The sequence below is a fragment of the Eschrichtius robustus genome, chromosome 7, assembly GCF_028021215.1.
Source record: "Eschrichtius robustus isolate mEscRob2 chromosome 7, mEscRob2.pri, whole genome shotgun sequence".
Lineage (NCBI taxonomy): Eukaryota > Metazoa > Chordata > Mammalia > Artiodactyla > Eschrichtiidae > Eschrichtius > Eschrichtius robustus.
This window is the reverse complement of record NC_090830.1, coordinates 86331506-86908221: the sequence shown is the minus strand read 5'-3', so window position 1 is coordinate 86908221 and position 576716 is coordinate 86331506. Positions and strand designations below refer to the sequence as shown.

At 38.7% G+C, this 576716-nt stretch overlaps 1 non-coding gene and 1 pseudogene across 1 annotated transcript; one reads left to right on the top strand and one right to left on the bottom strand.

Moving 5' to 3' along the window:
* Positions 1-200690: 200690 nt before the first annotated feature.
* Positions 200691-200793, bottom strand: LOC137767916 (U6 spliceosomal RNA). Its single transcript, XR_011074606.1, has one exon. It is a non-coding gene; the product is annotated as a U6 spliceosomal RNA (small nuclear RNA).
* A 295798-nt stretch (positions 200794-496591) lies between these two features.
* On the top strand, positions 496592-498661 carry LOC137767153 (serine/threonine-protein kinase MARK2 pseudogene; annotated as a pseudogene).
* The last annotated feature ends 78055 nt before the right edge of the window (positions 498662-576716 follow it).

Sequence of the window (576716 nt, the reverse complement as noted above, 5' to 3'; positions counted from 1 at the left end):
TTGTTCCTTCATCTGGTACATGGCCCTCTGCCTTTTCATCTTGTCTCTCTTTCTGTGAATGTGGTTTTTGTTCCACAGTCTGCAGGATTGTAGTTCTTCTTGCTTCTGCTCAGGTCAAACATTATTAATAATGTATCTTCCAGGTTCACAAGATCCATTAAAAATGTATCTTCCACATTCACATCTCAATTCTGTGACCTCATGTATGTTACTTAGTTTCTCTGAGTCTCTGTTTCCCTGTCTGTAGAGTGGGGAAAATGGTATCCTTCATAAGGTTATTGGGGGATGAACTGAGCTAAGGTGTGTAGTATAGAAAGAGTTTGGTAAAGAATGGTCATGATTTTGGTGGGGTTGGGTGGTGGTGATTGAGTCAGAGACAGCTGGTTGCTACCCATTATCTTTTTTTGTCCTCTTCCCTCAGGAAAAGAGCCCTGGTGTATGTCAGGGTGACAGTGTGCACACTGTAGACCACATTTGCCAGACTCCTTTGCAGCTAGTTGTGAGCATGTGAATATTTCTGGCCACAAGGAAAGCTGAAGTTTGCATGTAGAAGATTTAGGGAGGCTCCTTAAAGGAGAGACATCCCATTTGTCCTTTCCTGCTTCCTCCTTCCTGGTGCCTGGCGATGGCAAGTGCTCCAGCAGCCATCTGGACCCTAAAGGGACTTTGACAATGGAAGCCATGATCTGAGGGTGACAGAGCAGAAAGATAGAGAAAACCTGGGTTCCTCATTTACATTGCAACTTTTTGCCAGAACTTCTTTTAGTTGAGAGAATTGTCAAGTCATAGTTGTTTTGTTTTTGAGTTTTATCAGCAAACGTAACTCTAATCAACAGTGGTGACGAGGGTTCTTTCTTTTTGGAGTTCAAGAGGAGCATTTCTTTGGGCATTTTACAAAGATTCACTCTTGGTTAGTTGGTTTCCAACAGGGCCAGTCTGCTGGAGCTGTCACTTGAGGGAATGGGTAAATGCTGGGATAAAGAAAGAAAGGGGCTTCAAAAGACCAGTCCAAGAAAAAAAATATCTACCAGCTCTGTACGTCCCAGCTGTGTCACCTTGGACAAGTCAGATAACAGCCCTGACTTGAGACTTTTACTTAAGGGCTGCAGCAGGAATTAATTGAGATCACTGTTACATGACACGGTTCATAGTAATTACCCAAATAATGTTTCTTTCCACTGATTTACTAAAATAGGCATGGAGAGGAGCTGCCTGTTGGCCATCAAAAAGTAGGTGGAAATATTTTTTCTTGCCTGAGTTTGCGTGGTTTGAGAAATAAAAAGCTCACTGTTTCTTTCCTGGAATTACTTACGCACTTCATATTCTGCACACTCTGATATCCCTTATTCTTATTTGTGGCTATTGACAGGCCTGGGCTCCCAGGTCCTGGGGGAAGTTTGGAGGAGGGTAGAGAGGGTGGATACCACCCTTCAACCTCCATTCTGGTGCCTCCTGGCATATCCCTGCCCATAGAGAGCCGATGACTTTTCTTTTCCCCTGGGACCTTATGCTAAACACAGTTACATGCAGCATTTGACAACAGAGCTGGTAATTTATGTGCTGCTGGAATGAAGAAGAAGAGTAATTGAGATGAATATAAATGTGCTCTGAAAAGACACCATATTTCCCCATCTCTTCCAGGAATCTGGAGCTGGTTATAGAAGGGAGGATGTTAATTGATCACTTGGTGGATTGATTCAAAACCCATCTGCCTTTAGAATGATGTGTAGGGGAGATGTATTATCCACACCCCCACCCAGGATTATTTGGTGTTGAGATGGTGTTGTGTTTGGGGGCGGGTGGGGGCACACGTCAGTATCAGATTGTCAACTTGCAAATGTTTGATGAAGTCATGGACCTGTGAGATCTTGAGAATGTTATGACACCTCTTTGAATCTCGGTTTGCCGTCTTTAAGTGAAGGATAAGAACACTATCTCATTGGGTTGTTCTAATGGTTAAATGAAATACACTGTTTAGAGCACCTGGAACAGTTGCTCCAGGTTTTTTTTTTTTTTTTTTTTTAATGGGGATAGCCTCCATTTTAATTAATGTTCTATTACATACACTGCTATTGATTTTTAAAAATGGTTTCGTGTTCGGTATCTAACAGTTACACTGAAAACAATACAGCCCATATTCACATTACTGTGCAATTTCCACTAATTTCTGACAAGGGAAAATACACATGTTCGACTTTTCTCTGGCACAAAGTAGGTAGTCCAAAATTCATTCCCTTCCTCATTTATAATTGAAGGACCACACCTCATTCCTGTCAGCTTTTGTGAAAATTTGTCCTTGCAAAGTTTCAACAGTGACAGAAGATCCTTCCATTACATTAAAGAAGAGTGAGTTTTTATTTGTGAAACCATGCAAACTCAGGCAAGAAAAAAATATTTCCACCTGCTTTTTGATGGCCAAGGGACAGGTCCACTCCACGTCTATTTTAGTAAATCAGTAGACAGAAAGAAGCATTTTTCTGGGTAATTACTGCACTGTTTACCTTCACTGTAAGAAAACTTTGTTTTGAGGAACAGGTGTGTGTGTCTGTGTGTAAATTCAAACATCTTATAGTTTTTAAAAATTAATTAATTAATTAATTTATGGCTGCTTTTGTTCTTCGTTGCTGTGTGCAGGCTTTCTCTAGTTGCTGCGAGCAGGGACTACTCTTTGTTGCGGTGCGCGAGCTTCTCATTGCGGTGGCTTGTCTTGTTGCAGAGCACGGGCTCTAGGTTCACGGGCTTCAGTAGTTGTGGCACGTGGGCTCAGTAGTTGTGACGCACAGGCTTAGCTGCTCCACGGCATGTGGGATCTTCCCGGACCAGGACTTGAACCCGTGTCTCCTGCATTGGCAGGTGGATTCTTAACCACTGTGCCACCAGGGAAGTCCCATCTTACAGTTTCTATTTTTCATCAACAGTACTTAAAAAATACCATTGCTGTACTATCATCTCATTAAATGCAGCTTCCTCTTTTCCTTCCTGAGCCATACTCTGAGATCCAGAACATTTCCCCCCAGTACTGGAGCTGGGTCTCTCTCTCCCTTTGTTACCTTCATGGCAGACTGAGAAATACTCCAGATTGATCCAAGTCTCAGCTCTTCTCTTAGAAGGGTGAGAAGTAGGGACCCCAGATTTTATTTTCAGGAGAAAGAAACAATATGGCTGGTGAGGCCTCAGGCAGATCTGGGCTGTTGTTCCTATTTGGGTCCCAGGAAGGGGCTTTTTCTGCACATGGCACATCAACACCAGCCCAGAAAAAAATTCCTCTCTTTGGAGAAAGTCCTCAAGAAGAGCGCTTTCTCTTCCTGACTTTTTTCACTGGCTCCACAGAGCTCTTCACTGTTTTGTGCTCTCGGGTTGGGTTTCTGCTTTGTTTTTCTTTCTCTCTTTAGTCTCCTCTGGCTCCACTTGGCTCTCTAGCTGATCCCTCCCCGCAGCCTAAGGTCTAGGAGTTTTCAATACTGCCCTTGTGAACCCATACCTGTCCTCCAACCCCCAAGAGAGGTGAAGAACTGGGGTAGATCCAGCCTTGCTGAAGGTCCAGAAGACCCTTATTCCACCGAGCAATGAGAGTGATTGAAGAGAGAAGCAACAGCAATCGTCTGGCTAGTTTTCTCTTATGAGGAACTGGCCACTTAGCATGTCTCCCTCACTGGGGGAAAGTCAGTGCTCATTTATATTTCTTTTCATGGCTGCTTTGCCACAGTCAGCGCAGAGCAGGTGCTTAGTCTCTGTTTGTGGCACAAAGTAGAATTGAAAATCTCTGTGCTCATGTCCAATGGCTCCAATCTATGCTCTGTCATTGGAGCTGGAGCCTCCCCAAACTCCTGCTCCCTGGTTCCTGGGCTAAAACCAAAGCCCTTGGACCCAATGGTGGTGTTGGCTGCTCAGAATCGCTGAAACTGGTTCTGGCTCATCTGGTGTGGCACTTACACTCCTGTCAGTGTCGGTCGTGTTCTCTACAGCCCATGAAGCCACAGGTTTGCCTGGCCTACCCCTCTGAATGGGCTGGGCATCCTGTTGCAAAGCCAACAAGGAAGAGCCGTTGTTCCATCTCACAGTGGTTCTCTTTTATCTAGAGGTCATGCCTTCATCTCCCCGTCTTCTCAGCTGCTCCTCTTCTCATTCACGTCTTCAAGCTCAGTGTGACTGTTGTTCCAATGTGCCTTGTTGGGCCTCCTCCATGTGGCAGTAGAACCTAAGAAGCCTTGTAGGGCTGGGGCTTTGATGCCTCCTCTTCCTCTCCCTTCATGCTTATTTTATAGAGTGTATTATTTGTTTTCTTCCCAGGCCTTAATGGAAAGGCCTAAGTAGAGTAGATCTCTCCTGAATGTAGTAAAATATCTAGAAATTTACAGAAGTTTTCTAAAGACAGAGTTAGAGATTACATAATTGCAACGTGTGTCTCTTATGCTCACGTTGTATTTATTCCAGTCAATCGCTAACCTAATCAATCAACCAACTCACCAATCCATCATTTGGATAACAGATTTATTGAGCTTTTGATGTGAACTCAGCTATGTAGTAAGGGCCCTGGGGAACACAGAACAAGGAAAAGGCACAGCTCCCTCTTTGAGACACTTACAATCCAGTTGAGGAGAGAAGATAAACACTCATGTCACTACAGAAAAACCCACCAGGCAGTTGTTAATTGATTTCTGCATTCCGTGTGTGTGTGTGTGTGTGTGTGTGTGTAAAACACTTGTCATGGGAGAGGTAGTGTGTTGACATGAAGCCCGCTCAGGTTTGGGGATTGGAGGAACCAGGTTTGAATGTCGGTTCTCCCTCTTACTAGTTGTGGGGCTTTGTATTCCAAATCGCTAGCAGAAAACATTTGTTGAGGATTTTTGTGCACATCGCCCAACTGCAAAGTGCTGTGGGATTGCAGGAGAAAGGCGAGGCATGACGCCCACCCTTGAGCTGCAGTCTCAACAGAGGCAACGAGACAAAACAGCAGATGACAACATTCTCCGTGTTGGCCCCGGAATGGATGAAGGGGTGTCTATGACTGTGAACATATGCCCTGCCAGATTGATACAGGGAAGGGATTTATGGTTCTGTAGTGTGCAATTTGAATTAAAGGCTATCCCATTTATGGAGCTCCTCCTGTATTTCAGGAAGCAAGTGAGTGAGGACTGCACGTGAACATCTACTCCACATGAGCTGCTGCTGCTTTTTTTTTTTTTTTTTTCACATTAGTACCTTAAATTCCATCATCTGGATAATCTTCTGCAGGATCAGGTGTGATCCTGCTCTTTTTTAAAAATTTTATTGAAGTATATTCAATTTATGATGTGTTAATTTCTGCTATACAGCAAAGTGACTCAGTTATATGTACATATTCTTTTTCATATTCTTTTCCATTATGGTTTATCATAAGATGTTGACTAGAGTTCCCTGTGCTATACAGTAGGACCTTGTTTATCCATCCTATATATACTAGTTTGCATTTGCTAACCCCAAACTCCCAATCCTTCCCTCCCTCCCCTCCCCTCCCCCTTGGCAACCACAAGTCTGTTCTCTATGTCTGTGAGTCCATTTCTGTTTCCTAGATATGTTCATTTGTGTCATATTTTAGATTCCACATATAAGTGATATCATATGGTATTTGTCTTTCTCTTTCTGACTTACTTCGCTTAGTATGATCATCTCTAGGTCCATCCATGGTGCTGCAAATGGCATTATTTTGTTCTTTTTTATGGCTGAGTAATATTGCATTGTGTGTGTGTGTATACACATACACACACACACACACACCACATCATTATTCAACTGTTGATGGACATTTAGGTTGTTTCCATGTCTTAGCTATTGTAAATAGTGCTGCTATGAGCATAGGGGTGCATATATCTTTCGAATTAGAGTTTTGTCTGGGTATATGCCCAGGAGTGGGATTGAGCCTGCTATTTTTTATGTAGAGGAGGAAATTAAGGTTGAAAGAAGAAAAGTACATTGCTCAAGGTCAAAAACTAATAAGTAGGTGAAGCTCAGATTCCAGCTCACACTGTTCAGACACCATCCTGAATTTTGCGTAGTTTACCTGAGTCTTCACATCATTTTCTCATTTGCAGATTAGGCAACTGAGACCCAGCTAGGGTAAGTGCTTTCAGGTGGTCCTTACCCTGAGCTGGGATCTAAACCTGCATCTGTCTAGCTCTAAAGCCTGAGGCTGTTCTCGTACACAAGCTTGGGGAGTTGTGGGGAGAATTTGGGATGTCAAAGAAAGGGTTGCTGTGTTTAAAAAATCCAGCATAGTAGTTAAACTGAAGAGATCTCCCATTATACAAAACAACCCTAAAATAATCTAAGCTAGTGCTTCTAAAGTGTAATGTGCATATGGGTCACCAGGGGATCTTGTAAAAACTGCAGTTTTGAGCCACTAAGTCTGGGGTTGGGCCTGAGATTCTGCACTTCTAACAAGCTCCAAGTGATGTTCTGCTACTGGTCGCTGAACCACACATCGAGTAGCAAGAGTCTAAACCGGGGTTCTTAATCTAGGCACTACTGACATTTTGGCCAGTTAATTCTTTGCTGTGGGGCCGTCCTGTACATTGCAGGATGTTTATCAGCATCCCTGGCCTCTTCCCACTAGATGTCAGTAGCACCATCCCCCAGTGTGACAACCAGAAATGCCTTCTGACATTGCCAAATGCACCTGCAGGGCAAAATCGCCCCCCCCAGGTAAGAACCACGGCTCTAAACCAGTGGTTCCCAAACTAGCCTGCACATTGGAATTGCCTTGGGAGCTTCAAAACTCTTGGTGCCTCTGTCCTACTCGGCAGATTGCAGTTTGCTGGACCTGGAATGTGGCCCAGTTTTTGAAATATTTAAAAGCTTCCCCAGGTGGTTCCAAAGTACAGACAAGTTTGGCAATGTCTAGTCTAAGCTCACACCCTGGTCCAATCAGCTTCTCCCTCTTCTTCAGCTTTCAGGAAGCTGCCAGGCCCAATACTCCCAGCTGCCCGTGGCTGACCAGACACCTGGTCCTGGGAAAGGAAGGGAGGTTTCCAGCCTTCACTCATCACACAGGCCAGCTCTGAGTTGGCTCGAATCCTCCAGTAAAGAAGAACAGAAAGAAATTATGCAGGGCTGGAATATCTTTAGCCCCATGATCAATATCAATATCCATCATGTTGTCAGGGCTGCTTTGAATACAGGAGTATTATCTGTTTTGATCTCCAAAACAATCCCATTTTGAGCTGTGATCTCCCGTAAGTGCTGTAAAGGCCTCTGCTATGTTTTGGCTCCTTTGCCTACCTCCCTCGGACCTTTGATAGAATCATCCTCTATTCCACTTGCACCCAGAGCCTAGGATAATAGTCTAACACTTGGCTGAAGTTTAGACTGAGCAGGTACTCCAAGGTAGAGAATCTTTGCTAGGTAAGATCTCACCCAGCGGACGCTGGGAGGAATATCTATTTTTAGTTTTTGACTCAGCTGGTCGTGTGTGTGTGAGTGTGTGTGTGAGTGTGTGTGTGTGTGTGGTGTGTTTGTATGTGTTGTAGAACTCATCAGGCTACCTAAAGCCAAGTATATTTTGCTGTCTGCTGTCACATGCTGTGAATGTGGACAAAACACACCCATACTGGGGGCCTTGGATAGGAATTCCTTATTAAAATAGGATTCACCCTTGTCAGATAAACTTCCACTTCTAGGGAAATTAATAGAGGAAGGATAAACTCTTAAGGCTGTTATTCTTTCTACCTATTACTTGATGCCTCCTTTTGCTTTCTTTTCCTGGGTAGTACGGGAGAGGAGAGACTGAATTGCAATGGCTGGAAACATAGATGAGAGAAGAACACATAATCATCATTAAATGTGCCTGGAGCATTCTTCTGGGTGGCAGCCTGGTGCTGATGGGACTTTGGCGACAGGCAGCCTGGGCTAGGTTTCCAGGTCCACTTTGATATCAAGGTTACTAGCAAATGACCTAAACGCCCTGAGCCTCCATTTCCTTATTTGTAAACAGGAAGATTAATAGCACTTGCAGGCTTGTTATGATGATTACATGAGAAAACAATAAAATCTAACGTTTATCGAGCACTACCATGTGTCAGAAACATGTATCAGCTTAATTAATTGCCCTAACAAATCCTTCCCATATTACGGCTGAGGGAATTAAGGTTCAGAGAGGCTGAGTAATTGACCTGAGCTCACACAGGGAGTAGCGATGCCAGGCAGTCTGACCTGAGAGCACATGATTTTAAGACCTCACACTCTACTGCTTACTGCTAAAGTGCTGGCATTGTTGGTGTTCCACAAACGTCACTGTTCCCCTTTCCTACTCTGTGCAACACATTTATTTTCCTAATTGCTAACTTTATCAGTGGGTTGGGTAAAGATAAAGGAGGGAGGTTTAGTAGAAGGAGAGTTTGTGTATCTTTTGGATGTTAGAATCAAACACCTAGAGAACCAGGGCAGGCTGAAGTGAGGGGCCGAATCTAACAGGATAGACTAGGGATATATATCCTGCTCTTAGATATTGAAAACCACTGCAGAGATTCAGGAAAAAACATCAAACACTTACAAAAAGGGGATTTAGGCTGAGAGCTAAATGTGAATGATCTGTGTACCTAGATTATGGTAAACGGATTAGAGAAGGACCCAGCAATCCATGAGGGGGCTATGACTTGGCCATCTGTCTACTGTCCTCAGTTCTAGAAGGCTCTGAGAGCTCCATCCAAATTGGCAGGCACTTCACAGCCCAGTTTTCCAATCAAGTGCCCATGCATTCACCAATACTCTTTTTTTTTTTTTTAATTTTTTAAATTTATTTTTTGGCTGCGTTGGGTTTTTCATTGCTGCATGCGGGTTTTTCTCTAGTTATGTTGCGCAGGCTTCTCATTGCAGTGGCTTCTCGTTGCGGAGCACGGGCTCTAGGTGCGCAGGCTTCAGCAGTTGTCGCTCGCGGGCTCTAGAGCACAGGCTCAGTAGTTGTGGCATACGGGCCTAGTTGCTCCGCGGTACGTGGGATCCTCCCAGACCAGGTCTCGAACCCGTGTCCCCTGCATTGGCAGGCGGATTCTCAACCACTGCGCCACCAGGGAAGCCCCAATACTCTTTTTTTAAAATCCAAAGTAATAAACTCAAAAACATCATCTGATTTGGGTTTTGAAGTTAAATTCCTCTGGCCGATCCACCAGCAGATGAGATAGTGCACATTAAAATGGCGACCACAGCACTACCAAAAACCATTTCTTGAGAGCCTGCTATGTCCTAAGCCCTTCACTGAATGTTTGACATGCATTGTTTCATTTAGTTGCTCATGGCAACCTAATAGGGTGGGTCCTTGTCTTGCTTCTCTTTTATAGACGAGGAAACAGGCTCAGAGGGATTATATCATTTCCCCAAGGTCATTCGCTTAGTAAAAGGAATTGGAATCTAAAAGAAATCACATCCAGAAGGGGTATTTCAGGAAGAATTGGCTATCTGAGGGCCTTGAATGACCCACAGATTGTTTAATGGGCCCCTGGACAGCAGGCCCTGGCTCTGCTGGGAGCAGTGAGTGCTCGATGTGGCCGAGGCCCTGGAGATTGCTTTACAAAGTGTTTCTGAATGAGTCTCCATGCTTTCAGCACATCTCATTGCTGCCCGAGATAGATTTTCTATCCCGATGTGTGAAAGCTTCTCCTAAGTGTTACTGTCACTGGCTCAGTGATAAGAAGGGTGATTTCCATAGTTTTCCCAGCATGTGGAAGATGAGATAGTGACACATGTACTAAAGCTCAGAAAAGCCATAATGTCTGCAGTTTCTGCCTCATCTTTTTCTTCAGTTCATCTAAACAGGTTCAGATCTGCTCCCATTTTGCATTTATCAGAACATAACACAGAGGTGAAAATTCAGCTGCTGTAGTTTAGCAGGTTGCCCTGAATCTTGCCAATAGAGCATAAGGGACTCCAAGAACCACAGTGTTCTTGGTCCCCCCCCCCGCCCCCCCCCGTTTAGTCACAAACCCTGAGCTACTTTTTTTCTGATTAAACTGTAAAAATAGTCTGCTCTTTGTTTGCAGCCAGGAGGGATTTGTGCAATTTTTTGGGCACAGGAATAATTCAGGCAGGAGCATTTACATTTGCCTGTCAAGTTCCCCCCTGTTCTGGGGCCTCTGAGGTGTACTCTGCCATTTCCTGTCTCCTTTTCCTATGGGGCACTGAAAAGATCCCCAAAGTTGGTCACTAATTTACTTCTTGACTTGGGGCAAAATTACCCTTGAAGGGGTAAATTACTTCACAGCCCTGGGTCTTTGTTTTGCCATTGGAAAATTAGGAAATTCATTCCTTCAACAAAAATTGCTCATTACTTCCTATGTGTTGGGTGCTTCAGGGCCAAGCACCAGAATTATGCTGGTGAGCAAATTCAGACACGGTCCCTGCCCTTTCAGGGCAGAAATCTCATGCACCGAAGGGTTTGCACTGGGTGACACCCAGTGTCGGCCACATCAACTCAGTTGTCCTTCACAACCCCTGTAAGGCAGGTATTAGCACCTCCATTTAAGAGATGAGGGCGTGGGATGCAGCCTCACACAGCAATCAACCATAGTACTGGACCTCAGATCTGGTTCTGTTTGCTTCCAAAGCCCACTGGTTCTCCAGCCCACTGATCTGCTCGCTTAAGGGGAAGGAAGCTAATATTTACTGAATGCCCCTTAAATTACAGCACTCTTAAGTACGTCACCTAATTCATTCTCACATCAACCTCTGAAACAGGATTTTCACCTCCATTGCATGGATGAAGGGCCTCGGATTCAGACATTCCAAGAGGCTTACGCAGGCTCGCAGATGCCGGAGGAGGGGTCATTCTAGCCAGCTCTGAGTCTCCAGAGTTCACTGCTGGGCCTTCATCTCCCTGACCTCTGGCTCCCTGGGTGTGTAAAAGAGATCACCTTGCACCACTGTAAGCTCCCTGCTTCTATTTATTTACTTATCTTCCTACTGCTCAGCTATCCATCTCGGAAACCTCATCTATTCTGATTTGGTTAACTGCCTCTCCTCCCAACCAGCACATGGTAGGTGTTCAGTAAACATTGGTTAACTAAATAAATTAATACTAATGATCATCCTCCAGAAAGCAGGGCCTGCCCCTGTGTCACATGTTCTGTTTTTTGTCCTAGAAAGTAAAAGCATAGACTACAGCTAACACCAGTTCCCCCTGAGCTGGCACGATAAGAAAAAGGAACCAACTTCTTATAAAATATTTGAAAAATGCCTCAGTCAAGAGAGTTCACATTCATATGCGAGGCTTTGTTTACGGGATAAGCAGGGCCACCAACTGATGGGTTCTGCTCTGGATTAAGCAAACATCCTCCTAGCAAGAATGGATTTGTACTGACATGCAACATAGTGGACCCCGGCTTGTTATTTTGGGGACTCCCGCCAACCTCACACTGACCCTGCAGGCAATCAGATCATCATTTGCAGGTTAATTATTTCCCTAAAGAGCAGCCATCATCCTCTCCCATCCTCTGCCATCCTACCCTGCTGTGTGAACTCCCAAGTTCAAGAGAAAAATAATGCTAAAAGCAAAGGAACCATGCCACAACTTAACAGCAGTGGGCTGTGCTCCTAACATACAGACTCTGGAATTTCGGTTTCCCAGGACATAAGCGTTTCCTGAGCTTCACAGCTGTTAGCAGAGATGGGCAAGCATTTGTTTCATTTAATTGTGCAGTCTAGATTCTTACCGCTCACTGACAGTGCATTAAAGGAAGCTGCATCTGCATTTATTTTCTTTTTAATTTTTTTATTTTTTTAAAGTTATACAATTTTTATTTATTTATTTATCTATTTATGGCTGTGTTGGGTCTTCGTTTCTGCGCGAGGGCTTTCTCTAGTTGCGGCAAGTGGGGGCCACTCTTCATCGCGGTGCGCGGGCCTTTCATTATTGCGGCCTCTCTTGTTGCGGAGCACAGGCTCCAGACGCGCAGGCTCAGTAATTGCGGCTCACGGGCCCAGCTGCTCCGCGGCATGTGGGGTCCTCCCAGACCAGGGCTCGAACCCGTGTGCCCTGCACCGGCAGGCAGACTCTCAACCACTGCGCCACCAGGGAAGCCCCTGCATCTGCATTTATGAAAAGAGACAGAAGGAGAATTCCAGGTCTCAGTGCCTTAACAGCCAGGTGGAGGGGCTGGAGTCTTAGCAGAAGAAGCTGAAAACGGGCTGATATGGAGAGCAGGGCACAGCAGCTAGTGAGCAGAGGACCAAGTGTGTGCTGAGGGATTTTACTGAGTGCCCGAATTCTTAAGGGGATGCAGAAGCAATAATAATTCCACCTTACATTCCTTTGCTATTTAATCATCACAGCTATATTGTAAGGCAGGTATTGCAAGCACCATTTTCCAGATCACAAACTGAGGCCCCAATCAGAGTAACTTGCCTTTGGAAACTTCATAGCAGAGCCTCGACACAGACCCTGGTCTGTGTAATTCCAGGTTCGTGTTCACGTCCTCATGAGACCATCTCCAGGCATGTCCTGTGTGCCAGACTGTGCTTTAGGTACAGGTTGTACAGAGAGGGTGAGACCCATCCCTGGCCTCAAGGAGTTTCTGGTCTAGAGAACAGCCTATAAAGTCATAGTGCATGATCACATAGCAGGATGGGGAACACAGGGAGGTCTGCAAAGCCCAGGGAGGAGGGTGAGCCTGACCCTGAGGGGTGGGGGGTCCTGGAGGCAGGGAGCTGAGTCCTGAAAGATACCTTGATGTCTGCCGGGTGGCCAAGGTCAGCTGTGGGAGGGGCACTTGAGGCTTTTTGACAAAGTCCACAAGGAAGGTCACAGAGGCATGAGATTGGACTTGAATCATGCACAAGCGCAGGGGCAGAGCATTCCAGCCATAGCAAAGAGCAAATGTAAGGGTCTTGATAAAGTTCATATATCAGCTTAGTTTGTACATTTTAAAATATTTTTATCTTATGAAAAATTAATATATGCATAAGGTATATAATGAAAAGTATTTTCCTGACTTACCAGTTTCTTATATGTCTTTCCAAAGATATTCCAGCATAATCAATCATATATATATATAAACCATATATATGTGACATATATATATATGACTCCCTATTTTTTAGAATTATGAATATACCCCTTTCTAAAAACACTTCTTCTAAAATACCCCTTCTAAAACCATTTCATGTTGGACAACACCTGTATTCCTGGCAGGGGTTTTGAGGTCCTTCATCCTCTGGCTTCACCTCATGTCTTTGGCTCATCACACAGTCCCCCTTGCTCACTGTGACCTGGGCACACGAGCTTTCTTTCAGTCCTTTGGACAGTCTCCCTGTCTCACAGAAACTTTGCATGCATTTTTCCCTGGTTGGAACACTCCTTCTCCCTCCTCTGCTTCACCTTAATCTAGTTCAGACATAGAGTCCTTGATTCATCCTTAATAGGTACTTTCTTACTAAAGTCTCCACCTCCCTCTCCTCTCTCCTCCACCCGAACCTTACTTCAGTCACCATGGCTTTCTTTTTGTTCTTCAGTTGCACCAACCACCTTGATATCATTGGCCTTGGTCTCAGCTGTTTCTGATGCCTAGGATGTTCTTCCTCACGATGATTCTTGTGGCTGGTATCACTCAGATCTCCACTGGAACTGGATGAGAGAGCCTTTCCATGGCCACCTAGCCTCAAGCGGCCGCTCAATCTGTCTTTCTCCTATCATTCTATCTTAGGTCTCTGTTGATATTTTTCTTGATTGACTGATTTGATTGATCTCTCCTGCTCCACTCCAAATATAAGCTCCAAAAGAGAAGAAAATTGTCTGTCCTCTTCATCCTGTATTCCTAGTGCCTGGGGCACAAGGTACCTAGTGTCTGTTAAGCGAATAAAGGCATTCTACATTTGTGAGCACAGAAGTGCAGGATGAAAGTGGTGCTTAAGGAGGACTACAGATCAATAAAATTCAGAGCAATCAAGGACAGCTTGGATGCAGAAATATTAGAGAAAGGAAACTGGAGGAGAGCACATTCATGGTGTTTCTGCCACTTACATCCCCTCTGCCAATTGAATCAGAAACTGCGAGGGTGGGGTCCCCATATCCGTATGTTTTACAAGCTCCACAGGAGTTTCTGGTATCAGCAGGGCTGAGAACGACTGAGCTAGGTGACATTTAACTGTCCTGCCCACTGAAGTAGAGTGCCACCTACGTAGGCAATTTAAAATTTTCTAGTAGTTATGATAAAAAGTAAAAAGAACAGGTGAAATTAATTTTTATAATATATTTTATTTAACCCACTATGTCAAAATATTATTTCAACACGTCATAAGTATAAAAATTATCAATGTGATATTTTATACTCTTTTTTTTAGAAATTAAGAAGTCTTCAAAATCAGTATGTAGCTTGTACTGACAGCACATTGCAATTCAGACTAGCCACATTTTAAGAGCTCAGTAGCCACATAAGGTTGGGGTTCCTGTATTAGCTGGTACAGAACCACAGGTCCCTTCTGGTTCTGGCATCTGATAACTGATTCTGAGCACAGCTCTGTGATTCTGAAACTCAAAGCAGCCCAGCATGTATTGGGAATTGCATTTCTTTCTTGATCTTATTCACATCCGTGTTTTCCCAAGACCTGCCTTCTCTTGGCTCTGGATTCATTTCTTTTCAATCAGGTTGGTACCGGAGAATCCCCAGCCTGGATCAAACTCTCTTGCTAACCTGTGGGGAGGTTTCTTTTCTTCAGTGAATATGACACGGGATCTGATTTTTAGCCAGTGGATGTCACTGTTTACTCAAGGAGGGTCCTTGGAGGAAGAGGCAATCTAATCCAGGGACAAATGCAAAAACAGCAGTCAATGTCTCCTTGTTCCCTGTATTAGTGTTTCCCTTCTAATTTGGAGGAGTGACAGATTTTTAGGAAGGGAACTGCAGGTGGTCAGCGCTGGTTCACCAGTGTCATCTAGAGGAGTTCATTGGTCTTGGAGATTCGAAGTTCCATTTAATAAAAGGCATCATCCAAAATGACAAGGCAATCAGCAACCAAGTTAATTGCAGTCAAGACTCCCTGATTTGCCCTTTTAAATAAAGGAGATCTGTATTTCTGTTGAGCAGAGGTCACAAACAGTCAGTCCTTAGCCAAGTCTGGCCCACAGCTGTGTGACCCACATAGTGTTTGGGAAACAATCGAGCCAACGTTTACAGTGGAGGGGATTTCACACAGACATTTGGATTTCTGGCTTTGCCTGAAATATTACCTCATTAGATTCACACCCTGCAAAGCCACAGCTGAGATGACAATCAGTTGTCTTTAAAAAAAAAAAAAAAAATTTTTTTTTTTTTAAATTTTATGTTTGGCTGCATTGGGTCTTTGTTGCTGTGTGCGGGCCCTCTCTAGTTGCGGTGAGCGGGGGCTACTTCTCGTTGCAGGGCGCCTGTCTCTCATTGTGGTGGCTTCTCTTGTTGTGGCTTACGGGCTCTAGGCGCACAGGCTCAGCAGTTGTGGCACACGGGCTCTGCCGCTCTGCGGCATGTGGGATCCTCGGGGACCAGGGATTGAACCGTGTCCCCTGTATTGGCAGGCAGACTCTCAACCACTGTGCCGCCAGGGAAGCCCAATCAGTTGTCTTTTAAATGGGCATGTTCTCTTCATTTTCCACAGTTCTCACCATTCCCAAGTACCCCCCAAATCAGGTTACTTCACCCATTCAAGTTGGCAGCCTAACCCCTGATGGCATTTGTGTTTCTTGGAGTAAACACATACATAGCTATTAACCACTTTTGCAGGCATCTGAAGGATAGGATGATTTGGAAACAAAGGTGTTATGAGATTCGTTTTTTAAGATCCTTTCCACCTTTAGGTTTGGGGCTGGAGAATTCTTGGCTCATGGTAGGACTAGTGGCCTGTTGCTTGCACCTCCTTCTTCAAGGTTACAGATGGCCCAGGTGGTCAAGAGCTCCCTACTGTAGCCCAGGGTATGGGAGGTGGAAGAAAACCGGTTAGAGAAGGTAGAATCTTTGATGCCACTATTGGGGGGTGATGAAGATAGACCCCACTGGCCTCTCCTGACCTTCACTCCAGAGAGTGCAAGCTGGGCTTCCCTTATACCTTCTTCTAAAGCAGTGGGTCTCAAATTTGAGTGAACACCAGCATCACCTGGAGGACGTGTTAATCACAAGCTGGGCCTAAGTCCCCAAACTTCTCATTCAATAGGTCTAGAGTAGAACTTGAGAATTCACATAGGAATGAAGCCTTCAGATGCTGCTGCTGCTGCTGACCTGCAACCACACTTCTAGAACACTGTGAGATTGCTTCAAAGGCAAAAGAGGTGTGTGTGTCTGTGTGTGTGTGTGTGTGTGCGCGCGCGCGCGCGTGCATGCATGATGATATACTGATAATGGGATCTTGATTTCCTTTCCAGAACATGTGTATGATACAAGGGTCAGCACGTTAACAAAGGCAGAGAAGAATGAGCTCATGCACAAGCAACTGTGGGCAAGGTTCTGGCTTTTTCTTTATCAGTGTGTTAGACAGATATCCTTCTCAAGAAAAAAGACCAAATACCATTGGGTGGCCTCTAACTCGGGCTGATTACATGACGGTGGATGAAATAACCTTTTTCTTAAAAGAAAAACAAGACAGCAACCACAGGCCCACCTCTGCTGGCTCTGACAGCACCGTGCAGAGGTGGGGAAAGGAGCTTTGGAGCAATGGGGGTTGACATTTACTGAGCACTCACTGTGTGCTAGGTGCTGTGTTACAGGCGTACCCGAATATCTCACTCAATTCTCTAACCGTGCCAGGAGATATGTATTATATATATTTACATTTTATAGTTGCGGGAACTGCCTCAGAGTTGTTAAGTAACTTTCCGAAAGCCACACAGCTAGTGGGTGACGGTCAAGTTTTGAGCCAGGCTCATCCAGCTCCACAGCTGGAGCTCTGAACCACTGTGATGCGAGCCAGAATGGGGTTTGAAGTGTAGGAATACCACTTAGAAGCTACAGGAAAGGATAAATTACTTCGCTCCTTTGTGTCTTTAGCTTCTTCTGCTGCAAAATGGAAGTAATAATACCACTTCCTAGACTGTTGTAAGAATCAAATCGGCTAAAGTCTGTATATCATCTGAGACTTCCTTGTCTCAGTGTAAGTGCTAATCTGCTTCCCTCTTCCATCACTGTCTCTCATGGATTGCCCAGTGATTTTGCCCTGTATCTCAAAGCATTCGTTCATTCGGCATTTATTGTGCACCTATTATGTGAACAATCGAATTGGACATAGTCTCTGCAGTGTGGTGGCAGGGAGGAGCTACAGGTTGATGATCTCACTGCCAGCTCTCCCTCTCCAAATGCAAGTCTCCCAGGGCCCTCAGGTTCAACATGCCCCTCAACCTTGGCTCTTCTCAGAGAAAAGCCCTGTTTTGGTTGACAGTGCCATCCACCTTTGTTCTTTTGAGCCAATAGCCTGCCTGTTCCTCTACATATATTTCTTTCAGACATTATACTCCTTACTTCAGCAGGCTTCAGGTCCTAGGGGTTCTAGCTGGGGAATCCATTGACTCCTGATGACTCTTATCTAATTCAGGTCACCATTCACTCCTCACCAGGATCCTCTCTGCCTCCTGAGGGTGACCTCCTTTTATGCCTATCTGGATCCTCCCAGTAGTCTCCACATGGCTGGCAGAATGAGTGTTCTAAACGCACCTCTGAGCCCATTGCCACCTGCACAGGTTCTGCAACATCTCTTCCTTGCCCTCAGACCCCTGTCCAGCCTTCGGCACATCCAGCCTCTGGGATGCCCAGCCTGCCACCTCTTCTGGCCTCCTGGCACCATCCTCTTCTCTTCTCCAGCAACCCCTGGGAACCTGTCCTCTTACTCTACTGGCTTGTGCCTCCATGGCCTTGCTCAGGAAGCTCTCTCTGCTGGTTCTGCTGGGAACACCCCACCCACCCCTACACTTAGCTCATTCTTACTCATCCTTTCCAACCCAGCTCAGGAACCTGCTTTCCCAGAAAGCCTTTCCCACTTCCCAGTTTGGAGTAAATTCTTCTCCTGTGCTCCTGTAGTCCTTGCTCAGCATCCTTTGCACACCATAAGGAACTTATCTGCAGCTGTCTCTTCCACCGGGTTGGAAGCTCCAGACATGTCTTTATTTTTGCATTCAAGTTGAGAGCAGCCAGCCATGGTCTGGGTCCCTAAGATCTGGGAGTGTGGAAGTGGGCCAGGGAACTGGGTGTGGCTGGGTGGAGACCTCCTGGGGTGGGTGGAGAGCAAGGTCCAGAGCTTTCACATTCACAGCATCATGCACCTGTGAGCAGGAATGCTCCTCATGAAGGGCCCCTAGGGTAGCCTTTGGAAGTTTAAGTAGCTGCAGAAGTCAGCATCTTTATTTCAAGACCATTCTTTCTGACATTTCTCCCCGTAAATGCCACTTCTACTGAGCCACATGGAGACATAGGTTCGGGGGGTGCTTGACCTATTCAAAGGCCTGTTTATCAATCAGAGGGAGGCTGAGTTGATTCTGATTCCCAGCTGGGGGCCTTTGGACAGCAGCAAACATCAGCTTAGGTCCAGGACTGTCCCACCCTGCCTTCCTCTGCCTGCTTGCTGGCGATCTCCTTCCCTGGGCTCTCTCTCTGCACAGAGACAAGCCATAAATTAAGCCAGAAACTTTGTTCCCTGAGTTCCTCCCTCCAGCTCCTCCTCCCCACCAGGCATGTGAACTATCCCTTTGTGGCTCAGTGAGGACGCTGGCAACAGCACCGTGAAGGGTCAGGGTCAGAGGCAGCCAGGGATGGAGTACGATGCGGTCCCCAGCGGGGACTCCTGATTCCTCATCTCTCTTATGGGCTCTAGAAGCTCTGAGAAAGAGCTGAGGGCTTTCTTCTTTTCAGAGACCTGGGAAATGTTGGTGTAGTTGTCTGACAGGGGTTTCAGTCTCCACAATCTGGGAAAAATGGCCACAGGACTCCTTGTAGGGGACCAGCGAGGGTCATGGGAATGAACTCTCTATTTCTCGAAAGGGTAATTTCTTTTTCCCTGAGAGCAGCTCCCTGCTGGTTTTGTATCCTGTTAACAGGACGAAAGATGACACCTACTGTAGAGTGAATCGGCTTCTAACCGTACTTTCTCTTAATCTGATTCTTTATCAACCTATGAGATGATGGGTGTGGGGCATGGCATGGCAGACAGGCAATACACTCTATCCTTTACAGATGAGGAAACTGAGGCCCTGCGGGATCACGTGTCACTAATGAGGTTATCATCTTTCATATTTGCCAAGGCTCTGCAGCTTGCAGAACATTTAAATGTGTGCATTTACATTCTTATAACAATTACATTCTTATAACAAGAGTGCAAGGTAGATAAAGGAAATGTAAATAATGATATTGACAACAACTATAATTACAGGCTTGTATATGCTGGGTGCTCTTCTACATGACTATTAGATCTCATTGGACAATTGACTCTGTGGTAGCTGGTAACATGCCCTACTTGTCCAGGACTTAACTGAGTCTCAGATAAATGAAATAAACTGTCTGTGTGACACACAAGGTCAGTGTCAGAACGGGGATAAGAACTCAGACTACCAGGTCTTCAGTGTAAAACTTTCTCTGTTACTCATCCAAGATCATGTGCTTGAGTCTTCTTCTAGAATCTCCTTTGGAACTTCCTTAGTCTTTGAACACGAGCAGAGGCTTCAGTTATTTCAGAAGGAGCACCCCTGCCCCCTCACTGCCAGCAGGCTGGGGAAGCTGGTTGATGCTGCCTAAGGAAGGTTCAGTGTCCACTTTTGAAAAATGCAAAATGTGGACAGAACTCCCCAAAATAGTAGAGAAATGTCCCCATTGAGCATTCTGCTCTGGGAAATAATTTAGTTTTTCACCTAGACTTCTGGCTGCCAGATTTGGTTTTTGGGACTTGACGGTTTGTAAGCATCTAAGCCAGTCATGTTATACTCACAACTTCACTTTAAATTCAAGTTTCAGAATTTTCTGTTGAGACTGTAATATTATCCTAAGCTTATAAATGAGGACTTTTAAGATGCAGGAAGTTAAGTGATGTGATTCAGCTCACATGGCCTGTTAAGTCTGTAAGCTGCATAGCAGGGATTTGAATCTCAACCTGGTTGACCCCAAAATCCCCCCAGTTTTCGACTTTAGTGTAGCATGGAGGAGCCAGACAGGCCGAAGGCAGATTATGGCTACACCATACAGCGCCTTTGAGCAAATTAGGAAAAAGTGCCTCCACTGGGTGTAGAAATTAGGAAAAGGAACCAATTCCAGGCACAACCCTGGGACATGTGACTCAGGGAGCCAAGCCTTGTGGGAAGGCAAAGGCATCCCTTCCTCCAGGCCCAAGGCACAGTGCTACCCTGGGCAGGGGGTTGGATTTCAGCCCCAGTGACCCTCCCCGCCAGGGCATGTGTGCCCAGCACAACCTGTAAACTGGGCAGGATGGTTCCATCTGGAGCCCCAGTCTGCGGTGGTCAGAGATGAAAGGGTCTTGCTTGTGCTTACATCTGGGTGTCCAGGCATCCAGGTACTGTAGCCAAAAGTACGTGCTCTGCATCAGAAGGCCTGGGTTTGAATCTGCATCAACTCCTTTGAAGCCCTCAACCAGGAATAAGCCACACAACACTCTGTGCTTCAGTTTCCCTCCAAGGGTTGTTATAAGGATTAAATAAGACATTGCTTGCTATGTGTGTACCTAGCGCCAGCCTTACCAGCTCTTAGGGTTTGTGGGTAATACTAGGAGGGTTGCCTGGAGGCTCCTCTCCAATCAGTCACCAATGTTTTGTTAGCGAGCCTGTCTCCCAGGCTCTCTTGTCATCAGCTGCTTTGGCATGGTAATCAGAGGCCCAGGAGGATCTAATTAGAGACGGATAAACAAGTCAGGAAAAGAACAAGACGTTCATTATTGGCAAGTGTACCCAAGGTAAAGTTATCATGAGTCTCAGTTCCCTTCTGTAGGTACAAAACACAGGTGGAAGTATCTTCTACCCCTATCCCCACAGGAAGCTCCTATTCATCCTTCCAAACCCCAGCTTAGAGCGCTCATCCTTGGAGCTTTCCCTGATCCCTTAGGTACATTTCATCCCTAGTTCTGCTTGAGGCCATTTTCATTTGCATCTAACACCTACTTACTCATTTGTTTGCTAATTAATTCATTTGATTGTCTATGCAAGTAAGACACGAGCACCTACTATGTGCAAGGTATGGTAGTAGGTGTGAGGGTGCTGTTCATGGGGGAGGACTCTGGCTTTTTCTTTGTTGTTTTTGGTTCCTGGACATCTTGGGCAGAATACCTCATTCTGTTTCTGCACCCAATTCAAACACTGGCTCAGGCTCATGCCTACCCTGGACCCCCCTCCCATCCCCCACGCCTGGAGTAACCTGGCTGAGGATGACCAGAGGAGCTGTGTAACAAGAGTGACCCCCTTGCTGGCCACATCCCCATGCAGGAAGTGGCAGCGGCCACGAGGTGAAGATAGAGGGCAGGCGGGCACAGGAACCGGGCAGGTGGGCACAGGAACCAGCCAGGCAATGGCAGGGATTCAGACCTGAGGCTCCCTGGACTGGTGGGGGTGGGGGAGTGGGGAGTGCAGCGTCTTGGCTTTCGGGGCTGATTTGGCCAGCCCCTCCCCAGATGTTAGTGCTTCCCCTGGCTGGGGAGGCTTTAGTGCAGCTGCTCTCACAGCTCTGTGTGTTATGTGTCTGCAAGAAGGAGAAGAAGGGAAAAGACCCACAAAAACAGAAACAGCTGGTGAAGGAAGCCAGCTCAGCAATAAGGGCATCGCTGAAGCAACCAATAGACTTGACCCTCAAGGAACATTAAACCGTCTTGACAGCAACCATTTTGTGCTGCAAAATACAGAGAGACACTGGAGAGATGGTAGCTCCAGGAGAGGCCTAGGGCTAGATGGGTGGAGAATTCCTGCAGATAGTCAGGATTTTTAGTAGTAATTACATTGTGAGGGAGAGTGCCAAGGACAGAGGCAGGCGGAGAAAGGCCATTTGGGAAGGCCCAGGAAAGCAGCAGTATGATGTGGGATGAAATAGCTAGCCTGAGATGAAATCTCATTTCACTGTGCAAATTTCCGTGGAACCAAGCCCCTTGCAGTCCTAGCTTTGCTCTTGTTCTCAGCAGCAAGCACTTGGCTTGAATTCCTGCTCTGCACTTACTAGAGGTGGGATCCTGAGAAAATTATTTACTATCTCTGGAGCTGCCGTTTGTACATCTGCAAAAGGGGGATTGTTTTAGCTGTGGGAGTTTAGACACAATGCGTATAACATGTCTTGCACAGTGCCTGGCAGGCAATAGCCGTGACTAAGTGAAATATAGCTATTAGACTTTTTGGGAGACTATGATGGTGGTGGTGGTATTAGTGTGGTATTAGCAACACTAGCTGCTGGGAAAAGGAAATCCCTTAGTTTCAGTTGCATAAAACAATGGAAATTTGTTTCCTGCACATGTAACATTCCAATTCAAAGTTGGAGGCCAGAGGGTGGTTTTCTTCCATATGTTGATTTAGGGACCCAGGTTCTTTTCATTTTGTTGCTCAGTCATCCACCAAGACTTCAGAGTCCACAGTCGGCAGAGGGGAAAGAGAGTGGAGAAAGCACCCCACTTCCTGAAAGTCCTGGCTTGGATCTAACCCATGGCATTCCTGCCCATATCACATTGATAAGAACCAGTCATGTGCCCACCCGTGGTGACAAGGAGGGAGCCTCACCAATGACCTCTACTACTGGGAGCTCCCTTCCAGGGCTAACTTTACCCTGTTGAAGGAGGTACACGCGTGTTTGGTGGACAGTTAGTTTTCTGTGCTTCAGTGGCATGAGTGGTGATGAGTGATGGTTTGGGATGATACAGATGCCTTAGCAGAGAGCTAACCCTAGCCAGCTCAGTCACTCGGCATGGGCAGGGGCTAACTAATCCATTACGTGGAGCCTCGCCGCTCAGTGTGCTCTGTGGCTCAACAGCTCTGGCGTTGCTCAGGAGCTTGCTTGGCATGCAAAATTTCGGGCCCCACCCCAGACCTCAGGGGTTAGAATCTGCAGTTACCACCCTCCACGCAACCTCGTGCTGTCCAGTGGAGATTCTGATTTAGGAGGGCTATGATTGGTCCTAGGATTCTGATTGTTTCTAACAACTTCTCAGGTAATGCAGGTGTTGCCGGTCCATGGACTATACTTTGAGTAGCAAACATGCAGAGGACGCCAACTTCAGAAGCTCAACGTCTCCCTGAACAAAATGAGATTTTTCAGCGTCTATGTGGAAGTGGAGGGGCCTCTCACTTTCCAATCCTTGTGTAAATGGCAGTCATCTACTTGACATGGGTATCGTTTCTCTAAGTAGAAGGTGAAGTAGGATCCCAAGCTCTTGTTTTGTCTGAGAAAGGAGGAAATCCAGAGACCACCCACAGAAACCCTGCAGCTGTGTGTTTACTGATATCTGGTGGCTGAACAGAGAGATGCCATTTTCAGATGCGTGGTTAGAATCCATCTCTGGTGCACATGAATCTCTGCAGCTGAGATTTTCTTGCAGTTGTCTGCCGCGAGCAGCGTTAGTTAATGAGGCCTGCGCTAGGCACACAGGTAATCACCTTCTTCCCTCCTCTCACCCCCTTGCCCCTGTGACAGACAGTTCATTCGTTTGGAAAAATTCATTAACCTACAGTAACACTTTTCACTGGTGACAACTCTAAGTAAAAGCAGCCTGGCATTTCTTACTTTTCACAGACTATTCTTGCAGCTGCCTGAGAATCACACACATTTCAAAAGGACAAAAAATAGGCTTGACTTGGGATCAGTGTTCCTCTTGTAAAAGCACTGAGCTGAAGCTCTGCGGTTGCCTAAAAGTGATTCTGGTCTGTATTACAAGTTGATGGCCAAGACGTCTGAGGAACTGTAGAGTGGATGGTGGGAAGGGATGAAATGTACATTTGTCATCTACTATGTGCCATACACTTTTACTTTGCAAATGTAGCTCCTTAATCTTTAAGACCACCTGCAAATAAGGAGGGAACTGGTGTTTATTAAAATCTACTAGGTGCTCTGCTTTATGCTAGGCACTCTCTGTCATATTTGCCATCTAATTTAACCTGTAACCCCTGCAAAGATTGGACATAATTGTTATTTTATAGATGAAGAAGGTGAGGTTTGGAGAGAGATTAAGTAAACCCCAGAGCCAGGATTTAAATTCAACTCCTCCCACACCGAAACTCATACTCTTCCAACTTCACTACAAGGTCACTGTCACTGACAGCCAAGTGGTGGACTTTTAGAAGGGGCGGGTTGCTCTTCTGTAGTTCCCAGGTCCATGAGATTGCTCAGCTTGGGGGTCAAGGGCAGTCTAGTAGGGCAGCTAAGAGTGTGAGCTTTGAGTCAAATCCATCTGTGTTTAACTCCCAACTCAACTGGAAGTTGCAATCAAATTACTTAACCTCTCAGAGGCTCAGTTTCCTCAACTGGAAAATGGGGATAAAAATAGTACTACCCTCAGAGGAATAATGTGAGGAACAATGAGACAATAATATAGTTTTTAGTGTGACTCCAGATACATTAAATAATAAGTGTTTAGTAAATGCTAATTATCATTACTAATTTTAGTATGTGTAGAATCAAGTTCCTTTTGGCTGAAAAGGACAGACATCACTGACCTCAGATCACATGAATATAGGGTGGGGCTATTGCAAAGCTGTGAAGAGCAGCCAGGCTGGAAAGTCAGATATGGATGCTCCTTTCTCCACCTCCCCAACGTGTCATCCTCACCACTGCTTCTCTTGCTGGATCTGGGTCTTCTTTCTCTTGACCAGAGTGCTCTGTTCACTTGTTTTGCTCAACTCCAAGTAAGGCTTCCCAAGCTCCGAGTCTGCATACCACTTTATCCTAAGCACCTGCCATCTATAATGGACTTATGGACTCCCAGGACATAATTTAAAATTAATGAGAGAGCATCATGCTAGTTGAACGCCAGCAAACAGATGGATGTCTGCAGTCTGGGGTCTGTTGGCTATGTTGAATGGTGTTTACTCTCTGTTCTAGGGACCAGGTCTCTATAAGCACTATGGGTGAGGCAAGCAGCCAAGTATGTCTACAATAGGGACTTGGATTATTTCTTTCAATGTGTTTTAGAATTTCTTATTTTCTCTCTCTTTGTCCTTCAATCCATTCTTCAGTTGGGCACAGGTAATTCATCGGCTTATTGAGGGATAAGAATTTGAAAATTAAGAATCTGAGGTGATAAAAGCCATTTTCCTAGAAATGGCAAATCAGCAAAAAAAGCAGAGAAGGATGGTTTCATGTGTTTGGGCCTGTTACAAGAAGGACTGTCCTATGCTTCAAGCCTTAAATGACCTCTTTGAGACATTATCTTCTGCATTGTATGGGCAGCCCTTGATAGGTGTTTCCCTGTTTCTTTCTGTCTCTTATGCCTTTTGACATAATTGCTGCTATTTTTCATTAGAGAAGAATTTTCTTGGAGAAAATTACTTTCTCAACTCTTTACTGTTATCATGACCTAGAAGTCATTGGCAAGTTCTAGAGCCAGGATTTTGTCTTTTTGTTTCAAGACCTAATTGGCTGGAAATTATGAGCAAACCAACTCAGCTCATTGAAGAACCTTCCAAATAAATTCCAAAAACTCTGCTAGGCTTAGTTACTCATCCATGACATGGTGATTATGAGCATTGAATGGAAGTTTAAGCAAATGGTTTGGGGCTTAGAAGAAGAATTCAGATGGATGCAGAAACTATCCTTCCTCTTAGGGTGGGTTGGGGCTGGAAACAGCTCTGGACTCATTGTAGAGTGTGCAGAATTTGTTGTAAACAATCACTTATTCATTCAGACGTTTAATCAAAAATATTTACTGAATATTTATGGTGTGCCAGTCTAGTAGAGAGAGTAAAGCTCACAAAATATGCTTATGGTCTCCTATATTTCCCAGACCCTTTTGCAGTTAGTTGGGGCTGGAGACTCCTCTTGGCCAAGGATCTATGAGGGGGCATGTCCCTCTGGGGCCAAAATATTCAGTTGCTGGCACAAGACCCTTCTGCATATGAGCAGCTCCTGTGATTGAGGAGCTATATATTCCAGATTGTGTAGCTATGGTAGAGTGGTGTGTCCTCTGTCTCCCTGGGTCCCTCAGTGACAATGTGGAGCAGAGCCCCCTACTAACTCATAAAGGGAATGTAGCATGAGTAATAAAGAAATAGACCTTTATTGTATTACACCACTGACTTTTGAAGTTTGAAGATTTGGTTCTGTGGCCTCACCTAGTCTCTCCTGCATAATTCAGCTAGGCATTGTGTTAAATGATAAGGTTCAACCCAGAATAAAATATTCATAGTTCCTATGGAGTTGTAGTCTAGTCAGGGAGACACAAATTATTCAAACCATCATGCAAATAAACAAAACTTTGAAAGTGATTCAGAGAGTGTCAGAGAGCTATGATGAAATGTTCATAGCTCTCTCTTTACAGAACATGGGCTTGGTCAACCTCGGAATGACCTTATGTCATCATCATCATAAACTGGGAGTGAAGAAGTCTTCTTTGTGTTGCTATAAAAATATACCTGCAAATAATGAATTCAACCTGACTCTTAAAGATACAATGCTAGTGCCCAGAGGTGGAAGACTCATGAAAGGGCTTCCCTTTTCTGAATTAATAATTGTAGTAATAATCATGATAATAATAGTGCTAACTAATATGTCAGGCTGGGTAAACAACCCAGATAAATCTTTGTTCTCATTGAGCTTATCGACTAGTAGGTAGGTTTTACTCCTGAGGAAACTGGCTTGGAGAATTCAAGGGACATGCAATCAGGAAGGGGAGAAGAAGGGGACCAAATGCTAGAAGTACAGATAACAGCTGTCAGGGCCTTCCCCTATAGCCAGGGATAATCTCTAGGGAAGGGGAAGTTGTTAGGTACACACCACAAGAGGGCTGACTGTTTTTTACTCTTTTATTTACTATGGCTGTTCGTATTTGCTCAATTTTTCTGTATAGCTGCCAAACCCATTACTGATCTGCATATACTTACTTAGTTCATTAAGAAAGGACCTGGCTGACAAGCTGTACAATCTCTCTTGAGACCAGTAGCTGGACATGTGGACATGCAGCAGAGATAACACTTGCAGGATGATATACATTATGTAGCTCCTTTGAGCTCCTTGATGAGGATAACTGAGACTTGTCTTCTGCAGTGCTTAGTACAGTGCCAAGTAGATGCTTAATGACAGAATATAGGACATTGTGCTTATAAAGCATTTATAGGAAAAAAACAGGTATTGGATTCCTGTTATAATATTCTTCTTTCATTGATCTGATGTGCTCTATTAATTTACCCTAATAGGATACTGTGATGATTAATTTTATGTGTCAACTTGGCTGGGCCATAATGTCAGAATATGTGGTCAAACATTATTCTGAGTGTTTCTTTGGTTGTGTTTTTGGATGAGACTAACAATTAAATTGGTGAACCTTGAATAAAGCAGATTGCCCTCCATAATGTGGGTGGGCCTCATCCAATCAGTTGAAGACCTGAACAGAACAAATGACTGACTTCCTCCAAGCAAGAGGGAATTCTGCAGCAATTCTCTGGGTCTCCAGCCTGATGGCCCATCCTGCAGATTTTGAACTTGCCAGCCTCCATAACTGCATGAACCAATTACTTAAAATAAATGTTCTGTACATGTACACATCTCACCTATTGCCTCTGGTTCTCTAGAGAATGCTGATTAATACAGATACCCATTTATTTAAACCCCCAAGCCTCCACATTTATTTAATACCTACTATATGCCAGGTACTATTGGCAAAACAAAAAAGAATAAGCCATATTGTCTGCCTTCAAACTCTATTCATTCATCATTTATTTAGAAAATATTTATTGACTATCTCCTATGTTGCAGACACTGTTCTAGGCACTTGAGATACAGCAGTAACAAAACAGACCTGAATTCTTGCCCTCATGAGTGCTGGGGGAACATAGGCAGGCAATAAACAAAGTATACAAGTAAAATAAAAAAGTAAAGATGGTTGTGTTGGCCAGAAAGTTCATTTGATTTTTCCCATAGGATATGGCTCTAGTAGCGCTTAGTTGTCTTTAACTTTGTTTGAAACAATTTTGTTAGATTGTATTGTGACAGCTGTTATATCAGCGTGCATTTAAAAAAAACTTATCAAAACTGGTGAATTTTTGTGTAGCCGTTTTAATATTGAAGACGGAAGAAAAAAACATTTTCAGCATATTATGCTTTATTATTTCAAGAAAGGTAAAAACATAACTGAAACGCAAGAAAAGATTTGTGCAGTGTATGGAGAAGGTGCTGCGACTGATTGAATGTGTCAAAAGTGTTTTGCAAAGTTTCGTGCTGGAGATTTCTCACTGGACGATGCTCCACGGTCGGGTAGACCAGTTGAAGGTGATAGTGATCAAATTGAGACATTAACTGAGAACAATCAACGTTATATACCACATGGGAGATAGCTGACACTCAAAATATCCAAATCAAGCTTTGAAAGTCATTTACACCAGCTTGCTTATGTTAATTGCTTTGATATTTGGGTTCCACATAAGTTAACTGAAAAAAGCCTTCTTGACCATATTTCCTCATGCGATTCTCTACTTAAATGCAATGAAAACGTTCCATTTTCAAAACAAATTGTGACAGGTGATGAAAAGTGGATTCTGTACAATAATGTGGCATGGAAGAGATTGTGGGGCAAGCGAAATGAACCACCACCAGCCACACCAAAGGCTGGTTTTCATCCAAAGAAGATGCTGATGTGTATACGGTGAGATTGGAAGGGAGTCCTCTATTATGAGCTCCTTCTGGAAAACCAAACGATTAATTCCAACAAGTAATGCTCCCAGTTAGACCAATTGAAAGCAGAACTTGACGAAAAGCATCTGGAATTAGTCAACAGAAAACGCATAATCTTCCATCAGGATAACACCAGACCGCATGTTTCTTTGATGACCAGGCAAAAACTGTTACAGCTTGGCTGGGAAGTTCTGATTCATCCACCGTATTCACCAACATTGCACCTTTGGATTTCCGTTTATTTTGGTATTTACAAAATACTCTTAATGGAAAAAATTTCAATTCCCTGGAAAAGGCACCTGGAACAGTTCTTTGCTCAAAAAGATAAAAAGTTTTGGGAAGATGGAATTATGAAGTTGCCTGAAAAATGGCAGAAGGTAGTGGAACAAAACGGTGAATATGTTGTTCAATAAAGTTCTTGGTAAAAATGAAAAATGTGTCTTTTATTTTTTATTTTATTTTATTTCTTTTAACATCTTTATTGGAGTATAATTGCTTTACAATGGTGTGTTAGTTTCTGCTTTATAACAAAGTGAATCAGCTATACATATACATATATCCCCATATCTCCTCCCTCTTGGGTCTCCCTCCCATCCTCCCTATCCCACTCCTCTATGTGGTCACAAAGCACTGAGCTGATCTCCCTGTGCTATGCAGCTGCTTCCCACTAGCTATCTATTTTACATTTGGTAGTGTATATATGTCCATGCCACTCTCTCACTTCATCCCAGCTTACCCTTCCCCCTTCCCCCTTCCCGTGTCCTCAAGTCCATTCTCTACGTCTGTGTCTTTATTCCTGTCCTGCCCCTAGGTTCATCAGAACCATTTTTTTTTCTTTTTCTTTTTTTTAGATTCCATATATATGTGTTAGCATACTGTATTTGTTTTTCTCTTTCTGACTTACTTCACTCTGTATGACAGACTCTAGATCCATCCACCTCACTACAAATAATTCAGTTTCATTTCTTTTTATGGCTGAGTAATATTCCATTGTATATATGTGCCACATCTTCTTTATCCATTCGTCTGTTGATGGACACTTAGGTTGCTTCCATGTCCTGGCTATTCTAATAGAGCTGCAATGAACACTGTGGTACATGACTCTTTTTGAATTCTGGTTTTCTCAGGGTATATGCCCAGTAGTGGGATTGCTGGGTTGTATGGTAGTTCTATTTTTAGTTTTTTAAGGAACCTCCATACTCTTCTCCATAGTGGCTGTATCAATTTACATTCCCACCAACAGTACAAGAGGGCTCCCTTTCCTCCACACCCTCTCCAGCATTTATTGTTTCTAGATTTTTTGATGATGGCCATTCTGACCAGTGTGAGATGATATCTCATTGTAGTTTTGATTTGCATTTCTCTAATGATTAGTGATGTTGAGCATCCTTTCATGTGTTTGTTGGCAATCTGTATATCTTCTTTGGAGAAATGTCTATTTAGGTCTTCTGCCCATTTTTCGATTGGGTTGTTTGTTTTTTGATATTGAGCTGCATAAGATGCTTATAAATTTTGGAGATTAATCCTTTGTCAGTTGCTTCATTTGCAAATATTTTCTCCCATTCTGAGGGTTGTCATTTCGTCTTGTTTATGTTTTCCTTTGCTCTGCACCCCTTAAATGCTTGAGGAGCACTTTCTCCAGGCAGCAAACTCCACTTCCCAGTGTGGTAGGAACTCAAAGATATTAATGCAAAGGTGCTGAGTTCAAGTACAGCACTGTCATTGCCAACTCTATGAACTTGGTCAAACCACCCTTCTTATATTGTTTCTTCATCTGTTATATGTCTAGAATAAAACATTGCAACCTTTACTTGGATGAGGCATTTCGAGAAAGCCCTTTTGACATGCTCAAAATATAGTATTTCTCTTTGGTGTACTAAGAAATGTGCACAATAAGTTTTCCTGCCACTTACCCTCTCATCCCTCACCTGTCTCAGATTCCCGTTGTGTGTGTCTTTGCTGGGGGGATTGAGAGTGGGAGGATGCTGTAGGTTACTGTCATGGGGTAGGGATCAGAAATAGGGATAAGATCTCTGTTTTTCACTTAATCTGACAATTAAAACAGATATTAGTGGCTTATCTTTAAAATATGTCAAAATCTTTTTCATCAAAATAGTAGCATCAAAGAGGTTGCAAAAAAGTCAGCATAGTAAAATGTTTTGTGTCCATCCATCCATCTCATAAGGTTGTACAAAGATATGAGAATAAAACAATCTATAGGGCAAAGCTTTGTACACTAAGTTGCTGAGTAAGTGCTAAGTGTTATTATTGTGAACCAGCATGCCTTTGCTTGAAAACTATTGCATTTGAGATCCACTACTATGCAATATCCTAACCTCTCTGAGTTGGCAGGATATGGGGAAAATTAATAATCAGTGTGATGGGGGGGTCAGTCAAGGACAGCTCCCGTGAGGAGGTGGGATCTGGGCCAGGTCTCCAAGGCGGTGATCCACACGGATTTGCAGAAACAAGGGTGTGAAGAGCTCTGGGGGCTGGAGGTAAGAATTGGCAAGCTGGGGGCAGTCCCCGGGCATCAGCTCCTTGCAGTCTTCCGCTGCTGACAGGAGTATCTCTTGCTTTTTGTGTGAGAATATGGATGAGTTCTATTAGTTCAGCTATGCAGGAAGAGCTCTCGCTCTGTGATTGATCCCCAGGCTGTCAACAGGCAACTGAGGTGTTTGAAGCAGATGGGCTTCCAGCCCTTCTTCCTCTACCTGCCTTCGCCTTCCTAGTCAAGAGCTGACAAGACGCCTCCTCCTCCCGTAAATCATCAGTCTGGCCACACCCAGATGGGGAGAGAGGAATGTTTTCTATTTTCATTATTATATTTTTAGCCACTCACGCTATCACGCTTTGTAAGCACCCTAAGATTTCAGAGAGTAAATCATTAATATCCTATTTGGGAAAGTCAGTCGTATGTAACTGCAGCATTGGCAAAGTAAATGGAAAGTGGAAGACTAGGAGCAGGGAATTAATTATCCTGTGCTTCAGACAGAACTAGGGCAGGTGTTTATGGGTTCCATCTAGCCGCTGCCATGGCTGTGCTGGCTCTAATCAGTGAGATTCATGTCCATGGGGCACATCTTCCCATTCCCTGCCGAGCAGCCCTCTAGCCCCAGCAATATTACTGTGAATTCAGAAAAAATAGAATCTCTATTGATAACATTCCTTGAGGGGATGGTGTATTAGAGAGCCACATCCCTTCCCCTCAGGCAAGTTTTGTTAGAATAGCCATTCTGGACATTTCTCAAATACACACTTAAGAGAACATTATTATAGTTCCCAGGGGAGAAAGGAGGGCGGGGAGGGATAAATTGGGAGCTTGGGATGGACATATACACACTACTATATATAAAATAGATAACTAATAAGGATCTACTGTATAGCATAGGGAACTCTACCCAATACTCTGTAATGACCTATATGGGAAAAGAATCTAAAAAAGAGTGGGTATATGTATATATATAATTGATTCACTTTGCTGTACACCTGAAGTTAACACAACATTGTAAATCAACTATACTCCAATAAAAATTAAAAAAAAAGAGAACATGAGGCCAAACATCACCTTTGGGCTTTACAGCAAATGGGTCTGGGATGGGAAAGGTCTCCCCAATTTACATGGGGATTAATAAATGTACCCTTGAGTGAGAGTAAAATAATGAGAATTTTAAAAATTGGTCCTAAGATAATTGTTATCCTCTTGGTTCCAAATCCTTTCGCTTCTTTTGCCATCGTCTGTCCTCTGATCTGGACCTCATGATCCTCAGTCTGTATCTCTTCTGCCTTTTGTCTCTGGCAATTTCCAATCTCAGTTCAACAACTGCCATTGCTGTTAAAGCTGCCTTGCATGTGGCATTATTTTGATGTTATTGCGCTAAAAGACCTCTCCAATAGGGGCGAGGGCAGTCAACATCACAGAGGGCGAAGAGGGCAGATACTTCTCCTCTGCCATGTGAAGCCTTGGGCTCAGGAAGTGGGAATCCTCAAGACAGTCTTAAGGATGGTGCTGGAACTGTGGCTCCAGACTTTTGCCCTGAAGGTCTGGTTCCCAGGCTGTGTGGGTTGAGGCTGACCAGCTTCTGTGCAAGAGACAAGATGGCCTTGTGGGCCTAGGGCCTGGCTGGCCAGCTACCATTTTTAAGGGGGTCTGCCTCTTTTTTTTTTGGTCATCTCTTTTCTGGGGCTTCAGAGGCTGACTCATATTCAGTAAATAGTTCGGCTGTGACCTGGACATGGGTGTGTACACGGCTGTTGCATTGCATCACTCCATGATGGCCCTGCATATTTAGAAAACAAAGCAAAGCAACACTTTGCTGGGTAAATAAGGTGTGCACTCCTAGAACGAGGACTGCAGCGTTAAATGAAACAACACACACATGTGCATGCACACATACCCACACATCTTTCTTCTAATTATTAGCTTCAAGAACAAAATGACATTTTCTTACTTAATCTAGCATAGGATGAAAAATTTAATATGATTTTATTTCCACTCTCTCTAGATTTTCTACTCCATCCTTCCCTTCCCTGTCACATTTCCTTGAATTTTTTCATAGGGTTTGGGAATTTAGATTGAGATTATTAACAAATTAATTTCTTTGTAATGACAATCGCCAACTCTATGCTGGACACTAATGTAAGCCTTTTACATTTAATCCTCACAACAAGATTTATTTTTGACATTTACAGTAACTTTTATAACCATATTAACAATAATTATTTGGACAACTTATTTCGCTAATTTATTGTTCCTTTATTCTATGACTTCCCCAGTTCTGGTTTTCTGGTTTTAATTCATCTCTTGGCAATGTGGGGCATGTCTGTTTTCAGGGAGTATGATACACATGGTGAACATATTTGGAACAGCTGAGACAGTTTCTGTTGTCCTTGTACATGTGTGAGAGTTTGTCAGGATCACAATTCTGAGTCCACAGTATTTACCCTCAAAAATCATGTAGAATTAATTCATTCACTTAGGATTTTAGGGAAGACGTCATCATTCATCTGATTTTTGTTCCTTTGAAGTAGTGTACTATATCTTGTAGAGTGCTTACGTTTTTTTCTCTTTAGCTTTGAAATGGAAAAAATAAATAAGAGGAACCAGGAGAGTCAAGGTGTGGCCATGATTCTATTATTTTGGCCTTTCACTCAAGGATCCCTTTAGATTTTCTGGCTCAAGTTGGCACTGAGCAGGCAGATAGTTGGGGTTTTCCCACATGAATATAAAGGAGGGAGAGAAGTAAAGGGGATGGAGACTCTGCAAAGGAGCAGTTATAATGAGGAATTTGGAACCTAGATTGTACTAAGCAGAAAGTAAAGACATCAGGGACATAACGGATAATGCAGTAATGGAGAGATTCGATGCCTGGGAGGGCTTGATGAGGATAGACAATTACATCATTGGGGGTGCTAAAATAAACTAACTGGAAGACAGGAAGGACTCTTGAGAGTGGAATTCCCAAAATGAAGATTTTTGTGATGATTCTGTTTCATTTAGGGAATGCCTGTGGGTTGGGTGGGGGAGCTGGGATGGATGGGGGATGATGTGGAGGTCCAGTAGCTGATCATCTAGGCTAGGTTTGTGGTAGGTTATGCCCATGGATGTTGGATTTGCTAAGAGGATGCCAGAGGGAGGAAGATAGACTGATTTTAGAAGTCTAGAGTGAGTGCAGAGTAGGACTAGGCGGTCAGTTAGATTACAAATTTGAGAGGGGTTGCTGGCTGCAGGGCATGGCCTCTAAGCAGGGTGCTGGAGGGACTATTTGAAAGCACAGGGGGAGTGGGGCAAAGAGGACTCCTACTCCTGTCTCACTGGGAGAGGTGAATTGAAAAGGCAGTAAGCTGTGACAAAATGAGAGAGTGGCATGGACATATATACACTACCAAAGGTAAAATAGTAGCTAGTGGGAAGCAGCCACATAGCACAGGGAGATCAGCTCGGTGCTTTGTGACCACCTACAGGGGTGGGATAGGGAGGGTGGGAGGGAGACGCAAGAGGGAAGAGATGTGGGAACATCTGTATATATATAACTGATTCACTTTGTTGTAAAGCAGAAACTAACACACCATTGTAAAGCAATTATACTCCAATAAAGATGTTAAAAAAAAGAAAAAAGAAAGAAAAGGCAGCAGCAGCAGCTGGGTAAGCCTTCAGGGGAGGCAGTGGCCTCAGGGGATAGCCAGGTTAAAGAAGAAGGGGAAGGAGAAGTTTAGGGAGGAATGGGAGTGCTTTCTGGTCACAGGCCATGAGTTCTAGAGAGTACAGGTCAAGGGTAGGGTGGCTTAGTGTGGACGATGCTCAGATTAATGTAAGAATGATGAATTGGTTGGCGCTGGATGACCAAGTAGGTGAGATTTTGATCAGTCACTTGGGTAAACAGGTGTAAAGAGGAGGCAGAGCCAGTTTCATGGGCATGTCACCTGGGTGGTCACACAGGGGCTCCTGCTTAGAAGGGCTTCCTGCTTGGTTTAATGCTCTGCTGTGGCTACCTTAAAATGTCTAACAGTTTTTGAACACAGAGCCCTGCGTTTGCATTTTGCTCTGGGCTCCACGAATTTTGCAGTTGCTCCTGGGACAGGGTTAGGTGTGAGGAGAGTGCAGTCCCCGCACTGCATGTGGGTGTGCTGGGCTGACTGCCTAGGCTTTACCAGGTCTCTTTGCCCTTGCTGGTGGTGCTGGTGTAGACTATTTGTGTCCGTCGACTGATCCAAGGCTCAGCCTCACTTCCTTCCCACACATCTCCCAGTTGGAATATTTGGGGGGTTCTGCTTGGGTCTCTTATTCTAACTTTGTCAGTTGTTTGTGGAAAGGAATGGGCCACATCAACCTTTCTTCAAACCAGCCTATTGTATAGGATGTCCTATAGAAGTTCCTAAAAGTCTCTAACATGAAAATGTCTCTATTTCTCTGTGTGCACCACTGATAGGTTTCCCCCTAATTTTATGAACTTTGGTCATTTTATGAGAACTGGGGTGCAAGAAAGAAGAAGAAACATAGTTATATGTATTCAAATCACCATTAGAAGAGATTTTACTTTCTCTTTCTTAATATGTTCTCCCCTCTTTTTATTTTATTTTTTGTTTTTCTGCCACACAGAATGTCTTTTGTTTAAATTGAAGTATAGTTGATGTATAATATTATATAAATTACAGGTGTACAGTATAGTGATTCACAATTATTAAGGATTTTACTCCATTATAAAATATTTGTTATATTCCCTGTGATGTACAACATATCTTTTAGCTCATTTTAAACCTAATAGTTTGTACCTCTTAATGTGCTACCCCTATATTGCCCCTCTCCTCTTCTCTCTCCCCGTTGGTAACTACTAGTTTGTTCTTTATATCTGTGAGCCTGCTTCTTTTTTGTTATATTCACTAGTTTGTTGTGTTTTTTAGATTCCACATATAAGTGATATCATATAGTGTTTGTCTTTCTCTGTCTGACTTATTTCACTTAGCATAATGCTCTCCAAGTCCATCCATATTTCTTCAAATGGCAAAGTTTCACATTCATCTGTTGATGGACACTTAGGTTGTTTCCATGTTTTGTCAATTATAAATAATGCTGCTAATGAACCTTGGGGTGCATTGAATTAGTGTTTTTATTTTTTCAAATATATATCCAGGAGTGAAATTGCTGGTTCATATGGTAGTTCTATTTTTAGTTTTTTTTGAGAAATCTCCATACTGTTTTCCACAGTGGCTGCACCAATTTACATTCCTACCAACAGTGTACGAGGGTTCCCTTTTCTCTACATCCTCACCAACATTTGTTATTTGTGTTCTTTTTGATGGTAGCCATTCTGACAGGTGTGAGGTGATATCTCATTGTGGTTTAGATTTGCATTTCCCTGATGATTAGCAACTTTTCATGCACCTCTTGGCCATCTGTATTTCCTCTTTGGAAAAATGTCTATTCAGTTCTGCCCATTTTTAAATCGGGTTGTTTGTTTTTTGATGTTGAGTTGTATGAGTTGTTTATATATGTTGGATTCCCCTAACTCTTTTTAAAGGATCAGGGCATATATTCTTGTCTTCCAAGTTCTCTTTGCTCTGCGAGACACTTGTATCATTAGACATAGCTAATGGCTATATAATTTAATTTTGGTAAGTTGCCAATTCTCATTGTTACTTAACTATTAATGCAAGAAAAGAGAACTATTGACTATACGAAAATCAATTCAAGGTTGATCTATCAGCAACTGATGTAGTATCAATGGGTTACTTCCTTCTGAAAAGGAATTACCTTCTCTTTTTTTTTTTTCCTATATACCCTGTTGCCTATATTGACTACACATACTTCCAAGCACCAACATCATCAATTTACTGCTGTATTTCACATTAAGTGTGTGAGAAAAAAAATCTTAACATAGCGGAGATTAGTTTCCTGTGCATTCAAAATGAGATCTAAATAAGCAAGACCTACAAGGGAAATGACCTTATTTATCTTGTTTATTCTTCACATTTTATCTCACTTAAGGAGGATGAAAATCAAGTTCTTTTTGCCTCCTGACACGCAGTGTGGCCTGCACAGCCTGTGACAGTTATGGATGTGGGGAGGAGGATGCGTAAGGGCTTTTGAATGTCATCAGTTCAGCCAAATACCAGGGCTTTCTGTTCAATTCAACAGAGAGTATATATGCCTAATAAAGATGCTAACAAAATGTTAAACAAATGAGCCTGCCACTGGAAGGGAGTGGGGAGGTCACTGGAATTTATGACACACCTATTATATGTTAGTTGACAGCTCCCTACTTTTATTTGTCATTTCAGCAGATGAAATGACAATGCTATGTGGTTTATTTCCCATTTCTCATGGAAGGAAACTGAGACACAGAGGGATTAAGGATGTTGGTCCTATGTTATAAGTCATGGACAAAGCCAAGCATGCCTAGATATAAAGCATGTGCTTTTTCCAATTCTTGTGTATTATTTTCTGGGTTCCCACATGTGCGGTTGTAAAGATCTAGTTCCACAGTGAAAATGGATATTGAAGCAAGGCTTAAGTACAGCTCGCCCTGTCATTTGGGTCAAGATGCATGCTTGGACTGGTATCCATTTGGACACCATGGGGGAGAAGACTTGGCATTTTGTAGGACTTGAGTTTGATACATCCTGCCCTGCTGGCTTCCCCCAGCATTTCTCTCCAGTTCAATTCCTAGGTGTGTTCTGATGCTTCTACTCTCAGCCTTCACTCATGAGAAGTGGTGTGTGTGTGTGTGTGTGTGTGTGTGTGTGTGTGTGTGCATGCGCTCTTGCTTTGGGGCAGGATGAAAATGAAAACTATTAAGATATTGAGCATTTGGCAGATTAACTAACACTTTATCCACAGGCATTAAAATTGTCATTCTTCGGCAAGAGAATAAATCCCAACCTTTATCTGAATAACCTTTTAATTTTTTCTTTGTGGAGAGATGAGTTGGAATATTGAAGAGAAAAGCAGTGTGTGTCTTGACTTGCTTAAAAGCCTGTTTCCTGTTCCCAGCAGATTATGCTTTCTACTTTACCCTCCTGCATCCAGATCTGCCTGATCTGAAGTTTTGAAACCATATTTATATTGCTATGATCATTTTCTAGACAGCATCCCTCTGACCCAGATGCACAATGGGAGTACCTTTTGGCCTGTTGGGGATGGTAGTATGATGCCAGTGATATTTTATCCCTGGAGTTGGCTGAAAGCCTTGGATTCGTGGGGCAAATGTAATTTTCTAATAAAATACTTGGCTTAAATACGCATGGGGCTGTTGCCGAATTTGTTGGAAATTCTACTTGCTGTCCAGAGAGGTTATATCTCCAAAACAGCCATTTCCCCCCAAAGCTTGGGTTCCTGTTCACTTTAGCAACATGGGATATCTACCCAGATAAGAGATATAAAAGATATAATTTGTGCTTTCTAAGTCTATCTAAGTAACATAGTAACGAATTCCTTTCCTTTCTCCCTTCCCTAAATATCAGTGCATAAAGAGTATATGCTGGGAACTAGAAATTTAGATGCTAGGAAAATCCAGTGTGACCTTAGAAAACAGGCATGTAAAACACTGATTAGAACACAATAAAAATCATTACAGGTAAAGGGCATCAGAGAAAGTCTTATAAGAGATGTTATCTTTGGGCAAATCTGGAGAATGGGTATGAATTTTCCATGTTGAGAAGGCAGGAGAAAGGCACTTCAGGCAGAAGAGGGGTATGAAAGAGTTTGACTTGCTTGGGAAAGAGTAGTTGGGGTCAAGTTCGCATAAAGATGTGAAGGATAACAGCAGGAAGGGAGGTGATAAAATGTGTTGGGGCTATTGAAGGCCATAAACCCTAAATGCCGTGGTAAGGAGTCTGAATTTTATCCTATAGGTGATGGGAGCCACTGAAGGTTTTCAATAAGAAGAGTGCCATGGGAAGATTTGTATTTTAGAATAGAAGCTAATGATGTGTCGAGGTAAACTTAGCTGATTGAGGATGAGGAGGGATTAGAGGGTAGGATTCCCAGTTGAGGCTATTTTACTAGTCTAGCTGAGCACCTGAATTATGTAACTGGTGATGAGAATAAAGGGGAGTAATATGTTCAGGTGACATTGTGGAGACTGAATGGTTGGGACTTAGTTACTGAACATGGGCTGGGGACGTGGGAAATGCTAGGAATGGTCCCCAGTTTCTAATTGGACAATGGAGGGGATGGTGGTGACCTTTACTAAGCAAAGAGCACAGGAAGAGGAGTGGTTTGTTGAGGGGATGAGGGAGGATAGGGCATGTTACCTTGGAGGCATGGCCTTCTCTAACACTGGTAACCTTGGATGAAGAACCAGTTTCCTCCAGGGAGATGCCAGTGGAGTTCTCCCTCCTTTCACAGTAACCTTCAAGGCTCACTAGGACTCTGCCACGTGAAGAGCTGTATCATCCTGAGTTCTCCATCCTAACAGATGCAAGCACAGCTAATCAGCAGCATCAGAGATGCATGAGCAGCAGCAAGGGGGTGTTTGCAGCTCAGGCTGAATGACCAGGGCAAGCCAGAGCTTTCTCTAATGCAGTGTGACAGTAGTATCAGGCCAAAGCTTACTGCTAATAAATTTCAGCTTTGTCCTCAAGTCATGATCACTCAGTATTCAAGAAAGCTACCTACAGCAGCTTCTAAGTCCAAGCCAAATGCCCAGAGCCATTATATGGACTCACCCCTGATGACAATTTGCATTCCTCAGAGCCTGGCTTTGCCACTGGTGATTAGAACACTGACAGTGTACCGGCCAAAATGTCCTTTTGGGGAGTCACTCTGCACCTGTCTGGGTGAATAGAAGTGGTGAGCAAGGCAGACAGATATGGGCTGGCTGGCCAAACACAGGAAAGATAGAACAGAAACTCTAAAACCTTGTTGAACCAGAGCATGGCATGAAGGAGAAACACATTTTCCCTAAATACAAACTCCTGCTTTCTGCAAGTCATCTCAGTGGAAAATACTCTGACTGGCCAGCTCTTCCAAGAATGCTTACAGTGCCTGGAGAAAGAAATGTCCCAGCGTTGGTGAAATGCCCTGATAGTGTCTTCGACCATTTGTTGAGAGTCAGGGAATGTAAAGGGAAAGTGATAGAGAATAGTTTCCTGTGCCTCCCATTAGCAATCATTAAGCAAGCTTCTAGAGGGCCAACCATGGCTTGGGAGGTCCTGCTGTCTCCCAGTGACAAAGTCAGGGGAAGAAGCTGAAAGCGAGAGGCATGAATGATGGATCAGGCAAGACCAGTGGAGCCCCACCAGCTCCCCACGATCTGTGGCATCCCTCTCTTTTCTCTGCGCTCATTGTCATCAATGCACAAAGAAGCTTTGTAGTTGTCCGGCCCAAGGCCAGCACGGCCCATCAAATTTTATCTGTATTCTCTGTGTAAGGAGAAAATCACAAGGCACAAAATTGAAGACAGGAGCAATTAATGTGGAACATGCACAGCTAAATAAGCTATTTAAATGTATGACTACAAATTCCCAGGTCTGCCCATTGGGATGGGGACCAGCAATAGAGCCCTCATCAAACGTTCCAGAACTGGTTGCCAGGCAGATATCTCAGTGCAGAACCCCAGAGGGGCTGTCAGGAGATGCTTATGAATTATTTTTTATGAAGAGTTTGTGAGGCTCAATGGTGGAGATTTTCTTGGCTGATCTGGGTGGACAGGCAGAATGCTGGGTCTTAGGGTGAAGCATTCATTTCTCTTCTGTTCTCCAGATGGAGTTAAATTTGGCCAGAGAGGCATAGTACTTGGTGGACTGAATATGAGCATCAGCTGAGCTTGGATTCTTGGCTTTTTGATTATCTAAGGAGTCTCTGAGTGGGCCAATTTTCCTACATCCTGAATGTCAGGGGAAGATAGAACAAAGCAGGCTCAGAAATATTCCCATTTCCTGGAGACTTTTATGGTAATTTTATAACATTGCATGATTCAAATGTTTGTAGGGATTTTCAAAGTTCGAGTAAAAGTTGGAAGAAGACTATGAAACTGGATTGGCTAGGTTAGCTGAGATGGTGATTATAACTGCTGACTTGGAAATTTTCCTAGATACGTAGTGATAAAGTAAATAATTTTATCATTTTTTTCCCAGGAAATTCCTTGGAGTCCATGAATTCTGCTTTTTTTTTTTTCCAGACTAAGAAACTGGCATATTTTAAAAAGACACAATTCTTCAGGTCATTGCCTTTTAGATTATTTGAAGTCAAAGAATCTTTCTGTTTAAAAATTACTTAAAATATAGGAAATTTGATGATTCATTGTGAAGTTGACCTCTTTGCTTTCTGGCACAGTCCTGGATTCAACCGGGGAATAAGTGAACTGTTATAGGATTGCTATAAAATTGTCATTAATAAAAGAAAGGATCCTGATTTAGAAATATCTCTTCACAACCTCCATATATAAAAAAGAAATTCTTCAAAAAACTTAAAAGAAGACCCAGTTAGCTATTGCTTGTCTCTGGGAATCCTCTGTAGAAATTTTATAGAGAGGTAAAATGCATTAAAATGGGAGTCAAAAGGCTTTATCATTAACATAACAAGCTTAGGCAAACCCAACCACTTAACCTTCCTGGCTTCCATTTTCTCATCTGTGTAATGAGAAGGTTGGATGGAGTGATCTCTAAGGGCTGGCCTCTATCCACTGCCTATCCCTTTCCAACCATAATTGCTAAAGACTTACATCCTTGCTACTCAGATGCACAAGATGTGTCCTGGGACCAGCAGCATCCAGATCACTCCCAGGTGATTATGAGAAATGCAGTATATTGGCCTCTATCCTAGACCTACTGAATCAGAATCTGCACATTAATAAGACCCTGGGTGATTCATACGCACATGAACATTAGTCATACGCACATGAACATTAGAGAAGTGCTGGTCTACAACCTGCGGATTCCTTTCTTTTGTAGTCTACCATCCTTGTTCTCCACTTTTTTGACTGGGCATATCCCTTTCCTCTGTACCTTCAATTCTTCCTCCCTCCCTCATATACATCTTAGGGTCCTGCTTCAAACAGACTGAGCTCCTGGAACAGGATACCAATGACTGGATCTTGATTGCCATTCTACTCAAGTCAGCTGTATGTAATTCATGTCTTGGGTAACTGATATTTCTTATTGTCTCCATAAAGACTTTTGCTATGGTTACAGATAATTATCTGATTGGCTGTTATATACTTACTAGGATGATTAATTTGGTGCCCAGAGTAGACAAAACAGACAGGGCTTCAATCTAGATTCCACCTTACCAGTTTTACAGCTGCCAGGAAATGTTGCATGTTACAAATGCGTCTGAAAGTACACATTTACTTTCCTTCGCTGAAAACCTTCTGCGGCCCAAATACATCAGATACTTTAATAATGCACAATATCTTCATCCAGAGTTGACTAAGGAACATTTATTTGCAATGACTGAGTTGTTCCATGAGTTTAAGATTAACTACTGTGTGAATTCCAGCTCTGAGAACTGATTCCAGTGCTCCAGTTTCAAGGACAGACATTACCAGACAATTATGCTATGATTATATGGTAGTTGATTTTCAGTTTTCAAGGTTAGGATTAATAGAATAAATACAGTGCAAACACAACGTTGACATTTTTAACCTTTTTTTCCTACTGAAAGAGAAAATCATTTTTTCCCTGAACTTGCTGAGCCAGCTGTCTTTGTACAGAAAAAGGCCCCCTCCTGTTATTAGCTATTGCTGGAAATGGGAGAGGCGGCTGCTGGACCAGAGCAGGCTTGGCTGCCACTGCCAGAAGTGGGACAGCTCTTGGCCTGGGGACAGTGCTCTTTGGCTTGATGAGTTAAGATTGACAGCACAAAGAATTTGTAGAGGATGGGAAAGAAGAGGAGGGGACTCAAACCCAAGTAGGGCAGGGCGCATAAGGCAACACATCTTTAGCATGAGAAACTGCTACATTCACAATTAAGATTAGGATAGTCAGAACTTCCAAGAGGATAGTCAGAACTCTAAGATTTGTGAGCTTTCTTGCTTACCCTATATCAGGGGTCGACACATTATGCCCCATGGGCCAAATCTTGACAGCTGCCTAGTTTTAAAAGTAAAGTTTTAAAACTTTGGACCACAGCAATCCCCATTCATTTATGTACTGTCTATGGCTGCTTTTATGTTACAAGGACAGAGCTGAGTAATTCCAGCAGAGACCTTATAGCCTGCAAAGCCTAAAATATTAACTATCTGGTCCTTTATAGAAAAAGTTTGCTGACTTATATCCCATTTTATTCCTGAGTTTTAAATATTATGGAAGAGGGGAATGTAGATGAATTTCAGTTAGGATCATCATTTATGATGAAACTTCCTCCTGCTATAATATAAACTTTGTTCCTGAGCAACAGTCAAAATAACCTGATTTAAAAAATGGGCAAATGGCTTGAACAGATGACAGGCAACTGGCCAACAGATATAGGAGGTGATATTCAACATCATTAATTACCAGGCAATTGCATATCAAAACTGTAATGAAATATTACATCACACCTGTTAGGATTGGCTATTATCATAAAAGGAAAGATTACAAGCTTTGGTGAGGGTGTGAAGAAATTGGAACCCTTGTGCACTGCTGGTGGGAATGTAAATTGGTGTAGCTACTATGGAAAACAGTATAGTGGTTCTTCAAACAATTAAAAATAGAACCACCATATGATCCAGCAATCCCATTTCTGGGTATATCCAAAATAATTGAAGTCAGGATCTCAAGGAGATCTCTGCACTCCTATGCTATTGCAGTGTTAATTACAATTGCCAAGATATGGAAACAACCCAGGTGTTCATCAATAGATGAATGGATAAAGAAAATGTGGTATATAGATACAATAGAATATTATTCAGCCTTAAACAACAGGAAATCCTGACACTTGTGACATCATGGATAAACCTTGAGGATATTATGCTAAATGAAATAAGCTAGACAGAGAAAGACAAAGACTGCATGATTCCACTTATATGAGATATTTATAATAGTCAAACTTATCAAAGCAGAGATCATTATAGTGGTTGCCAGGGGCTGGGCTGTTGGGGAAATGGGATGTTCTTGTGCAATGGGTATTAAGTTTTAATTAAGACAGATGAATAAATTCTAGAGATTGGCTGTTACATAGTGCCTATAGTTAGCAATACAGTAGTGTGCACTTCAAAATTTGTTAAGAGAGTAGATCTTACCACAGAAAACAAGAAACAAAATGAAAAGGACACAAGGGAACTTTGGGAGGTGTTGGATCTGTCTATTACCTTGATTGTGGTGATGGTATCGTGGGTGTTTGCATATGTCCAAACACATCAAACTGTACACATTTAAACAGTGTAGTTTTTTTTTTACATCCATTATACCTCAATAAAGCTCTTATAAAAAGAAAAGAGAGAAGTTAAGTAGAAACTCTATGACAGGGACTTCCCTGGTGGTCCAGTGGTTAAGAATCTGTCTTGCAATGCAAGGGATGCCGGTTCCATTCCTGGTGCGGGAACTAAGATCCCACCTGCCGCGGGGTAACTAAGCCTCTGCACCACAACTGGAGAGCCCGAGTGTTGCAACTACAGAGCCCATGTGCTCTGCAGCCTGCGTGCAGCAACTAGAGAGAAGCTCACGCACCGCAACGGAAGACCCTGCGTGCCGCAACTAAGACCAGATGCAGCCAATAAATAAATAAATATTTAAAAAAAACCCCAAAAAACTGTATGACAGATGTTTCCAGTTTTTTGGTCCAGCACACTTTGAGTTGAGCCCTGCAAGAGACTGGGCTATGTCTCCCTCCCATTCTGTCTTTACAAAGGTTTAGCTTGGGGAGAGCATGGAAGGAAATTGTTAAGTGGAGGAAATCACGTATGGCAGGAATTATTTTCAATATTTCACTTTGCTGACTCCTGAGTCTCAAAGGCCTCTTACCCAGTGCCTATTCTGAGTATTAGTAGCAGATCTACTGACATTAACATGAATTGGAGGACAGCCCATAGAATGCCCCTTCATTATTATTGGACAGCTAGCATCCATCTTATACTTCTTTTTTAAAAAAATTTTATTGGAGTGCAGTTGACTTTACAATGTTGTGTTACTTTCAGGTGTACAGCAAAGTGAATCAGTTATACATTTATATATACCCATTTGATTTCAGATTCCTTTCCCATATAGGTTATTACAGAATATTCAGTAGAGTTCCCTGTGCTATGCAGCAGGTCCTTATTAGTTATCTGTTTCATATATTGTAGTGTGTATATGTTAATCTGAGTCTCCTAATTTGTCACTTCCCGCCATGTTTCCCCTTTGGTAACCATAAGTCATCTTATACCTCTTTTTAGTTCTAGTGCTAATACCAGTAACTAGCATTATTGAAAACAATCTCCTAAAATGAAGAGTCTTTGTAGTATATTTATTACCCTGGTCTTGTAAACGAGAAAAGGAGAATAATATATCTCCCTAAAACTCAAGGAAGAAGCCTAAGATCCACCATCAGCACCCAAAGCTGAAATTATACTTAAACTATTCCCTGATATTTGTTATGGGACATCCCCATAATTTTTAAGTACTATGTCGGTATTAAACTAGCATTGTTTTCCTCCCATAAATGGCTATGTACTTTGTGCATATTAAAATATGTCATTGCTACAGTGTGAGGCAGTTAAGAGTAGAAAACAACTTTTCAGTCATGGCCTGTGAAATTGCAGGTTCTACTGCAGTGTTGTGTTGCTAAAGGCCAGTACTAATTATATTATGATAAGCATGAAGATTCAGATTCTCTGGGTCAAAAAACAACAAAACTCTGATAAGTGTCTGGAAAAAGTTAAAGGAAGGAAATCAGCCCCAGCAAACACTTTCAAAAGAATAGTTTTAACTTCTTCCTTTCATTTCCTTTTTTCTATTAGATGTTTTCTTTGGTTAGATTTAAATTTTAATCTAGATCCATAGGTCTAGATTTTCCCATGTCATAAAAAAACAGTGGCATAGAATTTAGAAAGAACAATCTTTAGAGCCATAGCAGGTTTTGACTCCTAGCTCAGTAGCTGGTACACTAGCTATATGATTTTGGACAAGTTCATTGATTTGAGTGTCTGTTTCCTCATCTGTAAAACAGGTGTAACAAAAAAAAAAAAACAAAAAAAACAAAAAAAAACAAAACAGGTGTAACAACAAAAACCCTATGTGTTAATGTATGTGAAATGAATGAAATAATGTTTATAACAATTCCAGGCACTATCCTGCACATTAGTAGGTTAGGAAATTAGTAATAAATTAGGTTACTATGTTAGTGAATAGCTTAATAAAAATTTAAAGCCCTGTCTCTTCTCATACTTAAAGGGCAGTATTATCCCATCTTGTTTTGAGTCAGAGTAGCAGAACTGGTTGCCATTTTCATTGGAGTGACTTATTTTTAAATCTGGATGGCTGTTTTCAAAACTAAACTACTATACTAAAAGATTCAGGATAGTGAGAAATTAAATCATGGTCTAATTGTTTTCTACCAGATCCAGTTTATGCACCTCTCCAGATCCATATGATCTAAGAGAGCTGCCTGCCTCTCAGGCCTAAGCTGCTGTCCTGGAAAGCCTTGGCCAATGCTTTTAGCACCTTGTTTCCTGAGACCCCAGGTTGGCTCTGCCACTGGAGGCAGAGGCTGGGTGTTAGCATTCCTCTGTTGCCATGGCAACTCCAGTGCCAGGTCCAGGTTGACTAGATGCACGGGTGCTATTAGAGGGTGGGGTGAGACAACCTGGAAGTGAGGAGGAGTCAACGCCCTCTGGGGGCGGCTTTAACCAATAAGAACATTCAACAGAAGATAGTAAGGAGTCCCCGGACATATATGTCACCCTTCTCCCTGAAGGATGCTCCAAGACACAGTGAGTCTGTAGGCTTTGCAGAGAGATGATAAGCAACAGGCTGGGTTTTCTTAGTTTTTACATTTAGTGACATTTTTATAAATTTTTATTATATCGTCTCTTTTATCTTTATATAGGTATAAAATCTCATATGAAAAATAAGATTCGTGAAGATAATTTTAACTCTATTAAGAGAGGACAAAAATCATACATAATAATGAGGAAGTTCAGGGTGAGAAATGAAGTAAAGTAGAACCAGTGAGCCTACCAAAGGCAGAGCTAGGCTGGCTTCTGGGTCTTTTTAATCCAGTCGTAAAGTCTCTCCAATACAGCACACTTGTGCTCCTACCTGCATTCCGCACAGCTTGTGCACAGTAATGCAGTATCCTATAAAGCAGGGGTCAGTGGCAAACATTTTCTGCAAAGGGCCAGATGGTAAATATTTTTGGCTTTGTAGGCCATGAGGTTTCTGTTGCAACTATTCAACTTTGCCATTTCAGTAGAAAGCAGCCACAGACCACACATCAGCAAATGGGCATAGCTGTGTTCAGGACCAAATACATGATATGAGGGGCCTTGTGCAAAATGACAATCCAAGGCTCTTTTTTCAAAAATTATCAAGAATTTCAAAACATCAATAGCAGTGCATTAAACCAAATGGGGGACCCTTCTAAGTGTGGGGTCCTCGTGGCTGTACAGGTTACAAGCCCATGAAGCCAGACTTGGCTGTGCTCAAATAAAACTTTATTTTCTAAAACAGGTGAAGGGCTGGCTTTGGCCCATGGGCCAGTTTGCTGGACTCAACTATAAAGAATCAAATAATAGCATTTATCTTTGCTTGATCAAGAGGGTCCTGATTGCTGTTGATCTGCCTACTAGGCCATCCCTCAGTTTTTCCATTTATATGCCATGGCTGAAAGTCCATATGTGATCCTTGACCTAGAATTGCCCTGGCCCTAGAAGCTAACAAGCCAACAGCAATGGATTCTGCCCTAAGTACATACCATGCTGCTCTTTCCTGGTTACCTCTGGGAAGACAAAAGAGGCCTTTTGGTTTCAGTTCTTTTTTACTCCAGGTAACTTTGTGTTGACTTTCCCTGGAAGTGTCCTTGACTTCTGAAACACCTTCAAAGACCACTTTTGAAATAAACACATAGTGATCCTTTCAGAAGCCTGTCAGCCTTTGATTAACTCTTGCCGACTTTCTAAGAGCATGTCTTGTCACTTTTCTTGAGTTTTCAGGGAGGCCTTTGTAGTGCCTGGAATATTTTTTTAAATCTGTTTTCACTTTCCCAAATCAGAACTAGGCTCCTGGCGTGTCCCCGGGCTGGGTCTGCTGGTTTCCATCACATCCCTACTTTGACCTCTTGTGCTGGCCTATTGACTCAAGAGCCTCAATCCTTTAAGGGGCTGATATTTCTCCAGGTAGATGTGGAATTTTTAAAACTCCATGATGACATTAGTGGGAGTGCTACGTAGAGAATGGATTTGGTCTGTATAATTGGAATGGATGCCTGGCTCTTCTTCCCATTCCTTATCTTTGGGACTTGCTTTTATATGAGGCAAGAAATAGATTCATAGAACGTGAGGACATTTAACAAAAATATGTATTTTTACAGGAAGCTCCAAAGTCCCTTACACAAAGTATGTAGCTGTAAGTAAAGAGCTCATATCAGGCCTGGGTTGGTCCAAGCCTGCCTGGGAGAAAGGCCCCCCAGGCTTGTTTTCTTCCATCCTGATTCCCTTAGAAACTACAGAGTTAGAATAAATATGGAATGTTGGATCTGCCTTGTCTGCTATGTGGGAATGTGCCCAGCTGGGAAGACCTGTGAGTTGGGATGCAGGTCTCAGACCTACGTGACTAAAAAGCCTGGGGAGAAACTGAGACTGCAGCTTCTCTGCATCAAGGTGATTCACACACAGCTCAGTCCTTGTCCAGGGCAATAGTACCTGTGCCATGTAGGTGAGATGTAAGATAGCTGCTGGGTCTCTTGATAAATTGAAGATGAATACCTGCTGCATCTCCTGTCCAGTGTCCTTTAATAAACCTAAGTTAAGCCTGGTATGAGTTGAAAACCTATTATGTCTCCTGGGTCTGACTGTCAATATGAACCCATAACAGCCACTGTGGTGGAGGTCTTAATTCTGCCTGTCTTTAGATCCAGCATAGGACAGTGCTTAAGAACTTGGGCTTTGGGTCTGACAACCTGGGTTCAAATCCTGACTCCGTTATTAACTTCCTCTATCCCATTAGGAAGATTATTTAACCTCTCTGTGCTCCAGTATCCTCATTTGTAAATTAGAGGTAGTAATAATACCAGTAATACCAACCTCATAGTTGTGAAGATAGAAAGGGTTAATGCTCGATGGATCATAGTGTAATGACTGTCACAGAATGGGGTAGACAGGGCTGCTCAGTGTGTATTAGTTACTACAGTTATTATTGAGAATAGTCTTTCATGTTATCAAAATTTTCATGTCAAGAATATCTTCATCGTTGTCACACATAAATGGAAGTTTGGCTTGATGTTATAATCTTCATTCATTTTTCTCTTAATAGAGAAGGATCTAAATATTATATTCTATAAAATATTTTGGCATTGATGTCTGCATAATAATTTTCCCAGGGCCAAGTGAATCACTTTAATTTTCAATATTTATTCTTTCTAAATTTCTTAAACATTTTCTTCAGTTATATCTTTTGATATTGATTCTATTCCAGCTGACCTCTATGATAACTGAATTATTCAAGAATTCAGGAATTCTTCTTAATATTTGTTATCTTATTTCTGTTTTTTTGCTCATTATTTCTTTATTATTCTGTTTGTTTGGGTTGATATTCTGTACCGATCTATTTTCTGTAGCTCTAATTCTATTATTTATTCCTTCTAGTTCTTATTTATTTTACCAAACAATTTGTCCATTCTTTTACCTTTATGGTTGCAATGCCCCTTTTAGTTACCTGATAATGTGTGACTCCATATGACAACATTTTTTTCTTTTTAATCTTGATTTTTTGGGGGAGGTCCATTTCAGGTGCTGGGTTTCCTTCAGCGTCTTTCCTGCTGTTTTTCATCCTTGTTGTTTCTAAATACAGCTTTCTGACTGTGGTCAGTCTTTTGGTCTCTGTTTACTTGTGCTTCCTGGTGGTTATTTTGCACATTACCAGAAGAGTCATAAGGGGAATTCTCTGGTGGTCCAGTGGTTAGGACTTGGTGCTCTCACTGCTGGGACCCCGGGTTCAATCCCTGGTCGGGGAACTAAGATCCCACAAGCTGCACGGCATGGCCCCCCTCCCCAACAACAACAAAAAAGAGTGATAGGGACACTGGAGTAAGTTCCATGCTCTCTTAGTCAATGGTAGAGCAGCCTTCCCAAGTTGGATGGTGTGATTCCAACTATCTGAAATAATAAAGATATTGGAAGAAATATTATAATAAAGATACTGACAGAGTGCTTCTCCTGGATTTGGGTCTGAGAAATACACCATCTGGATGTGGTCCTTCATTTTGCTCATACTACTCAGACCTCTCCTGAGAGGGAGGTTTACTTCATCAAGCTGATCAGTGAGAGAATCCACTTCTCTCCTACCCCAGCCACTCAGGCTCTGGCAGAGGGAACCACAGATGAAACATCAGGCTGGATGACAGCATCTCATTCATGTGGGAGATTGTAACCTGCCTATCAGGTTATGGGCAGGATTAATTCAAGTGACTTTACGCTTGCTTTGCTCACTGTCAAGGCAGAAATGCTGCAACACTGTTGCCTGGGTCTGACTGGGAACCCAGGGAATAGAGCCAATATTTGAGCGAACACTAGGCAAGAGCACAAAGAAATAGCTCTGAATTCCAGGGGAAATGTGCAGAGCTGTGACAAGGCACATTTGCAAGTCAATCTGTGAGTCGGGTTAGAGATGTTATTACATTTGCACCCCCTAGACACTGAGTATGGAGGAGGTAAATTTCTTCTGGCTACTGCTTGGTAATGCTGGGTGTTTCTGCAGTGGACAGCTTCTTGTTCTCTGGGGCTTTTTAATTTGAGTACACACCGATTTGAGAGCAGAGAGATAGGACTCACTCGGGATTACTCATAGGGTTTAGATAGATTTCATTTGCCTGTATTTGTAGGCCCACATCATGGTGGGTTGGGGGGGAGCAGGCCAGAGTGGGCCACACTCTGTATATTTGTCTTCCTACCTTGGAGCCATGAGGGTGGTGGTCATTTTACATCTATAAGTTGCTGCAGGGAAATATGTTCATTTTAGGGGTGACTAGCCGGCTTGATGAGTAGGCTCTCCAACCCTGTCTTCGGGAGGAGTGACATCATCATTATCTTCTGTCTTTGTGTCATTGGAAATCAGAGATCTGACATGATGGAGGGTCAGCACAACTGTGTTGTCTGGGTGCTTGTGCAGCCAATCAGGCACAGAGCTGGCCAATAAGCCAAAGCGAGTGAGGAGAGAAGGCAGCACATGGAGGTATATGGGCAACGGCACTTTCCCCCTTTTGTCATTGTGTCCTTCAGAATCTTTATCTCCTGCCACCCCTGCCTTTATCATGCTTTTATTTCCCTCTTCTCCTTTACAGCCTCACATTTCATTTTGAGATATTGTCTTGGATTTTGGTTTCTGACAGTAATTTGTTAACTTAAAATATTTTTTTGAATCAATGGTTATTTATACTAAACTACAAGTTTTAGTGATTTCTTTGTTTTCATTTGTTTCTGCCTCTCACATTTTCCTAGTTGTATTCATTTTTTTTTCTAGTGTACACTCAATTCTTTCAGAGAAGTTTTGTGAGGGGATAAACTTATGAATTCTTGTATGTTCAGATGTATCTATACTTTGCTTCCATCTTGAATATTAGTTTGGCTGGAGATAGGATTTTAGATTCAAAATAATTTTCCTCAGAATTTTGAAGATTTGTCTTTAAAAAAAATTTGGTATCTGATGTTTCCAATGAGAAGTCTAATGCCACTCTGATTTATATTCTGTTCTGGTTGACATTTTAAAAAAATTTATGGAAGTTCTGATGATTTTATATTTATTCTTGGTTGTTTTAAAACAACACCATTGTGTTCTAGGTGTCTTTTCAACTTGCTTTTAAGTGCTTGGCGACAACCTCTAGTCTAAATGTAAACATTTTCAATCCTGAGAAATTTTATTTTTATTTCTTGGATTACTTCATCCCCTCCATTCTCTCTGCATTCTCTTTTTGGAACTTCTACTAGACTGACACTAGAACTTTTAGGTATATTCTCACTTGTTCAATTCTTCCAACCCCCTTATTTACCCTTTCTTTCTAGCAATATTGCTACATGTCTAACCACTGGAAAATTTGGTGGCTTGAAATGACAACACTTTATTTTGTTTTATGATTCTGGGGTTGACTAGGCTGTATTCCTGCTCTATGCCGTGCCATCTGGGGTCACCCAGGTGGCTGCATTCAGCTGGGAATTCAGCAGGGACTCCTATGTTGTTTCCCTGAAGCTTCTCTCTTTCCATGTGGTGTCATCCTCCAGAGCCTCTCCACATGGCCCTTTTTCCCAGTAAAGTAGCCTGGACTTCCTTACAATGTGGCAGCTGGGTTTCAAAAGAGAACATTCTAAGAGGAGAAGGCTCTGTTTGTATTAATCCTGTTAATGTTCCACTGGGCAAAGCCAGTCACATGGCCAAGACTGAGTCAATGTGGGAAGTTACTTTACAAGGGAATAAATGCTGAGGGGTAGGGTATTTTAGACACCAACAAGTCAATCAAAGTTGGGGTGCTAATAGCTCATCTTTTGAGTACAAGATTTTCACTGTCTCTTCTAAGGTTTAATGCCTACCTGAGACACGACCCAGCTTCTAGGGGCCCACACTCTCTGGTCTAGTCCGTGGGGAAAGACTCTGTCACCTACTAACTGCTCTGGTGGGAGGGTAAGGCACCTATTAGCTGCCCTGAGTTCAGCTTCCCAATTAAACTTCTCATTGTGTACTTTGTTGCTCCCTCGTTTTTCTGTTCTGTTTTGTCTCTCAGTGTCTCAGTTTTGACCCACATTGTTTTAGGTGGCAGCTTCCTTTTTCTCCTTGGCTGTACCCTTCTGAATCTTCTCCTTTCCCTTTCTCCCCCACTGGAGATGTGATGCTATCCTTTGAGAATATAAACTGGGTTTTCTGCCAGAAATAGGTTTACTTTTATCTTTTTTTTTAAAAAGACGTTTCACTAGTCTTTATGGTTTAAATAATCACCTTTTAATTACACTTAGCAAATACTTGTTGAATGGCTCAATTAACGTGCAGGAATTTATTGGTTGGGCTTAATGAAACCTGTTATTGCAAGTAGTAGTGTTTGAGGTACCCTGAGAGGTCACCTAGACTAATGATTCTTCAACTTGGCTTAAAATCCGTCAATGGTTTCCCATGGCACTTTTGATAAAGTTCAGTTTTCTTAGTATTTCACAAGTGACCTTTCGTGGTCTAGGCAGTGCTTAATTCTATAGCCCCATCTTTTGTCTTTGATTGTTTCCTCTTCTGTATTGGAACCACTCTTTATTTAGCTCTTCACAAGTGTCTCTCTCTCAATTCTGGGCCTCTGGAAAACCAAGGCTTTCTACCAGGAAGAGTCTTCTCTTGAGTAGCTAGTCAGTGCTGACATACCCTTCAGATCTAGTTTCACTGGAACGTCAACCATGGCTTCCCCACATTGTCAAAGCTGGGTTAAAATCTCTGATCTGCTTTAAAATTCTCCCGTCTGAGAACTTAGCATTTTGCAGTGTAATTGCACATCTATTGTCTGGTCCACCCAATTGACTGTAAATTCTAGAAGGGACCATATTGGTCATTCAGCCTGTAGCACATTTTTTAACATCCTGCCTAGTATGGTGCCTGGCACATGGTAGACACACAGGAACCATTTTCTGAGTCAGTGATTGCATTAATGTGCTTCAGGAGACTTTACAGCATTTGGAGAAAATTTTCTGTTCTTAGCCTATATTTAAACATTATGAGGAATCAGTTCAACACTTTCAGATAACAAGGGTTTGAAAAGAATTTCCAATTGAAAACAGAGTTCTGCTACTAGAAGAGCTTGAAAAATCCTGCCCTGGGACAAACATTTTATTTCACAGATGCAAAATAAATTCCAGCATAGGGAGTGACGTACAGATCTCACATCTTTGTAAATGGCAGAACTGGAACTAGGTCACCATCCCAGCTCTCCCTGTGCCACAGCCTCTATGATGGGCTGCGTGGCATTGCTGTGCCATCTGACCTACTCTGACATGCAGCTCTAAATGTTCTGCTCATAGCCCTTAAGGCGGTATCCGACTTCACCTGAGATGAAGACTGGCTCTGCAGAATCTCTCTCATTAGTGCTATTTCCGAGGACAATGGGATCACCAAGCTCTAACGGGGCTTGAGCAGAAAAGGCTCAGTGATTCTATTAATATCATGCTAGTACTTTGAAGAAGGTTCAAACTCTCTCTAGCAGACTTCAAAGCCCTTGCTTTGTGTGTATGAGATGTCCTATGTGTATCTTACCACAGTCAACAGAGGTAGGCAGGGTGGTTTTTGTCATCCTGATTTACAGCTAAGGAAACCAAGACTAGAGAGTGACATGAGCTTGACCCAGACGGTGAAGGCAGAGCTAGGAAAGAACAGATACTCACTGCATCCCTCTTGGGGATCACACTGCTGTTAACTGACCAGCTTAACAAATACTTGACATTTCACTCAGCAAAAGGCAAACTACAATACAAAACAAAACAACACAAAATAACAAGCGCTCATTTCTGGAGCAGCTTGTTAAATAGGGCTTCTTCATCTTTGACATTCGGTAGGAGCCCTATAGTGGGTGCTGTGCTGTGGTGCACCACACAGGTCCATCCTTCAGGACCAAGGCACTCAGTCTGCCAGCTGCTGGGAGGGCTAGCTCCTGTGACTCACAGAATTATCCTTCCCTGGGAATTCCCCTTGACTGAGGGAGTTGCCTTTGCCCAAGTTTATGTCCTCTCCTTGGGGGCAAGTCTACATCCAGGACTGGCTGATGCCATGGTACAGAGACTTGACCCCCTTGCTCCAATCTGAGAAGGGACCATCCAGCTTCAGAGCCCCCTAGGGGATCAGCTAAGGGCTGATACAACTGTATGGAATTCCAACTTCTCCTTTTGCCCAATCCTGCCCCTTCCTTCACTTCTTTACAGGAGTCACTCTTTCCTGTGCTTCCCAATCAACCTTCCAGGTGTAAACTCCATTTCAGAGTTTATTGCTAGGGAACCGAACTACACAGGGAAGTTGATGAGCTGGGCGTAACCCACTCCTCATGAAGGAGTGAAGGGGAGTTCTTCCCCATCATTAAGTCAGAAGAGGAGGAGATTTGGAGAATCACAAAGAGAGCATGAAATGTGCTCTGGATTTTGGAGAACATGGAGACTGAGACCTAAGTCATACTTGAAAGGCTTACAGCTGGGAGGCTTGCTGGGATTACCTCTGATGCTGTGCAGGGCAACAGGAGGGGTAATGAGCTGCAGATGTAGGTCCCTGGGAAATGAGACAGACCTCAGGGATCTTGAAAGGTTCTTCACCCAAGAGGCTGGCCTGGGGGGTGAAAGACCCCTTCCTGGTGAACTGCCAGATGCCAGGGACATAGGGCACCATCCTATCAGTTAGCTAGAAGAGGCAGTATTGACACCAGAAGTATGAAGGCATTGATGGTCTCTTGAAGAACCCCAAAAAGTGTCCCCACAAGGCAAAAGAGTCAGTATTTAAGTGGCTGCATGGCTAAGGACATTAAGAAACCCAGAGAGGAACAGAGACAGCACCAGGCATATGAGACACTTTGACATTCCTGCCTTCTCCTAGTGCTCTTTTCCCCTCCCCAAGGTCAGAGGAGCCAGGAGTAGCATAGTGCATGGATGAAGAATGAAAAGTCTGAGGGAATGCTTAAGAGAAATATAAAAGCAAAGCAAAAAGACTATAACTGTCCTTCCTTTCCCGTTATAGGCTTTCTCTCTGCTCCTCCTTGTGGTGATTTGGAGAGAGAAGTTTTAAATTGGATGAGAGTTCGAAGTTTTGATATTCAAATTGACAGGATATTTTTGCTCTTGAACACGAGACCACTTATTAATACTTGAGAATGACTGAGATAGCTCTGAGACCTGCTGAGATTTCATTCAGGGACAGACAAGTCTGGTTTGGCTGAGCAGGTTAAGAGGAGGGACACCTGATGAGAAGGAACACATTTACTTTCTCCTCACGTCTTACTGAGTCCAGTTCATTCAATGAACCGATTATACTAAGCTTCTTTTTTTGTTAATTTCCTGCTGAGGCAGAAGGCAGTGTGTCAAGTCCTTCAATCTGGAAGATTTTCTTAGCAGAGTACTTTCCCAAGTGTGGGCCACATTCTGTCTGATGTTAATAAGTATTTCTTGGAAAGGATTCTTTGTGGCCAAGTAATTTGGGAACCACTGAGCTAAATAAAGTTCAGTGGTAATCTTTTCTGCAGGCCTTTTCAGAGCTTTTAAAACATTAATGTGCATTGTAAGTTTCTAGGATAGGCTTTCCCAACTAAAACTCATTTGATAACTAAACCATTTTTCTGATGAGTATCTCTTAAGTCTAGTGTTTCTGGAAGCACTTAGGAATAAATGAATTTTAGGAGCAAATCTCCCTATACTCATATCTCAGAGCAATGCTTTCTGGTCACGAGTGTATGGCAAGATAATATATTGAGATATTGTCTCAACTTGGGCTGCTACAACAAGAATACCATAGATTGGGTGGTTTAAAGAACAGAAATTGATTTCTCATAGATCTGGAGGCTGGGAAGTCCAAGATCAAGGCTCTGGCAGATTCAGTGTCTGGTGAGGGCTCACTTCCTAGTTTATAGATGACCTCCTTCTTTGCTGTGTCCTCACATGGTGGAGAGCAGAGTGCTGGGCTCTTCACCTCCTTATATGGGCACTAATCACATCATGGGGGCTCCACCATCATGACCTAATTCCCTCCCAAAGGCCCCACCTCCAAACACCATCACACTGTGGATCAGATTTCAACATAGGAATTTTATGTGTGTGTTGGGGGGAGCACACACATTCAGTCCATAACAGATATTAACTGAGAAGTTAAGGTTTTCACCCTAGTTTCACAGCCTAAACATGCCCTGTAGCAATTCCAGGTCCGCTCTAACTTACCTCTCTGGGTATGGGGGCTTCCTGTAGCAGGGGCCACCATATGTATTCTCACAGGAGTGCACTGTACAGCATTCACAAAGCAGTGGGGGGAAGGGCACCTATGGGAGCTGGGCAGTGGTTTCCCTGGAAGGTGTCCTCCTGTAGGGCTCCTTCTGGAAAATGAAGCAGATGTCCTGCTTGCTCTCACATCCCCACATCCATAGGAAGATTCTATTGCCCAGCATCCTGAGACCAGTCCCAATTTTAGCAGGACCCTCTCCACCAGCATTGTGCCTTTTTCTCTTCTGATCCTCTTCCTGGGATATACTTTCTAGGTCCTAGAGTATAGTCATGTTGCCCTGTAGTATAAGACTTGTGGTGAGGGGAATGGCTCAGGGCACCAACAGATCTGTTACAGGGCATCGAACCTGCTGGATTCAGGCAAGGACAGAGGCAACATTCAGAGGGAAGTAGGGCATGAGAACAGCGGCACCTATCATTGAGACAAGGGGCCCCGAGGAAAAAAATATCATATAATGAGGAAAATTCTTTTCAAGGTTCAACTTATTGTTTCCTCAATCCCACACATGTAACTTTTGCCCTCGCTGTAGAAATCCTATCGATTTATAATAAAGCTCTGCCCATGGAAGGGAAATGAGAGCGCAGGAGCACATGACTGAGTTATTGTGTTTGTTGTTCATATTTGGTGTAGCTTGGTTTGTGAAATTACTGTGGAAAGTACGGTCTCCTCTGCATCCTGTGGAGAACGCTTCCCAGAAATCACAGGATTTCCATCAGCACCTCCCTCATCTCTCCGCATGGTGTCTCACCTCCTCTGAGGTGTCCCTGGGTGCCTTAGAAGATAAAAGGAGAGAATGATTTAGAGGACTTAAAAAAGAAATTCTGCAAGCATCTCAACAGAAGAACAGAGTACCTACAAAGGAAGAAACATCTGCTCCCCTCGGATTTCACTCCAACCCAGAAACATCATCTCCAAAGGTTTAAATGAAGAAGGTGATGGCCCAGGAATTTTACGTTCAACTAAATTGTCATTCATGTGTGAAGCCGTAAAAAGACACTTTCAGGAATGCAATGGTTTAGAAAGTATGCCACTTTCTTATTCTTCCCGGAAACTGCTATAAGATGTATTTCAGCTGGCTAGGAGATAGATCAAATCAAGGATTCAAAAGTGGATGATAGTATACACTGCCAGGAAAATCTCCGTATGTTCCCAAGAGTATAAAATGGCCCAAGTCACATTTTCTGACTGGGATACAATAGAATTTTAAAAATCCATAATAAATGGAATAAAGAAATAACTTTCATAAATGACTCCTGGATGAAAGATGAAATAAAAATGCAATTATAGTCTACTTGGAAAATGAGGAATTTGATACAAATAAAAACATTTCATCCTTTAATCCTAATCATTTCAGTTATGAATGAGTTGTTATATGGGGTAACTATTGTTGTGCCAGGGGAGGACTGGGATCACGACAGGAATTCTCACCTTCCCCTGAGAAGAAAATGATGGAAATAGGAGCCACCCACCCAGGAGAAGCACCTGAACTGTCCCAGAAACAGGGAAGCCTTCAGAGAGGGTGGATGAACTCATCTGATAGGACTCAGCTGAGGAAAAAGAAAAACAGTGGGGATGTCTTTCTTGAGGGTAAAGAGACAGAAAGTGGAATCAAAGGCAGTAGCAAGATAGAGCCAAAGACACACCAGCAGGCCTTGAGATTCAGGGAATCCTGACTCCACCCTCACATCCCCGTTCACAGTGAACTTGGCTGGATTGCATGTGCCCCTCCAAGAGGCTGACCGCCTGGCAGGGCAGCAGCATCGGTCCTTGGCTGCTGCCTGTGCTGCCTGCCTGGGGAGATCGTCAAAGTCTACCTGAGGCCTTGCCCTTGTGGGCCCCTTGGGAGCTCCTCAGAGCCATGCCTGCATGTAAGGGCAGGAAGCCCAGGGGAGGGTCTGTGAAATGCCATCACAGGGGTCTGCAGAGATCCACCAGTCCTCTCCTGGTGGGCTGCCCTCTGCCCCTTTGCCTGCTCCAGCCAGCACCTCTGCCCAAAGATCACACAGCAGGGGCCACTCTTCCTCCACTTACCACTTTATTCCTCCCTTCACCCGTGCCCACAAGGATGCTAATCTGGCAGTGCCCACTGCAGGCAGGTCCCGCAGGAACCCGCCAGCAGTGGGGGATAGGGCACCCACTGGACCTGGGCAGTGACACTGCTTGTTTCCTTGGGAAGTTGTCCTACTGTAGGGCTCCTTCTGGAAAATGAGGCAGAGGTCCTACTTGCTCTCACATCCCCAGACGTGGTTTGTGGGATGAAATGTGAGGCTGACTCACCAAGTGCTGAGGCTACTGATGCTCAGGATGTGGGCTTGTCCCTCAGGGGACACCTGGGGAAGGGAGCACCCCGGCGCCCTGAGACAAGGACAGGCAGGATCCTGGTTGCACTGGACGCAGCTCCCGAGCACATGTGGCCATGGTCCCAGCCCCACTCCATCCTGCTGTTACCGCAGCATCTCTGGGGACCCATCAATGGTCCTGCTAGAACGTGGACCTTTGGGAGTGGGGCGCCCCCCCCCCGCCCCCATCATGCCTGCTGCCCCTTCCTCCGCTGCAGTGCCTGGTCCACCAGCGTCGCTGTGTAGCCCGTCTCTGCATTGCTCTTTTTCTTTCAGCCACACACTCTCTCCTTGACCTTCTAAAAGTCACCAGAAGATGATTTTCCTACAACACAAATCTGACCATGTCTTCATCCTTTCAATTTTTCAGGGCCTGCCTGTTAGTCTTTTGGATAATGCCCGAAGGAGACTGCATGATTCTGTATGTCTTTCCTGGGTTTTCTCCTTTCCCTCTCAAACTCTTCTTCAGCCTCTCAGAATGACCTCGTCTTTCCTGTCTTGGGCCACTGCTCATGCTCTGGGCACTGTCTGATCAGACAGCTCTGCTCCTCTTCATCTGGGCGAGTAGCTTCTTCTCATACTGCGGGTCTCAGCTTAGGCATTACTTGAGCAGGAGAGCCTTCCCTAGTCCTTGAGGGCTGGCTTAGGTACTGCTTCAGAGCTCTAGAGGCATATTTTCCCTCCCCCATCACAGCAGGGATCACATCGAGTTGTATTTGCTTATTTTCTGGTACACTCCCAACAGACCATAGGCTCTGCCAGGGCAGGAGCTTTCTTCTGATAGTTTCTTGTTTATTTATTTGTTTGGATCCTGCTGCTGACTCATGGGCCTGACACATAATTGGTTCAAAAAATGCTTGCAGAAGAATCACAGAGCTAATAGTAGGTTTGTTGCAACCCTACTGGCTACTGCACTTGCCACAGGAGAATGGCAGCGCTTTGGAGGTTGCGCGTCTCTTGTTGGCTCCAGAGCCCTCAAGCGGCTGGTCTCATTGAGGGTTCATGCCACCTGGGGATGCTGAGAAAGTCCAGCTTTGTCCAAGGACTGCAGAGTGCAGGGGGAAGGGAGGGGATGTGAGCGATGGCAATGTCTTCTAGGTGAACCTCCCTTTGCAGAGTGCCTGAGTGTGGCTGCACCCACATCCAAATGCCTTGGATGTGTAATAGGCACCTACATCCAGGCCCTTCTCATTCCTGAACTTGACAGGATCCAGAGGGGCTGAGTAGAATACTGAGTGATTTGTCTCCCTTTGTTTTTGTTCGTGTCACAACTCCAAGACGGTGGGCAGTTTGGTCTGTGCCAAGTGGTATTGAGGTTGGAGAAGTTAGTCCCTGCCACCTTTTAAATTATGCATGGTCAGCAATTACCGAAAGAAATGGAAACTGTAGCAGAAAACCTTAGGTTTGAACAAACTCCATTTCTTTCTTTCTTCCCTCCCCCAGGACACACAGCTTGAATACATTTCTCAGTCCCCCTTGCAGTTAGGTGAGAGTTTTGGCAACTGAAATGTGGGTGGAAGTGATGGGTGCCATTTCCAGACCCTGTATCTAAAATACCTCCTGTGTGATAGAAACTCCATAATGCTCACTCTTGCCTTGTTGGCCAGACAGATGCAGAAGATCCAGTGGAGAACTCCAAAGGCTAGAGGGCTCCAAGGCATCCAGGAGATAGAGGAGCGACTAAATGGAAGGTGCCTGGGTCCTGAAGGACTGCATGGAGCAGAGCAGCTCTTGCTCATCCCTCCTCCCTTGCCAGCTCAATGTGGCTTGTGATGTGAGCAAGAAGAAAACCTTTGTTGCATTAAGCCACTGAGATTTGGGGGTTATTTGTGAAAGCACTTAACCTACTCTAACTAACATAGCAACCTTCTAACCTCCCTCATCCCCAGATCATTGGTCCTGTCCCATCTCCCTGAATTTCCAATTTTACTCTAAGTACTTAGAAGACAAGGTTAAGAGCAGGCAGAGGCCCTGGTGCTGGAGAGTTGGCACAGATACTGGCAGTTGAAGGAGAAAGGGAGGCCTTGTGTGTTTACTGTCCATGTTGCTCCTCTGTCACTGCCATGTGCCAGGATGTGCAGGAAGTTCTCCCTTCAGAGTTTGGCTGTGGTTTGCATTAGCATCGCTGGTATGATACCTACTGTTTCCAGAAGGGTTGGCTGTGCAAGGATAATAAGGCTTCATGGAAACTGGGCCCTCCCGTTCCTGCAGAAGTCCTGTGTCCATGAACATCTGAGCACTGGAGACCATGAATGGGGACAGGCCCTGCCCATCCTGGGACACTGAGTTGCTGTACAAGCCATGAAGGAAGGGAGCTGATTCCTGATTGTTGTGGTGAAAAATTCCAGCTTCAGAGTCAGACAGATGTGGGTTTCAAGCTTTGCTCTGATATTTGAGTAACTTTGGACAATCTTAATATCTTTGAGTGTCATGTTTTTCACCTTTCTTTCTTTCTTTCTATATAGATATCAATATATACACACATATATGCATCTATCTAATCGATATTTAGATATATATACATATAAATATATATGTACATCTATTTATCTTTCTACTTTTATCTATCTATTGGTTGATCAATAATAGATAGATTAAAAGAAAAAGATTACTTTACACAGCCCTCAGTAGAGTGCCTAATACACACTATGTCCTAAATATGTTAGCTCTGTCCATGGTAGGAAATACAGTAATAATGACTGCTTACTGAGTGCTGTGTTAATTCATTTGGCCCTCACAACAAACCTATGACTTAGGCTCTATTATCAGCTCCATTTTATAGATAAGGAAGCTGAGGCAGAGTTATGTACCTTCTGCAGTTCACCCAGCTATAGAGTTAGAGCTGACGCTCAAACCCACACAATCAAGAGTCCCTGCTCTTAACTACTAGGTCAAGAAGATGAGAGGGAGGATGAAGGTGACAAGGATGTTGATGTCACCATCATCTGGCTTACCTACCCTTTCTGTGGGGCCCTTTGCCCACAGGAACATTTCACTGTGCCTGAGATTCCTTTGCCTCTGGTTTCCATGGCTCCCACTTTGGGCAGCTGAAGTGTGTTTAGATGCAAGAAAGGAGGTGTCTCTTGGCTCAGTGTCTCTGCACAGTGCCAGTCCTGCATGTCCCAGCAATGGTGCCAGGGAACTGGCTTGGGAAGAAGAATGCAGACTGGTGCTGCCCTGTGAGGGGCACTACTTCTCCTGCCCATGCCACCCACAGCTTCCATCAGGAAACCCTGAGGAAGTGCCACTCCCATGTGTCTGTTTTGGAGGTCTAGAAGCCTGCCTTCATCACCTTGCTGCTGCCATCTGTGGATGTAACTGGAGAAGCCAAGACTGTCCTTGACTTCTACCACTGACTGTGGCTCATGGCCCTCTTGTCCTGTAAGCAAAATAGATTCCTGCAGCAGCGCCAGCAACTCATCATTCTGGGCGAAGCCTTGCCAGGGCCCGTCCAGCACCTCTGATGGTGCCGCCAACTCGGGTCTCGCCAGTCCTGACCCTCGGTGAAGGCCATGTTGCGTGTGGACAATGGTGTTGGACACATGATGACAAAATACAGTAGGCCTGGGTTTGTAGGCCCATCCTAGGAGGCTCATGGCATCTGTTTGGGATGTGGTGGCTACTTCTGTCTCAGCATCACCCAGCTGCTGTTACGATGGTAACAGCAGCCTCCTGGGGGCTAAGCCTCACCTTCCCCTGGTGTCATGGTCATTTCAGGTGGGAAATAGCAAACACTAGGTGTATCCAGATAATCATAACCACAATTATAGACTGAAATGTGTCCCCTTAAATTCATGTATCATAAATTCACTAATCCTCCAATATGACTGTATTTGGAAATAGGTCCTTCACAGAGTGATTAAATGAGGTCATAAGGGTCAGGTTCTGATCCAATAGGATTAGTGATATTGATTTGGGACAGCCAAGGGCAAAGGTGAGAGTAGAGATGATGCCCTTGAGGGATTTCTATGAATGCTTGTTTTCCAAGGCAAATAGTGAGCAGATTCCAGCCTCTACCTCCTGGCTTTAGCCCCCTTCATTCATGTACTAGAAACTGTGTTCGGGGGCCTCACAATGGCAACGGGGAGGTCTCTGAGCCAAGGAGGATCCCATCTCGCATTGCACCACATTGCAGAAGGTGTTACAGAGGATGAGAAGGGAGTTGAGATACTTGCTCTCCCCACTGTGATATCTATGGTGTCAGAGTGAAATGGGGCCACAGGGGACCTGCAGGAGCTTCGGGTTTTGGCCTCCCTGGAGAATTGCCACCAGGCCGGACTTCTTCCCGCCTAGCTCCTGACTTCCTCACTCCAGGTCTGTCTTTTACTGATTGATTGATTGATTTAAAAATTTTTGGCGGCACCCCACAGCATGTGGGACCTTAGTTCCCTGACTAGGGTTGGAACCCGCGCCCACTGCATTGGAAGGCGGAGTTTTAACTGCTGGACTGCCAGGGAAGTCTCCAGGTCTTGTCTCTTCAGTGGACTGCCCTGTAGTCTTGACCCCAGGCAAGAGCTGAGCACCACCATCTTCCTTTAATTTCTTATGTAAACCAAACACCATTGAGGGATTGAGGAGGCCTGGGTTTGAATCCCACCTCTGTAAGTAGCTGTGTGACCTTGAGCATGGCACTGAACTTCTCAGAACCTCAGTGTCTTTCTCTGTTGGGTTATTGGGTTATTGTGATGATTTCAAGAAATTGAGTTACCTAATGTGTATAAACGACCTAGTGCCTTGCCTAACACATAGATCTCTCTGGGACTACACTGGAGTTGACCTGCCACAGACAGGCCACTGCCGTAACAACCAGCCTGCCATGCTAACTGCTGAGAATGTCTCTAGTTTCCCACCAAAGAGCCTTCAGCCTGATTAGAATGTGATTATCTATATCCTGTGGATGTGACAGTGTGAGCTCCAGGGACATACCAGACTCACCTCTCTCCCTCTTCCCTGCCAGGTGCTTGATGCTTCCTGCGTGAGGAGAGTTCTGCTGTCAAACCAGGTGGCTTCCCTGCCAGTCCTGTGACTTGGAGTCAGAAACACATGGATCCTCTTTTGAATACAAGGTGAGGTGGAGTTGGAAGTTAATAGGACTGGAACCCTGTCATTCTCTTCTAAGTACTATCACTAATGCCTGGGGCTGCCTAAATATCAGGGGAGCCAGATTTCCCCCATTGTCTGAGAAGATCAGAGTGAGCCTGTCATCTACGGTGACATTCAGGGCTGGCAATTACCCAACACAATGCCCATCCACCCTCAAATTTAATACAGAAATCAGGTGTGCTGTGAAAGGGCCTGAAAAGTCTTTAATTTTCTTAGCTATCTAAGGCTCCGTGCTCACTGGAGTGTCCCTGGCACAAAAGCGCCATCCACCATGTGCTTTGCTGAATACAACACTTAGCCCAGCTGTGCAATCTTCCCAGACAGCTCAACAATGGGGCTCAATCAAGGCTCAAAACTTCTCCTCCCATCCTCTCAGACCTGCTCCTGCTTCCCTCTTTCTGGGAGAAAAAATGAGTCCATTGTTGGGTGTTTCTCTGATGCTTATCGTTGGCTGATGGGATGTATCTACTGACTCTTGTGACCCTTGAGGTGGAGTTCTTTAACCTTGAAACTGAGTTTTCTTGGCAGGGGGGTCAGTAGGCTGTCACATCCTCCAGCTCTGTTTCCCCTTCTAGCAACTGAAGTGGGAAAGCTGTTCCTTTGGAAAATTTGGAAATTTCTGCTTAAACTGCCAACCTGTGAGACTTTGAGGTCCATTAAGTCTTTCTTCTAGTCTCAGAGCTGAGTAAGCTGGGGTTCAGCTCCCCAGGTATTAACTGGCAATTTGAACTTAAATGCCCCACTTAGACAAACAGCTCCACAGAGAAGGGCTTGCTTTGCAGGATATCACAAGTAAATCCAGGAAGCACTGAGCTGCATATATTTTTGACCTTGCTCAGTGGTGTTTGGGGAATCATGGGAGGAAGTGCTTAAAAGAAAAGAGGTTTCACAAGGTATCCAGGTGGGTGATGTTTTGTCTATTGTCAAAATGGTGCACTTTTGGCAAGAGTTGTCACAACTCAGGTGGGCTTAGCTGCAAGGCGGGCTGGGCCACTGTGGAGTGAGAGAAAGCTGGTACTGGGGCTTGGAGAACTAATTGAGTTTCAGGGCAATTACCCAAAGTCAGGTTGCCAGTTGTTCCCTATGCAGACATTCAAAGGGATGGGGGGGCTCTCGTCTGACTCTATGAAAGCATCCGAGTCAGGCGGTATGCCTGGTGCAATAAGATGCCGGCAGGGAGTTCAAGGGAGGCAGAGTCCAGCTCAGACAGGTGAAAATGGTGTCAATATCTCAGCCCGGTGTTGAGGTGAAAGACATAAGGGCAGTTTTTCCGAGCTGGAGTTCAGAAAAAGATGTTAGGTGGACTGAGCCCTCAAGGTGTAGAGTAGCTCTGGGACACAGGGGTTCACCTGAAACAACACCTTCCTCCCCGTGTGATAAGCTGATGCCTTGGGGATCATGTGCCCGAGGCTTAGTGAGATTGATGCTGCAGGCTGAAGAGGGGCCAGATAGGCTGAATCTGGCAAAAGATAAAGCTGTCTCTTTTATATAGAAAGAAAAATGTAAATGGCTGGTTGGCAGTTTCGTGAAGAATAATCTCATACCGTCACGAATGAAAGTAATTATAGTATTTTATATGTGTTGCTGGCACTCAGAATTGGGTTTGTGGCATAGACTAATAGTCCTTAGACGGTAATGCTTTTTCTTATCATTGATTTTCCCTTTTACATTTCTGCTGCATTCTCTGGTCATGCTTAATTCTACTTCCTGCACCAGCTCTGTGCTAAACTTTCCTCTTTCTACCCCATTTTGCCTTTTATTTTTACCCTCTGTTCTGATTATTGCGGCATAGCAAAGAGCCTCAGAACTTAGTGACTTAAGAGACAGCCATATTAATTTGCTTTTGGATTTCATTGATCAGAATTTGCAGAGGAAGGGTTTTCTTTGCCCCATGATGTCTGGGGCCTCAGCTGGGAAGACTCAAGTGGTTAGGAGTGATTTGAATGATTAGATTTATCTGGAAACTTCTTCATTCGAGCGCTGGCTACCTGGGCTGGAATGGCAGGAAGGCTGGGCTCAGCTTACTCTCATCTAGAGAACCCACATGAGACCCATCCAGCATGGCAGCTCAGGACTTCAGGAATAAGTGTTTGAGCATGGACATTATGACCCAGCCTTGGAAGTCACACAGCATGCTTTCTGCCATACTCTGTTGGTTAAAGTAGTCATAAGCCTGCTAACTTCAAGGGAAGTGAACACAGGGAGGAGTATCCCCAAATTTGAGGCCATAATTTAAGGCTACAATGACCTCTGGACTTTGCATTTGTTCAATTGTTGCTGCTTCTAACACTTGGCCTGCTTTCTTTCCTCTCATTCTGCTCAAGCAGGCTGCCACCCTACTCAGGCAGCACTCTCTCTCTTGTCTGCCTGAGCTTATCTGTTCATTTTTTACAGTTCGTTCTTGCTGCATGGTTGCAGGGATGGGGTTATTCTTTACCCCTCAGGAAAACCTGTCATTTGGCTGAGTTTGCAGCAGTGACACCGGAAAGATCATTCACAGGGAAGTATTATTCATGGCATTTCTAAGATGCTTCTGGTTCCTTTTCTTCTCCCAGTGGTTTTATCAAAGGTCATAATTTTATAGGCTATAGAGACTACAGAATAAATCATTAAGTCTTAAGTGTCTCAACTTTTCCTGGACTCCAATAGCTAGCTCTTCTCCATGGAGGTCCACACAGCTGAGATTTTTATCATACACAATAACATTTTTTTTTTTTTTCTGATTGTTTAAAAGTGTGCTTCTCTGGTCTCCTAGACTATATTCAAAATCTGTAGGGGTGGGAGAACATGTGCTGTGGTTTGTTTATATGTGGTTGTTGAACCAACCTCAGTGCCAGAAAAGCAGTCCATCTAAAACTTAATAGGTATAATTGATTGGAAAGGTCATGCTCAAGCTTACTTGAATGTGACTCAATTTTTTGTTTTTTTATCTGTTTGATTGACCTGACAGAATAAGTATACAACCTAGGTGCAAATGAGTGACAGCCAGGGGAATGCATGCATCTCTTTTCAAAAAGGACATTCACATGTCCTTTTGTGACCTTATGATTTGTGGCATTATATTGGGACATGGTCTTCTCTGCTGTAGGGGGAAAGCAAAGCACACTGGACTTGGGGTCAGAAAGCAAGGATTGAATCCCAACTTTGCTGCTAAGTAGTAGTGCTATGACCTTGGTAAGTCACATCCTCATTCCAAAACCTAGTCTCTTTAGCTATAAAATGGTAGTAACAGAACCTATTATTTAGAATTAGGACTAAATAATGCCAATTTTTTTATGGCAAGGATGAAATGAAAGAATTTGTGGGAGTGTTTGTAAAATGCAGTGATAAAGTCTGTGATTTTTCATTACTAATCTGAGTCAAGGCTGTTAACTCAAGGAGCGAGGCTGGTGATTTGAATGACTAAAAAAGCAGGACCTAAAAAAAAAAAAGGGTTGGTGCTGCAAGTACCGTGTCTAAATAGGGATGCGTCTACATATCTTCAGCTGATTGTTGCCCAATTCAGACCCAGGTGGTCAGATTTGATTTTCTCAGAGAATCTAGAGCTGTAGAATTTTCTGTGGACTCTTCTGATTTTTAAATGTTTGTTATTAATTAATAACTAAATATAGACATATTTAAAAAAACATATCTTGGAATAAATTACTTCTGCAAATTGTTTTTGTCCTATACACTGCCAGTTTAAGATTTAGTTCAAATGTGATGCTCAAGGCATAAAGAGGGCATGACACCAACATATGTATATACTGAAAACTAGAAGATATTTAGGAAAGAAATTGAAGAAGACAGAAATAAATGGAAAGATATTCCATGCTCATGGATTGGAGAATTAATACTGTTAAAATGTCCATACTACCCAAACCAATCTGTAGATTCAATGCAATCCCTATCAAAATTCCAATGGCATTTTTCACAAAAATAGAACAAATAATCTTAAAATTATATAGAACCATAAAAGACCCCAAATAGCCAAAGCAATATTGAGAAAGAAGAATAAAGCTGGAGGCATCATGTTCCCTGATTTCAAACTCTATTACAAAGCTATAGTAATTAAAACAGCATGGTATTGGCATTAAAAACAGACACATAGATCAATAGAACAGAAAATAGAGCCCAGAAATAACCACCCATATATATGGTTAATTGATTTATGACAAAGGAGCCAGGAATATACAATAGGGAAAAGACAGTCTCTTCAATAAATGGTGTTGAGAAAACTGGACAGCCACATGCAAAAGAATGAAACTGTGGACCACTATCTTACACCATACACAAAGTTAATTCAAAACAGATTAAAGACTTGAATATAAGACTTGAAACCATAAAACTCCTAGAAGAAAACATAGGCAGTAAGCTCCTTGACATAGGCCTTGGTGATGACTTTTTGAATTTGACACCAAAAGTAAAAGCAACAAAAGGAAAAATAAAGTGGGACTACATCAAACTAAAAAGCTTCTGTGTAGCAGAGGAAAAATTACCAAAATAAAAAGGCAACTAAAATATATAAAGAACTCATACAACTCAACAGCAAAAAAAAAAAAAAATACAATTTAAAAATGGGCAGAAGATCTGAATAGACATTTTTCCAAAGAAGATAAACAGATGGCTAACAGGTACACGAAAAGATGCTCAACATCACTATTCATCAGGGAACTACAAATCAAAACCACAATAAGATATTGTCTCACAGCTGTTAGAATGGCTATTTTTTAAAAAATGAAGAAATTACAAGTGTTGGTGAGGATGGAGGATGTAGAGAAAAAGGGACCCCATGAGCACTATTGGTGGGAATATAAATTGGTTCAGTCTCTATGGAAAATGGTAAGGAGGTTTCTCAAAAAACTAAAAATAGAGCTACCATGTGATCCAGTAATTCCACTTCTGGGAATATATCTGAAGGAAACAAAAATGCTATCTCAAAAAGATATATGCACCCCAGTGTTCATTGCAGTGTTATTTACAATAGCCAAAATTATGGAAACAATCTAAGTGTTCATAAGTTGATGAATGGATAAAGATGTGGTATATATATAATGGAATATTACTCAGCCATAAAAAGGAATGAAATCTTGCCACTTGTGACAACACGGATGGACATCGAGGGCATTTATGCCAAGTGGAATAAGTCAGAGAAAGACAAATACTATATCATCTCTCTTACATGTGGAATATTAAAAAAAAAATTAGGCTCATAGAAACAGAGAACAGGTTGGTGGTTGCCAGGCATGGGATGGGGGTGGGGTGGGAGGAATGGGTGAAGGGGATCAAAAGGTTAAAAAAATTCTTTAAAGCAACTGGAGAAAAATGATCTATAGGAGAACATTAATTTGAATGACATTGCATTTTTCATTTGAAACTATGGAGGCCACAAAGAAATGTCATAATATTGTTAAAGTGGTGAAAATAAAAGAGCTGTTAACCAGGAATTCTATATTCAGTGAAACTATTCTTCAGAAACGAAGGGAAAATAGAGACATTCTAATATGGAAGAACACTAATAAAAATGCCACTAGCAAAATTATCCTTAAAGAATGGCTAAAAGTTTCTTCAAACAGAAAGGAAATTATGGAAGAAGGAATCTTGGAGAATTAGGATGGAAGAAAGAAGAGTGGAACAAACAGATAAGTGGGTAAGTAAAATAGACTAACCTTCTTGTGAGTTTTATAAATCATATGTAATGATTGAAACACAAATTATAACACTGTACTCAAGACATGATATTTAAAAGTGGGCTAGGTAAAGTAACTTAAATAAAAGTAAGGCTTTCACACTTCAGTTTAAGTGGCATAACATTGATACCAGTAGACTAAGATATCTATATACCTGTATCTATATCTGCATCTATACCTATACTATGAACACGTAGAGCAACCACGACAAACTATACACAGAAATATATGTAAAAACACAATAATGAGTCAAGATGGAATCCTAAAAAAATTCTCGAGCAACCCACAGGAAGGTAAGAAAAGAGAAACAGGGATGAAAAAAAGACATGGAGCAAATAAGCACAAGTGAAAAACATTCAGTATTATTAGCCGCTTGGGAAATGCAAATGGAAACTGCAATGTGATATCACTACATATCTAGAAGAATGCTTAAAATAAAAAACAGTGACAACACCAAATGATGCAGAGAAACTGGATCATTCATACATTGTTGGTGTATGAACTCTGAAAACAGTTCTGCAGCTTTTAAAAATAAAACTCAACATGTAATTAGGATACGGCCCAACAATTGCACCCTTGGACATTTATCCCAGGGAAATGAAAATTTATGTTCACACAAAAGTCTGTACTGAATGTTCATAGCAATTTTATTTTTAATAGCCCGAAGTGGGAGACAACCATGGTGTTTTTTAATGGCTGAATGGTTAAACAAACCATGACACATACCCATCATAGAATAGGATACTGCTTACCAATAAAAAGAAACAAACTCTTGACACATGAAACAACTTGGAAAAATCTAAAGGGAATTTTGCTGAGTGAGAAAAAAACAGTCCCAAAAGGTTACAGGGAGACAAGGAATGATGTGGGAGGGGTTATAAATGGCCAACATAAGGGATGCTTGTGGTGATAGAACTATTTGGCATATTGACTGACAGTGCTGGTAGATACATGAACCTACACATGTGAATAAAATTTCATAGAAATAAACACACACACACATGCACACACACACACACACACACACAACTGGGGAAATCTAAGATCAGTAATTGTATCAATGTGAATATCCTGGTTGTGATAACTGTACCATAGTTTTGATGTTACCACTGGGGGAAGCTGAGTAAAGAGGGGGTATATCTGTATTATTTTTTCAAGTCCATATGAATCTACAATTATCTCAAAATAAAAATGTTAACACCAAAAAGAACTGATGCTGTGTTGCAAGTTGCAGAGCTGATCTCATTCATTTCCCAACATTTGTGTGAGCACACTCAGACCTGGAGTCAAAATCTGTGTCTAAAAACTTAATCAAATTAGAATAATTTATGAATTGCCTTTGAAATGAGCCTCAACTATGACCTGTGATAGGACTCAACTATTTAACTTTGCAATAAGTTAAATAGTTTTTCCTGTGCTGTTGGGAGATTGGAAAGCTTTTTCTCTTTTGACTTCTCACAAATCAGTTCAGTTGTTCCTCCTTCAGAACTCCTGAGATAGGACTCTATTTCTGAGAAGCAAATTGTGCATTATCTGTCATCTCAAGATATCTTGGTTTGGACAAATTACAGGAGGAGTCCCCTTTCCTTTTGAATGCTGGAATCCACTCGAGGGAGAGCAGGAGGCATAAAGAAACGATTTCCTACCAAATTCTTATTAAAGAAATGGCTTTTCCATCCTCTGTGCCTATTGAAGGCAGTAGCAGTATTTCAGTTTGGACACCGCTGTAGCTCAGTGGAGCCAAGAATTGCAAGCAGTTCATGGATTCATCTAAGGGAATGGATTGAGGCAGACCCAATCATTTGTGGCACATTGATGTTTTATTTCACCTACACTTTACAGCAAATGCTACTCGATTATCTCACATACTTAAAAAAAAATGTACACATTTTGCTCCATCTCTTTTGTCATATGACTTCTCTCATAAAATAAACCTTTCTGAGGGTGTGAGCTGGTGATGGGAGGGAGGTGAGCGAGTGGACAGTAAGAGAAAAATCAAGAACTCAATGTTACATGATTTTATTTGTTCGACTTCGGCTTTATTTAGATCTGCCAGAAGCTAGAAGGAAGCAATTTTAGTATTTATTGAGTACCTACTATGTGCTAAGTGTTGTGCTATTTGTTAAGAGGACTAGAAGCCAAATCACAAATCTTTAGGTGAGGTGATTTACAGATTACAAAGTGTTTTCAGCTGCATCATCTCACCTGGTTCTCAAAAAATCCCTGTCAGGTAGGAATTATTACTTGTTATCATTTTATGAGAGAGACAACAGAATCTCGCACAGGTTAAGAGAATGCCCCATATTAAGGCTGTCATCAAGAACGGAGCTTGATCTGTATTTAACTTGCAAACTGATTTCAACCCCTACCATCTTTCTCCCTTAGTACATGACAGGATCCTAGCTTCCAAGGACATGTCAAACACATATTAATATGTGCAAGCTTTCTCTCTCTTACACCTCCCCACCCCACCCCACCCCACCCCACCTCACCTCTCTCTCTCTCTCTTTCACTCACACACACACACACACACACACACACACACACACACACACACACACACACACACACACACACACACACACACCACATAGATCTAGATAACAGGGAAGTCTTTACCTCAGAATGGTCGTGCATTCTATGTGGTCACTTTAGGACCCCAAAACATGTTTGTTTCTGTGTAAGTTGTCACATTGCTTACACATGTGATTACCAAGGCATGCATAGGTGGTTGAGTAGACTTAGCCGATGTATTCCAAGCAGCAGAAGAGATTTTTAAAACTCTTTTACAATTTGAGATTTTGTCAATCCTTACATTCACATAATTGTATTTTACAGAATAAATTCACCTTTACCCAGGAAACATTAAATCATACAAATCAGCAAAAGAGATAGCAAAACACCGCATCATACACGAAACAAAACTAAAACAACCAAGTAAATCTACTTCATAGTTAAAAAGAGCTTAATCTTGGTGAAGAGATTTCCAGACTTTATTCTCCTTCCTTCTTTCCTTCCTCCCTCTCTCCTTCCTCCCTCCCTCCCTTCCCATCTGCAAAAAGTGACATCATATAAACAACTACATAATTTCATAATCCCTATTATTTAATAATATATTTTGGACACCTTATAAGTGTACAGTAGTTAGTTGAATAAATCTATTATTGGACATTTTGATTGTTTTGAATTTTTCCCATTAATAATGATGTGGGTTAAAAAATAATTTTTTCATGGTTAATATCAAAAGTATTCTGGGGAAGGAAAGTACCTTTGCTTGGGATAATATTTTGTCAAGTCGTCCAGGTTGGAAAATGAAATCCTACCCTCTATAAGCAGGAAGTGGTCTGAGAAAACTGTTCAGGTCTCAAGGAGGATGTATTCTCCAATTCCCACTTCAGATTTGGCCAAGAAGAACACGTGGAGGGCTGAGCCAGGAGCCCCAGAATGATGGAGAAAGGAGTTACTCCCAGAGGGCAGAATCAGGGTGTAATCAAGAACTCCTCACTTCACCCCATCCCTCCCCAGACATCACAATGTCTACCCAGTTGGAATTCAGAATTGCCATAAACTAGTGATTCTTTGTTTCCCATTCTTCAACATTCTGAATGGGAGCATTTATTGAATCTGCCCCTGTCCCACTGCTGTATGATGGATGCAAGTGGGAAGCAAATAATTTGTCATTGCTGCTCTGGATCAAGAGGAGATAGGACTGAAGGAAAGACTATTGCCACTACCTGGGATTTGATTTGGCTTCGGTGACTGGATATTACTTTATGTTTTCTCCCTTGGGGAGGAAGTTGTTCTGTTATTTTTTGTTTGTTTTCTGGGTTTTTTGTTTGTTGGTTGGTTTTTGTGGAAGAGGAATTAGTTGAATACTTGATGAACAGAAAAACAGATTGTGGTAGACTCCAGTGCTCACTCACACTCGGTTCTCTTTTCTTCCTGAACACTTAGGAGGACCTGCTTTTTCAACCTCCTTGCAGTTAGGTAGGGTTACTCATTTAGCTCTAGCCAGTGGGTTTTGGGTAGAAGTGAAGTGTTTCACTTATGGTCAAGGAATTTTAGATCAAGTATCAATTTTCCATGCTTTATTGTCTCCTGCTGTAGTGATTCAGGAAGACATGCAATGATTTTTTTTAATTTTTAGACATGCAATGATTTTTTTTGATGCAGTATTAAAAGATCATAGAGCCTCTGTTAATCTGGGCTAATTACTAAATTAAACTGTTAATTTTGGGGGGGTGTCTGTAAGTGCAGTTTATTTATTTTGGAAAAGCCATCCCCCATATGACAGCTTTTAAGGGTACCTGAAAGCTCACACTTATGTACATTTGCTGCATGATGGATACTGTCCCCTTGGCACCTGAGATCCTGGGCTCACAGTGAAGAGGCAGTGGGAGGGGCCAGGCCCCCAAACACTGGGTGATGGCTCGGCCAGGTGTGGCCACCGGCCAGCCTGTCACCCTGAGTGACTTTGTGGAGCCAAACCCCTCACCAGTGCATGTTGTATATGTGTAATTAATGAGGAGCCTCCCCTCCTTTTATTATATTAAGTCATTGAGATTTTTTTCTGTAGCATACTTTGATCTATCCTGATTAAAACACATAAAGCATTATTGAACTTTTATAATGCAATTATTTCTTTCAAGTTTTCGATTTATATTTTAATTTTGTTTATGATGAAGTCACTAGAATTGCAAAGATTTTATAACTGTTAGCCTAAAATCTCCTACCCCTCAACATATCACCACAGAAGATGGAACAGATTAAGAGTCTGAGATCTGGAGTTTGACTTTTGTCTCTTTTGTTTATTATATGTGTAAATTTTGCAAGGCGCTAAGGCACAGTTATTCATTGCAGCAGTGTTTATAATACTGAAAATTTAACCAACATAAGTGACTATCAATAACAAAATGGGTTAAATGCATTAGAGTGTAGTTATATGATGGAATAATATTCAGCCATTAAAACTATGTGGTAGAGCTATGTTTACTTGCATGGAAAGATGTTCTAGACATACTGCTGAGTTAGAAATTAACACATTTCTAAATAATGCAGGAGTCAAGAAGAAATTTCAAGGGAAATTGTAAAATATTTCTAGATGAATGATAATGAAAATGCAACATATTAAAACTTGTCAGGTGAAGCTAAGCTGTGCTTAGCAATTTACAGTTTTATTTTTTTAATCAATTTTATTTTATTATTTATTTATTTATTTATTATAACATCTTTATTGGAGTCTAAGTGCTTTACAATAGTGTGTTAGTTTCTGCTTTATAACAAAATGAATCAGCTATACATATACATATATCATCATATCTCCTGCCTCTTGGGTCTCCCTCCAATCTTCCCTTTCCCACCACTCTAGGTTGTCACAAAGCACAGAGCTGATCTCCCTGTGCTATGCAGCTGCTTCCTACTAGCTATCTATTTTACATTTGGTAGTGTATATATGTCCATGCCATTCTCTCACTTGGTCCAAGCTTACCCTTCCCCCTCCCCGTGTCCTCAAGTCCATTCTCTACGTCTGTGTCTTTATTCCTGTCCTGCACCTAGGTTCTTCAGACCATTTTTTTTCTTTTTTTTTTTAGATTCCATATATATGTGTTAGCATACAGTATTTGTTTTTCTCTTTCTGACTTACTTCACTCTGTATGACAGACTCTAGGTCCATCCACCTCACTACAAATAACTCAGTTTCGTTTCTTTTTATGGCTGAGTACTATTCCATTGTATATATGTGCCACATCTTTTTTTTTTTTTTTTATAAACATCTTTATTGAAGTATAATTGCTTTACAATGGTGTGTTAGTTTCTGCTTTATAACAAAGTGAATCAGTTATACATATACATATGTTCCCATATCTCTTCCCTCTTGCATCTCCCTGCCTCCCACCCTCCCTATCCCACCCCTCTAGGTGGTCACAAAGCACCGAGCTGATCTCCCTGTGCTATGCAGCTGCTTCCCACTAGCTATCTATTTTACATTTGGTAGTGTATATATGTCCATGACACTCTCTCACCCTGTCACATCTCACCCCTCCCCCTCTCCATATCCTCAAGTCCATTCTCTAGTAGGTCTGTGTCTTTATTCCCGTCTTGCCACTAGGTTCTTCATGGCCTTTTTTTTTCCCCCTTAGATTCCATATATATGTGTTAGCATGCTGTATTTGTTTTTCTCTTTCTGACTTACTTCACTCTGTACGACAGACTCTAACTCCATCCACCTCATTACAAATACCTCCATTTCATTTCTTGTTATGGCTGAGTAATATTCCATTGTATATATGTGCCACATCATCTTTATCCATTCATCCGATGATGGACACTTAGGTTGCTTCCATGTCCTGGCTATTGTAAATAGAGCTGCAATGAACATCTTGGTACATGACTCTTTTTGAACTATGGTTTTCTCAGGGTATATGCCCAGTATTGGGATTGCTGGGTCGTATGGTAGTTCTGTTTGTAGTTTTTTAAGGAACCTCCATACTGTTCTCCATAGTGGCTGTATCAATTTACATTCCCACCAACAGTGCAAGAGTGTTCCCTTTCCTCCACACCCTCTCCAGCATTTATTTTTTCTAGATTTTTTGATGATGGGCATTCTGACTGGTGTGAGATGATATCTCATTGTAGTTTTGATTTGCATTTCTCTAATGATTAATGATGTTGAGCATTCTTTCATGTGTCTGTTGGCAATCTGTACATCTTCTTTGGAGAAATGTCTATTTAGGTCTTCTGCCCACTTTTGGATTGGGTTGTTCGTTTTTTTTGTTGTTGAGCTGCATGAGCTGCTTGTAAATCTTGGAGACTAATCCTTTGTCAGTTGCTTCATTTGCAAATATTTTCTCCCATTCTGATGGTTGTCTTTTGGTCTTGTTTATGGTTTCCTTTGCTGTGCAAAAGCTTTTAAGTTTCATTAGGTCCCATTTGTTTATTTGTGCTTTTATTTCCATTTCTCTAGGAGCTGGGTCAAAAAGGATCTTGCTGTGATTTATGTCATAGAGTGTTCTGCCTATGTTTTCCTCTAAGAGTTTGACAGTGTCTGGCCTTACACTTAGGTCTTTAATCCATTTTGAGTTTATTTTTGTGTATGGTGTCAGGGAGTGTTCTAATTTCATACTTTTACATGTATCTGTCCAATTTTCCCAGCACCACTTATTGAAGAGGCTGTCTTTTCTCCACTGTATATGCTTGCCTCCTTTATCAAAGATAAGGTGACCATATGTACATGGGTTTATCTCTGGGCTTTCTATCCTGTTCCATTGATCTATATTTCTGTTTTTGTGCCAGTACCAAACTGTCTTGATTACTGTAGCTTTGTAATATAGTCTGAAGTCAGGGAGCCTGATTCCTCCAGCTTCGTTTTTCGTTCTCAAGATTGCTTTGGCTATTCAGGGTCTTTTGTGTTTCCATACAAATTGTGAAATTTTTTGTTCTAGTTCTGTGAAAAATGCCAGTGGTAGTTTGATAGGGATTGCATTGAATCTGTAGATTGCTTTGGGTAGTATAGTCATTTTCACAATGTTGATTCTTCCAATCCAAGAACGTGGTATATCTCTCCATCTATTTGTATCATCTTTAATTTCTTTCATCAGTGTCTTATAATTTTCTGCATACAGGTCTTTTGTCTCCTTAGGTAGGTTTATTCCTAGATATTTTATTCTTTTTGTTGCAATGGTAAACAGGAGTGTTTTCTTAATTTCACTTTCAGATTTTTCGTCATTAGTGTATAGAAATGCAAGAGATTTCTGTGCATTTATTTTGTATCCTGCTACTTTACCAAATTCATTGATTAGCTCTAGGAGTTTTCTGTTAGCATCTTTAGGATTCTCTATGTATAGTATCATGTCATCTGCAAACAGTGACAGCTTTACTTCTTCTTTTCCAATTTGGATTCCTTTTATTTCTTTGTCTTCTCTGATTGCTGTGGCTAACACTTCCAAAACTATGTTGAATAATAGTGGTGAGAGTGGACAACCTTGTCTTGTTCCTGATCTTAGTGGAAATGGTTTCAGTTTTTCACCATTGAGGACGATGTTGGCTGTGGGTTTGTCATATATGGCCTTTATTATGTTGAGGAAAGTTCCCTCTATGCCTACTTTCTGCAGGGCTTTTATCATAAATGGGTGTTGAATTTTGTCGAAAGCTTTCTCTGCATCTATTGAGACGATCATATGGTTTTTCTCCTTCAATTTGTTAACATGGTGTATCACGTTGATTGATTTACGTATACTGAAGAATCCTTGCATTCCTGGGATAAACCCCACTTGATCATGGTGTATGATCCTTTTAATGTGCTGTTGGATTCTGTTTGCTAGTATTTTGTTGAGGATCTTTTCATCTATGTTCATCAGTGATATTGGCCTGTAGTTTTCTTTCTTTGTGACATCTTTGTCTGGTTTTGGTATCAGGGTGATGGTGGCCTCGTAGAATGAGTTTGGGCGTGTTCCTCCCTCTGCAATATTTTGGAAGAGTTTGAGAAGGATAGGTGTTAGTGCTTCTCTAAATGTTTGATAGAATTCACCTGTGAAGCCATCTGGTCCTGGGCTTTTGTTTGTTGGAAGATTTTTAGTCACAGTTTCAATTTCAGTGCTTGTGATTGGTCTGTTCATATTTTCTATTTCTTCCTGGTTCAGTCTCAGCAGGTTGTGCATTTCTAAGAATCTGTCCATTTCTTCCAGGTTGTCCATTTTATTGGCATAGAGTTGCTTGTAGTAATCTCTCATGATCGTTTGTATTTCTGCAGTGTCAGTGGTTACTTCTCGTTTTTCATTTCTAATTCTATTGATTTGAGTCTTCTCCCTTTTTCTCTTGATGAGTCTGGCTAATGGTTTATCAATTTTGTTTATCTTCTCAAAGAACCAGCTTTTAGTTTCATTGATTTTTGCTATTGTTTCCTTCATTTCTTTTTCATTTATTTCTGATCTGATCTTTATGATTTCTTTCCTTCTGCTAGCTTTGGGGTTTTTTTGTACTTCTTTCTCTAATTGCTTCAGGTGGAAGGTTAGGTTGTTTATTCGAGATGTTTCCTGTTTCTTGAGGTAGGCTTGTATTGCTATAAACTTCCCTCTTAGCACTGCTTTTGCTGCGTCCCATAGGTTTTGGGTCGTCATGTCTCCATTGTCATTTGTTTCTAGGTATTTTTTGATTTCCCCTTTGATTTCTTCAGTGATCACTTCGTTATTAAGTAGTGTATTGTGTAGCCTCCATGTGTTTGTATTTTTTACAGATCTTTTCCTGTAATTGATATCTAGTCTCATAGCGTTGTGGTCGGAAAAGATACTTGATACAATTTCAATTTTCTTAAACTTACCAAGGCTTGATTTGTGACCCAAGATATGATCTATCCTGAAGAATGTTCCATGAGCACTTGAGAAAAATGTGTATTCTGTTGTTTTTGGGTGGAATGTCCTATAAATATCAAGTAAGTCCATCTTGTTTAATGTATCATTTAAAGCTTGTGTTTCCTTATTTTCATTTTGGATGATCTGTCCATTGGTGAAAGTGGGGTGTTAAAGTCCCCTACTATGATTGTGTTGCTGTCGATTTCCCCTTTTATGGCTGTTAGTATTTGCCTTATGTATTGACGTGCTCCTATGTTGGGTGCATAAATATTTACAATTGTTATACCTTCCTCTTGGATTTATCCCTTGATCATTATATAGTGTCCTTCTTTATCTCTTGTAATAGTCTTTATTTTAAAGTCTATTTTGTCTGATATGAGAATTGCTACTCCAGCTTTCTTTTGATTTCCATTTGCATGGAATATCTTTTTCCATCCCCTCACTTTCAGTCTGTATGTGTCTCTAGGTCTGAAGTGGGTCTCTTGTAGACAGCATATATATGGGTCTTGTTTTTGTATCCATTCAGCCAGTCTGTGTCTTTTGGTGGGAGCATTTAATCCATTTACATTTAAGGTAATTATCGATATGTATGTTCCTATTCCCATTTTCTTAAATGTTTTGGGTTTGTTATTGTAGGTGTTTTCCTTCTCTTGTGTTTCTTGCCTAGAGAAGTTCCTTTAGCATTTGTTGTAAAGCTGGTTTGGTGGTGCTGAACTCTCTCAGCTTTTGCTTGTCTGTAAGGGTTTTAATTTCTCCATCAAATCTGAATGAGATCCTTGCTGGGTAGATTAATCTTGGTTGTAGGTTTTTCTCCTTCATCACTTTAAGTATATCCTGCCACTCCCTTCTGGCTTGCAGAGTTTCTGCTGAAAGATCAGCTGTTAACCTTATGGGGATTCCCTTGTGTGTTATTTGTTGTTTTTCCCTTGCTGCTTTTAATATGTTTTCTTTACATTTAATTTTTGACAGTTTGATTAATATGTGTCTTGGCGTGTTTCTCCTTGGATTTACCCTGTATGGGACTCTCTGTGCTTCCAGGACTTGATTAACTATTTCCTTTCCCATATTAGGGAAGTTCTCAACTATAATCTCTTCAAATATTTTCTCAGTCCCTTTCTTTTTCTCTTCTTCTTCTGGGACCCCTATAATTCGAATGTTGGTGCGTTTAATGTTGTCCCAGAGGTCTCTGAGACTGTCCTCAGTTCTTTTCATTCTTTTTTCTTTATCCTGCTCTGCAGTAGTTATTTCCACCATTTTATCTTCCAGGTCACTTATCCGTTCTTCTGCCTCAGTTATTCTGCTATTGCTCCCATCTAGAGTATTTTTAATTTCATTTATTGTGTTTTTCATCATTGCTTGGTTCCTCTTTAGTTCTTCTACGTCCTTCTTAAATGTTTCTTGCATTTTGTCTATTCTATTTCCAAGATTTTGGATCATCCTTACTATCATTATTCTGAATTGTTTTTCAGGTAGACTACCTATTTCCTCTTCATTTGTTAGGTCTGGTGTGTTTTGCCCCTGCTCCTTCATCTGCTGTGTGTTTTTCTGTCTTCTCATTTTGCTTATCTTACTGTGCGTGGGGTCTTCTTTTCATAGGCTGCAGGTTCGTAGTTGCCGTTGTTTTTGGTATCTGTCCCCAGTGGCTAAGGTTGGTTCAGTGGGTTGTGTAGGCTTCCTGGTGGAGGGAACTAGTGCCTGTGTTCTGGTGGATGAGGCTGGATCTTGTCTTTCTGGTGGGCATGTCCACGTCTGCTGGTGTATTTTGGGGTGTCTGTGGCCTTATTATGATTTTAGGCAGCCTCTCTGCTAATGGATGGGGCTGTGTTCCTGTCTTGCTAGTTGTTTGGCATAGGGTGTCCAGCACTGTAGCTTGCTGGTCGTTGAGTGAAGCTGGGTCTTGATGTTGGGATGGAGATCTCTGAGAGATTTTTGCCGTTTGGTATTATGTGGAGCTGGGAGGTCTCTTGCGGACCAGTGTCCTGAAGTTGGCTCTCCCACCTCAGAGGCACAGCCCTGATGCCTGGCTGGAGCACCAAGAGCCTTTCATCCACACAGCTTTTCCGTGGAGCAGAGGGGCCGGTGCCCAGAGGCTCGCTGCCCTGCCGAGCCGTGGAGGGCTGCTGTCGGGATGGAGCACGCTGAGGATTACGCGTCCCTGTCTATGCGACCAGATCTTTTGGTGGCTCGGACCAGCTGTGCTAGCGAGGCACTTAGCAATTATCTCCTGGCGCTGACGCCCCACCTTCTGCTCCTGCGATTGGCTCCCGTGTCCCGGGCAGGAGTGCATTGGTTTCAGACGACCTCACTCATTGCCTTGGCTCCTACTATTATCTGAGCCATTGAAGGAAATAATTCCAGGTTTCATTGACAACCTGTAAGGCTCTCCTCCAGCCCGGTGTGGGAGCAGCCCTGGGAGTCCCCACATCTTCTTTATCCGTTCATCTGTCAGTGGACACTTAGGTTGCTTCCATGTCCTGGCTATTGTAATAGAGCTGTAATGAACATTGTGGTACATGACTCTTTTCGAATTCAGGTTTTCTCAGGGTATATGCCCAGTAGTGGCATTTCTGGGTTGTATGGAAGTTCTATTTTTAGTTTTTAAGGAACCTCCATACTGTTCTCCATAGTGGCTGTATCAATTTACATTCCCACCAGCAGTGCAAGAGGGTTCCCTTTTCTCCACACCCTCTCCAGCATTTATTGTTTGTAGATTTTTTGATGATGGCCATTCTCACTAGGGTGTGGTGATACCTCATTGTAGTTTTGACTTGCATTTCTCTAATGATTAGTGATGTTGAGCATCGTTTCATGTGTATGTTGGCAATCTGTATATCGTCTTTGGAGAAATGTCTATTTCGATCTTCTGCCCATTTTTGGATTGAGATGTTTGTTTTTTTTGATATTGAGCTGCATGAGCTGCTTGTAAATTTTGGAGATTAATCCTTTGTCAGTTGCTTCATTTGCAAATATTTTCTCCCATTCTGAGGGTTGTCTTTCCGTCTTGTTTATGTTTTCCTTTGCTGTGCAAAAGCTCTGAAGTTTCATTACGTCCCATTTGTTTGTTTTTATTTCCATTTCTCTAGGAGATGGGTCAAAAAGGATCTTGCTGTGATTTATGTCATAGAGTGTTCTGCCTATGTTTTCCTCTAAGAGTTTTATAGTGTCTGGCCTTACATTTAGGTCTTTAATCCATTTTGAGTTTCTTTTTGTGTATGGTGTTAGGGAGTGTTCTAATTTCATTTTTTTACATGTAGCTGTCCAGTTTTCCCAGCACCATTTATTGAACAGGCTGTCTTTTTTTCCATTGTATATTTTTGCCTCCTTTATCAAAGATAAGGTGACCATATGTGCATGGGTTTATCTCTGGGCTTTCTATCCTGGTCCATTGATCTATATTTCTGTTTTGTGCCAGTACCATACTGTCTTGATTACTGTAGCTTTGTAGTATAGTCTGAAGTCAGGGAGCCTGATTCCTCCAGCTCCGTTTTTCTTTCTCAAGATTGCTTTGGCTATTCGGGGTCTTTTGTGTTTCCGTACAAATTGTGAAACTTTTTGTTCTAGTTCTGTGAAAAATGCCACTGGTACTTTGATAGGGATTGCATTGAATCTGTAGATTGCTTTGGGTAGTAGAGTCATTTTCACAATGTTGATTCTTCCAATCCAAGAACATGGTATATCTGTCCATCTTTTTGTATTATCTTTAATTTCTTTCATCAGTGTCTTATAATTTTCTGCATACAGGTCTTTTGTCTCCTTAGGTAGTTTTATTCCTAGGTATTTTATTCTTTTAGTTGCAGTGGTAAATGGGAGTGTTTCCTTAATTTCTCTTTCAGATTTTTTATCGTTAGTGTATAGGAGTGCAAGTGATTTCTGTGCATTAATTTTGTATCCTGCTACTTTACCAAATTCATTGATTAGCTCTAGTAGTTTTCTGGTAGCATCTTTAGGATTCTCTCTGTATAGTATCATGTCATCTGCAAACAGTGACAGCTTTACTTCTTCTTTTCTGATTTGTATTCCTTTTATTTCTTTTTCTTCTCTGATTGCTGTGGCTAAAACTTCCAAAACTATGTTGAATAATAATGGTGAGAGTGGGCAACCTTGTCTTTTTTCTGATCTTAGAGGAAATGATTTCAGTTTTTCACCATTGAGAATGACGTTGGCTCTGGGTTTGTCATATATGGCCTTCATTATGTTGAGGTAAGTTCCCTCTATGCCTACTTTCTGGAGGGTTTTATCATAAATGGGTGTTGAGTTTTGTCAAAATTCTGCATCTATTGAGATGATCATATGGTTTTCCTCCTTCAGTTTGTTAATAGGGTTTATCACATTGATTGATTTGCATATGCTGAAGAATCTTTGCATTCCTGGGATAAACCCCACTTGATCATGGTGTATGATCCTTTTAATGTGCTGTTGGATTCTGTTTGCTAGTATTTTGTTGAGAATTTTTGCGTTTATGTTCATTAGTTATATTGGCCTGTAGTTTTCTTTTTTTGTGACATCTTTGTCTGGTTTTGGTATCAGGGTGATGGTGGCCTCGTAGAATGAGTTTGGGAGTGTTCCTCCCTCTGCTATATTTTGGAAGAGTTTCAGAAGGATAGGTGTTAGTGCTTCTCTAAATGTTTGATAGAATTCACCTGTGAAGCCATCTGGTCCTGGGCTTTTGTTTGTTGGAAGATTCTTAATCACATTTTCAATTTCAGTGCTTGTGATTGGTCTGTTTATATTTTCTATTTCTTCCTGGTTCAATCTTGGTAGGTTGTGCTTTTCTAAGAATTTTGTCCATTTCTTCAGGTTGTCCATTTTTTTGGCATATAGTTGTTTTTGGTAATCTCTCATGATCCTTTGTATTTCTGCAGTGTCAGTTGTTATTCCTCCTTTTTCATTTCTAATTCTATTGATTTGAGTCTTCTCCCTTTTTTTCTTGATGAGTCTGGCTAATGGTTTATCAATTTTGTTTATCTTCTCAAAGAACCAGCTTTTAGTTTTATTGATCTTTGCTATCCTTTCCTTCATTTGTTTTTCACTTATTTCTGATCTGATCTTAATGATTTCTTTCCTTCTGCTAACTTTCGGGATTTTTTGTACTTCTTTCTCTAATTGCTTCAGGTGTAACGTTAGGTTGTTTATTTGAGGTGTTTCTTGTTTCTTGAAGAAGGATTGTATTGCTATAAACTTCCCTGTTAGAACTGCTTTTGCTTCATCCCATAGGTTTTGGGTCATCGTGTTTTCATTGTCATTTGTTTCTAGGTATTTTTTGATTTCCTCTTTGTTTTCTTCAGTGATCTCTTGGTTATTAAGTAGTTATCATTTAACCTCCATGTTTTTATATGTTTCACAGATTTTTTTCCTGTAATTGATACTTAGTCTCATAGCATTGTGGTAGGAAAAGATACTTGATATGATTTCAATTTTCTTGAGTTTACCAAGGCTTGATTTGTGACCCGATATATGATCTATCTTGGAGAATGTTCCAAAAGCACTTGAGAAGCAAGTGTATTCTGTTGTTTTGGGGTGGAATGTCCTGTAAATATCAGTTAAGTCCATCTTGTTTAATATATAATTTAAAGCTTGTTTTTCCTTAATTATTTTCATTTTGGATGATCTGTCCATTGGTGAAAGTGGGGTGTTAAAGTCCCCTACTATGATTGTGTTACTGTCGATTTCCCCTTTTATGGCTGTTAGCATTTGCCTTATATATTGAGGTGCTCCTATGTTGGGTGCATAAATAGTTACAGTTTTTATATCTTCTTCTTGGATTAATTCCTTGATCATTAGGTAGTGTCCTTCTTTGTCTCTTGTAATAGTCTTTATTTTAAAGTCTATTTTGTCTGATATGAGAATTGCTACTCCAGCTTTCTTTTGATTTCCATTTGCATGGAATATCTTTTTCCATCCCCTCACTTTCAGTCTGTATGTGTCTCTAGGTCTGAAGTGGGTCTCTTGTAGACAGCCTACATATGGGTCTTGTTATTGTATCCGTTCAGCCAGTCTATGTCTTTTGGTTGGAACATTTAATCCATTTACATTTAAGGTAGTTATTGATATGTATGTTCCTATTACCATTTTCTTAATTGTTTTGGGCTTGTTGTTGTAGGTCTTATCCTTCTCTTGTGTTTCCTGCCTAGAGAAGTTTCTTTAGCATTTGTTGTAAAGCTGATTTGGTGGAACTGAATTCTCTTAGCTTTTGCTTGTGTGTAAAGGTGTTAATATCTCTGTTGAATCTGAATGAGATCCATGCTGGGTAGAGTAATCTTGGTTGTAGGTTTTTCCCTTTCATTACTTTAAATATGTCCTGCCACTCCCTTCTGGCTTGCAGAGTTTCTGCAGAAAGTTCAGCTGTTAACTTTATGGGGATTCCCTTATATGTTATTTGTTGTTTTTCCCTTGCTGCTTTTAATGTTTTTTCTTTGTATTTAATTTTTGATAGTTTGATTAATATGTGTCTTGGCGTGTTTCTCCTTGGATTTATACTGTATGGACTCTCTGTGTTTCCTGGACTTGACTATTTCCTTTCCCATATTAGGGAAGTTTTCAACTCTAATCTCTTCAAATATTTTTGAAGTCCCTTTCTTTTTCTCTTCTTCTTCTGGTACTCCTATACTTCATATGTTGGTGTGTTTAATGTTGTCCCAGAGTTCTCTGAGCCTGTCCTCTATTCTTTTCACTGTTTTTTCTTTATTCTGCTCTGTGGTAGTTATTTCCACTATTTTATCTTCCAGGTCACTTATCCGTTCTTCTGCCTCAGTTATTCTGCTCTTGATTCCTTCTAGAGAATTTTTAATTTCATTTATTGTGTTGTTCATCATTGTTTGTTTGCTCTTTAGTTCTTCTAGGTCCTTATGAAACGTTTCTTGTATTTTCTCCATTCTATTTCCAAGATTTTGGATCATGTTTACTATCATTATTCTGAAATCTTTTTCAGGTAGACTGCCTATTTCCTCTTCATTTGTTGGTCTGGTGGATTTTTACCTTGCTCCTTCATCTGCTGTGTGTTTGTCTGTCTTCTCATTTTGCTTAGCTTACTGTGTTTGGGGTCACCTTTTTGCAGGCTATAGGTTCATAGTTCCTGTTGTTTTTGGTGTCTGTCCCCAGCGGCTAAATTTGGTTCAGTGGGTTGTGTAGGCTTCCTGGTGGAGGGGACTAGTGCCTGTGTTCAGTTGGATGAGCCTGGATCTTGTCTTTCTGGGAGGCAGGAGTACGTCTAGTGGTGTATTTTGGGGTGTTTGTGACCTTATTATGATTTTAGTCAGCCTCTCTGTTAATGGTTGAGGTTATGTTCCTGTCTTGCTAGTTGTTTGGCTTAGGGTGTCCAGCACTGTAACTTGCTGGTCATTGGGTGGAGCTGGGTCTTAGCATTGAGATGGAGATCTCTGGGAGAGCTTTCGCTGTTTGATATTATGTGGAGCCAGGAGGTCTCTGGTGGACCAACATCCTGAACTTGGCTTTTCCACCTCAGAGGCACAGGCCTGACACTTGGCTGGAGCATGAAGACCTTGTCAGTCACACAGCTCAGAAGAAAAGGGAGAAAAATAAATAAATAAATAAAATAAAGTTATTAAAATAAGAAATAAAATTATTAAAAATTAAAAAGTAATAAAAATTTAAAAAGTGAAAAAGAAAGAAAGAAAGAAGAGAGCAACCAAACTAAAAAACAAATTCACTAATGATAACAAGCACTAAAAACTATACTAAAAAAACAAAAAACAAAAAAACAGACATACAGAACCCTAGGACAAATCGTAAAAGCAAAGCTATACAGACAAAAGCACACAAAGAATCATACACATACACACTCACAAAAAATGAAAAGGGAAAAAAAATATATAAAAAGGAAGAGAGCAACCAAATCAATAAATCTACCAACGATAATAAACTAAATACTAAACTAGGTTAAACATAAGACCAGAAACAAATTAGACACAGAATGCAAACCCTAAGTCTGCAGTTGCTCCCACAGTCCACTGCCTGGATTTTGGGATGATTCGTTGTCTATTCAGGTATTCCAGAGATGCTGGATATATCAAGTTGATTGTGGAGATTTAATCTGCTGTTCCTGAGGCTTCTGGGAGAGATTTCCCTTTCTCTTCTTTGTTTGCACAGCTCCTGAGGTTCAGTTTTAGATTTGGCCTTGCCTCTGTGAGTAGGTTGCCTGAGGGCGTCTGTTCCCTGCTCAGACAGGACGGGGTTAAAGGAGGGGCTGATTATTTGGCTCTGGCTCACACAGGCCAGAGGGGAGGGAGGGGTATGGAATGCGGGGCAAGCCTGCAGCGGCAGAGGCTGGTGTGGCCTTGCAACAGCCTGAGGTGTGCCTGTGTTCTCCCGGGGAAGTTGTCCCTGGATCACGGGACCCTGGCAGTGGCGGGCTGCACAGGCTCCTGGGAGGGGAGGTGTGGATAGTGACCTGTGCTTGCACACAGGCTTCTTGGTGGCGGCAGCAGCCTTAGCATTTCACGTCCGTCTCTGGTGTCTGCGCTGATGGCTGAGGCTCAGGCCAACTCTGGAGTTCTTTTAGGCGGTGCTCTGAATGCCCTCTCCTTTCGCACCCCAAAACAATGGTCCCTTGCCTCTTAGGCAGTTCCAGACTTTTTCCCAGACTCCCTCCTGGCTAGCCGTGGTGCACTAGCCCCCTTCAGGGTGTGTTCACGCCGCCAACCCCAGTCCTCTCTCTGCGATCCGACCAAAGTGTGAGCCTCAGCTCCCAGCCCCTGCCCACCCCGGCGGGTGAGCAGACAGGCCTCTCGGGCTCCTGAGTGCAGGTCGGCACCGATCCTCTGTGTGGGAATCTCTCCACTTTGCCCTCCGCACCCCTGTTGCTGCGCTCTCCTCCATGACTCTGAAGCTTCCCCCCACAGCCCAGCCACCGTCTCCGCCAGTCTACAGTTTTAAACACTTAGAAAAAAGAAAAGTTTAAAATTAATTACCCAATATTCTGCTTTAAAATGCTAGAAAAATATGAACAAATTAAATGCACAATAAGTTGAATGCAGAAAAGTATGATGATAAGAGCAAGAATTAATGAACGGAAAATAGACAACTGGGGAAATAATAGACTAAGGTTCGTTAATTTGAAAAAACACAAGATTGATAAATCTTTACCAAAACTGATCAAAAAAATTGATGAAATAACAAGTTACCAGTATCAGAAATGGAAAAAGAAATATCAATATAGTTTCTAAAGTCATCAAACAGATATTACATACAACATTGTGACAGTAAATTTTACAGTTTAGACAATAGTGACAAATTCTTTGAAAAATACAACTTATACAAGATGAAATGCAAAATCTCAAGAACTTTATGTGTGAAAATTAATATGTAACTAAAATCTCAACTAGGAAATTATAGGTTCAGATAATTTTACTGGTGAATTCTATCAAACATTAAAAAAATTCTTATATATGTATTTTTCTTTTTGGTTCTCAAACATGTTTTTAATAGCTGCTTTAATGGTTTTGCAGTTAATTCTGACATCTGGGTCATCTCAGGATCTGTTTCTATTGGCTGATTTTTTTCTGTGAGCTATATGGGTCATATTATTTTACTTCTTTGCAAATCTAACAGTTTTTTTTGATTGTATGGTGGGCATTGAGGAAAATACATTGTAGAAAGGCTAGATTAAATTGTCTTCCTTGAAAAAGTGTTGAATTTTGATCTGACAGTTATATTACTGGTGAACTTTCTTGACCCCATCGTCCTTGATCTTATACTTTATTATATTTGATCTACTTTGGTTTTTCTGTAGATCTAACCATCTTTAGGTCTCAGGGTGTAGAAATATGTATGTGTGTGTGTGTGTGTGCCTGCAATTTTAGATGTGGTGGTGAAGGAAGACTTCTCCGATACGGTGATATTTCAGAGCACCCAAAATAAAGAAGGGAGAGAGACAAGTGGCCGTCTGGGAGAAGGAGTATTCCAGGCAGAGGAAATAGCAAGTGCTAAGGCCCAAAATAAGAGCAATCCTGTGTGGCTGGCAAGGAGTGAGGAGACAATGATGGCTGGAGTAGAGTGAGCAAGAGGAAGTGTGGTAGAAGGTGAATTCAGAGAGGAAGTAGAGGTGTTTTTGAAGCATCGTAAAGATGTTAGATTTTACTCTCAGTAAAAGTAAAATCTTATATATGGAAAGTCCTTGGACAGCTTTGAACAAAAGGGTGATAAGATCTGATTTTTAAGAGTCCCTCTGGCTATTTTGGGCACAATAGATTATGAATGGGGCAAAGGTGAGAAAAAAGAGACCAATTGCAACAGGTGGCTATTACAGTAAACCAGGGGGAGAGATGATGGAGGCTTAGAATAGGGAGGACTCGGTTAGAAGAGAAGGTGAGAAGTGTAGTCAGGTTATTGATATTTTGGGATGATAAATCTGAAAAGATTTTCTCCAAAGGATTTGCTGAAGATACAATACAATGTTTGAGAGGAATGATTAATTAAAGGGTTTTGGCTCGAGCCACCATTTTCTAAGACTGTAGGGAAAGAATAAGTTTGGTGTAGGGGGAAGATCAGTATTTTGGTTTTAAATATGTTAAATTTTAGACTATTATGTGTCTAAGAGGACATTTCAAGTAGGAATTTGTATTTCCTGAAGTTCAGGAAAGAGATCAGAGCTACATCAATGAAAGATGTTGATGGTATTTAAAGGAATAGAATTGGATGAGGTAATCTAGAGAGAGAATATCAAGAACATGAGATTAGAGTACTGGTCCTTCCTTTATAGGTCAGGAAGATGAGAAGGGACCAGCTGAAGAAATTGAGACGGACTGGTCGTGACATAGGAGGAGAAGCCACAGAGAATAATGTCCTGGGGGTCTGTGAGATAACAGAAAAATTATGTATTGGTCTCTGCCCCTGACACAGAGTTCCTGACACAGAGTTTCTGAAGCCTTTGTAAATTCTTAAGTGATAAGAACACTAGGAACATCTTTTGTTCTCATGAGCAACGCTGGGTGGGTTTCTGGATGGGGGCTGGTCCAAGACATAATTAGAAACTTGCAATTTTCAGCCTCCTCACTGCTCAACTCTCTAGAGAGGGGAAAGGGGCTAGAAATGAGGCTAATAATTGATCACACCTGCATGAGGAAGCCTCCATAAAATCCCAATAGTATGGGGTTCGGAGAGCTTCCAAGTTGGTTAACACATGCACATACTGGGAGGATGATCCGCCCTGACTCCATGGGGACAAAAGCCCTTGCACTCAGGACACCCTGACACCTCACCCTATATATCTCTTCATCTGACTGCTCATCTGTATCCTTTATCATATCCTTTAATAAAATGGTAAATGTTAATAAGTGTTTATTAACTGAGTTCTGAGTTCTGTGAGCCACTCTGGAAAATTAATCCAACTGGAGGAGGGGGTTATGGGAACCTCAAATTTATAGCTGATATGTCAGAAGCACTGGTGACAACCTGAACTTGTGATGAACTTGTGATTGACATCTGAAGTGGAGTTGGAGCAGTCTTGGGGGACTGAACCTTTGTCCTTTGGGATCTGATGCTATCCCCAGGTGGATAGTGTCTGAATTAAGCTGTAGGACTGGTGTAGCGGAATTGGCATTACAGGTGTTGTGAATGTGGTAGTAGAGTGAGACTAAAAGAGAAACACAAGAGAAAGGACCGTTTTCCCAATACAGGGCCACAATGTCAGAAGTCACTGAGATGATGGGTTAGAAAAGGACTGAGAATTGACCTCAGATTAGTAACCTTGAGAAGAGACTTTTCTTTGGAGCTATAGGGGAAAAGGATTGATTGATGTAAGTTTAAGAAGAAAAGGAGGAGGAAACTTTGAGACAGTGAGCACAGGTAATTCTTTTGAGGAGATTTGCTTTAAAGAGAAGCAGGAAAATGGGATTGGTGTCTGAAGCGGAAAATGGGAGAGATTTTTAAAAGAATTACAGTACATTTTAGCTGATAGAAATGACCCAATAGGTTTGGAGGTGAGCACTTGAGGAGTTTCTCTCCTGATGGCCTCTGTATTTCACCATGAAATGAGAAGCAAGGTCATCAGTGGAGGGTGAGGGAAAGAGATAGGGGATTTGGAGGGGATTGGAAAATGTACAGATATCTTCTCTTTGAAACACTGAAGGTTTTCATATATATGTGTGGTGATTGTTTTTCATCAATTTGCTCAGACTTTGTGGAGGACCTTTGGTTAAGTGTTGGAATTTGAGATTGGTCTTATGAGAGATTGTATGTGACACTGATCATTTAACAATTTAAGCATGAGAAAGTCAAAGAGGACATTCAGGTAATCTGTAGGTGTTAATGTTGTTTGCTATTTCCACGGGGTGCTCATTTGGCTTTATGGTGAAGAGAGCAAGCCCTGGGAAGCTTTCTACTTTCCCACAGGAGGAAAGATTTCTACTTCTCTAGGGCCTTGGTAAAGATGACTGAAGGAATTAGTTCACAAGATTGTGACCCACATCCCTGACTGCTCATGGTAGAGTTACAAAACACGGCAGTCTCTTCATGACCTGGTCCCGTACCACCCTGACCTTGTGTCTTAGTTCAGGCTGCTCTAACAAAGTACCATAGCCTGGGTGGCTTACAAACAACAGACATTTATTTCTCACAGTTGTGGAGGCTGGGAATCTGAGATCAGGCTGCCAGCATGGTTAGGTTCTGGTGAGGGCTGTCTCACAAGTTGCAGATGGCCGACTTCTTCTATCCTCGTGTGGGGAAGCCGTCTGTCTTGCAGCTCTTATAAGGGCACTAATGGGGTTCATACACAAATCATTTCAAAAAACAAGTAATACCTTAGCTCCTCTTTGGAGATATATAATGCACACTTGAATATTAAAAGTTCTGAGGAGTTCTGCTGAAAGGAAAGCTATTAAATATGTTTCCAGCCAGTGTTCTCCAGACTGATTTCACGTGTGTTTTAAAGCGTGACATCTATTAACATCCCATAGGGCTAGAGTGTGATGGAAATTGTTTTGGAAGATGCTGGGCTGGAAGGAGCCTCTCATTCTTCTGAACTGCAGTACTTTATCTCTCTCGCTTAAGACAGTTTGCTCTTTCTACTTTGTGTAGATGCACATAATTAGGGCCCATCACAAAGCTGGGTATTTCTTGAAGGCAGGGCTAATGATGAAATCAGGTTTATCTTTGGTGTCCAACATTGTGTTCTACACAGAGCAAGGGCTCTCCAAATATAGGGTGAAAGTGAATGGACGCTAAGGGCATTTCGGGAGGGAGCTCCAAGCCACACCACCTTTAAGGTCACCTTCCATTCATATCTGTTTTAAAAAACTTTTTATTGGGATATAGTTGGTTTACAATGATGTGTTCATTTCAGGTGGACACAAAGTCAATCTGTTATACATATACCCACTCTTTTTTAGATTCTTTTCTCATATAGGTCATTATAGAGTATTGAGTTGATTTTCCTGCGCTATGCAGTAGGTCCTTATTAGTTATCTATTTTATACATAGTAGTGGGTATGTGTCAATCCCAATCTCCCAATTTATCCCTCCCCCCACCCCTTACCCTCAGTAACCTTAAGTTTATTTTCTACATCTGTAACTCTATTTCTGTTTTGTAGATAAGTTCATTGGTACTCTTTTTTTTAGATTCCACATACAAGGGATATGATATTTGTCTTTCTCTGTGTTATATCATAAGGTCCTAAACACCACCCTGTAAGGTCAGCGAAGTGTTACTATCTTCATTTTGTAACAAAGGATGGAAACTTAGAGGGGTTGAGTAACTTGCTCATTATTATACAGCAAATAAATTGTAAAATGCTAGAATTCAGATCTTTTTACTTCTTTCCTTTATCCTATCTACAGTGTCTCAGTTCAACAACTGCTCAAAACACTTCTTCTTTTGATCATGCCTTTCCTTCTCTTTATGGCGGAAAACATGAAGCCAAAAAAATCGCTTCCCTACCATAAAATGATCACTCCTTTCAGTGACTGAAACTGATTTTGAATAAACTCTGATCCCCCAAAACTTGATGGGAGAAGTCGAAAACTTAGCAAAAAGAAAATTCCATATTTGCATCTATAATTTTTATTACAGTGACAGAGAAATTTTTAGTGGCAATGGAATTTCTCAGTCCAACATTTTCCCTTGGGGGATCTATTGCTGAGGCAACTGGAGGGCCCAGAGCTCAACACAGACAACTCCTATTTCTTCAGTAGCCATCACGGACATCTTTACATGCAAAGCAGAAGGAAGATGGGAGGTTTTCAGTACTTGTTCAGCTTGCTTAGATCTTGGGGATTAAATGCCCTTTTGTCAGACAATTAAGATCTTCATCCCTGGATGCAAATGTTCAAAGCGTTTGATTATAAATGGCATTTATTTAATATGAACAGGTCCTGATCCTTTTGTCTGTCTAGGATCACTCAATAATACTCCTCTTTCAAAATGGATTTAGCTCACAGATTGTTTTATCACCTGCCTTCATTTCGGACCAAAGTGAGAAAAAATGCTTTCGTGTATGTTTGAATTTGTCCTCTCCTAACAAGAATGGGGAAACAGAGTACAGACATCCTGACCCCTTTTCTCACTTTGCTCACAGCTCTTATGCCAGCTATAAAATGGACATTGACAACTAGAACACTAAAGTTTTTATCCTCACGTTTTATCCACTTCATGAATAAAAAAGCCTCTGATTCACTTTGCAGGGCGGAAAGTGGGCTTGAACTTGTACTTAGAGTGGGATGAAGTTTAGCCAGTGTTTGTGCCATTTATGAGAGTGGTTCCTTTCACTTTGGGCTTTATGTCTTCTGTACAGCCATTATTGCTCAGACATTGGACTTCTGTTTGAGGACAACTTCGTTGTGGTCAGTCTCCGATTAAGAGCCAGCCACTTCACCATCAGCCTCTTATCACAGCACCAATTACACAGATGCAAAGCAATGTCTGTTTAGGGCTAGTTATTCTGGGAGTGCCTTTTCGGAGGTGATACTCTGTGTTTGAACACAACTGAATAAACAGTCTTGTTTCATTTGGGAGCTCTCGACCATGGAGTATTTTTCATTCATTCACTAGTTATTTCTTATTCACCTAAAGTGGATCCACTCCATTTTCTTCAGGATTTTTTATTTAGCCTTTTTTCCCTTCAAATATCTGTCATTTGGAGTTGCCTTAAATTCACATTGTATAGATCTGTTTACAGCTAAGCATGCCTCCTTCCTCCTTTCCAGCTCTGTATAAATAATCATATACATCCATCAAGTCTCAGCTAAAATGTTTCTCTCTCAATGAAGTCTCCTGTATATTCCTAAGTTTTTAATTTCTTGGTGGTTCCATTCCCACAGATCCCAGTACTCTGTGGCCTTAGGAGCCCATCCACCCTCCTCTTCCCATAATACTTCTGAAATATATTGAAGATCCTGCCATTGTTACAGCACTAGAAATGATTTATGAAATCAAAATATATTCATACCATGAACGTATTAATTCTATGTAGGCTCTCCCAGGAATGCAGGAGTGGTTTTAATTGAAAAACTGGAACTAAAAGTCTTTTAAAACAGAAATGGAAGGGAATGCCTTCTAACTAAAAAATGGTACCTACTGAATGCCTACAGTATTTATAACATGTAATGGTGAAATACTTTCTAGCATTACCTTAAAAGTCAGCAATAAATCAAGAATACCCTCTATTACTATTTCTGTTCATATTGCCCTGGAAGTTTGTGGTAGTATACTAATATTAGGTTGAACCACATGAAATTGATGATATTCAAGTATTTTTGAATATCCTAACAACCTAATATAAAAAAGAGAAAGAGAAGATATAAAATTTTAGAATATATTTATATGTCTATGAATCAATAAGAAAAAGACAATCCAACAGAAGAAGAAAAATGGGCAAAATATATCTATACACAGAAGAAGAAATCCAAATGCCACTCTCCAAAAAGAAGAAGGAGATGGAGATGGAGAAGGAGAAGGAGATGGAGAAGAAGAAAGGGAAGGGGAAGAGGGAGGGGAGGAGGAGGAGAAGATTCTCAATCTCAGTAATCAAGCAAATGTAAATTAAAACAATGAGATATTATTTCCTACTTATCGAAGTGTTAAAAGTTATCAACTGGTGAGAAACGATGCATATCTAGAGAAAATAAAATCATACATTGCTAGTGGGAGTTCAAATTGATAAATCAGTTTAGAGAACGATTCGTCAAGTCCTAATAAAGTTCAAAATATGCATATTCTGTCACCCAGCAATTTCAGTTCTAACCTGGAGAACCTCTGGTGTGAATATGTACAAGAGATACATACAAGCCTCTTCATTTAAACTCTGTTTGTAATAACCAAAAAGGGGGAACAAATGGACCACTGCTCAGGAAGGGAATGGTTGGATACATTGTGACTTATGCATCCGATGGCATACCACCACAGGAGGTTTAAACTGACCACTTAGATCTACACGCATCAACACAGAGGATATGGCTAAAGATTTGAAACTGTATCCTTTGAACAATAGAGAGTTCAAAGGACTTTAAATAGCAATCATGATATGCCTAAAATTTGTTTCTGGAGATGAACCATTTTGTTTTGTGGATGTTCTGTGGAAAGAACTGGGATGTTGGAGAGTGGGTAGTGTTAGTCCTGGGATGTTAAGAGCACGGATAAACCCAGAGGAAACCTACTTGTACCTATGGGAGGATTGGGATTTATAAATTGGGTTGACCAATCTTATATGAAATCAGATCTCATCAGAGAACAAGTTACTGTTGGGCATACCCACTGTCCATTTGTTTTTGGAAATGTAAATGGAGGTTATTGAGCAGTAACTATTAACTGAGATAACTGCTGAGAAACATTATGTAAACTACAAAGGGCTGTGCACATGCCAAGTGGTTTGGTCTTATTATGCAAATAATCAGCCAGAATTTCCTTCCCAGAGAGAGCAGATCTTTGGCAAGTTCCCTTCAGCTCCCACCCAGCAGCTCCTGTAGAAAAGCACCTTAGCCCAGCAGGTTGGACTCAATTAAGAAGTGTTGGCAGCTGTCTCTGGAGCCTAGCAAACAAGCTGTGTTTTTTGTTTTTGCCAAATGCATCATTAATTGCCTGGGTAAAAGAACAAGGCCAATTTAAGTCTCCAATTCCACCAGGAAGCCTTAGGGCTTTGAGTGAGAAGTGAATGACATGAGCTTCAGTTTCAGGAGCTTGGCCCTGCTTACTGCTCACCATTTCTACAAAGGGAAATACCCCAAATCAGATTAATTAACTTAGTCCTGGGAGAGCCTGAGGTTGTTAATGATTCTGTCCCTTGCATGAAGAAGAAGAAGAAGAAAAAAAAAAATCTAAAGAAGCAAGGCAGTTTCTGAAGTGGAAGGACAAGGGGAAACGAATCAGGCAATTTTTTTGTTTGTTTTTTTCTGTGCTCTGAAGCAAGTGAGTTCTGCGAGACATTTAAATGGCCAGTTGCCAACTTACCTGCATTTTTTTCCCCCCTGTTGGGGAATTGGAGAGTTTTCCTTTTTGATTCACTGCCCTTTCCAGAAGCAGCCTAGTACCTTGGGAACACTGGGGATCATGTGGCTGAAAATGGCGCAGAGTTCTTGCAAATGACTGTCAAGTTTAGAGTGTCTCTGAAGACGTCTTGGTGGAGCAGTGGGAAGGGTACTTATCAGGAGGAGAAGGGGCTGTGGAGAATAGGGGTCTTGCAGCTTCACTGCTGAAAAGCCTGGTCAGTTCTGGTCAGGTGGCTCTGCCTAGAAGAATAAATGCCCCTAACCAGAGCCCGTTGCTTTAGGGCTAGACTCTTCCTATAAGAGAACTAACCCACTTTCTCTCTCCAGTTTTTTTTTTTTTAACTGAAGATTTTTATTTTATTTTTATTTATTTATTTGCCATGCTGTGCAGCAGGTGGGATCTTAGTTCCCCGACCAGGGATTGAACATGTGCTCCCTGCAGTGGAAGCACAGAGTCTTAACCACGGGACCGCCAGGGAAGTCCTCTTTCCAGTTCTTTATTCCACTGTCGTCCTGATAATTTAGAGCTCTGCATGCTAGTCTCTGCTACAGAAAACTATGACAGAGACCAGCAAAGATCAGGATTCTTGGTGTAACATTGAATTCCCTAATCTCTTCTTTCCCAGAAAGGATAACAGGTATGATTTTTGTGGCCCAAACAGAGGCATCTTTAGGCTGCTGGGCCGGGTGGAATGGTGGGAAACATTTGGACCTTGTAGTTATTAGGTCTCATGTTACACAAGTTTAATCTTTTGGTCTTAAATGGTATTTTCTGAGTGCTTTTACTTGAAGGTTTGACTAATTTAAGAGTGAAGAGTGCAGCTAAGCTTCCTCTGGCCAATTCTCAATTGCCAAAAGTAAAAACACAAGTAAATGACAGCTGTGAGCCATTTAATGTTAGACTTTGCAATGATAGTCGGAGCCTGAGTACGAGGCACTCATGAGCTGGTGACAAAACAGGCACAGAGACCATCCTGGTGTGCATCCCTTGAAGGGATGTCATGAGCCGCAGGCACAGTGGCCCTGAGGGCATCGTTTGGGTATTGAGGCCTTCTTGGCTGGCAGTGTAAGTTCTCTGAAACATGTGGAGTTCTTCACATAGGAATGGAAGATAAGGTCATAGGTGAGCATGTCTGGTCTGGTTTGGCCTGTTACGTGGGAAGATATTTGCCAAAGATAAACTATGTGTTGCTTTCCCAATAATAAATCTGTGAGACCCCCCTACTCCCCACAACCCCTTCTCTTGTAATGAGTGCCCAATGCCATTGCTCTAATCGTCAGCAAAGTTTCAACTTCCTTGGCATCAGCAGCAAATGGGGCATTTTAACAGGGCCATGGCTAGACAAAGATTAGAATTCAAGGCACCTGCTCTCATGGAGTTTTCAGTTTGTTTGGAGAGAGAGGATGAAGGAAGGGATACGGTGAAGGATGAAGAGACCGGTCATTTTGGAGTATTTACAATGTTCTGAGCACCATAGTAGATGCACTACTACATTATCTCACTGGGCCCAAAAGTGGTTATATAATAATACCCATTCTACAGATTAGGAAACTGAGGGTGAGAAAGGTGAGCAATGTGCCCAAAGTGACCCAGCTTGGAGGTATGGCATGGCCAGAATTTGAAGCAGGATGTGCTGTATTAAAGTCTTGCTCTTATCACTGTTCCACACTAACCTTTGCATAATTTGACTGATGATAGAGCACCCATATCTTTTAGTAAATGGGTCATGAGAAAATATCCTGGCTGGGTTCCCAGGAGGGTGAAGAGAGGTGTGGCCTGTATGGAGGTGGGCCTTGTCTGGAGAAGCCCTTTGGGAGCAGGGAAGGTGGACGCTGAGAGATGAATTTGGAGAGCCTGGCAAGAAGGTGGAGGGGCAGCAGCATTTAGACCTTCCCCCCAGGACTTCATTAGTTTAGAAAACCATAGGGCAGAGCTCTGTGACCTAGGATGGCAGGAGAGGCAGAGAGACTTGTGGGGTGGAAGGAAGTGGAAGGAGGAGAAGGGAAGGGGTGATAGGGAACCACCGGGGGCGGGGGGTTGTTTAGAAGAGGAGAGAAGGGAAGTCAGGGGTGGGGAGAGAGGAAGGACAGGGGAGCGATATAAATGAAGAAGGGGAGGAGGAGGGAAGAGTGAAAGCGAAAGGAAATAACAGTAACAACAACCACAACAAACGGAAAACAAGAGAGAAAGAAGAAAGAAAGAGGGCAGAAGACCAGAGCCTGCAATCCCTGCTGCTCCAAGCTTCAGTGGTGATCCAGCACATCCCTGCCTGCTGGCAAGAGCATCCTTCTTTGCCAGTGAACTTGAAGGCATCACTTCTGTAGCTGTGTTTGTAACTCTTTGAGAGTTTCAACTCAGGGCTGAAAGGATGAATGCTATTCTGACCAGAGCGAACCTCCTTCTAGGGAAATGCTAAGTGAAGTTCAGCTTCTGTTGCAGAGGTGCCATGACCGAGAACCTTCTCCTTTCAGGCTCAGCCCAGTGCATCTGAGTGTCCAGGCCAGCACTCACCCAGCCAGGTGCATAGCAGGTGGGCAGGACATTTCATCTGGCTGCCCAGGACATGATGGTGCTTACATTTGCCTAAATCCCCAGCACCAGCAGGTTGCTGTGCTTGGACCTTGCTGAGTCTGCTGGATATTTGGCCTAAGTGCCAGGCTGATCCAGCTCGCTGGGTGAACACACTGCGTGGCACTTGCCAGTCCAGGGTCCTGGCGGGGGTCCTGACAGAAACTTGTATGTTCCCCAGAGGCAGGATTTTACTGCTGGGAGACATCTGTGGTTGTTCACCCCCTTCCTTGTCAATACTTCCTTTCACGCCAGGTCTGATGCCCAGGGACACTGTCAGCTGCTGAAGGTCCAAGCCATCCCCTTCCCTCTGGGCTGACTGTGGAGTGGGGAAGCTGCCTATCTCCTTAGACTAACCTTACAGTGGAACAAAAACAAAAACAGAAATATAGCCTAAAACACTGTGTATCTCACCTTTCTTCTCACCTCTTCCTATCTGGGGGAAACGTGGGAAATATAGCTGGAGAGGTATGCAGAGGTTACCTTGGGAATGGGGGAGTGTAGGGCTCTAATTGTAACTAAGCATTATTCTGTAAAAATATGAGGAATTAATGAAAGATCATAAAGAGGGAAGTGCCAGGATTGGACTATGGTTCAGAGTTCTGACAGCAAGTGCTGTAGACATATGGGAGGAAGGAGAGAGAACAGCAGGGCAAGGGCCAGAGAAAAGGCTGTGGCTACCGTCCATGTGGCATTGGGCAGTGAGCGTGGCTTGAGACATGTGATCGGGGTAAGAGACCCTTTGAACTTTGCTCTGTCCCTTCAGGCCCCTGTTCAGGAGCTGGGGCAGAGGTTCTCACCCCTCCCCCACCCCCCACACACAGAGTGTCCAGCAAGCTATTTCTTGCTTTGTGGGTGCTGGATATTCTAGAAATAAAACCTGGGACTGTCCACATCAGATAAAGTGTGTGCTGCATTTGTCATCTTGTTGTATAAAATGTACTCCCCCTAAAGCTTTAAACAAAAATATTTATTATTTCATAGTTTCTGAGAGTCAGGGATCTGGGAGTAGATTAGCTGAGAGGCTCTGGCTCAGAGTCTCTCATGAGGTTGAAGTCAGCCTCCAGGCTGGGGGGCAGTCATCTCCAAGCTCAGCTGGAGGCAGATCTGCTTCCAAGATGGCACAGGTGGTTGTTGGCAGGAGGCCTCAGTTCCTTGCCACATCGACCTCTCCACTGACTTCCTGAGTTCCTCATGACAGGACAGCTGGTTTCCTCCAGAGTGAGGAATGTGAGAGAGAGAGAGAAAGACAGACAGAGAGAACATGGCAGAAGATGCAGCCTTTTACAACCTAATCTTGCAAGGCACACACCACCATGTCTGCCATAATCTATGGTCACATAGACCAACCCTGGTACAATGTGTGTGTGTGTGTGTGTGTCTGTGTGTGTGTGTGTGCGTGTGTAACTACATACAGGTGTGAATACCAGGGGGCAGGAATCACCTGGGGTCATCTTGAAGGCTGGCTACCTGGGGTTGGAGAGAAGCCTATGACATGGATGGCTGTCCCTCCCTCCTGGCAGGCAGCAGGCGAGGGGCTAAATACAGATGAGGTGAAGTCCACTCTGCCAAAAGGAGGCTGGGTGGGCCGGATGTAGGTGGCAGGGTTTTCTACCATCTCCCACAGCTCCTGGGAACCTGCATAGTGTCCCTCTCGCGTCTCTTTGTTGGATCTCCACACTTGGTTTCCCTGTCCTTCTGTGGCCAGCATCCTCAGAAGAAACCCTCAGGGACCCTGTCCTGCCCCAGTAACCACTCTCACTGTTTCTCCTCTCCCCCATTCTCTGACATCTTTTTTACCTTAGGAAAATTCCTGTTGTTTTGATTTTCTTCAGAACTTCTCTATCTACTTTATTCTCTTCCTTCTCTCCTCAACCCTATTCTCCTCCATTTCTTTTGTAAAAGATCCTGAAGGCCAGTGAAACCCAGAAACCAGTCATTAATAACCAAAAAAAACGAGTTTCTCTCTTCTCAAGGGGGCAGGAGAGTGCAATCCTCAATATCTCCCAGGAGATGAGAGGGTATAGCTACATTCAGTCCTTCAAGTGCATCAGGAAAAGGGAGCTCCCTTTTGTTTCCTGATTGCAAGGGCTCACTGACTCTATTCTGCTGTGAAGGGGTAAGGGAGGCAAGGGAGAGTGAGGAGTTAGCAATACATCCAAAGAGCTGAAATTGAGAGTACCAAAGGCATAAGGAAAGTCAGGAGAAGCAGTTTGGGGAAAGAAACCAATGATTCAATTCGAATATTCTGAACTGGAAATGGGACAAGTTAGCATGTGGTTGGTGGTACTGAAGATTTCTTGGGACAATGGATTTGGAGATGTGTTTAGAGGCCCTAGTGGTATAATGAGCTTGGTTAATGTTGCTCGATGCTCCAACTGTACAACTCAGCCTGAGCTCTTGCTATAGTCTACCGCCGTGAAATAAGCCCCCATTCTGTGCCAAGTCCCGGATCAGGTGCAGTCAGTGCCCATGTGAGGGGCTCTTGTCTCAGTGAGAGAGGCTGACTTGTATAGATGCAGGGGGCACGTGACTGCAGTGGGTGCTGTGATAGGCATGTAAATAATGTCCTCTTGGAGCTTTCGGGGGAGGGTGAGAGAATAACTGCCAGGGAAGGTTTAAAGAGGCTCCGCCATCTGAGATAATCCAGACAAATATCCAGTGGAGGGCAAGCTTAGTTTCCATTACTGCCGTTGAACTAGGCTTCTCTGTGACCCACTGGTGGCCCAGAATGAAAGTCAACCCCATTATTTCCCATATATTTTTGTTTTTCCAGGAGAGCATAGGGAATGAAAACTACTGCTGAAATAGTAGACTATAGATCTACTCATAGGTGCCCACAACATCAAGTAACTCAGACCGTCAGCCTCTACCTTCCTTCTCCGATTTTGGAGCCGTTTCATCATCATTGGCTCAGAATCCCTGGGCCTTGTTTAATTATTAGCTCCTTCCATTTTCCCTTGACTGCTGTCTTCTTGAATTGCCTCATCTAATCCTATCATGAAGTTTTTTTTTTTTTTCCTTTAAGTTATTTGTATGTTAATGAAAGAAAATCTGTAAATGAGAATAGTTTTTCCCCCTCTGTTTTGTTTTAACAGATGATTATTTTTCCTGTTTGGGCTTGAATAGAGAAAAGCTCAGAAAGGCTTTTGTTGAAAAATTCATTTTTTCTTTGCTGGTGATAAGAGCCACATTGCAAGAAATAATAAGCCCAGCTGTAGCCATTGTTCAGATCACAGTAGAGGTAGCAATACTCCTTTCCCCAACTCTTACTTTCTTTTCCTGCCCTTTGAGCAACCTTCCATGAGGCTGCTGTGATTTATACATGCTGAAATAGACTTTTAAAATCCCATAGGAATGAGCCCCCTTCCCCATCTAGCACAGCAAAGGACATTTTCCCCCAGGTCTTGTCAGAAGATAGTATCCTGGGTCCCAATCTGGACCCTGCTGGTCTTTGGGGATGCTGTTGGCCATTCAGTCCCCGACATAGCCATTTCGGTCTTGGGTTCTTACTGCAGGCATCCTTTTACCAAATTTTTCCTCTTCAACAGCTACATAGAGACATAATATGTTGCTGTCCAGTTTTCCCTGCCTGTGATAAATCACTCCAGACTCAAGGGAAGGAAAGAGTGACAACTTCAAGCAAGACCTCCAGGCGATCTCTAACAGATATCGTACTTCCTTTAAGACCCAATTCACATGACACCTCCTCTTTGAAGTCCACCTGATCACCAACAAATAGGTTAATATTGCCCTAAATGAGTCTGTACATCTCTTGATGAACATATGCATCACACTGTATTGTCATTCTCTTTTAATATATGTCTATTTAGTCAAACAAGATCCACAGACTTGGAACACATTTAGAAGCAGACCTAGTATCCCCTTCTTTGCTTCAACCAGAGCCCCTGACCCAGCACTTGGCCGAGGGTTTGTGCTCATTAAGTATTTTTGGATGAACCAATGAGCTTTGAAAGACCATAAACATACACTCTTTCTACTTTTCTTTCTTTTTTTTTCCTGGCCTTGGATGGAGGTTCCACATGTGTGGTGCAATCTTGCACCATTTACTTTCTCTCCTGGTAATGAAGATTGTATTTGTGAAATCTCCATGACTTCAGTGCTGACTAAACCCCATCAGAAAAGGTGTTTGAAGAGCTCAGAGCCTGACTATGGGCTGGGAGCCCCAGACCCCCACTGAGGAAAAAAGGTTTCAGCTATTGTCATTGTTTGTGATAGGTTAGTGGCTCTTTGATTTTATGGTCCCTTTAAGGATACTTAACTTGTGTAACCAGAGGGGTCATTTGCAAACCACAGCAGATCAATGAACAGGGAATCTACTAGCTGTAGACCTCTTAGTTGATACTTTCCACACAGAAGATGAGCTAAGTGTCCTTTTCCTCAGGTTATGAGACAAGAATCCAATCAGCTAATTCAATGCTGACATTCTCTCCTTGGGTGTCACCTGGGCCTAGAGAGAACAAGACTGACACTGGAGACACCTGTAGTGCTAGGACTTGGAAGGAAATGTGATTTATTTTCTCCAGTTCAGTGGCTTTGAGGTTTAGAGTACTCGTAAGACTTGTAAAGTAGTTCCTAGCTGTTGGAAGTCAAACCATTTAGCTGAGAAGTTAGGTAAATTATCTTGTAGAGGATCAGCCAGAGTTCCCATCCAGGAAACAATCTTGTGGGCAATTTGATGGAAGGCATTACAGGTAAAAGCATGTACTTTCTCTCAGAGACTTGAATTCATATTCTGATTGGGTTACATACTGGCTGTGAGACCTTTGGCAAACGACTTCACCTCTCTGAGCCTTGATTTCATTGTCTGCCAAGAATAGATAATATTAACATCTATCTCAGGATGCTATTTTGAAGATTCAATGAGATGCTGTATGAAATTTAGCCCTGGCACATAGTAGGCTCAAAAAAAGATGATGTTGATGTTGATGATGATGATGATGAGCTGGCCTCCAGCTTTCCCCAAGCTTGGAACCAGTCGTGCACCTGGAATCAGTTCCAGCTGGTAGACAAAACTGCAAATTTGTTATTGCCATTTCAGTGTTTACTTTTCAAATCTTTGAGAATTTTATAGAATAATACCCAATCGACATCAATGTGTTTACTTCCACAATATCACTCCATCGTCCCCAAACTCATGAAAGAGTTTTTCATGTTCATTTTACATGTGAAACAACTGAGGCTCAGAGAGGTCAATGTGTCACACAAAGTGGATGAGGCAGAGTCAGGAGTAAGTCTCAGATTTTGTGAGCTCAGGTCTCCTCCTTGGGCAGTTTACTGCTTTTTGTTCATAAAGTGAAGGGGAAGATGTGATGATGATTCACTCTGTAATATAAATAACTGATATCTGCTAAAGGTGCTACCCTTCCTACTAAAATCATAGGTTCCACAGTGACAAAGTTAGGAACAAAATGTTCCCTGCATTTGGGAAACTCTTAGGCACTTACCTAACCTGTGATGCTCTAAGAAAGGTCAACTTCTGATCCACAGACAAGGGAGAAGGGGGTATGTCACAGCAGTTTGGAGAGGGTAGTGGTTAATGTAATCTTTGTGTGTATGTGTGTTTTATTGAAGTATAGTTGATTTACAATGTGTTCGTTTCAGGTGTACAGCACAATGGTTCAGTTTATATATATATATATATATATATACACACACACACACACACACACATACATATATATATAAATTGTATACATATAATTTATATATTCTTTTTCAGATTCTTTTATAGATTATTACAAATATCGAGTATAATTCCCTGTGCTATATATTAGGTCCTTGTTGGTTATCTATTTTATATATAGTAGTGTGTACATGTTAATCCCAATCTCCTAATTTATCCCTCCCCCACCACTTTCCCCTTTGGTAACCATAAATTTGTTTTCTATTTCTGTTTTGTAAATAAATTTGTATCTTTGTTTTCAGATTCCACATATAGGTGATATCACATGATATTTGTCTTTCTCTGTCTGGCTTATTTCACTTACTGTGATAATCTCTAGGTCCATCCACGTCACTGCAAGTGGCATTATTTCATTCTTTTTTTATGGCTGAGTAATATTCTATTGTGTACATATACCACATCTTCTTTATCCATTCAGCTGTTGATGGACACTTAGCTTCCATGTTTTGGCTATTGTAAATAGTGTTGCAGTGAACGTTGGGGTGCATGTATCTTTTTGAATTATAGTTTTCTCTGGATATATGCTAGGAGTTCATGTAATCTTGGTTCATGTAATCTTGAAGAGTCTGTGTGGGTCAGATTGCCGGAGCTAAATGTTATGATTCCTAACAGAGCTGGAGTGGAGACAGGAAGAAAGATAGGTGGCAGCAGCCTGACATAGTACTAGGGTGATTCCTGTCATGGACATTCCCTGGGTCTCCACACTCAACATGGTCCATATGTATCCTGGGGATTCAGGCATCCTGAGTCAGAGAAGACTAAAATGAGGAGTCTTCTGGGCAGACTCAGGGAACTGTGGCTGACATATCTGTTCCAAGAAATTCCCTGCACGCATGTAGACTATGGCTTTTCACGCTATGTTTGAACACACACACACTCACACTCATGCACACACACCTATCCATATATACTAAGCTTGGCTTCCTTGGTCCCTTGTGAAGGGGCATTTCACTGTCTTTGCCATCATCACTGGATTTCTTCATTGCTTCCTCGAGCCTCTTCTTTCCAGGTCTCCTTGGTGTCTCCATCACACAGCTCCATTGTGACCTTGAATTTCACAGGTTGTCTCTGCTCTGGCCTTGCTGTGATTGCTCCTTCCACCCCTTGTGGCTGCTGTCCCCCTTCATCATCAGAGACTCCTGTGAGAGTCTACCTGTTTTAGGTGCTGAAGCCACTTAAGTCCTGACTTAGGAATAAGGGGCTGCTCTCCCTCAGCACAGATCCATCTCCTGGTGGTTTCAGCTCATTTGTTATTTCTCGCAAGCTAGATGGTCACAGCATGGCCTCCACTATGTTCTCCACCCCTTGCTTATTAAGATGTTTCGCAGGAAAGTACAAAAAGGTTGTGATGCATTTTAGTTATAAAAAATGTGCTCAGCTGCTCTATAATTCTGCTCCAGATGTAATTTCAACCTCCATTTCTCTTTTTGACTCTTGCTGAGTTGGGGCCCTGCTCTTTACCAGCTGCCTTGGCCTATGAAGAATTACTTTCCATATATATTGAGGGCCAGCTTTGTAGAAATGTGAGCACAGCTTTAGCCTGAAGATAGGACAAGTGCCAAGTGGATTGGGAAAGGAGAACACACGGAGTTTGAATTTTGGGCCAATTACTTATTAGCTTATTAAACTTGATTAATTTAATCAGCTTTCTCAAACCTTCATTTATTAAATGGAGATAATAGTTTTTTGATTGTTTGACAGTTAAATGCGATGGTGTATGAAATGGGCCTGGGTCTCAGTAAATGCTTGATGAAAGCCCCATCTCTTTCTTTCTACTCCACATGATAATGCTTATATGTGTTTGAATAGAAATGTCAATCAATGGATGATATCATGGACTAATGGGTCATTTATAAAACCCCAGCAGAACAATAAACAAGGACTCTGCTTAGACAGACCTTGAGTGTTCAGATCTGCTGACACAGAAAGTTAGATAGCAGCATTCAAGTTACATATGACTGCTTTCTGTTTGGACAAAAATCCTACCAGCTGTTTCTGGGGAGATGACAGGGTTGTACAATGGCATATGGAAAGCACCTATCATTGTATGTGTACACAAGGGATGTCTAATGAATATTAATTCCTTTTCTTTTTATTCAGAGCTGGCAGGAAATGGGATCAACTGGACATATATGTGTAAACTAACCTCAAAGCCATTGGGCTACATTGTGCCTCTGGGCACCTGTTGTGTGGATCCCCAGGCTGAGGATGGCCAGGTATCATACAGCTGTGGTGTGAGGACAGCTCCAGCAGATGTCTCTGTGGTACAGCCATCCTCAGCTCAGCACGCAGGCTGCAGGATTGCCTGGGGGCTCCAGTGAGCACAAATGCAGGCTTTGACAGTCCAGCACATTGTCTAGCTAGAGGATGTTTTCAGAGGCTGTCCTGGCCACTGTCTTGGGCCTGAGAATGACAAGCATTGGAGTCTGAGTTATCTTAAAGGACAATGAATAAAGACAGAAAGCAAAAGGAGAAGGAATTTTTTTCCAAGAAGAAGAGGAAATTTATATCTCAAGAACAGAGTGGATAGTTGTAAGGGAACACTTGTAGATAAAGGAAAAGGTTGTACTTAATCTGGGTGAGGATCTGGGAGCTTGGGGGAAGTTCAAACATTGAACTTGAATACTAACACTTTTTACTTCCTATGGTTATCTACATTGTTATTAGTCTTTTAATGTTACTGACTGGAGACCCATGGTGTATTTTAGTGCCTCTTCTTGGCTCCTTTTAAAGGGATAAGTATAGCCATGCTTAAGTACTTCCTTTTTGTAAAAGGGAAGGTCCTTCATGTGGTTTTAGAATTTAGAGAGGTCAGAGCCAGTTGCAAGATCAACTTGAATCTTTTTTTTTTTTTTAAAGATTGATTGATTGATTGATTGATTGATTGCTATGTTGGGTCTTCGTTTCTGTGCTAGGGCTTTCCCTAGTTGCGGCAAGTGGGGGCCACTCTTCATCGCGGTGCACGGGCCCCTCACTATCGTGGCCTCTCTTGTTGTGGAGCACAGGCTCCAGATGCGCAGGCTCAGTAGTTGTGGCTCACGGGCCCGGTTGCTCCGCGGCATGTGGGATCTTCCCAGACCAGGGCTCGAACCCGTGTCCACTGCATTAGCAGGCAGATTCTCAACCACTGCACCACCAGGGAAGCCCTCAACTTGAATCTTAAATAGCTCTTCATGTAGAGCTTTCAACGATGGTACATATGCTTTTCTATCCCTACACATCTTAAGTCTTCTGGTTGAAGACATATGCATCTATTCCAAGTTGTGGGTGTTGCAATGAAGACAATCTAGGCAATCACGAGATGTTTCTGGGATAAGGAACCAGAAATGTAACCACACATATAAAAGTGGGGATTCCTCAGAGCTAATAGAAAAACTGTTGCCACTTGTCCACAGGACATCTTGATTGTGCGTCTGGGCACGTAGCTTCTGATAGAAAAATTTATCTGACCCTTTATCACTACCAACCAATCAACAATTCTTGGTGAACCTATGTCTACGAGCTGTGTGGGGGTGGGGAAGATACAAGGGAGGGTAAGGTCGGCTTCCCATGCTGAAGGAGATGCCCATCTCTTCAGCATCATGAAGTAATTAATAAATGGGTTAACGGGTGGTTAAAAATTCGCTGAGGAGATCTAAGCTCAGGCTAAATGAGCTACAAGCATCATTGTGTGCTTGGGGGACTTGGGGATGACCTGGAAAAGTTGGAAGAGACTAAAATCAAGGCAGGACAAGAGCTAGGCTTTGAAGTACTTTTGAATTGGATGGGTGGAAAGTGAGGGTGGAAACCTTTACAGTGGAGGTGAATTGTAATGAAAGATGCAGGAATAAGAGTGATGTGGGTGGGAAAGTGTCCAGAGTGGCCCAGCTGGTGCCACTGGGTATAGATTGTAGAGGAGTGATGTTAAGTTTACATTAGCAATGGGTAAAGGCTTTGAAGACCAGATTTAAAAAATAAAAAAGATCCAACAGTTTATAGATACCATGGTACCACTGTGGACATCCATGTTTTAGGAATTTGCTCCTGCCATGTTCCAACCATATCCCAGAAAGTCACCATTGACCTTGTGGCCCAAACCTAAACCTGGGAGTCCTGATTTATTCCTCTCTCACTACCTCTGACCCCTACAGTCGATTGACCTTTGACTTCAAAAGCTGTGTCAGAAATAAAATGGTAAAATCCATACTGTGTCTCATGGATCTTACAACCTCGAGGAAACAGACATTAGTCAAGTGATGCCAGAAATTGATAATTATTAACTGTGTAAGGACTATCTAGGGAAAGTGCAGGGCACTCTAGAAATAAATAACAGGGTGGCCTGGTCTAGTCCAGGGTTCAGGGGAGAGCTGAAAGCTGAAGAATTACAAGGATCCCCCTGTGTGGAGAGAAGGGCAGTGAGAGAGCATACTGGCTGGGAAAGGGAGTCTGTGTGAAGGCCACAAGGTGGGAGAGAGGGCCACTGTGGTCAGAGCTCAGGGGCATGAAGTAACCCTTGGGTGCAACCCCTCCTCTTACGGGATCACTCCAGTCTAGGTCAATCCTTGTGAGGACAAGGAGACCCTGTTCCCACCAGTGGAAGGGAATTAATCAAGTTACTATATACTTGGTATTTTGAGTATTTTGGGGAAGCCCAGAGCACCCTTAGACCCCAAACTGCATTAATCAACAGTTTTTTTTTGTTTGTTTGTTTTTGGTAACCAATTTTGGACTTCTGTTTAGCCTCCCCTTCTCTGCTAAGTTAGAGCCCTGTGCCAACTCCAGCAGACACCCCTAGCCCCACCACCCACAAGGCTGGGCCCATCAGTATACCCTCAGCTCCACCTGGGGTCTCATTTGGAGTGTAGTGATCACCCAGTATGCTGAGATATCCTGGTAATCAGTTAGCCACAGGGACAGCAGGAGGAAGGAGGATGGGAATGGATTTGAAGCAGGGATGTTCCTATCGGGTTGCACTGAGAGAGGTGTTGCTCCAAGACAGCCTCAGTCTGCTTCCCTGGAGAGAGACAGTATTGTGTTCAAAAAAAGGAGCCGCAGTAGTGCCTCCCTAGGCCTTACTGACCGATGGCAAGTAATCCCTATCTGGGTTCCTGATAGGAACACAGAGTGGAAGGCAACAGCCAAGCAACCACAGGCTGAAGAGCCAGGAGGAATAAAGAGTTCAGCTTGGATTAAGCGTTTCATAATTAGGACTGTGCAAGGCACACACCTTCTTGAACTCCCCTGACCCTAATCTTTGCACTTGGCTGGGAAACCCCTGCAGCACTGTTTCAGCCACCAGGCTGAACTCCTCTGTGAGCAAGATCTGTTGGTGGTAAAACTGGCTTCATCACATCCTTAGACAGAGTGCAGATTTGTAGGCCAACAAGCCCCTAGAGGAGCCACTTCATCTCTGACTCATCACTCACAGCTTCCTTTTCTTCCATATTCCTAACCCTCTGAGGTCCCTACCTGCCTGTAGTTAAACTTGTCCAGTTTCTACCCTACTGAAGTCTCTCTCTGAACCTCCCGAACTCCCAGTGAAGGATGGATGAGGGCGAAGAGCTGTCTCCAGGGCATGGACAGCTTAAGTCCTTACAGAAGTGCATCCAGTCCTCATTTTTCATTCTCACAGATGCCAAGGCTCAAGGAATCCATAGGCACCAAAGAATCTCCCTGCATCTTTAGATTTGGAAGTAATATTAAATCTCTGTCCTTGGCCACAGGCAATGGATTCCAGAATTCAGCTCCTTGGTGATTCTCCATATCATTTAGCTGAGTAGGAAACACTAAGTACAAGGAACTTTCTGATAGATATTTATGGCATTATATGATATTTATTTTGAAGATAAAAATTGTCTTCAATGCATAGATTTCTGACGCACTGGAGTAGAATCTGATAAAGGAAGGCAGGGGATGCTTCCTGATGCAGGAGGAAGGGATAGATACCCGTTGAATGTATAATAGGAACCCAGCTCAGAATTAGGCATATTACATAGATTTGTCAATGATTCTCACAACTCTGTGGGCTAGAGGATAATGTCCCAGTTTTATAACCGGTCACCTCACTTCCTCATTAAGCAGTAGAGCTAGAATTTGAAACCAAATCTGTGAAACCAAGCCCATGGTTGTTCCACTACATCAAATTGCCTTGTATTTATTTATGTATGCAGAGAGACAATGAAATCAGAAAATATATTTCGTAGGTGCTGTCTCCTGGAGTTAAAAAATAACACCCAAATGTAACACTCTTCAAGTCCCGAGTTCTTGTCATCATTTATAACCACTCCTCAATGATGGCCGGTTGCACCTGTCACCCTTCTACCTTGAAGAGGGTGAAGACGAGAATTTCTATGAAAGATTTACCGGCTGAGATCAGAGAGGCAGTCAGCATAGAGTTCAAACTCCAGTCCCCAAGGTCCCTTTTATTCCACGTGCCAATAAATTCAGCAGCCCCACTCTGTAGTCATGCTGCTTTATTCTCAATAGCTTAGAATAGCTCATGTGGCCCCACGTGTCCTTTAGTCTGTATTTTGTTTCTCCTCTATGAGCTGGCTCTGTGATAGGCACTGGAGATGCAGGGAGATGGTGATGCCGCCAAGTAGCAGAAATACAGATGCACCTGAGTCATTACAGAGCAGAGTGGTGTGTGTCTCAGAGCCGGACACACGGAGGAGGGAATCACCAACTTCACTTGGGGCAGAAGCTCCTTGAGGATGGGTCAAGTTCCGTGAGACAAAACACACGTCCATAGGAGTCCTTGGGAATGACAGGTGGGACCGATCTTTCAGGGCCTTCCTTGCGTGTCAGGTTAGGGAGTGTGTAATTTATCCTTTAGCCATGTAGACACACTGAAGGTCTGGCTTGGTCCCAGACTCTGTGCAGTCCCGTATCATCACATCTGATCCTTAATTGCAGGCTCAGCCACGTTCCCATCTCTGATAAAAGGAGGACTGGCATTGCAGTGAAGCAGGAGATTCTCAGAGCACCCCTGCTGCTAGTGTAACCTGACCTGGTGTCCCCATTGCTATAATCAGGCTTCTTCCCTTGCTATGATGCTCGTGTTCTGATCTGCTTGATCTGGGAAGGGCTCTCCATTTTCAGGGACTAGAGGACCTAAGCACTAGCTCAGCGACTGATCTTGTCATTGTTTCCTTTCTGGAGCTGAGTATCATTCAGCCTGAAATCCTGGGCTCTGCCTGACTTTTGGGGTACCCCCTTACTGTATCTTGGAACACCCCCCAACTTCCAATCTTCCTGGCTAGCTCCTTGCCTGAACCAAATGTGAGGGGGAATGAGGGCTATTCCCATTCTTAGTATCTAGGTTCAACTCCTGCAGGTGGTGGGCTCCCCAGTTCTCTACCTGTCCCACAGGTAGGCAGATATTCCGAGCTTGATAGTTTACTTTTTAGCTTTATTCAGATGCTACTGTGAAAAGCAGCTCTGCTTCTCCGCCCTCTTGTAAGTCATTCGTCAGGACAGTTCAAAGCTTAATGTGGTTTTCAGAGGTAATAATTCTTGCTAAGACTCTTCTGATTAATTACCATTGTGGATTTTTATATTCCTTGGGGGATATTCTGCCAGGAATTTTACTTAATGTTAATATTCCAGTGCCATTTGGAATATCTTGGCCATTTGGAATATGTCTTCAAAAATATTTTTTTTTCTTGAAAGTTATATATGTGATATGACTTCTGAGACCTTAAATATCTGAGACTGTTTTTCCGTGGCATTCACATTTGAAAGTCAATCTGGGTATAAATTTTAGGCTTTCAATACTTTTACTTAAAATTTTATATGTATTGTCACCCTGTCTTTTGGTATTAGATTTATAGAGGTGAGTCTGATTTTGGTTACTCTGTGGAGAAGCAGATTGTTTCTAATTCGTTCATTATTTATTAGATGTATATTCATTGCATCATATCAGGTTGAATTATATGAAATGGGTATGTTTTCTTTTATAGTCCAAAATAGTTGAAAGCAGTAATTCCATATGGTTAAAACTAATATATACCGTACAACGCTCTGTGCTAGCACAGAGAATCAATATCAAACAGTCCCTGCCCTCCAGGTACATAAAGCCTGGTGGGGAAGCAGACAGATAAGCAGTTAATACAATGGAGTGTGACAGGAGCTATAGTAAAGGTAAAAACAAAGCAGTGGAAAAAGGAAACGTGGCAGAATTGGGACACCAGAGAAGGTGAATTTATATGCTTTTCTTACATCCTTTTCTTATATCCTATTACAACTCTCTCTTTATGTCTGAACTGCACACCTGTGCATGTGTTCTCTTTATTCTTGATAGTTGAGGGAGACAAAGGAGGGGGCAAGAGAGGACTAGCATTCAGGCTGCTTCAAAAGCAGATTCCTTGCAGTCAGAAAGCTACCATTTCCAATTATACTGCCCTTGCATTCTTTTTATTATTATTAATTTTAATTAATTTTTTTTTTTTACTGTGGTAAGGACATTTAACATGAGATTTATCCTCTTAAATTTTAAGTGTACAATACATTGCTGTTAACTACAGGCACAATGCTGTACAGTGGATCCCTCGAACTTACCTTGCACAGCTGAAACTTTACACCATTTTTACAGCAGCTCCCCATTTCCCCCTTCCCTTAGCACCTGGCAACTGCCACCCTGTTCTCTGCCTTTATGAGTTTGATACTTAGATAACTCATGGAATATGGAATCATATAGTGTTTGTCCTTCTGTGACTAGTTTCTTTCACTTAGTATAATGTCCTCTAGGTTCATCTACATTGCTGCATATGACAGGACTTTTTTCTTTTTTTAAGGCTGAATAATATTCCATTGTATGTATCTATCACATTTTCTTTATCCATTCTTAGGTCAATGGATATTTAGGTTGTATCCATGTCTTGGTTAGTGTGAATAATGCTGCAGCAGACACATGAGTGAAGACAACTCTTCAAGATCCTGATTTCAGTTGTTTTGGATATACACACAGAAGTAGTATGGTTGTATCATATGGTAATTCGATGTTTAATTTTTGCAGGAGGGAGCCACCATACTGTTTTCCATAGCCGCTGTGCCACTTTGCATTCCCATCCACAGTGACCAAGGATTCTAGTTTCTCCACATCCTCACCAACACTTGTTATTTTTTGTTTTTTTTTTTTTTGACAATGTCCATCCTAACAGATGTGAGGTGATATCTCATTGTGGTTTTGATTTGCATTTCTCTGATGACTAGTGATGTTGAGCATCTTTTCCTATACCTGTTGGCCTTTTGTATGTCTTCCCTGTAGAAATGTTTATTCAAGTCCTTTGCCCATAGGCAGCCTGTGTTGGAAGGAAGAGAGGTCATCTTACCTGTCACCAGGGAAGCAGAGCCCAGGTGGACCACAGAGTACCTTTTTTAGTCTAGTCCTCTCAGTTTTGTATTTAATAAATATTACTCTCATCATCTGAAAATTGGTTGATTCTTAAAACATATTCTCTGTCCTTTTTTGAGTTTTCATGTTTTTCTGAGCTTCTTCACAGACATTTTGATGGGACATTGGGGAAAGCTGATTCAGAGGCTCCTTGCCTGATGCCATTTTAAACCAGAGCCAATAAATGTTAGGTTAAAGCAAGCCCAAGTTTTATGCACCTCTTTGAACACTGGATAATGGATTTTGAGCTACCCATTCTAGGGCCACCTAAAGAGTTCGATTAGAGCTTCCAACTTTAGTTCTGCTTACTTTTGGCTTTCTCATTTCCCCCCCAATATACCTGAGTTCTCTGATTCCAGCAAGCCTACATAGGTGATGACAACATTATTTTTCTTTTTTTCCTGAACACAGACCCTCTCTAATCTTTCCAAGACTTGTCAACTCTGCCTTCTTCTTTTTTCCCCCAGACACCTATTGTATTATTTGGGGGGAAAATATTTAATCCTAAATAACTAATATTTAGTTATTTGTGGGGCATATGACTTTATCCTAACTGCTTGAATAGGGTCTCTCAGCTTTTGGTATTATTTTTTCTGTAGGTTATAAAATTTTTGACAAGCAGGAATGTTATTGGCGGGCAGCCTCCTCATTAGGTGATGCACAGTTATGTATTCACACCATCAAGGTGGAAGCCTGGCAGCCCTCCTTGTCTTTATTCTGGAGGAACTGCCAGGACTGAGGTGTATATAATTCCTTCTGGTACTCAGAGCCAAATCTCTCATCTCCATGACTTCCTGCTGGCTGGTGATGTGTACCTGCCAACCAGGCAGCATCAGCAGATACATCCAGGCTGGGTGCCAGAGCCAAGGCCCTGAGAACCTGTAAACTAGCAGCATCTCTCTGTAGGATGTGTTTGAAATAGTTTGGAACAGGAAGTAGGGAAAAATGAGAAAATCTGTTTTAAAAGATTTCTTGAAAGCTTCATGAAATGATATTTTTGTGTCCATTATTTTAAATATCTTCTATACATTGACTCCCAAATTTCTATCTTCAATCTAGAACTCTCATTTGAACTCCAGACCTGTATGTATATCCAACTCCCTGTTTGAAAATTCCACCTAAATATTCAAAACTAAATTTATAATCTCCCCATCCCACCCACAAATTTCTTCATCTACTTCCTTTACTATCTTAGTGAGAGCAGCCCATCTCTCTTCTTGTTCACTGTAAATTCATTGTAATCATCTTGACTCTATTCCCTTACACTACATTTAAAACATCAGGAAATATTGACTCTACCTTGAAAATATATATTCCTAATACAACTGCATCTCACCACCTCTACTTCAACCACCCTGGTCTGAGCCACCCACCATCGTTTGCCTAGACTACTGCAAAAGTCTCCTAACTTTACCTTTGCTTCGGCTATTTTCTACCTAGCAACTAGATCAAGACTTTTAAAATTAAAGCCATTGCATGAGACCTTTGTTCAAAATCCTCCAATGTCTTTCATCTCACTCATGGCCTAAATCTCTACAAGGTTTTATGTAATCTGGTCTCCTATTACCTTTCCATCTAGTCCCTACCTCACTCTCTTTGTTCCATCTATCCTGGCCTCCGTGATTTCTCAAACATTCAAAGCATATTTCCTTCTTAAGGTCTTTTTGCTGGATGTTTTCTTTTCTGAGATCATATTTACCCAGCTATCTACATGGCTGACTTCTTCATCTCCTTCCAAGTTTTGCTCAACTACCATCTTCACAAGGGTGTCCCTGGCCACTCTGTTTAAAATTATAACCTGTTTTCATTACTGCTCTTATTCCTCATCCACCTTCCTTGTTCTTTTAAAATTTATCCATAGTTATCTTCACTTTTAATGTATTATATATTTATTTACTGTATCTATTATTTATTATCTGTCCCCCATCCACTCCACTCAGTGAGGGCTCTATGAGGACAGGGATTTTTGTTTTGTTTGCTGATGTATCCCAATTATGTGTCTATACTAGGTGCATAGTAGTTGCTCAACTACTGGTGTATGAATAAATATTCTACTAAATCCCAAGAATGATTCCTCCTCAGTATCAAACTACAATTAGAACTATGGAGAGTACATTCCTGAGAAGTTTGGAGTCCCAGATTTAATTAGTCTAAGTTAAAGCTTGAACATGCTGCCCTTGTCAGCCCTAGGTTTGCAAAAAGCCATCAGAATGAAGGAATATAAATAAAATTCATCACCAGTCACACACTGTTCCCTCAGCTGACAGTTTTTTTCTTTTCTTTTTGTAGCAAATCTTTCTTAATGAGTAAGCAGTATATTGATTTGCATTGTGGTATAGAGTTCCATATGTATGACATATTAGCATAAAGGATGGATGTATACAATTATAAGTTTTTTACATTTTATGTGAAAGGGTAATCTATTAACTAAAAGTAAAAAGTGAAAAGTTAAGGATTTAAATTATAATTTCTTTAGAGAAAACTAATAGTTAATGCAAAAATATATCTGAAAAGCTAATAAGGAAATTTAAATGGAATTCTTTAAAATATTTAAGTAATCTGAAGTAAAAGCAAAAGAGGAAAAATAGAATAAAAAAACAGGAAGACGTGAAAAACAAAAAATAAACTGGTAGATTCACACTCAAACATATCATTGCTAGTGATAAAGGGAAAATTTACTATTTATGTGGGTCAATTCTTCAGGAAAGTGTAATAATCATAAACATGTAGGCAACTAAAACAGAACTTCAAAATATATGACACAAAAATTCAAAAATCATAGTTAGAGAATTTTAAACTCTTATTCCAACAACAGACTTACTCTCTACTCCTATTCAATATTATACTGAAAGTCCTAAGCATTGTAATAAGGCAAGAAAGATAAAAAAAATGGATAAGATTGAAAATGAAAAAGTTACACTGTCTTTATTTGCAGACTGCATGGTTATGTACATCAAAAACACTAAGGTATGTATAAATAGGTTAGAAAGAATAAGGGAATTTATCAAAGTTGAAGATACAAAAATCAATTATATTTCTATACACTGGGCATGAACAATTAAAAAAATGAAACAAAAAACTCAATTTATAATAGCACCCTGGAAGTAAATTAAATAAAAATGTTCAAGACTTGTACACTGAAAATATCAAAATATTACAAAATAAATTTAAATAAAGTGTAAATAAAGGGAATAGTATATAGTGTTTATTGATTGGAAATACCAATATGGATGATTAAGATGGCAATTCACTCCAACTCAGTGTATATATTCAATTCAATTTTAATTGAAAGCCTAGCAACTTTTGCAGAAATTGACAAGCTTATTTTAAAATTTTTTGTGGAGAACAGAATACCTAGAATAGGTTAAACAATTTTGAAAGGCAAGAAATAGATTAGAGGACCTAACAATACCTCATATAACGATTTACTCTAAAGGTACAGTATTCCCAGTATGGTGACAGGGTAAAAATAGACATATTGATCAATGGAACTGAATAGAGAGAACAGAAATAAACATATACAGCCAATTGACTTATAACTAAAGTGTCAAAGTAATTTAATAGGGAAAAGATCCTCTTTTCAACAAAAGTCCTGGATACTTGTATGGGAGAAGAACCAAACCTTGATTCTTAAGTTACATCATGTAAAGAATTACCTTGAAATAAATCATAGAACTAAATATATGAGCCCAAACTCTAAAACTTCTCCAAAAAATAGGAGAAAAAATTTTGTGACTTTGAGATAGGTTAAGGCATGAGGCATAAAAATGGTAAAATTGACTTTATCAAAAATAAATACTCTTCCTCTTTGAAAGACACAGTTAAGAAAATGAAAATGTAAGCCATACATTTAGAGAAAATAGTTGCCAAACATATTCTAGCCTTATATCCAGAAGACAAAAAACCTCTTCCATTCAATGATCAAAAGGCAAAAAAAGGGCAGGGAAAGGAACTGAATAGAAACTGTAGAAAAGAAGATATACCCATGGCCATTAAGTACATGAGAAGAGGGTCATCTTCACTAGTCATCAAGGAAATGCAAATTAAAATCACAAGGAGATACCACTATCAACCCACTATAATAGCAAAAATGAAAAAGGCTGACCATACCAAATGTTAGCAATGATGTGGAGCTATTGGAACTCTCATACTTTGCTGGTGGTGATGCAAAATGGTACAGCCACTACAGAAAATAGTATGGCAATCAGTATTCTATAAAGCTAAAAACACACTCATCCTGTGCCTCAGAAATCCCACTCTTGGGTATTTACTCATTAGAAATGGAAATTTATATCCACACAAAGACTCGTGTGTGAATGTTCATAGCATTAGTCATAATAGCTAAAAATCGGAAACCCAACTATTTATCAGTTTGTGAATGGATAAATAAAATATAGAATTGTAGAATACTGCTCAACAATAAAAAGACACACAATATTAATACAAAAACCAAAATGCATAATTCCCCAAAACATTATGCTAAGTGTTAGAAGTCAAACACACAAAAATATACTACATTATTCCATTTATATGAAGTTATAGAAAAGGAAAAATTTTGGGTACAGAAATCAGACCATGGTTTCCTGGGGTCAGGGGATGGCAAAAGGGATTGCCTACTAAGGAGCAAGAGAAAACATTTTAGATGGTACAAACATTGCTATTCTTGATTGTGGTGGAAGATACTTGTCTGCAGACAATTAAAATTCATCACACTACATGCTTAAAATGGGTGAATTTCATTATGTGTACATGACACTTCAACAAAGTTTAAGAAGTCATTATAGGTTCTATAAAAATATATTACAATATAATAAAAAAGAGTATAACTATAGATTCAAAGGAAAACTAAAAGTAATGAGTTTGCTTTTTCAGCAAAGAAAACATCATTGAAAACATCTCTTGGTGTTGTCGAAAAGTTTCTTAATAGAAATATCGGAAATAATGCAATAAAAGGCTAATATTGAGGCATGGATGTAAAGGAAACTTAGCTAAATAAAAGTTGTTCAAAACAATCCAAAATGCAGCAGTGGAAATAAATAGATTTTGGGATCCTTAGAGTGCTGAACTGATATAGTACAAAATAAATCAATAACAGGAATTAACAACAACAACAAAAATTCTGTCTTGGAATAAAGAGAAAAAGACAAAGAGATAAAGAGAATGATAGATATAGAAGGCAGGTATTGGAGATCCAACTTAACATTTTAGTTGTTCTGAAAGAATAAACTTGAATTCCATGAAAAGTCACAATTATCAAAGGGAACATAGAAGTTGTCCTTGAACTAAAATGTCTGAGTCTATAATTCAAATGAACTTATTGAGTATGGATAAAGTTAATGAAAAAGGCCAACTACTAGTCAGATCTGTGAAAGTTTTTCATTTTAAGGAGAAAGAAGAAACACATAATGGCAAAATAAATCAGTTTCATAAAATGAACTATAATCAGGCTTATTTTTCTCTCAAACACTTGTCTTCTCAAATATTTCTTATCTTTAACACAAAAATAAAAAAACTGCATGTTACGTCAAATCATTCTTCATGTCAAAAGGCAACAATAAGATATCCTCCTTTATCTTAGAAGATAGCCAACTACTATTAAACTATCCTAAAACAAACAAATAATTCAAAGTGGTAATCCAATTTTTACAGTCTTTGGTTTTTGTATGAAAGGCCTTAAAGACAACATGACAGAAAAACAGAATATATGATCTATGTATAAGGAAATTTTAAAAAAAGCATGGCTACAAATTTGTACTCGGAAAGCTCACACTATTGTTTAACAAAGATAATTTTTCTTCTAAATCTACTTATTGTATAGTAATAATCTAGATCCTTAGCCAGTGATATTTACAGCTAGTAGGTCAAGGGAATTGAATAATCAGAATGGACACCTGCCATTTGATGTATGGGAGCTCCTGACCAAATATCAGCCCATTATATCACTCAGGAGAAAATTATAAACTTCTGGAAATAGAGGGACAGAATGAATAGGAAATATGTGTGCACAAAAATTCCTGTTATGCTTGTGAGAATTTGGAAGTTATTATTTCTTCTTCACTATCAAATGCAAGTTTAATTATGTATTTATAATATTCAGACCATTAATGTTTAAGAACATGATTACTACCTTCCAAATACTACAGAATATAAAAGCAAAAGTCTATAAAACAAAAGATGAAGCATAATAGAAATGACAGAGAAACAGCATATAACATGAAACAAAATAACAAAAATAAGAATGCACATATTAGTTACTATAACAAATATGAAGGGATTAATCTGCTGTCCTAATAAAAACTCAAATTCTACAATTTGGCTAAAGTCATCATCAAGCTTTGTTACTTTGAAGGCTACAATATTAAAATATTAAAAGAAAATATGAATAAGATTTAAAAATCAAATTAACAGAAAAAACTGAAGGGACTATTACATGGGAAAATGTAGATAGTTTTATATTTATTAAAGTTATAATTCATAATAAAATAACAATTTTAATTTGTATATATCAAACATCATACTACAATATAAAGCAAATACAAAGATAATGTGATGTATATGTAATTGTAGTGTTAGAAATTATCACTTCTCTGTCTTTAATCATGAAAATGATGGAATATAGAGTCTATAAACAGTAAAGTGAATAACCACATTTCATCTTTCAGAAAGAGAATATGACTTATTTCAAACGTATATGAATCAGTTATAAACAGTTGACCATATACTAAGACACCTAAAAACTTAAAAACATAAGAGAAATCATGGAAGGATAAACTTTAAAACATAAAAATAACCATAAGTGAATAATAAGAAAACAACATAAAAGCTAAGTATCTTCTGTTCATTAGAAACCATGTACAAATGAAATGCTACTTAAAAACTGAGACACTGATGAAAGTAATTAAAGATGATACACACAGATGGAGAGATATACCATGTTCTTGGATTGGAAGAATCAAAATTGTGAAAATGACTCTACTACCCAAAGCAATCTACAGATTCAATGCAATCCCTATCAAACTACCACTGGCATTTTTCACAGAACTAGAACAAAAAATTTCACAATTTGTATGGAAACACAAAAGACCACGAATAGCCAAAGCAATCTTGAGAAAGAAAAACGGAGCTGGAGGAATCAGGCTCCCTGACTTCAGACTATACTACAAAGCTACAGTAATCAAGACAGTATGGTACTGGCACAAAAACAGAAATATAGATCAATGGAACAGGACAGAAAGCCCAGAGATAAACCCATGCACATATGGTCACCTTATATTTGATAAAGGAGGCAAGAATATACAATGGAAAAAAGACAGCCTGTTCAATAGGTGGTGCTGGGAAAACTAGACAGCTACCTGTAAAAGAATGAAATCAGAACCCTCCCTAACACCACACACAAAAAGAAACTCAAAATGGATTAAAGACCTAAATGTAATGCCAGACACTATAAAACTCTTAGAGGAAAACATAGGCAGAGCACTCTATGACATAAATCACAGCAAGATCCTTTTTGACCCACCTCCAAGAAAAATGGAAATAAAAATAAACAAATGGGACCTAATGAAACTTAAAAGCTTTTGCACAGCAAAGGAAACCATAAACATGATGAAAAGACAACCCTCAGAATGGGAGAAAATAATTGCAAACGAAGCAACTGACAAAGGATTAATCTCCAAACTATATAAGCAGCTTGTGCAGCTCAATATCAAAAAAACAACCCAATCCAAAATTGGGCAGAAGACCTAAATCAACATTTCTCCAAAGAATATATACAGATTGCCAACCAACACATGAAAGGATGCTCAACATCACTAATCATTCGAGAAATGCAAATCACAATGAGGTATCACCTCACACAGGTCAGAATGGCAATCATTAAAAAATCTACAAGCAATAAATGCTGGAGAGGATGTGGAGAAAAACGGAACCCTCTTGCACTGTTGGTGGGAATGTAAATTGATACAGCCACTATGGTGAACAGTATGGAGGTTCCTTAAAAAACTAAACTAGAACTACCATATGACCCTGCAATCCCACTACTGGGCATATATCTTGAGAAAACCATAACTCAAAAAGATTCATGTACCACAGTGTTCACTGCAGCACTATTTTCAATAGCCAGGACATGGAAGCAACCTAAATGTCCATCAATAGATGAATGGATAAAGAAGATGTGGCACATATATACAATGAAATATTACTCAGCCATTAAAAGAAACGAAATTGAGTTATTTGTAGTGAGGTGGATGGACCTAGAGAGTGTCATACAGATTGAAGTAAGTCAGAAAGAGAAAAACAAATACCATATGCTAATACATATATATGGAATCTAAAAAAAAAAAAAGGTTCTGAAGAACCTAGGGGTGAGGGAAGAATAAAGATGCAGACATAGAGAATGGGCTTAAGGACATGGGGAGGGGGAAGGGTAAGCTGGGACGAAGTGAGAGAGTAGCATGGACATATATACACTACCAAATGTAAAATAGATAGCTAGTGGGAAGCAGCCGCATAGCACAGGGAGATCAGCTCGGTGCTTTGCGACCACCTAAAGGGGTGGGATAGGGAGGGTGGGAGGGAGACATAAGAGGGAGGAGATATGGAGATATAAGTATATGTATAGCTGATTCACTTTGTTATACAGCAGAAAGTAACACAACAATGTAAAGCAATTATACTCCAATAAAGATGTTAAAAAAATAAAATAAAAATTCAAAAAAAAAAAAAAAGAAAAGTGAAGGGAAATGGTGATTTTCTGAGCAATAACACTCTTGTTGTCAGAAAAGAAGGAGAAGAGAGGTACTAGTCACAGAAAATGCACTGGGTAATTTTGTTAAGTATATGTTATAGGTTCCAATGCATTTTACATTGAAAATAAGTCCGACTCCATTACTCATGTAGGTTGGAAAAAAAAAAACTACAACTATGCTATAAAAAAATGCATAGTGTAAGACTTGAAAGTAAAGAAGTTCATGTTCTGTTAGGAGAATTCTACACGTTTCTGGGCTGATAACTTGGAAGTTTTCCCAGTATGGTATTGATCAGTATATTATTATGCTTTTCTTGAGTATAAAACCTAGTTATTTATTTTTAAAAAACTGGCAAAATTTTTTGTTAAAGCTATGATAAAGGCTTGATATCCTCAATATATAAAAATCTTATAACAGAAATAGTTACAAATGGAAGCACCAAGTGAGAAAATTAATCTAAGATGAAATACATATGGCTGAGAACTATGTGAGGAAAAGTTCATTCTCACCAATAATCAAAAAATATATGTTAAGGTCAGAAAATATTTTCACCTGTCAAATTACAAATAATTTAAAATATATAATACTCAATGTTGACAGGGTCCAGATGAATTGGGCACTCTCATATATATCCAGTGAGAGTGTACATTAATAACAATATTTCTGGCAACATTTTGACAATATCTGCCTTGACACAGTAATTTCTCTTCTGGGAATGTTTTCTAAGAACATCATCAGAGCTATGCATGAGTCCTTTTGTGTTAGAATGCTCATTTCTTGGCTAACTATAATAATGATAAATGCAAGCAAACTGAATGCCCAACATTAGAAGAATGGTTAAACAATTGTTGTACAAACTGTACAATGTTATCAGACATTAAAATACATATTTTTGAAGAATATTTATGGATGAGGTATAATGTAGATTAAAACAAAGCTTGATACAAACTGCATATTGTCTACATGCCATGACAGACACATTTGCTTATCCTAAATCATTCTCCCCTTCATTTTTACTACCAGGACCCCAATGTGCATTTATGAAAAGAAACCCATTCTTGGAAATTAAAATTTAGATCGAAAAGTACAACTAAAAATATAGGTAGAATAGCTGATTAGACATAGCTGACAACACATGAGTGAGCTAGATTAGGCAGAAAACTTCTCTCAGGATGCAGCACAATGGAGGAGAAAAGAAAAGTATGAAAGAGAAGTTGAGGCATAGAGGATAATTCCAGAGGAAGAGAAAAAAAAAAAAGAATATTGGAAAACAGGATAACAAGAGAAGCAAAGTTCTTCAAACTGAAAGGGCATCTGAGTGCTCAAGCAACGTTAATTTTAAAAATATTCTTTAGCGTCTGATCTGGATGAGTTTTTTCTCTGATCCTCCTAGGTTGTCCCGGATTCCAGGACCCTATAGGTTCTTGTCTCTCAAGTCAGGCTCCCCCTAGAGAAAGACCCATTTTGAGAAATGGCAGAAGAGGAAGGAAATGTACAGAGTTGGATCTTGCTCTGTAGCACTGCAACTAATCATGCTGCCTTAGCTGTGCCACCCAGCTTCCACCTCTCGGCATGGGGCACTCTCAGTGCTGCTCTCACTTTTTGTGGTTTGATCTTCTTAAATGTCCTGCCTACCGTGCTAGCCTGTGGCTTTCCTCTTCTCTTCAATTCAGTTGACTTTTTATTTTTCTATGATTCTTCAGTTTCTCATCCACTAAGACTTTCCCTGTGCTCCTTTTTGTTTGTTTGCTTGCTTATTTATGTCTTGCATAACTCTGCTTTAATTAATTGTTTTCTATTAATTTCTATTAATTGAGCATAAGGCAGGGGAGTCTTCAGTGCCTACTGAGCCAGCAATTTTGAAATCAGAAATCCAAACGTGTCTTTTTACACTTCAATTAGTGGAGGATTAATTAGGGAATCCAGCGTGGGATAGAGGTTGATTAGGCTAAGAGGGTAAACAAGTACCCCGAGTACACTGCAGACATCATATACAGGATATTCTGGGCAGCAATACCAGTCTCCTTAGCCTGTGTGATGCTAAGACATGAGAACCTTCATTGGCTCAGATACTGGGTGGGACCAAGACCATGATGGGAAACATCAAATGTTTTGGTTGAGTGAGGTGGGGAAAAGCAAGGGCAATTGTTGCTATCTGAATACTGTTTAGATTACCAGGCCTGATTGGCAGCAAAGTCTTGATGGGATCTTTAAGGCATTCTACACGTAAGATCATGTCATCTGCTAACAGAGGTAATTTTACTTCTTCCTTTTCTATTTGGATGCCTTTTATTTCTTTTTTCTTGCCTGATTGCTCTTCCTAGGACTTCCAGTACTATGTTAAATAGAAGTGGTGAGAGTAGGCATCCTTGCTTTTTTTCTGATCTTAGAGGAAAAGCTTTCAGGTTTTCACTGTTAGGTTTGCTGTTTCCTGTGGGCTTTTCCTATATAGCATTTATTATGTTGAGATAATTTCTTTCTATACGTGGTTTATTGAGTGTTTTTTATCATGGAAAGGTGTTGTATTTTGTCAAATGCTTTCTCTGCATCTATTGAGATGATCGTATGCTTTTTATCCTTCATTCTGTTAGTGTGGGGTATTACCTTGATTGATTTTTATATATTGAATCATCCTTGTATCCCAGGGCTAAATCTTACTTGGTCATGGTGTATGATCCTTTTAATGTGCTGTTGAATTCAGTTTGCTAGTGTTTTGTTGAGAATTTTGCATCTGTATTTATCAAGGATATTGGCCTTTAGTTTCCTTTTCTTGTAGTGTCTTTTTCTTGCTCTGGTATCAGGATAATTTTGACCTCATAAATGAGTTTAGAAATTTTCCTTCTTCTTCAATATTTTGGAAGAATTTGAGAAAGATTGGTATTAATTTTTTTTTTTAATGTTTGGTAGAATTATTTAGTGAAGACATCTGGTCCTGGGCTTTCTTTATTGGGAAGTTTTTGATTACTGATTTGGTCTCTTTACTCATTATCGGATTATTCAGATTTTCTATTTCTTTATGATTCAGTCTTGGTAGGTTATATGTTTCCAGAAATTTATCCATTTCTTCTAAGTTTTCCAAGTCATTGTCATATAATTATTTACAGGAGTCTCTTATGATTTTCTGTATTTCTGTAGTATCAGGTATAATGTTTTTCCTCTATAATTTTAAATTTTATTTACTTGTCTTTTCTCTTAGTTAATGGGTTTTTTAGATGTTTTTTAAAAAACTCTTAGTTTCATTTATTATTTTCTGTTGTTTTTCTATCCATTTTCTATTTCATTTATTTCTGCTTTAGTTTTTATTATTTCTTTCCTTCTGATAATTTTGGACTTAGTTTATTTTTCTTTTTCTAATTATTTGAGGTGAAAAGTTAGGTTATTGATTTGAGATTTTTCTTTTTCTTTTAAATCTAGGTGTTTACAGCTATAAATGTCCCTCTTTTCTTTTGCTGTATCCTATTTGGTTTGATATGTATGTTGTGTTTTCATTTTCATTTTTGTCAAGACATTTTATAACTTCTGTTTTGATTTCTTCTTTGACCTGCTGGTTGTTCAAGAGTGTGTTGTTTAATTTCCAGGTATTCATAAAATTTCCAGTTTTTTCCTTCTGTTATTGATTTCTAGTTTCATTCCATTATGGTCAGACAAAATACTAAGTATGATTTCAATCTTCTTAAATTTATTAAGACCTGTTTTGTGATCTAGCATGTAATCTACCCTGGAAACTGTTCCATGTGTGCTTGAGAGGAGTGTATTTTATGCTACTTTTGGTGGAATGTTCTGTATATGCCTGTAGGTTAATTTAGTCTCCTTTTTTAAAAAAATTTCTTTTCCTTAGAGAGAGAAGAATTTCAGGTGGGGAGATTATTTCAATTTAGAGAATATGGAAAGTAGATACAGGATAAATGAAATGGAGACTATGAAAACAAGCAGCTGGATAGGGCAAAATGTTTTTTACTTATATCTGTTAGTGAACTGGAATGAGAGAGTTAAAAGTGTTCAGGCTTTGCAGAACTTTCCTGCCCACAACCTTTTTTGTCACCTGCTATTCAAGTCTTATGTGGGGACTCAGAGCCTTCATAGCAAAACAAGTCTCTGTTTAGTTCACGAGAAGACCCAACGCTCTCTTTCAGTTTGACCGTCTCATTCTTATATGCCATCTGACGGTTAAAGCATCATTCAGGCAGAATTAGCTTCTTGAAAGAATCTCAAAACTCTTGTCACCTAATATAGGTGGAATCCTCCGAGGCAAGCCAGAAAAATAAGAAGTGTGTCTAGCACGTCGAGATATTAGGATTTATTTCTATTTCCACAGAGACAGTCAATGTTTTGGTCTGAAGCCTGTTCTGGGAGTATCATATAACTCTTTCCTTTGCCTAGGGATTCATTAGGAAAATTTGCAGAAAGTTGGGGGCCTTGGATAGATCTTGCTGGAATATCTGCAGAATATCAATAAAGATCCTTCTTCCAAAACCATATGCACAATACTGGGGGGACCCTGTAGAAGTTACTCACACAAAATTTCCATTCCTCAAAACTGACATTTTAGTTCCCATGATTATTAGAGGATCTGCTTCTGAAAGCTAAATGGCTTCTTCCCCTAATGTTTTTTTTTGCTCACCAAATGTACAGGCAGCAGAGTGAATTTCTCTGGGATGCTTGGAGTGGCTCATACATATATAACTGTGAACCATTTGCATTCATTTTGTGTATTTGGCAATAGCTACATCATTAGTGCCTAAGTTAAACTTCAGTATTTACAAAGGCAGAGACACCAGCAGATTCCAGTGGGTTTTGGGTTTCTTTGCCAGCTAACTTCATTAGGGAAGCAAGAAATATAGTAAGCAATTAGCAGATGGTGAGAGCCTGCAGTCAGGGACACCCTGTGATAGGGCACTTTGATGAGGGGAATCCACAGGTCTCTTGGTTCAGATCCCACTCAACATCTGGGAGAACATTCACAGTGAGCAGCCTCTGGATTTCCACTGGCAGCTTCTTTTCGACAGTTTATGAAGGAGTTGTTACCAGTGGGTCAGCTTTAGATCTGCTGTGACCCATAGGGGCTAACCCCAGACTCTTTGCTCCCACCATGAGTATCCGTGGATCCCTCTTAGCCCCAGATGGAAAGATGCCTTTTCTGAGCCAGTCTCACCAAACCACAATCACCAGCCTCTGTTGTGCTTCTCCTCCAGTGCTTGCTGCCCTGGGTCCACAGCAGCACCTTCTTGAGGTCGGAACTCCTTCTAGTTGTGCCTACATGTACCTTTTTTTTCACATGCCTATGACTGTTGCACAATCTCAGAAAGTTTAATGAATGATATATTGAAGGTAAACAAGCTGGAAAAAATAAATGTTGAACTTAACATTCAAAAATAATAAATGTTCAAAAATAAATGTTGAACTTATTTTATTGTACCACCCAGGCATGGTCTGGGGTGAGCTGCTGCTATCAGGGTTCCTGTTGGTAGTAAAATGTCCTTGATTACATCAGGGCTGGGTTATTTCTATGTACTGTAACACTGCCTTTCTAGGTTTTCCTAATGGGGCATTTTCCCTTAATATTAAAATGTGTCAGCTTAGCCTCTCAGAAGGCAGCGGTTGAATTACAAGTGTGAGGCCATCCCCACTCATAAGCCTAGATCCATTTAGCTTGTGTTCATGCTTCAGTGACTCTTATACATCGTTGAACTTCATTGCAAATTCATGGACAGCACGGGAAAATGTTTTTTATCATGGGAATCTGATGGAATGGAATCTATTTAAATAAAATCAGCATCCAGCCTCTTCTTTGGCAGGAGTGACGGTGTTGTCTGGAGGGCAGGGTTGCTGGAGAGCTCCCAGGCAACATGCTTATGGTCTCTGGCCTTGCCATTTACTCATTGGCTTGCAAGAGAAATTTGTTTGGGCTCCCTAGTCCTGAAATTCTATGTTTTTCCATTTGAAATACCCATATATTTTCAACATTAGAAGACTTTCTTACATGTGCCCAGTCTTTTGCAATTTGGAAAATTCTTTCATATATGCTACCTCAAGAATCATTATCTTTTTATCGGTGAGTAACTGAATTCAGAGATGTCAGATGGCTTTCTCAAGGTCACACTGCCATGAAATGAGAGTTGAAATTTTTTTTTTACACCCGCTGCTCTTTCCATTATAGCACACATTTATGGATTTGAATCTTCCTGACACAGCCTAGCTAGATACTAAGACAAAATTGCACAGAGATTGTCAGATTGGAGAGTCATTTAAAACTGATAGATTTTTAAATTTCGGACTTAAGAATGAGTAGAGCTTTATCTAGCTGTGATGTAGTTCTTCAGAAGTTGAAAACAAGTTCTCACACCCTCCCTGTCTTGCATGTTCTTTCTATTGGACTGTATTTTTCTGGTTCATTATGAATTCATTTACTCATTAAAAAAAAAAAAACGGTTAAGTAAATACCATGTGGTTGGCACATGTGCTAGGAGCCTTGGGTAAAGAGATAACCAATACAGGCATAGTCTCTGGCTTTTATAGAATGCATGGTCTCATAGGGAAGTTAGATACTGAATGCAAGTTACGCAACTGTAATGAAGAGAAGTGCCTTGTGAGCATGTAACAGCAGGAACTGAGGTGCTCTGGGAATCCTGAAAAGGTACCTTTCAAGAAGTGTTGTCTTTGTTGAAAACCAGGATAGGACACATAGACAAAATTGTGTAGAAGGAAGGCCCTTGGGGTCTTCTTTGAGGAATGAGAAGAAGGCCAGTGTGGCTGAAGAGCAGAGACAGATAGGGAGAGTAGCACTCTCATTCACAATGTAGGGGAAACCTGGCCATCTAGGTTGAAGCCCAGGAGGAAAACAGAAAGGCTATACCTTGGCTGGTGTATAGTCACCCAGAGCATTTGCAAGGTCATTTGATGCCCAACTCAGGACAACTGCTCTACACCAGAGTTTTCCTACAAATGGGAACTGCCAGCATTTTGTAGGAATGACTTGAACATTGGTATGATTTGGTTAGCCAACTGAAGATTATTTGGGCTCACTGGCAGGCATGGATGGAGACCTTCCTAAGGTAGTGAAGTACTGCTTGGTTTTGAAAGGTCCTTAGTGGGCTATACTCCTGACATTGACTTGAGGGCAATGTTGCCCATGGAAAATGTATCTCAGCAAGAAGACAACATTTCATTTTTGTATACCTGTGATTTAAAAAATAGCTAACAGTTTCAGCATTTTTCTCTTTAAAATTTCTTTGAGTTTAATATGAGGGAAAAAATACCTCAGTTTAACCAAAATCTGAAATTTTCTTTGAGTTCTTATGTTTCATTATTTTAGTCAAGGTTAAATCATGTGTGACCTTAAATATCTTGCAATGTAATAGCTCTTACAGGGAACCTTTTTGGTGAATGTCATTTGAACATGTGATTAGGTATCTACAGCAAAATGAAAAAAAATATGAAAAATATTACTTGGAGCAGAGATACAAGTTCTGTATTTGGTTATTTTAGTAGAACTAGCCCAGTGCTGAGAATATAGACACTCCATGTACTGGTGGTGAAGTGAAGAGATACAAAGTCAATAATCATTGATTGATATGGCAGCAGTGTCTCATGTTATGGGGTATAGCTTTTGTGACTTGACTAGCCATGGATGGGAAATAAGTAGAAGTGAAATAAAGCACACTGTTGGCCAAGGAATGCTCATAGCTACTCTGACCTACCTCATACAACCCGTAAGTGTTGCTTTTCTGGATTGGTCAGATTCTAGGACATTGTATTGGGCCACAATCCCAGTGGTGGAGCTTTCAAAGAAGGTGATAATCTGTGTGATCTGTTGAGGTGGACTTTTGGATACTCTTCTTTCCAATGACTGGGGGAAGACAGCCTTCAGTTACTGCTTCTCTGAGAGAAAGCCAAGCCATATGCATTTTTCTCTTTGCTGCCTCATTCTGAACGATCTCTTTTCCAAAAGAGCTAATTAATATGTGTGATTCTTCAATTGAGAAGGACCTGGGGCCAGGTTACCAAGACTTGCAGCAAATACTCTGGGTCTTCATTGGGTCTTTTGCTTCTTGTTGGTCAATGTGTTTACCCCATTGCAGTAGTGAGACGTGTCGCTCAGCTATGCACTTTGCAGCAGAAGTAGACAGAGCAAGCCTTTCCAGATTCTGTAGGATTCTTTAGCTTAGGCAGAAAGTGTCCTCTCCATTCAGTGACCCATGTTAAATAGCCTGACTCGTTGTGACTCCGGACCTAGGCCCCTCAAAGTATCAAATATTCCTGTGTTATTCTCTGATCATGAATTTCTCTTAAGGATCTTAAAAAAAGAGAGTGAGGGAGTTCCCTGGTGGCCTAGTGTTTAGGATTCCAGATTTTCACTGCTGTGGCCCAGGTTCAATCCCTGGTCGGAGAACTGATATCCTGCAAGCTACGTGGAGTGGCCAAAAAGAAAAAAAAAAAAAAAAAAAGAGTGGGCTGAGAGCAAGATTCAGGTGTTCTTGGGTCCCTGGCCTACTTGCAACAAAATCTCTCACTTACTTTAACCTAGCTACGTTTATAGATACCATGGCTTGATTTTTTCCCTTCCAGTTTCATTGGGATACAGTCGACATATAGCACTTTAAGGTGTACAACATAAAGATTTGACTTACATACATCGCGAAATGATTACCACAGTAAATTCAGTGAACATCCATTGTCTCATATAAATACAAAACTAAAGAAACAGAGAAAAAATTTTTTCCTTGTGATGAGAACTCCTAGGATTTAACTCTGTTAACAACGTTCATATATGTCATGCAGCAGTGTTAATTATATTCATCATGTTGTACACTACATCCCTAGTACTTATAACTAGAAGTTTGTACCTTTTGACTATCTTCATCCAGTTCCCCCTCCCTGCCTTCCACCTGTAGTGACCACAAATCTGATCTTTTTCTACAAGTTTGTTTTGAAGTATAATTGACCTAAATACTATGTTTAATCTTCCTGCATAACAGGGTGATTTTATATTTCTATGCATTTCAAAATTATCACCACAATAAGTCTAGTTATCATCCATTACCATACAAAGATATTACAAAGTTATTGACTATATTCCCCACACTGTACGTTTCATACCCATGACTCATTTATTTTGTAATTGGAAGTTTGTACCTCTTAATCTCCCTCACCTATTTCTCTCATCCCAGTGCTCCCCTTCCCTCCGGCAGCCACCTGTTTTTTCTCTGTATCTATGGCTATGTTTCTGTTTTGTTATGTCTGTTCATTTGTTTTGTTTTTAGATTCCACATATAGTGGATTCATACAGTATTTGTCTTTCTCTATCTAACTTATTTCACTTAGTGTAACACCCTCTAGGTCCATCTATTTTGTCACAAATGGCAAGATTTCATTCTTTTTTATGCCTGAGTAATATTCCATTGCATATATATATATATTGCATCTTCTTTATCCATTAATCTATTTATGAGCGCTTAGGTTCCTTCCATATCTTGGCTATTATAAATAGTGCTGCAATGAACATAGGGGTCCATATATCTTTTCTAATTAGTGCTTTCATTTTCTTCAGATATATACCCAGGACTGGAATTGCTGAATTGTATGTTCTATTTTTAATTTTTTTTAATAAGCATAGGTATACGCAATAAGTTAAAAATGATTCTTTTGTTTTTTAAATTTTATTTATTTATTTATTTATGGCTGTGTTGGGTCTTCGTTTCTGTGCGAGGGCTTTCTCTAGTTGAGGCAAGTGGGGGCCACTCTTCATCGCGGTGCGCGGGCCTCTCACTATCGCAGCCTCTCTTGTTGTGGAGCACAGGCTCCAGGTGTGCAGGCTCAGTAATTGTGGCTCATGGGCTTAGTTGCTCTGCGGCATGTGGGATCTTCCCAGACCAGGGTTCGAACCCGTGTCCCCTGCATTGGCAGGCAGATTCTCAACCACTGCGCCACCAGGGAAGCCCTATTTTTAATTTTTTGAGGAATCTCCACACTGTTTTCCATAATGGCTGCACCAGTTTACATTCCTACCAACAGTGCACAAGGGTTCCCTTTTCTCCATATTCTCACAAACACTTGTTATTTGCTGTCTTTTTGATAATAAGCATTCTAACAGGTGTGAGGTGATAGCTCATTTTGATTTGCATTTCCCTGATGATTAGTGATGTTGAGCATCTTTTCATGTGTCTGTTTACCATCTGTACGTCTTCTTTGGAAAAATGTCTCTCCAGGTTCTTTGCCCATTTTTTAATCAGGTTGCTTGGTTTTTTTGATGTTGAGTTGTGTGAGTTCATATATTTTGGATATTAACCCCTTATCAGGTGTATTGTTTGCAAATATCATCTCCCATTCAGTAGGCAGCCTTTTCATTTTGTTGATAGTTTCCTTTACTGTGTAAAAGCTTTTTGGTTTGATGTAGTCCCATTTGTTTATCTTTGCTTTTGTTTCCTTTGCCTGAGGAGACTTACCCTCCAAAAAAATATTGCTAAGACTGGTGGCAAAGAGCATACTGCCTATGTTTTCTTCTAGAATTTTTATGGTTTCAGGTCTTACATTTAAGTCTTTAATCCACTTTGAGTTTATTTTTGTATATGGTGTAAGAAAGTTCAGTTTGGTTATTTTGCAGGTAGCTGTTCAGTTTTCTCAACACCATTTGTTGAAGAGACTGTCTTTTCCCCATTGTATAGTCTTGTATTGCTTGATTTTTTTTTTAACATCTTTATTGGAGTATAATTGCTTTACAATGGTGTGTTAGTTTCTGCTATATAACAAAGTGAATCAGTTATACATATACATATGTCCCCATATCTCTTCCCTCTTGCATCTTCCTCCCTCCCACCCTCCCTATCCCACCCCTCTAGGTGGTCACAAAGCACAGAGCTGATCTCCCTGTGCTATGCAGCTGCTTCCCGCTAGCTATCTATTTTATGTTTGGTAGTGTATATATGTCCATGCCTCTGTCTCACTGTGTCCCAGCTTACCCTTCCCCCTCCCTGTGTTCTCAAGTCCATTCTCTACGTCTGTGTCTTTATTCCTGTCCTGCCCCTAGGTTCTTCAGACCTTTTTTTTTTGAGTCCATATATATGTGTTAGCATACGGTATTTGTTTTTCTCTTTCTGACTTACTTCACTCTGTATGACAGACTCTAGGTCCATCCACCTCATTACAAATAACTCAATTTCATTTCTTTTTATGGCGGAGTAATATTCCATTGTATATATGTGCCATATCTTCTTTATCCATTCATCTGTCGATGGGCATTTAGGTTGCTTCCATGACCTGGCTATTGTAAATAGTGCTGCAATGAACATTGGGGTGCATGTGTCTTTTTGAATTATGTTTTTTTCTGGGTATATGCCCCGTAGTGGGATTGCTGGATCATATGGTAATTCTATTTTTCGTTTTTTAAGGATCCTCCATACTGTTTTCCATAGTGGCTGTATCAATTTACATTCCCACCAACAGTGCAGGAGGGTTCCCTTTTCTCCACACCCTGTCCAGCATTTATTGTTTGTAGATTTTTATCATGAGGGCCATTCTCCAAGTTCCTTTTAAGGGAGGAGAGCCTGTAGCAAAAATTAAGCCTCAGCACTGCATAAATTACATGCCTGTCTCAGTGTGCCAGCTCTTCCATTCCCCAGTGGATCATCCTCATGACACAACCATATGCTTGACAGATTTTTCGTTTCAGGTTTTGGATGTTCTTTCTGAAGGAAAAAATATATATATTATTTTATTGCAGAAATGTTAGCAAGAGTGGTGCTTCATGAACTTCTTTGAAAAGGCAAGATAAGCCAGGTTCGTTATTTTCCTATTATAGTCTTCTCAGTATCAGCTTTTTTCTTTATGTTCACTGCCATTTAGGTCAGCCTAATAGTCCCGCACCCCCCATTGCATTTTATTATCCTCTTTGGGGATTTTTTAACATTTAGCTGGCCAAAGGGTCATTTGTCACCTCAAAGTGTCATCAAGGGCATCAATAATTGTACGAAATGTTACCTGTAGGAGCTTGGTACTTTATACATCTTCATCATTTGTACTTTTTGTTGTTGTTGCATTTTCTACATTTTGTTTTTTATATTTCTAACCAGGGAATGGATTCCATAAAAGTCAGTCTAGACTCCTTCACTGTGTCTCCCATAGAGGTTTGATGAAGTAGAAATTCAATAAATAAAGGCCTTTTGTGCATGTTATTGAGAGGACTTTGAAGCAAGGGTAAGAAATGGCAGTTGTGAATCTAGGCATGAGAGAGATTCTACCACAAACTACATGTGTGGGGCAGGTGGGGTTGTGTGTCTGGCTAGGAAGTCCACTTGGACAGGAACCTCACGATTGTGAAGGAGCTCACATTTGACTTGGACGTCTCCAAAGTGATTATACTTACAGTCACAGAGACACACTGTATAAAATGAAAACAATAAACTTTTAGAGATTGCATCCTATTATGAGACTATACCATCTGCAATGAATACTGCATTAATGTTTAAATAAAATTGTAATTGTCTTATGGTCAGTGTAAATATACTGCATGTATGTTTGTGCTTTATAAAAATAGCTTTATTGAGGTATACTTGACATTCAATATACTGTCCATATTTAAAGTGCCCAGTTGATAAGTTTTGACATATGTATGTACCTGTGAAACAATTAGCACAATCAAGATAATCACCCTAAAAGTTTTTTTTTTTTTCTCCTTTTGTCATCCTTTCCTCCTGCTTCTCTCACTTTTGCCTCAGGCAACCACTCATCTGCTTTCTGTCATCATACGTTAGTTTGCATTTCCTAGACTTTATACAATTGAAGCCGTACTATATTTACCCTGTTTGGGTCTGTCTCCTTTCACTCAACATAATTATTTTGAGATAAATCTATGTTGTAGCATGTACCAATAGTTTATTCCACTTTATTACTGAGTAGTATTCCAGTGTATGGATATACCATTGTTTGTTTCTCCATTCACCTTTTGATGGGCATTTGGATTGCTTCCAGTTTTTAGCCACTGGAAAGAAAAAAAATCTGCCATGAGCATTTGTGAATAACCACTTGTATGGATGGAAATTTGCTTTCATTTATTTTGGGTAAATACATAGGAGTAGAATGGATAGAAGATATGGTAGGTGTATGTTTAACTTTTTAAGAAACTGCTAAACAATTATGCAAAGTGGTTGTACTTTGTACTATTATACATTCCCAGCAGTAGTGTATGAGAGTTCCAATTCCTCCACATGCTATCCAACACTTGGTATAATTAGTTTGCTTTTACTATTCTAATATGTGTGTAGTGATATCTCATTTGGTAAAAATTTACTTTCCCTTAAGGATATTAATCATTAATGATGTTTAGCATATTTTCATATGCTTATTTACCATTTATATATCTTCCTTGGTGAAATATTTATTCAAGCTTTTAAATTCATTTTTAAATTGAGTTTTTCATTTATTATTGAGTTTTGAGAGTTCTTCATATTTTGTCGATTAAAGTCCTTTATCAGATATAGGCTTTATAAATATTTTTTCTCAGTCTCTGGCTTGTCTTTAACAGTATCTTTTGAAGAGTAGAAGTTTTCATTTCTGATGAAGTCCAATTTATCAGTCTATTTTTATGTCAGGGATCCATCAGAACACCCTCAGTTTTGAGATTTGCTAGGAGAACTCATGGGACACAGCATGCAATTATACTCATGGCTAAAATTTATAACAGCAAAAGGATACAAAGCAAGATCAGCTAAAAGAAAGGCACATAGAATGCAGTCCCAAGGAAACCAAGTGTTGTCTACTAGGGAAGCTTACTAGAGACTGAATGCCTCAGGGGCTGGTCATGTAGGCATCTTCTTCCTAGAATGTACCAAAAATGCCAGACTCTCTGAAAGAAATCATGTGTTAAGCATAGCCATGTTGTTTGTAGAAATAGTTTAGGCTCAGTGGATACTCTTATCAGTTAAGAATGGTGAAAATCCTCCTGCAGTCCTAGTTCCCAGACCCTAGTCAAGGGCCAACCTTGCAAGCAGGTCTTTCAAGGTCAGCAGTCTCAGTCCTGCTATATTAACACTTTTCTATACAGTTCGTTTCTGGATCACACTTTTGGTGGTGTATCTAAGAAATATCCTAAGCTAAGGTCACAAAGATTTTCTTCTATGTTGCCTTCTAGAAGTTCTATAGTTTTAGTTTGTACATTTAAGTGTATGAACAATTTTGAATTGTTTTTTTGCATATGGTACTATTGAAGGAATTAAAGGTCACTTTTTAATGTATGGATAGCCTATTGTTTAAGCACCATTTGTTGAAATGACAATCTATCCCTTCTTCACTGAATTGCCTTTGCACCTTTGTTGAAAATCAGTTGTCCATAAATGTGTGGGTCTATTTCTGTCTGTTTCATTGATCTGAGTGTTTATCTTTATATCAACAGTGTACACTATTGTTTTCATACATTTTACTTTTATAATTGTTATAAGCCCCATACTACATTATTATTTTTGTTTAAACAGTCATCAATTATCTTTTAAAGATATTTAAATAATAAGAAAAACTAATATATTTACTCATTCAGTTATCATTTCTGGTGTTCTTAATTTCTTTTTGTAGACCCTTTTATTATCTGATATTATTTTCCTTCTGCCTGAAGGGCTTCAACATTTTTTTGCAGTGTAGGTCTGCTGGTGATGAATTCTTTCAGACTTTGGATGTCAGAAAAAGGTTTTATTTTGCTTTTATTTTTAAAAGATAAATTTTGCTGGGTATAAAATTATAAATTGATAGTTTTTTTCCAGTACTTTAAAGACGTTGCTTTAATATCTTCTCACATGCATTATTTCAAAAAGGATGTCTGCTGCCTTAGTTTATGTCTTTTAAAAGAAACTTAAATTCCTTTCATACGTTTCTGGCCAGCTTTTAAAGCAGAGTGGGGACAGCATTGTAGATGGAGAATCCAGGCTTAGGTGGTGGGTGAACCATGCCTCTAGAGTTCATTATCTGTATGGCCTAAGGCAAGATGTTTAATCTCTCTAATCTTCTATTTCCTCTTCTGTGTAATGGGGACATCATGCCTAAAAAAGTATGGCTGGGCATTGGCACTGAATGAGATACAAGACATTGAGTGCTTAGGATACAGCTAGGCATTATACTCTGTGTTTGTATTAGTCAATGTTCTCTGGAGAAAGAGAACAAATAGGGTGTGTGTGTGTGTGTGTGTGTATGTATAAAAAATTGTCTGCATTATGGAGGCTGGTAAGTCCAAAATCTGAAAAATGGGCTGGCAGACTGGAGACCCAGAAAAGAACTGATGTTGTAGTTGAAGTCTGAAGGCCATCTTCTGGCAGAATTCCTTCTTCCTCAGGGGAGGTCAGTCTTTTGTGCTATCCAAGCCTTCAACCGACTGGATAAGGCCCACCCACATTATGGAGGGCAGTCTGCTTCACTCAGAGTCCACCAGTTTAATTGTAAATCTTATTCAAAACCAACATCACAGAAATATCCAAAATATTTGACCAAATACCTGGGCACCTTGGCCTAGCCAAGTTGACACATAAAATTAATCATCACAATGTTTATGTTTATGTAAATTAGCTCATTTAATTCTCTCATCAATCCTGTGAGGTAGATATTGTATTCCCATGTTTATATTGGGGAATCTGAAGCTAAGGAAGGGGAAGTAACTTGCACAAGACTGAAATTTCAACTCAGATTTGTTGGACTACAAAGCCCATGCTCTTAAGAAATCCATTAAAATGTATCCCAACACAGGACCTGTGGCATAGCAGGTGCTCAATTAAGGTTAGCTCCCATTTCTTGAAGTGCAGAGTGCTGGTTTCCATCCCTCCCTTGCTGACTAAGCTGTGAGCAACTAAACAACTAGGACAGATCTTTTTGGTCTTCCATTCTTTATGCTCACTCAAGTGCCGGGTACACTGCAGGTACTCTGCAAATTGATGCGTGAATGCAGTTGGAGATATTATTTTGAACCTCTCCTTTACTAAATCAAATAAATTTTTCCTTGAATGATTACTTTGTGTAAAGTACCAAAGAGAAAATAAAGCCAGATCTAGCCTGAATCCTGTCCTCAAAAATCTTATAGCTTCATATTGTGGGTGAGTAATACATTCACTCATTCATTCTTCATTCAATAAGTGTGCATTTATTCCCTGCTCTGTGCCAGGAATTAGTCTAGGAGCTGGAAATACAGTGTAGACTCTGTATTAGTAGACCCTGTTGCTGCTATAACAAATTACCACAAACTTAAAACAATACAATTCTATTATCTTATAGTTTCGAAGCCAACATCCAAAATGAGTCTTACAGGGCTAAAGTCAAGATGTTGGGAGGACTGGTTCCTTCTGGAAGTTCTAGAGGAATCCATTTTTTTGTTTCTTCCAGCTTCTAGAGGCTACCTGCATTCCTTGGTTCATTGCTCCACATCACATGGCCTTTTCTTCTTCTGCTTCCCCCATCACATCATCTTCCACTGACTAATCTCCTATCTCCTTCTTATAAGGACCCTTGTAATTATATCATGTCCACCTGGCCAGGATAATACCTCCATCTTAAAATCCTTAATTTATTCTCATCTGCAATGTCCCTTTTGTCATATAAGGTAACCTATTCACAGGTTTCAAGGATTAGGGTGTGGGCATCTTTGGTTGACCTTTATTCAGCCTACCATAGACCCTCATGCAATAAGTAGAGAGAGATACGAAAACAATTAGTGTGCAATATAATATTATGTTTAGACAAGTGTTATAAAGGAAAATGAATTATGGGAGAGAGATACAGAATAACTGGGAGGAAGGAGTTCTTCTCGTGAGAGATTTATTTGTTAGGGAAGGCCTGTCTGGTGAGGTGACATTTGAGCAGAGGCTCCGTGACTGTAGGGTATTCAAACTATTACCCCACAGCTGAGGGTCATCAAAGAGCAACAGCTTCATACCTAGAGTGAAGCACAACACCCTATCCAAATTTCCTGTTATGAGCTTCAAGCTCTTGATGGCACTCCTGAGCCCTATCAGTTACTTCACAATAAGAAAACTACACGGGGTCCAGCACAATGCTGGTACCAAAGAGACTGACCAAGCACAGGCTTAGGGCAAAGGAGGAGTGCCACCTCTACCAGAAAAGGGGAGACAGTTCAGTTTTAATAAACTTACCCATAATTTTGCAATTAGAAAATCTAGAAAACGCTCTTTTCATCCAGCCTATATATAAAGTTAATGTCATTTTGAAAAATAAATTTTCTTTTGACTTGCCTGTGAGGAAGAGTGAAACATAACCTTTCACTTTCTCAAGGTCACTGTGGCCCTGGTCTCACCCATCTGGGCTCACCTTGGTGCCAGTTGACTTTCCCCAGTGTTCATCCTGCCTGGGCGGGCTGGCCACATTCAGGAACTGGGCCTCTCTGCCACTTCCCTCCAACCCCCAGCACGTGCTCCTGCTACAAATGGCCTCCTGGCCGAGTCTCCAACTTTGTTATTCACTAGCTGTTTTGGTATTTTTTTCCCAGACTGTGATTAACATCTAGAAAGGCAAAGATCCCTCCAAGTAAAGCGTTGAACCATCACCTGGAAATATACCCAGCTGTTTCCATAGTAGAGTCTAAGAGCATTTAGCTAATTACAGTCCTCAGGAAGAGAAAGCTTCCTAATGGAAGCAGCAAGATCTTTTATGCCTCACAGTGGGAGCCAGTCGCCAACAGATAAATAGGAGTTATGTCACGCCTCTCCTTGTCTATGCCCTCACCGGGGAGGGTGTTGTAAAGTGTCTCCTCCGCAGGCCTAATGCTATGATGTGTATTTTGACAAAGATGCTTTTTCAGGGCTATGAAAGTAAAAGCGCCATAAAATCAGAAGGTAGCAGAGTATAAATTGAATCTGAATGAGTCCCAACCCAGCTTCACCATTGCACCTTGGCTGAAATGGCGTGACGCCTCTGTCACCTCCAGCTGCTTCAGTGGCTGGACTTCTAGGAGCCTGACAACAGAACAGTCCATTGAGCTGGGTTGGCCTGGAGGGCCTGGGGAAGGAGAGAAGGAAGGAAGGGAGACTGGCCCTGTCCTAGTGTCATGGGTGCACAAGGGCCCTGAAAGTCAGTGTGTTGCATGTTTGTCGATGTGTGTGTGTGTTGCTTGGCTGGGAGGTGGCTCAGGGCTCTGGCTCCCGTGTTCTAAAAGGTGGCTGCCCACTCCTTTTATGAGGCATTGCTGGGAGCATGCTTGCCCTCATTAATCTCTGTAATAGCAATAAGTAGGCAATTAAGTTCTCCCAAGGATGCATGTAAGATTTCTTGGCTTTAGCAAAGCTATGCTAGTTGGAGTTAATGGCAGGGAGCTGGAGTTTTGTGTCTGGGTTCAGGCTTATTTTCAGGTTCAGAGAGAGAATGACAGACCCAGAGTCGATCAGGGTCTGATCGATAAATAAATAAATTATTTTTATTTAAAAAAAAATAAATTTATTTATTTTATTTATTTATTTTTGGCTGTGTTGGGTCTTCATTGTGTGCGTGGTCTTTCCCTAGTTGTGGGGAGCAGGAGCTACTCTTCGTTGTGGTGTGCGGGCTTTTCATTGCGGAGGCTTCTCTTGCTGCAGAGCACGGGCTCTAGGCACACAGGCTTCATCAGTAGTTGTGGCATGAAGGCTCAGTAGTTGTGGCTCATGGGCTGTAGAGCGCAGGCTCAGTAGTTGCGGCACACGGGCTTAGTTGCTCCGTGGCATGTGGGATCTTCCCGGACCAGAGCTCCAACCCGTGTCCTCTGCATTGTCAGGCTGATTCTTAACCACTGTGCCACCAGGGAAGTCCCAGTCGATTAGTTTTGTTGACTCAGAGAGGTGACCCTCAGATTTTCTAGATGGTGAGCTCAGCATCCCAGGGGTCATGACTTCTTCATCTCCCTGATGCAAGGATTTGCTGAGTAGTTGCCTCTGCCGGACCCCTCTATCAAAGGGTAGCCCTCTCTAGCCAACTCCTGATCACCCTGGAGAGCCGGGGGAGGGGCCATTCCTGAATTGTGGCTCACTCACTCTGTTGTTAGAATGAACACCCAAACTGTGTCAGTGAACTAATATCAACACTGAAAATACTGTTGATCTGATGAATTCTGACATCTTAAAGGCCAATCCAAATCTGCCTGTTATCAGGATCATTCTAACAGTCTCCTGGAGTGGGAGTTTCCTTGAAGCTCTCTCTTACCCACCTCTAGATCATCTCGCTGTTAGACAAACTTCTTAAACACCCACCTCAGAGTATGATACCTCTGCTCAGGAGCCCTTCAGGCTTCCTATTTCCTTCTGCACAAAGCAGGCTCCCCTGCTGAATAATCCTTGCTTAGTCAGTCCATCCAGCTTGTGTCCCACATGCTGCCTCATTCTCCTCAGGGTTTCTGCCTGGTGCTGGGCTGTCTCCTACCCTTTTGGCTTTTCTCCTGCTGTTCTGCTCATTTTGAAGATTCTCTGCTCTCTTCTTCCCTTAAACAAATTCTATCTATCCCTTGAGAGTGACTGTGAATCCCGCCTCCTTCAGGAAGGCTTTCTGGGCTGATGCCCAGCTGCACCAAGCCCTTGTTCCCTGAACTCCTCTTAGGTCTGTTATCGTACAACTGAAACTTTAATTTATATTGACTTGGTAATTTCACTAATTTCTTGTGTGCCCTCAGTTAAGTTTTTACCGGGCTTCACTGGCAGTGCCTGGAGGGCAGAGATCAAGCTTTCGTTTACTCAGTGGGACAGTTTGGAATATGGGCGAGGCAGCAGACATGGGCACTGAAAACCAAAGAGCTAGTTCTGCCACTTCCTACGTTTGGAAATTTGGGGAAATTATTTTTCATGTCTGTTAGATTTTCTGTTGCAAGCATAAGAGCCCTACTTAAGGTAGAAGCTGCCTTTTCCTGTCCCACATTTTTCCCTCCAGGGCACAATGCCCACAGCTCAGGCCCAGGGCTATTCTTTGACCTTGGCTCTTTTTTCTCCACCTACAGTAATCGTTAGGATTATGATAAATATTCAGCTCTTCCCTTAGGGGCACAAAGTAGGATTGTACTTCCCTGTCCATTAGGGGTGATCATGTGAATATTACTTGCTCAATAAAAAGTGAGCATAGCTGACACTTGTCACTTCTCAATGGAAGCATTAGTAGCTAGAGCACGCATCCACAAGTTCTGCTTCCCTCATGGTGATCAGGAAGTGCATTGTTTCAAACGGTGGCTGTTCCCTCAACCTGGATCCCTGAGTGAAGATGAACGATGCAAGCAGAGCCTCCATCCTGTCCAAGAAGGTCATGTATTGTGAGCAAGAAATCAACCAAATCAACCTTTGTTGTTTTGAGCCACCGAGATTTTGTGTTTTGGCTTTTTTTAAAATCAGCACGATATAACCTATTCTCTCCTGTCTGATCCACCATCTTCCATAGTTTTTGCTCCTATTTCTCTTCTTCTTTTGGTTTTCTCTTTTTCCTGATTTCCCTCACCTGTAAGGAGTAACCTGCAGATGGGCAGCAAGCTGTGCTAAAAGCACAAGAAACTATTGGAGGATGGGCTGCTGATACTCTCAACAGTAATGTCTCCATTAATTTCAGAACCAGAAAACTCTTTCTGATCTTTTGATGAACAAACTTGAAGGTGTGAATACGTTTGGCCAAATCGAGACTTGGATTTTGATTTTGTAGGTGGTGTGTCATTACTTCCCCAACATATCTTTTGATGTCCAAATCAAGGTACTATAGAAATAGGTAGAACATTTAAAATGTTAGAACCAAAAAAAGATCTGTACTAGATTTGAATTGATATGAACACCTGTGAATTTTTTTATTTTATTTTTTTCATATGACACTCACTAATCTAATCTAAGTGGCTACAACTTCCAAACATTCTTTGCCAAATCAGGATCTGGGAAAGTGAGTCTTTTGTGACATACAGAGCAGATAAAGCTGACTTTATCTGCTGTACTTTGTTGAGAGATATGAACAAAACCTTCCTCAGATCTCTGATACAGTAGTCTGAGAGAGCCACAGAAAGCAAAATGTCCTCATGGAATTAGTTCACATTTCATGTGTTCTTACCTTTCTCAGCTCCAAATGTATGTGCCCGACTATGTCTGCAGTAGGGTGTCTAAGAGAAATTTCAGAAAGAAAAGGATGAGGGGTGTCGACTGAAAAAATTGCACATCCTAAAAGTTGAGAATTATGTTTTATTCTGCAGACTTGCTGAGGACTTAAGTCTGGGAAGCAGCCTCTGAGGTCTGAGGGACTGCTCGAAAAGGTGAGGGAGGAGCCGGGATATATAGGGGTTTCTGCAATAAAAATCAGGTAGTTGGACCATCAAAAGATTACTATTAATTAAAGAAAAAACAAATATCTCAAGTTAATGAATTCAGAACTTTTCTATGTATGGGAAGATGCAAGCATCTGAAATCATTCCTTTGATATGCACTTTAACTATCCAGGGCAATATCCTGTTTTCTCCATCTTGAATCCTCTCAGGGTGCACAGTTGAGGTGGGGGTGGGAGTTGGCTGCAATGTCTGATGGCTTGATGGCCTCCTATTTACTGATATGACAGACAACATTCTTTGTCCACAGGGGGAATGACTTTGCATCTCAGCTGAGAAGAACAATATAATTTTGCTCTTCAGTTGTGGCTAACGTAGGCTTTTCTTTAATTAACAGACTTGGCTAATAATGTGTTATCTAACAGTGTGTCTGAAAACAAGAACACTTGTTTTCTTCCCTCTATGACAAGGCCCAGATGTGCTCAAATCAAGAGTCAGTGTAGAATCCAAATCCCAATACAGGACTCATGGTTTATTTAAAGAATCTAGTGAATATGGCAGGAGCAAAGAAAAAAAATTCAAATGTTCCCAACCACTTTGCTTGACTAGAGATTGGGACTCGGTTGATAAAAGAAACTTAGAGTAACTTCTATCCCTGGAAGGTCAGGCATAGGGGATTCAGTCTGTGGGATGGTACAGCTGTTTTGAGAAAGGGGTTCTGGGCAAGTATAGTTTTTAGAAATATTTTTTACAGGAAACAAAAATGTCACAGAATGTGAAATTTCCAGGGAACTGGCTCATTTTGTAGCAGCAGTTGGGTGATGGAAATGACCCACCCCTTTCTCAACTTGGATGCTGGATATGAAAATTAAAGTTGTAATTTTTAAACTGAAAGAACTCCTGGAGACAGTGATGTAATAGCCAATTTATAGATGTGAGGGTTTAAATAGCCATGACCTGAGAGAATTACAGCCATGTTGGCACATTGAAAGACACCTCTTTCTCTTCGACTCAGCATGGGTAAGCACATTAAATATAGAGATTATTCAGTTTTAAAGAAAGCTCATAATGTTGCATGAATACTGAGGAGTAACAAGCTTTGGCAGACTGGAAAATTCTTCAAAGTGGAATGCTTGCTAATGAAACTAGGAAAAATTAAGGAGGTGAGACAAAGTGAATGATTTTCTATTTTTCAAAGTGATAAAGCAGGCTCAGTTGACTTTATACTTACACATTTATCCACAGAAGAGGAGGGGAAAGGACTGGGATTCGTCTAGGAAACATTGGACGGAATCCCAGCTCTGTCACTTTCAGCTGTTTCATTAAGCAGATAATTCAACCTCTCTGAGCCCATTTTCAGATCACTGAAGCTAATGCAGAAGGTTGTTTTGGCAAACAAATAAAATAATTTATTTGAAAACCCTGTGTAATTTGTAAAGAACATTAGACATATGTCAATATGATTGCTATTATTATTGCTTTTAATTTCCTACCTTTGATGGGGTGTGGAATCAATATCTAAGTGAATTCAATCTAAGGTGAACCTTTCCAAAAGAAGGAATGTGTGTAATCTATATGCAGTGGAGGTAAATAAGTTGTTCTACTATTCTCATTGTGATGGTTACTTTTATGTGTCAACTTGACTGGGCAAAGGGATGACCAAATAGGTGGTAAAACATATTTTCTGAGTGTGTCAGTGAGGGTGCTTCCAGACGAGATTAGCATTTGAATTGGTAGACTGAGTAAAGAAGATCATCCTCATAATATGAGTAGGTATAATCCAATCTGATGAGGGTCTCAATAGAACAAAAAAGTGGAGGCAGGGCAAATTTGCTCTCTTTGCTTGAGCTGGGACATTCATCTTCTCTTGCTCTTGGACATTGGCACTCCTGGTTCTAAGACTTTTGGACTTGGAGTCAGATTTACACAATTGCCCTCTAATTTTCAGGCATTTGGACTCAGACTGGGACTTACACCATTGGCTTCCCAGGTGCTCAAGCCTTTGGACTCCTACTGAATTACACCGCCAGCTTTCCTGGGTCTCCAGTTTGCAGATGGCAGATCATGGGACTTCTTGGTCTCCATAATCTTGTGAAGCAATTCCCTACAGTAAATCTCCTCTTATGTATATCTCTATATAACCTATTAATTCTGTTTCTCTGGAGAATCCTGACTCATATTACTGATGACCTAGAGTAGAGATAGCCAGCCCCAAAGATCATTTAATCTTTGGGCAGTATTACAAAAGGTATCGGAAACCCAGCAGAAAACTCTTTCCCCACTGCTCTCCTCTATGTGCAGGACTGGTTTCTATATCTAAGAGAAAGGCTGCAGATGAGTTGCAGAAAGCTGAGAGAGAGAGAGAGAAAAAAAGAGAGAGAGAGAGAGCAAGTGCTACAGGGATCAGAGGATGGAGACTCTTGCATCAAACCATGCAGAGCAGAACTTGAGTCTAAGGTGGGGCAACAGGGGGTTAAAATCTACAAAAAGATGAGTAGTGAGAACTTTGTTCACCCAACTTCATCTATGTCCATTTATTTGATATGTGAATATGGGGCAATTTTAAAACTTGCGAAAACTTTAGAACAAATCTTTAAAATATGTGCCTACACAAAAGACGGTGAACTTTCTGATTCAGAGCCCCATCCTCTCTTATCTGCTAATTGATCTGCCAGTTACTTCTCATTCAATCCACCCTTCATGCTGTACATGCTGAGCCCCAGACATACCTCCAAAATGTGCATCTGATCATGCCAACCCCAACTTCAGATTACACTTTCGTGTAAACTTAACAAATTATATGTGTGGCTTTCTTAAACTACTTACAAAGATGTGATGATAGAAGAAGCTGAAGATGGATGTTTTATCTCAAATGTTTTACCACACTGTAGAGATAAGACTGTACCAATACTTTGCTCTAACCATGTACATAGCCAATATGTTACCCTAAAATCTAACCTTCAGAGTGGTGCTTGGAACTAAAGAAGAGTGGGGGGAAACCTTGAGCTTCTTCTAGGGGGACAATATTTCCTTTTATTTTCTTCTTTCTCTTGTTAACTTAATGAACCTCAGAACCAATGCTGTGGTCATCCTAATGTTATGGCTACTTGCTTTAGAGAAAGAGCCTGAGTACTAGAGAAATCTATCTGTTCATGCCATCATTACCCCTTCTTCTCTGTTACCTTCCACTTGGGAGGGAGCATTGGGTGGTTCAGCTTCTTTAGACAGTTACAGGCCTGTCTTGTTGTTGCCCTAGAAACGTCTGGCATAGACCTCTTCAGGATATCACATAACCACAAGGCCACAGGGTATACTAGGCTGAAGTTTATTCATGATTCTATCTCTCATTTCAAATTAGATGCAGCTTCCTTATCTAAACAGGCTTGTCAGAGAGTTGAACAATGGGCATCAGATGACAGCATTGTCCAAATAATAACCCATTAGCAATGTAACATGCCTGAAATTTGTTGTAACACTTTAAAAATAATTTGAGCCCCTGCCCCATGTAAAGACAATTAATTTTTCCCAGAGACATAAAAGCCTAACTGAATAAGTCACACCTCCACAGAGAATATACTTTCTTAACTAGGTACAAAAGTATCTTCTCTCTCCATGTCTTACCATGCATTGCTCTTGTTCCAAAGACTGGATCCCCAGGTTCTCGGTGAGAGCTGTTGTGAGCTTTGCCATTTGTTTCTTTCCCAACAGCTCTCGTGTTCTAGAAGGTCTGAGTAAGTTGTGTTATTCCAGTGTAGCCAAAACTCCCTACAGGTTATATTCACAACAGTCCTTTCTCCCTCTAGGTCCTCTTTTCATTCTCATCTGTCAAGAGCATCCTTCTTTCAAGCAGGTTCAGCCCACAGCTCAAGCCAGCTGCCTAGACTGAGCTTTTCCTCCTTTGCTGTATGTAGGGACAGTGCTTATATTTCCTGATTTGGAAGATTTTTTCTCTTTTCCACAAGTTTTAATATAAAGCAAAACCTGTTTCTTGAAATTATTTGTTTTCCTCCTTGAATTTCTGATATCTCAGTTCCAGAGGTCAAGGGTTAGTTAGCTGTTTAATACTAAATCTTGAAGCCTCTATTTCTGAGATTTTTTTGGCTGCTCTGAACATACTCACACACTTTTCTGTTGGTTGCCAATTTCTTCTTTCACTGTGATTGAAACTGCATTTTGAGTTTCTGGAATCCACAACCATCATTCAATGTTTATCTCTTGTTCATTGAGTCAACTTAAAAACGTATGGTGCAGGGGTGGCAAGCTATAGAAATTTGTAGGTGAGCCCTGTCTCAGATCTTTCCCTGAACCTGAATGCAGGTATTCAGAATATGTAAAGAAAAGAAATAATGTGGGCTGTAATTTTTTTTCTTTTTTGCCAATTCTAGCAGGAAAAATCCCAAAGCCAATAACTACCGTGCATTTGGAATCTGTTATTTTGAGACAGAAATGTGGGAGATAAATTTCAGAGCAGTTGTTCCTAAGTTGCTTCAGGGGATTGGGAGAGCTTATAACAATCCTGGAGACGTTGAGGCTATGGAAGAAGTGTTGTAGGTGTTTGCAATTTTGATGTGTGACTACCTGAAGTCCTAGGGTCACACGCAGATTTTTAACTGGACAGCCATGGCAAGTGAAGGCCAGTGGGGTGCTGTCGAACCATTAGGATAACACTGCATCCTGGATCTCCTTGAGTGACACACCTGTCTATGTAGAATATGACTTCTCAAAATAACACCTTTCCCAGCACTCCCTCTTGAGTGACTTTGGAAACATCAGAAGCACAGATGAATAGAGACCTTTGCATCTATTTGCAGCTATCAGTAGAGTGCTGTTATTGTAGATGGTGCTGAATGGGTCACATTTTCCAGAAGGCTAATCACCTAGGCACAGCTATGCAGTTAACACTGGAATTCAGACTTTAGCAAGAAGGTTCCGCCTAGGAATCTTGGGGGGTTGGAAGTCTTAAGATATTAAAAGTCAAGTATCCAATAAAGTTGATCATCTCTGCTGGTGTGAACTAAACTTCCCATCTGTTCTCGGCTGTAGATGATCTCACCTATGGGAATTTCAGAGAAGAAGGGACACAGAAGAAGGCATTCCTGAAAGTGAAAATTTCCTGTTAAGGAATGGGCTCTAGGGAGCTCCCTGGTGGTCCAGTGGTTAGGACTTGGTGCTTTCACTGCCATGGCCCAAGTTCAATCCTTGGTCAGGCCAAAAAAAAAAAAAAACAAAAAAAGGAATGAGCTCTAGTGCCAAGTTGGAGATATTAGTCTTTCCCAAACAGGGCATGTTTGAGGTAGAACTAAGTAAGCCACTAGAATGCTAATTAACTCCATGATTAAATCTGTCATCTCAGAATGAATCAAGAGTCACATCAATTGCACTCATAAAGTAGTTGTCTTTACGATTGCCTGGGGTTCTAACCCCAGAACAACCAATGCCTTTTTGGCCTAAACAGAACTTGGTCCAGAAATTCAGTACCTCTAAGAAATTGGTTCTGTAATGCCTGTCTTCTCAAGACCCCAAAACCTTAAATATTCATATATCTGGCAGAGGAGAAACCTGAAAAGGTAGCCAAAAAGACATGGCCAGGTCTGATTTGAGGAAAACTAGGGGAGTGTGTTTATATAAAAGCAAAAATGTAGGGTGTTTTCAGGAGGAGGAATTGTATTGAGTGTTTCGAGAGACTAAGTGAAACTGTGGTTTAAAAATGTCAAGATTTGACAACATGTAGTTTTTTGGTAATTTTGATAGGAGAATTTTTGCTTAAATGATAAAGGCAGAAACCAGGATAATATGGGATGAGGTATCAATGGGAGGTGAGTAACTAAAGGTAGTATACCTGGAAAACTAGAACATTCAGATTGGGCTGTGAAGGGAATAAGAGAAATGAGGCAGAGGGTGAAAAATAAAGTTATTTTTTGGGACTTCCCTGGCAGTCCAGTGGTTGAGACTCTGTGCTTCCACTGCAGGGGCGAGGGTTCGATCCCTGTTCGGGGAACTAAGATCCCACATGCTGAGTGGCGTGGCCAAAAATAAATAAAATTTAAAAATAAATAAATAAAGTTATTTTTAACTTAAAAATGGAAAATTATGGGCAAGTATGTGTGCTGATGGAAAATAACGCAGGTGAGAGGAAGAGATTGGTAGTCCAGCAGAGAAGGGGAAACTGAAGAAGAAAATTCTTGAAGGCAGCAAGAAGTAAAATAATTCAGACAACAGGCAGATAAACTGGTATTTAATAGGAATTAGGAAATTTCCTTATTTGTAATAGGACTGAAGAAGAAGAAGATGGGTTTGAGTAGGTTTATACACTAGGTATAGGAAATTTGAGGATGTTTGTGGGCCTGGCTTATTTGCTCCAGTGATGTATGGGGAGGATCATTAGTTGAGAGTGAGGAGGGGTTATGAGAGGCAGGAGGTGATTAGAAGAGAGAGAAGAAGATACAAAGGAGTTACTTTGGACAATAGGAAAGCAAGCTTACTGGAGAAACTTGCAAGGGTCCTAAACAGTGTTGAGAGCCAATCTAAGATTTGTGACCATGAACAATAAGGAAGAATCAGTCAGGATGGATAGAAGATTTCCTCCATCAAGGATCAGACAATAAAGCTTTGGGATTAGGCAGGTGACCTGAAGGAGAGAGGAAAGGGAGAATACTTTGAGAGGCAATGAGGTAGAGAGGTGAGATTCTTGACTGGTAAGAGGAGAAGGGCTGAGGGTTCTGGAACATTGTGACTTCAAGAGAATGGCAAGTCCTTAGAGAAATGGTTGTGAGGTACATATAAGCAGGTGCTGCCAGAGATGTGTGGGCCCCAAAATGGCACAAAAGAGTAGCCTCTGGAACTAGAAAGCACTGACCACATGAGCTTGGGCAGTGAGCATCTCAACACTAAGCTGTGTGCACAGAGGCTTGATGATCAGAAAAGCTTCCTGTACTCCCTGGTGCTGTATAATTACCCTAATATTTGGCATAACCCCATGTTGGGAATTCCCAAGGATTACTGAAGTTGAATTTCTCATTTGCCTGAGAGAGTGGATAGACAAAATTAATTTGATTTCATCCAAACAAGGAAATCTAATAAATCTTGAGTATCTGTCTTTGTGGACTTTGAGTCATACCTGGTACTCTATGATAGAGAAGTCAAGTGTAATAAGAGATTATAACAAATGACCTGGTTTCCATTGGGTGGTCAAGGAAGACGTCTCTGAGAAAGTGACATTGAAGCTGAGACTTGAAGGATGCATAGGAGTTAACCAGCTGAAGAGGGGGAAAGGATGAGTGAAAATCTCCAAGACAGGAAGTAACTTGTTGTCTTCTATGATCTAAAAGAAAGTTAGTGTGGGTGGTGTGTAATGGACAAGTGGAGGAGTGTCTTGATATGAAGAAGATGTGGACAGGGGTCAGATTATGTACAATAGAACCCTACAATGATAAGCAGAGGCCATATCTAAAATGTCCTCTGGAAGATTCATGGATTTGAATCATTTCACTGATTTGAGCAGAGCAAGTACAGTAGTCCAGGAGAGAAATGATAGTTGCTTGCAGAAATGATGCAGTGATGTAAAGACATCAATAGCTTCAAGACCTATCCTGACAATGGAATTGACAGTACTGAACTGAGGAAGAAGTTATCGAGTACAACCACCAGGTTTCTAACTTGAGCTAATAAATCTATTGGAGTTCCATGAACCTAGGTAAGAAAGTCTTCATGAGGAACAGATTTCATGTGTGAGGAGGGGGATAGTAAGAGTGCAGTTTTGGACTTCTACGTTGCTGTGAAACATCCAAATGGAGATGTTTTATATGATTCTGGAGCACAGGGAGAGGTATGATTTGGAGATATGCCGTGATAACTGTCAACCTAGAGATGTCATTTTAGCTACAGGAATAGATGAGGCTCTCTAGGGGTAAAATGTATGAGAAAAGAAAAAGATCCAGGATTAAGCTCCTGGAACTCTAATATTTAAAGACTCATAGAAGAGGTGGAGCCACCAAAGGAGACTAAAAAAGAAGAAGGCAGAAGAGCCAGAGAAGTAGAAGGAAAACCAAGAGATTGTTTTCAGAGAAGCTCAGGGAAGAGTGTGGGTCAGAGAGGAGAGACTATTACTCTGCCGTGCTAGCACGAAATCAGCCCTAGATAATATATAAGTGAATGAGTCTGGCCGTGTTCCAATTAAACTTTATTACAAAACATATAATGGCCTGTAGTTTGCCAATCCCTGGCATACAGTACTATTGAAAAGTCTGGTAAGGTGAGAACTGAAAATTGCTCATTTGATTTAGCTGCAGTAAGATCATCATTGTCCTTATTAAGATAATTTTCAATTAATTGGTGAGGGCAAAGGCTCTGTTGGTATCTACCAAAGAAAGACTGGGAGGTTTGGAAGTGGAAGCAGTTTATAATTTGTTCTGATGAAATTTAATTTTGAGGGGAAGATAATTAGGGCAGTAGAAAGAATGAGGTATGGGGCTAGGGAAAATTTGTTCTGTTTGTATTTTTTAAAGAAACTAGAGTGAGCAGAATGATCCAGAAGAGTGGAGTAGAAAGTCCCCCAAGAAAGTGGAATTGGAAGAGATCCAGAGTAATATGGAGAATTTGGTTTTTGAACACTTCTCTTGTAACAGGAGAAAAGCTGAGGGTGACTGCAAGTGTAGTGAGTTGTGGTTAGTTTGATGGGAATATGAGGACATTTGCTTCTGACAACTTCTATTTTTCTTTATGAAAGAAAATACTAAGAATTAAGAAAAAAAAAACCCAAAATATTCACTGTCAGTGGGACACTGGGTGGAGGGAGAGAGAGAAAAAAAAATCAGAGAGTTGAGAAATTTATACCGTGTATAATACAGTCTGTCTTAATTATGCTTCCATGTTTGGCCATTTAGGATACTCCCTGTTTTCTGATATTTAAAAAAAAGTGATATGTTGAACTCTTTTTGTAACAAAGTAATTCTATTTATAGCCATTTCCTTAGGATAGATTCTCAGAATTAGAAAAAAAGTTTTCTACTTTCTCTTTCCTTAAAAAACTATTTTTAATTTTTTTAAAGCAATACCCTTACTTGTTAAAACTCAATTAGTACACATATAACTGAATCGCTTTGCTATACAGTAGAAATTAACACAACCCTGTAAATCAACTATACTTTTAATAAAATAAATTTTAAAAAAGTCTGTGACACCAAAAAACCCCTCAGTTAGTAGAGAAAAACTTATAATAATGGCCTAAGAATGCTGCAATTTACTAGATATGTAATCCATTGTAAATTAAGAAAATTCTCATTTCTTGAAATTGAGGTACCAACACCACCAGTGGATTACATAGAGTACGTGCAGCTGTGCATAGAACAGAGTTTAGCACATGTAGTTCTGGGGCTTAAAGTTAGGTCAGTCTGAAAGAATCCAAAGTGGAAGCAGCAGTCTGATCCAATTAATCTTCTTACTAGGATTTTGGATTGATGAAGTCTGTATAAACTCCTTGAATCTATGGGGATTGTCTTCACTACCATCATTAAGAAATCTATCAGTAAGAAAATTAGAAGGCAGGATTCAGTTGGCTAATCCTACAAATAATTAGTACTTTCATTTTCCAGAGCAAATTAATGAGTCTAAAAAATGTTCACATCTTTTCCAGGCTAAACCATTCAATCAGGCTTGATGAATTAATTCAATCTGCTTGTTCATTTTTTAATAAAAAAAGCAGATTTTGTATTTTTTTCTGCCAAATTGAATTCATTCAGTCCTTTACTCATTCATTCAGCCAACATTTACTGAGCATCTACCATGTGCTGGGCCCTCAACCAGTCCCGGTGGAGACACAGATGGTAAAATCCATCTTCCCTTTAAGATGCCCATGTTTTGTGGGTAAGAGAGGTGTACAAGCAGAGAATTTTACAACAGTGTGGTAAGTACAGTGGTAGAAATATGCACAAGCCATCATGGAAGCCTCAAGGAAGGGGTCCAGGAGAGAATGGGCCACCAGTCCTCTCTGGAGGCAGAGATGGTGGTGTGTGGGCCGAGGTTTACAAGAAAAGAAGTTTGTCAGCTGAGGAGTGTAGCTGATGCCAGAACATGGAAAGACTTCCTTGATTTAATCCAAAATCAGCAGCGTCACTTGGCCATGATGACACAGTGAAGATAACTATGACTCTTCTCCTTCCTCTCCACCTCTTCCTCCTTTCTCTTCTCCTTTTAACTCTATAATTATTTTGACCATTTCCCTAGTAACTTAACTGTAAGAAATTATACACCTTGATGTGGCTTTGATGTGGCTTCTCAATTATGGCCAAAGACTTTTCAAGGCACTTTCTCACATTTTTTTCTAGAAGACATTTCTCAGATTCTTCCATGCACCTATCCATCCTAGATTGTTGCTTTAGTTGTCTCACTGGTCTCTTTAAACCATTCATGTCTCTGCGTCAACCCCTATGATGTGAAGGGATATCTCCCCAAATGCAGATTTGATCACGTCGTCATTTAAAACTACACACTTTCTTCTCATTATCATAATCTAGATCCTTAGCAAATTTCTGTGCCAATTCCTCCTCTCCCTGTGGGTATGAAGAAAAGGCTCAATGTTACCTTCTATTCAAAAACTTACTATTTCAACTCTTTACTTAAAAAAAAAAAAAACTTACTCCTTTTCTTTGTCTGACACAAAAAATATCATAATATAAATAAAGCCCCTTCCTTTTTTTTCACTTATCAGTATATCCTGGAAATTGTTTTGTACCAGTTTATACAGCCCTTTTGCATTTTTTTCCCACACACACACACACTGTATTTTATTTTTACAAGAGATAAATAAACTGACACCAAGCATTGTAAATGGATGACCACAACAAAAGCAATATGATTGCAATTACCAAACACGAAGCACACTCATACTATGTCATAATATTGACATTCAGTCCAGTAATCCTCCACTGTAACAGCTCCTTTACTTTGCAATGAAAATTGATTTTTTTGCCTCTTAGTCCTTGTGGGATTTTTTTTTTATTCAAACAGAAAGTCACAAAAATTATAATCATCCTCATCAGTTTACTCAGTCCCATGTAATTAATTTTTTTTTTATCTTGATATTTTGTTAACACTTTTATGAATTCATCAGTTTTCCATTAGAGTTCTGAAAATGCTTATTCATTCAGTTCAGCAGTATTGTCTGTTGCCAGAAACCTGTACTTGTCAGGGTCTTTTCCATGAATTCCTTGAAGATGAAACCCTTTTATAGGAGTATATTTGCAAAAGCATCGGAGTGCACCCAGAACTGTCTGCCAATGACAAAAGACTTAAAAATGACCACGGTTAAAGATTTGATGAAAGTTCAAAATAATGCAATTGACAGGGAAATTTAGTTATTTCTAAGATATACATTTTAAAGTAATAACTAGAATTATGACTTATAACATTATACCAGAACGTATAAGATTTTTAGAAATTTCATGTAATGTCTGAAACATTTATATTAACATATTTCCATGCAAATAACCCAAAGAAAGTTTAGTATTAGTTGTTTTTTTTGTTTGTTTGTTTTATACTGCAGGTTCTTATTAGTCATCAATTTTATACACATCAGTGTATACATGTCAATCCCAATTGCCCAATTCAGCACACCACCATCCCCACCCCACCACGGTTTTTCCCCCTTGGCATCCATACGTTTGTTCTCTACATCTGTGTCTCAACTTCTGCCCTGCAAACCGGTTTATCTGTACCATTTTTCTAGGTTCCACATACATGTGTTAATATACGATATTTGTTTTTCTCTTTCTGACTTACTTCACTCTGTATGACAGTCTCTGGATCCATCCACATCTCAACAAATGACTCAATTTCGTTCCTTTTTATGGCTGAGTAATATTCCATTGTATATATGTACCACATCTTCTTTATCCATTTATCTGTCGATGGGCATTTAGGTTGCTTCCATGACCTGGCTATTGTAAATAGTGCTGCAATGAACATTGGGGTGCATGTGTCTTTTTGAATTATGTTTTTTTTTCTGGGTATATGCCCCGTAGTGGGATTGCTGGATCATATGGTAATTCTATTTTTCGTTTTTTAAGGATCCTCCATACTGTTTTCCATAGTGGCTGTATCAATTTACATTCCCACCAACAGTGCAAGAGGGTTCCCTTTTCTCCACACCCTCTCCAGCATTTGTTGTTTGTAGATTTTCTGATGATGCCCATTCTAACTGGTGTGAGGTGATACCTCATTGTAGTTTTGATTTGCATTTCTCTAATAATTAGTGATGTTGAGCAGCTTTTCGTGTGCTTCTTGGCCATCTGTATGTCTTCTTTGGAGAAATGTCTATTTAGGTCTTCTGCCCATTTTTGCATTGGATTGTTTGTTTCTTTACTATTGAGCTGCATGAGCTGTTTGTATATTTTGGAGATTAATCCTTTGTCCATTGATTCATTTGCAAATATTTTCTCCCATTCTCAGGGCTGTCTTTTCATCTTGTTTATGGTTTCTGCTGCTGTGCAAAAGCTTTGAAGTTTCATTAGGTCCCATTTGTTTATTTTTGTTTTTATTTCCATTACTCTAGGAGATGGATCAAAAAGGATCTTGCTGTGATTTGTGTCAAAGAGTGCTCTTCCTATGTTTTCCTCTAAGAGTTTTATAGTTTCCGGTCTTACATTTAGGTTTCGAATCCATTTTGAGTTTATTTTTGTGTATGATGTTAGGGAGTATTCTAATTTCATTCTTTTACATGTAGCTGTCCAGTTTTCCCAGCACCACTTATTGAAGAGACTGTCTTTTCTCCATTGTATATCTTTGCCTCCTTTGTCATAGATTAGTTGACCATAGGTGCGTGGGTTATCTCCAGGCTTTCTATCTTGTTCCATTGATCAATGTTTCTGCTTTTGTGCCAGTACCATATTGTCTTGATTACTGTAGCTTTATAGTATAGTCTGAAGTCAGGGAGTCTGATTCCTCCAGCTCCGTTTTTTTCCCTCAAGACTGCTTTGGCTATTCGGGGTCCTTTGGGTCTCCATACAAATTTTAAGATGATTTGTTCTAGTTCTGTAAAAAATGCCATTGGTAGTTTGATAGGGATTACATTGAATCTGTAGATTTCTTTGGGTAGTATAGTCATTTTCAGAATATTGATTCTTCCTATCCAAGAACATGGTATAACTCGCCATCTGTTGGTATCATCTTTAATTTCTTTCATCAGTGTCTTATAGTTTTGTGCATACAGGTCTTTTGTCTCCCTAGGTAGGTTTATTCCTAGGTAATTTATTCTTTTTATTGCAGTGGTAAATGGGAGTATTTCCTTAATTTCTCTTTCAGATTTTTCATCATTAGTGTGTAGGAATGCAAGAGATTTCTGTGCATTAATTTTGTATCCTGCAAATTTACCAAATCCATTGATTAGCTCTGGTAGTTTTCTGGTGGCATTTTTAGGATTCTCTATGTATAGTATCATGTCATCTGCAATCAGTGACAGTTTTACTACTTCTTTTCCAATTTGTATTCATTTCATTTCTTTTTCTTCTCTGATTGCTGTGGCTAGGACTTCTAAAACTATGTTGAATAATAGTGGTGAGAGTGGACATCCTTGTCTTGTTCCTGATCTCAGAGGAAATGCTTTCAGTTTTTCACTATTGAGAATGATGTTTGCTGTGGGTTTGTTGTCTATGGCCTTTATTATGTTGAGGCAGGTTCCCTCTATGCCCACTTTCTGGGAGTTTTTATCATGAATGTGTGTTGAATTTTGTCAAAAGCTTTTTCTGCATCTATTGAGATGATCATATGTTTTTTATTCTTCAATTTGTTCATATGGTTTATCACATTGACTGATTTGTGAACATTGAAGAATCCTTGGATCCCTGGTATAAATCCCACTAAATCGTGGTGTATGATCCTTTTAATGTGTTGTTGGATTCTGTTTGCTAGCATTTTGTTGAGGATTTTTGCATCTATATTCATGAGTGATATTGGTGTGTAATTTTCTTTTTTTGTAGTATCTTTGTCCGGTTTTGGTATCAGGGTGATGGTGGCTGCATAGAATGAGTTTGGGAGTGTTCCTTCCTCTCCAATTTTTTGGAAGAGTTTGAGAAGGATGGGTGTTAGCTATTCGCTAAATGTTTGATAGAATTCACCTGTAAAGCCGTCTGTTCCTGGACTTGTTTGTTGGAGTATTTTTAATCACAGTTTCAATTTCATTACTTGTGATTGGTCTGTTCATATTTTCTGTTTCTTCCTGGTTCAGTCTTGGAATATTATACCTTTCTAAGAATTTGTCCATTTCTTCCAGGTTGTCCATTTTATTGGCATAGAGTTGCTTGGAGTAGTCTCTTAGGATGCTTTGTATTTCTGTGGTGTCTGTTGTAACATCTCCTTTTTCATTTCTAATTTTATTGATTTGAGTCCTCTCCCTCTTTTTCTTGATGAGTCTGGTTAATGGTTTATCAATTTTGTTTATCTTCTAAAAGAACTAGCTTTTAGTTTTATTGATCTTTGCTATTGTTTTTTTTTGTTTCTATTTCTTTTATTTCTGCTCTGATCTTTATGATTTCTTTCCTTCTGCTAACTTTGGGTTTTGTTTGTTCTTCTTTCTCTAGTTCCTTTAGGTGTAAGGTTAGATTGTTTACTTGAGATTTTTCTTGTTTCTTGAGGTAGTCTTGTATAGCTATAAACTTCCCTCTTAGAACTGCTTTTGCTGCATCCCATAGGTTTTGGATCGTCGTATTTTCATTGTCATTTGTCTCTAGGTATTTTTTGATTTCCTCTTTGATTTCTTCATTGATCTCTTGGTAATTTAGTAACGTATTGTTTAGCCTCCATGTGTTTGTGTTTTTTACGTTTTTTTCCCAGTAATTGATTTCTAATCTCATAGCGTTGTGGTCAGAAAAGATGCTTGATATGATTTCAATTTTCTTGAATTTACTGAGGCTTGATTTGTGACCCAAGATGTGATCTATCCTGGAGAATGTTCCGTATGCACTTGAGAAGAAAGTGTAATCTGCTGTGTTTGGATGGAATGTCCTATAAATATCAATTAAATCTATCTGGTCAATTGTGTCATTGAAAGCTTCTGTTTCCTTATTTATTTTCATTTTGGATGATCTGTCCATTGTTGTAAGTGAGGTGTTAAAGTCCCCCACTATTACTGTGTTACTTTCGATTTCTTGTTTTATAGCTGTTAGCAGTTGCCTTATGTATTGAGGTGCTCCTATGTTGGGTGCATATATATTTATAATTGTTCTATCTTCTTCTTGGATTGATCCCTTGATCATTATGTAGTGTCCTTCCTTGTCTCTTGTAACATTCTTTATTTTAAAGTCGATTTTATCTGATATGAGTATAGCTACTCCAGCTTTCTTTTGATTTCCATTTGCATGGAATATCTTTTTCCATCCCCTCACTTTCAGTCTGTATGTGTCCCTAGGTCTGAAGTGGGTCTCTTGTAGACAGCATATATATGGGTCTTGTTTTTGTGTCCATTCAGCAAGCCTGTGTCTTTTGGTTGGAGCATTTAATCCATTCACGTTTAAGGTAATTATCAATACGTATGTTCCTATGACTATTTTCTTAATTGTTTTGGTTTTGTTTTTGTAAATCCTTTTCTTCTCTTGTGTTTCCCACTTAGAGAAGTTCCTTTAGCATTTGTTGTAGAGCTGGTTTGGTGGTGCTGAATTCTCTTAGCTTTTGCTTGTCTGTAAAGCTTTTGATTTCTCCATCGAATCTGAATGAGATCCTTGCTGGGTAGAGTAACCTTGGTTGTAGGTTCTTCCCTTTCATCACTTTAAGTATATCATGCCACTCGCTTCTGGCTTGTAGAGTTTCTGCTGAGAAATCAGCTGTTAACCTTATGGGAGATCCCTTGTATGTTATTTGTCGTGTTTCCCTTTCTGCTTTCAATAATTTTTCTTTGTCTTTAATTTTTGCTAATTTGATTACTATGTGTCTCCGTGTGTTTCTCCTTGGGTTTTTCCTGTATGGGACTCTCTGTGCTTCCTGGATTTGGGTGGCTATTTCTTTCCCATGTTAGGGTTGTTTTTGACTATAATCTCTTCAAATATTTTCTCTGGTCCTTTCTCTCTCTCTTCTCCTTATGGTACCCCTATAATGTGAACGTTGTTGCATTTAATTTTGTCCCAGATGTGTCTTAGGCTGTCTTCATTTCTTTTCATTCTTTTTTCTTTATTTTGTTCCGCAGCAGTGAATTCCACCATTCTGTCTTCCAGGTCACTTATCCGTTCTTCTGCCTCAGTTATTCTGCTATTGATTCCTTCTAGTGTAGTTTTCATTTTTGTTATTGTATTGTTCGTCTCTGTTTGTTTGTTCTTTAATTCTTCTAGGTCTTTGTGAAACATTTCTTGCATCTTCTCGATCTTTGCCACCATTCTTTTTCTGAGGTCCTGGATCATCTTTACTATCATTATTCTGAATTCTTTTTCTGGAAGGTTGCCTATCTCCACTTCATTTAGTTGTTTTTCTGGGGGTTTATCTTGTTCCTTCATCTGGTATATAGCCCTCTACCTTTCATCTTGTCTATCTTTCTGTGAATGTGGTTTTTGTTCCACAGGCTGCAGGATTGTAGTTCTTCTTGCTTCTGCTGTCTGCCCTCTGGTGGATCCGGCAATCTAAGAGGCTTGTGCACGTTTCCTGGTGGGAGGGACTGGTGGTGGGTAGAGCTGAATGTTGCTCTGGTGGGCAGAGCTCAGTAAAACTTTAATCCACTTGACTGTTGATAGGTGGGGCTGGGTTCCCTGCCTGTTGGTTGTTTGGCCTGAGGCAACCCAACACTGGAGCCTACCTGGGCTCTTTGGTGGGGCTAATGACAGACTCTGGGAGGGGTCATGCCAAGGAGTACTTCCCAGGACTTCTCCTGCCAGTGTCCTTGTCCCAACAGTGAAACAGAACCACCCTCCGCCTCTGCAGGAGAGTCTCCAACACTAGCAGGTAGGTCTGGTTCAGTCTCCCCTGGGGTCACTGCTCCTTCCCCATGGTCCCGATGCACACACTACTTTCTGTGTGCCCTCCAAGAGTAGAGTCTCTGTTTCCCCCAGTCCTGTCGAAGTTCTGCAGTCAATTCCCACTAGGCTTTAAAATCTGATTCTCTAGGTATTCCTCCTCCTGTTGCCAGACCCCCAGGTTGGGAAGCCTGACGTGGGGCTCAGAACCTTCACTCCAGTGGGTGGACTTCTGTGGTATAAGTGTTTGCCAGTCTGTGAGTCACCCACCCACCAGTTATGGGATTTGATTTTACTGTGATTGTGCCCCTCCTACCGTCTCATTGTGGCTTCTCTTTTGTCTTTGGATGTGGGGTATCATTTTTGGTGAGTTCCAGTGTCTTACTGTTTATGATTGTCCAGCAGCTAGTTGTGATTCTGGTGTTCTCACAAGAGGGAGTGAGAGCACGTCCTTCTACTCCACCATCTTGGTTCGTCCTCCACTCTGCATTGTTTTTTAAGGCTGCAGAGTACTTCATTGCATGAATGTAGTTCATTCAACCAGTCATGAATATTTTAGAGTCTCATCTTGTGCTGTTACAATCAATGCCTTAATAAATAATCTTGGGCATATTTGAGGAAGTATATATTCTGCATACTTAGAAGTGGGTTGGATTGTCAAAGGGTGAATTCATCTGTAATCTTGCTAGACACTGCCAAATTCTCCTCCATAGAAGTTTATTTCCTTTTTCAATCCCAGCAGTTGTGTATGAGAGAGACTCACAGACTCACTGAAATGAGTCCATTGTCACACTTTTCGATTTTCACCAATCTTATAATCAATAAATACTACCTCATGAAGGTTTCGTGTATTTTTTCTTATTACCAGTGAAGTTGAGCATCTTCTCACGTAGTTAAGATCCATTTGCTTAACTTTTTTTTTTCAGGGTGGCACTGGTGGTAAAATATCTATTCTTTTTTTCATTTTTTCTATACTGTCTTTTTCCATTTTGTTCATTTTGGTGTTTTTCTTGATTTTTAAGAGTTCTTGCTATATTAAGCCCATTAAGCTTTTGTTTGTGATATAGGTTGTAAATACTTTTACATACTGTATCATTTGCTTTTGCTTATGTGTATTTTTTGTCCGTTAAAGATTTATTTTTATGTAGTCAAGGTAATCAGTCTTTCACCTTATAGCTTTTAGATTTTGAGTCATAGTTTTAAAAATTTGCTCTACCCCTGGATTATCAAGAATAATGTATACTTTTTTTGGTAACTTTTATGGTTCATTTTTAAATTTGGTTATACTGAGTATAGCTTGAGATATGGATCCAATTTAACTTTTTCTAAATGATATGTTGTGGTCACAGCAACACTTTATATTTTCTTATTTTTGCAAAAGAAACACTGGAAGAATATATTAGGGACTGGATATATTAGGAGATGGATAGGTAGGAATGCAATGGAGGGATTGTGGATGGGAGTGAGTATACATTGCATATATAGTTTTATATTATTTTAATTTTAAACCATGTAAATGTTTTATATATTCAAAAATTAAAACAGAAAAATTAAACCCTTAAATTGAATATAAGTAAAAGCAAATGAATGTAACTATATCAAATAGATAATATAATTACACAGAGAGAGTAACTCTTTTAAGTAACTTCTGAACAGAGCACTTTAACTGTACTTTTTTGGTTGGATGCACTCTAAAAACAAAACAAGGAAGTATGCAAACACCACGGCAGTCATGCTGAAATTACCAAAGAACCAGATTGATGTACCTCCCATTGGCCAGATTTAGGACAATTTGAGCATCAAAAAGAATACTAACTCTAATTGATTTTAATCCACTGAATGAAATTATCCACATACCTACTGTCATACAAAAACCAATGGGAAGGAAAGGAAAAGGATAGTAATAAATGGAGAAACTAATAAATGGAGAAAATGTGGTATAATTATAAAATCATTATTTTGAAAACTCCAGTGTAATAGTTTAAGGCATGCACTATCAATGAATATTAAACCCATCACTTGAAAGTGTATTAAACATGTTATTCACATGGTGGCAAAGGATCACCCACAGATGACTGTTGTAGTTACATGGAATAATGGAGTGATACATAAGAGAATAAAACTCCATGTGCTTCTGTTAAATTGTTCACACAGTGGCCCATTTCTTCCTTCCCCATGTCCACCTCCCTTTGCAAGGTGACTTTGCAGCAAGTGCCATCAAAAGGTTGTGTCTATTTCCCTACCCTTTGAGTCCGGATTGAATTTATGACTTCCTTTGGGCAACAGAACACAGCAGAAGTGATGTTTTTCAGTTCTGTGCCCAGGTCTCAAGAGGCTTGTATGCTTCTGCTCACTCTCTTTTATTTCTGTCATGCCATGAGAACCCATCAGAACTAGTTTACTGGAGGGTGAGAGACCACAGGGCAGAGTTGGTCCAGTCATTGCAGACAAATCCCTAGACATGTGAGGTCAGTCTCAGCCAACCTGTGGGTGGCCACAGATACACAAGTGAGCCTTGCCAAAAGACCTGAGCCCAGCACACCCAGAAGATCTGCCCAGCTGACCCTCACTCCTGCTCCAAATCAGTTAGATTTGGAGGTGGCTTGTTACAAAGCAAAATCTAACTGATTCAGACATGAGCCTAGGTGTGTAGAAACATTGACTTTGGGACCAGGCAGCTGGAAGTAGTTGGAAAAATAATGAGCAATTAATTGAAGCTGAAAAATTGATAAGGCACTTGTTACTGAAGTCTGGATAAATAAAGTTCTATGTTATGTAGTAGTGAAACCACTGGAAAAATGTTGCCTTTAGTAACTTGGAAGGTTAAAATATATACCTAATAAACTTTTCATTTGCCTTATTTTAGCTGCTTATAATAAGGAAATTCAAGGGATACATGAGGTAAAGTTAGAACTATTTAGTTTGCAAGTAGAATTTAGAGGGAATATAAAGGAACCAGGATTCGCAGGGATGGAACATGAAACTATTTCTTATCTCTAGTCTTCTCAACCAGTAAAAGATTCTTGAGGTAGAATACAGTCTACAGGTGTAGAGCAAATCAGGAGAGTGCCCCTCTATTTTAAAGGATAAAATCCTTTATCAAAATGTGTGAAAGAATTAAGGAGACATCTAGAAGAACCTCTCTAGCTAGAAACATGATTTATAGTAATCTAAAGCAGCGGTCCCCAAACTTTTTGGCACCAGGGACCAGTTTCATGGAAGACAATTTTTCCACAGACCTGGGGGTGGGGGGTGGTTTCAGGATGATTCAAATGCATTACATTTATTGTGCACTTTATTTCTATTATTATTACATTGTAATATATAATGAAATAATTATACAACTCACCATAATGCAGAATCAGTGGGAGCCCTGAGCTTGTTTTCCTGAAACTAGATGGTCCCATCTGGGAGTGATGGGAGACAGTGACACCCGAAGTGTGTTGCTTACGTCCAGTCTACTCTGTAAGATGCAGCATAATTGTCACTTGCCACTCACTGATAGGGTTTTGATATGAGTCTGCAAGCAACTGATTTATTATGGTCTCTGTGAGTCAAACCTCTCTGCTAATGATAATCTGTATTTGCAGCCACTTCCCAGGGCTAACATCACCACCTCAGCTCCACCTCAGTTCATCAGGCATTAGATTCTCATGAGGAGCCTGCAACCTAGATCCCTCGCATGCACAGTTCACAGTAGGGTTTGTGCTCTTATGAGAATCTAATGCCACCACTGATCTGACAGGAGGCGGAGCTCAGGTGGTAATGCAAGTGATGGGGAGTGGCTGTAAATACAGATGAAGCTTCGCTCACTTGCCTGCCGCTCACCTTCTGCCGTGCGGCCAGGTTCCTAACAGGCCACAGACCAGTACCGGTTGGTGGCCAGGGAGTTGGGGACCCCTGATCTAAAGGGCATTTTCTCTAAGAGACTGCATTGCCCAAAGTGCTATGAGTTAGTTAAGACAGACAGAAGTTTGTTTTGAAAACAATTGTGGGTGTTTTTTTTCCAAATGGAGTAGAATATACTGGGATATATGGAAAACCTATACAGCTTTAAGAGACTTGTACCAACAGAAACATCACTAGCTGAATCTAAAGGCACTCTGATTTTATAAATTTCACAAAGGCCTTTGGGCCTCCAAATTTCCACAAGAAATAAACAGGCTGAAAAAAGTTACTCAACTACAAACACAGCTATTTCTTGTGTCTCCGAGGGTGAAGCCAAGAACCCACAGGGCAAAGCCAATTGCATTGTGAACAATGGATTTGTGAGCCATTCCCAGGATTAACAGAGGACAGTGAACTAGAGGCAAACCCCAGGGAGCAGAACTAGGCTGTAATCAAGAAACATTTCCTGCTCCCATATCTGAGGATCTGGTAACATTCGTTCAGTGGGATTTTAGAATTGCTATGGACCAGAGAATGCTACAAACTTCCATTTTTCCCATTTAAATGAAAGCGTCTATTGTGGTTTGTCCAATTTTCTGTCTCATCATTATTTCATGAGTGTGTGGCGGCAAATAACTTGTATTGGATGTAGACCAAGAGAATCCAAACTTTAATAAGAGTGTGGACCTGATCACATGAGTCTTTTGGAAGTGCCAGTTGGGAATGAATCTTTTTCATATAGGAAGGTTGTGAATAATTTTGATCAGAGGGGAGACTGTAGTAGGTTATTTGCAGAAATGGCAACAATGATTTTCCTTTTATATTCATGTACCATTGTTCTTCTCATAGAGATATGAAGTCCGTTTCCCTTCCTCTTGAGTTTGGGCTGGTCTTGTGACTTGCTTTTCCCAGCAGACCTCAGCACAATTATCAATGGGCCAATTCTGAACCAAGCCTCAGGACCTGCATATTTCTACTCAGTCTCTTGAATCCCTGCCCACCCAGGAGAACAAGCCCAAGTTAGCCTGCTGGGTGATTAGAAGCCACAAGGGGAAGCATGAACCCAGGTAGTCCAGCCAAGATCCCAGACATGGGATCCCAGAGAGCTCAGCAAAAAAGCAAAGCCAGCTCTCCCCAACTGACCCACAGCTGATTGCAAACGTTTGAGTGGACCCCACTGAGAATAGCTGAACCAGGCCTGGCTTTACCAGAACATCACAACTGACCTGCACATGCATGAGGTAATAAATCGTTGTTGATTAAGCCATTAAGTTTTGGGAGGTTTTTTCATGCAGTAAAAGCCAATTGATACAATGCTAAATGTTGTGGAACAGAAAGGTAAATAAAAATATGTTCCAGATGGTATCTCTGGTCAGCAGAATCAATGCCAACACCTACCTTCTTTGGATATTTTATTCTATGAGACAAATCAACCCCTGTGTATTTCAGCCACTCTTCTGTTACTGGCAGCTGAGTTAGTTTCAAATGGATACAACAGCTTTTTGTTCTGAGTGCACTTCTCTCTTCAGTTGCCTTGAGCAAATTCGTCTAGATTTATCTAATGCCTTTCTTAATTCATAGAAAAAAATAAGTTTTCAGAAAGTATTTATTAAATGCATTGATGAGTGAGTGATTTGGCCATCTAATACTGATGATCTTGGGATCTTTGTCTTCATCAAGCAACAGTTCTGGGCTCCAGGTCAACACAGTGGTCTTAGAGTCATTAAACCTTAAAAAAAAAAAAACTTCTCTCAACCAGAACATCTCATTCATTTACTAGTTTTCTGTCTTTTTAAAAACAGGAATTTGATGGTTAGGATATTTATATTGCAGTTTCAGCCTTTTTGTTTTCATGAATAAAACTGCAAACAAATTTGTCATTGCTATTAACATCAGCACATGTGAGTGGATGAAGTATTTGAGTAGAACTCTACATTTTCCTCTGTCAGAGTTACTAGTTTCACTTCTTTAAATTTGCAAGCTTTCCGGACCTAATCCGTCAAATAGGAGTATTATATTAATACACTGGGACTGCAGGGGTTATCTCTAGAATTCTGAGTGCTTGACAAATTAGAGCCATGTAAATGCATTGTCTCACTGTTCCTTTCTATTTTATGTTCCCACATGTACTACCACACACTAGGATGGGAGAATGTTTTATTATACCAAGACCACTTTCAAATTAGACAAAAAACAGAGAGAACTCTGTGATAACCAAATTCAACTTTATTACATCCCAGGGAGTTTTTGAAATGAGAAAGGCATTTCATCATAATGGTGGGAGGCAGAGACCTGGACTTAAACTTGGGCAAGTCATTTAAACTTTCCCATCTCAGCTTTCCCACCTGTATAATTGGGTTGATAATAATATAGTCCCTTCACAGGGACATTCTGAGAAGAAAATCGACAGGGAAGAGCTTTGGGAATTATAAAAGACTATGAAGTAGGAATTGTTTGTGTGTGTATCACCCCACAAAATACATGTGTACTACCATATGCCTTCTTACAGCTCATAAAAGTCTGTGTTGAAGAAATAACACCAGTTAATGAAAAAAAGACAACATCTTAGTTGCTAGAAATCTTGTTTTCCTATAAATATGGAAAATATGAGATTTGAGACACTGGCTAATATCGTGGTCATTATTACCCTTATTATCGTCAGTTGTTTTTATGTGTGTGTGCTCTTTTTGCAAGTTTATCTTTTCTTCAGAGAACATATTTGCAGGACTTTAAATTGCATTTGTGTGTTGCCATCTCTAATTACTAAATCGGAGTGCTGTATGGTCCTGATGTGGTTTCAGGTGTCACCCTGGGCCCTCATATGGTCAAAATGCCTTGCCAAGTGGCATGTGCCTGATTTGGGGTGATGGGAAAGCCAATGGATCTGCAGTCATACCTGAATTTAACTGTAATTCTGTCACTCGGAGAGTAGATCCAGACCCTCAGATAGAAGACAACCTTTATTGATGTGAATGGGGAAAATAGAAGTTTTAAGATGAGAAATGTGACTTCAATTAAATGGAAGTGGCAATTACTTGAGATCTGGATCGAGTATTCAAAGTAGAGACAAATACTGGGGTAATAAGTAAGATAACTGAAAAAAACCCACAAGTTCAAGGTCGAGTTGAGGTGGAGGAAGAAAGAAGAGGTTGTATTTGCGTGCTGGGGAAGATGGGTTCTGGGTGAGAGAGCTTTTGCATCAGGGAGGAAAGGATTTTGTTTCTGTATCATGACTTTTTCTGCCTGGGAAGTGAATTCACCTACAGTCGCTGAAAAATGATCATCAAAGTTGATCTTAAATGCATTATGGTCCATGGGTGCCGTTTCAGATGGTGAGCATTTGGGATAGTGGGGAGACTTGCTATGGAGGCAGGTGGGGTGTTGCAGTCTGGTGGCATGATGAGAATGAGCTCTACCGTAAGGGGAGAGAACAGACTCCATCTGCCTTCACCGAAGCACAGTATTGTACATTTTAGAATGAGGTAAGAAGTATTCTCACCAGCTAGCACAAGGTAATTTACAGCTTACAATAAATTACACTTGTAAGTACTTGAAGAAAAATGCCCATTTGTTCTTACTGCTGAAAAAATGGTAGAGAGGTGTTTTCCCGTTTTCTTTCTTTCTTTTTTTTTAAACATCTTTATTGAGTATAATTGCTTTACAATGGTGTGTTAGTTTCTGCTTTATAACAAAGTGAATCAGCTATACATATACATATATCCCCAGATCTCCTCCCTCTTGCGTCTCCCTCCCACCCTCCCTATCCCACCCCTCTAGGTGGTCACAAAGCACCCAGCTGATCTCCCTGTGATACGCGGCTGCTTCCCACAAGCTATCCATTTTACATTTGGTAGTGTATATAAGTCCATGCCACTCTCTCACTACGTCCCAACTTACCCTTTCCCCTCCCCATGTCCTCAAGTCCATTCTCTACGTCTGCATCTTTATTCCTGTCCTGCACCCAGGTTCTTCAGACCATTTTTTTTTAGATTCCGTATATATGTTTTAGCATACGGTATTTGTTTTTCTCTTTCTGACTTACTTCACTCTGTATGACAGACTCTAGGTCCATCCACCTCACTACAAATAACTGAATTTCGTTTCTTTTTATGGCTGAGTACTATTCCATTGTATATATGTGCCACATCTTCTTTATCCATTCATCCAATGATGGACACTTAGGTTGCTTCTATGTCCGGGCTATTGTAAATAGAGCTGCAGTGAACAATGTGGTACATGACTCTTTTCAAATTCTGGTTTTCTCAGGGTATACGCCCAGTAGTGGAATTGCTGGGTCGTATGGTAGTTCTATTTTTAGTTTTTAAAGGAACCTCCATACTGTTCTCCATAGTGGCTGTATCAATTTACATTCCCACCAGCAGTGCAAGAGTGTTCCCTTTTCTCTACACCCTCTCAAGCATTTATTATTTGTAGGTTTTTTGATGATGATCATTCTGAGTGGTGTGAGGTGATACCTCATTGTAGTTATGATTTGCATTTCTCTAATGATTAGTGATGTTGAGCATTCTTTCATGTGTTTGTTGGCAATCTGTATATCTTCTTTGGAGAAATGTCTATTTAGGTCTTCTGCCCATTTTTGGATTGGGTTGTTTGTTTTTTGATATTGAGCTGCATGAGCTGCTTGTGTATTTTGGAGATTAATCCTTTGTCAGTTGCTTCATTTGCAAATATTTTCTCCCATTCTGAGGGTTGTCTTTTTGCCTTGTTTATGGTTTCCTTTGCTGTGCAAAACTTTTAAGTTTCATTAGGTCACATTTGTTATTTTTGTTTTTATCTCCATTTCTCTAGGAGGTGGGTCAAAAAGGATCTTGCTGTGATTTCCGTCATAGAGTGTTCTGCCTATGTTTTCCTCTAAGAGTTTTATAGTGTCTGGCCTTAAATTTAGGTCTTCAATCCAGTTTGAGTTTATTTTTGTGATGGTGTTAGGCAGTGTTCTAATTTCATTCTTTTACATGTAGCTGTCCAGTTTTCCCAGCAACACTTATTGAAGAGGGTGTCTTTTCTCCATTGTATATTCTTGCCTCCTTTATCAAAAATAAGGTGACCATATGTGTGTGGGCTTATCTCTGGGCTTTCTACCCTGTTCCATTGATCTATATTTCTGTTTTTGTGCCAGCACCAGACTGTCTTGATTACTGTAGCTTTGTAGTACAGTCTGAAGTCTGGGAGCCTGATTCCTCCAGCTCCATTTTTCTTTCTCAAGATTGCTTTGGCTCTTCGGGGTCTTTTGTGTTTTCCATACAAATTGTGAAATTTTTAGTTCTAGTTCTGTGAAAAATGCCATTGGTAGTTTGATAAGGATTTCATTGAATCTGTAGATTGCTTTGGGTAGTAGAGTCATTTTCACAATGTTGATTCTTCCCATCCAAGAACATGGTATATCTCTCCATCTGTTTGTATCATCTTTAATTTCTTTCATCAGTGTCTTATAGTTTTCTGCATACAGGTCTTTTGTCTCCCTAGGTAGGTTTATTCCTGGGTATTTTATTCTTTTTGTTGCAATGGTAAATGGGAGTGTTTCCTTAATTTCTCTTTCAGATTTTTCATCATTAGTGTATAGGAATGCAAGAGATTTCTGTGCATTGATTTTGTATCCTGCTACTTTACCAAATTCATTGATTAGCTCTACAGGTTTTCTGGTAGCATCTTTAGGATTCTCTCTGTATAGTATGTCATCTACGAACAGTGACAGCTTTACTTTTTCTTTTCCAATTTGGATTCCTTTTTCTCTTTTTCTTCTCTGATTGCTGTGACTAAAACCTCCAAAACTATGTTGCATAATAGTGGTGACAGTGGACAACCTGTCTTCTTCGTGATCTTAGAGGAAATGCTTTCAGTTTTTCACCATTGAGAATGATGTTGGCTGTGGGTTTGTCATATATGGCCTTTATTATGTTGAGGAAAGTTCCCTCTATGCCTACTTTCTGCAGGGCTTTTATCATAAATGGGTGTTAAATTTTGTTGAAAGCTTTTTCTGCATCTATTGAGATGATCATATGGTTTTTCTCCTTCAGTTTGTTAATATGGTTTATCACATTGATTTCATTGCATATATTGTAGAATCCTTGCATTCCCAGTTATAAACCCCACTTGATCATGGTTTATGATCCTTTTAATGTGCTGTTGGATTCTGTTTGCTAGTATTTTGTTGAGGATTTTTGCATCTATATTCATCAGTGATATTGGCCTGTAGTTTTCTTTCTTTGTGACATCTATGTCTGGTTTTGTTTTGTTTGGCCACCAGGGTGATGGTGGCTTTGTAGAATGAGTTTGGGAGTGTTCCTCCCTGTGCTACATTTTGGAAGAGTTTGAGAATGATAGGTGTTAGCTCTTCTCTAAATGTTGGTGGAATTTGCCTGTGACGCCATCTAGTCCTGGGCTTTTGTTTGTTGGAAGATTTTTGATCACAGTTTCAATTTCAGTGCTTGTGATTGGTCTGTTTATACTTTCTATTTCTTCCTTGCTCAGTCTCAGAAGGTTGTGCTTTTCTAAGAATTTGTCCATTTCTTCCAGGTTGTTCATTTTATTGGCATAGAGTTGCTTGTAGTAATCTCTCGTGACGTTTGTATTTCTGCAGTGTCAGTTGTTACTTCTTTTTCATTTCTAATTCTGCTGATTTGAGTCTTCTCCCTTTTTTCCTTGATTAGTCTGGCTAATGGTTTATTAATTTTGTTTATCTACTAAAAGGACCAGGTTTTAGTTTTACTGATCTTTGCTATCATTACCTTCATTGTTTTTTCATTTATTTCTTTTTAAAATTTTTTTAATTTAATTTAATTTATTTTTTTATACAGCAAGTTCTTATTAGTCATCAATTTTATACACATCAGTGTTTACATGTCAATACCAATTGCCCAATTCATTACACCACCACCCTCACCCCCCCTGCCGCTTTGCCCCTTTGGTGTCCATAAGTTTGTTCTCTACATCTGTGTCTCAGTTTCTGCCCTGCAAACCGGTTCATCTGTACCATTTTTCTAGGTTCCACATATATGCATTAATATACGATATTTGTTTTTCTCTTTCTGACTTACTTCACTCTGTATGACAGTCTCTGGATCCATCCACGTCTCAACAAAAGACCCAATTTCGTTCCTTTTTATGGCTGAGTAATATTTCATTGTATACATGTACCACATCTTCTTTATCCATTTCTCTGTCAGTGGGCATTTAGGTTGCTGCCATGACCTGGCTATTGTAAATAGTGCTGCAGTGAACATTGGGGTGCATGTGTCTTTTTGAATTATGGATTTGTGTGGGTATATGCCCAGTAGTGAGATTGCTGGGTCATATGGTAATTCTATTTTTAGTTTTTTAAGGAACCTCCATACTGTTCTCCATAGTGACAGTATCAGTTTACATTCCCACCAGCAGTTCAAGAGGGTTCCCTTTTCTCCACACCCTCTCCAGCATTTATTGTTTGTAGATTTTCTGATGATGCCCATTCTAACTGGTGTGAGGTGATACCTCATTGTAGTTTTGATTTGCATTTCTCTAATAATTAGTGATGTTGAGCAGCTTTTCATGTGCTTCTTGGCCATCTGTATGTCTTCTTTGGAGAAATGTCTATTTAGGCCTTCTGCCCATTTTTGGATTGGGTTGTTTGTTTCTTTAATATTGAGCTGTATGGGCTGTTTATGTATTTTGGAGATTGATCCTTTGTCTGTTGATTCGTTTGCAAATATTTTCTCCCATTCTGAGGTTTGTCTTTTCATCTTGTTTATGGTTTCCTTTGCTATGCAAAAGCTTTTAAGTTTCATTTGGTCCCATTTGTTTATTCTTGTTTTAATTTCCATTACTCTAGGAGGTGGATCAAAAACGATCTCGCTATGATTTATGTCAGTGAGTATTCTTCTTATGCTTTCCTCCAAGAGTTTTATAGTGTCCAGTCTTAGATTTAGGTCTCTTATCCATTTTGAGTTTAATTTTGTGTATGGTGTTAGGGAGTGTTCTAATTTCATTCTTTTACATGTAGCTGTCCAGTTTTCCCAGCACCACTTATTGAAGAGGCTGTCTTTTCTCCATTGTATATCCTTGCGTCCTTTGTCATAAATTAGTTGACCATAGGTGCATGGGTTTATCTCTGGGCTTTCTATCTTGTTCCACTGATATATGTTTCTGTTTTTGTGCCAGTACCATATTGTTTTGATTACTATAGCTTTGTAATAGAGTCTGAAGTCAGGGAGTCTGATTCTTTCAGCTCCGTTTTTTTCCCTATAGACTGCTTTGGCTATTCGGGGTCTTTTGTGTCTCCATACAAACTTTAACATTTTTTATTGTAGTTCTGTAAAAAAATGCCATTGGTAATTTGATAGGGATTGTATTGAATTTGTATATTGCTTTGGGTAGTATAGTCATTTTCACAATATTGATTCTTCCAATCCAAGAACATGGTATATCTCTCCATCTATTTGTATCATCTTTAATTTCTTTCATCAGTGTCTTATAGTTTTCTGCATACAGCTCTTTTGTCTCCCTAGGTAGCTTTATTCCTAGGTATTTTTTTCTTTTTGTTGCAATGGTAAATGGGAGTGTTTCCTTAATTTCTCTTTCAGATTTTTCATCATTAGTATATAGGAATGCAAGACATTTCTGTGCATTGATTTTGCATCCTGCTACTTTACCAAATTCACTGATTAGCTCTACTAGTTTTCTGGTAGCATCTTTAGGATTCTCTATGTATAGTATCATGTCATCTGCAAACCGTGACAGTTTTACTTCTTCCTTTCCAATTTATATTCCTTTTATTTCTTTTTCTTCTCTGATTGCCGTGGCTAGGACTTCCAAAACTATGTTGAATAAGCGTGATGAGAGTGGACAACCTTGATTTATTCCTGATCTTAGAGGAAATGGTTTCAGTTTTTCACCATTGAGAATGATGTTTGCTGTGGGTTTGTCGTATATGGCCTTTATTATGTTGAGGTAGGTTCCCTCTATGCCCACTTTCTGGAGAGTTTTTATCATAAATGGGTGTTGAATTTTGTCAAGAGCTTTTCCTGCATCTATTGAGATGATCATATGGTTTTTATTCTTCAATTTGTTAATATGGTGTATCACATTGATTGATTTGTGTATATTGTGGTATCCTTGCATCCCTGGAACAAATCCCACTTCATCATGGTGTATGATCCTTTTAATGTGTTGTTGGATTTTGTTTGCTAGTATTTCGTTGAGGATTTTTCCATCTATATTAATCAGTGACATTGGTCTGTAATTTTCTTTTTTTGTAGTATCTTTGTCTGGTTTTGGTATCAGGGTGATGGTGGCCTCATAGAATGAGTTTGGGAGTGTTCCTTCCTCTGCAGTTTTTTGGAAGTGTTTGAGAAAGATGGGTGTTAGCTCTTCTCTAAATGTTTGATAGAATTCACCTGTGAAGCCATCTGGTCCTGGACTTTTGCTTGTTGGAGTATTTTTAATCACAGTTTCAATGTCATTACTTGTGATTGGTCTGTTTATATTTTCTGTTTCTTCCTGGTTCAGTCTTGGAAGGTTATACGTTTCTAAGAATTTGTCCATTTCTTCCAGGTTGTCCATTTTATTGGCATAGAGTTGCTTGTAGTAGTCTCTTAGGATGCTTTGTATTTCTGTGGTGTCTGTTGTAACATCTCCTTTTTCATTTCTAATTTTATTGATTTGAGTCCTCTCCCTCTTTTTCTTGATGAGTGTGGCAAATGGTTTATCCATTTTGTTCATCTTCTCAAAGAACCAGCTTTTATTTTTATTGATCTTTGCTATTGTTTAGGTTCTATTTCATTTGTTTCTCTTCTGATCTATATGATTTGTTTCCTTCTGCTAAGTTTGGGTTTTGTTTGTTCTTCTTTCTCTAGTTCCTTTAGGTGTAAAGTTAGCTTGTTTATTTGAGATGTTTCTTGGTTCTTGAGATAGGCTTGTATAGCTGTAAACTTCCCTCTTGGCACTGCTTTTGCTGCCTCCCATAGGTTTTGGATCGTCGTGTTTTCATTGTCATTTGTCTCTAGGTATTTTTTGATTTCCTCTTTGATTTCTTCATTGATCTCTTGGTAATTTAGTAACGTATTGTTTAGCCTCCATGTGTTTGTGTTTTTTACGTTTTTTTCCCTGTAATTGATTTCTAATCTCATAGCGTTTTGGTCAGAAAAGATGCTTGATATGATTTCAATTTTCTTCAATTTACTGAGGCTTGATTTGTGACCCAAGATGTGATCTATCCTGGAGAATGTTCCGTGTGCACTTGAGAAGAAAGTGTAATCTGCTGTCTTTGGATGGAATGTCCTATAAATATCAATTAAATCTATCTGGTCGATTGTGTCATTGAAAGCTTCTGTTTCCTTATTTATTTTCATTATGGTTGATCTGTCCATTGGTGTAAGTGAGGTGTTAAGGTCCCCCAGTATTATTATGTTACTGTCAATTTCCTGTTTTATAGCTATTAGCAGTTGCCTTATGTATTGAGGTGCTCCTATGTTGGGTGCATATATATTTATAATTGTTCTATCTTCTTCTTGGATTGATCCCTTGATCATTATGTAGTGTCCTTCCTTGCCTCTTGTAACATTCTTTATTTTAAAGTCTATTTTATCTGATATGAGTATAGCTACTCCAGCTTTCTTTTGATTTCCATTTGCATGGAATATCTTTTTCCATCCCCTCACTTTCAGTCTGTATGTGTCCCTAGGTCTGAAGTGGGTCTCTTGTAGACAGCATATATATGGGTCTTGTTTTTGTGTCCATTCAGCAAGCCTGTGTCTTTTGGTTGGAGTATTTAATCGATTCACATTTAAGGTAATTATCAATATGTATGTTCCTATGACCATTTTCTTAATTGTTTTGGGTTTGTTTTTGTAGGTCGTTTTCTTCTCTTGTGTTTCCCACTTAGAGAGGTTCCTTTAGCATTTGTTGTAGAGCTGGTTTGGTGGTGCTGAATTCTCTTAGCTTTTGCTTGTCTGTAAAGCTTTTGATTTCTCCATCGAATCTGAATGAGATTGGTGCAGGGTAGAGTAATCTTGTTTGTAGGTTCTTCCCTTTCATCACTTTAAGTATATCATGCCACCCCCTTCTGGCTTGTAGAGTTTCTGCTGAGAAGTTAGCTGTTAACCTTATGGGTGTTTCCTTGTATGTTATTTGTCATTTTTCCCTTGCTGCTTTCAATAGTTTTTCTTTGTCTTCAATTTTTGCCAATTTGATTTCTATGTGTCTCGGCATGTTTCTCCTTGGGTTTATCCTGTATGGGACTCTCTGTGCTTCCTGGATTGGGTGACTTTTTCCTTTCCCATTGTAGGGATGTTTTCGACTATAATCTCTTCAAATATTTTCTCTGGTCATTTCTCTCTCTCTTCTCCTTCTTGGGACCCCTATAAGGCAAATGTTGTTGTGTTTAATGTTGTCCCAAATGTCTCTTAGGCTGTCTTCATTTCTTTTCATTCTTTTTTCTTTATTCTGTTCTGCAGCAGTGAATTCCACCATTCTGTCTTCCAGGTCACTTATCCGTTCTTCTGCCTCAGTGATTCTACTAATGATTCCTTCTAGTGTAGTTTTCATTTCAATTATTGTGTTGTTCATCTCTGTTTGTTTGTTCTTTAATTCTTCTAGGTATTTGTTAAACGTTTCTTGCATCTTCTCGATCTTTGCCTCCATTCTTTTTCCGAGGTCCTGGATCATCTTCACTATCAGTATTCTGAATTCTTTTTCTGGAAGGTTGCCTATCTCCACTCCATTTAATTGTTTTTCTGGGGTTTTATCTTGTTCCTTCATCTGATACACAGCCCTTTGCCTTTTCATCTTGTCTATCTTTCTGTGAATGTGGTTTTTGTTCCACAGGCTGCAGGCTTGTAGTTCTTCTTGCTTCTGCTGTCTTCCCTCTGGTGGATGAGGCTATCTAAGAGGCCTGTGCACTTTTCCTTGTGGGAGGTACTGGTGGTGGGTAGAGCTGAATGTTGCTCTGGTGGGCAGAGCTCAGTAAAACTTTAATCTGCTTGACTGTTGGTGCGTGGGGCTGGGTTCCCTGCCTGTTGGTTTTTTTGGCGTGAGGCAACCCAACACTGGAGCCTACCTGGGCTCTTTGGTGGGGCTAATGACAGACTCTGGGGAGGGGTCACACCAAGGAGTACTTCCCAGAACTTCTCCTGCCAGTGTCTTTGTCCCCACGGTGAGCCACATCCACTTCTCACCTCTGCAGGAAACCCTCCAACGCTAGCAGGTAGGTCTGGTTCTGTCTCCCCTGGGGTCACTGCTCCTTCTCATGGGTCCCGATGCGCACTCTACTTTCTGTTTGCCCTCCAAGAGTGGAGTCTCTGTTTCCTCCAGTCCTGTGAAAGTCTTTAAATCAAATCCCACTAGCCTTCAAAGTCTGATTCTCTAGGAATTCCTCCTTCCGTTGCTGGACCCCCAGGTTGGGAAGCCTGACGTGGGGCTCAGAACCTTCACTCCTGTGGGTGGACTTCTGTGGTATAAGTGTTCTCCAGTCTGTGAGTCACCCACCCAGCAGTTATGGGATTTGATTTTACTGTGATTGCACCCCACTTACCATCTCACTGTGGCTTCTCCTTTGTCTTTGGATGTGGAGTGTGGTTTTTGGTGAGTTCCAGTGTCCTCCTTTCGATGATTGTCCAGCAGCTAGTTGTGATTCTGGTGTTCTCGCAAGGGGGAGTGAGAGCACGTCCTTCTACTCTGCCATCTTGGTTCAGGGCACCTTTCATTTACTTCTGATCTGATCTTTATGATTTCTTTCCTTCTGCTAACTTTGGGATTTTTTTTTCTTCTTTCTTTATTTGCTTTAGCTGTAATGTTAGGTTGTTTATTTGAGACGTTTCTTGTTTTTTGAGGTAGGATTGTATTGTTGTAAACTTCCCTCTTAGAACTGCTTTTGCTGCATCCCATAGGTTTTGGGTCATCGTGTTTTCATGGTCATTTGTTTCTAGGTATTTTTTGATTTCCTTTTCAATTTCTTCAGTGATCTCTTGGTTATTAAATAGTTATTGTTTAGCCTCCATGTGTTTGTATTTCTTACAGATTTTTTTCCCTGTAATTGATATGTAGTCTCATAGCATTCTGGTTAGAAAAGATACTTGATACAATTTCAATTTTCTTAGTTTTATCAAGGCTTGATTTGTGACCCAAGATATGATCTATCCTGGAGAATGTTCCATGAGCACTTGAGAAGAAAGTGTGTTCTGTTGTTTTTGGATGGAATGTCCTATAAATATCAGTTAAGTCCATCTTGTTAATGTATCATTGAAAGCTTGTGTTTCCTTAGTTATTTTCATTTTGGATGATCTGTCCATTGGTGAAAGTGGGGTGTTAACGTCCCCTACTATGATTGTGTTACTGTCAATTTCCCCTTTTATGGCTGTTAGCATTTGCCTTATATATTGAGGTACTCCTATGTTGGATGCATAAATATTTACAGTTGTTGTATCTTCTTCTTGGATTGATCCCTTGATCATTATGTAGTGTCCTTCTTTGTCTCTTCTAATAGTCTTTGTTTTAAAGTCTATTTTGTCTGATATGAGAATTGCTGCTCCAGCTTTCTTTTTATTTCTATTTGCTTGGAATATCTTTTTCCATCCCCTTACTTTCAGTCTGTATGTGTCCCTAAGTCTGAAATGGGTCTCTTGTAGAGAGCATATATACTGGTCTTGTTTTTGTATCCATTCAGCTAGTGTACGTTTTTTGGTGGGAGCATTTAATCCATTTACATTTAAGGTAATTATTGATATGTATGTTCCTATTACCATTTTCTTAATTGTTTTGGGTTTGTTATTGTAGGTGTTTTCCTTCTCTTGTGTTTCCTGCCTAGAGAAGTTCCTTTAGCATTTGTTGTAAAGCTGGGTTGGTGGTGCTGAATTCTCTTAGCTTTTGCTTGTCTGTAAAGGTTTTAAATTCTCCATCATATCTGAATGAGATCCATGCTGGGTAAAGTAATCTTGGTTGTCGGTTTTTCCCTTTCATCAATTTAAATACGTCTTGCCACTCCCTTCTGGCTTGCAGAGTTTCTGCTGTAAGATCAGCTGTTAACCTTATGGGGATTCCTTTGTATGTTACTTGTTGTTTTCCCTTGCTGATTTTAATATTTTTTCTTTGTATTTAATTTTTGATACTTTGATTAATATATGTCTTGGTGTGTTTCTTCTTGGATTTATCTTGTATGGGACTCTTTGTGTTTCCTGCACTTGATTGACTATTTCCTTTCCCATATTAGGGAAGTTTTCAACTATCATCTCTTCAAATATTTTCTCAGTACCTTTCTTTTTCTCTTCTTCTTCTGGGACCCCTATAATTCGAATGTGGGTGTGTTTAATGTTGTCCCAGAGGTCTACGCGACTGTCCTCAATTCTTTTCCTTCTTTTTTCTTTATTCTGCTCTGCAATAGTTATTTCCACTATTTTATCTTCCAGGTCACTTATCCGTTTTTCTGCCACAGTTATTCTGCTCTCGATTCCTTCTAGAGAATTTTAAATTTCATTTATTGTGTTGGTCATCATTGTGTGTTTGCTCTTTAGTTCTTCTAGGTCCTTGTTAAACATTTCTTGTATTTTCTCCATTCTATTTACAAGGTTTTGGATCATCTTTACTGTCATTACTCTGAATTATTTTTAAGGTATACTGCCTATTTCCTCTTCATTTTTTTGGTCTGGTGGGTTTTAACCTTGCTCCTTCTTCTGCTATGTGTTTCTCTGTCTTCTCATTTTGCTTAACTTACTGTGTTTGGGGTCTCTTTTTCTCAGGCTGCAGGTTCGTAGTTCCCATTGTTTTTGGGTCTGCCTCCAGTGGCTAAGGTTGGTGCAGTGGGTTGTGTTGGCTTCCTGGTCAAGGGGACTAGAGCCTGTGTTCTGGTGGATGAGGCTGGAACTTGTCTTTCTGGTGGCCAGAACCATGTCCGGTGGTGTGTTTTGGGGTGTCTGTTACCTTATTTTGATTTTAGTCAGCCTCTCTGCTAATGGTTGGTGTTGTGTTCCTGTCTTGCTAGTTGTTTGGCATGGGGCGTCCAGCACTGTAGCTGCTGGTTGTTGAGTTGAGCTGGGTCTTAGTGTTGAGCTGGGTCTTAGTGGGAGAGCTTTCACCATTTGATATTGGAGCTGGGAGGTCTCTGCTGGACTAATGTCCTGAACTCGGCTCTCCCACCTCAGAGGCACAGCCCTGACACCCGGCCAGAACACCAAGACCCTGTCAGCCACACGGCTCAGAAGAAAAGGGAGAAAGAAAGAAAGAAAGAAAGAGAAGGAAGGAAGGAAGCAAAGGAAGGAAGGAAAGAAGGAAGGAAGGAAGAAAGAAAGAAAGAATTAAAAAGAAATAAAATTATTAAAATAAATAATTTTTTAAAATTTTTAAAAATTAAAAATTAAAAAGAACAAAAAATAGAAAAAAGACAGAAAGAGGAGAGCAACTGAACCAAAAAAAAATCCACCAATGATAACAAGCGCTAAAATCTATGCTAAAGAAAAGAAAACCAAAAAACTGACAGACAGAACCCTAGGACAAATGGTAAAGGCAAAGCTATACAGACAAAATCACACAAAGAAGCATACACATACACACTTACAAAAAGAGAAAAAGGAAAAAAATACATATATGTATATATTTTAAAAAAAGGAAGAGAGCAACCAAATCAATAAAAATATCTACCAGTGATAGTAAACTCTAAATACTAAACTAAGATAAACATAAAACCAGAAACCAGTCAGTCGCATACAGCAAACCCCAAGTCTACAGTTGCTCCCAAAGTCCACAGCCTCAATTTTGGGATGATTTGTTTTCTCTTCAGGTATTCCACAGATGCAGGGTACATCATGGTGATTGTGGAGATTTAATCTGCTGCTCCTGAGGCTGCTGGGAGAGATTTCCCGGTCTCTTCTTTGTTTGCCCAGCTCCTGGGGTTCAGCTTTGGATTTGGCCCTGCCTCTGCGTGTAGGTCGCCTGAGGGCGTCTGTTCCCCACCCAGACAGGACGGGGTTGAAGTAGCAGCTGATTAGGGGGCTCTGGCTCACTCAGGCCAGATGGAGGGAGGGGTAGGGATTGCGGGGCGAGCCTGTGGCAGCAGAGGCCAGTGTGACGTTGTACCAGCCTGAGGTGTGCCTCTCTTCTCCCAGGGAAGTTGTCCCTGGATCACGGGACCCTGGCAGTGGCGGGCTGCACAGGCTCCTGGGAGGGGAGGTGTGGATAGTGACCTGTGCTTGCACACAGGCTTCTTGGTGGCGGCAGCAGCAGCCTTAGCGTCTCATGCCCATTTCTGGGGTCCGCACTGAGAGCCGCAGCCCGCACCTGTCTCTGGAGCTCGTTTAGGCAGGTGCTCTGAATCTCCTCTCCTCGTGCACCCCGAAACAATGGTCTCTTGCCTCTTCGGCAGGTCCAGACTTTTTCCCGGACTCCCTCCCGGCTAGCCGTGGCGCACTAGCCCCCTTCAGGCTGTGTTCACGCAGCCAACCCCAGTCCTCTCCCTGCGATCTGACCGAAGCCCGAGCCTCAGCTCCCAGCCCCCGCCTGCCCCGGCGGGTGAGCAGACAAGCCTCTCGGGCTGGTGAGTGCTGGTTGGCACCGATCCTCTGTGTGGGAATCTCTCCACTTTACCCTCTGCACCCCTTTTGCTGCGCTCTTCTCTGTGGCTCCGAAGCTTCCCCTCGCCAACCCTTGTCTCCGCCCGCGAAGGGGCTTCCTAGTGTGTGGAAACCTTTCCTCCTTCACAGTTCCCTCCCACTGCTGCAGGTCCTGTCCCTATTCTTTTGTCTCTGTTTTTTCTTTTTTCTTTTGCCCTACCCAGGTATGTGTGGAGTTTCTTGCCTTTTGGGATGTCTGAGATCTTCTGCCAGCATTCAGTAGGTGTTCTGTAGGAGTTGTTTCACATGTAGATGTATTTCTGATGTATTTGTGCAGAAGAAGGTGATCTCCACATCTTACTCCTCTGCCATCTTGAAGGTCTTCAATGTTTTCCCCTTTTCTGTTTTGTGATCTGAGCCTGGTTTCTTTGCTGTGGGAAGTATTTTATTAATTCATTTATTCACTCATTCACACAAACACTTCTTGAGTAGGTATTTTGTGTCAGGGTGCTGGCTGTGTCATGGTAAAAAGAAAAAGTATCTCTGCCCTTATGGAGCTTATAATTTAACTTAGAGAATGTAATCATGTAAAAAAAGAATAAGGTCATTTAAGGTAGTGATGCATGTTATACATGGTAATAGGGTGAATACAACAGTGGGAGGGGAAATTTTTAAGGGATCAGGGTATTCCTCTCCAAGAAGGGACAGATGAACTGACTTCTGAGTGATGCATAGACATTCCAGAAAAGTGGATGAACAGTATCTCAAATCACTGGAACTTTGGTTTATTTTCTTGTACATATACAACATATCAACAGATGGGCAGTTTAGGACCAATGTATTAGTTCAATGACAGTATCAAGAACGGAAACTCTTCTTATTCTGATCATTCATTTTTAATATGTTGGATTCTCTCCTCATGATTTCAAAATGAGTACTGTCCTCCTAGGTATCACATGTGTATTCAGGTCAGAAAGAAAAGGAAATGGTAGTGTCTGTCAGAGCTGGCTACATAATTGACACGGGCAGTGAGAAATGAAACTATGGGTCTTTGTTCATAAAGCAGGAAAAAAGTGATGTTTAAAAGGACTAACACAAAATAAAGTTTTTTCATTTAAAAATATTTTATTACTTATGTATATGTAGAACTGATTCACTTTGCTGTACACCTGAAACTAACACAACATGGTGAATCAACTGTACTCCAATAAATTAAAAAAAAATAAAAGGTAAAAGCGATACATGAGTGACAGCATAAACTTACCAACTGCAAAAAGAATTTGGTACCACAGATTTATATAAAACAATACTAATGAGTAACGTGATATCTTAAATCATCTTTTTCTGGCTTGCTTTACTGCAATTTCATTTATTAGGTCATCAAAATTTCTATTCAAAGTAGGTACATTTTCAATCAATGTAACTGAAAACAACACCAGTCACTCTTGGCAAGTACGAGACTGCAAATCATTTTTGATAATTTTTTAATTTTGAGAAGTATCTTTCTGCTGATGCAACAATTGTCATGGGAGCTGCTAAGAGTATTTTATAGACTGTGGCAACACGAAAAAAATTTCTGATAAATTATTTTGAAATAAAAATTTTAGTACATCCAAAGTTGATTCTCTTGAAGCAATTTTTCTAAAATAAGTTTTCTGTAAGTCTGAATTTTATTTTAAGTGTAAATTTGTACCATGGCATTTTAATGTCTCCTCTGACATTTTCTGTAACATATGGAGGTTGAACAAGAAATGGGAAGTGGCTTCGTGATTTGCCTATAATTCAAAATGCTTGTTTATGCAGTCCATCATTGTATTTTCAATTAAAACATTAATTTTGAAATTGTCTTTCTCATTAATAATTGGCTCAACTGAAGCTTCCTTTGAAAAGTATTCTTTTCTGCGGAATGCCACATCTTTAAATTTAATTTCTATTTGCTTTGCAACATTTCTGTAGTTTTCCAAACTGGAGATTCTAAATGATTGGAAGAATCCAAATAACTCTCTGATATATTTGATTGCAATGTCCATGCACACACTATTACTTTGTAAAAATTTACTGACAAAGTTTCCTGCCTGAGCACTGGCGTTCCCATCCTGGTGCTAAGGGCAGAGTTAATATTTATGCAGAGGCTGAAGTAAAGGGCTCAAGGGAGGATGGCATGCTGGCCTCCCACTGTATCACAGTGCACAGCCCCTAAGCCTGCTGTCATTCTGGGCCCAGGTCCCTGCCCTGCTTCCCCCACCTTGGGGCCTCATATTATCCCAATTGCCCAAGGCAAGTGTACGCAGCATCCAAGCCAATTGCTTAAGTGCCTGCACTGTCTGCCTTGTCTGCTGAACTTAACCTATCACCTGGAGAATCTCTGCTTCACATGATCATGCTCTACTGTCTCATAGGAGATTAATAGATTTATTAAGAATTTCAAAAGGCAATAGCAGAATATTACACTAAGTGGGAAGTTATGGGAGGGCCCTTCTGAGAGCAGAACCCTCTGTGACCACACAGATTGCAGCCTTACAGCTAGCCCTGGTGCCTGTAATGTCTTTTTTTTAATCAGGAAAGCAAAAATATTCCCAGAAATCTCTACTTATGACTTATTGCCCCTAACTCTCTCATGGCTGCTTCTTGCTGCAAGGCACTCTGGGAGAGTGATTATTTTCCAGCTTCTATAGTGAAGGCAGACAAGGGAGAAAGGACTTGGGAATGTGTTGGTTTAGTCAATCAAGAGTCTGCTGTAGACAACCACAAGACCATTTGTGGTGAAATGTACCAGACTGAATTAACAGGGAGTATGGAATCCTGAGATGAACACAAGTTTGTGGGGGGTCGGGGGGGGGCGGTGCTTGGAGGGAAGCAAGAAGCCCAGTGTGGTTGGATCAGAGTGAGGGAAGAAAAATAGTTAGGACCTTGAATCCTTGAATGGAGCAGTAATGCTATAGGACTTCAATTTTGGCAGGCACCAACACACTGTGTAGAGGCACTTGAAAGACTGGTTCTCATTTCCCCCTTCCCAGGGAACTAGGCATAGGGTACACTCAGTGAGGCCATGGGTGGGCGTCAAGGGTGGAGTAGCAGAATAGAAGGGAAAGCACTCGGGTAGTGTGGGAGACTTGCTCCTAGGACTTACCTGTGACTTGTTTGGGCTTAGTGCTTTACATTCCACTTATACTTGATGCTGGTGTGCTGCTGGGAATGCCTGATTTTATGTCTAGGTGGATCAGATGGTTCTCAGTTCATGATGGAAAGGCCTGGCTTCATCATCATCTGGTACTTTATGCTTGGGTGCTGAGTTTCTACCCAAACCCAGTAACAAGTTAAAACCTATTATTCAAAATAGAGGTGTGCAGAAAAGAGAACCCTCCTACACTGTTGCTGGGAATGTAAGTTGGTACAGCCACTATGGAACACAGTATGTAGGTTCCTCAGAAAACTAATTCAAAAAGATACATGCACCCCTATGTTCATAGCAGCACTGTTCACAATAGCCAAAATATGGAAACCACCTAAATGTCCATCGACAGATGAATGGATAAAGAAGATGTAGTACATATATACAATGGAATTCTACTCAGCCATAAAAACGAATGAAATAATGCCATTTGCAGCAGTATGGATGCAACTAGAGATGATCATACTAAGTGAAGTAAGTCAGAAAGAGAAAGACAAATACCATATGATATCACTTATATGTGGAATCTAAAATATGGCACAAATGAACCTATCTACAAAACAGAAACAGACTCATAGACATAGAGAACAGACTTGTGGTTGCCAAGGGGGAGTGGGGGAGGGAGAGGGATCGACTGGGAGTTTGGGGTTAGTAGATGCAAACTGTTACATTTAGAATGGATAAACAACAAGGTCCTACTGTATAGCACAGGGAACCATATTCAATATCCTGTGATAAACCATAGTGGAAAAGAATATAGAAAAAGAACGTCTATATGTGTAGAACTTGGTCACTGTACTGTACAGCAGAGATTGGCACAACATTGTAAATCAACTAGACTTCACAAAAAAATAGAACAGGCATGGATTTTCTCCAAACCGTGACATTTCTGATGTTCTTCTCTAAGTGTGCATTGACCTGGGTTCTGTGAAGCATCCTGATCTTCCACAAACACTTTAAGCATCACTGAATCCACTAGGTAAAGCTTGACTGATGGCCTCGAACACCTGGAAACACGTCCTTGCTCTAGGTCCTTCTTTAAGCTGACAATTTCTATTCTCTAGGTAAATTAATCGAAACAGCACACCCAAATATGTATATGTTACCTAGAAAATTAAAATGGGCTCACTGACCATTATGTCACTTCCTTTGTGACACAGATTGCAGTGTATGTGTAGCAACTTGTCTTTTACTTTCAAAAGTGTACTCAGATATGTCCCATATCACTAGACACTACACCTCTGGCTGAGGTGGTCGCCTTGTACTGTTGGAGATTGTGTTTCCTGCTCTCTGGCTTGTGTGAAACTTGCCATATGATATAGGATGTGTGCTACTTCCTGCTCAGTCATTTCACAAGATGCCATCATTACAGTGGACAAGTGTGATGAATTTTCTCCTATTGTTCTTTGTAAATAGAATTTCTATCCTTCTCCACCCTGATCTGTGTCCTCTGAGGTTGAGCTCTAAGGCTCCATTGCTGTCTGGATTCCAGCTGGATTTATCTACTAGAAAGTACTGGCAGGATATTGAAGGTTGGGAGGAAAGAGATGGGGGTGTTATTTTCCCCTGGCTCTCTCTCACCAGATCTTCAATTGGTCATGGCTGCATTGCACTACTGAAGACCACAACTTCATTGAACGCCCCTCTCATGCAACCACAGGTCCTATTAATCTCTACCTCCATTTGCTCCCTCAGGTCTGGGGAAGATAATGGCTTCCTGCTGTTGTTAACCCCAGGCTACTTCAACATCCCTCCTTGGTGTCCCTTAACCCTGTTTAGACCTGTGGAAGTAATCCAGTCAGTAAACCATCTTTAACTACTCATTTTGAGTATGCCATCAGTTTCTTGCCATGTGCTGGGTTATAGAGAAAGTGAGGATCACGTACTGCATGGTGTTCCCTTGCAATTGTGATAGGGAAAAGTATCTTCTAGATCCGTAACTGAATATCAGGATCCAGGAATTATATTGATATGCTCTGGAAAACAGTCCACATTTAAACCAGGTAGCTACAGTTTTAGTCCCATCTGATAATGGTTTGTATTGTTATTCTTTATGACCCATCTCTTTTGTGGAACAACCTGTATCCTTACCTCCCAACTTTACAGTGGTGGAACACATTTCTGCAGGTCCCCTGGGATATGACTTTTAATTTGATATATTATGGTCAAACGCTTCTATTTGGCCTTTACTTTACATGTCAAGAAGCTAATTTGTGGGTTTTACTAGCAGTTAAGAATAGCCATTCCCAGTAAGTACTACTCTGTACCTGATTTATGTATAGGATCTTACTGGTTCTATAATAGCATATATATAGAGGCTTTTAGAATGGAATAATAAAGAACAATAGATCCAGGTTCATATTCTGAATGGTGGAAAGTAGTGCTATTAAGGGGCCCAGAGAATGAGTGTTGCCCCAGGTACTAGAGTTTAATAAATTCTGAAGAGTGTGAATATTTCCTTTTCCCCACTGCACAGTTATCCTGGAAAACGGCCACAGGCCCCTTTATGAGAGTCCGAGAGTAAGATTCAGAGTTCTTGCTGCTGATGTTGTTGGAGAACCTTTTTCAAGATTACCCAGCCTCCTCTTTATTCAATAAACCCCGGGATTTTTTTTTTAACTGGCTCAGATTAGGGTATTAGATCAAGGATTATGACTCTCTTTTGATTGCCCTAGGTTCATAAGATTTTTAATTTGTTTGTTTTGTTTTTGCCCTAGGTACATAAGGAACTTAGTAGGATGCCCATTTATTTGTCATTCCCCACAAAGGTCATTTCACAGCAGATCATTCTGATCCCTAATCCTGCATTTTTAGCCCCTCTACTCCCCTGACTCTGGTAAACTACTGCCTGGCCTCGGCCATTCATGATTGTACTATTCCCACTGAAATTAGGAAACTGTTTCAGACACAATAGCTCCTACCGGCATCCCTGACCTTGAGAGAAGAGCTTGGTTTGGACAGGGGATTTTGCACATGTTAAATCCACTCCAATATTTATATCTCCCTAAGTCCCTGTAGTCCTTCTTTAATAGCACATTAAGAAATTGCTGGCATCTTAACTTCAGTCAGTGCAGGCCTTTGTTGAACCCATATTGCAGTTAATCAACCAAGCAACCAATTAGAACTACTCCCTGCTGCTTGTGCTAACCCACTGAATTCAGAGATGCTTCAAGGTACATAAACAAATATATTAAATGGAATTTAAAGTTGTGCTAATTTTTCTTGGCCTGGCATTTTTGGAATCCATTCCTACACGTATTTCTAGAATTTTGCAGGTAGTGATAAACAAAGCCCTTCAATTATTTTGGAGGATAAGTTTTCTCTCTTAGGTCTGACATGGCTACTGGCCCTTGGGAAATGCTGACATCTGACTCTGTGTCTAGGTTTGCAAACACTGAAGGATATTAGGATGGAATGAGAAGATGGAGGGCATACAACAAGAAGCCATGAAAACAACTCCATGAGTGTGGATGTTTACAGGCCCTTTAGGAATGTCAGGAATAACTCATCAGACAGGGATGGCAAAGGGGCTTTGAGTCCTCTGGATTGATTGATACTGTACCACGTCCTCATTCTGATTTTTAGGATTCCACATTTTCCCAACTAAAATACTAATTTCCATGCAAAAGACCTGACAAAGTTTTAGATTTAACTGATATTGTAATTTTCAACCCTCTTTTTGAAAACCTTAGTTTAATTTCAGCTCTTTCCGTCCTGTTAATGTTACTTTTGGAGTATACTCATAACAAGTCCCAAATTTTCAGTATGTGCCTTGAGTTGAGAATTATTTCTAGACTCTTCTCCTTTATAAACATATCTAATGCTTCTAATAATAACCATTCCACCCCATAATATTTGATTTTTTTAATGCCTCTCATACTGATCTGTGGCTATAGCTATTCAGTCTCCCCAAATTTTGCCTTCACTAGGCACTTTAATTTAAATAATCGTGGATATAATACAATTAGCTGTTTCACCAATGTCTGCTATCAGATGGCAGAGCCTGATCCCTCATCCCCTTTAGGATTATCATAGTGTTAAGTCCAAAAATGTCAGATGATCTACTCAGACTTTCAATTTGGGATTTCAGGCTCACAGAAAATGCTGGCAATTAAGGAAGAAGAGCTGGCTTGGCTTCACTGGGATAAGGCTGTGTTTTCTAATACTTGGAAGATGACAGGGATTTGTGTACTGTCTGTATTTGAGACCCTGTCCCATTCACATGCCATGCTGGAGAGGTATCAGCATCTATGGGAGAATGTGGCTGCCAGGGCTACTGCACAGGATACTGAGAGCCAATGGCTTTCAAGCCTCACTAAATGGCACTTGTTTGCAATTGGTGGGGAGGGTGGGAGGCAGAGGGGGAGTTGGGCAGGGGGACACCTGGCTCTGAATGAACCATGAAAGCTTGGACAATGAGTTTCTCCATGGTAACCATGATGGGCATGTAAGACTAGAGTCACTGCTCCTATTTTTATGGAATGAGGTAGTTGGTACCTCAAAGATCAATAATGATAGTATCCAATCATGAATTTAAGAATGAATAAAATCCTATGAATTTGCTTAATAATTATTTGCTGATTGATTAATTTTGTTACCTGCAGAAAGTAATAAGGGGCATAGTTTAAGAAAAACATTTTGCTTGGGTTGATGTTAAAATGATTCCTTCAATTCAATTTGTGATTAGTTACAAGAATATAGCATTTCTTGGTGTCAAAAATTGTAGGATTTACTTAAAAGGAACTATTCTAAGATTCACTGGGTTTTTATTCTGTGAAGGGACCATGCTGTGCATTTGACATGCAGCATCTTTTTAAAAACAAAACAAAAATCCCCACGAAATCCAGGGGTTGAGTTTAATTGTGTTACTGTATTTTTCAATTCTATAATTTCCATTTGCTTTAAAATTTTTTCTAGTTCTTTGCTGAGATTTCTTTTTTCTATTTGTTCTGAGAGAATTCATAATTGATGATTGGAGCGTTTTTGTGATGGCTGATTTAAAATCCTTGTCCTATAATTCATCAACGGAGTCATCTTGGTATTGGCAGCAGTTAACTGACTTCTCATTCAAGTTGTGATTTTCTTGGTTCTTTGTAGGATAAGCAAAATTTTTGATTGTGCCTTGGACACTTTGTCTATTGTGTTAGGAGACTCTTGGTCTTATTTATATCTTCTATTTTTGCATGCAATCACCATGTTTAGTTTTAGCATTCAGGTCCTGCGTATGTGCTGTGGTTCCAGGGGCAGTTTAATTTTCAGAGTCTTTTGAGAGCTATTTTGGTTTTCTTGATTTATCTGCTGCCTATGGGGTTCCTACTGGTCCTGCTTGCGCTGTCTGAGGGGTGAAAGGAGTTTTCTGAAGCCCAGCTGCTAGGTGTCTCTTGTTGGAGGATGGGTGCAGAGTGAATCCCTCTACCTGTCCTCTCTTAGGCCTTTTCCCCCACGCTGCTCAGGTGTCTCTAGACAGGTGAGGAGCAACTATAGAATGTATGGACCAAGAGGCTTACCACACCAGGCCACTTGTTATAGTTGGGATTCTTTAGTCTGATTCTGCCTGTTCACCTTGGTATCTCTTTGAGGAAAAATGGAGTCCTCAGGCTTGATGAAGAAGAGTGTTACTCCAGCTGCTTATTTTTGGTTGTGGTCCCAGTTGATCCCTTTTGCTGATGGTGTTGGGTTCACCTGTTGTCAAAGGGACTCCCGTCAGCCTCGGGGAGGAAGAGCCCATCTGGACTGATTTCTCTTGCTAGGTTGGAGGTCGTGAAATACAGCACTTGGGTTGCCTTCTTCTGATGTGTGTAGGTTGCAAGATGCCCTGCTGTTGTGCTGTTCTTTGAATCTTGGGGTCCCAAACAGCTTGCCTTCTTCTAAACTACCTATCACAGTTTTCCTTTGGTTATCGTTTGGATTATACTAAGGCTTATAGTTTTGTTTAGCAGGGAGGTGCTGGAAGAGATGGGTTAATGTCCCATTGTCTGGACCTGAACTCCTGGGGTTAAGTTTATTATCACAGTGAGAAAATCTATGTAATTTCCCAAAGTCACTCAACTATATACAAAAGTGTCAGGATTCAAACCCAGGTCTGCCTAAATCCTAATTTTATGCTCTTTCTTCTCTTCCCAAATGGCAATTTTTAGGGAGATATTAATGGAAAACATCCAGTAATTAATAGCAAAAATGTCTTTCCACTCAGCACCCACATTTACCAGTGGATTCACTTTATTTAAATAGTGTTTGTGCCCTATTCCCCTACCCTGAGTGATAAATAGAGATTGAGTGACAGATGCAGACATGCTTCCTGGACAGAGAAATGCTATTTACCTGGACACTATTCACCAATGTAATCACCCTGTAGCTTTTCAAATGCTCTCTTTTCTATGCCTCTTTAGGTTGTAATCTGCTGCTACACAATTAACACATTTTAAACTAGATGCCCTGGTGGTGCAGTGGTTAAGAATCTGCCTGCCAATGAAGGAGGTATGGGTTCGAACCCTGGTCCGGGAAGATCCCACATGCTGCAGAGCAACTAAGCCCGTGCACCACAACTACTGTGAAGTGGGGAAACTTCTGTTCTTTCTACATCTGATCTGAAGTGAAAGAAAATTGATTACCATCAAGGTGTTTGAGATTCCACTTGGCTATACAGAGCATAACACTGAATCTGATGTAGAACTGTTTAGTTCATTTACAGTGTTCTTTTTTGGAGTGATTATATATGAAACAAACAAAAGGATGCAAGTTATACTCAGAACAGAACTTTCCTCATCAATAGTTGTTCTCGGTAGGTTCATAGCTCCCATGTATCAGGCCATGGAAGGAATTAGTAGAATGGATCAGGATTAAGACAACCTTCAAGAACAGTCCTTTGGTAAGGTTAAATTAATCCTGCCATAATGGCCTCTTTATGTAACACTGTGGGACATATAGCTGACTTCCTGGCTGAAAACTGAAAGGAAATGGAGTTTAAAACTAAAGCCTGTGAACAATGGATGGGTCTGCTGATGGAAGTAGCCCTGTGGTAATCCCCCTCTTTCTGTGAAAATCCTAACCTTAGGTAAAGGTGGGCAGTGATGGATTCTGTTATGGTATTCTGGGTCCCCCAGCTGGTCAAGAGCACCATCTCTTCAGGAACCTTTGCTTTGTTTGTTTCTGTGAAAGGCAGAATAAAAGTATTTTAGTTTGAGAAGGCAAAGCACATGGGTGAGTGAGCCCTGAACTTGGCTGTGCCCCAAGCAGGCATTTTCAGTACATAGTTGGACGAGTCTAGGGAGGACTCTTAGAAATTAATTGATAAGTAATATGGAAAGGATTTTCTCTATCTGATGGGTGCTAGATGTTACCCACTCCTTTGTATTTAGAAGATACTATGTTAGAAAGTGGAAAAATCTTACCTTGGTTCCCTCAGTTTGGAATCCCCTTCCTTTGTTCTATACCCTTGAAAGGCTTTCATTCTTCTTTTTTTTTTTTTTAAGAAACTACAATTATTTTTATTGAAAAATGTGAAAGTGAAATATATTTATTGCATTGTTTTTAACATCTTTATTGGAGTATAATTGCTGTACAATGGTGTGTTAGTTTCTGCTGTGTAATGAAGTGAATCAGCTACATGTATATATACATCCCCATATCAAAAGTCTTTTCATTCTTCAAGGTCCAGGACAAATGCCTCTCATGAGCTTTAGGGCCCAGCATTGTGTCTTGTTCAACTTCACAGAGCAGTGCTAACCTACTGTGGTGCACATATAGCAGCTGCCCCCAGATCATCCTTTAGATCTCAGCACTAGCCTTCCCTGACCTCCAGACCTGGTCCTCCTAGCAGACTCTTTCATTTTCCATCACGGGCTATGTCGTACTTTGTAAGTGCATGTTTATGTGATTGTTTCACGTGTATATGTTTCTCCTATAGTTAGTTCTGTTTTTTGCTTATTATGTCCCCATATATCCCCTGGTATATGATTTGCAGTAAAAACAAACAAATAAATATTTGTTGAATATTGAATTAATACACTTTAAAATCAAAGTGATTTAATTAGCAGGTTTTTAATAACAGTTCCTTACTGGGACAACTGCATTAGAGCCACAGCTGAATGAATAACCGAGGAATATTTACGGGAACTCAAGTGAACTAAAGCATTTGTATTTACTTCAGTGGCCCTTGCCAGATGTAACTTCCTTGGACCTAGTATGCTGAAGAAAACAAAAGTCTAACTAGCCAAATTAATGGTAATGTGAATGTTCATTCTGATGACATTTTAGAAAGAGAGCCCTGTTGCTTTGTCAGATCCATAGCACCCTTCCCTTTTTTGGGCATCTCTATCACTAGGACATGTTTCACCAGGCTTTTGACTGAAGTTGATGAGAAGTTTTACTCACATTCTGGGAGGAGGAGAAGGGGACTAGTTTTTGTGGCAATGACCACTCACCAGTCAATGTGTGGTGTGGAGAAAGTCAGAGCCATTTGTACCCATCTATTATTGAGTCTAGACATTCTTGTTTTATTTTATTTTATTTTTTAACTGGAATACTTTTATTTGCAATAAAAGTTAGTAACTTTGGCTTAACTCCAGGTGATACTGATAGCCATGCTCTGAGAGTTTTCTACTGGGGACATGTATATGTGAACCCTGGGGCATCCATGGAGGTGGGAGGGATTCTGAAAGGATTTCCCCAACTCCTCTTCTCCTTCAGTGCCTGACTCTCCAAATTGAGGTTGTTGTTGGATGGAGTTTCATCAGGATTTTCTCAGCTTTCTTCCTATGAGGATGAGCTACTTTATTGGAAAGGAGGATCATAAGTTTATTTTTTGCCTTTTTTTTTTTTTTTTTAAATTTTAGCCTGCAGTCTGGTAGTACTCATGCTGCAGGAAACAAAATGCCATTGAAGTTTTTGGCTTTCAGGTGCACCTATTCTTTTTGCTCCATTAAAAAAAAATAGACTTTATTTTGGCCTCGCTGTGCAGCATGTGGGATCTTAGTTCTCCAACCAGGTATCGACCCTGTGCCCCCTGCAGTGGAAGCCCGGAGTCTAAACCACTGGACCACCAGGGAAGTCCTGAAATAGACTTTATTTTTAAGAACAGTTTCAGGTTCACAGCAAAATTGAGGGGAAGGTACAGAGATTTCCCATATACCCCCTGCCCCCACTCATGCATAATAGCTTCCTCCATTATCATCCAGAGTGGTACATTTGTTACAATTGATGAACCTACATTGACACAACATTATCCGCTAAAGCCTGTAGTTTACATCAGGGTTGACTCTTGGTGTTGTACATTCTATGGGTTTGGACAAATTTGTGATGATATGTATCCACCCTCATATGTGGAGTAGTTTCACTGCCCTGAAAATACTCTGTGCTCCCTCATCCCTCCCACTCCCTTAACCTCTGTCAACTGTTGATCTTTTTACTGTCTCCATAGTTTTGTCTTTTCCAGAATGTCACATAGTTGCAATAACACAGTATGTTTACTTTTCAGGTTAACTTCTTTCACTTAGTATTATAGGTGTACCTTTTACTGCTTCAGCCTTTTCCCTATTTTCTTATTCCTGGGATGATTTCAATGGGAAGAGGGTTGAGGAGATGGAAGAGGAGCTAGATACCTATGGCAAATTTGCCATTTAAAAATATTTTTTAAACGTCTCTCCCCTTTTCTGGTTATCAAATAACTAGAATTTATTTTTTTAGTTTTGAACTTAACTTTAGAAATTATATTCTTTGCCATCCCTACCTTTCTAATTCCTAGGAGCCTCCAGGTTATTAGTAAATGTTTGAAAAGTTAGAATTTACTTATACTAGTTAATTATGAAATGATCAACTTAATGAGCAAATATTTATTACTATTCTCATTTTATCAATATTTATCCCATAAGTAGTTCATGTGGATTGAAAGTAATATTGGGTTGGCTGAAAAGTTCGTTCCATACACCTTATGAAAAAATCCGCACAAACTTTTTGTCCAACCCTATATTATATTTGAAATTAATTTATAAACTCAAATTACAATCTAATACCAGTGCTTCAATAATTACTTCTAAATTAACAAATGAATGTACTCACTTTCCTGGAAAAATTAGTTATTGCCCATTTTCTTTATTGGAAAACAAAAAGATATAATTAATGGCAAACTACAATGAAGGTGAATCAAAGCACAGAGGTTCACAGCCAACTGAGGGAACATAGGATTAAAAATCCCTAAATTCTGTTTTTCCATCACAAATGTCAATGATTACACCAGAGGCTGAAACATTGCCAGACCTCAGCAAAATTGTAAAGTGGATGAAATTTGTCTTCATCCTCATTTAATACTCTAGTGAATTCCCTACTATTTTTTTTTTTGTCTCACAGGCAAAAAGATTAGATGTGTTTCCTTTTGTTAGTTTTTGGTTGTAATCGATAGAAATCAACTCTGTTTGGCTTGAGGAAAATAGGGGATGTTATGGGAAGCATCCTGGAGTGTCTTGTGTAATCACAACACAGCTGGATATTAAGTCATGAAGGAGGCATCAGGGCAGCTCTGGGAACTTCAGCAGCAGAAGTTCGTAAACTTTCTATCTTGGCACTACCACAAGTGTGACTCACCTCACATGACATGGTGTCTGTGCTGTGTCAAGCTTGGGCTTCTGTAAGAGAAAGTCTCCAGATACCTGCTTGTTCAAGGGGAAAGGTCACGTGGCAGAGACACAGTCACCTGGGGCTTTCCCTTGTACCGAGTACCCTTTACAGAGTGTGGGAATGACCCAGGCAGCCACTCCAAGGGGTACCACTTCTCCATGGAGGAAAAAGGGTCTGCTAAAATTGATTACTTGTGGGCATAGGTTATATTTGGAAAGTGTGTTACCATTTCTTTGGCACTATCACATTTGAAACACTAGGATATATTCTTTAGACTAATGGGAAAAAAATGGCAATCAAGTCACTGGTAACGTTCATAGGTATAGGATACAGGAAGGGATTCTTTGGCCAAGAGAAACATAGGTGATAGAAGAGAGACATGATCATAAGAACCAATAAACGGAGTTAAAGGGGTCTTCCCTTGGTGCTACTTGATAAACCTCTTAGGATTCTGTGATAAACCTCTGTGAGTTACTTGATAAACCTCTTAGGATTCTCCTGTTCCTGAGAGTCTTGGGTAAAAGTAAAACATAAGATTTACTACTTGATCCTAGGCAATTAGGCAACCCTAGCCCAAGCCATCTGAGTAAGAGCGTCTCTGTTGTTGGAGAGGATGGTGATACGAATTTATACTCTGTGAGGACTTACTCAAACACTATTCTAGGCCCTTCACTCATTCAATGTTCACAATTGCCCTATCAGGTAATACTATTATAGTCTCAGTTTTAACTCTGTGTAAAGCTGAAAGCGAGTTTCTAGCTGGTTTCACCATTCAGCATGTGCATTCAAGTCCCAGGAGAAGCAAACAGTGGAAGAATGTATTACCATATCTCATCTACCTAGTCTGGAAAAGACTTTGGCATCAGGATTTGTGGGTCAGGAGAATCAGTTTCCCACCCTAAGTTCACTCTGGAATACTCAGTACTTACTAAGATGTAAAATAAATGTTAAGGGAGTTTTCTATTAGATGTACATCTTTACCTGTATATCTGACAAAATTATTTGTTTTGTTTTTTTAAGTAGTATTCCTAAGAATAAAGGAAATGGAGGAAAATGGCACCAGAAATAGTCCACAAAATAATTGTAAGGGTTATACAGTATAAACATACCGTTTTATGTTCATATGATAATAGAATCTGTTGTCATAGAAATATATAATGAAAATATAAAATCTGTTGAGTTTATAACACCCCTGTGAGTTTGGCAGGGTAAGGACTATTGGCCTCACTCACAGAGGAAGAGCCCAGGATTGCTCAGCTGGAAAGAAACAGGCCCCTTATTAGAAATGGCTCATTTAATTCCAAGTAAGACTAATGTATTAGTGACATTTAAGATTTCTTTTAAACAAGGCAACCCTCCCCCTCCCTGCCTAGGAGTTGCTAGAGAGGCCTAGTGGAGTGTTATAACTTTTCCCACTGCCCAGAGGTAACAAAGCCATTCTTCCTCCCCTGTCTCAGTGGAGGCCACATAGGAAGCAGTAAGGGACTCTCCTAACCCTCCCAAGGAGATATCAGTCCTGCCTAGAGGGGAGCCAGAACTCTCATCCCTGTCAACACTAACAAGGAACCCCTCTCGTTCTTGGGTGTCAGCAGATATGGTTCTTTTTACTGACTTGAAAGGTCAATAAAATAGACAAATCTCTAACAAGAGTGACAAAAAAGAAAGGAGAGAAAACACAAATTACCAATGTCAGAAACGACAAGAGATATCACTACAGTTCCTCCATATATCAAAAGGATAATTAAGGATTATTAGGAATAACTGTGCACACACAAATTTGGTATCTTAAATGAAATAGTCTAATTCCTCAGAAATACAGGTATCATAATCTATCCAATATAGAAAAATTAAAGAGCCCTATAAATATTAAGAAAATTGAGTTTGTAATGAAAAAAATTCCCCCAAAGAAATATCCAGAACTAGATGATTTCATTGATTATTCTACCAAATGTTTAAAGAAGAATTAACACCAATACTACACAAACTTTTCCAGAAAATAGAAGAGGAAGGAACACTTCCCAATTCATTTTATGAAGTTACTATTACCTTGATACCAAAATAGTACCAAAAAAACCCAGAAAACAAACCCCACAATGATCAATATGCCTCAAGAATACAGTCACAAAAATCTCTAACAAAATATTAGCAAATAGTGTGTGTGTGTGTGTGTATATATATATATATATATATATATATAAATCAATGTAATCCATCATATTAACAGGCTAAAGAAGAAAGATTACATAATTATATAATTTGATGCAGAAAAAGCATTTGACAAAATTCAACACTCATTCTTTATAAAAACTCAGAAAAATAGGAATAGAGGAGAATTTCATCCACTTGATAAAGAGCATCTGTAAAATACCTACATCTAATATTATACATCATGATGAAAGAGTGAGTGCTTTACCCGTAAGACTGAGAACAAAGCAAAGAAGTCTCTTTCACACTCTGACTCAACATAATGCTGGGTGTTGTAGACAGTGCAATAAGGCAAGAAAAAGAAATAAAATCATATAAATTATAAAGGGAAAAAATAAAACTGTCCTTATTTGCATGACATGATGGTCTACATAGAAAATCACAAGGAATCTATGATAACATTTCCAGAACTGATATGACTATATATATATTAGCAATGAACATGGGGACATCAGAATTAAAAATACAGTACCATACAATATTGCTCAAAAAATTAAATACTTTGATGTAAATCTATCAAACATGTTTAGGGCTTGTGTGCTGAAAATTGGAAAATGCTGAAGAAAGAAATCAAGGAAAGCATATCATGTTCATGGGTTGGAAAATGCAACATATTAAATATATCAATTCTTTCCTAATTAATATGAGTTTAATGCAATTCCTGTCAAATCCCAACAATATTTTTGTAGATATAGACAGAGAATTTAACATTTATATGGAGAGAAAAAGGAACTAGAATAAAACAATTTTGAAAGGAATCTGCTGTCCTTAATTTCAAGGCATTATATAGCTATAGTAATCAAGACTCTGTGCTATCGGTTAAGGGATAGGTTCATAGCTAATGAAACAGAATAGAAAACCAGAAATATACCCATATAAATATGCCTGATTGAGTTTTGGCAAAAGTGAAAAAGCAATTCAATGGAGAAAAGACAGCCTTTTCCACAAGAGGAAAAGGAGTTGGACATCTATAGGCATAAAAATAAACCTTTATGTAAGTCTCATACCTTATACAAAATTAATTCAAAATTGATCATGAGCTTACATGTTAAATGTAAAAATATAAAACTTTCAGAAAGAAAAATTATCAAGTTCTAGAGTGAGGCAAAAATTTTTTAGACTTGATAGTAACAACGTACTCCATAAAAGGAAATACTGATAAATTAGACTTTATCAAAATTAAAAAACTTTTGCTTTATGAAATATTCAGTTAGGAGGATAAAAAGACAAGCTACAGTGTGGAGAAAATATTTACAAACAAAATATACAACATATCCAAGAGTATCTAGACAAAGAACTCTCACTGCTCCACAAAAATAAAAAAATATTCAATTAGAATATGGGCAAAATAAGACATATTCCACTGAAGAATATAAAGATGACATATGAAAAGATGTTCAGCATCATTAGCCATTAGGAAAATGAAAATTAAAACCACAAGGATATCACTACACATCTATCAGAATGCCCAAAATAATTTTTTTAAAAAGTGACAACACCAAACACTGACAAGGATGTGGAGAAGCTAATCGTTCATACATTGCTTCTGGGAATGTAAAAAGTACAGCTAGTTTGGAAAACAGTCTGACAGTTTCTTATAAAACTAAACGCCTAACTACCGTATGACCCAGCAAGTGCATTGCTACACATTTATCCTAGAAAAATGGAAACTTTGCTTACACAAACACATGTGCATGAATGTTTTTAGCAGTTTTATTTGTAATAGCCCCAAACTGGAAACAATTCAGATGTCCTTCAATAGGTGAATAGTTAAACAAGCTATTATACACACATATCATGGACTGCTACTACTCAGCAATAAAAAGGAACAAAATATTGATGCACACAACAATGGGAATGAATCTCTAAAGAATTATGCCAAGTTTAAAAAAAGCCAATTCCCCAAATTTCCATACTGTATGATTCTACTTATATAACATTCTTGATATGACAGAATTATAGAAATGGAAGATAGATTAGTGGTGGCCAACAGTTAAGGAGAGGGTAGGGGCAAGAGGGAAATGGATTAGGTTATAAAAGGGCAAACTGAGGGATCCTTGTGTGATGGAAATGTCCTGTATTTTGACTATAAATTTCAGTATCCTGGTTATTGTACTATAGTTTTGCAAGATGTTATTATTGCGGGAACTGGATAATCTGTAATGGCATCTTTATATTATTTTTTACAACTGCATGTAAATCGACAATTATAATAAAAATGTATTTAATAAAAGCCCAGCAGACTGGCTATATGGTTCTTTAACTCAAGAAAAATTATACAAACAAAAATTTCACAGCCCTGGAATTAAGTTAGGAGCGCCATTTAGAGAGGAATTGGATCTTTCTGGTATTTCCCAGATCCTTTCTTTTTTAAAATTATGATAAAAAATATATATCATAAAATTTGTTATTTGAACCGTCCTTAAGTGTATAGCCCAGTGGCGTTAAATTCATTCACATTGTTATGCAACCATCACCAACATCCATCTTCAGAACTTCTTCATTATCCCAAACTGAAACTTCATACCCACTAAACAATAACTCTCCTTTCTCCAAGATATGATTGCTTCAAGAATTTTCATGTCATCTTTGTGTAAGGGCCATACTTATCTCTGTATTGTTCCAATTTTAATATATGTACTGCCAAGTGAGCATCTAAATCGTCTTTTGGGTGGCTATTTTTTCCACCTATATATCATAGCATCTGGATGATATCCCAAAGACATCATTCCTGGTAGCCCTATGATTTGCTTAACATGCTATGGTTAACAGAATCAATTGTTCGATCTGATTCTTTTGCCTTAAGACAGTCTCACATATATTTTGAGGGTTATGTTTGTAAGTAAATTGATTCAATTTTGAACCATCTGCTTCCTCTCTCCACTTTTCTTGTTGTCTGCTCTATGAAACATATCATTGGATAACTAGGGTGCTCATTTTACTTCACCTAAAGTTCTGTGTGCCTGTGGATTATATGGACCTGGAGAAATTCTGAGGGAAGGAATATTCTTTCATAATTCAAGAAATCAGCTATTTCAATAAATTATTCTTGGTAATCTTTGTTTCTCTCTCTCTTCTTAAAAATATGCAGGATTATGAACCTTCTGTTTTTAAAGCTTTCTCCTATGTATAAGTACCTTGAATTCTGGAAATATTTAGTAGAATGTATTCTATTTAATTTCTTCAATTCAGTTGGGATATATTTTGTAAAACTGGTGTCAGAAATTACAATGCTCTTCTCTGATATTGAAGTATTTTGAGTATATGAGGCTTTCCCTTAGTGTGGAAATTGGTCGCATTTCATTTTCTAAACAGACATTTATTTATTTATTTATTTATTTATTTATCTATCTATCTATCTATCTAATTGGCTTTTTAAAAAAAAAACATCTTTATTGGAGTATAATTGCTTTACAGTGGTGTGTTAGTTTCTGCTGTACAACAAAGTGAATCAGCTATACATACATATACATCCCCATATCTCTTCCCTCTTGAGTCTCCCTCCCACCCTCACTATCCCACCCCTCCAGGTGGACACAAAGCACTGAGCTGATCTCCCTGTGCTCTGCTGCTGCTTCCCACTAGCTATCTTAAATAGACTATTTTTAGAAGAGTTTTAGATTTATAGAAAAGTTAAGAAGATAGTACAGAGGATTCTCGTATATCTTGCAGTCAGTTTCCTTTACATTATTATGATATTTATTATAATTAATAAGGCAATATTGATACATTATTATTAACTAAAATTCATAGTTTATTCAGATTTCCTTAGTTTTTACCTTTTCTATTTCAGGATCGCATCCAGGACACCACACTACATTTTGTTGCTATGTTCCCTTTGGCTCCTCTTGGCTGTGGAGTTTCTCAGACTTTCCTTGTTTTTGATTCTCTTGACAGTTTTGAGGATTACTGGGTAGGTGTTTATAGGACATCCCTCAATTAGACTTTATACAGTATCTTTCTCATGAACACAGCAATCAAGTGCCATTTTCATCTGCTCAGTGTGTGAGAGTTAGATAAAGGGTATGGTTGGGGTGAGAGCTCAGGATTGCTTGGTTTACATATTAAATGCATGCTTTCAAATAAGTTGTTTGCTATCTCTAGGAATTAGCTAATTTGGGGAGACGCAGTATCACCCTGAGTTCACAAGGCCCCAAGATGTCAAAGTATCATAGAATACAGAAAATAAAAAACATGATTTTTATACAACTTATTATTTTACTGTTTCTATGATTGTACTTTTTCCAGAATGTCATATAATTGGAATCATACAATATGTAGATTTTTCAGATTGATTTCTTTCCTTTAGCAAGATGTACTTAAAATTCCTTCATATCTTGATAGCTTATATAAAAGTGGTGAATAACATTCTGTTGTATGACTGTACCACTGTTTGTTCATCCGTTAACCTTCTGAGGGACATCTTCCTTCCAGCTCCTTCCAGTTTTTGACAGTTATGAATAAAGCTGCTACAAACATTCATGTGCAGATCTTTGTGTGGACATATGTTTTCAAGTCAATTGGAAAAAAATATCCTGGAGTACAATTCCTGGATCATATGTTAAGACTATATTTAGCTTTGTAAAAAACTGCCCAAACAACTTCCAAAGTGGTGTACCATTTTGCATGCCCACCAACAATGAATGAATATTTCAGTTGTTCCACATCCTCACTAGCATTTGGTATTTTCAGTTTTTTGGATTTTAGCCATTCCAGTAAGTATCTAGTGGTATCTCGTTGTTTTGATTTGCAATTACCTAATAACAACTGATGCTGAGAATCTTTTCATATGCTTATTTTTCAGCTGTATATCTTCTGTGGTAAGATACCTGCTCAGATTTTTCATCTTTTTCTGAATTGAGTTGTTTATTTCCTTACTGTTGAGTTTTAAGATTTTTTGGTGTATTTTAGATAAAAACCCTTAATCAGTTATGTGGTTTGCAAATATGTTCTATTAGTATGTGGCTTGTCTTTTGTTTCCCTTAAAGGTGTCTTTAATAGAGCAGAAGTTTTTCAGTATTTAATTTTAATAAAGTTGAATACATAAGTTTGTTCTTTTATAAATTTTACTTTAGTTGTACCTAAAAACTCATTGCTAAACCCAGATAGATTTTCTCCTATGTTTTCTTTTAGAAGTTTTATTTTAAAGTCTATGATCCATTTTTAGTTAATTTTTGTGAAACAAGTAAGATGATGATGGTGATTATTTTACAAATAGATGTCTAATTGTTCTAGTACTATTTGTTATAAAGATTATCCTTTCTCCATTGAGTTGCCTTTGCTCCTTTGTCAAAGGTCAGTTGACTATACTTTTATGGATCTATTTCTGGGCTCTCTCTTTGGTTCCATTGATACATGTGTCTATTCATTTACCAATATTACACTGTCTTGACTACCGTAGCTTTTTAAAAAATAGACGGTTCAGAGGGCCCCAGCTTTGGTCATTTAAATTTGTCAGGAAGAAGGCTAGAGGACTGAGATTTTTATTTTCCAATTAAGCCACTAGTATACCTACAGTGAGTGTATCCATCAATCATATCCCTCCAATGCCTATATTCTCCAGCCAAAATTTTAACAAGATGGTGTGGCAGAGTTTCTAGGTACACAGAATGTCAAGTATTTTATTAACTTAGAAAAAAATAGTTTCAATATATAAAACTGAAAAAGTTGGTATCCAGAGTACATAAAGAACTCCTATAAATCAATATGAAAATTATAAATAAATAAGTTTTAAAAGTAGATGAGGGATAGAATGGGCAATTCACAGAAGAAATTAAAATAGCCAACAAAAAAAAAGAAAGAAAATATTCTCTCTTAACTCCTCAGGGATCACGTGGTACAAATTAAAACAGCAATAGCATTTCACATCAATCAGATTCACAGATTCACACAAATTTAAAAGCCTGATAGTAACATGTGATACATTATGACACAGTAGGAAGTTTCATATACTGTTATTACAGAATCAGTTAGCATGAACATCCTAGGGAGTATTTTGAAAATAACTAATAATATTAAATATTTGTATTTCTTATGACACAGCAGCATTTCACCTCAAAGAATGTATTTTAGAGAAATTGTTTAAAAAGCCAAAGAAAGAGATTAAAAATGTAATAGATTGTTCTACTTTCTGTATTCATCCCTACTGGGTGATTTTACCTAGGAAAGTCTAAGGAGAGCAGTTATTCCAATCCCTTCCCTTTTCTCAATCTGAAACGCTTGTTCTAGTTTTAAATGTCTGGGCAGCCAAGCCAAAAGCAGAGTAATTGAAACAGAAAGCATCACAGCCAAAGTCACATCCAGGCAATTTTCCTGTTAACTACATTGAGGGAGAAAATGGCAAATAACTTCAGAAGATGCTTCAGAAATTGCTCCTGTTTTCTTGTGGCACACCATCCATATCATTTGGCAAATGTATGATAGAATTTTTTATCATATTAGCACACAATCTTTATGATTGTATTAAAAACTTGTACTAAGGCACCATGGAAAATTGGAAGCACCAGGTATTTTCATGCCATATTAATTCTCAAGGGACTTACGGAGACAAATTAAACTTGAATAAAAGCTTTGGGTTTTTCATGTTTTGCTCCAGAGACACATTTTAAAAATTCCTGGTTTAGCAAAATGCCTCTACAATGTTTGGAACCAGACATTTCTGTATATTTTAACCTTTTAAAAATTTAACCTTCTTGAGATAAAATTTCATTGTAAATAAAATGGACCTAAATTATGACCATTTTATAGAGGTTTTGTGAGAAATATATGAAATTGTAAGTAAAGGCTTTTAGAATCATGATCGGCACAGTAAGAGCTCAATGAATGTTAATTCTCTTTCTTCCAATTTACTTAGAATAATTCCAACATTCAGAGAGTTACAGAGAGTAAAACAAACAGCCATTTAAAGAATGATAGTATCTTTTCAGATTGTCTCAAATGATCTTTAAAGAAATCAATTACTACAGGCACAATTAAAGCTCCCTGTGTTCTATCTCTGACTACATTCATCTGCCTTCCCTAGAAATAACTATTATCCTTATTTATTCATCATTCCCATGCATTTCTGTGTGTTTTAGTTGTATATATTTATATAGGAATAACAAAAAATAAAGTGTATAGTGTAAAATATAACTTTAATTAAATAGACTCAGGAGACCAGAAGGGGGAGCTCTCACGCCCTACGACGACAGCCGAGCCCAAGGGAAGGGAAAAAGACTCCTTTCCTGGCAAGGACCCAGCCATTGAAAAACTGACTGCTGTAGCCCTCCCAACTTCCTTTTCCCCTCTCCAAAAGTGTTCTTCCCTTGTCATGTGGGAACTTGCAAATGGCTCTCCACGGTTGCAGACCCCAAACTGAAATTCTTTTTTTTTTTTTTTATTAGCTTCTGCTTTATAACAAAGTTAATCAGTTATACATATACAATATGTTCCCATATCTCTTCCCTCTTGCATCTACCTCCCTCCCACCCTCCCCATCCCACCCCTCTAGGTGGTCACAAAGCACCGAGCTGATCTCCCTGTGCTATGCAGCTGCTTCCCACTAGCTATCTATTTTACATTCGGTAGTGTATATATGTCCATGACACTCTCTCACCCTGTCACATCTCACCCCACCCCCTCCCCATATCCTCAAGTCCATTCTCTAGTAGGTCTGTGTCTTTATTCCCGTCTTGCCACTAGGTTCTTCATGGCCTTTTTTTTTTTTCTCCTTAGATTCCGTATATATGTGTTAGCATACTGTATTTGTTTTTCTCTTTCTGACTTACTTCACTCTGTATGACAGACTCTAACTCCATCTACCTCATTACAAATACCTCCATTTCATTTCTTTTTATGGCTGAGTAATATTCCATTGTATATATGTGCCACATCTTCTTTATCCATTCATCTGTCGATGGACATTTAGGTTGCTTCCATGTCCTGGCTATTGTAAATAGAGCTGCAATGAACATTTTGGTACATGACTCTTTTTGACCTATGGTTTTCTCAGGGTATATGCCCAGTATTGGGATTGCTGGGTCGTATGGTAGTTCTATTTGTAGTTTTTTAAGGAACCTCCATACTGTTCTCCATAGTGGCTGTATCAATTTACATTGCCACCAACAGTGCAAGAGTGTTCCCTTTCCTCCACACCCTCTCCAGCATTTATTGTTTCTAGATTTTTTGATGATGGCCATTCTGACCGGTGTGAGATGATATCTCATTGTAGTTTTGATTTGCATTTCTCTAATGATTAATGATGTGGAGCATTCTTTCATGTGTCTGTAGGCCATCTGTATATCTTCTTTGGAGAAATGTCTATTTAGGTCTTCTGCCCATTTTTGGATTGGGTTGTTCGTTTTTTTGTTATTGAGCTGCATGAGCTGCTTGTAAATCTTGGAGAATAATCCTTTGTCAGTTGCTTCATTTGCAAATATTTTCTCCCATTCTGATGGTTGTCTTTTGGTCTTGTTTATGGTTTCCTTTGCTGTGCAAAAGCTTTTAAGTTTCATTAGGTCCCATTTGTTTGTTTGTGTTCTTATTTCCATTTCTCTGGGAGCTGGGTCAAAAAGAATCTTGCTGTGATGTATGTCATAGAGTGTTCTGCCTATGTTTTCCTCTAAGAGTTTGATAGTGTCTGCCCTTACACTTAGGTCTTTAATCCATTTTGAGTTTATTTTTGTGCATGGTGTCAGGGAGTGTTCTAATTTCATACTTCTACATGTACCTGTCCAATTTTCCCAGCACCACTTATTGAAGAGGCTGTCTTTTCTCCACTGTATATGCTTGCCTCCTTTATCAAAGATAAGGTGACCATATGTGCGTGGGTTTATCTCTGGGCTTTCTATCCTGTTCCATTGATCTATATTTCTGTTTTTGTGCCAGTACCAAACTGTCTTTATTACTGTAGCTTTGTAATATAGTCTGAAGTCAGGAAGCCTGATTCCCCCAGCTCCATTTTTCGTTCTCAAGATTGCTTTGGCTATTCGGGGTCTTTTGTGTTTCCATACAAATTGTGAAATTTTTTGTTCTAGTTCTGTGAAAAATGCCAGTGGTAGTTTGATAGGGATTGCATTGAATCTGTAGATTGCTTTGGGTAGTAGAGTCATTTTCACAATGTTGATTCTTCCAATCCAGGAACCTGGTATATCTCTCCATCTATTTGTATCATCTTTAATTTCTTTCATCAGTGTCTTATAATTTTCTGCATACAGGTCTTTTGTCTCCTTAGGTAGGTTTATTCCTAGATATTTTATTCTTTTTGTTGCAATGGTAAACGGGAGTGTTTTCTTAATTTCACTTTCAGATTTTTCGTCATTAGTGTATAGAAATGCAAGAGATTTCTGTGCATTAATTTTGTATCCTGCTACTTTACCAAATTCATTGATTAGCTCTAGGAGTTTTCTGGTAGCATCTTTAGGATTCTGTATGTATAGTATCATGTCATCTGCAAACAGTGACAGCTTTACTTCTTCTTTTACGATTTGGATTCCTTTTATTTCTTTGTCTTCTCTGATTGCTGTGGCTAACACTTCCAAAACTATGTTGAATAATAGTGGTGAGAGTGGACAACCTTGTCTTGTTCCTGAGCTTAGTGGAAATGGTTTCAGTTTTTCACCATTGAGGACAATGTTGGCTGTGGGTTTGTCATATATGGCCTTTATTATGTTGAGGAAAGTTCCCTCTATGCCTACTTTCTGGAGGGTTTTTATGATAAATGGGTGTTGAATTTTGTCGAAAGCTTTCTCTGCATCTATTGAGATGATCATATGGTTTTTCTCCTTCAATTTGTTAATATGGTGTATCACATTGATTGATTTGCATATATTGAAGAATCCTTGCATTCCTGGGATAAACCCCACTTGATCATGGTGTATGATCCTTTTAACGTGCTGTTGGATTCTGTTTCCTAGTATTTTGTTGAGGATTTTTGCATCTATGTTCATCAGTGATATTGCCCTGTAGTTTTCTTTCTCTGTGACATCTTTGTCTGGTTTTGGTTATCAGGGTGATAGTGGCCTAGCAGAATGAGTTTGGGAGTGTTCTTCCCTCTGCAATATTTTGGAAGAGTTTGAGAAGGATAGGTGTTAGCTCTTCTCTAAATGTTTGATAGAATTCACCTGTGAAGCCATCTGGTCCTGGGCTTTTGTTTGTTGCAAGGTTTTTAATCACAGTTTCAATTTCAGTGCTTGTGATTGGTCTGTTCATATTTTCTATTTCTTCCTGGTTCAGTCTTGGCAGTTTGTGCATTTCTAAGAATCTGTCCATTTCTTCCAGGTTGTCCATTTTATTGGCATAGAGTTGCTTGTAGTAATCTCTCATGATCTTTTGTATTTCTGCAGTGTCAGTGGTTACTTCTCCTTTTTCATTTGTAATTCTATTGATTTGAGTCTTCTCCCTTTTTCTCTTGATGAGTCTGGCTAATGGTTTATGAATTTTGTTTATCTTCTCAAAGAACCAGCTTATAGTTTCATTGATTTTTGCTATTGTTCCCTTCATTTCTTTTTCATTTATTTCTGATCTGATCTTTATGATTTCTTTCCTTCTGCTAGCTTTGGGGTTTTTTTGTTCTTCTTTCTCTAATTGCTTTAGGTGCAAGGTTAGGTTGTTTATTCGAGATGTTTCTTGTTTCTTGAGGTAGGCTTGTATTGCTATAAACTTCCCTCTTAGCACTGCTTTTGCTGCGTCCCATAGGTTTTGGGTCGTCGTATCTCCATTGTCATTTGTTTCTAGGTATTTTTGGATTTCCCCTTTGATTTCTTCAGTTATCACTTCGTTATTAAGTAGTGTATTGTGTAGCCTCCATGTGTTTGTATTTTTTACAGATCTATTCCTGTCATTGATATCTAGTCTCATAGCATTGTGGTCGGAAAAGATACTTGATACGATTTCAATTTTCTTAAATTTACCAAGGCTTGATTTGTGACCCAAGATATGATCTATCCTGGAGAATGTTCCATGAGCACTTGAGAAAAACGTGTATTCTGTTGTTTTTGGGTGGAATGTCCTATAAATATCAATTAAGTCCATCTTGTTTAATGTATCATTTAAAGCTTGTGTTTCCTTATTTATTTTCATTTTGGATCATCTGTCCATTGGTGAAAGTGGGGTGTTAAAGTCCCCTACTATGATTGTGTTGCTGTCGATTTCCCCTTTTATGGCTGTTAGTATTTGCCTTATGTATTGAGGTGCTCCTATGTTGGGTGCATAAATAGTTACAGTTTTTATATCTTCTTCTTGGATTAATTCCTTGATCATTAGGTAGTGTCCTTCTTTGTCTCTTGTAATAGTCTTTATTTTAAAGTCTATTTTGTCTGATATGAGAATTGCTACTCCAGCTTTCTTTTGATTTCCATTTGCATGGAATATCTTTTTCCATCCCCTCACTTTCAGTCTGTATGTGTCTCTAGGTCTGAAGTGGGTCTCTTGTAGACAGCCTACGTATGGGTCTTGTTATTGTATCCGTTCAGCCAGTCTGTGTCTTTTGGTGGGAGCATTTAATCCACTTACATTCAAGGTAATTATCGATATGTATGTTCCTATTCCCATTTTCTTAAATGTTTTGGGTTTGTTATTGTAGGTGTTTTCCTTCTCTTGTGTTTCTTGCCTAGAGAAGTTCCTGTAGCATTTGTTGTAAAGCTGGTTTGGTGGTGCTGAACTCTCTCAGCTTTTGCTTGTCTGTAAAGGTTTTAATTTCTCCATCACATCTGAATGAGATCCTTGCTGGGTAGAGTAATCTTGGTTGTAGGTTTTTCTCCTTCATCACTTTAAGTATATCCTGCCACTCCCTTCTGGCTTGCAGAGTTTCTGCTGAAAGATCAGCTGTTAACCTTATGGGGATTCCCTTGTGTGTTATTTGTTGTTTTTCCCTTGCTGCTTTTAATATGTTTTCTTTATATTTAATTTTTGACAGTTTGATTAATATGTGTGTTGGCGTGTTTCTCCTTGGGTTTATCCTTTATGGGACTCTCTGTGCTTCCTGGACTTGATTAACTATTTCCTTTCCCATTTTAGGGAAATTTTCAACTATAATCTCTTCAAATATTTTCTCAGTCCCTTTCTTTTTCTCTTCTTCTTCTGGGACCCCTATAATTCGAATGTTGGTGTGTTTAATGTTGTCCCAGAGGTCTCTGAGACTGTCCTCAGTTCTTTTCATTCTTTTTTCTTTATCCTGCTCTGCAGTAGTTATTTCCACCATTTTATCTTCCAGGTCACTTATCCTTTCTTCTGCCTCAGTTATTCTGCTATTGATCCCTTGTAGAGTATTTTTAATTTCATTTATTGTGTTTTTCATCGTTGCTTGGTTCCTCTTTAGTTCTTCTACGTCCTTCTTAAATGTTTCTTGCATTTTGTCTATTCTATTTCCAAGATTTTGGATCATCCTTACTATCATTATTCTGAATTCTTTTTCAGGTAGACTACCTATTTCCTCTTCATTTGTTAGGTCTGGTGTGTTTTGACCCTGCTTCTTCATCTGCTGTGTGTTTTTCTGTCGTCTCATTTTGCTTATCTTACTGTGTTTGGGGTCTCCTTTTCACAGGCTGCATGTTCGTAGTTCCCGTTGTTTTTGGTACCTGTCCCCAGTGGGTAAGGTTGGTTCAGTGGGTTGTGTAGGCTTCCTGGTGGAGGGGACTATTGCCTGTGTTCTGGTGGATGAGGTTGGATCTTGTCTTTCTGGTGGTCGCGTCCACATCTGGTGGTGTGTTTTGGGGTGTCTGTGGCCTTATGATTTTAGGCAGCCTCTCTGCTAATGGATGGGGCTGTGTTCCTGTCTTGCTAGTTGTTTGGCATAGGGTGTCCAGCACTGTAGCTTGCTGGTCGTTGAGTGAAGCTGGGTCTTGATGTTGAGATGGAGATCTCTGAGAGATTTTCACCTTTTGGTATTATGTGGAGCTGGTAGGTCTCTTGTGGACCAGTGTCCTGATGTTGGCCCTCCCACCTCAGAGGCACAGCCCTGATGCCTGGCTGGAGCACCAAGAGCCTTTCATCTACACAGCTCAGAATATAGGGGAGAAAAAAATAGAAAGAAAGAAAGAGGATAAAATAAAATAAAATAAAGCTATTATAAGAAAAAAAATTATTAAGAGTAAATGTAATCAGAAAAATTTTTTTTTTACTTTTTAAAAATAGATTTATTAATTTTTTATAGTAAAAAATAAGAAAAAAATTGATAAGAAAAAATTTATTAAGAAAGAAAAACAATTTATTTTTTTTAAATAAAAAATATGAAAAAACTTATTAAATTTTTTTTAATTTCTAAAAATAGAAAATACGGGAAAAATTATTAAGAAAACATATATTAGGGAAAAAAAATTTTTTAAGTAAAAAAAAAAAAAAAGAAAAAAAAAAAAAAAACAAAAAACGGACGGACCTAACCCTAGGACTAATGGTGAAAGCAAAGCTATACAGACAAAATCTCACCCAGTAGCATACACCTATACACTCACAAAAAAAGGAAAAGGGGGAAAATTAATATATCCTGCTCCCAAAGTCCACCTCTTGAATTTGGGATGATTCGTTGTCTATTCAGGTATTCAACAGATGCAGGCACATCAAGTTGTTTGTGGAGCTTTAATCCGCTGCTTCTGAGGCTGCTGGGAGAGATTTCCCTTTCTTTTCTTTGTTCGTACAGCTCCCGGGGTTCAGCTTTGGATTTGGACCCGCCTCTGCATGTACGTCGCCTCAGGGCGTCCGTTCCCCGCCCAGACAGAACGGGGTTAAAGGAGCAGCTGCTTCAGAGGCTCTGGCTCACTCAGGCCAGGGGGAGGGTGCGGTACGGAGGATGCGGGACGAGCCTGGGGCGGAGAGGCCGGCGTGACGTTGCAGCAGCCTGAGGTGCGCCGTGCGTTCTCCCGGGGAAGTTGTCCCCAGATCACGGGAGCCTGGCAGTGGCGAGCTGCACCGGCTCCTGGGAGGGGCAGTGTGGAGAGTGACCTGTGCTTGCACACAGGCTTCTTGTTGGCGGCAGCAGCAGCCTTAGCATCTCCTACCAGTCTCTAGGGTCCGCGCTGATAGCCGCAGCTCGCGGCCGTCTCTGGAGTTCGTCTACGCGGCGCTCTGAATCCCCTCTCCTTGCGCGCCGTGAAACAAAGAGGCAAGAAAAAGTCTCTTGCCTCTTCGGCGGCTGCAGACTTTTTCCCGGACTCCCTCCCGGCTAGCCGTGGTGCACTAGCCCCTTCAGGCTGTGTTCACGCCGCCAACCCCAGTCCTCTCCCTGAGATCCGACCAAAGCCCATGCCTCGGCTCCCAGCCCCCGCCCGCCCCGGCGGGTGAGCAAACAAGCCTCTCGGGCTGGTGAGTGCTGCTCGGCGCCAAGCCTCTGTGCGGGAATCTCTCCGTTTTTCCCTCTGCGCCCCTGTTGCTGTGGGATCCGCGCTGATATCCACGGCTCGCGCCCATCTCTGGAGCTCGTTTAGGCGGCGCTCTGAATCCCCTCTCCTTGCGCACCGCAAAACAATGAGGCAAGAAAAAGTCTCTTGCCTCTTCGGCGGCTGCAGACTTTTTCCCGGACTCCCTCCCGTCTAGCACCGAAGCCCGAGCCTTAGCTCCCAGCCCCCGCCCGCCCCCGCGGGTGAGCAGACAAGCCTCTCGGGCTGGTGAGTGCTGCTCAGCACCGATCCTCCGTGTGGGAATCTCTCCGCTTTGCCCTCCGCACCTGTTGCTGCGCTCTCCTCCGTGGCTCTGAAGCTTCCCCCCTCCGCCACCCACAGTCTCTGCCCGTGAAGGGGCTTCCTAGTGCCTGGAAACCTTTCCTCCTTCACGGCTCCCTCCCACTGGTGCAAGTCCCGTCCCTATTCTTTTGTTTCTGTTATTTCTTTTTTCTTTTACCCTACCCAAGTACGTGGGGATTTTCTTGCCTTTTGGGAGGTCTGACGTCTTCTGTCAGAGTTCAGTGGGTGTTCTGTAGGAGCAGTTCCACGTGTGGATGTATTTCTACTGTATCTGTGGGAAGGAAGGTGATCTCCGTGTCTTACTCTTCCGCCATCTTGCCCCTCTGCAATTCTTGAATAAACTTACCTTTGCTGGAGAAATAATTGGCAGTTTATTTGTTTTAGGTCAACAATAGATAGAGTATTTTTAAACTTTCTACAAATGACAATGTTTTATTTTTATGGATTGGGTAAATTTAAAATCTAATTCCATTTTTTCCCATGTAGATAACAAATTGTCCCAGATCAATATATTAAATAGTTCATTATTTTCTTATTGATTTGTAATGTCATCCTAATCAAATATCAAGTTTACTTGTAGGTGTGTGAGTTTGAATTCCGTTCTTTTTTTTTCTTTTTGCACATAAAGCGTTTATTTTAAATGTTTTAAGGATAGGATAGAGTTACAACATAATTATAAAAATTACTTACAGAATTAACAGATTTATATTGTTTATACTTCTAAATGCAGAGAACAGGGAACTGTCTACACATTGTATAAAATAAAATTAAAATTAAAAATGATTGAATTCCCTTCTAGTCTATCTGTCTCATCATACATCCCTGTGTCAGTACCACATTGTCTTATTCAAAACAGCTTTATAACAAACTTGATATTTTGTAAGGCAATTTCTTTTAATTCTTTTAAATTTTGGTAGCTGTTCCTAAACTTTTTATTTTCTGTATTAATTAGAATCTGGTTGTTAAGTTACACATGCACACATTTCAGACTTTCATTGAGATAGTACTGAATTTTGGGGATGATCTGGATAGATTCGACTTTATTATAATAATTCATGTACATGATATACCCCGATGCAGTCTGTCAGTGAGAAACAAAGCCAGGCATTTGTTAAAGGAAGTAAGATAGATTTCACTTAGTAACTACTTCAGTAGGCAAGAGAGTCCAGTTTAAATTGAGCTCAACTTCAATCTTTAAAGAGGTTACTGGGCATATTAAAGGGAGAATGAAGGAGGAGAAATGATGGGGGCTCCAGCAGAGTCAGGGAAGTTGAAAGTTATGAAGTGGGTAGGGAGGTTGGTCAATGTGATTAGACCATCTGCGTTTGCTAACTGGCACATATTGAAGTTAGGCTCTTACGCTCCTGCAGAGGCTGGGAGACAGCATCTTTGTCCAGGTGTTGGCTAGAACAATCAGTAAATTCTTTTTGCAGCTTTGAGCTTTCCCAGGCAGGAACTTAAGGGGGCCTGGGTCATCCCAGGGATGTGGTTTTAAGCTGTTAGAAATTATGCTGGAGTTTGTTCAAGTCTATTCGTATGGGGGTGGACAACATTGTTTTTGCTGAGAGTCTACAGTCTTCACAGGCCAAGGTTGAGCCCTAGATGATAAGGGAGCTCAGAGGATCCTGAGTTTGGTCAAGGAGAGAGTCTGTCAATTCAGTTCTTTTTATACTTTTTACTAATGTTTTGTGATTTTTAAAAAATCCTACGGTGAATCAGTCAATCATGTTCAAAATCAATAAATCAAGAAAGCATGTGAGCATATCGTATAGAATAAGTTGTCTATTCTACACAGACTGAGAGACTTAAGCCAGTAGGAGGTCACCTATACAAAATAAAGTTATGTTTTTGTATATCTGAATTTTGGATGTTTAAATTCCTTCCTTGTTTTATACACACATAGATAGATAGACAGATAGAGGAATAGATAGATGACCGTTAGATCAATAAAAAGAATGTATATTTAAGGAAAAAGTAACTGACAACCTTTTAGAAGCAGAAGAATATATGAGACAGAAATTACCTAAATCACCACAGAAAGAATTCAGGCACAGAATTCTGGACGGGCTCCAGGATGTTGTCGACAAAATGTTCTCTTTTACAAAGGACCTCAAAAAAGAGATACAAGGCTTAAAAAGAGGATGAAAATGGGAGAAAAACAAAATCCATTAGAGAGATGAAAGCCATAGTAGAAGTAACATGAATTAGAATACAATCTAAAAAGCATTTATTATAGAAAAGATCATAGAGGGCTTCCCTGGTGGCGCAGTGGTTGAGAATCTGCCTGTCAATGCAGGGGTCACGGGTTCGAGCCCTGGTCTGGGAAGATCCCACATGCCGCGGAGCAACTAGGCCCGTGAGCCACAGTTGCTGAGCCTGCGCGTCTGGAGCCTGTGCTCCCAACAAGAGAGGTCGCGATGGTGGGAGGCCTGCGCACCGCGATGAAGAGTGGCCCCCACTTGCCGCAACTAGAGAAAGCCCTCGCACAGAAACGAAGACCCAACACAGCCATAAATAAATTAATTAATTAATTAAAAAAAAGAAAAGAAAAGATCATAGATATGGATGGGAGAAGAAATATAATACATATGTAATTGACATCCTTGGAAAAGGCCAAATACAGTATAAAATATAATGAAATATGCAAACTCAAAGGAAATTTCTTCTAAAATAAAGAACATTGCTGTCTGTAGAGCAAAAGGGCACATCAATCCCCAGAAGATTTTGATACAGAAAAATTAGCACCAATTTATAAATATATTAAGAATATCAAATTTAAAAGTATAAAGAAAGCTTTGTGGGTAGTCACTGAGGCAGACAGCAAATTAAGCAGAGTTTGGGTCTCAGACTTTCTACATTAACACTTATTTGAGTAGACAGACAATGAATTCTGAGGAAATTCTGTGGGAAATAAAGTGTGACCTAATATTCATATCTTCAGCCCTGTTGTCAATTCAAGTATAAAGGTTAACAAAGAGACAATTACAGATATTCAAGAAGTTTAGGACTGAAGCATCTGAGCTCCTACCACCAAAATCAACAAGCAATCAAGCAAACAAACAAACAAACAAACTCTAATGAATGACAAAACCCATCCAAACAGGAAAAGAAACAAGACATAACTCAAGATACTAAAGAATAGAAGCCACGTTGAAATCACTTGTGGTGGGCACTTAATCCATTTAGTTAGAAGTGTAAAATATAACAACTGTGAAAAGTATATTTTTAAAAAAGAAGATACCTTGATATCGTTCAACCTGTTAATTTTTAATATCATTTTCTAAACTCTAGAGGCATGTTTTAGGAACCAAATATTTCTTATGTGGAATATTATTCAGGACAGTCTGGGATAAGTTACAGTAACATACACCTCCAAAATCTCAGTAGCTGAATACAAGAAGGCTTTATTTCTTCTTGTTGCAAAGTCAGCCACAGGTCCAGGCATCTGTTTCCATTTGGTTTTATTGTCATGCAGCTACACTGTATAGATTACGTAGCCTCCTTGGTGAACATGTAGGGGAAGCAAGTGTTAGAGAGATACATATGGCAACTGAATGCTTTGCTTGGAAGTCACGTTATTCTTCCACTCCAACTCATTGGCTAGAAACAGTCACATGATCCTACTTATCAACAAAAGAACACCATGCAGTGTAAATCTCCTGGAGCACAAAAGGAGAGGAAAATCAGATAGGGTGAGAACTAGAAGGCTCTACCAAAGTAAGAAAGTTAATTCTCTGAAGTTTAGTAACTCCTTTAGGTTTCCATTAATGCTCTCTCTCTCTCTTTGTTTCACTTAAGTTCAACTGAATTCTAAGTTATTTTTCACAAATACAATTATATAATTTTTTACACATTTATTTTTTCATTTCTTTTTCCTCTTCCTCCCTCCCTCCTTCTTTCTTTCTTTCTTTCTTTCTTTCTTTCTTTCTTTCTTTCTTTCTTTCTTTCTTTCTTTCTTTCTTTCTTTCTTTCTTTCTTTCTTTCTTTTTCTTTCTTTCTTTCTTTCTTTTCTTTCCTTCCTTCCTTCTTTCTTTCCTTCCTTCCTTCCTTCCTTCCTTCCTTCCTTCCTTCCTTCCTTCCTTCCTTCCTTCCTTCCTTCCTTCTTTTCTTTCTTCTGCCTTCTCTCTCTCTCTCCTTTCCCTCCCTTTCTCTCTTCCTTTCTAAGTATGCATAAATATGAGAGGTGACTAAAATAACACTTATGTAAAAAATTAATAAATGGAAACCTCAATTACAAAGACCTGGGAACCAGAAAGGGGAGCTCTCATGCCCTGTGATAATAGCAGAGCCCAACAGGAAGGAGAAACCCTACTCTTCTTTCCTGGCAAGGACTCAGCCAACAAAGAGTCATGGACTCTGTTTATTATAGCCCTCCCAACTCCCTTTTTCCTCTCTGTGAAAGTGTTCTCCTTCTCTTGTTGTGCAGGGACTTGCACATGGTTCACCATAGTTGCAGACCCCAAATTGCAATTCTCTGCAGATCCTTAATAAACCCATCTTTTCTGGAGAAATACCTGGCAGTCTATTTGTTTCAGTTCAACACTTACCAAATGTTAATGGTGATTTGTGAATGTCAAGATTATTTTATTCTTTTTAATTTGCTTTTTAATACCAGGATGTAGTATTTTTATCAAAAAAAGGTACATTTTAAAATGATGTAATGATACGAGGTACAATTTGAAAATCTTGAAGGAAATAGAAGAGAATAACTACTATATGTAGAAGCTTCAGTGCATGAGATAGATTTAATGACGGTTTCCAGCATCACCTCTTGTATATGTAGCATATTTCTGACTCTGTATACTGCTGCTCATAATTAATGTTGATAATAGCACCACAGTTTCCAGAACTTCCTGCCTGTTTGCTGCTTCCAGACACATCACTATCTTATTAAGTATTAATTTCCATCTGATAAAACACGATGTTCTTTAAGCTAGCCTAATTCATCCATTCGTCACAAACCCATGGACAACCTAATTGTATCAAACCAGTTCTCCCAGATCATCCCCACTTATTTCTAACCTGCTCCTATTTCCATCAAGTTCATATATAGTTTTGAAACTTGGCTTTTTGTCATAGTACATCTATTCCCCATCTGGTTTACACAACTGCTATCTTTGACTTTCTTTCAAGGGCTTTGTTTGAACTTTTTCTCTTCACTTTTTTCCTGCTTCATGAAGCAAACTCTGTCCATGATGACCCCTCAGGAGCCCGATTCCCTGCACCAGCCCATCAGCTGGGAGTCTGCCACGCTGAATACATTTTCTGGTAAGGAGGCTTCCTTTAGAGGCCACACAGGATAGTGGTTATGTGCCTAATGTTTGGAGTAATATAGCCGGAGTCCTAATGTAAGTTCTGCCTTTTTCTGGTAGATGACCTGGGAGTCCCCCGATTCTCAGTTTCCTGGTCTGTTTAATGGCGATCAGCCTGCCTTCCTTCTAAGGTTGTTGTAAGGATAAAATTATATAACTTATGTCGAGTGCCTTACCCTAATGTTAGCTGTAGGGGAAATATTTACTCAGGGTGACTTTCATTTATTATAAAATCGCAAAAGCAAAGACTGTTCTAGGAAACATAACGTAGGGCAAATTCTGTGGTGAAAATTACTCTTTCCAGACTAATGACTTTAAAATATACTTTTACTCTTATGTCCGTGAGAAGTGGTGGCCGAAACTACCTGTTTTGAGTGCCTGCCAATGTCTTGAATCGCGTTTTCCTGCCTCTGAGATATTTTAAATTGCCTCATAGGCAATTCTCAGTCCTCAGAAAAACTCTTTTATTCTGTTTCCATGAGACACTTCCTCTTCAACCCCAAAATGTGGATGAAGAAGCTTTCCCAACACAGAGGAACACGAGTCAACTGCAAATAGGAAGACACTGTTTATGGAGCATATTTCTTTTGGAAGAATCATTGTCACATATCTGACTCAACACTTATTTCTAGAAGAACAAGTTGTTCAGGAAGGAAATCTATTTCCATATCTAAAATGAAAGTTTTATTTAAGAAGTGCAATTGGAATAAATCACGCAAGAGAAAGTGGTTAGAATGCACAGCTGCTGGTTTCAAATTTAACACTAGTTGTTAAATATGAAAAAGTAGCTGGGAAAGTTTCAATTCTAGATCCGCTGAGTAGCTTCGGGGCACAGGCAAGTGTTCTTGATTCCTAGCTCTCTTTGCAAGGGCCTTTGTGCAGAAGCTCTGTGGCTTTCAAACAAGCAACAACCAACCAGCGAAAACCCATGGTGCCTCTTGGGTTGGGATTTTGAGGCGTGACCCTGAGAGTTTTCTAAGCAAAGTGAGTGAGAGTGTTTGTGGCTGCTATGTTGAACAAAAACAAAATAGAAAGGGATGTTGATCTGAGTGGATCTAGAAGTAGATGGAGATTAAGATATTAGACCCAAGGCTCTGTATTCAGGGGAACTCCTGGACAGAGACCCACAGCCTGACACCTTTTGATGCATTATGTGGAGTTTGATCATCTTACCAGGCATATCCTCACTTTCAGGATTCTCCCTCTCATCTCACTACCTTGTTCTCTAACTCTACTTCCCTCAGCCTTTTTCACATTCTTTCTCTTCTCTATTTCTTTTATCTTCCCCTTTTGCTTTTCCCTCCTTATATCTTCTCAAATACTGTTTTTCTCCAAGGTTTCTGCAGCTTCTTTTTCTTCTCCTCCTCACTTATTTCTCCCCATTTTTTCTATCTTTTCATTACATCTTCTTATACCTCTTTCTCTTTATTCCCTATTTTCTCTTCTTTTTGTCACCAATTGAATGAGGAGTAGAAAATATACCTTACCATGATTGCACTGTGTTTGCCACATCTTCATGAAACCTCTTCTTATTCCTGCTTCCCTGGATTTTCCTAATACTCCATCCAGTTTGTCTCTGATTTGTCCTTGCCTCCCTCCTTCCAGCAATCTGAGCACCTATCTACTCTCCTGCATCCCAGTGGAAGCTCCTTGTGCAAAAGAATAATGTCTTCTCCATCACTGCCTCCTCCATAACACTTAGCATAATGGCTTGCAATTGGTAGAAATATTTATTCAATAAATATTCCTGAATATACACATAAAATGGTTAACATGACAATTTAATATGTGATCAGCAGTTGCAAGTTTTTATCTGCTGAGAAAGTTCTACAAATAGTGCTCTCTATTCTGCTAAAAAGAGATTTATTTCCAAGATAAATTTCCAAGGAACTGTTGTTTCAAAAAAAACATTATTTAGAGAGTATGAGTTTAGAACCAGAGTCACCACTGTATTTGTCATTAAGCATACAGGGGCCTTAATGAATGCGCTGGCTGGGGTTAGGGAGAAGGGAATGAGCCAGACCATGGTCCTGGGAAGCAGGAGGAATGTTTGGGACCTGAGTCACCCCATATGATAGATATGGTATAGTCCAAATGATAATATTTGAGAGATTTTGATGAATTTACTTTATTGTTTGATTTCAAAATTTTAAAGTGAGCTCAATATAGATCTCTTCTCCACTTCCTCTTCTTTCAAGGGCAAGGGAGAAGATAAATTAGATCCAAATGGTGAGTATTTTAGCTTTTACTGTGGCAGGCAAAGATGTAAACTTACCCTGGGTATGTGGGATTTTGGTGTAATGTCACTTGTAGTTAACGCAAAAGTACTAAAAATGACCTAAGAGGCCTTAGGTGATCTTTGCCATATCTTCTTCTCTCCCACCCCTACAAGTCTTTGGTCTCATATTTTTCTACTATTTCTCTCCACTCCAGCCATTATTTCTTCAGTAGGCTGGGCATAGGTTTGCTCCCACGTTGGGGTTTTGTGCCCTCTGCCAAGAATGCTTTTCCCTGGATGGCCTCATGGCTCCATCCCTCTATTCTTTTAGGTCATTAGTTAGAAGTCGTTTTCTTAGGCCTTTCCTCTTCACCTTCCCTAAAACTGTGAAACCTCTTACTTTATATCATTCTTTCATACTTTCTCTTTTTATTTTTCACTCATTATATACACTGTAACGTTGCATATCAGCTTACTCAGGACTAGTTTCATGGCCTCAAGCTTGGTTTTATGCTCTGCTAGTACCATCTTTAAATTCTTAATAACTTTTGAACAAGGGCCTTTGTTTTCAATTGGCATTGGGCCCTGCAGATTATGTAGCCAGTTCTGAGTTTACTTACTTTTAATATTGCCTGTCTCACCTCTAGAATATAAGCTGGTTGGAGGATGTGATTTACATCTTTTTTGAGCATTTTATACATGTTTGAAAAATATTAGTATAATAAATAAGTTAATAAATGGAGTAATGAGTCTGGTAGGTATAAATTTAGTGGATTTCTTGCTTGTATTTTTCTTATATATTTTTTACTATGCATAAAAATATGTATTGGAAGGGGGGTTTGTGCTGCTATTTATGTAGTAAAAGTTAACCAGGAACCTACTCTATAGCACAAGGAACTCTACTTAGTGGTCTGTGGTGACCTAAATGGGAAGGTAATCTAAAAAAGAGTGGCTATATACATATATATATGTATAATTTCTTCACTTTGCTGTACAGCAGAAACTAACACAACATTGCAAAGCAACTATACTCCAATAAAAATTAAAACAAAACAAAACAAAAAATTAAAAAAATATTTAACCAAGGTTGGAGAAATTAAAAATGCCAAAGCATTGTGCATTTTTAGAAATATATGCTGGAAATCATGGCATTTCACTGTGGGTCTCTGAAGGCACAGGCTCAGGGAGTACCTATAGAAGTTTTAGCCATTTTCAAGTGTACGATTCAGTGGCATTAGGTACATTCACATTGTTGTACAACTATCATTACCAACCATCTCCATAACATGTTCATCTTCCCAGATGAAATGGGGAATTCCTAATTCTCCCTCTACCCCAGCTCCTGGCAATCACCATTCTACTTTCTGTCTCTATGAATTTGACTACTCAAGTTACTTCATATAAGTAGAATCATACAATATATGTCCTTCTGAGGGGAAAATATATTAATAGTCCTGGTTTGTTTGTTTGTTTAATTATTTTAGATAATGAGGAGGAAAGATTGTCTAGCACTGAAAAAATTAAACAACTAAGAGAACAAGTCAATGACCTCTTTAAATGAAATTTTGATAACTTTTTATATCAAGCCCATTTCATTGCCCCTTCAAGGTAAGTCCCACCATCCTAACTTTCAGTTATGGCTTATCCATCTCTGGTAGATGTACTTGTAAGGTCAGGTTTTTCCTGAAGGTTTAGGTGGGGAAAAAAAAGAGACAAGACTGAGGTCTTTGGCTTATATCATATTTTACCAAATAACTTTTATAACAGAGTGTTATATTAAAATGTGAGGTGCATTTTCAATGCTGAATAAATTAGTATTTTGTTTCTCACTGGCTATTATTGCCTGTGGGTAGCGTCCCCAAGATCTTTGAAGAGAAGGAAATATGAAGGATGAGTTTGGGTAATAACACTCATTGCAAATTCATAACAGCTAAGCCCTATTACATCAAGAAAATAATACATAGAAGATGATTCAGTAGTAGTTGTTAATCAAGACCCAGAGAATTAAAAAACTGAGAATTGTAGGCTTTTGGGGGAACACTACTTGGAAAAGGTCATAACACTTCTATTTGGATCCCTGATGGCTCAGGGATCCCTAGAGATAGTGAAATACAGAAAAAAGAGAAGTATAGGGATTTGTGGAGCCAGCTGAAAGAAAATATTGGAATCTGTGAACCAAGAGCGAGCCCACATTCCTCCAATCAGTACTGGAGTACAGGCTAACAGAGGAAATGGAAAGAAAAATGTTAATGTATATAACATTACATGCCTCTCTACAAGAGAGGGGAGAGTTTATATGAGAGGTAGCTCCATGCCCAGGTCCCACTTCTTGGTACCAGAAAGGGATGGAAAACTTAGTATTACAATTCACCTCTTGATTATGACTTTCTGAAGTTGAGGGTTTTTAAATAAGCTTTTAATTTTAAGACAATTTTAGATTCATATGCAATTATAAAATAATAGACAGCTCCTTTGTACACTTTCCCTAGTTTCCACCAATGAAAACATCTTGCAGAACTATAGCCAGTATCACAAGCAGGATATTGAAACTGATATATTCAGAATATTTATTACATCATCACAAGGATCGCTCATGTTGCTCTTTTATGGCCACACCTGCTTCCCTTCCACCCTCACCCCCACTCCTTAACCCATGGCAACCACTAAACTGTTCTCCATTTCTATATCCTATTCCAGGATATATATATATATTTGATTCATTCATATACATATATGTTGGAATATATATAGTATATTATGTATAGTATGATTTTATATATATATAATCTATATATATAGATATATATATATATATATAAAATCACAAAGTATGTAACCATTTGGAATTTTTTTTAGTTTTCACTCAGCATAATTCTCTGACAATTCCTCCAGGTTATCATGTTTCAATAGTTTGTTCCTTTTTGTATACAGTGTGCTTAACCATTCATCTGTTGAAGGACATCTGGGATATTTCTAGTCTTGGGCTATTACAAATAAAGCCTCTATAAACATTCACATACAGTTTTTAAAAATTTTATTTATTTATCTATTTATGGCTGTGTTGGGTCTTCGTTTCTGTGCGAGGGCTTTCTCTAGTTGTGGCAAGCGGGGGCCACTCTTCATCGCGGTGCGCGGGCCTCTCACTATCGCGGCCTCTCTTGTTGCGGAGCACAGGCTCCAGACGCGCAGGCTCAGTAACTGTGGCTCACGGGCCCAGCTGTTCCGCGACATGTGGGATCTTCCCAGACCAGGGCTCGAACCCGCGTCCCCTGCATTGGCAGGCAGACTCTCAACCACTGCGCCACCAGGGAAGCCCTCACATACAGTGTTTTGTGTGAATATAAGTTTTTATTTTTCTAAGATAAATGCCCGGAAGTACACTTGCTGGGGTGCTTGTTAATTGCATGATTAGTTTTATAAGAAACTGCCAAACTGTTTTCCACAGTGGCTGTACTATTGTCTGTTCAAAAGAGCAGTGTTTTTTTTTTTTTTTTTTTTTTTCGCCATTCTGAAAGGTATGTAGTGATAGCTCAATTTGATTTTCATTTTCATTTCCTTAATGACAAATGATGTTGAACATCTTTTCATGCACTTACTTTTTTGTTTATCTTTTTCAGTGAAACATCTACTGATGTCTTTTGCCTTTTGCATTATTTTATTTTAATTTAATTTTTTTTAACAATTGAATTTTGAGAGTTTTAAAGTACTGTAGATGCAAGTCCTTTGTTGGTTATGTGACTTGCAAATATTTCCCTACATCCTGTAGCTTACCTTTTCATTGACTTAATAGGGCCTTTTATAGATGAAAAGTTTTGAATTATTATGAAGTGAAATTTATACTTTTATGGATCATGCTTTCAGTTTCAAGTAGAAAAAATATTTGTATAGCCTTGTATCCTAGAGATTTTATCCCTTTTATTCCTATAAGTTTTATAGTTTTAGGTTTTAATATGATTCCATGATCCATTTTGAGATAATTTTTTATAAGTTGTGAGATCTAAATTGAGGTTTATTTTTTTTTTTGCCTTTGCTTGTCTGCTTCATCCAGCACCATTTGTTGAAAAGCCTATCTTTCCTTCATTGAATTACTTCTGTACTTTTTCCAAAAAAAGTTAGGCATATTTGTGTGGGTGTATTTCTGTGTTTTCTATTCTTTTTTATTGAGTTATGTGTCTGTGTCTCTGCCAATACCTCATAGTCATTACTACTCTACTTTTTATGTGCTAAGTCTTAAAATTAGGTGGATGGATTCCCCTCATTTTGTTGTTCTTTTCAAAATTGTTTTAGCTGTTCTAGTGCCTTAAACTTCCTATATAAGTTTTAGAATAATTTTGTGTATGTGTAAGAAAAAAATCTTGCTGGGAATTTGATAAGGACTGCATCAAATCTGTATATCAATTTGAAGGAGAACTGACATTGTTACCATGTGGAGTCTTCCAGTCCATGAACACAGTATGCCTCTCTCTTTGTTTGGACATTTGGTGACTTCTTTCATCAGTATGTTGTAGTCTGCAGCACACAAGTCCTGAAGATGTTTTGCTAGATTTACATATAAGCATTTCATATTTTTTAGAGATTGTAAGTGGTATTATATCTGTAACTTCAATGTCCAGATGTTCATTGCTGGTATATAGACTTACAGTTGATTTTGTTTGCTTATCTTGTATCCTGTGACCTTAGTGAACTTATTATTTTTAGGAGTTTTCACTTATTATTTTAGGAGTTTTTGGTAGATTCCTTGAGATTTTCTGTGTAGAAAATCATGCCATCTGCTAATAGGAATCATTTTATTTCTTCCTTTCCAACTTGTATAACTTTTGTTTTCTTTTCTTGTCCTATTGCACTGGCTAGAAATTCAAGCACTAAGTTGAATGAGAAATGAAAGCAAGTATCCTTGCCTTTTTCCCAATCTCAGTCTCTTACCATTACATATAACATTAGCTGTAGCTTCTTTGTAGATGCTCTTTATGAAGTTGAGGAAATTACCCTATATTCCTAGGGTATATTTTTTTGTTTTGTTTTTAAGTGTTTTTAAGTTTTTAAGTCTGAGTTGTTTTTTTTTTTTTTTATCATGAGTGGGTATTAAATTTTGTCATATGCTTTTTCTGCATTCATTGAATTCTACTTGCTGATATTTTGTTAAAGATTTTTGCATTTATATTCATGAGGGTTATGGATCTTTTGCCTTTTTTTTTGTATGGTCCTTGTCTTGTTTTGATATTAAGGTAATACTAACTTCAACAAATAAATTAAAAAGTATTCTCTCCTTTCTATTTTCTAGAAGAGATTGTTTAGACCTGGTGTTAATTCTTCTTTAAACATTTAGTAGAAATCTCCAATGAAATCATTTTATCCTGGAGATTTCCTTTTTTTTTTTTTGAGATTGTAAATTACAAATTCAGTTTTCTTAATTGACATAGGATTATTAAAATGATCTATTCATATTAGGTGACTTGTGATAGCTTGTGTTTTTTAAGGAATTGGTCAATTTTTTAAGTTGTCAAATTAATATGTGTAGAGGTGGTATTGAGGTGTTTCTTTGCAGCCTTGCAAGGGTAGACATCTAGGCTCTCCACTCAGCCTTTGCTGGCAAGGGTAGGAGTGGGCCCACAGTTTTTTCGCAGTGTTTATTAGGTGGAGTAGGGCAGTTGTTGGTTAAAAGGTTTCTGTCTTGTTATGTTTTTCCTTTCCTGGTCCTTTAACTAGACAGAGTAGGCTTTTGTTGGGATCTCCAGGTTGCCTGTACTCTTTAGCTCTAACTATAGGCTATATGAGACAAAACCCAAAAACATAAGCAGATACTCCCCCCCTCCCAAAAAACCCCCAGAAAGAAACCAGAGAAAACCACCTTGTTGTTTTTCGGGTCCTGAGGTTCTTATTCAGTCTACGTTCTTACTTTCATTTTTTAGAGTCTTTTTGTGTTGTTTTGTGTATAATACCTAAGGTTTTTAGTTGTATTTAGTGAGAGGAATAGGGAAAAGTATATATAGTCTATCTTCCTACTAGTAGAAGTCCATGATATATTTTTAAATGGAAAATAATCTTAAACAACAATATGTATGGTGTGAACCAGTTTTTATGTATACAAAACATAAAAAAAGAAAAATTACCATATTATATATGATAAGTATATTAGTTATAATATATAATGATATAAATATATATTATGTAAATTAAACATATAGATATCTAATTATTACAAAATTGCTCTCTTAAAATGGAGAACTTTTTCTTGCAAGTTACCCTTTTTTTCTTCCTTTCTCATTCTTTCTGTTTTTTCTAATTAATTAAATGTTAGTTGGACAGGGACTTCCCTGGTGGCACAGTGGTTAAGAATCCGCCTGCCAATGCAGGGGACACAGGTTCGATCCCTGGTCTGGGAAGATCCCACATGCCACGGAGCAACTAAACCCGTGCGCCACAACTACTGAAGCCCACGTGCCTAAAGCCTGAGCTCCGCAACCAGAGAAACCACTGCAATGAGAAGCCCACACACTGCAACAAAGAGTAGCCCCCGTTCAATGCAACTACAGAAAGCCCAGGCGCAGCAACGAAGACCCAACGCAACCAAATAAATGAAATAAAAAATAAATAAATAAAATTCATAAATAAAATTAAAAAATAAATTAAGAAAAGAAATTAAAAAAGAAAAAAATGTTAGTTGGACAACTTCATAACAAAGAAGACTTTATGGCTTGCTTACAAAAATCTAAAAGTTTGTAGATGTGTTGTTTTAGTTGTCTTTTCCCTCTGCAGAAGCACCTTTTTCAATCAGCCATACACAGTCCTCAATACAGATTTGTTCTCATGGATTAATAGCTTCAGTTATGTCTAGTCTTTCACACTCTTCAATCACAGCACCCAGTTTCTCAACTTCACCTATTTTCTCAGCAACTTTGAAAGCTTTTTCAAATGATGTCCTTAATAATCAGAGGAATTTTGGTGTCTTTCGCAGATATAAGGTTTATCAATAGTGTATAATTGTTCCTCTATGGACAAAATATATAGTTTTTTTTTTTTTTTTTAAATATTTTATTTATTTATTTATTTTTGGCTGTGTTGGGTCTTCGTTTCTGTGCGAGGGCTTCCCCCAGTTGCGGCAAGCGGGGGCCACTCTTCATCACGGTGCGCGGGCCTCTTCCCTATCGCGGCCTCTCTTGTTGCGGAGCACAGGCTCCAGACGCGCAGGCTCAGTAATTGTGGCTCACGGGCCCAGTTGCTCCGCGGCATGTGGGATCTTCCCAGACCAGGGCTCGAATCCGCGTCCCCTGCATTAGCAGGCAGACTCTCAACCACTGCGCCACCAGGGAAGCCCAAAATATATAGTTTGTTCAAATATTCTTTCCATTTGAAAATTTGTGTCATTCTTATAATTTCCTCTTGGACATTATTGGGGAAAGGGACCATAATTGACAATCTGCTGGATCTGATCTTGACAGCCAGCTGTGCTATTAGACATCTACCCATCCTTCTGGATATTAGTTTTTCTGTTAATTGGCTGGAAATACTTTCCTCTTGCTCCATGCCATGGAAGAGGTGGTACACTGTGAAATTTTCAGAATAAAGAGGAAAATCCCTCTCACACTGGTCACCTTCATTGCTGTGGATAATCTAATAATTTTCTTTATTTTCTCTATTGCTCTATTCATGTTTTCTGTTTCTTACTGTGTTAATCTTGGTGTCGGTTTGGCTATCATAGTATTTATTGGTCTGTTTTTCAGAACATGAAGTGTTTCATCAATATTTGTAATTTTATTACAAAACCATAAGAGTAATACATTATAATCATTTTATTCGTTATATCTCCTTTCTAATTTTGATTTCTTAATCTTATCTTTATTAAACTTAACAGTATCTTTCCTATTTTATTAGACTTTTTAAGCAACTGTAATATGAATTTATCCATCAATTTTACTAACTTTTAGTCTGTATTTTGTTTTGCATTTCCACATATTATTTCCTTCCCTCAAATTTTCTTTGGGTTGCTTTTTCTCATTTTTCTGAAATCTCAGCTAATTTGCATTTCAGAAAATAAGATTTTAGTGACCATTCTCCACTGCAGAAAAATAGTTTTATATATTTGTTTAAAAAATGCTGACTCCCTCTGAGAAAGTTTGACTCAATTTTGAGAGAAGATTGAAAAGGTATGGTGTGTCTAGGTCGGCTATGCTCAGTTCCTCCCTGCCTTGTGATGTAGGAGATTCTGGTGTATGCCCTGACTGGTCATCATTACATGGTTATAACATGACTACATATGTGTAATGCCTGGTTGTTACATAGAACCCGTGGACAGTACAGCAATATGATGCCAGAAGTGACATAATCAGAAACTAGGTCAGAGCTTGATACTGGTGTTAGGTAGCATAGCTTAGTATAAGATTTTCAGGGTAATATGATCAAGAGTCCTCACCCTGGAGATCTAACATACAGGCAGTACTTCACCCTGAAAAGGCAGAATACCTGAATACCCACCACCTGAGTATCTCTCCCATGAGGAAACTGGGATGATCTGAGAAACCATGGTTCTTTAGCTTTCCCATCCTGATGCATTTTGGTATCCTTTGCTGCAATGTATCTTTGAGCTGACTACAGTAAAATTTAACTACTAGTCATGCATTTGTGTCACATTTTCACCAAGTCAAGCCCAATCCTCTGTGAAACTATTTCAAATGAGCTCTTCAGTGAACAGTATTAAAGTATAATTTTCAGAAATGCAGAATCATGATTCTCAGGCAAATACAAAAAATGAGTACATGTCAAAGGTTTTAACTCATTAATTAATGAAGGAAGCAATAATACATTGTGACTGGTTCAAAGAGCATTTAAGAGGCAAGAGTTCACAGGCAATTAAACAAGAAATGTTGAGACAATTATTGAGTTAGATGTAAACTGTTTAATGTCTAATATCTATAAATTTGTGAGAGTAATCTCTGACAGAAATTATTTGTATCACTATAGGACAAAAATACATCTGCTAAAAAGTAACTTCATTAAGTCTGTAACTTTTAATTAGTCTTTAACAGTGAGATGAACTAAGTAAGTTCTCTTAAACAATCCTTTTTTTCCAGGTGGCATTTTTTTTTTAACATCTTTATTGGAGTATAATTGCTTTACAATGGTGTGTTAGTTTCTGCTTTATAACAAAGTGAATCAGTTATACATATACATATGTTCCCATATCTCTTCCCTCTTGCGTCTCCCTCCCTCCCACCCTCCCTATCCCACCCCTCTAGGTGGTCACAAAGCACCGAGCTGATCTCCCTGTGCTTTGCAGCTGCTTCCCACTAGCTATCTATTTTACGTTTGGTAGTGTATATATGTCCATGCCACTGTCTCACTTCGTCCCAGCTTACCCTTCCCCCTCCCCATATCCTCAAGTCCATTCTCTAGTAGGTCTGTGTGTTTATTCCTGTCTTGCCCCTAGGTTCTTCATGACCTTTTTTTCTTTTTTCTTAGATTCCATATATATGTGTTAGCATACGGTATTTCTTTTTCTCCTTCTGACTTACTTCACTCTGTATGACAGATTCTAGGTCCATCCACCTCACTACAAATAACTCAATTTCGTTTCTTTTTATGGCTGAGTAATATTCCATTGTATATATGTGCCACATCTTCTTTATCCATTCATCTGTTGATGGACACTTAGGTTGCTTCCATGTCCTGGCTATTGTAAATAGAGCTGCAATGAACATTTTGGTACATGGCTCTTTTTGAATTCTGGTTTTCTCAGGGTATATGCCCAGTAGTGGGATTGCTGGGTCGTATGGTAGTTCTATTTTTAGTTTTTTAAGGAACCTCCATACTGTTCTCCATAGTGGCTGTATCAATTTACATTCCCACCAACAGTGCAAGAGGGTTCCCTTTTCTCCACATCCTCTCCAGCATTTATTGTTTGTAGATTTTTTGATGATGGCCATTCTGACCAGTGTGAGATGATATCTCATTGTAGTTTTGATTTGCATTTCTCTAATGATTAATGATGTTGAGCATTCTTTCATGTGTTTGTTGCCAATCTGTATATCTTCTTTGGAGAAATGTCTATTTAGGTCTTCTGCCCATTTTTGCATTGGGTTGTTTGTTTTTTTTGATATTGAGCTGCATGAACTGCTTGTAAATTTTGGAGATTAATCTGTTGTCAGTTGCTTCATTTGCAAATATTTTCTCCCATTCTGAGGGTTGTCTTTTGGTCTTGTTTATGGTTTCCTTTGCTGTGCAAAAGGCTTTTAAGTTTCATTAGGTCCTATTTGTTTATTTTTGTTTTTATTTCCATTTCTCTAGGAGGTGAGTCAAAAAGGATCTGGCTGTGATTTATGTCATAGAGTGTTCTTCCTATGTTTTCCTCTAAGAGTTTGATAGTGTCTGGCCTTACATTTAGGTCTTCAATCCATTTTGAGTTTATTTTTGTGTGTGGTGTTAGGGAGTGTTCCAACCTCATACTTTTACATGTAGCTGTCCAGTTTTCCCAGCACCACTTATTGAAGAGGCTGTCTTTTCTCCACTGTATATTCTTGTCTCCTTTACCTTAACAATCCTTGAATGGTCTTTGCCCCTATATAATATTGAAAAGATGTGATGCGCACATTTTTATTTTCAAGTTTCAGATCGTTTTTCTGACAATGGAAAATCTCCTAAAACAGTTGGTGAGAATGCCCATGATAAAGCCTTTGATGATTAAATCTTACCATCTCTAGCACTAGAAACATGATTGGAAGTAAGAACATGTTTCCTTTGAATGTCTGAAAAATGATTTCAACCTATTTGGTGAGAAACACTCTTCTTCAATTTTTACCAAGCTATGTGGAAAATTATTTAGGCAGCTAAGCATGGAAGAGACTGGGCAGAAATTGGTCAATTTTTACTGTAGAAAAAGAGAAGGGGAAAAAAAAGAAAAGGGGAGTTTTGATGCCACCATGGCCAGAAGACTTAGAGATATGCTAGACAGAGAAGAAGAATGATTAAGTGTGCTAGTTTTTACTAAGCCTAAGAGCAGTTCTCTAGCTTATGCTAAGAATCACCTGGTGGAGGAAGTTTGCTAAAACACAGCTTCTGGGTGCCATCCCCAGCAGATGATCTCAAAATGTGGTCCCCCAGACCAGCAGAATCAGTTTCACCTAAGAACTTTTTAGAAATGCAAATTCTTAGGTCCCACTCTATTCAGAAACTTTGGGATTGGGGCCTAATATGTTTTCAAGCCCTCAAGATGATTCTGATATACACTCAAGTTTGAGAACTCCTCCCTAAGGGTAAGCTAGGAGTCACTTCGGGGTTGGGAATAATCAAGGATAGTTGAGAAGCATTATCACAACCCACAGGCAATGTCCTAAGCACTTTACATGTTCCAGTCAGTTAACTTCTCCTAACAAAACTATTAGGAAGATGCTATCATCATCTCCATGGATAGATGAATAAAGTGAGTTGCAGTGGTGAAGCCATCAGCACAGAGTCACAGACAGGGAAATGGTGGAGCCAGGATCTGCCCCAGAGTCTGCATTTCTAATCACTGCTCTACTTTTTCTCATCTTCTGTGTAGACATTGGTTTTTATTGTTTTCTTCAGAATTGCTTTCAATGCATATTACATTCAAATAAATTATTTCATCATTTTTGTATCTGTCTTAATGTCACTCTTTCTAATACTATCCATGGCATATTTCTTGATGATTTCTTCATCCACACATAGACCCCTGTAGTATACTGGACTTCTAATTCTTTAACCTGCTCTTCCTAATAGTCTGTCTTCTAGCCTACAACAGTCACCCACTCTCATGGTTGTTTTCTAGGATTTAGAAATACCAGTAGCTTTACCCTCTTCACAATCTCAGTTCCAGGAAGACTACAATCTGATTACCACCTTCCACTTTTCCAGCTCCACTCCTCTAGTGAGTTCCAAAAATTTGACCTCAGAGGACCCTAAAATCATGTTATCCTATTGACTTTTCACTATTATACCTATGGAGTTGATAAATGGAATATTGCCTGCCACATCAGTAAACAAATGATGTCATAGTCATCAATGATTACAGCCCTCCAACGTGAGCTGGTAAGCTCTGAGGAATCTCAGGATGTGAAAACATGGGGTACTGGGATCAGATAGGTGAGGTGCATATCAAAGGAATGATTTCAATGAGCCCAGACTCTTGCATCTTCCCATACATAGAAAAGTGCTAAATTCCTTAACTTGGGATATCTGGTTTTCTTTAATTAACAACAACTTTTGATGTTCAGAGTACCTGCCCTTTGTTGCAAGAATTCTATATAACCTGGCCACCCCCTCGCCTCCTCGGAGCAGCTCTCTCAGGGTTACTTGCTATGCTGCCTCCAGGCTTGAAGTCCTAAGAATTCCTGCTGAATAAAACATAATTCTCAGCTTTTAGGTTGTGTATATTTTTTAAGTCGACAGTCCTTAAGTCCTTCCTCACTCAGCTGAGAGCCCAGCCTCCGTCATATTAATCACCTTTTTCCGTACACCTCAGCAACCTTGTCTTTCTTTCCCTGCATTATAGTCATATGGTTAAACCCAAACTTTGTTAAATGTAACCGACAACCCATCCCATACCTACACATAGGCTGCTGAAACTAGTGTGGGGAAATGACCGTGCTCATTGGCCTTACGTAAAAATTATGACCTCTAACCTCGGCGCTGCCCAGCAGTTGTGCTACGTTTCCCTGGTCCAGTGGTTGTCAAATGTATCTGTACGCTGGTATCAATTGTGGAGCTTCCAAAAATACTCATGCCTCTGTCCCACTCCCAACGATTGTGATTTAATTGGTCTGGGATATGGCCTGGGGTGTGAATTTTTAAAAGATGCTTGTAATCTAGTCCATTTATACTTCAGCTCTTCTAAATGACTTTTCCACGTTTCTTTCCTCAAGTCTCTGACTCCTCCTTGATTATCCTCCCTCTCAGCTTGCTTCATTTTTCACTGAGAAAATAGAAACAAATAGAAGAGAACTTCTACACACCCCAATCACTAAATCTACAAACCTAAAGTTATCTGGACCCATTTATTCTGCCTCCCCAGCTAGTATCCTGGATGTACTGCCCATGCCGCTATCTAAGGCCAACCTGCCTCTTATGCACTGGATCCCATCAACTCTTCCCTACTCAAGAGCATCATTTCAGCAAAATATTCATTGTCTCCCATTACTTGAAACTGGGAACAACAACTTAACTATTCTTTTATAAAAAATATTTATTTATTTGTTTGTTTATTATTTATTTATTTATTTACAGTAGGTCCTTGTTGGTTATCTATTTTAAATATAGCAGTGTGTACATGTCAATCCCAAACTCCCAATCTATCCCTCCCCCCACATCCTTCCCCACTGGTAACCATAAGTTCATTCTCTAAGTCTGTGAGTCTGTTTCTGTTTTGTAAATATGTTCATTTGTACCATTTTTTTTAGATTCCACATATAAGCGATATCATAAGATATTTGTCTTTCTCTTTCTGACTTACTTCACGCAGTATGGCAATCTCCAGGTCCATCCCTGTTGTTGCAAATGGTATTATTTCATTCTTTTAAATGGCTGAGTAATATTCCATTGTATATATGTACCACATCTTCCTTATCCATTCATCTGTTGATGGACATTACATTGCTTCCATGTCTTGGCTATTGTAAACAGTGCTGCAATGAACATTGGGGTGCATGTATCCTTCCTAAACATGTTTTTCTCTGGATATAGACCCAGGAGTGGGATTGCTGGATCATACGGTAGCTCTATTTTCAGTTTTTAAAGGAACCTCCATTTACATTCAACCTCAATTTACATTCCCACCAACAGTGTAGGAGGGTTCTCTTTTCTCCACACCCTCTCCAGCATTTATTGTTTGCAGATTTTTTGATGATGGCTGTTCTGACGGATGTGAGGTGATATCTCATTGTAGTTTTGATTTGCATTTCTCTGATAATTAGCGATGTTGAACATCTTTTCATGTGCCTGTTGGCCATCTGTATGTCTTCTTTGGAGAAAAGTCTATTTAGGTCCTCCACCCATTTTTTGATTGGGTTGTTTGCTTTTTGGATATTGAGCCACATGAGCTGTTTGTAAACTTTGGAGACTAATCCCATTTCGGTCACATCGTTTGCGAATATTTTCTCCTATTCTGTGGATTGTCTTTTCGTTTTGTTTGTGGTTTCCTTTGCTGTGCAAAAACTTTTGAGTTTAATTGGGTCCCGATTGTTTATTTCTGTTTTTTTCCCATTACTCTGGGAGACGGATCGAAAAAGATATTGCTGTGATTTATGTCAAAGTGTGTTCTGCCTATGTTTTCCTCTAAGAGTTTTATAGTATCCAGTTTTACACTTAGGTCTTTAATCCATTTTGAGTTTATTTTTATGTATGAAGTTAAAGACTGTTCTAGTTTCCCTTTTTACTATACATGTAGCTGTCCAGTTTTCCCACCACTTTCTGGAGAATTTTTACATAAATGGGTATTGAATTTTGTCAAAAGATTTTTCTGCATCTATTGAAATCATCATATGGTTTTTATTCTTCAATTTGTTGATATGTTGTATCACACTGATTTACAGATATTGAAAAATCCTTGCATCCCTGAGATAAATCCCACTTGATCATGGTGTATGATCTTTTTAATGTATTGTTGGATTCGGATTGCTAGTAGTTTGTTGAGGATTTTTGCATCTATGTTCATCAGTGATATTGACCTGTAATTTTCTTTTTTGTGTGGTATCTTTGTCTGGTTTTGGTATCTCGGTGGCTGTGGCCTCATAGAATGAGTTTGGGAGTATTCCTTCCTTTGAATTTTTTGGAATAGTTTCAGAAGATTAGGAGTTAACTTCTTCTCTAAATGTTTGAGTATTGGCCTATCTAAGGCCAACCTGACTCTTTTGCACTGGATACCATCAACTCTTCCCGACTCAAGAGCATCTTTTCAGCAAAATATTAGTTGTCTTCCCCTATTTGAAATTAGGAACAACTTAATTATTCTTGTTTACTATGTTTCTCCAATGCTTAGAACTGAGCCTTGCAAATAGTGAACATTCAAGAAATATTAATTGAATGAACACATTTTTATCACTATTTGCTGTGCTGGTTATTTATTGTTTGGCCCTAAATCCATCTGTGCCCTTTTTTGGCTTTGCTCTATGCCTAAGGAATCTGACTTCTAAAGGCTGCTTTACCTGGGTTTCCTGGCCCTCTGGCTTCCCACTAGGTTCTGCTCAAGTTAGGCAGGAAATCAAGGGGTAGGGGGAGAGGTCAGGATATGTCTTTCTGGCTACAATTGCAATAGCTAGGTCTCTTTCTGACCTTACTCCCAGGCATTCCTCTTCCTCCACTGCAGCTCCTCTCAGTGAGCTCTGGTAACATAATTTTCTCCCCCTCTGTTTCTGTCACAGGGGTGGCCATGGATCCCCATTGTTACTTGTCTCAAGTATGTTAACATTCTTTATTGGCTCCTTTAGTGCTGCTCATGCCTTTAACTCTAGTCCCTTCATTGAAATCCCTTTGTATGACCATCTGGAGAGAATTAAGTCTCTATCAGGACCTTGATGGACAGAGTTGCTTTACTAATCAGTTGTACTTTTATTTTAAAATGTATCATTACCACCCTGGATGAATCTTGAGGGAATTATGCTGAGTGGAAAGAGCCAGTCCCCAAAGGATACATACTGTATGACTCCATTTATATTACATTCTTGAAATGGCAAAATTATAGAAATGGAGAACAGATTAGTGATTGCCAGGAGTTAGGGATGGTTGTATTTATTGGGGGGGGGGAGGGGAGATGGAAGTAGGTGTGGCTGTAAAAGGGCAATAGAAGGGATCCTTGTGGTGGTGGAAATGTTCTGGATCTTGACTATATCAATGTCAATATCCTAGTTATGATGTTGTACTAAAGCCTTACAAGATGCTACCATGGGAAAAATTGGGTAAAATGTACATGGGATTTCTGCATTATTTCTTACAACTATATGTGAATCTATAATTACCATTAAATAAAAAGTTTAATCAAATGTATATATTTACATGAAAGAGAATAAATTCCATTTACCTTACTTGCAAAGGTATATGGGGAAACTTACTGTTCAGATCATGAAGCCATACTGGAGCCGTGACTGTGCACCTGTGACAGGGTTTGCCATCCTAGGCACAGCAATGAATGAAGCACCAAAAAACTCACCCTTGTAAACCCAAACCCAGAATGAAAAAGGCATTGGCACCTTTGGGTAACTTCTAAGTGCCATCCACTGCACAAAGTATTTCACATATTAATATATATGATTTATTTAGCACTTAAAATTTCTCTTTAAGGAAAATATAATTATTGCTCCATTGTTTAATTGTGGTAAAATATACATAACATCTACCATTTTAACCATTTCTAAGTGTTTAATTCAGGGGCATTAAGTGCATTTGCATTGATGTGCAACCATCATTAATACCTACCTCCAGAACTTTTTCATCTTTCCAAACTGAAACTCCCACTTCCTCCTTGTTCCTGGCAACCATCATCCCACCTCTGTCTAACAATTTGACTACTCTAGTTACTGCATACAGATGGAGTTATGCAATATTAGTCCTTTTCTGTCTGGCTTATTTTACATAGCATAATATTTTCAAGGTCCATCCATGTTGTAGCCTGTGTCAGAATATCTTCTCTTTTAAAGGCTGAATAATATTCGATTGTGCATATATTATACGTGTGTGTGTGTGTATATATATATATATATATATATACACACACACATATATCACATTTTATTTCATTCATCTGTTTATGGACATCTTAGTTGCTTCCACATTTCAGCTATTGTGAATAATGTTGCTATGAACATGAGTGTACAAATATCTGTTAAAGTTCCTGCTTTCCATTCTTTTGTGTATATACCCGGAAGTGGAACTACTGGATCATATGGTAATTTTATGTTTAATTTTTTGAGGAATTGCCATACTGTTTTCCACAGTGATTGCATCATTATTTCTCCCAGTTTTTAAATGAGGAAAATAAGGCTCAGAGAGGTTAAATGACTAGCATAGTTTTGTCCAGTTGGTAAATGCTAAAATTAGGATTCTCATTTGTGCCTCTTTTATGCCAAAGCTCCACTATAGCATATTACAAGCTACCCTGGCAAATGGTCAAGGCAAAGGGCAAACCTTTTTGTTTTGTTGTTGTTCAATTGGCTTTAAAAATAACAATTACTCACTCTGCTTATATGTGGAGATCTACTTATGCATACATTTCCACAGCTTCTTCACTTTGAGCCTTTCTTTCCAAGCAAAGACTGGTAATTTTCTTGAGGATACAGAGAAGCCCAGCTGTTTAAATATTTATACAACAGTATTGCAAAATGTATGCGTGGCCAGGAAGCCTTTTTTGCATGTAGACATAATTAAACAGGAAGATGAGCCCATGAAATATTTCAGGTTCCCATATAAAGTCTTTAAGGAATCTTTTCTAAAGCAATAAGAAGATGTTAGGAGAAGCTCCATTCCCAGTGTAGGAGGAAAAGATCTAGAAGAATCTGAATGCTCATAGAAAGAGTTGCTATGGCCACATCAGCAGGAGTCTGAGTACCCGAGTCTCAGAGGCAAAAGCCTCAGAGAGTCAGCCTCCCTTTAGGCGGGCAAGGAGCCTCCGGCCTCTATACACCAGAGGTCTGTGCTCATTTAGATTGCAAACAGCACTTTGCGTGGGTTCCACAGAACAAATTGAATGAAATCATACTTGAAAGTCAATTTAATAAGATCTAACTAGCGTGTCCTTTTTTGGGCAAATACTTCCAGTGCCATTAGCTCTCTCCTGGATGGTAATGGAGTCATGTTAACATTATTCACGTGCATATTTTTGGCTGAATACTTTGCTATAATAGGGCTCTGGTTACTTGCATGTAATTTTATTTTATTTTATTTTTTAAATTTTTTTAATTTTAATTTTACTTTTTTAAAACATCTTTATTGGGGTATAATTGCTTTACAATGGTGTGTTAGTTTCTGCTTTATAACAAAGTGAATCAGTTATACATATACATATGTTCCCATATCTCTTCCCTCTTGCGTCTCCCTCCCTCCCACCCTCCCTATCCCACCCCTCTAGGTGGTACAAAGCACTGAGCTGATCTCCCTGTGCTATGCGGCTGCTTCCCACTAGCTATCTATTTTACATTTGGTAGTGTATATATGTCCATGCCACTCTCTCACTTTGTCCCAGCTTACCTTTCCCCCTCCCCGTATCCTCAAGTCCATTCTCTAGTAGGTCTCTGTCTTTATACCCGTCTTGCCCCTAGGTTCTTCATGGTCTTTTTTTTTTTTTAGATTCCATATATATGTGTTGGTATATGGTATTTGTTTTTCTCTTTCTGACTTACTTCACTCTGTATGACAGATTCTAGGTCTATCCACCTCACTACAAATAACTCAATTTCGTTTCTGTTTATGGCTGAGTAATATTCCACTGCATATATGTGCCACATCTTCTTTATCCATTCATCTGTTGATGGACACTTAGGTTGCTTCCATGTCCTGGCTATTATAAATAGAGCTACAATGAACAGTGTGGTACATGACTCTTTGAATTATGGTTTTCTCAGGGTATGTGCCCAGTAGTGGGATTGCTGGGTCGTATGGTAGTTCTATTTTTAGTTTTTTAAGGAACCTCCATACTGTTCTCCATAGTGGCTGTATCAATTTACATTCCCACCAACAGTGCAAGAGGGTTCCCTTTTCTCCACATCCTCTCCAGCATTTATCGTTTGTAGGTTTTTTGATGATGGCCATTCTGACTGGTGTGAGATGACATCTCATTGTAGTTCTGATTTGCATTTCTCTAATGATTAATGATGTTGAGCATTCTTTCATGTGTATGTTACCAATCTGTATATCTTCTTTGGAGAAATGTCTATTTAGGTCTTCTGCCCATTTTTGGATTGGGTTGTTTTTTTTTTTTTTTTTTGATATTGAGCTGCATGAGCTGCTTGTATATTTTGGAGATTAATCCGTTGTCAGTTGCTTCATTTGCAAATATTTTCTCCCATTCTGAGGGTTGTCTTTTGGTCTTTTTTATGGTTTCCTTTGCTGTGCAAAAGCTTTTACGTTTTATTAGGTCCTATTTGTTTATTTTTGTTTTTATTTCCATTTCTCTAGGAGGTGAGTCAAAAAGGATCTTGCTGTGATTTATGTCATAGAGTGTTCTGCCTATGTTTTCTTCTAAGAGTTTGATAGTGTCTGGCCTTAAATTTAGGTCTTTAATCCAGTTTGAGTTTATTTTTGTGTATGGTGTTAGGGAGTGTTCTAATTTCATTCTTTTACAAGTAGCTGTCCAGTTTTCCCAGCACCACTTATTGAAGAAGCTGTCTTTTCTCCACTGTATATTCTTGCCTCCATTATCAAAGATAAGGTGACCGTATGTGTGTAGGTTTATCTCTGGGCTTTCTATCCTGTTCCATTGATCTATATTTCTGTGTTTGTGCCAGTACCATACTGTCTTGATTACTGTAGCTTTGTAGTATAGTCTGAAGTCTGGAGCCTGATTCCTCCAGGTCCGTTTTTCGTTCTCAAGATTGCTTTGGCTATTCGGGGTCTTTTGTGTTTCCATACAAATTGAGAAATTTTTTTGTTCTAGTTCTGTGAAAAATGCCAGTGATAGTTTGATAGGGAATGCATTGAATCTGTAGATTGCTTTGGGTAGTAGAGTCATTTTCACAATGTTGATTCTTCCAATCCAAGAACATGGTATATCTCTCCAACTATTTGTATCATCTTTAATTTCTTTCATCAGTGTCTTATACTTTTCTACATACAAGTCTTTTGTCTCCTTAGGTAGGTTTATTCCTAGATATTTTATTCTTTTTGTTGCAATGGTAAATGGGAGTGTTTTCTTAATTTCATTTTCAGATTTTTCATCATTAGTGTATAGGAATGCAAGAGATTTCTGTGCATTAATTTTGTATCCTGCAACCTTACCAACTTCATTGATTAGCTCTAGTAGTTTTCTGGTACATCTTTAGGATTCTCTATGTATTGTATCATGTCATCTGCAAACAGTGACAACTTTACGTCTTCTTTTCTGATTTGGATTCCTTTTATTTCTTTTTCTTCTCTGATTGCTGTGGCTAAAACTTCCAAAACTATGTTGAATAATAGTGGTGAGAGTGAGCAACCTTGTCTTGTTCCTGATCTTAGTGGAAATGGTTTCAGTTTTTGACCACTGAGGACAATGTTGGCTGTGGGTTTGTCATATATGGCCTTTATTATGTTGAGGAAAGTTCCCTCTGTGCCTACTTTCTGGAGGGTTTTTATCATAAATGGGTGTTGAATTTTGTTGAAAGCTTTCTCTGCGTCTATTGAGATGATCATATGGTTTTTCTTCTTCAATTTGTTAATATGGTGTATCACAATTATTGAATTGAGTATATTGAAGAATCCTTGCATTTCTGGGATAAACTGCACTTGATCATGGTGTATGATCCTTTTAATGTGCTGTTGGATTCTGTTTGTTAGTATTTTGTTGAGGATTTTTACATCTATGTTCATCAGTGATATTGGTCTGTAGTTTTCTTTCTTTGTGACGTCTTTGTCTGCTTTTGGTATCAGGGTGATGGTGGCCTCGTAGAATGAGTTTGGGAGTGTTCCTCCCTCTGCAATATACTGGAAGAGTTTGAGAAGGGTAGGTGTTAGGTCGTCTCTAAATGTTTGATAGAATTCGCCTGTGAAGCTATCTGGTTCTGGGCTTTTGTTTGTTGGAAGATTTTTAATCACAGTTTCAATTTCAGTGCTTGTGATTGGTCTGTTTATACTTTCTATTTCTTTCTGGTTCAGTCTCAGAAGGTTGTACTTTTCTATGAATTTGCCCATTTCTTCCAGGTTGTCCATTTTATTGGCATAGAGTTGCTTGTAGTAATTTCTCTTGATCCTTTGTATTTCTGCAGTATCAGTTGTTACTCCTCCTTTTTCATTTCTAATTCTATTGAGTTGAGTCTTTTCCCTTTTTTTCTTGATGTGTCTAGCTAATGGTTTATCAATTTTGTTTATCTTCTCAAAGAACCAGCTTTTAGTTTTATTGATCTTTACTATCATTTCCTTCATTTCTTTTTCATTTATTTCTGATCTGATCTTTATGATTTCTTTCCTTCTGCTAACTTTGGGTTTTTGTTTTTGTTTTTCTTTCTCTAATTGCTTCAGGTGTAAGGTTAGGTTGTTTATTTGAGATGTTTCTTATTTCTTAAGGTAGGATTCTATTGCTATAAACTTCCCTCTTAGAACTGCTTTTGCTGCATCCCATAGGCTTTAGGTCATCGTGTTTTCATTGTCATTTGTTTCTAGATATTTTTTGATTTCCTCTTTGATTTCTTCAGTGATCTCTTGGTTATTAAGTAGTGTATTGTTCAGCCTCCATGTGTTTGTATTTTTAAAGATTTTTTCCTGTTTTTGATATCTAGTCTCTTGGCATTGTGGTCGGAAAAGATACTTGACATGATTTCAATTTTCTTAAATTTATCAAGGCTTGATTTGTGACCCAAGATATGATCTATCCTCGAGAATGTTCCATGAGCACTTGAGAAGAATGTGTTTCTGTTGTTTTTGGATGGAATGTCCTATAAATATCAATTAAGTCCATCTTGTTTAATGTATCATTTAAAGCTTATGTTTCCTTAGTTATTTTCATTTTGGATCAACTGTCCATTGGTGAAAGTGGGGTGTTAAAGTCCCCTACTATGATTGTGTTACTGTTGATTTCCCCTTTTATGGCTGTTAGTATTTGCCTTATGTATTGAGGTGCTCCTATGTTGGGTGCATAAATATTTACAATTGTTATATTTTTTTTCTTGGATCGATCCCTTGATCATTATGTAGTGTCCTTCTTTGTCCCTTTTAATAGTCTTTGTTTTAAAGTCTATTTTGTCTGATATGAGAATTGCAACTCCAGCTTTCTTTTGATTTCCATTTGCGTGGAATATCTTTTTCCTTCCCCTCACTTTCAGTCTATATGTGTCCCTAGGTCTGAAGTGGGTCTCTTGTAGACAGCATATATATGGGTCTTATTTCTGTATCCATTCAGCAAGCCTGTGTCTTTTGGTTGGAGCATTTAATCCATTCACGTTTAAGGTAATTATCGATATGTATGTTCCTATGACCATTTTCTTAATTGTTTTGGGTTTGTTTTTGTAGGTCCTTTTCTTCTCTTGTGTCTCCCACTTAGAGAAGTTTCTTTTGCATTTGTTGTAGAGCTGGTTTGGTGGTGCTGAATTCTCTTATCTTTTGCTTGTCTGTAAAGCTTTTGATTTCTCCATCAAATCTAAATGAGATCCTTGCCAGGTAGAGTAATCTTGGTTGTAGGTTCTTCCTTTTCATCACTTTAAGTATATCATGCCACTCCCTTGTGACTTGTAGAGTTTCTGCTGAGAAATCAGCTCTTAACGTTATGGGAGTTCCCTTGTATGTTATTTGTCATTTTTCCCTTGCTGCTTTCAATAATTTTTCTTTGTCTTTAATTTTTGCCAATTTGATTACTGTGTGTCTTGGCATGTTTCTCCTTGGGTTTATCCTGTACGGGACTCTCTGCACTTCCTGGACTTGGGTGGCTATTTCCTTTCCCATGTTAGGGAAGTTTTCGACTGTAATCTCGTCAAATATTTTCTCTGGTCCTTTCTCTCTCTTCTCCTTCTGGGACCCCTATAATGTGAATGTTGTTGCGTTTAATGTTGTCCCAGAGGTCTCTTAGGCTGTCTTCATTTCTTTTCATTCTTTTTTCTTTAGTCTGTTCCGCAGCAGTGAATTCCACCATTCTGTCTTCCAAGTCACTTATCTGTTCTTCTGCCTCAGTTATTCTGCTATTGATTCCTTCTAGTGTAGTTTTCATTTCAATTATTGTATTGTTCATCTCTGTTTGTTTGTTCTTTAATTCTTCTAGCTCTTTGTTAAACCTTTCTTGCATCTTCTCGATTTTTCCTCCATTCTTATTCTGAGGTCCTGGATCATCTTCACTATCATTATTCTGAATTCTTTTTCTGGAAGGTTGCCTATCTCCACTTCATTTAGTTGTTTTTCTGGGGTTTTATCTTGTTCCTTCATCTGGTATGTAGCCCTCTGCCTTTTCATCTTGTCTATCTTTCTGTGAATGTGGTTTTTGTTCCACAGGCTGCAGGATTGTAGTTTTTCTTCCTTCTGCTGTCTGCCCTCTGGTGGTTGAGGCTATCTAAGAGGCTTGATAGGAGCCTCTGGTGGTGGGTAGAGCTGACTGTTGCTGTGGTGGTCAGAGCTCAATCTAGAGAATTTTTAATTTCATTTATTGTGTTGTTCATCACTGCTTGTTTGCACTTTAGTTCTTCTAGGTGCTTGTTAAACGTGGTTTGTATTTTCTCCATTCTATTTCCAAGATTTTAGATCATCTTTACTATCATTATTCTGAATTCTTTTTCAGGTAGACTGCCTACTTCCTCTTCATTTGTTAGGTCTGGTGAGTTTTTGCCTTGCTCCTTCATCTGCTGTGTGTTTCTCTTTCTTTTTATTTTGCTTAACTTAGTGTGTTTGGGGTCTCCTTTTTGCAGGCTACACGTTCGTAGATCCCATTGTTTTTGGTGTCTGTCCCCAGTGGCTAAGGTTGGTTCAATGGGTTGTGTAGGCTTCCTGGTGGATGGGACTAGTGCCTGTGTTCTGGCGGATGAGGCTGGATCTTGTCTTTCTGGTGGCAGGTCCACGTCTGGTGGTGTGTTTTGGTGTGTCTGTGGCCTTATTATGATTTTAGGCAGCGTCTCTGCTAATGGATGTGGTTGTGTTTCTGTCTTGCTAGTTGTTTGGCATAGGGTGTCCAGCACTGTAACTTGCTGGTTATTGAGTGGAACTGAGTCTTGGTGTTGAGATGGAGATCTCTTGGAGATTTTTGCCTTTTGGTACTACATGGAGCTGGGAGGTCTCTTGTGCACCAGTGTGAACTTGGCTCTCCCACCTCAGAGGCACAGCCCTGATGCCTGGCTGGAGCACCAAGAACATGTCATCCACATGGCTCAGAATAAAAGGGATTAAAAAAAAGAAAGAAAGAAAGAAAGAAGAAGATAAAATAAAATAAAATAATGTAAAATAAAATAAAATTTTTAAAATAAAAAATAGAAATTAAAAAAAATTGTTAAAAAAGTAATTAAAAAAAAAGAAAGAAGGAAAGAAAGAAAAAAGATAGTAAGCAAACCAAAAAACAAATCCACCAATGATAACAAGTGCTAAAAACTATACTGAAACAAACAAACAAAAAACGGACAGGCAGAACCCTAGGACAAATGTTAATAGCAAAGCTGTACAGACAAAATCGCACACAGAAGCATACAGATACACACTCATAAAAAGAGAAAAAGGGAAAAAAAATATATCGTTGCTCCCAAAGTCCACCTCCTCAATTTGGGATGATTTGTGGTCTATTCATGTATTGCACAGATGCAGGGTACATCAAGTTGATTGTGGAGATTTAATCCACTGCTCCTGAGGCTGCTGGGAGAGATTTCCCTTTCTCTTCTTTGTTCGCACAGCTCCTGGGGTTCAGCTTTGGATTCAGACCCGCCTCTGTGTGTAGGTCTCCTGAGGGTGTCTGTTCTTCTCTCAGACAGGAAGGGGTTAAAGGAGCAGCTGCTTCGGGGGCTCTGGCTCACTCAGACCGGGGGGAGGGAGGGGTACGGATGCGGGGCGAGCCTGTGGCAGTAGAGGCCAGCGTGACGTTGCACCAGCCTGAGGCGCGCCGTGCGTTCTCCCGGGGAAGTTGTCCCTGGATCCCGGGAGCCTGGCAGTGGCGGGCTGCACAGGCTCCTGGGAGGGGAGGTGTGGATAGTGACCTGTGCTTGTACACAGGCTTCTTGGTGGCTGCAGCAGCAGCCTTAGCGTCTCATGCCAGTGTCTGGGGTCCGCGCTGATAGCCGCGGCTCACACCCATCTCTGGAGCTCCTTTAAGCAGCGCTCTTAATCCCCTCTCCTTGAGCACCGTGAAACAAAGAGGCAAGAAGAAGTCTCTTGCCTCTTCGGCAGCTGCAGACTTTTTCCCGGACTCCCTCCCGGCTAGCACCGAAGCCAGAACCTCAGCTCCCAGCCCCTGCCCGCCCCGGCGGGTGAGCAGACAAGCCTCTCGGGCTGCTGAGTGCTGCTCGGCGCTGAGCCTCTGTGTGGGAATCTCTCCGCTTTGCCCTCCGCACCCCTGTTGCTGCGCTCTCCTCCGTGGCTCCGAAGCTTCCCCCCTCTGCCATCCGCAGTCTCTGCCCGCGAAGGGGCTTCCTAGTGTGTGGAAATCTTTCCTCCTTCACAACTCCCTCCCACTGGTGCAGGTCCCATCCCTATTCTTTTGTCTCTGTTTTTTCTTTTTTCTTCTGCCCTACCCTGGTACGTGGGGAGTTTTTTGCTTTTTGGGAGGTCTGACTTCTTCTGCCAGCGTTCAGTAGGTGTTCTATAGGAGTTGTTCCACATGTAGATGTATTTCTGATGTATTTGTTGGGAGGAAGGTGATCTCCACATCTTACTCTTCTGCCATCTTGAAGCTGTATCCTAATTTTAAGATAATAAAAATTGCTTTAATAAAAGCTATGCCCAGGATGCAGTAATAATAACAACAAAAAGAGTCTGAATTACAATGACTACTTTTATTGAGCTCTTAAAAATGTGCTTGGTACCATGCTAACTTCTTTTTTTTTTTTTTGGAAAACAACTTGGAAGTTTATTTATTTATTTATTTATTTTTAACATCTTTATTGGAGTATAATTGCTTTACAATGGTGTGTTAGTTTCTGCTTTATAACAAAGTGAATCAGTTATACATATACATATGTTCCCATATCTCTTCCCTTTTGCGTCTCCCTCCCTCCCACCCTCCCTATCCCACCCCTCTAGGTGGTCACAAAGCACGGAGCTGATCTCCCTGTGCTTTGCAGCTGCTTCCCACTAGCTATCTGTTTTATGTTTGGTAGTGTATATATGGCCATGCCACTCTCTCACTTTGTCACAGCTTACCCTTCCCCCTCCCCATATCCTCAAGTCCATTCTCTAGTAGGTCTTTGTCTTTATTCCCGTCTTACCACTAGGTTCTTCATGACCTTTTTTTTTTTTTTTTCCTTAGATTCCATATATATGTGTTAGCATACGGTATTTGTTTTTCTCTTTCTGACTTACTTCACTCTGTATGACAGACTCTAACTCCATCCACCTCACTGCAAATGTTAACTTCTTTTACATAAGTTTCCATCTGTGGTCCTCACCCTGACATAGGAACCATTTTTATCTCCAGTTTCCTGTGAGAAAACTGAGGCTGAAACTCACATAGAAAGTAATCAACAATGTTAAATTTTATCCTTGCCCTGTGCTCTCAGAAAAGAGCAATGATTAAGAAATCTCCCCACTCTTTTGTGTTCCAGGAAGTGATTTACTGCAAAGAAACCCTTGGCCCTATGAGTTAGATAAGACTCTCAGATGCCTCCCACCTTGTTTGCCTCTCACAAGGTCAGACACAGACTCTCCAAATTCCCATTCTTTGTCCCATAAATGATTAGCTGAACAGTTTGTACTCAGTGTGGACGAAATACTGCTACCATGACTTGAACAAACTTTAGTTAAGCTTCTCTCCTTCCCCCACACCCTTGAACTTTGACACACCCTCAACCTGAAGCAGCACACAACTCCTCTTTAAGGGCCCCTCCCAGGATTAGGCTGACCTCAGGGTAAAACATGCTCCCGTCATCTGCCAGATCTACCAACCTGCCACCTCCAGCCACTCATCTCACTTCCCCACACCCTGTTCTTTTTGTCCCTGTTTCCTTCCCTCTGTCCGAGAAAAGCTCTTTTCTACCTGAGTTTGGAGACATTTGTGGATCTCAGTAGACCTCTCCCTATTGTAATAGTCATTCCACTCTATTGCAATAGTTCCTCTTGCAAAAACCCTTCGGAATAAAGTATATCTTTACCTAAGTCCAGATTTATTTTTATTTCAAGAAAGTAAAATATAATTGTAATGTAATTATAATTGAACCAAAAGTGTGTGTGAATCAGAATATTATATGCAATACTGCATACGAATTAAAACCTGGAAAGCCCATGAAGACATTTCTCATCCTCAAAATCCAGTTCTTCCAGAACACTCTGTGAACACATGTATCACATCTGAGTTGCTCCCTCTCTCCCCCTCTGTATTGTGAGCTCCTTGATGGTAGGACCTTGGCTTTGAATCTACAGCCAGAGGAAACTATCTGCCAAAATAAGTGTTTTCTGAAAAAAATGTATAGTAAATGTTAATTAGATTTAAATGGGTGTGCTTTGGAGAGAATTTCCTTCTTTGGTTCTCAGATACATAGTTCCTATAATAAGCCCCAGATCCCAATGGTCAGTCCTCAGTGCTCTTACAGTGAGGTTTAAGTCAGTACTCAGAAGTACCCTCTGGATGCTGGTGAATTAGACCACAGTGACTAGGTAAAGAGAGATCCAGAAAGGGGCCAACATGCTTCTGTTGCTGCCAGCAAATCTAGGAGATCATTGTCACTGCTGAACCAGGAATCTGGACAGTTTAAGGAGATGCTTGTGCTCTTGTACCTACCCCTGGAGTTGGAAGATGCGGGTGCCAACTGTCATGCCCAAAGAGCCAGATCTGGTGTTTCTTTCTCTAAGAATCAGAATACAGACTCCTCTGCCTACCTCTAGGTGTAGAACTCCTCAACTCCTGGCTTTATCCCCAAATTGGCTCCAGTGCCCAGTGCTATAGTGCCACTGCCCAGTGGAACAGGAGAGGCCTGGGGATGGATAGAAAGGCCACGTGTGTAGAGGGCATCGTGGTGGAAGATTATGGCAAGGTCTGTGGTCATCAGCAGTGGGTGTAGCATAACATTCATCAACCTAGGGATTCCCAGATTCACCTGAGTACACCAGGCACAGGAGGCCTGGTCACCAGGCAGATAAAGAAGCCAGTGAAGACCTTGAAGGCAGCAGGGGACAAGTCACCTTTTAGGTTTCCCTTGTGTCCTGGGGATGTGTAAACCTCATCTTACCCCCAAACACCTTCTTGAGAAGGGTTGGGGAGGGAGGATACATTTGAAAGAGGAGAAAAATACCCAATAGGGAATTAGGGAATTTTAACTCGGATAGTTTATCAAAAGGAGGATTTTATGAATTTAAAGTGATCAAGACAACTTTAATCCCATTCTAAACCCCACCTTTAATCAGATGCAGTGAGATCTTCAGCACAAGAAAATAATGTAGCTCACAGTGTACACATCTGAGTAGCAGTCAAGAAATTCTGACATCACCATGACTATGTCTCTGGTTAGTACTGGAAACGAGAAAGCACTTAGTAGGAGAGTATGCCCTGAAGAAGTGAGCAGAGGTAAACACAGTCAGTGAAGCAAGGAAGAGAGGAAAGTTCATTCTGAGCAGATGGAGAGTAAGTGCAAGTTCCCTGAGGAAGGAGGGCACTGGACACATGTCAGGAGTGGAAAGAAGGCCAGGGTGTTCAGAGGAAGAAAAGGCACTGCTGTGTGTGTGCCCGTGAGTGTGTGGGATGGAGAGGGGGAGGGGCAGAAGAACAGGGTGATACAGGAGTCCATCACAGAGAACAGTGCAAAGTAGCTTAAGTTTACAGTTGCCCACGGTCAGCCATTTGATTTTTTCTCATTGAATTTTATTTAAAAAAGAACAAAAATGTAGACTTTCTATACATTTAAATAAAGACAATTTCTAATTTTCCAATTTTGTAAATTTGCAGCTAATTTGCCACTTCATCCTGCTTTTCCTGGACATGTCCATAGCTTTTTAATGCTCAGCTGAAGACATCAGGGTATATCTCAAGAGTATTTCTTAATTTAGGAACCAGGGATATGAGCCAGAGTCACTGCATCCACTTAAGTAGTCTCAAATGTTTTCCCAGGCAGAGCTGAAATGAATCTTTAAAGGGTCAAAGAGTTGGCAGAAGGCATATCTAAAAGGTTGCTTTTCCCGTTTCCCCATGTCACCCTGCAAATGGGATAAAGTGCTGCCTAACCACTCTAAAGATAGTTTTTCAGTCACTATTCCATGGGGACCCTCACAAATACCTAAACACTGGTGATTTTCTAATCTCCCATCATCTCTTGTGTCCACCAGCAATTGGTTCTGATGTTTCTTTTTGTCCAACAAGTACTTCCTGGTAAGAGCCATCCATGTCCTCAGTCAGGCCTCCAGCCCTGATGCACCATTTCTCATCTTTCATCATCTTCCTGTACATTTCAAGGTGTGGAGGCCATAATGCTTCCCAAGGATCTTCTCTGGAAATGACAGAGGGGTGAAAACTGCTCTATAGAACATACCATGGGAGACTCACAGCCTCACACTAGGGCCCTGTCTTCCTACCGGGAATTACTCACTGGATCAAGTAATGTTAATGAAAAGTTGGTCAAAGGTCCACCCTCTCCGCCTTTCCCACCTCTAAACACACGCACACACACACACGAACATACTAGTAGAATGATTGGCTTGAAGACGGCTGTAAAGGTTGGGAACCCTTGTCTCTAGGAATGGCCACATTGTCATGTTCCTGGTAGCCAGGTTGCTGCAGGATAGTCGGTGCTTTGTACCAAGGTTGGCAATCAATCATCCTTAAACGCCAAATGTGGAGAGAGAAGTTCCGGGAGACCAGCTTGATAGTAAAGAGCTGAAGCAAAGGACCAGCCTGCTGCCTCACAAACTGATGCTAGAAAGTCCAGCCCAGGGAGGAAGAAAAAGTCAATGAAAGGGCACATTTGAAGGCACTGCAGGTGAAAACAGGGCACAAGAGGTCAGCATGAAACAGGCAGCAGAGGAGACCTGAGGAAGCGCTAAGCTGAGGTCTTGGAAGGACCTGGGTGAGGTGTAAGTGACACAGGTACTACCCAGGAGGTCTTGGAGAGCATTCCCCAGGGGGTTTTAGGGCACAGCTGGCAGTTACTCTAAGAGAAGGTGTATTCCCAGATATCATAAAGTCCAACAGGAAGGGTCACGAGTTCCCAGTTGGTCTGAATCAAGTTTAACGTTCTCCTCTCTTTGCTTTTATCTATGGGAATTCTCAAAGCACAAAGAGTTCCACTAACAATACACATTCACTTACTTCTCAGCCTTCTATGCTCAGTGGGGTCTCCACAGCTCATGAAATTACAGAGTATTGAGAATACCCCCAAGCTTAATGGTCTGCCCTGTAATTTCAGGATGAATGCCTCAAACCACTGACTGTACCATAGCATTTCAGCCTGGAAGGAGGGATTTTCACCAGTAAGAGTGCAATGATAGCTTTCTCCCTCCACTTTTCAAGTTATCAGCCAGTCCCATTTCAGAGCCAGAAGAACAATAATGAATAGTGAGCCTAAACAGGTTTACCCAGAGATCTTAATAAATAAAATTTGGTTGGTTCAAAACATACCAACGCAGGTTTGAAGTTATGACAGATCATTTATTTGCATGAAATATAAGATGTGCATTAGAAACTTAAGACTGCCAAAGTCAGCAGAGAATAACTATGGCTGAGCAGTGACATTCATCTGGATTCAAATCCCAGCCCTACCCTTTGGGAGCTGTGTGATTTGGGAAAAATCATTTAATCTCTTTGTCCCTCAGTGTATTGCTTTGTAATGTGGGTACAAGAATAATACTTAAATCTTAGAGTGGTTCTGCAAGGAAGAGCCCATATGCCTGGGTGAGAGACAAGTCCTACCTGTAGAGAGAGAGCTCATTCAAAGAATTCGTGTCCTGCTGAAGATCTTTCCAACCAGAAGTGGGATGTGAATGGCAGGCTCTAAGTATGAAGTGGACGTCAGTCCTGGAATGTTCTCTTGGCCATGAGGGAAGTCAGAGTGTTAGGACAAAGGCTTGTGTGTTAGCTGGGGCTCTGTGTATGCAAGCAGGGCTGGAACTAGAAGGAAGGAACACAGGATGTACAGGTGATTCCTGGGGACCAAAGTTTACATCTTAGAAGATGGAATGAGATCAGCCAGGGCCTGTGAGCTGAGACAGGGTCAATGAAGTTTGGTATGATGAGCCAGAGGGTTGGGGTACTTTGCTGTTCTCCATGTTTGACCACCTTTAGAATTTAAGAGAGTCCTGTGAAAACACCAGACTCTCTCATCTCTGCTAAAGGGATCCCCTGTCCCTTGAGTCAGAGCTCTGAAGGCAAAGCAGTACATTCAGGAAGCAGAGGGTGGTGGGCGACATTATCAATTAGAGAGAGAGACACCCTCCCCCAAAGTGGGAACTAACACCACAAAGACATAGATCACCCTCATTCCTTTTTCCCTAGACACTTTCCCTCCAGGGCTCAAACGTGGAGGGTACAGATAGTAATCACTTAAAGCCACTTAGAGCAGAAAAGTGGGAGGTTTCTAGTGAGGGTCTTCACCTGCAAATCACAGTGTGTGCAGCCAACAAATCAACTCTGTTACTGTCCTTCAGTTCTAGAATGTTCTTCAGAAGAGCACAACAAAATTAAAACAAAAACAATCCTCCGTGCACAATCAAATCTTTCTTCTGGAATAAGAATGATGCTGGGTTCCTTTCTAATTTTCTAGATCTCTGAAAATACTCCCATTTGTAGACAGGTTAGGCAGTGCTCAAACAACTATCGTTTTTTTTTGTTTTTGTTTTTAAAATTTTTGAGGTATACTTGACATACAACATTATACTGGTTTCAGGTATACAATATAATGATTTAAGATTTGTATATATTGCAAAAGGGTCACCACAATAAGTCTACTTAACATCTGTCATCATACATAGTTGCAGAATTTTTTCTTGCGATGAGAACTTTTAGCATCTCTTGGCAGCTTTTCAATATGCAATATAGTATTATTAGCTATAGTCACCATGACATACATTATATATCCATGACTCATTTATTATATAACTGGGAGTTTGTTCAAACAACTGTTTTGATAAGTGTGACTTCAAAAATTAATTGACTAACTTTTGTACTAAACTGGCATTCTTCACTATTAGCCAGGTCAAGCAAAATTACCCACCTTCTCGCCTTCTCCAGCTTTCAATGCATGAAAGGTGGTGCTATGTGACTTCCACTTTATTCCCCAGGCATGTTAAACTGCTCCATTTTCCTCATTTTTTTCTAAATTTTACTCTCTTAGTTATGGGATGGTCGTTTGTTGAATCAGGAAAGTCCTAACTTCTGGGAAATTCAAGTCTCCCCAGGCCCTTTATTCATAGAAAATAAAACAATCTTTTCCTAGCTGTTTGGTTAGGGGGGTAAAAAGTCGTGGAAAAGTATTGAGAAAGACTAGGAACTTCAATAAATTTCCAAAGATCAAGGTGAGTTGGATTTAATCCCCCAGATACTTTTGAGAAATTTCACTAGGTATTCTAGGGGTCCTGGACTGAGAGAAACCAGCTAATGAGGTTGGAGGGTGAGGTTGAGGGGAGGGAGGAGAGAAGAAATCAGGAGGAAGCCTTAGAACAACCTGAGAGTGAGGTGGGCTAATGACACGTGACAGAGGTGAAGCCATCTGGGCACATCTACCACACCACCACTATAGACTGGGAGGGGGCAGCCTTTGGTATGGAGAGAACACAGAAGAGGTCTATGAAGTAGTCTTTCTTCACTGTCTGAGAATTCCTCCAAAACATACATGTATACAGGATTTTTACAGTCTTTAAAACTCTTGGCAGGTGCTAATTCATCTGTGATGGAATGATACTGGGAATTATGGTAAAAAGATTCTGGGGATTTGGAGTTCTCAGTTCAAATGCTAGTTCAACCATTCCACCTCGTGTGACTTGGCTATGAATACAGTAGAAATAAAGATTCCTCCTCTCACATAGGAAAGGGTTTAGAAACTCATGCGAACTGGACAGGGACAGAGTGACATAGCAGAACTGTGCCATGGGCTCCATCTCTGAGGCTTGTGCTCTCTCCAAATGGACTGATGGTTGTTTGAGGATGCTTGCTTCCTTCTGCTGTCTGCGAAAGCCCTGGGTGCCTGAGCACCTTCCCTGGCATGCAGAGTCAGCACTGCCGACTTTAAGCACCCATGCTGCATTGATTCAGGTGGGCTAGGGCACTCTTGCTATTAAAGATCTTAACTGACCATGAACTGAACTGCTCACCACGTCCCTTCTGGCCCCGACCATGTTTGGCTACTTGCTATTCCTGTATTCGTCTTAGCTTCCAACATGATTCTCCAGGCTTTTATGCCTGGTCTCCTCTCTGCTCCCCAGCTTACACTCAGCCTTGGTATTCTCTGACAGCCCTCACCTAAAACCTGAGAGTGGAAACTTAGCAGATGTCCCATACTCTGATGAATGGAGAAGGGAATGATTCTCAGTGAGCCCTCAAAACCTGAACACAGAAGTCAGACTGCCTGCCTCAAGTTGCAGCTCTGACACTTGGGGCTATGTGACTCAACTCTGAGCTACTTTACTCATCCATAACATGAGGATAATAATACTACTTTTCCTCATATTGTGATATATGCTCTTAGCACCATGCCAGACACGTGTTAAATGGTCAATAAATGCTAGTCTTTTATTATTGAGGCTATTTTCTTCATGACACTCTCTATCATTTTTCCTGCTTAAACTAAACCACAAAAATTAAGGTCTTGCAGGTGCCATGTGGCCCAAGATCCATCTTTATCCTTCTGGTGAGCCATGTGTTCCCAGAAAAAAACTTGTCTGAGGAACAGTCGTATCTGTATCTATTTGAATTTCCCCAGACAAGAGCCTGAAGGTACTAACTCCACTACAAACTCTTCTGCTGAGGTCAGTGTAAATTTAGCTGCATTGATTCCTTGGTGAATCTGTAATTGCTGTCTAGAAGATCGATCTCTATCACATAAACCCGGTTCTGAAAGGCAAGTCTGCATATAATGTGTACACTTCCTTTGTTACTGCATGGGATGCTCACGAAAGCTTCTTCCCCTTTCTCTGCCTAGGGGAGGTGGCCAGAATGCTTGCTCTTTGGGGGATGAGAATTACTGGCAGATCTTCACACAGAATGCTAGAATATAACTTGGTGCTGTCCTTTTCTCTCATTTGCAGCATAAGATGCTGTGAAACGAAAACATTAACAAATTGCAAAAAGATAAAAAGTCAGTAAACAAAAAATTACAATTTTCATCATCTTGAAGGGCAATTGGGAAACAAAACTAAATAACTTCCTTGGTCTCATTTGGTTCCAGAGGGAAAGTGCAAAACAGATGGCAAGCATGTCTTAACTTATTCATGTAAGATAAAAGACATTTTTAAAAATTTTTGGCTGCGTTAGGTCTTCGTTGCTGTGCGCAAGCTTTCTCTAGTTGCGGCGAGTGGGGGCTACTCTTCATTGTGGCGCGCGGGCTTCTCATTGCGGTGGCTTCTCTTGCTGCAGAGCATGGGCTCTAGGTGCGCGGGCTTCAGTAGTTGTGACACATGGACTCAGTAGTTGTGGCTCACGGGCTCTAGAGCGCAAGCTCAGTAGTTGTGGCACATGGGCTTAGTTGCTCCGCGGCATGTGGGATCTTCCCAGACCAGGGCTCGAACCTGTGTCCCCTGCACTGGCAGGCGGATCCCTAACCACTGCACCACCAGTGAAGTCCCTAAAAGACATCTTTGAGAAAGGGAAGAAAAGAAAATCTACTTGAAGCTAAGCTTTAGATTTAAAGTGGCAGATATTTGAGTGAGCACAAGTAGTGTTCGTGCCAAGATGGAAAACCTACATATTTGCTTTTTCAGTGTGGTAATACCCTGTATATTAGGACTTGCTTACAGCAAATAAAAAGATCTTACAATTCTTCATTCCAATTAAATGGGGACATTTCTTATGAGGAGAGAGGGGGTGTCTTTTGAAACACAAGGGCAAGGATATAGCACTGGAAGTGACGACTTGATAGTTTCTCTCTATGTATCTTTCTTATTTCTCTCCTTCTCTGCAGACCAGTTTTCTTCACTTCCAAGCCCACATAATTTAAAAAAACCTAAAAGTGGCCCCCATTTCCTGAGTTTTACCAACTGGTATTAAGCAAACAAAAAGTCATGACTTCTCATTCAACTCTAAATTTCAGCTCTTAGAGACAAGCTTCTGATTGGCTGGGTCATACAGCCCAATCACCTGTAGACAGGGGCAGGACTGGGGGCCATGGTCACATTGTACGTAACAACTTCCAGGAATTCATTATTGTGAACTAGGGAGAGAAGAGGGAGGATACAGTTAAAGTGTGTCACTCTGTACTGGGAAGATTTCCCAGCAGCCATCCACTGTAACCCCACTGGAGAGCCAAGACGTTCAAGTAGGAGCATTGTTCAAACAACTTTTTGTTAAATCAAGCAATTTGTAAGTCAGGTTGTAAATCAAGCTTGCTTGTAAATCAAGCAAGTCAGGTTGATGAGGTCAAGAAGAGCATTTATAAGTACTTGTAACTCTTTATCTTGACATCTGGTTCATTTTATTCTAGCTTGAGGAAAATGATTCACAGGTGGATTTTCCAGTTTTTGATGTTCAGATATCCAGGTCGCCTGGAGAAATGACTTAGGTGTATGAAGAAATCTATACAGGAAAGTACAATATGGTGAGGTTAAATTCTCTGTAGCTGCTATTCCTATACTTCTTGGAATATTCTGGTAAGGATCTCTCTTCCTCACTCTTAATTCTCTGAGTATCAAAGACTGTGACCATGGGATTCTCCAGCTCTGCTTTCCTGCCCTGGGAATTTGAGATGGACAAGAGAATAAGCAATCTAATGATCTGATCCAAATGCTTTCTTATAAATCCCAGAGGCAGAGTCACTACTAAGCAGCCTTGTTCCCTTTCCTCAGAGCTCAATTTGGGCTTCCTTTAATTTTTGATGGGCAAAGATGGTTCCCAAATAAAAGGTACCCCTGGGTCAGTGAAGCCCTCTTCAGGTCTGACTACTCTAGCTGTCGATGCAGAAGAGAGAGGATAGCTTTTAGAGTTCCTTCAACCCCTCACTTAATCTTGTTAAAAGTTTTCTTGGGGAAAAGATGGCAAGAGCTGATCAGCTTTCACAGATAGGAGGGCCTTGTAGTTTTGCATGTGGTAATTGACACTCAAGAGGGCAGGAACCAAGAGGAAAGGGAAGAGTGGGGAGAAGGGTGGGTTTAAATTGATCCAACAACCTCCAAACCACCCATTGTTTATCAGAATATAACTTGAATCAATAATTTAGGATTATTTAAAAGTTACACAATTCTATCAAACCTCTTAAATTTTGTTCAAAATTACTTTTCCTTTAAATAAACTTTTGGAATACATATGTGGAAAAATGCACAAAGTATGAGTGTACAGATAGATTAATTTTCCTGTTAAAATATGTTTGGATTATGAGAGTGAAAGGCTGAAGTGATATAAAATTTAAGGCCCATGGGATTTCCCTGGTGGCGCAGTGGTTGGGAGTCCGCCTGCCAATGCAGGGGACATGGGTTCGATCCCTGGTCTGGGAAGATCCCACATGCCGTGGAGCAACTAAGCCCGTGTGCTGCAGCTACTGAGCCTGCGCTCTAGAGCCCGCATGCCACAACTACTGAAGCCCGTGTGCCTAGAGCTCATGTTCCGCAACAAGAGAAGCACGCACACCACAACTATCAGTAGCCCCCACTAGCTGCAACTAGAGAAAACCCACACGCAGCAACAAAGACCCAAAGCAGCCAAAAATAAATTAATTAATTTAAAAAAAAAGAATTGAATAAAAAAAAATTTAAGGTCTGTTAGGTTCATTTTCATAAATAAAAGCACCTGTGCCTCTCTCAGTCATTTGCACTCCAAAAGTAATCACTATCTTGACATTGAACACCATTGGACAGTTTTGTCTGTTGCTGGAATTTATACAGTATGTACTCTCTTATGCCTGGCTTCTTTTGCTCCAAATCATTCAGGGCTTATCCATGTTGTTTATACACTTGATAAGTGGAGTTTATTAATTTTCAATTCTGTATAAGGTTGCTTGTATGAATATGACACAATATATTTATACATTCAAATACCGATGGTCCTTTGTGTTGTTGCCATTGTGAGATTATTACAAGTCATGCTGTCACAAATGCTCTTGCAAATGTCTTTCTGTGAATATATGTATAAAGTTATATTTGGAATATGCCAAGGAGTGTAATTGCTGTCTCAGAGCATTTATGTAAGACGAGCTTTAGTTGATACTGCCAGTATACCTAAGTGGTTGTACCAACAGAAAACTATGAAAGTTTTCATTGTTCTACACCTCTCCAACAAATGTACTTTAAAAATTTTCAATTCTGGTATTTTATATTAGTTTTTATTTGCATGTCTTTGATGATTGATGAGATGAGAACATTTTCAAATATTTATCTGACTGTGATATGGCAGCTCAGGTATTTTGTCCAGTTTTCTCTTGGGTTCTTATTGTTTGGGAGAGCCCTCCTTATAAATATTTTGTCAGATATGTACGTGCTGTGACTTGGCTTCTGACTCTCTTAATGGTGTCTGTTGATGAATATAGTACTTAATTTTAATATAGTCAAATTTATCACTGTTTTATTTATATTTATTATTTTTCTGTATCCCGTTTAAGAAACCTTTCCTACCCCAAGGTCATGAAGATATTTTCTTTTCTGTTTTACTTTTCACATTTAGATCTGTAATTCATCTGTAATTAATTTTTGCATGTGACGTGAATTAGGGCTAAGGATTTTTCTGTGGTTATCCAACTGATTCATTATTGATAGAAGACATCATTTCTCCTTTGCTCTTAAGTCAACTTGGTCATAAATTAAGTGATCATCTATGTGTGGATCTGTTTATGAACTTTTGTTCTGCTTCATTTTTTTTCTTCATGGTACCAATACCACACTATCTTAGGCTTTATAGCATTACAAAATCTTGATACCCAGTAGTACCTTTTCTCTGATTTTGTTCCTCTTGCTTAATTTCCAGATGTGTGGAGACACCAATTCTTTTGTTGTCAAAGTCTAGTTTAATTCCACTGTGCTCAGAGAACATACTATGAATGACTTAAGTTCTTTTAGATTTCCTTATGATCCAACAGTAGTCAATATTGGTAAATGTTCATACTTAAAGAGAATGTTTACTCCTGTATTGTTTTTTGCAATATTGCATATATATCAATTAGATCAAGTTTGAAAGAACTTTTCATTTATTCTTTTAACTTAATTTAATTTAATCTTTATTATTCTTATTTATTTATTTATTTATTTTGCATTTGATAATCAAATACCTAGTTCCTTAGGGAAATGGAAGATACTTGCAACTTAGTCAAAGGATTTACATCAATGTATGGTTTTGAAGAATAAGACATTACTAACGTTTAGTGGATAACAGGCTACACCAAGTGCAGTCAGAGAAGAAATGGTTATACTATAGATGCCAGAAAGCCTCAATCACAGAAGATTCTAGGATCCCTTTCCCAGTCTACAGGCCAATGCTACAAAGCCCTCAGAGAAGCTTAGGGGCTTAGCTAAACAAGTGTGCCATAAGGTGGTAAAAGACTCTTGGAATGTTCTTTGTACTCAGGAGAGTTCAGTTGTATTAGAAAATGCCACTGGAACTAGAGGAGCCTTGAATGTCAAAACAAGGGTCAGCTCTTCAGAAGTATGCGTGGCTTGTCAATGAAAGACATCATAAGAGATGCCATGGTGCACATTATGGAATAAGTATTTCCTCTACCATCCCCCAACCTAAAGCACCATATCACAACATAGATATTACTTCAGGGAAAGCAAGTAATAGACATCTCAAATTGAGACTAAGATTTTATCCCCCAGCAGATATATGTGTGTGTGTGGTGTGTGTGAATACAGTTTAGGGAGAATGACTTTTGGGAAAAAATGTTTAGTATATACAAATTATTGTCTACAATTCTGATATGCAAAAATATTTCCATATATATGTACATAACCTAGAAATATATATATGTAAATATATGTATACGTATGTTTGTATACATATACTTATATTTTTTCCCAAAAGTTGTTCTCCCTACATTGTGAAAATTGATTAGAGCTAGACAGTTCTATCCTGTCCCTTTTATTAAGAGAAAGGCTGCTTAAAACACAAAATCAGTTGTATGGTTTTCCATAGTTTGTACATGGTTTTTAGATGTATCTTTCTCTTAAATAAGAGTAAAGAGACAGTAGACTGCCAAAAGAACCACACCCTGTCATGGACAAAGTGCAGACTCTCCCAAATTCATGTCATGGAGACATCCCATCTCCAGGTGGACTCCAGGAAGGAATTTCTCCCGCTATTGCTGGCTGTCCAAATAGCCCTTAATAAGACCTTGTCCATCATAAGCTTTGCTAGATGGCTTTTCATGAGATGGTCCCATACGTATTAACCTGTTTATTCAATGAATATTTCCCCTTGCTCCCTTACCTACCCTACTCTATATCAATGACTTCGAGGGACATTGTACATTTGTCCCTCCAGTTCTATTCTCCACCCATCTCCACCCGTCTCCACCCGTCTCCACCCTCCTCTGAGGTCCAGATGCTGACCTGTGTAGACTGCATCAGTGTCTTCAAATGGCTAATGAACCAGCTAAGTGAACAGATTAGCTGCCCCCTCCCTTCCAGCTCTCCCAAACTGCACATCAGTGAGCAAGATATCGGGTTGGCCAAAAAGTTCATTCGGGTTTTTGATACGATATTGCCAAAAACCCGAACGAACTCTTTGACCAACCCAATAAACGTAGTTATTGTAACCACTAAATTTTGGAGTGGTTTATTATTCTCTATTAGATAAATGGAACACTCTCCTACTTGCTACTACACCTACACACTGACTTCCTGCATTCTCATCTGTTAACCTGTGATACAGAAGGAGAATACATCCTGGTGCAGGTCCTGACCTATGAAACCACATAGAGCTCCATGCTAAATAATCCTGGGGAACCCCAGCTCTGGTCTTCCCAGGGTCAGATATGAGGGTAAGACAGACAAGAGCAAAAGATGTTGGCCAGGAGATCCAGGATCAAGTAGATCCAAGCTTGAGAATCAGGGCAAGGTGAGCACTTCAGAGCCAGGATGATTTATAGGTTTTGTTTTGTGTGTATTCAGTGAGTGTATGAGGTTGGGTGCAGCTGCTTAAAGGGGTTGGGCAGGGAAGCCAGGAGGCAGGTGTGAAGAGTGAAATGGTGGCATTGTGTTTGTGCTGACCTCAAGGCATGGCCAGATTCTGAAGTGTGGAGCAAATTCCCCAACATAATTTTCTTACATTGACTCACATTTGTGCTCCAACAGCTGTTTAAAAAACTGCCAGTCTCCAAAATAAACGATGTTGTTAATGGGGATTGCAGCTATTCAGATTCCTCAATGGAACTAAAGTTGTGCTTTTAAAAGCAATGTACATTTCTTACTGTCAGCCTATTTGCTTAAAATTTTAATCATAGTGCTTTACGGTGAACAGCAAATGGCACATGTGACCTGTTGACTGGTATTAACCTTGTGTTTTATGTCATCGCAATAAAATACTCTCCTGAACGCTACTGGCAAATGAAAGGCAGCCACAATGCTTATCAACTACTACATATGAATCATGACTAAAAACAACAAGTATGAATATAATAGAAATTTTCTATAGAATTAACTTGTGGGGAAAGAGTTAATCTTCCTTTGACAATTTTATACTGCCTGCCAGCATATCATCCCTTAACCACCCTATATGTTTTGGGAGCAACAACTGAAGTGTCATTTTAAAAAAAATTGATGTCTTAAGTGATAGATAACTCCAAAAATATACAAAAAAAGATAAAGAGAGAAGAACGCAAGAAAGTTAATGATCCTTGTAATTTGACAGTCAGACACAATGTTGTCTTCTAACTTTCCACTGAAAGCTTTGTCCCTCTGTAGGAATTTGGCTGTGTTGAAAATAGTGGGCAATGAGAAGCATGAGCCAGTGACAACAAGCGTGACCTCTGTGCCACTTAAATAGTCGAGAGTGAGGGAAGGACATGAAGAAAAGGAGGGAGAGGAAACTAAGAAAGACAAAGAAGAAAATGAAAAGGGAAAGTAGGAGAACAGCTATATCCTGCCCTTTGGGAGATGCACTGTGGTGGAATGGAAAATGGTGTGAGTGTTTTCATTCAGAGAGTCGGGTTTGAATCTTATCTCACCTTTTACCCACTAACTAACCTTGGAAAAGTCACTTTTAACCCTGCGATACTGAGCTCTGTACCTGTAGAACAGGGTTAATGGCATCTTGTATGGTTGATAGGAGAAAAACACACAGAGCAGTGCCTGACCCCAAATGTGGGTTGAATAAATATTGGCTTTTACCCTCTATTTCCCTGTGTTTGTTTTCTCTAAACTTCTGACTGTAGAGGAGAAAAACAAATGAACCAAGATGCCTAGTGTTTTTAGCAGAGGTTCCTAAGAGAAGATATTGCCCGGATCTCTCTAGTTGCACAAAGTTGCCATGGAAACTTGGTGCTACTAGAGAGATCTGGGAATATCTTTCCTTCTGAGAAGACTGTGGGGAAGTCTGTGGAAGGGAGGATGGGTCATCCTTTCAGTGGCCAGTGTGGATTATGAGGAGAGCCTGTTCATTCCAAGATTTGACCCATCAAATCGTGATGACTTGGTTTCTCAAACATCTCAGAGATTTGCCTAATTTCCATTTCACACTGGGCCATGTCAATGCAGTTTAAGAGTGTAGACAAATATTTTTCTGATTTCATGTATAGTACAGAGTCCCTAAGTCTCACGGTCTAATATTGAAATACATTTCACTAGGAACTAATGTTTTTAGTCAGCCAATTAGGCTGGTTCTCTTTGATCGCAAAGTCTGGATATCAGGGTGATTGCTAATAAGCCTCTCTGTGGTAGAGCTTCAATCTCTCTTTAGGAGTGGAGGCTGTATTTTATCTTGAAGCTTGGAAGAGCTGTAGGATTTTAAATCTTGTAGAGAACTCTTTTCCATCATTAGCGATCTACTTAGCTTGAGGTTAGAGAGACTTCCTACAGTCCTATGACTCCAAGGTTCTAATCTGGCATACCCAAGTCAGGTATAGCATGCCTCAGCCCACATTCACAACTTCCTCTTGTGTTGCTTTCTCTCCAGCCGAGCTGTGAGCTTTTTGAGGGTCAAGTCCATGATTTGTGGCTTTCTGTATTAATTCCCCTTCATACATGGTAGGTGTTTGTACGTTTACCAAATAATTGAACCTCCTAAGGAAATAACATTAAGGTACCATTTTGTTGAGTGAGTGCTGGTCTTCCTGATATTCATGAGGAGCTATAATCTGTGGAAATTAGACTTGTGAGTAAGACAATAGTAGCTTGTACCAAGAAGAGAGAAGTGGATTATCCTCTCCTTTGGAAAGGAAAAAGGAGAAGGGAAGGGGGACTGATTTTGTTGGGCATCTACTATATGCCAGACAAGGTACTAGGAACCTCAAATAGGTTCTTTCATTAAATGACACATTTAATTTCATTAAATCCTCACAATAGTACTAGGGATATATGGCTGAAAATAGAGATTAGACTGAAAATAGAGACAAAAATACAGGTAAAAATAAATTTGTGCTTTGAGTCTCTGGAACATGGTAGTTGTTCATTCAGAATGGCCTGATATTACATGGCTGTGCTGCCTATGGTGGGCTTGATATGCAGACCTCACATCCCAGGTGTGACTTCAACCGTTGCCAGAAGAGAGCCTTGCTCACCCCCTTAGGGATGAAGAATTGGTCAGGTTGCTGAAGGTGTCCAGGATTTGCACCCTGGTTATTCATGATCTAAAGGCCTTTTTCTTTTCATCATGCCCTCCTGCCTCCTTACAGCCTAATGGAGAAGGTGAGGATTAGATTGGAAAAGGATAGCATATTTTTTTCTCTGATGTGTGAATAGTGACCAAACCTAAGTGATGAGAAAATGAAAGGAATTCATTTTCCAGGAGCTGAGGGATATAGTACTATGCATTAGGCATGAAATGCCACAGGCAACATCCATTCTTTCCTCTGTTTCCCTAGATGTGTATTTTTCAAAGCCCAGCAGCCCTGAAAACAGGTTGCACTGATGAATACTTTACAGACTTAGAAAAATATCTCAGACACGATATTGGCCAGTTGTCACCATCAGCTTTTAATGCCATGTATACTTTTACACAGGTGTAACGCTCTGTACTGAGCATATGTCTGTGTCATTATAAGGCAACGACCCAGAGAGATAAAAGGCTGGCTTTGCAATTAGATGGTCCCAGGCTCATTTAGTGGCTCAGACACTTACTAAGTCTGTGACTGCAGGCAAAGTACTCACCTCTGTAAAATGAGGAAACGCCTGCTACTCCATAGAATAGCTGGGAAGATGAAATGAGATAACTTATGTTAAATGACTTGGCTACGTAATGTAATTCATGCTTTTTCTTTTTGCCTTTCAGGCTGAGAATTTCGGCAGGATTGATAAATCAGCTGTGGACTTGTGTGCTCCCAGGTTAGAATGCCCAAGATAGCTGGACAAAAAGAGGAAGAATCGATACCACACAACTTACGGTATGCGATGAGGGAAAGCAATATGCCCGGATGTTGCTGCCTTCTATAAACGGAATTGATTCGGTAAGCAACTTTAATGAAAGGAAAAAGGGTTTTTCTCTCTCTTTTTTTCTGCAGAGTTAAGATCAAGGAATCTGTTTTCAAGGGAAGAAGGAGAGGATATCAGTGGACATAGAGAAGAGACTGAAAAGAGAAACAAAAATACAGAGAATAATACATTTGTGTTTTTAGTTTCCCATATGTGAGAGTTGCTCATTTGGAAGGGCCTGATACTGCCAGGGCAGGTTGTACAAGGCGGCCCTGACGTGTGCAGTCCTCATATCACTTGATTTCAACCCTTGCCCACCGAAGGCCCAGAATTTCATAAGCAAGTGTCCTCCCAAGGCTCACTGTTCCTGCTCTGTGGTTTTGAGGACATCTGCATGAAAGCACAGACTCAGCCTCCTGCAGCTTTATCACTACTCCAAGTCACAGGATAGCCGTAGCCATAGCAACACCTTCAGTATTGTTAACCTGGGGTAACAAACTCTCAGGTAGGAAATGAGAGACAGACACATATTGAACCAAAAGACATCTAAGGAAAAAATGACTTCAAACATACCACCCCCTTCAACTCCAAACCTCAGTAGATAATAAATCAGCAGCAAGGAGGAAGAGAGGAGGAAACAATGCTTGTTAAGCATCTCTGTGTACCAGACAGTGTGCTAGGGGCTTGTCTAGATTTTTAATGTAGTTCTGAAAATAATCCAGTGAGGATGGTGGGATTATTAACTTCAATTAGTTACACACAAGTAGAAGTAACAAGTTGTTAGGTTACTTGCCCAAGTGTACAAGTTAGGGAAGTGGCAAAGATGGAATTGGTACCAGCTCTGTTACATTCTTTCCACACCATAAAGTTTGGTGTCCAGCTCATGAACATTTTTCCTGTGACATTTCACTATATTGACTGCCATTCCCCCACCCTATAGTGGTGAACTCGTTTTCCTGGTCTCCTATTCTCTTAGGACCTAGTCTAGAAAACTCAGGTGTCACAGCCATAGTGACCCAATGCCCCAGAGGGAATTCAAGACCCCTACTTGGTCCTACAATAAATATTTAAGGGCATCTCCATCCAACAAACACAAGTTTAAAAAAATCATCCCTTATATGTGAGGAAAGGAAATGGGAACTCGAGAGGTTAAGATACAAGTTAATGGCCAAGATGCCAGATTTTAAATTAATGAGGGTCAGCTTCTGGCTTCAACTTGGTAAGGGTCCTTTGCACTACTGGGATGGCAGTGCACCACAAGAAACAAAACAAGAACATAAAAGGGAGGGGTGAGGAGACTCCACCTTCTCATCTTCCTCTTTCTTATCAAAATATTAGATTTCAGTATCTGGAGACCTCTAGAATGAAACTTTGCTCTATGAGGTGGGACTCTAGGACATTTTTATCTTCCTCTTTGTGTTACTCTGTATTCCCTTAAGTTTTTATAATCATTATGCATTACTTTTATAATGGTAGAGAAAAGTTATATTTTAAAAGAAGAAAATATTTCTAGTAAAATAAAATATGGTGCATGCATAGTGAAATGCTCAGCAAACCAGCCACATGATTTGCCTTAGTTTAAATGGACAATAGGAAGGGCTTGACCAGTATTTCAATAAATTGGTCTTGAGTTCCTTATCAACACTGATCCTTATCTATCACTGATGTGATTTCAATGTGATTTAGTTTCAGGGGTTGTAGTGATGAAGTCTGACTCTGGAACTTGGTACATTCAAAATCTCCTTCACCCACGGGACCCTATGTGGGACAACTGAGATTTCCCTACTCATCACTTCATAAAACACCTGTTCCTGTGCAGGACAAAGCCCAAGACTGAAGGTACTTCCTATTTCTGGGGCCAACTGGGAGATCATTTGCAATATAGAGGTGACAATATCAGGCTCCAGTAGAGGAAGAGAAAAATACACTCAATATACACTGCTTCCATTCACCATGGCTGTGTCGCTCTGTGTTCAGAAATCAAGTTTCAAGATATTAAGTTCTGTCTCTTTATCTGCATGAAACTAGGGAATGTGATACCAATGACATTTGTCTAATGCTCCAGCCATTCTGCTTAAGGAAATGCTACTTAACAAAGATAAGGAAAACGGGAAATCTTTCGTGAGAAGCAGTAAGGGAATATGGTCAAGCATTCAGTTCTGCTTAGTATTTGCCTAATTCTTGTGTTCTCAGTCCTGCTTAGTATCAGCAATTGTTTCTGATTTTGAAATTCTAACTTCTCACTATTTCACCTCTTCCCCTTCCATGCTCTGTATTAGCCTATATGATTTTTATCCTGCTCTCTGCTACTGGGAGTGAACTTATTTAAAAGTTAAAGTCATAAGTATTGATTTAAAAATGTATTTAAACGCACCTTCGCCTTCATTGGCTCTGTGGGCTCCCCCATGATTTCTCTGGTTCCTGGATTCTGGCTTTTTCCTCACACCAGTAGAGCCCCACAGCAGTGCTTCTAGAATGTTTGCCAATAGCACTGGCCCCATACAGCTGTAGCCTAGAGGCTGCCCTGCTGTGCTCACCTCTCTTCAATCATTTTCCCCTCTTTGTGCCCATCCATGACTCCTCCTGCTGCCTCTCCATGCCTGGTATGAAGACGAATATATCAGCGTTTCCCTAAAGAAAACGCCCTTTAGTTAATTTCCTCCCACTTTGGAGTCTGTGGAATCAAAGACTATTAACGAAGAGTTTGGAAGGAACTGTTTAGAGGTCAGAGTGCCACACTTGGAGTCCAGTTCCTGTGGTAAGAGGAAGAGTAGGGAAAGATAGGGTACAGAGAGAGAATCAGAGCAAAATCCAGCTGCCTGGGTTAGTATCACCCAGTGGGGACTCTGGGGACAGCACGCAGAGAACAGTTGGTATACACATCAATGGCAGTTTTCAAAAATATTCTGCAGTCTCTTTGGCCCCCTGGCAGAATAATATATGACCAGTCAGACATACATCTCTCAAGGAACTTGTACCAGTTATCGATTTATTGCATCTTAGCCTCTAATTAACCCTTTTAGCCTGCTTTTTGGCAATGGATCTGGGACCTTTTATATAAAGTTTTGCTTTGCTGGTAAACACAATGCTAATTTTGATAGTACAGAGTGCTGGAGAGTCATTGCAGGGGAAAGAAAGGAGTTTCACTTCCCGGTTCCAGTGCACTTCTTGGCAGGCTCCTGTAGAGGGTGTGGCTCCTCCACGTCTAGCTCCTGTAGCATCCAGGGTTTCCCCAGCAGTGGGTACAGTTTCTCCAGCATCCTGGTCTTGCAGTGCACAGCAGACAGCAACATCTGGTGGTCGGCAGCTTCTCTCAGGTGTTTCTTAAGTGGTCTTGTAGAAGAGTGCCTCTAATGAGACACCTCCCTGTGAACAACTTTCTGGAAATTTCCAGAGAGTGGAATTCCAGCAAGCTCTTTGGATAGGTCACCACAGGACTTGTCTGCCTTTCAGCGAGCTGTGGCTGTGCCTCTCCAACAAAGAAAGAATTGAGATCCTTTTATTCTTTGTTATCTCCCATTTAAAGACAGAAACTGGGTGCTTGAGTTCAGTCTTATTACTTAATTTGAACTTTAAACGAATGGAGCTATACTAACATTAATTTAATTTTTCTGCCTTGGGATCAAGACATGGCATTTCCTTTTGGGAAAAATTGATGGAAATGTGTAAGAGAATAGAATCATAGAACCTCTGAGCTGGAAGGAGAACACCTATTCCAATGACTTTGTTTTGTAATGAGGAACTAGAATGAAATGCTTTCACAAGGGCACACGGTGGATGAGGTCAAGGCCTCAAAACTCATCACGGTGCCCTTTTGGGGAGTTATTTAAATTCTCCCAGGTGTTTTAAAATATATAGCCAGGAGTAAGAATCATAGGTCTAGATGGAAAAGTCAAACCATACACAGGTGCAGAAAGGAGGATATTTAAAGGATTTCCATGTATCTCATTTACTTTAGGTTTTCCACCTCGTTCTGACTTCTTTATATAATTCACCTTCCCCAGGCCGCACTGATCAGGAGATACTCTCTGGGAAAAAGTTTGTGGTCATGGTAACAAATAATGATATTTGATGTCTGGGATTTCCCTGGCGGTCCAGTGGTTAAGACTGTGTCTTCCAATGCAGCAGGTGTGGGTTCGGTTCCTGGTCAGGGAGCTAAGATCCCACGTGCCTCGTGGCCATAAGCCCAAAATAACATAAAACAGAAGCAATATTGTAATAAATTCCATAAAAACTTTAAAAATGGTCCACATCAAAAAAATCTTAAAAAAAATATTTGATGTCTACCTGGTCATTTTAAATCACTAGAACTTCAGCCTCCAAGTCCCTTCTCACTCTGTGGACCCCCAAGGTGACCCCATTGGCTCCCATGCCTCATCTTCACTGTGGCTAGCACCTCTTCTCCCTGGTTGCCCCGAGGCTCATCGTAGAGACTTTGATTACTTCACTGATGTCTCATTCTTGGCTATACCTGTGGCTTCTATCATGGCCTCATGGCTCAAGCACATTGATATTTTTATAGCAGGTCTTGGTTCAACCCCAGTAGAACCATGCTGAACTGGGGAATATGTGCTTCTCTGGACAGTGTTAAGTTTCCTTATTTGAAAATTCATTCCCAAACTTCCAAAACTCAGCTTGTCATCTAATTCCATGCCCCATGCATCAGTGGCCCAGATTTTTGAGCTTCAAATTTTAGCAAATTTTAAAAGGTACTTACATAGGGTGTCGGTATTTTACTAGACCCAGTCAAGGTATTGAGAAAGAAACGCTATTTAATATTATCTTCTTTCATAAAAGAAAAGATATTTGATCTTCAGAATATAGAAAGGGTATGATATTTAAATGAAGAACAGTTCTTAAAGTTCATAAAATTACTTTATAAAAAATGATCATATAATACATTTTTTCTCATTTTCATGCAACACATCACAAATGGACTCTGGTCCATGAGCTCAAGTTTGGGAGGCAGTACCGTTCATTCTAGGAAACCATAGAGACTTTGGTTGGAGGATTACTTAGAAAATAATCTCATATAAAGCTTTCCGAAGAACTGGACACTCTGAGTAAAACATACAGTGAGATTCTAGAGGAAAAGAAAGCTACAGATAGTCTGATCATTGGTAGAAAAACACAAGTTGCCTCTTATAATTAGTAAATCTACACGGGGTGGCATGTACCTAGTGTTGCAAACATTTGAGATAAACTTGCTTTCATTAGGGAATCAGAAACCTACAGGAATAGGGGCTTAAGACAATATTTATTTGGGAGAATAGTAATAAATAGAGTATTCTTGCATTTTGAGGTTTATCTCAGAATGCAAAGTTTTTTATATGATTGCACTAAATAATAAACATTTATTCATATGGAAGCAGGGCAAAGTGCCAGTTTGACCTTTTTATCTTTCTATTACAGATCTCCCTAACTGTGAACTAATTTTTTCAGCTTTTCTTATTTCAAATTTCTGCAAGAAAACAATGATTGACACCATTAACTTCATTGTGTCAAGTCAGGGATCATCGTTCAGCTTGGATGAAGTGCTCATCCTTTGCTCAAATAGCTGTAAAACTGGGGCACCATGGGTCACATAAGTAGAAAGAAAGGCCATATAATGGCTGAAGGACAGGTAGATTTCCTTTAGAGGAGAGTGTGAGCAGAAAAGTAACATAAATAGCAGACTCTAGTACAGTGGTCTTAGCTCTTGTTGTCAGACATTAGCCTAAACTCATTCAGACTTAAATAATCCATGAGATTCATTACACCCTCAAGCAAATAGAAAATTTGTTAACCTACTCTGCTAGCCTGACCAGGCATTTCCAGAATCCCAAGGGGGTAATGGGGAAGGAGATGAGGTCTGGAAATCTAGCTTAGTTATACACCATAGAATGAAAGTAGATTTACTTGACCTTTTACATCAGAAAAACTTTTAACTGATTCTTTTTCCTTAAAGAAATTTTGGATAATCTAGGTTAATCAAGGTACAGATTGGTGATTCTTGAAATAAAGACATGAAGGATCTAAGTAAATGAGATTTTCAAAGTGTATATAAATTGAGAAGGATGTGCTAATGATGTGTTATCTGTTCACTAATGTCTCGATAGTTGTTGAAAGCATACTTTTATGCTTTTCTAATTAGGATAATATTAATTTTATGAGACCCACAACAAAAGCTCTGCTGTATTGACATCTTTGATAAACTCTTAACATAGTTGCCATAAGGTCCCACCAATGGAATTTGTTGTGAGCCCTTCTTTTAGAATTTTAGGAAGTTCAGAGAAGCAAGAACTAAAACATTTTTATGTTTTTGTATGTGTTGAAGAAAGAAAATTGCTGTCATGTTACCAACAATATAATGAAAGTCATGGCCCAAAAGTGTTAACTGTAATGGAAAAAAAAGTAGAATGGTTACAAAAAATAAAACCATGAGATTGACAGTGAAGGAAGCTGAGTTTCAGCCCCAGGACGTATCTGGATAGCTGTGTATACTTGCATTAGACATTTATCCTCTTTGGGTTTCCATTTCACAAACATTGGAAACAGAAATGTACAAACAAAAACTCTCTAATACTGAACACGGGATATTCCTATCTTTTCTGAAAAGGGAGGAAAGGAAAAAGTACATAAAATAGGCAAAGAATGAGAAAATTATTGAACGATGAATTGGAGAATAAAAGAATGAAAGATAAACAAAAGCAAAAGGAAAGGGAAAAAGAAGAGGAGAAAGAACTCAGACTTTATATGTTTGTGACTTGCCCCAGATACAGAGTGCAGAAGCCAGCAGCCCTGATGGAGATCCTGACTCCTTCACTCATTAGCTTTGTGACCACAACCAAATTCCACTGATGCCCCTGAGACCACGGTCCCTTATTTATAAAATAAAAGTAGTAGTTGAGATGATTTACAAGATACCTTCCTGATTTATGACTTACCTTTATATAACTGTAAAAGGGAAAGATTTCACTCTACTCGCTTTAAGCTGCCAGATACCAACTGTGCGCCTGTAGTACTGAGATGCAAGCAAACCCGAAATGCTTTCATGGCATAACTATGCATATGCTCATGGATACCCTTCAATACCCCTATGCACTCTCATTCATTAATAAAATATCAAATCTGCAATTTCTGTAACTACTGTTTGTTTAACTGAGGAATGCATTTGCCAGGAAGGCACTGCCCGGACCTGAACATCAGGTGAGCTCTGTGAGCAGCCCCCCAGCTCATCCTGACCAAAGCTAGACCCTTGCCCTAGCTGTGCCTGGCTTAGGTATTAAAGCAAATGCAACGGAATCACATGGCTTTGGAGACTTTGCCATGTGGAAGGTCCTCCTCGTTGTTTCCAGTGCCTGGGGCGGGCAAGCAGACTGTGCATTAGCAGCAGTGCTGAGACAGCAATTCGGCACTCATAGACAGATCTGGCTCAGTCTCCAGTAAACATCTGCCTTGCTGTTTAGTTTTATGGGGATTACCACCTTCGTGAGGCAATGCTGTTTAAATATCCGACAAGATCCTTAGAGCAACATAGTGGAATGGAGTGGGAGCTCATGTTAAGGAAAATGACCGGGTTCACATCTCAATCACTCAAGCTGAGGGATCATGAACTAATCTCTAGGTAGCTCTGAACCTGTCTCTTCATCTGTGAAGTGGGAATAATAGTGATGAATGCTCAATTTGTTTCTAGCATTTTCGTAATCTCAAAAGCCTCTCCAGAGGACAAAAAATGATGCAAAGACTTTGAATCAGAAAAGGAAACAGATTCAAAAGGTTCAGACAGAACAAACAGCCCAGCAATCCAGTCATGGTGGGCACTAGGAATGTTAACATAGTGTTTACACATTATTTTCCTCTTCTCTCCATATGTACATTTTTTTCATTTCAGTCCTCCTTTTTGTGTCCTCAACTCCAAATTTACTCTTCTGGAATTTCTATTGCCTTAAGGCCAGAACCAAGTATGGCTAATTGTGAACTATGCCTAGGGGATTCATGACCCATCCAACATTATCCTCATAATAACAGCTCATGTTTACTGAGGTCCACTCTGGGTCTGCCATTGTGGTATTTACGTAGATGGTCATCTTATTTAATCGTATTATCATTCCCATGAATAGTAAGTGTAGTAGTATCAACCAAATTTACAAATTTACACATAAGAAAACTTGCCTACAATCACAAGTGCCTGACAATTTTCCCAGACCTCTCTCCATTGCTCTCTTCTTGCTCACTCCTGTTCTTCACCTTCCCAACTCCTCACTCTGTATTCCATCTTTACTACCTTTTTTTCATTATTCTGGGTTGATAACATCTACAGACTTCTTTTGGCTTCTTGGCCATTGGCTTTCTTCTCAGGCCTTGACTTCATTCTTTCCCCTGATTTACAGATTCCATAAAGTCTTGGGTAGAAAAATGATCTATTCCAACCTTAGAACTATGAAATCTATCAGTCAAGTTTGTGCATTCTGTCTCTCCAATTAAAGCTTCAGCTTCATTTCCTAATCAGTAATAACTACCAGTTTTTGAGGGCTTAGTGTATAGGAGGCAATTTTCTGAGAGCACTGAACCTACATCGTTTCATTCAGATGTTATAATAACCCTTTAAAAACGATTCTATTATTTTACAGAAGCTCTTAAACTCTAATACAGTTAGTGAACGACAGAGTCAGAATCCTAATCAAGGTCTATTTGACACCATTCTAAATATAACCTTTATAGTATGTTAATCTTAAACATGTTTATCCTGATTGCTGATCTCACCCTATATCATGGTTCCCTGATTTTATTCTGGATTCCAACTAGAACTGAAGCCAGCCATAAAGTTGATCCTGTTTGTTGGAGTCATAACCTTCTCACTTAATACCTTCATGCTAATCCCTCTACCTATGCAAATTAAAATGCTGATGATTTATAAAATCTGTTAATTTGGGACATATACAGTCTATATGTATTAAAATATTATTGAAGCCAAGAGTTTCATTTTTTGAACTTTGTTGAAAATTTGATGAAAACGCTACAACCACAAATTCAAGATCAACACACCCCCCCAAAAGGCAAATGATACAGAATATAAGGTTGAATGCAGACTTCTTGTCAGAAAAAAATATGAGCAAGCAGACAGTGGAATATCATTTTTAAAAATATTTTTGAGATATTTTTAAAATGAGGTAACATTGATTTATAACATTATAAAAGTTTCATGTGCGTAACATTATATTTCTAATTCTGTATATACTATAGCGTGCTCACCACCAAATATTTAGTTTCCATCTGTCAACATACAGTTGACCCCTTTCATCAATTTGATCCTCTCCCCCCCTACCCCTTCCCTTCTGGTAACCACTACTCTGTTGTCTGTATCTATATGTTTGTTTCTGTTTGGTTTGGTTTATTCATTTGTTTGTTTGTTTATTTTTAATATTTCACATATGAGTGAAATCATACAGTATTTGTCTTTATCTGTCTGACTTATTTCACTTAGCATAACACCCTCAAAGTCCATCCATGTTGTTGCAAATGGCAAGATTTCACATTTTTTATGGCTAAGTAGTATTCTATTGTTTATATATATCCATGCATCCAACAATGTGCATTTAGGCTGTTTGCATACCTTGGCTATTGTAAATAATGTTGGAGTAAATATAGGGGTAAATAGATCTTTTTGAATTAGTGTTTTTGTATTCTTCAGATAAAAACCCCCATATGGAATAGCTGGGTTATAGAATATTTCTATTTTTAATTTTTTGAGGAATCTCCATACTGTTTTTCATAGTGGTTATATCAATTTGCATTCCCACCAACAGTATATGAGAGTTCCCTTTCCTCCAACACTTGTTATTTCTTGCCTTTTGGATAATAGCCATTCTAACAGGTGTGAGGTGATATCTCATTATGGTTTTGATCTGCATTTCCCTAATAAATTAGTGATGTTGAACATCTTTTCATGTTCCTGTTGGCCATCTGTATGTCTTCTTTGGAAAAAAATGTCTATTCAGCTCCTGTGCTCATTTTAAAATCAAGCTGTTTGGTTTTTTGTTGTTGTTGATGAGTTGTATGAGTTATTTGTATATTTTAGATGATCAGATTTACACATTATCAGATATATGATTTGCAAATATCTTCTCCCATTAGGTAGGTTGTCTTTTCATTTTGTTGATAGTTTCCTTTGCTGTGCAGAAGCTTTTTAGTTTGATGTCATCCCAGTGAACTAGCAGAAAGAGGAATTAAGAAAACAATCTTATTTATAATAACAACAAAAAGAAAAAAATATTTAGAACAAAATAAATTTAACCAAGGAGGTAAAAACCCATATACTGAAAACTATAAGACATTGTTGAAAAAAAATTAAAGACACAAAGAAATGGAAAGATATTCCATGCTCATGGACTGGAAGAATTAACATTGTTAAAATGTTCATGTTATCTAAAGCAATCTACAGATTCAAAGCAGTCCCTATCAAAACAACAAAATGTTTCATAAAATAGAACAAAAAATTCTAAAATTTATATGGAACCACAAAAGACCCCAATAGCCAAAGCAATCCTGAGAAAAAAGAACAAAGCTGGAGATATCACACACCCTGATTGAAAACTATATTACAAAGTTATAGTAATCAAAACAGCATGGTATTGGTAGAAAAACAGATACATAGATCAATGGAATATAATTGAGAGTCCAGAAATAAACCAACATATATGGACAATTAATTTACAACAAAGAAGCAAAGAACATACAATGGAGAAAGGATAGTCTCTTCAAGAAATAGTGTTGGGAAAACTGGACAGCCACATGCAAAAAAAATGAAAATAGAACACTATCTTACAGCATATACAAAAATCAACTCAAAGTGGATTAAAGACTTATGTAAAGTCTGAAACCATAAAACTCCTAGAAGAAAACATAGGCAGTACTCTCTCTGACATTGGCCTTAGCTATATCTTTATGGATATGTCTCCTCAGGCAAGGGAAATAAAAGGAATGTCATTATTAAACTGCTGCAAGAAAATACCCCCAAAATGAAAGCTTGAATTCTACACCCAGTGGATATGTCTTTTAAAAACAAAAGTTATCACTATAGACTTATTGAATGGCTAAAATCTGACAATTCCAATTTTTAGCAATAATGTAGAGCAACAGGAACTCTCATCCATTGCTGGTGGGAATGCAAAATGGTACAGTCTCTTGAAAACAGTTGGCCAGTCTTTTACTAATCTCAAAATGGTCTTATAATATGATCCAACCTCATGTTTCTAGGTACTTACCCAACTCATTTGAAAATTTAAGTTCACAAAAAGTTTTCATGGAAAAGTTTATAACAACTTTTTTTCATATCTCTAAAAATAAAACAACCAAGTTGTCTTTGAATGGATGAATGAATAAATTAACTGTGGCATATTCATACAACAGAATACTATTCAGTGATTAAAATGAATAAGGTTATGAAGCCACACAAAGACACAGATGAATCTTAAGATAAATAGAGGCATTTTATAGTCACTCTTACTGTGTATGTCATGATTAATATATAATATTCCTTCTAAGCCTAGTTCCAGTTCAAAATCTTCCTACTACCAAAAGCTATTATTGATTCTTTCAATTCAAATAGTATCTCCTCCCTCTGAAACCCCAAAGCAATTTCCTGTTCCTTTACTACAGAAAACAAAAACCAGAAGCCATAAACCAAAAACCAGAAAACAGGAGGGGAGAGCTAAATGAATTTAGATGAAGTCACTTGGGCTTGAGTTCAAATGCCAATTCTCCCATCTTCTTAGCTTATTCTCTTTATTAACCTCGCTGAGCATACCTTATGGTGCTGCGGGGGGAGAAAGTGAGGTAATATATGCACAATGTAGACCCCTGTTTGCCATGATAAATGTTCGATGGATATTACTTATTATTATCTCTCCAAAGTGAATTTTAAATGCCTGTGGGCCAGGACTGTATCTTCCATTTCTTCTGTTTCCACCACAGTACTTAGCAAGTTGATGAACTTACATGGTGCTCAATATGAACAAAAAATGAATGAGCATAATGTATTAGATTCCTATCACTTCTGTAACAAAATACCACATGATTAGTGGCTTACTACAACACAGATTTATTATATTACAGTTTGGAAGTGAGAGGTCCAAAATGGATCTCTCGGGTCTAAAACCAAGGTGGCAGCAGAGCTGTGTTCCTTCTGGAGAATCTGGGAGAGAATCGTTTTCCTGCTTTTTTTCAACTTCTAGAAGCTGCTCATGTTCCTTGGCTCATGACCCCTTCCAACTTCAAAATTAAAGAGGCCAATTGAGTGTTTCTCACATTGTATCACTAAGCCTTCTGCCTCCTTCTTCCGCATGTAAAGGACCTTTATGATCACACTGGGCCCATTAGATAATCCAGGATAACCTCAAGGGTCACTGGTCAGCAACTTGAATTCCTTCTGAAACTTTAATTCTCCCTCACCATAGAATGACATATTCACAATCTACAGAAAATAGGATGTGAACATCTTTGGGAAGTCATTATTCTGCCTACTACAGTAAATAATTCCATTCTGATGATGTATGGTTGGGTAAAGGCACTGGGGACAGGGAGAAGTTTAAGAAGGCCATGCCCACAGGTGAGCATGTCAAAGATTTGTTCAGGAAAAGATGGGTAGTGTAATGATGGAGTTTGCTCAGGGGTTAGAGAGGGAAGTGGGCAAAGCTGAAGCTGGAGCAACAAATCAGGACCAGACCATCTTCAGGTGGCAGAAAGCTATCAGCTGTCTTTGCGGAATGACCAGATCTATGAAACAAACACATTGCTGGTATTTTAGGGAAACCACAAGAGGGTGGTTTTGAGGAGGAATAAAAGGCAAAGACAGGCAAGTAGGGAGTGCTGAAATAATCTCACAGTAAAAGATGATAAGACACTGCCTGACAATGATGATAGTGGAAAGGGAGACATAATAAGAATTTGAAAGTTTTTTTGTTGAAGAATCAACTGACACTGGTGGCTGGAGGCATGTGTGGGTGAAAATAACTGTAATTTCCAGTTTGGGAGCGACACTGTTTTCCCAGTCCTTTCGCCAAGGAGTCTGTCTGCACTTGTTCATATAACTCGCTACGAAGCAGCATGACGGAGACTTCCAGGCCATGACACTGAAGCTCGGAGTGAGGGATTGGCAGGCTGGGGTGCTGTGTGCTTAGTAACCACACTGATGGTTGTAGCAATCGAGGCTGTTCTCAGCTCTCACCATATCATGTATCTCACATTTCCTGCCAAGACTATTTCTTGGATTAAATCTTTGAGGTGACACACTTGTCTTTTAACATATCAGGATATTTTTCTAAATGCCCACTCGTTTGTCTGTTAACCTGCCTCTGTCAAATAAAACTTAAATTTAGTTTTTCAAGGGCAATAACACAGAGTGAAGTTTTTAGACTTAGTACTAATAATCATTGTCCTAGTCAGCTTGGACTGCCATAAAAAATAATAAAATAGCACGGGGAACAATACTCAATATCTTGTAATAATAGAAAAGAAAAAAATATATATAAATGAATCACTTTGCTATACACCTGAAACTAACACAATATTGTAAATCAACTATAGTTCAATAAAAAAAAATACTCTATGGACCTAGAGACTGTCATACAGAGTAAAGTAAGTCAGAAAGAGAAAAACAAATATCGTATATTAATGCATATATGTGGAATCTAGAAAAATGGTACAGATGATCTTATTTGTAAAGCAGAAATAGAGGTACAGAAGTAGAGAACAAACGTATGGATACCAAGGAGGAAAAGGGGGGTGGGATGAATTGGGAGATTGGGATTGACATATATACACTATTGATAACTATGTATAAAATAGATAACTAATAAGAACCTACTGTATAGCACAGGAGACTCTATTCAATGCTCTGTGGTGACCTGAATGGGAAGGAAATCCAAAAAAGAGGGGCTATATGTATAAATATAGCTGATTCTCTTTGTTGTGCAGTAGAAACTACCACAACATTGTAAAGCAACTATACTCCAATAAAAATTACTTTAAAAAAAGAAAGAGAAATACTATAGACTGGGTGCTTAAACAACAGAAATTTATTTCTCACAATTCTGGAAGCTGGGAAGTCCAAGATCAAGGTGTTGGCAAGATAGGTTTCATTCTAAGGCCTCTTCTCTTGGGTTATAAGGAGCTTCCATCCTGCTGTGCTCATATGACCTCTTCTTTGTGCATGCATGGGGAAGAACAGAAAGTAAGCTCTCTGGTGTTTCTTCATACAAGGGCACTAATTCCACCATGAGAGAACCATGCTCATGACCTCATCTCACCTTAATTACCTCCCAAAGGTTCCATCTCCAAGTATCATCACATTGGGGGTTAAAGCTTCAACATATGAATTTTGGAGGGACATAAACATTCAGTACATAACAGTCACATGACTTTCTTATTTATCTCAAAGATTCAAGCGAAGTCCCTCGTTATTAGTCCTACTCCGTTCCCATGTATGCCACACAATTTATTGCTCTGATCATCATGGTCAGCCAGTTGACTGTGGAAGAAGTGTTCATAGATGACCTTTCTATTTACAAGGCTCTTTCAAGCAGAGTCCAAAGCTTTGATCAGACCTCTCTGCATACAAAGTTTTCTTTGTGATCAATTAGTCTATCAGCCATCAAGTAGAGCCAGAATACATCTGGTCTTAATGGCTATGTGAGGCCTTACATAACTGCATGAGGTTCCTTGCAATAAGGTGCAACTGAAGGTGCAACTGAAGTACTGCAAGATCTCCCTTGTTACATTGCCTGCTTGGGTTTCTGGGCCCATATCAGGAAGATAAACCATACTGGTTCTCAGAAATTATATTAACTTCATGATGTCCATGGATAGAGAATAGGGTCTTCCTGGAAGGGCACAATTAAGGGTCCTTCTGTCATCATAATAACTCATATTCCTTAACAAGCAACTGTGGTGTTATCAGGGAAGATGAAGTAGTGAGCTGGCAATTACAGCTTTGCTCCCATTCAGAGAGGTAGATCTAAGTCCTTCTCTCCTGGTACATTTGGGCATTTTACGATCTCTAGCCCTCCAATTAGTCTTAAATGTCAGATGCATCTGGGTTCCACATAGGTGGGATCCCAGATGGATTTCTTCAACCATTTTTCTTTCTCCACTACCCAGAAATCCTACATCAAAATCGTAATCTTATGTAAATCTCACATAATTTATAGATTAGAATATATCTTCCTATACCCTGACTAACAGTGATGATAACAAAACAATCTCTCCAAAGGTAAGCTTCCAGAGACTATTTTGGAACTGAGGAAAAACTGCATAATAATAGAGGTAATTTACATGTGGTGAGGTTCCTGAACAGTGACTGAAACATAGCAGATATCTAGGCCATGCCAGTCTCCTTTTCCTCTAGTGATTATCAACCATTTTTTAAAAATTCAGTCAGATCTGATTGTCAATAGCCATGTGAAAAAACAGAGTCAAACAGTCTCTTGGTAGAATCCATTCCTATTTTTCCTGTACCCTGATTGATCCATTAGTATAGATTCACTTCTTCATCTCCTTTTCGCTAAACTTTACCTAGCTCTCTGGCCCAGTAATACTAAATACCATCTATTTAACACAAGATACAAAGTTCTCCCAGTTGATCCTCAAAACCAGCCTCTGCTGCAGATATTTTTGTCTGCATTTGTCATATGAGAAGTTGGCTCAGAGAGACCAACTAACTTGTCAAGGTCACACAAATCCTAAGTGTTGAAGCCTCCAGGATTCAATTTACAGGTGAAATAGCTACTATTAAAACTGCTCTCCAAAACTTACCATTTTAATAGCCATCTTTTCAAGGTGGCCCAAATGACTCACATGACACCTAGGGAAATCAAATACTACCTCAGTCTTGAGCCATGAGGAAAAAGGGTGACAGGTGGCACATAGATTTTATAAACTGGGGGTGGGCAGAGATTAAAGTCATTGATCAATATCATAAAGTCCGCTGGTTGCCTTTGCAATGAGGGGAGAGAAATTTGCATTTCTTATTTCCAGGACAGTAATTGTCCTGCTGTCAGGATGCTGTCGCCTGCCTGGTGCTGATTTATAACACTGAAGCAACATGGCTCTCAGGTGGCCTCTCTGCAAAGTAGAGGGGAGCCTGCAATGTATCCACCTTTGGAGCGGAGCTAATTCTACTAAGCTAGCCATGATTTATGGCCCTGAGTCATGCTGTGTTCCTGACAAACTGAGTGTTGGGAACAGCAAGGCGGGAGCCACTGAAGAAGCTGGTTTTGAGTGAGGGGATGTAGACACCGTTGCACTTGGAGTGCATGATCTGTGCCCCTAATAAGCGTTGCCTGGAACAGAGCAGTTAGGGAAAGTCTCCAGGCCACACCTGGCTGCCCGATGGAATATCAAGTAAGAAAACCCCAAATTCGAGGCTGCTAGAACCATGCAACTGAAAGAAGAAGGGCATCAACTGATCCTGTAATTGCTGCAAATATGTTCTATGCAGCAATCTACACCTCTTGCGGTATAGTCATGCTATAGATGCGTTTGTCATGTGCTACTTACTGTACATATCCCTGGAACTTTGTCTTCAGGCCTGACTTCACCAATTAAGACAAAAACAAAGAAACAAACAAAGGGTGATTATCATTCATTGTAGCAGAGAGACAGTAGAAAACTCTGGCACCATCTAATATTTGAAACCTAGCCCCTTGGCTTCCTTAGCTCTGTGAATTTGGGCAAATTCCTTAATTCTCTGTGCCTCCATTGATCTGTAAAGCACAGATGGTTGTAATGATTTGAAGAGAACATACTGGAAAGAACACATTCCAGCTCCTTTCCTTTTCGGAACAGCAGTTAATGTCTATTGTTTTACTCCTTAAGTGCCAGGGATATAACTGATTTCTCTGTTGTTTCTCCCCAAACCCTCAGCCCAGCATGACGATTGCCACAAAGTTGAAACTCAATCAGTATTAAATCTGGGGCTGAAACAGAAGAGATGCATGGCCACACCTATTCAAGGGGACAGCAGAGCAACAATTTCCATCATCTTAGGAATTAGGACTAGTAGAAGACAAAAAAGAAGTAATTATTTAATAAGCCCTCTGCAGCATAGTCAATGAAACATGAATCAAAACCCAGTTCCAGTAAGCTATGGACTCTTGGATAATTCCAGGTTATGTCTCCCCAAGTTTGTGCTCTCACCTAAACTAATGATAGCTGCATTACAACTGTGCAATAATGTAGGTAACAAATAACTGTTAGATGCTAAATAAAGGGTAGTATTGTTATTTGTTGTTATTGTTAATATTATTATTGTAATCATTACTAATTGCCAGGAATTAAGCTAAACATCATCTTACATTGTTCTTAGACCTCCATGGAGGTCATCAGTTCTCAACTATTAAGTAAGTTAGTTTTCTATCAGAAGCGGTGCTTAGTGGTGGTTAGTTCAGGTGGTGTTCTCAGATCTGGAATGCAGTGGTGTACAATACTCATGATAATACCAAACTTCATGGAGTACTTACTATGTGCTAAACACTGGGCTAAGTGCTTTACATATTTTGACACATTTAACCCTAACAACAGCCCTATGAATTATATGTTATATTATTATCCCAACTTTACAAATAAAGGGGAAAAAAGTCCAGTAAGTTGAGTAGTTTACCCAGTGTCAGACAGTTAACCATTGTTGGTGCCAGAATTATAATCCAGGCGATTGGGCTAATGAGTCTGTGCTCTTAACCACTACACTCGTTCTCATGGAGCTATAGTCTGGAAGACAAGATAGATAACAAAATTTCAGCGAGTGTCAAATATCACTAGAAAATAATATAAAAGGCTTGAGAGAAGGACAAGTCATATAAATTTGGTAGCCACTGAATTTGGTAGTCTGTGAGGAGGGAATAGATACCCAAAACTCTAAATGATGAAAATTAAAAACCATGTGTAGATGGAAGGGGAGAGCTTCTCAGGCAGCATGAACAGTAAGCGGGTCAGTCTGTTTGAAGGCTAGTGAGAAGGCCAGTGTGACTTGCATGGTGTATGTACAACATTTAGCTTTGCTGCAGTGACAAAAGCAACCTTAGATCTCTGTGGCTCATAAAGTGTAACATGAATTCCTTACGGATATCACATGTTGGGAGCTGCCTCTGTTTGAATGCTGTACTTGTGGGAGGGGAAGAGCAAGCACTACCAGAAACATAATATCTCATGATGCAATGTGGCATGCCCTCACTTCTGCTCATTTTCCCTGGTGCAGGAATGCCCTGTGGCCACGCTAATAGTGGGGTGGGGAATGACGCTCCTCAGCAGGTCATGTGGAACAGGCAGAGGTGAGGTCCGAGTGGTCTAGTCACTATCCTAGAAACACAGCAGAGTTTCTCCGGGTTCAGCAAAAACTGATCCCAGAGTAAAGCGCAAGTCTTCCTCGAGGACTGGAAAAGCCAGGTGCCTGGCCCTAATCTGAGTTGAAGCTTATCTTGGAGAGCTCTCAATCTGGGTCCCCAAGCAAAGGGAGCTTCTCAGACAGAGAGTTTCAAATGTGTTCTGTGACCCAGTGTTCTGTTCCTGGAAGAGGTTCTGCCTACTCACAAATGGAGGAGGAGGCAGGGTGAGAATGGGAAAATATGTCCTGCAAATACAGTGAAAACTTACTCTGCATTTTAATTCTGGCCCTGGTATCAAGTCAGATTACACTGGTAAATTTCATGCTGCTCATCCATAAACTGGAAACATTATACTCACCTACTGGATCACTGTTTCAACAGAAGATCCATGCACTAACAAATGACCAGTAGGGTTTCATCTAATGATGACATTTTCTTCTTTTCTGACTGACAGAGGAAGATCAGTAGGACCTATGGCTTGATTTCACATATGTTTGAGGAGTTACAAAGATAACTGGTGCAGAGGAAGTTGCCTTCTCCCCATCCTGCAGGATCTAAGGGTAGGACTCACCATTCTAGACTTGATCACATGTGACATTGGCTGTATGTCAGTTCTCACCTGGGGTTTCTTGCTTCTGTTATATTACACAAAGAAAATGAGTCTCCCACCTTCCATTGTCAGGGCATCCTGGGATTGGCACACCCTTCACATAAATCAAAACAACCAGAATGAGATCCAGAGAAAGACAGGGCTTTCCTTGTAATAAAATGCCTGCAAGATTCTGTAATAGAAACCTCAGAGGATACTGGCACTGTTCATATTAGAAACTCACCAGGCTGGCCACCTCATAGAATTTTTTTTTTTTAAATTATTTATTTATTTATTTATGGCTGTGCTGGGTCTTCGTTTCTGTGCGAGGGCTTTCTCTAGTTGCGGCAAGCGGGGGCCACTCTTCATCGCGGTGCGTGGACCTCTCACTATCGCGGCCTCTCTTGTTGCGGAGCACGGGCTCCAGACGCGCAGGCTCAGTAATTGTGGCTCACGGGCCTAGCTGCTCCGTGAAATGTGGGATCTTCCCAGACCAGGGCTCGAACCCGTGTTCCCTGCATTGGTAGGCATATTCTCAACCACTGCGCCACCAGGGAAGCCCAACCTAATAGAATCTTTAAGTTTTCTTAACATCCTAGCACCTAGTCAGAGGTTGTAGTCACCTCTGCAGATGGAGAAACTTTGGCAGAAAGGGCATCAGAAAGGACAGAATTGCCACCACAGTAAAGGAAACTGCTCTGCTGTGGAGGGAAACGAAACACTGTCAGAGGAAGAGGTTCAAATCTTTCTCTTCCCCAGGGCTTTAAGAGACTCGAGAATGAAAGCTGGTGGAACTATCAAATAGGGGGGCGTGGGAGGTTACAGAGACTATTGATTTAGAGAAGAGAGAAGGAAAAAAAATCTCCTAATGAAGTCACATTAGCAAAGGCATTGGTATAAAACAAGAGCAGGGCAATTTTAGAAGTCCAGAGGAAGAAGGGACATAATGAAAGATGATGAATGCCTTTTACTTCACAGGGAAGAGGAATGAAAAAGAAAGTAGGAGGGAAAAGCAGGGAAGAGAAGTGTGGATGCTTATAGCTGAACAACCTCCTTTTTCCACAGTGGCACAGCTGGCTCAAGAGAGGTTTTCATGTGCTGATGAAATGCTTGTGATGAATAGTAAAACAGACACCAATCAAAACTCTACCACTAATTACCTACATGACATAGGCTCCATTATCCGCCCACATTAAGATTTATTTCCACATTTAAATATTGAGTATTCTTTTATCTATTCAACATGTTTATTAGTAGTCTACTTTGTGCCAGGACGTGTGTTAAGGGACCATTATAGTACATAATTCATAAGAGTAATAAGGATTAAAAGCCATAGCACATTTTGTACATTGACACAGAATGCTGTCATCAAGTGTTTACTGTGTGCTGAGAATTGTTATAATTATGTTATATACATAAACTGCTTTTGTGGAAAGCAGAGGCTAAGTAATTTGCCCAAGGTCATACAGTTAATATGGGATTTGAAAGAAGGCAGTTGGCTTTGGAGTCTGCACTCTTACTCACTAGGCCATGCCACCCTTGACAGAGCACAGAGGTAGGACTTTAGGCTCAGAATCTTCAAAATCAGTTTAGTGAATCAGCTATTGTATTTATTATTATTTGTGACTCTGGCACACACAGAACTCAATACGTGCTAGCTCTTAGTATCAGACAGCCTAGCCCAGAATTCAAAGCCCGAGCACTTTTTCTCAATGGGGAGACTGAGAAGATGCATAAAACCTGACTTCACTCTAAATACATAAAAACAATTTAAAAAAATGTGTCTGGGTTTGAAATTAAAATTCTGATACATATTCACAAACTGGTCCTCCAGAAAGAATGTAATAATTTTAAACACTCACCATTACTATTGATATTTTCCTATCTTTGTCATCACAGAGTGATATCAATCTTTTCATCTTTGCCAAAAACATTAAGAGCCATAATGATAACAATAGTTGACATTTATTGAGTACTGATTATATGCCAGGCAAGTCACTAAGAGACATATAAATATTAATAAAGTTGATCTTTGTATAAACGTTATGTGTTATAGATGTTATTTCCACAGTAAATACAAGGAAACTGAATCGTAGAGAGGAGTGACTCAGTGTGATTCCAGAGCTTGGACTATTAACTACTTAGCTATAATCAATTTAATAAGTAGAACAATCTCTTATTGAAATTTATTTCTTTGTTTATTAGTGAGATTAAACATTTTTCATGTTTTATTTTGATATTTGCACTTTTATAAATTACGCTTTCAAGGCATTTCCCAATATTCTGTTGACGAGATTGTTCATTTCATACTGACTTCTAAGCTCTATTTCAGTGACATTACATAGTGCACACATGTTATCCTAGTTGTTCATTTGCCTTTTAAGTTGGTTACAAAATCCTTTGTTGGAGAAAGATATTGTTTAATATCATAGTATCATAGGTAAATACCTTTAGGAACAGAAACAATTTTTTAAAAATTTTAATATTTTAAAAATTCTGGTAATTAGAATTACTAACATGAATTAAATTAGAGAAAATAAGGCAGAATATTATTATTGCACACTAAGAAAATTCAAAAAATTACGTGAAAAAATAAGTTGTTACCTTTAAGATTTTTTTCACTGAGATAAAATATATACAGAGTCCACAAAACTTCCTTGTCCAGCTTGATGAATTTTTACCTATGCTGACACTCACTTATCCATTGTCTAGACCAAGATATAGAACACTTTCACACCCCAGAAGTTTCTTGCATGCTCTTTCCCAGTCAATGTCACCCTCTTTTGAATTTTATGCCCATTAGGTTACTTTTGCCTGCTATATGTGTGTGTTTGTTTCATTTAGGTGTAATTCACACGTAGCAAAATGGACAAAAAATGTATAACACTCATGTAAACACAATCCAAATCAAGATACAGGACATTTTCATCAACCCAGAAGTTCCCTCTTGTCCCTTCCCTGTCAACATCCCTCTACAAGTGACCAGTATTTTGACTTCTATCATCCTAGATTAGTTTTGTGTGTTCTTCAACTTCTTGTGACTAGAATCATACAGGATCTGCTCTTTTGGTCTGGCATCTTTCACTCAACATGAGATTGAGGGTCACTAGTTAATTCTCTTTTATAACTATAGTATTCCATTGCATAAATATACCACAATTAATTATCCATTCCTCTTTTGCTGTACATTTGAGTTGTTTCCAGTTTTGCATTGTTATGGTACAGATGCTAGGAACAGTCTTGTATTAGGAGTTTAATAAAGAAGGCAAAACAAAATAGATATTTCACAGATAAAATCATCTCATTAAACCAGCAACAATTAACTAGAAAATTATAAGAGGTTCCATTCATAATAGAACTAAACTACCTATACTGTAATAATCAGTGCCTAACTTAATAAGAATTATATTAGATCTTTGTAAAGGAAACTATAACATTTTATTGGGACAAACAAAGAGGCAGAAGTGATAAAGACAAATCATGTACCTGGATATTTCAGCTAAATATTATTATAGATGTTTAGTATTCCCAATTTTCTTGTAAAATTAGCACAATTGCAACTGTAATCCAAACATAATTTGGAATTAAATAATTTTAAGGTTTTTCTGGAAAAAAGGAATGGGAGGTACTGAAGGATAGTTTATCAATAATAGTGACAATGGGGAGGGGGGAGGACTGGTGTTACTGAAACTTAGATGTATAAAGCAGTGGGAGAAAATTGAGAATTTAAAAGAAAAAAAAACCGAAAAATGCTTGCTATATATATGACCTTTCTAAGATGGATTAAGAAGGAAATACTTAATAAACAATGTTGTCTATACTTTGAGAAATTAAATGGGCCTCAGTTTTAGGTGATACTTGGTGTCTACCTGGTAACCAAATGGTATTAAGGAAGAATCTCTAGGGGAAGGGAACAATGAGGTTTTACAGTGAGCTTATGTATTTTTACTGCACTATTCTGAATTGCTAACTATAGAAAGCAGACCTACTTGATAGATCTATTAGAACCAGTAGAGTCTTGATGGATGTAACACCATGGGATTGCTGGGTATATTAGTTAGGATACATTAGGTTATGCTGCAGAAACAAAAATATCGACGTCTCGGGGGCTTGATGAAAGAACAGTTTATTTCCCATTCTCTCGAAGTCAGCGGCAGATTTAGGAGGCTTGCCAGAGTTTCTGTCCTTCATGAGGTGCTCACCTTCCAGGATGCTTTGATTTGGGGGTATCTCCATCTAAATACAAGCTTTTGCAACCACTGCCACAGAAAAAGTGACCGTGGATAACAGTACACCAGCTTATACATGCTTTGGCTCATAGTTCGCTGATGAGGTAGTCATGTGACCATTCTTAATTTTTAAGAGTATGTAGCCATAAAGCAATTGAGTATTGATGAAAAGTCCACTGCACTGGCCCACCTATATAAAGAGAGAATGGTGTTGGGCTCAGGGCAGGCCACTCCAAAATATGTCTCAATGACATATTGATTATTTTGAATTAAATTTACTTTAGAAACAGCTGATGCAAGAGAGACCCTCCTCTCTGTCTCCCCAAAGGCAGGAAATAAATCTCTCATGTGAAAGGTGCACTCCCTGCATCTGGAGTAGAAGGACCCTTATTGCCAGAGACAGGAATCTGGGGCCAAAAGGCACGTATAAATAAACCTTGTTACTTCTTTAATTTACTGCCCCCAGCCCAAAGTGTTTAGATCCTTCACTAATTAAGCAGCACCCAAAGCCTAAGTTTCTTCATCTTGTCAATTCAAAAATTTATTGTTTCTTTGCCTGGAAAGTATAAAAGCTGCCTGCTTTGACCACTTATTAGGTCCTATTTCTATAAGTCCTCCATGCACATGAATTAAATGTGTTTCTTTTTCTCCCGCTAATCTGTCTTGTGTCAATTTTATTATTAGTCCAGCCACAAGAACTCAAGAAGGGGAGAGAGGGGGAAATTTCCCCCTCCCCAACTGTGAACTAAATACAAGCTTCCGTGTCTTCATGACTTTGCTCCCTTGTGATTTTTCTCCACAATGCCAGAGCTACGATGCAGCCCAGCAGTTCAAATGGGAAGATCTTCGGTCCCCATCTACTCCTCCACAAAGAATCTCTTCAGGGGTTTGTAGAACTATTCATGGACTCTCTGCTGGGGGAGAGAGAACAGGATTCCCTGGCTTGTGGGGACTTTCTGATGGGTAGATTTTGGTGCTCCCTGCAGCAAGAGGCTGAGTTCAGGCTCTATAAGCACTTGATAAAGATTTTCCAGAGTGACTGCTCAGAGGAGGCTTAGAAGAGATCAAAAAGGATCAGCTGCAGAAGGGGAATGGCCACACATTCCCAGGAGGAATTGCCTGCAGATCTCTGTGCCTTGAACATCTATAGTACTTGACATGAATTAAATGTGTTACAAAAATACAGTCCAGAAGGAACACTGATTCTCAGGGGATTCTCCCTAACTCAAAAACAACATAGTGTGTCTGCTATGTTTCTAGGGTATCTGTTATGCTTGCAACTGTTGCAAAAGAAATAGCTCTTTTTCTGTCACATCACAGGATACATACACATACATCTTATTTATTTGTGGAAAAGTTTAGATTCTGAAGAAATTCTGAAGAAAATGGGCTTATAAAAAAGATATTAAAGTAATATCTAAAATTTCAGATCCCTGATTAGATTTTTAAAAATCTTGGCACCACTTATTTAAGTATACATATTAAATATGTTGCAGTTGAAAATTATCCAAGTACAGAGATGAAGGAATTACATGTAGAAGAGGGAACTAATCTTTCATATCAGTTGTATTGTGCTATGATTCTAATGAACTCTCTGTGTCTCAGTTTCCTCACCTGGAAAATTGGTGGGCGAGGTTGTGAGATACAAATTTTAGGTGAAGTGGTTTTATTTAAGATCCAATCCAGCTAATTCTTAAAACCATAGGCTTTAGAGTTTGGTAGATAGAACTTAATTTGAATCCAAGCTTTACCTGTTATTCGTCATGAGACCTTGAGAAAATTATTTTACTTCTTTAAACCTGGGTTTCATTATTGGTAAAATAAGGATAATAATACCTCCTTTATAAGATTCTTATGAAGATGAGTAAAATAATGCGTGTCATGGTGCCACAGAGCCTGGAATGCGGCAGGTTTTCAATAGATACTTATTTTCTTCTCTGCAATAAGATTTCTTTTTTAAATGGAAGCTTTTGTATATTGCCATTGTTGTATTTATGTGTCACATTTGACCTTTTATGTCTAGCCAGTGAAGCTATCATAAAATTCTTATGATGTGTACTTTGTAAGTGTACACACACACACACATGATTATTTCCTTTTTATCTTCTAAGTTTGCAAATTCATCTTTGTGCAACTTATTTAACTAATTGTTCTGATAATCGATTGCTCTGTAACAAATCACTGTAACATTTAGTGGCTTAAAGCAGGTGTCAGCAAACTCTTGCCCATGGACCACATCCAGCCCACAGCCTATTTTATATGGCCCATAAGCTAGGAATACTTTTTGCCATTCTTACAGCATTGCAGAAAGAAAGAAAGAAAGAGAGAGAGAGAGAGAAAGAACTAAAAAATGGTGACAGTGACCACATGTGGTTTACAAAGCCTAAAATATTTGCTATTTGGCCCTTTACAGAAAAAGTTCATTGACTCTTGGCTTAAAACAACAATAAAAATTAATTTTGCTCACAAATCTGCAATTTGGGCATGGTTTGGCAGAGAAGCTTATCCCTTCTTCACTTAATGTCGGCTGGGAGGTCTCGACTGAAGCTAGGGGATCTGCTTCCAAGATGGTTCATTCACATGACTGGTGCATTGGTGCTGGCTCTTGACTGGGATCTCATTTGGGCCAGATGACAAGGAAATCCAGTTTGTCTCCGTATGGTTTTTTAAGTTAGGGCATTTATTATGAAGTAGTAGGACCTTGTAAATTGGAAAGATGAACATTTGGGGGTATATTCTTACCAAGCTAAAAACTTTGATCTTTCAAATTTTGCTGAGCCTCCTTTGCCAATGAATCAGCCCTCTCTCTCTCCTGTTTGAGAAGAATCTAAATGGCCTCTCCTGAGATTGTCGTGAAGAAGACTACTGATACTACTTTCAACACCTTTCCTAGAAATGCTAAGAAAAGACAGCTAACTGCAAATCTTTGCAAGGATGTGAGGTAGTGGGAACTCTTACACACTGACAGTGGGAGTGTGAATTGTACAACTACTTTGGAAAACTGACATTATCTACTGAAGCTAAATGTATGCAGAACATACCCTACGACCCATCAGTTCCACTCCTGAGTATCTAACCTATATACCTATATAAATGTATGCACCAAGAGACATGTACAGGAATGTTCATCACAGCACTATTTACATTTGAAAACAATGCAAATATCCATCTTCAATAGAAAGGAGAATAAACTGTGGTAGATTTATACAATGGAATATTATTGTACAATGAAAACAGCTACTGCAGTGTACAATAATGTGGATGAATCTCATACACTTATATTTAGGAAAAGAAGTCAGACACAAAGGAATGTGTTCTGTATGCTTCCATTTTATTAAGTATGTAAACAGACAAAATCAATCTATGATGTCTGAAGATCAAAATAGTGGTTACCTTTGGGAATATTCATAGTGAGGTGGAAGCACAAAGAGGACTTCAGGGATGCTGGTGTGTCTTAATCTGGGTGCAGACCCCTGTTACTGTGCTAGGGGAAGAGTGTATTGAACCTTATGATCCAGTTGTTAGATTTTCAAGATACTATGGCATAGCACCTAAGGTCATTTCAGCAATGATAGGTTCCTTCTTTTTTATGTTCTTAGCAACAGCTGTTTTTAAATTTGGAATGGAAAAGAAGCAAAATATCTTCCATTTTTTTTCTAGCCTATCCAGAAAGATCTTTCAGTCCAAGCAAACAAAATTAAATTTTCTTCTTCAAATTATTTGGTTCTGTTTGTTTTTACTCTTCAGAGTTTAGTACAAAATGCTGTTTAGGTGCCCAATTTGGCAAATAATAATTATTATTATTATAGCACTTTTGGAAGATCCTTATAAAGTATTGTGAGGAGGGAGGAGATCCAGTGTGGTAAAGAGAGAACACCAAGAACCCCTAAGAAAGAGGAATTCCTTTTTTGTGGATGTAAGGGTACAGGCGTGTGAGAAGACACCCCTGAAGTGGCAAGATAAGAACTCAGGCTTTAGGGTGACTAAACCTCTACAGGTAGAGAAGTGGCACAAGGACCCCAAGCCTGGGAGTCTATAGGAATGGAGGTGAGTCAGAAATCTCAGTGTTATGGATAAATGACAAGGTCCTAATGTCTAGCACAGGGAACTATATTCAATATCCTATGATAAACCATAATGGCAAAGAATATAAAAACGAATATATGTGTATAACTGAGTCACTTTGCTGTACAGCAGAGATTGGCACAGCATTGTAAATCAACTCTACTTCAATAAAAAAAAAAATTAAAAAAAGAAATCTCAGTCTTGGGTGTCACTGAAGCAAAGAATACAGTAGGGAAGGGCAGGAGGGAGGGGAAAGTGATGCAGCAAGAAACGTGGCTGGGATCAATCTGAGGAGGGCATGAATGTCATCTTAGATGGCTTAGACTTTTTTTTTTTTTGGCAGATGGGAAGGGGTAGTAGTCATAGAATACATTTGAGGACCAAATGGACATGAGAAAATACCCGAGTTTTAAATAATTATCCATTAGTACTGGTTAAAGCAGCTCTATATTCAAAGTGTTTATGTTCATCTCCTAAAAAGAGGCTAATCCTTCTTCACTAAGCTAAGATTTTTAGTAAAATATTTCTCCCCCAAACTATTTTAACAAGTATATTGGAATAGCATAGTATTTATAGTAGTCCCGCTTATCTTTGGGGGATATGTTCCAAGATCCCCAGTGGACGCTTGAAGCTTCAGATAGTACCGAACCCTATGTACACTATGTTTTTCCTCTACGTACATACCTATGATAAAGTTTAATTTATAACTTAGGCACAGTAAGAGACTAGCAACAACAATAATAAAATAGAACACTTGTAAAAATACACTGTAATAAAGTTATGTGAATGTGCTCTCTCTCTCTTGAAATATCTTATTGCACCACTTTAATGCCTTTTCCATCTTAACTAAACACTTAATGCACAGTGGCTGTAACTTTTGCAGTTTGAGGTGTGACAGCAAAATTAGCATGAATCTCTTTTTCCTTGTTTGCAGTTTCACGGATAGAAGATTTGTTCTTACCGTAGATCTTAGCAACCTCTGCGTACAATTTTTTTTCTTTCCTTATTAAGTTGAGAACTTTCACCTTTTCACTTAAAGGAAGTACTTTATGGCTTCTGTTTGGCATATCCGAATTGCCAGCATTGCTACTCTCTTGCTTTGGGGCCATTATTAAGTAAAATAAGGGTGACTTGAACACAAGCACCTCAATACCACCAGAGGTGCTTTAATAACCAAGACAGCTGCTAAGTGACTACTGGGCAGGATGCACTGGACAAAGGGATGATTCCTGTCCCCTGCAGGGCAGAGTGAGATGGCAAGAGATTTCATACACAAGATGGTGTGCAATTTAAAACTTATGAATTGTTTATTTCTGGAATTTTCCATTTAATATTTTTGACCATGGTTGACTCTGGGTAACTGAAACTGTGGAAAGTGAAATCGCAGATAAGGTGAGGGGGACGACACACACGCAAACACACACACACACACACGTACGTGCACACACACATTCCCACATGCACTCACAGCTTAAATAATGCCTCAAATAAAATACCTCTAGTGAGCAATAAGTCATTTCCAGGAAGAAACATGGCTTTGAAGCCATACTTGACTTGGTGACAAGTACAAACTTGTTCACTATCAGAAAAGAATTTGGACACAATTTTAACTTTCCTCAGCTTCAGTTTTCTCAACTTTTTTATAAAAAGGCAGTAACAGTAATACCAAAATTGTTAAGAGCTTAGGAATATTAAAGTAGGTAATGTATAGGAAATATTTATGATATTTTATTATGTGGAATTTTCTCTAGTTTTAAGATATTGGTCCAGTTACAGGTTGACAAAGATCTTCTACTCCTTACTTGTATCCATCTACCAAGGCATCTTAAATGTCTGGAACCAGGAGCTGTCTTTATAATGATTCTCAGCACTGTGTTCCCAAAAGCCAGTCTTCATCGGAGGAAGTTGACCTATGAGATGAGATACGTTTACCTTCCTGGAAATGGGAGAGTTCCAAAGTATCTTCCAATTCTAAAGTTTCATGATTTTAAAAAAAAGTGTTCCAGGCAGGATCACCATATTATAACCTCATAAAAGCTATTGCTGCTAAATGGCAGAGAGCTGTTGATAATTTTGTTCAAGAGGGACAAAATTTCCCATTTTATTTGCTAATGCATTAGTACTGGCAAATCAATGTTAATAGAGGCTGTTGGCTGGTGTATGGAGATAAAACTCAGAAAGTCACTTAATATTTAGCTTGCAATGTTTTAATTTTGGTTCAATTTTGTTTCTGTCACAAGACATATAATTATGAACATTAAATAGTAATTTATGTTTCCCGTTCCTTAAGCTCTTCTAAAACAGGTCAAATCATTTAATGTCCTCTCAGATTGAGGGGAAAAAAGAACATTTTAGTCCAGTCAAATAACATAGAAGTTCCTTGTGTAAAGTAGCAATGTTTCCTTCTGCTCTGATGATAGAGGTAATTAAAGTGGAGCATGGATCTCTTGGTGTCAGGAGTTCTAATCTTGGCTCCCTAGTTGTCATCTGGGTGATTTTATGTATGTCGGTTCACTTCTCAGATCCTCGGGTATTTGTTGTTCCTTCGCAGTATGAGTTTAAATAATATAAATTTTGCAAAAATTGCTGTGACTATTAAATGAAATGTGGCGTGTGAAAGTGCTCAGCCCCTAGCACAGGGCTCAGTGAGCCGAGTGTCTTCCCTTCTACACTTGTTCTTTTTCTTTTTTACTACCTGGCCCTTACTGTCTTAATGTACCTATGCTTATGGCTGTGTTTCTTATTCATACCTCTTTTGGAGTATCTGGGTTTTGGATTCTGCATTTTTTTCTTAGAGTTCTGGCACCCACTTTGTTACATGAATTGGGTAAACTCAGCCTTCCAGGCCCCTAGGTGTTAGGCTCCTGTTCAGGCTGATAACAGGCCTCCCCCTTCCCAGTCAGTACTCCTGGGGCAGTAACTTCTCAGGTGCAAATCCAGCTTCTCTGCCTTCCTTCATCCCAGACTTTAAGAATGTCTCATATTTACTGCCTAGTTTTTGTAAGTGAACACCTGGAATCAAAGCGTGTCTTTGGAGAATGGGGAAAAGGTGACCTCAATTTCCCACTCTTTGTTTCTATAATCCATGGAAGCAGACATTCATTTCATAGGGGGCTGCCTCAACCCCCTTCTGTGTTTGACAAGAGGGGTTGTCAAACTAGGCAATAGGTGAATTTCTGTGCTGTCCTGAACTAGACTTGATCTATACTCAATTATTATAGACCACAAAAAAAGGAAGGAGACAATAATGCTAAAAAACTACGTAAGAACATTGAGGCCCAATAAGCAGGATGTTTAGAGACTTAAAAAAAAACATACCAGTTCAAAGAAGAGGCTTGAGGTTGGCAAAGAAAATCGGAATTTGGAGGCCAAGTATTGCATGTAAAATGTACCGAGATAAAACCTCAAATCCCCATTTAACCATTTACTTTGCTTTCACTAACTGCCGTGGTTGTGTGGTGAGTGTTGTATAGTCTAGCTTGGAGGACCAGGTTCAATTTAGAAATCATTGGCATTACCAACCTCTTCTTGGGCAAGGATTATATTTAGTCATTTATTCATCCTTTCATTTACTCATTGAATAAAGCAAAGCAGCAACATCTAAGCTCCAAGAAGTCAAGGACTCCATCCACTCTCTTTGCTCCTGTTTTCCCAGCTTCTACAGGAGTGTTGGCACAGAGTGGGTATGTCATAAATTTTCCCAGAGGATTGATATTTTTTTTTTCTTCCCCTAATTGTAGGGAAGACTCTCTATTTAGGACTTGCACCCTTCCTAACATTTAACTACTCTGACATCAAACACAACTCGACAAGGTCATGCCCCGCTCAGCATCTGCCACATTTTAGACAAGGGTCTTGACTGGGAAGACAAACCCGTCTTCTCCACTGGGAATGTCTGGATGCCCTGGCTTAGTACTGCTCTGTTGACACTGGGGATAATGAAAGGCCAGGACCCCTTGGCCACTGCTCAGCTGGAGGAAATGGACCTCTAGACCCTTTGTGTGTCATTGACAGCGTTGTTGGACGTTACAAATCAGAATGAAGGGTTACAAAGCACAGCTCAGAAATTTACAGGGTCTGCCCGGAAATGAGACAGGCTTTCAGCAGATTTATCATGGCACTCACTACACTTGCTTCAAGGAAGAGGGAACCATAAATACAGGGGATGAGAGTGAATCTGAAGTTTGAGGGTTTTAATTCAGAGCAAGTAAATATGTGGACGTCATAGGCGCCATTGTCTCCTGATGATTTCTTTCATGGTCATTAATCACCTGTCTGGCAGCTGGTGGAAATGTCTGGTGTGAAGGCATAGTGCTGGGCCTGTATAGGATCATAGCACCAAGAAGTCCTGCTCATAATTTTCAGATTTATAAAAGCTGGGAAGAAAGATCTTTAAGATCAACTTAGTTAGCTCCTGATTTTATTCAGGTAAAATTAAAACATTCAAGGATATTTGGTTTTCTTTCACTCACATGACTTAAAGTGTTCTTTCATTCTTTATTCTACTGCATTTTTATTGTGCTGTGCAGCAGGTCCACTCTGATATCTATTCTTAGTTTCTCTTGCTTTATTTTACAGATACTTGTTTTTGGTGTGGCTTTCTTGGCCTTGAGAGGCATTTTATTTATTGAGGTCCAGTTGATGTATAATATCATATAGGTTTCAGGTGTACAACATAGTGATTCACAATTCTTTAAAGTTGTATTCCACTTAGAGTTATTATAAAATATCGGCTATATTCCCTGTGCTACACAGTATAACCTTGTAGCTTATTTATTTCATACATAGTAGTTTTTACCTCTTACTCCCCTACCCCGATCTTGCCCCTCCCTTCTCCCCTCTCCTTACTGGTAACCACTAGTTTGTTCTCTATATCTGTGAATTTTTTTCATTTTTGTTACATTCACTAGTTTATTTTTTAGATTCCACATATAAGTGACATCATACAGTATTTGTCTTTCTCTGACTTATTTCACTTAACATAGTACCCTCCAAGTCCATCCATGTTATTGCAAATGGAAAAATTTTGTTCTTTTTTATGACTGAGTAGTATTCCATTGTATACCATATATGTGTGTGTGTGTGTGTATACCACATCTACAGATGGTTTTTGAAGGACATCAAATTAATTGCTTAACATCTTCCTGGGGATGGAGGTGGGAAAACACACAATTTTGAAGTTAACAGTGAAGTCATCTTTTATATTTTTACTTTTTCCCCCTTTTATTCCATTCAGTAAAATGATAATTAACTGTAGCATTTTCCAGGCAGTCTTTTGAAGACAGAGTTCTATGATAAATCCATTTTGGTCTGTGGGCTTATAGTTTAGCTAATCTAGCCTTTCAGGAGAAATCTGTACAAAATCTGAAAACACTACAACATAATGGAGTCTATGGAAGATCAGAGGAGCAAACTACTGATCACTAAGCTCTGAGGAACCACAAGGTGGAGAAGTAGCACATTTTGATATAGCTGAATTGATGAGGTTGTTTTGACCTTGGAACTATTTGATGTGTCCAGTTTGATGCTTCAAAATGTAAAAATACTTTAAAAATATTACCAAATAGCAATCACAATAGATGTCCTTAAATCTTACTTTTCCTAAGTCCATTCCTGATCATATTCTTACCTTCCTCCCTCAGTGGTGGTAGTGGCAAGGATATGGGCTAGAGTTTGAAGATGGGCTGCAACCCAGGGATAAGGTGAGGAGTTTAGAGAAACAATTTACATATCATAAAGTTCATCCATTTCAATTCAGTGGTTTTTAGTATACTTACAGAGGTATACAACTAACACCATAGTCTTTTACCATAATTCTGTCACCATAATTTCAGAACATTTTCATCACCTCAAATAGAAATATCATACCCATTAGCAGTTACTCCTCCTATCACACATGCTCATATACCTGACCCCCTCCAGCCTTAAGCAACCACTTATCTCCTCTCTGTCTCTATGGATTTGCTTGTTCTGGACATTTCATATACTTGGTGTCATGTAGTATGATCTTCTGTGATTGGCTTCTTTCACTTAGCATAGCATTTTTTGAGGTTCATTTATGTCATCACATGTATCAGTACTTCATATTTCTTTATTGCCAAATAATATTCCGTTGTATGAATATGCCATATCTGTTTTTTCATTACTCAGTTGATGGATATTTGGGTTGATTCCACTTCTTGCCTATTATGAATAATACTGCTATGAACATTCATATACAAGTTTTTGTGTGGACATATGTTTTCATTTCTCTTGGGTGGATACTGAAGAGTAGAATTGATGTGTCCTATGGTAACTCTGTTTTACATCTAAGGAGATAAAGATATTATATTTTTAATACTGAAAAGTGTATTGGTTTTTGCTTCTAGAATTTACTGAAATGTCCACGTAATGCAGCCAAGTGACTATATTACATAGTCATTTAATTGGGTCTTACAAATGAGTAGGACTCATGCTACTCAAAGAATAAATAAATCATGATACTACCCACAGAAAGCTCATGATTTAGAAGGGGAGACACACCATGACATTGAAAGGTGCTAGGAAGCAGCAGAGAGCAGGTGGATGGGAAGTGAGCAGGGAGGTCAAGAAGAACATCTTGAAGAGAAAAATATTGTCAGCAGCAAGAAGCTGGTAGGGAAAGGGGCAGCAGGGGAAATGCGTTGGAAAGCAAGAGAACATCACATGTCATAAAGTGAATTGGGTGAAAAGGTACAACATATTCATAGGAAATCAAACAGTGCAACCTAAATTGGGGGCTAGTTTGTGAAGAGGTAGCAGGTGACCTCAGACTATTATGCATGCTTCAAGAGAACAGTTTTCCATCTATTTCCCTTTATCCCTGAAAGAAATAAGAAATGAGAAAAATACAAAATGCTTTGAAAAATAGAACTGGCTATGGAAAACTTTATTCTTACGTAAAGCATTAATGAAAAAATAATACCTTATTTTCAATCCAAACTATCCTATATTAAAACTTTATTTTTTTATTTTAAAAGACATAATTGTCAACCATAAAAAATTTAGAAAATAATGAAGAGTATAAAATAAAAATCAACAGTAATCTCACAACCTAGAAACAAACATTTATAACATTTTGGAGTCTACCTATATTAATTTTCACATTTATAGCTGCTTACATAGTTGGAACTTTAAATACAGTTGTATTTATGAAATAGGGATTAAACTATAAAGATTATTTTGAATGCTTCTTTACAATTAATACTATGCTATAAGAATTTTTCTAATTCTAACATGTTCTCCAGGAAAAGATTTTTAAGACAATGTAAAATTTCACCATAAGAATAAGGTAAGTGATTTATCAAATCTCTTCCATATGGTCATTTTATGACATCGTTTTATCCCAATATAATCTATAAATATTTCGATGTCAGAAATGGCTTTTTGACATGAATAATTGCTCACTAAAGTGATTTTTTAAAAACATCTTTATTGGAGTAAAATTGCTTTACAATGGTGTGTTAGTTTCTGCTTTTCACTAAAGTGATTTACAAATGGAGTAATAGAACTAAGTATAAAATAAGAAAGCGTTTTTTAAAAAGGAAGGAAGTATTTTGTGTAATTTTATGGACTTTAGAGGACAAAGACTTTCTGTCACACATAAAAACAGTGGAACTGAAGGCGTACTTCCCAAACCTTCTGCTGCCAGTGTCCTTGTCCCTGCGGTGAGTACTAGCCACCCCCCACCTCTGCAGGAGGCTTCCAACACTAGCAGCTGTGTGGCTGGCAGGGTCTTGGTGCTCTGGCTGCGTGTCAAGCCTGAGCCTCCAAGGTGGCAGAGCCAAGTTCAGGACATTGGTCCACCAGCAACCTCATGGCTCCATGTAATATCAAACGGCGAAAGCTCTCCCAGAGATCTCCACCTCAAAGCTAAGAACCAGCTCCATTCAACAACCAGCAAGCTACAGTGCTAGACACCCTATGCAAAACAACTAGCAAGACAGGAACACAACCCCACCCAAGAGCACAGAGGCTGCCTAAAATCATAATAAGGTCACAGACACCCCAAAACACACCACAGGATTCTGTCCTGCCCACCAGAAGGGCAAGATCCAGCCTCATCCACCAGAACACAGGCACTAGTCCCCTCCACCAGGAAGCCTACACAACCCACTGAACCAACCTTACCACTGGAGGCAGACACCAAAAACAATGGGAACTACGAACCTGCAGCCTGCAAAAAGGAGACCCCAAACACAGTAAGTTAAGCAAAATGAGAAGACAGAAAAACACACAGCAGATGAAGGAGCAGGGGCAAAACACACCAGACCTAACAAATGAAGAGGAAATAGGTAGTCTACCTGAAAAACAATTCAGAATAATGATAGTAAGGATGATCCAAAATCTTGGAAATAGAATAGACAAAATGCAAGAAACATTTAAGAAGGACGTAGAAGAACTAAAGAGGAACCAAGCAATGATGAAAAACACAATAAATGAAATTAAAAATTCTCTAGAAGGGATCAATAGCAGAATAACTGAGGCAAAAGAACGGATGATAAGTGACCTGGAAGATAAAATAGTGGAAATAACTACTGCAGAGCAGAATAAAGAAAAAAGAATGAGAAGAATTGAGGACAGTCTTAGAGACCTCTGGGACAACATTAAATGCACCAACATTTGAATTATAGGGGTCCCAGAAGAAGAAGAGAAAAATAAAGGCACTGAGAAAATATTTGAAGAGATTATAGTTGAAAACTTCCCTAATATGGTAAAGGAAATAGTCAACCAAGTCTAGGAAGCACAGAGAGTCCCATACAGGATAACTCCAAGGTGAAACACGGCAAGGCACATATTAATCAAACTATCAAAAATTAAATACAAGGAAAAAATATTAAAAGCAGCAAGGGAAAAGCAACAAGTAACATACAAGGGATTCCCAAAAAGTTAATAGCTGATCTTTCAGCAGAAACTCTGCAAGCCAGAAGGGAGTAGCAGGACATATTTAAAGTGATGAAAGGGAAAAAACCTAGAACAAAGATTACTCTACCCAGCAAGGATCTCATTCAGATTCGATGGAGAAATTAAAAGCTTTACAGACAAGCAAAAGCTAAGAGAATTCAGCACTACCAAACCATTTACACCAAATGCTAAAGGAACTTCTCTAGGGAGGAAACATAAGAGAAGGAAAAGACCTACAATAACAAACCCATACAATTAAGAAAATGGTAATAGGAACATGCATATCGATAATTACCTTAAATGTAAATGGATTAAATGCTCCAACCAAAAGACACAGACTGGCTGAATGGATACAAAAACAAGACCGATATATATGTTGTCTACAGGAGACTCACTTCAGGCCTAGGGACACATACAGACTGAAAGTGAGGGGATGGAAAAAGATATTCCATGCAAATGGAAATCAAAAGAAAGCTGGAGTAGCAATTCTCATATCAGACAAAATAGACTTTAAAATGAAGACTAGAAAAAGAAGGACACTACATAATGACCAATGGATCAATCCAAGAAGAAGATATAACAATTGTAAATATTTATGTACCCAACATAGGAGCACCTCAATACATAAGGAAAATGCTAAGAACCATAAAAGGGGAAATCGACAATAACACAATAATAGTAGGGGACTTAAACACCCCACTTTCACCAATGGACAGAGCCTCCAAATGAAAATAAATAAGGAAACACAAGCGTTAAATGATACATTAAACAAGGTAGACTTAATTGATATTTATAGGACATTCCATCCGAAAGCAAAAGAATACATTTTCTTCTCAAGTGCTCATGGAACATTCTGCAGGATAGATCATACCTTGGGTCACAAATCAAGCCTTTGTAAATTTGAGAAAATTGAAATCGTATCAAGTATCTTTTCCAACCACAATGCTAGGAGACTAGATATCAATTACAGGAAAAAATATGTAAAAACTACAAACACATGAAGGCTAAACAATACACTACTAAATAACCGAGAGATCACTGAAGAAATCAAAGAGGAAATCAAAACATACATAGAAACAAATGACATTGAAAACACAATGACCCAAAACCTATGAGATGCAGCAAAAGCAGTTCTAAGAGGGAAGTTTATAGCACAATAATCTTACCTCAAAAAGTAAGAAAAATCTCAAATAAACAACCTAAACTTACACCCAAAGCAATTAGAGAAAGAAGAACAAAAATCCCCAAAGTTAGCAGAAGTAAAGAAATCATAAAGATCAGATCAGAAATAAATGAAAAAGAAATGAAGGAGACAATAGCAAAGATCAAACTAAAGATTAAAATTAAAAGATTAAATCAGATTAAACAGAAAATATGAACAGACCAATCACAAGCACTGAAATTGAAACTGTGGTCAAAAATCTTCCAACAAACAAAAGCCCAGGACCAGATGGCATCATAGGTGAATTCTATACCTTTAGAGAAGAGCTAACACCTATCCTTTTCAACCTCTTTCAAAATATAGCAGAGGGAGGAACACTCCCAAACTCATTCTACGAGGCCACCATCACCCTGATACCAAAACCAGACAAAGATGTCATCAAAAATGAAAACTACAGGCCAATATAACTGATGAACATAGATGTGAAAATCCTCAACAAAATACTAACAAATAGAATCCAACAGCACATTAAAAGGATCATACACCATGATCAAGTGGGGTTTATCCCAAAAATGCAAGGATTCTTCAATATATGCAAATCAATCATTGTGATAAACCATATTAACAAATTAAATGATAAAAACCATATGATCATCTCAATAGATGCAGAAAAAGCTTTCAACAAAATTGAACACCCATTTATGGTAAAAACCCTCCAGAAAGTAGGCATAGAGGGAACTTACCTCAACATAATAAAGGCCATGTATGAGAAACCCACAGCCAACATCATTTTCAAGAGTGAAAAATTGAAACCATTTCCTTTAAGATCAGGAACAACACAAGGTTGCCCACTCTCACCACTATTATTCAACATAGTTTTGGAAGTTTTAGCCACAGCCATCAGAAAAGAAAAAGAAATAAAAGGAATACAAATAGGAAAAGAAGAAGTAAAGCTGTCACTGTTTGCAGATGACATGACACTATACATAGAAAATCCTAAAGATGCTACCAGAAAACTATTAGAGCTAATCAATGAATTTGGTAGAATAGCAGGATACAAAATTAATGCACAGAAATCTCTTGCATTCCTATACACTAAAGATGAAAAATCTGAAAGAGAAATTAAGGAAACACTCCCAAATACCATTGCAACAAAAAGAATAAAATACCTAGGAATAAACCTAAGGAGACAAAAGACTTGTATGCAGAAAAGTTTAAGACAGTGATGAAAGAATTTAAAGATGACACAAACAGATGGAGAGATATACCATGTTCTTGGATTGGAAGAATCAACATTGTGAAAATGACTCTACTACCCAAAGCAATCTACAGATTTAGTGCAATTCCTATCAAACTACCAATAGCATTTTTCACAGAACTAGAACTAAAAATTTCACAATTTGTATAGAAACACAAAAGACCCCAAATAGCCAAAGCAATCTTGAGAAAGAAAAACGGACCTGGAGGAATCAGGCTCCCTGACTTCAGACTATACCACAAAGCTACAGTAATCAAGACAATATGGTACTGGCACAAGAACAGAAATATAGATCAATGGAACAGGATAGAAATCCCAGAGATAAACCAATGCACATATGGTCACCTTATTTTTGATAAAGGAGGAAAGAATATACAATGGAGAAAAGATATCCCCTTCAATAAGTGGTGCTGGGAAAACTGGACAGCTACCTGTAAAAGAATGAAATTAGAACATTCCCGAACACTCTACACAAAGATAAACTCAAAATGGACTAAAGACCTAAATGTAAAGCCAGACACTATAAAACTCTTAGAGGTAACATAGGCATAACACTCTATGACACATTTCACTGCAAGATTCTTTTGACTCACCTCCTAGAGAAATGGAAATAAAAACAAAAATAAACAAATGGGACCTAATGAAACTTAAAAGCTTTTGCACAGCAAAGGAAACCATAAGCAAGATGAAAAGACAACCCTCAGAATGGGAGAAAATATTTGCAAATGAAGCAACTGACAAAGGATTAATCTCCAAAGTATACAAGCACCTCATGCAGCTCAATATCAAAAAAGCAAACAATCCAATCCAAAAATGGGCAGAAGGCCTAAATAGACATTTCTCCAAAGAAGACATATAGATTGCCAACAAACACATGAAAAGATGCTCAACATCACTAATCATTAGAGAAATGCAAATCAAAACTACAATGAGGTATCACCTCACACTGGTCAGAACGGCCATCATCAAAAAATCTACAAACAATAAATGCTGGAGAGGGTGTGGAGAAAAAGGACCCCTCTTGCACTGTTGGTGGGAAAGTACATTGATACGTCCACTATGTCGAACAGTATGGAGGTTCCTTAAAAAACTAAAAATGGAACTACCATATGACCCAGCAATCCTACTACTGGGCACATACCTTGAGTAAGCCATAATTCAAAGAGTCATGTGCCTCAATGTTCATTGCAGCTCTATTTACAACATCCAGGATATGGAAGCGACCTAAATGTCCATCGACAGATGAGTGGATAAAGAAGATGTGGCATATAGATACAATGGAATATTACTTAGCCATAAAAAAAGCGAAATTGAGTTATTTGTAGTGAGGTGGATGGACCTAGAGTCTGTCATACAGAGTGAAGTAAGTCAGAAAGAGAAAAACAAATACCGTATGCTAACACACATATATGGAATCTAAAAAATAATAATAGTAAAAAGGTTCTTAAGAACCTAGGGGCAGGACAGGAATAAAGACGCAGGCATAGAGAATGGACTTGGGGACACAGGGAGGGGGAAGGATAAGCTGGGACGAAGTGAGAGAGTGGCATGGACATATATACACTACCAAATGTAAAATAGATAGCTAATGGGAAGTAGCCACATAGCACAGGGAGATCAGCTCGGTGCTTTGTGTCCACCTAGAGGGGTGGGATAGAGAGGAGATATGGGGTATATGTATGTGTATAGCTGATTCACTTTGCTATACAGCAGAAACTAATACAGCAGTGTAAAGCAATTATACTCCAATAAAGATGTTAAAAAAAAAAAAAAACAACAGAAAACAGTGGAAGGAATTACCAAGACAATAGATGATGACTTTGATTCTATTAAAGTTTCGAGCGGTGACATTTTCTCCAAAATTTAAAGAGAAAATAGGCAGAATATTCACAAAAAATGAAGAAAAGTTGACATTCTTAACGTATACAGGGCTAATCAATGCATTACAAGTGGAAGACAGCTCCTAGTATAGTAACAAATTGGGCAAAGATTATCATTTCTCAAAGAAAGTCAAATACCTACCAAAAATCTTTGAAATTGTTTGCTGCTTGTTTTTAAAGAGAGCATATTAAACAGAAGTCGCATATCATTATTTTGCATATCTAATTAGTAGCCAGTTAAAAACCGATAATTTTCAATCCAAGGAGATTTAGCTGAAATGTGCATTTCCACCTTAGGGGATTGCAGAGTGGACAAGGCTCTCTTGAAACCAGTTTAATAATATATAGAATGTGTCTTTAAGATATTTATCCTCATTAATACAATCTAAGGAAGTTCCCAGTAAATAAGAGAAAGATTTATGACCAAGGTTATGCCTGTCAGGCATTTTTAATACCAAATCACATATTTTCATAATCACAAAATGACAACTATAAAGAGTGTTAAATAAATTATGGGGCCTATATAAAATGAAATATTGGTCTTCTATTAAAGTTATACTTTAAAGAACATTTTATAATGGGCCAGTTCATATTATATACATGAAAAATCAATGTATAAAACTACTTATTTAAGAGTATAAACGAGAGAGAGAGAAAGATTTAAAGGAAACATATTTATGAAATTAATATTGGTTTCTTCCAGGAAGTAAGCTACCGTTAACTTCAATTTTTCTCTTCTCTGTTTCCTAAATCTTGTTCTTCATTTTGGTAAGTTGAGAAGGGCATGTGCCTTTGGAGCCCTGTGCAAGGAGATAATTACAGAAAATATCCAGAAAGATATCAAGAGTATCTCCTTGATTCTTTCACTTTTAGGCTTCGGTAAGTCCTGAATTTGTCATGCATCCTCAGTCTGAGGATGACATTCTTGTCCTGTGTTGATCTCTGCCCAGAAGGGCATCCTGTCTATCCATAGCAGCCTATCACTGAGGCCTGAAATTTGCCCCCATGACCTCATTTAGCTGATTCCTTCTCTGGATAAGACCTTTAAGACCAGAGCTGACTCCATGAAGTGGTCTGCTATCTTTATTTCCCACACCAGAGCTGGCTTCTGCAGTTATATCTGGTTCCTCAGTCACCTCTCTGTATTTCTTAAGATTCTTGGTTCTTTGACTTTTTTTTTTAATAGTAATCTTTTTTATTTACTTATTTATTTTTATATTTATTTTTGGCTGTGTTGGGTCTTTGTTTCTGTGCGAGGGCTTTCTCTAGTTGCGGCAAGCGGGGGCCACTCTTCATCGCGGTGCACAGGGCTCTTCACTATCGCGGCCTCTCTTGTTGCGGAGCACAGGCTCCAGACGCACAGGCTCCGTAGTTGTGGCTCACGTGCCTAGTTGCTCCGTGGCATGTGGGATCTTCCCAGACCAGGGCTCGAACCCATGTCGCCTGCATTAGCAGGCAGATTCTCAACCACTGCGCCACCAGGGAAGCCCGGTTCTTTGACTTTTTGTTGCCTCATCACACATAACACCTCAGTACACCTGTTTTCTAGAGGGTTTTCTTTGTTGATTTTCACTACATCGAAAGAGAATAGAGAGCAACAGAGAAGCTGGTGATGAAAACAGGCATGGGGACAAGTGTACAGGGTTGTAGAGCCGAAGGGGAAAGACAGTATTAAAGGCTCAAGGGAGAAGTGGCAAAATCATGCAGAAAGAGGAAACCTGGGAGCTCTGTTAGGACACGCCATCTCCGAAGGCTGACTTAAAGTAGTCAGATAGTCATTTCTGCCCAGATTTTCCTAGCTCAGTAGACCCCTTGCCCTTGAACACCTGGGAAATTATGCAGACCATAACTAGACCCTCAGTTATCTTCTTCAAAGTTTTGTCTTCTTACTAGACAGATGGCAGCTAAAGCCACTGATGGCTTCACCTGGAAATTTAGGTCCTTGGGGTGGTCACTAAGGAAAAGGCTGTTTTTCATCTCATGCAAACTGGTATAAATTGTATTGTTGATAATGAGTTCTTCTTATCAGTCCAAATAATTTAAAAACATTTACCAAGTTTTACCAAATATTTACTAAAGAATAATAATAGCTCTAGAAGATAAAACATGGCACGTACACATGAGAAATTAATTGTTTTCCTGGAAAGATACCTCAAATTATATTGTAAGCACTTGGTTGCTATAAACCAAATATTTGCATCCCTTGTACCTTGGACAGAACATAAGGCTGTTCAGTGAGTGTTGATACTGAAAACACAAGAACATGGAACCGTTAAATTTTGAAACTGGAAGAATTCAAATTAGGTCATGGAACTAGTAACAGTCTGTGTAATGGGGGTATGTGTCACATATCTTTCTGGACTGTAATTTTCACCCATCTAAAGGGAATATTTGGGGAGACATTTTGGGGCCACTGGAAGGCTCACTTCATTGTGAGGATGCAAAAGGATGGTATTACTGAACAATTCCTATGTGTCAGACATAGCACTAAATTTTTTTCATATGGGGTGTTATTTGGGGTAATAACCCTGGTAGTAAGCATTACATCCATATAGAACAAGGCATTTTTCACATGAGATGTTATTCAAGTTTCATTGTAATCCTGGAGGTAAATATTAGTTTCCTAAATTGAATCTGAGTCCTCCAATGGTTAAATCCATCTCATAATTACCTATATCTCTATCATCTGGCTAATGCATGACCTTCAGAAAGTATATGTTAAAAGTCTCAGGGAAAGTAAGTGACAGGCTGTAGTCTGTCTTCAACTGTCTGACTTCCACTGTAGTCTGTGTAACTTATCAAAAAGTTTAGACTCTTCTGTTTGGCCTTGGGGAAATCATTTCTCAAATACTCAGCCTCCTTACCTGAGGGTAAAGGCCATTAGTTTCCTAACTCAGCTGTGAATTGAATCTGAATCCCACCACCAGTCAGATGAGCAGGAGTTCTGAGGTAGTGAGGAAGGGAGATCAGCAGAGCAAGTGTATCAGAGGTACAGGTACCTTTGGTACAGGTACCAAAGGTACCAGCAGAGCAAGTGTATCAAAGCAAAGCAAGTGTATCAAAGAAGTATATCTCAACTTCTAAGACCTCTCCTGACGATGTGGCCACAGCTAATGGAACCTCTGGCGGGCAAACTCTACCACGCTGTCAGCTGCAGCATACTCTGATTCCATGATCTGAAGGAAGACCTTCTGTTGTAACTGACACGTAACCAGGACGGAAAATAGCATGAGATTTCAGGAGAATGTAGGGATGCGTTTTACCTCTACACTTGTGTTGTCCAATATGTATAGAATAGTAAAGAATGTGTGCCGCATAAGTAATTATGAATTTTCCAGTAGCACATTAAATAAGTAAAACAAACAAAAACCAGCTGTGATTAATTTATAATTTTAATAATATATTTTATTTAACACAGTATATCCCAAATATTATAATTTCAATATGTAGTTAATATAAAAATACTGATGAGATATTTAACTTTTTTTTCATACTAAGACTGAAATCTGTTGTGTATTTTACACTTACAGCACATCTTACTTCAAATTAGTCACATTTCAAGTGCTCACATGTGGCTGTTGTATCGTACAGTGCAGGTCTAAGCTCCATATTTTGCTCTTGAAATTGGAAACAAGTAGGTTCAGACTTGCTGGGAAACCTAACATGGCTTGGGCTATGCCAAAGGTCCTTGTGGACAACCTACGCTTTTGTGCCTCTTCATATGTACGATATACACTAAACTTTGAAGTTCAAAAAGCTTTTTATATATACTTTCTCCTTTAATCAATCAGTGCCACACCAATATGTAGGTTTTATAATATTCATCATACAGATGAGAAAACTAAGGTGTATTAGTTTCCTGGGGCTGCTGGAACAAAGTACCACAAGGTGGGTGTCTTAAACAGCAGATGCTTTATTGTCTCACAGTTCTGGATGGGAGAAGTCTGCGGTCAAGGTATCTGTAGGGCCGTGTTCTCCCTGAAGGCACAAGGGAAGGATCTGCTCCTGGCCACTCTCCTAGCTTCTAATGGTTCCTTGGTTTCTGGTAGCATAGGCTCAGTTTTCACATGGTGCTCTCGCTGTGTGTGTGTCTATATCCAAATTTCCCCTTTTTATAAGGATACCAGTCATATTGCATTAGGAGACCACCCTACTCCAGTATGACCTCATCTTAACTAATGACATCTGCAAAGACCCTATTTATAAATAAAGTCACATTTGGTGGTACTGGGGGTTAGAATTTCAACATGTAAATTTTGGGGAGACATAGTCAATCCATAACATAAGCTTCAAGAAGTAGTCATTAATGACACTGCTTTATATTGACTAGTTTTGCATTATTAACTGCATGTTGTGTGTGTGTGTGTATGTGTGTGTGTCTAGGTTTGTGTACGTGTTTCTCCTCAGCTTCATGGGAGCCCACTTATCATCCCAACCTCCAAGCATTCCTCAGCATGTAATAGGCTCTCAATAAATGTTTACTGAACAAAATAATGAAAGAGCAATATTTCTGCAGACTACGAGCATGTTTGTGGTGTTTTTATCACACTAGGGAGGTGTAGACCTTTTATAGCTTGTCCTTGCTTTGGCTAGAATCTCTGGCTTTTGGGACTTTATAACACTTATAATTTCCATCTGGATGGGAACTTGGCTAAGGTTCTTGGACTTGACCTTTTAATTGATGCTATGTTTATTGGAATGTGAAAAATATGAGTCCTAGTCTTTATGATGCTCTCTTATGCCTATTTAATGTACAGTTTGTTGCCACAAAGGTTTTTTATGACTCAGTTACCAGTTTTTAAGGAACTAAAATATAGATGCTTTAAGGATAGACCTACAAAGTAAGCACCAGGTGATGTGGAGTGGCAGCATCTTGAGCAACCAGTTGTCTTGCATTGAAATGTAGTTTTTCAGGTGCTCTTAAGAAGAGCCCTCATCCCACCACAGGTTGAGTCAGAGACAATCCACATCTATCTACACAGTACTGCTGTCTCATAAAGGAGCTCCAGGCCATCCTCAAGCATGACACCACCTGTTCACAAACATACTTTCAAATCTCGATCCAGCTGGTTAGATTTCATTTCAGATTCTATGGTGTGGAACACAAATAATTGGCCTTAGACTTACTAATGTGTGTTTTGTGAGTTAGAGATATAATATACCTGAATCATCCATTTATTGAACTAACATTTGATTACCTATTGTACGCTCAGTGCTAGGAACACACGTAACTGAGACTGTGAGGCTGCCCTTGAAGACTTCAAAATCTATAGACATACCCAATTCATGATATAATGTGTAAAGGTCATTCTAAAAGGACAGGGCACTTCGAAGGCAGAGAGAAGAAGGTTTTTACTGTGAATATTGGAATGAGGTGGATGGACAGCTTAATCTAGCCCTATATGAATTTCCTTCTGAGTGAGCTAACTGATTTTGGCAAATATTGGCAAATTAGTAAAAATCAGCATGAACTAGAGAGCACTACAGAAAAGTAATATGACTTCTTCAATCTAATGGTACACTTTGAAGGGGGCTCTTTAAACCCCATTTGATGGCTTCACAGTAACTGAGCCAGCATCCTTCCTGGGCCAAAGGATTCCTACTTTGATAACTACGAGTCCCTCCTACATAAAAGCAATGATAATTAATAAGTGCATGTTTCACACTGAACTTTGAAACATTTTTATATAAAATTTTCTCATTTAATCATCATCTCGATGGTGATGTATGTTTTGCCATATCCATTCTACAGACCAGAAAATTTTGGCTTGGTAAGATTTTATGACTTACCCAAGATCACATCGGTATTTTGTAGTTGTATTGGCCAGCACCCCTGCTTTTTGCAAATGTTAAAACTGGAATTAACCTAAACAGAATAGACAGTTTATTGGTCAACTATCTGGACAGTGCAGGGGTAGATGTGGTGCCAGGAGGATTAGAAATTGGGATGCTAAAGTCATCAGGATTTTCTCTAAATTGAATCTGTCACTTTCTGCAGGCTGGCTTCATTTTCTCAAGCAGGTTTCTCCATGTGGTAGTTTATCCTTCCCCTGGGAATTCTGAGGGCACATTCCTATGGCTCTACCTCAAGAGGGCACAGGGGTCTTCCCAATGACCTTCAGATACTAAGTTCCACAGGTGGGCTCTGATTGACTCACTTTGTGTCAGGTAACCCCTCACTACAGCTGGAGGAAGGGTCACCACCAACACAACATGTTTTGAAACATTTATTAGAGGAAAAATAATGTTATTCGAGGCAGTCAGAATAATTAAAGACCATATCAGTGGTGGAGCTAGAGCTGAAATTCATTATTTCATGACTCCAAATCCAACATTGCTTCATTTGTTTTGGACATTGAGAATAATACCACAGTCGTTTTTTTAAATTTTAACTTTTTATTTTATATTGGAGTAGAGTTGATTAACAATGTTGTGTTAGTTTCAGGTGTACAGCAAAGTGATGCAGTTATACATATACATGTATCTATTGTTTTTCAAATTCTTTTCCCATTTAGGTTGTTACAAAATATTGAGCAGAATTTTTCCCTGTGCTATAAGTAGGTCCATGTTGGGTATCCATTTTAAATATAGCAGTGTGTACATGTCAATCCCAAACTCCCTAACTATCCCTCCCCCCAACCCTTCCCCCCCTGGTAACCATAAGTTTGAGAATACCATTGTCATTTTTAAGTTGTATATCTAAGGGACTTTTTGTCATTTGCACTTGAATGTGTCACAAGTACCTCAAACTCAAACTGATATTGGAATGGACTTGCACTGTGCTGCCACAGCCCTCTGGCCCCATGCCCATCTGGTCTTCCTCCAGTTTTCTGTCTCAGTGACAATTGGCCCAGGGCTACATTTTAACTTTCATGAGCCCTAGGCACTTTGGCTTCCTCCATAAAAAAATTAAAGATTGCATTTCACTGCATTGGTATAAAGGTGGATATATTAATATTATATATTTAAGCACTTTCTATGAATTAAAATTTTCATTTTACTTTTATGATTTAAAAGATAATTCTGTGGGCCTCTAAAAATATTCTGGGCCCAGACCCTGTGCCTGCTGAGCCTAATGGATACTTTGGGACTGAGTTGGCTTGAATCAGTCTGAATAATGCAAGCCAGAAACTTGGGGTTTATCACTATCATTTTCTCTCTCCATCAGCTCTTCTCAATCACCATATTCCATTAAATTTACCACTTAATTTTCTCCCCCAAATTAGAAATCACCTGCATTTCTTTATCTATCTCCATCTTTACTTCCAGCGTCTAATCAGTCATACCATCTTGTTGGGTTCCCTTGCATCCATGGTTTTATTTCTCCACTCTGTGATCATTAGTGCAGCCAGAATGGTCTTTTAAAATCAAGTCTCTGTTTTACAGCCATTCAAGAGCTTGTTCTTCTTGCGATAATGAAAAAAAATAATCTTAACCTGTAAGTTCCTGGAGGGGCTAGCTCCTGCCTGTTTCATCAAAACTATCTCGTAGGACTGACACTGGCTCACTGTTTCTATCATGACCACACTTGGCTTTTCTCAGTTCCTTGAATGCAGCTTTCTCCTTTGCATCTCAGGGCATTTCTTCTCCCTGACTTTTCATATTAATTACTCATCATTCTTTACATCTTGCTGAAAATGCCACTTTGTTGGGAAATCTTTCCCTGGACCCTCCTCACACAGCTTGGATCAAGTAATATATTTTCGGGGCAAACTGTGTTTGTTTTTTGAATTGAAATATCTATAACTATAACTAAATATCTAATTGTGTAAATAATGATTTAGTGTCTGTTTCACCCACTGGAAGGAATGCTCCACGTCTGATTTGTCTATAGTTGTTTCCCCATCATGCCTGCTATACAAAACATATACAATGCTTGCTGATTGAATGAATGAATGAAAAATGTATGTTGATGTGTCCTGAAATACTTCACATTTAAACAACTCACAACAGAGTTTTTTGAGGCTCAGTGCTAGGCACTCTAGTAGGCTCTGAAGATACAAGACATTCATAATCACTACCCTCATGGATTTTTTTCCCTAACTGGTGAGAAAGATAGAAGTTAGGTCAATAACAAATTAATTAAATTCTCCCCAGTTGTGTGTAGTGCTCTAAAAGAGTAGGAAGGATGCCAAGTTAGCTGTTAAAAGCTTCCTCATCCATAATATAGTAGTTTAGTTGCTGGGACAACATGGTTCCTAATGTTTGGGACATAATTTTTTTTTTCTGCTTTGAATTCACTGTGAGATGTGCAGAGTGTAGAAGAGTTCAGGGCCTAATGGTTTGTTCCATTGCCCACAACTGAATCACTGAGTTCATGGCTGTTGACCTGGACACTTAGTTGCACTGAACAAAAGTCCCCTGGGAGCTTGAAGGTTTTGACCCTTTGTACAGCAGTGCTTCCATTTAGTTGATTTGGACACTACCCTGATGCTGATTCAGTGCTGATCAGATTACGTGGTTATTTAAGTAGAATGAGGCTCTGGAAAATATAAATTGAATCCCTGAAAATCAATACAAGTATCAATGGATACATTAAATGGTCAAACCAGGATGGAAAGGCTACAACTGCTATGCTCTTAATTACTGATATCATAGGCCCATCTTCTTTGATCTTCTAGATCACAAAGTGTCTGTGTATCTTTGAAAGTTAGATGTAGTTTCAGGAGTGTGGACCTGACCAAAAACTGAATGGTGAATAAATTACTGTATGAAGAAATTTTTTAATGCTGGCCTCTTATGTACCAGTGACCCCGCTCTCTATTTCATATACTGATTTCTGGCATAAAAAGTTCAAATAATAGCTTTATTTTATAGTTGATACAGTAACTTTCCCAAAATTGCAAGATTTCTTAATCACACTGCTCAGTCTGGAGACTGACTAGAGATTTGGTGGTCTTTCTGTTTTATCCTGCGACTTTGCTTTTCCATTACCAGTTGAATCGCAATCAACTCTTATTCATTTCCACATGTACTAAGCACATCGTGGTTTTTATAAATTCTTTGTCACAAATAATGTGAAACTCACATACTAGCATACCTCCTTCTCACTGCTGATTTCTCTGTGCTCAGAAGTCTAAATAATAATAACAGCCTGAGGAAAACAGAATTGGGAAAATAAATAAATGAAAAACAGTCCCACCCCAATACAGAGGCAGACCTATCATGTGCCGTAACCTGGAGCAATAAAAGTCATCAGTGAGTATCTTTAAGACTATCACAATGGTGTAAGGTATTACTGTGAAACTAGTTTGTCCTTTGGAGTTAGAAAACATTAGAAATGTAATTACCACTTATTTCGTTGGGTGACCCTGTGCAAATTAATTTACCATTTTAGAGGCTTAGGTATTTCTTCCCCTATTAATATGAGATAATAAAACCAACTAGCAGAGCTGCTGTGTGAGAGTCCCTTTCTCTCCATGCAAAAGCTGATTGGAAGGGAGAGAAGAACTACAGCATCTTGCCATCACTCATCTCCCCCTTACTGCTCTTGCAAGAGGGCAGCTGTTTCTATTGCTTAGCTTGAGAGATATTTATCGGGCCAGGAAGGAGTCAATATGCATTAAAATACCCTAGCGCATGCTTCAGGATATTTTCTACTGCACAGTGTCAGAATCATGCAGCCTGCTTGAGGGTGGTACCATCCCAAGAGGTAGATGCAGGATTCAGAAGGTAGGAGTGTGTGCTGAGACTCAGAACCTAAGCCCCAGGCTCCAACCGAGATTCAGTAATGTGTCCTGCATTGCAGCGTTGATCACCAGCTGAGCGTTTAATAAGGTGGTGCTTTTCTTTCCTTTCCTCATCTAAAAAAATAGGGATCCACCTATCTTGAAGGTTGTTGTGAGATAAATATGGTTAGTGCAATAAATATATATAGACTGAATGAACTACCTTGTGAAATAGGATTATTATTATCCCCACTTTGAAATAAGAACACTGACGGTCACAGAGGTTATGCCATGGGTAGACAATCCTAGAGCCAGAACTCGAACCAAGGCCAGGGGACTAACAATTGCATTAGCAAATGTTACTTATTTATTAATGTGGAGAATATAGGAAAAAAAGTGCTCCTTGAACATTTTCTTCCTCAGTTCTTTATTGCACAATTGAGAAGAGAGAAGGGAAGAAAGGGGGAGCTCAACCTGGAGTAACACAATATGGCATCTGCAGATTCATTTCTACATTTGAGTTAAATCCGTTGTCAAATGACACTAAGAATTTAATGGGGTTCAGGGAGAATTGAGTCTGAGTGACTGGTCAGGTTGATCTCTGATGTAGACAGTCACTGGCTGTTTTCCCCAAACTCAAGTTATATAAGTAAAACAAGAGGTTTGCTGTTATCTGAAAGTGAGGAGGAGGAAGTGAGCTTGGGAGCTTAAGAATTACGAAAGAAGCCACTAAGTCACTGTGGAGAGAAATCAAATATTGCCTGGAGTCCTGCAGAAGAGCCATGCCATCATTCATGGTGCAGACTCTGGTAAAAGGTAAAGGATATAAAGAGGGAGAGGGAAGGAGAGAGAGGAAGGAAGGGGTGGGGGGAGAGAGAGAGATTACGCCAAGTAAGTAGTAAAATTTCCATATGAAAACATGTTTATATTTCACCAATATACACCGGATAGAAGGCACTCAGCAGAGAGAATCTAAACCCCATGTTTTGTTTTTTTGTTCTGGGATATATTAGTCAACAATTTACCCATGAACTCTAAAATTTCCAGGACACACTGCAGCCTTCAAATCTGCATTTTGTCCCCACTCCCTGGCCTGAGAGAGGCACCCACTTTCCCTGTCTCTTGGCTGATACCGTGATCATTTAGCCCAGCCAAAGCAGAACTGTACTTGACATTTTTCTAACAGCCAGTTGCTGCACAACTTGCTTAATCCAGCTCCATAATTTAAAAGTATAACATGGGCCATGCCAGGAGAAAATTTTTCATTTCAGAAGCGGTACTTGATTCACAGAGATCACACGCTTCTTTGCATCAATGAGCCAGGACTTGTGACCTGCAGATAAGCCCAGCTCCTTCATTCCACTGTAGTGACAGACACATTCCAGTGTGTAGAAATATGGTGATAGTGGAAAAGAGATGCAAATGTGACTGGAACCATGGCATTCTCCTCAGGACCTACAGGAGCCAAACTCCTACAGGCTTTCATTTAAAAACACTGTGAGGAAATTAATGCACATTATGTTAAACAGACTCTACAAATCCATCCCGCCAGATGGAAAGGTAATTCAAAGTGAGTTCCAAGTTCCACCCTATGGATTTTACATTACCCTTTTCCCTTCTCTGTGCTTGCATGGTCTAGTTACACAGCAGCCTGCAACACCTGACAAACGCACAGTAATGCTACTAAAATAACAAGTTAAAGAAATAATGAGTGTTACTTTTGGTGGAGGGAGCAAGATTCCTATGAATGTGGTCAATAGGACAGGAAGAATTGAGTGGGGCTCTGGGTGAGGACTGAGCCTGAGAGACTGGGAATGGTGATCTATGGTCTGAATCATTGAAATAGGTCTTTATTGCTGGATTTAGCAAGATTCAAAGTAATGGTGGTTAAAATGCCCTGGCTGAGGATGTCTACAGGCGAGATGCTTGGATTGTCCTGAGTAAATCAGATGAAGTAAAGCTTAGGAAGGTATAATGAAAACTAGCAATCTCATAAATGTACAATCATTTTTAATATCACCTAGAATTATGAGTTTTGCTATAGGTCCATCTCATCTTTGACTTCCTTAAGACCTGAGATGAGCTCTGAGAATTCTGTCCATGCAACATTCTGTTTATTATGACATAGGTTCAGAAGCATTGTTCTTACATTAGAGAAGTAATGCTGATCTCCTATTTCCCTTGGCTTCTGGTATAGGATAATAAAGTACCCAAAACTTTAGACTTGTTGATGATCCTACCTGTGTAATGACATTGGTCAATCCATCTGCCACTTGTGTTCACCTCTTCTCCAATTGAGTAATGGATGATTCAGGAAAAGATCTTCAACAGTTTATAAAATTGACAGTTCTCTGATGAAAATATCTTTAAAATGTGACAAGACCCATGGAAAATAATTTATATTTTCTGTAGTGACCTGCTGGCTCTTTATTTCTTTAATATCACCAGACATGGGTAGGTTTTGTGAATTGGGAAATTTCCAGTCAACAAGAATGTTTAGAAAGTGGCATAATTTGGTTAATGGAATAATCACGATGGATTGAAATTAAGAAGAAAAGCATATTTTCCTATTTGTTTTTCTTGCTAAAAACATTTTTGGGGAGAGAGTGAAATCCCCAATTCCCAGGTATTTGGCTACCCTAAGAAACTAAGATAAGCATTTAATCTTCTCGAAGATAAGACTCATAGACATAACTGTTTCATTCTTCCTTCTAATATCCATAGTGGACAACTTTCAGGAGCAGAGGTTGAGAACAAGCTTGGCTTAGAATAAAGTCAGGGGTTTATTTCTTCTTCATTCTTTTATTCCCACCACTGTCTCTCCCTCCTTACCTAAGGTATGTAAGAATTCTTATCTCTGAACCCTTCAATTTCCTTGGGATTTTACTTTCAGGCTTTTACAAGACAGTGTCTGGATCTGGTTCAGGCTAAGAGTGCTAACCTTCTTCCATGAAATATACCCTTTTTATTGCCAAGGATTGATATTTTTCAATCTTTACAATAGGTAATTTCCTTATCTGTGTTTATTTTTTAAAAATTCCCCATTACTAGATGGGCTGAGGAAAAAGAGACCTTTCTCATCTGGGGCCAGAAGTCCAAAGTCTTTGTTGGAAAAAAAATTACAGAAAAATGTCCAACCTGGAGTATGGTTGTGGTAGGAAGTAGAGAAGGCTGTAGACAGGAGGATGGAGTCGGAAGAGTCTTGTTAAGCCTATAGTGCGAGACTTGAGCTTGCTTGTACACTGAAAGGGGAATGAGCAGAGAAGTTGCTGAGAGAAGAGACTGGAATTTTAACTTTCCCAAGGAGGAGGTGAAGCAAGGGAAGACAAAAGGGTTCACCTTGCACAGGAGAGACAACTCATTTCAGGAGGCTTCTGGACAAAAGGAGAGATGGTTGTCAGTACAAATGAACATGGAAGTAGAAGGGCAGGAAAGTGTGGATGCACCCACTGAAAAGCAGAAGGGAATTGGAGCAGAGCAAGAGTCTTGAGAGATGAAATGCTTTTGAGCCCATATTGCCTGAAGCTGCTCATTTTTCAATGGTCAGGTGAGAAAGAAGGACCGGAAAATGATTGTATTAAAAATTGTTTTGTAATACATTCTTATACAGAGCTTACAAGATTGTTCCAGACATTGCTTGAAACAGCATACAAGTAGTGTCTCATTTAATCTTAGGAAGTAGGGACTGTGATTAACCCCACTTTATAGATGAAGAAGCTGAGACACAAAGAAGTTAAGTAATTGGCTCAAAGTCACAGAGCAGGTGCATGAGCCAGGATTCCAACCCAAGCAGATGTAGGGTTCCACAGTAGATGTTTTTACCTTTTATGCTGTGTCTCAAGTCAAAATGGTGCCCCAATATATTATTTGCGGTTTTACCAGGACGGGGTTCCAAAGTCAGGCTTTTATCTGAGTTGCATCCTGTTTCCTCTGATTCTATACACAAATCAGCTCCTTTTTAGGTTGAGCCACGTGGAACAGAAAAGAAACACATTATCCGCCAGAAACTCCCAGAGTTGTCATTCAAAACACACTATTATATGTGTCTGCTCGATGATGTCTTAATTTGCTACTGCGTGTCATTTGCATCCACACCTTCTTTCATTTTCTTCCCCCAGACATTACCATCTTAAAGGGCCCTCCATTTGAGGAGTACATTAATGGACTCCTGGGAGCTGGCAACCTGCAAAGATCAATTTCTTTTGTTAAAAGGAACAGAATAACTTGCCAGCTGTTTTCCTCCCTGAAACAAAATCCCAGAAATTGGAAAAACCTCTGGTTGTGTTTGTTTCTTGGAGGGGTTTTATTTTTATTTATTTATTTATTTATTTTTGTTTGTTTTTTTAAACATTTTTATTGGAGTATAATTGCTTTACAATGGTGTGTTAGCTTCTGCTTTATAACAAAGTGACTCAGTTATACATATACATATATCCCCATATCTCTTCCCTCTTGCGTCTCCCTCCCTCCCACCCTCCCTATCCCACCCTTCTAGCTGGTCACAAAGCACCGAGCTGATCACTTGGAGGGGTTTTAAAGGGCTCTTGTACCTTTTCCTCAAGTTCATTCCTGATCCTGTCTGGTTTGCGGCAGGCTGAGTCTGAAATACCGGCCACTGCTGGCCCAAGGGCTAGTATCACACTGACCGCGGCAGCATCAGCTACAGTCTTTGTTTGGGAAACCATGAAAGCTAGAACAGGAGTGACTGGCATTTAGTGACGTAATTTCCTCCAGTCTTATGGCGCCTGTTAACTAAGACTGCTCAAACTGTCACTGTGGGCTGTCGCAGAAAGGTCCTGGTTGCCAGGGAGAGTGAAATGCTGCCACAGGATTGACTGATGTGTTCAGGCACATTTGAAAGGGAAAATCTTCTGAAAGGGTCACGGTTAAAGAAAAAGACTTTGGTTTTTTGTTTCGTAATTAACAAGAGCCAGATTACTTGCAAACCTTTGCCTCTCTTCTGCCAAAGCAGCCTATATGAATATTCTGAGAGTCGTGCAAGTTATGAGAGATGACACACATATTTTGCCATGATAGTTCTGTTGAAACCATTCAGTTGCTGTCACCTGCTAATGTAAAGTATGGACTGGGAATCAGATACCCCTGGGTTCCAATTCTGGTTCAGACACTTCCTAAATAGATGACTTACAAAAACTTACCGTTGGAAATTTTGTACCCAAACTGCTAAAATTTGGGGGCATAATATTATATATCTCAGGATTTTTAGGACTAAATGAGATCATATATATATATATAAATGTGCTTGTTATATAACACATATTTGAAAACTGTTACTCTCTGTATCCTTCCTTATCTTTTAGAATAGGTTACAATTTGAAGAAAGCAGAAAGCGTTCAACGTTAAGACTTATAAATTAGGAAATATTTCTTTTTATTTTAAAAACAAATAGGAGCCACTCAGGAGTAGTTTGTATAGTTTGATACATCCATATGATAGAATATTTTGCAGACATTAAAAAAAAAAAACACATTTTAATGAATAATTCATGACGTAAACATGTTTATGTGAGAATGTTGTGAAAAATTTAGCATATTGTATATAAAATATGATCATGCTTTTTATTTTTAAAGGAACATCAAAAAAGCCTATAATGATTTTTAAAAAAACTTTTATTGGGGTATAAATAATTTACAATGTTGTGTTAGTTCCAGGTGTACAACAAAGTGAATCTGTTATACAAATACATATATCCACTCTTTTTTAGATTCTTTTCCCATATTGGCCCTTACAGAGTACTGAGTAGAGTTTTCTGTGCTATACAGTAGTTCCTATCTATTTTATATATAGTAGAGGGTATGTGTCAATCCCAATCTTCCAATTTATCCCTCCCCCGCCCCTTACCCCCTGGTAACCATAAGTTTATTTTCTACATCTGTAACTCTATTTCGTTTTGTAGATAAGTCCATTTGTAGCCTAAAAAAGCCTATAATGATTTTTATAAACATGTTAATACTGCTTAATTCCTGCTGGTAGGTTTGTAGGAAATTTTTATTTTCTTATATCTTCTATGTTTTAATACAAAATGTATAGTTCAAAAAAAGAGAGAAATACAATCTAAAAATGACTAAAAAAATTAGAAATGCAAACAAACACGAATGAAATGGTTTTCCTGGATGGCTTAGAAAATGACTCTGGGAACAATTTTGAGAAAGAGTTAGTCTAAAGTGATTTAAACAATGACAGTACTATGTAAATGAGGTAAACATTCTGAAGGAGTCAAAGTCATTTACACACAGGAGATCTTAAAGTTTTGATATAAAAATCCATCTTGTTATTTTTTAATGGCCTTTTACAAAACTCCCAGCAATGTACAAGGAGGGGGAGTGTTGAGTTCTGGGGGAAAGGACACATATAACTTGGAAACTTCTGAGAACTCTGTAACTGTGCTAGGTAATTCACTTACCTATTTGTTTTATCCTTTCAATCCTTGAGGAGAATCTTCTGTTATTTAATTTTTAAAGAGAAGGAAACTTTTGTCCAGCAATGTTCTGCAGTTTACCTAAAGTCAGAAGTCAGGGTGAGGAAGAACAGGCATGGAAAGATCTGTCTAACTTTAACACTGTCCAAACCATCACCACAAAATTGATGATAGGTGCTTCAGCTGTGCTGGCCAATGTGTTAGCTACTGACCACATGTACCTTTTAAAATTTAAATCCATTAAAAATGAACAAAATTAAAAACTAGGTTCAGGGACACTAGTCACATTTCAAGTTCTATATAGCCATACATGGATCACGAACTGTGCAGTTATTGGACATTTGCATCATCTCTGAAGATTCCATTGGTCAACATTGCAAGTCTGGAAATTCACAAATGGAAGAGATGATTGATGGTTGATCAGAGTGATCACAGAAATCTCCATGATGGAGAAAGTAAGAATCAGCTGGGGTAAAGGTCAACAAACTTTATTTTTAGTATTTCTGCCTCTCCATTCAGATTCCTTCTTGAATCCTTGTTCCTCACTGGTTACCCCAAGTCTTGATATCTCCTCCCTGCTTTCCATGATGACGGGCCTGAGTTCTGCATTAGGGAATTTCATCCACTGATATCAATTTCCTCTCCCAGGGAACACAGGTTATTACTCAGGTCTTGCCACTGATAAAATGGAGTGAACATCATCTTCAAATTTAATAAAAACAAGGCAATGGATATAATGCCTCAAGGAAAAAATGTTCATCCATTACTGTCTTTAAACACTGATTCTTGCCATGTACAAAAGCAATGACTCTTCAAAGATTTTTCTTTGCTCTAACGTAAGAGGTAAATCATCCTTGTTTGTTCTGTGATCACGTCTCCCTGCTCTTCTCTCTATTGCACAAGACTCCCATCTCCCAAGTTCCCTTACCATGGGACATCCAGCTAGAGTTGACCAATGGGAGACACTGTTAAGACTAAAAAGTAGAAGAAGGGAAGAAACCAGGGCACTTCTCTGCCTCTCTTCTTGCCTCCTGAGCATTTCTGGTAGCAGCTGTGTGTTTCTAGCTCTTGCCCAGAAGTCCCACTGTGGTTCCTAGTTTTATTGCAGTCCCCGGGCTCCTCCATTTTCTCCTTCAACCTAGAGGGCTCAGAAGCTTCCTGCTGTTGCCAAGTTCTCTGTCCTCTGTTTGGTTCCCAGCTATTCATCCCTGTGCTACATTCTGTCGGATTTAAAATATTTAGAGTGGTTTTGTTGTTTTGATTGGATGTGACTGAAATACTTCGTGGTCTTTCTCCTGCTCACCTCTCTAGTCTCATAGGCCATCTTTTCCCCATTGATTTCTGCGCTCCTGTCATATGATGCTTTGCTTGTGAATGCACCGCTGTTCCCCTCATTTGGATAATTCCTACTTATCCTCAAGAGCTTATCTTATCTTATATTAACAACCATCCTGACTCTCCTAGACTACCCTACGTATCCTGCTATTTCTCCCACAGAAGAAGAGAAGTCTAGCATACCACTTACCACATTTTAACATAGCTGTTGAGTGGTCCTTCTCCCCACTAAGAAAGCAAGCTCTGTGAGAGTGTGGACCATGACTTCCCTTTTTACCCCTGTCCCTATTGCTTCTGGTACAATACATGATACATGAAGGGTGGTCAAAGTATTTTTGACTGGGGGGGCAGAGTCAAGATGACGTACTAGGAGGATGCAGAATTTGCATCTCCTCACAACTAGGGCACCTACCAGGCACTGGGGGGGGGGGGGAAACCAGGGACACCTAAGGGGATGGGAGGAACCCCCAGTGACTGGGTAGGATGTGGGGCATGGGGGGAGTGAAGGGGAGAGGCGAAGTGGAGGCAGGAGAGGACTGGTGCCCCTGAAGGGCAGCTGGGGGAGGGGAAGGGATCCCACGTCCAAAGGGCAAAATTGGGGAACCACTGGGAAGGCAGAGGATCAAAAGGGAGCATGGCCAGGTTTTTCCTGCCCACTTGGGCCGCTGGGAGCCTGCTTAGATCCCAGGCCTGATCTTCTGCCCACCGAGGCCCCCTCCAGGCACGCAGGTCCTGAGGGAGTGGGAGGGAGGGAAGGGGGAGCAAAAGTGAAGGTGGGATGTCTGGGACTGGCACCCCTGAGGGGTGGCTGGGGGAGGGGAGGAGTTCCTACACCCAGTGGGACCCACCCCATGGTTAGGGGTCCACCAGTGACTGGGGAGACCCTGGAGGAGATGGTGGGAGAGGGGCACAAAGGAATGGAAGGGAATGCAGCCAGTGCTTTCCCTGTCCACTTAGGCACCAGGGAGCCTGTTGGGATCCCAGGCCTAATCCTCTGCCCTTGGAGCCTCCCTCCTGCTGCACAGAGCCCAAGCCCCACCCCTACACCCCCACCCAGGGCCCCACCTCTACACTCAGAGACCTCCTCCAACGAGCGGAGCCTAAACCCCACCCACACAACCTCACTCAGGGCCCTACCTCCAAACTCCTGAACTCCACACTCCAGAGGCCTTCCTTTCCACTGCTGCCTATCCCCATCTGTGCAGGTCCTAAGCAGAAGCCCCTCCCGTGCTTGAATGTCACCTGGCCTAGGCCCTGCCCCAAACTCAAATGTCACCCCCACAACCAACTAGGTCCCCCCCACCCTAAACCCCACCCCTGCCTAAGTTCCAACCCCACTTAAACTCTGCCCCCATAGCTAAGGTTTTTTTTTTTTCTTCCTCTTTTAGATTGGGATTCTGTTTTACCTTGTTGATTCATTGTTGTTGATTCTTTCATATTTTCATTTTTCCTAATCTTTTATTTTTCTAATTTTATTTTATTCTTTATACTTTGTTAGTGATCTCTCCTTTTGGCTTGTTATCCCCCACCCCCCTTGTTTTTTCTTTTTTCTGTTGTGGTTTGATTTTACCATGTTGCAGTTTTTTCAATTATAGTTTTATTTTTCCTAATATATTTTTTATCTTTCTAATTTTATTTTGTTTTTTATACTTTGATATTGTACTGCTCCTTTTTTCTTTCTTTCTTTTTTTTTTTTACTGCGCCATGAAACTTATGGGATCTTTGTTCCCAGGCCAGAGGTTGGGCCTGAGCTCCTGTGGTGGGAGCTCTGAGTCCAAACCACTGGACTAACAGAGAACCTCAGACCCAAGGGAATATCAATCGGAGTGAGGCCTCCAAGAGGTCCTCATCTCAACACCAAGACCTGGCTCTATACAACCGCCTGCAAACTCCAATGTTGGACATCTCAGGCCAAACAACCAGTAAGACAGGAATACAGCACCACCCATCAAAAGAAAAATAAAAAAATGAAACGACAAAAAAGTATGTTACAGATGAAGGAGCAAGGTAAAAACCTACAAGACCAAATAAATGAAGATGAAATAGGCGACCTACCTGAAAAAGAATTCAAAGTAACGATAGTAAAGATGATCTAAAATCTTGGAAACAGAATGGGGAAAATACAAGAAACATTTAACGAGGATCTAGAAGAACTAAAGAGCAAGCAAAAAGTGATGAATGACACAATTACTGAAATTAAAAATACTCTAGAAGGAATTGATAGCAGAATAAATGAGGCAGAAGAATGGATCAGTCAGCTGGAAGATAAAATGCTGGAAATAACTGCCAGGGAGCAGAATAAAGAAAAAAGAATGAAAACAATTGAGGACAGTCTCAGAGACCTCTGGAACAACATTAAATGCACCAACATTCGAATTATAGGGGTCCCAGAAGAAGAAGAGAAAAAGAAAATGTCTGAGAAAATATTTGAATACATTACAGTAAAAAACTTCCCTAACATGGGAAAGGAAATAATCAATCAAGTGCAGGAAGCACAGAGAATCCCATACAGGATAAAGCGAAGGAGAAACATGCCAAAACACATATTAATCAAACTATCAAAAATTAAATACAAAGAAAAAAATATTAAAAGTAGCAAGGGAAAAGAAACAAATAACATACAAGGAAATCCTCATAAGGTTAACAGCTGATATTTCAGCAGGAACTCTGCAAGCCAGAAGGGAGTAGCAGGACATATTTAAAGTGATGAAAGGGAAAAACCTAGAATGAAGATTACTCCACACAGAAAGGATCTCATTCAGATTTGATGGAGAAATTAAAACCTTTATAGATAAGCAAAAGTTAAGAGAATTCAGGACCACCAAACCAGCTTTACAACAAATGCTAAAGGAACTTCTCTAGGCAGGAAACACAAGAGAAGGAAAACACCTACAATAACAAACCCAAAACAATTAAGAAAATGGTAATAGGAACATACATATCAATAATTACCTTAAATGTTAAGGTATTAAATGCTCCAACCAAAAGACATAGACTGGCTGAATGGATACAAAAACAAGACCCGTATGTATGCTGTCTACAAGAGACCCACTTCAGACCCAGGGACACATACAGACTGAAAGTGAGGGGGTGGAAAAAGATATTCCATGCAAATGGAAATCAAAAGAAAGCTGGAGTAGCAATTCTCCCATCAGAAAAAAAATAGACTTTAAAATAAAGAGAATTACAAGAGACAAAGAAGGACACTATATAATGATAAAGGGATCAATCCAATTTTAAATATTTATGCACCCAACATAGGAACACCTCAATACATAAGGCAAATGCTAACACCCATAAAAAAGGGAAATTGACACTAACACAATAATAGTAGGGAACTTTAACAACCCACTTTCACCAATGGACAGATCATCCAAAATGAAAATAAATAAGGAAACACAAGCTTTCAATGACACATTAAACAATATGGACTTAATTGTTGTTTATAGGACATTTCATCCAAAAACAACAGAATACACTTTCTTCTCAAGTGCTCATGGAACATTCTCCAGGATAGACGATATCTTGGGTCACAAATCAAACCTCGGTAAATTTAAGAAAATTGAAATCATATCAAATATCTTTTCTGAGCACAATGCTATGAGACTAGATATCAATTACAGGAAAAAAAATTGTAAAAAATACAAACACATGGAGGCTAAACAATACACTACTAAATAACCAAGAGAACACTGAAGAAATCAAAGAGGAAATCAAAAACTAGATAGAAACAAATGACAATGAATACACGACGACCCAAAACCTATGAGATGCAGCAAAAGCAGTTCTAAGAGGGAAGTTTATAGTAATAAAATCCTACCTCGAGAAACAAGAAAATCTCAAATAAACAACCTAACCTTACACCTAAAGGAATTAGAGAAAGAAGGACAAAAAACCCCCAAAGTTACCGAAGGAAAATAATCATAAAGATAAGATCAGAAACAAGTGGAAAAGAAATGAAGGAAATGATGGCAAAGATCAATAAAATTAAAGCTGGTTTTTTGAGAAGATAAACAAAATTGATAAACCATTACCCAGACTCATCAAGAAAAAAAGGGAGAAGACTCAAATCAACAGAATTAGAAGTGAAAAAGGAGAAGTTACAACTGACACTGCAGAAATACAAAGGATCATGAGAGATTACTACAAGCAAATATATGCCGATAAAATGGACAACTTGGAAGAACTGGACAAATTCTTAGAAAAGCACAACCTTCCGAGACTGAACCATGAAGAAATAGAAAATATGAAGACACCAATCACAAGCACTGAAATTGAAACTGTGATTAAAAATCTCCCAAGAGGGCTTCCCTGGTGGCGCAGTGGTTGAGAATCTGCCTGCCAATGCAGGGGACACGGGTTCGAGCCCTGGTCTGGGAAGATCCCACATGCCGCAGAGCAACTGGGCCCGTGAGCCACGACTACAGAGCCTGCGCATCTGGAGCCTGTGCTCCGCAACAAGAGAGGCCGCGACAGTGAGAGGCCCGCGCACCGCGATGAAGGGTGGCCCCCACTCGCCTCAACTAGAGAAAGCCCTTGCACAGAAACGAAGACCCAACACAGCCAAAAATAAATTAAAAAAAAAAAAATAGTAAATATATATTAAAAAAAAAAAAAAAGATACTTTAAAAAAAAAAAAAAAAAATCTCCCAAGAAACAAAAGCCCAGGACCAGATGGCTTCACAGGCGAATTCTATCAAACATTTAGAGAAGAGCTAACACTTATCCTTCTCAAACTTTTCCAAAATATAGCAGAGGGAAGAACACTCCCAAACTCATTCTATGAGGCCACCATCACCCTGATACCAAAACAAGACAGTGATGTCACAAAATACAGGAAAACTACAGGCCAATATCACTGATGATCATAGATGCGAAAATCCTCAACAAAATACTAGCAAACAGAATCCAACAGCACACTTAAAAGGATCATACACCACCATCAAGTGGATTTTATCCCAGTAATGCACGGGTTATTCAATATATTCAAATCAGTCAATGTGATGCACCATATTAACAAATTGAAGGATAAAAACCATATGATCATCTCAATAGATGCAGAAAAAGCTTTCAACACAATTCAACACCCATTTATGATAAAAATCCTCCAGAGAGTAGGCATAGAGGGAAGTTACCTCAACAGAATAAAGGCCACATATAACTAACCCACAGCCAAAATCGTTCTCAAGGGTAAAAAATTGAAACCATTTCCTCTAAGATCAGGAACAAGACAAGGTTGCCAACTCACAACTATTATTCAACATAGTTTTGGAAGTTTTAGCCTCAGCCATCAGAGAAGAAAAAGAAATAAATGGAATCCAAATCGGAAAAGAAGAAGTAAAACTGTCACTGTTCACAGATGACATGATACTCTACATAGAGAATCCTAAAGATGCTACCAGAAAACTACTAGAGCTAATCAATGAATTTGATAGAGTAGCAGGATACAAAATTAATGCACAGAAATCTCTTGCATTCCTATATACTAATGATGAAAAATCTGAAAAAGAAATTAAGGAAACACTCCCATTTACCATTGCAACAAAAAGAATAAAATACCTAGGAATAAACCTACCTGAGGAGACAAAAGATCTGTTTGCAGAAAAGTATAAGACACTGATGAAAGGAATTAAAGACGATACAGACACATGGCGAGATATACCATGTTCTTGGATTGGAAGAATCAACACTGTGAAAATGACTCTACTACCCAAAGCAATCTACAGATTCAATGCAATCACTATCAAACTACCACTGGCATTTTTCACAGAACTAGAACAAAAAATTTCACAATTTGTATGGAAACACAAAAGACCCCGAATAGCCCAAGCAATCGAGAAAGAAAAACATAACTGGAGGAATCAGGCTCCCTGACTTCAGACTGTACTACAAAGCTACAGTAATCAAGACAGTATGGTACTGGCACAAAAACAGAAATATAGATCTATGGAACAGGGTAAAAGCCGAGAGATAAACCCATGCACATATGGTCAACTTATCTTTGATAAGGGAGGCAAGATTATACAATGGAGAAATGACAGCCTCTTCAATAAGTGTTGCTTGGAAAACTGGAAAGCTACATGTAAAAGAATGAAATTAGAACACTGCCTAACACCATACACAAAAATAAACTCAAAATGGATTAAAGACCTAAATGTAAGGCCAGACACAATAAAACTCTTAGAGGAAAACATAGGCAGAACACTCTATGATATATTTCACAGCAAGATCCTTTTTGACCCACCTCGAAGAGAAATGGAAATTAAAAAAAATAATAAACAAATGGGACCTAATGAAACTTAAAAGCTTTTGCACAGCAAAGGAAAACATAAACAAGATAAAAAGACAGCCTTCAGAATGGGAGATAATATTTGCAAAGGAAGCAACTGACAAAGGATTAATCTCCAAAATATACAAGCACCTCATGCAGCTCAATATCAAAATAAACAAACAACCCAATCCAAAAATGGGGAGAAAGCCTAAATAGACATTTCTCCAAAGAAGATATAGAGATTGGCAACAAACACATGAAAAGATGCTCAACATCACTAATCATTAAAGAAATGCAAATCAAAACTACAATGCGGTATCACCTCCCACCAGTCAGAATGGCCATCATCAAAAAATCTACAAACAGTAAATGCTGGAGGGGGTGTGGAGAAAAGGGAACCCACTTGTACTGTTGGTGGGAATGTACATTGATACAGCCACTATGGAGAAGAGTGTGGAGGTTCCTTAAAAAACTAAAGTAGAACTACCATACGACCCAGCAGTCCCTCTACTGGGCATATACCCTGAGAAAACCATAATTCAAAAAGAGTCATGTACCACAATGTTCATTGCAACTCTATTTACAATAGACAGGACATGGAAGCAACCTAAGTGTCCATCCATAGATGAATGGAGAAAGAAGATATGGCACATATATACAATGGAATATTACTCAGCCATAAAAAGAAACGAAATTGAGCTATTTGTAGTGAGCTGGATGGACCTCGAGAGTGTCATACAGAGTGAAGTAAGTCAGAAAGAGCAAAACAAATACCATATGCTAGCACATATATGTGGAGTCTAAAAAAAAAAAAAAAGGTTCTGATGAACCTAGGTACAGGACTGGAATAAAGTCACAGACCTAGAGAATGGACTTGAGGACACAGGGAGGGAGAAGGGTAAGCTGGCACGAAGTGAGAAAGTAACATTGACACATATACACTACCAAATGTAAAATAGCCAACTAGTGGGAAGTAGCCGCATAGCACAGGGAGATCAGCTTTGTGCTTTGTGACCACCCAGAGTGGTGGGATAGGGAGGGTGGGAGGGAGATGCAAGAGGGAGGGGATATGGGGATATATGTATACATATAGCTGATTCACCTTGTTATACAGCAGAAACTAGTACAACATTGTAAGGCAATTATACTCCAATTAAGATGTTAAATAAAAAACGGGGGGAGGGGGCAGAGAGAGATGTGACAAACACAGAGGAGAAGATGTGCAGAGAGAAATTTGAAGGTGTTGGCCTTGAAGACTGAAGAGATGCTGTCTCATGCCAAGGAATGCCAGTAGTCACCAGAAGCTGGAAGAAGCAAGGAACAGACTCTCCCCCAAGGCCTCGGGAAGGACTGCAGCTCTGCTGCTGACACCTTGATTTCAGCCCAGTGAAACTGGTTTCAGACATCTGACCTTCAAAATTGTAAGAGAATAAATACACAGTGTTTTCAGCCAATATATATGTGTGTGTGTATATATATATCTATATATATATCTATATATATAGATATATATATAGATATATATATATATAGTTTTGAGTGAATAAATAAACGACACACAACAAATGAATTTTAAAGGAAGCCAAAATATGTTGGTGGCTGATTTTGTGTTGTAAATACACAAGTCAAATTTTAAGCTCCTAAAATAATTCTTTATTTGTATGGTATATTTTTGGACATTTCATAATAATCCTACAAGGAGTACCTTGATCTTTATGTGCTCTGGCACCCATAGATGCCTTAAGACCACTGCTGCCATGTTTTTCTTTCCTCATCCCCAGTCTTGCTGCCTTGTTTCACTGAACCTTGCTTTGGTGACCTATTTCTAATGAGCTCACATTAATGCACTCTTGGGTAAATGATAGCATATATTCAAAAGATCAAAGGCTTTTTGGAGAACATTGCTGATTCAAAAGTGGATGATAAAATAATGGGATTTTCAGGCCCCAATAAAATAGGACTATTGAGAATATATTTTGGGATAAGAAAGCTTCCTGATCTCTCTTATACCATATCGGTAACCCTTCTTCACTGTCCAAGTGTTACTATCTATGTGTGAGTGATAGACACAGAGATTTTTGAGAGAGGGACAGAAAGAGAGAAAAAGACAGAGACAGAGAAAAAGATATTAACCAAGAGAAAGGGGTTTGGGTTTTTGCTGTTGTTGTTATTGTTTTGCTTGTACTGCATTGCTGTGGTTGTGGTTGTTTTCTTTAGCCTTAGTGTGGTTCTCTCCTGCTAGAAGTGGTAGAGGTAGCATACTATAGTGCTAAGAACCTGAATTTTGCAGTTAGACAAAAGTATGCTTGAATCTTAATAATTAAGTGAGCTTGGGAAAGTTAGTAAATTATGTCCTGTTATTTCTTCACGTGTAAGATGAGAAATGTAATAACAACCGTATAAGGTTGTTGTGAAGATTAAATTGTATAAAGGTTATAATGAGTTATGTCAAAATATAAAGTCTTCTATAAATATTAGGTATGACTAAAAGAGGCTCATTTTAAAAAAGAGTCTCATTTAAAGGCTCAAAGTAGGTCCAGATCAAGATGGTAGAGTAGGAGGATCCTGAGCTCACCTCCTCCAATGGACACACCCAAACTACAACTATACATAGAGCAACTATCTCTGAGAACTACCTGAAGACTAGTCGAACACTTTTTCTACAGCTAAGGATATAAAGAAAAGGCCACATTGAGACAGGAGGTGTAAAGATACGGTCTAATCAGAACCCATACCCTCTGGTGTGGTGACCCACAAGCAGGAGGGCCATCCCAACTGTGGAGGTCCCCCTTGAGGACTGAGCCCCATCTCAGGCTCCCCAGACCAGGGGTCTTGCACTGGGAAGATGAGCCACCATAACATCCTACTTTGAAAACCAGTGGGGCTTATGTCCAGGAGAGCCGCAGGGCTGTGAGAAATTAAGAGTTTGTTCTTGCAGGGCTCACACACAAACTTACTTGCTCCACATCCCAGCACAGAAGCAGCAGCTTTAAAAGTACCTGTGTTGTATGAGAAGGAGATTCCTTGACTAGTTTTAGGGCATGTGCCAGAGGGGCAGGGATCTGGTAGAACTTTTACCAGGGATGGAAGTGCTGGTGGGTGCCTTTTTTTTTTTTTTTTGCTCTTTCCACCTAGCTGGCCTGGATCTGGCAGCCTCCATTTCTGCTCTCCATCAGCCTAGCTAATGCTGTGATCTCCATCCCAGCATTCTCCTGAAGACCAACCCTGCCCAACCTGCCTGCTCTGGCTGGTCTCTCCAAAGTGGCTCCCACCCTGCCCCACCTGGTTGGTGACCCCAGCCAGTATGGACACCCCTCCAGAGCATCTCCTACCCCGGGGAGGCCAGCTCTGCACATCAGTGTTCCTACAGAAGTCATGGCCAAGCCTCACAGACAGCTGGGCTAGGGACCAGCCCCATCCACCAGTGTGCCCATAGCAGTTGCAGCCAGGCCTTGTAGACAGATTGGGTGAGGACCAGCCCTGCCCACCAAGGCATCCACAGCAATTGTGGCTGAACCACACAGCCAGGCAGGCTGGGAGCCAGCCCCACTGACCAGTGTGCCCACAGCAATCACAGCCCAACCACAGTAGGAGGGCACATGTGGCCTACACAGGGGATACATCTGGAGCACCTGGCTCTGGATTGTGAAGATTGTGCCAATGGACCCCACAGGACAAGTTCTACATAAGGCCACTTTTTTCAGGACTGGGAGATGTAGCTGATACACCTAATACATAGAAACAAACACAGAGATTAGGCAAAATGAAGAGACAAAAGAATAAGACAAAACCTCAGAAAAAGAACTAAACAAAATGGAGATAAGCAATTTACCAGGTAAAGAGTTCAAAATAGCCGTCATAAAGATGCTGGCTGAACTCAGGAGAAGAATGGATGAACTCAGTGAGAACTTCAACAGAGAGACAGAAAATATAAAAAGGAACCAATCAGAACTGAGGAATACAATAAGTGAAATGAAAAATACACAAGAGGGAATCAACAGCAGATTAGAGGATGCAGAAGAATGCATCAGTGATCTGGAAGACAGGGTAGTGGAGATCACCCAATTAGAACAGCAAAAACTTAAAAAAAAGGATAGTTTAATGGATCTCAGAGACAACATTAAGAGCACTAACATTCACATTATAGGGGTCCCAGAAGGAGAAGAGAGAAGGGGAACCTCCATAAGACTCTCAGCTCATTTTTCAGCAGAAACTGTACAGTTTTTATTATTTTTTATTTTATAGTTTTATGGAGATTCCCTTTCTCTTGTGTGTAACTAGTTGTTTTTCCTTGCTGCCTTTAAGATTCTCTCCTTATCTTTAACTTTTGACATTTTAATTATAATGTATCTTGGTGTGGGTCTCTTTGAGTTCATCTTGTTTGGAAATCTGAGCTTCTTTGACTTGGATCTCTGTTTCCTTTGCTAGGTTAGGGAACGTTTTAGCCATTATTTCTTCAGATGGTTTTATGTCCCTTTCTCTCTCTTTTAAGGAAGCAGTACTGTGTCACCTTTGGGAAGTTTAGTGACAATGTGTTTTAGTTAATATGTTAGCTATTCACTGACTTTGGGTGGATCTAAGGTCTAGATTCCAGAGGGATGTAAGTAGAAGCTGGTGAACATATACGGAAGCTGTCTGTATACTTTGAGGCTGACTAGAGTTTCAGCCCTGAGGATTGCTTCCATCGTTAGGTTTATGTCAGTCTGTGCCCTGCCCCAGCGGCCACATGCTGGGCTCTGACATAGAGATGGTATAGGTTCCCTGCGTGTTGTCTCAGGAAATCAGTAGTGGCTTATCTGGCACAGAAGGAGTTATGACACTTAGGATAACACTTCTTAGGTACAAGAGCCTTGCACTAATTATTTTATATACATTTTCTCAATGAGACCTTACTTATGTTATAAGTTATAGCTTTGGACCATGATTAAAAGTAGCATTTTATCCTCTAAAAATATGCAAGTGCAAGAGCCATTTCCTGTTACATGGATACTGCCTTTTTTTCTTTTAGCAGAGCTATGGAGTTGGAGATAAGAAATATCCCTTTATGAAAAGACATTCCTTCAGCTGTGATAATATTCGATATTTTGATGTCTGATTCACTGCCTAGGATCATACCCCCGAGTCTCTTCTGATTTGGAATGCTCAGTCTCAATCCTCTTTCTCAGATATTAGCTTTTTTTTTTTTCTTTCTTTTTTCTGAGGATTAAGTTTTCCTTCTGAGGCAGGACTGTTTTGCTTACAAAATGTTCTGGAGAATAAATACTCATCCATTATGGAAATGGGGCCTGAGAAAGATTACAGAGACCAGAGGGGGCTGTGCACATATCCCAAGTGTTAGCAAAGCTTGAAACCTCTAACTGACTTACAAGACACAGCAGTTAAATAAGATCAAATGAGGAGCTCCATTAAAACCGTTTTTAAGAATGGTCACTGTTCTACTGCTGCTAGATGGCATTTGCATTGGCATCTCAGTCTAGGCCAGTCATTCAGGTCTGGAAGATGGCCTTAGCATTTCTAAAAGGGAATTTGTCTTTTAAAATTGGCCTCACATGTAGATGGGAACAGAAATGGTCTTAATGGTGCATTGTCTCAAATTACTTGAGGTTATTTATCAGAGCTCAGCTGTATGACTTTAACTGCAGATTTCAGATTTCACACTTTCTGGATTGAAGTGCCATTTAGAATTCAAATTGTCTTACAGCAAATGCAAAAATCAAAGCAGATTCACATATGGCAATTTACCAGCTAAGCCTTTTCATTGCAGTTTTCCTATTTGCTCTCCTTTGAACCCATTCTTTCTGGCAAACTAGGCTCCTTGGAATGGAACCTAAAGTAGTAATAGCATCTTCAACATCATTATCATCATTATCAAACATTTGTATTATTGTAATCATTGCTATTGTTATTTATCGCAGAAATTAGTACTGCCAAGAGGTCACTCTAAATGATAACCTGTCCAAGAGGCATGTGGAAATGCTAAGAATCTGAAATGTGCAAGTGTGAGGCATCTCTTCTACAGGCTGGGTTTTAGCAGTTGGCAGCTAAACCATAAAGATATACCTAGAAAGTTAAGATATCTGAAGGCAGAGTATATGTTGCAGTGGGCCTATAAATACCTGCAATCTTATCCGAGCTCAGTAATAAAATGAGTGCATGTTCTATGAATTATGATCTCCTCCTTCTGCAGGAGGATGACTGTTATATGGAGGCCTTAAAGTTGGACTGAAGTAAGTTTGTGTCTTGCTCTACCCTTGATGTAAACTTTCTAATACTCAAATTTTTTTATCCATCAAATGTAGATAATGATAGCATTGCTGGGAGACTTGAATGAGCAAAACGTGCAAAAGTGTTTATCCCTCTGCTTGATATATTTTATAGTAAATGCTTAATAAATGTTAGCTCTTGGTTTTATTAAATTGATAGAGTGTGGATAAGTGATCTTGAACATTCTGAGATGATCCGATATACATTCTTATTGAAAGTACTTCATGTGTGTGGACCTCATAGGTAAGAATTGAGATCAGATAAATTAAGATATAATATTCTCTTGATCTTTAGAACTGAGGTCCCTAAAAATATTTCAGCAGTAAATATGATGAAGGCAAACAGGAAGAATTAACAGATTCTTGCCCATTAATTTTCTTAAGATTTTTAGTGTGAGAAAGCTTGAGTGGGTGGTTTTTGACAACTGCAGTATTAGAGAGGCCCTCTGGTTCAGTGCTTTTGAGGTAGGTCATACAGCTCATATCTATCCTGTTGCTTACTATTTCCATGAACCTTGGCAAGTAATTTGACCTCTTTGAACCCCTGCTCTCTCATTGGAAATAATACCTGCTTCATAGGGATTGCGGTGACAAGTTGGGTCCTGAATACTGAGCCCCTTACGCAAGGCTAGCTATCTTGTAGATGTGTTAAAATATTCTTGGACTAAGTCAAGATTATTAGGAAGTGGGAAATAAGATAAAAGAAATATCATTAAGCCAAACAAGTTGAAGAATCAGAGTGTGGGAAGACAATAAGACAAACTCCAGAAAAAGAAGCTCTGCTATCACTCCATGATTTTCTAGTTAGTTCTTAATCCCACTAACTTGCAATAACAAAACATTGCATTTTTGGTTCTCATAATAGATTTTGCGTTAATTTGTTGTTTTTTGTTTTTTCAAATAAGACACTATAGACTATAATGTTTTTGTTCCCACCAAATTCATATGTTGAAACCTTATCCCCAGTGAGATGGTATTTGGAGATGGGCCCAGTGGTCATGAGGGTGAAAACTTCATGAATGGGATTAGTGCCTTTATATTGATAAAAGAAACCCCAGAGAGCTCCCTAGCCCCTTCCATCATGTGAGGACACAGCAAGAAGACAGACTTCTATGAAGTAAGAAGTGGGTTCTCACCAGACACCAAATCTGCTAGCACCTTGATCTTGGACTTCTCAGCTTCCAGAAGTGTGAGGAATAAAGTTCTGTTGTTTATAAACCACCAAGTCTATGGTATTCTGTTAAACAACTCAAACAGACTAAGACAGGAGGGCATTAGAGGGTTTTTTAAAAATCTGAAACAAAATTTGTATTCTTAAAATTCCCCTGGCCCTTTAAAACAAATTTCAAACAAGTGAATTTAGGACTCCATTACTCCAAATATTACTTTGGGTAATTTCTTGGGATCACAATGTGGGAAGGTTGTAGAGAGGCAGAGTTCTGCCTGTGTCTAAATCGAATCCTGAACAAAACTACTTGATTCCCAACAGGGACTCAAGCTCTCACCATGAAATCCTGGAGTTCAGAACTGAGAATTTTCTATTTCAGACATCATTTACAACATGTCTTATGAACCACAAACTCATCTAAAACAATGACACAGTTACAAACACGGCCCCATGCATCTCTGTGTTTCTCAGAGAAGCCTGCAAATTAAGATGCTTAAATCTGATCACCCACGGAAATCACAGACCTGGTGCTAAGGCTGTTTGGGGGAAAGATGTGGGGAACCTGCCCTTCCTCCTTCCCTGAGCAAGACCCTACAAGATGCCCAGTATTCCAGAGGACGATGTGATGTTTTGATCATAGATGTCATGGGATGCCAGATCCGATAGAGCCATTAAATAACTGTATGACCTTGGGGAATCTATTTATCTTTTCTGAACCCTACTTTCCACATCTGGAAAATTGAGATATATATTACTTACATCTAGCACTGTTATTAAGTGAACTTAAGGGAATTATGAGCTGTTAATAGGGTATGTCGAAGCTAGTTATTATTTTTAAACAGCACAATTAGTAGAGTGGATGAATGTACAAGAGAGAATGGCGGTAGGTGATTTTTGGCTTTGTGTTGTTTGGTTGGTTGTTGAGGATGGTATGTGAGTGTGGGGGTGAGACATTAGATGAGGTCAGAGCTCTGGCAGTGTAAATATATATGTGACAGAAAAGCCAGATCTGGTCTGGCTCCATGAGAAACACTGGAGTGTGGGGCATGGAGTTGAAGAAAGGGCTCAGGGGAACAGACTCATCATAAAAGTTGATTTGACACATGCTCTGTGTGGGTCTGCCATGTGCCTGTATTGTCATAGGTACCATGATACCTAGGGGAGTGGACGGCAGGGAACAGACGCAGTCCCTGTTCTTAAGGTGCAGACATACACTAGGGTACTAGGAACATGCCTAAATGAGATAAAATCAAGAGGGAATTCGAACAAGTGTGTGTGGACAGGGGAAAAGGAAATGAGGTGGTGATAAGGTGTTAAGTTGGAGGAGATGTCTGGGCTTATTAGTCCTAACTAACCTTTTCATGGTACAGTACAGATGTGAACCTCGGCAGAAGAAGGGACGTGTTCACCAGGAATTCTCAGTCTGTACAAAGTAATTCAGTAAGATGGTAGCATCTTGCTCATCATGGGGAGATATGTGAAGTTGCATAAAAATGTATATTCTTTTTTTTTTAATTGAAGTATAGTTGATTTCCAATGTTGTGTTAGTTTCAGGTGTGTATATATATAACTTTGCTGTGTATATATATTCTTTTCCCTTATAGGTTATTACAAAATATTGAGTATAGTTCCCTGTGCTCTACAGTACGTCCTTGTTGGTTATCTATCTTATACATAGTAGTGTGTATATGTTAATCCCAAACTCCTAATTTATCCCTCCCCCCTTTTTCCCCTTTGGTGATTGTAAGTTTGTTTTCTATGTCTGTGGGTCTATTTCTGTTTTGTACATAAGTTCATTTGTATCATTTTTTTAGGTTCCAATACAAGCGATATCATATGATATTTTTCTTTCTCTGTGTGGCTTACTTCACTTAGTATTATAATCTCTAGGTCCATCCATGTTGCTGCAAATGGCATTATTTCATTCTTTACAATGTATATTCTTTACACTCTGAAGTCTTCTAAAAGCTCTTTTACATGGTTTTGCTTAAAAGCAGAGCTGGTCATACTAGTGTTATTGAGAGCAGGTTTCCCAAAACCATGAGCTGGTACCTCATCTAAACTCTCCAGAGACTCTCAGGAACCAAGGGTGGGAAAAAGAGGGAGGATGAAGCAGAGCTGTAGTTGTTGCCTTCAGGTGATACACAGGTAGGAAAATATCAGCCTCAGTCCTAGAGGACAAGCTGTTCAGGATCATAAAGTGCCAAGAGCCTGTTATGACCCCTTTGGGTAACACTTATTTCACAGTTAAAGAAAGATGTGAAGCAGGCCTACTTTTTACTTAGATTACATGTTTTGGAAGTTCTTTTGTTGGTGCTACTAATAAATACAGTCTGGTGGTTAAAGCTGCCTCCATCTCAAGCTACCCTAAGAACTACAACTGCTCATATTCTGGAGATAGAATTGTGAGCAGCAAAGAAATAAGTAAGATTGGGTGCTCTGTGTTATTGCAGCCTCAAGGTGAGGAATCAGCAGAAAGCTTCAAACACCAATTTCAGTGCTTCCTAATTTATGTAGTATTAAGCTCAGTTTCCCAATACATAAAATAGACATGATAATTCATTATCTTATTTGAAACCCTATAACATATATTATTTGCATATCTTAGAGCAGGAAATGTTTCAAATTAATATTTGGCAGAATATTCATGCAGGCTTTAAGTTGGAAGTTGAACTTGAGTACTGAAGATGGTTTAGAACTTGGCTAAGAAGAAGGTATGAAGAGGATATTTAGTTTGAGTAGAAGAGCAAAAACAACTTTATGCAAATTGGTGTATTGATGCTGTATTCATTCAAGTGTGCTTCACAAAATTTGGACCATACCATTTAATTGACCTTAATACTATTTTTGTCTTTATCAGAGCAGAGAAATAATAACTTGTGCTTCTGGCTGTATGATCATATAGATACTTTGGTAGACCCTTTTAATGAAGATAGTTCAAAATGCTAGATTGAAAAGTATATTGTGGGGTAGAGAAAAAAATTAAGCAATTCTCAGAGGCCAAAATTATGTCAAAGTGGGAACCCACCACACTAAGCAACTTTTACACATAACTGTGACCTTATGGTCCAGGGTATAAGGCATAAAAAAACAAACAGACGAACAAAAAATTATTCTCAGTCTCAAATGATAATCTGGTAGGAGGGTCCACATAATGTTGTCAAGGTAAACTAGAAATAAGTCAGAGGTCCGTACACCCTCAAAGACTTCAAGAATAGGTGTACTTAAACACAAATATTCTTACTATGTTTAAATAAGTTAGAGAAGGAATTTATGTCTAGGTCTTTGGTGCTGGATACAGTAGAAAATAATTTTTCTTAGGAATAGGTAGGCCATAAGCCAACACTCATGTGGGTTTACAGCCCACATATATACTGCCTGGGGGGTAATTAAAACCATAGTTGAGGATTTAGATTAAAGTGGTTCTGAGTTGGTACTGTCCCCAAGAGCTGGAAGAGACAAATGTAAATACTCTTGTGAATAATCCACCTTCACCCAACTTCTCAAAGAATTCCCATGGCCAAGTTTCAAGGGATGTATGAGCTCATAATTGGAAGCCAAATTAAAAAAAAGAAAAAGTAAAAGCTATACAAGACAGGATAAGTGAAAGTGAAAAAAATAACAGTAGAATCATACTCTCAAAGACTTCAGGAATAGGTATAGTTAGACACAAATACTCTTACTATGTTTAAATAAATAAAGAGGGAGTAAAGACTATAGGTGAGAAGCAAAAGACTATGAAAATAAAAAAAAATTTTAAATAACGAAGACAACTCCTAGAAACGAACATTTAAATATTAAAAAGAATAATATGAACTAGCAGAGTAGGCAAAACTCCAAACAGAATTATAGAATTGGAAAAAATTATAAAGAAATTATTTAGAAGGCAACAAAAAGATAGAAAGAGAATGTTGACTAGAACATTATATTAAAATTTAAGAAACAACTGAAATTTCTCACAATGTTAAATAAATGTCAAATTACAAAATATTAAATAATATACATGTATATTAAAATTATATAGTCACTAAAATTACTTGTTCCCAGAAATAATTCACTCATTCAACATTTAGTAACTCCCAGTCAATGTATTAGGTTTTGGTAGTACAACAATGGGCAAAAAACCAAGACTATGTAATGTTGTGGAAAATTTCACTATATAATAATAACTTTAAAAAGGAGTTCCAGATAGAAGAAATAAAGGAGAGGAAATGGAATCATTAATGAAATAATGAAGGACATTTTTCCCAGAAATAAAGAAAACATGTTCCAATAGTGAATGGGCTCATTAATCATCTAATGAAAAGAGACAAGAAAATACATCATCCCCTACTATGTAGACATTTTGTAACTGTGGGGTCAGTACTGGGGTAGGGGAGGGAGAAGGAGAGAGAAGGAAAGAAGAAGAAGGAGAAGGAGAAGAAGAAGGAGAAAAAAGGAGAGGGGGAGGAGGAGGAGGAAGGAGGAGGAGCAGGAGGAAGGAGAAAAGAGGGCTGTTCATACAATGAATCAATTAGTCATTGATTCATTAATCAGTGAGTCATTAGTCATTATAAACTTCAATTGTACCTGTGGAATCTAGAAGACAATGGAGGAATATCTTCAAAATAAATTATTTCTCTCTTAGAATTCTATTTCTAGACAAATTATTGTGAGAGTAGATTTAGAAATTATCGGAAATTACTCTTTAAAAAATTAGCCTTTCACCCACTCCTTTCTCAGGAAACCACTAAAGAAATACTTTACCAAATTCATAGAGTAAACCAAGAAAGAGGAAGGTAAAGAATCCAAGAAAAAGAGACTCCAACACAACAAAAGCAAACAGAATCCTTGGGATGATGGTGCAGATCCTGAAACAGGAGCAGTCCAAGAATGCCATCTGTCCAGTTTGGGGCATCTAAGAGACTCTGTGAGGGACTCTTCAAGGAGGTGAAAGATGGAACAACTGATGTATCTCGACGTCTTGCCATGAGAATTACACAATTGGAGGAATTTGATTGTGAAGTCATGATAAGCTCATAGAAAATAAGCTAAAGAAAAACAGTATACTGTTTAGGCAACAGAAATAATCAGTGATGAATTGTGTTTACATGGGCATACAAATGTGGGCACAACTATTGATCTAAACAAAATTAGACATACTGAGAAAATTGTGGGACTGATAGGGTGAGTGTGAGTGATGTGGGGAGAATCAATGAAAAACAGATGAGCCTCCATATTAAGTCTGGGAAGTACTGTCTAATATTTAAGACTAAAAATTTAAGATTATAGAAATATAAATGTGTCCTTTAGATACATGAAGTCAAATAATAGAAGATTCTGCTCACCGACTTAAAGTAGTTGCTTATGAGGAGGAGGGGGAAATATGGTGAGATTTCTGTAACAAGCCTTGAAAATTACTTGATCCTTTAAACTATGGAACATAAGACTACAGAAATATATAATAATAAAACTAATAAAGAAATACTAATAAGCTCTTTAGAGTTAAATGGTGATGAGAAAACTACATATTGTTTTAGGTGAAAATACACATACAGATATGCAGGCATACAAACAAAAACATGCATGCACACACAAACATACCCACAGATACACAGGCACACATACACATATATACATTTGAATAAACAAAGACATTATACACACACCGATAAACACAGATATACAGAAACACACACCCTCATGTATACACAGGATATACACCTATACAAATGATTATACTCATGCACACACAAATACACGCAACATACATACACATACACGTACACATACATGTGTACATGCCCATTCACAGGTACACACAGCTGTATATGCATATATACACACATACACATCCATCTATACATGTATGCAACTATACACATAAAAACATACACACACATATGAAATCCTGAACTTATAAAAATAAATGCATTTAACTATATGTTAATATGTATAGAAAAATTACTGAATTTCTATAAAAATATTAACAGTAGTTAATTATGTGTTGTGAGATTATGCATTTGTTTTCTAAATAAGTTTTCAATATTTTCCAAATTGTTATTTAGAAATAAGTATTTTGAATAAAAATTATGTGGCAAATATCATTTATTTCTATAATGGAATGATGTGGTCTACCTTACCATTTTTTAATCTGGACCTTAGCTTTCTAATTTCTTGCAAATATAATTACATAAAACTACTTTCTGTGAACTCTATGTTCTTTGTCTTTTTCTGTAGTCTCTTTGAACATTTTCTTTGAAAGGAAATGTATTTACATTTTAAATTCTTTTCTTCTCTTAGTGAATAAACTAAAGAGTTTTTTAAAAATGAAGCTAAAGGATTACTAACATATACAGTTACAATTAAAATTAAACAGTTACAATTAAAATCGTAGTGTTTGCAATTTTTGGATTTTCTGCTAAAAATATTTTTGACAACATTACTTGTAATTTCATTAAAGATTGGGCTTAACTGGTTCAAAATCTTTATCAATTATCTGCAGATTCATCTGAGAGAAGGGACCCTTACAAAGAAAGGTCAGAATAGAAAGGGGAAATTTTGAGTGTCTACATTGTCCCAGCATGATGTAGGCTCCATGCATACAATTGTTATTTAACTTTACAAAACTACTTTCTGTGTACATTTACGAAGCACAAGTGTGTTTTGAGAGAAAATCAATTTAAAATGTGTTTTCTTAGTTAAATGAAACTTGAATTCTGTAAACAGTGGCTCAGCATTCCAGGACGATAAGGCCTTGGGCTTGTTGGTGTTTGTCTCTGGGGAAGGCAGTTGGACTAAGTAATCACCTGTTTCCTGTGGACCTTGGTGTCCTATTAGAGTAGCTGGCAGGCAGATCCACCACACATGATGGATTAACTCACCAAAGGAAGGCAGCAGTGTGATGTGGCTGCCTGCCTCAATCCCTAAAGTATCTAAATGTTGTTGCCAGCGCATTAGTATCTTATCCTGTAAGGTTAGAACTAGATTTAAAAGTGTGTGCCACTTTATATCAATCCATTGGTGACTACTGAGGGGGTTATGTGGGGTTTTTTGGGGGGCACTCATTGTGTGAGGGAGGTTCTGAAATCTTTCTAGGCTTAGCACAAAAGAACGTGCTGATTAATTAGCTATGTTTATCATGGGTACAGAATTTCAGGGGCTCTTATATAGAAGCATTCATCCTTAACAACACTGTGACCTGGGGCAAAGCACTTGACCTTCTCCAGCCCCAATTTTCTCATTTCTAAAAACCCTACCTGACAAGGTTCCTGGAAATGTTACTGAACCAAGTTTGTTTGCTTGATGTACAGCAAACCAAAATGCTGAGACACTGAGGTTTGCAGCAAAGAAAGGGTTTATTCACAAGGCACCCAAGCAAGGAGATGGGAGAATTAGTCTCAAATCTGACACCCCTCCCCACCAAAGGCAAGTGGCTTGGGATTATGGGATAAAGAAGCAGGATGTCTTAGGCATGGGGAAAGGTGATTAGAGATAAGGAAAAGGTGAGGAAATTGGTGTTCTGTGCATCATATCTGGGTTAGGTGCTTCTTCACTGGATACACGTTAAAAAATGGAGGCGTGTAGTATGATCTGAGGGTGGAGTTTTTGGTCCTCTGATGTCAAAAGGTCATTCGCTGGACACCTCTGCCAGCCCAGGTTTAGGGTTGGTGGTCCACCAGTTTAATCTGGCTTGAGCTTGATTAGACACAGCAGACTGCAAGTTCCTGGAAAACAACTTGGGCAAACAACATATTGTTTAGGCTATGCGAAGCTTGAAGGGTATGCGATTTGCAACAAAATAATTAAGGTGAGCTTGCTCGGTGGAAGGTAGGCTACAAGTAGAGGGATTTTTAGCAAGTTGTAAAACAAGCTCAAAAATTTTGCTTAGTTACCAGTTTCTGTTAACCCTATGGGGCACAGTTTCAGAGAGATTAAATGAGATAATGAATGTAAAAGCATACAGAGAGGTTCTTTTTCTTAACATCTTAATTGGAGTATAATTACTTTACAATGTTGTGATACTTTCTGCTGTTTAACAAACTGAATCAGCCATATGTATACATATATTTCCATATCCCCTCCCTCTTGCATCTCCCTCCCGCCCTCCCTCTCCTACCCCTCTAGGTGGTCACAAAGCACCTAGATGATCTCCCTGTGCTATGCAGATGCTTCCTACTTAATATTTTACATTTGGTAGTGTATATATGTCCATGTTACTCTCTCACTTCATCCCAGCTTACCATTCCCCCTCCCCACGTCCTCAAGTCCATTCTCTATGTCTGTGTCTTTATTCCTGTCCTGCCCCTAGGTTCATCAGAACCATTCTTTTCTTTTCTTTTTTTTTTTTTAGATTCCATATATATGTGTTAGCATATGGTATTTGTTGTGCTCTTTCTGACTTACTTTACTCTGTATGACAGACTCTACATCCATCCACCTCACTACAAATAACTCAGTTTCATTTCCTTTTATGACTGAGTAATATTCCATTGTATATATGTGCCACAACTTCTCTATCCATTTATCTGTCGATGGACACTTAGGTTGCTTCCATGTCCTGGCTATTGTAAAGAGGGCTGCAATGAACATTGTGGTACATGTCTCTTTTTGAACTATGTTTTTCTCAGGGTATATGCCCAGTAGTGGTATTGCTGGGTCATATGGTAGTTCGATCTTTAGTTTTTTAAGGAACCTCCATACTGTTCTCCATAGTGGCTATATTAATTTACATTACCACCAATAGTGCAAGAGGGTTCCCTTTTCTCCACACCCTCTCCAGCATTTATTGTTTGTAGATATTTTGATGATGGCCATTCTGACCAGTACGAGGTGATACCGCATTGTGGTTTTGATTTGTATTTCTCTAATGATTAGTGATGTTGAGCATCCTTTCGTGTGTTTGTTGGCAATCTGTATATCTTTTTTGGAGAAATGTCTATTTAGGTCTTCTGCCCATTTTTCGATTGGGTTGTTTGTTTTTTTTTGACACTGAGCTGCATGAGCCGCTTATATATTTTGGAGATTAATCCTTTGTCAGTGGCTTCGTCTGCAAATATTTTCTCCCATTCTGAGGGTTGCCTTTTCATCTTGTTTATGGTGTCCTTTGCTGTGCAAAAGCTTTTCAGTTTAATTAGGTCCCATTTGTTTATATTTGTTTTTATTACTATTTCTCTAGGAGGTGGGTCAGAAAGGATCTTGCTGTGATTTATGTCATACAGTGTTCTGCCTATGTTTTCCTCTTAGAGTTTAATAGTGTCTAGCCTTACATTTAGGTCTTTAATCCATTTTGAGTTTATTTTTGTGTATGGTGTTAGGGAGTGTTTTAATTTCATTCTTTTAGTGTAGCTGTCCAGTTTTCCCAGCACCACTTATTGAAGAGGCTGTCTTTTCTCCATTGTATATTCTTGCCTCCTTTATCAAAGATAAGGTGACCATATGTGCGTGGATTTTTATCTGGGCTTTCTATCCTGTTCCATTGATCTATATTTCTGTTTTTCTGCCAGTACCATACTGTCTTGATTACTGTAGGTTTGTAGTATAGTCTGAAGTCAGGGAGCCTGATTCCTTCAGATCCATTTTTCCTTCTCAAGATTGCTTTGGCTATTCAGGGTCTTTTGTGTTTCCATACAAATTGTGAAATTTTTTGCTCTAGTTCTGTGAAAAATGCCATTGGTAGTTTCACAAGGATTGCATTAAATCTGTGTATTGCTTTGGGTAGTAGAGTCATTTTCACAATGTTGATTCTTCCAATCCAAGAACATGGTATACCTCTCCATCTGTCTGTGTCATCCTTAATTTCTTTCATCAGTGTCTTATACTTTTCAGCATACAGGTCTTTTGTTTCCTTAGGTAGGTTTATTCCTAAGTATTTTATTCTTTATGTTGCAGTGGTAAATGGGAGTGTTTTCTTAATTTCTCTTTCAGATTTTTCATCCTTAGTGTATAGGAATGCAAAAGATTTCTGTGCATTAATTTTGTATCCTGCTACTCTACCAAATTCATTGATTAGCTCTAGTAGTTTTCTGGTAGCATCTTTAGGATTCTCTATGTATAGTAGCATGTCATCTGTAAACAGTGAGAGTTTTACTTCTTCTTTTCCTATTTGGATTCCTTTTATTTCTTTTTCTTCTCTGATGGCTGTGGCTAAAATTTCCAGAATTATGTTGAATAATAGTGGTGAGAGTGGGCAACCTTGTCTTGTTCCTGATCTTAGAGGAAATGGTTTCACTTTTTCACCATTGAGAATGATGTTGGCTATGGGTTTTTCATATATGGCGTTTATTATATTAAGGTAAGTTCCCTCTATGCCTACTTTCTGGAGGGTTTTTATCATAAATCGGTGTTGAATTTTGTTGAAAGCTTTTTCTGCATCCATTGAGATGATCATATGGTTTTTCGCCTTCAATTTGTTAATATGGTGTATCACATTGATTTGTGTATATTGTAGAATCCTTGCATTCCTGGGATAAACCCCACTCTGTATTGGTGTATGATCCTTTTAATGTGCTGTTGGATTCTGTTTGCTAGTATTTTGTGGAGGATTTTTGCAGGTATGTTCATCAGTGATATTGGACTGTAGTTTTCTTTTTTGGTGACATCTTTGACTGGTTTTGGTGTCAGGGTGATGGTGGCCTCGTAGAATGAGTTTGGGAGTGTTCCTCCCTCTGCTAAATTTTGGAAGAGTTTAAGAAGGATAAGTGTTAGCTCGTCTCTTAATGTTTGATAGAATTCACCTGTGAAGCCATTTGGTCCTGGGCTTTTGTTTGTTGGAAGATTTTTAATCACAGTTTCAATTTCAGTGCTTGTGATTTGTCTGTTCGTATTTTTTATTTCTTCCTGGTTCAGTCTCAGAAGGTTGTGCTTTTTGAAGAATTTGTCCATTTCTTCCAGGTTGTCCATTTTATTGGCATATAGTTGCTTGCAGTAATCTCCCATGATCCTTTGTATTTCTGCAGTTTCAGTTGTTACTTCTCCTTTTACATTTCTAATTCTGTTTATTTGAGTGTTCTCTCTTTTTATCTTGATGAGTCTGGCTAATGATTTATCAATTTTGTTTATCTTCTCAAAGAACCAGCTTTTAGTTTTATTGATCTTTGCTATCGTTTCCTTCATTTCTTTTTCATTTGTTTCTGATCTTATCTTTATGATTTCTTTCCTTCTGCTAACTTTGGGGTTTTTTTTGTGTGTGCTTCTTTTCTAATTGCTTTAGGTGTAAGTTTAGGTTGTTTATTTGAGGTTTTTCTTGTTTCTTGAGGAAGGATTGTATTGCTGTGAACTTCCCTTTTAAAACTGCTTTTGCTGCATCCCATAGGTTTTGGGTCATCGTGTTTTCATTGTCATTTGTTTCTAGGTATTTTTTGATTTCTGCTTTGATTTCCTCAGTGGTTTCTTGATTATTTAGTAGGGTACTGTTTAGCCTCCATGTGTTTGTATTTTTTACAGTTTTTTTCCTGTAGTTGATATCTAATCTCATAGTGTTGCGGTCTGAAAAGATACTTGATACCATTTCAATTTCTTAAATTTACCAAGGCTTGATTTGTGACCCAAGGTATAATATATCCTGGCGAATGTTCCATGGGCACTTGAGAAGAAAGTGTATTCTGTTGCTTTTGGATGTAATATCCTATAGATATCAGTTAAGTCTATCTGGTCTAATGTGTCTTTTAAAGCTTGTGCTTCCTTATTTATTTTCATTTTGGATGATGTATCCATTGGTAAAAGTGGGGTGTTAAAGTCCCCTACTATTATTGTGTTACTGTCAATTTCCCCTTTTATGGCTGTTAACATTTGCCTTATGTATTGAGGTGCTCCTATGTTGGCTACATAAATATTTACAATTGTTATATCTTCTTCTTGGATCGATCCCTTAATCATTATGTAGTGTCCTTCTTTGTCTCTTGTAATAGTCTTTATTTTAAAGTCTATTTTTTCTCATATGAGAGTTGCTACTCCAGCTTTCTTTTGATTTCCATTTGCATGGAATATCTTTTTCCATCCCCTCACTTTCAGTCTGTATGTTTCCCTAGGTCTGAAGTGGGTGTCTTGTAGACAGCATATATATGGGTCTTGTTTTTGTATCCGTTCAGCCAGTCTATGTCTTTTGGTTAGAGCATTTAATCCATTTACATTTAAGGTAATTATCGATATGTGTGTTCCTGTTACCATTTTCTTAATTGTTTTGAGTTTGTTTTTGTAGGTCTTTTCTTTCTCTTGTGTTTCCTGCCTAGAGAAGTTCCTTTAGCATTTGTTGTAATGCTGGTTTGGTGGTGCTGTATTCTCTTAACTTTTGCTTGCCTGTACCAGTTTTAATTTCTCCATCGAATCTGAATGAGATCCTTGCTGGGTAGAGTAATCTTGGTTGTAGGTTTTTCCTTTTCATCCGTTTAAATATGTCCCATCACTCACTCTGGCTTGCAGTGTTTCTGCTGAAAGATCAGCGGTTAACCTTATGGGGATTCCCTTGTATGTTATTTGTTGCTTTTCCCTTGCTGCTTTTAATATTTTTTCTTTGTATTTAATTTTTGATAGTTTGATTAATATGTGTCTTGGGGTGTTTCTCCTTGGATTTATCCTGTATGAGATTCTCTGCACTTCTGGACTTGATTGACTATTTGCTTTCCCATATTAGGGAAGTTTTCAGCTATAATCCCTTCCAATATTTTCTCAGACCCTTTCTTTTCCTCTTATTCTCTGGCACCCCTATCATTTGAACGTTGGTGTGTTTAATGTTGTCCCAGAAGTCTCTGAGACTGTCCTCAATTCTTTTCATTCTTTTTTCTTTATTTTGATCTGCAGCAGTTATTTCCACTGTTTTGTCTTCCAGGTCACTTATCTGTTCTTCTGCCTCAGTTATTCTGCTATTGATTCCTTCTAGAGAATTTTAAATTTCACTTATTGTGTTGTTCATCACTGTTTGTTTGCTGTTTAGTTCTTCTAGGTCCTTGTTAAATGTTTCTTGTATTTTCTCCATTCTATTTTGAAGATTTTGGATCATCTTTACTATCATTACTCTGAATTCTTTTTCAGGTAGACTGACTATTTCCTCTTCATTAGTTTGGTCGGTGGGTTTTTACTTTGCTCCTTCATCTGCTGCATATTTCTCTGTCTTCTCATTTTGTTTAACTTACTGTGTTTGGGGTCTCCTTTTTGCAGGTTGCAGGTTCATATTTCCCATTGATTTTGGTGTCTCCCCCCAGTGGGTGAGGTTGGTTCAGTGGCTTTTGTAGGCTTACTGGTGGAGGGGACTGGTGCCTGTGTTCTGGTGGGTGGGACTGGATGTTGTCTTTATGGTGGGCAAGGCCACGTCCGGTGGTGTGTTTTGGGGTGTCTGTGAACTTAATGTGATTTTAGGCAGCCTGTCCGCTAATGGGTGTGGTTGTATTTCTATCTTGCTAGTTGTTTGGCATGGGGCAGCCAGCAGTGGCACTTGCTGGCCGTTGGGGCTGGGTCTTAGTTTTGAGATGGAGATCTCTGGGAGAGCTCTTGCTGATTGATATTTCGTGGGGCCAGGAGGTCTCTGGTGCTCCAGTGTCCTGGACTCAGCTCTCCCACCTAAGAGGCTCAGGACTGACAACTGGCTGAAGCACCAAGACCCTGTCAGCCACACAGCTCAGCAGAAAAAAAAGAATGAATAAAAATCAAATCAAAGAATTAAAAATAATAAAATATAAAAAATAATAAAATAAAAAAAAGAAGAGAGCAATACAACCAAGAAACAAATCCACAAATGATAGCAAGCACTAGGATCTAAGCTAAGCTAAACATAAAAACCAGAAACAAATCAGTCACAGACAGCAAACCTCAAGTCTACAGATGCTCCCAAAGTCCACCTCCTCACTTTTGGGAACATTCGTTGTCTATTCAGGTATTCCACAGATTCAAGGTTCATCATGTTGATTGTGGGGATTTAATCCACTGCTCCTGACTGAGGCTGCATGGAGAAATTTCCCTTTTTCTTCTTTGTTCACACAGCTCCTGGGGTTCAGCTTTGGTTTTGGCCCCACCTCTGCGTGTAGGTCACCCTCAGGCATCTGTTCCCTGCCCAGACAGGAGGAGGTTAAAGCAGTGGCTGATTAGGGCTCTCTTGCTTTCTCAGGCCAGGGAGAGGGAGGGCTATGGTATTCATAATTGGGATGCGTGGCGATCCTGCGGGGGGCAGAGGCCAGTGTGACTCTGCAACAGCCTGAGGCATGCAGTGTGTTCTCCTGGGGAAATTGTCCCTGGATCTCGGGACCCTGGCAAGGGCATGCTTCACAAGCTCCTGGGGGTGGGTGCATGTGGTTAGTGACATGTGCTTGCACACAGGATTCTTGGTGGCAGTGGCAGCAGCCTTAGTGTTTCATGCCCGTCTCTGGGGTCCGAGCTGATACCTGTGGCTCATGCCTGTCTCTGCAGCTCACTTAGGCGGTGCTCTGCCTTCTGTAGGCACACAGGGAAGGAATCTCCTCTCCTCACACACCCCAAAACAATGGTCTCTTGACTCTTAGGCAGGTCCAGACTTTTTCCCAGACTCCCTCCTGGCTAGCTGTGATGCACTATCCCCCTTCAGGCTGTTGTCACGCAGCCAACCCCAGTCCTCTACCTGGGGTCTGACCTCTGAAGCCTAAGCCTCATCTCCCAGCCCCCACTGCCCCGGCGGGTGAGCAGACAAGCATCTCAGGCTGGTGAGGGCTGGTTGGCATCAATCTTCTGTGTGGGAATCTCTCTGCTTTGCCCTCTGCACCCCTGTTGCTGCGCTCTCCTCCATGGCCCCGAAGCTTCCCCCACCCCCACCCACCCCCATCTCCACCAGTGAAGGGGCTCCCTAGTGTGTGGAAACTTTTCCTCCTTCACAGCTCCCTCCCAGAAGTGCAGGTCCCATCCCTATTCTTTTGTCTCTGTTTTTTCTATTTTCTTTTGCCCTACCCAGGTATGTGGGGACTTTCTTGCCTTTTTGGAGGTCTGAGGTCTTCTGCCAGCCTTCAGTAGGAGCTCTGTAGGAGTTGTTCCACATGTAGATGTATTTTTGATATATTTTTGGGGAGGAAGGTGATCGCCATGTTTTACTCCTCCACCATCTTAAAGGTCCCCTCTCATACTAAGAGTTTTTCATTCATGAAACATACTTTTTTTGTTGGATCGATCTATTTATTTTTAAGTGATTTTCTATATAAGAATATTATAGGTCTAGTCATCATTTAGCTGTTTATTTCCAAACCTGGCACAGGACAATAGAAAGAAAAGTCATACTTTTTTCTCATGTTCAGAGATTTTTCTTGGGATAAAAATGTAGAGAATGCCACTAGGGCTGAGGTCAAAAGAATACACATCCATGCCAACAGTTAGGTTACTGCATGTGGAATTGACATTTCTAGACCTGTAATATAAACTAGTGTACACAGACTATTAACAGCAGAAATTTCAACATTGTTATATAATTTCTAACACATGACTGAATACACAGAAAATTTTGGATCTTTAAATGGAGACCTAGTCCTCTACCCAGCTCCCTCTCACCTTGAGCCATTGGACACAATATCCCAGCCATTCACATGAGCAATCAGGACAAAACATTCAGCTTTCTTGAACTAGGATAAGTATGACTCTCATAGAAGTTTACCCATTGGGAGTGGGAGAAAATATCTAAGAGTCATGGAAAAGAATTTAAAGAACATAGAATTTGGGGTTAGACAGAACTTAGTTTGCCTACATTTTCTTTCATTTTGTGGCCACATGACATTGGTAAAAGTACTGTGTATCCCTGGGCTTTATTTTCTCATCTGTAAAGTGGAGCTGATAGTACCTACCTTTTAGGGTCACTATGGGATTACAGTAATGTATGTAAAGCATTTGGAACAATGTAAGGCACATATTCACAAAATGGAGAAATACAACCGTATGGATCTTAGGTGCTAGAGCATTTAGTATTTTTTATTTTTAATTTTTCTAAATTTGAGTTTCATACTAAATATTATCATTCTTTGGAGCAAACTATTCATGCTGCAATGTCATTACGTATGTAAATCTGAGGTTTTTTTTTTTTTCATCTCCCAATACGATTAGTGTTTTGCCAAGTAACTAATTACTGAATTAGGAAAAATAGCTGGTTTAAATCAAATCATCAATGGAAGTTTAGGTGAGGAATAACAATGTCAGAGCAGCATTGATTTGAACAACAGACAGGCATGCCATGTTTAACCTTCAAGCTCAAATCACACTGTTAGGAACTACCATTGATGCTAATTGGGAAGAGGAGAAAATCAAATAACCCATTTGCTGAGTGTAAAAAAAAATAGATCAGCATTATCGGGCAATGACCCTCTCCAAATGAATTGTGTAACACAATTTAGAGTCTATGAAGCCAAAAGCCCAAGGTCTTTAAGAGATGAACTGTTTCTCTCAAACAATCAAACTGGGAAAGTACCCAACAATCATTGAGCCCCTCCTGTTTGTATGGTGGGAAGGCCCCTGGGAGACTGATCCCTAGAGATGCTAAAATAATGGCAGGGCTTTTCTTTTTATTGACCAGGGAGAAGAAAGACACATACCCCCTTAGTTCACTGAGATAAGGAGAAAGATTAGCAAGTAGTTAATTCTTAATGGGCAAAAGATCTGGTTTTATGTTTAATGCTCTAACTTGAGGACCTCTGTTTGTCCTCTTATTTACCCTTAGGGTTTGAAGAAGTCTTTCCTCTCCAAAAGCCCATGGGACTAGAAACTAATGATAACCACACTAGCAGGATGTTGGGCAAGTAGACCAAAAGGATAATAATGGAGTAAGGATTTGTCTTATACAACAGTACCCAAGAATATGGTGATTTGAACGGAGATGGGTGGTTGCCAGGTGAATTCAGGGCTCAGTGACAGCAGATAATGGAGATTAGATCAATTAGATACACATTCCTGAATTTCTGCTATAATGTGAACTCCTGAAGGGTTGTGATACAATGCTTGAATTTGGAGTAATCAGTGTGTGATGGTAAATTGTATGTGTCAACTTGACTGGGTGATGGGGTGCCTAGACTTTTGGTCAAGCATTACTCTGGATGTGTTTATGAGGGTGCTCCTGCATGAAATAAACATTTAAATCAGAAAAATGAGTAAAGTGGATTTTCCTCCCTAATTTGGATGGACCTGAATAGAACAAAAAGGCTGAGAAGAAGGAATTCCTTCTGCCTGTTTTCAGCTTGGACAATGATCTTTTCCTGCCTTTGAATTGAAACATCGTACTTTCTTGGGTTTTGAGCCTGCTGGCTTTCAGACTGGAACTTGTACCATTGGCTCTACTGGTTCCCAGGTGTTAGGACACAGACTGGAGCTACATCATCAGCTCCCATGGCTCTCCAGCTTGCTGACTGTAGATCTTGGGACTTCTCAGCCTCTATAATTTCATGAGCCAACATCTTATGATCTCTCTCTCTCTCTCTCCCTATAATAATAATAATAAAATAATATATTATTATATATTATTATATATATATATATATATATATATACTATTGGTTATATTTCACTAGAGAATTCAGTCTAATAGAGTGACTCCCAGGATTACCTATATAAGATCATTTTTACTATGCCATCTTCCTTCGCATAATGATGGCTTATACATAGGCTTTCTCACAATCTTCACAGCCATGATGTGGGAGACTGTCACTTATAGATGGGGACACTGAAAGTACAAGGGATTAACTGACTTCCTAGAACCACCTATTTATTAACTAGGAGTCGAGTTTCAAATCTCTATCTCAGGATTTTATCTTGCTGCCCTCAACATGAACTGTTAGTCCAGAAATAACCCACTGACCTCTCTTACCTACTCCACTCACCATTCCTTGTTTTTAAACAAAAGTAAAAATAAAATAATTGAATCTGTAACTGTTCTTGAATTTTTTAAACTTTCAGAGCTTACTTCTCCCCCACTCCATCTCCTAAGTATGGTTGCACCTTGAACAGTGCCAGGGTTAGGGATGCTTACCTTCCACACAGTGAAAAATCCACTTATAACTTTACAGTCGATCTCCGTCAGCATCCTTGAATTCAACCAACCTCAGATCATGTAGCAGCTACTTACTGAAAAAAAATCCACGTATAAATGGACCCACACAGTTCAAACCTGTGTGTTTAAGGGTCAACTGTACCCTCAGAAGAGCTGAGCTCTATAAATAATGTCATTGCAGCTGACATTACGATGTTCTACCCATATACCCCACAAGACTGAAGGACCTATTTCCCCAGCTATAGGGAAGACAGCGGCTGGCAGACAGCGCTCAGCATCATCGCTTTTCAGGAGTTGCCTTGGATGAGGAGAGTTGACTGCCCAAGGTTATGCCTTCTTCTTATGGCATCCCACATCGAATAACTGATCTGCATGGAGGTTTAAGGATCTGAGCCCTTTGTCTTAACTCTTTACAACTCTGAAACACCAGACCAACTTTAGAACTCTTCAGGGAGTAAGCTGAGATCCTGACTGAGACTTCGCCACTGCTCAACTTCTCTCTTCTTCCAGTTGGTTTCCTTTGCTCCCATAGGTGTCAATCCCAAGAACATTTCTTAGTGAACTTCCTGAACTTTAATCTCTATCTCAGAGTCTATTTATTGCTCAGGAAACTCAACTTGCAGGAATCATAATGATGCAAATTGAGTAAAAAATAGATATACTATTCCTTAGGAGTTCTTCTGTTCAATGTTCTGTATGAAACATGCTAAAGCAATGCAGGAACTTAGACTCTTGAAGGAACAGAAAGCAGGTGAAGAGCACAGGGGAGGATTTGTTGATAGACCTCTGTAGCAAGTGTTTAGAAACAAGGTAATAACTATTTATAAATGATCAGAATTTTTTTATGGTAGAATATTTAATTTCAAAAATAGAAATTAGATAGTAGTTATATATCTATTTATATTACAGAAAGACTGGAATGTAGGGGTAAAATATTTCACCTAAATTAGACATTGGTCATGCTGTGCATAAGAGGCAACTGACCCCCAACTCCCACTGTGACTCATGAACAGATAAGGAAAGGGGCACATTCAGTTGCTGGTTAGCCTTCCATTATAAGCTTTGGCTACTAGTTTTGTGCCTCTGTATCCCTGGTCAACATATAAGCCAGGTGGTGACGCAGGAAACAAAGACAATGGAGAAAATATGTGCCACCCAATGAGACAGAGGTCAAGACAAACAATGGGTCTCTTTTACATGTCTTCTAGAACAACTTACCATAATATCTTCAAGGTTGGAAAACAGATTTTTATTCTGTTTAGTTTGTTTATACTTATTCATAAGGGCCCACTTACTAAGTCAAAGCCCAGATTGCAACTACAATTTTGCACTCAAAAAAAAAAAAAAAAAAAAAAAAAAATAGAGAAAAGAAAGGAAAAAGTAAAGAAAAAAGAAGGAGGGGCAGATTTGGGATTTGTGCATGAGGGTGTGTGTAGGCGCATACAAATGCACGCACACGGTTTGGCAGACACATGTACACACTTGTCAGAGTGGCATAGCTTTGATACACATATGAAGCCCTAGGAACTACCAGAGCCAGTCTACAGGCTGGGGACACAAGATGAAACGAACGGAATCTGCTCCTAAACTCAGTGCCACGGGGAAGACTGCTGACAAGCATCACTATGGAAAAGTGTCCTGATTGCCCTATTAGAGAGGTCTGCACAGAAGCCCAGATGGAGAACGCAAGACAGTGGTGGGACCCAGGGGATGTGAAGAGCTCTTGGAAGCCAGGCGGGAGTGGTTCAGGGACCTGGACCCAGAGGAATCTTGTGCCACGGCTGCAACGTGGGCGGCAAGAACAAGAAACACAAGGCACTGGGGCCCCTGGCTGTCCGGGCGACCTTGTCTGCTTCCAGAGTCAAATCTGCCGCCGCCGGTGAGGCTCCAAAGGAGAATCCTGTGGCCTGGCTGCCCCCCCCACCCCCACCCCACCGCCGCTGCTGCCAGCAGCTGGAGCCCCGAGTCAAGCGAGGTATGAGTCTCGGCCCCGGGCTCTCCTCCCAAGCTGCTGCTGCTTGTCCTGAGGGAGAAGCCTTCTTCGCACCTGGGCGGACCCTAGGTCTCAAAATTTCTGTCTTTCTAAGCTGCCGGCTCCCCATCGGGCGGCCTTGTCTTAGATCAGTGGAAGCTATTTGGGCCTCCGGAGTTCCAACAGTAGCCCTGTTGGCGCCCCCTACCTAACCTCCACTTTTTCTCCTTTGAGAACCAGATAAAAATTGCATTGGCTCCCGTTTAAAAAAAAAAAAAAAGTATGTGTGGTTGCTGTGAAATTATTAAATCTACTTGGGAAACGTGGGAAAGCATTAGTGAGAAGAGAATACTTAAATTGGATCTTGAAAGATGAGTTTTCCAGGTGAGGAATAAAGTGAAGGTCATTTTAGAAAGAAAAGTTCCAACAGTGGATGCCTAGGAATGGGTCCGAGTCAGTCTGTGAAAGACCATTTATTAAATCCAAGGAGTTGGATTCTATACTGAAGGCAACAGGATTTCCTCAAAAGTAATCCCTTCTCCAGCATCCCACCCAGGGCCCGGCATGTTCAGATCTTATCTTAGAAGGAAAATTTTAGCAACAGGACAGGGGAAAAGATTATAGATTGGGGAGGTTAGAGATAAGGGATCATAGAGTTTTCTGAGAGTTCCAATTTACCATCCTTTGCTTTAACGTTTCCCTAACACAACTCAAGTCTGCATTATGACAGTGCTAGGAAAATTACAACAGCAATTTTCAAGGACTTTAACAAATCAAATCCATGTGATATCCAAAACTTGAGGCAGCTATTTTTATTCTACATATACATATTTTTTTAACATCAAAACTTGATGGCTTTTTATTGCAACTATAGTTAAGCATGCTAGAATTTGAACACACTGGGACACTTACCATTAACATAATCATTTAGCCTTGGTGACGGTGTCTCAGGGTTGGAATAGTTCCAGAGCCTCAGTATTTAAATTATTTCTGAAGCACCCCTGACAAGCATGTGTGCACTGGATGAGACACAATGAAGCCTCGCCTTTACTTCTTCAGGAAGCCCATTCATTCACAGAAGAACTCTATTAGAGGCCTCTTCCTCATATTGAAAAATTTTAACTTTTAACAAGATGCTTCAGCACAAGGATTCTAGTTCTAAACCTTGGAGACAAATCGTTTAGAGGAATTGCAAACTTTCACATAATAGCATCTGAGCTACTTTTGTCCTTGGCTCTTTTCTTTCTATATATCCTTCCTCTTCAGCCTGACTCACATTCATGGCCTTGCATCCCACACTACATGATGACTACCAAACCCACCTCTCCAGCCTGACACTCCTTCTGATCTCCACACTGCTATATCCAGTTATTCTCTGAATGCCTCTACTTGAATGTGTTTCATACAAATTCCAAATATTCAAAGCTCGCTGCTCTTCCCCCAACTCCTAAGGCACTCTTGCACCTTTTTGCCCTATTTCAGTGATGGTCACCCAGTATACCCAGTCACCATCCATTTGGTCACCTGGTCTACAAATCTGGCATATGTCATTGGTGAGTGCTCTTTCAACTTAAGTGTGCATAAAAATCACTTGGGTGGGGATTCTTTTTAAAATACTGATTCTGATTCAGTCACTTTGGGTTTGGAGAGTCTGCATTTCTGACAACCTTCCAGGTGATGTCAATATTGCTGGTCCTTAGATGATACTTTGAGTAGCAAGGTTACAGACATATACTTGTCTTTTAATCGTACATGGATCTTAGCAGGTTGGTAGAGAAAACACAGGCTTTGGAATTAGCTTTTTTTCCCCATCATTATTTAATTCTAAGACATATCATTGATCTAAAATTTTCTTCAATAAAACAAAAATCTTTTTATTTATGAACAAAATGAAAGTTTTGTTCATGCTTGAAAGAGTTCATAATTTTACAAATATTAACATATAGAAATTCATATATATTAATAGAATCGATAAATATAATTTGATATAATTTCAGTCCTCTCAAGTTCATTGAGACTTGTTTTGCCGCCTAGCATGTGATCTATCCTGAAGAATGTTCCATGTGCAATTGAAAAGAATGTTTATGTTTATTCTGCTGGTTTTGGATGTAATGTCCTGTAGATATTTATAAAGTCCAACTGGTCTTTTGTGTTATGTAAGCCCACTGTTGCCTTACTGATTTTCTAACTGGATTATCTGTCCATTGATATAAATGAGGTGTTAGAGTCCCCTAATATTATTGCATTATTGTCAGTTTCTTCCTTTTTGTCTGTTAGTAGTTGTTTTATATATTTAGGTACTCCTGTATTGGGTGCATATATGTTAATGAGTGTAATATCTTCTTCTTGTATTGATCCCCTTATCATTATTTAATGCCCTTCTTTGTCTTTTGTTTTAACCTATGTTTTAAAGTCTGTTTTGCCTGGTATGAGTATTATTGCCCCACTTTCTTGTCATTTCCATTTGCATGAAATATCTTTTTCCATCTCCTCACTTTCAGCCTGTGTGGGTCTTTAGCTCTGAGGTGAGTCTCTTGTAAGCAATATATGGATGGGTCTTACTTTTTATATCCCATCAGCTACCCTATGTCTTTTGTTTGGAGCATTTAGTCTGTTGACATTTAAAGTAATTATTGATAGGTATGTACTTACCGACATTTTATTACTTGTTTTCCAGTTGTTTTTGTAGCTTATCTCTGTCCATTTCTCCTTTTTGTTTCATCCTCTGTGGTTTGATGATCTTTTTTAGTAGTATGCTTATGTTCCTTTCTTTTTAGTTTCTGTGTATCTATTATAGATTTTTGATTTGTGGTTACTATGCGGTTCATATAAGTTGACCTAGTACTATATCTACTTATTTTAAGCTGGTAGTCGTTGAAGTTCAAACACATTCTTAAAGATCTACATTTTCATTCCCCTCCCACACATTTTTTGATGTCATATTTTATGCCTTCATATTTATCCCATAACTGTTTATTGTCGTTATAGTTGTTTTTTTCATACTTTTTTAATCTTTTAATATTTGTACTGGCTATTTAAATGTTTGATCCTCAGGGCTTACTATATATTTGCTTTTCCTAGTGGGATTTTCCCTTTCCTGTAGATTCTTACTTATTTTCTTCTTAGGGGAGGCCTTTTAACATTTCTATTAGGGTTGGTTTAGTATTGATGGACTCTTAGTTTTTGTTTATCTGAGAACTTCTTTATCTCTCCTTCAATTCTAAATTATAATCTTGCTGGGTCAAGTATCCTAGTTTGCAGGTTTTTCCCTTTCAGCACTTTGGATATATCATGCCACTCCCTTCTGGCCTGCAAATTTTCTGCAGAGAAAACAGCCAATAGCATTATGAAGATTCCCTTGTGTATTACTCTTTCTTTTTCTCTTGCTGTCTTTAGAATTCTCTTTAACTTTTGCCATTTTACTTATAATATGTCTTGGTGTGGGTCTCTTTGGGTTCACCTTGTTTGAGACCCTCTAAGCTTCCTGTACTTGAATATCTGTTTCCTTCTTCAGTTTTAGGAAGTTTTTAGCCATAATATCCTCAAATACATTTTTGATCCCCTTCTCTCTCTCTCTTCTCCTTCTGAGACTCCTATAGTGCCAACATTGGTATGTTCAGTATTAGTTCAGAGATCTCTTAAACTGTTTTAATTTTTTAAAATTCATTTTTCTTTTTGCTGTTCTAACTGGGTGATTTCCATCATTCAGTTTTCCAGATCACTACGTGTGCTTCTGTATCACTTCGTGTGCTATTCATTCCTTCTAGTGTGTTTTTTTAATTTCAGTTATTAAATTCTATATTTCTAATTGAGTCTTTTTTATATTTTCTAGTTCCTTGTTATAATTTTCACTGTGTTCATCTATCCTATTCCCTAATTCTGTTAACATTTTTATCACCAGTGCTTTGAATTCTTTGTCTGGTAAATTTCCATTTCATTATTTTTTCAGGATTTTGCTCTTGCTCTTTCAATTGAGAGCAGTTCCTCTGCCTTTTCATTTTGCTTAACTGTCTCTGGCAGTATGAATTTAGGTGAAACGGCTACCAATTGCTGTCTTGAAGGGATGTTCTTATGTGGGAGCATCCTTGTACAGACTGCAAGTACCCGGTGTCTTTGGAGAGCTGGATTTGACATGCAAGCAAGTCACATCTTTCCTCAGAGTGTGCTGGCTGCTATCACCTTGGTAGGGGGTGGGGCTGGAGATGGAATGGCTAGTGCTGGAGCTGGGTGTGAGGCAATACTTTCCCTCTTCTCAGTGGCTGTCACTACCCTATCAGGGGCAAGGTCGGGTCCCAAGTTGCCAGAGCAGAAGCCTTGAGGGTTGGGCATGAGCTTGCTCTGTTTCCTTTAAGTGTGTGTTTTCCCCTCTCCCAGTACTGAGGTACTTGCCCCAGATGGAGGGAGTGCTGAAGCGAGGCAGGTCCATGCAGGCTCTTGGCTCTTGTCAGCTGCAGACAGAGGTCCAAGCTGTCTCTGATGTGCTGCCTGTGAAGATGCCCGTGATTGTTTCCCTTGCTCTGCTCAGACGCAGCCTGCAGTGCAAGTCCCCTTTGTCCCACACAGCGATCATTTTCCCCAGCCTCTGCCCCCCCATGCCCTGTTGTGGAGCCAAACTGACGGGCTAGGTGGGGCCCATGTGGACCCTTTTTGTGTACCGGGGCATGAGCTGTGGTGGAGCGTCTGCCTTCATTTCTCTAGGATTCTTCTGATGTGCTGCTTAAATAAGCATGAACAATGGCTGCCACCACCCCACTCCACGCAGGCTTTGCCCTGGGACCGCATCGTCTCTGAGTCCCATGGCCAAGTCTTCTTCCCCGCTATGGCTGCCCAGATCCAGTACAATGCTGTGACTTGGAGTGAGCAGGGCTGGAGCATTCACTCAACTTGGGGTTAGGCACATGCCGAGGCAGTCACGGAAAACCCAGAAGCCATTAGAGCAGTCCTCTCTCTGCCCTCTATACCCTTCTTTGGGGACAAGCCAGCATTTCTGCACTCCTCATGAGCAGAGTCCAAGCTTACCACAGCCCTCCTGTTAGTAACAACTCTCCTCCAACCAACCAAGGGGGCTCATCTTCCCCGACGTAGGACGCCAGGACCAGGGCACCCAATCTGTGGCTCTCATTGCTCACTCCCCCGGGTAGGTGTCTACGGGTGCATTGTCCCTTTTCCTGAGTACACTCCCAGTAGCACAGGTCCCAACTCAATCGAGTTTCTTCTCTTCTTACCCAGTTATGTGTGGATCTTTCTTACAACCTTGGTCATATAGGAGTCCTTCTGCCAGTTCCTAGTTAGTTTCCAGTGAGAATTGTTCCACATATAGATGTATTTTTGATGTGTTCATGGGGAGAGGTTAGCTCCATGTCCTCTTACTCCACCATCTTGATCAATCCCCTCCCCCCCAACCCCTGGAAGTAGACAGCTCTGAGTTTAAATCAGGGATCTGATCAATAATAGTAATGTGTCTATGGACAAACCATTTAGCCTTTGTGCTGCAATCACCTCCTCCTAAAATGGAGATGGCCTGTCTCATAGGGATTTAAATTATGCAAAGTAAGTAAAATGCACAGCTCTGCATCTGCCATACTGCAGAGAATCGAAATTGTTTATTGCCTGTCGTTGGTCAAACCTGGAGCCTAATAAAAATACTTTGGCCACCATTAGGTGACAAAATTTACCTGATGGAAAGAGGCTTAGTCTTTATCAGAGAGGAGGACTCCTGACTGGGCTGAGGCTGAGGTTTCAGTGACCTTATTAGAAGATGGACCCAGACTAGGTGACATTCTGTGATCTGGGACACAAGTTTAGCTGCTTAGGAGAGAAGAGGTCTCCCTCTGAGAGTGAGCACAGTGACCCCACCCTTAGAGCAACTCTGTGAGTGCTCAAAACTCTGTGCATGTTAAATCTGTGAGTTGCTATGATCGCTGTCTACATTAGGAAGGAAATGCTGAGGTCCCACCTGATGGTCTCTTCATAACTCCCACAGAGACCTGTGGTACCCTAGTGGCTGGACTGTGAAGAAGGCAGGTCAGGATGGAAGAAACTAAAGCTGGTGAATAAACCAGAGTTAAGTTACTAATTTGCAGTTGGATGTCTTAATTTTAGTTATCAAAACCTTTTTCTTTTTCAATCCAGGGCATGTTTCCCTCTGTATTAGTGACTGCATAGGAGGCTGAATGTTGCTGAATGAAATGAAATCAAAGCACAGTTGCAGGGAAGCATGAGGGACATTTCACTGAGGCAATATTCAATCAGAACTCCATACAAAACAGCACCATTTTAATGATGAATGTAAAACTGCTCTCTCATACAGTGCTTATTTACTTTGTTCTTGAAGGTACAGAAGAGTAGAATGATGGAAATCATGTTAATGTTCCTACTTCCTAGAATTAATTAATATTAGCATTTTGCCATTTTTTTGCTTGAGATATGAATATGTACACTTATATAAAATTATATATAATAATACGTTTTAATAAAACATTATAGGTAAAGCCAGTTTTTGTTATTGACCCCAAATAATTTGCCTCTCCCCCTCCTTAGAAGCACATCACCCACCTGAAGTTGGTTTCACAGATTTCCTGTGAATGTTTTGAGACTTGAATATTACAGTATGAATCAGGGTTCTGTTTCTTAACCCTGCCCCCTCTCTTCTTCTCCCTCTCTCTGTCTATGTATATACAGGTACATGTATCTGGTTGGGTACCATTGTCTAGCCAAGTTGATGCTTAATATTAATCAGCATATATACTGTATACTTTTATGCTATATTCGGGAAGAGCTAATATATAAATTTCTGTACTTCTATTTTAAAATTTTATAGAAATTATTATTCTTTATGTAACTTGAATTTCTTGCTTTACATTAGGTTTTGAAGTTCTTTCCATGTTGCTATATATAATTCAAGTCTGTTCATCTTAAGTGCTGTATAGTAATTCAACACATGAATATTCCACAGTTTATTTTATCGATGGACGTTTAAATGCTATCAATTTTTTTTATTGTACCCTGTTACAACAACATCCTTGACATGTCTGCTATTGTTTGTGTGCAAGATTTCTCTAAAGTACTTACCAAATGTAGGATTGAGGGGTTGTCATGAAAACACAGTCAAGTTTTTAAGTGTACTAGACCAAATATTCTCCATACTTGGATATTTCCACTAGTAGGAAGGCAGACTTCCTTTTCGCTTAAAATCCTAACCAACTTTAGGTATGCCAGACAATTTTCTACTCTGAGGATGATAAAAAAGTAACTTTTAAAAAACTAATTGGCTTTCTTCTCATCACGAGTGAGATCTTCGCTCATGGTTTTTGGTAATTTGGTTTCTTCCTTTGTGAATTGCTTTTCATGTCATATGCCCAACTTATTCAAGTGATATTTTAAAAAGTCTATATGATGATTGCCTTTTAAAATTGAAATTTGAGAGTTCTTTGTATGTTCTTGATACTGTTATATATGCTGTAAATACCTTCTCCAAATATATTTTTCTTTGTTGTTTATGATGCCTTTGTCATACAGAAGTTTTTTTTGTTTTATCAGTGTTTTCCTTCATAGTTGTGTGTGTGTGTGTTTATCTTTCGTTTCTTGTAGGATGCAAAAATATTCTCCTACACATTCTTCTAAGAGTTTCATAAGGTGTTTTTATCTTTTGTCATGGAAAATCAAGTTTCGGCATTGTGCTTTGGAGTTAATCTTTTAGAATTTAAATGATTTTTAAAAGGAGAAATGATTTTACATAGTTTTCTAATTTTATAAGCACCCACAGTATTTTTTTAATATTATTGAGATATTCTTATCAAGATAAGTGATTGTATAATCAGCAGACTTAGCATCACAAAATATGTAAGAGTAAGCCCCCATGGAAAATAATTTATATTTCCATGTGGACAAACACATTTTTCAGTAACAAACATTCTGACACATAGTTTCTTATATTAAATATCCATAATTGCAAAGTCAGAAGTCAACAGTCCTTGGCTATTTAAAAAGAAACTTATGATGTTAGGAAAGTGCTTTGCCTCTTTTAAGAAACAGGCTTAGGCAGAAACTAAATTTTATGGTAATATGTTACAATATATTTCATGGTAACTGGTATGTAAATAATCACTGATCTTCTTATCTACTCAAGCAAAGGCTAATGGTTAATCCAGGGCTTTACATTCTCTAAGGTATTGTAGGCTCTCAAGGTTCCTAATACCAAAACTTGTGCTTTATTCAACTAAGTTTTAATTAATACTGAATTTAAAATATTGAAGTTTCTATTTTTGTGTTTTTATTTCATTTGAAATTTATTTTTAATTTATAGTGTAAAATAACAGACATTTTAACCTTGGGTATAAAATAAGGTTTTAACTTCATTTTTATCATCATCATTAGTCACGGTGTGAATGTGTAAAATCAGTTGTCTGTCTACCTCCTCTTTTTGTTCTTTAATATTCCATTTCCCCTAAGATTCAAGTTTCCATTTAAATCTGAAAGTTATTTGACCTTTGTTAAAAACAGCAAGACAGATTTTATTGAATAAAATAGGGAATAAGCTATTGCCATAGGGAAGATAGACTAAACTCAACTCCAAATACAATACGGACAAGTAGAGATTTGTAGCCAGGGGACAGCATGACGGAAGAGAAAGAAAAATGACTAAGAAGAACTTGGTTAGGGATCAAGGGTAGGAGGGAAGGGGAACTTGGTTTGATATTAATGGTGGAGGAAGAGGAATTTGATTGAATATCAAGGTGAAGGGATCCCTGTATTACTCTACATGGAGATAGGGAAGAAATAAAAGTTAAGTGAGATCATAATGTTGAGCCCCTCATCCAATACAACTGGTGCCCTTATGTGAAGAGGAAGAGACACCGGAGCTCACACGCTTTCTTTTTTTCTCCACAAGTGCTACAGAGGAAAGGCCACCTGAGTATGCATTAAGTAGGTGGCCATTTTCAAGCCAGGAAGAGAACACTCACCAGGAACTGAATCAACTGGTACCTTGATCTGGGACTTCTAACCTGCAGACCTGTGAGAAAATGAATCTGTTGTGTAAGTCACCTAGTCTATAGTATTTTGTTATGGCAGCCCTAATGCAATCTATTTTTTTGTTTGTTGTGTTAATACCCCACTATCTTTCTTTTTTTTTTAAATTTTTATTTATTTATTTATCTATTTATGGGTGTGTTGGGTCTTCGTTTCTGTGCGAGGGCTTTCTCCAGTTGTGGCAAGTGGGGGCCACTCTTCATCACGGTGCGCGGGCCTCTCATTATCGCGGCCTCTCTTGTTGCGGAGCACAGGCTCCAGACGCGCAGGCTCAGTAATTGTGGCTCACGGGCCTAGTTGCTCCGCGGCACGTGGGATCTTCCCAGACCAGGGCTCGAACCCGGGTCCCCTGCATTGGCAGGCAGACTTCCCAACCACTGCGCCACCAGGGAAGCCCAATACCCCACTATCTTAACTACCATACTAATGATTATGAAGGAAGATCCAGTCATGACCCATTCTTTTTTAGATTATCTGTTTACTTTTTCCTTATTGGTATGAATTCATTTTAGAGTGAGTTTGTCTAACTCTACAAACAATACCATTGAAATACATTGAATTCTATTGGTGTTAGAGATTACTTAGGAAGAATTGAAATTTTTAGGATACTGATTCTTCTTATCCATGAAAACAGTAAATCTACCTATTTATTTCTATGATATTTTATAATACATACACATTTATTCCTTCACATCTCAGAGTTTGTTGCAATTGTAAGTGGTTTATTTTTCTCCATTACATCTTCTACTTTGTATTTGATAACACATTGTTTGTACAATGCCTCTTTTCCTTAAATACTTCAGTGTGTATTTCTTTACAAACCCAGATCATTCTCTTTCATAATCATAGTGCAATTTAAAGCTTCCAAAATTCACATTGGTGGATATTATTATAATTCTCTATTGACCTTGATCAAGTCTCATTAGCTGTCCTAATAAGGTACTTTATAGCCAAAGGTGGGTGTAGATGAAGTAATTTTTTTTCTGGTCCTAGAGCCACTCTAGGATCACATATTGCATTTAGTTGTCATGTCCCTTTAGATTCATTTAATCCAGAATAGTTTCTTAGTTTTTCCTTGACTTTCATGAGGTTGGCATTTTAAAAAGTTCAAGCCATATATTTTGTGGCACATCCTTCATTTTCATTTTGTTATTTCTTCACGACTAGATTAAAATTATACATTTTTGGCAGGAATATCAAAGCAGTGATGTAGTAAGTATATTTTTCAGTGTGTCACACCAGTGAGAACATACTGTTCACTTGTCCCATTACTGATAATAACTTTGATACTTGGTTAATGTGTGTGTTTTCCAGATTTCTCACTTAAGATTATTATTTTTTCCATTTGTAGTTAATAAACTTTGAAACTATGTAAATATTTTAATTCTGATCATACTTTCACCCATAAGTTTTAGAATCTATTCATAATTCATACTTCACTCTATTAATTATATAATTGTTATCAAATGGTGATTTACTAACTTCATCATCCCTTCTATATTTATTAGTTGACATTCTAGTGAAAAGATAGATTTTCCTTCCATCTAATTTATTTATGTATTTATTTTTAAATGTATTTTTAAAATACAGAATATTTGTATTTATTGGCTTGTATCTCCACAGACTCCTAGATTTTTATTTTATCCAATGAGTAATAATCTGTAACTATTATTTTGATAATACTTTTCCTTGATTTGGCCAGTGGGAGCACCTTCAAGCAGGCTTCTGTGTTGTGTTGACATACCCAACTGTTCTATGAGCATTTCCTTACTTTCTGGTACAACAGAGTATTTCAGATTCATCTGAACTTTTCCAGCCCAGTCTGAAATTGGCCATTTCTCTAAGGACCACTGAGTCCTTGTATTGCAGAATGGCATTTAGAACTAAGAATTGAGTGCTAGCTATGCTCATTACTACTAGGCTGTCCTTGCTGCTAAGTCCTTTCTAGCAGACAGAACCAGGAAATGTACATACACACACAAACACACCTATTTTGATACTTATGAGTCATCTATATTAAAACTCTAAATTTTTACTGATATTTCCATTTCTAATACAACACTTCAACATTCATTTTAACTTTCTGTCTTTCCCTATATGTAAGCGCCTTCTTTTCCTCTCATTCTGGCACTCAGATGGCTTGAATATTAGCCTTTTTGATATTTTCCTATAGGTCTCTGAATCTCCCTTAATTTTTTCCCTGTCCTTTTTTCTTTGTTGTTTAGATTAGAAAATTTCTGTTAATCTATCTTCATGTTCACTGACTTTTTCTGGTATTTCCATTTTGCTAATGAGGCACTATGCAGAATTTTTAAATGTGTTATATATTGTGGTTCTCAAATTTGGCTCTTTTTTGTAACTATTCTTTCTTTGTTGAGAAGTTCTACCTTTCCATTCTATCCAACAGTGGTTGTCCTTACATCTTGCAACATGGTTATGGTAGCTTCTTTAAAGACTTTGTCTGACATTCTAGCATTTGTGTAATTTCAGAGTTTGCATCTGCTGAGTGTTAGGTTTTGCTTGTTCTTTTTGTGGTGAGTAATTTTGGATTATGTTCTGGACATTTTGAATAATATGCTATGAGATCCTGGGTCCTTTAAAAATCTTCTGGAGAATATTGATTTTGGTTTTACTTTAGCAGATTATCAATCTGGAGGATGCAGTGTCTGGAGCCCTAACCTATGAGGATTGGTAGAGGGGGAGGGATACCTAGGTAAACAGGTTCCAGGGATTTGTTAGGTGAGGGGAGTCAGGACAGCCCCACCTGTAATAGCGTTCTAAGAGCCAAGCTATTCTCTCACTGTGCTGACTGACTTGATCCAGAGAGAGAAGATCTGACTGAAGAAGCTTGAGTTAGGGTCCCACAGTCTAGGCATGTGTCCCAGCAGTTGAGTACCCATAGTCCTTGGTCTCCTCATCATTGGATGTTGGAATAGACACTATGAGAAGTGCGAGCTGCTTTTGTGCGTATGTTCACCAAACCTTTTCTGCATCAGCTTGCTTGATGTTTTGCTTTACTTCTTCCCATGCTTGCTTGCCTTCCCCTACCCCCACCACACACGCAATGCCTGCCTTCCTATTGCCTGCCATACCACTGCGTTAATGTTATCTTCTCTGATTAGATTTTCTAAAATGTATTGTAAATTCTTGTAACAGTTATGAACAGACTTTCACCTTTTTTGCCATGGTTTTTGTCCATTTCATCCGTGTAGCAATATCTGCCTATAAAACAACACCTTTAAAATGATATTGCATATGCCCTGGCATCAAATGTTTTTCAAATCAACCTTTTTAGGGGAAAATTTACATGAAATAAAGGCACTTACTTGAAGTACACAGTTTGGTGAGTTTTGACAAATGTATACATTCTTGTACCCACCAAGGTAATTAAGATATAACCATTTCCATCATCCTAAAAGGAGGACCAATGTCATCTGAGATGGCCTTGGAAGGAAAGAGGCTGAGAGATCTCATGACCTGTGCTGCTTGATCTCCCCTCTCACCTTAGCATTTGCCATGAGGCAGCCATCCTGGCGCCTCCTACTTCCCCCTCCAGCTACTGTCTCTCCTACTCGGCCCTTGCAAGAGCCCAGTCCCTTGGGTCCCTCCGTGGGTTCTGAGTTGCTCCAGAGCCCTGACTTTGAGCCGTCTGCCCTCCCGTGACCCCTGGTGGAAAGGGCCAGCTGATGCAGACACAGAGGACCAAAGATACCGCACACGGCCTGACTCCAGGGAACCTGCAGACCCTGTGCCCGGTGGGTACCAGCTCTGCCCGCTCAGGCATCAGCGATCACGAAGATTCCCCATGCCGCGCGGGGCCCATCTGGTGCCACACACCTGCTGGAGCCAGAAGTTCGAAGCGCTGGTGAGTCCAGCTGAGGTGTCATGGCTGGACTATTCAAAAAAGTTGGTGCTATTTGCTGACAATTGCAAGATGACCAGCCACTCAGGCATGGGGAAGAGACCTCTTTCAGACCACAGGTGGACTCCTTCTGCCTTGTGAGCTGCCAAAACCCTCTATGAAGCCCAAGCTATCCAGTCATGCCCACCCCCGCCAAGTCCTGACAAAAGTAGACTGAGCCTAGGCCTCTAGGAAATTGCTAGAAAGGCATAGCAAAAGAAGACCATCAGACAAGTGGTCCCCCATAGCAATGAGTAGGTACCAGCTGCACCTAGGCTCCTGGAGAGCACTAGGCCTCTGAAGGGAAACCTCAGTTCTAAGCTCCCAGAAGAAACAGCTTGAGTAATAAATCCCAGATGTCTAGTAACTCCTCCCCCAAGATCCCCTGCCATCACCATATCATTACAGCCCTGCCAGAGGTGTCCTGTGTGTTTGCAGGAACAATCCAGGGGCAGCAGGGCTTTCTGGCTAGTTGCATCTGGCTCCCTGCTGCCAAAGAGGTGGACAGGAAGTGCTGAATAAAGGCCAAGCCATTGGCCCAGTTCTCTGGCCTCACTGATGCCAGGGAAGAGGACACAGGGAGAAGAGTTGCCAGGGACTCTGTCCAGCAGGAATCCTCCACCCATATCTTCCAGCTGAAGGTCCTGGAAATGGAAAATTTCATTGTCACTGGTGCTGCCTCGGCTGCTGCTGCTGCAGGTGGTGCCACTTTGTGAGATCAAGGTGACCTATACTCCTCTCCCCTCCCCCACCCCCCAGAGCTTCCTTGTACAGTCATTGGTGGAGACCTAGGCTTGGAGAAGAAAGCTGAGCACCAGTGGAACCACAGGGTCCTAGACAATCAAACTAAAGCCCCTTCTGACTGCAGTGCCACTCAGCCTGTCTTTTCTTTCTCCCTGCCTGCGCCGGGGGCTGCAGACTTCCCGCCCTCACCCACTTCCTTTGCAGATCCCGGCCGCAGCCACATTACCTGTCACTGACTTGGCTCAACTGCCTGCCCAGCACCCAATCCTGTCTGCTCTGGTACCTTCCCTCACACCAGATATTGATTGTGAAATGAGATGCATAATTCCTAACTCCCCTTCTATTGCTTTTCCTGTGGAATCTCTTTCTCTCTTCAGGGCCAAGGCCCTAATTCAGGATTCTCCTTAGAAGTGAGTACCGATTGGCCCTTTGCATCCCATCCCCTCAGCATAGCCACCGTGTCTTCTACTTCTGACCTCCCCTCACCTCCTACCACCTCAGCCCTCTTCTTCAGGCCTTCCTTCTGCAGAATGGGGGTCACCTGTGTCTATGTGTGTGGATTCTCCTCCCTTGGTCTTCTAGACCCCTCCTCCAGCCTCCCAACAGCACCCTGTCTTCCCCGTCAAGCTCATCTCTGCTTTCCCAGTCACTTGCACCTTTGCAGCCAGCACATCAGACTCGTGCAGCCCTCCTGCTTTGGACTTTGGTACAGCCGACCTGGACACCACTTCACCATCCCAGGCTTTCATCTTCGGATCTCCGTTGGCTCGGAGGTGAGCTCCCTCCCATTTGTCCAGGCCCATTGCGCTGTGGAGCAGATATTCCCAGCCTCCTGCATTTGTGGTCAGCAGTCTACCCCAACTTTCAACCTCCCTTCTGGCCCACTTTGGGTGCCCCTGATGGGCAGTAGCCAGGAGCTCCTCTCCTCAGTGCCTCTGTATGTACTGGCTTCTCCATCACTGCTTCCCCAGCTGCCTCCACTCCAGTAGCCAACACCTTTGCATCCAAGCTTGCCTTTGGCTCTGATGAAATACGGATATGGATACCACACTCCATTCCCTGGCTGCCATCTCCCAGGGGTCTTCCCTTGCTTCCAGTGAGAACTTCTTTCCATTTTCCATGGCACTTGCTTGTTCTGAGAACATGCTGCCCAGTGGCCGTGCTGCTTCTGCACTAGTCTTTACCAGCTGCCTGCGCAGTCAGCGACCTAAATGCAAATTTCAACCTTTCCTTTGACCCAAGAGAAACCACTCAGCTCATATTTAGGTGTCCTGATGGGCCTCAGCCTGAAGCCACCAACTGTGACAGCTCTTTCCCTTTTGGAATTTCTGCAGCCTCAGCACAAACTCCAGACTTAACCTCTCTTGCAGCCCAGCCACCCACTAGCAACACAGTTCTGTCATTTTCTTGACCTCCCTATGTTACACTTTTGGCATCCCTGTTAGTACCCAGCTGGCCTTTTGTGACACCCCCAAGTGTTTTCCTCATTGGTGTAGCCACTACTTTTGGTTTTGGAGCTGCCATCAAAATACCCAGCACTGGGGGGCAGAAGGTAACCTTTAGCCAACACCACTGTACACACATCTACTTTTATGGGACCTGTAGCCCCTATGAGTAGCAGCAGCTTTGGGATCAGTGTGGCTGCCTTGGGTCCCAGGTCCATGTCTGGAGCACTTAGCTTGATCCAGAACTGAGAGGGACACCCTGTACCACTGCTCGTGTTGGGAAAGGCTTGATCTGAGCATCAGGGTCCTGCACTGGTTGCAGTTGGAGAGGCCAGCTCTATGGAAAGCAAATCTGTCTCAGGAGAGACTTTCCTTCCTGCCTATGGTCAGAGCACTTTGGGTTCTCCTCTCATCTCCCCATGACCATCCAGAGAACACATGCTACTCTCAGAGCAGACAGTACCACTGAAGAGAAACATGTTCTAGGAGACAGTTCTGTTCCTCCTTGTGGTCACAAGATCACCTGTGGCCCTTCTGGTCAGAACACATCTGTTATCAGAGGAGCAAACACCATATTGGTATTTGGAGATACTTCTCTTCCTGCCTTTTGTCAGAACACCTGGGGACTTCCTGGCCACTGCACATCTGATGAATTCAAGGGCCTGCCACCATACCTGTGCTTGGAGTCAATACTCTCCTTGCCTACAGTCAGAGCACCTGGGCCTACCTGTCCAGAACATAGGTGGTGCAATAAGAGGGGAGAGCACCATACCTGTGCTTGGAGATGCTTCTGGTCCCATCTTCATTCATAGTACCTGAGGCTCACCTGTCCAGAGTATTCATGGTGCAGTGGGAATTGGTAGCATCATACCTCTGATTGGAGGCCACTGTGCTCCTGCCTTTTTCCGTCAGAGCATTTGAGACCCACGTGTCCAGATCACAGGTGGTGCAGTAGGAAGGGCCAGTATCATATCTGTGCCTGGAGACACCACCATTCATGCGTGTATTCAGAATACAGGGGAAGCTATAGCCAGAGCACATCTGCTTCAGTCAGAGGGGAAAATGCTCTGCAGTTTTAGGGAGACACTTCTAGTCTCACTTTGTCAGAACACCAGAAATCTACCCATCCAGAGTACCCTCCTTTGACTTTGGAGAAGCCAGTGCCACTGAGAAAATACCTATGTTTGGAAGAACTTTTGCCACTACCTTTGGTCAGAGCAGTTATGCCTCTGGTATGCGCACAGCAAGCAGCAGTCTTGCTTTCAAGCTACCTGTATCCCTTGCCCAGGGCTTCATTGGAGACAAGTTTTAGGCCTCCAACCCATTCATTTGCTTCTAGTGCAATATCTAGGATCTCACTAACTAAGCAGGAGAGGCTTCCTTTAAAAATGGCAGGTCACCATGGGACCCCACAAATGGACCTTGTTCTGCTGGACAGGGTCTTAATACCTTTTGGCTATGTCAAGCAAAGTTTACCTGCCTTTTATCTTCCTAAAGTAAGCTGAGGCCCAATGCCTTAGGATATGTGTGTGTACAAGATATATGTGTGTTAGAGGGAGTGGGGCAGATGAGGCCGGCCAGATGTCAACACACTGGACTTGACATTCCACTGTGTAGAATAGAAAAGAGCTCTGTACGTATCATCAACCAAGCCATTCTTGGTTTTGACTGTTAGCCTGGCAGACTCAAGCTCTGGGCCAGAGCTGGCAGGATACTCACTGCTGCCTCTAGCTTCCCCTTTCCCATTTGCCTCAATGGGCTCTTATCTTTCTTTTCCCAACTATATATACATAAAGTCTTGTTCTTATTAATTTGTCCTCTTGTTCACATGTCTTTTGCTCTTTGACTCAACTAGAGAAAGAATTGATTTGTGTGAGTAGTCGCATGCTGAGCCAGTCTGCACTGTGCAAAGTTTTCTGGGCCCAGTAACTAAGACGTGGAAGTCCCCATGCTTTGTGACTATGCGTGCTGACATCTGCTGTCTCTGTTTTCAAGTATCGGGATGGCAGCCCAGGAGGAAGTGAGGTGTGGAGGAGGGAGAGAAGAGGTGGTCACTCCCACCTCTCCCCTCTTTGCTTCTCCCTCACCATTCTCACCTCACTCTAGGTTAGACTGTTCCTGTTATGGGTTAGGAAACCACAGTTTGCAATTTTAGTCTTTGTGAAATGTTTAAACGTATTTTTTTCTTTAATTAAACTTAAGCCAATGCCCACACATTCCAACCTTAACCAGCAAGGATGGGCTTAGCATCTAGGCTCTTGGCCTGGAGGGACAAAAGAGGAAAGAGCCCATACCTGCTCTGTAACGATTGAAAACTTTGTCTTGGATGTGATGTGTTACTTAGAAGCTGTTATCATGCTGCTGTAAATGTCAGAAAATACCTGGATAAGGCCTATTTGGGGGGGAAAAAAACCCAAACCAAAAAACAAACAAGTGAAAACCTGTCTCGCTCTACTCCAAACCATTAAAATATTGAATTGCAGGAATTACAGTTTCAGCCAGATATAGCTGACCCTAGAGTTATGCTGTGTCTCCACTGGACCTAACTGCTGAAAGTACAATCTTTCTAAGCTATTTACAACTCACGAGGACCATCTTAAGATGGGGGAAAGAGACATATACATATATATATATATACATACATATCGTTTTATTCATTTCTTCAGTGAAGACTCAGGACCCCTGACCCTGTTCTAAGCTCTGGTGACATAGAGTTGAAAGACATCTCTGGCCTCTGAGGAATTTATGATGTAGTGGAGGAGACAGATGAATAATCAAAGACTACAATTGGGGGACTTCTCTGGTGATGCAGTGGTTAAGAATCCGCCTGCCAATGCAGGGGACACGGGTTCGAGCCCCGGTCTGGGAAGGCCCCACATGCTGCGGAGCAGCTAAGCCCGTGTGCCAAAACTGCTGAGCCTGCGCTCTAGAGCCTGCAAGCCACAACTACTGAGCCCGTGTGCCACTACTACTGAGCCTGCGAGCCACAACTACCGAAGCCTGCGCACCTAGAGCCCGTGCTCCGCAACAAGAGAAACCACCGTAGTGAGAAGCCTGCACACCACAACAAAGAGTAGCCCCCGCTCGCTGCAACTAGAGAAAGTCCACGCGCAGCAACAAAGACCCAGCGCAGCCAAAAATAAACAAATAAATACGTTTATAAAGCAAACAAACAAAACAATTGGGGACATAAGTGGTAGGGTTGTGGGAGGAGGGAAGATGGACATAAAAGTAAACCTGGGGAGATAAAACTTGAATCATGCTTTAAAGAAGAGGAAACAGCCTAGTGGAGAAAGGCTATTTCCAGATGAAGGAGAAGGCATGAGCAAAGTCAGAGGAGGAAGAAAGATCATGAGCCAGTGGGACACCAGACAGGTAATCAGGTGTGGCTGGAGAGGGAAACCAAAGCTGAGAAATGCAGCTGCAGGGAGGACAGAGGCAGATCACAGACAAAGTTATATACCAAGATGGGGGATTTGTCCATTATGCTGACAGTGTAGGGTATCGTGACGGGGTTGTAAGCAAAATGTGACAAGATTATATGTAGGTTGTAGAAATATTTCTGGGACTAATAATAGTGCCAAATTTATTTAGTTGTTGTGAGAATTTAATTAATTATTATATATAAGGCACTAGAACACTGCCTGACACATGAAAGGTGAAATATAGGTGTTTGTCGTTTCATTACAAAATGTTACTAATTCATAGAAATTACTAACATATGTTTTGTTAGTATATAATCCCTTCAAAATTGGTATGATGTTGCTAGTAAAGATTTAATCATCAGCTAGCTGAGAAGGTTTGTTGGGAAAATAAGTAGTTGATCTTTATCACTTTCTTTTCTATAATTACCAACTCCATTTGGCTCTCTAGGGAACAGATTAATTAATATTATTAAGAGGTAGCAGAGAACTGAATATTATACTCTGAAATGCTTGTCATATGGAGAACACGTCCAGCTGAATTTGTACATGAAGTATGAAGAAAACTTGCCCTCAAGTACACCTGAAATGGACCCCAGTGTGGTATCATGAGGTGTCAAAGAGTGGAGCGCCCACAGTGTGGAAGCTGGGGCAGTGGCAGTGGGTTTAATCACTTCCTATCCAGGAAAGCCTTGTTAACATAGCTACATGCTTTTCACTGAAAGGTCAAGTGCGGACAGACAGATTTGACAGAAAAGAGTGATTCCACATGAAAAGCCTGGAGGAGAAATGTCTGTCACGTCTCCCATTGGTTGCCAGCAGCTGTCTGGGGCTGCAGTGACATGTCTCTTTAGGCATTGCAGAGCTGAGCTACAGACTGGGCTCAGGAGGGGCCCTTCTGGGTGAGAGGATGGGATAGGTTAAAGGCTGAGAACAACTTTTGTTTTTAGTTCAATAAATGAACATGTGCTGTTCCCACTCCATCTTTTCCCTCAGGGATCACTGATACAATGAAGAAAGAATGTAAAAATGGGGGGCCATCATGGTGGGAGTGAGACCCGGGACAGAGCCCTTGGTGGGTGATATGATAGAACTAGTTTTCTATTGCTTCTTCTAGGAGTCCTTTCTACCTTTTTCTTCAGAACAGTAGGATGGTGCTTTATCTAAGTGGTGTCTCTGCTGAATTATATTGTCAGGCCTAGTTCATTGGAATAGAGGAGCAATATGGTAGCTAGTCTGCAAAGACAGCCTTCCAGTGAATCATGCCATCCAGTATCCATGCTCTCTAGTCCCTCCTATTCTGTTGACTTGAAGCAAAGGAGATGGAGCTCTCAGTCAGAAGCTGCAGTGGTAAGGAAATTGAGGCACTAAAGCAGAAGACCAAAGTGATATAAGAAAAGGTGTGAGATTGAAAGCACAGTTGTCACAGGAAACCAGAACAATACACAAGTCTAGGCCTGTCAGTTCAGGTGAATCACATGAATATGAGATTCTGCAACATAGTGGCCTTTTTGTATATGTCTTAGAGTAGAGCTTCTCAAAGTACAGTATCAGTATCACCTGGGTACTTACTAGAAATACAAAATTTGGGCCCACACCCTGAAGCTACTGAATCACATACTCTGGGAGTCGGGCAGGCGTTTAACAAGACTTCAAGTAATTCTGATGCTCATCGAAGTTTAAGAACCAGTGGCTTAGATATTTGTTACTCAAAGTCTGATCCACAGAGTTTGTTAAAAATGAAGACTTAATCTGAATTAGAATCTGCTTGTTAACAATATTCTCAGATAATTCCTGTGCACTTAATGTTTGAGAAGCATTGGCTTAGAATGTTCATGCCAGACTATAGGTAGTACTTTCATTTGCAGAGTAGGCAATGTGGAGAACCTAGATGTGTTCCCATCTAAAGAGGTTCTGGCCCTGATCAGAACTGAGCCCTCATTGAGTTAGTGCTTGAATCTCCAGTCTAAAAACCTTACCTAGAAAGACCTACAGTCTCTACAATTCCTGGGATATAAGCCAGGCTCAGCCTTGGAACATTGGAATGGCCTGAAGATGCCTGAGCAATAATGTCTTTCCAACCAGAGGGAGAAGGCTCCTTGCTGCTGGACTCAGGTATAGCCTTCAGGTAATAAGTGAGGCTTCTTAGCAAGGATTCTCAACAATACCTTGGGAGTTGGCTCAGAGACTAGCAAGTCAGGGAAATGCCTCTTTTCCCATTGTGTGGGCCTTTCTTACAGTCTTTTTTTATCAGTGAGGGCAACCCTTTTGCTGTGGGTCATTTGCTGAGGTCTGTTACCTGTGGGGCATTATGCTCTTTCTTTATAAGACTCATAGCCTTGTTCTATATAACCATTCTATGTTGTTGGCACTATTTATTAACTGATTAATTTATATAAGGTTTAAGAGCTTGTTCACATTCTCACCATGAGAAGCAGCTTTTTTAGGCTCTCTCATCTTTTGATACAACTTGCAGGTCTTTTCATCATTAGGTGACTCAGGGTGACTGTAGCAGCATCTTGCCTAGAAGATAGGACAGGATGGGCTTTTTGTATTAAGATGTTTTATTATCCTCTCAAGGAACATCTAAAAAGAAAAAAAATGATCTATAACCCTCTCGCGATGCATCTGATAGGCCTTCAGATTGGTACATTCTGACAACTACATAGGTTTTTGAAAAATAACTTTTAAGTCTTTATTTTGGGAAGGAAAGTGATGGGGAGGCAGCACAGAATAGGAAGAAAGCATTGAGTTTGGAGTCCAGCTTTGAGCTATGTCCCAGTTTCTCAATTTATTAGAAGAGTGGCAATGATCAAGGTCAAGGTTAACACCTTTTAGCCTCAGATTTTTTTTTACACAAAATGCCTGAGACATAACAGACCCTAAATTAATGTTAGCCCTCTTCCTATAATTTTTCCTCTAGCATGGGCCCTGGAGCAGAAATGTGGTAATAACTTCAGCTTGACCTCATTCTTTCATAACAAATTGTTGAGCTCAAGTAGCCAAGGGACTTAGGATGACAACACTTTCTCTTAATATAGTTTTTCACGGTGTATAGTGGCACTTACACATTTGCTTATTCTTCTATTCATTTGTTCATTCAATTTCTATGAAGTAAACTGTACTAGACTCAGTGATATAATAGTAAGCAAAGATAGACTCCAGTGAGGTACAATCAGGAGGACTGGCAGACATTTAGCAAATAATCATAGAACATGTATAATTTTAAACTGAGATAAATATGGTAAAGATGTTTAAAATGTTCTAAAGATGTATAGCACAGGGATCTGATCTTGTCTGGGAAGTTAGAGAAGGCTTCCCTGAGAGAGTGACGTATGACCAGAAGAATAAAGAATAATTAAGAGTTAAAACATAACTAGACCCATAGTAGAAAAGAAAAAATAGGAAAAAGTTTCATGACCTTGGGTAGGCAAGAATTCTTAGATATAAGACAAAAATTGTATTTGATAAAAGAAAAAAATGATTAAATGGATATCATCAACATTTAAATCTTTGCTTTTTTAAAGATCCTGTTGAGAAAAAAAGAAAGTCATGGACTGAGAAAAATATTTGAAATATATATCAGAATATATTAAGAACTCTCAAATCTGAAAAATGAGAAAATAACTCAATTCTTTAAATGGGCAAAATATTTGGAGAGATACTTCATCAAAAAAGGGATATAAGTGGCAAGTGAGCATATTAAGTGTTCAAAATTATTAGTAATTAAAGAAATTCAAATTAAAAGCACAGGTGCAGGTTAGAATACAGAGCCATAGGAAGTCCTTTACACCTTGCTGGTGGGAATAAAAAAATGGTACACTCAGGAAAAGTTTGACAGTTTCTTATAGAGTTCAACCTACACCTACCATATGGCCAAGCAATTCTACTTCTAGATAATTATACTAGGGAAATGAAAACTTATGTTCACACAAAAACCTGTATACAAATGTTTTTAGATGTTTTTAGTAGCATTACACATAATCACCAAACACTGAAACAACCCAAATGACCTTCAGTAAATAAGTGGATAAACGAATTGTGGTACAACCTACAATGAAAATATTGCCCAGTGGCAAAAATGAAGAAACTACTGATACACAGGACAACCTGGCTGAATCTTCAATGCATTATGCTCAATAAATCCAGTCTCAAAATGTTGCACAACATATGATTACATTTATATGATATTCTGGAATTGCCAAAGAGGATATATTCTGACGTACATTTCTAAGAATTAAAATAAGACAAGTGTGGTGAGACTGTAGAAATAGGAAAGAGGTACAAAATAAGAAAAGTCAATATAGAGCTAAATACTAATAAATGACCATTTTTAAACTTTTACTCTGTGCTGAACAGTTTACCTGGATTATCTCATTTAATCCCTACCAAGGAAGTTTCACAATGATTACAACCTATAATAAAAATTATTATTTTACACATGAAGAAACTGAGGCTAAGAGAAATGAAATAACAAGTTTATCAAATTGAGGGCTGGTAAGTAGGGAAACTAGGATTTTAACCCAATAGTCAGGCTTCAGAGTTGGCTCTTTTAAACACTGTTCTATATTGTCATGCATGTAGGTCTTGATGAAGGTTATATTTTGATCTGAAAGTAAATAGAATCTGTGGAAAGGCTTTATGCATGCCCATCATGTTATCAAATTTCCATTTTTTTTGAAGATCACTTCAACTACAATTTGGAGTATAGACTGATGGAGATGGGGCTTGATGGGTAGTATAGAGTAGGGCATGGATTACATGGCTGTTATAGAATGAATTGTGTTCCCTCCAAATTCATATATTGAAGCCCTAACCCCTATTAATTTAGAATGTAACTATATTTGGAAATACGACCTTTAAAGAGATGATTAAGTTAAAATGAGACCATTTGAGTAGGCCCTAAGTTGATCTGATGATGTCCTTGTTAGAAGAGGAAATTTGGACACAAAATGAGACGCTAGGGATGTGTGTGCACAGAGGGAAGACCATGTGAGGACACAGTGAGAAGGCAGCCATCTGTAAGGCAAGGAGAGAAGCATGAGGAGAAACCAAACTACTGACATCTTCATCTTGGACTTCTAGCCTCCAGAACTATGAGCAAATTTCTGTTGCTTAATCCACTCAATCTGTGGTAATTTGTTATGGCAGCTCAAGCAAACTAGTAATATTAACAGATATAGTGTGTATAAAAATAATACTACAAAAGGTAGCAAAGAGAATAGAGCCATATAGGAGTAGCATTTCTTTATATCACTTGCATTAAGCTAGTATAAATCTGAAACTGAGTTTGAGAAAATGCACATGGTAAATCCTAGAGCAATCACTAATAAAGAACACACAAACTATAGTGTAACCACCATTAATTAAATTAAAACATTATATTAGAAAATATTCACTTAATGAAAAATAAGACAGTAAAGGAGGAAAAAAATCACATGATCTTCTATATAGAAAATCCTAAGGAAGCCACTGAAAAACTTCTAGAATTAAAAAATGAGTTCAGCAAGGTTGCAGGATATAAGATTAGTACACAAAATCAGTTAATAGTTGTATTTCTGTATGCTTGCAATTCTGAAAATAAAATTAAGAAAGCAATTATATTCACAATATCATCAAAATGAATAGAATACTTAGGATTAAAGTTAACAAAGGATGTGCAAAACTTATGCTCTGAGCACTACAGAACATTGAAAGAAATTAAAGAAGGTCTAAAAAATAGAAAACATTTATGTTCATGGATGGGAAGACTTAATATTGTTAGTATGGCAGTACTCCCCCAACCAATTTACAGATTCAACACAATCTCTATCAGAATCTCAGCTGATTTCTTTGTAGAAATTTCAAAGCTGATTTTAAAATTCTTATAGAATTACAAGGGACCAAGTATAGCCAAAACCATCTTGAAAAAGAAGAACAAAGCGGGAGGACTCACACTTCTGTGATTTCAAAACTTTCTATCAATACAAAGCAATGATAATCAGGACAGTTTGGGACAGACAGACATACAGATCAAAGGAATAGAATTGAGAGTCCAAAAATAAACTCATAAATCTGTGGTCATCTGATCTTCAACAAGCATGCCAAGACTATTAATGAGAAAAGGCTATTTATATTGTCTAATCAGCAAACAGAGCTGGGACAACTGGATAACCACACAGAAAAGAATGAAGTTGGACTTTACCTCACATGATATATACAAATTCACTCAAAACAGATTAAGAACTAAATCTATAGAACTCTTAGAAGAAAACATAGGGATAAATATTCATGTTTTTGAATTTCGCAAAGGATTCTTTGATATGACATCAAAAACGTGGGCATCAAAAAATAGTTAAGTTGGACTTCATCAATATTAAAAATTTTGTGCTTCAAATGACATTATTAAGAATGTGAAAAATGAAACCTCAGAATGGGAGAAATTATTTTCAATTATGTGCTAATAATGGACTTGTATCTAGAATAGATAATGAACTTTTACAACTCACTAATAGAAAGACAAATAACCCAACTGAAAAACTTTCAAAACACCTGAAAAGGAAGATATTTCTCCAAGGAAGATATAAAAATGGCAAATAAGCACATAAAAAGATGTTCATTATCATTAGTCTGCAAATCAAAATCACAGTGCAATACCACTTTACAACCACTAGAATAAGTAGAAGGGCTTCTGAGTCAGACTTCTTAACATCCAAGACCTAGTCCTGCCACTTACTATCCCTGGAACCTTGAACAACTTGCCTCAGTTTCTTCTTTTGAGAGACAGTGAAGCAATGTCCTTTTTAATAGTATTGTGAAGATTAAATGAAATGATGGTACCTGGCATTTGGTATGAGAGACCATATATGTAAATAAAGAATGTATATGACAGTTATGACAGGACATGACAAGTGGAAAAAAATATCAGACAATAGAACCCTGACCCACAACCTCTTCGGTAACCAGTCCAGGGTGCCAAACCATAGCCTCTGCTGCAATGAGTGCAGAAGGGTCAGACCTTACTCAGTAACTACCAGCTTTCCTATTTTTTGCCTCTTCTTCCAGCTCAGGACCAACCAAGGAAAGCCAAATATGCTTCCCAAACCAGTCACAGAGGATGCACCCACTTCCAGTTAGCTGTCTCCAGCTTCTACACCAATGGCTTTCAATGAGCTTCCTTTTTTTCCACTTTCCTCAGCCTGCTTTTGAGTGTTTACCAAACACAAGTGATGGTAGCTGACTCCCGTGCTTTAACAAGCTATGAATAAATAGCCTTTACTTCCTTTCTCTTGGGTGGTCTTTGTTTATTTCCACAAGTAGTTATTTAATAAATATTTTCTTCCCCTGTGTTCCCCTTTCTCCTCTCTCCATGAGCACTAAAATGTTCTTATTGGTCTTCCATTTAACTTAGGAATCAGTCACAAATACTTCTGAAGGTTGAAGGAAGCCTCTTATTTCATCTTAAAGATATATCTCTGATAAAGTTCTCATTTTCCAGACCAGATGTTTCCTAAGACACTGTTAGCTGAAGAATCTCCTGCAAATCTTAGCATTCATGGTTGGGATGATTGAAGAGACAGGGATTGAGGTTGGGGAGGAAGGTCCTTGCCTGAATAGAGACCAAGTTGCATGTGTGTTTTGTAAACTAAGGCCTACTTTTATCATTATTATTTTTCCTTTTAAAAAATTTTTTTTTTACTTGTCACTGACCAGCATAAAAAGAAAGCGGTTTCTAGGTAAAGAAGCTGAGTTCACTTTATCTTTCAAAAACATAAAAAAATAACTTTCCATAAAACAGCCATAAAATGTCCATGTTAAGACTACCGTGAATTTTCTGTTCAGGGGTCTTTCTTCCCTCCTAGCTGCAAAAATAACAACTTGGGGCAAAGCTGTCAGGCGGAACTGAGCTTCTTGACTTCAGTCTGCTGTGTGGCCTGGGTGTTATTCACAGAGGGGTTTTGCAGATATTATAAACACTGGCAAGATTTCTTTGGAGTCCATTGGGCAAAGGAGATGTACATGCGTCATCCCTTCCAGAGCTGAGCAGGGGCTGGGAAGAGGAACGACTATTCACAGGGACCCAAATTATCTTGAAAGCAGCTTGCTGGAGTCCAGTGATTAGGTTAGTAAGAAGACGCCATGTGCTGGCCTGGGTACGCTAATACCCTGGTCCCTTGGGTGTTGTAAGAGGCTGATGGCACTGACCACTCCTATGGAGATGGCTCCCAAAGCCAGGGGATTTCTCCATTTATCTGCATTTCTCTGTGTTTCCGGAGGAGAGACTCTGTGGTTGCCCAGGCTTCCTGACCCCACAGCTCCCTGTAATTTTGGAAGCAAATGATTCATCTGTCATGTTAAGCAACACCAAGATTTTGTGAATCAATTGTACACCTATTATAATGCAAATAAACAATGAGAACCTTCCATTTCAGGATATGCAGCAAACTCTAAAGGCCAGTTTCTATGCTGGATGAATATAGAATCAAGCCTCTTGAAATAAAACAAAGAAGGGATAGGCAAAGCTGGTTTTGGATGGGCACATTGTCTACTCATTTGATGCCCCTTTCTGCCCATCCACCCCCAGCATGTTGTCACTGACCACAAAGGTTCTGCCTTCCCTTGTAAGGTCAGCCTACCTTAAAGCACTTGCTCTTCAAGGGGCACATTAGGCTCTCTGATGGAAGAGAAGGTCAGATACAAGTGGAATCTAATAATACAAAACTAGTTTTTCTCATCCAGTTCTGTGTAATGGTCTGTATCTAAGGGAGGAATACCTTCCCTACCATTTTTGCTTTGTTTTTGGTCAGAATGATCACAGCAGGGGCAGCAGAGTAGAGTGGTGTTATGGCCTGAATGATTGTGTCTTCAATTAAGATATTGAAGCCCTATCCCCCAATACGATGGTATTTGGAAGTTGGACCTTTGGGAGTTAATTAGACTTAAATGAGGTTGTAACAGTAAGGCTCCCATGATGGGATTAGTGTCCTTAAAAGAGGAAGAGAGACCAGAGCACTCACTCTCCCTCTCTCTCTCTCTCTCTCTCTCTCTCTCTCTCTGCCATGTGAGGACAGAGAGGAGACAGCTGTCTGCAAGCCAGAAAGAAGGTTCTCACCAGGAACAGAATCTTCTGGCACCTTGATCTTGGACTTCCAGCCCTAGAGCTATGAGAAATAAGTGTCTGCTGTTTAAGCATCCTGAACTGACTAATACAAGGGATTATTCCTAAAGTTGTTTATTCTAATTTATTGATTGTATTATTCGTCATTTCAGTCATTTCTTCAAAGATCATATGCATTTACTGCATGTTTACTTTATACCAGTCATGGAGTCAGATGGGTGCTTAGGAGGATAGAAACAACTAAAGTTTCTGGTGGCAGAGGCAGACCCATTACCTAGAACTCCATACACTGAAGAGTCTAACAGAGAGGTATGAGGTTGTGGCAGGGCCACAAAGGACGTAGTGTTATGTTGTCTATGAGTTACTTGTCTGTAGGCAAGGTAATGCATGTGAATGTGAATTGATTTCATGCACACCTTAGAAGTATCATTTAATACCTAAAGATTTCCAATGAGGAATTCAGTCCTAGGTGTAGTGAGTTACATCTACTCAGAGAGGTTTGCACTCCAGAGGTGTGCATTTCAAGGATCAGTAACAGAATATGCTCAAGGGGCTTTTCCAACTACATAATATATGTTAGGAATGATTTTTTTTTTATTAGTGAAAACTTGAAGTGTTTAATATGTGTGTTTGGCTATTTGGCTAGAGTAATTTGTGTGATTACATCCTCTCTTGCATAATTTGGTGAAACAGGTACCTCATACCCTCCCATAAGTGCCCTATAACTTGAAATCTACTTGGTCCTGTGTCCCCCTCAATTAACAGAAGATCCTGCCTTTGGAACTTACAAGAATAATAGGTGATCATTCTACCAAAATATCGGTTGCATTTGCCTTGGGGTGAACCTTTCAAACAGTGGCTTCATGTTAAGCCTCTGTGCTTGACAGAGTCACGACTTCAGCAAGGTTACAAGAATTGGTAGCAATAACGTTATATGCCCGCTTGGCTAATAAATGTCCCTTTGGGTGGCAATATTTGGTCTGAAACTTGCTTTCCTTGTTTACCACCCAGTTGAGCTTGTGGAGAGAATAGACATAGTCCCTACTTACCTTTAATTTGGGGGAAATATTTGGCCAATACTTGCCAAAGATTTTAACTATAAATGGACAAGTTGACTTAGATCAGCTCTCAACAAATAGTCACAGAGGAAGTGATGCCTGTGTTGGGTTTTGAAGCCTTTTTAGTTGTGCTCAAATTTTTTTTTTAAATGTTTGTTTGTTTGTTTGTTTATTTATTTATTTATGGCTGTGTTGGGTCTTCGTTTCTGTGCGAGGGTTTTCTCTAGTTGCGGCAAGCGGGGGCCACTCTTCATCGCGGTGCGCGGGCCTCTCACTATCGCGGCCTCTCTAGTTGCGGAGCACAGGCTCCAGACGCGCAGGCTCAGTAGTTGTGGCTCACGGGCCTAGTTGCTCCGCGGCATGTGGGATCTTCCCAGACCAGGGCTCGAACCCGTGTCCCCTGCATTGGCAGGCAGATTCTCAACCACTGCGCCACCAGGGAAGCCCTGTGCTCAAATTTTTATAGATTGGAAATGAATCAATCATTTCCCTAAACCTGCTAAACCACAAAGAACATCTGCTTGAAAACGAAGTGCATGTCATTGGAATTCCAGCTCCCTCACTACTTCACTTTTGACCTCAGGAATGGTTCGAACGTCTCTGTGGCTGTTTACACATCATCTCCGAGGCTGTTTCCACACCTGTAAAACGAGAAATGTTTTGCTTGAATGATCTCTCAAGGTCCTCTGTAATTCTTTGATAGTATGTACCGAAACACAACTGGGTTAAAGAAACATGTCTTTAAAGGAAAAGAAAAGCCCATGAGGTGGATAAGAAAAGAATCAAGGGCCAAGGAGGAGACTTTTCTGTATCACTCATAACTTTGCTGAGTAGTTATTTATCGAGGGCCAGCTCTCTTACACAATTATTTAAGTACAGTCTAGACAAGAAGACAAATAAGAAAATAGGCTGTATATTATGGCAACACAATCCCCTTTCAACTTCATTTTCCTCTTCTGAAATGGAGGCTAAATATCAACAATTGTAGGATGATTTTGAAGAGTAAGGATAACCTTTGTAAAGTGAACAGTTCAGTTTCTGATAAATAATAGGCACTTACAGAACGATAGTTACTGTCATCATAATCATTAGTGACAAAATGCTGGCCCAACAGTGGGACCAATGGTGTCCTGGAAGGGCTGGGGCGAGAATCTGCTCTTTGAGAGAGAGGGAGTGTGAGAGAGGTTCACTAAAGTGCTGAAGAATGAGGGCTTTTTCCCAATAAGAAAAGGGCAGCATCAGTTTCAAGATAGATTAATCATCTGTGAAAAGATACAGAATTTGAAAAATGTTTGAAGAATTCAAGTAGTTTGGATAACTACAGTGAGGGATGAGAATAGTAGGGGATAAGCCTATAAAATAGGTAAGGATCAGATCAGGTAGTAGGAAGGGGAAGAAACCTGGTAATTCTTGAGTAGACCCACTTACTATGCAATAACTTAGGCATATTAATAGATTATTAAATTTTAATTATTTAATTTTACAACAACCCGGAGTAAGATATCATTATAAAAGTTTACATATTATTCTTTAGGTGCTAGGGAGTCTGTGAGAGCCTCTAAGCACGGGAATGGCATCATTTTTACAGTCACCAAGAAAACTGGCTTCCCCGGAGCTCCTCAGAGAAATGAGGCCCCAGAGCTCCTTGCAGGCCTTTTCAAACAACATGTCGAGAGACACACGGCTGGAGGCAGGCGCGTCTGTCAGCAGAAAGGCTAGGCTTGGATGGCTCCAGCTGAGGAAGGCTCTCTTGGGGAGACCTGTCATCCAGGGACTGCTGGCTTGTTCCATATCCTCTCCTTGTTCTGCCCACATGCTTCCCCCTGCCAGACACAGGTCCCACAGGATGACGGCAGCAAGCCCATAATTGTGGGGAGAAAACTTAGTCTGAGCTAAATCACTGCTGTGGAACAGCAGCAACCTCCACTCAGATTGTTTTCATTAACAGCTACTCCTGAATAGTGGATGCTGAGCTTCAAAATAGTTTTTAAGCACAACCTGGAGTAAAGAGCCTGAGGCCAAAAGAGTAGTGGCCAACCTAAGTGAAAACGAAAGTGTGGACAGAATCCAGAATTTCGGAGTGGAGGCTGAAGTTACTGAAGGGAAGAGTAGCTGGGTTCTGAAAAATGTGGCAGCTGGAATTTCTTGATGGGATTGGATTGGTTAGCTGAGGCCAAGAGGAAATGGTCTTAGAATTGCCTTTCTACTCCTGCCCCCAGCTATGTGTCTGTGTCCGGAAGCTGTGGCTGCTCTTGTAGGTAAATGAATTGGTTCCATTTGAAGAATGTGGAGCTGTGAAAAAAAGATGAGAATAAATCATAAAAGGCCTTAGAATTGGTCCGACACTAAAGAGTTCATTTAGTTTTCTCCCTTCCTTCACGTTTGAGGAAACTGAGACTCAGAAAAGTAAATTGATTTGCTCCAGGTCAGTTAAGTTGATTTACTCATTGCGACCACCAAAATTATGGGAGAAAGATGAGTCAATGAATCTTAAATCCAGCCTAAGTTTTGTAGGTAAAATCATCCTTCCTTGTTCCCATGGATATCAGAAAAGATCACCTATACTCCAGTCTACTACTAGATAGGAAGAAGGGGTTGGGTGGAATGTAGGGAAAGATTCCAGGTCTCAGGGGCCCAGGTCTTGACAGGATACTAGCCTAGCAGCTCTTCTGCTCTACTTCTGTCCTAAAAGCTGGGCTGAGGTGTTCTTCTACCACAATATACATATGACTAAGTAATACACAGTTGGCTTCTACTGAGAAGCCTGCAAATTCTCTTTGATATTTTCATATCTAAAATCCATAACTTTAATAAATGAGACTATCACAATGTGAGACTATATGACAGGATGAATCCTGGTCTGTTTTTCAAAGCACATAGATTTCTAATGGAAAAAATGTCTTCCCTTTATTTTTGTAAACCAACTCCTTCTGCTATTGCTTGTCTGCCCTGAAAACTCTAAGATGATTTCTTCTTTATAACCAAACATATTTGGTATTTTCGTAAGTTGGCAACTTTACTATTCAATGACAACAAATATCCTGACCACATATAGCATGATGGAGGTCCAGTGGTTTGGCTAATTAGAGTTTAAGGTGAAACTCCATTCAACTGATTTTATAATTAATAATAGATTCAGGAAGATGAAAGCTGAAAACCTCCCAAGTTCAAATGAATGTATCAATGTTGGAAATAGAGCAGTTTTCTGTCATTTATTGACTACCTTCCATTCTATCAATCAGTGAGAACAGCGATGGAAGAGGCATGATCTTTGCCTCCTAAGTGGAAGATCACTGACATTATTGAGCATGTAATATGGGTTAAATATTTGTCTTATTCATATACATAACTGACTTTTATTACTTAAGTTAATGCATTGACATTTAAAGTAATCCTATGAAGGACTTTCCACAATGTAAAAATGAGGAAACTGAAGTTCCAAGAGGTCAATACCCTTGAGCAAATTTACACAGTTTGTGTCAGAGCCAGAATTAAACCCAAGTCTGCTTGATCCCAGATGGATAGTGTTTCTACCACATTATTTTGGAGAAGTCCATGACATCTACCAGGGCCCAAGCAAGAATAAGAGTAGATGCCAGGGCTACATACTATACACATCTGTTACCTACTGGCAGATCCACTAGACACAATGTGCTAATGGCTCTGCCAAGGGACCCACAAATTCCCTTTGATATCATCATATCTGAAAGCTATAACTTTGATGAATGAGGCTATCCTGATGTGAGACTATACAATAGAGCTGAAAGGCCTGATCTTTCTCATCTACGATTAAAACGGGCAGCTGAGAATAATATACTTAAATGGTTTACTTCAGAGTTCATCCCATTCAGATTTGAAGCACAGGAGAACATTGTGTTGTGTTCTGAGGTGAAGAGACCTTGATAAGCCCTTTGGCATGGTTTTATCTGGTCAGCCCTGGCATGAAAAGTTGTCCATACTCAGAGTAAACGAGATGGTATGTCCTAGATCCAATTTGTTGAATAGGATAATGCCTCTTGGAGTCTAGGCTCAGAAGTGGCACAGTGTCCTTTCTGCCTCATTTTTTTGACCAAAGCAAACAACAAGGCCAACCCAGATTCAAGGAGTGAGAAAACAGACTTAAATGTTCTGCCAAAAATTGTATACTGTCTGGTAAGCCCCTTCCAAACAAGGTATAAGACATTTTCATCAACCCAGAAAGTTTTCCTGTGTCCTTTTCTTGTTGATTTTCTTTCCTACCACCCTCCATTCCGTCAGGAAACCATATTCTGATTCTTAACACTGCAAATCATTTTAGTATGTTTTTGGATAAACAGACTCATACATTAATTTGTGCCTTTTTTGCCTAACAGTGTTTTTCAAAGTGATCCATTCTGTTGTGTATATACATTTTTTTTTTAAGTTTATTGGTTTTCTTTTAAAATTTTCTTTGGATTCTAGCTTTTATTGTTCTTCTTGCTCATCTTTACATCTCTTAGCACTGGTCCCAGTGCTGTGTAAGTAGTAATTATTATGTGTACAAATGGTATGAGACAGAATATTAATTGTAGAACATTTCAAATGTATTTTAGAGCATAAAAATGGTGATTACTGGTAATTTCACTAATAGTATTATCACAGTTAATTTACTGTGTTTCTGTCCTACTTAAAAAAAAAACTCTCTATATTATTTACTTATAGAAACACAATCAGAATTATGCATTTATAGGCTTACATACATTCTTCTTAGTTTCTTGATATTACACTGTGAATATTTACCAAAATATTAAATACTCATTATTTTAGCCTTCATCTGATTTTTTTCTTTCCTACACTGACATATGAGTATTATCTTGTCTTCCTTCCTTCCTTCTTTTCTTTTCTTCTCTTTCACATTATCCCTTTGCAATAATATATATAATTTTATTCATTTTTCTCTGTGTACACCTTTGACAGATCTCCAAAGCTTTATTTGTTTCTTACTGTAAAATGTCTGTAATACCAGTTTTAATTTCATTATTGCCCCCAAACTTATTTATCAAAGCATATTTTTATTCTATTTTATATTCTTAGTTTTGCTGTATTTTATGTTTATTACTATGAGGCAAAAGAATTATTTGCAGATTTTCTGTGTTTTGACATTTATTGATTATGTATGTGAATGTATTATAGTCATTTAAAAGAATGTGTACAATCTGTATCTAGGTGCAAAACCTATTTATGTCTCTTCAGTCTGACTTATTAATTAAGAGATTACAAAAAAAGTAGTTAAGAGCTAAATCTCTGGAGACAGGCTGCCTGTACTCAATATTTGGCTCAACCAATCTCAAACCGTGTAACATTAGTCCAGCTACTGAATGTTGCTTGTATTACTCCCCTCATCTGTAAATGACATTATAATAGTATCTTTCTAGAGGGTTGCTATGAGCAGTAAATGAGTTAATAAATATAATAATACATATGACAAATATAGCACTGCCTGGCACATAGTAAGTACTATAGATGTTAGTTTTCATTGTATTATCTTATTCAAGTCATCTATCTCTATTAATTATTTTCTGTTTTCTTTGTTAAAAATTGAGTTATATTCAGGTCCTCAATGTGGCTTAAATCTTATCAACTCTACCTTGTATCTCTACATTTTTGCTTTAAATATATTAATGTTGAATTAAGTGAAACATAAAGGCTCATAATTGCCATTTATATATATTAATTCATTCATTTGTTATTCATATAAGGCATACTCATTTTCACATTTGAGGTTTTTGCCTTGATGTCTACAATACTGGTATTGCCAAAGCTGCTTTCTTTTCATTTGTAATTGCCTGGTATATAATTATCCATCTTGTTTATATTTACTTTTCTGCTTCATTCCATTTTATTATGTCTGTTATTAACATCATATAACTGGTTGAGGTTCTTTTACCAATACAAGAGGAATTTAATTCTTTTACGATAACTGTGATGACTGGTGTTTTTTGTTGTACTTTTACCCTCTTACATTATACTTTCTACTTTTAGGCTTTATTATTCTTTTTCCTAGGTCATTCTATATCAAACAAGTTCTTTATGCTTTTTTCTTCAGTGACTTGAATCTTACACATACTAATTGTACTAAGTATGGTTACCTTTACTTTAAAAATAAACATGTTTGAAATTTTCCTATTTCCTTGAGAAAGACCAATATCTATTTATGATGGTATGTAAAGTACATTACCACATAGTAGGGGAGCATGTTATTTCCTTCCTCCCCTTGGCCCCAATTTTTAAGAAGGTGGGATTTTAAACCTGAATTATTATGGTTAATAAGAAATAATTGGAGGCCCTGGGTGGGGTTTATGGAGCTCTGGGGCCCACAAACTCCAGGGTCACAGCCAGCCACTAGCAAATTCTTGAAATAGCTCTAGGAGGAAGACGATGCCATCACATTTTCCTGAGAAAGAAACTGGAGACTGAGAGTTTGCAGAAGTCACACAATGATGCAGGTGATCTGCTACCTGAGCTCCTTAGTTAGGAAGCCACATCTTTCCTTGGCAGGTCTTCATGCTCCAGCAGGTTGTCAGGTCTGAGCCTCTGAGGTGGGAGTGCCAAATTCAGGACACTGGACCACAAAAGACCACTCAGACCCACATAATAACAGTTGGTGAGAGCTCTCCCAGAGTTCTCCATCTCAATGCTAAGACCCAGCTCCACTCAACTAGCAACAAAATCCAATGCTGGACACCCCATGCCAAACAACTAGCAAGACAGGAACACAACCACACCCATTAACAGAGAGGCTGCCTAAAATAATAATAAATTCACAGACACCCCAAAAACACACCACTGGACGTGGACCTGCCCACCAGAAAGACAAGATGAAGCCTCATCCACCAGAACACAGGGACCAGTCCCCTCCACCAGGAAGCCTACACAACCCACTGAACCAACCTTATCCACTGGAGGCAGACACCAAAAATAATGGGAACGACGAACCTGCAGCCTGTGAAAAGGACACCCCAAATACAGTAAGTTAAGCAAAATGAGAAGACAGAGAAATGTGCAGCAGATGCAGGAGCAAGATAAAACCCACCAGACTGAACAAATGAAGAGGAAATAGGCAGTCTACCTGAAAAAGAATTCAGAGTAATGATAGTAAAGATGATCCAAAATCTTGGAAATAGAATGGAGAAAATACAAGAAATGTTTAACAAGGACCTAGAAGAACTAAAGAGCAAACAAACAGTGATGAACAAAACAATAAATGAAATTGAAAATTCTCTAGAAGGAATCAATAGGAAAATAACTGAGGCAGATAAGTGATCTAGAAGATAAAATACTGGTAAAAATTAACTCAGACAAGAAAAAAGAATGAAAAGAATTAAGGACAGTCTCATGACTTCTGGGATGACATAAAATGTACCAACATTTGAATTATAGGGATCCCAGAAGAAGAAGAGAAAAAAAAAGTGACTGAGAAAATATTTTAAGAGATTATAGTTGAAAACTTCCCTAATATGGTAAAGAAAATAGTCAGTCATTCCAGGAAGTGCAGAGAGTCCCATACAGGATGAATCCAAGGAGAAACATGCCAAGACACATATTAATCAAACTATCAAAAATTAAATACAAAGAAAAAATATTAAAAGCAGCAAGGGAAAAGCAACAAATAACACACAAGGGAATCCCCATAAGGTTAACAGCTGATCTTTCAGCAGAAACACTGCAAGCCAGAAGGGAGTAGCAGGACATATTTAAAGTGATGAAAGGGAAAAACCTACAGCCAAGATTACTCTAATCAGCAAGGATCTCATTCAGATTTGACGGAGAAATTAAAACCTTTACAGACAAGCAAAAGCTAAGAGAATTCAGCACCACCAAACCAGCTTTACAACAAGTGCTAAAAGAATTTCTCTAGGCAGGAAACACAAGAGAAGGAAAAGACCTACAATAACAAACCCAAAACAATTAAGAAAATGGTAATAGGGACATGCAAATCGATAATTACCTTAAATGTGAATGGATTAAATGCTCCAACCAAAAGACATAGACTGGCTGAATGGATATAAAAACCAGACCCGTATATATGCTGTCTACAATAGACCCATTTCAGACCTAGGGACACATACAGACTGAAAGTGAGGGGATGGAAAAAGATATTCCATGCAAATGGAAATCAAAAGAAAGCTGGAGTGGCAATTCTCATATCAGACAAAATAGACTTTAAAATAAAGACTATTACAAGAGACAAAGAAGGACACTACATAATGATCAAGGGATCAATCCAAGCAGAAGATGTAACAACTATAAATATTTATGCACCCAACTTACGAGCACCTCAATACATAGGGGAAATGCTAAAAGCCATAAAAAGGGAAATCGATAGTAACACAATGATAGAAGGGGACTTTAAAACCCCACTTTCACCAATGGACAAATCATCCAAATGAAAATAAATAAGGAAACACAACCTTTCAATGACACATTAAACAAGATGGACGTAATTGATATTTATGGGACATTCTATCCAAAAACAACAGAATACACTGTTTTCTAAAGTGCTCAAGGTACATTCCCCAGGATAGATCATATCTTGGGTCTCAAATCAAGCCTTGGTAAATTTAAGAAAATTGAAATCTTACCAAATATGTTTTCTGACCACAGCACTGAGAGACTAGATATCAATTACAGGAAAAATAACTGTAAAAAATACAAACACATGGAGGCTAAGCAATACGTTATTAAATACCCAAGAGATGACTGAAGAAATCAAAGATGAAATCAAAACATACCTAGAAACAATAACAATGAAAACACGACCACCCATAACCTATGGGATGCAGCAAAAGCAATTCTAAGAGGGAAGTTTATAGAAGTACAATCCTACCTCAAGAAACAAGAAACATCTCCAAATAAACAACTTAACTTTACACCTAAAGCAATTAGAGAAAGAAGAACAAAAATACCCCAAAGTTAGCAGAAAGAAAGAAATCATAAAGATCAGATCAGAAAAAAATGAAAAAGAAATGAAGGAAATGAGAGCAAAGATCAATAAAACTAAAAGCTGGTTCTTTGAGAAGATAAACAAAATTGATAAACCACCAGCCAGACTCATCAAGAAAAAAAGGGAGAAGACTCAAATCAATAGAATTAGAAATGAAAAAGGAGGAGTAACAACTAACATTGCAGAAATACAAAGGATCATGAGAGATTACGACAAGCAACTATATGCCAACAAAATGGACAATCTGGAAGAAATGGACAAATTCTTAGACAAGTGAAAACTCCTGAGACTGAACCAGGAAGAAATAGAAAATATAAACAGACCAATCACAGGCACTGAAATTGAAACTGTGATTAAAAATCTTCCAACAAGCCAAAACCCAGGACCTGATGTCTTCACAGGTGAATTCTATAAAACATTTAGAGAAGAGCTAACACCTATCCTTCTCAAAGTCTTCCAAAATATAGCAAAAGGAGGATCATGTCCGAACACATTCTACGAGGCTACTATCACCATGATACCAAAACCAGTCAAAGATGTCACAAAAAAAGAAAACTACAGGCAAATAACACTGATGAACAAAGATGTGACAATCATCAACAAAATACTAGCAAACACAATCCAACAGCACATTAAAAGGATCACACACCATGATCAAGTGAGGTTTATGCCAGGAATGCAAGGATTCTTCAATATATGCAAATCAAACAATGTGATAAACCATATTAACAAATGGAAGGAAAAAAACCATATGATCTTCTTAATAGATGCAGAAGAAGCTTTCGACAACATTGAACACAAATTTATGATAAAACCCCTCCAGAAAGTAGGCGTAGAGGGAACTTACCTTAATATAATAAAGGCCATATATGAAAAACCCACAGCCAACATCATTCTCAGTGGTGAAAAGTTGAAACCATTTCCACTAAGATCAGGAACAAGGCAGAGTTGCCCACTCACCAATATTATTCAACATAGTTTTGGAAGTTTTAGCCACAGACATCAGAGAAGAAAAAGAAATAAATGGAATCCAAATCGGAAAAGAAGAAGTAAAACTGTGACTGTTTGCAGATGACATGATACTATACATAGAGACTCCTAAAGATGCTACCAGAAAACTACTAGAGCTAATCAATGAATTTGGTAGAGTAGCAGGATACAAAATTAATGCACAGAAATCTCTTGCATTCCTGTATACTAATGGTGAAAAATCTGAAAAAGAAATTAAGCAAACACTCCCATTTACCATTGCAACAAAAAGAATAAAATACCTAGGAATAAACCTACCTAAGGAGACAAAAGACCTGTATGCAGAAAATTATAAGACACTGATGAAAGAAATTAAAGATGATACAAAGAAATGGAGAGGTATACCATGTTCTTGGATTCGAAGAATCAACATTGTGAAAATGACTATACTACCCAAAGCAATCTACAGATTCAATGCAATCCCTATCAAAATACCAGCAACATTTTTCACAGAACTAAAACAAAAATTTCACAATTTGTATGGAAACACAAAAGACCCCGAATAGCCAAAGCAGTCTTGAGGGAAAAAAACGGAGCTGGAGGAATCAGAGTCCCTGACTTCAGACTATACTACAAAGCTACAGTAATCAAGACAATATGGTACTGTCACAAAAACAGAAATATAGATCAGTGGGGTGAGATAAGAGCCCAGAGATAAACCTACATACCTGTGGTCAACTAATCTATGACAAAGGATGCAAGGATATACGATGGAGAAAAGACAGTCTCTTCAGTAAATGGTGCTGGGAAAACTGGACAGCTAAATGTAAAAGAATGAAATTAGAATACTCCCTAGTACCATACAGAAAAATAAACTCAGAATGGATTAAAGACCTAAATGTAAGGACACACTATAAAACTCTTAGAGAAAAATATAGGCAGAACATTCTATGAAATAAATCACAGCAAGTTCCTTTTTGACCCACTTCCTAGAGAAATGGAAATAAAAACAAAAATAAACAAATGGGACCTAATGAAACTTAAAAATTTTGCACAGCAGAGGAAACCATAAACAAGACCAAAAGACAACCCTCAGAATGGGAGAAAATATTTGCAAATGAAGCAACTGACAAAGGATTAATCTCCAAAATACACAAGCAGCTCATGCAGCTGAATATCCTAAAAACAAACAACACAATCCAAAAATGGGCAAAAGACCTAAATAGACATTTCTCCAAAGAAGATATACAGATCATCAACAAACACATGAACGGATGCTCAACATCACTAATCATTAGAGAAATGGAAATTAAAACTACAATGAGGTATCACCTCACACCAGTCAGAATGGCCATCTTCAAAAAATCCACAAGCAATAAATGCTGGAGGGGGTGTGCACTGTTGGTGGGAATGTAAATTGATAGAGCCACTATGGAGAACAGTATGGGGGTTCCTTAAATAACTAAAAATAGAACTACCGTACAACCCAGCAATCCCAGTACTGGGCATATACCTTGACAAAACCATAATTCCAAAAGAGTCATGTACCAAAATGTTCACTGCAGCACTCTTTATAGTAGCCAGGACATGGAATCAATCTAAGTGTCCTTCGACAGATCAATGGATAAAGAAGAAGTGGCACATATATACAATGGAATATTACTCAGCCATAAAAAGAAACGAAATTGAGTTATTTGTAGTGAGGTGGATGGACCTAGAGTCTGTCATACAGAATGAAGTAAGTCAGAAAGAGAAAAACAAATACCATATGGTAACACATATATATGGAATATATATTAAAAAAAAGTTTCTGAAGAACTTGGGGGCAGGAAAGGAAAAAGATACAGACGTAGAGAATGGAGTTGAGGACATGGGCAGGGGGGTGGGTAAGCTGAGATGAAGTGAGAGAGTAACATTGACATATATACACTACCAAATGTAAAAGAGATAGCTAGTGGGAAGCAGCCACATAGCACAGTGAGATCAGCTTGGTGCTTTGTGACCACCTAGAGAGGTAGGATAATGAGGGTGGGAGGGAGACGCAAGGGAGATGGACTATGGGGATATATGTATACGTATAGCTGATTTACTTTGTTATACAGCAGAAACTAACAAACCATTGTAAAGCAATTATACTCCAATAAAGATGTTAAAAAAAGAAATAATTGTTATACTGGGCATTATATCAACTAAATTCACCATATTGTATTTATGTTTTAGGAATATTGATTTTTCTCATTTTCTGATTGTCTGTCATTTCTTTTATACTACCACCTCTTAATCCATGAATATTTTGTTACTAGTCACTTGCAAAACATCTAGGAATAATATTTTCAAGCAGTATTTGTGGGTGTAATAGGTTCCTGATTATTAGATCCCAGATAATTTTTAAAAATCTTATACATGAATCATATAGCTCAAAAGATCACCTGGTCCAGCCCACTTTTTAAGGAAGTGATTATTTAATATCCTTTATATTTCTTGGTCTTCTCATCACCTCTACGAACGGAAATTTTATGGTCTTTAAAATTTTTTTTTATTTATAACTGAATTTGTCTTCAACCTGTCAGTGGCTTTTATCTGTGTTAACCGAATAAATTCTACTTGTTCTCTCTACTTTCATTCTTGCCCGTTCTAATCTACCTCACCACTACTCTCACTCTAATTTTTGAAAACTGGAATATGATGATGTTATTCTCCTGCTCTGATGAGTTTTTTCAGTGGTTTGTTGTTTCCCTCAGGATAAATGACAATGTCAAAGTTTCTGCTACTTTAAGTATACTATGATATGGGAGCACAGCTGGGGAAAACCATAAAAAGGAATTGTAAAAAAAAAAAAAAAAAAAAAAAAAAAAAAATGAATTGTAATGGCTTTGATTCTTTGTTTTCTTTTCTTTCTTTTTGAAAAATTCAACTATTTCAAACTAGACGTTATTAAACTAAAGACCACTGATTCTATAATAAGCAAGGTGTTCCCCGTACATACAGTAGTGGGTATTGTCATGGTATTGAAAGAACATAGGTTATGGAACCATGCATCCCTGGTTTCAGATGGCAGCTTGATTATTATTATCTGGTGAACAATATAAAAGCATATACTATGTCAGTTTTTAGTACACACTGAGAATACAAACAGGAAAGTGAGCAGTGAACATAGAGGCAAATAGAAATAATGAACGATTTGTCAGCAGGGAGCTTGAACACTAGATTTTGTAACTAGGTCGACATTAGAGGGTTATAAATAGGTCATTGGGATGGTTATATTTACCATTTAGAGGGTTTTCAAAGAAGATTGCGTGGGGATAACGTTGGGTGGAGCAAGATCCGTTGGCTAGTTTCTGTCATTTTGAAGGTGAGAGACTACAGCAATGACAGATAAAAAAGTGTGGATTCAATTGATACTTATGTGATAAAATTGAGAGAAAAAGGATTGAATTTTTCTTTTAATAAACTTTTTTTTATTTTTTGTGTTTTGTTTAAACATTTTTATTACAGTATAATTGCTTTACAATGGTGTGTCAGTTTCTGTTTTCTAACAAAGTGAATCAGTTATACATATACATATGTCCCCATATCTCTTCCCTCTTGCATCTCCCTGCCTCCCACCCTCCCTACCCCACCTCTTTAGGTGGTCGCAAAGCACTGAGCTGATCTCCATGTGCTATGCACCTGCTTCCCACTAGCTATCTATTTTACATTTGGTAGTGTATATATGTCCATGCCACTCTTTCACTTTGTCCCAGCTTACCCTTCCCCTCCCCGTATCCTCACGTCCATTCTCTAATAGGTCTGCATCTTTATTCCCGTCTTGCCCCTAGGTTCTTCTGACCATACTTTTTTTTAAGATTCCATATATATGTGTTAGCATACGGTATTTGTTTTTTTCTTTCTGACTTACTTCACTCTGTATGACAGTCTCGAGGTCCATCCACCTCACTACAAATAACTCAGTTTCGTTCCTTTTTATGGCTAAGTAATATTCCATTGTATATACATGCCACATCTTCTTTATCTATTCATCTGTTGATGGACACTTACGTTGCTTCCATGTCCTGGCTATTGTAAATAGAGCTGCAATGAACATTTTGGTACATGACTCTTTTTGAATTATGGTTGTCTCAGGGTATATGCCCAGTAGTGGGATTGCTGGGTCATATGGTAGTTCTATTTTTAGTTTTTTAAGGAACCTCCATACTGTTCTCCACAGTGGTTGTATCAATTTTCATTCCCACCAACAGTGCAAGAGGGTTCCCTTTTCTCCACACCCTCTCCAGCATTTATTGTTTGTACATTTTTTAAGACGGCCATTCTGACTGGTTTGAGATGATATCTCATTGTAGTTTTGATTTGCATTTCTCTAATGATTAATGATGTTGAGCATTCTTTCATGGGTTTGTTGGCAATCTGTATATCTTCTTTGGAGAAATGTCTGTTTAGGTCTTCTGCCCATATTTGGATTGGGTTGTTTGTTTTTTGATATTGAGCTGCATGAGTTGCTTGTATGTTGTGGAGATTAATCCTTTGTCAGTTGCTTCATTTGCAAATATTTTCTCCCATTCTGAGGGTTGTCTTTTCGTCTTGATTATGGTTTCCTTTGCTGTGCAAAAGCTTTTAAGTTTCATTAGGTCCCATTTGTTAATTTTTGTTTTTATTTCCATTTCTCTAGGAGGTGGGTCAAAAAGGATCTTGCTGTGATTTATGTCATAGAGTGTTCTGCCTATGTTTTCCTCTAAGAGTTTGATGGTATCTGGCCTTACATATAGGTGTTTAATCCATTTCGAGTTTATTTTTGGGTATGGTGTTAGGGAGTGTTCTAATTTCATTCTTTTACATGTAGCTGTCCAGTTTTCCCAGCATCACTTATTGAAGAGACTGTCTTTTCTCCACTGTATATTCTTGCCTCCTTTATCAAAGATAAGGTGACTATATGTGCATGGGTTTATCTCTGGGCTTTCTATCCCATTCCATTGATCTATATTTCTCTTTTTGTGCCAGTACCATACTGTCTTGATATACTAATGTAGCTTTGTAGTATAGTCTAAAGTCAAGGAGCCTGATTCCTCCAGCTCCGTTTTTCTTTCTCAAGATTGCTTTGACTATTCAGGGTCTTTTGTGTTTCCATACAAATTCTGAAATTTTTTGTTCTAGTTCTGTGAAAAATGCCAGTGGTAGTTTGACAGAGATTGCATTGACTCTGTAGATTGCTTTGGGTAGTAGAGTCATTTTCACAATGTTGATTCTTCCAATCCAGGAACATGGTATATCTCTCCATCTATTTGTATCATCTTTAATTTCTTTCATCAGTGTGTTATAATTTTCTGCACAGAGGTCTTTTGTCTCCTTAGGTAGGTTTATTCCTAGATATTTTATTCTTTTTGTTGCAGTGGTAAATGGGAGTGTTTCCTTAATTTCTCTGTCAGATTTTTCATCATTAATGTACAGGAATGAAAGAGATTTCTGTGCACTAATTTTGTATCCTGCTACTCTACCAAATTCATTGATTAGCTCTAGTAGTTTTCTGGTAGCATCTTTAGGATTCTCTGTGTATACTATCATGTCATCTGCAAACAGTGACAGCTTTACATCTTCTTTTCTGATTTGGATTCCTTTTATTTCTTTTTCTTCTCTGATAGCTGTGGCTAAAACTTCCAAAAGTATGTTTAATAATAGTGGTGAGAGGGGGTAACCTTGTCTTGTTCCTGATCTTAGTGGAAAGGGTTTCAGTTTTTCACTATTGAGGATGATGTTGGTTGTGGGTTTGTCATATATGGCCTTTATTATGTTGAGGAAAGTTCCCTCTATGCCTACTTTCTGCAGGGCTTTTATCATAAATGGGTGTTGAATTTTGTCAAAAGATTTCTCTGCATCTATTGAGATTATCATATGGTTTTTCTCCTTCCATTTGTTAATATGGTGTATCATAGTGATTGATTTGCGTATACTGAAGAATCCTTGGGTTCCTGGGATAAACCCCACTTGATCATGGTGTATGATCCTTTTAATGTACTGTTGGATTCTGTTTGCTAGTATTTTGTTGAGGATTTTCGCAGCTATGTTCATCAGTGATATTGGCCTGTAGTTTTCTTTCTTTGTGACATCTTTATCTGGTTTTGGTATCAGGGTTATGGTGGCCTCGTTGAATGAGTTTGGGAGTGTTCCTCCCTCTGCTATATTTTGGAAGAGTTTGAGAAGGATAGGTGTTAGCTCTTCTCTAGATGTTTGATAGAATTCGCCTGTGAAGCCATCTGGTCCTGGGCTTTTGTTTGTTAGAAGATTTTTAATCACAGTTTCAATTTCAGTGCTTGAGATTGGTCTGTCCATATTTTCTATTTCTTCCTGGTTCAGTCTCAGAAGGTTTTACTTTTCTAAGAATTTGTCCATTTCTTCCAGGTTGTCCATTTTGTTGGCATATAGTTGCTTGTCGTAATCTCTCATGATCCTTTGTATTTCTGCAATGTCAGTTGTTACTTCTCCTTTTTCATTTCTAGTTCTATTGATCTGAGTCTTCTCCCTTTTTTTCTTGATGAGTCTGGCTGGTGGTATATCAATTTTGTTTATCTTCCCAGAGAACCAGCTTTTAGTTTTATTAATCTTTGCTCTCATTTCCTTCATTTCTTTTTCATTTATTTCTGATCTGATCTTTATGATTTCTTTCTTTCTGCTAACTTTAGGGTATTTTTGTTCTTCTTTCTCTAATTTCTTTAGGTGTAAAGTTAAGTTGTTTATATGAGATGTTTCTTGTTTCTTGAGGTAGGATTGTACTGCTATAAACTTCCCTCTTAGAATTGCTTTTGCTGCATCCCATAGGTTTTGGGTGGTCGTGTTTTCATTGTTATTGTTTCTAGGTATGTTTTGATTTCATCTTTGATTTCTTCAGTCATCTCTTGGGTATTTAATAGTGTATTGCTTAGCCTCCATGTGTTTGTATTTTTTACAGTTTTTTTCCTGTAATTGATATCTAGTCTCTCAGTGCTGTGGTCAGAAAACATATTTGATAAGATTTCAATTTTCTTAAATTTACCAAGGGTGATTTGAGACCCAAGATATGATCTATCCTGGGGAATGTTCCTTGAGCACTTTAGAAGACAGTGTATTCTGTTGCTTTTGGGTGGAATGTACCATAAATATTAATTACGTCCATCTTGTTTAATGCGTCATTGAAAGCTTGTGTTTCCTTTTTTATTTTCATTTGGATGATCTGTCCATTGTGGAAAGTGGGGTGTTAAAGTCCCATACTATCATTGTGTTATTGTCAATTTCCCTTTTTATGGCTTTTAGCATTTTCCTTATGAATTGAGGTGCTCCTATGTTGGGTGCATAAATATTTATAGTTGTTATATCTTCTTCTTGGATTGATCCCTTGATCATTACGTAGTGTCCTTCTTTGTCTCTTCTAATAGTCTTTGTTTTAAAGTCTATTTTGTCTGATATGAGAATTGCTACTCCAGCTTTCTTTTGATTTCCATTTGCATGGAATATCTTTTTCCATCCCCTTACTTTCAGTCTGTATGTGTCCCTAGGTCTGAAGTGGGTCTCTTGTAGACAGCATATATATGGATCTTGTTTTTGTATCCATTCAGCCAGTCTATGTCTTTTGGTTGGAGCATTTAATCCATTTACATTTAAGGTAATTATCAATTTGTATGTTCTTATTACCATTTTCTTAATTGTTTGGGGTTTGTTATTGTAGGTCTTTTCCTTCTCTTGTGTTTCCTGCCTAGAGAAGTTCCTTTAGCATTTGGTGTAAAGCTGGTTTGGTGGTGCTGAATTCTTTTAGTTTTTGCTTGTCTGTAAAGGTTTTAATTTCTCCGTCAAGTCTCAATGAGTTCCTTGCTGGGTAGAATAATCTTGGTTGTAGGTTTTCCCCTTTCATCACTTTAAATATGTCCTGCCACTCCCTTCTGGTTTGCAGAGTTTCTGCTGAAAGATCAGCTGTTAACCTTATGGGGATTCCCTTACGTGTTACTTGTTGTTTTTCCTTTGCTGCTTTTAATATTTGTTCTTTGTATTTAATTTTTGATAGTTTGATTAATATGTGTCTTGGCGTGTTTCTCCTTGGATTTATCCTGTATGGGACTCTCTGTGCTTCCTGGGCTTGATTTACTATTTGCTTTCCCATATTAGGGACGTTTTCAACTATAATCTCTTCTGATATTTTCTCAGTCCCCTTCTTTTCCTCTTCTTCTTCTCGGACCCCTATAATCCATATGTTGGTGCATTTAATGTTGTCCCAGAGGTCTCTGAGACTGTCCTCAATTCTTTTCATTCTTTTTTCTTTATTCTGCTCTGCAGTAGTTATTTCCACTATTTTATCTTCCAGGTCACTTATCAGTTCTTCTGCCTCAGTTATTCTGGTATTGGTCCCTTCTAGAGAATTTTTAATTTCATTTATTGTATTGTTCATCTCTGTTTATTTGCTCTTTAGTTCTTCTAGGCCCTTGTTAAATGTTTCTTGTATTTTCTCCATTCTATTTCCAAGATTTGGATCATCTTTTCTATCATTATTCTGAATTCTTTTTCTGGTAGACTGCCTACTTCCTCTTCATTTGTTAGGTCTGGTGGGTTTTTGCCTTGCTCCTTCATCTGCTGTGTTTTTCTCTGTCTTCTCATTTTGCTTAACTTACTGTGTTTGGGGTCTCCTTTTTTCAGGCTGCAGGTTTGTATTGTCCGTTGCTTTTGGGGTCTGTCCCCAGTGGCTAATGTTGGTTCAGTGGGTTGTGTAGGCTTCCTGGTGGAGGGGACTGGTGCCTGTGTTCTGGTGGATAAGGCTGGATCTTGTCTTTCTAGTTGCTGGTCCACGTCTTATGGTGTGTTTTGGGGTATTTGTGGCCTTATTATGATTTTAGGCAGCCATTGTGGTAATGAATGGGGTTGTTTTCTGGTCTTGCTAGTTGTTTGGCATAGGGTGTCTAGCACTGTAGCTTGCTGGTCGTTGAGTGGAGCTGGGTCTCAGCGTTGAGATGGATATCTCTGGTAGATTTTTGACGTTTGATATTACTTGGAGCTGGGAGTCCTCTTATGGACCAGTGTCCTGAAGTTGGCTCTCTCACCTCAGTGGCACAGCCCTGACGCCTGGCTGGAGCACCAAAATCCTGTCCTCCACACGGCTCAGAATAAAAGGGAGAAAAAAAATAAAGAAAGAAAGAAGATAAAATAAAATAAAGTAAAATAAAATAAAATAAAGTTATTAAAATAAAAAATAATTATTAAGAAAAAAATTTTTTAATAAAAATATAAAAATGGACAGACACCACCATTGGACAAATGCTAAAAGCAAAGCTATACGGACAGAATCACCACCAGAAGCATGCACATACACACTCACAAAAAGAGAAAAAGGGGAAAAAAATATATATATCATTGCTCCCAAAGTCCACCTCCTCAATTTCGGATAATTCATTGTCTATTCAGGTATTCCATCGATGCAGGGTACATCAAGTTGATTGCGGAGATTTAATCTGCTGCTCCTGAGGCTGCTGGGAGAAAATTTCCTTTCTCTTATTTGTTCGCACAGCTCCCGGGGTTCAGCTTTGGATTTGGCCCCGCCTCAGCGTGTAGGTCGCCTGAGGGCATCTGTTCTTCGCTCAGACAGGACGGGGTTAAAGGAGCAGCTGATTCGGTGGCTGTGGCTCACTCAGGCCGGGGGGAGAGAGGGGTATGTAATGCAGGGTGAGCCTGCAGCAGCAGAGGCCAGCATGATGTTGCACCAGCCTGAGACATGCTGTGTGTTCTCCTGGGGAAGTTGTCCCTGGATCACGGGACTCTGGCAGTGGCGGGCTCACAGGCTCCTGGGAGGGGAGGAGTGGATAGTGACCTGTGCTTGCACACAGGCTTCTTGGTGGCTGCAGCAGCAGCTGTAGCATCCCATGCCAGTCTGGTGTCTGCGCTGATAGCCACGGCTCGCGCCCATCTCTGGAGCTCCTTTAAACAGCCCTCTTAATCCCCTCTCCTCACGCACCAAGAAACAAAGAGGCAAGAAAAAGTCTCTTGCCTCTTAGGCAGTTCCATACTTTTCCCCAGACTCCCTCCTGGCTAGCTGTGGCGCACTAGCCCCCTTCAGGCTGTGTTCACGCAGCCGACCCCAGTCCTCTCCCTAGGATACGACCTCCGAAGCCCGAGCCTCAGCTCCCAGCCCCCGCCCGCCCTGGTGGGTGAGCAGACAAGCCTCTCGGGCTGGTGAGTGCTGGTTGGCACCGATCCTCTGTGCGGGAATCTCTCCGCTTTGACCTCTGCACCCCTGTTGCTGCGCTCTCCTCCGCGGCTCCGAAGCTTCCCCCCTCCGCCACCTGCAGTCTCCGCCGGCAAACAGGCTTATATAAATGTAATCATACAACATGTACTATGTTGTGTCTCAACTTCTCTGGCTCCAAATGATGTTTTACAAATCCAAGGTACGTGGGGAGTTTCTTGCCTTTTGGGAGGTCTGAGGTCTTCTGCCAGCATTCAGTAGGTGTTCTGTAGGAATTGTTCCACATGTAGATGTATTTCTGATGTATTTGTGGGGAGGAAGGTGATCTCCGCATCTTACTCTTCCGCCATCTTGAAGCTCCTCATAAACTTTTACTTTAATATGACATACATACAGAAAAGTGCACAAATAAAAAATGTATAGTTTAATGCATGTCACAAAGTGAACCCAGTCTCAGGTAGCTAATACTGGAACCAAGAATTAGATAATTCAAGATCCCCAGCATCGTTTTCATGCCCTCACTCTGTCACTGTTCATAAACTCAACTTCTGAAATCATTTGTCTCTTTTTGTGCTTATATAAATGTAATCATACAACATGTACTATGTTGTGTCTCAACTTCTCTGGCTCCAAATGATGTTTTACAAATCCAAGCATTCTGTTACGCATGGTTATAGAGACTTTCTGCTCATAGTTTCTCCAATTGTGTAAATTCCCCACAACATATTTATCCATTCTACTTCTGATAGTTTTCATTTTGGGGCTCTCATAAAAAATGCTGGTACGACTATTCTTGTATATGTCTTTTGGTATAAATATGTATGCAGTTTTGTAAAATATATAGCAATGAATGGAATTGTTGGGTCTTAGAATATGAATATTCTTTAATATGTACAGTAAGAGCTTTTTGAAGTTTTAGCAATGTATACTTCTACTCTTCAGCACCATGTGAGAGTTGGGTTGCCACACATAGTCACCAGCACTTACTTGGTGTCATCAGTCTTTTTCATTATAACCATTCTGTTTGGGAGGTAGATGTAGCAGTATTTTACTGTGTTATACATTTGCATTTCCCTGATGACTAATGAAGTTGAACGTCTTTTTAGATGTTTGTTTGCCAGTTGAATCTCATCTGTGCTAAAATGCTTGTTTAGGGCTTTAGCCCATTTTTCTATTGTGTCTCTCTTTTTTTTTTTTTCTTATTTCTTTCATATTCTGTATAGAATCCCTTGGACAGTAATAATATTGCAAATATCCTCTCCCATTTTGTGGCTTGGTTCTCTACTCTCTTGGTGACATGTTTTGATAAACAGAATTTTAATGTAGACCAATATGTCAATCATTACCAATAAGGTTAGTGCTTTTTCTGTGTTGTTTATACTAGATTTCCCTATCTTCAAGGTTGTGAAGCTCTTCTTTTATATTTTCTTCCAGAAATTGTTTCAGCTTCTATATTAAGATGTATAATCCTCCATGAATTTATTTGTCTGTATAAGGTTGCAGATTTTTAATATGCATGACCACCCCACCAGCATGAGATATTGGATAGACCATTCTTTCCCACTGTTCTGCAATGACATTTTTACCACAAATTAAGGGGGGAGGGTGGTCTGTGCATATATAGGTGTATTTCTGGATTGTTTGTTTCTCTTCCATTGAATGATGTGCCTATCTTTGTGTCAATACTAAATTGTCTTAATTTCTAGAACTTTGTATTTTAATATCTACCATGCTAATTCCTCTAAACTTCTTCAAGATTTTTTTCTGAACATTTTTTTGTGTTTGTACTTCTATGTTAATTTGAGTAACAGTTGTCAAAATTCTCCCCCAACAACATGTACTCTGCATATGATTTAGAAGATCTAATATTGTAAATAATACTGTATAATCTCCGCCAAATTAAGCTATACAGTCAATACAAATCCAAACAATACATAAACACTATTACTGGGGAGAAGGTGAAGTTGTATTGAGTCGATAGGTGATTTTTGGGTCTCCTAAATCACATACAAGGTATATTTCTCCACTTCTTTATTTAATAATTCTCAATAATGTCTTATAATTTTCTCTGTAGAGCGCTAAAAAGAAAATTAAAAAGAGATTAAAGAAAATTTTCAGATGTTGATTTTGAATGACGAGGTCCATTATGCTGTCCTAATAGATGTGTGTGTGTGTGTGTGTGTGTGTGTAGCAACAGGAGTGGAGGAAAACTGTAAAATAAATTACAGATGCCTTTAGACCATGCAGTTTGGGATATCTAGGAATAAGTTGGAGATAACTAGAAAGTCTAGAACTGAAGGAAAGTTTTATTAATTTATTCATTCAGCACATATTTACTGAATATCTATGATATTCCATTAAATTTACTAGGCACAGAAAATAAAATGGTGTACAAAACATCTACAGAAGGCAAAGGCCTTTGCTTTTCTATTAGAGAATCAGATATTATTCAACGAATTTCAGAAATTAACACAAATATCCAAGGGATAATTGAGAGAATGGACAGGATAATGGAACTCAAGAAAGACTTCTCCAGAGGGCAGACAGCAGAAGCAAGAAGAACTACAATTCTGTAGCCTGTGGAAGGAAAAACACATTCACAGAAAGATAGGTAAAATGAAAAGACAGAGGACTTTGTTCCAGATGAAGGAAAAAGATAAAACCCCAGAAAAAGAACTAAATGAAGTGGAGATAGGCAACCCTCCAGAAAAAGAATTCAGAATAATGATAGTGAAGATGACCCAGGACCTTGGAAAAAGAATGGAGACAAAGATCAAGAAGATGCAAGAAATGTTTAACAAAGACCTGGAAGAATAAGAGAACAACACTTAGAAGAATTAAAGAACAGAGATGAACAATAAAATAATTGAAATGAAAATACACTAGAAGGAATCAATAGCAGAATAACTGAGGCAGAAGAACAGATAAGTGACCTGGAAGACAGAATGGTGGAATTCACTGCAATGGAACAGGATAAAGAAAAAAGAATGAAAAGAAATGAAGACAGCCTAATAGACCTCTGGGACAACACTAAATGCAACAACATTTGCATTACAGGGATCCCAGAGGAGAAGAGAGAGAGAAAGGACCCAAGAAAATATTTGAAGAGATTATAGTCAAAAACTTCCCTAATACGGGAAAGGAAATAACCACCCAAGTCCAGGAATCACAGAGAGTCCCAGACAGGATAAACCCAAGGAGAAACATGCTGAGACACATAGTAATCAAATTGACAAAAATTAAAGACAAAGAAAAAATATTAAAAGCAGCAAGGGAAAAACAACAAATAATATACAAGGGAATCCCCATAAGGTTAACAGCTGATCTTTCAGCAGAAACTCTGCAAGCCAGAAGGGAGTGGCAGGACATATTTAAAGTGATGAAAGGGAAAAACCTATAATGAAGATTACTCTACCTTGCAAGGATCTCATTCAGATTCAACAGAGAAATCAAAAGTTTTACAGACAAGCAAAAGCTAAGAGAATTCAGCACCACCAAACCAGCTCTACAACAAATGCTAAAGGAACTTCTCTAAGTGGGAAACACAGGAGCAGAAAAGGACATACAAAAACAAACCCAAAACAATTAAGAAAATGGTAATAGGAACATACATATTGATAATTACCTTAAAAGTGAATGGATTAAATGCTCCAACCAAAAGACACAGTCTTGCTGAATGGATACAAAAACAAGACCCATATATGTGCTGTCTACAAGAGACCCACTTCATACCTAGGGACACATACAGACTGAAAGTGAGGGGATGAAAAAAGATATTCCATGCAAATGGAAATCAAAAGAAACCTGGAGTAGCAACATTCAGATCAGATAAAATAGACTTTAAAATACAGACGATTACAAGAGAAAAAGAAGGACACTACATAATGATCAAGGGATCAGTCCAAGAAGAAGATACAACAATTATGAATATATATGCACCCAACATAGGAGCACCTCAGTATATAAGGCAACTGCTAACAGCTATAAAAGAGGAAATCGACAGTAATACAGTAATATTGGGGGACTTTTAACACCACACTTACACCAATGGACAGATCATCCAGACAGAAAATTAATAAGGAAACACAAGCTTTAAATGACACAATGGACCAGATAGATTTAATTGATATTTATAGGATATTCCATCCAAAAACAGCAGATTACACTTTCTTCTCAAGTGTACATGGAACGTTCTCCAGGATAAATCACATCTTGGGTCACAAATCAAGCTTCAGTAAATTTAAGAAAATGGAAATCATATCAAGTGTCTTTTCCGACCACAATGCTATGAGATTAGAAATCAATTACAGGGAAAAGAATGTAAAAAATATAAACACATGGAGTCTAAACAATACGTTACTAAATAACCTAGGGATCACTGAAGAAATCAAAGAGGAAATAAAAAAAATACCTAGAGACAAATTACAATGGAAAAACGATGATCCAAAACCTATGGGATGCAGCAAAAGCAGTTTTAAGAGGGAAGTTTATAACAATACAAGCCTACCTCAAGAAACAAGAAACATCTCAAATAAACAATCTAAGCTTACACCTAAAGGAACTAGAGAAAGAAGAACAAACAAAACCCAAAGTTAGTAGAAGGAAAGAAATGATAAAGATCAGAGCAGAAATAAATGAAATAGAAACAAAGAAAACAATAGCAAAGATGAATAAAACTAAAAGTGGTTTCTTTGAGAAGATAAACAAAATTGATAAACCTTTAGCCAGACTCATCAAGAAAAAGAGGGAGAGGACTCAAGTCAACAAAATTAGAAATGAAAAAGGAGAAGTTACAATGGACATCGCAGAAATACAAAGCATCCTAAGAGACTACTACAAGCAACTCTATGCCAATAAAATGGACAACCTGGAAGAAATGGACAAATTCTTAGAAAGGTATAACCTTCCAAGACTGAACCAGGAAGAAATAGAAAATAAACAGACCAATCACAAGTAATGAAATTGAAACTGTGATTAAAAGTCTTCCAACAAACAAAAGTCCAGGACCAGATGGCTTCACAGGTGAATTCTATCAAACATTTAGAGAAGAGCTAACACGCATCCTTCTCAAACTCTTCCAAAAAATTGCAGAAGAAGGAACACTCCCAAACTCATTCTATGAGGCCACCATCAACCTGATACCAAAACCAGACAAAAATACTACAAAAAAAGAAAATTACAGACCAATATCACTGATGAATATAGATGTACAAATCCTCAACAAAATACTAGCAAACAGAATCCAACAACACATGAAAAGGATCATACACCATGATCAAGTGGGGTTTATCCCAGGAACACAAGGATTCTTCAATATATGATAATCAATCAATGTGATACACCATATTAACTAATTGAAGAATAAAAACCATATGATCATCTCAATAGATGCAGAAAAAGCTTTTGACAAAATTCAACACCCATTTATGATAAAAACTCTCCAGAAAGTGGGCATAGAGGGAACCTACCTCAACATAATAAAGGCTTTATATGACAAACCCACAGCAAACATCATTCTCAATGGTGAAAAACTGAAAGCATTTCGTCTAAGTTCCAGATCACGACAAGGATGTGCACTCTCACCACTATTATTCAACATAGTTTTGGAAGTCCTAGCCACAGCAATCAGAGAAGAAAAAGAAATAAAAGGAATTCAAATTAGAAAAGAAGAAGTAAACTGTCACTGTTTTCAGATGACATGTTACTATACATAGAGAATCCTAAAGATGCCACCAGAAAACTGCTAGAGCTAATCAATGAATTTGGTAAAGTAGCAGGATAAAAAATTAATGCACAGAAATCTCTTGCATTCCTATACATAAACAACGAAAGATCAGAAAGAGAAATTGAGGAAACAATCCCATTCACCATTGCAACAAAAAGAATAAAATACCTAGGAATAAACCTACCTAAGGAGGTAAAAGACCTGTATGCAGAAAATATAAGACACTGATGAAAGAAATCAAAGATGATGCAAACAAATGGAGAGATTTACCATATTCTCGGATTGGAAGAATCAATATTGTCAAAATGACTATACTACCCAAAGCAATCTATAGATTCAATGCAACCCCTATCACATTACCAGTCGAATTTTTTCAGAACTAGGACAAAAACTCTTAAAATTTGTATGGAGACAAAAAAGACCCCAAATAGCAAAAACAGTCTTGAGGGAAATAAATAGAGGTGGGGGAATGAGACTCTCTGACTTCAGACTATACTACAAAGCTACAGTAAGCAAGACGATATGGTACTAGCACAAAAACAGAAATATAGATCAATGGAATGGGATAGACAGCCCAGAGATAAACCCATGCACCAGTGGTCAACTAATCTATGTCAAAGGAGGCAAGGACATACAATGGAGAAAAGACAGTCTCTTCAGTAAGTGGTGCTGGTAAAACTGGACAGCTACATGTAAAAGAATGAAATTAGAACAGTACGTAACACCATACACAAAAATAAACTCAAAATGGAGTAGATACCTAAATTTCAGACTGGACACTATAAAATTCTTAGAGGAAAACATAGGAAGAAAACTCTTTGACATAAATCACAGCACCATGTTTTTTGATCCACCTCCTAGAGTAATGGAAATAAAACCAAAAATGAACAAATGGAACCTAATGAATCTTAAAATCTTTTGCAAACAAAGGAAACTCCAAATAAGATGAAAAGACAATCTTCAGAATGGGAGAAAACATTTGCCCATGAATCAACAGACAAAGGATTAATCTCCAAAATATATAAACAGCTCATGCAGCTCAATATTAAAAAAACAACCCAATCCAAAAATGGGCAGAAGACCTAAATAGACATTTCTCCAAAGAAGACATACAGATGGCCACGAAGCACATGAAAAGCTGCTCAACACCACTAACTATTAGAGAAATGCAAATCAAAACTACAATGAGGTATCACCTCACACCAGTTAGAATGGGCATCATCAGAAAATCTACAAACAACAAATGCTGGAGAGGGTGTGGGGAAAAGGGAACCCTCTTGCACTGTTGGTGGGAATGTAAATTGATACAGCCACCATGGAGCACAGTATGGAGGTTCCTTAAAAAACTAAAAATAGAATTACTTTATGACCCAGCAATTCCACTACTGGGTATATACCCAGAGGAAACCATAATTCAAAAAGACACATGCACCCCAATGTTCATTGCAGCACTATTTACAATAGCCAGGTCATGGAAGCAACCTAAACGCCCATCGACAGACGAATGGATATAGAAGATATAACACATATATACAATGGAATATTACTCGGCCATAAAAAGGAACAAAATTGGGTCATTTGTAGAGACGTGGATGGATCTAGAGACTGTCATACAGAGTGAAGTAGGTCAGAAAGAGAAAAACAAATATCGTATGTTAACACATATATGTGGAACCTAGAAAAGTGCTACAGATGAACTGGTTTGCAGGGCAGAAATAGAGACACAGATGTGGAGAACAAATGTATGGACACCAAGGGGGGAACGTGTTGGGGGTGCTGGTGGTGGTGTGATGAATTGGGAGATTGGGATTGACATATATACATAATATGTGTAAAATAGATAACTAATAAGAACCTGCTGTATAAAAAAATAAATAAAATAAAATTCAAAAATTCAAAAAAAAAAAGTCTTCTCCAAGGAAGTGTTCATAAGCTTGTAGTGGGAGGAAAGCTGGGTGTGACATTTGCAGAATAAGAAGGTTCGTATAGGTGCTAGAACAAGAAGGAGCATGCTAAGAGATGTGACCTTACAGGGTCTTGAATATATGTTAAGGTGCTTATCTCAGGAACAGTGGAAGAAACTGAAAAGTTTATGCAATATGACCACCATATTAGATGGCACAGATTATAGAACACTTCAAGCATTGCAGAAAGTTTTACTGGACAATTTTGGTTTAGAGGTTTCATTTATCAGTCAAGTGCATACAAGTGGAAATTGCAACTTAGGCATTGACGAGCTTGTTAGGAGATAGCAGAGTTAGAATATGACCTTATTTTGAGAAACTCCAATAATTTTTAAAATATTTATTTATTTATTATTTATTTTGGCTGTGCCGGCTCTTAGTTGCGGCACGTGGCATCTTTTATTTGTGGCATGTGGACTCTTGGTTGCGACATGCACGTGGGATCTAGTTCCCCAACGAGGGATAGAAGTCGGGTGCCCTGCATTGGGAGCGTGGAGTCCTACTCACTGGACCACCAGGGAAGTCCCAAGAAACTCCAGTATTTAATGGCTATGAGGAATAGAATGATCCTAAAAATGAGACAGACAAGGAGGAGCTTGAAGGATAGGAAGAAACTCAGTAGAGTGATGTCCAAATGAATACTAAAAGGAGTGGTTCATAGTACAAAATTCTCCACACACATCAAGTAAGGTGAAAGTGGAATAAGCCTGCTGGATTCAGCAATGGGTGATGTGATCAGGAGCTGTTTTAATGGAGTGGTAGGGGGTGAAATACAGAATAAAAATGAATACACTGCATATAGATAACTAGTTGAGAATTTTGGATGCAAGGCAAAGAAGAGAAGTGGCAGAGTCTAGAGGGTATTGTGGGATCCTAATATTTTTATGTTTTTTTTTTTTTTAAGGGAGAAACATGAGCATGCTTACATGCCAATTGGAAGGATGTGTTAAAAGGGAGAAGATAAATTTACAAAAGAAAGAATAAGGTAATCTAATTTAAGATTCAAGAGACTTGAAAACCATGGGTTTATATTGGTGCTTAGATGTCCAATTAAATCGTTTTCACCAGGAAGTCTACATATTCCAGATGGAGTAGAGAATAGGAATGTAGGATAAACAGGAGCAGTTTTAGGGGTTTGTGCAGGGAAAGTAGAGGTATAGGGGTGTAAGGAAGGTGACAGGGTTCAAGAAAGGGCAGTTCCCGAGAGAGACAGCATAAAAAGTGAGATCATTTTGGACCTGGGAATACTAGGAGACAATAGAGGGGTTGAGGTGCTCAAGGGCTCAGTGCAGTTCTGAGCACATGTTTGTGAGTGAAGGAGAGGAGAATGCACAGGATGGGAGTTTGAGGCCAAACATGAAACGTTAAGTTTGAAATTCAAAAGTGGAGAATATCCAGGTGTTGACACAATTAGTGAATTTCTATGGAACGAATACAAAGGTCGTTAGATTTTAGACAGGAGGGTAAGTCATTAAATGTCCCAAGAGTTAAAATGTCCCAAGATGATGGCAGAAGTTTAGGTAGAAATGAAAACTGTTACTGTGATTCTAAAGTTCCCAATGAATGTTGAAGCGCCTTACAAATGGTAAAAAGCTAATGAAACTATAAAAGTGAAGAGTGATTTGGTTATGAGTCAACTATTAGCCCCACTGAACCTTGATTTTTCCATTTGTAAACAAGTAATCATATTTTCCCAAAGGTCATTGATATTAATGTATTAACAATTATATGGCTTATTTTCTGTACCTGATGTATAGTATATGCTCAGGAAAAAATAGTTTTCTTTCCTTCTATCATTTGTTGAGAAATGCCAAGTTGCTAATACTAAGAGTGTATCAAGTATCAAAGTTCTTTTTCAAATAATTCTGTTCAATAAATACAGAAAGAATGTTGCAAATTAAATATAACCATAGTACAATTTTTAATGAAACAATCACTCTGGGCAATAACCAACTGCTGTTAAAGCTTTTAATTGAAAGGCTGATGGGCTCAGCAGTGGAGATCCTGAAGGTAACGTCTGGCTGTAGCTAATGGAAGAAAATTGCCATGATCATGTGTAGTTCTGTAACAAACAGAGGCTCAGTCTGAGACCACAGACTGTCCTCTCTGACTTCATAGAAAAGGCATCATTGATGAGTGACATCCCAGCATATGGTTGGAGCAAAGGACATTTCTCCATTTGTTCTGGTGGGCAAATCCTTGAGCATTTGGATTCTACCATGACTTGAGGAAAACTAATGATATATTGTTACAGAAACTCCAATAGCCATGCTAGGTCACCAAAGTTCATGCCTCATAGCAAACCAGAAAGAGAAAGCATGTGCCTCAGCATCTGGGAAGATGCATCTCTAATGTGAGCTCATGTCTCAAGGAAATCGATCAAGTTCAAAATTACGCAGACAGCATTTTATAAAGCCAACTGAATCTAGTCAGGAAAGACAAATCAGCAGGGAGACAGCCTTGAAAAAGCTGTGCCTGGCCCAAGCCAGCTCTCTGATGTAATGGAAAGTTTGCTAATATAAAGGATGGAAGAAGGGTGTGCATAAGATGACAGGACATTTGAGAATTAGGGATTTTACTGCAAGTCGGAAATATGGTTCCACAGATTTTATTGGGCCATGAGCAAGATTTGTTTGCATTTTTCTAATGCGGTAGGCAGTCTCATAAAAAATTCCCCCATGGATTCACATCCCTTAAAGTCACATATTCTATCTCTGTAAGCCACCCATACTGTATAAACTTGACATGGTGAGTTGTCCACAGAATACACTTATGACAAGTGGGCTAATTACCACAAAGTTACTTTAAATCATGAGGTTAGACGGGAGTCTACTTTTGCAAATCAGAAAGATTGAGTGGCCTCAATGATTCTGAAGAACTTAGCCCCCAATTTTATGTTTCATAAAACTAATTCCAGAAATGTTTTCAAAATTTTATTTACTGCAATATTAGTATCTGTGTTGTAAGATCTATTTAGCTTAATGAATTGTTGGGTTCAGAAGAAAGGAATAAGGAAAAGTAGAAAAATGGAACTTTTTATAACTAACCTATATCTCTCAATTTTTGTAGGAATATTTTCAATACTTTTCAGGGTAGAGGAAGAAAAATAAAAAACTAAAACAGTCTTATCCCACATCCTAGGAAAATCTAGTAAATTGGATTCTTGTTACAGAAATTTTTGAAAAAGATTATTTCATGTGTTAATGTGGTCAGCCAAATACAAACATTAGCAAGCCTAATAGAAAACTCAAATTACGGAGATTTATGGGGAGATAGAGAAAAGAAAAAGGAAAGAAAGAATTAGTTGATAAGAATTTACAGTATACAGGAGGTATGAGTTGAACGGAAAAAGGGAGCCCAGATAGGAAAGAAGATCAAAGAACAAAAAATCCATTGATTCATTTGGTTAGATAACATTTTATTCATCTTTACGTGAGTTATATCAATATTACCTAATCTAAACTGTAAATGGGCTTTTCATTCAGCTGATGAGACAGGAAATGAAGAAAGAAAGGAAGAGAGGAAAGAACATGGCACAGTCATTGTCATAGAGAAAAGGTATGGAAAATCAGTTGGGCTATGGGGATAAATATGTCCCTCTCAGGGCTATAGGCTGTTTGTTGGTGAAATACATTAGTGATATAAATGTTCCTACCAACTTCAGTTTTTCACTGAACTCTCCACTTCACTTTGTTCAAAACACACTGCATTTTACTAAAGGTATTTTGTTGAAATGAGCAAAACAAATTTAAAAGTTTATAAAAAACTATAAAAAGTTGTCAAAGTTTCCACAGAATAATAGCATTGCTAATTAGGCAGTGATGAGGAGCTGCACCAGTGATCAATGAACCAATATTGTTTTTTGCTAAAATAGTATTTTGAGGAAGATTCAATTTTATATTGGAGGTTGTAATTTTAATTATTACTGAATAAACTTATTTATATTTAGTGGATGAAAGTAGCTAGAAGAAATTAGTACAAAGTCATTGGTGATATATATATTTTTTTCTTCTTTTCCTTTTAGAAAAATTATTTCTAATCATGTTTTTCTTGAGAATATTTCCAAGTTTAAAGTAGCATTTCACATTTATCATTGCTTTGATCAGTATTCTTTTTAAATCATAGTTTTCAGTTCTGATATTGGCTTCCAGAAACCATGGACAGAGTGACCTTAGCTTTAGTGCCCACTGTCCACTTAGATGCTGTCATCTTTTCCCATTCAGATCTAGTTCTGAAGGTTATGTGGACAAGTATTGCACTTCATTCTGGTTTGCCATGTCAGTGGGTATTATTTTTTTGTGTGGGTGTGTTAGAATTAATTCCAGTTGAATCTAGGAAAAAGTTACAGGTTCAATTCTAGGAATAAGCCAAAGAAGCAAATGTTGTTTATAATTCTCTTTGTGTCATATAGGATGTGGAAGTCTAAATCACTCAGAATGAATTGCTCTTAAATTTTCTAATCTATATTTACTATGTTGGAGCACACGACCTTATACTCCTCCCTTGTGCTGTGATGTGAAATCCTGAGAGTTGTGGAGCCAAATATATGTAAGAACAGTTGTTAAAAGAAAACAGGAATATTATTTTTGCTCTAACTTGCCCAGATGATAGCACTTATGTAGTAAGTTTTCCTGTGGTCATTGTAATCCCTGTGTCACTGAATATACATTAAGATGGGGAATCATGTTTGCCTACTTTCTTTGGAAGCTATCTAGGATGTTATCTTTCTAAGGGAAAAGCATATGGTGCATGGTTCAAAGGTTCTTCTCTATCATTTCTCAGTAAATGTCTAGTTAACCAGGATAACAAATGTTTATTGAGCACCTAATGGGTACCAAGGGCTACCCAAGATTCTGGGCACACACTAGTGAAATAAAACAATTATGATACTAACCTTTGTAGCACATAAAATTCAGTTAGTATAAATGAACTCCAGATTCTGGTATATTATCCTGTACTATTTTGGGTTTACTGTGTAGTTTTTCCTCTTTGTATTATATTTTAGTATATCTTCAGGAAATTTTAATGAGAAATTTAAGAGACACATATTGACATGATTGTTGTATTGCCATTTTTATTCAGAACTTTTATTTTCTCCTTAATCTTGTCATAAGCATTTTATTCCATGCAGTTTTTCTTCTATACTGCAAATGACAAAAAAGGATGTAGTTTTCTTGGTTCTTCCCCTTATTTCTGCTCCTAAACACAGTTTCAAATTGCGTTCGGATTTGAGCATTTTTATTGCCACTTAGGCTAAGAACATAACAGTAGCAAACATGCAGTGGTGATAAAATTTTTAAATTCTTTATAGTCTCAAAATGGGAGTATAGTTCTATACTCCCATTTTGAGATATAATTGAAACCACTTTGAACTCTTGCTCTTAGGTTTTATTTTTGAGCAGGAAAGTTACTTACCCTTTGTCAATACCTGACCTTCACCAAGCTGTAAGATGTATTTAAGTCCCATTTAAACAAGATTTATTAGTCAGTGGGGCTGCCATAACAAATTGTCAGAGATTTGGTGGCTTAAACAATAGGAATTTATTTTTTATAGTTCTGGAAGTTGGGCAGTCCAAGATTAATGTGCCAGCTGATTTGGTTCCCAGTAAGTGCCCTATTCCTGGCTTGTAGATAGCTGACTTCTTGCTGTGTCTTCACATGATGGAGGAAAAGAGGGAGGGAAGGAGGGAGGGGGAGGGAGGGGGAGGGAGGGGAAGAGAGAGAGAGAGAGAGAGAGAGAGAGAGGGCACCCTGTTGTCTCTTCCTCTTCTTATAAAGACACTAATCCCATCATGGCGCCCCCTTCTTATGACCTCATCTAAACTTAATTATCTCCCAAAGGCCACATCTCCAGGATACCATTACGCTGGGGGTTAGGGCTTCAACATATGAATTGGGGGGTGGTGCACAATTCAATCCATAGCGCAAGCAATAATTATCTTTGAGACCAACTGTGAAGACAACAAAACGTTTGATTGTTTGAGCTTTGATTTTTTTTTTTTTTTAAGTTTTTTTTAAATTTATTTTTGGCTGTGTTGGGTCTTCCTTTCTGTGCGAGGGCTTCCTCTAGTCGTGGCAAGCGGGGGCCACTCTTCATCGCGGTGCGCAGGCCTCTCACTGTCGCGGCCTCTCCCGTTGCGGAGCACAGGCTCCAGACGCACAGGCTCAGTAGGTGTGGCTCACGGGCCCAGTTGCTCCGCGGCATGTGGGATCTTCCCGGTCCAGGGCTCGAACCCGTGTCTCCTGCATTGGCAGGCAGACTCTCAACCACTGCGCCACCAGGGAAGCCTTTGAGCTTTGATTTTTACCTGAATACATATAAAAGTTTTAAAATGTTAAAATGGATACTTATATCTTGATGTTTAATTTGTTGTTGAGCAGCCTAAAATTGTTTATCAAATTTTAAAAAATTCTTACTTTGTAAATTTTATGTCAACATACCTTGGCATAAGTATTGTTCAAGAAAACATTTTTTCTTTTGTGGTATCTGCTTCTGTGTCACTAACTCATTTTCTTTATATTCCTGCTGATTAGATAGTGCTTGGAGATGAGCAAGATGGAACTTGATAAAGCATCTGGAATGGAAAATTCTCACAGTAGGACCTGCTAACTTGATTGCCTCATCACTATGACAACGCTCATCGGTCAGTATAGCCAGGTAATGAGATGGCTTAGTTCAATTAGGATTTAAAATATTCTTCTACCACTGCATACAAAATTTGGAAAAGCATTTGTCTAAAAATAGGTCATGCTCTCCTATGACTCATAAGATATTCTATACTCAGTAGAGTGCACACACAAAGGTAAGTGAGCAAATCCGTCTCTAGCCTCCTCCATTTATTTTGTCCTTGAACAAAGCATAATGTTTAAATGTGTCTTTGAAAAAATAACATGTTTTGTATAAATTCAAGAGCATACTGTGCTGATTAAATGTGATTTGGGAAGTAGTTATAGTCATTTATACATAGCCCATTTGGTCTTCAGTTATTGTGAGCAGAAAGCTGGTTCAGAGGAGACATGCATCATTTGGGGTTGGAGATACTAGTATCAAAGTGAGGTTGCATACTTAAATGAATAAAGGTGCAGCCCACGTGGTGACAAATGTCTATGAGACATGAGCTTACATCGGTAGTTCAGTTTGCACTCCCATTTTCCATCTATTCCAAACCAGAGCCTTTCTTCCGGTCCTTATTCTTTCTCTACTCTCCTAGCAGAGCAGTTCACCTCCTACTTAATTGAAAATAGAGGCCATCTAGCATGTGTTCCTACCCCTCTACCTACAAACATCTGCATCTCTTTTACTTCCTTAAAGTTCATTTCCATATCTACCTTTCATCTTCTCTCTTGGGTTTTCAATTTCTCCCCATCTCTGCTGGCTCTTTTTCCTAGCAAAGATGTAAATGCAAGTTTCTCACATCTTAAAACCATGAAAAGAACATAATATGAAATATGTCCTTGCCTTCTAATTTTGTTTTTGGCTCTTACCTTCAGAACCAAGACTTTTAAAAGAGTTATTTTCTCACTTCCCTTTGTCTCTTTAGTCCATTGAAATCTGTCTACTGCCTCCGTCACTGTACTGAGATTGCTTTTAGTGAAATCAGCAACACCATTTAATGAAGCATTTGGTATGCAACAGATATCAGACAGCGGTTTGGTGACACAATATTGAGTAAGAGATGTCCTTGTTTTCAAGGCATTCACAAATCATTGTTCTGATATACCTTTCAACACTGAACATGTTCTTATTCACTTGTGAAATTTCCAGTTTTTGTCCTCTCTAACCCTGTGGAGCTGCCTCATAGAAATGCCTTTGTTATTCTTCCCCTCTATATCATACTCCTCTGCAGGAAGTATCCTCAACCATTCCCTCCCCTTTCACTCCTCTACCAGTCCTCAGGCTCCTCTGATGCTGCCTTCAGTATCATTTTGCCAGGGGTCTCTGCCTTTCAGGATCTTGTTAGAGTCTTCGTCCTAGATCTGTGCCAACTCTTCTGTGATGCATTCTCTAAACCTCATTTATTAAATTTTACTAGATTCCTCAATTCAGTAATGCTTCGCTTGTACAGTTATTATTTCACTACCATACACTACCTTCTAACTTATTATGTGGGCTGTCTCCTGTTTATTTTTTAATTAAACTTTTTACTGTGAGATAATTATAGATTTCTATGCTGTTGTAAGAAATAACATGCACAATACCATGTACTCTTTACTGTTTTCCCCAATAGTAAAGTCCACTAAAACTCTAGTACAACATCACAACCAGGATATTGACACTGATACAGTCAAGATACAGAATATTTCCTTCACCACAAGGATGCCTCATGTTGCCTGCTTACAACCACATCCTCCTTTTACCACAACCCCTTCTTAATCTCTGGTAACCACTGATCTCTTCCCTATGTCTATAATATCATTTCAAGAATGATACATAAACAGAATCATACTGTATGTAACTTGGGGGGGATTTTTTTCCACTGAGCATAACTCCCTGGAAATTCATCCAGATTGTTGTAGTTGTGTGTGTCAATAGTATCTTCTTTTTCTTTTTTCCTCTGTAGTATCTATGTATGGATACACCATTGTTCATTTGACCATTCATCCATTAAAGGACATCTGGGTTGTTTCCATCTGGCGGCTATTTTGAATATGTAAAGCTGCTCTAAATATTAAGGTAGAGGTTTTTTTTGTGAACATAAGTTACCATTAATCTGGGATAAATGTGAAGGAGTGCAGTTGGTAGGTAACATGGTAGTTATATGTTTAGTTTTTAATAAACTGACAAACTGGTTTTCACAATGGTTGTACTATTTTGCATTCTCAGCAGCAATGTATGAGTGATCCAGTTTCTCCATATTGTTGGTTCACAAACTGACAGCCATACAGAGAGGGCAAGGAAGGATGAAAGAAAGAGGCAAACCACTCCTGACTGGTAGGTGGCAGGTTTAATATGCATGGGAACTTACGTATGAGGTTCCTCTTGGATGTCCACAAGATGAGTAGATGTCTACATCTTCCTGCAAGAATCTTAAAATTTACATAGAGACCTTAACTAGATTCAGTCATATATCCTGTACAGGTGGTCTCAATAACACATACTCTCTCAAGGCTGTGTCCTTGAAAAGGGCTCCTATTGTGGGAATGGTGGTCAGAGTATACATTCCAAGGATGGGGGAGGGGGTGAGGAACCTTCGATTGCTTGGGTCCAGCTTGTGGGTCAACCAGCAGTCACATCCTCTCCATGATCTCCTTCAACACATTTCATCACCAGCATTTGGTGGTATCATTATTTTTATGTTAGCCATTCTGATAGGTATGTAGTAATAAATTATTGTTGTTTTAATTTGCATTTTCTGAATGACTAATGATGATGAATATCTTTTCATGTGCTTATTTACCATTTATCCTCTTTGGTGAAGTGTTTGTTTATGTATTTTGCCCACTTTCTAATTGTATTTTTTAAAGATTTTGTTTTGAGAGTTCTTTGTGTATTCTAGATATTAGACTTTCTTGTACATGAAGTGTGCAAATTTTTATTTTAGTCTGTAATATGTCTTTTCATACTCTTACCATGGTCTTTTGCAGTGCAAATGTTTTTAATTTTCACAAGGCCCAATTTACCAATTTTTCCTTCTATGGATCATGCCTTTGGTATCAAATCTATGAATTTTTGGTCTCATCCTAGATCCCAAAGATTTTCTCCTGTCTTTTTGTTTTTTACGTTAAATAGCTTTGCATTTTATATTTAAATTTGTGATAAATTTGAGTTAAATTTTGTATAAGATATAAGACTTAGGTCAAGATTGTTTGTTTTGCCTGTGGATACCAAACTGATCAAGCACCATTTGCTGAAAAGGTATCTTTCCTCCATTGAATTGCTTTTACTCCTTTGTCAATAGTCAGTTGAGTCTGTTTCTGCGTTCTCTATTCTATTTATATCTATGTTTCTATCATTCTGCCAATATCATACTGTCTTGACTGCTGTTGCTATATAATCTTGGAGTCAGGTATGTTGGTTCCTTCCACCTGATTTTTTTTAATTTAAAAAATTTTAGTTTTCATTGAGATATAATTGACATATAAAATTGTAAAGTTTAAGGTATACAAAATGTTGATTTGATACATTATACATTGCAATATGATTACTACAGTGGCATTAACGCCTCTATCATGTCTCATAATTATCATTTCTTTTTTGTTGTAAGAACACAGTCTCTTAGCAATTTTGAATTTGTTTTGAATAATTTACTGTAATGACTTTGCTGTGCATTAGATTGTCAGCACTTATTCATTTCCTGGTTGCAAGGTTGTACTTTTTAACATCTCTCCAGTTCTCCCAACCCCAGCCCCTGGTAATCACCATTCTACTTTCTGTTTGTATGAGTTCAGCTTTTCCAGGTTCCACATATAAGTGATATAATACAGTATTTGTCTTTCTCTGTTTGACTTATTTCACTTAGCATAATGCCTTCAAGTTCCACCCATGTTGTCACGAATGACAGGATTTCCTTCCTTCTCATGGCTGAATTATATTCCATTGTATATACACAGTCAGCTCTCCATATCCATGGATGTGGAACCCGTGGATATGGAAGGCCGACTATATTATACCATTTTATATAAGGGACTTGACCATCTGTGGATTTTGGTATCCATGGGTGTCCTGGAACCAATCCCGTGTGAATACCTAAGGACGACTGTATAACACATCTTCTTTATCCATTCATCTGTTGATGAACACTTAGGTTATTTCCATATCTTGACTATTATGAATAATGCTGCAATAAACATGGGAATACAGCTGTATTTTTGATATCCTGTTTTCATTTCCTTTGGATATATACCAGAAGTGGATAGTATGGTAGTTCTATTTTTAATTTTTTGAGGAACTTCCATAAGGTTTCCTGTAGTGGCTATTGCAATTTATGTCCCCACCAACAGTTCACAAGTGTTCCCTTTTCTCTACCTCCTCGCTGACACTTGATAATATTTGTCTTTTTGATGATAGCCATTCTAACAGGTGTGAGGTGATAGCTCACTGTGGTTTTGATTTGCATTTCCCTGATGATTAGTGATGTTGAACATTTTTCATGTCCTGAAGGTCAGTTGGATCTCTTTTTTGCAGAAATGTCTACTCATTTCATTTGCCCATTTTAAAACTAGATAGTTTATTTTTTTGTTATTGACTTGTATGGGTTCTTTGTATATATATATATTTTTTTTTAATAAATTTATTTACTTACTTACTTATTTATTTATTTATTTATTTATTTATTTTTGGCTGCATTGGGTCTTCATTGCTGCACATGGGCTTTCTCTAGTGTGGCAAGTGGGGTTACTCTTCATTGCGGTGTGCGGGCTTCTCATTGCGGTGGTTTCTCTTGTTGAGGAGCATGGGCTCTAGGCACGTGGGCTTCAGTAGTTGTGGCACGTGGGCTCAGTAATTGTGGCTCATGGGTTCTAGAACACAGGCTCAGTAGTTGTGGCACATGGGCTTAGTTGCTCCGAAGCATGTGGGATCTTCCCGGACCAGGGATCAAACCCGTGTCCCCTGCATTGGCAGGTGGATTCTTAACCACTGAGCCACCAAGGCAGTCCCTCTTTGTATATTTTGGATATTAATCCCTTGTCTGATATATGGTTTGGAAATATTTCTCCCATTCTGTAGGTTGCCATTTCATTGTGTTGATTGTTTCTTTTGCTGTGCAGAATTTTCAAATTATTTTTGCTAGTCTATGCCTTTGCCTTTCCATGTAAATTTTATAATAATCTTTTTGATGTCCACAAAATATCTTCCTTAGATTTTAAGAATTATGGAGAACTTTTATATCAGTGTGGGAAAGCTGAATTTTTACTGTGTTGTCTTCTAGTCCATGAATACAGTACATGATTTCTTAAATCAGTGTTTTTAGCTTTTCAGTATTCAAGTCCTGTTCATGCTTTGTTATATTTATGCCTAAGTATTTTTTGAGTTGTTATAAAATGGTATTGTAGTTTTAATTTCAGTATCCACATCTTCAATGCTAGTATATAGATATATAATTGATTTTTGTATGTTTATGTTGTATCCTGAGACCTTGCTAAACTCACTTATTAGTTCTAGGAGTTTTTTGGAGATTCCTTGGAATTTTCTACATAGACAGTCATGCCTTCTGCAAATAATGACACTTTTATTCCTTTCTAATCTGCATTTCTGTTATTTCCTTTTCTTGTCTTATTGCAGTAGCTAGAATTTCTACCACTATATTGCGTATGAACAATGAAAGCCTACATCCCTTCCCTGTTCCCAACTTTAGAAGAAAAATATTTGTCTTTCACCATTTAGTATAATGTTAGCTTTAGGTCTTTTGTGTATGCTTAATCAACTTTAGGAATTTCCTCTCTAGTTTTCTGAGTGGCTTTTCTTTTCAAAGTTATGAATGGGTGTTGCATTATGGCAAGACTTTCTGCACAGTTTAATATGATCATGTGATTTTTCTTCATTAACATATTAATATGATTGATCATACTGGTTGATTTTTAAATATTAAACAAGCCTTGCATCCCTGGGGAGAAAACGCCACTTGATCATAGAATTTGTATATATATATATATATATATATTTTTTTTTTTTTTTTTTTCCTGTAGTTTTCTTTGTTTTGAACAGTCTTTTACTGGTTTTCTTATCAGGGTAATATTAGCTTCAAAAAATGAATTAGTATATATTCATCCTCTTTTGTTTTATGAAAGATATTGTAGAAAAATTGGTGTTAATTCTTCTTTAGACATTTGGTAAGTTTTGCAAGTGAAACCATCTGGGTCTGGAGATTTTTTTTCGAGGTAACCATAAGTTTGTTTTCTATGTTTGTGAGTCTGGTTCTGTTTTATAAATAAGCTCATTTCTACTATGATTTAATTTTTTTATTTTATTTTTTAACATCTTTATTGAAGTATAATTGCTTTACAATGGTGTGTTAGTTTCTGCTTTATAACAAAGTGAATCAGTTATACATATACATCTGTTCCCATATCTCTTCCCTCTTGCATCTCCCTCCCTCCCATCCTCCCTATCCCACCCCTCTAGGTGGTCACAAAGCACTGAGCTAATCTCCCTGTGCTATGTGGCTGGTTCCCACTAGCTATCTATTTTACGTTTGGTAGTGTATATATGTCCATGACACTCTCTCACCCTGTCACATCTCACCCCTCCCACTCCCCATATCCTCAAGTCCATTCTCTAGTAGGTCTGTGTCTTTATTCCCATCTTACCACTAGGTTCTTCATGACCTTTTTTTTTTTCCCCCCCTTAGATTCCATATATATGTGTTAGCAAAAGGTATTTGTTTTTCTCTTTCTGACTTACTTCACTCTGTATGACAGACTCTAGGTCCATCCACCTCACTACAAATAACTCAATTTCGTTTCTTTTTATGGCTGAGTAATATTCCATTGTATATATGTGCCACATCTTCTTTATCCATTCATCTGTTGATGGACACTTAGGTTGCTTTCATGTCCTGGCTATTGTAAAGAGAGCTGCAATGAACATTTTGGTACATGACTCTTTTTGAATTATGGTTTTCTCAGGGTATATGCCCAGTAGTGGGATTGCTGGGTCGTATGGTAGTTTTATTTTTAGTTTTTTAAGGAACCTCCATACTGTTCTCCATAGTGGCTGTATCAATTTACATTCCCACCAACAATGCAAGAGGGTTCCCTTTTCTCCACATCCTCTCCAGCATTTATTGTTTCTAGATTTTTTGATGATAGACATTCTGACCGGTGTGAGATGATATCTCATTGTAGTTTTGATTTGCATTTCTCTAATGATAAATGGTGTTGAGCATTCTTTCATGTGTTTGTTGGCAATATGTGTTTCTTCTTTGGAGAAATGTCTATTTAGGTCTTCTGCCCATATTTGGATTGGGTTGTTTGTTTTTCTGATATTGAGCTGCATGTGTTGCTTGTATGTTGTGCAGATTAATCCTTTGTCAGTTGCTTCATTTGAAAATATTTTCTCCCATTCTGAGGGTTGTCTTTTTGTCTTGTTTATGGTTTTCTTTGCTGTGCAAAAGCTTTTTAGTTTCATTAGGTCCCATTTGTTAATTTTTGTTTTTATTTCCATTTCTCTAGGAGGTGGGTCAAAAAGGATCTTGCTGTGATTTATGTCATAGAGTGTTCTGCCTATGTTTTCCTCTAAGAGTTTGATGGTATCTGGCCTTACATATAGGTGTTTAATCCATTTCGAGTTTATTTTTGGGTATGGTGTTAGGGAGTGTTCTAATTTCATTCTTTTACATGTAGCTATCCAGTTTTCCCAGCACCACTTATTGAAGAGACTGTCTTTTCTCCACTGTATAGTCTTGCCTCCTTTATCAAAAATAAGGTGACTATATGTACATGGGTTTATCTCTGGGCTTTCTATCCCATTCCATTGATCTATATTTCTGTTTTTGTGCCAGTACCATACTGTCTTGATATACTACTGTAGCTTTGTAGTATAGTCTGAAGTCAAGGAGCCTGATTCCTCCAGCTCCGTTTTTCTTTCTCAAGATTGCTTTGGCTATTCGGAGTCTTTTGTGTTTCCATACAAATTCTGAAATTTTTTGTTCTAGTTCTGTGAAAAATGCCAGTGGTAGTTTGATAGGGATTGCATTGAATCTGTAGATTGCTTTGGGTAGTAGAGTCATTTTCACAATGTTGATTCTTCCAATCCAAGAACATGGTATATCTCTCCATATATTTGTATCATCTTTAATTTCTTTCATTAGTGTCTTATAATTTTCTGCATACAGGTCTTTTGTCTCCTTAAGTAGGTTTATTCCTAGATATTTTATTCTTTTTGTTGCAGTGGTAAACGGGAGTGTTTTCTTAATTTCACTTTCAGATTTTTCATCATTAGTGTATAGGAATGCAAGACATTTCTGTGTATTAATTTTGTGTCTTGCTACTTTATCAAATTCATTGACTAGCTCTAGTAGTTTCCTGGTAGCATCTTTAGGATTCTCTATGTAGAGTATCATGTCAACTGCAAACAGTGACATCTTTACTTCCTCTTTTCCAATTTGGATTCCTTTTATTTCTTTTTCTTCTCTGCTGGCTGTGGCTAAAATTTCCAAAACTATGTTGAATAGTAGTGGTGAGAGTGGACAACCTTGTCTTGTTTCTGATCTTAGAGGAATTGGTTTCAGTTTTTCACCAGTGAGGATGATGTTGGCTGTGGGTTTGTCATATATGGCCTTTATTATGTTGAGGTAAGTTCTCTCTATGCCTACTTTCTGGAGGGTTTTTTTCATAAATTGGTGTTGAGTTTTGTCAAAAGCTTTTTTTGCATCTATTGATATGATTATATGGTTTTTCTCCTTCGGTGTATCACATAGAATCCTTGCATTCCTGGGATAAACCCCACTTGATCATGGTGTATGATCCTTTTAATGTGCTGTTGGATTCTGTTTGCTAGTATTTTGTTGAGGATTTTTGCATCAATGTTCATCAGTGATATTGGCCTGTAGTTTTCTTTTTTTGTGACATCTTTGTCTGGTTTTGGTGTCAGGGTGATGGTGGCCTCATAGAATGAGTTTGGGAGTGTCCTCCCTCTGCTATATTTTGGAAGAATTTGAGAAGGATAGGTGTTAGCTCTTCTCTAAATGTTTGATAGAATTCGCCTGTGAAGCCATCTGGTTCTGGGCTTCTGTTTGCTGGAAAATTTTTAATCACAGTCACAATCTCACTGCTTGTTATTTGTCTGTTTATATTTTCTGTTTCTTCATAGTTCAGTCTCGGAAGGTTGTGCTTTTCTAAGAGTTTGTCCATTTCTTCCAGGTTGTCCATTTTATCGGCATATAGTTTCCTGTAATAATCTCTCATGATCCTTTGTATTTCTGCAGTGTCAATTGTTACTTTTCCTTTTCATTTCTAATTCTATTGATTTGAGTCTTCTCCCTTTTTTTTTGATGAGTCTGGCTAAAGGTTTATCAATTTTGTTTATCTTCTCAAAGAACCAGCTTTTGCTTTTATTGATATTAGCTCTTGTTTCCTTCATTTCTTTTTCATTTATTTCTGATCTGATTTTTATGATTTCTTTCCTTCTGCTAACTTTGGGGGTTTTTTGTTCTTTCTCTAACTGCTTTAGGTGTAAGTTTAGGTTGTTTATTTGAGATTTTTCTTGTTTCTTGAGGTAAGATTGTATTGCTATAAACTTCCCTCTTAAAACTGCTTTTGCTACATCCAATAGGATTTGGGTCATCGTGTTTTCATTGTCATTTGTTTCTAGTTATTTTTTGATTTCCTGTTTGATTTCTTCAGTCATTCTTGGTTATTTTTTATTTTATTGTTTAACCTCCATGTATTTGTATTTTTTACAGATTTTTTCCCTTTATTTGATATCTAGTCTCATACCATTGTGTTCGGAAAAGTTACTTGATATTTTTTCAAATTTTTTAAATTTACCAAGGCTTGATTTGTGACCCAGGATATGATCTATCCTGGAGAATATTCCATGAGCGCTTGAGAAGAAAGTGTATTGTGTTTTCTTTGGATGGAATGTCGTATAAATATCAATTAAGTCCATCTTGTTTAATGTATCATTTAAATCCTTTATTGGGATTCCCTTGTATGTTATTTGTTGTTTTTCCCTTGCTGCTTAATATTTTTTCTTTGTATTTAATTTTGGATAGTTTCATTAATTTGTGTTGTGGCGTTTTTCTCCTTGGATTTATCCTGTATGCAACTCTCTGCACTTTCTGGAATTGATTGACTATATTCTTTCCCATATTAGGGAAATTTTCAGCTATAATATCTTCAAATATTTTCTCAGTCCCTTTCTTTTTCTCTTCTTCTTCTGGGACCTCTATAATTCTATTGTTTGTGCATTTAATGTTGTCCCAGAGGTCTGTGAGACTGTCCTCAATTCTTTTCATTCTTTTTTCTTTATTCTTCTCTGTGGTAGTCATTCCCACTATTTTATCTTCCCGGTCACTTATCCCTTCTTCTGCCTCAGTTATTCTGCTATTGATTCCTTCTGGAGAATTTTTAACTTTATTTTTTGTGTTATTCATCATTGTTTTTTTGCTCTTTAGTTCTTCTAGGTCCTTGTTAACGTTTCTTGTATTTTCTCCATTCTATTTCCAAGATTTTGGATCATCTTTACTGTCATTACTCCGAATTCTTTTTCAGGTAGACTGCCTATTTCCTCTTCATTTGTTTAGTCTGGTGGGTTTTATCTTGCTCCTTCATCTGCTATGTGTTTCTCTGTGTTCTCATTTTGTTTAACTTACTGTGTTTGGGGTCTCCTTTTTACAGGCTGCTGGTTCATAGTTCCTGTTGTTTTGGGCATCTGCCTCCAGTGGCTAAGGTTGGTTCAGTGGGTTGTGTAGGCTTCCTGGTGGAGGGGACTGATACCTGTGTTCTGGTGGATGAGGCTGGATCTTGTCTTTCTGGTGGGCAGGACTGCATCCGGTGGTGTGTTTTAGGGTGACTGTGACCTTATTATGATTTTAGGCATCCTCTCTGCTAATGGGTGACCTTGTGTTGTTAGTTGCTAGTTGTTTGACATAGGGTGTCCAGCACTGTATCTTGCTGGTTGTTGAGTCGAGCTGGGTCTTAGCATTGAGATGGAGATCTCTGGGAGAGTTTTCGCTGTTTGATATTACGTGGAGCTTGGAGGTCTCTGGTGAACCAGTGTCCTGATCTTGTCTCTCCCACCTCAGAGGCACAGGCCTGACATTCGGCTGGAGCACCAAGACCCTTTCAGCCACATGGCTGCTGAGCCCTGAGCTTGCTGCCTCTCCCATCTCAGGAGGTGCTGGGTCCGTTTCTCTCAGAGTCTCTGCAGTTTATGCCTGAGGAGCTTTCAGGCTTTACTTGAGCATCCTTAGTGAATATTTTAATGAAACTTTTAGGTAGATTTTTTTCATCTGTACATTTTATGAATTTATACTTTAATAAAGAAGCATATAAGAATAGTATTAAAATCAAATGACAACCTGCCACTCAAAAATAAATATCTCACTAGCTGTTGATTTAAAGCCATCTGTATGAAGCATTAAAAATAGATAATGACACCCACATGTGCCACCAAAGAACACTGAATTAATTGACTGTTAGTAACATGCAACTCTGCTGATGCCTGATTCTTCCTTTGCTACTGTTACTGAGTCCAAGCTCCTACTGCTGGCTGCAGGTCAGGCTAATAAATTGAGAGATGAGTTGTTGGGGCAAGGAATTATGACTTTATTCGGAAAGCCAGCAGTCTGAGAAGATGGTCAACTAGTGTCCCAAAGAACCATCTTATGTGAGTTAGAATTCAGGCTTCCTTTATACTGAAAGGGGTGGGGGGATGGCTGGTTGTTGCAAACTTCTTGCTGTTGGAATCCTTTGTTCTTGCAGCTGTCAATGTAAGTCTGTTTACAGTGCTTTTATAAACCTCCGAAAAGATGGATGTTTTTCTGTGTTCTGCAACTTTTTGTCTCTATATGAACGGAAAAGTGTTGTACCTTTAAATGTCAGAGCCTTGAGAATGGGTTATTCTTTATATTTCAGGCTATAGACAACGTTCTTTCACAAAGGTGCAGAACCAGCTAGACTAAGCACAGACAACAGAACACAAGGGTTAGAGCTAAAGGAATAGATCCAATATGGAGTCAGGTTTGTTCTTCTCTGTTTCACTACCAGGAGTCTCTTGTTTGTCTGTCTAGATCCCAAAGAAAGGTCATTCCTTTAGATCCCTAAGATGATCCTCTCTAAAATGCACAGGGTTTGTTTTCTTAATGATCTGGAGTAGATCTGAAATATCATAATTATGATGCTCATTAATTATTTTTGAAAATGTCAAATGAAGTGCATACTAGTTACATGAACTGTAGTAAAAACAAAAATTAACAGGACTTAAAAAAATATCCAGTTTCCTACCATCACAGAAAAATAACATGACATTTTTTAAAGATCTTTTTAATATACATCTTTTGTTTTTATGCAGATGGTAATAATAGTACAGAAATCATTTTAAATATTTTTTTAACATCTTTATTGGAGTATAATTGCTTTACTATGCTGTGTTAGTTTCTGCTTTATAACAAAGTGAATCAGTTATACATATACATATGTTCCCATATCTCTTCTTAAATATTATTTTTCTTAATATTTCATTGAATTCATTATGTTACTACATGATCTTCATATACATTTTGATTATGAAAAATTTTAAGATCGTTGGAAAAAGTAGTGATAATGTAACCACAAACATGACAAGCTATAGAATTAATATAAGATTTTAAAATAATATTTGCTCTAGATAATTGTTAACCATTGAAGATAAAATAAAAGTACTCCTTATTAAAGTGTAGTTATTGGAAGTATAATGTGGAAACACACAGAAAAGTGCATAAAACATAAGTGTAAAATTTAGCAAATAAACTGTAAACTGGGTATTTTCTTAATAGAGTCTTTGGAAGATCAGATGTTTTAAGTTTGATGAAGTATGATTTTTCAATATATTTCTTTTATGTCATGCTTTTTTTGTGACCTACAAAATCTTTTGTCTACTTTCAAGTAGCAAAAATTTTCCTCCTATGTCTTATTTTGGAAGTTTCAGAGATGTAGCTTTTACATTTTGACCTTGAAACTGTTTAGGATTAAATTTTGTGTATACCATGAGATAAAGGTCATTTTTCCCCCCATGTGTATATCCAATTGTTGCTGCACTATTTGTTGAAAAGTCTGTTTTTTACCCATTGAATTACCTTGGCGCCCTTTTAAAAAGTCAAGCAACTGTATATATGAGTTTATTCCCAGACACTCTCTTCTGTAACATGAATCGTATCATTATGCCAATACTGCATTGTCTCAACTATTTATTGTAACTTATACACATTTTGATATATTATGCTTTGATGTTCAAAGAATAATTTAACTTAAATGTGTTATTTCTTATTTGAACCATGATTATATAGGTGAGTTTTGCTTAATTACAATTATTTGAGGTTTTACCAGATATCTCTTTGTAATTTATTTCTAATTTAATTCTGTTGTCAGAATTAACATCCTCTGTTGTCAAAAAACATCCTCTGTGTAATTTCAATTTTTGGAAATTAATTAAGACTCATTTTAGAGGTTAGCATATGGTCTAACTTGGTGAATGTTCCTCATACAATTGAAAAGAATGTGTATTCCTCTCTTGTTGGGCAGGCGTACTAAATATCAATTAGATATCTGAGAGTCCTCTATGTATCTATTGGTTTTATGATCACTTCTATCAATTACTGAGAGAGGAGTGTTGAAATCTTCAGCTATAATTGTGAGTTTGTCTATTTTTCCTATCACTTCTATCAGGTTTTCACCTCATGTGTTTTAAAAGTCTATTTTGGGGCTTTAAAATAGGCATTTAAGAATTTTATGTCTTCTGGACACCTTTGTCATTACAAAATAACACTCTTTATCCCTGATGATAATTCTCGTTCTGTAGGCTACTTTGCCTGATATTAGTACAGTAACTCCAACTTTCTTATAATTAGTGTTTGCATGTTATTTATTTTTCATCCATTCACTTTTAGCCTATTTGAGCTTTATATTTAAAGCCAATTTTATATCCATAGTATATGGTCGACATTTTGCTTTTTAGCCAAGTTGGCAATATCCGTCATTTAACTGGAGGGTTTTTAACCATTTATATTAAACGTAAAGCCAATATATTTGAGTTTAAATCTATTTTCTTACCATTTCTTTTTTTTTTTTTTAACATCGTTTTTATTCTCTCTACGCTTTCTTTTAATCAATTATTTTTGAATTCCACTTTATTCCCACTGGTTAGCAGACACAGATGGCCTTAACATAGAGAAAAACATCAGACACTCAGGAATAATGCAAGGAGCTCAATATAGTCCATTGATCAACCATCACCCTAAAGTCCACCTGTACTTTTTTTACTAGCTCACCCCATTGCTTAAAAACCCTCTCATCTTTTGTTTCAGTGTGGTTTAGTTGAATCTATTTCCCCAACTGTAGTAATTTGAATAATGTCTTCTTTGCCTGTTTAACCTTGTCCAGTGCAATATTTACCTTGAACCTAATCACAGTTTTCACAGCTAACAGCTAGAATCACCTGTCTTCAATTCCTACTCTGTATTATCATCATTAGCCAAAGGCTCTTTCAGAGCTAGAAACCTGATATTTTCATTTTTTATTACAAAATCCTTTAATGAATAGTTAGTGCCTTCAAGATAAAATGGAAACTCCCTGGTATGGTAAATAAGATATTTCAACACACACACACACACACACACACACACACACACACACACACACATCTTTTAAAACTGAAGACTACTTTTTAGTATAATGTTGCATTTTTTTCCCACCTGCAACCTAACTTTTACAAGTTACTTGTAGATGCAAGAATATACTGTTGGGCTTCTGTTTGAGTCCATGAATTTGTGATGGAAATGATAATTAGTAACATTGGCTTATATGGAGTGAATTAGTTGAGAAAGAACAAGAGATGGGGCTAAAACAAAGAAAGATCCAGGATAGAAATAAAAGTCATTAGGTTACAAATTTAGTAAAAGAGATTTCTTTCATCACCTAGCCCAAGACTGGCATCTGCAGCCCTGCAGCCAGAATTTCTCCCTCCTTGCAGTTAAAGGGAATTCTTATAGTTTGCAGTGTCAGTGTGCTCTCTCAAATTTCAACTGAGATAACTTTTGGGGAAATGACCTATAACTTTTAAAATGATCACAGTTTTAGACATCACTTCAAGTTATAAAGGACAAGATTATCCTTTTATGTTTGGGACACATAAGCAAACTGAACACTGATTCAAAACTAAATTTAGAAGTAAAAAAAAAATTAGTAAAAACCTTACAGGTGAAACCATGAATCTTTCTCTTACTTTTGGGATGTTTGGTTATTATTATTTTCTTTTTCTATGGAAAACATAGAAATGAAAAGATATTATCTTTGAATATTTATTATTGTGAAAATATATAAAGATTAAAAGTATTATGCATATTATATGCATACATATTTTAAGAATATATATATGTAATAAATCTTTTGGTTGCATCAGGGATGTGTCTGAGTTAAACTGCTGTGTGAGGATACGCATGTCCATACTGAAGACAGTTGTGTGCTCTGGTCAGTGTAGCTTCTTATTGTCCTGAATACTGAAATTGTTGCCCAAATAATGCATAATTTTCAGTGAGGTCTGTGTTCTTATGGTGTAGAACTTGAATCTTGTCCATGGTTAAGACTATCTGCAGGAGAAAAGATTAGAAGAAAAGACACTGGAGTCCTTGAAAGATTACTGTGAAAAAGAAACTTGGAAATAGTGTAGACTGATCACTAGGGACTTCAGGTAGGAGAAAGCCATTGTTCTAGGTATAGATCCTGTATCAGTTTCCTAGGGCTGCTATAACAAAGTACCACAAACTGTATGGCTTATAAAAACAAAAATTTATTCTCTCATAGTTCTAGAGGCCAGAAGTCTGAAGTCAAGGTGTCAGCAAAATTGGTTCCTTCTGAGAGTTCTGAGGAGACTCTGTTCCATGCTTCTCTCCTAGTTCTGGTGATGGCTGGCAATCCTTGGTGTGTAGATACATCACTCCAGTCTCTGCATCCATCTTCACATGGCATTCTCCTTGTGTTTCAAACAACCATCTTCCCTCTGTGTCTTGCTCCTCTTCTCACAAAGACACCAATTATATTCAATTAAGGGCCCATCCTACTCCAGTATGAGCTCAGTTATGATGAGTTCCATAAGATCTTACAGAAAAACCCGAACGAACTTTTTGGCCAACTGAATAATTACACCTGCAACAATCCTGTTTCCAAATAAAGTCACTTTCTTAAGTACTAGGGGTTAGGATTCTAACATATCTTTTGGGGGAGGATACAATTCAACCCATAACAAATTCCCTTCCCAAAGAACTTATGTACTCTAAAGAAACTGTAGTATAAGAGAAATCTTCCCTTTGTTGCTAAGATCCCAAAAACTCTGCTGAAGAGAATGGACTGGAGGATATGGGGAGGGGGAAGGGTAAGCTGGGATGAAGTGAGAGAGTGGCATGGACATATATACACTACCAAACGTAAAACAGATAGCTAGTGGGAAGCAGCCGCATAGCACAGGGAGACCAGCTCGGGGCTTTGTGATCACCTAGAGGGGTGGGATAGGGAGGGTGGGAGGGAGGGAGATGCAAGAGGGAAGAGGTATGGGAACATATGTATATGTATAACTGATTCACTTTGTTATAAAGCAGAAACTAACACACCATTGTAAAGCAATTATACTCCAATAAAGATGTTTAAAAAAAAAAAAAAGCTGATTACAGGAGCAGAGCCTTTTCCCTGTTGATCTTGGATGGAGATAAGCACCAGTTGATGGTCTTGAGAGAGTGTCGATGAGGTAAATACTTCCGCTAGAAATGAGAGAGGGGACAATTTTCCATGGGAACAACTTGCTAGGAAAATGATAGCAATAAGTGGAGCAAAAGAGCACCGGAAGGAATAATTGAGAAGAGAGCCATACTATACCTTTTATTTGTTGTCTTTAATGAAGATCTTATTTCTTTAATGAAGATCCTATTCTTCTCTATGTTTTTAAAGTTTTATTTTAAGTCACCTTTTCTTAATCATCTCTCTATCTTTGATGGCTGTTTTTTAATTTCCTTATCTTTTTGTTTTTTGCCTCCCTCTCGCTAAAGACGTCCCCAGGGCCAAGAAAAAATATTGGCACATTATTGGCTCAGTAAATGGATACATTATGTATTTGTCAATTTTTTTTTTAATCATTGCTGAAAGATAAATAATAAACCTGGATATTTTCCCTTTGATACGTGATGAGTGAATTGCCTTTGTTTATACGGTTCATTTGGGTGATGGTCAACTCCCCTTTACATATCTAGAGAAGGTCAATTAGCCCATTAATGAAATTCTTTCTTCTGCATCTAAGCAGATTTTAATTTTCATAATATGCAGTTCTGTTGAACCGAGGAGAGATTTCTGCTACCTCTTGTGCTTAGTTCTCTGGTTTTCTGAATTCACTTTAAACACATAAAAAGTAAAACTTTTTGCAGGATCTGAGGTTCGTTCTGTCTATACTATTTTGCCACACAGTAATGATAGAGACTGTGTATCGCAATATTCATTTTGCCGCCCCCAGCTCTCACTGATCCGGTTGATTTGTTTTCGGATTTCATGGTCTCCACATGGATGTGTATAAAGAGATACTCAGAGATGCTTGGGGAGAACAGCACGCTGTCCACCTCACAGAGGAACAGCCTTACAGCAGAGTTACAGCCGCTATGTTTTCTGTTCAGCGGGATCTTGCATTTGTGAGCATGCGGGATCGTGGAGAAAGGACGACACATCTTACATTCTTGCAGACCAGGCCAATTCTTTCCTATGGCTGTGCACAGATAGGCTACAGATTGAATTCCTCAGTGGTAATCCATTGTCGTTCAGTTAGTGAAAATGCCTTAATTTCTAGAAACACATGGATAACTTCATATTTTTTCTGTTTTCATCATCATTATATGTGAAGTAGGGAAAGGCTGCATCAGGAATTACCAGCCAGCTGCATTTTTTTTCCTTAATTATTTTTTGCCATGAGTACAAAGTGCTTTAAGCCTTTGGGAATATAAAGCAGTAAATATATGTAATACAGAGAAAAAATAATTTAAGCACTTGGAGGAAGATAAACTTTCTCAAGGGAAATAATAAATTCCATTAAATTGAATTCAAAACAGTTGTCCCAAGAAGATATTTAAATCCAGTGTGTTGTGAATTATTTTTAGAAGCATAGAGTTAAAAAGAAACTTAAATCCTTAAATCTAGAGAAAGATAAGATTTCCAGGGAGCAGAAGGAGAAGGAGACCATGCAGTCATGAGGAAAAACTGTTTCACCAGAATAAGCTGCTTTGTTAAAGGAGGCAGCTTTTTGGCAACACTTTCAAAGTATTTTGACAAAACGTAAGGTGAATGAATTCACATAGGTATCATTACAGTGATAGAAAAAAAAGTAGCTTCTGAATCAGAAAAATAAAATGATTTACCCTTGCTAAAGACTCCAGAAATAATTCAATATTTTCTAATAAAAATTATTATAAAGTCACTGGACTGAGAGAAAATATCATTTTTATTTATTTACATTGTCAACACCACACTCCTCATGACCTTGTCGGACAATTTTATTTGAATAAATTTGTTCCCAGTGGAACTGTCAAGAACCCAGCTCAAAGCTCAGGATTTTGACATCTGGGTTTCTCCTCTTATTGTAACTTGACATTGTAAAACAATAGACAAGTGATCTTAGTGTGAAGGAGACTTTCAAATATTTGCATATTGCTACATATTTTTAAATGTGTAGAAATTTACATGAAGCATAAAAAAGAGATCAGTAGGAAATGGGTAGACTTATATGAAGCCTAATTATGATATTAACAAAAAGAGAGAAATTATATCTTGGAAATTTTGATATCTATCCCTGAGTCAAATCTCTCCAGACATACTTGTAAGATTCCTTTGTTACCAGAAAAGACAAAATAAAGAACCCAATATATTTCCTATTCTGATTACCTACCAGAAGACTAAAGGCAAAATTTTGCAATAATGTATTTATTCTGTTTTTAACTACTTCTCAGATCCTTTTAATATATTTCATTTCTCTGTATTTAGTATGTATTGTTCATTTCCATGTGCATTCATTTTTACAAGAAAATGATTATTTAAAAAATAGTGTCAAGAACCTCACAGTAACTGATGTTTAGCTACATGCCTTTCTAATTTTTTCAGGTCCTAATAATTATTTTTTAAAAGCTTATAATCATTTAGGCCTTTAGAGCTTAGACAGCGCATTCAAGCGTATCATCTAAAAAAAAAAAACTCACAGTAACCATGTGAGGCAAATATTATCTGTCTCCTTTTACAAATAAGGTAAGTCATTTGAACAAGGAGACACAGCTTATAATTGACAGAAACTAGATGTTAAATCTAATTATCTAAATTCTAAAATCATACTTTTTAAACTAGATTATTACCCTTCCAGTTGCCTTACTTTTCTTCTTTCTTTCTTCTCATTTATTACCATCTAAGACTTTGACCAATGTCATAACTGTTTGGGAAGGTGATGAAAAAGTGAGAAAAAGCTACTAGAAAAGTGGGATATAGATTGCCAACCTAAGCAGAGACAGGTCTAGGCTAGATCTTGTGGCAGGAACAGCTATACCAGTCGTGACAACCTGTGGTTTGGCTCAGAATGAAAACACAACACCAAAAGAAAACCATGATGGCGGATTCCAACAAAGAGCAAAGATGACGGAAAAATAGGAGATTACTCTGCCGGTCATGAGAATGAAGGCAAACTCCATCACCCATTTGCTGTAGTTCACAGGGTGTTAACTTGAATTGAGTGGACAGTGCTTTGGCCTTTATGATGCCCACCTCTCCTCCATCCCTCACACAACTTTTCTATTTCATGCCAACAGGGTAATTCAGGATTCACCACTTGAAAATAGGAAAGCTGCGATCTTTATCAGCATGTAACTTCTCTGTTTCCTCTAAAACATGAATTTAGCATGCCAGTGGTTGTGGGCGGATGAAAAAATGTAAACATGGAGAAGTGGTCAAGCTTCGAGAAATCTCAAAAATAGTTTTTACTGTAGTAAAACCAAAGTGACATCACAAGGTGCCTATTGTGCTGCCAGTGACCATGGAGAAGGAATCAGGAATGAAATGTCTCTGATCCCCTGTCTACCCAGCCAAGGGTAAAATTGCGTCAGCAAAGCTTCTCAGAGCTTCAGGTCCCCCATCCATCAGATGGAGAGCATACTGGTCCTTCTCAGGCACCTCACAGGACAGCTATGGATATTCAGTCAGATAATGCGTTCTTTTGCTTATTCAAATAATAATAAAAACAAAACGACAAACAAAAAGCACTATTTCTACTTTCTCAGGCTTTGTGCTGAAAATTAACAGTAAAACAACAAAAAAGACAGGGGCCTTTTCAGTCTGATCCCCTTCAAATCAGCAATGGTAGATATCTATAGTGAAACTACAATGAAAAACAAGGAAATATTAAACACAAATTAGGACTAGGATAAGGGAGATATATTCTTGCAGTGAGAGGTATTCAGGAGCTGTAAAACGTTCCTAATGTTCTGTCCTCTAAGCTAGTACTAAGTAGTTGAATGTTCACTTTATCATTCTGTGCACCGTCTAGATTTATATGCAATTTATTTATAGGTAAGAAATCTGAATTTCTTAATTTAGATAATCTCCTTTAAAAAGACATGAGACTTTCATCAAAGAGTGCCTAAGATGCTTGGAAATAAAGGCATAGAGACCAACAATGATAAATATGAAATATATGCTTGAGTGTTTGTGTTGATAAAGGAGGTTGGGGCTGGGGTTTTCAGAAGAAATAGAAGAGGAAGCATGCAACAGAAAACACAGTAAGAGAGAAAAGGAGGTTATGAATGAGCATTTCAGCATTTGATATGCTTGGGGCAGCTACAATTTGGGAGCGTAAAAGCAAGCTGTTGAAGACAAAATGCCTAGGAGAAACATTTGAGGAAACTAAACAATAAAGAGGGAAATGGATGAGTTCATGAAACTGCTTAATATACTGCTGAATACAAGATTTTGGACAAGTCACTATGCTTCTGGGATTCAGTTTTCTCACCTGTAGAATCAAAGAGCACACAGAAGGGTGGGAAAGTCAGATGATTCTCCCAGCCTTCAAACTGAGCTTGCTCAGATGCTGTCCTCAGGACTTACAAGAAGAAAGAAATTCTTAAAGTTCCTGCCACATTTTTTTTCAACCAGCCAGACCTGGGTGCTAAGGGCATTGCTTGACAAATAATTAAAAGGGAGGGATGAGAAGAATGTACACCCTGGTACAGCCACTTCCTTGAGCTCTCACAACGTTTAACAGTTTATTTGGGCAATGACGCTTTACTGTCAGAATTATTGCTGCATAATTCTAAGGAAGATCACACACAGTATATAATTTTTTAGTAGCTTTATCATTAATATTTTATTAAATTTATCTGAGGGGTAAGTTAGCATGGCAAAACCCTTATCCAGTAATTAATGACCTGCTGGGTATGGAAGGGATGAGCCAGATGGTGAGGTAAAAAGGGTATGGAGGAGGGGAGAGGTTAGGAATTTACAGTCACAGAGGGCCTATTTTCCTATGAAAACACAGATATATAAAGCTTGCAAGCTTTGAAGGAGTGGAGGAACAGGAGAAAACAGAAAATCATGAATGTGCCATGCAGCAGAGTAGTCGGGATGATTTGGATGTAAGGAAAGCAAGACAAGACATGAGCAGAAGAGGAGTAAAATGCATGACTGTATGCTGTGCTTGAAGATAAGAATGGTGATGGCAGCTGATTCTATTGAAACTTACTATGTAACAGACACTAGGATTAATACTTTTCATATATTATTCATTATACGCTTATAATGATACTTTGAGGTAAGTGCTGATATATATCATTGTCTTAAAGGTGATAAAATGTAATTTACCAAAATTAAGTGATTTATAGTCACACAGCTGGTGAATAGGAATGAAAAGGTTTGAACCCAACTAGGCTTTCAAAAGCTCATCCTTATATGTTACCCTATGTTGTTAGTTTCTTCTCTCTTAACTCACTGGTTTCACTATTTAAGTCTATGATCAGTCAGAGCGGTAGCTGACCACTGAAGGAGTGAGGCTGCTTTCCCTCTGTAGAGTGTGTCACTTACCCATTTTAAATTTTCTTCAACTAGGGAGATGGGAAAATGTGAACTATGCCAGAGAGGCAACATTTAAATTAATTCCAAACCTAAGCTGTAAGCCAGGTCAAATAATCACCTAGCTCACTATTGTTCACTTCAAATTTGTGCCGAGGAGAGCTATACGGTGAACTCCATGTGACAACATAACACAAATATTTTACCTGTAATACAGAAACAGCCCCAAATCCCAGCAAAATTAAAGTGTAAAACAGAAGTCCATCCCTTATCCAGAAAGTTAAAATCCAAAAAAATTTACAGTTCAAAAATCTCCTCCCCAACTTTTTACTCAGCTCTGTCTCAGTATGTAAGTATAATATCTTGGTGGAAGCTAGTGTCCTTCAGTAACTTCAGCCTGATTGTGTCTTTCCCTGCATCTATTATGGCCAGTATAGTACTTCCAAAGATAGAGTAATTTAACCCTAAATTACACATGTATCCCACTTCCAAATTTCCATATATCTGAAGACCACATCAGAACATCAGAACATCAGGGTCACACACATACAATTTAGAAATCCAAGTAATTTCTTAGTCTCTAAGTAGTTTACTCCTAACAAAATGACGTTACTAGCACCTAGTACATGTTGTAATCTAAATATTCCCTGCCATTTTCAGGATGAGTTTGAAAGAGTTCGTTCCTGTTTGATACTTTGGAAGGGTGTGAGGAAGACTGGTGTTAATTCTTCTCTAAATAATTCTTCTCTAATAGTAGAATTCTACAGTGAAGCCATCTGGCTTGTCTTTATCAGAAGGTTTTGATTACTGCTTAAATCTCTTCACTAGTTATAGATCTGTTGGGATTTTTTATTTCTTCATGGTCTAGTCTTGGGCAGTTCTATGTTTCTACGAATGTATCCATTTCTTTTACATTAACCAATTTGTTGGGGGTATAATTGTTCATAGTAGTCTCATAATCTTTTTTTTTTTTTCTGTGACATCAGTTGTAATGTCTCTTTCATTTCTAATTTTGACTATTTGAATATCCTCTCTCTTTTTTTTTTTAGTCTAGGTAAAATTTTGTTAATTTTATCTTTTCAAAAAACAAACTATTGATTTTGCTGATTTTGTCTCTCAGTTTTCTATTCTCTATTTCATTCGCTGTGCTTTAATCATTATTATTTTCTTCCTTCTGCTAACTTTGGTTTTACTTTGTTTTTCTTGTTTAGTTCTTTGAAGTGTAAAGTTAGGTAATTGATTTGAGATCTTTGTGTTTTTTTAATGTAAGCATTTACTGCTGTAAACTCTTTTTACTGCTTTTGCTGTAGCTCATAAGTTTTTTATGCTGTGTTTTTGTTTTCATTTGTCTTGAGATAATTTTCTAAATTCCCTTGTAAATTCTTCTATGACTCATTGGTTATTTAAGAATGAATTATTTAATTGCCATATATTTGTGGGTTTTCCTTCTGCTATTAATTTCTAGTTTCATTCCATTATAGCCAGAAAATATACTTTGCTTGATTTCAATCTTCTGAAATTTGTAAAGACTTAATTTGTGGCGCAACATGTGATCTATCTTGGGGAATATTCCATGTGCATTTGAGAAGAATGTATGCTCTGCTATTGTTGGGTGGAGTGTTCTTTATATGTCTGTTAGTTCAAACTGGTCTATAGTGTTTTGCAAGTACTATGTTTGCTTACTGATCTTCAGTCTGGTTGTACTATCCATACCTGAAAGTAGGGCACTAAAGTTCCCTACTATTATTGTGTTGCTATTTCTCACTCTAGTTATTTCTAATGTTTGATTTATATATTTGAGTTCTCTAATATTAGATATACATATTTCATAGATACACCTTCCTGGTGAACTGACCTTTATGGAATTATATGTCCTTCTTTGTCTCTTGTGACAGTTTTTGTCAAATTCTATCTTGTCTGATATAAATATAGCCAATCTTGCTCTCTTAATTTCCTGTTTGCCTGAAATGTATTTTTCCATCCTTTTACCTTTAGCCAGTGTGTCCTTAGATCTAAGGCAAGTCTCTTACAGACAGCATATAGCTGGATCTTGTTTTTTTAAAATCTATTTAGCCAATCTATGTCTTTTAATTGGTACATTTAATCCATTTACATTTAAGAAAATTAGTGATAGGAAAGGATTTACTATTGCCATTTTATTAATTGTTTTCTGTATGTTTTGTTGCTTCTTTGTTCATTCTTTTTTCCTTTCCTGTCTTCTCTTGTCTTTTGTTGATCTTTTATAGTGACATGTTTTGATTCCCATCTCTTTCCCTTTGTGTAAATTCTATAGATATTTTCTCTGTGGTTCCCAAAGCAAATACATAAGATATCTTAAGGTTATAACAATTTATTTTAAACTGATAGCAACTTAAATTTTGTATGAAAACTTCTCCTTTACATCTTTGCCCCCTTACTTTATGTGGTTGTGACACAAATTACCTCTTTTTACATTGTGTACCCCTTAATATAGATTTACAATTATTATTTTTAGCTTTAAAAAAAATTCTACACCAGATTTAGAAGTGATTTGCACAACTACATTACATTAGTACCGGATTCTATATTTTTCTATGTATTTACTTTTACCAGAGTGTTTTATATTTTTACATGGTTTTGTATTGCTGTTTATCATGTTTTTGCTTCAACTTGTATGACTCACTCAGCATTTCTTGTAGGGTTGGTCCAGTGCTGCCTGGTCAAGTCTTCTATTGAGTCCCTCTAGTGAATTTTCAATTCAGTTATTGTATTTTTCAGTTCCAGAATTTCTGTTTGGTTCTTATTCATAGTTTGTATCTTTTGTTGATATTCTCATTTTGTTCATGTATTGTTTTCTGATTTTATTTACTTGTCTATTTTTGCTCTATTTTAATTCATTGAGCATCCTTATGACAGTAATTTTGAACTCTTTTTCTGACAATTCATGTAGTCTCTGTTCTTTTATAGTCAGTTTCTAAAGACGTAATTTGTTTCTTTAAAAGGGCCATGTTTCCCTGTTCCTGTGTGTGTCTTATTATTTTTTTGGTTGGGATTTCAGCATTTGAAGAATCATCTAACTCTTCCAGAATTTGTGGTCTAGTTTTACATAGGGAGGACTTTTTCATTTGGACCAGCTAGAGATTTTGGAGACCTCTCAAGCCTTTCTCAGATATGCATCCTTTGTCAGCACTTGGATTCAGGCAAGACAGAGACTGTTTTATCAGGCAGCATCCCTAAAAGTCAGGATGTTGGTTATATGTTCTACTCCTTTTCTTCCCCAGGGGGAGGATGAGAGTTGGAATTGCCTCCAAATCACCCTCTGCCACGCTGGGCTCTGGCAAGAGAGAGTATCAGAAATTATCCTACATAGTTTCAGTGTGATTGGCTTTGGGCTCACTTGGAGTGCAGGAAACTTATAACTATTCTGCCATCTTGGTGACCTCCCTTCTATTTGAATTAAGATCTTTTTTTTTTTTTTTAACATGCATTAGGCCTCACTCTTTATGCTATAAAGATCTATGAATTTTGAAAAACGGATTGTGTCATGTATTCACCACTGCAGTACCACAGAGAAGAGTTTCATGGTTAGTTTCATGGTTAGTTTCTGCTTCTAAAAAATGTCTTGTGTTTACCTATTCTACCCTCCCCACTCCCTAAACTTGTGGCAATCACTGATCTATTTTACATCTCTGTAGTTTTACCTTCCCCAAAATGTCATATAATCGAATCATATGGTATACGATCTTCTCATTCTGGCTTCTTACATTTAGTGATATGTATTTGAGTCATCTATGTATTTGAGTAGTTCGATGGCTTTTTCTTCTACTTCACTGAATAGTTTTCACAGTATGGATAGATGGATTACACTTCGGTTATCCATTTACCTCTTGAAGGACACCTTGGCAGCTCCTTTTCTTCCCTGTCCTCTAGTTCTTTCTCTGGATACAGCATTCTCAGTCTGCTTTTTTGAATCCTCTTCCCTGTTGACCGTGGCTTTTATTTATTTATTTTTCCTTAGGTGAGACAGAAAGGGTGGAGGTGGCTAAAGTGGAACAGAGTTCCCTTCCTCCAACTGAAAAAAGATTTCAGAATTGCCCTCTGGTTCAAATTAATTAAACTTCTGTCTAGCGCCCTTCTGGAAACTAAGCCTTTGATAGAAAGAATGGTCTGGGTGGGAGTTTACAATGGCTACTCTTCCCATACCATTTCAGGTTCATGTGGGGAGTTTTCGTGGATCCTACCTGTGAGAACCTGGTGAGAATCCTGAAGTAAAGCACTTGACAGTGTGAGGAGCCCCGTATGACTCTGGTGTCCAGCAGCTTCTTACTCGCATGCTAGTTCTCACTCAGTCTCCACCACTTCAAAAGTACTAATAGAAGTTGTTCCTATTTGTTTATGGCATCAGGTAGGTGAATCTTAGGTACTGTAACTCTCTGGATGTGCTTGACTCTTTAGATTTTGGGGTAATGGTTTGCCCTGTGATGCCTTTTCTCTGACATTTCTTAAAAAATAATTGATTTTTCTCTTTTCTCTGACAGTTCTTTTAAAAAAATTTGATTTTCACTTTGTCTTGCTATTTCTTATTGTAAGGTTAGGGGTAACAACTTCTACACTTTTTATGTGTGGGAGCTGAAACCAGAAATAACTTCTTCATCTTTTAAATTCCTTGTGCTTTTAAGTTTTATCACCACAGTAGCAATGCAAAAAAATAATAATTTTTATTACTGATTTTTCTGCTACAGTGATCTGACTTACTCTGGAAATATATAGTAGCTCTCTAAGGCCCAGACAAGGATAGATAAAAGGGGTTGGGTGGGTGTTGCTTGGGAAATATAGGAAGACATTGGAATAGACCTTTTCTGGCCTAACAAAGAGTTTGTGCTCTCCACATAGTACATAATCCAAAGTATGGTTACTTCTATGAGTATAGAAGTACTCCTCAATTCTTGGAATAATCTTCTTTCTCTCACACACACATACCTACACACACACTCAAGGGAGGAAATTTCTAAACTAGATCTCTTCTTGCCTCCTTTTGATAGGTTGCCCTGATCCTAGCCATGGCCCGTGTCTACTGACATAAATTTTATTCTAAAATCACTTTTTAACTTTTTTTCAGTCATGACATTTAACTCATTTTGGAATTATAAGTAAGATTAAATCAAGACATGGTACTTTTCTAGGACAAAGATATAAGGAAATAAATGCTAGTTCATTGTCCTTAGACCAATCTCAGTATCATTACCTTTCAGATTGAAGAACATCAAGGGAATGGGCTGATTGAATGCACTTTTGGGGACAGCTGGAGCCTAGATATTATCTAATAGCCAAGTTCAGGCATGCCCAAGATGATGCCTCAGTCACCAGCCTTCACAGTAAACCCCTCAGAAATGGGCTGGGCTCATTGCCAGAGTCTCCAGTAAAAATTAAGTTTTAGGACTGTCTAACAGATTCAAGAGGATGACATAGAGGGTGTTTCTCAGGCTTAGTTAAACCCTCACTTCTTAAAGGTGGTTCTATGAAGGACAATAATAAATTACCATAGTGATTTGGGGGAGAAATGGGAAGCATGCTGCATGTTCAAAGTCAAAGTGTCTTTGCCATCAAGCTCCATATTCTGTGCTTCTCTTGACATCTTTCTGTCAATCATCATCCCACAAGGACATTTCTGCAGTGGGTTAAATTAATTAAGAAATAGTGATCCTGGCAGTGCAGTGGATGGGGAAGGGAGGTAGAAAATGTGGCCTGGGATCTAGAAGACTTATTCTGTTCTAACCAGTCTACCACTGGTTCTTATGAGCTCTCTCCTTAATAATCCTCAACATTTATCAATTTTCACCCTAAAAAAAATTGTATATCGTTATTTATCTCCTTCTGAGCTCTGCTACCATTTTGTCTCTCTCCTAATCTTCTCCAGATAGTTTATTGCTTGAGGTAGAAGGCTGTAAGCATTTATTCCTTTGCTTTATCCTTTCCCATTGTATAAAAACAAACACAGTTTCTTTATAAGTGCTCAAGGCATTATGACTTGACCAGTTTTCTCCCAATGACTTTCTGTATGATAATGTACACCTTTGTTGATCTCGGAGCCTCAGGGTTATGTGTTTTTTATGAAGGAAATTGCTTGACATTTTCCTAAACTTCGGGGTCATCTCCTCACTAAAGCATTTTCCCTGTTTCATACCAGGAGGAACATGCCAGTGGGTAGTGTGACTGCCATGATTGATGTGCTTAATCCTGAGGAGCTGCCCCTGTGGTTGGTGTGGGTGAATATGAGTCTGGAAGACTTGTTACTCTCTAGAATGGGGCTGAGGGTAGGTGATTTTACTGATAAGAGAATTGAACTAGAGCCTGTGGGCAAATCTGTGATAGGGCGTTGTCTTAGTCTGTTCAGGCTGCTATAACAAAAATACCATAGACTGGGTGAGATGTATTTCCAATAGGTCTGGAAGCTTGGGAAGACCAAGATCAAGGCAGATTCAGTGTCTGGTGAGGTCTCACTACCTGGTTCATAGATTGCCATCTTCTCTTTGTATCCTTATGTGGAGGAAGGGGAAGGGCATCTCTCTGGGGTCTCTTTTAAAAGGGCACATTTCCCATTTATGAGGGTGGAGTCTGCATGACATACTCAGCTTCTGAAGGACCTGTCGCCAAATATTATCACACTGGGAGTTAGGGTTCAACATGTAAATTTTAGGGAGATGCAAACATTCAGTCCATAATAGGCGTTAAGTGTAAGAGTAAGCAGAATTGGACTGAGAGGTGTGTACAGAGCCAAAATGTCAGGAATCCACTAAAACATTGACCCAGGCTTTCTAGATACCTGCCTTACCACCATAAAGCTGATGATTTTTTCAGCAGTTTAAATGGTGGTAAGAATAGATGATTACTATATTGGAATATTAGTATGGTATCCCAATAGCCTACATTTTTAAAAAATTTTAAGTGTCAGCAGAGAGGGCACTACTGCAGGTTACTGGAGTATAATGGTATTTGGGCACTCTACAGACATTTTATTCGTTGGGTGGATTGTAAAATTCTGAAAGTTATTCAGGAAGCAGTATTCTTTTCCCCCAAAATGGAATGATTCATTTCTTATCAACCACAGGAACTAGGAAAAATATGTACAAGGCAATTCACTTAGCTCTAAGCAATGAACATATGTGTGCATGTGCATACATATAGAAGTGGTAAAAAAATTAAATTTACTGTTCTGAATCATTTTCCCAGTTCCTATAGATAAATGAACTTGGCACATACAATTAGTCAAAATATCTTTGGCTACATGTTTTATTAAACGCTCACAAAAATCACAAGATGTGTCAGAATTAAAGCTCAAAATGATAATGTCACAAAGTCAGTAACTCACAGAGTGGGTATTCCATTATTGATCAAAGTGTGGTTTAATCAAAATTACTCATTTTACAGACTGAGAGTAACACAGAAACCAAATCTTGCCACAGCAACAGGGGCTGAATAGACAGTAAGGGGACTACATCCAGGTCATGATGCTGAAAAAATACACTAAGGCTGGGGATATCAAGCCTGTTGCACAAATAGGGGTGGTATTATCAGATCACAGTTCATGAAGGCAATCATCTTTAAGGTACCCACGATGAATAAATGGGTTTTGCAACAGATGGGAGGATTATATTGATGAGAAACTCAGGGCAAGTGTGATATAGAAATCCAAGAAATTATAATCAAGGACAGAGCTACAGGTCCTTAATGTGAGATTGGAATGTATAAAACTGATCCAGTCGAATGAAATTACTGTAGTATTAGAAAGGTTTATAAAAATTTTATTACAGAACAGAAAACAAAGCTGAAGTCTAAGTACTTAAAATAAAGGACTTAGTTCTAGTTTGGGCTGGAGTAGTATACTAGTCCTGAGAAGGTAGGTTAAGCTGTAGTAATAAAGAATATCCCAAATCTCATTGGCTTAGAAATACTTATTTCTTGTTCATAACATACTTCATTGAAAGTTGGCTGGAACCCCTGATCTGTGTTATCATCATTGCCTTCTTTTGGGGACCTAGGCTAACAGAGCAGTCATTTTCTGAAACATTTTTAATAATAAGGAAAATGGAAAAAACTACATGGTATAAGCATTAAAATCTCTGCCAAGAAGTGAAATATATCATTTCTTTTTAAATTTCATTAGTCAAAGCACCCTGAGTTCAGCAGGGTGGAAGAAGTATAATTATCATACAGGAAGTAGAATAGGAGAGATGTGAAAAATGATAGAGTCTGTTGCAACTGGTTATTATGTAAGTTGATTACAAGCCATACACTGTGGGAACTAGTCAAAACTGGACTCTTCATGTATTTTTTTTGACGAAGATAAGCTTCAACCTATAAAATGGGAAAGATGAACTTCTGTTGTAAGTCAAATATCCTCTCCAGATTTGTGTGTTGGTACAAGTTGATGTGTGTCTGTTTGGGGGGATGATGTGTGTGTGTGTGGGGGGGGGGAATGGAGAATAAAAATGGGATAAAAAGGAATATAAAAGATTATATAGATCAAGTGGATAAGACAAAATCATAAAATGGGGCTAAACGATAAAACCAAGGAAGAAGAATTCCAACTTGACTATCTGGGGCTTAGAATCTGTTCTCCTGAGAAAAAGAAAGGGAGAAGGAAATTGGAACAACAGTGAGGGTCTTCTATTTGAGAAAGATGTTACACCAAATCTTTAATTTCTGCAACAGCCCTCCAAGATCAGTGTATAGATTTAATATGAACACAATCTATTCTGTAGATGGAGAAACTTGAATCTCACTGAAGACTACAAAGTTGTAGGTCAAGGATTTTAAGCTCACCACAAGTTATTTTTTTCCAACCCATTAATATGATGACTCCTTATTTCAACCACCTATGCAGCTCACAAACATTTCCCACACAGTGTGGGATGAATATAAAACTACAGCAGCAAAGAATACCGATCCAATAGGAATCTCTGTCTTGAAAGAACTAAAAACTAAAATTCCTAAACCACTCTGTTAACCAGACATTAAATTTTAGATGAGGTCTTAAGGCTCAGATTGTAACATGCTGCTTTTGTCAAGCTTTTACTTTTGCTGTGGAAGACTCCCAGGCTTAGGAAAGGGGCTTGTTCGAAGAACACTTTTACATAGATGCTATTTCTCCTTGACTGGTCAGCATCGTGTGGGATTTTTCTTCCTTTGGAAGAGATATTTAAAGGTGCCTATTATTTGACCTCTACCAGGTAGGCTGCCTTGCAGCTGGCCGTCCTGCGTAGATTTATCCAGACACCTGAGCTCAGCTTTCACCTAAGCACACGGGTGAGAGTTGCAGCAGGCTCCCCATCCTCTCCTCGCGCATTTGGTATTCCAGAGGAGTAGCTCAAGTCCTGTACCTTGTTAAAGGAAGAAGCCAACTGCTAAAAGACCTTGGATGTGAATCATGGCATTCTCCCTCAGCTTATTAAAGCCATGTCTATTCCTATTTGGCCTCTGCTACTGTTTTGGTGCTATCTGTCAGGGAGATTTTTGAGTGGTGAATGAACAGTCAAGTATTTTGCAGTTTATTAGCTCTGTGTGGACATGGCCATTTGTCAAGAGAGCCAACCAATAGCCATCTCAGACAATGCTCTCTCTTAAAAGATTAAGCAGAATTAGTGATATGGACAATTCTGGCAGTGGAAGAAAAAAATATTTTGTTTTCCGGTAGACTTTACCTGAAACACCACAACACCAATAATTCTACAGGCACAATGCACTAAGTATATACAAAGTTTAAATTTTTTTATTAACAAATGCTGAAGAGAGATGCATTATCTGTTGTTTTAAGCGTTCATGAAGCTGAACAAGTAAAGGCATTACATTGGATAGTGAACAAACAACACTTTTTCTAGTTTTCTAGGATTGGCAAAGAAAGGAAGCATATGCCATGCATCTCATATCTTTGAATTATTAATTTCAATTAATTTGTCAGATAGCTGGAATAAATCATAGGAAAGTTTTCTTTATTTATCTAGTTCTGTAATTTTAGACTTTTTTCACTGAGTGTTCATTGCTATTAAATATCTTTTAAAATATTGTGTAAATATAACATTTTTATGAAGAGAAATACATATTAATGTTTATATATGTTAATATATATGAACATTGAAAATCCTAACAAGCATAAATTGAAATACTAAAATAATGTATTTATGTGTAATGAAATCACAGCTATTTTTGTGGGTATATTTTCTTTTTTATATGTTCATTTTTCTACAGTGTGTAGTATTTTTGGTTTTTTCTCCTCCAGCTTTATTGAAATACAATTTATGTACAGTAGAATTCACTAACTTTAATCATATGGTTAGATAAATTTGGATAATTTATTTATACTTATTTTTTATTTAATGTTTTATTCTTATTCTAATTTCTTAAGGTGACACCTCAGGTCACTAAATTTAAATTTTTGTAATATACACATTTCAAACTAAAACTTTCCCTATATATACTGCTTTAGCAGCACTCCAGAAATTTGGACATGGTGTATATTCATTATTGTTCATTTTAAAACATTTTAATTACTCTTACTACTTCTTTTTTAACTTGTGGATCATTCAGAAGAATGTTGTTTAATATCTACTTATTCGAAGGTTTTGGTTATGGCAATTGGTTATTCCAACTTAATTCCACTATATTCAGAGAATATGCTTTTTAAAATGTATTTTTATTCATTTTATATATCAGTATATAGTTTATCATTGTAAAATTACCGTATGCCTTGAATGTGTATTCAGATGTAGTTGGGTGTAGTGTTCTTTAAATATCAGTTATATCAGTGAGCTTGATAGGGATGTTCAGATATTCATTTCTTTTTTTTTTTTGCTTTAGTTTTTATGTCTCGTTTTATCAATTGCTGAGATGATGTTAAAAGATTCATAATACTATGGGGTTGTCTAATTTTTTAATTAATTTTGTCAGTTTTGCTTCATATATTTTGAAACTGTCATTAGGAACATTCACATGGTTTATCCATTAATTTCTAACATAATTAATGATTTGGTTGAGTCATCTATCATTTTATTTCTTATTTTCTCCTATAATTTTATTTTTGCTTTCTGTTTTTTTAAAATTTTTAATTATTTGAATATATGTTGATATTCAATTTTAATTTTCCCATTGGCTCTTTATTTGTCCTTTGCGTTATATTTTTGTAGTTGCTGTAGGGATTACAACATACATCCTTAATTTTTCACAATTCATTACAGTTAATATTGATTTACTTTACATAAAATATTAAAAATTCCAACTTTATACATATAGTTGTTTTATATGTTTCATCTATATCACATATATAACAAAGTCCATAAGACAATATTATAATTTTTGTTTTAATTATTTGAACTATATGAAAATTAAGAAATAAAAATAATGTTATTTTGCATTTATTCAAATATTTTCCATTTCCAGTGCTTTTTATTCCTCTCTGAGAATCCAAATTTCTATTAGGTATCATTTGCCTTCAATCTGAAGAAATTCTTTAAATAGTTTACAATGTATATCTCCTGGCAGTAAATTTTCTTTAAACTGACAATATCTCCATATCAACTTCATTCTGTAAGGATATTTATACTGTACATAGACTGCCAGATTAACCCTTTTTGGGAACACTTTAAAGGTGTTATTTCATTCTCTCGTCTTTCCTCCATAGTTTCTGAGAAATCAGCTCTTAATAAATCATTGTTCCCTTGCATGTAATGTGTTGTTTCTCTAGGTGATTTTTATATTTAGCTTTCAAAATATGACTACATTGTGGCTTATGTCTTGGTGTGGCTTCTGTGTGTTTATTCTAATCGGCTAGTTTCTGTCTTTTATCAAATTTGGGAATTTTTCAGCCATTATTTTCCAAATATTTTTACACACTATTTTTTCTCTACCTTCTTTCTGGAACTCCAGTTGCTCATATTTTCAACTATTTGATATCATCTAAAAGGTACTTAAGGTTCTGTTCCCCTTCAAAATCTTTTTTTCTTAGAGCTATTGACATTAAATATTTTCTATTGATCTATCAAGTTTCCTTATTCTTGCCTATGCCACTTACATTTCGCTGTTATTGTAGATACTGCCTTGATCAGTTCTAGAATAGCAATTTATTTCTTTTAAAAATAATTTCTATTTCTCTGCTGAGATTCCCTATCTCTTTATTCATTGAACGTGCATTTTGTTTCTCTTCAATGAGGATAGTTGGAATAGTCACTTTAAAAGTCTTGGCTGCTAGTTCCAACATTTTGGTTATCTCAGGGTCAATCTCAGTTGATTTTCTTTGCTCTTGAAAATATGTTTCAATTTTCTAGGTCCTTGTATATTGGGCGATTTTCTTATTGTATCCTGAGCTTGGAGAACCTGAATTCTGTGATTTTTGTCCTAAGAGAATGGCAAATTTTGTTTCTTGGTCAACAGGTCTGATTTTAATTCAGAATTTTTGTTCTTAGCCAAGTTGCTTTGAGTTGCCTGCGTGTTTGTGGTTCAAAGATATATGTAGATAGAATTAGGACATCCCTTCTTTGTCTCTTTGCCCTCCGGATTCCTCCTACTTCTTACAGGTCGTGAATAGCCAGGGCCAGAAGACTGTGGTTTTTCCAGTGACATCCTTGTTGCTTCCCATACCATGCTGAATGCTTTGGCTCAAATCTAAAAGCCATGACAACATGAAATCAATTTGTTTAATACCTCTCCTCTGAGTGTGTACACCCCACAAGATTCTGTCTACTTCTGTTTACTCTCCAGTGCCTTCAGGTACCTGCTGTTTGTATTATGTACAGATTTTATAATGATTTGCTGTGTGTGAGTCAGTCTGGTGAGATCTTACTACTCCCACACTACAGGAACCAGAATTACATTTTAATGTTTAAAAATGCTTTTTTAACGTTTGATTTTCAACACTGCAACAAAGACACCCATGTTCAGTATGAATTTTGTAACATTATCAGAAACCTGACATCATCATCATTTGGATTTTTTTCCCCCTATATCCATTTAATATAATAGTAATAATATACCAGTATTATATTTGCATATTTTTATTTTACTCAAATCTACTAATTATGCTCTTTATTGTAACTGATACTTTATTGTATTTTGATCATTTCTTTAATAATTCTGATGGTTCCTCCCAAAGGATCCCATATAATTTGTAGATTGGATGGTTGTTCTAAATTCTTAACATTTTTTCTCTTCCCGTAAATTTTTGTCCTGTTCCTTTACTTAATGGAAAAATACCTCAAGAATGTCTTTCATGTCACTTATTCAAGTTTCCAAAGTGCTATTTATATAATTTACCATCCTTACCATAAATTTTACTTCTTTTAAAATTTCCTTGTCATTCTTATTTTTTTTCATTTTATTTTTTAAAATTCCCAACCTTTTTTCATATGGTGTTTTAAAATATTAATACAGAATATCAAAACATTTTCTAAAATTACTTGGAGTTACTAAAGTAGAATATTGGAGTGATACTAACTGAATCTTGAGGATAAGCTAAATATATTTTATGATAGCATATTTTTATTTGTTTCATACTATTTTATATACAAACAGATATGTATGTAATATATATAGTGTGTGCATATATATGTATGTGTGTTGGTATATGTGTGTTTGTGTGTTAATGTACATATGTATGCATACATATGTATGTGTATATATGTGTGAACACTGATTAAATGATGAGTATCAACCAGACTTAGTATTTATCAAGGTCTATGTTGTAATGTGATGTATGGTTTGATCATAGTGGACAAAATCCTTCTCATAGATGCAATTGAGAAGTAGGTTAATGAACAAAGTTCCTGGCAGAATTCCCAGTTCCTAGAGAACTGTCATTTGTTTCATCTTTGTTTGACAGAAGTGGGATATTTTCCTTCTTCACTGAGTGGTTTTCTAATATTTTGAACAGATGAACTGCATGAAAATTGTAACCCCAAAATAAATTCGTCCTTAGTCTCTGTCTAATGCCTAATCAGTTCATGGATTGTGAGGTTTGTGCATTTAAGGATACATGTTTTCCTATTGCCAGGCTTGAGAATCCACAACCCTTTCATATTTCAGTCTTAGAGGACTCATTTTAAGACGATTAGAGATTTCCTTAAAAGCTCTCAGAGACCCTGGAGAACAGAATTGACCCAAGACTAACAAGGAAATTAAATCTTGTGATTCCCAGGATTTGCTACTTAGGCTGGGCTATGGGCTATATTCTTTGCAGCCAAACTGAAGTTTTGATGGTATGACATCTTTATAGTTAGAAAATCTGATGAATGGTTACATTTAATGTAGATGAGACACATATACTAACCACATTCCAAATATCCAGACTTGTGAGTTATAATGGGGAATGGAAAGTTTTTACTCCAACCAGGAAAAAAAAAAAATACCGTGATACACTCTAGAATTAGAAAATTACTAAGATTTATATTACCACTTATAAGGAATTTATTTTCTATTCTTAACAGAAATAGTATCATGTATTTGCTGACTTAGAAAAAAATACTAAACAAAAGGGAATATCTATGTAATGGCTTTCATACACTCCTTGAAAAATATATAAGCTATAAAGTCAGTTATTTCTGTGATAAGATAACACAAGGAGCAAATTTGGTTTTCTTCTTTTTGAAATTGTTTGTTTTAGATAAAATCTAATTTTCTCTAAAAGGAAAACTTACAGGAAGAGAAAAAAATGTTAAGAATTTAGAACAACCCTCTAATCTATAAATTGTATGGGATCCTTATTATTTAAGAAATATATCTCAGAAAGCTATAGCTGCCATAGATAGTGATTCCTCTAATGGATCTGGGCAAAGTAAATTAAAAACCTTCTGGGAAGTATTCAACATTCTAGAAGCCATGAAGAACATTCATTACTCATGAGAAGGACTCAAAATATCAATATTAACAGGAGTTTGGAAGAGGTTGATTCCAACCCCCATGGATAGCTGAGGGGTTCAAGATTTCAGTGAAAAAAGTAACTGCAGATATGGTAGAAATAGCAAGGGAAATAAATTTAGAAGTGGAACCTGAAGCTGTGACTGAATTGCTGCAGTCTTGTGATAAAACTTTAACGGATGAGGAGTTGCTTCTTACAGATGAGAAAAGAAAGTGTTTTCTTTAGATGGAATCTACTCCTGGTGAAGATGCTGTGTGGACTGTTAAAATGACAACAAATGATTTAGAATATTACATAAATTAAGTTGGTAAAGTGGTGGAAGGGTTTGAGATAACTGACTTCAATTTTGAAAGAAGTTCCACTTTGGGTAAAATGCTATCAAACAGCATTGCATGATACAGAGAAATCATTCTTAAAAGGAAGAGTCAATTGATGTGGCAGACTTCATTGTTGTCTCATTTTAAGAAATTGCCACAGCCATGCCAATCTTCAGCCTCCACCATGCCTATCATTCACCAGCCATCGACATCTGAGGCAAGATCCTCCAAGAGCAAAAAGATTATGCCTTGTTGAAGGCTCAGATGATGGTTAGTATTTTTTAGAAATAAAGTATTTTTTAAATTAAGTTATGTGCAGTTTTTAGACATAATGCTATTACACACTTAAAAGACTACAGTGTAGTGTAAACAGAGCTTTTATAAGCACTGGGAAACCACAAAATTTGTGTGACTCACTTTATTGCAGTATTTGCTTTATTGCAGTGGCCTGGAACAGAACCCTCAATATCCCTGAGGTATGTCATAGTTTGGGGGTTTATACTTAGGTCTGTGATTAATTTTGAATTTGAATTGTATAAGATAAGGGAGATATGATGAGGTTTATTGATTTTTTTTTCTTACGTACATTAAGTTGTCCCAGCACCATTTGTTGAAAAGACTATACTTTTTCCATTGTATTGACTTTGCTACCTTGTCAAAAGTTAATTTGCCATATTTGTAAGATTTTTCAGGGGATTTTCTTTTGTTTCATTATCTTTTCTCTAATACAACACAGTCTTGATTACTGCTGCTTATATTTTCCTGAAATTATGTAGTATGAGTCCCATCCTTAGCCCAAGCAGTATAAAGGAATACTGGGATAAGTGCTTAAGTATTCTTTTAGGCTGCTGGGGAGGAACTATGTTCTTGAGTGTTAACAGATGATATTGAGGATTAGACCAAAGTTTCAGGTTGTAATAACTGCACACTTACTTATTCAGCTCAATTCTCTGTTCATATGACTTTGGACAGCCTCACTGGAGTGGCTTTTCTTGAAATTAGAGATTGATAGATGTTTTTGACACTTGCGGAACCAGATCTTTTATACATATATCAAGAATAATCGTAATGATAATAACAATATTTTGCATTGTTTGTGGCGGGGGTATATAGTTTACAGAGTTCTTTCATTTGTATTATCACATCCAATTAAAATAAAAAGGCCTGCAGGATAGTACTATTTTCCCTATTTTAGAATAAGGAAGCTAATACTGAATTACTTAACAAAGATACGTGTAGAAAATAACACCTTTATCATTTTGGTGTCCATGGATTAAGAAAAAAATAAGGCATTAGCCAATTCAGTAGGAAATGACTTATGAGCAACACTTAGTATCATCAAAATGAATGCTTGCCTAAGGGTTAACTGAAAGAGGTACCCGTTACCAATCCAAAGCTCTAGGTTGATACAAACAACAAGTTGGTGGAAGTGGGTAGCACTGTATATGGCAACATAATTAGAGGTAATGAGATAAAATTCAGGGAATTATGGAGGAGGTCAAAGTTAACTGAATTGTGAAGTTAGTAGCAATTAACAATAGAGCTACCTTTTCTGCTGAGTTTTAGAAAAAACATCTTTTATGAGTGAGAATAATTAGTTTATGGGGTTAATTTCCATTAGTTGCTTGAGAGAGTGTTCCAGAAAAATGTTGTTTCTGAAGAAATGTAGCCAGCAGGGAGACACACCTGCATATGTGTGCACACACACATAGCCTACTTTAGGTGAGTTTTAAAAACTGTTTTTAAATACATGCTATGTCCTGGAAACGGCCCATCAAGCTGAAAGATAATGATTTGTTTTTCCTTTCAATTTAGTCCTTTAAAATTTGGTAATGATAGTAAAACTTTATACTATATACACAATTAACATTTTCCTTCTCTGTGTATTTTTGTAAAATGTCACAGTGATAAATTAAAATATTTTCTTAAAATAGTCTATAAACCATTGAAAGAGTAGCAATAAAAACTATTTCAACTTTACAAGCTGGCTCTTCAGTTTTTCCCTAATTAAAAAATTGAGTGTAAATTTTGAATTTCAAAATCAGTTCATTTCCAACATTGACTCAATTTTATATAAATTTTAAATTACAAGTGATCACACTTTGGACAATTATGAAAAATTCTCTAGGAATAATATGAGAAAAACACAACCTATTTCTGATCCATTTGAACATTAAATAGTGTTTTTATAAAGTCTGCTGGGCAAAGCCTCTACTGGGTAAATCCTGTGTTATTTGCACACAGGAATTCATAGGGTCTATGAGAAAACTAGAGTAGCCTTTTCAAGCTATATTTGTTTCTCATGCACAGTACCAAGTCTTGGAATAGGAATAAAGGTGGAAACACTCAAGTATAGTAAAAATATTGTGTATATATAGATAAATATATATAATGTCTTTCTGTTTTCATATACAATCTCTTGCTAACAAGGGGGAAACAAGACTGAGGCTGTTGATGATTTAATGAATATCCTTCCTCCTGCTAGAAATATAATTCAGAATCTCTCTAAATATAAGGTCAGTAGTTTATGTCCAGATGTGTGTTATCACACACCTCTCCGTACAGTACTTTTTCAAGATTAGAGTGCATGGCTGGGATATGCCCCATCAGGGTTGCCAAGGGGGTCACTATACATTTGACAGGTACAGAGGTGAGAGTGGGCTCAAAGGAACATTACCATTTAATAGTCTGACAGTGATTTATGCTAAAAGTGGGGTGTGGTTACACAATAGTTGAAGAGCCCGGAAAATGAAGGCAATAGATTAGGAGTTGGAAGTTTGGTATTCTTGCTGGGGGGTACTCTGGTCCAAGAAACCTCGGGAGGGTGAACAGCACGGGGAACCTGGAGAGCTGAGATCAAATGGGATCTGGATGGTCAGGTGCTAACTCTACTGACCCTTGTTACACTCTGAACAGTCATTTTACGTGAGCCCCAAGGGCATCAGCTCTATTGCTATTGCCTGTACATCCAGAACAATAGGAGTGATGGACTGTGAGAGAAACACCAAATTACTGCCTCTCTCTGATCCTTGGCTTTGTATCAATACACTAGTGTCAGTAATACCCACTCAACCTCCCTCAGCAAGGACCTGCTAGTGTGAGACAAGAACCCACATTTTGTATGGCAGGCTCATTGGATGAGAGGAGCAGTTATTTAAATAATTGAAAGGACAATACTGAGTTACATTTTTCCCGTGGGTCATGGGATTTGTTTTATTTGCTACCTTTCAAATGGATTAACATAAAATTCCCCAGGTTTAAAAAGTAAACAAAGAAAAAATAAATAAATACCCAGATAGGGTATTTTTATGTTTCTATTTTTATGCTTGTAAGTATTTCAGTGAAAATTTAGCGCAAGTCTGAACCCATCTTTTGGACATTTTCTATGTATTTTCTTCACTGCAATGAAGAAATGATAATGTATTTTCTTCATTGCAGGTCCACCTAATCATCTCATGAAAGTGGTTTCTCTATGGAAAGCTTTGTTTTGCTTCCTACAAATACATGCTTATCCCCTAAGGGATGCGTTATAGTCATTGTGGATACGTTATTTAGTATGTGGATTTCTCTGTTTCTGTCTTACAAAAAACTTGTCTGTGTGCCCTTTCATACTGACTGTGTGTAGGATTAGGCATCTTTGTGTCCTTGTGCAGTAGTCTGAAGAATTGTTTTTCCCCCCAGCATAAACAAAAAAAAACCCTATCCAGAAGAATAAACAAAATTGAAGCAAATGGAAGATTCGTTTAGGCCTATAGAACATAAAAAAGTGGAAAATGATAGGAGGCATGTTGATATTTTTCCCTTCTATGGCTGGGGCAAAAGTGCACAAAATTTCTCTTCGTGAACACCATTATTAACAGTATTTAAATGATCATGAATCCCAATGGAGAGGGAAATTTGTAAGTGTCCCTGTCACAACTTATGTTAGGGATTATGTAACATTATATTCTATGTGTTAGGTTTTTGTTTTTGTTTTTGTCTGTTCACATTCCTTTGTCTTAATAACAGTTCCCTGATTTTTCCTTGGGATGTGGGAGCCAGGTGATGGAGGAGGCAGATGCCATTATCCAGGTTCATGGATTGCTGGACCAGCATGTCAGCCATAGGGTTTCCTCATTTTCTGTCTGTCTGGGTCAGGGACTGAAGGACCTCATCCTACTTGAGCCTGCAGGGACTCATTTGTGGAGGCTGGGAGATCTGTTGAAAAGCTCTCAGTGGTGGCTCTTGTTTGTTACCAGAAGCCAAATCAGAGAGCAGCCACTGCCGCCAGTACAACAAAGAGAAAGCACCTGGATTCCCTCTGACAGTTGCTTAGTGACTGCCCCCAGCTGTTGGACTATGACTCAGCAGCTTTTCCAACGTGTGACTGCACAGTCTTCTGATTTGGGGTAACTAGGGAGAGAGGCAGCTTCCTTTGTCAAGTGCAGGCACAATAAAGTTTCCACACATCAACTATCCACACCTCATAGGTGAAAATTTCTGTTGTGATTGACAATGTATGTACAGGCATGTGGTTATCCTAATATGATGAGTTCAACTCAGGAATACCAAGCACCTGGGGGATTAGGTGGGTATGTATTCCGTGACAACAAGTGGAGATAGCAATGCTGAGTCAGTAAATTGTGTTTATTTACTGCTTTCAGAGAAGCTTCTCAGTCATCTGCTCTGCAAATCAGCTGAGAAGTAGAAGTGGTTCAAGATCAGAAATGGAAAATCAGCCAATAGAAAAATAGGCCTCTTGGACTTTGAAACAAAAAGACACAGGAATCACCTTTAGGGTAGAGGAGGAAACTGTCAAAGGAAATCACAAATTACTCAATCTGAAGAGCCAAAAATTGACTTTATCCCAACTTCTAGCTGCAGGGATTGAGAAACTCAGTGCAAAAAAATGTGAATATCCCTTAAATAGAATGATGTGCTGGGTTATTTGGGATTGGGAGAGGGTGAAATGTGTCACTATAGTTAAAAGGGGTGCTGGTTATATACTCTAGTCAAAAAATCTGATTGGGTAAACTTGACAGTCTGTCCAAAGGGATCTGTGGATGGTGGGGATTCTGTTTCTGATTTTGAAGTTTCCAGTTTACAAGTAGATTACATCCTGCAGAACAGAGTGGAATTTACAGGTTTTTCCCAGATGCGGATCATGTGACTTTAAAATTTTTTTTTTTTTTTAAATTATCAGAGCTAACTAAATATCATTAGCCTGAAGAGTTGATGCTGCCACAAGTTCACCTTTTAGTTAACCTAGACCAAATCTGGTTTATAATAATAGGTGAAGAAGATGAGTTTTATCTTAAATAAACCTGAAGTTGAATCTAGCCTATCAAAACTGGCTAGTAAATACATTTCATTCAACTGTATAAGGTCACAGATAAAGTGCGAAGGGCTCTTGCAGGATTTTGAAGGGTCTAGTAGTCCTTTATAGAAGAAACTATGGGTGATCAGAAAGGTTTAGGTGTATTTTGTTGATTTTTTCATTTGGGTTGTTACGATGACTGATTTGTTTTTGGCATTTAATGGAAAGCATTTAGAGGTGCAAGCACCCAGTGTCTTTGGATCAGCCCTACACAATTAATTTTCCCACCTCAAATGCCCAGTGCCCCCACTGAGAAATACTGGGAGACTTAAGAAAACCCCAAGGGCCAAAGAAGTGTCTGAAATACCTCATCTGATCAGATCGTAATAGCAGAGTGTGGTCCAAAGACCAGGACAAGAAATCATTGGCCCCAGAAAATAAAATATCTTCTTTATCTAGGGCTTCTGGGGCCCAGACTTAAGGAAAAGAAAGGGACATCTAGTGAACATACATTGGGTGACTTTTCCACATTGAATAGTTCCATCTGTTCAACAACCTTATGAGAAAGGGGAGATTGCCCTCTTTTACAGACAAGAAAACTAAAGACGGAAAAGAGAATAACTTGCCCAAGGGCACAGAGCTAATAAGTAGCAGATCCCAGGATGAGAGCACAAGACCAAGGGGCAGACATTAGAAACCTCTCCACCCCTTTTCAACCAGGGCAACCTCACGTAACATAAGGCACTTCTAAGTGAGTTTCATTTAAAGAAATGAAAAGGGAGCCTCAGAGCTAAGAAGTTATCATTGGACCATGTTTTCTTGACTGTGTAAACTAGCTATGAAGTAGAGTTGTTTTTCCAATGGGAATGTGATAAAAGTATTTGAACAATTTATATTCTTGCCAGGGGATCTTGTTACCATGAAATTATTTTTGCGATTCTGTCTTTATGATAAGCCAAGGTCTTTTTATTCTCCTCTTCTGTTCGTTTGTTTATGTGGTCTACACTGAATACTAAGAGAATGGTGTCGTTTTTATGCCGATCCTATAGACATAGTTACTGAAGAATTAGAAATGATTAGCTTCACAGCCATCTGAAAATGTACTGTTAAGTAGTAAGAACTAATTCTGAAAGCTGGAAACTCTTATGAAAAGCCCATTACTGTAATTGGCTTTTGTGCAACAAATCGAGTATGTTCCTCAGGCCTTCGTAGGGAAATGAAATAAATTGAATATAAACTATATTACCATTCCTTAAAGTACTTTTAACTACTTCGTGTAGTCTAGTACTTCAGAGATATTTGCCAACATTATGGCCTCCCCCACATGTCTCATTCATTTGTTGTTTCTCTTATTAGAATCTGGTAAACAGACCACTGAAGAACATCAGAGAGCACTAACTTAAGGATCTACCTTATTAGATTCAGTTTTGCACTAAATATAATATGACATTCACTTCTTTATCAGAATGAATGTTAAGCCATTAATTTGTATTGATATAACCTTTAGAATGACTCTCCGATCTTGCAGTTTTAATGCATTCTAATCTTTCACCATATATATCTTTAAAATGTTTCCATCTGCATTATTCCTTCCATGTGCAAATTCCATGTATGTACAGTTTGATGATTGCACAGTGCCATTATTAATCATGAGGCAATCACAAATCTTGATGATGACTTAAATTCCTACCTATCATTTGTTTAGGAATGCAGGAAGAATGGTGTATTTTTATGGTTGATCATAATATCCTAGAAGGAAGTCACATCTTATATGGGGCTAGTTTGGACAGTCTTCAAGCTCCCCTTTAGTTTTGAGAGACTGATTTTTTATTTCAAGTTTTGAAGGGAACTGTAATGTGTAAATGATAAAATTTTTACCATGTATTAAGACCCATGTATTGAGACATAATGATAAGCTATAAATGATTAATAGTTTACCTCTACTGATTGATCCTCAAGCGAGGGTTTTGAAGCCTCTATCGGAGAATATGCAGGCAGTGGATATATGGTTAACTTCAGGACCTCATTTTTGTTGGTCATAGCTTCCAAGCCTCAGTGTCAACCTCCAAAAGTGTGGCTGTAATAGTGGAAGACTTTTCTCTGCCACTGATTTTGAGGCACTGAGGGCTTGACTGGGCATCTCTATACAAGAAACTCAACTACCATTCTCTCACCTGGGAAATACTGTATCGGCTGCTGCTTAGGTACGTCTTTCACATGTGGATAAACCTACCTATTGAGCTCAGAATTTTCTATAATACCTTTTCAATTTTAGTTGGTAAGTGATATATCCATATTTCTAAGTCTGACCCTTAGGCTTGGGAATTTATTTAGTACATTCATCTTTAGTTGCCTAACTAAATGTCAGTATCCTCTTGAGTGGTTATTTTGTAATTTTTGTGTTTTGTAATGGTAAAGTGTAATTCCTTTACCACTTAGAAGTTGATTCTTTAATGTGGTCACTTTGCATTTAGATGTCTTATGTTTAAGCTCAATGTTTACTGAGGAGCATTTAGCACTGAACAGTTTTTGTTTTCAAAGTTTACTAAATATCTGAACTATATTACCCTGTAATATGGTATCTATAGTACAAGTAACTGTTGAAGTTATATTGATTTTAAGTCCCCATCATAAATGTCTGAAGTCTTCTACTCTTTTGAACAGTGACTTGTGACATACGGTTAATAATATGAAGGGATTTTGGTCTTTCATTTCCTTTTCCTTTTTTCTTTTGTGGTAAGTTATTGACACTCCAGATATTAACTTTCTGGAACTCTGAACACCCTTTTCTATGCCTCAGAGAAACTCTCTCTCCTTGAATCTATTGTTTCTCTAGTTTTTCATTCAATCCAACCTTCTCTTAGCCTATAGCTATTTACTTTCTTCTCTATCTGGTAACTTATTTGGAAAGCTACTAAGAATTGAAGTGCATTATTTTATGGTGTTACCTGTCTTTATTCTTTTAGTAACTTCTCTGGTCAACTCTTACCAGTGAAAGAGGCATAAGTTTCTTCTATAAAACAAAAATTGAGTTATACTTATCCATCATATGTGTAAAAACCACAATTCTATCTATTTTCTGGAACTGAAAAGTACAGAAACAGACAAGCCAAACAGAATGTTGGGAAATAAACAAACAAATAAAACAATAGCAACAATAACAACATGCAAGGAAAGTAGAAAGACAGAAATTTAAAAGGACCTAGGCCAGGAAAGTGTTTTCCCCTGCATTATACATCTTTGTGTGTGTATGATGACAACTTTCACATAATAGCTGCTAAATGAATGCTATTCCCCTTCCTGAGCTGATTCCAAGTTACAGGAGAAACAGAAAGAGTAAGTGTTACTGGATCTTATTTCCACCCTATCTTTATTCAATCAATTTGAAGCAGACTTAGAATTAATAATCCACAAATCCATGGAGATAGAATAGGAAATCCTAAAATTCTTCCAAATCTACCATCATAGTTCAAAGGAAATCTACATGTCACCTGAGGTCTACAACTCATGTCATTCTGATAATTTATAAACACTGCCTTATATTCTTTTTTCTAAATAGAGATATAATTCACACACCAAAAAATTCACCATTTTAAAGTATATAATTCAGTGGTTTTTAATATATTCACAGAGTTGTATAACCATCATAACTATCTAATTCCAGAACATTTTCAGCAACCGAGAAAGAATCCACATACCTGTTATAAGCCACTCCTTATCCCCACTCTCCCTGACACCTACTAATATATTTATTATCTCCATTGGCTCACCTACCCTGGGTATTTCATACATATGGAATCATGTATGTGCTCTTTGAGACTAGAGTCTTTCACTTAGCATGTTGTAGCATTCAGTAACACAGTTCCTTTTTTATGGCAGAATTGTATTCCATTGTGTAAATATACTACATTTTGTTCATCCATTGATGGACATTTGTGTTGTTTCCATCTTTTGGTCATTATGAGTGTATTATGCTATGAACATTATAGACAAGTTTAGTTAGATAAATATTTTCAATAATCTTGACTATATGTAACTTTATGTTTAACTTTTTTTTTTTTTTTAAAGATTTATTGATTGATTGATTGATTGATTGATTGCTATGTTGGGTCTTCGTTTCTGTGCTAGGGCTTTCTCTAGTTGCGGCAAGCGGGGGCCACTCTTCATCACCGTGCGCGGGCCTCTCACTATCGTGACCTCTCTTGTTGCGGAGCACAGGCTCCAGACGTGCAGGCTCAGTAGTTGTGGCTCACGGGCCTAGTTGCTCCGTGGCATGCGGGATCTTCCCAGACCAGGGCTCGAACCCGTGTCCCCTGCATTAACAGGCAGATTCTCAACCACTGCGCCACCGGGGAAGCCCTATGTTTAACTTTTTGTGGAACCAAGTATTTTCCACAATGCGGTACCATTTTAGATTCCCACTATCAGTGTGTGAAAGTTTCAGTTTCTCCAAATCCTCCTCAACATTTGATCTTCACTTTTTTATTATAGCCACTAAAATGAGTGTGAAAGTGTATTTCACTGCAGTTTTGAATTCTGTTTCTCTACTGGCTAATCATGTTGAACATCTTATAATGTGATGACTGGCCATTTGAATATCTTCTTTGGAGAAATGTCTATTCAAATTCTTTGCCCATTTTTATAATTGGATTGTCTTTTTGTTGTGTTGTAAGAGTTCTTTATATATTCTGCAAATATTTTCTCTCATTATGTGGACTGTCTTCAATTTCTTGATAGTGTCCTTGATACACAAAAGTTTTAAATTTTTATGAATTCTAATTTGTCTATTTTGTCTTTTGGTTAGTTGTGGTTTAAGATATCCCCACCTAATATCAGGTCAAAAATATTTACCCCTATGATATCTTCTAAGATTTTTTGAGACTTATTTCTTATATATTGGTCTTTGATCCATTTTGAGTAATTTTTGTATGGCATGAAGTTGGTGTTCATCTTTTTTGAACGTGTATATCCTGTTGTCTCATTTTTGAAAAGACTATTTTTTTTTTTCCCATTGAATGGTTTTTGGCACCATTGTTGAAAATCAATTAGCATAATTCTTTGGGTTTATTTCTGGGCTGTTATTTCCATTGCATTGATTTATATGTCTATCCTTATTCCAGTACCACACGTCTTTTTTGGAGGGAAAAATTTAACTCATAACAAGTCCCTCTAGTGAGCTCTTATTTTCAGTTATTGTTCTTTTCAACTCCAGAATTTCTATTTTTTCCTTCTTCTTCCTCCTTGTTCCCTTTTCCTTCTTCTCCTTCTCCTTCTCCTCCTCCTGCTCCTGCTCCTCCTTTAATTTCTCTCACTTCATTGCTTTCTCTATTTGGTGAGACATCATTCTCATACTCTTCATTAGTTCTTTAAATATCATTTCCTTTAGCTCTTTGAACATATCTAAATACCCGAGTAACTCTTTGTCTAATAAGTGCAGTGTCTGGGTTTTCCATAGGGGAAGTTTTATTGATTTTTTTTTTTGTCTGGTTTATGGGCAATACTTTCTTGCTTTCTTGCATGTCTCATTTTTGTTGTTGTTGTTATTGAAAAAACAAAGCAAATGGAAATTTTAAATAACATAACATAATTGCAACTCTAAACATCAGATATTCCTCCTCCCCAGGGTGTTATATTTGCTTGTTGTAGTTGATGTTGTTACCTTTAACACCTTTTATTAACGAATTCTTTAAAATCTGTGTTTGTCAGGTATGGCCACTGAAGTCTGTGTTTGTTTAGCTTAGTGCTCAACTAATGATTGGAGAGAGATTTCCTTAAACCTGTAGCACTCACAAGTCTTTCTCTTTGCCAAGAGGTCCTATACGCATGTTCGGACACAGCTTCAGTGTGGCAGTTGGAAACTCTTCATTAGTCCTTACTTCCCACTTATGCAGAGCCTCACAGTTAACCCGACTGAGAGTGTAAGGCTTTTGCAGGGTTGCTGCTGAGCTGGGGAGTGGACGATATGACCAGATAAAGTGGTGCAAAGATCACTGTTCTTACTGAGATTCAGCTCTTTTTCTTGCATAAATGCTCACCCAGTTGCTGCAAACCTTTGGTCAATTTCCAGAGTTCTGCAAAAATTGATTCTAATAATTTGGGGAGTACAATTTTAGAGGTTCTCATTATGCCATTTTCTGTGATAGCACTCTCTGATGTGCTTGGGCTCTCAGGTTCATTTCAGGTTTATTCTTTCTGAATCTACAGAGACCCTCAGTGTTTTCTACTGCTGTTCCCCTAGGTCTTGTCTCTACCGACACAGATGTGGCTTTCATTCGATTTCTTTTCCAGTGCACATGTGCACACACATCACTCATGCCAGCTGTTGCAGATTTGGTTTCCCAGGAAGAGAATCCTGTGATAGAGATTAACATACTGGATGTTGATTTAGGAATGCCCCTGAGTTCAATACCTGTGGAGAGGAGGGAAAGGATGCAGGCTTGGACAGAGATAGAAGATGAGCTGTAATGTACTTTAAAAAAATATATATTTATTTTCATACAATTTTAAAGGTTATTTTCCATTGTACTCTTAACAAAGTCCTCAGCACAACCCATAGGAAGCTCTGTAGCTGTGATGTCCTTTCAGAATTATTCTTAATTAGGTCAAGTGGGCTGGGACTTTGTACCCTTGCATTGAATAGTCATGGATGCAAACTTCCCATGACTTTGGGCAAGGCATCTGCAAAGTCCCTTTTGCCATGTAAGGTAACATATTACAGCTTCTGGAGATTAGGGTGCAGGAATTTTAGGGATGCATTGTCTTATCTATAACACAATCTACCAATATACTTTTTGTGAGTTGCATATTTATGAACATGTAAATTTCCCATTTTTCTATTGGTTAGACAGTCTCTTTCTTACTGATTACAGGAGATTTTTTATTCAGAGGTCCCCATTGTTATACAAACTAAATCCATTACTAAAATATGTCATATGTTAAATTTTTGAAAGTAAATTATATTTCATTATTTTAAGTGAGAAAAAGAGTAATGCACTGTAACACTATTAAAATTTTTTCCCAGATACCACCAAAACACTTTAACACATTCATTTGACAATTTGTGAAACACACATGCACAGTATAAAATATTTAGAAAGTAATTACCTAATTATTCAATAACAAATGAATTCATTAATGTGCACTTTTCCATGGTGTTACAAATGCACTGAAAAATATCAAATATGAATTATATTTTTCTTCTATAGTGCAAAAAACAAATACTATAAGCTAACAATGAAATATTATGTTAAAGAGACATAAAAAATGCCAATGATATTTAGCAAGAAAAGTCATAAAATTTTAACTCACCTACTGAAGAGCTGCCTGAATGGAGTTTGGTAGTTAGTGGAAGGAGACAGATACAATAGATACCTGTTTTTTCGTGCTTGGTGAAAGTCTGCAATTGTGAACAGGTGAAAGAGTGAGTAAAACAGAATATAGGTAATGTTCCTCCTTGTCTGTACCTGCAACTAGGGAAGTGGCAGACTTCCTCTTCTTGTCACTCAAGAGTCTGGAAGTGGATGGCTATGAATCACTGAGTGATATCACCCTCCACCATAATCTCATTAATTCTGGGCTTGGATCAACTCTAAATTATATGTCATCATTTAAATCATTTGCAGGTGTTTTGGCCTCACTAATTTATCAGTGGCACTATAGATTTTTTTATTTCATTTTTTCCTTTCAACATTTTTATTTTAGTGTAGCATATACAAATCATAAGTTTACTGCTAATGAATTGGCAAAAAATAAATGCAGTTGTGTTGTCATCAATCAGGTGTAGAAAGAGAATATTACCATACTTCAGAGGCCCCTCTAAGACCCTTCCTAATTACTAGCCCCCCTCTCCTAAAGTATCCACTCCCTTAGCTTCTTCCACATTAATTATTCTTTATTCCATATTAATGATTTCTGTCACTTTATTTTTGTCATTAATGATATATGTGTATGTATATATTAATTATATAATTAATTATACATTAATTATATATGTGTATGTATATCTATTATATATTATATCTATTATATATTATATCTATCTATCTATATATATACAGAGAGAGAGAGAGAATCAAACACTACATATTATCTTATATGTATACTAGTTATGTATTGCTGCTAACATATCACCTCAAAACTTAGTGGCTTACAGTAAGAATTCCCAATGAAATGGAAAACTCCAGGGGTAAAAAGCAAAGAGGACATAGAAAACCAGAGCAGTACAGGAACAGGCAACCTAACTGGCAGTGTGGGGCTGGGGATATTGTTGCCAACCTCAGTAATCATGGTGCTGAGATTTGAACAGTCTCATGTGGATGAGGGAGGGCCTTTTATAAAGAGAAGAGTTGGAATCGAATTTAACTAAGGCATTACTTGCAAATTTTGAAGAATGTAGATTGTTTGTGGTAGATGCCATAATTGCTTGGAATTCAGGGTGGACAGGTAGGGAGGCAGGGGAAGCCATGGCATTCACAATGTGTCTGCTTCTCCACTCTAGATCAGAACATCCTGCAGTTCTCCATGCTGTGGTAAGAGCTTACGTTTCCTGAGTCCTTGCTGTGTGTCAGGCACTGTTCTAAGAACTACACATGTGTTAGATCACTGACATTTACTATAATTAATTGAGGAAAGAACTATTATTATTTCTACTTTACAGATGATGAGTAAGGGCACAAAATGGTGAAGTCATTTGGCCAAGGCCATGTACATAAGAAGATGTGAATCCAGCATTCAAACTGGAGCAATATAACGCCAATATAGTTTTTTCCATTTGTTATTTTTGAGAAATTTCAAATATATAGGAAAGTTGAAAGGATCATACAGTGAACATCCATATACCTAGGGGGAGTTGTTTTGTGTAATTCTGCTGAATAATGTGTTTCAGACATAATGACATTTCACCTCTAAATAAGAGGGTGTTCTCCTGCATATAATGATGATGCCAGGATTATAACTGAGAATTTAAGACTATATCACATCAGCTGATATCTAGAACATACCCAGATTTTCCCAATTGCCCTCAAAAGTATATATTTTATAGCTGTTTTTTTAAAAATCAAGATTCAGTCAAGGTTCACAAATTACCTTAGACTTGTATGTCTCCTTAGAACAAGTTCTCCGTCTTTTTTCTTTTCTCACAATATTGACTTTTTGAAGCATTCAGGCTAGTTGCTTTGAATTTCCCACGTTCTGAATTGGTCTCATTTTCTCATGGTGTTGTATAAATGGCTCTTCAATAAAGCCTGGGTTTTATCTACTATGTTACTTTTCCTCTTCTTTAGGCCCTGAGAACTGAGTCACTTACCAAGGAAGCATTTATTTAAAAATTAGCGTTGCTTCTTTATCCATAAATAGAACAGGTAATATATTAAAATGTAAGATTATCTTTGGCAATTGTCACAGTGACTGACACCAGGGCCTGATTTTATTGAGTATGTTAGAAACTTTTAAAGGACAAGTTAGGCCATTGGCTGGCCTCTGAATCTTTCCCAATCTTTCTTTACCATATGGGCGGCAGATAGTTCTGCTGATATGTATAGTGAAAATGAAATAATATCCGAGTGCCTGCCTACTGTTACACTTGGTTCTACATGTGTGAGTCTGTTTCTGTGTGGGCATATGGGGTGTGTGTGTGTGTGTGTGTGTGTGGCTGCATGCATGCATGCACTCACCTACACACACTCATCAACTCCTCACAAAAACCTTGTATTGTCGGTATTATCATCCCATCTTAGAAATAAGAATAGTTATATAGGTGCTCAAAACCATTATTTGCAAAAGATTTCCTCATTCTAAAGCCTATGAGATTTCCACAATTCAAAATAGTAAAAGATTTCACCTCATGCCGATTTTGATTGGCTATTAGTGGCTGAATAGAGTACAGTCTTGAGGATTCTGAGGACACACCTTATCCCGGTGAGAAAAAGTGCTATGGAAAATACTCAATGTCAACCATGAGCTCCCAGGAAGATAGATGCTAGTACATATGAAAAATATTTGAGAATGTCACCTGACCCCCAATAAGCAAGCAAAGTCTAGCAGGCTCCTATCTAAGAACACCATTTCTTTCCTCCTCCAAAGACAGTCCTGGGTCCTCTAAGATTTTATCAATACAAGGTATCCAGGGGTTGAGGCACTAACTCTTCCAGGTAACACGCACGTTGAAGGGCTGGGGTGACATCTGAAGTTGGTGAGGGGGATTAAATGAGGTTCGTAATAGCTCCTTAAAGTGGACAAGAGGTTATTATTTACACCTGACTAGAAATAATTGCTATGTAATGGTCCCATAATGGATCCTCCAAAAGATTCTACACAAGAGAGCAGTTAATGTAAAACAGCTTCATGGGTCATTTAGATAAATTCACATTTTTTTGTGAGTGAGAAGTGCTGAATAGATGCTTTCTATTGAATTCTTCTTAGAGAGCTCCAGACCCATGGAAAGAGTGGAAAGAAAAGCAACTTTGTAGAATGCCTTCTCCAGGCTTCATTTACCCCACTGTACTGAAGGCACTGTGACACAGTAGAGTTATTCCCTTAGAAACAAATGATAATTAGGAATGGAAGCAGATGATTTGATTGCATTATTAAGTCTGAGGTAATTAGAGACATAATTTGATTCCCTGTAATTTGGCTATTAAATAAGAAGTCACCAACAAAGCGATAGATGCCAGTATGAAAGGGTGTAGGTAAAGCTGAAAATTTACTCTTCATCCTTTTTCAAATCCTGCTGTTCTCTGCCTTTTCCCAACCCAAGGCATCATTTTGGCACTGAAACTATCATGAAGGCTTTTGTTCAGGTGTCTCTCTGCAACTTCTTAATATGGTATTTCACCAGTTACCTAACCTGAACTCAATAGTCTAACCCAGTGAGGCAGGGAAGCTCATTTCATATGAATTTTATATTTGTAGTCGACATTTAATGATGTTAAATGATTGGGCCATTATTACCTGAATTTGAAGAGACAGAACAGTAATTAAAACAGTTTTTTTCCCCTCTACATTATGCTGAGTGTAGACGTCAATGTGAAAAATAACACATTATAAAGAAATGTTGGGTAACCCAATGGAATGTATTATCACATAGTTCCAAAGGCTTTTGCCCCTTTTCACTTCATTCTTTTTCATAAATGCACACTCATTCCCTCAACCACAAACAGGAACATTCTCTTTGACTATGGCAGGTCCTAGGGATCCAGGAATTCTTCATCTCATTAAGGCTATTATCATCTGTTACACCCTTTGGTGTATGGGCACCCTCCCATCACCAAAATGACCTTGAAAACAAATGTACAGTTTTTAAATTTTTTTCTCCAGCTAAAGGTGACATTTTTAAACTGTATGTAAGAATCACTTGAGGAATTTAAGACAACAGGTTCCTAGAATCTGCTCCCAGAAAATGAAACTCTGTTGGTCTTCATCTAGGACTCAGAAATATGCATCTTTTACAAGTACCGTGGCAGAATATAATTCAAGTTATTTTCAAAACTCAGAAACGCTGCAGTTAGAGGGATAATAGAAATTGTTAATGGGAAAGTTATAAATGCACTTAATCTTTCAAAACTTTGTAGCTAGTGTCTTTCATCTATGTTCTTGTATCTCTTTCCATAAGTTTCTTCCTTACAACTATATTCTGAAGAGATCTCTCTAACCTCTGTAATCTGGTACCAACATAGGACAGGCCATAAAGATGTGACTAGTAGTTACAGTATTGGACAGAACAGTCCTAGAATCCCAGAATGTGCTTGTCCATATACCACTAGGCTTTCTTCCTTTATTGGATGACCCTCTCTGAGACATTATAGCTCAAATGGGTACTTTAGTACAAGTTGGAAGTTCACTTCCTTCTTCTATTACTGACTAATACTTGAGCTTCAGTTCAGTATTGCCATCTGTAGTATGATACTATAAACCTTATTTGCCAGAGATTTTCAGAATATCACTTGAGATAAGACTTTTTTAAAAATAGGCTTCATTTTACAGCAGTATTAGGTTTACAGAAAAATTGAGCAGGCAGTACAGAGTTCCCATATACTCTCTCTCCCAATTACTTACTCCCCCAGTTTTCCCTATTACTGTCATCTCCATTAGTGCAGTACATTTGTTACAATTGATGAACCAATAATAATACATTATTATTAACTAAAATCCATACTTTACATTAAAATTCATTTTTTGTGTTGTATATTTCTATGGGTTTGACAAATACATAATGTCACACATTCACTAGTACAGTATCATACAGAGGTTTAACTGCCCTAAAAATCTGTGCTCTGACTATACATCTCTCCTGGACCCACCCAACCCTTGGTGACCACTGATCTTTCATATCTCTATAGTTTGTCTTTTCCAGAATGTCTTATAGTTAGAATTATACAGAATGCAACATTTTCAGACTGCTTTCTTTCATTTAGTCATATGCATTTAAGATTTAAGATTTCATGGGTTGATAGCTCATTTCTTTTGGCTGTGTCAGGTCTTAGTTGCGGCACGCGGTCTCTTCATTGTGCACGCAGGCTTCTCTCTGGTTGTGGCCGTGGGTTTTCTCTTCTCTAGTTGTGGTGCCCGGGCTCCAGGGCACGTGGGCTCTGCAGTTGTGGCTCACAGGCTCTCTAGTTGAGGTGCGCAAGGTCAGGAGCTGTAGCAGGTGGGCTTAGTTGCCCCACGGCATGTGGGAACTTAGTTTCCTGACCAGGGATCGAACCCGAGTCCCCTGCATTGTAAGGCAGATTCTTTACCACTGGACCACCAGGGAAGTCCCGCTCATTTATTTTTATTGTTAAATAATATCACGTTGTGTGGATGCACCTCATTTTGTTTATGAATTCAGCTAGTGAAGGACATCTTTGTTGCTTCTAGTTCTTGGCAATTATGAATGAAACTGCTATAAATATTCAGGTAAGGTTTTGGTGTGGACATAAGTTTTCAATTCATATGGGCAATACCTAGGAGAATGATTACTAGATCATGTAGTAAGTCCATGTGTAGCTTTGTAAAAACTGCCAAAATGTCTTCCAAGATGACTGTGCCATTTCACATTCCCATTGGCAATGAATTACAGTTCCTGTCGTTCTACATTCTTTACAACATTTGGTGTTGTCAGTTTTGAATTTCCACCAGTCTAATACGTATATAGTGGTATCTCATTGTTGTTTTAATTTGCAATTCCCTAATGACATATTGTGTCTAGAATCTTTTCATATGCTTATTTTCCATCTGTATATCTTCCTTGGTGAGGTGTACAGATTTTTTTGCCCATTTTTTATTGGGTTGTTTGTATTCTCATTGTTGAGTTTGGTTAAGTCTTTTATCAGATATGTGTCTTGTAAATTATTTTACTACTCTATGGTTTGTCTTTTGTTTCCCTGAGGTGAGTTTTGTGTAAAGTAGAATTTTTTAATTTTAATGAAGTCCAACTTATCAATTGTTTCTCTCATGGATTATGTTTTTAGTGTTGTATTTAAAAACTCATTGCCAATCCCAAGGTCACCCAGATATTTTCTTATGTTATCTTCTAAAAGGTTTGTGTTTTACATTTAGGTCTATGATCAAGCTGGAGTTAATTTTTGTAAAAGGTGTAAGGTTTGTGTCTAGATTCATTTATTTGCATGCGGATGTTCAGTTTTTCCAGCACTATTTGTTGAAAAACTATCCTTTCTCTGTTGAATTGCCTTTGCGTCTTTGTCAAAGATCAGTTGATTATATTTCTGTGGGTCTATTTCTGGGCTCTCTATTCTGTTCCATTGATCTATTTGACTGCTCTTTCACCATTGTGACACTGCCTTGATTACTATAGCTTCACAGTAAGTCTTGGAATTGAATAACATTAGTCCTTTGACTTTGTTCTTCAGTATTTTATTGGCTACTCTTGGTCTTTTGCCTTTAAATATAAACTTTAGAATAAGTTTGGCAATACCCACAAAATAATTTGCTGGGATTTTGATTGGGATTGAGTTGTATTTATAGACCAAGTTGAGAGGAACTGACATCTTAGCAATATTGAGTCTTCCTATCTACAAACATGGACTACCTCTGCACTTATTTAGATCTCCTTTGATTTGTAAAATTTAGAGTATTATTGTTTTCCTCATATAGATCCTGTACATATTTTGTTAGATTTATACTTAAGTATTTAATTTTTGGTACTGATATAAATGGTATTGTGTTTTTACTTTCAAATTCCAATTGTTCATTGCTGGCATATAGGAAAGCAATTGATGTTTGTATAGTAACACGTATCCTGCAAACTCGCTATAATCACATATTAGTTTCCGGAGCATTTTTCTTTTTCTTTGGGATTTTCTACATGGGCAATTATGCCATCTGTGAACAAGAACGTTTTATTTCTTCCTTCCCAATCTTTATGCTTTTCCTTTCCTGTCTTTTCTTACTGTACTAGTTAGGACTTTTCAGCATGATGTTGAATAGCACTCATTAGAGAGTACATCATCGTCTTGCTCCTCATCTTAGGGGTATAGTATCTAATTCCTCGCCATTAAGTATATTACCTGTAGGGTTTTGTATATATTCCTTATCAATTTAAGGAAGTCACCCTCTATTCCCAGTTTGCTGAGAGTTTTTATCATGAATGAGTGTTGGATTTTGTCAAATGCTTTTTCAGCATTTATTGATATAATCACATTTAGCCTGTTGATATGATGGATTACAGAGAATGATTTTCAAATGCTAATTAAAAGGTATTTTAAATGTAGTTTCACACACAATGCAACATTAGAAGACCAGGCTTTTTATGTACATTCCCTTGACCAAAAATCTTATCAGATACAGAGTAATAGGGAGGGTACTTGGGAAGGAGAGAAAGCCAGAGGGGAATCAGCTGCTGCTCCCATTGCATGCTCTGCTCTAGGAGCGTTCCTTGCTTTATGTTAAACAAAGAAAAACTTGTTTTACATGTGCCAGTATAGTTATCTTTAGTCATCTAAGTTTCCCTTGAGAAACAAGAGAGGAGAAGAAAGACCTCATATTGTATCATTTGGTTTATTAGACCTTTATCCCCCTTTCCGTTAGAATCGGAATATCAAGGTTGGTTCCAGAATTTTAGAATTTTAGATTTTACAACTGAAGAAAATCAAAGGGTTTAATTTTTTTTTTTTTTTCAAATTTTGCCAACTGAGGTTTTGCTTTGCTGGGTTTTAGGACAAATTGTGAAGGGCAACTTAAGATACAAGAAGAAGATATCACAGCTCTTGAATTGTCTACAACTTTAGAAGAGTAGGGCCTCAGATGGTTAACTGAATCATCTTTATACTTTATACTCCAAACTAGTAGTGTGGGTCATGCAGATCACATTCAAAATTAAAGGTGGTCTTTCCTAAGAAAAACAGTTTGGTAATGTAATTGTATTGTATTTGTGATCTCACAAATACGCTTTAAACTGTGCTAAGAACTGTGAGATATAAATGGACAGGAAACTAAGATTGCCATCATCATGAAGCTGGCAGCCTATTTGGGGAGACAAAATTAAATGGGAATTACCCAGACAGGAACTGAGCTTTATATGAGCTTTATACCATCCAGTTGCAAAACAGGTGTTACAGAAAAATAAACATCTTAAAGAGTCAGAAAAGTGGCATCAGTGTAGGCTAAAGTAGAAAAGGAAGACTCTATGAGAAATGGGGATTTGATCTGCGCTTGAAGGAAGAGTAGAATTTCAGGCAGGTGGAAAAGGTATTCCAAAAACTTTTGAAGAAAAAGACAGCACAGAGGTGATTTGTGACTTTCCTATGCTGCTTCCAAAACATCCCTCTTCCTACTCATAAATAGCTTTGCTTCTTTGTGGCTCACATCTCTGACTGTGTCACTCTCTTCATCTGTTAGGTATGAACAGATGAAGAGAGTGACACACCTGAATCAATCACCTGATTGTTCCTTCTCATTTTTTTTTACACATGATCACATAGCTCACAGCTTCCTCTCAGTCCTAACCATTATCCTCATCAGAATGAATTCCAAGTACAGATGCACAGTCATTCTAGAAATCTGGAACTTTGTTGCAGGACCATCAGCAATATCCTCCTTTTTCAGCCTATCTCAGCCAGAGAGCCTGTGATCATATCCTTCTAAGCTAGAGTCTCTGCCCTAAAACCCCCGCCTACTAGCTCCCTTGCTGCAGCGCTTCCTATAAACGCCTCTTTAACTTCATAACTACCGCTCCTTTCACTGCTCCACTTTCCACAGGACTGCTCATAGGTTCACTCACACGGCTTGGATTCCATGGCTCAGCATCATAATCATACTCTTACAGGTCCTTGGCTAGCAACTGTTTTCCCTTGCTTCATCACAGGGAAACACGAAACTTGGCTAAAATTGACACAAAACTAAAGAGATTTCTAATCACCAAAAATGTACAGTTACTTTGCCTTTGGTATGCATGCAAAAGTTGGGGGGTGGGGCGGAAAGTCAGACCAAACTGCTCAGAGTGATAGTGCCAGCTAAGTTGGCTCAAGAAGGAGAGTTGAACTAACATTTTGTGATGTCCACTATTTGTTAGGCATATTACGTATGAAGTTTAATTCTCAAAAGAATCCAGTGAGATAAGTGTTATGCCCATAACACCTTAAGGCTCAGACAGGTCAAGAAATTGCCCAGAGATACATGGTAAACAGAGACACAGTTCCTGAGAAATGTTAGTCTCCTCTGCTTTGCTGTTTTCTGTAATTACAGGAGTCTCTTCCTTAAGAGAGTCTTCTGGCATCTTGACAGTGAAGTTTATCCCATAAAGAAATTCTTATATTCAGTGTAAATAGCACTCTTTGGACCTTGGCTGTCTCATCTGTTTCATAATTCTAGATGTTAAATTATATTTCATTGTGCGTATGTCTGAAATAATATTAGATTTTGGGGGGTAATATTAGAAGTTGCCGTAAAAGAGACTTGTGTATTAAAGTAGCATGTCCAAACTCTAAGAGATTGTCATGTGGGTATTTAATAAGTAATATTTGAAGGTACAATAGAATCCAAAGTACACTTTGAATATATATATGATATATTTATATATATACATATATATGATATATTTATATATATGTGCATATATATGTGTGTGTGTATGTATGTATGTATATATATATATATATATATATATATATCAGAACACCACTTGCACCCCCTTTAGATATTCTCTCCAATTCTCTCTATAGAACAGCTTCAATGCTGTGCTACCCTGTCTCTGAATCTTATATCCAGGTCCTTTGCCTGCTGCTTTTTGAAGCTCCATAGAAAGAAACTCAAAGCCGGCTCTCTTGGTCACTGCCAGTCAAAAAAATTCTGGATGATAGTGGAAAGACAGTCATCCTTTCTGTTGCTTCAAAGAATTCACATGCTTTAGTGCCATGTGTATATAAAAAACTGTGGCAGCTGATTGGATTGTGGATTTTTGATGCCAATTTTGTGAGGTTATGCAAGCCCAATGCTGGTTTACCACGGTTTCTACCAATAGAGTGACCCCAATACGCCCATGGGTGAGGAGAGACATGGCTATTACACAGAGCAACTTGGTCATGAACTTCCTTATTTATGACCACATTCAGAAAGCCATGAAACTTTCCCACTTACTATCATATTTTAATTCACTGCCACACTTGTGAGCACACGTATAAATCAGGGTGCATCTTTAAAAGATAAATCTTACACCAAATCCAGGGTGAACTAGTGCATCCTTTTTTATGGAATCTATGTGACCAGACTGTAAAGAGCATTTTTGATTAATCAGGACTAAGGTTTTAATAAAGAAACAGAAGGTGGGCTAACCACAAAATTAAAACTCCCAACCATCTCAGAGTCATAAAGTCATGAATATAAAAGTGCTCAAAATATCTCATTTGCATCTTTAAATAACGTCCCTGTTTAACAAGGACAGGGCACTGCCTGGACCAGCAGAGGGCAGTTTCCCATGTATGTTGTCGTTTCCTGGTTCAGTCTTATCGCAGTTTCTTTGTCAATCTTTCACTGCGTAATAGAGCAGGGCCCTGTGGTAATTAATTGCCATCTGCCCTGTGTTTTTACCAGTGATTTTTACACCCAGTTGCTCAATTGCAATATTGTATCAGCCTCATTTCAACACATGCTGGAGAACAAAAATGAGCCTTTGGTTTCCTAATCAAGTTTGGTCAATTTAAGGATTCTTTTTTGCAGAAACAATGTCAATTTATCCTGTGACTGTGGTATAGCTTCCCTATTAGTAGTTAAAATTTTATGGCTTTCTAAACAAGGCAGATCAAGGTTTAAAATCAGACTCTGCTGCCTAGTGGCTCTGGGACCTCATATTTGTTTTACTAATCACTCTGGTTACTTAAACTGGGCCTATTTTTTAAATAGTAAAATGTAAATAATGATAGTATATAGTCCAAGGTGATACTGAGGTTTAAACATCTTAAGAATCCATGAAATATGTACTTGAAGTTTTTCAGCTTACTTATGTAAGTCACACATGGACTTAGAACATAGGCTCCCAATAAATTTACCTCAGGAGTTTTTGAGCTCCATAGCCACAAGCTACACTAACTACCTCCAGGCAAACAATTGAATCATCTGTTTGGTGATTGTAAACATAGCAAAGGATTGATAACAAATGCACTTTGTAGTTCATGAAATGTTTTTATGTGCATTATTTTATTCATTCTTCATGGCCATTCTCTAGCGAGGCAGGACGGCTATTAGGATCTTCCTTTACAATGAGGAACTCGAGCTTCAGAAGGTTAAGCAATTTGTTTCAACGTGGTAATGACAGATACAGAGCTTGAACTTAATTCACTCTGATACCCAGTCCATGGTATTTGTAACGCACGATCTGGTTCCTCTGAAGAGTGACAGCATTTCCCTCTCTCAGAGTCTGCCTCTACACTTGTAACCAACAGAATTAAGACAAATTACCCCCAAGTTTCCTTTTAGCTCTGACATCCCAAGAGATCGTAGGACAATCTCCATGAAAGGGAAGGTACTAACATCAGTAGAGAATTATCATGATATTTGTACTAGGCTTGGAGAATGAGGCTTCAAGGCTTAGAAATAATGAAGAAACTTCTTGGAGGGAAGAGAGGTAAAGAAAAAAAGATAGTGAGGTTCCATTAGTCCCTGAGTCAGTTAATCATTAGATTTTTTTAAAAGTCAACTGTTTCTCCTCTTCAATACCCATTAAACATCACCTATCATCATTCTAAATACCACTCCCTAAGACAGAACACCATAATTCTGCCTATCAAATTTCCTTCTAAATCAATAAATTATAATACACCAAAACTAACTTCTCTCCCTCACTGCCATCCAAACACCACCCTAAAACTAAACCAAGTAACTCCAAATAGGAGTAGTAGCCATAATAGCTGTAATGATAGTAATAAACATGCGTTAAGTTTTCTGTGTGCCAGAACTGTCCTTTGAGCTTTTAAAGGCACAATTTCATATACTCTTTTTGATCTAATGAGGTGGGTACTTTTATTATCCATTTTATACAGCTGAGTAATTTGCCTCATCATCATCACTCCTGTAGCATTTCTTGTCCAGGCTACTCTCATTTATTTCCTAGTTACTTCAGTAGTCTTTTTACTAGTCTTTTTTTTTTTTTTTTTTCCTACCCTTACTTACCAACCCATCAGTCTATACAGCATCTGAACTGATCTTTTAAAACATAGATATAATCATGCCATTCTCATGTTTAAATCCTTCATGAGCATTTCCTTGCACTTATAAGATACCTTAAAAAGCATTTCTGGCTGCAACCTACCTTTTTAATTTTATCTCATCTCATTTCATGCCTCTTCCTTCTTCTGTCATGAGGCTTCACCCATATTGAATTCTTCTCTGTAACTTGACTGGATCAAGAATTGTCCCAGTCCATGGTCTTTTTCCATGGGGTTCCCAGACTGGAAAACCTTCCTTCCTATTTTTTTCCTTTGTCATTCCAATGCATATCTCCAAATTCATGTCCTTTCTTCAAAGAGCCTTTTCTGGATTACCTAGTCTCAAGCAGATACACTTAATTCTTTGGTGCGAAGAAATACCCTGCTTTTTCATTATGCTTATTATAATTAACAGTTACAAACTTACATGCGTTTTTACTATTGTGTTTTTTTTTTTTTTCAAGAGGGAAGGGCCCATGTCTATTTGTTTACCACTTCATATCCAAAATTTTGCACAGTTCCTTGCACACGGTAGAAATGAACTAAATAACAAGGTCAAGGACTCAACATTTTCATCCTTATTAAACATCCTTATTCCCTTTGCCTCAATTTCTTCCTCCAAAAATGCAGGCCATTTAACCAACCTATTCATTAGATGAAAACAAAAATTATAGAACACATGAAGCCATAATTTAAACAAACAAAAAACAACAACAAAAAACTGCTCAAGGATAATAAAAGAATAAGCAGGGATTAAATGAATGACTCCCATCTTTATTATGTCAGATTTTCACCCTCATTTTTAAAAAAATACTACTAGTCTACCTGAAGATAGCATTCCAGGTATTCTGGATCTAACTAATAAAAAAAATTATAGAAATATTACTAGAGGAGGTGAGCTAGTATCCACCCAAGAATTAAGAAGGTACTCAGGGATAAAATTGAGAAACTACTGGCCCAGCATTTAATTGGAAAGGCCATATGATGTAAGTCATAAAATTATAATTATATGGATTAGGTGAATGGTAACTAATTCACCCAATCCCAGAATAATAGAACTAGTAGGCACTCTGCCTAACCTACAACTTTGAAACTTGCAAGAATTACACATTACACTTAAGGGAAATAAAGTGAAACATTTTTAAATAGAGATACATTTTAGAGAATTTATATTAATTCATGAATATCACTATGATGGTATGTTAAGAGGAATGAGGCCATTGGGGCATCCGTGATTTAGCTTTTTAACCGGAGGCCCTGGAGCAAAGGCATGCTTGTCTTCAAACCATCCCTTCATGTGATAGGTTAAACACATATTTGATATAATGTGTTAATTACCTACCAGTATACAGTATTTTAGTCCACATTTTGGTGTCAAATACCTTTTCTTTCTTTAATAGAATCATGGAGCCAACTCTCATTTAAGTATGGCAGACCTACCACTTATTAGGTGACTGCAGGACTGAGTGATCCTCTGGAGGATATTTTTTCCAATTACTTCTGCCCTTCAGTCTGTCTGAGCTGTCATCCTAAGAAGATGGTTCCATATTCTTTGCCCCAGTGACCACCCACTAGACCTGTTCTTCCAAGGGCTTTGTTCTTACCTTAAATCATTTGTTCAATTGATTATGAGTAAATATTTACTGAATACCTACTATAAACATGCTAGCTGCTGGGGAAATGGAAAAGAAAGGGGCATCATACCACCTCTTGCAATGCATGCAAGAGAAAGAAAGATTAATGAGTCATTGCTGTACAATGCATGAAATGCTACAAGAGAGACACTTGCAAGAAACACAGGAAAACTGAAGATGAAATGTCTCATAGAGAACATGACATTTGAGTTAAATTTTAACGACCTAAGTTCATAAGGCAACACTTTCAAGGTGGAAAGAAAACATTTATGGAAGGGAAGAGAGATGTGCTAGAATATAATATGCTCAAGAAAATGAAATTCATTTAAACGGGAAATGTCTAAAGAGGTAGGCATCAACTTAAGGAGAAGTCAAACTCTGTCCTGGAGGAATAGAGACTGGGGCCAATGAGAGAAAAGGCTTCACTAGATTTTGAGAGTGAGAAAGAGACGATGCAAGCTTGCTGCTTTCCAGCTTGTTTGGCTAGATTGGTTATGGTGGCATACTCTGAGATGGAAAGCGCTGGAAGTGGATCAGTTGAGGGTGTGTGTATTTGTATGTTTGTATAATGGAGAGGGAGAAGGTATAGGTGACAGGTTCACCTTTGGATATATTAGTTTTGGGATACCTTGGGTCCTTTAGGCAGAGATGTATAGCAGGCAACTTGATACACAGTCATCAGATGAAGACAAGTTTTGGCTGGAGATAATGACTTAAAAGTCACTATGTGAGAACGTGCAGAAAGAACACATAATGTAAAGACAAAGTTGTGTTATTTAATCAGAAGTTGCAAAACAATATAATTTTCTTAGAGGAAAGTTATTGAATTCTGCTATAATGGCCTCAACTTAGCAAATGGAAATGTGAGCCCATAGCAGGTCTTCATTCAATGAATGAGCACATAACCACTTGCCAGACACTATGAAAGACATGAAGCATACTTATACAAAAGTTATGAAAGTTATTTTTTAAGCAAAAATATGCCTCACAGAACTACAAAGTATGTTGATTTCTAATTGCCATGTGCTAAAATCCAGGAGAAATAAGCTTCCAGTTCTGATGTAGCAACATTAGGAGGGGATATGTAAGCAAGTATGACATTACATCTTTGGAAAAGCTGAACCACTATGGAGAAGCTTTTTGCTTCTAATAATGGGTGGGGCAAGATAGAAGGGTGAGAACACTATAAGACCAAGACTGCTCATAAACAGGACTATTGTCTTATATATCCAGCTGGTTTGAAATACACATTAATATCTGCTTCAACAGCTTGTCTTGTGGAAGCAATTGAGCCAGGAGCACAGCAGCTGGCAATCAGTGGTCTAAAAGTAGTCACTATATTGCATTCACAACAAGGGCTGGTGTCTAGTATTTGGGAATTTTCTTCCTTGGAACCATGGATAGACCAGACTACAGGAAGTTGGCCACTTCTTTCTCTGTTCACAGTTTCTTGTTAGATAGAGATATAATAGTGAAGTAGACAGAGAGAAGTTAAATAGACTGTTAGCTAATCAGACACACAGACACATGCTCAACACACAGGAGTCACATGTCAAGAAAGATGATAATACTGCTGCCCTCTATCCCCCTCACCCTGCTCCCAATCTTTTACCCACCTCTGAAGCCATCTGGGGATTTTAATACCTAAAGTTCTTCATACCTAAGCATATTCAAAACTATTGGATTTTTCTTTGACTATACTAAAAATCATTTGAGAAAAAATAAGCTTGGGCAAGTCAGAAGCATTTTGATGAAAATACAAGGAAGCATTTCAGAGTTATCTGGCCAAAGATTCATTAAAATAGACCCATAAGAGCCCCTCAATTTTTGAAAGTTTTGAATATAGTATGGAAATAGAAGATTAGGGATGTAACCAAAGACTTTAAATTCTAATTGCTTGAAAAATAATTAAAGTGGATTTTTATATATTTTATTATGCTTGGACTTTAGTCATATTTCTAGGTCTCTTCTTAACCATTTTATGAGTTAGGGTGTGTTTGTAACAGAGTCCTATGCTTATTTCCTCAGTAAATATCAAAGCCCTCTCATGTCCTTTTTTTTCTTATTAACTCTATTGAAGTTAAGCTATAAAGAACATGGTACCAACTTACTATTAAGGGATTGAAATTTTAAAGTACAGGCAACATTTGGAAAATGACAATATAGCTTCTGCACACATAGCTTAGCACTTTAGAGAAAATAGGCAAATAGTCCTACTGTCTGTTTTGAAGGAAGAAAAATAAATTAACATTATTATCTACTCTATTTTGGTAAATACCATTAAAAGAGTAACACTGGGAATCAGGAGACCTATCTTCTCACACTGTTTTTTTTTATAACTATCTCTGTGATCTTGATAAGCTACACCCTCTTTGGGTCTCATTTTCCTCATCTCTGAAATGGGATAATTAGACTCATTCTTTCATCTCTAATAGTCTGAGTCTATGAAATAGTTGGATTCAAAGGTAACTGAACAAATCTTGGTAGGAGAGAGTGGTATCATCTTAGGCTCAGGCAAATCCACCCCCAGTTGCTACAAAGAAATGATGAGATAGTTGGGGTCCAAGAGCTTTTTTACACTTGGATGCAGGGATATGCTCTTTGTAGTTTGCGTCTCGGAAGCCGGGAGTTGTCAACTTTTCCTGATTCAAGTAAGCGGATGCTCTTCTTCCGGCCACCCTCAGTTATCTGCACCCTGAAACCAGCAGAAGCAAAGATTTCAATCAGATCCACATGTGTACTTGGTGCCACTGGGCATTATATGATTAAGTCTCTAAATAACACTCCAGCCAGAATCTAATCAGAGAGCCTGGATTGCAATTGTCAGTGCATCCACTGGCTATCTGTGTGCTGAATAAATATTGCACTTCCTGTGACACAAGCTTGCCAAGATACTCCTAATCTTTTTTCTAGCATGAGGGCTCCCATTCAGGAACCACGTCCTGGGAGATTGTGGTGAGCTCCTTTACACCCCATTTCACACACCTGTTTTTGTCTCCATAAATTTGCAATGACTTTTCCTCTAGGCTTAGACTGATTAGAACATTCTTCTTTCCCCTCCAGTTGTTACAAAGGCAGCTCTAATACAAATCAGCTCAAATGCCAGAACAGGTCAAATCTTTAGCTTTTAGCCTCCCCAGTGAGCCTAGTTTAAGTTTAAAAAGGAGCCTTTAAGCCTTGCTGTATAATTCTGTCTTTTGGGCTCTGAGCAAGAAACAAGGTGAGTTAGTAATGATCGCAGCAGATAATTCATTAAGCTGCCCTAATTGAGGGCTGAAGCCAGGGGGGGAAGTAAGGCCCCAAAATTTGACCTGATTGATCCTGGAGACTGCAGTGGGAGGACAACTAACACTCTGTGAAACATCTAAGAACTAAAGGCTTAAACATTTTATTTTACCCTCATGGCATCTCTTTAAGATAAGAATTGTTATCACCATTTTACAGATGGCTCAGAAACGTTAAGTAACCTGCCCAGGGTCACGTATGTACAAGAGCCATGATTAGAATGCAGATCTTTTTTTAGGCTGGTGTTCCTTTTTTCTGTTTCCTAGCCTGCTGGGGAGAAAACCCAGGCTTAGGGAAGTATAAAGCAACATGAAGAATGGTTTTGGAAATCAGTATCCTCTGGTAACAAGAAGCTGACTAAAGCCTGCTGTCATAGGGTTGGAGGGCAGAAGCATGGAGAGGGAGTGAAGCTGAATCCGGCCTCTGTTCCCCGACATGGAATTAAATCTCAGAGATGGAGTTTGGGGTGAAGTAGAAAAGAATAGCTTTATTGCTTTGCCAGGCAAAGGAGGCCACAACAGGCTAATGCCCTCAAAACTGGAGAAGATGTCCCAACCTGGAGGGGGTAGGTAGTGAAGAGTTTTATAGTAATGGTTCGAAGAGGACGTGATCAGCTTGTGGACATTTTTCTGATTGGGTTGGTGGTGAGGTAAGTGGGAGTCAGCATCATCAACCTTCTGGTTCCACCTGCTGGCCTGAGGTCTACGTGCTTGTGGGCAGCATACAGTTAACTTCTCCCACCTGGTTGGGGTTTCAGTATCTGCAAAACAGCTCAAAGGTATTGGTTTGCGTGTCCCTTGAGGGGGAACCAGGACCCTACCCCAAGGCTGCACTATTGTTTCTTTTGACTGTTCCTCTCTTGTCTCTGCATCCCCCTCCCTTCCCTAAGTAGCAACTGTTTGAACCTGCTCATTGGAACTCATGGAAGGTCCTGGAGGATGAATGAAACCTATTTCCTGTAATCAAGAAGTGGGGGACACAGAAAGGCTTTTGTGCTCAGGAGCCCCACAGGGTCCTGCTGGGTTGCAGGAGCAGAGAGTGAGTCTGAATGAATTACAGGTAGGGAGGGCAGGTTAGGAGGGAAAGCAGCCAGGGTTCAGGCTTTGTGGAAAATTACCTGGGGATTCAAGGGTATTCATCGAGAAAGCTCCACTTATAATTTCTCTTACTAGCAATTAAACCCTCCAAAGCCAGCCATACTAGTGTTCCAACGTACTGCTCATGCTCGTTGCTAAGTCTCACATGCCCTGCACTAGAGTCAAGCAGCGTGACAACATGTGCCTCTTCCCTGAAATTCACACACCTGAGATGTCCCAGGGTCTGGAGATCTGTCTCTTCCCACCTGCCCTACTCCTTCATCAAGGCCCAGATCAAATGTCTGTAGCCTTCTCTGAGTCCCCAAGGGGAAAATGGAATCTTCTCCTACTGAATTGCCTTAGCACATTTATCAAGTCCCAAGCACATGGCAGTTTTTGTACAAGCCTTGTGTTCCCTGCTAGATTCTCAGATTCCTAAAGGTTGGGGCAAGAGGTATGGCAGAAAAAGCACATATTTGAGGTTTGAAAATCTTCTCCTTTCCCCTCTCAATCTCCTTCACAAAGATGATGCTCAGAAAATATGTATGAAGTAAAGGAATTTATTCCCACCATTATGCTTGTTTTTTCTTTTAATTTCCTTGGTAGAAACCACTGATCATCCATTGAGTAAGTTTTTATTTACTAAGCACCAACTATGTAGATAATTCTGTGATGGATCAGGTCATAGAAGGCTTTTACTGTCATGCTAAAACACTGAGTGTTAGTCTTATTTCAGGAGAGATATGAATAGGTATGACACAAGGAAGTGACATGATCAGAGTTATTTTTCAGAAAGATACTTTTTGATGCAATATTAAAGATAGAATGGAGGGAGGTGAACCAGACAGTACGGGGAACAGATGTTTGTTGGCAACATTCCAGGCATGAGATGATAATGGCTTAAATTAGTCTTTACAATGGAGAGGAAAAGGTCTGATGGAATAATAGACTGAATGTCTGTTCATAGACTTTTACAGCCCAGGCTTCACCACCTGATCACTTACAGATGATTCTTAGTATCTGGCTATTCCTTCATTTCAACTCAATGGGATTTGACTTTTCTTCTCTGTAGATTTGCCAAATATAGGAAAAATCAAACACTTATTACTAAAAGAAAATAAACATATATTGCTTTAAAGTAATAGATAATTTATATCATTAAGCAGAAATGAGTTCCAGAATGTGAAGGTCTCAGAACACTGTCATGAAATTGCCAAGAACCATGGGCCATATGGTAATTCCATATTTAGCTCTCTGAGGAACTGCCAAATTCTTTTCCACAGCTGACCTAGCATGTTACATTCCCATTGGCAATGTACAAGTGTGCCAATTTCTGTACATCCTCACCAACACTTGTTGTTTTTTATTTTTTTAAATTATGGATATCTTAGTAGGTATGAAGTGATATCTCGTTGTGGTTTTGATTTGCATCTTCCTAAAAACTATTGATGTTTAGTATCATTTCTTGTGATTATTGTGCATTTTTATATCTTCTTTGGATAAAGGCCCTTTTATACATTATAGTCCCCAAACATAGATTTATATTTATTTTTATGCACTTGTGTGAAAAATAAAAACTGGAGTTACAAAAAATACAGTGATATTGGCTTTTATATTGCCCATGTATTTACCTTTACTGTCAGTTTGTATTTCTTCATCTGGCTTCAGGTTACTATCTAGTGTCCTTTCTTTAGAATCTGAAGGACTCCCTTTAGGATTTCATATAGGGCAGGTTAATAAACACCCTCAGGGTTTGTTTGTTTGTTTGTTTGTTTACCTAGAATGTTTTAATTTCTCCTTCATTTTTGAAGGACAAATTTTCCAGATATAGAATTATTTCTTGACAGTTTTTTTCTTTCAACATTTTATGTCATCATACTGCCTTCCTGCCTCCATGGTTTCTGATGAAATTGGCTGTTAACCTTACTGAGGATCTCTTGTGCTTGATAAGTTGCTTCTTTTTCCCTTGCTGCTTTTAAGATTCTTTCTTGTCTTTGGCTTTAGCTACTTTGATTATAATGTATCTTTATATGAATCTCTGAGTTTATTATATTAGAATTCATTGAATTTCTTGGATTTGTAGATCTACGTATGTCATTTTCATATCTGTATTAATTTTAGAATTAGCTAACCAAATGCTACAATAAAAGCTTGTTATAAATATGGCATAAAATTACATAATGCCTGTAGACTAATTTGGGGACAATCAATATCTTACAATAATGACTTCCAAGCAGTATATCTTTTCACTACTTAGTTCTTTATTATTTCTCAGTAGTATTTGTAGCTTTCAGTACACTGCAACTACATATATTCACATATCTTGTGTTAAATACATCTCTTAGTTTAGATGGTTGGTGATATAAAGAGAATGAAATTTTTAGTTTGATTTTCCATTTCTTCACGGATAATATATAAGCACAGATATTTATTTTCATAAATGAACCTTGAGTTATCTGACATTATTAAATTCACTTATTCAAATAATTGTTTTGTCAATTTCTTAGGTTTCTCTATATAAAAAATCATGTTGCCTGCCCAAAAAGAAAATTTTAGCCCAAAAAGAAAATTTTACGTCTTTCCACTTCGTGCCATAAAGTCTTTTCTTAGGTTCTTTTTTCATATCTCTTTTGTCATCTATGTCTTTGCTGATATTTTACCTAGTTGTTCTATCAATGGAAAGAGAAGTGTTAAATCTTCAAAAATGATGACAGAATTGCCTATTTTTAATCACTTTAATTTTTGATTCATGTGATATAAAAGATATAATTTTTATGTCTTCTTCTTGAATTGACCATTTTATCATTATGAAATATTCCTCATCATTTAAATGTGCATTGACATCACAAGAACAAAAAATCAGAGAATTAAAATGTGTAGTAAAGGCTCCAGGTAAATGATGCATTTTTCTTTATCTTCTGTTGATTTATTTTCCCAAGTTTTCTTTTGGCTGAGATTCTGTGACTACAGAAGTCAATTTACTGTAGCAAATGGATAGCTGAATGTGTCATACTAAGCAATCAAAATAGAAGGCTTTGCATGTGCATGGATGTGTAGGTGTACATAGGCAGATCCTTTGAAATAGACCTTGAGAGATACTATGATAGACTCTAAAGAATGTGATGATTGATAAGACGTAGCTGGGAGAGGAAAATTTAGGAATGATGCCTAGACATCTTGTTTGGACATCCTAGTGGACAGTTATATCTTTCAGCAAAATCAAAAATACAGAAGCTGCAGCAGGTCTGAGAGTGCAAAATAATGACTACAGCCTTGGACAAGTTAAGTTTAAAGTGTCTGAGGAGTATCAAGGTGATGTCCAGTAGACAGCTGGATATATGGTCTAGTGCTCAGCAGGGAGGTGTGGGCTGGAAGAGGTTTGGAAGTCATCAATGTCCTGTCAAGGGCTTGTCAAGTGGAAACTCAAGTGAAAGCCCCAAGATTCATTTTATACCCAACAGACAAAATAAGATACCAGGAAATTCTTTGTGTAAATTGTGCATTTCTCTCTGAGAAACCACATTCCTATAGTGAAAAACTTTAGTGTTTTAAAGTTGCAGTCCCCCTGTGAAGTGCAGTTTTTGATAAGTGATAATACTATCTCTGTCCCTCTGCCATAAAATCTATATTTAACCAGGTAAAGCAAAAATGGAAATAATAAAAAGAAAATAGTACACAATATTTTAACTTAATAAAACCAGCTTAGCTGTTTTATCCTGGACTCTGTAATTGTTGACATAACTTTTAAGTAAAGGGAGTTACGAAAAACATTGGGAAGAGGAAGATTATAAACGTGTGTGTGTGTGTGTGTGTGGTTTTTTATTGTGGTAAAATACAAATAACAGATAATTTACCATTTTATTCATTTTGAAGTGTACATTCAGGGTATTAATTATATTCACAGTGTGCAACCAACCTCATTATAGGAAGTAACAGCTAAATGAGTACAGGGTTTCAGGTACAGAGACCAGTAGTTGAAATACACTGATACGTATTAAATGTCCTATTTTGTGATGTGACACACACACGTACACATACATAATTTGGTGTTATCATCACAAGCCTATAGTTTTGATATTATTATCTCATTTTATAGAGCGTGAAATTAAGCCTCGAGAGGTGTCTTAAACACAAGGGCAGATCTCACTCTTGGAAGTGCGGGATTAGATCTCAAGCCTCTCCATTCCCACTTTACCTTGCTCTTTTTCAAGACAAACTTTTGCCTAAAACACATTCACTGTTATCTAGCTCCAGAACTTCTTTTTCATGCTAAATGGAAACCCTGTACCCATTTAGCAGTTACTTCCTGTAATGAGGTTGGTTGCACACTGTGAATATAATTAATGCCCTGAATGTACACTTTAGGCGTCAGGTACAGAGACCAGTTGGTGTGAGTTGGACATTAACTGCCCAGTGGTTTTCCCATAGCAGTGACCTCTCCTTGAGAGTTGGGCATTACACCAGCGAAGTGAAAAGAGTGGAATAAAAACAAGCAGTGAAACGAATGGCAAAGCTTTACTGTTCTTTCATGGCATAAGTTCAAGTTCATTTGTAACACAGTATATATACAGAAGTAGACTTTGAAATGTGGTGAAGAGATTTAGGAGGATCTAAAAGACATCCACAGAATTCAGGAAGAAGTTGCTGAGGAAGTGCATGATTTAATCAGTAAGCAAATAATGAGGTTATAGTTGAAAAGTCAGAAGCAGGATGAGGCACCATATTGAGGAATTAGGAGAAAGATGAAGGATAGGGGGTGTGGAAAGCAAAAAAGGAAAGAAAGTAGGAGGGAGAAGATATTGATTTAGTCAGATTTAGTCATTCAACAAGTCTTCTTTTTGTAGGGAAAGCTGTTAAGTCATGTTTATCCAAAAGCCAGTGAAACAAGGTGGAAGGACCAGCGAATCAGGAGAGTGGCTTGATTCGTCAATTTCCTGGAGACAGAGCTTTAAAAAAGGAGGGTCCTAGAAGCTTGAGGGGGAGGGTGTGACTGTGCATCTCAGAGATGAAGGGAGAAAGATTTCACCTATCGACCACAATGGTGTCATTAGAAATCTGCTCATCAATGCTTAGAACTAAGAGTAGATTTTAAATTAAGTCAGAAAATCAACTTTTTGATTCATTGTTTATTCACTCATGCATTCACTTGCTCATACATTTATTTGTTTAATCAACAGATAAAATTTGAAAATCTATTACATGCATGGTCAAAGGTATTCCAAAAGTTTTCTGTTAGGTGTTGGGTGATAGGAAAAATAGGAAGAAGGAAAGACAAAATCTTAGTGTGAGAGCAAGGGCCTGACCTAAATATAAGAAATTCAAGAATTTGAATCCATTTTCAGATGTATCTGAATGTGAAGACAGTAGGCTAACGGGAGCTTCCTCAAGTGTACTGTTCTTACCCAGTTAGAACTCACTTTAAAAAAGCATCAGTTACAAAGCCTGGTTATAAGTTCTTTGAAACTTAAATCATATTTCCTCAAAAACTCAATACCATGCATAGCACATTCTGATGTTTTCTCCATAAATACCTCATTAATCCCCAATGTGGCAGGGAATAAAATTACCAGGGTATTAAGGTATGCAGTGAACCTTCCCGTGATATCCTGAGAGTTCTGATTCAGAAATATGGCCTTAATTGGATTATAGTGCAGTTGCATTTAACTGTGGAAATTCAACTAAACAACACTGGGGAAAAAGTTAGAGTGGGGCAGAAATAAAAAAGGAACATTTTAAATAGCAAATGTTCCCATATGACAGTTTCTTCAAAGAGATGACATCAACGAATACACATGAGATGGTGGCTTAAGGCTGTGGTGCCTTCACTGTGTCTCATCCCCACGCACCTACCTTTCATAATGTGAATGTCTCCCACTGCTAAAAGTGATCCCTGAGTTAAAGATACACAGGGAGCTTTTTGAGTTGGGAAAGTTCTGTGTATGGAAGACAGAGCGACTGTTGAATCTCCTAGGAGCTTCATGCATCTTTAAGATTTATCTCTCAGAAATTGTTGGCTTCCTCTCCAATTATAATGGGTTTTCCAATAAGAAAATCTCTGTTTCTCCCTGAAAACTCCCACTTTCCTCCTTGATGACCCAAATTTCCTGACTCTCATATCTGTATTCTTAGTACAACCAAAATTCTATGGCAGTTCTGAGTGGTCCTGTGTGTTCTCCTTTTCTCAGTGACAGAAGCCAGGGGCAGTACTGTTCAGTTCTTTCCTATGTGCTTTCTTTGACCATATGTGTCCAAACTGATATTATCTCAAATACTAGAGATTTAACATTAGCACTGCATCTACATCGTGAGTTTAATAGATATCTGAGAACTAGATGAACTTTACAGTTCATAATAAGTTGCATCCTTTCTACAAGTAAATGTATTTTTCATCAAGAATCAACTGTGTCAGTGGCAGGGTCCACTTGTAAAGGCCTCTGTATCAAAAGCAGACTCCGGCTCAATCACTGAATCTGTTTGCTCATAATGGCAGCAAAAGTATAGGGATTAGAAGTGAAAGTACAGCCAATGCAAATGATTGTCAGAGAAAGGTCTTTGTTTTGGATAGAATGCGGTAGGAAAAGCTTTGACCCCTCATGGAAGAAAAACAGTACCCATCAATAGGCCTGGCATATAGCCTGTAGTCAGTAGATACTGCACTGGAGGACAGTGGGCCAGAGTAAAGTGGGAAACCCCGAGAGTGAAGAAGCCCACATATTTCTTGATGTGGATTAGTATATTTATTTGAATTTAAGTTAAAATCTTTCATAGTGTTATTATTTTATGAACAGCAAAGGAAGATAAAGTATAGTCAACTTCCAACACAATACTTTCTGACGTAGAAATTTTTTTTATTTTTTTAATATAAATTTATTTATTTATTTTTTCATTTTTGGCTGTTTTGTGTCTTCATTGCTGTGAGAGAGCTTTCCCTAGTTGTGGTGAGCAGGGGCTACTCTTTGTTGCAGTGCGTGGGATTCTCATTGCGGTGGCTTCTCTTGTGGAGCACGGGCTCTAGGCATGTGGGCTTCAGTAGCTGTGGCCTGTGGGCTCAGTAGTTGTGGCTCATGGGCTCTAGAGTGCAGGCTCAGTAGTTGTGGCACACGGGCTTAGTTGCTCCACGGCATGTGGGATCTTCCTGGACCAGGGCTCGAACCTGGTTCCCTGGCATTGGCAGGTGGATTCTTAACCACTGCACCACCAGGGAAGCCCTAGAAATTTTATTTTAGATGTATTTGGATATAGAGTTCTAATATATATCATGCTGCTCTATTCTATAAGTCTTTGAATATACAATATCGTCTGTTTCACTGCTTAGTCATAGTGTATTATTTTTGAGGACATTTTAAAAGGCAACTAAACTCAACGCATCTAGTACTAGCAATGTAAATAATACATAGAGCCATGATACAATGGATGGCTATGGCCAAGCCTGCCCATTTCAGGCAATGACACCCTACCACCCAAGTAGCTCCTGGCCTGCTGCCTGGATGGTGCATATTGAAACACTCCATTGATTCGAAGGGATATCAGACTTCAAGAATTTGTACTATGTGAAAAAAACCATGAATCTTAGAACTTTTGAAATGGCATAGATGAAGTAAAACAAGCTCTCTGCTTTTATTGTGATGAACTTAATAAATGTAAGTGTAGCTCTACTCCAATCAAATGATGTGCAGATATGTGGGACAAGAATTAATTCTGAAGAAATTGATTCTAACATGTCGAAATTTGTCATCATGACAGGAAAATCATTATTCCAAGGGATTTGCTGTCTGTACCTGGTAACAGATACCAAGCTTTGCATTAGAGAAAAAATACAGAGATGCAGTGAAATCTTGAGCACCTAAGAGGACATGCTGCCTTCTACAACGCGGATGGCTAACATTTGCATAGATAGAGTGCATTGTATGTGCCAGGCTTTGTCATGCACTATTTCTGCTAAACTTCATAGCAATCTTATGAGTTAAGAATCACTGTTAGCACATTTTATTGTTGAGGAACAGAGGTGCAGAAAGGCTAAATAACTCACTTGGTTAGCTAGTAAACAGAGGGTCACAATTCAAAATGCAAAGCTGAAGCATTTCTCACTCTGCTATGCTGTCTCCTGGCAAGTTAGCCTGGGCTAGTAGCTTTCTCTTTACCTGCCTGATGTTCATAAATTAGGCATTTGTGAGTTGGGAAATCACTCCGCAACTTTGGCTTTCTATCACAAGCAATTACGATTCTCTACTGGCTTCACTGTGAAACCAGTGAATGCAGGTGCCCTCGGCATCAGAATATTCGAGAGTGAGTGGTGCAAGGCACTTATTTGTTTTTCTTCATATACTCTTCCTCGAAGTTTTTAGTTGATGGGATTTTTAAATTATTTTTCAACTATAAAACTAATAGAGTTAATTGTTAAAATGCTAGTCAGTATAAAAGTATACAATGTAAAAACAAAAGTGTTTCCCTCTCTTGTTGCCCACTACAAGGGTAAATCACTGTCAATACTTTGTGTCTTATATGATGATTTTTAGATTCATATACAAATAAGGTGTAAGGTTTATAAAATTTATACCAAATTATTCATGTTATTGTGAAATGTGCCTTTTTACTCACCAATATAACATCAAAACAAAAATTATTGGTTCATGAATTGCAAAGAAGGATTAAATAATTAAACTATAGGGCTTCCCTGGTGGCGCAGTGGTTGAGAGTCTGCCTGCTAATGCAGGGGACACGGGTTCGAGCCCTGGTCTGGGAAGATCCCACATGCCGCGGAGCAACTGGGCACGTGAGCCACAACTACTGAGCCTGCGCGTCTGGAGCCTGTGCTCCGCAACAAGAGAGGCCACAATAGTGAGAGGCCCGCGCACCGCGATGAAGAGTGGTCCCCCGCTTGCCGCAACTGGAGAAAGCCCTCGCACAGAAACGAAGACCCAACACAGCCATAAATAAATAAATAAATAAATAAATAAATAAATAAATAAATAAATAAATAAATAATTTTAAAAAAACCCCAAAAAACTATAGTATCAGAAGGTGGAGTTGGGCCTCAATATTTCCTGAAACCAAAATTTTGTACACTCTTCTCTAAACTCAGATTCTTGCATATTGTCATCTGGATTGTCTCTCTCATTGCAAAGCTAATAATTTCTACAGGAAGGGGAATGAGGCTACCAAAAAATTCCCAGGTTCTCTTTTTTAGTTCCACTTCAAAAAAATCTATGGCATGACTTTAACTGATTCAGCTTGGGTTAGGTATCCATCTCTGGCTCAATCAACTGTATGTAAAAGTCCAGGGAATTATGACTGTCACATCTTTGTTCAATTACCCAAGTCTGGAACATTGGGTAATCTTTGGCCTATGGACAGAGAAATTAAAATATGCCAGTTTCCATCTTAAACCACATTGTTGGGAGGAGGAACTGAGTGTGGTTTCAGTAATGGTCTCTCCACATCTCTAAACAAATATCCCAAGGATAAAAGTTATCTGGATGAGCAAAATGATAGGAATCCATTAAGCAAAGTATGAATGTACCATAGATAATTTGTCATCTCTCTATGGATGGACATTCATCTTAGCTCATGTTCTTCATCATTATAAATATTTTTCATTATTATAAATAATGCTGCTGTGATCATCCCTGCACACATATCTTTGTGTCCATATAAGCATTTCCATATGTGTCCATATAAGTATAATAGATTTATAAAAATGGAACTGTAAGTTAAAAGCACATGCCTGTTTTAATTTCATAGATACTGTGAAATCCCCACTGAAAGATATTTACACCAGTTTACACTACCACCAGTGGTAATTGTTTGTGTACCTCGCAAATCCCCTAAAAACTATTGGATACAATTAACTAGAGGGAAATTAAGCACTTTCTTAAGTGGATTATAAACCTGTCACCTCAAGATAAATATTGAAATTTCTAGGCTCTGTTTTTATATAACTTCAAGTTATGTATTTCTGAGAGTGAATTGACAGTGAGTATGAATCTCAGTATTAAACTTCAGAAAATTAAGGGTTTATTTTCACCAAGAGAGGAAAAGCTATTTAACCTCAAGACTGAGAAAACACTCTACCTCATCATGGAATATGCTAGTGGAAGAGATGTGTTTGATTGCCTAGTAGCTCATGGCACATGAAAGGAAAAGAGGCTTGAAGAAAATTCCACCAGAAAGTATCTGTTGTGCAGTGCTGCCAACAGAAGTGGGTTGTTTATAGAGACTGAAAGGCAGAAAACCTGCTCTCGGATGCTGACATGAACATCAAGATTGTAGACTCTGGCTTCAGCAATAAATTCACCTTTGGCAACCAGCTACATAACTTCTGTGGCAGTAATTTTGCTGCCCCAGAACTACTCCAGGGAAAAATTTAAGATAGACCCATGTGGAAGGTGTGGAGGCTGAGAGTCATCCTATATGCAAGGGTCATCTGATCCCTGCCTTCTGATCTCAAGGAGCCATGAGAGAAGTTACTGAGTGAAATATACCATATTCCCTTCTACTTGTCCATGGAGTGTGAAAACCTGCTCAAGAAATTTCTCATTCTCAGTTCCAACAAGAGAAGCACTCCCAGCAAGAGAGGCACTTTTGATCAAATTATGAAAGATTCGTGGATAAATTTGGGTCATAAAGATGAACTAAAGCCTTATGTGGAACTACTCTCTGACTACAAAGACCCCCAGAGTTGATGGTGTCAATAGGTTTCACACAAGAAGAGATCAAGTACTCACTGATGGGCCAGAAGTTCGAGTGATGGCCACCCATCTGCTCCTGGGACACAAGAGCACAGAATTGGAGGGCTATACTATCTCCCTGAGGCCCCAGCCTTTGTCTAATCTGACCAACAGCAGCAATCCTTTCCCATCTCACAAGGTACAGAATAGTCTCTGCCAACCCCAACCAATGGGGTGTCAGCAATAATGCTGGTTCTGCCATTTCCATCTCTAATTCTCAGAATACTCAGAGTAGCAGTGCAGAAAATCAGCAGCCTTCAGATGGCCAGGAACCAGAACAAAATGCTAGCAGCACAGTCAACTTGCCTGCCACCTCTCTGATTGTCTTGGAAAAGAAGAAAATAACTCCTGTTCCCTACACAAAGTGTGACCTCTCCACCAGCAGAAATCAAAACAGAAATTCCCCATTTTTGGAGAAGGCCAGCTTCCACCAGAAAGAAAAGAGCCTGACCAGGCTAAGTTCTGGGGCCTCCACCGGCTTCTGCTTCTGCTGCGATTGACCCAGCCTTTGCCCCGCCTGCACTAGAAACCCATGATAGCCTTGGTGCAGCCCAACCAAGCCTCTGGGTGCTGCCTCACAGACAGCAATGGCGAGGTGCCTCGGCACAGCCCCGTCAGCATGTACCTGTGGCTTCCCACAATGGTGGAGCCCCAGACAGGAAATTCCTCCCAAGCTGAACAGCTCTGACATATACACAACCAGCAGAATTTGCCCTGTGGGAAGACCCCAGCCTCTCCCTCTGGCGACAGTCAGAGCCAGAAGAACTAGTGGAGACTCTCACACTTCACCTGGTGGGCAGCGGAAGCAATGATAAAAGAATTTCGAGAGGCTAAGTGGTGCCCACTCTACTTTACATGGAGTATGAAGATCACAAGCACATGGAGTCTACTGGGAGATGTGCAAGGTCCTGGATGCAAACAGCTGCCAGTGTGAGCTAAACAAACACAAAATATTGGGTTGGCCAAAAAGTTCGTTCGGGTTTTTGCACCATCTTATGGCCAAACCCGAACGAACTTTTTGGCCAGCCCAATACTTGCTTCTGTACATGCATAGTTCCCAGGGCCAAAAGGACTACATGCAGTGGAAGATGGTGGTGTGCAAAGTGCCACTGAGGTCTCTCAATATGTTTGACTTAAGTGGATATCAAGCACTTCCATGGCCTTTAGAAACGTTGCCTCTAACATCACCGTGGAGTTTAAGCTTGAAAAGGCTGCCATGACCCACCGGAGAGATAAGAGGAGAAGTAGGCTGGCTATAGCTGCTCTGCCCCCAGTGTGGACTAGTGTATTTCCCCCTCTGGCACTTCTCCTCTTCCCGTGACTTTATCTGTCTTTTCTTCTATTTTTGCAGGGGAGAGGAGATTGGTCTACTGAAATAAAGACAAACCATCCAAATGGAAACACAACACACATCTCTCTCTCTCTCTCTCTTTCTCTCTCTCTCTCTCTCTCTCTTCCTGCTATTAACTCATAATGTCTTTTAGCATTTCTTTGAGCTGACTAAAGTAAACCATTCTTTATAATAATAGACTACATGTTACATAGTAAATGCATTCACATCATGCCCTCTGGAGCAAAAGGGAAGCATAAGATATAAAATCTCTGGATCAGATGGTTAAAACTGTAATCACTTAAAATCAAGGATGGCATGAGAAAACAGGAAAGCACTGAGCAACTTTTGCAAAGAAAAATAAATTTCTTTTCTCTGGGATAAATATAAGCCAATAAAGCTTAGCCAAATGACCTCATGAGTATAAATGTTTTCCAGGCAAAGTTATAAAGTGCTAAGATGAACACATCTAACCTGTTGCAATAAAGCTGTTCAGTAATAAGAGCCCCTGGATTCCATAGCTCTAGGATGGATTAAATATTTTATCTTCTAAAGAACAGTAATCAGCTGGGGAGAGTGAAGGAATTGGCTTTATTTGATATTTGATTTACTTTCCCTGCCATTTCCATGGGTCACCTTTTGGTGTTGACTTTCAATTCAGCGGCTGCTGTAGCACCAGAATCCTGAATTATGAAAAGAGTGGTTTCATTTAGGAGAAGTAAATATTATAGCAGCTGTGAGTTTAGGATTTAAAAATCATTCTAACTTGCTGAAAACGAACAGTCCCAGCATAGAGTCAAGCGAGAAGCAAATGGCAGAAATACCTGTATGAGTCCATTCACTGGGTGTGTAGTGTGTGTCTTGTCTATGGCTTACCTTGTTATTTGCTTGTTTTTCTCCCCATTTTCACCTCCCCAGATGCCCCTAACCACTGCATCTCCAACTCTCCTTCTGAAGACCAGCTGATTCCTTCATTCTCTTCATTCATTCAATAAAATATTGCTCATCTATGAAGATACAATATTTAAAATAATTTTCATAGTAGACATGCATAAACAAATATACTGTACTAAGTGCTATTTTAGGGTACCTACTGATGGCTGTTGGAACAAAGAAAATAATATAACTAATTGTGAGTGGAATGATCAGAAGATGAGCAGAGATATGAATTGCAAATATACAAGGAACCACATTTTAGGTAAAAAGAGCTGCAGTAAAATCACAGAGTCTCAGATGTTCTCTGAGGTAGGTAATAATTGGTTATGACATAGGGATGACACAGGGTATGACATGTGGCAAAGTGGTAGGAGATGACACAGAAAGATAAATTGAGATCAGATTCTGAAGAACCCCAAAGAGCAGACGACCTTGGTCTTTATTCTGGAGGTGAATCATCAATGACAGTGATTAGATGAAGGGTGTATTCTAGGATGATCACTCCATTTTCAGGATAGAGAATTTGCATTAAAAATCCCAGTTTCTAGATTTTTCCACAACATGCAGAAAAAAATCTATGAGACCACAGCTTTTGATAATACATGCTAATTCCCAAGGTTGTTGCTTTTAAGAGAGATACGTTTTTAGCGAAATTCCTAGTGAGTACAATTCTCCCCGCTATAAGTAGGCTATGGGAAAATGAGGTCACTTCTTCATATCTTAAAGTTAAAGCAAGAGGTAATATGGTGAGTAGGGAGGCTCTGAGTGTCTGACTCTCTTTTGATCTTCTATGATGATATTCACCCGTAGATAAAGTTACTGAACTAAAATCAATACTCAGTGGAAAGTAACTGCTTATCGGAGGCATAATTTAGAGTGTCAGCCTAATCCCAGTCCCTTCCTTGGTGAACTTCCCCTGTCGCAGTCCCTGTATATTTGATACAATGAGGAAATTATCCCCAAACCCTGGTCCCAAGTGATTGGACAAATCATAGGCACATGACCTAAGGGCAGTCAAGCCCTTAAACTGGTCTAGCACACTTATTGCCTGACTTGGTAAGATTCTCTACCTTGCACCCAAACCATGATCTGTGAACAAGCATCTTTGGCATCACCAGGTAATTAATTAGAAATGCAAAATCTCAGCCTCTATCCAAGACCTCCCAAATCAATCTGCATTTTACCAAGGTTCCCAGATGATCCATATTCATATTAAATTTTAAGGAGCACAACTCTAAACCAGCAGGTCTAGAGAATTTAATTTAAGAAATATTAAAAACATGTGAGTGATTAGCAGACTGGAAAGAAACAGACATGCAAAGTATAACTGTGTTCTTGTTCATGGCCAGTTACTTCAACAGAAACCCTGTGACTCCTTCTGCTACTGAGGTGCCTGTAGAGCTACCCCATGTCTAGACGCTCCTACCGGTTACAGGTGTTCAAATTCCTCCTGCAATGTTTCTGTTCTTAAATGTCCAAGAGAGTCACATCTTTCATGTGGGTATTTGTAATTAAATTCCTTCTTCTTGGAACCAGCTTGAGATTTTGTTTCCTACAACAAAAGGTGTCAAAAATCAAACACTTCTTATAGTAGCAATCACTGAGGAGTTAATGAGAGCAAATCTCTGATTCAATTGAGTAATTCTAGTAAGAGCAACAATTTCTTTTGTGCAAAAAATTGGCAGCAATTCATTTCCCCAACCAGACCTGGTCAATGAGGAAGAATCATATCACTCTCATTTAGGACTTGCATTAATCTCCTTAGGCTAACATGATGACATTCCTTGTACAGAAAAGGATCATTTACTCAACCTGAAAGAAGGAAAGAAGCCATGTCAAGAGAAGATTGTCCTCCCTTTTCACAGGCAGAATTGGCAATTTTTGCTGATGCTTCTCTAGTGTGAAGAGGGGGTTTGATGTAGACATTCCAATTTTAAATTCAGGAGGTTTGGCTTTTTCCCAAGACCTTTGCCAGGAGAGACTGTCTCTCTCTTTTTTTTTTTTCCTGTGTAAATTTTTTTTTTAAGTATAGTTGATTTACAGCATTATATTAGCTTTGGGTGTTCAACATAGTAATTCAGTATTTTTATAGATTATACTCCATTTAATGTTATTACAAAATAATGATTATATAAGTCAGACAGAGAGAGACAAATACTGTATGTTATCACTTATATGTGGAATCTAAAAAATAAAACAATAGAATGTATATAGCAAAACAGAAACAGACTCACAGATATAGAAAACAAACTGATCTCAGAGAAGCAGCTGTGAGTGGTGGCGTGAAGCAAGATCTTGATTCCCTGTGCAGGACTTGAACCTGGGTAGCCTGGATGAAAACCAGGAATCCTGGCCACCACACCCCCTGGCTCTCGTCCCCAGTGAAAAATGCATTTCTCACGGAGGCAAAACTGTAAAAACAGGTACAAAGTTTATTATCAGAGACATAGCACAACAACAAGTGGGAAAGCACACAGAGAAACAGTTTGTTTAGTTAAGATAGAGGCAAGGCAGAGATGCACACCCGGAGAGAAAGGGTGTGGGCGTCCTCCCTAATGAGGAGGCGTGCAGTAAAGAGGCCGTTAAGTCACTTATACAGGGCAGTTCTTCTGGGTCTTTGCTTACCTTTGGCCAATTATCTGGTTTCTTTTTCCACACCTGACCTGCCTTAGGACCCTCCCCAACATGCATGCGCAACTTTTTTCCAAGATGGATTACAGCCCAGAGGCCTATGGGACGGCCTTAGCATCACATGTTATGGGGTGGTGCCCCCTCCTTTTGACCGCCAAGGAGCCTTTCTGCACATATGCAATGTTTCCCTTGTCCCAAGGATGGGAAATGTATGACCTCTTGATCTTTTAACAGGGTTTAGTCCCACTCTGTCCCTGCTATAAAAATGTCCAATATCTGTTTATTTACCCTATTTCTGTTGCTGGTTTTTATATCGAGGTGCAGATCTCAAAATATAGACAAGTGTCCAGTCATAAATATGTAATCCTGGAGCCCGCTTGTCTCTTGCTTCAGGAAATGTAAACGGGACTGGTAATGAACGTCTGGCCTGGAGCCCATCTTCTCACCCCAGGAAGTGTGAACAGGAGGCCAGTTGTAAATGCCTAGCTTGGAGCCCATCTATCTCCTGCCTCAAAATGAGTGGATATCAGTTGGGAGAAGGATGGGCGGGGGGGCAAGGTAAGGGTATGGAATTAAGAGATATAAACTACTATGTATAGAACAGAAAGAATATATTGTACAGCACAGGGAATTATAGCCATTATTAAGAGAACCTGTCTCTTTCCTGGCATTTCCTCCTTTGTTTTCATAAACTCCTTTAAAGAAAATCCTATCCATCATGAACATTCTGTCCTGCCTCATTGCAAGATATATGACCTTGAGCAAGTTCTTTAACTTTTTTGCTTCTTCATTTCTTTATTTACAAAAGGGGGACATAAAAACCCAGTCATTTTATATATATTATTCATTATATAGAAAATAATATAAATATATATATATGTGTATGTGTGTGTGTATGTATGTATATATATATATATATATAAAATCATACTTGGGTATCCATCCTCCATATCTGTGGGTTCCATATCCACAGATTCAACCAACTGTGGATACAAGGGCCAAATGTATCTGTAATTTTCAATGTCAGTTATATAAATGCAAAATATTCTTAAAATGTTCTGTGATGTCTTAGTACTTTTTCAATATGTTTTAGCAGTGGAATTTTTTGTTCAAAAAAAATTACATATTAAATAAACATAAGATCTGGTGGTTTGGTTGATTAGCTTTGTGGCGATGAAGGTAGTGATCTGAGGAATTGACTCTTCAAACATTGTAACTGAATGTAGGGTTTCATGAAGCATAGAGTGAAAATCAGATTTCTATATAATTTGAGTCATCATATATTCATCTCAACAACTATTTATAGAGTGCCTGAATTCTATATCAGGAACATGGCCAAAATACAAAGATCTCAGTTCACCTGGGAAAGAGATTAAAAGATATATTACATGGTATGTGTTGATAATTGATTTGGAGTAAGTATTATTGAAGCACAAATCTCTCATCAGTTACCTCTGCCTAATAAAAGTGGAGTAAAACTTCACTTGCCTAATGGTGGTTGGGAAGAAAGAAATGAGGTTATATTTGATGCAGACCTTTCAGAATTTGTAGAAAATTTTGTGTTAAATAAGTGAGAAAAGAGTGCTCCAAACAAGGGAAAACAAAGGTAGGTAAAGCCACAGTGCTACGAGTGAGTGGCTTCAAAAACATCACATAGTCTGATAAGATTGGATTTTGGTTTGTGAGATAGAGCAAGACAATGGTGGAGAAAAGCTAAAAAAGGTTGGGACCAAGTTGTGAAGAGTTTTGACTTTCATGAAGTTCTGTCTTTTTGGCAATAATTGTTTAATAAAAGAAAACAAAAATGACTAAATGTCTATTTTGGAAAAACCTCCGTGGCAACCATGTCAAAAAGAGTTTGCTGGATCATTTCTTTTTGCTCCTGCAGGTCCACAAACCATCTTGTCATCCTGTTTTCTATTTTCCAGGAATCTGACCTGCATAGATTGCATCAATGTGCTGCCATGACCTCTAGCTTCTGGTAAGGATCCATCAATGGGAGATACCCACAGGAGACTAGAGAGGGGTGGAAGAGAGGGTTGATAGACAATTCTTTGCCTTCCAGCGTTCTCCCTTCTGGGTAACCACTGGTGAACTGCATCTCTGTGCCAAAGGCCACAGTTCCTGCTGTGTGGCTTTCTTCAGTTTATGGTAGTCATTTCTTCCTTTTCCTTCTTTCCCATTTATTTGTCAGTATGGACTCAAACATTTTATTTTTTCCAGTGGGGTTATAATCTGCTACTATCATATTTATTTTCAAGTCAGATTGTCAGAATCTTGGCTGTTGAGTGTCCTTCAAGCCCTCGAGCCTTCATGTCCTCTTGACATGTCCCACCATTCTTTGAGTATTTTCTTACTTTGAGGCTCAACACAACATTCAAAACTCTTCTTGTACTTTTAGTGCCTCAGGCCTGGAATCAGCCATTTCTCCATGGAGGTCTAGTTCCTCCTAGTTGTTCAATGTTCAAGGTATGCTCATTGCTGTTTTAGTGCTGCTTCTAGGTCTCTCAGCATGCAGACTTATGGAAGGTCTATCAGTCTATATTGATAACTCCAAATTTAATCCAATACCATAGAATTCTGGTCTTCTCATTTCCATATAATTCCCTTCTCCAACCCTCAGAAATCTGGTTGCCGCTATCCTTAGTATATATTTATGTATTTGTCCAATTCTAGAATACATAGAAATTAGTTTCAGAATTATTAATTCATATTACTGAGAAAAGGAAACCTCCTCAGGTTTAGGAAATGTTGTTAGTAGGTCTTTGCTGTCATGAGCCCTGGGATATTGCACCATTTCTCCTTAGTTTCCCTTAAACTCCATTACACCTCTGCTAACAGGCTTTTTATTAGACACTCTTTAAGTATCTAATTTGACTCTGTCATCTGCTCTCCACTGAGACAATAACTGATAAAATGTGCTAGAGAATGACTACTTACAAGGGGTTTAGAATATGTAGAAGAGACAATCTGCCCTAGCTTTTATCTATATTCCGACACTGAGCACTTTGTGTCAGCACCAGTGGATTTTATCCAGTGCCTGGCATTATCATGAACAAAACTGTAGTGAGCCATGCAAGAAGAACTTTATATTACGAGATGTATGCAGACAGAAATTTAGGGAAAGACATATACCCTTTATACACTTTAGAAAATTAAACACCTAATGTTTTAGCCCAACTAGTGTTTTCCACTCTGATTAATAACATTCTATTATTTTTGCATCTCCACCTGTATCTGATCTGGGCATGGTTCCTCCATAGCTACCTTTCCAGTGGCAAAACTCATGAAGAAGCACAGCACATTACTGAAAAAAAGCCATGTAACAATGTGTCATAAAGACATTCTTGGCTAATGTAGTATTACGATTTATAATAGGATATATATATTTGTTCTTCATCCTTAGTTCAGGCACAAAGCTTCTAAAGCCCTTGGATGTCCTGTGAAAAGAGCAATAAAGGTGTCTTTTGTTAATTTATTGAGATGATTTTGCAAAGCACCTAAGGATGGAGGCAGGTTGCCAGTGGAGCCAACCATGTGCTTAGAGAGTTGGAACTTTAAGTTCCACCCTCCTCCCACCCCCACCTTTTGGGAGGGGAGAGGGGCTGGAGTTGAGTTCAGTCACCAGTGGCCCATGATTTAATCAACTGTGGCTATGTAATAAACCCCAAATGGCAGGCTTCTGAGAACTTCAGTGTTGGTGGACACATGGAAGTACAGGGAGAGAGGCCCTCGGAGAAGTTCTGCACCCTTTCCTTATACCTTGATCTATAAATATCTTCACCTGGCTATTGAGTCATTATTCTTTAACACCCTTTGTAATAAACTAGTAATCTAGTGAGTAAACTGGTTTTCTGAGTTCTGTGAGCTGCTCTAACAAATTAATCAAACCCAAGAAGGGGGCTGTAAGAAATTCTGGTTTATAGCCAGATGGTCAGAAGTGCAGGTAGGGCAGCCTAGACTTATGATTGGTATCTGAAGTGGAGGGCAGTCTTGTGGAACCGAGTCCTTAGACTGTGAAATCTGATGCTATCCCTCTGTACATAGTATGAAAATTGAGTTGAATTGCAGGATGTAGTGCTGGTGTCAGAGACTTGCTTGGAGATGTGGGAAAACAGAATCCCACACGTTGGAATTAGATACAGAATTGTAACTTTAAAATTTAAACTTTCTCTAGTAATAACTGGAATATGTACATTATTTGTCTTGAGTGTTCATACATCTCAGGGAAGAAGAGAAATAAAAGTTGAGATCCTAAGGCTGAGAAAAAGTTAGCTAGTTGCATAATCAAAGTTTGTATTAACTATCTGACATGATTTTTCATACATGTCACTTTACAATAATTAGCAATAATATATTGATCATGGTACTGGGAAACATGGAATTCCTGAGCCCTATGGCTAAGAATTTAAAGTGGTAAATGCTTTCTTAAGGGAAATGTGTTTTTTTTTTATACTGGATTTGTCATAGATTGCTTGTACTATTTGATTCAGAAACAAACTCTTCTCTAATTTATTCTTTAAAAAATCATGAAAAATGACCAAAGAGAGTTGTGATAAATCATTTTCATCTCAACATTATTTTTAGTAATTAAATCTTGAAAACTTTTGAAAATATTCAACATTGATATATTTCATAATCTATTTTGATGAAGCTTTTATAAAGTTATACTTTGGTTCAATAAATAATAGTGGACAATTAAATGCAATACATTAAAATTTTAAAAAAAAGGACATGAAATCAAAATTTAACTATTAACTCATATTAAGAATTATGGGGGGAACCTTCAAGATGGTGGAGGAGTAAGACGTGGAGATCACCTTCCTCCTCACAAATACATCAAAAATACATCTACATGTGGAACAACACCTACAGAACACCTACTGAACGCTGGCAGAAGTCCTCAGACTTCCCAAAAGGCAAGAAACACCCCACATACCTGGGTAGGGCAAAAGAAAATAGAAAATACAGAGACAAAAGAATAGGGATGGTACCTGCCCCTCTGAGAGGGAGCTGTGAAGGAGGAAAGGCTTCCACACACTAGGAAGCCCCTTCACTGGTGGATATGAGGAATGGGCAGGGGGAAGCTTTGGAGCCACGGAGGAGAGTGCAGCAACAGAGGTGCAGAGGGCAAAGTGGAGAGATTCCCGCACAGAGGATCAGTGCCGACCAGCACTGACCAGCCTGAGAGGCTTGTCTGCTCACCTGCCGGGGTGGGTAGGGGCTGGGAGCTCGGGCTCAGGCTTTGGAGGTCAGGTCCCAGAGAGAGGACCGGGGTTGGCTGCGTGAAGACAGCCTGAAGGGGGCTAGTGTGCCACAGCTAGCCAGGAGGGAGTCCAGGAAAAAGTCTGGACCTGCATAAGAGGCAAGAGATCATTGTTTCAGGGTGCTCAAGGAGAGGGGATTCAGAGCACCACCTAAACGAGCTCCAGAGATGGGCACGAGCTGCAGATATCAGCGCAGACAACAGAGATGGGCATGAGACACTAAGGCTGCTGCTACAGCCAACAAGAAGCCTGTGTGCAAGCACAGGTCACTATCCACACCTCCCCTCCCGGGAGTCTGTGCAGCCTGCCACTGCCAAGGTCCTGTGATCCAGGGACAACTTCCCCGTGAGAACACACACCATGCCTCAGGCTGTTGCAGAGACACTGGTCTCTGCCACCTCAGGCTTGCCCTGCATTCCATACCCATCCCTCTCCTGTGCCTGAGTGAGCCAGAGCCCCATAATCAGCTGGTACTTTAACCCTGTCCTGTCGGGGTGGGAAAAAGATGCTCTCAGGCGACCTACAAGCAGAGGCAGGGCCAAATCCAAAGCTGAACAGCAGAGGCTGTGCGAATAAAGAAGAGAAAGGGAAATTTCTCCCTGCAGCCTAAGGAGCCGCAGATTAAATCTCCACAATCAACTTGATGTGCCTGCATTAGTGGAATACCTGAATAGACAACGAATCATCCCCAAATTGAGGAGGTGGACTTTGGGAGCAACTGTAGACTTGGGGTTTGTCTTCTGCAACTAATTTGTTTCCGATTTAATGTTTATCTTCGTTGAGTATTTAGAGGTTATTATCATTGGTAGATTTGTTTATTGATTTGGTTGCTCTCTTCCTTTTTTTTATATGTATATTTTTTTCCTTTTTCTCTTTTTGTGAGTGTGTATGTGTATGCTTCTTTGTGTCATTTTGTCTGTATAGCTTTGCTTTTACAATTTGTCCTATGGTTCTCTCTGCCTGATTTTTTGCTTGTTTGTTTGTTTGTTTTAGTACAGTTTTTAGCACCTTCTCATTTGTGGATTTGTTTATTTTTTTGGCTTGGTTGCTCTCTTCTTTCTTTTTTTTATTACTTTTTAATTTTTAATTTTCAATAATATTTTTTATTTTTTATTTTAAGAACTTTTCTTTCTTTCTTTCTTTCTTTCTTTCTTTCTTTCTTTCTTTCTTTCTGTCTTTTTTTTTTTGATTCTCCCTCTTCTTCTCAGCCGTGTGGCTGATAGGGTCTTGGTGCTCTGACAAGGTGTCAGGCCTGAGCCTCTGAGGTGGGAGAGACGAGATCAGGACATTGGTGCACCAGAGACCTCCCGGCCCCACATAATATCAAACGGTGAAAGCTTTCCCACAGATCTCCATCTCAATGCTAAGACCCAGCTCCACTCAACAATCAGCAAGCTACAGTGCTGGACACCCTATGCCAAAGAGCCACCAAGACAGGAACACAACCCCACCCATTAGCAGAGAGTCTGACTAAAATCATAATAAGGTCACAGAAGCCACAAAACACAGCACTGGACGTGGTCCTGCCCACCCGAAAGACAAGATCCAGCCTCATACACCAGAACACAGGGACCAGTCCCATCCACCAGGAAGCCTACACAACCCACTGAAACAACCTTACTGACTGGGGGCAGACACCAAAAACAACAGGAACTATGAACCTGCAGCCTGCAAAAAGGAGACCCCAAAAACAGTAAGTTAAGCCAAATGAGAAGAAAGAGAAATACACAGCAGATGAAGGAGCAAAACAAAAACCCACCAGACCAAACAAATGAAGAGGAAATAGGTAGTCTACCTGAAAAAGAATTAAGAGTAATGATAGTAAAGATGATCCAAACTCTTGGAAATAGAATGGAGAAAATAGAAGAAACGTTTAACAAAGACCTAGAAAAACTAAAGATCAAACAAACAATGATGAACAACACAATAAATGAAATTAGAAATTCTCTAGATGGAATCAATAGCAAAATAACTGAGGCAGAAGAACAAATAACTGACCTGGAAGATAAAATAGTGGAAATAACTACTGCAGAGCAGAATAAAGAAAAAAGAATGAAAAGAATTGAGGACAATCTCACAGACCTCTGAGATATTAAATGCACCAACATTCGAATTATAGGGGTCCCTGAAGAAGAAGAGAAAAAAAGAGAGTGAGAAAATATTTGAAGAGATTATAGTTGAAAACTTCCCTAATATGGGAAAGGAAATAATCAATGAAGTCCAGGAAGTGTAGAGAGTCCCATAAAGGATAAATCGATGGAGAAACACTCCAAGGCACATATTAATCAAACTATCAAAAATTAAATACAAAGAAAAAATATTAAAAGCAGCAAGGGAAAAGCAACAAATAACATACAAGGGAATCCCCATATGGTTAACAGCTGATCTTTCAGCAGAACTTCTGCAAGCCAGAAGTGGCAGGACGTAGTTAAAGTGATGAAAGGGAAAAACCTACAATCAAGACTACTCTACCCAGTAAGGACCTCATTCAGATTTGATGGAGAAATTAAAACCTTTAAAGACAAGCAAAAGCTAAGAGTATTCAGCACCACCAAACCAGCTTTACAACAAATGCTAAATAAACTTCTCTAGGCAGGAAACACAAGAGAAGGAAAAGACCTACAATAACAAACCCAAAACAATTAAGAAAATGGTAGTAGGAACATACATATCGATAACGACCTTAAATGTAAATGGATTAAATGCTCCAACCAAAAGACGTAGACTGGCTGAATGGATACAAAAACAAGACCCATATATGCTGCCTAAAAGAGACCCACTTCAGACCTGTGGACACATACAGCCTGAACGTGAGGGAATGGAAAAAGATATTCCATGCAAATGGAAATCAAAAGAAAACTGGGGTAGCAATTCTCATCTCAGACAAAATAGACTTTAAAATAAACACTATTACAAGACAAAAAGAAGGATACTACATAATGATCAAGGGATCAATCCAAGAAAATAGAAAATTGTAAATATTTATGCACCTAACATAGGAGCACCTCAATACATAAGGCAAATGCTAACAGCCAAAAAAAGGGAAATCAACAGTAACACAATCATAGTAGGGTACTTTAACACCCCACTTTCATCAATGGACAGATCATCCAAAATGAAAGTAAATAAGGAAACACACCTTTAAATGATACATTAAACAAGATGGACTTAATTGATATTTATAGGACATTCCATCCAAAACCAAAAGAATACACTTTCTTTTCAAGTGTTCATGGAACATTCTCCAGGATAGATCATATCTTGGGTCACAAATCAAGCCTTGGTAAATTTAAGAAAATTGAAATTGTATCAAGTATCTTTTCCAACCACAACACTATGAGACTAGATATCAGTTACAGGAAAAAAATCTGTAAAAAATACAAATACATAGAGGCTAAACAATATGCTACTAAATAACCAAGAGATCACTGAAGAAATCAAAAAATGCCTAGAAACAAATTACAAGGAAAACATGACAACCCAAAACCTATGGGATGCAGAAAAGCAGTTCTAAGAGGGAAGTTTATAGCCATAGAATCCTACCTCAATAAACAAGAAATATCTCAAATAAACAACCTAACCTTACACTTAAAGCAGTTAGAGAAAGAAGAACACAAAAATCCAAAGTTAGCAGAAGGAAAGAAATCATAAAGATCAGATCAGAAATAAATGAAAAAGAAATGAAGGAAACGATATCAAAGATCAATAAAACTAAAAGCTGGTTCTTTGAGAAGATAAATAAAATTGATATACCATTAGCCAGACTCATCAAGAAAAAAAGGGAGAAGACTCAAATCAACAGAATTAGAAATGAAAAAGGTGAAGTAACAGCTGACACAGCAGAAATGCAAAGAATCATGAGAGATTACTACAAGCAACTATATGCCAATAAAATGGACAACCTGGAAGAAATGGTCAAATTCTTAGAAAAGGACCACCTTCCAAGACTAAACCAGGAAGAAATAGAAAATATGAAAGACCAATCACAAACACTGAAATTGAAACTGTGATTAAAGATCTTCCAACAAACACAGAAAAACCCAGGACCAGATGGCTTACAGGGGAATTCTATCAAACATTTAGAGAAGAGCTAACACATATCCTCTCAAACTCTTCCAAAATAAAGCAGAGGGAGGAACACTCCCAAACTCATTCTACAAGGCCACCATCACCGTGATACCAAAACCAGGCAAAGATGTTACAAAAAAAGAAAATTACAGGCCAATATCACTGATGAACATAGATGCAAAAATCCTCAACAAAATACTAGCAAACAGAATCCAACAGCACATTAAAAGGATCATATACCATATTCAAGTTGGGTTTATCCCAGTAATGTAAGAAAAGTCGATATACGCAAATCAATCAATGTGATACACCATATGAACAAATTGAAAGATAAAAACCATATGAACGGGCTTCCCTGGTGGCGCAGTGGTTGAGAATCTGCCTGCCAATGCAGGGGACACGGGTTCGAGCCCTGGTCTGGGAAGATCCCACGTGCCGTAGAGCAACTGGGCCCGTGAGCCACAATTACTGAGCCTGAGCGTCTGGAGCCTGTGCTCCGCAACAAGAGAGGCTGCGATAGTGAGAGGCCCGCGCACCGCGATGAAGAGTGGCCCCCACTTGCCGCAACTGGAGAAAGCCCTCGCACAGAAACGAAGACCCAACACAGCCAAAAATAAATAAATAAATAAACAAAAAAAAATTAAAAAAAAAAAAAATATGAACATCTCAATAGATGCAGAAAAAGCTTTTGACAAAATTCAACATCGATTTATGATAAAAACCCTCCAGAAAGTGGGCATAGAGGGAACTTAACTCAACATAATAAAGGCCATATATGAAAAACCCACAACCAACATCGTTCTCAATGGTGAAAAACTGAAACCATTTCCACTAAGATCAGGAAAAAGACAAGGTTGCCCACTCTCACCACTATTATTCAACATAGTTTTGGAAGTTTTAGCCACAGCAATCAGAGAAGAAAAAGAAATAAAAGGATTCCAAATAAGAAAAGAAGAAGTAAAACTGTCACTGTTTGTAGATGACATAATACTATACATAGAGAATCCTAAAGGTGCTACCAGAAAACTACTAGAGCTAATCAATGAATTTGGTAAAGTAGCAGGATAAAAAATTAATGCACAGAAATCTCTTGCATTCCTATATACTAGTGATGAAAAATCTGAAAGAGAAATTAAGGAAACATTCCCATTTACCGTTACAACAAAAAGAATAAAATATCTAGGAATAAACCTCTCTAAGGAGACAAATGACCTGTATGCAGAAAACTATGACACTGTTGAAAGAAATTAAAGATGGTACAAACAAATGGAGAGACATACCATGTTCTTGGATTGGAAGAATCAACATTGTGAAAATGACTCTACTACCCAAAGCAATCTACAGATTCAATGCAATCCCTATCAAACTTCCAGTGGAATTTTTCACAGAACTAGAACAAAAAATTTCACAATTTGTATGGAAACACAAAACACCCCAAATAGCAAAAGCAATCTTGAGAATGAAAAACGGAGCTGGAGGAATCAACTTCCCAGACTTCACATTATACCACAAAGCTACAGTAATCAAGACAGTATGGTGCTGGCACAAAAACAGAAATATACATCAATGGAACAGGATAGAAATCCCAGAGATACACCCATGCACATGTGGTCACCTTATCTTTGATGAAGGAGGCAAGAGTATACAATGGAGAAAAGACAGCCTCTTCAATAAGTGGTGCTGGGCAAACTGGACAGCTACAAATAAAAGAATGAAAGTAGAACACTCCCTAACACCATACACAAAAATAAACTCAAAATGGATTAAAGACCCAAATGTAAGGTCAGACACTATAAAACTCTTAGAGGAAAATACAGGCAGAACACTCTATGACATAAATCACAGCAAGATCCTTTTTGACCCACCTCCTAGTGAAAGGGAAATAAAAACATAAATAAGCAAATGGGACCTAATGGAACTTAAAAGCTTTTGCACAGCAAAGGAAACCATAAACAAGACAAAAAGACAACTCTCAGAATGGGAGAAAATATTTGCAAACAAAGCAACTGACAAAGGATTAATCTCCAAAATTTACAAGCAGCTCATGCAGCACAATCTCCAAAAAACCAACAACCCAATCCAAAAATGGGCAGAAGACCTAAATAGACATTTCTCCAAAGAAGATATACAGATTGCCAACAAACACATGAAAGGATGCTCAACATCACTAATCATTAGAGAAATGCAAATCAAAACTACAATGGGGTATCACCTCACACCAGTCAGAATGGCCATCATCAAAAAATGTACAAACAATAAATGCTGGAGAGGGTGTGGAGAAAAGGGAACCCTCTTGCAATATTGGTGGGAATGTAAATTGATACAGCCACTATGGAGAACAGTATGGAGGTTCCTTAAAAAACTAAAAAGAGAACTACCATATGACCCAGCAATCCCACTATTGGGCATATACCCTGAGAAAACCATAATTCAAAAAGAGTCATGTACCAAAATGTTCATTGCAGCTCTATTTACAATAGCCAGGTCATGGAAGCAACCTAAATGTTCACCGACAAATGAATGAATAAAGGAGTTGTGGCACATATATACAATGGAGTATTACTCAGCCATAAACAGAAATGAAATTTGAGTTATTTGTAGTGAGGTGGATGGACCTAGAGACTGTCATACAGAGTGAAGTAAGTCAGAAAGCAAAACACAAATACTGTATGCTAACACATATATATGGAATCTAAAAAAAAAAAAATAGTTCTGAAGAACTTAGGGGCAGGACAGGAATAAAGACACAGACGTAGAGAATGAACTTGAGGACATGGGCGTGGAGAAGTTTAAGCTGGGACGAAGTGATAGAGTGGCATGGATGTATGTACACTACCAAATGTAAAATAGATAGCTAGTGGGAAGCAGCTGCATAGAACAGGGAGATCAGCTCGGTGCTTTGTGACCACCTAGAGGGGTGGGATAGGGAGGGTGGGAGGGAGACGAAAGAGGGAGGAGATAATGGGATATATGTATATGTATAGCTGATTCATTTTATACAGCAGAAACTAACACACCATTGTAAAGCAATTATACTCCAATAAAGATGTGAATTAATAAAAAAAAAAAGACTTATGCACTCAATCCATTAGAGTTTGTAAAAGTAATGTTATCATATGTAAGTGAAAGAAAATAAATTGGTCAATTTGAGAGGATGCTAGTGAACTAAATTATTTTTTTGAAAACAGGTAAATTAATGGGAAAGTATAAAATATTTGTTTACTTTTTCTATTAAAAATATACCAGTGGATAAATAGAAATTGGGGGCAAGTTTTTATTTATAGAAGCACTCCAGGTAATTCATGAAGAAAAGAATAATAAAACTGGCTTATTTTGCCACACTCAATGAATTATTAGTGGACATAAGCATTGTTTTTCAATGCGTGCTGGTATCACAAAAAGAGAGATAACTAGACCTTATGTATGCCTTGATGGAAGAATACAACACTACCTGTAAATATGAGGTATTTTTACTCTCTCAAAAATATCAAAACTGAGTCAGGTTAAATCTCTAGGCCCAACTATTTATTTAGAGGAAACAAAGATGCAGAGGAACATATTAAATAACACTTTGATGATATAAGCAGTTTACAATTGCTACAGAGTATTTTAAAAATTTCAAGAGAATAAAATGTATTGGAGAGGAGATGTATAGATTAAATGAGATTTAAGAACTCTATTACCCAGTTGAAAAATGTCATTTTTGTTATTTAGATCCTGAACCAAATTTAAAAATTATGGACTCCGAAAGGTCATCAATGTTATGGCCTCTTAAAATTTTAACCAACCAATTTATTGAGTTTTCTTACTGGTTTTCTTTTGTAAGAATTTTTTGACTGATTCTCTCGAATTTCCTAGATGTATATTCATAGCACCTTTGGTAATGAAAAATTTCCTTTATCTTTTTCAGTATGTATACTTTTCAATTTTTACATTTTTCAGCTTTATATGGTGATTGATTCCTGATCAGTGTGAAATGTTAGTGAAGAGAATAACCGTTCTTGTTTGTTTTTCATAACTTGTTTTTGGCTTGAGAGATTATGTCATTTACAATTTTCTAATTTTTAATTTTTTTATTGAGGTATATAGTTTCAGGTGTACAACACAATGATTCATTATTTATATATATTGCAAAGTGACCACCGTAATAAGTCTAGTTAACATCCAACACCCTACATAGTTACCAAAAGAAATTTTTTTTCTTGTTATGAGGACTTTTAACATCTACTCTCTTAGCAATTGTAATATGCAATACAGTATTATTAACTATAATTTTTAATAATATTTAATATTTAAAAAGTAATAATATATTAATTTTAGTAATACCCTTTTTTCTGTTTTTGCAAGAGGTTTACTCTTAGAGTGATGACTTTCATGAAATGACTTTTTTCCCAAATATTATAAATTGATTCAAACACTTTAAGTAATACATATAAATCATAAAAATTATCATCATAACAGAAACAAATAACCAAGTATAATTGGTTACCCAATTAAGAAATAGAAAATTATCTTCAAAGCCCAGTCAAATGCCTTTTCATCACCTATAAGGTATATTTTTTGTTTTGCATTGTTTTCTGATTATAGATTTTGTTTAGCTATTAAAAGTAATTTTTTAAATACTGCAAAATATGAAGAATAAAATTAACAACAAATTTCACCACCTAGCAATGAGCACCCTTAACCTTTTGTACACTTCCAGTGTTTAGTATATGTACGTATGATTATGTGTTTGCAAAATATAATCATACTCTCTTTTCACTTGAAATTTTAAAAATATTTATAAATGTTTTGTTTTTATAAACATTATTATTGAATGTTAGATCTCTATGAGCATCTCTGATTATTTCCTTATATAAGGTTTTTGATGGTGAAAATAGTGGATTAACGAGTACAAACATGTTTTAGTTATTAAGTATTCCTAAATAGCTTTTCAGAAAGGTGAAACTAGCTACGTTTTGACAGCTTTATATTTTGCAATTCATCGTATGCTGATTTCTTACATATAATAACATACACTAACTTTTTAATTGTTCAGAATTCATGTATTTAATGATTTTTAAAATAATTTGAAACATTCACACTGTTTCCTTAGGCAATAGACAAATTATTTTTATTTTTCTTTCTTTTAAAACTTTGTTCTTCATTTTTATTCAACATTTTAAAAATTCACAATTAATAAATGTTGGCATTTTCTTATTAAAAATAAAGAGGTACAGACCAAAGTGAAAAATCAAAGTCTTTATGTTTTCAAGTTCTACATGAAATGGTGCACTCTTTTTTTTTTTTTTTATAAATCTTTATTGTCGTATGATTGCTTCACAATACTGTGTTAGTTTCTGTTGTATAACAAAGTGAATCAGCCATATGCATACATATGTCCCCATATCCCCTCCCTCTTGAGTCTTCCTCCCATCCTCCCTATCCCACCCCTCTAGGTCATCGCAAAGCACCAAGCTGATCTCCCTGTGCTATGCTGCTGCTTCCCACCAGCCAACTATTTTACATTTGGTAGTGTATATATGCCGATGCTACTCTCACTTTGCCCCAGCTTCCCCCTCCCACCCCATGTCCTCAAGTCCATTCCCCATGTCTACCTCTTTATTCCTGCCCTGCAACTAGGTTCATCAGTATCATTTTTTTTTTTTTTTTTAGATTCCATATATATGCATTAGCATACAGTATTCGTTTTTCTCTTTCTGACTTACTTCACTCTATATGACAGACTCTAGGTCCATCCACCTCATTACAAATAACTCAGTTTCGTTTCTTTTTATGGCTGAGTAATATTCCATTGTATATATGTGCTGCATCTTTATCCATTTCATCTGTCGGACATTTACGTAGGTTCCATATCCTGGTTATTGTAAGTAGTGCTGCAATGAACATTGTGGTACGTGTCTCTTTTTGAATTATGGTTTTCTCAGGGTATATGCCCAGTAGTGGGATTGCTGATTCATATGGTAGTTATATTTTTAGTATTTTAAGGAACCTCCATATTGTTTTCCATAGAGGTTGTATCAATTTACATTCCCACCAACACTGCAAGAAGGTTCCCTTTTCACCACACTCTTTCCAGCATGAAATGGTGCACTCCTGATGCTATGTTGGTAGTAATGTTTGACTGAGATATATTTTAGGTCAGACTTTACAAAGTTAACTGGAATTTTACAGGCGACATCAAACCAGGTGAACTGTACTCCCACAATATCTGTACTATACATCATACTTGTCTATGTTAAAAATTCCATTCCACCATTTTTTCCATAAGTCTGACATGTTGAGAACCACAGAACAAAGTTAAAATGACAGATATTTATTAAACATCTGGCTGCTGTAGCATTAATGGGCTTAGAATCTTGCATTTCTAGTTTTCAGCTGCCAGTTCCCAAGCAAGTGATTTTACTGATAAAGGGTAGCTTTGACAGGGAAGAAGGGAGAAAGGCAACATGATTTGGAAAATTGTACAGGTGTAATGGAGAGTATTTTTAGAGCCGAAAAGAGAAATGCCTTCAGAGTTTTTTTTAAGCTTTTCTTAAGTTGATTCCAGGATACCAACACTGCCTTCCTTATCAAATGTAGCCCGAGGAGGTCAAGAAAAACAGCCCACCCAGTGAGGCAGACAGGCTTTCAAAGAATTGAAAGTGTGAGATGATTTTGGCAAGGGAATTTGTATAGGATATGGGTAAAATGATTCTTTGAGAGATTCTTTTGACCTCACAATTTTAATATTTTATTGTATTCATTTTCTTTTTCTTTTTTGACCTACCTCCTAGGCACTCTATAGTTCAAATCAAAGTACATTGTATGCTCGATGTGGAAAAAGAGGTTGGGAAAATTTAATTTAACATTTTTAGCAGAACCCATATCTGGAGATTGTCCATGCACACAGGGATTTGGAGTCTTACTTCACCATGAACATGCTCTGCCATGAATGTTCCACCATGGCCCATTCGACTTCAGCAAGATAACGCTTATCTGACTCAATCAGCCCTCTTGACACACACCTGAGCTCAAGTCTCTAACTGGCTGGGCTTTCAGCCAGTTTTCTATGTCTTTTCTGTGACTGCATTGCACAATCTCTATTCCTTTTCTACTAATCATTTCTCTTTCCCACAGATAATCAAACCCTAAATTCACTTTTTAAATAATTATTCACAACAGTTGTTAGGCTTGGCTTAACATGAATGATTGATTTTTTTTTTTAAGTCTCTTGGACACACACAAGGATTCTATGCTTAAATAATTAATAAGAAGAATTATGAGCACAGCACTCTGTGGCTCCTATGTTGCTCTGACTGCTGTTTTCTCCCTGGGTGCACATGCAGCTGTACCCTTCTTTGGCCCATGCAGGAGTGTGTGCACCTCCCTGCCATTTGTGGACCTCTGATACCTCCTGTGCAAGGACCGCAGGATTTCTCTTTTCCCATGAGGGTTAGCCTGACTTTTCACCTCAATGCTTCTATCTCCCACCACCTCCCTGCGTTTATGTAATTTCATTCAAGAACTCACATTTAATAGAACAATAAGCAGGAAGGGATTTTACCTTCAATCACCTTTTGTTTTGTACTGTATCATAAACCTTCTCTAGATAGATAGATAGACAGACAGACAGATATCTTGGGTGTGGAGATAAAAGGGAAGATGTAAAGGAATCTAAGCACTATGTAGGCATTTGGGTAGATGAGTCATAAAAATGAGTAATCAAACCTCTTCCCTTTCTTGGCATATAGTTTAATTCCATTTACTTCAGATATTTAGATAATTTTATATAACAAATTTTAAAAGACTTTGACAACAAGACTCAGCAATAATCGGGACTTTTTTAGATGATTTGACTGAAGCCAATATACCCAACATATGCAGAATATCTTTACTTTCGAATATTTGTTAGTAGCACACTGAAATTTTATTTTCAACACACAGCAGTTGGGCAGCAGTAGAATTGGATGTGGTTGCACATATCTGAGTGTATTCTATAGAATCTCTTCCCTAGGAACTTCTAGCTGAGCTGCTGATGTTTCAGCAATGTTTTTCAGCACACAGAGTTGCATTTTAAAAGGATTTAAATGTTAAACCTAACCAACAGTCTTTGAAAAATTCTATTTTGCCACTAATTTACTTAATAAGGATCCGCAATACACTACTTTAGGAGGCAAATACAAAACAGTAGGAACAATATAGCCTGAGTCTTTCTAGAATCTAGAGAATCATTTTAGATTCTTTTGAGAATGAAAGAAGCAAATAGATTTGGAGCCAGTGAGATGTAATGGAAGGTGCCAGGAGATCTAGGATTATGTCCTCCTCTATATTTTATCTATTTGATCAGAGATTAAATACATGTTGGCATTGTTTAAACACTAAATTTCTGTATAAATACAGATTACTTATATTATTCCTAAATCCTAAGATACTTAGGAACGAGTTCCATCCTCCATAAAATGAGAGTAGGGTGTAAGGTTTTCCTCCCAATATTGTGGAAAGTTCACAATAGTGTACCTACATGTATTTAATCCAGAATTCTCTGATCCAGAATATGAAGTAAGGATTCCATTATCTACATTTTTAAAATGAATAAAATCGTAGAGATTTTAAACTTAAACAAGACACATAACCAATATTATGAGATGCTACTTTAAAATAATGTATTGAGTTCCCTGTTAGAAGAAACCTGAACTATATGAAATATCTTTCTCCCTCCCTCCCTGATCCTCACTCAAGCAATTAATAAAGTAATAGCAACAAGCTTTCATTAATTGCTTACTATAAGCTAAGTGCTATTAAAATGCTTTCTTGCATTATATCATTTTTTAAAAAAAGCCTGCATATGCCAGAAGCATCAAAATGTTTTTACCTCAAGTAGTGCTGTTGGGGCAAAATGATATGATGGGATAGACCCAGGGTTCAGGTATTTCCTCCTCTGAACAAAGCAGCAGAGATTGGGGAAGTAAGTAGAGAACATCCTAAAAGAACAATATTAATACGAAGGGTAAGGAGAAAAGAAAGATAAGCGTGACTTCAATGCAGTAGATAGAGGGAACTCCACATTGAACAGTTTAATTCCATGAAATACTAATAATAATACATAATATCAAGAAAGAAATTGCTTCTAAAATTCCATGTATTCATTCATTAGCTCAACAGATATTTGTTAAGGTTTCTGAACCTTACATCTGCTTTAGGTTCTTTTGTGAATCCTTTGGGTACAGAACTGAAAAAAATATTACTTACATGGAAGATGTATTTTAATCAAGATTAGGATTAAGTGCAAATAATATTAGAAAACTAAGTAAATTTGAAATATATTATGTGCCAACATTTTCTCAGGAAAAAGTAGAAAACTTGGCAAGGTAATAGCCATGAAAAAAATATCTTTAATGGGTGTTATGTACTTAATTTCACATGTTTTAACAAAGTTGTGTCATCAATGTGCCTGGTGGTAAATATTCCATAATTTCTGAGTATCTTTGCAGCTTACTGTGATAAAGCTAAAATAAAAAATAGATACACACAGACACTTAGATTAATAGTATTGTTTAGTAAACCTTTATAAATTTAATAATTTTTCAAAAATTATTGGGGTATAGTTGATTTACAATGTTGTGTTACTTTCTGCTGTACAGCAAAGCGAGTCAGGTATACATATACATATATCTAATCTTTTTTAGATTCTTTTCCCATATAGGTCATCACAGTGTATTGTGTAGAGTTCCCTGTGCTATACAGGGAATAGTTATATATTAGTTATCTACTTTATATATAGTAGTGTATATACATCCATCCCAATCTCCCATTTATCCCTCTCCCTCTTCCCCCCTGGTAACCATAAGATTGTTTTCTACATCTGTGACTCTATTTCTGTTTTGTAAATCAGTTCATTTGTACCATTTTTTTATATTCCACATATAAGGGATATCATACGATTTTTGTACTCTATCTGACTTACCTCACTCAGTATGACAATCGCTATGTCCATCCATGTTGCTGCACATGGCATTATTTCGTTCTTTTTTACAGCTGAGTAATATTCCATTGTATATATGTATCACATCTTCTTTACGCATTCCTCTGTTGATGGACATTTAGGTTGCTTCCATGTCCTGGCTATTGTAAATAGTGCTGCAATGAACATTGGGGTGCATGTATCTTTTTGATTTATGGTTTTCTCTGGATATATGCCCAGGAGTGGGATTACTGGATCACATGGTAGCTCTGTTTTTAGTTTTTTAAGGAACCTCCATACTATTCTCCATACTGGCTGTACCAATTTACATTCCCACCAACAGTGTAGGAGGGTCCCCTTTTCTTCACACCCTCTCCAGCATTTATTATTTGTAGATGTTTTTTATGAAGGCCATTCTGACGAGTATGCGGTGATACTTCATTGTAGTTTTGATTTGCAATTCTCTGATAATTAGTGATGTTGAGCATCTTTTCATGTGCTTTTTGGCCATCTGTATGTCTTCTTTGGAGAAATGTCTGTTTAGATCATTTGCCCATTTTTTGATTTGGTTGTTTGTGTTTTTGTTATTGAGCTGTATGAGCTCTTTGTATATTTTGGAGATTAATCCCTTATCAAACACTTCATTTGCAAATATTTTCTCCCATTCTGTGGGTTGTGTTTTCGTTCTGGTTATGGTTTCCTTTGCTGTGCAAAAGCTTTTGAGTTTAATTAAGTCCCATTTGTTTATTTTTGTTTTTATTTTCATTACTCTAGGAGGTGGGTCAAAAAAGATCTTGCTGTGATTTATGTCAGAGATTGTTCTGCCTATGTTTTCTTCAAAGAGTTTTATAGTATCCAACCTTACGTTTAGATCATTAATTCACTTTGAGTTTATTTTTGTGTATGGTGTTAGAGAGTGTCCTTATTTCATTCTTTTACATATAGCTGTCCAATTTTCCCAGCATCACTTATTGAAGAGACTGTCTTTTCTCCATTGTATATTCTTGACTCTTTTGTCATAGATTAGTTGACCATAGTTGTGTGTGGGTTTATCTCTGGACTTTCTATCCTGTTCCTTTGATCTATATTTCTATTTTTGTGCCAGTACCATGCTGTTTTGATGACTGTAGCTTTGTAGTATAGTCTGAAGTCAGGGAGCCTGATTCTTCCAGCTCCATTTTTCTTTCTCAAGATTGCTTTGGCTATTTGGAGTCTTTTGTGTTTCCATACAAATTGTAAACATTTTTTTGTTTTAATTCTGTGAAAAATGTCATTGGTAAATAAACTTAATAATTTTAAATAACATTATTCTTTTAAAAATATGATTTAGCAATCTGGAAGGGCATTTTAATAATATTAAAATCACCCAGAAATTTATTTGTAAATTTTAAACCACAGTAAATTACAGGTAATAATATATACCCATGGTATCCGCTGCAGAAATTGATTAGTGTTGGCTTTTTTATTTTTGTAGCTTAAACTTTTTAAATTAAATAAATAGAATATGCAAATAAGTCTGAAGCTTCATTATTCTTTTTAGTTCCTCTTTTCCTTAAAAGCAAACACTGTTGTGTACTTGTTTTGTATAATTTTGGTCCAAGTTTTAAACTATAGCTATATATTTTTTATCCATAAATAACATGACTGTGTCTGTGTATTGATTTACATAATTTGTATAACTTCCCTTTTTCATTTAATCTTATGTTTTTGAGACTAATTCAAGTTAATACAATAGTTCTATTTTAATTATTTGTTAGGTTTATTCACTTTATGGCTATAGCACATTTATCTATTCCTCCATTGATGTCTTTTTTGCCAGTTAGAAGGAGATTTGCAATGTTTTGCAAGATATACATTATCAGGATGAGGAATTGCTCATATATATATATATATATATCTCCAATCTTGGCCTTCTTTAATTATGTTAATTTATTATTGTAACAAAGGTAACTAGCAGTTAGGTCAAATACAAATACCATTGATGGTCATTTTCACTGTCATATAACAAGAATTATTAGTAAGTACTATCTTTATGAAACAATTTCTCAAAATAGATCTTAATTAAAAAATAAACAGCTTTACTGAGATATAATTTACATGTCATAAAGTTCATTCACTTAAAGTGATTTTTAATGCTTTTGAATATATTCACAGAGTAGGGTAACAATCACCATAATCATTTTAGATCGTTTTTATCTGGTACCCATTAATGAACATTTTAATTTGTTTAAATTAAACAAGCTTTTGCTCTCCCACCTACACAGTTCCCACTCAGCTCTAAGCAACCACTAATACACTTTCTGTTTCTACAAATTTGTCTGTTCTAGACATTTCATATAAATAGTATCACAAATGCATGGTATTTTGTGACTGGCTTCTTTCCCCTATCATAACACTTACTGTTTTTGCTATTCATCCATGTCGTAGCATGTATTAGGACTTCCTTCTCTGTTATTAGCAAATAAATTTCATTATATGGACATGCCACATGTTGTGTATTCATTAATTCATCCATTGCTGGACATTTGTGTATGAGTTTTTGTGGAGATATATCTTCATTTCTCTTGAGTGGAGACTTAGGAGTGGAATTGGTAGGTCATATGGTAACTCTACGTTTAACATTTTGAGGAATGGCTAAACTGTTTTCCAAAGGGCTGCACCATTTTACATTCCCATCAACAGTGTATAAGTGTTGTAATTTCTCCCAATCCTTGTCAAAACTTGCTATTGTCCGTCTTTTTGATTATAGCCATCCTACTGTTTTTGATATGGTATCTTACTTTGTTTTTTCTCCAGTGATGCCTCATACTCAGTCATATTGGGTATCTATTTATGTGCTTATTTGTTATTTTAAAATCTTCTTTGGAGAAATGCCTATTGAAATCCTTTGCCCATTTTTAAATTGATTACTGGACTTTTAAAAACTATTGAGTTATAATATTGTTTAAAAATAAATATATTATGGATATAATTATCTCATTAGATATATGAGTTACAAATAATTTCCCCATTCTGTGGGTTGTCTTTTCCCCTTGTTGATGGTATTCTTTGAAGCACAAATATTTTCAGTTCTTTGTTTTTTTTAAATTAATTAATTAATTATTTATTTTTTATTTATGGCTGTGTTGGGTCTTCATTTCTGTGCTAGGGCTTTCTCTAGTTGCGGCAAGTGGGGGCCACTCTTCATCGTGGTACGCAGGCCTCTCACTATCGTGGCCTCTCTTATTGCGGAGCACAGGCTCCAGATGCGCAGGCTCAGTAATTGTGGCTCACAGGCCTAGTTGCTCCGCGGCATGTGGGATTTTCCTAGACCAAGGCTTGAACCCGTGTCCCCTGCATTGGCAGGCAGATTCTCAACCACTGCGCCACCAGGGAAGCCCTTCAGTTTTGATTAAGTCCAATTTTCAATCTTATAACTTATGCTTTTGGTGTTATAACTAAGATATTATCTAATGAATGGTTGTGATTTACTCTTGTATTTTCTTCTGAAAGTTTTATAGCTTTACTCTTACATTTAGGTTCATGATGCACTTTGAGTCAATTTTTGTGTATGGTGTGAGAGAGGGGACCAAATTAATTATTTTGTGTGTGAACATCTATTTGTCTCATACAATAATTTTTTTTTGTATCTTAACATCCTCTTCTCCTTCTGTGGTTATCATATTTATTTCCCTTAAATCTTAATGAAGTGAATGACATCAATATTTTCTGGTATTGTACCATTCTTCTACTTCTGTTATGAATTCAACTTGATCATAATACTTTATTTTAATACATTACTAAATTTCATTTTTTAATATTTTATCTAGAATTTTTCATCTCATTCTGTTATAATTAAAATATCCATTTATTTTACAATCCTTACATTTTTCTGACATCAGTTTTACCAGCTTATGAAATGAAGTAGACAATTTGCTAAATTTTCTACTGTTGAAGCAATTTTATTTATTAAATACAATGAAATATTATCTTAATGTAATGGCATCCCTCTGTGTGTGTGTGTGTGTGTGTGTGTGTGTGTGTGCGCGCGTGCATCCACATGCACATTGGCTTACAGGAGATTAAGAAAGGATTTTTGAAAACAAAATAAGTAGTAAAATAATTTTTTTGCATTTTTATTACTTTAATTCAATTTATGTTATGTTCTCCTGAAAACTATTCTGTTCAGTCTATTTTCAAACATATACATTTCAAATTCTATATAATGTTCACTCTACATAGTTTTGGATCCCATTTTCATTCACAGTATTTTCTTTATTTCAATCCTGTTTCTTCAGTCTTACTATGTTTCTTTATTTTCAGTCTTTTTCCACAAACCACTTTTTAGTTTTGTGTGTCACTTCCATCTTTTAAAAATTTTTATGATTTAAAAATATTTTTCATTACAAGTCCACTCTTTTCCATATTATTTTCTTTCTACATTTTGCAGTGGGGAAAAGGTAGGTAAGGAATGTAACTCTTTTTTGATTTACTTAGTTGATTGTTTCAAATGCTATACTCTTCCTTTTTTTCTTACTATTAACTGAATTTAATGCTGCAATTTTTATGTATTACTTCAGCTGCAAGCCACATGGTTTTAGCATATATTACTTTTGTTACTGTTTAGAATGGAACCTTTATAACTTCTGTTACACTTTCTTCTTAAACCATGGAATAATTAAGGTATCCTTTATTTATTTTCTCACTATGTAGAGTTTAGATTGTTATTTAATTGAAGATTTCTAACTTATTTTATTGTAATAAAAAATGTAGTCGGGATAGTGTTGATTCTTTGAAATTGGTTAGATTTCATTGATAGCCTAATATTTGGTCATTTTCTTTCTGAAATGTTACATTTGTCTTTGAAAAACAAATTTATTCTTTATTTTAATGTTGCTAATTGTCTAATTTTATTTAATTTTACTTTGCAAATCTCCAGCCATAGCTTCTGCAGCTTCAAAATGTATAAACCTAAGAGCCATTCTGTCTTCAGCTTACAGTGTTTGCCTTAATTCTGAGATTCTTCTTCATTTATAATGCTTGGGCATGTCCACCTTTTAATTCTTAATGCTGCTATGTATACCAAGACATTTTGTTATATTTACCGAGAAGTATTATATATTTAGAGAGAGAAGGTTGAATAATCAGCTAATATTTTTTTTTTCAAATTTACCAGGAGTCCATAAGAGTAATTTTTAAAGTTTTCAAAATAGGATAATTTTTTTAAAACTGTCCAGTCCAAATAGTAAATTCAGGCAAAATTGTTTATAACTTTGAAGAAGAAAGATTCTGATACTTCAAAAGACATTACAGATTACATAAAAAGAATCTAAAGGAACTAAAATACCACTTTAAAAAAGGTAAAGGTAATACAAAATAGACAATTATAACACATTTCTCATTATTTCAGAGGTTAAATGTTTATATAAAAGTGAGCCAAAGGTTTTTATAATAAAACAGCAGAACACTATAAGGTAGTGTTTATCCAATAAATAGGAAATACATGGATGGTTGAAATTAGAAATCTGGTAATATCTAAAAATATTTTAATGGATCTAAAACGTGTTTATCCAGTTTTACAATGAAGACACATTTAACGAAATACAAAGTAAAATATCTGTGCTGCTAGTAATACTAAGACTAGAATGATACTTCTTTAAGATGATGTCACTTTTAAACCATAATAATAATAAAAACAACAGTCATAAATACTATAATCATCATTTTAATGCTTGAAACATTCCCATTAAATCAGGTCTATAACAATGTCATAGGTAAACCACTCTTTAAGAGTTTTCTGGAAATTGTAAGCAATCCAATTTTCAAAGTATGAGAAAATGGAAGCATATAATTGGAAAAGGCTGGGAAATTAATCATTATTTGCGGATCATATGACTCTACCATGGAAACCTAAGAGCTTAAACTGACAAAAATTATTAATTACAATCAGAAATTTAAGTAAGGTGTCAGCTTATGAATAAAGAACACAGAACAATTATCTTTCTACGTATAGCAGTAATCTGGTAACACTTAAGTAAATAAGAATAAATTCTAAAAGAAAATTATAGCAACTATATGAAGAAAACAGATTACTGACTCACATACAATAAAAAGATGTAAATTTAGAAAACATAATTTAAGATATATATTCTCATAAAACTTATCTATGAAAACTATATCAGGTTTCTTTTCAAGAAATAAAGTTTTAAAATTCATTTTGAAAGATAAATGCTCTAGAATTCTCATATTTCAAAGAAATAATATAATAATAAAGTATGAGCTGTTCTTACAGATACCAAGCCCTTTTAGGATTTTCTGGTCTTGTATACTTTCAGCACATTGATTCTCACCCTTAAACTGTACTTCTAGGGGCCAGATTCACACTTTCCTATAAGAGTGGTCTAACTAACACCACGATCCATTTTGCAGAGGTATTCTTTTTTATCAACTCTGGCAGTACCAACATCTTTGTACAGTTGTGTTGGTGCAATTATTAGGATAATTTATTTGCTTTCTTGCACTATTTTTAAAAACCTAGTGAAGAACAAAAATTTATATCTCAAAAACTTAACCTTGTTTAGATGATGATGAATATCACTGGATTTGGAAAAAAATTATCTTTGACCTTGGTCTTGCACCCAGAGGATTGAGCTTGATGTACCATTTTTAATAAAGATTAAAATTCAAGAACAGATTTCTGGAATGGAACGTTGCATATATACACTGAACCATTTAAGTTAGAGTAAAGCTCTGTCTGGTACCTCTCTCACTTCTTATGTCTTTTCACTTGCTTATCTTCTTCATTACAATATAAGCTCACTGAGGATAGGGACTTTTAAAATTTATTCCATGCTCCTAGAACAATGCCAGACATATGATATGTACCTACTTAATACATGCAGGGAAATGGGAAGAAGAACCTACTTCTTATGTATCTCACATGGCACTGTGGGAGGCTAGGAAACCGGTGATGGTGTGAAGATGCAGTCAGAAAGGAGAGGCTAATGTGTGGGCAAAAAGAAGGTGTGTTGAAGTCCTGGCCTGTGCAAGGGGACATTTCAGCTCTTTCTGTCTCATTTCCTTTCCCAAGATAAAGGTCAGAAAAGCAGTGCCTACAGGAAAACCCACAAATTGGTCAAGGGACTACTGACTAGCATAGAGCATCCCAATTTGAAGGCAATGACTAGAACCAGTTCTGGAGCTGTTGTAACAAAGTACAAAATCCAGGATCCATTGCTGTGAATATTGGTGGTGGCCACACTTAAGCACCAGGGGAGCACACCCTGCCCATGGAGCACATCTCAGCACCCAACAGCTGTGGTCTCGTGATTCCTGCTGTCAGTGTACTTTTGTGCGTTCACCCTCGAGTTCTGCTAAAACTGGGAAGGGGCAAGAAGAGAAAGCCAGCACTTTACCTGGCTGAAGGAGTGGAGTGTAGAAAGTTTTAGTTTTTTCTGTTTTTATGAACCCATTGTACCTCCCAACTCCTCTAAGCTGGGAAAACACCTGTTATGCCTCCCTTGAGCTGGCCAATTTTTTTCTGCTTTACAAGTGGAAATACAATTCCCTTTAGGCTTCAGAGTCTACATTTATAGGGAAATTTCCTGCTTGTTTTTCTCTTCTCAGTTTCCATTTCAAAATGTCTCAGCAAGTTTTTCTGTAAGCAAGCTGTATATAAATGAATGTGTAGGAGCATTCACTACATATTAGAGTCCAGGGTATTGTGATACACATCTGGGAAGGATGTAGAGGAAATCCTCTAGGGTGAAGGCAAGAGCAGGCTAAGGCAGGCTCTGAAGATTAAGACCTGCAGGTATGTCATTATCACACTCTGGCTGACCCTGCTGAGCCCCATTCAAAAACTGAATATACATTCAAATTGGTAGAAAAGCTTTCCTGCTAGGAAGAGATTTCAGACTGGAGGGGTGCAGTTTCTGACTGGGCTTGTTTATCTTGTTATACATCAGCAGGATGGCTGCAACAGTACTTCCTCCTGTCCCACCATTCTTGTTAACAAATTGAGGGGAAGGATCTTTATATTATCTCCTTTTAAAATGTTAGTATAATAAGCCAATGAAAAGAAATTGATTTATAGAATATTAAAGTGGAATGAAAACTACAGTATTTAAAATTTTTATTTTTATACTATGTGGTATAACACTTTACAAGTAATTCTGGTAATTTCAAAAAGGAAGGAAAATTATTGCTACCATACCTCCTGTATCCAACTTTTCTTGGTGAATTTTATTACATGGTTATCCTCTATTGATTTTTTAAATCATAAAATAAGCATAATTTCTATATAACTATGTTGTTGAGTTTTAAGAGTCCTTTGCATATTTTGGGTAACAGTCCTTCACCAGAAGTGTCTTTTGAAAATATGTTCTCCCAGTTTGTGGCTTGTCTTCTCGTTCTCTTGATATTGTCTTTCCCAGAGCAGAAATTTTAATTGTAATGAAGCTGAGCTTCTCAATTATTTCTTTCATGGATTATGTCTTTAGTGTTATATCTAAAAAGGCGTCACCATACCCAAGGTCATCTAGGTTTTCTCCTATGCTATCGTCTAGGGGTTTTATTGTTTACATTTAGGTCTATGATCCAATTTGGGTCATTTTTATGAAGGGTGTATGTCTGTCTAGATTCATTTTTTTGTAAGTGGATGTCCAGTTAGTCCAGCACTATTTGTTGAAGAGACCATCTTTGCTCCATTGCATTGTCTTTGCTCCTTGGTCAAAGATCAGTTGACTGAATTTATAGGGGGTCTGTTTCTGGGATCTCTATTCTGTTCCATTGGTCTATCTGTCTATCCTTTCCCCAGTACCACACTGTCTTCATTGCTGTAGCTATACAATAAGTCTTGAAGTCAGGCAGTGGAACTTCCTCCAGTACCTTGTTCAGTAGGGTGGCACTGGGATAATGGTCTGCTTCTGGGTCCACAGTTAGGTACTCAGTTGGCCCACAGTGTGTCTATTACCAGGTGTGTGGCTGGTGTGGCTCCCGCCAAGTCTCAGTGAGGTTCTGCCACATCATTGGATGAGTCTCTGGGTGAGAAAAACTGGCCCTGGACCATGGCTGAGAGGAGATAGAACCAAGCCCCCAGGGATGTTTCAAATTCCATAGACACATTTGAAGTCTGCAGGCCTGGTTTTAGACGCATAGATGGGTGTGTCTCCAGCCAGATCCCAAAGGAGGCTAGACTGGTCCATGACAATGGCTGGAGGGGTTGGAACTGAGTAGAGAGGTGTGTGTGTGTGTGTGTGTGTGTGTGTGTGTGTAATATATGTATATATCTGATATATACATAAGCATACATAATCTAATATACTGTTGGTATTATTTTAAATAAACTGTTATCAGTTAGATCATTAATAAGAAGAAAAATAAAAGATTTTTATTTTATCTTATTTCTTCTTCAGTACTCTTCCATTCTTTGTGTAGATACAAATTTCTGACCTATATTATCTACCTTCTTTCTAAAGAACTTCTTTTAATATGTCTTGCAAAACAGGTCTACTGGCAACAAATTCCCTCACTTTTTGTTTTTCTGAGACAGTCTTTATTTTTCCTTCACTTTTTAAGGGTAATTTTGTGGGGTATAGAATTCTAGGTTGTTGAGTTTTCTCTTTGAACACTTTAAATATTTCCCTCCACTCTCTTCTTGATTGCATGGTTTCTGAGGAGAAGTCAGATATAATTCTTATCTTCCTTTATAGGAAGGTGTTTTTTTCCTCTGTCTTCCTTCAGAGTTTTCCCTTTGTCTTTGATTTTCTGTAGTTTGAAAACTGTATGCCTAGGTATAGATTTTTTGGGGCATATTTCTTGCTTAGTTCTCTGAGCTTCCTGGATTTGTGGTTTGGTACCTGGCATTAACTTGATAAAATTCTTAGTCATTATTGTTTCAAATATTTTTTCTCTTCTTTTCTCTCTTTCTTCTCCTTCTGTTATTTCCATTATGTATATATTATACCTTTTGTAGTTGTCCCACAGTCCTTGAATAGTCAGTCTTTGTTCTCATTGCTTTTCAGTTTTTGAGTATACCTCTAGTTCAGAGAGTCTTTCCTCAGCCGTGTCTAGTCTACTAATAAGACCGTCAAAAGAATTCTTCATTTTTATTACAGTGTTTATTTATCTTTAGCATTTCTTTTTATTTCTTTCTTAGGATTTCCATCTCTCTGCTTACATGTCTATCTGTCTATTGCAGGCCATCTGTTTTATCCATTATAGCCCTTAGTACATTAATCCCAGTTGTTTTAAATTCCTAATCTGATAATTCCACTATCCCTGCCATGTCTGGTTCTAATGCTTGCTCTGTCCCTTCAAACTGTGGTTTTGGCTTTTGGTATGCCTTGTAATTTTTTCTTGATAGCCAGACATGTTGTGTTGTAGCAGGTAAAAAGAACTGTTTTAAATAGGCCTTTAGTAATGTGGTGGCAAGTTATGTGGGGAGGGGAAGTGTTCTACAGTCCTATGATTAAGTCTCGGTCTTTTAGTGGGCCTATGCCTCTAGACTGTGAATTTTACAAGTGATTCTCAGGTTACTTTTCCCACTTTAAATGGGACAGGATAGCTAGATTGGGTTGGAGTTGGGTATTGCCTTTCCTAGGGTCAGTTAGATTCTGATAATTCCCTAGCATTTTAGGTTCTGGTTAACTAGTTTCCCCTAAGGGCAGGCTTTCTTAAGAATAACAGTGTTCTCTGGTGTATTTCAAAATGGTCCCTTTTCCCCTCATTCTGCACAGTGGTTTGACCTGTGACTCCCCTCTCTTATGGATCCAAGAAGAGTTGATTTTTCAGTCTGTTCAGCTTTTTACTTGTTATTAAGATGGAGTGGTGACTTCCAACCTCCTTACATGTGGAACGAAACTAGAAGTCCTATTTATAACTTTGTACTTTTTTCTAAACTGATTTCTTCTAATAAATATTGATCTATATTTCTTGAAATGCACCATCTTACTGGAGCTTGTTGTGGAAAAGAGGTAGTAGAGATTTAGTCCACTCCTGTCATTTTACAGATGAAGAAAATGGGGACCCTCAAAGAGCAGTGACATGCCCAAGTTCCTGCAGCCAGTGACCATTCAAGGCTGAAGCACACTGAGGGTTCTTCTCATCCAGGTAACTTTCTCTGCAACAAATAGGAGGGGAGTGAGTGAGTGTAGGTGGGATAACGGCTCCAACAAGCCTCTCCTGACTCACAGTGTGTCTAAATGAGGTGTGCAAAAGGCCAAAACAGTGACCACATATTACAAAACCTGAAGGTACTGAGAGAAATTCAGTTGATGGATTGAATTTTTTAAAAATACAATTTCAAGAAAATGACTACTCCATATTCACAGGCCAGATCAAAGGTGAGTTTTTAAGGGAATCCCTACTGAGCAGAGTACTTTTCTCCTTCATGTCCATTCCTATATCGCTTTGTTTTAACTACATTTGACATTTACCACATTTTATTTTAATTTCCTGTTCAAATGTCTTCCTCCAACTAGACTGGGAGTATATTAAGCAGAGCACCATTTATTATTACTTTTTCTAGTCCTAATATTTAACTCTGGCACATGATTGTTGATCAATATATATTTGGTGAATTGATTGCTATGTATTATCATCATAGGTAGCTTTAAGCACGTAGGTTTTCTCAATTTTTGCAAAAGCGTGAATTGGTTGAACTTCTTCCAAAACAGCCATTTAATAAATGTTTATTCAATATTGGCTCTTACTTATGCGCTGTGTTAAGAATAAAGATAGAAAGATGAACCAATGTTATCATCCTTGTCTTCAGTGGACTTTCATCTTAATGGGGCATACAGAAAAAAAATCAATAAACACAGTATGCTAAAACTATAATAGAGAAGTACGTAGACACAGGACAGGCACCTGCTACACATAGGAACTCTCCCAGTAAGCTTCCAAGAAAATAATAAAATTTGAGGTGGGCCTTGGCGGACAGATACAAATTTAACCATGTGCATATGCTAGGAAAGGGTCTTCCATTCAGGGAAAAAAAGTGTATTCTAAAGGGACGGATGTTAGTGTGGGTGGCAAGGGGATGGGACAATGATAGAATGGTTGGAACAAAAGTTAGTCTGGGAAGTGAGGGTTAATAGATAAGCCGATGAACTCTTGCCACAGTGTGGAATGGGGTAGCAGGATGTGGACATAAGCTTTCAGGTTTTTGGTAGGAGTGTTGAGTTTTGACCCCTAAAATTAGTTGTGAACTTTTCCTTTCCCAGATGTTTTCCTACATTAATCTACTACCATTTCAACACATATATGAGATTCTTACCTACTCAGTTAATCTTGGTGGAAAGCAACCAGAATTATTAGCTTTTCACTTCTTGTGACCCACTTAGCCAAATACCTTGAACACATTCACTTCTCCCTGTCTCTGAAGTCACCTCCCAAGTCCAATTACTGTGTCTCTAACCTAATCTACATTGTTATCATCCTTTCTACCTATTTCCATTCTTCTTGTCCTTTAATAAAATTCCTACACAAAAACCACAGTCAAATCTCTTATAAATGTCAAATGAAAAGTGTTTCCTCTACCACTTTGACTCTTTATAATATCTTAATTCATGTAGAATAAAACTCATACTCATTTTAATCTATAATCTTGCATGCTGTGGCTCATGCTTAATTTTGTGACACTGTTCCCCAAGTTTATCATGCTGCAGTCACAGTGACCTGGTTTCAGTTTTCCCACATGTGTTTATCCCTATCTTTCCATATTCTTCATAAGACCAGCTCCTTTTTATCCTTCAAGTCTCATTTAAATCTCATACTCTTGGAGTCTTCTTCAAACATGTTATATAAAACAGATTGCTTTGATTTATTTTTAAACTTATTTATTTATTCTCACTTGTTGTAAACTAAAATACAGGTACAGAAAACTGCTATAGAATGCATGTACAGTTAATTGATTATTATGAGGCTAACATCTTTATTAGCACTTGACCAATCAGGTAAAAAAATATTGTCAGCCATACCAGAAGCCCCTCAAAATGCCTTGTTCTCAGCAATACCTCTCATATTCCCCATAAACAAATATTCTCCTAAGTTTTAGTAATCACTTCCTTGCATTGCTTTAGTTTTATCATACAAGTGTACCTCCCTAAATCTTATGCTTTAGCCTCATCCATTTGTCTCTGTTTTGTTTTGTTTTGATATATCTTTCCAATGGATTTTGATTTATAGGTTTTACTTCTGTCATTTTTTCCTAGTGTTTTATTTTTTAATTGAAGTGTAATTTACATAAAATAAAACACACAGATTGTAAATGTACATTTCAATAAGTTGTTTCAAATCTATGCATCCCTGTAACCACCAGTTCATCATCTCAAAAAGTTCCCTCATCCCTTTTTTCTGTCAATCCCATCTCCCAGAGGCAACCATTGTTCTGATCTTTATCACCGTAGTTTTTCCTTGTTCTTGAATGTCATATAAAGAGAATTATGCAGTGTGTACTCTTAAGTTTCAAAGTTCTTTCACTCAACATAATGCTGTTTCATGTATTAGTCATTTGTTTTCTTTCATTGCTAAATAGTATTCCATTCTATAAACATACTATATTATTTTTAATCCATTCTCTTGTTCATGGACACATCAAAAGATTTCAACTTTGAGAAGATATCAATAAAATGTGGACATTCTTATACATGTCTTTTCATGAATGTGTTTTCTTTTGGGAAAATTCCTAAAAGTGAAATTGTTGGATTGTATAGTAAGCATATGCTAAACTTTATAAGAAACCAACTGTATTTCAAAACGTTTGTACCATTTTACATTCCAACCAGTAATGCATGAGCATATCAGTTGCTTCACAAATTTGCCAACGATTGGAATGGAATAGCCATTCTAGTGGGTGTGTGTGGTATCACATTGTGGTTTGTTTTACATTTATTTGATGACTAATTCTCTGAACATCTTACCATGTGCCTTTTGGAGAACATTATTTGTGAAGTGTCTGTTCAGGGTTCCCCCTATTTTAATTGGATAATGGATTATTTTCTCTATTCTTATGTTACAGAAGTGCTTTATACACAGACACATACATGTTCACACACAGACCTCACAAACATACACATTTGTCAGCCAGTATGATGGTGGATGTATGTCAGATGTATGTATTGAGAATATTTTCTCCAAGTCTGTGCCTTGTCTTTTTATTTTCTTACTGGTGTCTTTTGAAGAGACTATTTAATTTTAATGATGTTTAATTCATTGACTTTTTATTTGATGTTTAGTACTTTTTGTACTAAACGTCCAAGAAATTGTTACCCACTCCAGGTTTGCAAAAATATTCACCAATGTTTTTATCTAGAATTTTCATTGTTTTAGCTTTTATGTTTATTTATATTGTAAGTCTCACATTAATTATTGTGTATAGTATGATGTACAGGTCAATTTTTTTTCATACGAATGTCTAGTAGTTTCAGTGCCATTAAAAAAAAAAAAAAACTATCCTTTCCTCATTGAACTACTTTGGAAGCTTTGTCAAAAAAAATCAATTGACCTTATATGTGCAAATTTATTTCTCTAATGTGTTAGCCTATGTTTTTTTAACCCTTAACCCAATATACTCTGTCTTGAGTCCTCTAAGTTTCTTCTTTTCCAAATCTTTTTTCACTTTGCTAAGGCCTTTGAATTTCCATGTAAATTTTAGAGTATCTTGTCAATTTAATAAAGGCCTGCTGGAGTTTTGATTGGAATTGTCTTGAATTTTAGATCACTATTTCTCAATCTTTTAAAAAATTGTTTCACCCTTCCCCCCACCAACTTCAAGGAGAAAAAATAAATTCTATTTACATCCTCTCAAGCAAGATACATTAAATAATAAAGAATAAGATTCTATCAGGTAGGGTTGAGCCTTGGAAAATGACAAGCCATTGTAATATCTGAGGAGTTTTTTGAATAAATTTTCATCCTTTCTAAGGGGTGATGTTGTCCCTGCTGAGAACATATGCTTTAGATCAATGTGGGGAGAACCTTAACAATGTTTAGTCTTCCATTCTATGATCTTGCTATCTCTTTCCATTTATTTAGGTCCTCTTTAATTTCTCTGGCAATTTTTTCTAGTTTTCATTGTACAGCTATTTCACCTTTTTTGTTAAATTAATTTCTAAACAAGAATTTTGGTTTCCTTATGCCTTCAAAAAGTGGTATTTTCATTGTACTTTTAATCATCTATTGTTAATATATAGAAATACCATTAATCTTACTATATTCCCATGGTAACTTTTGTCATTTCAATAATAATTCTGGTAATAGAATTTATTCCTTTTTGACAGATTCCTCCCTTAGGATTTTAAACCTAAACCATCAAGTGTTCAACAAATAAAGGCAACATCCTTGTGCTTTATTTCTATTTTCTTCTAGTAACACCTTCCTGAGGGGAGGTTTATAAAAATTTAAGTGAGGAAATACCTTATAAAGTGAAAAGTAATAGGTATAAGTATTTTTGTTGTTTTTCCTTTTTAGTCTCCTCTCAATATCAACTAACACCGACTACAGTCAGCCAGTGTGCCCATTCTTGTCTTTTTCCTCTCTGGGAGCAGTGTGTCTGCCAGAATGGATGGACTGATTTCCTGGATTACCAAAGGTAGGATCACAAAGCTTTACCTTCATTAGAGGGCAGCTGAGAAAAGAGGAGCCTTCCCAGCTGGTCTCCAAAAGAGAGTACAACAGCAGGATTTGACCAATTACTACAAGTTTGTATAAAACAGTGTTTTCTTTCAGGCTACCTCCCTGGAGTATAAATCTACCATTGTGGTTCATAGCCAGTTTCTCTCAGTGCTGGCTGACTTTGATATCCCAGGAGGCATGTGAGAAACTGCTGTCCTGGCTGAATTAAGGTCAGGAGAAATGAAAAAATGCAATTACAGCAGAGACACATTCTGTTTTATCATCTTGTTTTTCTGTATGGCTATGTTCGCTTCAATATTGTGCAAACTTGATAATTAGTTCCTTGAAAATTTCTGGTACTGACTTGAATTAAATTGAGGAAAAAGCTTTCATCAAACGTAGTCAGATCTGGATATAGAGGAGTAAATGTGTAATACAATGGGAATAAAGGAAAACGGAGGTAAATGCACATGAGACTAGAAATAGAATGGGCTTGTAAAAGAGAGTATAAAAAAGGAAAAAAAGAGCTGAAAGGAAGTTCCAAAACATATCTTGAAATTCTACCACACAGCATATATTTTACATATTTTTCTTGCCTTTTCATAAGATTTTTTTTCTTATTGTTGAGTTGTAAGAGTTCTTTACAGACATACTTCATGTTATTGTGCTTTACAGGTAGTGCATTTTTTACAAATTGAAACTCTGTGGCAATTCTGCATTGAACAAATCTGTCAGTGCCATTTTTCCAACAGCGTTTACCCACTTCATGCCCCCCTGTCACACTTTGGTTATTTCTCATAGTATTTCAGACTTTTTCATTATTGTTATGTTTATTAAGGTGATACGTGATCATTGATCTTTGATGATACTACCATAACTCACTGAAGGCTCAATGATGGTTAGCAGTTTTTAGCAATAAAGTATTTTTTTTAGTTTCTTTTTTTAACATCCTTTTTTTTTTAATTTTTAAATGTAATTTAATTTATTTTTTTTATACAGCAGGTTCTTATTAGTCATCAATTTCATACACATCAGTGAATACATGTCAATCTCAATCGCCCAATTCATCACACCACCACCACCACCCCCCCACCACTGTCCCCCTTTGCTGTCCATACGTTTGTTCTCTACATCTGTGTCTCAATTTCTGCCCTGCAAAGTGGTTCAGCTGTACCATTTTTCTAGGTTCCACATGTATGCATTAATATACGATATTTGTTTTTCTCTTTCTGACTTACTACACTCTGTATGACAGTCTCTAGATCCATCCATGTCTCAACAAATGACCCAATTTTGTTCCTTTTTATGGCTGAGTAATATTCCATTGTATACATGTACCAATCTTCCTTATCCATTTGTCTGTCGATGGGCATTTAGGTTGCTTCCATGACCTGACTATTGCAAATAGTGCTGCAGTGAACATTGGGGTGCATGTGTCTTTTTGAATTATGGTTTTCTCTGGGTATATGCCCAGTAGTGGGATTGCTGGATCATATGGTAATTCTATTTTTAGTTTTTTAAGGGACCTCCATACTGTTCTCCATAGTGGCTGTGTCAACTTACATTCCCACCAACAGTGCAAGAGGGTTCCCTTTTCTCCACACCCTCTCCAACATTTGTTGTTTGCAGATTTTCTGATGATGCCCATTCTAACTGGTGTGAGGTGATACCTCATTGTAGTTTTGATTTGCATTTCTCTAATAATTAGTGATGTTGAGCATCTTTTCATGTGCATCTTGGCCATCTGTATGTCTTCTTTGGAGAAATGTCTATTTAGGTCTTCTGCCCATTTTTGGATTGGTTTTTTTTTTTTTTTTAATTTTGAGCTGCATGAGCTGTTTATATATATTGAAGATTAATACTTTGTCTGTTGATTCATTGCAAATATTTTCTCCCATTCTGAGGGTTGTCTTTTCGTCTTGTTTATGGTTTCCTTTGCTTTGCAAAAGCTTTGAAGTTTCATTTGGCCTGATTTGTTTATTTTTGTTTTTATTTCCATTACTCCAGGAGGTGGATCAAAAAAGATCTTGCTGTGATTTATGTCAAAGAGTGTTCTTCCTATGTTTTCCTCTAAGAGTTTTATAGTGTCCTGTCTTACATTTAGTTCTCTAATCCATTTTGAGTTTATTTTTGTGTATGGTGTTAGGGAGTGTTCTAATTTCATTCTTTTACATGTAGCCGTCCAGTTTTCCCAGCACACTTATTGAAGAGACTGTCTTTTCTCCATTGTATACCCTTGCCTCCTTTTTCATAGATTAATTGACCATAGGTGTGTGGGTTTACCTCTGAGCTTTCTATCCCATTCCATTGATCTGTATTTCTGTTTTTGTGCCACTACCATATTGTCTTGATTACTGTAGCTTTGTAGTATAGTCTGAAGTCAGGGAGTCTGATTCCTCCAACTCCATTTTTTTTTCCCTCAAGACTACTTTGGCTATTCGGGGTCTTTTGTTTCTCTCTACAGATTGTGAATTTTTTTGTTCTAGTTCTGTGAAAAATTCCATTGGAAGTTTGATAGGGATTGCGTTGAATCTGTAGATTGCTTTGGGTAGTAGAGTCATTTTCACAGTGTTGATTCTTCCAATCCAAGAACATGGTATATCTCTCCATTTGTTTGTATCATCATTAATTTCTTTCATCAGTGTCTTATACTTTTCTGCATACAGGTCTTTTGTCTCCTGAGGTAGGTTTATTCTTAGGTATTTTTTCTTTTTGTTGCAATGGTAAATGGGAGTGTTTCCTTAATTTCTCTGTCAGATTTTCCTCGTTAGTATATAGGAATGCCAGAGATTTCTGTGCATTAATTTTGTGTCCTACTTTACCAAATTCATTGATTAGCTCTCATAGTTTTCTGGTAGCATCTTCAGGATTCTGTATGTATAGTATCATGTCATCTGGAAACAGTGACAGTTTTACTTCTTCTTTTCCAATTTGGATTCCTTTTATTTCTTTTTCTTCTCTGATTGCTGTGGTTAAAACTTCCAAAACATTGTTGAATGATAGTGGTGGGAGTGGACAACCTTGACTTGTTCCTTATCTTAGAGGAAAAGGTTTCAGTTTTTCACCAATGAGAACGATGTTGGCTGTGGGTTTGTCTTATATGGCCTTTATTATGTTGAGGTAGGTTCCCTTTATGCCCACTTTCTGGAGAGATTTTATCATAAATGGGTGTTGAATTTTGTCAAAAGCTTTTTCTGCATCTATTGAGATGATCATATGATTTTTATTCTTTAATTCATTAATGTGGTGTATCACATTGATTGATTTGGGTATATTGAAGAATCCTTGCCTCCCTGGAATAAATCCCACTTGATCATGGTGTATGATCCTTTCAAGGTGTTGCATTCTGTTTGCTAGTATGTTGTTGAGGATTTTTACATCTATATTCATCAGTGATATTGGTCTGTAATTTTCTTTTTTTGCAGTATTTGTCTCTGGTTTTGGTATCTGTTTGATGGTGGCCTCATAGAATGAGTTTGGGAGTGTTCCTTCTTGTGCAATTTTTTGGAAGAGTTTGAGAAGGATGGGTGTTAGCTCTCCTCTAAATGTTTGATAGAATTCACCTGTGAAGCCATCTGGTCCTGGACTTTCGTTTGTTGGAAGATTTTTAATCACAGTTTCAATTTCATTACTTGTGATTGGTCTGTTCATATTTTCTATTTCTTCCTGGTTCAGTCTTGGAAGGTTATACCTTTCTAAGAATTTGTCCATTTCTTCCAGGTTGTCCAATTTATTGGCATAGAGTTGCTTGTAGTAGTCTCTTAGGATGCTTTGTATTTCTGTGATGTCAGTTGTAACTTCTCCTTTTTCATTTCTAATTTTGTTGATTTGAGTCCTCTCCCTCCTTTTCTCGATGAGTCTGGCTAATGGTTTATCAATTTTGTTTATCTTCTCAAAGAACCAGCTTTTAGTTTTATTGATCTTTGCTATTGTTTTCTTCGTTTCTATTACTCATTTTGTTTGATCACATTAACTGATAAATTTGGTTTTTAGTATTTTTTAAAAATTATTCTCTATTTTAGGAATCTACAGTCTACAACCTGTGGACCAAATGTGGTCCAGCACCTGTTTTTATATGAGCTAGAATGTTGTTACTTTTTTAAATAGAGAAAGAAAGGAAAAAGAAAAATATGTGAGAGTGACCATATGTGGCACACAGAGCTTAAAATATCTACTGTTACATTTCAAAAAGAGCTTGCTGACCCCTGCTCTGTTTTATTTCACAACACAGTTTTTAGCACATGCTGTCACAACCCTACTCATGTTCTGTCTATGCTTATCCAATTGCTGGTACATATCCCTCTTGAATTAGGGAGTGGTGGTTCCATTCCATGTGCAATGGCCATTCATTCCTTGGCACCTATGAAGAGGCCATAGGTGCCAAAGAATGAATGCTCCGTGGCAGCAGTCTTCACTAGTGGATAAACATCCACCCTCTTGCCCCTCAACTGGGAGAGAGAGCTCTAAGGCATGCATTCTAAGCTAGCTCACAGTGCCCAAAGGGATGAAGCTCTGGTTGACAGGGTAGTGGCACGCTTGATACTACATACTTTATGGCTTCCTTCTGTTCCCTGTCCTGCTTCCTTACTCCCTTTCAGTATTTGCTGGTATTCTCTCCCAAACAAACTACTTACACTCCATTCACGTGCTGTTGCCTAAAATAGTCTTTGGAATGCTATCTTCTATTTTTTCTGCTTCCTTGAATTTTACCCAGTTCCTTAATTTCATACATAATGCATTCCTGAAAACATGCACAAGTTAAATATGTATACTTTCAGAAGATAGACTTACATTTTATAAGTTCTTGGAGAGCCAAATATATCATTTAAAAATTTCTCCTGACAGTAACCTTTAGTCACTAATGTCAAAGGCATATTTTAGATATCTTATAACAAAGTTTTAAACTTATTTTTCTTCACAATTTCTCACACAGTTGACTGTGTTCATCCAATGACTAACTGAGCTAAAGGTTCATCTCTTTAGATACCCTTAAATAATGTTTACCTCTGAGTTTTATCCTATATATTATATTTGTACTGCCTATGACAAGTAACTTCATTTTTAATTTTCTTCTCTTTCCACGTTTTTAATTAAAATAATCAGATCCAAATGAAATTAAGATAACTGGAAAAATACTATTCAGGTAAAGACAATAGTGCTGCTGCTAAAATATGTGTTTGGCAAACTGGCAATTTCACCTTGAAATATTTCACTGTTGCTATTCATCAGAAGAAGAATGAAAACCATAATTGACTTGAGAAAGGTATTTCAGAGGAAACAATGCATTTTTCAAAAGAATGCCGTACATAAAAGTTAATTTTTTTTTTTTTTTTTTAAATCAAGAACCCCCTGCTAGCTTTTTTCTCTGTTTCTTCCAGGAGTCCCTACAGCTTTGTGTTGCAGGAGCTTTTTAAAATTCTAGTGGTTTTTCTTGCTCTGTTTATTCTTGCAGAAGGAGACATTTATTTACCTTGTGTTTATTTAGCACAGTGGTTCCCAACCTTGACTGTACAGTGGAATCAAGGGTGCTTTAAAGACAGTTCAGAGGCCTGGGTCTCCCCTCCCGAGATTTTGATTTAGTTAGACTGCGATATGGCCTGGCCATTGGGAATCGTGAAAGCACCCTGGATGATTTTAATTCACAGACAGAATCAGCTAGGAGTTTAGGCAGATTCTATTGGACTTTGATATGTTCTTGTTTGAATCACGTTACAAGAGGAAAAATGATGCAGTACATAAATTCACAATATAATCCCAACAGGGGGCTCTGTTTCTCTTCTGAAGAGTTTCTTTTCCTTGTGTTTTATTTGAAAGATGGAAGTTGTATGTTCCTGGCTCTTTGAAGAGTGTGGTCAAGTGCTCACTTACTGTCACTGTCTTCCAGGAGGATGCATCAGTACCACCAGCTCATTGCTTGGCAGTCCTGAGCGCCAGGAAACCAGAGACTTTCTATTGCCACTACTGTAGCATACCCATTGACCCCAAGTCTAGAGAGATTCTAAAGAGTTGTTGCTTTAAGGACCTCCCCGCCTCAAGTCTACCATCACTTTGCCCTCTCATGGCCCCCTTGTTTATCAGGCATCTCTTCTAGACTGCAGAGTATAAGGGTTTTACTGGGCTCACATCCACTTAATTCTTTGACTATCTAAGGCAGACATGGTTCCAGAATTTCCCTTTTGGAGAAACTTAAGGCATTCCACTGGAAGAGCACTAGAGCTCTTTTCTTGTGTCTTCTTGTGTACAGCAAACATGGTGTTGTCATCAGTCTCAAGTGTTTGTTTGGCATTGCTTAAGAGAAGCTGGTGGAGACTGTCATTATGACTTTAGGGAAAGTTGAAGAACTTCAATTTAATCTGATTACACTTTCCTAGTCAACATTTTTGAAATTTTGGTACATGGCTGTCAAGATTCCCTCGTTGCTAATGCCAATGAAGGTTCTCTTTAACTCCTATCTTGTTCACTTCAGTGGCGATCTAGGAGTCAGGAAATAACTGTGGCTGTTCTCTTACATTCTAAGGAAAATGTGATTACGGACTTTTTTTTTTTTTTTTTAATTGAATGCAAACTAAGACCACTTGACTGTTACTGAAATGAATAGCCCAGTTTGCTTTTTTTTTTTTTAAAGAAATTCACGTTCTTTTATTTATTTATTTATGACTGTGTTGAGTCTTCGCTTCTGTGCGAGGGCTTTCTCTAGTTGCGGCAAGTGGGGACCACTCTTCATCGCGGTGCGCGGGCCTCTCACCATCGCGGCCTCTCTAGTTGCGGAGCACAGGCTCCAGACGCGCAGGCTCAGTAGTTGTGGCTCACGGGCCCAGTTGCTCCGCGGCATGTGGGATCTTCCCAGACCAGGGCTCGAACCCGTGTCCCCTGCACCGGCAGGCAGATTCTCAACCACTGCGCCACCAGGGAAGCCCGATTACGGACTTTTGGTTGAGCAGTTCTGGCGGGCAGAGTACTCTAATGGGATGTGGTACGTTGTCAATGAAGCCAGCAGACGTGGGTTCATCCCAAAATGATGGTCTGTTCTAAGATCAGAGGAGCTGCCAACAGTGGTAGCCTTGCCATGTAGGTACATAACACATATGTGTATAATATGTAGTGTCAGAGATGGAACTTCCACTCCTAACCCCTGCCACTGTGTCTTCCAAATTATTTCATGTAGCGTACACTGCTTTTTCTATCATTATTGGGCATCTGCCTGAGCAAGACAGGCCAATCATAATAATTCACCTGATAGGCACAGTTCTTTGGTTTGTGGATGATCTAAGTGGGACCAATCAGAAACTTCCCCAGGACATTTGCAGAGAGGCAAAGCTTCCATCCCAGTCTCTCTAGTTATGAAGCTTGAAAATGTGAGACAGAGGAGTCATCAATAGCCATATTGCCTGCTCTGTGGATGAATACAATTGACAACTGATGCTGTCAAGCAAAGAGAAGGGATGAGACTCAGAGAAGGTACTGGGTGTGTCAAGTTTCTGAGACCCAACCACCAGATTGTATCCAGACAATTGTTGTATCCAGATTTCCATCTCTTGTGTAGCCAGTCAATTCCCTTTCACCTGAAATGCTTTGAGCTGGTTCTCTGTCACTTCCAAACCAAAGAGTTCTGAATAATAACAGCACTCAAAGTGTAATCAGAGAATCTGAGTTTGAGACCTGCCTCTGACCTTGGGAATTTATATTATAGGCATTCCTGCAAAATGACAATAACAATACCAGCACATTAGAGATAAGATGAGAAAAGTCTTGCCTCGGTGTCTGGTATGTAATTATAGACTAGAACAGCGATCAGAAATTAGTTACCTTCCTCTTTCCCTTCCCACTCCTCTCCAACCACCAGCTAAAAGAGCAACAGAGTGAGATCCCAGACACCCAGCAAAGTCCCTGTTCTTAGTTTCAATCCTCTAAGAAAGGCTCTGCTGTGTATGTTCTAGTTTGGGATCCAGTATGGTTTCACCTGAATCAAGTCCTACACTGTTAAAGAAAAATATAAAAGCAAGTCTTTTTGATAATTTTCCTTGCCTGAGAATCCATATATTTCCCTCTTTCTGAATAACTTCATACCTTTTCTTAATATCTGTGATAATGTACAGATCTACAAGCAATTAACCTGCTCCTTGTGACTCATGTTCAGAACTAGGAAGTAAACACTGGCGAAGTCTTAAAACACCCACAGAAGTCAGACAATGCAACAGTCAACAGAAAAATAAAAGAACATTTCATGTTATTCAATTTCAACAATATCTGTAAACATCTTGAGGAAGCCAAAGTCTTCTATTGATCAGTTTAATATGTCATTCTACTCCAGAGGAAAATGGTAATAAAATGAATGCTGTTAAGTGTTCAGACACCACATCACAATATACTATGTGTGACAGGTCTTTCTGCACTCAGAATGTTCCACATTTACAAATAAAAATCATCTTGTCCGCTTCCTAAAATTGTTCCTTGGTATAAAATTACATCTGTGTAATTTTATATTTCAAACTCTTATCTTGTTCTCATTTGTGCATTTTCCTCCTGCTTCTACTTTGGTGAGGGTAATATATTTATATCCTCACTTTGAGTTCAGAGACAGCAGAGAGAATGAGATAAACACACCAGGGGCCTGACAAGGCCATGGAATACCTCACTCTGTTCCTGTATACTGCCTTCTATTACAGAAATGCACTTGTCCTTGGAAAAGTATCTGTTTATTTCCTACTTTTGAATACCTCACTGTCTTTATGCCACTCTACTGCCAAAGTTCCATCAGATAAAAAATAGAAACTAAGCCAGGAAAAACAACAGGCAGGCTTTGGTGTCTCAGAAACCATGTACACTTGTCAGTTAACATGGAGTATCATTTCTTTGCATACGAATATAAACACCTGGCATTTAAACTCTGCTTTTTGCCACTGATATTTAGAAGAAAGATTATGAGCCGTGTGGTCAGTAGACAGCTAGTTCCAGTCCAAATTCTGTTGACTAATTATATTTCTCCAATGAAAAGTAATTTATCCTTCTGAGTATTATGCCTCCACGTTTTACAAAATAGGAATAATAATTACACATGACCAATAAGTGGTTTAAGGTAGAAATGAGATAAGGCATGTGAAATAAAATCTAAAGCATTTTTGCAAATACCATATTTTAGAGTCAAATCAACCCAAGTAAACTTCCCAGAAGGATCATTGATGCTGTCTTCTGGAAAAATAGTCCTCACAAGTGTCAAATTGCTTCTTCTTTGTGGGAGGAGGGGGAAGTTAAACCACATAATTAGCCATCCATATTTTTTTTAACCACTCAAAGTCTCACTTTCCACTGACATTTGAATGACCTAAGAACACTTCTGAATTGCTAATGGAAGAGAGGCACTGAGGTGACTACAGTAAAAACACCTGCTGGGGGCTGTGACAAAACTGTTACTCATAATGACCCCAGAATCAAGAATCAATGCCCCCATATATCAGTCAAATGGAATTCTTACTTGGTATGCAGTTAACTGAGGGAGCTCTTGAGACTAAGTAACTATTTTAGAATTGATCGCATGCAGGCTTGACAGTTTGCAACATGGGACTTTAGAAAGCCAGAGTGATGCTTCTAAGATCCAACACTGAGCATGCTATATATCTGTTCTGCATGCTGCAATGGCTCCCCACGTTGGGCTGAATCCTTCCATACGATACCCCAAATCTTTTCCATCTGGCTTCATTTTCTCTCCTCTCATGCCACTGTTCCCACATGGTAGGCTGGCCTCTCCAGGTTTCTATGCATGTCATACCCTCATTGGTGTGTGTAAAAGGAGGCTGTTTTTGTCCCATGGAACTGTATTATCAGTAACTCTCACACTGCCCTTTCCCAGTAGGAAGTGAATAAGTGCTGATGAAGCAGCCTGTAAGAACTGTGTATTCTATTTCAGTGTGAAAAGAACAATCTCCCAAGACAGCAGAGACTAGATGGACCACCTTTTTGCTTTTCTTCTGCTGTGTGGCTGTCAGGAAGGTCATCTGGGCTGCTCTAGCTTTCAGTGGAAAAGAATCTACCTTACATGCCACCAGGCAGTTGTCATTGAATTCATGATCCTTTCTTAGCTCATAATTTTCATTATCCTCATGTTGTGAAAGCCAGGGATTTGGACGTTTAACCATTTCATACCAAACAAAGCCAGACAGTCATTTATAAAACATGTAAGTCTCTGAGAGTGGCAGAATATGGTTTAGAAAAACATAAATCTTGGATAAATATTTTAAAGCATGTCATACCTTTTAAAAGACATTAACTTACAGTAGACTCCTTGGAAGGTTCCTTTTTAGCCATGAAAAAATGGCAAAAATACTATACACTGAATCAATATTTCACAAAATAAATAAATGTAGTCCATTATGAACAGAAAGAACCCCTCAGTAAGTTTGGAAATGCTTATAGAAAAAGATTATTGCTTAGACTTAAAAGGACCTGGTCATCTTACATTTTTGACAGAAATATTTGGCCTGGGGTAGAGACGGGCCTCAGGCTAGAGAGTAGAGTTAGGCTGCATTTGCCTCAGAGGGCTGCTGGTGTCCTGGAAAGATCAACTCCAAACCCGAAATATGTGAACGTTTCTTAACTTTATGGAATACAACAGGACACCAGTACCATCCACACCACATCCTTTGACTTGTTTCAAGGTATTTCTCTCTAGGAGAGAATTTGAATCTATAACTGAAGCTGAGATATATAGAAATATATCTGGTGGGCCTTTTTCACCAGTGAGAATGAATATAGCAAAATTGCAACAAAGCTCTAATTTTTAAATGCTTTAATGCCCTTCTGTTTGATTAGCAATAAATGCAATCTTTCTCTGTACCCTGCTCTCTCATTTTCCCCCCTCCGCTGGTAGAACAGATGTTCACCTTTGGAGGGGTCGCAGATGCCCTCATATCTACCATGGGTGGGGATCTCTCTATTCCTCTGGTACCTGAGGTTCTGCTCACCCTTTGCCCTGTTGGAGGCTACACCTGGGGCGCCAGGCTGCTGGCTGTGGCTACTGATTTTCTACTCCATCCTCTCTGGCCAGCAAAATAGTTGTTTGTTTGCTATCCATCTTTCCAGATATTGTTGGAATAAGCAACATTTAGGAGTTTCTTATCAGAGAGTTATTGAACACACAGAGCTCTCAGGCATTAGGGAGAAGGGATGATAATGGTGGGACTTGGTGATGGTCTGGGCTGGGCAGAGAATAGTCAGAAGAGCTTCCTAGTCATCTGAGAGCTCTGCAGTTTAGGGTGTTAAGAGCAGAAGCCTAAGAATCAAGCGTCCTAATTTTAATCCTAATTAACTAGCTCTATGACCTTGGGTAAATTATTGAATCTCTCTTCTCCTCAAATGTAAAATGTGAATAATGAAAGTTCCTGCCTGATGGCCTAATTGAGAAGCACTTAGCCTTATAATTGGTATAAGGTAAGCACCCTCGGAAAGTCTCTTTATATATAGCCTTCTAATGTCAAGCGCAGTAATGATGGCGTACTTCCACTTTTTTTCATTGAGGTGTAATTGACATATAACATTATATTAGTTTTGGGGATACAACATAATGATTCAATATTTGTATATATTGGAAAATGATCATCACCAAAATCTAGTTACCATCTGTCACCATACATGGAAACAATTTTTTTTCTTATGATGAGAGTTATACCTCCATTTTTAATTATTAATCCATCAGCAACCTATATTTGATGAACTTTTCTCTTTTATAATGGGCCAAACATTGCCTTTCATTAACTTCATCCACGAATTCTGCCATCAGTTGCTGTGGTAAGTGAGAGTTTGCTCTTTTGCATGTATCGGTTTTTAAAATATCTGAAGGCAACTATCCTTCCCCCATGAGCTTTCATCATTTCGGGGTAAAATGACCCACTATTTCAAAAGAAAAATACCAAGTCCTAAAGCCATTTTGTCCTCCTTCTTGTCTATACACATTCTAGTTTATCAGTACCTTATTAAAGTGTATCACCCAGAATATTCCAAGTGTGATTAAAAATATGCAGTGCAATTGAACTTCTACTGGTGCAATTTAATATCATATTGGCCTTCTCACCACTGCTGGCACACTGGTGGTGCAAAGTGAGTTTTAAATTACCTAAATCTCTAGAGTTTTTCACATTCCTCTATATCTTGCACTTGTGCAATTGATATTTTTAAGTTACACACTGGATTTATACTCACCTTGGCTAAATTGAATTTATCAGATTCAGCTATTTCAAACTGCTGAGAAATTATGGATCACTCACTGTTACACAGTTCTCCCTCCTTTGTCTCATCCTCAAAAATTATAGGCATGCCATGTATCTTTATGTCATTTATAAAAATGTTGTCCCCAACTTCCAGTTAAATCTGATGAATTAAACATAATTATCTCTGCTCCTTTCTCTTTTTCTTAATTGAAGTATAGTTGATTTACAATATTAATTTCTGCTGTATAATAAAATGATTCAGTTATATATAGCTTTTATATTCTTTCCATTATGGTTTATCTCAGGATATTGATTATAGTTCCCTGTGCTATATAGTAGGACCTTGTTCTTTATCCATTCTATACATAATAGTTTGAATCTGCTAACCCCAAACTCCCAGTCCATACCTCCCCATACCCCCTCCCCCTTGGCAACAAGAAGTCTGTTCTCTATGTCTGTCTGTTTATGTTTCGTAGATAGGTTCATTTGTGTCATATTTTAGATTCCACATATAAGCAATATCATATCCTATTTGTCGTTCTCTTTCTGACTTACTTCATACATAGTATGATTAGTTCTATCCATGTTGCTGCAAATGGCATTATTTCATTCTTTTTTTGTGTCTGAGTAATATTCCATTGTATATATGAACCATACCTTCTTTATCCATTCATCTGTTGATGGACATTTAGGTTGCTTCCATGTCTTGGCTACTGTGAAGAGCAATGCTATGAACATGGGGGTGCATGCATCTTTTTGGATTATAGTTTTGTCCAGATATATTCCCAGGAGTGGGATTGCTCTTTTCTGGAAGTCTGTTTAAATGACAGATAAGAGGGAGAAACTTAACTACTTGCAGAGATGGCTGCCAACAAGAAATAACCCTATTCCTGTGTAGAATCTTAGAGAGGCTCTGGAACTGGAGGCACCAGATGCTCTGAGAAGCTGGGTTCAGATTTGGAGCTGGGAAGTTGTGTGAATTCTGCAAAAGGATCATTTTGACTTTCAGTTCCTCTTCCTCATCTCATCCATCTCAGTGGTTTCCCCTCTACTGACTTTGTGGTATTGAAGCCATTTTGCCCTCCTCCTCCATATTCACTCCACTTTATAAATAACTTGTTAGAGTAAATGACCCAGAAAATTCCAATTCCAAATCAAATAAGTGTTCCAAAGCACACTTTTTTTTTTTTTTTAAGAAATTGAATCAGATAAGTCCTGGGTTTGGGACTACCAATGGAAAATAAGGGTGGAGGTGAGGTGATATACTGAAAGCAAAATGATGCAGTTAAAACTATCAGAGTGAATCATGAAAACATCCCCCCAGAATAATTTCTTGCTCAGATTCAGAAAATTACATCAAGATTTCTATCTCCAGGCAGGAGATTGGGAGCTTCTTCTGCAGAGCACTGACTACCACAAAAGAAAATGTTTAGAGACACTGAAACATAAAGCATCCATTACACTTTCCAAGGCCTCACTCAGATATGAATGAATAGCCAAGAATCAACAAATATATAAATAAATCTACAACATGAAAGACAGTTTCTATCATATCTATTTATATTATTCCTAGAGTGATGATAAAATATATTGAATCCATGAGACAAGAAATATAGAATACTAAAAAAGAAAATAGAAAGTGTTCTTCCAAATTAATATATGTATGCAAATTTTCAACGCAATAGAAAGATTGAAAGGTAGGAAAAAAATCTCATGTAAATTAGAGCAAAAAGGCAGACTATGTCCCATAAATAACTAACAGGTGTTCCACAAAGAGGAGAAAAAGTGTCTGGGGGGGTGGTGGGGATTAAATAAAGAATAATACTGGAAAATTTCCTATTAGTAAAGAATTCAAGATTATTAGACCCCCAAATTGTCCAGCTCAGTAAATATAAAAATAGCACCCCAAGGCATATTTTCATGGTATTTCAGCACCCTAGCTCTGAAGAGAAATCCTCAAGATATGCCAGAGTGGGAAAGAAAAGGCAGGCTTCTCAGAGGACTTGGAAGCTGCATGGCATTGGATGTCTCTATGTTCTAATATCCTAGAAAGCTGAAAGTGAGAAAATGATGATGTAATACCCTCAAAATTCTAGGTAAAAACGATATCCAACCTAGAATTAAAATTTTTACAAGACTGATGATGAAAATATGAACATAGTCTTTCTTTCAGAAAGAATTACCAGAGGATATAGTCTTGCCAAAGGAAGAAAAAACCCAAGAAAATGAAAGCAATGTAATTGACTGACCTAGGCCAGCTCTGACTCAAGCTATGAGTGGGGCTTTACTCAGTGAGGGGAGAACAGGCTGAAGTGGGAGAAAACCAGGGGAAGGTCTTCTCGTTCTTCAACACCGCAGTACAAGAAGAAAAACCTCTTCATACTAACAAGTTTTAAGCTTCTATTCAAGTCAGATCCACTAGCATTCTGTTAACCCGATGGTTCTCAACACCTTCAATTTCATCCCCTGCCCAGGGGACATTTTACAAAATTTGGAGACATTTTACAAAATCTGGAGACATTTTTGGTTGCAACTTGTAGGGAGACAGGGGCACAATTGGCATCTAGTGGGTAGAGACTATGGATACTGCTAAACATCAGCGCTCCACAACAAAGAATTATCCAGCCCCAAATTAAACTTAAGGCTGACACCGAGGAACCGTGTGCTAACCTAATCAAGTCCCATGGACAAGCGCAATGTCAAGTGGTTAGGAAAGACCCACCAGGAGGTTAGGGCAAGGGTCTAAATGTATAATACTGATGCAAAGGGAGTGAAGAATCAGATGGATAATTTGATCTGACTCATTAGTGTACAAAAATTGAAAATTCCTTTCAAAGAATGTGGACAAATCTTTCATGGGAAATGGGTATTGCGTTTATTTCCTCGAAAGGAAACTAGTGATTATTATTGAATTTCTTTGATTCTAAGATGCATACTTCTTTTTCACATTCAAACATCTCTTACTATTGATGGTATATAGATTTAATGAAACACATTAAATGCTTATTATATATGTGGCCTAAGATAGGCAGTAAATTCAGAAGGACTCTTAGAGATATAAATAATTACATTTTGCAGATATAAGTGAGGATGAGGACCCCGCTCCACATGCTAGGTGGACAACATTGAAGTCATAACATCTCTATTTGTGTTTCTCACCTATCTGCAAAATGAGGATACTGGTTTGATATTGCTAACTTGTACATTATACGGAATAACACATGCAAAGTAACTCACAGTGCCCACACAGAAAACATGCATGATAAAATACCACAAATATATCTCACATGGTGTTAGACTCCTGGCAACTACTACCTAAATTCAGTGGTCTGATATTTGTGTTTTCTTACAGGGCTCGGGCTTAACACACATTTTCCTTAACATGTATAAACACAGCAAGCTAATCAGTGCAGCTCTTTCGGGGGTTCAGAAATACATTTATAAGGTAATGTTGAAGTCAGCATTTGTAAAGAGGAGTTAAAACAAATCTTGTGAAATATTTAAAGATAAATGAGTAATACTTTAGCTGGCTTCAATATTTATTCCTCTAGATCAAAACTTACATCAACCTTCCCATTAAAATTTCCTCTGAGCACCTTATATATTAGTTAATATGAAAATGCAGTTTTTCCTTATACTCTAAATTGTCATGAATATAAATACATATTATTATGAAGAAATAGACCTTGGAAATTGACTGCATTTATAAAGGGGGGAAATCACATAGCAATAACTTTCTATTACCATGACTGTGTAGGGAAGAAATCCTATGTTACTGTGGTACAAAAACAAAAATATGTTTAGCAATGAAAGATAAGTCATAGGTGGGAGTCCTGGGAGAGCTGCCTGCTCCTTTGACTGATGTTCCAACCATATCTTATGCTTGCATCTTCTCAAGCAGATCAAATTCATTTCTAACACATTTTTGCTTCTGAGTTAACATTTTAAGATTGACTGTGGCTTGGATCATCTAGCTTTCCAAATAGATCTGGGAGTGTGTAGCTGCATACCAAAGAAGACTTACAATTCATTTCAAATAAAGCTCAGGGCCACGGCAGTAAAAGTCCAAGGCTATCACAGAAAGTGACTACCTCCTGATAGGATTATGCTCTATGTCAATTTGCCTGTATTTTGGGTTTCTCTACTGAGTTACCGTTAGGTACCACATACAGTCTTGGCATTTTGGGAAGTTAGAGAAAGTGGTTGGCACAATTTTGTGATGATTATAATTCAGCCTCAAATTACTGAGAATAAGATTTTTGGTTGATTTACCTTTGTATTATTAGAACCCCTGTAGTTTGCTGTCTTAATAATGAGGACTCTAATGAGTGAATTACATACCCAGAAATACTTGTTCTTCTGGGCTTTCTTCCAAATTGTAAAGGACATGGCAATGTCATGGCTGCCTTATTTTGACCATGTAATCCTAATCAAGGTCTCAGGTTAGATTCAGAGATGGTGGCATTGAATGGGGAGAAAGAACCATAAATTAAGAGATGAAAACTCGTTTTAGTCTTGACTTTCTACGACTCTGGACTGTCACTCAACTTCTTTGGATTTCCTAGGCTGGTTTGATGCAGTGACTCTCCATCTTGGCTGTACATCCTAATCACCATAGAAGTCTGTAAAATATGCTAATGCCTGCCTTACCCCCAGGTTATTTGGTGGGAATCTCTTTAGGGGAGACCTGAGTATCCATATTTTTTAACATCCCCCAGATATTCCAATGGAAGCCATGATTAATCCCACTCCTCTGGCTGATTCTTAAGAGCTTTTCCACACTACTTAGTGCAGGTGGGGGACTTGCTCTCCATTCACCTTTTATTCCTTTCCACCAGATTTTTATTTGACCCTCTACTTATTTTCTTTTTCCTTCTTATATGACTGACTTACCAACCCCTACCCTAAAATTGTGAGCTCATTTTCATGATGTGTGGCAATATAAACCTGTATTACTGGTAAAATCAGGCAAAATTTTTAAATCAATATTTTCCTCATATGAAGACACAGTGCTGAGGTTCCTTCAGGTTCCAGAGCTGAAATCAGTCCTGGAAAAAAAAACAAACAAACATAGTTATATGGCAAATGGGGTGGAATAGACATAGCTCACATTTGTTCTTCTTCTGAGTCTCCTGATGGAAGAATTTCTTTGGGAAAAAAAGGTAACTATTTGACAGAACAGTTACTTCCTGTTGAAAATTATTCCTTGTAGCTTTAAAAATACAATTCTTCCTTGTATCTTTAAAAATAAATTAGTTTGGTTATACTGTGTGGTTTATGAACTGTGCCTGTGAAGACCACCGGCCCCACATACAAGGGATTTCTCAATTTCTCCTCCTAAAGAAATCCTGGGGCATATACCATTTTATATTCTGATGGTGAGAGTCTGAGTTGACAGTCTAGATTAATGCAGCCTTCAGCATCCAAATCAGGAGATTAGCAAATTGTAGGGAAGCTGTGATTGGTGGATAAAACATTGCTATCTGATGTGCTCAAATTGACACCTGGTGGATAGAATTTTTTTCTATGTCATTGCTTATAAAATTCTTGTAGATAAAAACTGTAATAAAGAACTCGCTTTGTTATTTATTTTGACTTGACTTTACCAAATGCACTGCAACCAGCCATCATCTACTTCATTTATCTCTTTATAGCCTAGAATGAATAACCTTAAGTTAATCAACTGATTACAAATTCCTTAATTCTATGCATCACATTTCTCATTCTTTGCAGTTCTTTTAACTAAAACTGGGAATTAGACTCATGAGGCTATGCTGTCAGTACTGGCTAGGTATTTAGCAGAGACAGACTTACATTGTTTCTATACCTCTGGGGAGTTTCCAGGTAGGACAAAATTACATTCATTAAATATCTGAATTACTTGGAAGGAGAATAGAATTCTGTCTGGTCATGCCCTTGAGAAGGGTACATTTTTATTGCCTCAATCTCCCTCCAGTGGTTCTTTGGGGAATCAGGAAAAATCCAATATGTCAACCCTTTTTCCTGGTTAAATAATCACCCAAAGCATCAGGTAAATATCATATTCATTCATTCATTCTTTTTTTTTTTCAACAAATATCTATGAGTGCTAACTGTGTGTCAGACACTGTCACAGGCAGGCCCTAGGGATGAGAAATTAACTAAACAAAGACTTTGCTTCCAGGATTCAGCTAATAGAGAAAGGTCAAGTGACACTAAGTACTGTGGAAGAAAATAAAGAGGGTAATGGACAGAGAGGGAGGGAGAAAGTGCTGTGTCATATATCCAGTAGTCAGGGAATTCCTCTCTAGTACAGTAACATTTGAGCAGTACGTGAAAGAAACAAAGAAATCAATCAAGCTGATATCTAAAGAAAAGTTGTCAAGGCAGCAGTAACATAGTGTGCAAAGGCCCTCAGGCCACAGAGTTCTTGGTCTGTTTGGGGAACAGCAAGAAATCTGGTGTGGCTGGAACAGAATGATGAAGAAACAGGGTTGCAGAAAGGTCAGATGCTCAAGAAGGAACAGGTCATTAGGGCTCTGTAGGTCATGATAAGGACTTTGCTGTTTATTATGAGAGAGATTTTTGAACTCCCTCATTCTTATTTTTGAAGGATCAGTCTGGCTTCTGTGATGAGAATAAGCTTTGCAGGCAGCCGTTGGGACAGAGAGACCAGTTCAGAGGCTTCTTACATGGTTCAGGTGAGCAATGGTGATGGGTTGGCTTAGGGAAGTGTGACTGAGGTGGTATCAGGTGGTCAGATTCCAGACTCATTTTGAAGATAGACCTGAGAAATTAGATGATGGATCGAGTGTGGCATGAGAAAAGAGAAAGAAATCAAGAACACTCTCAGTTTTGTTCTACAGATCATTGTCTTGATCTCTATTATAGAACTATCTCAGGTTTGAGAGTGAGAGAAAACAGGATTCAAAATCTTCTGTAAACTCTGGATGATTTTCTTAAATGTTATGAGCCTCAGTTTCTCCAAAGGTACTTTACTAATAACTATATCTAACACATTACTGTATCTTCAGGGTTTAAATTAAGTAATAACCATAACTGTATTAAACTCTATATTTACATCTTAATCTTCACAGCAACACTATGAGAGAAGTGATGTTATCCCAATCATATGGATGAGGGAACTAAAACATGAAGAGATTACAGAATTTGTTCAAGGTCATACAGAGGTAGATCTAGAATTTGAAATCAGGTCTGTTTGATACCAGAACCCAAGTCCCCAAACAGTTCATTGACAACCATAAAAATAATAGTAATCATACTAATACAATAACTAACATTGTACAGCATGCGATGTCTTCTGTTTATTTCCTCACATACATTATTCCTTTTAATTCTTGCAACTCCGTACCAGGTCCATGTATTATCTTTCTTTTACAAATGAGGAAGTAGAGGTTTGTAATGCTCATCTATACCACTTAGCCAATCAGATAGCACACCTGGAAGCCTGGCTTAAAACTCAGATCAACACTACACAGAGCTCTCTGCTCAACTAATGCCAAGATGCTTCTCTACCTCAAGGATTCAGTGTGTATTCCTCCTGTAGATGTGGGGGAAGAGGGAGTGGTAGGAAAGCTGAATGTGGAGATTCTTATAAAAACCCCTAAAGCTCTGACTAACAGCAGGCACCTGCCCACATAAGATGCCAGAGCAATAAGCAGGGACTGGCCACTTTAACTCTCTGGCTCATTTCTCTGAGGTTAATATTGCAAGATGTTAATCTGCTTCTTCCTCCAAAACCAGAATTCATTTCAGTTTTCATTGCTTAATTTTTCAGAAATGATAGGTATTTATCAGACAGAACACTTTTGCAATTCATAAGTACTCTCCTTTCACCAGCAAATCCAATAGTTTCATGTTGTCAGGAAAAAGGAGCACAAGTGAAAACCTGGTCATTGTTGGAATTTTTTTTTTCCCTTGGTGGAATGAAAGTAAAAAAAAAAAAAAAAAAAAAAGAAGAAAAAGAAAGAAAAGAAAAAAAAATCGTCAACTATTTCAAAGGTAAAATCTAACTGCATTTGGAGGATAATAAAGAAGAGAAATGTAATTTATTATAAAACAATATTAATAGATTGGTTTCCATTTGTTTTAACCTCAGTTGTTAGGAAGTCCTAATATAAATCCAGCTGAATGTTTTTTCAGGGATCTTGTAGTTTTTTTCTTGCCACCATTTGGTCAAAATCTCAAAGGAATTAAATCAGTTCTTGAGTATGAAGTGTATATGATATTAAACTGTGAATTAGTGGGACTTACAATGTAACAGCATATCAGTATTGGAAGATATTGGTACTTGATATCCTGTCAAGGAAAATTGCCCTCCAAATTTTAAGCTGGAAAGTCACTGGAATAACTGTTCAGAAAAGAATCACAACTACAAGATTTTTTAGATTTTTGGTACGTATGTTGAGAATTGTGTACAAATTGAAATGTCTGTGTACTGATCCTCAAAACAACCAATAACATCTCAATTATGAAAGAATTTCTTGAAGCAAAAAAAAAAAAGAAATCAGTTCTTTATAAACCTACTTTTAGAAAGGCAGAGATTAAGGCAGTTCTAGAGACAGCAGTAGACAGAACTCCTTAGAACTGTCATTTAAAGTAGAGAATCCATTTATCCTGATGGTGAAATGCAGCTACAGGGATATTTCTGTATATTCTGTAGCACCATGGAAAAAGGTATAAAGGGAGTAGGCAGGATGCTTAATGGTGGTTGAGGTATGATGTCTTGATTTCTAGAACATTAAAGGTGCAAATATTTGTTGAACACCCTTGACATGGCTGACGCATGACTAAGCATTCTCATATGCTAATTTAATCTTCAGGACTACCACCAGAGCGAGAGAGTTTTTGTCCTTCCCATTTCAGAGATGAGGAAACAGTCTCAGAGAATTGAAAATGTCTAAAACACATATGGAATATATGGGAGCTGCTGGGATATACATCCATATTTGTATGACTTCTCTTCATGGCTGCTATACATTGCAGTGCCTTTTCTTACCATCATAACCATCTGCTAACTTCCCTGTAAAATGGGAGTATTTTTCTGAAAAGATTAACTTTAGATAACATGTGTAAGGTGTACAGTATAATGTCTGGCATGTTTTAGGAAGGTTTATTGTTTTGTTGTTTTTGTTTTTTACTGAAAATGCTGTTTTATGGAGTTACATGACCAGAGTGCTAAGGGCAAACCATCAAAGTTCGTAATGGTCTCTTGACATTGAAAAGTAGAGAATGTAAATTACCAGAGTTTAAATTAGTAAAGAGCTATTAGTTATATATTATATGTAAAATATAATATATATAATATAATATAATACTGTATATGTATTTTAACCTTAAAGGTTTTACCTGGTGCATGTACTAGTCAGGGTTGTACAAGAGAAAAAGAACCAGTAGGATGGAGATATGTATACTATAATATTATGTAATGTTATACAAATATAATACTATAAGGTATAAGATTATCATATTACAATGATGTATAAAAATTATAATGTTACATATATATATGTAATATGTCTGCAGTCCACAGAGAGAATTTCTTCTTCCTCAGGATACGTTACATTTCCCCTTAAGGTCTTTCAGCTGATTGGATGAGGCCTACACAGGTTACCAAGGATAACCTTCAACTGATTGCAGATGTTAACCACATTTACATAATATCTTTATAGCAACACCTAGATTAATGTTTGATTAAATAACTGGGTCCTATTGCCTATAAATTTGACACATAAGACTATCTATCACAGTACTTATTTGCCTCACTGTGCAAAAGCAGGAAACTTGCCTGAATCATTTTATCACACTTGATAATCAAGGTATTTTTAAGGTTATCTCCCATGTGGGTGGGGGAACCAATGGGGGAAGAGGGAAGGCTTTTCCTTGTGTCTGCACATTTTCCTTAAAAAGTAACTATTGTAGTATTTGTTCTTGCTTATTGAATTATTTGCAAAATGCCCTGAATTCAATATTTTCTTGAAGGCAAACACTTGTTAAATTATTCATAGTGCTTCTTTCTAAGAATAATTTGATTACCTTCTGCCTACATCAGCTAGGAGACTGTAGTACCAAAATTTGAGATTTATAATGTTTTATGTGCATTTTTCCTTGACTATTCTAACCTGTATTTAGAAATGGGAAAATGATAAACTCTGAAAACAATTTATGGAGTATGCTTTATGCTGATGGGGATTGGGATTTTAGAAAAGGTGATCAGAGAAAGCCTTGCTGACAAATTGACATTTGAATAAACATCAAAAAGAAATGAAGAGGAGAGTCATGTAGACATCTGAGCAAAAAGTATTTTAGGCAAAGTTCCTCTGATTGGAGCATGTCTGGTGTGCTCCAACAAAAATGAAGAAGTGGTGTGGCTAGAGGGGAATTAATGAGAGGAAAGTGGTAGTAAAAGAGAGCAAAGACAAAGAGAAGCCTGATTCATGTAGACTTTTAGGTCTTGTTGTTAATTAGATCATTTTTTTAATAACACTCTCTTCCCTACTTCCATGGGAGGATATACTTCCTTGCCCCGATTTTGTTGACTTGGCAATGTAACTGACATTGTAACCAAATAAATATGCTGCTCAGATCTCCTTCAAAAAAGCCTGCTTCAGCCGTCATAATTGGAACTAGAGCTTCTAGTACGGTCCCTCTGATACATTACTGTGTTCACCCAGAGACTGTACTTCTACTGGGCTGTTCTTAGCCAATTACTGAGCATTGCATGTGCATGAGTATCATTTTTGTGGAACGCAAGCCCCCTGGCATGCGACTTTTGGCTCAAAGATTCCACATTGGTCTAGGTGACACTTTCTTAGAACTGCATTGCAATCTGATATTCACACTACCCATTTCTTCTTCCTTCCCCCCTCCTTATAAAATTGTCAGACCTGCGTTGCAACTTTGCACTGAAAATTCTTCCTGCCTACTACTATCTAATTCTTTGTCCTTCACTGGCCTTCTTCTACTGAATCTCTTGCACGTCTAATCCCTTACTAGCATCTGGTTTTTAGCAGATCTGAAGAGACAAACTTAACTTGGCTTCATACTGTTATATTGTACTCCCTGCACCTTGATTTTGCCTTGTCATGTGACATGCATTGACCAAAGGTAAGGGGTAGGTGAAGCAGAACAGGACACAATCTCTAGCTTGAATCAATTGCAACTGAGCCTAGACTACCATCACAAAGCCGCAAACAATCACTCCACAGCCATGAGCATAGATAAAGTATTGTAGTTTTAAGCCATTGAGATTTAACAGAGTTTGTTATACAACACTATTGTGACAACAGCTAATTGATACACATAGTAAAATTTTGACTTTTTCTCTGAATTAGATGGAAAACCATTGGAGAGGTTGAAACACAAGATGACATAATCTGAATGATCCTGTTTTAGCAGGTTTATTTTTATTCTTTTTTTAAATTGAAGTATAGTTGACTTACAATGTTGTGTTAATTTCTGCTGTACAACAAAGTGATTCAGTTATACACATATATACATTTTTTAGTACTCTTTTCCATTATGGTTTATCACAGAATATTGAATATAGTTCCTTGTGCTATACAGTAGAACCTTGTTGTTTATCCATTCTATATTTAATAGTTTGCATCTGCTACTATTACATTAGCAGGTTTATTCTTATTACAATGTTGATAATAGAGGGGAAGAGATAAAGGGCAAAAACAGAGAAATCCACTATTTGGCTTATGAAATAATCTAGTCAAGAGATAATGGTGGTTTTGACCAAGATGGAGAGAAGTGGTAGAAATCATGATATTCTTCAAAGATAGGAAAGACGGGATTTATTGATGGGATGAAGTGTAGTGTGCAATAAAGAGGAGAAAATGACAACACCAAGGTTTCTGACCTGAGCAATTGGAATGATGGAGTAATCTCAACTGAGAGAAGAAACAATCTGAAATCAGGCTTTATAGATACTTGAACTTTTCAGCTGCGATCATCTGTATTTCCATCACACTTTAGCCACCCTCTCCCACAGTTATTTCTCGGGCTTTGTCATCACCAATAAATATATCACTTCTAGAATCTAGATTTTGGGTATGCGCCACTCCAGTAACTATCTCTTATTTTTCAAGTTTACCAAATCCAGTAACCCACTTTGAGAATGTTTCAATGTTATCAGGAGTTACAAATTTTATACTATCAACCTCATAATCTTTTTTTTTTCTTCTAACATAGGATACCATACTTTACTATTAAGACTCCCAGTATAAATTTTTCTCAGGAATACTCACCCACTTGGTAAAATCTCTATCCTGCTCAGCTGTTCACATCTAAGGCCAGCTTTCTCCCATGCTCAAGCCAATTGCTTCTGCAATTACCCAATCTATCTACCAATGTACCAGCTTCTGCTTTGCTACTAAATCATTTCCATCAGCAAACAAGTATGCCTAGATAGGTCTAGTATGAAATATCTGCTTCTCTTTCCACCCACCCAGGGTGTCCCATGATGGAGGATAGAGGTCAAACTAACCACATGAAGAAGACTGGCCACCCCCCCAGTCAACTCACTGGATCTCATGAGTCCTGATATCAGGACTCCCTCAGCTTCATACACACAAGCAGCCCCAACTGCAGTCTAAGGGCCAGTTATTCCTGTTGTCCAGGCGACAATAATATGGACCCAGAGCTGTAACTGATGTATTGATGGCATAGCTTATTGGAACTTCAGCTATCATATCAGTAAAATGGGAAGGATAATGTAACCTAATCCAAAGGACTGCTATGAAACTTAATTGTCCCCATGCACAGAATAAACTCTTAGTTTATTTTAGGAATATCTATAAAGAGTTTACTTCATTTAGATTTCACTAGGACACATGACCAATAACTAAAGTGACCATGTGAAATATATATCCAGCTTAAGTTTGGGAAACATACTGAAGTACATAGATCAGGTAAGATAAAGATAGCAAATAAAATATAGATATATGTAGTGACAGATGAGTATTATAAAACATGAACCAATTTTTTCAAGAAACATCCCATTGACATGTAATCAGACACAAATTAATACATGGATACAAATAGCAATTATGCTTCTGTTACTTAACATAATATAAAAATGTGTAAACGTCATGGCCAACAGATGAGACTTATAGCACCTATAAGAAAATTTATGACCAATAGCATAAAATAATAAGACCCATGGTATTAGAGGTTTGTTTATATTGGCGTTTCATGACAAGTTTAATTCATTCACATATGAAAGGATTATATAACATTAGAAATGAATTAATATAATTCACCTCAATAATAGATTAACAGAATTTAAAATAAGTGAAAAAGTATATAACTGCTCCAACGTACATAGAAAAGGCATTTGATAAAAATCAAATTTATACCTTAAGGAGGAATAGAACAGAATTCCCTTGACATTACTATACATAACAAACTTTATGCTTAATTTTGAGACTATAGAACTATTCCACTTTGGAAAATGATTTAGTGATTATCTTAAAATTGAAAATATACATATCCTAAAACCCATGCACAACAGTAGTCATTACCTCTTAATATTCTTCAAAAGATAAATGCAGTATGATAGGTTCAGATGATACAGTACAATGCATCTCAAGGAGAACAAATCTCAAGGTGCAATTCTAGTGGAAGAAAGAAATTTAATCCTTTAGGTAGCAGTGCAGGACCAATGTTGTCAGGCTGTTTTTGAGCATCAGAACTTTGCTACTTAAGATGATATGCAGTTAAGGCTGTAAGATTCCCTTATTTTATTTGGAACTATGATACATTTATAGTGTCATATACAAATCTAGAGGCAAAACAATTATATATTGCAAATGTGGAAGGTCTCAAAAATTTTTGTCATGTAATGTTCTACAATAGAGATTAACAAACTTTACTGTAAAGGGGTAGATAGTAAATATTTCAGTCTTTGTAAGCCACAAATAGTCTCTATCATAAATTCTTCTCTGTTATTTTTTCAACCAGCTAACATGTTAAAAAAATTCTTAGCTCTTTTATCTGATCCAGTGTAAGGACACACAATAATCTATTAGGTAAATTGGGTCTTTGGATGGAGCATTCAACATATTTAGTTACTGTGATTGTTTTATAGGCTTTATTCCTATAAAAATCTCTGGGGTTTAAAATGGGAACTATTCATAAGAAAGTCTTCACAGAACTTATGTTCAACTCTCATAGTAATCCCAAATAAGTAACTATTGTTCCTCAGTGTCTGATATATTACACAAAATGCATTTGATTTCAGAAATTAAAGTCTGAAAAGTGTAGAGTTAGTCTTTAGAATGCTGAACACTATAGTTACCTCACCCCTTTGGTGGTTCTTTCTCTACCATCTTTGTTCCTCCAAAACCCTTTTGTCTGCCCAAATTTAACAGCACTGAAAACTTCATTACTTTCAAGATTGTAATCTGTTTTTATGTCTCTTCTCCAACGTTTTAATCATAAAAGAGAAAAACCAAATATTGATGGTGAGTAAAACTGTTTTCTATACTCCCATGAAGAACTTACAAATCTTGGGGTTTATATTTTCTAAAGCTGTTAAATATTTATGAATATACCTGTTTATTTAAATAAAGCAATGATTATATAATATAAATAGAGAAAACATTTGGGGATTTATTATATAAATTATATATTGCTGGCCATCAACACATCTCCACACCAATATAAAAAATGATTTATTTTCTCAATGGTGAGAGTTATTTAATACCTACCAAATATTTCAGAAGTCTTATTTTTGGATTCTCATTTTGCTGTAACGAGAGTTCATGAATTTGATACTATTAAGATATACCATATGTGACAGCTAAGGAACGTGAGTTTCCAGGAGGTTAAGTAACTTGATTGAGGTCTCTTAGCCTATCAGGTTTTCCCTTTGTCCTCAAGTCAGCATCAGCAACATGTTCTACATTTAATTGGACCTGAGAAGATGGAGATGAAACCATAAGAGTTTTAGCGCAGTGTGGGCTGGGGGACTAAGCTCAATGCAAGACTTTGCAAAAGACAGGACAGTATAGAAGACAGTGCTTTTCATTATATAAATTCCATACTAAGTCAATTAATAACGATGTAGTGATTTCTACTATATTCTAGAACAATGTTAAGTTCCTTGGTGGATGGCAAAGATATGTAAACACTGTACCTGACCTCAAGGAGTATATACATGATTTGGTGAAAAAAGACCAATAGAGACAGTTAATAATTCACAACAATCGATTGATAAGTCAATCTGATTGGACCTAAAATAAATGCTGTATGTTCAGTTGGGAGATTTTACAAATTTCCCACTGAGAGTAAACCTGTCACATCATTTGCCCTTTGCTATGTCAACATATATCATAAAATTTGAGCAGAGGCAAAGTAAGCTGAATGATGGACATTCAATTAAAAAATAAAAACAGTTCCCTTTGGAAAGAGTAGAGAATAATATTGCTATTCAGCCATTTGTTTAGGAAATACTTAATAGTTGTTGACTTGAGGATTTTCTTCTTATACCAACCAATTCTCTGATTCCCCAACACCAACTTGGGTGTCCAAAAATTAAATTCAGTTCTGACACTAATTATCCAGAGTTAGCCCAGCCTCCTTTGGTTAATTCTCAGTCCCATAAAACTGCCCTTGATTTAGACATCAGTTGCAAATATGGTGTCCAAGGTACCCACATTTCTGCCTGGCCAACTACAAATTCAGGGGTTCCCACAACCCCCCCTTAGGTTTGATAATTCACTAGAACAACTCAAAGAATTCAGGGAAGAACTTTACTTGCTACTACTATTTATTATAAAGAATATAATTCAGATTAATATAAAGGATACAATACAACTTTTTACAAAGGATACAACAGCCAGATGGAAGAGGTGCATAGGGTAAGGTATAGGGGGAAGAATTAGGGTTGTGAAGCGTCCATGCTCTCTCTGGGTACACCACCCTCACAGCACCTGGATATGTTCACCAGCCCAGAATCTCTCCGAACCCCAACCTGTAGGTCTTTTTCTGGAGGTTTCATTACATAGGCATGCTTGATTAAATCACTGACGTTGGTGACTGAACTCAACCTCCAATGGAGGTCAGAGATGGGGCTGAAAATTCCAACCTCTAATGACATGGTTGGTTCCTCTGGGGATCAGCCCCCATCTTGTGCTATCTAGGGCCCACCAATAGTGAGTTCGTTAGTATAAACTCAGGTATGGTTGAAAGGAGCTCATTATGAATAACAAAAGATATTTCTATCCCTCAGGAGATTCCAAGGGTTTTAGGAGCTCTGTGCCAGGAGCCAAGGACAAAGACTAAATAATGTTTTTTTACTATACCACATGACTGAATAAAACATCTTTAGACCAACTCTTTATTTATTGTCAAGATTATCAAACAATGTTTGAAGAAATAGCTAAAGCCTGGAAAGATACCGTTTTTAATAGCTAATAAAAGAAACCCCAGGGCTCTTATGGGGCAGGCAGATCCATGCAAATTTCAGATTGAGAATAAGACTATGCACTCCCATCCTATAAAAGTCAATATGTGTCCAGGCTAATATATATATATTTTTTCTGTGAATTACAAAAGGGAAACTTTTTTTTTTATTATTAAGCTTCTGCCTCTGGGCAATTTTCCCTGAGTGGAAAGTTAAAAACTAGAACTGGTGAATCAAGAAAATTTATGTGCTACTATCTACATGCTATCCTAGATCATCTCTGCATTTTTCTCTTTGTTTTTATACTGAATTGAACACAGATATTCTTCACATCTTTGTAGACTCCTGAGTCTACCAAATTATAATGGAAAACCTTTCTTTTTCCACTAATGACAAGAATCTAACCGATTAAATCGTTTCCCTCTAGAATAGTGCTTGACGTTTACAGTAAGAGGGCTTTTTTATAAAGGTTAAAAAAATCTTAGGGTCACTAAATTTGTGAAGTTTTCTATTGATTACTCATTACAATTTTTATAAATGTTTTCATCATGTGAGTCTCATATTTTAAAGCAGATGGGTCTGCATAATGACCTTAATAAAATTCTTGTTGTAGAAGTTCATGGATCCTAGATTTGATTTAAAATTATCTATTATTATTAAGTTTTTTATCAAGCATCTGATGTTTTTTATTTTTTTCATACCTCATTCATCTTTTTTTAGTTTTATGTTTATATGTTTGTGTGTATATATATATATTTTCAGATTATTTTCCCATATAGCTTATTAGAGAGTATTGAGTAGCATTCCCTGTGCTATTCAGTAGGTCCTTGTTGATCATCTGTTTTATATAGAGTGGTGTGTAAATGTTAATCTCAAAATCTATCTATACTGGAGAATGTTCTCTGTGCATTTGAGAAGAATGTGTATTCTGCTGCTTTTGGATGGCATGCTCTATAAATATCAATTAGGTCCATCTGGTCTCATGTGTCATTTAAGGCCTGTGCTTCCTTACTGATTTCCTGTCTGGATGATGTGTCCATTGATGTAAGTGGTGTGTTAAATTCCCCCACTATTATTGTGTTATTGTCGATTTCTCCTTTTATGGCTGTTAGCATTTGCCTATGCACTGAGGTGCTCCTATGTTGGGTGAATAAATATTTACAATTGTTATATCTTCTTCTTGGATTGATCCCTTGATCAATATGTAGTGTCCTTCTTTGTCTCTTGTAACAGTGTTTATTTTAAAGTCTATTTTGTCTTTAAGTCTTTAAATAAAATAAAGTTAATAAAATAATTATATTTTAAATTCTACTTTATTTTATTTATTTATTTATTTCTCTAACATCTTTATTGGAGTATAATTGCTTTACAATGGTGTGTTAGTTTCTGCTTTATAACAAAGTGAATCAGTTATACATATACATCTGTTCCCATATCTCTTCCCTCTTGCGTCTCCCTCCCTCCCACCCTCCTTATCCCACCCCTCTAGGTGGTCACAAAACACCGAGCTGATCTCCCTGTGCTATGCGGTTGCTTCCCACTAGCTATTTATCTTACGTTTGGTAGTGTATATATGTCCATGCCACTCTCTCACTTTGTCACAGCTTACCCTTCCCCCTCCCCATATCTTCAAGTCCATTCTCTAGTAGGTCTGTGTCTTTATTCCCGTCTAGCCACTAGGTTATTCATGACCTTTTTTTTTTTTTCCTTAGATACCATATATATGTGTTAGCATACTGTATTTGTTTTTCTCTTTCTGACTTACTTCACTCTGTATGACAGACTCTAGGTCCATCCACCTCACTACAAATAACTCAATTTCGTTTCTTTTTATGGCAGAGTAATATTCCATTGTATATATGTGCCACATCTTCTTTATCCATTCATCCGATGATGGACACTTAAGTTGCTTCCATGTCCTGGCTATTGTAAATAGAGCTGCAATGAACATTTTGGTACATGACTCTTTTGGAATTATGGTTTTCTCAGGGTATATGCCCAGTAGTGGGATGGCTAGGTCGTATGGTAGTTCTATTTTTAGTATTTTAAGGAACCTCCATACTTTTCTCCATAGTGGCTGTATCAATTTACATTCCCACCAACAGTGCAAGAGGGTTCCCTTTTCTCCACATCCTCTCCAGCATTTAATGTTTGTAGATTTTTTTGAAGATGGCCATTCTGACTGGTGTGAGGGGATACCACACTGTAGTTTTGATTTGCATTTCTCTAATGATTAATGATGTTGAGAATCCTTTCATGTATTTGTTGGCCATCTGTATATCTTCTTTGGAGAAATGTCTATTTAGGTCTTCTGCCCATTTTTGGCCTGGGTCGTTTGTTTTTTTGATATTGAGCTGCATGAGCTACTTGTAAATTTTGGAGATTAATCCTCTGTCAGTTGCTTCATTTGCAAATATTTTCTCCCATTCTGAGGGTTGTCTTTTCGTCTTGTTTATGCTTTCCTTTGCTGTGCAAAAGCTATTAAGTTTCATTGGGTCCCATTTGCTTATTTATATTTTTATTTCCATTTCTCTAGGGGGTGGGTCAAAAAGGATCTTGCTGTGATTTATGTCATAGAGTGTTCTGTGTAAGTTTTCCTCTAAGAATTTTATAGTGTCTGGACTTACATTTAGGTTTTTAATCCATTTTGAGTTTATTTTTGTGTATGATGTTAGGGAGTGCTCTAATTTCATTCTTTTACATGTAGCTGTCCAGTTTTCCCAGCACCACTTATTGAAGAGGCTGTCTTTACTCCATTGTGTATTCTTGCCTCCTTTATCAAAAATAAGGTGATCAAATGTGTGTGGGTTAATCTCTTGAGCTTTAAATCCTGTTCCACTGATCTGTATTTCTGTTTTTGTGCCCCTACTGTACTGTCTAGATTACTGTAGCTATGTAGTATAGTCTGAAGTCTGTGAGCCTGATTCCTCCAGCTCCATTTTCCTTTCTCAAGATTGCTTTGGCTATTTGGCATCTTTTGTGTTTCCATACAAATTGTGAAATTTTTTTATTCCAGTTCTGTGAAAAATGCCATTGGTAATTTGATAGGGATTGCATTGAATCTGTAGATTGCTTTGGGTAGTAGAGTCATTTTCACAATGTTGATTTTTCCAATCCAAGAACATGGTATATCTCTCCATCTGTTTGTATCCTCTTTAATTTGCTTCATCAGTGTCTTATACTTTTCTGCATACAGGTCTTTTGTCTCCTTAGGTAGTTTTATTCTTAGGTATTTTATTCTTTTTGTTACAATGGTAAATGTGAGTGTTTCCTTAAATTCTCTTTCAGATTTTTCATCATTAGTGTATAGCAATGCAAGAGATTTCTGTGTATTAATTTTGTATCCTGCTACTTTACCAAATTCATTGATTAGCTCTAGGAGTTTTCTGGTAGCATCTTTAGGATTCTCTATGTATAGTATCATGTCATATGCAAACAGTGACAATTTTACTACTTCTTTTCAGATTTGGATTCTTTTTATTTCTTTTTCTTCTCTGATTGCTGTGGCTAAAACTTCCAAAACTATGCTGAATGATAGTGGTGAGAGTGGGCAACCTTGTCTTGTTCCTCATCTTAGTGGAAATGGTTTCAGTTTTTCATCATTGAGAACGATGTTGCCTGTGGATTTATCATATATGGCCTTTATTATGTTGAGGGAAGTTCTCTCTATGCCTACTTTCTGCAGGGCTTTTATCATAAATTGGTGTTGAATTTTGTCGAAAGCTTTTTCTGCATCTATTGAGATGATCGTATGATTTTTTTCCTTCAATTTTTATTATGGTTTATCATATTGATTGCTTTGCATATATTGAACAATCATTGCATTCCTGGAATAAACCACACTTGATCATGGTTTATGACCCTTTTAATGTGCTGTTGGATTCTGTTTGCTAGTATTTTGTTGAGGATTTTTGCATCTATATTTATCAGTGATATTGGCCTGTAGTTTTCTTTTTTTGTCACATCTTTGTCTGGTTTTGGTATCAGTGTGATGGTGGCCTTGTAGAATGAATTTGGGAGTGTTCCTCCCTCTGCTATGTTTTGGAAGAGTTTGAGAAGAATAGGTGTTAGCTCTTCTCTAAATGTTTGATAGAATTCACCTGTGAAGCCATCTGGTCCTGAGCTTTTGTTTGTTGGAAGATTTTTAATCACAGTTTCAATTTCAGTATATGTGATTGGTCTGTTTATACTTTCTTTTCCTCCTGGTTCAGTTTCAGAAGGTTGTGCTTTTCTAAGAATTTGTCCATTTATTCCAGGTTGTCAGTTTTATTGGCATATATAATCTCTCATTGTCCTCTGTATTTCTGCAGTGTCAGTCGTTACTTCTCCTTTTTCATTTCTAATTCTATTGATCTGAGTCTTCTCCCTATTTTTCTTGATGAGTCTAGCTAATTGTTTATCAATTTTTTTTTATCTTCTCAGAATCAGCTTTTAATTTTATTGATCTTTGCTATCATTTCCTTCATTTCTTTTTCATTTATTTCTGATCTGATCATTATGATTTCTTTCCTTCTGCTAACTTTGGGTTTTTTGTTCTTCTTTCTCTACTTGCTTTAGGTGTAAGGTTAGGTTGTTTATTTGAGATGTTCCTTGTTTTTTGCCATAGGGTTGTATTGCTATGAACTTCCCTCTGAGAAATGCTTTTGCTGCATCCCCTAGGTTTTCTGTCATTGGGTTTTCATTGCCATTTGTTTCTAGTTTTTTAAAATTTCCTCTATGATTTCTTCAGTGATCTCTTGGTTATTTAATAGTGTATTTTTTAGTCTCCATGTGTTTGTATTTTTCACAGATTTTTTTCTTGTAATTGATATCTAGTCTCATAATGTTGTGGTCACAAAAGATACTTGATACGATGTCAGTTTTCTTTAATTTACCAAGGCCTGATTTGTGACCCAAGAAATGATCTCTCCTGGAGAATGTTTCATGAGCACTTGAGAAGAAAGTGTATTCTGTTGTTTTTGGATGGAATGTCTTATAAATATCAATTATGTCCATCTTGTGTAATGTATCATTTAAAGCTTGTGTTTCCTTATTTATTTTCATTTTGGATGATCTGTCCATTGGTGAAAGTTGGGTGTTAAAGTCCCCTACTATGATTGTGTTACTGTCAATTTTCCCTTTTATGGCTGTTCGCATTTGCCTTATGTATTGAGGTACTCCTATGTTGGATGCATAAATATTTACAATTGTTATATCTTCTTCTTGGATCGATCCCTTGATCATTATGTAGTGTCCTTCTTTGTCTCTTGTAATAGTCTTTATTTTTAAGTGTATTTTATCTGATATGAGAATTGCTACTACAGCTTTCTTTTGATGTCCATTTGCATGGAATATCTATTTCCATCCCCTCACTTTCAGTCTGTATGTGTCCCTAGGTCTGAAGTGGGTGTCTTGTAGACAGCATATATATGGGTCTTGTTTTTGTATCCATTCAGTCAGTCTGTCTTTTGGTTGGAGCATTTATTCCATTTACATTTAAGGTAATTATCTATATGTATGTTCCTATTACCATTTTCTTAATTGTTTTGGGTTTGTTATTGTAGGTCTTTTCCTTCTCTTGTGTTTCCTCCTTAGAGAAGTTCCTTTAGCATTTGTTGTAAAGCTGGTTTGGTGCTGATGAATTCTCTTAGCTTTAGCTTGTTTGTAAAGGTCTTAATTTCCTCATCAAATCTGAATTAGATCCCTGCTGGGTAGAGTAATCTTGGCTGTAGGTTTTTCCCTTTCATCACTTTAAATATGTTCTGCCACTCCCTTCTGGCTTGCAGAGTTTCTGCTGAAAGATCAGCTGCTAACCTTAAGGGGATTCCCTTGTATATTATTTGTTGCTTTTCCCTTGCTGCTTTTAATATTTTTTCTATGTATTTGATTTTTGATAGTTTGATTAATGTGTGTCTTGACATGTTTCTCCTTGGATTTATCCTGTATGAGACTCTCTGTGCTTCCTGGACTTGATTGACTATTTCCTTTCCATATTAGGGAAGTTTTCAACTATAACCTCTTCAAATATTTTCTCAGTTTCTTTTTCTTTTCTGTTCTTCTTCTGGGACCCATATAATTCGAATGTTGGTGCATTTAATGTTGTCCCAGAAGTCTCTGAAACTGTCCTCAGTTCTTTTCATTCTTTTTTCTTTATTCTGCTCTGTGGTAGTTATTTCTAGCATTTTATCTTCCAGGTCACTTATCTGTTCTTCTGCCTCAGTTATTCTGCTATTGATTCCTTCTAGAGAACTTTAAATTTCATTTATTGTGTTGTTCATCATTGTTTGTTTGCTCTTTAGTTCTTCTAGGTCCTTGTTAATTGTTTCTTGTATTTTCTCCATTCTATTTCCAAGATTTTGGATCATCTTTACTATCATTACTCTGAATTCTTCTTCAGGTAGACTGCCTCTTTCCTCTTCATTTCTTCGGTCTGGTGGCTTTTTACCTTGCTCCTTCACTTGTTGTGTATTTCTTTGTCTTCTCATTTTGCTTAAGTTACTGTGTTTGGGGTCTCCTTTTCACAGGCTGCAGATTTGTAGTTCCAGTCGTTTTTGGTGCCGGCCCCCAGTGGGTAAGGTTGGTTCAGTGGGTTGTGTAGGCTTCCTGGTGGAGGGGACTGGTGCCTATGTTATGGTGGATGAGGCTGGATCTTGTCTTTCTGGTGGGCAGGACCACGTCCCGTGGTGTGTTTTAGGTTGTCTTTGACCTTATTGTGATTTTAGGCATCCTCTCTGCTAATGGGTGGTGTTGTGTTCCTGTCTTTCTAATTGTTTGGCATGGGGTGGCCAGCACTGTAGCTTGCTGGTCATTGAATGGAGCTGGGTCTTAGTGTTGAGATGGAGATCTCTTGGAGAGCTTTCGCCATTTGATATTACGTGGAACCGGGAGGTCTCTGGTGGACCAGTGTCCTGAACTCAGCTCTCCCACCTCAGAAGCTCAGGCCTGACACCCAGCCAGAGCACCAAGACCCTGTCAGCCCCACAACTTATTTGTAGGTCTTGTGCATGGTAATGAGAAATATAATTGGAAATTCCTGCTAGTGTTTGAGGGTTTCCTGCAGAGAAGGGGGGTTGCTGTGGTTCACTGCAGGGACCTCTAGCTCTGTTTTAAACATTTCTTACATCTTCTCAGTCTGTGCCTCCATTCTTTTTCCAGGATTGTGGATCATGTTTACTACTGGGTTGGTCAAAAAGTTCATTTGAGTTTTTCCATAGCATCTTACGGAAAAACCCGAAGGAACTTTTTAGCCAACCCAATATCATTAGTGTGAATTCTTTTTCAGGTAGATTGCCTATCTCCACTTCACTTGGTTGTTCTTCTGGGGTTGTATCATGTTCCTTCATCTGGAATATATTCCTTTGTCATCGCATTAGTCTAACTTTCTGTGTTTGCAGTCCCACAGGTTGCAAGATTATAGTTCCTCTTGCTTCTGGTGTCTGTCCCCTGGTGAATGAGCCTTGTTTTAAGAGGTTTGTGTGAGCTTTCTGATGGGAGGCACTGGTGCCAACCCACTGGTGAGTGGAGCTAAGTCCTGTCCTTCTGGTGGGCACGGCTGTGTCAAGAGTTGTGTTTAGAGGTGGCTGTGGGCTCAGGAAGACTTTAAGCAGCCTGTCTGCTGATGGGTGGGGCTGTGTTCCAGTCCTTTTTGTTGTTGGTCTGAGGCATCCCAGCACTGGAGTCTTCGGGCTGTTGGGTGGGGCCATGTTTTGGCATCAAAATGGTGGCCTCCAGGACAGCTGACACTAATGAGTACTCTCCAGTACCTAGTGTCATCCCTGCTGAGAGCCATAGCTGTACCCCACCTCCCCAGGAGACCCTCTGAGACCAGCAGGAAGGTCTGGCCCAGGCTCCTATGAAGTCACAGCTTTTTCCCCTGGGTCTCAGTGCACACAAGAGTTATGTGCACCCTCCAAAAGTTTCTGTTTCCCCTAGTCCTGTGGAGTTCCTGTGATCAAGCCCCACTGTCCTTCAAAGCCAAATGCTCTGGGGGCTTCTCTTCTCAATGCCAGACCCCCAGACTGGGGAGCCTGATGTGGGGCTCAGAGCTCTCACTCCTGTGGGAGAATCTCTGCAATATAATTATTTTCCAGTTTGTAGGTCGCCCACCCAGCGGGTATGCAATTTGGGTGTATTGCAAATGCGCCCCTCCTACCGTCTCATTGTGGCTTCTTCTTTGTCTTTGGAAGTAGAATATCTTATTTGGTAGGTTCCAGTCTGTTTTGTTCAATGGTTGTTCAGCAGTTAGTTGTGATATTGGTGTTTCGTGAGAGGAGGTGAGCTCAGGTCCTTCTACTCCACCATCTTGTCTGGGGATCAGCCAAAAATTATTTATTATTTTTAAAATGACCTATGTCATTATTTGATTTTCTACTTTACCCAAAATAAAGTATATTTTATGTAAAAATTTCATAAACTTTTTAAAAATGTCTTCTTTTAGTGTTTGGTACTTGCAACTTTGAAGGAGCTTCCATTTCTAAGAAAGATAAGCTTCTCCTGTGTAGTGAAAGAAAGAGATATTTTGGTAAACCTAGATGCATGGTCAGGTAAGGAGGATGACCTCAGGAAAGGGACAGACTTTTAGCAGGACTGGGAAATGTGGTTTAGAGATTGAGCTTCTGAAAGCTGAATAAGAAATAGTTTGGGCTAAGATGGAGTCCATATATAATAATGATAGAGTCCCTCCAAATAACAGAAAGAAAGGGGTTTAATCCTAGAATTAAATACAGTTACTGAGAATTTTAAATGGAATGAGATCTATTCTAGGAATTTCAAGAGCAGCTTTCAAAGCTGAGAGTCCAAGGAAACCAAACCTATTGAAAATCTGAGAGAAGCAGAGATGTGCAAGGTGTTTCAGAAATAACTCTCTCTCAGAGAAGATCTAAAACCTCACTGACCAAGCTTCATAATCTGGAGTCGTTTTTTGTTGTACAATTCTATGAATTTTAGCACATTCATGGATTAGTATAATTAGCACCAAAGTTAGGATACAGAAAATATCCATCACCCCTCAAAATTCTCTCATACTACTGCTATGTACTCAAACACACTCAAGAAGAAATATAAAATCTGAATACTTCTGTATCCAGCAAGATACTGAATAATATAATTTTATCTTAAGGTATATTCCATATATAGGTGTTTTCACCAATAAATTTTAAGGAAGAAATGATGCTAATCTCACACAATCCCTTCTAAATAACAGAATAAGAAGAAAGTTCTTTTACTAGTTTATGGAGTCAGGCTAACCTTGATAACAGAACCTCTCAACATTGCAACTTAGGAAAATTGAATGAATTTTCACTCTAGAATATATGTAAACAGCACATAAACATTATTATCACACCAAATACAAGTTCTATTAAAAGGATAATATATGGCAACAAAGTAGTGTTGATTCCAGTAAAATAAGTTTGGTTTAACATTTAAGAATAAAATTCACTGCATTAACAGGATGGAGGGGAATAAAGCATAAATTTCATCAGTTGCCAAAAAAAGCATTTGATAAAATTCAGCATTAATTCATACTTTGAACTCTTAGAAAACTAGGAAACTAGGAACAGAACTTTCCTTATTTGATAATAAAGTATCTATAAAAAATATCATCCTTAATTTTGAAAATATTGAAAACTTTCTCTTTGAATTCAGAAGTGAGGCAGAATACACACTTTACACATCTGATCACTTTTAATCAACATTCTCTTGGAAAACAGATGGTACAATAAGACAAGAAAAAGAAACATTTTTAAGAACTGGAAAAGAAATAAAACTATCATTATTTATAGACTAAATAATTGAGTATACACAGAAAATCCAAGACTCTATATATGAACTTATTAAAATTAATCATGAATTCATCATGATTTGTAGCTTGAAAGTCATATCAAAATCAATTATATATCTATATAATCAACAAACGTTTAGAAAATATTTTAAAATGTTTTTTGTAATATAATTAAAGTCTGCTATACTTAAAATATTGAATTCTGCTTGATATTATCTAGTAATGTTAATAACCATATTCCTAAGACCCAGAAATTACACTGCCCTTGGAAAGTCTTCATATACCCTCAGGAATGAGTATATCACTATTTCAGGAACAATAACCTAGAGAATCCAATGGGAAACTTCTTTGAAGTAACCAGAACTCTAAAACTAGCCTCCAAGAAACCCTGGCACTATAAAGGACATAGGGATACCCAACTTTTACAGGGAACTATTATAGGACTGAATTTTGAAAGATTAAATTTCAGAGCCATTCACTGTGAAGCCTGTTGACATAAGCACAGTGACCAGAGCCCCCATGAGGGTAATGAGATAAAATCACAATGAGGTGTTGCTAGGTCTGTTCTTTTGGCTACATCATCCTTGAACTGAAAATATAAAAGGGAAATAGGAATATATGAGTCAGCTTGGATGAGACAACCAAGATTCAGGCCAGTCCAAGAATAATCTTGCACAATTTCTCCTTATCATCTTCAAATATTGCTGTCTTTTGAGTATGCGTGCTTACAAATATTCATGATTTGAGAAACTAGGGTATCCCTTTTAAAGTGAGAAAAGCTGTGCCTTCCACCCAAGGGGCTACAGGTTAGTAGAGTTGTAGTAATTAGTAGGATGGCTAGTGAGAGTTCCCAGGTCAGTCTTCTATCAGAGGCTGCTGTATCACTATAGCTGATTATCTGAAGCTTTCATCATCATGGGTCTTAATATATGCCTTGCCAAATGAAAACACTTGAATTTGTTTCTCCTGCATTCAAACATCACTCTACAAGGTCAATGTGCAGCACATATTTGTCATTTCACCTGTGATGTCTGATTAAAGGGCAGTTTAGCTATTTACTGAGAGCAAATAAAATCTATTTCATATAATACCAACTTTGTTCATTTATTCATTCAACAAACATTAATGGAACACCTACAAGAACCAAAAATTATTCTAGGTGCTAGAGAACTGTAGCAATTAAAACAAAATAAAGACATTCTGTCCCTTAGGGAACTTAAATGGTGGGAG